At 45.7% G+C, this 539390-nt stretch overlaps 84 protein-coding genes, 4 long non-coding RNA genes, 3 other non-coding genes and 11 pseudogenes across 143 annotated transcripts; 39 read left to right on the forward strand and 63 right to left on the reverse strand.

Moving 5' to 3' along the window:
* Positions 1-21467: 21467 nt before the first annotated feature.
* Positions 21468-24602, reverse strand: LOC117865555 (purple acid phosphatase 22). Of its 2 annotated transcripts, XM_034749775.2 has the most exons (7): positions 24445-24602; positions 24248-24329; positions 23881-24145; positions 23102-23393; positions 22309-22883; positions 22150-22238; positions 21468-22059 (listed from the first exon to the last, which is right to left on the reverse strand). In XM_034749775.2, the coding sequence occupies exons 1-7, from the start codon at positions 24554-24556 to the stop codon at positions 21837-21839; spliced, it is 1638 nt and encodes a 545-aa protein (XP_034605666.1). In that variant the 5' UTR covers positions 24557-24602; the 3' UTR covers positions 21468-21836. The 2 variants fall into 2 exon arrangements, with proteins under 2 accessions (XP_034605666.1, XP_034605668.1); XM_034749777.2 differs by having other exon boundaries at positions 23881-24329; positions 24445-24512.
* Positions 24603-25581: 979 nt separating this feature from the next.
* Positions 25582-31578, forward strand: LOC117865556 (probable purple acid phosphatase 20). The gene is made up of 3 exons (XM_034749778.2): positions 25582-26102; positions 30088-30379; positions 30504-31578. The coding sequence occupies exons 1-3, from the start codon at positions 25932-25934 to the stop codon at positions 31364-31366; spliced, it is 1326 nt and encodes a 441-aa protein (XP_034605669.1). The 5' UTR covers positions 25582-25931; the 3' UTR covers positions 31367-31578.
* Positions 31579-36237: 4659 nt separating this feature from the next.
* On the forward strand, positions 36238-37852 carry LOC117862571 (sialyltransferase-like protein 2). The gene has a single exon (XM_034746063.2). The coding sequence runs from the start codon at positions 36347-36349 to the stop codon at positions 37514-37516; it is 1170 nt and encodes a 389-aa protein (XP_034601954.1). The 5' UTR covers positions 36238-36346; the 3' UTR covers positions 37517-37852.
* A 1267-nt stretch (positions 37853-39119) lies between these two features.
* Positions 39120-41303, reverse strand: LOC117864950 (uncharacterized). Its single transcript, XM_034749016.2, has 3 exons — positions 41172-41303; positions 39917-39973; positions 39120-39838 (listed from the first exon to the last, which is right to left on the reverse strand). Exons 1-3 carry the CDS (start codon positions 41301-41303, stop codon positions 39317-39319), a joined length of 711 nt encoding a protein of 236 aa, XP_034604907.1. The 3' UTR covers positions 39120-39316.
* Positions 41304-43025: 1722 nt separating this feature from the next.
* On the reverse strand, positions 43026-47272 carry LOC117862719 (uncharacterized; annotated as a pseudogene).
* A 1748-nt stretch (positions 47273-49020) lies between these two features.
* LOC117864263 (pentatricopeptide repeat-containing protein At2g34400) lies at positions 49021-55418 on the forward strand. Of its 6 annotated transcripts, none has more exons than XM_072294980.1 (9): positions 49041-49992; positions 50098-51592; positions 52325-52586; positions 52671-52815; positions 52908-53057; positions 53265-53353; positions 53439-53693; positions 54549-54681; positions 55014-55418. In XM_072294980.1, the coding sequence occupies exons 1-2, from the start codon at positions 49154-49156 to the stop codon at positions 51044-51046; spliced, it is 1788 nt and encodes a 595-aa protein (XP_072151081.1). In that variant the 5' UTR covers positions 49041-49153; the 3' UTR covers positions 51047-51592; positions 52325-52586; positions 52671-52815; positions 52908-53057; positions 53265-53353; positions 53439-53693; positions 54549-54681; positions 55014-55418. The 6 variants fall into 6 exon arrangements, with proteins under 6 accessions (XP_034604190.1, XP_034604191.1, XP_034604189.1 ...); XM_034748296.2 differs by having other exon boundaries at positions 52325-52392; positions 53253-53353; XM_072294979.1 differs by having other exon boundaries at positions 52325-52392.
* An 8017-nt stretch (positions 55419-63435) lies between these two features.
* LOC117865258 (uncharacterized) lies at positions 63436-64304 on the forward strand. Its single transcript, XM_034749415.2, has 2 exons — positions 63436-63540; positions 63728-64304. Exon 2 carries the CDS (start codon positions 63747-63749, stop codon positions 63999-64001), a length of 255 nt encoding a protein of 84 aa, XP_034605306.1. The 5' UTR covers positions 63436-63540; positions 63728-63746; the 3' UTR covers positions 64002-64304.
* Positions 64305-64865: 561 nt separating this feature from the next.
* Positions 64866-65702, forward strand: LOC117864119 (uncharacterized). Its single transcript, XM_034748133.2, has one exon. The coding sequence runs from the start codon at positions 64951-64953 to the stop codon at positions 65335-65337; it is 387 nt and encodes a 128-aa protein (XP_034604024.1). The 5' UTR covers positions 64866-64950; the 3' UTR covers positions 65338-65702.
* Positions 65703-69520: 3818 nt separating this feature from the next.
* LOC117864118 (CEN-like protein 2) lies at positions 69521-70727 on the reverse strand. The gene is made up of 4 exons (XM_034748131.2): positions 70422-70727; positions 70274-70335; positions 70090-70130; positions 69521-70003 (listed from the first exon to the last, which is right to left on the reverse strand). The coding sequence occupies exons 1-4, from the start codon at positions 70620-70622 to the stop codon at positions 69786-69788; spliced, it is 522 nt and encodes a 173-aa protein (XP_034604022.1). The 5' UTR covers positions 70623-70727; the 3' UTR covers positions 69521-69785.
* A 4088-nt stretch (positions 70728-74815) lies between these two features.
* Positions 74816-81147, reverse strand: LOC117864114 (uncharacterized). 3 transcript variants are annotated; one of them, XR_004642342.2, is made up of 3 exons: positions 78644-81145; positions 78007-78535; positions 74816-77452 (listed from the first exon to the last, which is right to left on the reverse strand). XR_004642342.2 is itself a non-coding variant. In XM_034748128.2 (2 exons), the coding sequence occupies exon 1, from the start codon at positions 80839-80841 to the stop codon at positions 78679-78681; it is 2163 nt and encodes a 720-aa protein (XP_034604019.1). In that variant the 5' UTR covers positions 80842-81147; the 3' UTR covers positions 77798-78535; positions 78634-78678. The 3 variants fall into 3 exon arrangements, 2 of the variants coding, with proteins under 2 accessions (XP_034604019.1, XP_034604018.1); XM_034748128.2 differs by lacking the exon at positions 74816-77452 and having other exon boundaries at positions 77798-78535; positions 78634-81147; XM_034748127.2 differs by lacking the exon at positions 74816-77452 and having other exon boundaries at positions 77798-78535.
* On the forward strand, positions 75140-76884 carry LOC117864116 (uncharacterized). The gene is made up of 4 exons (XM_034748129.2): positions 75140-75538; positions 75629-75840; positions 75926-76193; positions 76433-76884. The coding sequence occupies exons 1-4, from the start codon at positions 75155-75157 to the stop codon at positions 76739-76741; spliced, it is 1173 nt and encodes a 390-aa protein (XP_034604020.1). The 5' UTR covers positions 75140-75154; the 3' UTR covers positions 76742-76884.
* Positions 81148-82001: 854 nt separating the features above from the next.
* On the reverse strand, positions 82002-86011 carry LOC117864117 (ACT domain-containing protein ACR12). The gene is made up of 10 exons (XM_034748130.2): positions 85771-86011; positions 85260-85311; positions 84784-84897; positions 84559-84653; positions 83952-84030; positions 83783-83842; positions 83518-83573; positions 82726-82831; positions 82585-82653; positions 82002-82473 (listed from the first exon to the last, which is right to left on the reverse strand). Exons 1-10 carry the CDS (start codon positions 85911-85913, stop codon positions 82411-82413), a joined length of 837 nt encoding a protein of 278 aa, XP_034604021.1. The 5' UTR covers positions 85914-86011; the 3' UTR covers positions 82002-82410.
* A 2990-nt stretch (positions 86012-89001) lies between these two features.
* On the forward strand, positions 89002-90014 carry LOC117862384 (uncharacterized). The gene is made up of 2 exons (XM_034745842.2): positions 89002-89577; positions 89733-90014. Exons 1-2 carry the CDS (start codon positions 89040-89042, stop codon positions 89909-89911), a joined length of 717 nt encoding a protein of 238 aa, XP_034601733.1. The 5' UTR covers positions 89002-89039; the 3' UTR covers positions 89912-90014.
* A 3114-nt stretch (positions 90015-93128) lies between these two features.
* On the forward strand, positions 93129-99029 carry LOC117863964 (protein EMBRYO SAC DEVELOPMENT ARREST 30). Of its 7 annotated transcripts, XM_034747904.2 has the most exons (11): positions 93129-93480; positions 93824-94004; positions 94170-94254; positions 94964-95031; positions 95107-95195; positions 95287-95530; positions 95616-95728; positions 96146-96236; positions 96343-96471; positions 97141-97694; positions 98022-99029. In XM_034747904.2, the coding sequence occupies exons 2-11, from the start codon at positions 93852-93854 to the stop codon at positions 98458-98460; spliced, it is 1965 nt and encodes a 654-aa protein (XP_034603795.1). In that variant the 5' UTR covers positions 93129-93480; positions 93824-93851; the 3' UTR covers positions 98461-99029. The 7 variants fall into 7 exon arrangements, with proteins under 7 accessions (XP_034603795.1, XP_034603796.1, XP_034603798.1 ...); XM_034747905.2 differs by lacking the exon at positions 93129-93480 and having other exon boundaries at positions 93945-94087; XM_034747907.2 differs by lacking the exon at positions 93129-93480 and having other exon boundaries at positions 93947-94004; positions 95133-95195.
* Positions 99030-99554: 525 nt separating this feature from the next.
* LOC117863965 (uncharacterized) lies at positions 99555-100578 on the reverse strand. Its single transcript, XM_034747911.2, has 2 exons — positions 99718-100578; positions 99555-99619 (listed from the first exon to the last, which is right to left on the reverse strand). The coding sequence occupies exon 1, from the start codon at positions 100447-100449 to the stop codon at positions 99730-99732; it is 720 nt and encodes a 239-aa protein (XP_034603802.1). The 5' UTR covers positions 100450-100578; the 3' UTR covers positions 99555-99619; positions 99718-99729.
* Positions 100579-104099: 3521 nt separating this feature from the next.
* On the reverse strand, positions 104100-105550 carry LOC117863158 (heat shock 70 kDa protein BIP4). Its single transcript, XM_034746756.2, has 2 exons — positions 105171-105550; positions 104100-105039 (listed from the first exon to the last, which is right to left on the reverse strand). Exons 1-2 carry the CDS (start codon positions 105548-105550, stop codon positions 104100-104102), a joined length of 1320 nt encoding a protein of 439 aa, XP_034602647.1.
* Positions 105551-109937: 4387 nt separating this feature from the next.
* Positions 109938-111452, reverse strand: LOC117863159 (uncharacterized). The gene is made up of 3 exons (XR_011898731.1): positions 111177-111452; positions 110420-110495; positions 109938-110180 (listed from the first exon to the last, which is right to left on the reverse strand). It is a non-coding gene; the product is annotated as an uncharacterized lncRNA (long non-coding RNA).
* Positions 111453-113654: 2202 nt separating this feature from the next.
* LOC117863769 (aspartic proteinase CDR1) lies at positions 113655-118142 on the forward strand. The gene is made up of 4 exons (XM_034747609.2): positions 113655-113768; positions 114225-114290; positions 116634-116790; positions 116944-118142. The coding sequence occupies exons 1-4, from the start codon at positions 113655-113657 to the stop codon at positions 118140-118142; spliced, it is 1536 nt and encodes a 511-aa protein (XP_034603500.2).
* A 76-nt stretch (positions 118143-118218) lies between these two features.
* Positions 118219-123686, reverse strand: LOC117863767 (signal recognition particle subunit SRP54, chloroplastic). Its single transcript, XM_034747607.2, has 15 exons — positions 123461-123686; positions 123245-123350; positions 122558-122625; positions 122376-122477; positions 121936-122088; positions 121771-121848; positions 121560-121685; positions 121076-121178; positions 120875-120975; positions 120334-120471; positions 120100-120243; positions 119888-119963; positions 119203-119288; positions 118729-118854; positions 118219-118634 (listed from the first exon to the last, which is right to left on the reverse strand). Exons 1-15 carry the CDS (start codon positions 123629-123631, stop codon positions 118545-118547), a joined length of 1668 nt encoding a protein of 555 aa, XP_034603498.1. The 5' UTR covers positions 123632-123686; the 3' UTR covers positions 118219-118544.
* Positions 123687-123955: 269 nt separating this feature from the next.
* On the reverse strand, positions 123956-128835 carry LOC117863768 (signal recognition particle subunit SRP54, chloroplastic). The gene is made up of 15 exons (XM_034747608.2): positions 128617-128835; positions 128404-128512; positions 127618-127685; positions 127428-127529; positions 126962-127114; positions 126796-126873; positions 126523-126648; positions 126225-126327; positions 125839-125939; positions 125337-125474; positions 125097-125240; positions 124901-124976; positions 124712-124797; positions 124483-124611; positions 123956-124397 (listed from the first exon to the last, which is right to left on the reverse strand). The coding sequence occupies exons 1-15, from the start codon at positions 128776-128778 to the stop codon at positions 124320-124322; spliced, it is 1653 nt and encodes a 550-aa protein (XP_034603499.1). The 5' UTR covers positions 128779-128835; the 3' UTR covers positions 123956-124319.
* Positions 128836-129178: 343 nt separating this feature from the next.
* LOC117864952 (uncharacterized) lies at positions 129179-130195 on the reverse strand (annotated as a pseudogene).
* Positions 130196-130913: 718 nt separating this feature from the next.
* LOC117863005 (putative F-box protein At3g58860) lies at positions 130914-134055 on the reverse strand. The gene is made up of 3 exons (XM_034746571.2): positions 133031-134055; positions 131663-131830; positions 130914-131573 (listed from the first exon to the last, which is right to left on the reverse strand). The coding sequence occupies exons 1-3, from the start codon at positions 134036-134038 to the stop codon at positions 131244-131246; spliced, it is 1506 nt and encodes a 501-aa protein (XP_034602462.1). The 5' UTR covers positions 134039-134055; the 3' UTR covers positions 130914-131243.
* A 958-nt stretch (positions 134056-135013) lies between these two features.
* LOC117862510 (transcription termination factor MTERF8, chloroplastic) lies at positions 135014-136460 on the forward strand. The gene has a single exon (XM_034746005.2). It carries the CDS (start codon positions 135050-135052, stop codon positions 136214-136216), a length of 1167 nt encoding a protein of 388 aa, XP_034601896.1. The 5' UTR covers positions 135014-135049; the 3' UTR covers positions 136217-136460.
* An 891-nt stretch (positions 136461-137351) lies between these two features.
* Positions 137352-139620, forward strand: LOC117865802 (uncharacterized; annotated as a pseudogene).
* A 1342-nt stretch (positions 139621-140962) lies between these two features.
* LOC117862921 (protein FAF-like, chloroplastic) lies at positions 140963-142322 on the reverse strand. Its single transcript, XM_034746474.1, has 2 exons — positions 142166-142322; positions 140963-142062 (listed from the first exon to the last, which is right to left on the reverse strand). Exon 2 carries the CDS (start codon positions 142057-142059, stop codon positions 141166-141168), a length of 894 nt encoding a protein of 297 aa, XP_034602365.1. The 5' UTR covers positions 142060-142062; positions 142166-142322; the 3' UTR covers positions 140963-141165.
* Positions 142323-144691: 2369 nt separating this feature from the next.
* LOC117864376 (rho GTPase-activating protein 4) lies at positions 144692-148494 on the reverse strand. Of its 2 annotated transcripts, XM_034748455.2 has the most exons (5): positions 147899-148494; positions 146440-146560; positions 146220-146339; positions 145584-145814; positions 144692-145499 (listed from the first exon to the last, which is right to left on the reverse strand). In XM_034748455.2, exons 1-5 carry the CDS (start codon positions 148345-148347, stop codon positions 144927-144929), a joined length of 1494 nt encoding a protein of 497 aa, XP_034604346.1. In that variant the 5' UTR covers positions 148348-148494; the 3' UTR covers positions 144692-144926. The 2 variants fall into 2 exon arrangements, with proteins under 2 accessions (XP_034604346.1, XP_034604345.1); XM_034748454.2 differs by having other exon boundaries at positions 144692-145814.
* A 10731-nt stretch (positions 148495-159225) lies between these two features.
* Positions 159226-162043, forward strand: LOC117862953 (ribonuclease H2 subunit A-like; annotated as a pseudogene).
* A 4487-nt stretch (positions 162044-166530) lies between these two features.
* On the reverse strand, positions 166531-168310 carry LOC117864953 (E3 SUMO-protein ligase SIZ2-like). The gene is made up of 3 exons (XM_072295377.1): positions 168167-168310; positions 167515-167595; positions 166531-167424 (listed from the first exon to the last, which is right to left on the reverse strand). The coding sequence occupies exons 1-3, from the start codon at positions 168308-168310 to the stop codon at positions 166531-166533; spliced, it is 1119 nt and encodes a 372-aa protein (XP_072151478.1).
* Positions 168311-171200: 2890 nt separating this feature from the next.
* On the reverse strand, positions 171201-177785 carry LOC117863691 (uncharacterized). 2 transcript variants are annotated; one of them, XM_034747500.2, is made up of 4 exons: positions 176053-177785; positions 175705-175933; positions 175002-175620; positions 171201-171714 (listed from the first exon to the last, which is right to left on the reverse strand). In XM_034747500.2, exons 1-4 carry the CDS (start codon positions 177379-177381, stop codon positions 171570-171572), a joined length of 2322 nt encoding a protein of 773 aa, XP_034603391.1. In that variant the 5' UTR covers positions 177382-177785; the 3' UTR covers positions 171201-171569. The 2 variants fall into 2 exon arrangements, with proteins under 2 accessions (XP_034603391.1, XP_034603390.1); XM_034747499.2 differs by having other exon boundaries at positions 175002-175933; positions 176053-177784.
* A 1785-nt stretch (positions 177786-179570) lies between these two features.
* LOC117865570 (uncharacterized) lies at positions 179571-180924 on the reverse strand. The gene is made up of 3 exons (XM_034749795.2): positions 180195-180924; positions 180028-180090; positions 179571-179793 (listed from the first exon to the last, which is right to left on the reverse strand). The coding sequence occupies exons 1-3, from the start codon at positions 180871-180873 to the stop codon at positions 179780-179782; spliced, it is 756 nt and encodes a 251-aa protein (XP_034605686.1). The 5' UTR covers positions 180874-180924; the 3' UTR covers positions 179571-179779.
* A 919-nt stretch (positions 180925-181843) lies between these two features.
* LOC117862370 (uncharacterized) lies at positions 181844-184237 on the reverse strand (the record flags this gene model as incomplete). Its single annotated transcript, XM_034745824.2, has 6 exons — positions 181844-182234; positions 182436-182552; positions 183056-183136; positions 183548-183679; positions 183860-183973; positions 184094-184237. Coding segments are annotated over 6 exons (684 nt in total), but the record flags the coding sequence as incomplete, so codon positions are not given.
* Positions 184238-184912: 675 nt separating this feature from the next.
* LOC117862564 (uncharacterized) lies at positions 184913-187625 on the reverse strand. Of its 2 annotated transcripts, XM_034746059.2 has the most exons (7): positions 187468-187620; positions 187315-187378; positions 187122-187234; positions 186184-186380; positions 185723-185920; positions 185582-185641; positions 184913-185280 (listed from the first exon to the last, which is right to left on the reverse strand). In XM_034746059.2, exons 3-7 carry the CDS (start codon positions 187198-187200, stop codon positions 185122-185124), a joined length of 693 nt encoding a protein of 230 aa, XP_034601950.1. In that variant the 5' UTR covers positions 187201-187234; positions 187315-187378; positions 187468-187620; the 3' UTR covers positions 184913-185121. The 2 variants fall into 2 exon arrangements, with proteins under 2 accessions (XP_034601950.1, XP_034601949.1); XM_034746058.2 differs by lacking the exon at positions 187315-187378 and having other exon boundaries at positions 187468-187625.
* Positions 187626-187702: 77 nt separating this feature from the next.
* TRNAS-UGA (transfer RNA serine (anticodon UGA)) lies at positions 187703-187784 on the reverse strand. The gene has a single exon. It is a non-coding gene; the product is annotated as a tRNA-Ser (tRNA).
* Positions 187785-191759: 3975 nt separating this feature from the next.
* LOC117862486 (peroxidase 4) lies at positions 191760-193413 on the reverse strand. The gene is made up of 4 exons (XM_034745975.2): positions 193067-193413; positions 192789-192980; positions 192527-192692; positions 191760-192353 (listed from the first exon to the last, which is right to left on the reverse strand). Exons 1-4 carry the CDS (start codon positions 193364-193366, stop codon positions 191962-191964), a joined length of 1050 nt encoding a protein of 349 aa, XP_034601866.1. The 5' UTR covers positions 193367-193413; the 3' UTR covers positions 191760-191961.
* Positions 193414-198250: 4837 nt separating this feature from the next.
* On the reverse strand, positions 198251-200483 carry LOC140220022 (peroxidase 4-like). The gene is made up of 4 exons (XM_034745976.2): positions 200171-200483; positions 199875-200066; positions 199627-199792; positions 198251-198823 (listed from the first exon to the last, which is right to left on the reverse strand). The coding sequence occupies exons 1-4, from the start codon at positions 200384-200386 to the stop codon at positions 198432-198434; spliced, it is 966 nt and encodes a 321-aa protein (XP_034601867.1). The 5' UTR covers positions 200387-200483; the 3' UTR covers positions 198251-198431.
* A 3696-nt stretch (positions 200484-204179) lies between these two features.
* Positions 204180-205413, reverse strand: LOC117862381 (uncharacterized). The gene is made up of 2 exons (XR_004641982.1): positions 205327-205413; positions 204180-204434 (listed from the first exon to the last, which is right to left on the reverse strand). It is a non-coding gene; the product is annotated as an uncharacterized lncRNA (long non-coding RNA).
* Positions 205414-206422: 1009 nt separating this feature from the next.
* Positions 206423-209410, forward strand: LOC117865202 (biogenesis of lysosome-related organelles complex 1 subunit 1). Of its 3 annotated transcripts, none has more exons than XR_004642479.2 (4): positions 206423-206625; positions 206716-206921; positions 207136-208875; positions 208977-209410. XR_004642479.2 is itself a non-coding variant. In XM_034749341.2 (3 exons), exons 1-3 carry the CDS (start codon positions 206511-206513, stop codon positions 207223-207225), a joined length of 411 nt encoding a protein of 136 aa, XP_034605232.1. In that variant the 5' UTR covers positions 206423-206510; the 3' UTR covers positions 207226-209410. The 3 variants fall into 3 exon arrangements, 1 of the variants encoding a protein (XP_034605232.1); XR_004642480.2 differs by having other exon boundaries at positions 207136-207536; positions 208733-209410; XM_034749341.2 differs by having other exon boundaries at positions 207136-209410.
* Positions 207551-209202, reverse strand: LOC117865201 (cationic peroxidase 1). The gene is made up of 4 exons (XM_034749340.2): positions 208993-209202; positions 208722-208913; positions 208236-208401; positions 207551-208106 (listed from the first exon to the last, which is right to left on the reverse strand). Exons 1-4 carry the CDS (start codon positions 209200-209202, stop codon positions 207721-207723), a joined length of 954 nt encoding a protein of 317 aa, XP_034605231.1. The 3' UTR covers positions 207551-207720.
* Positions 209411-212751: 3341 nt separating the features above from the next.
* On the reverse strand, positions 212752-216026 carry LOC117865118 (uncharacterized). Its single transcript, XM_034749235.2, has 4 exons — positions 214857-216026; positions 214520-214733; positions 213953-214016; positions 212752-213265 (listed from the first exon to the last, which is right to left on the reverse strand). Exons 1-4 carry the CDS (start codon positions 215116-215118, stop codon positions 213140-213142), a joined length of 666 nt encoding a protein of 221 aa, XP_034605126.1. The 5' UTR covers positions 215119-216026; the 3' UTR covers positions 212752-213139.
* Positions 216027-216333: 307 nt separating this feature from the next.
* LOC117865119 (uncharacterized) lies at positions 216334-217208 on the forward strand. The gene is made up of 2 exons (XM_034749236.2): positions 216334-216479; positions 216568-217208. Exons 1-2 carry the CDS (start codon positions 216407-216409, stop codon positions 216822-216824), a joined length of 330 nt encoding a protein of 109 aa, XP_034605127.1. The 5' UTR covers positions 216334-216406; the 3' UTR covers positions 216825-217208.
* A 1745-nt stretch (positions 217209-218953) lies between these two features.
* LOC117863195 (BTB/POZ domain-containing protein At1g01640) lies at positions 218954-220876 on the forward strand. The gene is made up of 3 exons (XM_034746812.2): positions 218954-219486; positions 219875-220051; positions 220128-220876. Exons 1-3 carry the CDS (start codon positions 219292-219294, stop codon positions 220629-220631), a joined length of 876 nt encoding a protein of 291 aa, XP_034602703.1. The 5' UTR covers positions 218954-219291; the 3' UTR covers positions 220632-220876.
* An 810-nt stretch (positions 220877-221686) lies between these two features.
* Positions 221687-221758, forward strand: TRNAP-CGG (transfer RNA proline (anticodon CGG)). The gene has a single exon. It is a non-coding gene; the product is annotated as a tRNA-Pro (tRNA).
* Positions 221759-221886: 128 nt separating this feature from the next.
* On the reverse strand, positions 221887-224690 carry LOC117862799 (PLASTID TRANSCRIPTIONALLY ACTIVE protein 6, chloroplastic-like; annotated as a pseudogene).
* Positions 224691-225086: 396 nt separating this feature from the next.
* LOC117864954 (uncharacterized) lies at positions 225087-227859 on the reverse strand (annotated as a pseudogene).
* On the forward strand, positions 227639-236993 carry LOC117865629 (regulatory-associated protein of TOR 1). 3 transcript variants are annotated; one of them, XM_034749853.2, is made up of 23 exons: positions 227641-228231; positions 229328-229430; positions 229871-229953; positions 230051-230209; positions 230299-230415; positions 230544-230701; positions 230794-230948; positions 231075-231219; positions 231292-231370; positions 231489-231590; positions 231786-231869; positions 231962-232072; positions 232159-232512; positions 232592-232772; positions 232894-233505; positions 233632-233958; positions 234057-234180; positions 234261-234385; positions 234461-234600; positions 234714-234815; positions 235532-235617; positions 235771-235855; positions 235972-236993. In XM_034749853.2, exons 1-23 carry the CDS (start codon positions 227908-227910, stop codon positions 236305-236307), a joined length of 4092 nt encoding a protein of 1363 aa, XP_034605744.1. In that variant the 5' UTR covers positions 227641-227907; the 3' UTR covers positions 236308-236993. The 3 variants fall into 3 exon arrangements, with proteins under 3 accessions (XP_072151480.1, XP_034605744.1, XP_034605745.1); XM_034749854.2 differs by having other exon boundaries at positions 234060-234180; XM_072295379.1 differs by having other exon boundaries at positions 227639-228231; positions 234261-234600.
* Positions 236994-237815: 822 nt separating this feature from the next.
* On the forward strand, positions 237816-241260 carry LOC117865631 (double-stranded RNA-binding protein 8). 3 transcript variants are annotated; one of them, XM_034749859.2, is made up of 4 exons: positions 237816-238007; positions 238732-238997; positions 239765-239978; positions 240084-241260. In XM_034749859.2, the coding sequence occupies exons 1-4, from the start codon at positions 237983-237985 to the stop codon at positions 240860-240862; spliced, it is 1284 nt and encodes a 427-aa protein (XP_034605750.1). In that variant the 5' UTR covers positions 237816-237982; the 3' UTR covers positions 240863-241260. The 3 variants fall into 3 exon arrangements, with proteins under 3 accessions (XP_034605750.1, XP_034605748.1, XP_034605749.1); XM_034749857.2 differs by lacking the exon at positions 237816-238007 and adding an exon at positions 238073-238425; XM_034749858.2 differs by lacking the exon at positions 237816-238007 and adding an exon at positions 238515-238557.
* A 124-nt stretch (positions 241261-241384) lies between these two features.
* On the forward strand, positions 241385-243521 carry LOC117865630 (uncharacterized). Its single transcript, XM_034749855.2, has one exon. The coding sequence runs from the start codon at positions 241646-241648 to the stop codon at positions 243347-243349; it is 1704 nt and encodes a 567-aa protein (XP_034605746.1). The 5' UTR covers positions 241385-241645; the 3' UTR covers positions 243350-243521.
* A 1447-nt stretch (positions 243522-244968) lies between these two features.
* Positions 244969-246232, reverse strand: LOC117864955 (uncharacterized; annotated as a pseudogene).
* Positions 246231-247401, forward strand: LOC117864957 (uncharacterized; annotated as a pseudogene).
* A 145-nt stretch (positions 247402-247546) lies between these two features.
* On the forward strand, positions 247547-249872 carry LOC117863798 (putative pentatricopeptide repeat-containing protein At3g08820). The gene has a single exon (XM_034747647.2). The coding sequence runs from the start codon at positions 247725-247727 to the stop codon at positions 249678-249680; it is 1956 nt and encodes a 651-aa protein (XP_034603538.1). The 5' UTR covers positions 247547-247724; the 3' UTR covers positions 249681-249872.
* A 327-nt stretch (positions 249873-250199) lies between these two features.
* LOC117863800 (probable staphylococcal-like nuclease CAN2) lies at positions 250200-253903 on the reverse strand. 2 transcript variants are annotated; one of them, XM_034747651.2, is made up of 9 exons: positions 253434-253903; positions 252723-252778; positions 252254-252368; positions 252021-252125; positions 251725-251912; positions 250973-251029; positions 250732-250891; positions 250584-250652; positions 250200-250486 (listed from the first exon to the last, which is right to left on the reverse strand). In XM_034747651.2, exons 1-9 carry the CDS (start codon positions 253764-253766, stop codon positions 250376-250378), a joined length of 1194 nt encoding a protein of 397 aa, XP_034603542.1. In that variant the 5' UTR covers positions 253767-253903; the 3' UTR covers positions 250200-250375. The 2 variants fall into 2 exon arrangements, with proteins under 2 accessions (XP_034603542.1, XP_034603541.1); XM_034747650.2 differs by having other exon boundaries at positions 250200-250504.
* Positions 253904-254175: 272 nt separating this feature from the next.
* Positions 254176-257110, reverse strand: LOC117863795 (cation/H(+) antiporter 15). Its single transcript, XM_034747639.2, has one exon. It carries the CDS (start codon positions 256703-256705, stop codon positions 254261-254263), a length of 2445 nt encoding a protein of 814 aa, XP_034603530.1. The 5' UTR covers positions 256706-257110; the 3' UTR covers positions 254176-254260.
* A 240-nt stretch (positions 257111-257350) lies between these two features.
* Positions 257351-260869, reverse strand: LOC117863799 (probable protein phosphatase 2C 73). Its single transcript, XM_034747648.2, has 5 exons — positions 260104-260869; positions 259053-259442; positions 258704-258821; positions 258399-258622; positions 257351-258062 (listed from the first exon to the last, which is right to left on the reverse strand). The coding sequence occupies exons 1-5, from the start codon at positions 260242-260244 to the stop codon at positions 257625-257627; spliced, it is 1311 nt and encodes a 436-aa protein (XP_034603539.1). The 5' UTR covers positions 260245-260869; the 3' UTR covers positions 257351-257624.
* Positions 260870-261023: 154 nt separating this feature from the next.
* LOC117863793 (F-box/LRR-repeat protein 3) lies at positions 261024-264877 on the reverse strand. Of its 2 annotated transcripts, none has more exons than XM_034747638.2 (8): positions 264179-264877; positions 263572-263700; positions 263230-263334; positions 262740-263133; positions 262534-262663; positions 262161-262455; positions 261819-262070; positions 261024-261417 (listed from the first exon to the last, which is right to left on the reverse strand). In XM_034747638.2, exons 1-8 carry the CDS (start codon positions 264845-264847, stop codon positions 261358-261360), a joined length of 2034 nt encoding a protein of 677 aa, XP_034603529.1. In that variant the 5' UTR covers positions 264848-264877; the 3' UTR covers positions 261024-261357. The 2 variants fall into 2 exon arrangements, with proteins under 2 accessions (XP_034603529.1, XP_034603528.1); XM_034747637.2 differs by having other exon boundaries at positions 262740-263136; positions 264179-264875.
* A 539-nt stretch (positions 264878-265416) lies between these two features.
* Positions 265417-270177, reverse strand: LOC117863802 (uncharacterized). Of its 4 annotated transcripts, none has more exons than XM_034747655.2 (3): positions 269350-270177; positions 267991-268065; positions 265417-265647 (listed from the first exon to the last, which is right to left on the reverse strand). In XM_034747655.2, exons 1-2 carry the CDS (start codon positions 270175-270177, stop codon positions 268018-268020), a joined length of 876 nt encoding a protein of 291 aa, XP_034603546.2. In that variant the 3' UTR covers positions 265417-265647; positions 267991-268017. The 4 variants fall into 4 exon arrangements, with proteins under 4 accessions (XP_034603546.2, XP_034603544.2, XP_034603545.2 ...); XM_034747653.2 differs by lacking the exon at positions 265417-265647 and adding an exon at positions 267122-267397; XM_034747654.2 differs by lacking the exon at positions 265417-265647 and adding an exon at positions 267122-267676.
* On the forward strand, positions 270064-278261 carry LOC117863803 (uncharacterized). 2 transcript variants are annotated; one of them, XR_011898696.1, is made up of 4 exons: positions 270064-270200; positions 273930-276950; positions 277040-277179; positions 277268-278261. It is a non-coding gene; the product is annotated as an uncharacterized lncRNA (long non-coding RNA). The 2 variants fall into 2 exon arrangements; XR_004642299.2 differs by having other exon boundaries at positions 277040-278261.
* Positions 270430-275974, reverse strand: LOC117863796 (uncharacterized). Its single transcript, XM_034747645.2, has 11 exons — positions 275842-275974; positions 274651-274815; positions 274281-274462; positions 273409-274182; positions 273188-273244; positions 272257-272614; positions 271969-272168; positions 271569-271645; positions 271233-271334; positions 270899-271094; positions 270430-270774 (listed from the first exon to the last, which is right to left on the reverse strand). The coding sequence occupies exons 2-11, from the start codon at positions 274808-274810 to the stop codon at positions 270685-270687; spliced, it is 2196 nt and encodes a 731-aa protein (XP_034603536.1). The 5' UTR covers positions 274811-274815; positions 275842-275974; the 3' UTR covers positions 270430-270684.
* Positions 278262-278541: 280 nt separating the features above from the next.
* Positions 278542-280899, reverse strand: LOC117863797 (L-type lectin-domain containing receptor kinase SIT2). Its single transcript, XM_034747646.2, has one exon. It carries the CDS (start codon positions 280860-280862, stop codon positions 278742-278744), a length of 2121 nt encoding a protein of 706 aa, XP_034603537.1. The 5' UTR covers positions 280863-280899; the 3' UTR covers positions 278542-278741.
* Positions 280900-283365: 2466 nt separating this feature from the next.
* Positions 283366-284781, reverse strand: LOC117865375 (laccase-23-like). The gene has a single exon (XM_072295032.1). It carries the CDS (start codon positions 284641-284643, stop codon positions 283663-283665), a length of 981 nt encoding a protein of 326 aa, XP_072151133.1. The 5' UTR covers positions 284644-284781; the 3' UTR covers positions 283366-283662.
* A 3167-nt stretch (positions 284782-287948) lies between these two features.
* Positions 287949-293666, reverse strand: LOC117862831 (laccase-23). Of its 2 annotated transcripts, XM_034746353.2 has the most exons (3): positions 293392-293666; positions 292864-293284; positions 287949-289373 (listed from the first exon to the last, which is right to left on the reverse strand). In XM_034746353.2, the coding sequence occupies exons 1-3, from the start codon at positions 293545-293547 to the stop codon at positions 288163-288165; spliced, it is 1788 nt and encodes a 595-aa protein (XP_034602244.1). In that variant the 5' UTR covers positions 293548-293666; the 3' UTR covers positions 287949-288162. The 2 variants fall into 2 exon arrangements, with proteins under 2 accessions (XP_034602244.1, XP_034602245.1); XM_034746354.2 differs by lacking the exons at positions 292864-293284; positions 293392-293666 and adding an exon at positions 289968-292854.
* Positions 293667-297244: 3578 nt separating this feature from the next.
* On the reverse strand, positions 297245-300942 carry LOC117863626 (probable leucine-rich repeat receptor-like protein kinase IMK3). Its single transcript, XM_034747423.2, has 2 exons — positions 299128-300942; positions 297245-298207 (listed from the first exon to the last, which is right to left on the reverse strand). Exons 1-2 carry the CDS (start codon positions 300842-300844, stop codon positions 297561-297563), a joined length of 2364 nt encoding a protein of 787 aa, XP_034603314.1. The 5' UTR covers positions 300845-300942; the 3' UTR covers positions 297245-297560.
* A 548-nt stretch (positions 300943-301490) lies between these two features.
* Positions 301491-302736, reverse strand: LOC140223394 (uncharacterized; annotated as a pseudogene).
* Positions 302737-302873: 137 nt separating this feature from the next.
* Positions 302874-304744, reverse strand: LOC117863627 (PRA1 family protein B2). Its single transcript, XM_034747424.2, has 2 exons — positions 303888-304744; positions 302874-303540 (listed from the first exon to the last, which is right to left on the reverse strand). Exon 1 carries the CDS (start codon positions 304591-304593, stop codon positions 303937-303939), a length of 657 nt encoding a protein of 218 aa, XP_034603315.1. The 5' UTR covers positions 304594-304744; the 3' UTR covers positions 302874-303540; positions 303888-303936.
* Positions 304745-305642: 898 nt separating this feature from the next.
* Positions 305643-307590, reverse strand: LOC117863628 (uncharacterized). Of its 2 annotated transcripts, none has more exons than XM_034747426.2 (3): positions 307332-307587; positions 306177-306377; positions 305643-305880 (listed from the first exon to the last, which is right to left on the reverse strand). In XM_034747426.2, exons 1-3 carry the CDS (start codon positions 307440-307442, stop codon positions 305845-305847), a joined length of 348 nt encoding a protein of 115 aa, XP_034603317.1. In that variant the 5' UTR covers positions 307443-307587; the 3' UTR covers positions 305643-305844. The 2 variants fall into 2 exon arrangements, with proteins under 2 accessions (XP_034603317.1, XP_072151306.1); XM_072295205.1 differs by lacking the exon at positions 305643-305880 and adding an exon at positions 305950-306084 and having other exon boundaries at positions 307332-307590.
* A 265-nt stretch (positions 307591-307855) lies between these two features.
* On the reverse strand, positions 307856-311411 carry LOC117864958 (protein DETOXIFICATION 44, chloroplastic). Its single transcript, XM_034749018.2, has 12 exons — positions 310971-311411; positions 310689-310838; positions 310461-310603; positions 310085-310220; positions 309809-309905; positions 309581-309681; positions 309217-309380; positions 309064-309135; positions 308857-308973; positions 308667-308762; positions 308421-308542; positions 307856-308272 (listed from the first exon to the last, which is right to left on the reverse strand). The coding sequence occupies exons 1-12, from the start codon at positions 311341-311343 to the stop codon at positions 308221-308223; spliced, it is 1623 nt and encodes a 540-aa protein (XP_034604909.2). The 5' UTR covers positions 311344-311411; the 3' UTR covers positions 307856-308220.
* A 2375-nt stretch (positions 311412-313786) lies between these two features.
* Positions 313787-317859, reverse strand: LOC140223393 (protein NUCLEAR FUSION DEFECTIVE 4-like). Its single transcript, XM_072295204.1, is given in 4 exon segments — positions 313787-314072; positions 314074-314536; positions 314615-315480; positions 317387-317859. Coding segments are annotated over 4 exon segments (1773 nt in total). The 5' UTR covers positions 317780-317859; the 3' UTR covers positions 313787-314021.
* Positions 317860-321808: 3949 nt separating this feature from the next.
* On the forward strand, positions 321809-324204 carry LOC117863620 (uncharacterized). The gene is made up of 4 exons (XR_004642273.2): positions 321809-322054; positions 322143-322255; positions 323461-323559; positions 323649-324204. It is a non-coding gene; the product is annotated as an uncharacterized lncRNA (long non-coding RNA).
* Positions 324205-325131: 927 nt separating this feature from the next.
* On the forward strand, positions 325132-330279 carry LOC117863619 (probable pterin-4-alpha-carbinolamine dehydratase, chloroplastic). 2 transcript variants are annotated; one of them, XR_011898832.1, is made up of 9 exons: positions 325132-325373; positions 325456-325664; positions 325803-325961; positions 326075-326900; positions 327012-327214; positions 327683-327870; positions 327966-328174; positions 328353-328444; positions 328568-329636. XR_011898832.1 is itself a non-coding variant. In XM_034747419.2 (6 exons), the coding sequence occupies exon 6, from the start codon at positions 329311-329313 to the stop codon at positions 330136-330138; it is 828 nt and encodes a 275-aa protein (XP_034603310.2). In that variant the 5' UTR covers positions 326523-326900; positions 327012-327214; positions 327683-327870; positions 327966-328174; positions 328353-328444; positions 328568-329310; the 3' UTR covers positions 330139-330279. The 2 variants fall into 2 exon arrangements, 1 of the variants encoding a protein (XP_034603310.2); XM_034747419.2 differs by lacking the exons at positions 325132-325373; positions 325456-325664; positions 325803-325961 and having other exon boundaries at positions 326523-326900; positions 328568-330279.
* A 3600-nt stretch (positions 330280-333879) lies between these two features.
* Positions 333880-336314, reverse strand: LOC117863616 (xylan O-acetyltransferase 13). The gene is made up of 5 exons (XM_034747415.2): positions 335768-336314; positions 335129-335303; positions 334838-335046; positions 334543-334701; positions 333880-334444 (listed from the first exon to the last, which is right to left on the reverse strand). The coding sequence occupies exons 1-5, from the start codon at positions 336184-336186 to the stop codon at positions 334096-334098; spliced, it is 1311 nt and encodes a 436-aa protein (XP_034603306.1). The 5' UTR covers positions 336187-336314; the 3' UTR covers positions 333880-334095.
* Positions 336315-338513: 2199 nt separating this feature from the next.
* Positions 338514-339196, forward strand: LOC117864959 (probable pterin-4-alpha-carbinolamine dehydratase, chloroplastic; annotated as a pseudogene).
* A 2632-nt stretch (positions 339197-341828) lies between these two features.
* Positions 341829-343280, reverse strand: LOC117864960 (LOB domain-containing protein 12). Its single transcript, XM_034749020.2, has 2 exons — positions 342544-343280; positions 341829-342451 (listed from the first exon to the last, which is right to left on the reverse strand). Exons 1-2 carry the CDS (start codon positions 342727-342729, stop codon positions 342017-342019), a joined length of 621 nt encoding a protein of 206 aa, XP_034604911.2. The 5' UTR covers positions 342730-343280; the 3' UTR covers positions 341829-342016.
* A 2975-nt stretch (positions 343281-346255) lies between these two features.
* Positions 346256-348743, forward strand: LOC117865720 (ferritin-1, chloroplastic). The gene is made up of 8 exons (XM_034749960.2): positions 346256-346610; positions 346992-347075; positions 347218-347278; positions 347361-347448; positions 347798-347859; positions 348016-348081; positions 348192-348255; positions 348352-348743. Exons 1-8 carry the CDS (start codon positions 346330-346332, stop codon positions 348393-348395), a joined length of 750 nt encoding a protein of 249 aa, XP_034605851.1. The 5' UTR covers positions 346256-346329; the 3' UTR covers positions 348396-348743.
* A 3952-nt stretch (positions 348744-352695) lies between these two features.
* LOC117863571 (ubiquitin-activating enzyme E1 2) lies at positions 352696-358381 on the forward strand. Its single transcript, XM_034747357.2, has 6 exons — positions 352696-353156; positions 353689-353906; positions 354671-355465; positions 355765-356633; positions 356860-357292; positions 357511-358381. The coding sequence occupies exons 1-6, from the start codon at positions 352907-352909 to the stop codon at positions 358105-358107; spliced, it is 3162 nt and encodes a 1053-aa protein (XP_034603248.1). The 5' UTR covers positions 352696-352906; the 3' UTR covers positions 358108-358381.
* A 2136-nt stretch (positions 358382-360517) lies between these two features.
* Positions 360518-363827, forward strand: LOC117865985 (uncharacterized). The gene is made up of 4 exons (XM_034750270.2): positions 360518-361159; positions 361938-362420; positions 362905-363417; positions 363514-363827. The coding sequence occupies exons 1-4, from the start codon at positions 360650-360652 to the stop codon at positions 363592-363594; spliced, it is 1587 nt and encodes a 528-aa protein (XP_034606161.1). The 5' UTR covers positions 360518-360649; the 3' UTR covers positions 363595-363827.
* A 491-nt stretch (positions 363828-364318) lies between these two features.
* LOC117862463 (uncharacterized) lies at positions 364319-368257 on the forward strand (annotated as a pseudogene).
* Positions 368258-371651: 3394 nt separating this feature from the next.
* LOC117863102 (uncharacterized) lies at positions 371652-373554 on the forward strand. The gene is made up of 5 exons (XM_034746694.2): positions 371652-372106; positions 372228-372304; positions 372435-372471; positions 372548-372680; positions 372798-373554. The coding sequence occupies exons 1-5, from the start codon at positions 371749-371751 to the stop codon at positions 373336-373338; spliced, it is 1146 nt and encodes a 381-aa protein (XP_034602585.1). The 5' UTR covers positions 371652-371748; the 3' UTR covers positions 373339-373554.
* Positions 373555-387409: 13855 nt separating this feature from the next.
* LOC117864962 (cysteine proteinase EP-B 2) lies at positions 387410-387817 on the reverse strand. Its single transcript, XM_034749022.1, has one exon. It carries the CDS (start codon positions 387815-387817, stop codon positions 387410-387412), a length of 408 nt encoding a protein of 135 aa, XP_034604913.1.
* Positions 387818-389054: 1237 nt separating this feature from the next.
* On the reverse strand, positions 389055-393938 carry LOC140220133 (uncharacterized). Its single transcript, XM_072295424.1, has 7 exons — positions 392799-393938; positions 391863-392280; positions 391558-391702; positions 391209-391324; positions 391057-391135; positions 390305-390538; positions 389055-389843 (listed from the first exon to the last, which is right to left on the reverse strand). Exons 1-7 carry the CDS (start codon positions 393619-393621, stop codon positions 389496-389498), a joined length of 2163 nt encoding a protein of 720 aa, XP_072151525.1. The 5' UTR covers positions 393622-393938; the 3' UTR covers positions 389055-389495.
* A 903-nt stretch (positions 393939-394841) lies between these two features.
* On the reverse strand, positions 394842-399147 carry LOC117862368 (phosphoinositide phospholipase C 2-like). The gene is made up of 9 exons (XM_072295425.1): positions 398490-399147; positions 397642-397838; positions 397127-397262; positions 396803-397039; positions 396502-396725; positions 396000-396117; positions 395709-395861; positions 395517-395603; positions 394842-395419 (listed from the first exon to the last, which is right to left on the reverse strand). Exons 1-9 carry the CDS (start codon positions 398829-398831, stop codon positions 395126-395128), a joined length of 1788 nt encoding a protein of 595 aa, XP_072151526.1. The 5' UTR covers positions 398832-399147; the 3' UTR covers positions 394842-395125.
* Positions 399148-402123: 2976 nt separating this feature from the next.
* LOC117862367 (uncharacterized) lies at positions 402124-402812 on the reverse strand. Its single transcript, XM_034745823.2, has one exon. It carries the CDS (start codon positions 402764-402766, stop codon positions 402440-402442), a length of 327 nt encoding a protein of 108 aa, XP_034601714.1. The 5' UTR covers positions 402767-402812; the 3' UTR covers positions 402124-402439.
* Positions 402813-403665: 853 nt separating this feature from the next.
* On the reverse strand, positions 403666-405918 carry LOC117864179 (probable serine/threonine-protein kinase PBL7). The gene has a single exon (XM_034748200.2). The coding sequence runs from the start codon at positions 405011-405013 to the stop codon at positions 403781-403783; it is 1233 nt and encodes a 410-aa protein (XP_034604091.1). The 5' UTR covers positions 405014-405918; the 3' UTR covers positions 403666-403780.
* A 134-nt stretch (positions 405919-406052) lies between these two features.
* On the reverse strand, positions 406053-412713 carry LOC117864178 (E3 SUMO-protein ligase SIZ2). Of its 2 annotated transcripts, none has more exons than XM_034748198.2 (16): positions 412520-412713; positions 412030-412176; positions 411806-411854; positions 411637-411715; positions 411373-411532; positions 410850-410989; positions 410466-410534; positions 410186-410273; positions 409907-409982; positions 409373-409446; positions 409117-409224; positions 408351-408512; positions 407916-408020; positions 407727-407807; positions 406589-407636; positions 406053-406504 (listed from the first exon to the last, which is right to left on the reverse strand). In XM_034748198.2, exons 1-16 carry the CDS (start codon positions 412556-412558, stop codon positions 406389-406391), a joined length of 2541 nt encoding a protein of 846 aa, XP_034604089.1. In that variant the 5' UTR covers positions 412559-412713; the 3' UTR covers positions 406053-406388. The 2 variants fall into 2 exon arrangements, with proteins under 2 accessions (XP_034604089.1, XP_034604090.1); XM_034748199.2 differs by having other exon boundaries at positions 412096-412176; positions 412520-412712.
* Positions 412714-418201: 5488 nt separating this feature from the next.
* Positions 418202-424005, forward strand: LOC117863609 (protein DWARF 53). Of its 2 annotated transcripts, XR_004642271.2 has the most exons (5): positions 418202-419604; positions 420619-420850; positions 420978-422963; positions 423643-423763; positions 423867-424005. XR_004642271.2 is itself a non-coding variant. In XM_072294899.1 (3 exons), exons 1-3 carry the CDS (start codon positions 418412-418414, stop codon positions 422946-422948), a joined length of 3396 nt encoding a protein of 1131 aa, XP_072151000.1. In that variant the 5' UTR covers positions 418203-418411; the 3' UTR covers positions 422949-423341. The 2 variants fall into 2 exon arrangements, 1 of the variants encoding a protein (XP_072151000.1); XM_072294899.1 differs by lacking the exons at positions 423643-423763; positions 423867-424005 and having other exon boundaries at positions 418203-419604; positions 420978-423341.
* On the reverse strand, positions 423244-426755 carry LOC117863610 (fatty acid desaturase DES3). The gene is made up of 6 exons (XM_034747410.2): positions 426149-426755; positions 425466-425532; positions 424546-424638; positions 424276-424461; positions 423922-424137; positions 423244-423835 (listed from the first exon to the last, which is right to left on the reverse strand). Exons 1-6 carry the CDS (start codon positions 426748-426750, stop codon positions 423620-423622), a joined length of 1380 nt encoding a protein of 459 aa, XP_034603301.1. The 5' UTR covers positions 426751-426755; the 3' UTR covers positions 423244-423619.
* A 3673-nt stretch (positions 426756-430428) lies between these two features.
* LOC117864963 (xylan O-acetyltransferase 4) lies at positions 430429-434543 on the forward strand. Its single transcript, XM_034749023.2, has 4 exons — positions 430429-430948; positions 431129-431500; positions 431631-431786; positions 433850-434543. Exons 1-4 carry the CDS (start codon positions 430473-430475, stop codon positions 434259-434261), a joined length of 1416 nt encoding a protein of 471 aa, XP_034604914.1. The 5' UTR covers positions 430429-430472; the 3' UTR covers positions 434262-434543.
* A 1627-nt stretch (positions 434544-436170) lies between these two features.
* Positions 436171-446002, forward strand: LOC117865432 (clathrin heavy chain 1). Of its 2 annotated transcripts, XM_034749634.2 has the most exons (29): positions 436171-436331; positions 436435-436639; positions 437361-437449; positions 437560-437766; positions 438023-438121; positions 438217-438325; positions 438525-438604; positions 438688-438915; positions 439001-439066; positions 439538-439654; positions 440052-440249; positions 440331-440447; positions 440549-440608; positions 440719-440805; positions 440917-441000; positions 441096-441230; positions 441308-441370; positions 441442-441546; positions 441646-441758; positions 441841-442093; positions 442184-442320; positions 442405-442683; positions 442778-443780; positions 443869-444354; positions 444453-444623; positions 444704-444889; positions 445032-445154; positions 445238-445348; positions 445439-446002. In XM_034749634.2, exons 1-29 carry the CDS (start codon positions 436287-436289, stop codon positions 445613-445615), a joined length of 5133 nt encoding a protein of 1710 aa, XP_034605525.1. In that variant the 5' UTR covers positions 436171-436286; the 3' UTR covers positions 445616-446002. The 2 variants fall into 2 exon arrangements, with proteins under 2 accessions (XP_034605525.1, XP_034605524.1); XM_034749633.2 differs by having other exon boundaries at positions 441442-441758.
* Positions 446003-446291: 289 nt separating this feature from the next.
* Positions 446292-448690, reverse strand: LOC117865434 (uncharacterized). The gene is made up of 8 exons (XM_034749635.2): positions 448530-448690; positions 448132-448300; positions 447893-447983; positions 447749-447807; positions 447592-447652; positions 447194-447284; positions 447036-447112; positions 446292-446695 (listed from the first exon to the last, which is right to left on the reverse strand). The coding sequence occupies exons 1-8, from the start codon at positions 448555-448557 to the stop codon at positions 446576-446578; spliced, it is 696 nt and encodes a 231-aa protein (XP_034605526.1). The 5' UTR covers positions 448558-448690; the 3' UTR covers positions 446292-446575.
* Positions 448691-448799: 109 nt separating this feature from the next.
* TRNAI-AAU (transfer RNA isoleucine (anticodon AAU)) lies at positions 448800-448873 on the forward strand. The gene has a single exon. It is a non-coding gene; the product is annotated as a tRNA-Ile (tRNA).
* A 232-nt stretch (positions 448874-449105) lies between these two features.
* Positions 449106-451096, reverse strand: LOC117864528 (probable phytol kinase 2, chloroplastic). The gene is made up of 6 exons (XM_034748665.2): positions 450894-451096; positions 450560-450627; positions 450337-450471; positions 450130-450245; positions 449945-450059; positions 449106-449747 (listed from the first exon to the last, which is right to left on the reverse strand). Exons 1-6 carry the CDS (start codon positions 451008-451010, stop codon positions 449456-449458), a joined length of 843 nt encoding a protein of 280 aa, XP_034604556.1. The 5' UTR covers positions 451011-451096; the 3' UTR covers positions 449106-449455.
* A 4873-nt stretch (positions 451097-455969) lies between these two features.
* Positions 455970-465423, reverse strand: LOC117863098 (uncharacterized). 6 transcript variants are annotated; one of them, XM_034746687.2, is made up of 13 exons: positions 464965-465423; positions 459958-462585; positions 459621-459792; positions 459321-459521; positions 459103-459240; positions 458410-459015; positions 457888-457911; positions 457435-457755; positions 457214-457350; positions 456859-457143; positions 456552-456700; positions 456382-456465; positions 455970-456312 (listed from the first exon to the last, which is right to left on the reverse strand). In XM_034746687.2, the coding sequence occupies exons 8-13, from the start codon at positions 457604-457606 to the stop codon at positions 455985-455987; spliced, it is 1155 nt and encodes a 384-aa protein (XP_034602578.1). In that variant the 5' UTR covers positions 457607-457755; positions 457888-457911; positions 458410-459015; positions 459103-459240; positions 459321-459521; positions 459621-459792; positions 459958-462585; positions 464965-465423; the 3' UTR covers positions 455970-455984. The 6 variants fall into 6 exon arrangements, with proteins under 6 accessions (XP_034602578.1, XP_072151497.1, XP_072151498.1 ...); XM_072295396.1 differs by having other exon boundaries at positions 457435-458549; positions 458704-459015; XM_072295397.1 differs by having other exon boundaries at positions 457435-458331.
* Positions 465424-473678: 8255 nt separating this feature from the next.
* On the forward strand, positions 473679-479626 carry LOC117863564 (probable LRR receptor-like serine/threonine-protein kinase At1g67720). The gene is made up of 15 exons (XM_034747347.2): positions 473679-474196; positions 474401-474938; positions 475039-475544; positions 475667-475799; positions 475890-475961; positions 476036-476104; positions 476180-476251; positions 476500-476568; positions 476758-476909; positions 476987-477228; positions 477581-477707; positions 478344-478409; positions 478509-478692; positions 478795-478930; positions 479033-479626. The coding sequence occupies exons 1-15, from the start codon at positions 474115-474117 to the stop codon at positions 479357-479359; spliced, it is 2775 nt and encodes a 924-aa protein (XP_034603238.1). The 5' UTR covers positions 473679-474114; the 3' UTR covers positions 479360-479626.
* Positions 479627-479944: 318 nt separating this feature from the next.
* On the reverse strand, positions 479945-483459 carry LOC117863565 (protein TONNEAU 1a). The gene is made up of 8 exons (XM_034747348.2): positions 483205-483459; positions 482450-482582; positions 481856-481944; positions 481646-481768; positions 480636-480766; positions 480512-480537; positions 480263-480419; positions 479945-480154 (listed from the first exon to the last, which is right to left on the reverse strand). The coding sequence occupies exons 1-8, from the start codon at positions 483289-483291 to the stop codon at positions 480130-480132; spliced, it is 771 nt and encodes a 256-aa protein (XP_034603239.1). The 5' UTR covers positions 483292-483459; the 3' UTR covers positions 479945-480129.
* A 1517-nt stretch (positions 483460-484976) lies between these two features.
* LOC117863613 (enoyl-[acyl-carrier-protein] reductase, mitochondrial) lies at positions 484977-487700 on the reverse strand. The gene is made up of 8 exons (XM_034747412.2): positions 487134-487700; positions 486895-487038; positions 486690-486792; positions 486434-486533; positions 485972-486048; positions 485824-485902; positions 485383-485501; positions 484977-485255 (listed from the first exon to the last, which is right to left on the reverse strand). The coding sequence occupies exons 1-8, from the start codon at positions 487672-487674 to the stop codon at positions 485162-485164; spliced, it is 1257 nt and encodes a 418-aa protein (XP_034603303.2). The 5' UTR covers positions 487675-487700; the 3' UTR covers positions 484977-485161.
* A 359-nt stretch (positions 487701-488059) lies between these two features.
* LOC117863612 (phototropin-1A) lies at positions 488060-496483 on the reverse strand. Of its 3 annotated transcripts, none has more exons than XR_011898640.1 (21): positions 493944-494422; positions 493639-493821; positions 493418-493509; positions 493004-493277; positions 492687-492897; positions 492508-492578; positions 492206-492312; positions 492054-492103; positions 491872-491955; positions 490981-491040; positions 490810-490899; positions 490516-490592; positions 490337-490421; positions 490163-490243; positions 489921-490024; positions 489748-489797; positions 489276-489382; positions 489019-489144; positions 488868-488919; positions 488324-488729; positions 488060-488230 (listed from the first exon to the last, which is right to left on the reverse strand). XR_011898640.1 is itself a non-coding variant. In XM_034747411.2 (21 exons), the coding sequence occupies exons 1-21, from the start codon at positions 496013-496015 to the stop codon at positions 488380-488382; spliced, it is 2724 nt and encodes a 907-aa protein (XP_034603302.1). In that variant the 5' UTR covers positions 496016-496483; the 3' UTR covers positions 488060-488379. The 3 variants fall into 3 exon arrangements, 2 of the variants coding, with proteins under 2 accessions (XP_034603302.1, XP_072150909.1); XM_034747411.2 differs by adding an exon at positions 496003-496483 and having other exon boundaries at positions 488060-488729; positions 493944-494400; XM_072294808.1 differs by having other exon boundaries at positions 488060-488729.
* Positions 496484-496659: 176 nt separating this feature from the next.
* On the reverse strand, positions 496660-498389 carry LOC117863614 (WUSCHEL-related homeobox 3A). The gene is made up of 2 exons (XM_034747413.2): positions 497656-498389; positions 496660-497556 (listed from the first exon to the last, which is right to left on the reverse strand). The coding sequence occupies exons 1-2, from the start codon at positions 498025-498027 to the stop codon at positions 497266-497268; spliced, it is 663 nt and encodes a 220-aa protein (XP_034603304.1). The 5' UTR covers positions 498028-498389; the 3' UTR covers positions 496660-497265.
* Positions 498390-505343: 6954 nt separating this feature from the next.
* LOC117865260 (uncharacterized) lies at positions 505344-507845 on the reverse strand. Its single transcript, XM_034749418.2, has 2 exons — positions 506094-507845; positions 505344-506008 (listed from the first exon to the last, which is right to left on the reverse strand). The coding sequence occupies exons 1-2, from the start codon at positions 506526-506528 to the stop codon at positions 505724-505726; spliced, it is 720 nt and encodes a 239-aa protein (XP_034605309.1). The 5' UTR covers positions 506529-507845; the 3' UTR covers positions 505344-505723.
* Positions 507846-512153: 4308 nt separating this feature from the next.
* LOC117862364 (uncharacterized) lies at positions 512154-515349 on the reverse strand. The gene is made up of 4 exons (XM_034745819.2): positions 514663-515349; positions 514421-514578; positions 512872-514124; positions 512154-512468 (listed from the first exon to the last, which is right to left on the reverse strand). The coding sequence occupies exons 1-4, from the start codon at positions 515296-515298 to the stop codon at positions 512353-512355; spliced, it is 2163 nt and encodes a 720-aa protein (XP_034601710.1). The 5' UTR covers positions 515299-515349; the 3' UTR covers positions 512154-512352.
* A 1406-nt stretch (positions 515350-516755) lies between these two features.
* On the reverse strand, positions 516756-520142 carry LOC117864049 (glucuronokinase 1). Its single transcript, XM_034748020.2, has 6 exons — positions 519870-520142; positions 518160-518309; positions 517724-517912; positions 517501-517617; positions 517219-517379; positions 516756-517145 (listed from the first exon to the last, which is right to left on the reverse strand). Exons 1-6 carry the CDS (start codon positions 520140-520142, stop codon positions 516899-516901), a joined length of 1137 nt encoding a protein of 378 aa, XP_034603911.1. The 3' UTR covers positions 516756-516898.
* LOC117864051 (caffeoylshikimate esterase) lies at positions 519431-523339 on the forward strand. Of its 5 annotated transcripts, none has more exons than XM_034748023.2 (8): positions 519431-519635; positions 521085-521178; positions 521296-521328; positions 521589-521735; positions 522015-522145; positions 522271-522408; positions 522509-522607; positions 522980-523339. In XM_034748023.2, the coding sequence occupies exons 2-8, from the start codon at positions 521109-521111 to the stop codon at positions 523196-523198; spliced, it is 837 nt and encodes a 278-aa protein (XP_034603914.1). In that variant the 5' UTR covers positions 519431-519635; positions 521085-521108; the 3' UTR covers positions 523199-523339. The 5 variants fall into 5 exon arrangements, with proteins under 5 accessions (XP_034603914.1, XP_034603915.1, XP_034603917.1 ...); XM_034748024.2 differs by having other exon boundaries at positions 519431-519630; XM_034748022.2 differs by lacking the exon at positions 519431-519635 and adding an exon at positions 520105-520238.
* A 134-nt stretch (positions 523340-523473) lies between these two features.
* Positions 523474-525174, forward strand: LOC117864050 (caffeoylshikimate esterase). The gene is made up of 2 exons (XM_034748021.2): positions 523474-523953; positions 524029-525174. The coding sequence occupies exons 1-2, from the start codon at positions 523885-523887 to the stop codon at positions 524989-524991; spliced, it is 1032 nt and encodes a 343-aa protein (XP_034603912.1). The 5' UTR covers positions 523474-523884; the 3' UTR covers positions 524992-525174.
* A 4243-nt stretch (positions 525175-529417) lies between these two features.
* On the forward strand, positions 529418-532192 carry LOC117864964 (uncharacterized). Its single transcript, XM_072294999.1, has one exon. The coding sequence runs from the start codon at positions 529578-529580 to the stop codon at positions 532038-532040; it is 2463 nt and encodes an 820-aa protein (XP_072151100.1). The 5' UTR covers positions 529418-529577; the 3' UTR covers positions 532041-532192.
* Positions 532193-532511: 319 nt separating this feature from the next.
* On the forward strand, positions 532512-539320 carry LOC117863483 (nuclear pore complex protein NUP98A). Of its 7 annotated transcripts, none has more exons than XM_034747205.2 (13): positions 532512-532621; positions 533336-533396; positions 533623-533794; positions 534358-534711; positions 535010-535510; positions 535739-535954; positions 536517-537034; positions 537157-537214; positions 537324-537384; positions 537759-537897; positions 538042-538155; positions 538250-538427; positions 538534-539320. In XM_034747205.2, the coding sequence occupies exons 3-13, from the start codon at positions 533776-533778 to the stop codon at positions 539124-539126; spliced, it is 2751 nt and encodes a 916-aa protein (XP_034603096.1). In that variant the 5' UTR covers positions 532512-532621; positions 533336-533396; positions 533623-533775; the 3' UTR covers positions 539127-539320. The 7 variants fall into 7 exon arrangements, with proteins under 7 accessions (XP_034603096.1, XP_034603090.1, XP_034603093.1 ...); XM_034747199.2 differs by having other exon boundaries at positions 532515-532621; positions 537145-537214; XM_034747202.2 differs by having other exon boundaries at positions 532515-532621; positions 533665-533794; positions 537145-537214.
* The last annotated feature ends 70 nt before the right edge of the window (positions 539321-539390 follow it).

The raw sequence follows: 539390 nt of genomic DNA on the forward strand, positions 1-539390 counted from the left end.
TGGGATATGGCTCTATCCAACTGTCCTCTGCACCACTCCCTCCAGTCATCCCTTTACCCTGGGGGGCACCCTTAAACACGACCGGTTTGAATCAATCGGTCAGTCAAGGAAATCCTCCGTTCCAAATACCCTCCCAAACGGCCACTCGGCCGATCATACCACCATACCAGCCTATCCCTCCGGAGGTCAACAAGACGTCAGAGCTCATGCTATATGATGAAACAAGTGGTTCATACAAGCAACCGTCCTTTACTACACCACCGGCTTATACTCAGATACCACCTTTTCATCAACCTCCTTTTATTCAGCCTCCGATTTATCAGCACGTGCCGATACCACCGCCAACTATTCCCCAGCAACAACCAGATTGGTCAGCGCAAATTGCAGAGGTAATGCAAGAACAATTCGGCTTGAAGCCGAAGGTGCAAACTTATACCTATAGAACACCATACCCATCTACATATGACTTGTTGCCATTTCCCCATCGGTACAAGGTTCCTGATTTTACCAAATTTTCGGGGATGGATGACACTTCTACCGTAGAACATGTGAATAGATTCATCATTCAATGTGGGGAGGCAGCTACGCAAGATGCCCTGCGGGTGCGGTTGTTCTCGTCATCCTTGTCTGGATCGGCCTTCCAGTGGTTCACAACTTTGCCACCAAACTCAATTATCACATGGGCCGATCTAGAAAGGCAGTTCCACAAGTACTTCTATGCTGGGGTCCATGAAATGAAGCTGTCCGATTTGACTAGCCTCCGGCAAAGAAGTGATGAGCCGATACCCTCGTATATACAGAGGTTTCGGGAAATCAGGAACAAATGCTACTCCCTGGCTCTAACCGACGCACAGTTGGCCGATATAGCTTTCCAAGGCCTGCTGCCACACATTAAAGAAAAATATGCTTCACAAGAGTTCGAGAGCCTGAGCCAGATTGTCCACCGATTGTCCGGGCAGGAAGTGCGTCCGTTCGATCCAAGAAGGAATTTCCAGAAGAAAGTGGCATTCCTGGAAGAATTAGAGGACGAGGAAGATGCTGAAATCGGACTTGCAGAGTGGATTAAGGGAAAGAAGCCGATATCATGCCCATTCGGCAAGAAGGAGCCAGAAGCATTTGGTTTCGATACAACTAAAGCGGACAAAATCTTCGATCTTCTACTCCAGGAAGGGCAGATTAAACTCTCGCCTTACCATACAATACCCTCTGCCGAACAATTAAAGAAGATGAAGTATTGCAAGTGGCACAATGCCACATCACATGATACCAACGAGTGCAAAATCTTCAGGCAACAAATACAGTCAGCCATTGAGCAAGGCAGACTCAAATTTGAAGTGCCGACAAAACCGGCCAAACCAATGAAGATCGACCAGCACCCTTTTCCTACCAACATGGTTGACACGGGAAAGAATTCTCTACAAACAAAGGTGCTGACGTCCGAATCGGCCAAAAAGAATGGCGCTGTCGACCCCAGAAATCAAGTTACGTCTGAAGACGTCAAGGGAAAGCGACGAATGGAAGACGATGATGGTGAGTCAGAAGGGCCACGTATTACTTCCCAGTTCCTGCTCCAAAAGTACCAACGCCAACATGAACGTTCGAGGTCCCGAGAGGAAGCGATGCGTCGGCACGAGGAGCACTGGAGATGCCCATTCTTCATCCACTGTTGGGAAAATAACCTCAGGCTACCATCGGCCGATACTTGCCCAGAGTGCAACGGTCCCTATCGAGGCAATCGGCCGTTCACCAGGTCTCGCTCCAGAGACGGAAGGCCAGAGCCGATCAGCAGGAATTGGCGCAACCCAGATGATCAGCGCCCTTCCATGCGTGATCGGCTGGGGGGCAGAAGTGACCGATACGATCGGTCAAAAGATAGAAGCCATAATAGGCAGGGGGGCAGGACCGATCGACACGATCAATCAAATAGCAAAGCCAGCGTTCACAGCCGGCTCGAAGACATGGCCGATGCTCGGGTAATGGACGAGAACCCGTTAGGACGCGAGCCGGAATGGGAACGCGCCGGGAAAGAAGGGAAGCCAATAAACCCCAGATGGTGCCCCGATGGTTTAACCAAATCACAAAAACGGAGAATCCAACGCCTCCGCCAATGGGAACAGCAAGAAGAAGAGAGCGCGATGAACAAGAAGGAAGGGAGGCCTCGGGTGTGGCGCCCCAAAAGAAACGACAAGGGAAACAATGAGTCGGCGGGTGATGAATCGGCAGCCGAAATCGGTATGGTTTTCATATTGCCGATGGAGTTCATGACCCCTGCCGATCGACAGGACGTATCGGCGATAGAGGAACAAACAGCACGGTTGGCTTTAGAACCAATGATGGCCACGTTCGAAAAGCCCGAAGACGAGGAACGACAACACATGAAGGCATTGTTCCTTAAAGGGCATGTTGACGGTCGCCCCCTCACTAGATTGATGGTCGACGGGGGAGCTGCCGTCAATATCATGCCGTATGTTGTACTCCGGAAGCTGGGAAAAAGCGATGACGACCTAACCAGGACGGACATGATGCTCAAGGACTTCGAGGGCAAGGTGTCAAACGCTCGCGGTGCCCTCTGCGTCGACCTCACCATCGGCAGTAAAACCCTTCCTACCACGTTTTTCGTCATTAATGGCAAAGGATCCTATAATATGCTTCTTGGCCGAGACTGGATACACGCAAACTGCTGCATCCCATCAACTATGCATTAATGCCTCGTACAATGGGTCGGCGATAACATCGAGGTGGTCAAAGCCGACTCCGCGTACAGCATCGCAGCAGCCGACGCACAGCAATGGAGCTGCGAAACCGTCAGATGCATGTCAGGTAGGGTGTGGGAAACCGACTTCCTGAAGGTCACCGATTTTGGCCTACAGCCGATCCGAGCAGTCGGCTCCGAAGAAGCGCAATAGATGGATCAGTCCGCCCGAGAAGACGGGAAGCTGGGGCACGGATTCACGTCGGCCGATTCGTTAGAGATGATAGACTTAGGTGACGGGACCAAATCAAGGCCGACTTTTATTAGTGCAAATTTAGATCCAGAGTATAAGTGTAAATTGACAAATTTATTAAGAGAATTCAAGGATTGTTTTGCTTGGGAGTATCACGAGATGCCCGGATTAGATCGATCTATTGTTGAACATCGGCTACCCATAAAGCCAGGGTATCGGCCGTACCAACAACCCGCACGGCGATGCAATCCTAAAATTTTACCAGACATAAAAGCTGAAATAACTCGGCTAATTGAAGCAAAATTTATTCGGCAATGTCGTTATGCCGAGTGGATTTCTAATATCGTGCCAGTGTACAAGAAAAACGGGAAGCTACGCGTTTGCGTCGATTTCAGGAATCTTAATCAGGCCACACCGATGGATGGTTACCCCATGCCTACGGCCGATGTATTGATCGACGCTGCCGCGGGACACAAAATTATTAGCTTCATGGATGGAAATGCCGGATACAATCAAATACTTATGGCCGAAGAGGACATACCCAAAACGGCTTTCAGATGTCCAGGCCATCTTGGTCTATTCAAGTGGGTGGTGATGACTTTCGGCTTGAAGAATGCTGGCGCTACATATCAGAGAGCCATGAACTACATTTTTCACAAACTCATTGGACTCCTGGTGGAGATCTACATTGATGACGTTGTGGTCAAGTCCAAAAGCCACGAAGAACACCTAGCCGATTTACGAAGGGTGCTAGAGTGTACCAAAAAGCATGGTCTTAAGATGAATCCCAACAAATGCGCTTTCGGCGTCTCCGCCGGACAGTTCTTAGGATTCATGGTGCACGAACGAGGTATAGAAATCAATCAGAAGACCATAGCGGCCATCAACAAAGTCATTGCCCCACAGAACAAAACTGAACTACAGTCTCTAATCGGCAAGGTAAACTTCATCAGAAGGTTTATATCTAACCTATCTGGACGCATTCAGGCGTTCACGCCACTTCTGAAGTTGAAGCCAGACCAGGAATTTATATGGGGAAAAGAACAGCGCAAGGCGTTAGAAGATATCAAGCGATACTTGGTCTCGCCCCCAGTCTTGGTTCCCCCTCAAACTGGTAAGCCGTTTAAACTGTATTTATCAGCCGATGAAAAAGCTATTGGGTCGGCTCTGGTCCAAGAATTTGAAGGCAAAGAGCGGGTCATTTATTACGTCAGTAGGAGACTCCTGGATGCCGAAACAAGATATCCTCCGGTGGAGCGTTTGTGTTTGTGTCTTTACTTCTCATGCACCAAGCTCAGGCACTATCTGCTGTCGGCAGAATGTGTAGTCGTATGCAAAGATGACGTAGTAAAATACATGCTATCACTGCCGATATTAAAAGGACGAATCGGTAAATGGATCTTAGCTTTATCAGAATTTGACCTGCGGTATGAATCGGCAAAAGCCGTCAAGGGTCAAGTCATGGCCGATTTCGTCGCCCAGCACTGTGGACCGGAGATCGCCCTCGTGGAACTGGCGCCTTGGCAATTATTTTTCGACGGGTCATCATGCGGGATCGGATCAGGAATCGGCATCGTTCTCATATCGCCCCGGGGGGCAAGCTATGATTTTTCTCTGCCGATAGAAACCGCCGCTACTAATAATCAAGCGGAGTACAGAGCCGTATTAAAAGGCTTACAGCTATTGAGAGAAATCAAGGCCGATTCTGTTGAGATCTTCGGAGATTCTATGCTTATTGTGGATCAACTAACCGGAAGGGCTGAGTGCAAAGATGACATATTAAGAATTTATCACGAAGATTGCCTACAGCTTTTAAAAGAATTCAGATCGGCAGTAATCGAGCATATTCCAAGGGACCGCAACGGAGAAGCGAACAAACTCGCCCAGCACGCATCTGGGTATCGGCCGATTCTAGGTGCTATGGCCTTAGAACTTGCAGCCGACGACTGGCGTAAAGAAATTGCCGATTACCTGAAGGATCCGTCTAAAAAGGTGGAGCGACGAGTACGCTTTCATGCCACCAAATACGTACTGCTCGAAGATGATCTGTTCTACCGAACGATCGACGGAGTCCTTCTTAAATGCCTTGGGACAGAAGAAGCCAAGACTCTAATGGGAGAAATCCATGAAGGGGTATGTGGAGCACACCAATCGGCACATAAGATGAAGTGGATGATCAGGAACAACGGGTACTATTGGCCTACAATCCTTGAAGATTGTTTCAAATATTATAAAGGCTGTCAGGAGTGTCAGAAATTTGGAAATGTTCAACGTGCGCCCGCATCGGCCATGAATCCCATCATCAAGCCATGGCCGTTCAGGGGATGGGGAATAGACCTTATCGGCCAAATTTACCCACCATCAAGCAAAGGACACAAATTTATTCTGGTGGCTACTGATTACTTTACCAAATGGGTAGAGGCTATCCCGTTAAGGGCCGTGACATCGGCTATCATGGCTGACTTCGTAAGAGACCACATCGTTTACCGATTCGGTATCCCTCAGACCATAACAACCGATCAAGGAACAATGTTCACATCAGGGGAATTTGAGGAGTTTACGACCGATATGGGAATCAAATTGTTAAATTCTTCTCCATACTACGCCCAAGCCAATGGTCAGGCAGAATCCTCCAACAAAGGGATAATCAAATTGATCAAAAGAAAAGTCGAGGAACAACCGAAGAAGTGGCATCTATGTTTGACAGAGGCCTTATGGGCATACCGGATGGCTTGTCATGGGGCTACCAAGTTATCTCCCTACCAATTAGTGTACGGTCACGATGCGGTACTACCGTGGGAATCAAGAGCAGGATCAAGGCGTATTTCGCTCCAGGATCAGTTAACGGCCGATGACTACTCGTCACTTATGAAAAGGGAACTTGATGATTTGGCCGGCCAACGATTAAGGGCTCTGATAAGCATCGAAGAAAACAAAAAGAAGGTGGCCAGGTGGTACGATAAGAAGGTCAAAGTCAAGCAATTCTCCCCTGGGAACCTAGTATGGAAGTTAGTATTGCCGATTGGGTCGAAAGATCCTAAATTCGGGAAATGGTCCCCCACATGGGAAGGGCCGTACAAAATCGGCAGATGCGCTCCGGGGAATGCTTACATTCTGGAAACAATAGAAGGAGAAGAATTTACTAGGGCTCTGAACGGAAGGTACTTAAAAAGATACTACCCCAGCATATGGGTCGGAGCGTGAGGAGTCAACCATGACGTGACCACACATAGCCGATGCAAACCGGTTCAAACACATAGTCGTCCGAATCGGCCGATTACAGTCATTCGGTACGGGCGACAGGTTACATGGCCGACAAAACATTTAGTCGCCCTTAGAACAAAAAATACAATAACTAATTATTCTTTTTCTTGCGCTCCCTCTCAGCCCGACCCAACTCTATCATGAGACGGAAGTATTCTTCCTCTATGGCCTTCATTGAAATCTCCGCTCCAATTTGACGAAGATGACTCCGATCCACGGGAGGGTGCGAAGTCCCCGCCCCCGCGTCTTCGAGAACGACTCGCTGGGGAAGTGGATGACTCCTGTCGGTGGGAGGTCGCCGGCTGCCGTTCCTCTCCACGAAGTCCAAGACCGTTCGGGCCGCCGTGGCGACGTCGTCTTCGAGATCGTCACAATGATGGCTCCCGGTGGGTGGAGATTGACGGTTACTTTCACTCTCCACGGAATCCAAGACCACATGAGCCTCTGCAGTAATGTGGTCCTGGAGTCCCTCTCGGTGAGCCATGACCAGCACCTTGTCCTCCCATGTCAATGGGTCTTCAGAATGAATGCACTCAATGGCGCGCACGAGCTCGGGGCTAAGGCGTTGAGGCTGAAACAAAGAAGGATTAAGGAGGGACATTCCCTTCCTTGGGTCTAAGAAAGAGGGGAAGTAGAGGTCAAAGACTTCACCTGGTTAACAGAGGAAGAAGAAGACGACGAGGCCATGGCAAAGAAGTTGCGTCGATGAGAAGGGGGAGAGAAGTAAACCGAGAGCTAAGAGGGTGCTATCGGGAGTGAGCGCCGAGGTCGGTATTTATGGAAAAATGTGTGGAAATCTGGTAAAGCCACGTCCCATCGGTAATAAGAAGGCAGTAAATAGAAAGGGCGTCGCGAGGGACGGTCAAAGAAGATAATAAATGTTCGTACAAAACGGCCAGTGCTTTACAGATTACCCAGAAGGGTATCGATAGCCGTGATGGCCCGACGCCGGATCTGATCGGCAGAGTCAAGAACCCGTTGGTCTTCTTCCGCCGATCCAGGGACCTCCGATACGCTGCGATGGAGTCTCAGGGCCTCATGAGCAAAGCGTTGCCTCTCCCGTGTCAAATCGGCAATGACAGAGGGTAGCTCTTGAAGTTTGTTCTCTTCGGCACTGATTGCTTTGGTCACTTGCTCCATTTCCTTGGCAAGCTCCGCCCTTCGACGCTTGAGGCGGTCTATTTCACCTATGATCGCCGGACGGGAATCTTCTAGAACGTGGATACGCCGATGCGCCTCCTGAGCCTGACGCTTGAAAGCGTCTTCCTCTTCGCGAGTTTTGGTCAGCTTGGCGCGATCGGCCATGTGACGAAGGGCTCTAAAGACCGGGATCCTCATGGACTCGATGAAGGCCGCCGGCGCCAGGGCCTCCTCCGCCTCTTCTGGTACTCGTCCGCTGACGTCATTAAAGAGCTGCCGAATCGGTGAAGCATCTTCTACTAGTCGGCCGATGTCCCCTTGAAGGAGGGATCGGATGCTGGAGAGCTTGGCTCGGACGTCGTCAGGAACGGAACTCAAGGCGACTTGGCGAGAAGCAGCCTCTTCGTCGTCAGAAAGGGCGACCGCAAAAGAAAAGAGGCTGTTGTCGGGGATATCTTGTTCCTGGAGATAATAAAGAAAAGAGATAAATCGGCTGGAAGTAAGGGCAAATCGGCTAGATAAAAGCCGAAACAGAGACTTACCATTTTGAAGCGAATTTCCTCATGTTGCACTTGTGAAGCCGTTATGCCTTGCTCAGGGGCCTGCGCCATGGGTTCATCAGATGAAGAAGACTCCACGATAATCGGCGTGGTGCTTGGACCAGCCCCCTGAGAAGGAATCGGCGGTTGAGGAGCGATTGATGTGCCGATGACCTGTGTCAGAGGTTTGAATAAGTACATTATGTAAATACCCAAAGGAAATCGGTAAGATAAGTTCTATACCTCAACAGATGGGAGTGGGGGCGCGTCGGTGGCTGGTGGAGTTGCTGCCGATTGTTGTATTCCCGTAGGGATACTCTGTGCAGTTTAAGGTTAAAAGTGGGTTAATATCAAAATAACAATCGGAGGCAGTAGAACTCCGGTTTACCTGTATGGCTTCCAACAATAACGATGCAGCGGCCGCCCCAGCTTGCGTGATGGTTTGAGTATCGGCACCTTGAAAGACCTGAGAAGGTGGTGCGGTTGAGGTTTCTGCCGATGCGAGCACAGGAGGATCCGCCGATTCCGTACGAGCCCGGACTCGGCGACTGGTCTTTTTAGTGATCCTCTTATGAACTTGTTTCGATCGGCCAGCGATCACATCAACAGACGGGGCGTTGTAGCCAATAAGGGGATAAATAGTGTATGGATGACTCTCTATTAGTCGTCCGCTGCGGCTGTGAGTTGGAGGGGTTCGATTCTCGGCCTAAAGAAATAATAAAATCATTAGTACTCAGTCATGTTGAGGGGAATGAAAAGGAATAAAAATCGGTTATGTGAAGTACCTCGGCGTTTGGGTCAATGTTGGCTGGGTCCAGAAGATTGCAGTATGCCGATGCTGAGTTGCAGAAGAGAAATTGTTTCCATTCGGCCCACCAGAGTTTGAACGGCTGGACAGCAAATGGAGCTACTAGCCAGTTGTTCAAGTCGATTGTACTGGAATCCGGAATTCGGTCTCGCAACCGACCGTAGTCCAGGCCAGAGGTGAGCTCATCTCTAAACTTGATTCTACCAGCGAAGTACACTTGAATCGGCAACTGACCCATGCCGAATTGTCGTGCTGCAACGGAAGGGTTGTAGAATTCGTATGTAGGGGCATCCTTCCCTGAGAAGAAGTTGGCCGGTAGAAGTCCTGGTTTGATCAACCCTTCATAGAGATCTTCATCAAATCGGCCGGAAGCCGGATTGAAGCAAGTGGGGAGCTCAAAGATCGGGTCGTCTCGCTGATACGGAAACCAAATGGTTGCGGTTTCATTAAATCCATTATAGAAGCATCGAAAGTACTCGGCTACCTTTGTAGCAGAATACGCGCAACCTGGAAAAGCTGACGCCGCTTCGCCGAAAGACATGCATCGGCAACGTTCGGTGGGGTCCTCTGCCGATTCGATGTTGGGGAACGTCATATGGTCCACCGGCTGTTGAGTGATTCTGCTCATATAAAGGTTCAACCACAGATTGACGAACCACCAGGGCCCGCCTTGGTTACCGATCGGCTCTCCCTTGGATAGTCTTGTGCCGACTTGATGGAGCATATGGTATACAGCCCCTAACAGATGCTTCCCGAGGGGGATATGGCTTCCTTTGGACAGTGCTTCGGCTAAGGCTTGAGTGTTGGTTGTTGGGCCGGCGGCTCTTCCGCAAAAGAAGTGTTTTTCTAGCCACATCATCAGGAAAGCCGTGTGCTCCCTATTCTCAACGGTCCCGGTTCTCTTATTACTTCTGATGAAGCCCTTCCACCCGCCGATTCCCCTTGTATCCAGCCGATGTGACGTTGTGACTAAAAGTTGGAAGGGTGTATCTGGGGAGGATATGTCAAGGCCGGTCAACAGGGCCACATCGGCTAGTGTGGGGGTCATAGGACCGTGCCCAAATAAGAATGCATTAAGCGCATCAGACCAAAAATAAGAAGCTGCCATCACTAACGGCTCATTTTTCTCCATCTGAGATAAGGAGAGGTTGATGCACTGGCCGATTTTGAGCTCTTCCCATGAGACGCTCCTTGATGCGGCCATCCGTTGGTACCATTCCCGCCAACCTGGGGTTTCATTCAGCCAGGATCTAAAAGTACCTACCCAGTGATCTAGGTTCATGTCAGACCGTTTGAAGGGTATCCGGTCGGTTTCCAAATTTATGAGATCTGTTGGATCTGGGTTTCCCATAGGGCCGAGACAAATAAGGCCGGGACTTCCCGTGAGGTGAATGGTAATTCTATGCCTAACTGCCTAAAAAAGAAAGGGAGTATGGAAATGTAAGAAACAGATCTAAGGTAAATACATTGCCGATAGGAGAAAGATTCGGTATTTACCTCTGGAATGAAGTTCTGAGTAATCGGTGTGGTCGCCGATGCGGATGCGGACGACGGGGCCGCAATGGGGATCGCCATTGGGATCTCTGATGAAGTTCCTTCATCTGTGGAAGGAGTGACGGTTGTCGCTACCATCACCGGAGGCGCTATCTCTGGGACATCGCGTGCGGGAGAGCTGCCGGAAGGAGCCGCCATTGGAAAATAAGAGGGAAAAAGGTGACAGGAAATAAAGCTAGAAAGCTTCGGTGGCAAGGGAAAAGTGTTGGAAGTGGAAGAATGCGCTCGCGCTGAGAAAAGAGACGTGAGCTTGAAGATGAGGAGCGGTGAAGTGCTATTTAAAGGATACCTGAAGGGGGGGGTAAAAATGGAATTTTCACCACGCCGGCGCTTCGAGTTTTTCGGGGGTAGTGGCTGTCGTGGGCGCCCGTTTCGAAAAATCGCAATGATCAGCTGGGAGACCGCGAAACGGAAGGATATTTTCACTGCGGCCGTTTCGGAGAGGAGGTTATAAAGAATTTCGAAGTAAAAGACCGTGTTTTACTCCAAAACTGGGGGGCATGTGTTGACGCCAGATTTCGTCACCAGTAGAATCGGCGCCAAGAAAAAAGGAAATCGGAGAAGCACAGTTGGGAATCGGCCAAATGGTGCTATAGTGTGGAATCGGCTGGTGACTTTTGTCTCGTTTCAGGATGTATGCACCAGAGTCCCAATCGGCAATCTTTTGCCGATGAGAAATCGGCCGATTAGGAGGGTGTATTAATTGGGCCTGTATGGGCTTGGAAAGAAATGAAAGGATGAGGGGGAAGTCAGCCCATGAAGCGTGGAGTAACCAACCTAGCACGAATCGTGCTTATAGATATTTGTTTTCTGTTTGAATTAGGGATAGAATTCTAGTCGGTTAAGAAGTTATCTGTACGGGGCTATAAATAGCTACCTTTGTAAATCTGTAATCATCAACCAATCAATACAACAAGTTACTTTCCTCTTCGTACTTATTTTCAAGCAGGTGACTTCGCCATTACTTTTTCTTCTCACGAGTTCGTGCGGGTTGGCAGGGCTGCATCATCTTGATCTCCGGCCGATTCTGTAAGTTCCGCTTATCGAGTAATATCTAAGCTTTAACTTCCGGCGCATCGCTGTTGTTTCGTTTAGATTTATTCATCAGTTATCGATATCAACTAGATTAATAGGTTTTCACCTGTTTTCCTAGTTTTTATCACCAGTTATCCCGCTAGGAATTGGTAGTATCGGCTTTCATTACTTTCTGTTGTTAGATCCATTCGTTGCCGATTAGATCTTTTCCTAGTACTGTTATTACAAGCTTTGTACCGATTACTTTAGTATTTTTCTGTCTACAAGGCTACAGGGTTCGAGCTGTCTTATAGCCGATTTCATTATCACAGTAAATCAGTCGATTTGCCGATAAGCTCTCTCGATCGGAAACTTAGCCGATCGTAGTTTCTGAATTTGACACGCGTTCTTCCTTGCCAATCAACAGGTCAGATTGGCTGGCACGCCGCGCGAATCGCACCAGGGCATTCACCCGAACAGGAGCTAAGCAGATTCTCCCGGGTCGTGTGTCGGCCGCTGGGATTCGGTTGACCGATTTCTAAACGCCAACAACCATATTATGGGTTTTGATGAAAATATTAATTCGAACCGCGTGTGGGCAGTGTATGCATCCGATGGTGAGGAAGTAGCTCGGTTGTTTTCTCTGTTTTTTTCTATCAAGTTGGAATTTACTGAGATGAAATATATTCTGAGTTTTTTCTAACTTTTGAATTGGAATTTTAATTTTTTTTAAGACTTTAAACTTTTGAGATACAATTTGTAGTATATGAAACTTTTTAAGTTGAAAGTTTGGGGAATTGAAACCTTTTGTTAAGGTCATGGAAGGCGGATAAATTCTAATCGGGGAAGAGGAGCCAGTTGCATTAAATGCCCTGCAGTTGTCTTTCTTCTTGATTCTACTACCAAACTTTAAAATGAAAGAATAAATAGCCATAAATATGAGCACACATGAGATAAACCCTGATGGATAAGTTCCACCAAAAGAATCTAACCAAGTGAGCAACTACTCAGTTCACAAATAAGGTAAGTGAGCTACTTGGGACTAGCCAGACATGCCTAAATGGTGAAAGGGCCTCTAGCCAAGTGGTTAGAGTAACCTTTTTAAGCAGTGGTTAGAGTACCTGAGTAGTATCTAGCAGACCTGTGTTATTTGACTATATGTGAAGCAAGTTAAACGAGTCTGAAATAAAAAATAGATTGGAGCTTCCCCTACCGACTTCAGTCAAAAAAAGATAGAGCTAACTGTCAAAGTAGATTAAACGGTCCAGTCAATTAATCACCGGTTTTAACCTCTAGTTATTGGACCATTGCTTAAGCTGGAGGGTAGCATATGTCTAGCCTGTTTTTTTTACCCATTTACAAGTATCAGTTCAGTTGGGGTAACATACAACACCTGCGGATTATTACTGTTGTTTTTACCCTATACAAGTGGCAGTTCAGTAGGGTACGGTACTTTGTCCATTTCGGCCATTTATTCATGTGTACTGTAGTTGACATATGCCGATGAATGGTGAGGCTTTATTGTCGGTGATGATGTGAATCTCTTAACACTTGATCCCCAGTGCAATCTCTCCAACACTTGATCCAACGAATGAAGCTCAAACGCATTGCTCATCCGTTCAAAGCCATGGATGCTTGTCGGCCTGTATCCACCACCTGCCTTCATTCTCGATCTGTACATATCCCATGCACAGAAATCGATCACATGAAGAAATCCTTGGCGACGCTGAGATATTAGCATCAAAGTTATTATTGTTTAATTAATAAATGGATGCAATTAATATATAGACACAGCAGGATGGCACTGAAAGCTCAGCTCTTTTGCCGGTAATGGTTTGCACTACTACGACGTTAGCATCGTGTGTGTCAATGCGCGCGTGCTTGTACTGTGTGGAGTATTGCGACCGTGAGTTGCGAAAATGACTCGTAAGGTCGTGAGTCTCTCATGGTCCACGCAACAAAAAGCTAGCTTAGATTACAATTCGCTTTAATTTTTCTAGATACATTTTTTTTACTATGTATTTAGATACGAGTATATATTTAGGTGCATATCAAAAATTACATATTTAAAAAAAATTAAAAAAGCTAAAATGAATAGTAATTTGAAATTTTGCTATGTATTTAAACATGAGCATATGTCTAGGTGGAAAACTAAAATGAATAATAATCAGCAGCAGCATGTGTGTTTGAAATTTGAGTACAGCGGCCGTCGACTTGCTGATCTTTATCTTGCAGCTAAGCAACCTGGCTGTCCCATTCCCCATCAAGCCGACTAGCTAGCCTACAGCACGGCCGGGGTCCCTTTCCTCCGTCCGTCCCCCCTGCTATATACGACGACTATTTCAAGGCCCAATGCAAGCAAGTAACGGTAGCAGATTTTGATGCTGACGTGTCTACCTTCTCCTTCAAATGGATGGATGGACATGGACATATCCTCCCTCCCGGCTGCATATATGCGACGACGTTGGTACCGTGTGCGGGCCGCTGGTTCATCTTTTGGAAACTGACGTGTGTGGCGATGAGCAGCCGCACACTGCACAGAGGGTCACATGCGCGCTCTCTCTCTCTCTCTCAGTAAATCCACGCACAGTCATCTGTACGTCGTCGGCCTGTCCAGCCAGACACATCACACATATCTGCACATGTGTTTTTGACAAAAAAAAAAGAGTGAAATTCCACAAGTGACTGGTTAATACTGGTGTAAGTACACCAAGTGGGTGAAAACACATTGAAACTAACATGGTGACACGTCGTGGATTCATGGCCAAGGAAAAAGAAAAATGGACAGCATTTATTTTTTTAAATGAAGTAGGGCAGGAGAGCTGCCGATTATATAAATAAAAAAGATGGAGACAAGAAAAAAGAAAAATAACGCAGGCACCGACATGTTGAATTAGATCCTCAACGCATGCCGCACCACGTCCTCACACGCAACTCAACTCTACAACACATCGACTGGTTGGATTGGGACATCAACCATGCCGATATCCACTCCTCACAACTCCTCGGCGATAGAATCGAAACCTTACCGCAGCCCATACCACCATACACACAGTCAAGAAGTCGCCGAAACCTTACAGCAAAACTTAATGTCAACGTAGAAGTGAGAAGCAGACAACACCGCACCGAGAAGGCCACCGCCATGTAGGACCTTCTGTCGTAGTGCCGCTGTAACATCACTCTCCACCTGCACATGGTGATAGCACCGAATCCGGACCTCTCACAGGCGACTTCGCAGTCGCCGCCACGATAACACAATGCGCGGGGGCCTCGCCACATCCGCCGTTAGACTTCTCTCTCGTCACCTCGAAGATACACCGCGCGCGGCTGCCTCGCCACGCCCGCCGCAGTACTCCACGTCACGGATCCGTTTCTTTTGTCGTTGTCAGAATGTTGAGTGATATTGCCCCGCTCCCCAAGATCTTCATTGATTAGCCAAGCCGTCGCAGTGTGTCGACCTCGCATCATTGCTTCACCCTTGTACATAGTCTTCTCCGCCGTGTCAGCAAGCCAGAGAAGTCGCTTGTGCCGTCTTCCGATGATGTACCGCACCGGATAGACCAGCTAGGCTGAGCAACCCGCCGCAATCCGTTGCAAGCCTAGTCGTCCCACGCTATCATTGCTGCAAGCGACGTCCTCTGACACAGTCCCGCACCGCACTGATTGTTGCCAGGCAACATCAGCCGCCGCGGTCCACTGCAAGCAGCCAAATCCAACAACCATGCAACAACCCTTGGCCACCACCATAACTTCGAACACCTGCACATGGGCTCAACAACACCCATTCAGCTCACCACGTGATGTAGTTGCCGCCCTCGGCTATGACCTCCTATGACAATGGCTTAGCAGTGCCATGAACCAAGTTGGGTCTTTAAAGACGATGCCTCCAAGGAGGATACGACGCCAATGGCGTTGCCATCGCTCGTCCAGGATCTGGACAGGGTTTTCACCCAGAGAACCCCATGCAGCAGAGTCGTAGCTCCAACATGACGCCCCCAACGGGGAAGACGACCTAGGACGCCGCCGTCATGTCCACCAGCACGAGGGCCGGTGAGGGCTTTCGCCCGGAGCAATACAACCCTTCACTGCACGTACCTGGTTCGACACTCCTGGGCCACTGCTACGGCAACCCTGCTGAGGCGACGCAGCCGCCACGTCTCCAGTCACCATGCCGCCGTACCTCCACATCCATTACTGTCGCCACCCTCCAACGCTGCCCACGCGCAGCGCCCTCTACCGCCTGCACCTCCCTGCTGACGCCGCGCGGCCGCTTGGCGTGCTCCTCCCGGCCGCCGCACTCCTCACCACCACGCGCTCTCCCGGCCACGCAGCGCCCAGTCGCCTCCCTCTCCCGTCACTGCCTCCGAAACTCCTCGGCTGAGGAGAAAGGTGGCCCGGCAACGTCCGCAGCACCACCTCGGTGCCACAAGCGCGCCTCTACGCCCGACGTCCCTGCCATTTCCGCTATGCTCACACTATGTTGTACTCTCGTGTGTCTACTGCTAGTTCCTTACTTTTTCGCTATCCTGGCCACTTGGTTATGTCATCTCATCATATGCTGGGTTAGTGAGATCATGATCCTCTCTCTTGGATCTCCTTGTTCTCCTCTCGATGGTCCTTTCTTCTTTGTGGCTTCCTTCCCTTGATGGGGGTCAGAGGACGTCGTTAGGATCCCGGAAGCTCCTCCAAGATGCCATTGGTCACGTCTGTCGTCTGTTGTTTTCGACTCGGAGCCTAACAGTCACTGGTGGTGTGGAATCTTCAAAGTGTAGCCACTTGTGGTGCTCTCTTCAGGGATGCATTGCGCTTGAGCTTTGTTGAAGGAAGGAGTAGACAGGTGGGGATGCCCCCCGGTTGAAAAAAGAAAAAAAAATTAGCCCCCGGCCAGAACAAGCCCTGTCGTCGTGGAACGGATCAAGATGCGGTCGTACTCTGCTAGCTACCGGTACATTGCAGTACACTGTGCTGTGCCGTGTCCAGTCCACTCCACCCCGGCCGCTAGCTGTCTGTAGCGCTAGCGCATGTGTTGGATGAATCCACATGTACAGTGTACCAGCAGGTGATGGATGGATCGGATGGCCGACGGCGATCTTGTCTTTCTCGCCGCCGACCGGCTCGATCAACACTCAGCAGCGCTGTCTCTTTCCGTCCCTGGCTCACAGCTCACTACTCCGTGGTGCCACTGCCACACCCACACGCCGTGGCTATGCTCACCAGCCTGCCGCCAGGGAGTCCAGAGGGCTCACTGCTCACTTTTCTTCGTATAGTACATGCATGTCCTGGATTCTTTGTCGTCATCTCCGGCCTCCTGCCGACTACTGCACGCGCCGGCGGAGTTTGTCGTTGCTTCAATTCGCTATCCCAACGATCGACTTGCGGCACGTTCGTTTCAGCTTATAAGCCGGCTGAAAAATTGAAACGGTTAATTTGTTGTGAGAGGAAAACACTGTTTGGTGGCTGATAAGCCGACTGAATAAACTGAAGCGAACAGGCCGTTGGAGGCCGGCCAGCAAAACTTATGGAATGCTTCACCGCACCAGTCGTGCGTGCTTTCTGGAATCGGTGTTTGATACTTAGATGCTAAACTTTAGCAGTGTTATATCGGATGTTTGGATGCTGACTAGGAGGACTATACATGAGCTAATTATAAAACTAATTGCAGAACCGTTGTGCTAATTCGCGAGACGAATCTATTAAGCCTAATTAATTCATCATTAACTCTAGCACCACATTGTCAAATCATGGACTAATTAGGCTTAATAGATTCGTCTCGCGAATTAGACTCCATCTGTGCAATTAGTTTTTTAATTAATCTATATTTAATACTTCTAATCAGTCTCCGAACATCCGATGTGGCAGGTGTTAAACTTTAGCAGAGGTATCCAAACGGCGCCTAAGACCATTATCTATCACAGCATGTCGTATATATGCCCTCGACGACTAAATAAGCCAGCGTGGTATACGTGACTCTTTTCTTTTTTCGAGCGAAGCCAGTGATGACACAGGCTAAGATGATCATGAAAGCACGTTTCGTTATTTTTTGTTGTTTGTCTTTTGTTTCTTTTCCCCCTCCGACGATGGCATCACCACTGCACCGACCAAATAAAAAACATGTCGTTGCCTGCAGGTTCGATCATGGGAGAGTTGTTGTAATAATCTATTTATTTATTTATTTATGAATAAGGTTCAATAATAATGGTTTCTAGAACGCCCCGGCAACTCCACATCTATCGCTACGTGTCCTTTCTCGCCGACTAGGCAGCAGCAGCCAAGAATTTCAGCACGTTTCTTCGGGGACTGGACCAGCGGCGCCGACTCCAACCAGCGGCCTGGGGGTTTTGCTGGTTTGGGCCGGCCGGCACCATGCGTGCGTGCTTTCTGAAATGTGGTCGACCACGGTGGTGGCATCGTGCCGGCGACCATGGCAACGACACCTTGCGTTGCCATTGCCGGCCAACAAACAAAATGAAAAGGGACTTGTTGTGTGCTACAGCATCTCGCCACTTTCTTCTTCCTTTTGGAAATTGGAATCGTACTGTGTGTGTGTCTAATATGTTGACTCTTGTGATTATTGTTTTCGTTTGTTTGCATAAACAAAGGTCAAGCAACGCAAGGTCCCTCTAACAAAAAGCATTGACCACATTATTAGGTAAAGGAAAATGCCTTCCTTAATCATCAAGGCCAAAGCACACATAAACGCCTCACCGCACTAGAATACATGTCGTGCTTTGACTTGCTTATTATTAGGCAAGTAGTTTCCATCTCTTCACGAGTACGTATACTGATCTACTAGCTCACATGGGCCGTGGATACTGACTGACTGATGGGGAGGATTTTGAGATAGATGCAATGCAACATCGATCTCGGTACAGAGAATTCAGACTTATCCTATCCTATCCTATCCTATCATCGTGTTCCAAGGCATGCATTTTAATCTGGTCGATGATGGTCCAGCCCATTTTAACCAGCCCAGATTAATCTCCCCAACCACCTAGATGGCCACATTCTCTATCGGCCTGGATGCATGTAGCTCTGTGCCCTGGCAGAAACACATCCATTGCACGGCTCCCGATCTCGTCCGGATTCTTCTGGTTCGCGTCACCATTAAACAACTTGTGAGTTGTGACGGCCGCGGCTCATTGAAATGAGAGCCTACTGCTTGCTGCCGCCTTTTGCTTTCCAGTCGTCAGGCTACCTGAATTTTGAAGCGCAAATCATATGCAGAGTAGTTGGACGGAGCGATAACTGATCAAATCACATGTGCACCAGCGCCCGCTTTGTTTCCGTTTCTTTTCCTCGGTTTCTCCGGCCACTTCCGCACTCTATGAAACAAAGCGCATTTTTCAGGCCATGTCTGAAACTCCGTCTCAACCCTGAATAAAACGGCAGCTACAGCTACAATGTCCTGCACTGCTCTTGCTGCTGCGTGTACATAATAACATACGAGGCTGCAAATGTCCGGGAAATCTCACTGCCTCAAATGAATTGAAAGCCCTGATCAACTTTCAAGCCACTGCTTCTAAAAGAAGGCGTTTTTTAGCCTGAAAGAATTTCGAACACAAACTCTGAAAAGAGCTGCCTGCAAGTACCAACCAACCATCATCAAATCACAGAATCAAACCATCAATAGCAGAGGAGCTAGCGTCTTTTATATCTCCTCAAACGACTGGACACGAAAGGAGGGAAGCCTGAACAAGTTACTTAATATGCTTTCAATGGACGATATTATCTTCTGCAACTCCAATGCAAGAACACATGCACGCCATGCTGCAAAGTGCAGATGCACGTCACTCTCAGTGGACATCATCTCCTGCAGCAACCGCTTCCATCTCTGATTCATCAGTATTCTTATGGACTCTGTGGCCGATTCTTGCCGTGCTGGCGGTATAAAGATGACGATACTGTGCACATTGAAGATCTCAAGAGCTGCGAATTGGCACTATCAGATTCAGATAGGATCAGACATTCGAGTGTTAATTATTGAGGTGCTGTCCCCCCACTGTGTCGCTCTAAATCCATCAGTGACCAATTGTGTCGGAGCATGCCATCATGCTCCTATAAAAGAAATCAGTAATGTAAGCATCAAGGTTAACGTATGTGATGACTGAGATATTACTATCAAATTAAGAGCAGGTCTCCTCAGCCGTGCTTTCCGGACTGCACCAGTTTTTAACTTGCTAATGCAAGCTATAGTTGAGGCGTTGAGCAATGCAACGTGTTGACTACTGATTGGCACAAGAAAGGTTGAAAATGTGAATGCAGACTTTTGGGAGGATACAACACAAAACTGTATACCATACATGTTCAGATCAGGATGCCAGGTTTTCAGAACGATCAAATCCTCTGCTTTGCGTGAACAACAAAAAAAGAAAAGATGTCAACTAAATTCCTCATTTGATACACGGCTATTCTAGAACTAGATAACTAGAAGAACGTAGTAAAACCATGAAATTACTTCAGACAGATTCCAAGTTTAGCATCATATCTGACAAGGTAAGCATTATCAAGTGGCCAACCAGTGAACCAACCGAGTCATGGACAGCATCACTAGTAGAGGATTTAGCGCCTTTATTTTCTTTTCCTCAACTGACTGGACACAATTAAAGGAGGGAAGTCTGACCAATGCAAAGATGGACGCTTAAGTTGGCACACATGCCATCCTGCAGAGTGCATATATGCATGCTGCTTTCAGTGGACGTCATTTTCCGCAGCAACTGCTCTGATCTCTTAATCTCTTATCAGTATTCTGTGGACTGTGCCAACATAACGTGGCCCCCAATTTCATCTTGCTTCTTGCCGATGCCGTGCTGGCAATCTATACCAAGATGAGGTATTAGGCACGTTGACAATCTGACAAGGTGCCAATTGGTATTATCAGATAGGATCAGACACACAAGTGTGAGTTATTGGCGTATGTGTGTCGCTCTGATTCCATCAGCAGCTATCGTGCCGGAGAAAGATGCCACACTACAAAAAGAATTAGCAATGCTATTAAACTGAGGACAAGCTACTAAACTAGCACAAATCTCCTCGGCCGTATTCTCCGACCACAGATCAGTTTATTGAGCAATGCGATGTGTTTACTACTAATTGGCACATGTAGACTTCATTGAGGGTAGATCACTGCATATAGTAATATATCTGGAACTGGGAATGTTTTTTTTCCCTTTGCGTACACAACTTCTAAAGAGAACTGAAATTTCCACCTTTTGGTTTACGACTACTCAACATCTAGATAAGGAGGAACACATAGTAAATTGATGAAATCACTTCACGTGAATTCCAAAAATCAACATCATCTGACAACGCACGCATTATCAAACACTGCCAAAATGTTACATGAGCTCCTGATGGATACAAACGTGACTTTTACTATCACCAGGCATGCAACATGGCAACTGCAACCACAACTACACATGCTACCATCGACATGCACTGAACTTTTGGGTACTGTTGTGGAGCTAAATTTGTGTAACTGTGTGCAGAAACACTAGTGACGCACTGCAGGTTTTCAGCTGGCTTCTTCTGTATATATACACTAACCTGGATATCAGTTCTAGCAGATGGTACAAACAAAATTCCTTTTCGATTTCCATCTGGTTGGGTTAACTGTTTTCATTAGATTTTCGGAACTCGCTATTGAGGCCACTGAACCAGAAGAGGTGCTTGCTCTGCTTCCTCGTCAGGCTGGTCTGAAACATTTCGCCAAAAAAAAAAGGCTGGTCTGAAACAGCAACCTCGGAGCATTTGCCCCCTGCTTCCTGGATTAAGCGTCCAAGCAAAGCACAAGGGGATTGCCTGTAAGTTATTTTGCATTAGAGGAACTCTATGTTCAGATATCATGTTGTAAAACCATGTGTACACTTGACTCTGATTTTCTGTCACACTGCAATGGAGAAAAATTCTAACCAAGAAGAAACCAGCCACAAGGAAACTAAATCCTCTGCAACTGAAGGGGGCTTCGGGTGAAATGAAGTAAGCTGAAAGACAGGTATGCAAAAGGATAAGACCGGAATACACTCAATATTTATTAGCTTTACAAAAATAAAGCTAATAAATACACACATCATGTGAAAACCGATATAAACACCTATTTATTGATATCCATACGGGAATTGGCCAATTCAACCAGGGCTGTGGAGAGACTGTCTCAATCACACTGTTATCCTCCAAATTATACATTCCAACATCTCGACGATAATATTGGCCATCATCATCCATCAGCGAATATTCATCATCATCATCGGTGAAATAAACATGGTTGGGCAGACAGCACGAATAGTTATGCCCAATGGACAAAGCATCATCCTTCAAGGTGTCAATATACAAAATATCTTGCTTGTCAAAGTCAACCTTGTTGAACATTTCAATATCAGTTGTGCGCGTTTCTACTGAATCTTGAATTGGGCAACTCGTGACCCTCCAAAATTTGAAGCATATCGCCAGACGAGGTCCGAGCGATATACATGTTATGTGCTGGGCGATGTATCCTTGAAAATTACATGGCGTGTGGCACAAGAACCATCAATGGTGTAGCGATGCGATGAATCCCTTCTTCCTTGATGCTTCCTCCTACAGCTCATCTGTGTGACGACCGGCGGTGGTTGTTGCTAGGCTCGGTTTTGCAGCGGCCAGGCTCTCGAGCCAGACCTCGTCGCGGACGGTGGCGTACTCGTCGTCGTTGCGGTGCCACGTCCAGACGGCGCTCGTCTCGTTGACGATCCTCAGCCGGCCGTGCCCAAAACTCGCCTCCCGGAACACCGACAGGTGCGCCGACTTGTGGTCCTCGATGAACCTAATGAATTCAGTGCAAAATCAAGCATCAGAAATTCAGAATCATGCGTTCCAGATGCATCGATGGAGATGCTGGCAGTAGTCTCAGTACCTGAGAGCAAGGCCTTCCCTGTTGCCTCCGTCGCCAATGGTGATGTACATCGGGCCCCGGCTGTCGGCCTCATTGTCGTAGATCCTCGTCTGTTGATCATGTAACAACTTCACATACACGCCAAATGTAGTAATCGATATTGAGCAGTGCAGCACTTACGAAGCGCTCGTAGGCATGGACGTGCCCGGCGAAGACGACGTCGACGCGGGCCTCGTAGAGCATCCGCTCCATGGCCAGCCGCATCCTCTCTCCCTCCCCCTGGTGCGCCTGGTTCGTGTTGTACCACGGCGCGTGGAGCAGGACCAGCAGCCACGGCGTGCGCCGCCGGTCGACGCGCGCCAGGTCGGCCTCCAGCCACCGGTGCTGCTCCGACCCCTCGCCGAACGCCGCGTAGGACCCCAGCATCACGACGTGCGCGGCGCCGCCCGCCGCGTCGAAGGAGTAGTAGAGGTTGGAGCGCGAGCCGCTCTCCTCGTGCGGCATCCGCCAACGCGCGTTGTAGGCGGCGAACGGCGCGAACTCCACGACGGGGAGGGTCTCCATCTCGTGGTTGCCCTCCGTCACCATCCACGGCCGCGCGCTCGCCAGCGGTTGCACCAGGCGCCCGAACGAGTCCCACAGCGGCTGCTGCGTGTCCGCGTACGAGAGGTCGCCGGGGAGCAGGAGCATGTCGTAGTCGCCGCCGCCGATGTGCGACAGCGTCGACGCCGTCCACCCCGTCTGACCGAGGTCACCTGCGTCGTTACATTACAAAATGTTACAATGCGACACGCATGTCCGTCACGTCTCGGCAGACACTCCCGGACGTTTCCAGTATACGTTTAATGAGTTTCCCATGTACTCGGCATGTAACATGGAACGACAAAGTTAATTCTTTTTTTTTCTTGTTTCTGTGTCATGGATATGAATTGAGACGGAATTCAATTTGGAAGAGATGCAACGAACAACTGACCGATGACGACGAACTCGATGGGCAGAGTGGCCGGCGGAGTCCGGAAGCTGAACTCGTCGCCGGCCCTGCCGCACCGGTAGTAGTACGTCGTGACGGGCTCCAGCGGGCCGATGGTGACGTGGTGGATGGCGCCGGACTTGTAGAAGAAGTAGTGGTACGTGGTGTGGTTGCCCGTCGCCGACGCCGTGTACTTGCCCGGGGATGTCCCGTACTCCACCACGGACGGCGCGTTCCGGTCGTCGGTGACCCATGAGATACGCATGTGATTCGCCCCTACAACTGAGATGTGTACCTGAAATAGAGACAAGGACTTGAATTGTTGTTGTACAAACAATGCAATTGACAGGTAGGTAGGGAGCTAGAAATCAAGTCACTTTAACTTAATTCATAGTACAGTTCTTGTTCAAGTTTGCATGACAACAAGAGCAAACAGGGATTAAGCAAGGCAGAAGAACAGTATCATTTGATATCCTCAAGTTCTGGATTCTGTTCTAGTATTTGGAAACGAGAGAAAATCTATAGCTGAAACATCAGGTTCAGTTGTTTTCAACTTTTAGTTCATATACGTACCCAATCAGCAGCAGCAGAAATGTCTGGCTATTAGTTTTCTTTCTCGGCGAGGAACCAAAAGGAATTTTTCAAGCATCAGAGAACCCTGAAGAATCTGTGTGGCTAAATTGAGTTCCGAGATTTCCCACCCAAAACTAGTGCCAGGTGAAACAAACAGAGTGCCAAAATTCTTGCAAACTAAAAATCAAATGCAAATTTGAAGCACGCACCTGCTGAGGATGGGACGCCGGCTTGTCGTGCGCCATCAGCACGAGTGGGCTCGGCGGCGGCCGGACGTACTCATCGGCGTGGGCGCAGAAGAACATCAGCGACGTGAGGCCCTGCACGAGCATCCTCCACGAGTGCGCCATGGCCCCGACCAGCAGGTCGCCGCAGAAGGTGCCCGTGCAGCTCCGCCCGAGCGCTGCCTGGTTCATGTACCGGAGGCACGGCGCGTTCACCAGCGAGAAGGCGACCTTGGCGACGGCGAGGAGGCTTTTAACCGGGGCGGCCACCGCGACGAGGTACAGGACGCGGATCAGCGCGGCGGCCACGCGGGCTATCTTGCACATGAGCAGAATGTTACGTGCGACTTACGCGTGTCGTCGCGACGGAACGAGCTCGCCGCCGTCCCCGTCGCCATCGCCATCGCCCAGCCTGGCGTGAAGGACGAGGCCACCTGGTACGTGTGTAGAAGCACACATGAGTGCGCGTCAACATATAGATTGCAAATGGATTGATAAGAGCAAGCTGCTTCGTCTTGGTGATGTTATTTTGCAGGCGGATGCGCGTACCTGACATGTGCCACGGGGAACGGCGGCTGCCGGAGGAGTTGCCGGAGATGATGAGGAGGCCGTGTGTGGCGGTGGGGAAGAAGGAAGGGGATAGGCAGGGTGAGGCCAACATTGCTGCAGTGCATACGTTTCAGCGTTGGCAGTTGGCAGCAAATCAATTATCTGCCTGGTACCTGAGAGTAACACGTCAGCAATGATGGCTTTGCCTGCCACGACATTATTCATTCCAATGCTAAAAATTTCCTATGTAATATGTATTCATTTGGAATAAAAAAATTCCGAATGATTTCATCAACTAGAAATGCACCCAGTTTCCAAATTGAAGAAAAGACCAGGAAGCAAAAAGGATGATGTCCTCAAAGCATCAATGCAAATAACTAAAAAAGTGTTGAAAAGGAAGCAGCACCTATCTTGCCATTTTTACAAAATTTGGAGTGATCCAAACAGGAGGGGGCCAATTTAGCCAGAAACTATGTCAGTGACAGTGTCGTTCTCATCATTGTAGACCCCAACATCCCGTCGCCCCCCCTTGTTTTGAAGCCAATACTCATTGTCATCGTCGAAATAGGTGTGGTTCGGCAGCAGGTGTGGATAATCCTTCACGGATAGGCAGGTTGAACAACTTGTCCCGACGAAGAACGCGTTGTCTCCCAAGCTATCCACAGGCTCAATGTTGTTCTTCTCATGGCGAACCTTGTACACATCGAATCCGACTGTTCGGAGCACTCCAGGCTCCACGTTCTCTTCATATTCTGCAATCCTGAACAGTTGTAGGACATCACTCTCCGGGGTTGGCCATTGGCTTTTTGTGGATCATTCTCTGGCTCTCTGCCCTGTAACTCTGTTCAACAGTCTGTTGGCCCCCTGACCTTAAATAGAATCTGAATCGTCCATCCGATTCAGATTGGATTTTGATCTCCGATCAGCACACGGGATAAAAGGTTCTTGGTTGCCATTTGCAAAATTAATAAAGCCTTGTTATGAAAAGCACACCTTCAAAGAGTGTCTTCCCACCCCCCAAAAAAACCACATTTTTTTTTGAGGTGTAAAAAAACATGTTCAGAGGGAGAGAGGGTCAGAGGAGACTTGATTGAACAAGTATTGCCTGGAACCCTCGAGCTAATAATACCGGTTCCTGTGCCTGCACTCAACCTCCGTCTGTCCAATCTCCATGTTCCTTCTTCGGATGTCCAAAACATTAGTACTAAACACTCACCCAGATTTGACCAAAACACAGCATATCCAAATGCCAGATTCCTGTTTGGCAGGCAGGCTGATAGATGGATATAGATAATCCAGAGTATAGCTCATCAATTTGTGAGATATACATGCGATGCACCGAGCTGGCCGCCTCGCCTCCGTGCAGTGTGCGTAGCCCCGCCGTATGCCTATATAAACCCCCATTTCAGCCTGCATGCTCCTCCAAGCTGTCTAGATTATTCTTTCAGGCAACCTCGAGCAGCTTGTGGTGAGTGGTGGCAACGGCCATGGCAAGAAGCAGCATGGCGCTGATGGCGCTCCTCGTCGCCCTCGCCGCCTCCGCGCTGTCCCTGCTCCCGGCGTCCCTCGCCGTCACCTCGCCGTACGTGCGGCCGGCGCCGAGGGCCACGCTGTCCGTGCTCCGGGACGACGACGCCGATGGCCAGACGCCGCAGCAGGTACACCGCTAATTTGCTGTCCCTTTGGCGGATCCCAACAGCCTCGGGGCTCAGGCTTTTCTGAAACACCATGTCACAGCGAATTTTTCTGCACCATACAGTCATCATACACCAGAGTTCGTCGCGATTCCGTTTGCATGGTCAATGCGGTTGCGTGGGTTACCGGTGACATCTATATCTGAGATCAGCAAGAGAAACTGCACGTCTGGTGCAAGATAGAAAGAAAAAGAGTCCAAGAAGAATATCCTACCCTATCCCAGTACCAAACTAGAAAACCTTGGTCCAATCTGCCGCGTCATGTGGCACAGCGTGGCGTCTCTGTTGTTGTTCACGAATACAATGCACTAGGGAAGTAGTTCAGTGTAGGAAGGAATTTCAGTTCAGGATTATATTACTGTTTGATTACCTAGTAGGACAGGAGTATGAGCATATAGTTGAATACGCTGGATTCACACTAGGAGCGAGAGCGACGATTTGATTGCCTCGTCGTACCAACAATTTAATTTGCCGTTGTTTAGTTCACTGGCACTGCACGGTGAGGGCTACCTAGGGCGTGATTGGTTGCAAAGGGGTGAGGTATACAAGATGGGCGTGATTGGTTGCAAAGGGGTGAGGTATACAAGATGGAGGGGTGGTACCGTCAGCGGGAGGCGGGATGGCCTGATGCACTTGTGTTAGCTTGGTTGCACATTGCCGTCATCCTAAATTAGCCAAGCTGTTGTTTGGTTAAATTAGATGGACCGTTTTCGTACATGAGTTGACACAAGAGGTCTTGTTTTGTAGGATGAATAGCAGATGTTCAGAATATGGTGAGGTTACCACCAATGTTGAGTAGCGTGAGCAAATAAAGTGTTCTGTTTAGCCTAGTTGTCTTACAAAGATTATTGTACATAAATTATTTCCAAAGGAAACTAACTACTACAAGCATTCCTAGAATAATAAAAAGCTCCACCACTATGATGATATGGGGCCATGGTGTTGTGCTGACCGCTATTTGTGCACCCAAAATAGGAAGTTGGACATCTGCATCACTAGTGACCTCAAGAAAAGATGCAGTTGCCTTTTCTTAGGAAGTGAAACTCTTGTAGCAATAGTTTGGATAACCAGTCACGTATTGATGGCATGTGACCCAATTTGCATACACCCCAAGCTTTCTACCTCATTGACAACACTAACAATATTGGTCCCAAGTTCCTCACCCATCTCAACCATTTCCTAACCACAATTAGAATACCAATCATATCCAGAATAACATAAGAAAATGTACTTAATAAATAAACACTTGAAACAGCAGAAACATTAACACCAAAGCAAATGAAGGTTCATGATTGTAGATAAACATCATAGCAAAGTGCTATAGGTCTCAGCAAATATTACAAGTTCCATCAATGCTACTTAACAGTACATAAACCCCAGGTACTTCATTGCAACATTAGATTTAAACTCTAGAAGAACCCCTATTCTGCCACATTTGTGCAGCCCATGCTTCCCTCTGTTGTGCTCAAGTTCCATTGTCAGAACCATGCTCTGCCTCAGAGGCAATGTCAGTGGAGTTTAGAGTCCAAGCAGCTTCAGTGGGACATGTTCATCCTAACCATGCCTAAGTATCCAATTGTGCAGAATACAATAGGCAAGAACCAACTTTACTTGGGTTTTGTAAGGGTGGAAGGGCTTGTTGTCAAGGATTCTGAACCTATTCTTGAGAGCACCAAAAGCCCTCTCTACTATCACTCTAAGAGAAGAATGCCTTAGGTTAAACAATTGTCTTTGGTTTTGTGGTCTGTTGGAATCAAACTTCCTCAAGTGGTACCTTGTACCACAAAATGACGGCAGGAACCCAGGCCTAGCTGCATATCCAGCATCCACAAGATAGAATTTCCCTAAACAATAGAACAAACCGACATGGTTTATCAGTTTAGTGGGTGCAATTAATTTGGCATGTTGTAGATGTGTGATGTATGGTACCTTGTGAGACTCTAAGGCCATCCGCCCTTTCTAGAGCATCAACCAAAATTAAAGCATCATGTGTAGATCCCTCACAACTAGCAAGCACATATGAACCTGAGGTCAAAGTCCACTACTGCCAGAACATTCTGAGTGATGGTGTGCTTCCTACCTCTAAAGGCAGTTTGCATCTTCTTAGGAACTCTAGCTAAGATATGTGTCCCATCAATTGCTCTTATACAAAACAGATAACCATATCAAAAGGTTACTACCATATGGGTTATTTAACTTGGTTACATTCATAAAAAGATCACCAACCTTGAAATATGAGTAGCATCTCCTGCTAGCATGGATCCTAGGATGGACATTAGTGGATGATGGAACTATCAACTCATTCCTCAACTCACCAACTGCATACAAGACCTAGTGAAAGAACCTACTAATAATCTCTGGTGACCTCCTAAATGTCATGTTAATCCCCCTGAACCACTGGTTGTGACCAACAACATGCAAGAACATGGCAACTTGTTCTTCAACAGTGGCATGTATATTGTCCACAACCAACTGTCTTGTACGAAACAAGTCACACAGTTGGAAAAAAGGTGCCCTTCTCATCCTTAGCAGGTTTACACAATGGACATCATAAAATTCATAAATAAATCTTAGGTTGCTGATCCTCTCTTGGTTCCTCTCTACCATGGGTCCATAGGTAATGGAGCGAGCATCCTGAGATCTCCTCCTAAACCACATGAAAAACCATGCAGCCACTGCAGCAACCATAGCAGCAGTCGCTCGGCACCTAGCTTGGAAATCCATATCTACCATACAATGCAATGTTAATTAGAATTGAGTACAAGCACTTGGGGTCATGTTGTTAAGCAAGAAAACATTCAGAACTAAACGGTTATCCAAGACGCGGCTGCCACACCCGAGAGTGCTCCTTCGGCAGCAAGGATTCATCATCGACCTAGGCACTTTGCTCAATAATACATAAATCGATAAATCTGATCCACATGTTTGAAAAAACATAGATCCACATCACAAAAACATAGATCCGCATGCACACGAACAAAAGCACCGCATAGATCTGAGAATATAAGAAGCTAGGGTTCCTCGTCGGCAAACAAAAACTGACGAATCAACAGATCAGTGCACATCTAGATGGGAGAGGGGAGGAAGCATCATTAGAGGAGGGGGAGATGTACCATCACACCACTGGAGGACCAAAAGTAGACCGCCAGAGAACCTCAACCCGACCGGCGAACCAAGGTTGAAAAAGGGGAGGGAGAGGAGGAGAGGAGAAGGCGTACCAGGGAAATGGAGGGGAGTGAAGGGAGTGGCACGAGAACGAGGCGGTAACCCTAGCCTCTCGCGCCTTTATCCCTAGGATGGCGCCATCTCCCACGCTTGCCCCAAATCTTCCCGCCTTGCATCGCCCTGTCCCGGCTCGCGAGGGAAGGAAGATTTCAACGGACGGAGGGATGAGGGATGGGAGGTGGCAAGTGAACGAGGAGGTGCGGGCATATGGTACGGGTGGAGGAACCAAACTGGACCAAAGTGCACGAGATGGTGCAGGATGGTCCCCAGGACGCCCTCCTCCCAGCTACCACCAGGGAGAACAGACAGGACGCTCCTTTGGGGATTTTTTGTTGCTTGCTTTCCCTTTCATCCCCATCATCCTTGTTTTTATTGTTTCTGGCAATGTCGGCATGCCGTTTGGCCTACTATGTGCTTTGGTGTTTCTTGTCGCTAATCATGGGCTACCCATGAAAAGCAACTTTCGGTTAGTGTTGCTGATGGTGCAATCAATCGCACACGGCTAGTGCTGCAGTCATGGCAACCTCGATCTACTCTTCACTATCTTTTCCTCGATCCGTCGGAAATTGGAAGCACAACATGCATGACCAAACATGCGATCATTATACACGGCAAAGTTTTTGATATGGTCCGTGTGAAAACCATCACTGCAAACGTGCTATGCTAATGTTACAGGAGAAATAAAATTGGCCACTTACAATTAAAAACTTTGTGCAAATTTCAGGTGCATATATCGATGGTCGGGCCCGACAAGATGAGGGTGACATGGATCACCCAAGACGACGCGCCGGCGATCGTCGAGTATGGCACGACGTCAGGCAGTTACCCGCTCTCCGCCACCGGAAGCACGACGACCTACTCCTACGTCCTCTACCACTCCGGGAAGATCCACGACGCCGTCATCGGCCCGCTGCAGCCCAGCACGACGTACTACTACCGGTGCAGCTCTAACCCATCGCGCGAGTTCTCCTTCCGGACGCCGCCGGCCACCCTCCCCTTCAAGTTCGTCGTCGTCGGTAATGCAACTGTTACTCTGCTATTTTCACTGCAAGAGCTTCTTGCAAATATAATGTCGCCATGTCGTTGGCACATCATTGTGGTCTTGATGATGAACATTAATTATTATTGATAATGTGGCAGGCGACTTTGGCCAAACCGGATGGACGGCGTCCACGCTGAAGCACATTGCGGCCGCCGACTACGACATGCTCCTCCTCCCCGGCGACCTCTCGTACGCCGACTACATCCAGTCGCGGTGGGACTCGTACGGCCGCCTCGTCGAGCCGCTGGCGAGCGCGCGGCCGTGGATGATGACCGAGGGCAACCACGAGATCGAGAAGCTTCCCTTCGTGAAGCCCTTCAAGGCCTACAACGCGCGGTGGCGCATGCCGTACGACGCCGGCGCCTCGCCGTCGGGCGACAACCTCTACTACTCCTTCGACGTCGCCGGCGGCGCCGTGCACGTCATCATGCTGGGCTCCTACACCGACTACGCCGCCGGCAGCGCGCAGCACCAGTGGCTCCGGCGCGACCTGGCGGCGATCGACCGCGGCAGGACGGCGTTCGTGGTAGCGCTGGTGCACGCGCCGTGGTACAATAGCAACAGGGCGCACCAGGGAGAAGGGGACGCCATGCGCGGCGCCATGGAGGAGCTCCTGTACGGCGCGCGCGTGGACGCGGTGTTCGCGGGGCACGTGCACGCGTACGAGAGGTTCGCGCGGGTGTACGGCGGCAAGGAGGCCCCCTGCGGGCCGGTGTACGTCACCGTCGGCGACGGCGGCAACCGGGAGGGGCTGGCGAAGAAGTACGTGGACCCGCAGCCGGCGATCTCGGCGTTCCGGGAGGCGAGCTTCGGGCACGGGCGGCTGGAGGTGGTGAACGCCACGCACGCGCTGTGGACGTGGCACCGGAACGACGACGACGAGCCGGTGGTCGCGGACCAGGTGTGGATCACCAGCCTTGCGGTCAACCCGGCTTGCAACAGAAGCAAGAACAAGATGTGAACAAAGCAAAGGGAAGACTACAGTGTCTTTACTGGCTTGAGTAGCAGTTTATTTTAAATTTAAAAGAAGTATACATACGTTATTCTTCAGAGCAATATATGGCATGTAAATATCCCATACTTTGATTGATTGTTGGGCCTTGTGCTAGGATGCCAACGTGCTATTGGGCTTCCACAATTTATAAATGGGCCTTGAGCCCAGCTTGAACTGTTGTTTGGGTGTGGGCATCCAACGAAATGCAAAATTCATCTAAATTTCATTGAAGCTAAAATATGTACCGCACAAAGTGTACCTGCAATTACATTCAGAATTTAAATAGAAAAGGATAATGAAGGTAAGTTTTGGTAATTCAATAACATCAATTAAATGTATTCTAGATGAGTAATTGCAGAGAATAAAATTGCAGTGCTTGATCATAATTTTTTTATAGCGATGCAGCAACTGAATAGACCTAATTCAATGGTAAGATTTATGCTTTTTGGAACATATCTTACACAATAATAGCGTAGACTAATGAAACTAACAAAAATCCTTATGATGAACTAATCATTCGAAGAGCCTATCACTGATCCCAAAAGTTCTATGTATGTCTAAACACAAATCTTGTATGGTTCCCATGCAACATAAAAATGATTGCATAGGCATCTCACAGCAAGGTGACTATAACATTTTATTCTACATACAGATACTTTAGACATTACATATCAGTACTCGCCTTGATTATCATCCACGTGAACTCACATGCTCCCCAAAAATGCTGCCCTGTACATTATCTTGGTTGCCATTCAAATCAACGAGAACCAAAAAATTAGCTCTAAAATTATAATTAGGATAAAGCTCAGTTTAGATGGATGTGTCTTGTTTATCCTAATTATACAACAGTACTGAAGAGATTCAAACACAAAGAAGCGGGACGGATTCTACATTTTGTAGGAGCTTTATTTGAAGCATGATGCAGCCTTATGTTCATGAGTTCCCTCATTAATAGTTCAATATAGGATTAAGCAGCTAGGCAAATAATTAGATCTGGTGGTACAATGTATGCAAGCATTGTCGCAGGAGTTTTACTTGGACTAACATATAGGTAAATTTAAGTTCTAAAATCATATATAGTTTGCAATCATTTTACCCTACTTCGACCATACAAGCGAGTCAAAAAATGGTGAAGTAAAAAAGGAAATATTATAAGTTGCATGCAACCACAACTCGTACAATGGTGGAGTAGTCATCTTATAATCCTACTCCCTCCGTCCACGGATACTAGGCGCGATTCAAAAATTGCAAAGACCAAGGAAGAGATTAATCACGGCTCGTTGCCAGAAAAAACGTTCGGTTCCTCCCCGTAATAACTTCACGCTCCGCATTCTCCGTAACGCGCCGTTAACCGATCGAGCACGCTCCGCATTCTCCGTCTCCAGTGCATGCATGCACCATGCAGCCGCTCGCACGAGTTTTTCCGAGAGCCCACGTTCCTTCCCGTTTCCACGCGCGTTTTTTCCTTCCAATTTTCACACCTGCATGCAGATCCAAATCTCACCCGCGCTATTTTTTCGGCTTTCATCTACATCCGCTAATTTTTCAGATTCATCTACGCCCGCGCTATCTTTTCAGCTGTTGGCGCCTAACTAGTTTGGTTTTTCGGCATGCAAGTGGCGCCACTAATGGCTCGTTTGTGTTCCTATAAATAGGCAATGCAAGCACGCGTGCGGCTGACAACATTCCTTTCTCTAATCTTCCTTCTTTGTTTGAACACCATGCCTGGTTTAGATTTGAATGAACCTATCAACTGGGATGAGATTGGGGAATTTGAGGGAGAAGTACATGAGTTGAACTACGACTATGTTTGGGACGACGGCAACGAAGGTAATCACAGAGACTTTTCTCTTTTTTTTTTATTCTTTCATTGTACGAGCGGTGTACTTATTGGCAATGATACAGCTGACGGCGAAGACAACAACGACCAAGATGAAGATGGCCAAGGTGAAGGTGACGGCAACACAGCTGAAGCAGAAGCAGTCCATGGCGAACCTGAAGCAGGAAGCGGTGCACACACAGTGCAGCAAGTTCAAGGGGCGGCCTCTGTGCAGCAAGTTGAGGAAGCTGGTTACGTGCCTCAAGCAGACGCCGGCGATGAAGCTGATGTTGTGGCATTTGACTCAGGTACTCCATTGCATGCACTCATTATTTTATTTTTATTTTTATGCATGCAAAGCTGAATGAACAGTCCCATGCAAAATTTGAGTATGCCAATGTCTTTGTGTAGGCACTCCTGCCAATATCAAGAGGAGGCGGTACTACCCTCCTGAATTTAAAAGAATCATGTACGCGATGTGCTTAGAAAGAACAACTCCAGGCGTGCTGAAGGAGGGAGTGACGAAATCTGTTGCTAGTGATATGGGGGTGCCGTTGAGAGTTGTCCAGCGTGCATGGCGTGAAGGGAAAACTGGTGGTGGAATTTCAGCTTTTGATTCCAATAAGAAAAAAAATTGTGGCGGTAAAAAACATCCATTTAACCCAGATGTAATCAAAGATGTGCCACTTAGAGAGCGTCAAACTATCCGTAGCCTAGCCAATTCCATTAAGATGCCAAAGAGCACATTGCATAAGCGTCTACAAGAAGGAAAGTTTAGGCGCCATACAAATGCCATAAAGTTCACCTTAACTGAACAAAACATGAAGGAACGTGTGCGATTTTGCACACAAATTCTTGACAACCTTAGCTTACCAGATGACCCAACATTCAAATCTTTGTACAATGTCATTGTCATAGATGAGAAATGGTTTTATAGGACAAAGAAAAACCAAATTTATTACTTGGCGCCGGGCGAAGAGATCCCTCGTAGAGCTGTGAAGAGCAAAAATTTCATTGAAAAGGTGATGTTTCTTGCTGTGACAGCCCGCCCAAGGTTTGAGAATGGTGTATGCACATTTGATGGTAAAATAGGAATTTTTCCCTTCACTAAATTGGAGCCGGCCAAGAGAAAAAGTCCCAATAGGCCGAGAGGTACGAATTTTAATTTTGTTTAAATAGGAGCACTAAGTATAGCAACTCTACTTATCTTGGTTACTCTACTTGCATGCATGGTTGATTACAGGAACCATGGAGCTAAAGGCCATGACATCGGTCAACAGAGAAACTATCCGTACGTTTCTAGTCGACAAGGTCTTGCCTGCCGTCAAAGAAAAATGGCCTGCTGAAGAACGAGGACGCCCAATATTCATTCAACAAGACAACGCGAAGACTCACATTGCAGTTGATGACCCGGATTTTTGCCGTGTTGCAAAAGAAGATGGGTGGGATATAAGGTTGATGTGTCAGCCACCCAATTCTCCTGATCTTAATGTTTTGGATCTAGGCTTTTTTGCAGCCTTGCAGGCATTGTTTGAAAAGTCATCTCCGTCAACCATCCAAGAAATTGAGGCTAATGTGGTTAAAGCCTATCTAGAATACCCGGTGGACAGGGCAAATCGTGTGTTCCTTACACTACAAGCATGCATGAGGGAGATTATGCTTGCAAAAGGAGGACAGCATTACAAAATTCCGCATATGAATAAGGGAACATTGGAGAGAACTGGTCAACTTCCAATAAGGCTGCAAGTAGAGAAGGAAATTTATGTAGATGCAGTGCGTTTCATCACTGCATAGCTTACAACATGTCTCTTTTTTGTTTGATCTTCAGCAAACTAGACTGCATGTAATCGATTACATCATGAAAATATTTAGATCATTCATGCAATTCAGGAAAACTAGGAAAAATGATTTTGTACATCATAGGACGGACGATTGCAAGGGCCTTCTCATTTGCTTCCCTTTCTTTTTCTCTTTCGGCAGCAACAGCTGCAGCAATGCTAGCTTCTTCCTCGACGTCCTCAAATGAGTCTGGAACATAGGTGTCGCCGGCTAGTGAGTCAGGGACATACCGAATGCTGTCAAAGTCGATCTCGGCGCCATGATCGACATCGGCCTTGGTCGCGAGCGGATGACCTCCAGATTCACCGTTGGCTTGCTGCTGCATGGAGACGGCATCTTCATAGCTTTTCTTCGCCAGCTGCCGCGCGCGGATGGCACGGACACGAAAGGCTCGAGCGCGGCGGAGCTCTAGTTGCGCTTGCTGCTGCATGCATCAGGCGCGCATGCAATGGGCACTCACGACCTGCCGCTTCGCCATCGTCGGTCAAATGCAAGTGAAGTGGTAAGAGATGAGAAGCCAGCGAGAGATGCATGCAAGGACTACTATTCTGGGTAGATATATGGACTCAGTTAACGCCGTAACGTCTAGATTCAACGGGAGGGGAGTGGTACGAGGAGTCCAGCGCTCCAGCAATTAATCCAGCCGCCGATCCAGCGCATGCGCAGCTCCTTGCGCCTAGTATCCGTGGACAAATAGAAAAAGTAGTTGCGCCTAGTATCCGTGGACGGAGGGAGTAAAATCTAGCCTTTGCTTCATGAAACAACAACATCTTTCTTTTTCTCACCCTCTCTCTCCCACATCAGCAAAAATTCTGCGTAACATTGTTTGAGACGACTTACGAGAGTGAGGTGCAGCGATGTATTTGCTCTGAGTAGTTTTGCTGTTCTCCAAACTGGAGTACATGCTTTTTCGAGCGCCTTTTTCCCTTCTTCACGCAGCTTGTATTGGTCAGTTGAGTTCTATGGCTAATTGCCGTTCCCACTTTTGGAGCAGTCAAAGAGTGCATCGCAGCCAAACCAACCCATCGCTGCAGCAACACCGTTAGATACTAACCAGCTACCCACCCACCCGCCCGCTGACACGTCGGCCCCGTCTCTATATGGGACCCACATGCCAGTCTCCCATCCCGCTCAGCCCACCAGGACCACATCTTCCCAGCTGTAGGGCCCACCATTCCCGAGCTTTCTCCCCCACCTCACCTCTCACTCCCCCGCGTCGGCGGCTCCGGTTTCCCCCCACCACGACCCTACTAAATGGCAGCCGGATCTCGGCGACAGCACCGCCGGAGATGAAGCGCCGCCATCTCCCGCCGGTCCTCCTCCTCCTCGCGCTCTCGCTCCTCTCCCTCTCCTTCCGCCGCCACCTGTTCCTCCCCCGAGGCCCATCCCCGTACGCCGCCGACGCGCTCCTCCGCCGGCTCGCCACCACCGACGTCGGCGGGGACCAGGTCGTGGCCGAGGCGGCCGCGCTCTTCGCCAACGCCTCGGTATCCTCCTTCCCCAGCCTCGGCAACCACCACCGCCTCCTCTACCTCCGCCTCCCTTACCACAGCAACACCACCTCCGCCCCGCGGCAGCGGGTTGTCTCCCGCCTCCGCGTCCCCTTCGACACGCTCCCCAGCGACGAGTCCCTCCTCGCCGCCTTCCGCGCCTCCCTCCGCTCCTTCCACCTCGCGCACCGTCGCCGCCGGGGCGGCGATGTCGCCGGCGTCATGGGCGAACTCGCGGGCCAACTCGGTCGCCCGCGGCGCTTCCCCACCTGCGCCGTCGTGGGGAACAGCGGCATCCTCCTCGGCTCCGGCCGGGGCGCGCAGATCGACGCGCACGACCTCGTCATCCGCCTCAACAACGCCCGCGTCGCGGGATACGCCGCCGACGTCGGCACCAAGACCTCCATCTCCTTCGTCAACTCCAACATCCTCCACTACTGCGCCGTCCGCTCTGCAATCACCACCCCCGGCTGCTCCTGCCACCCCTACGGCCGCACGGTCCCCATGGCCATGTACGTCTGCCAGCCGGCGCACCTCCTCGACGCACTCATCTGCAACGCCACCGCCACGCCGGCGTCCCCGTTCCCGCTGCTCGTCACCGACGCGCGCCTCGACGCGCTGTGCGCGCGCATCGCCAAGTACTACTCGATGCGGCGGCTCGTCTCCACGACTGGGGAGCCGCCGGGCAACTGGACGCGGAGGCACGACGAGAGGTACTTCCACTACTCCTCGGGGCTGCAGGCGGTGGTGATGGCCCTGGGGGCCTGCGACGAGGTGAGCCTGTTCGGGTTCGGGAAGGCGGTGGGAGCCAAGCACCATTACCACACCAACCAGAAGAAGGAGCTCGACCTGCACGACTACGAGGCCGAGTACCAGTTCTACCGCGACCTCCAGGCGCGGCCGGAGGCTGTGCCATTCCTCGACGAGGCACCGGGCTTCAAGATGCCGCCAGTGAAGCTCTACTGGTGACCGGTGAGGTCAGTAACCTGTAATTGTTAGCTAGTGTAATGTGTTTGTTGTACAATTTTTATAATTTGACTGATAGGGGTGTTTAGGCACAGAGAAATGTGTAGATTATGTCAATTCAAAGGGAAGGAGAGAATGTCTAGATGTTTCAGATTGAGGACCATGTGAGGAAGAGGGGGGAAATGTAGCTCAATTTTGTGTTGATCAAGAAGAATTGATCAAATTGGTGGTAACAGTTCTTGTTCATGTATTTGGTACACCACAATTGTATACTTGATTGGACATCGAGGAAAATGTAAATTAAGCGCAATGGAAATGTACTGAATCTGGTGTTAACTATCTGAAAATGTGTATGAAAAAATATTTGCTACAAGGAGGGGTTATGTTTTTGCCAATTCAAGGTGCTGATGGCGAAGCCGTACTGGTGATTGTTTCTCTTGTGCGTTATACTGTAATTGTGCTTTTGTACAATTCTCAAACTTGATTGATAGAGGTGTTTAGCCAGAGGAAAAGGCTGTAAACTAGGGGCAGTTCAAAGAGAATGAGAGTCAGTTTGAGATAGATGTGTCTAATTTGGGAAACTTAGCTCAGGTTTTAAAGAGGAATGCAGCTCAATTTTGTGTTGATTAGATGGTTCAAATTGGTTATAATCGGTGATATATTTGTTGTAAAATGTTACTCTTGATTGAAACTAGCTGGCATTTTGGTATCTTCGTTTGCGCCCTGCTTATAAAAGGATAACTGTACAAGTAAAAAGTCACTATCAGATAGTGTAACTGATGACCAATCACTACTATGATCCAACGAAAATGGTGTGAGTTGCGTACGCACTGCTATTTTTTATCTGAAGTCCAATAAGGTGGTAGCACTGCTATTTTTATGACTGATGCAGTTACGGTCAGTGCTCTAGGGTCTGTTAGGACGGAGGGACGGGACGGACGGGATGACCCTGTCCACTGGACGATCTCTGGGTCGTATTTGATTGGAGGGATGAGTCCTGAATGGTTCCGTCCCATGTTTGGTTGGAGTAATTGGGATGTATGGATGGATATAATCACTCATTGAATTTAGTTGGTAAGGTTACCTCTCATGCAGAACTTCGTGACCATTTCTTTAGCACTAACTGAATACATATGAATACATTCCATCTCACGCTATTTCACGCTAGAACTTCAAGACCATGTCACGCCAGAACTTCAAGACCATCTTACGCCATTTCACGCCAGAACTTCTAAGACCATCTCACGCCACAAGTACACCAGTAATACATTCCATAACAACACATATCAATAAACCATACCGAAATGAGCACAATCCAATCACACATCAATAAACCATACCATGCATTCCATAACTGAAATGAGCACAATCCAACCACTCAGTACCATGTTTAAGGTCATCCGTAACAGTCCTAGCTAATTGCTAGCTAGGAGCCATCCAACTCAGCGCTAAATAGCTAGCAGTCCATGCAACTATCTATATAGTGCTAGCTATTTGTTATTTTTAGTACTTTCATGCACAGAGAGAGAACGGATGTGCTGGCGATTTGGCGCATCGTCGCGCATGCGAGCTGAGCGACGAGCAAGTCGCCGGCTCGAATATTTTTGCACCTTCTCTTTCCTCCACATAGGATACATGCTGAGCTGTACACTCAAATAGCTAGCTGACTCAACACCATTGCGGACGCCCTAAGAGGGTTACAGCCCACAAAGCTAACAAATTTAAAGCAAATTGAAAGCACAGTGCACTGTTAGTGGTACAAGCAAAAGAAAGGTCGCAACCATAAGTTCAACTTGTGATTCTTTAACATCCAGGAAACTTGTCGGCGATGAAGAAGGCAACCCAGTTCAACTTGTGATTGAAAGGCAGCTTGTAGAAGGCCTTAGCAATGTGAGGATTAGCAACCAGGTATGCATAATAGTATGATATGTGTGCCTCCTCAAAGCCTGGAAGGCTTGTCAGGACATTAAACAGATCTTCAGGCAACTCATCTGCTGGAGGGGGTGGAGGAGGGGGTGTAGGAGCAGCAACCTTCTCTATAGCATTGGAGAGCTTCTCACCAACATACTTGAGTACACCAACCAAAGTACTGTCATCTTCAATGTCAATAATTGTCTTGGCTCTCTTGGGCTTACTAGCATATGATGATGCCCCATTATCATCAGGAGTGTCCTCTTTCTCTTCAGTTTCACCATCTTCAGTACCAAGAGGATCAATTGAGCTCTTCGCATATTTTCTTGTAGCCATGGTGTTACTGAAGATTATAGACATTTCATTGTAGTGCGCCAAAGGTTTGTTTAAGTACGTAGCATCAGATTTGTGATCCTACAAGAAAAACTAAATGTATTAATATGGTACATATAAGAGCAGTAGAGTACTATAAAACAAATGTTGCAATTTTACCTTAATATACCCATTACAGTGCTCCTGATCAAGAGAAATTATACTGTTGTCTTCATCCTACAAAGCAGCACTCAAATTTTGAAGCCTCATTATATTTTTGTACTTGCGCTGCTATGTCTTCAAATGGTTTTAATCTATTCTCCACTAAGGCTGGTCTTGCATTGGTCATTCAGAGCACGAGCACACATATTGAAATGCACTTTCTTGAAATTTCCTGATGTCCTAGTACCACTGACTATCAAATTGGACAGGTAAGAAAGCATGAAAGTGGACATGTTTGATGCCCAGGAAGTAATGCCATTCCCATCAGAATGCTCCCCTTTTCCCTCATCCTCCATTTCCTGTCATCCATTAGTTTCATACATATAAATCCAAACAAGGTACAAACTGATTATTGTCCATACAAACTGAAAATTGTCCACACAAATGAATACAAACAAGATATAGTTTTCATTGTGGTTCCGACGGTCTGCCCATATGTGATCAGCAATTTGCTGCCTAAAACCAACCATGGCAGCATGTTCATTTACTTGGCCAGATGATGGTGTAGAGTGGTTTTGAACCGGCCAATCTGATTCTTGTATGATTAGCTCATCGCTGCCATCTTGTACAACCCAGTTGTGGATAATGCAGCAAGCTACAACAATATCTACTTGAGTAGGAAAGGGAAAAATGGTTTTGCATCATCAAGTATTTTGAACCTCCTCTTTAATGACCCAAATGCCTGCTCTACTATGATACGAAGACTGGAGTGCCTAAGGTTGAACAACTCCTTCTCATTTTGCACCAGATTACTTCCCCATTCATTCAAATGATACCGGACAGCACGAAAAGGAGGCATGAATCCAGGTTTGGCTCCATATCCAGCATCAACTAAGTGGTATTTGCCTATCATATGAACCACAAATGGGTCACATATCTACAATCAACAGTGCTATGGAGAAATTCAGCTACAAAATTAGTCTATTACCTTGTAAAACACGAAGGCCATTCTCACGTTCTAAAGCATCTTGCAAAACTAGAGCATCATGTGTTATCCCCTCCCAACCAGCCAAGACAAAAGTGAACTGAAGATTTCGCGAAATCTAGTGCTTTGTTACGATCAGTGCTCTAGTGTTGTTCTGTCAGATTGCACCAACGTCCCTGCTGAATTATCTAGTGCATTTTGGGATTGTGCAGATGCTTGCGAAGTCACTGAAGTTTGGTTAGTGGTTAATGGAGAGAAATCAAACAACGTCTTTTTTCTTAATCTCACCTTTGAAACTGCTACCTGCAATACCACGCCCTGCTGGTTTGCTGCTACCTTGCAGTGAGCTGATGGTACATCTGTGATGAATTTCAAATTTGAAGTCAAACTGCTGATGGATTGATCTGAGAAGGCATCCATCTCGAGGTTTTCACTCTTGACATGAAATCTTACCGATTATCTGCAAATCTAGCACAGATGCATGCTCATCATTAAACTCCTTGCAAGGAAGAGGAAATCCAGTGGAAGTGGAGGATGTTGACAGGTCCTATCACTATCATGCAGTGCTGAGGTCACATTCCCTGGTTCCAATGTCACCTGCCCCTAGTAATGGCCAAAACTGACATCCAAACAACCCAAAGCTGCACTTCGCTTTGCTGAGGAGAGAAATGCAGCAGAGCACGCAGCTCCCAGCTCCACAACGACAAGCACTAGCCCAGACTGCAGCTTGAGCTACTCCTGTGCTCCACCCTTCGTTTGGATACGAGGTGCTAAACTTTAACAGTATCACATCGGATGTTCGGATGCTAATTAGGAGAACTAAATATGAGCTAATTATAAAACTAATTGCAGAACCTGTGCTAATTCGCGAGACGAATCTATTAAGCCTAATTAATCCATCATTAGCAAATGGTTACTGTAGCACCACATTGTCAAATCATGGACTAATTAGGCTTAATAGATTCGCCTCGCAAATTACACTCCATCTATGCAATTAGTTTTGTAATTAGTTTATATTTAATACTTCTAATTAGCATCAAACTTCCGATGTGACCTGATAGCCAAACAAAAATAGGCCGTTCGTATCCAGCTGCCATCATGCTCCTTTTCCGATACGCATCCATCCTGATCCTGCAGAGATGAGAGGCCTGACCGGACGAGAGCTCGACTGTCGCCATCATGATTGCTCAAGGAAGATAGGCCTGTTGTTCGCAGGAGTACTGGTACTGTGCTTCAGTTTCTGAGGTCAACATGTCCAATCAGAGCTTCGTCAAAAAAACATGTCCAATCAGACAAGAATCCAAATCTTGGACTCATCAATGTTTGCTACTGTATTCAGCATTCGCGGGTAGCCGCCTGCACGACTCGCGGTGTCTCCTATCTCAAATGGAGTGATAAATAATGGCAGTGTCTCCTAATCTCCTATACTTTCGATGTTAGGTCAGTCTATTTTATCATACTATTACCCAGAGTGTCATGCCATCTTTTCAATAAAATAAAATTGTCATCCTCAATGCAGGATCTTTTCAATAAAATGAAATTGTCACCCTCAATGCATGATTTCATTACACAGTTTCATAGATAGACTAAAATCGTTTAATTTTTGCGTTGTCCTATGACCAAATACGTCATGCCATGAAACTATAACATGCTCAGTGCAAATTTCATTGAGTTTTATGGGATTTGATAGCTGTGCTAAGTGGGCTTCAAGGGGATGAAACTCCCCTCTCCCCTCTCCTCATAAATAGCATAAGTCAGCAATTTTCAGTGCAAATTTCATTGGGTTTTATGAGATTTGGTAGCTGTGCTAAGTAGATTTCATGAGAATGAAACTCCCCTCTCCTCTCTCCTCATAAATAGTCAGCAGTTTTGCTGATGTGGTATGGAATTAAATGCCCATGATACTCCCATTGAGACTGCCCTTACAGTGCTTGAAGTGGTGGTTAGGTAGTGCAAAATACTTTAGAGATTTGACTGAATAATAGGACACGGAGTCGCAATGTTGTATTTCATTCTGCAAAAAAAACATACTAGTCGTATCTTTTCTTTTTTTAGTTGAAAAAAATGTTTGCACATAGCGCGTTCAAAACCAAATCTCCAAGTGACATGCCAATGCCATGATGGAGGATTGAACTCATGACGTAACAATGCTCATATCTTTTCTCGTAATGCTGTGAAATGTCGTAGCTGTGAAGTGTGGGTATATGGTTTGCAGAGGGCCACGAACATTAGTATGCACTATTAATCACATCGGTATTAAATATCGTCGGTGTTTATATTCCCTTCTATGATTTCGATGCAAGTGCCTACAGACTTCCCAGAAGACATTGCTTCTGCAAGCTGCGATCTAGCCTTTTCATGGCGCCGCAGCATGAGAACAGTATTCAGCACAGCCCATCTCACTTGTGAATCAGCTTTCTTCTGGGTGAAACCCAAACTCTTGAGCAATCCATCAAGCTTTTTTTAAAAAAAAACAGGAAGTAACGTGAGATGTGATGTCTATAAAATCAAGTAGAAGTGATTCATGCTTACTGTACAGACCTTGTTGATGTCAGCTAATCCTCCTTCTGCAACTCCATACAGAAGATACTCTGTTGCGACTCCAGCTAGTGCTATGCACGAAAACTTGTTCAACATCTGCCAGAAGAAACAATTCTCAATGACATCGCAAACATTGAAGTGGCAATAAAATAATCCATATTTAACGCAAACACTAAACATTAAGGGACTCAGATTCAAGGTATATGCAACAGTTCTAATACTTGGTCTTCAGATTTGCTGAAATCAATAATTCGGTTCCACTTTACCATTTTGTAGTTGTTAATAGTTCAACAACAGTTTCTTCCTGAATCATTGTCAAATAGTTTAACACTAATTTCATCAGGATATGTCGACCTTTTGTAGCTCTTATATTGATGAGATTTGAGAGTGGATCCTGGAGCATCATGAATCACACATACTATAGTGGGTTCTACCTTGCTTTGTACGAAACAAAGGTTTATAGAAACCCTCACCGTGGCAGATAGCTTGCCTGTATTGATCTGAAAGCAAAAAAGACAACCATTTGGCTAGAAATTATACAACACCTTTGCAGTTCTTATATTTTTATAAAGATATATAACAGTAACTTAACCGCACAAAATGAATTACTAGTAATACGATATTTCCAAAGTATAACAGGTATAGTGTGTCACACAATTGTTATAATTGGTAAGACTAGATGTTTATATTTTTCTGTTCGCATAAAAGCAATTTGCCAGCCAAGAGTATTGAATAATCATTCAACTGATGCAGGTAATCTCGTCTACTTTCTTCACCTAACTTAATGGATGTTCATGAAAAACTTGACTGGAGGAAGAAGCTAAGAACCCTTCAGCATATCATTCGAATGGTATATGCTTGCTTATCAATAGAAATCTCAACACATTCAGATAGAAACCAGTGGACGGTGTTTTGTCTTCTAGTGAATTACTTGCCCAAGAATTTGAAGATTATTTTTTAAGAAAAAATAATAGAACTAACCTCTTCAAGGAACTCATAGTCCACAAAAGCTGTTCCAGCTTGAACGTTAAGCAATCCTTGCTTGATAAGTGTATCCAAGCTTGTAATTGTATATCCTTTTGGAAGCACACCAAGCAAGTATGCTATCAGGAAGTGACCAGCTTCATGCTGTACATGATAATGATATCAATTTCTGAACTTCTATAAATTCATAGAAAAGCACTGAGTATGGAAAAAGGAGAAAATGAAGATTTGAAATTTTACTGTCTGTTCTGAATTCCAACCAAACAACCAGGTTTAAATCATGTTTTTTGTGTCATCCTGCTTAAACTTTGTTCCCTTTTTCAGTTCATATTATCTCAAATTTTGGTACACAAGCAGTATTAAAAGTAAGAAAAGATCTTTTCTCAGAACCTCAAAAGCAGGAATCACCAAACTGAGCCTAAGAAAAAGGACACCAGTTTTTTCAGAAACTGTAAAGAAGGAACAATCAAACTGAGCGAAAAAAAGTACCCCATCCTAAAGATGTATCCAGTAATAATTGCACACCTGCCAAATTTAGACAACTACCTGATATGGTCCATGGCTAGCAAGCCCTAAAGGTAGCGGATAAAGGCTATCAACTCTCATCCAAAATCCCTCCAATGTTCCTCCAAATTCTAAGTCCATAATACCGTTATGTCACTTTGGCCATGTAGGAAAGAAAAGTTACATGCCATAGGCCTATTTAGATATCAAGCAACATAACTCATAGTGGTTAACCACAGCATTTACTAAATGAATAAATAACGGTAGCTGCATTGCTACAAATGTATGAGGCACGTAAATGTTGAGATCATTTTCCTTTCAATCTATAAATTACCAACTTCACCTGCTTATCAAGTCAAAGCAACTTCCAAGACTGTATTCAAGACCCATGCCTGATAAAGCAGTACGGAGTGTAGAGTCACCTGAATAACTCTGTTGTGATACTTCTGGCTAAGATAGTGTCCAATTGTGTCAAGAATCAAGTTTCTCACCCCTCCACCAAAATATACCTAGAAAGCTGTAGTTGGGTAAGTTCAAGACAGAGAGGCTCATTGGAAGATCACTGTTTAGATAAATAATACCAAAAAATTAATAGATAAGCATCTAGGTGGTGGACGCACATAATTAATGGATCAATGTTGGAACTACAAGTATGATTAGCTCAAAGATTGAACAAGCTAAGCAATAATATATATTTGTATTATCAAGCCAAAAAGAACATAGCTGGACAAATCGAATGCTAAAACGGAGTTATGTCTCATCAGAATGATAGATGACTCAACATTTTTTGAACAAATCAATAAAAAGGATTTCTATTGAGATTTGTAACATGGCACTGATGTATTATGTATCAAATTGGAAAGTCCTGTAAAATCACAATAGCAACCAGATGATAGAAGTATAATGGTTGCATGAACAGAATGTTATGAACCAAATCTGACTCCAATAAGTTCCTAAATTGTTCAGGTACTAGGCAGATCACAGTACAATCATAGAACCTATAGGATATATATTATACTTCATCCCAAATTGTAGGTCGTTTTGGCTTTTTTAGGTGTATAGTTTTTGCTATGCACTTAGATATAGTGTATGTCTAGATGCATAATAAAATCTATGAATCTAGAAAACTTAAAACGATCTATAATTTGAAACGGAGGGAGTAGAAAATTAAATATTGTACTGAAGTTGAATATATTATGATTAATTAAGTACAGTAATGCAGACCTGTATCTTTCAATAAGTCAGATGATAAAAAAAAATTTCAAATTAAAGAAAGTGGCAGATTACTCACAAAGTCCACGGACCACAAAGACAATAGACCTAGTACAAGAAACAGGATTTGGAGCTGAGAAATCTCTAATGCAGCTGATATAGAAAGCCCTCCGAGAACTGCAGCAAGTTGGAGATTTCTCTCGATTGATCCCAATGTCAGATCCACGGGCGATAGGAAAGCAGAAGTATCAATCCCATTTAGCTTAAGTTCATCCAATTTATAAAGTCGTTGAGGTACCTAGTAAAGGTTTTAGTAATAAAGAGAATGTTAATATGAGGTAACATATAAAAAATGAAAAAAGGTAAATCATCAGTTTCTTCCCCTTCAATTACAGGGGCAAAAGTACTAAAACCAACACTTAGAAGTTAGAACCATGTATGAGAATTCCATAGCCCTTCTATCCGAATCCAATTTGCCTCAATAAAATAAATCCAAATTCCAGATTCCAGCAGTCGATCAATAATTGCAAATTTTTGTGTGTACGAGATTAGAATAACTTCAAAATAACTGAGGATGGGCACATTGTTTGCACAGGTTCTTGTGATAAACATACTGATTGAAATCGTCTAAAATCTTCCTCAACCTCAAGATTCAAGAAACAAGCTTAATCGCGTTGAAAATGCTCAAATTCACACACAAGCGAAGCCAAAGCATGATTGCAACTAATCGCAAGAAGCACTATGCCAAGCAAGATTGAAGGAGCCCAGGCCAAGGGGACACAGTAGTACAAACAACACAAACCTGCCTCGCTGCGCCAAAGCCCCGGAGCCCGCCGTCCTCCCCCTGCGAGCCGCGCACGAGGGAGAGCGCGGCCTCGTCGTTCCCCTTGCTTAGAAGCCTCGTCCACCTGCTCCAGCAGCACCCCCCTCAGCCGCGCCGCCGGCGGCGGCTGGGAGGCGGAGGTGTCCGCGGCGCGAGCGGGCGGCAACCGGAGCCTAGCGGCGGCGGGGAGCGGCAGCCGGGTGAAGGCGCCGAAGCAGCCGCAGGGCGCTCCTCCTAGCCTCGTGCCCATTCTTGGATCCTTGCACCGAGCCGCGCGTGAGAAGGAAGGCGCGAGCAGACACGACGCGGCACGCGGAGAAAATTGCAATTTTAGACTTCAAACAACACGCTACGCTTCGTTATTATAGGACTCCAAACGTTGATTTCGCTAAAATGATTCTCAAAACGTTGGTATTTTTGTTACGCATGACATTTGATATTTTTAATCTCTTTTCTCAAATGAAATACATGTATTTTATCGTATTGCCCTTCTGCCTGATCGATTCTGATCGATCTCCTCTGCGTCTGACGTTTCCTATCCCTCGCCATTCCTGGCGCCCGACGCCGCCGTTACTCGCGCGCCTGAAGCGTAGATTCTACCGACGTAAATACGACCAGTCGCCCGGCGGCATGAAGAGCCTGGGCACCTCCCTGGCGCACCTCGCGATCGCGGCCGGGAGCTACCTGAACTCGGCCGTGCTGGGCGCCATCGCGTGGGCGACGGCGCGCGGCGGGGCAGCCGGGTGGATCCCCGACGACCTGAACGAGGGGCATCTGGACTACTTCTGGTTGATGGCGGCCCTCGGCGTGGTGAACCTGCTGCACTTCGTGTACTGCTCCAGGAGATACAGGGGCAACAAGACAACGTATTGACACGCAGGAGGAACCGCGGCGTCGGGCGCCAGGAACGGCGCGTCGCGAGATAGGAAACGTCGGGCGTGAGGAGATCGATCAAGGTATCAGGCAGAATGGCAATACGGTGACAAAATACATGTATTTTATTTGGAAAAGAGATTAAAAACACCAAATGTCATGTATAACAAAGTGCCAACGTTTCAAGGATTATTTCGCGAAGTTGATGTTTGGGTCCCATAATAATGAAGCGCGTTGTTTGGAGTCCTAAAATTGCAATTTTCTCCGGCACGCGAGGGCAACAAGATTTTATCCGAAGCGTGGAGTGAGACCACAGAACTGAAATGGAGCAGTGGTCGCCACTATAGTTGATCATTTGGCCCGTGGACCGGCTCACGGTACGGTTTTTTGGCTCGATCCAGACACGACCCAGCATGGCGGTCTTGCCGGCCCGGTCTACACCATGGCCCGGCCTAGGTTTAATAGATTCGTCTCGCAAATTAGCTTTCATCTGTGCAATTGATTTTGTAATTAGTCTATATTTAATACTCCTAATTAGTATCTAAATATTCGATATGACAGAAATTTTAGGAACCTATTGAAGGAGATGTGAGAAGCAGAAAAATATGGAAAAGTGAGAAGCAAAGCAGGCAAGGTAGCAAGGACCGAAGCAAAGCAAAGCAAAGACTCCCAAGAGAAGCAGCAATATGATTTGAGTACGAACTAATTATAAAACTAATTACATAGATGGAGGCTAATTCACGAGACGAATCTATTAAATCTAATTAATCCATCATTAACATATGTTTATATGTTTATTGTAGCACCACATTATCAAATCATGGACTGATTAGGCTTAATAGATTCGTCTCGTAAATTAACCTCCATCTATGCAATTAGTTTTATAATTAGTCTATGTTTAATATTTCTAATTAGTATCTAAATATTTGATGTGCTAGAAGTTTTAGGAGCTCCTGAAAGAATGCACAATGCTAAAGTTCAGCACCCTCAAATAGAGTGCTAAAGTTTAATACTCGGGACTGTTTGGATACTGTGCTAAAGTTTAGTACATTTGATGGGAAATGACTATACTGCCCTTATTTATTACTCTTGTAGTGGAGGAGAGAGGGGGCCAATGGTGGAAAAAGTGAAGAGGATGACCACTTTGAGTACTATTAGCATTTCTTAGGTGTGCTAATGAAAAAAGATATGCTAAAATTTAGCACAAGATTTTTAGCACACATATTTAGGTTCTTCCAGGCTGCGGCGGAGCGGATCCGCTCCGGAGTCCCCAGGCACATCGCCGGAGACGGACAGCCGCGACAGTTCGTGTCTGCCTGCGCTACCTTCAACAATGCCCGCCGCCGTTCCGACGCTATTGTCGCGCTGCCGCTCCCTCGCCGCCGTCAAGCAGCTCCATGCCCATTTCCTCTCACACTCCAACTGCCCCTTTCCCTACAACCACTTCCTCTCCAAGCTCCTCTCCCTCTGCTCCTCCTCCGCCACTGCCGCCTCCGACTATGCCCTCCTCCTCCTCTCCTCCCACCCGGCCCCCACCGCCTTCTCCTACAACGTCGCGCTCCGCTTCTTTGCCTTCTCGCGCCCGGGCACCTCCCTTCGCCTGTTCCTCCGCATGCTCCGCGCGGAGCTCCGCCCAGACGCCTACACCCTCCCCTTCCTGCTCCACGCCGCCGCGCGCAGCCCTGCCCCCGCGCTCGCTCGATCCGCCCACGCGCTCCTTGAGAAGCTCGGGCTTAGGGACCACGACCACACCGTACACTCTCTAATCATCATGTACTCCTACCTCGGTGATCCTCTTGCTGCTCGCAGGGTGTTCGACGGAATTCCCCGCCGGGACGTCGTCTCCTGGAACTCTATGCTGAAGGCATATGAGCGGGCAAGGATGGCGGCTGAGGTGGAAGCGATGTTCCAGTGGATGGTTGCTGAGGGTGCAGTGGCGCCCAACGGGGTGACTGTGGCAGTTGTGCTCACGGCGTGCAGGAATGCCGGCAACTTGGTGCTCGGGAGGTGGGTGGAGAAGTGGGTGAGGTCTGCAGGCATGGAGGTCGACTCTCTTATTGGGTCGGCGCTTGTGGGGATGTATGAGAAGTGTGGAGAGCTGGTAGAGGCTCGGCGTGTGTTTGATGGCATCAGTGACAAGGATATCGTGGCATGGAATGCCATGATCACCGGGCAAGTATATGAAAAAAAAATGCTTTTATTCTTATTTCAAACAAATATAAATTAACATCTCTTATTTAGCCTGGTAATTTACAAACGTCATATCAGATGATGCAGGTATGCGCAAAATGGTATGTCAAATGAAGCTATAGCATTGTTTCATAGCATGAGGGAAGTGGGAGTGCATCCAGACAAGATAACCTTGGTTGGGGTCCTTTCATCCTGCGCTGCAGTTGGTGCTCTGGAGCTAGGGGCTGAACTGGATAGGTACGCCTCAAACAGTGGCCTCTACAGCAATGTCTTTGTGGGAACAGCCTTAGTGGACATGTACGCTAAGTGTGGAGATCTTGACAAAGCCATGCAAGTTTTTGGAAATATGCCATGCAAAAATGAAGCCTCATGGAATGCATTAATCTGTGGCCTTGCCTTTAACGGTCGAGGCCATGATGCTATTCAGCAGTTTGAACTGATGAGAAATGAGATAGGAGTCAAGCCGGATGATATTACATTCATAGGAGTGCTTTCTGCTTGCGTGCACGCAGGACTACTTAAATATGGTCGCTCTTTATTCAATTCCTTGACACCTGTGTTTAAGATCATACCCAAGATTGAGCACTACTCCTGCATGGTTGATTTGTTGGCACGTGCTGGGCATTTGGAAGAAGCATGGGATTTTGCTGAGAAAATCCCTGGCAAGGCAGATGCTGTGATGTTGGGCGCTTTGCTTGCTGCTTGTCGGAAATGCAAGAATGTTGAGGTTGGTGAGAGGGTCATCAATAGGATTATGGAGCTGGAGCCATCAAACTCCTGGAACTACGTGGTGTCATCCAAAATATACGCAACCTCGGATAGAATGGATGACTCAGCAAGGATGATAGGATTAATGAGGGAGAGGGGTGTCAGCAAGACTCCAGGTTGCAGCTGGGTTGAGGTTAAAGGCAAAGTCCTTGAGTTCTATGCAAGCGCTGAACCACAGCATGGTGCGGAAGATATGTATCAACTTATGGACATACTGGTAGATGAGATGAGACTTGAGGGATATGTTCCAAACCTTGATCTGGTGTAGCATGCAACAGAAGCATGCTGCCTCTTCTTCTTGAAGCAAAAGGGAGGATCTCTCCAATTTATTGAGAAAGGGGGAACATCAGAGTACAGATTGTGAAATAAAAGAAACAGAAGAACGAAAGGAAAAATAGCAGCCTACCATGTGGTGGGACACCATGCTGTAAAAATAAATGAAAAAGAAGCATCCCAAAGATTGAAGCCCTACAGATGATACCCTCTGCCTAATTGCAACGTCCTATCACTGGAAGCGTGCAAATTGAATCATTATTGAAAATTATGCGGCCTTTGCTTTTCTAGATTCAAGATGTTTAATAAAGCGCAAATGATTGTTACATGGAGTCTCCTGCTTTATCTCTTGGAACCCCTTTATGGGCTACTTCCACCACCTAGCCTGGTTGATTGTTGCATGGAGTCTCCTGTCTTGGAACCCCTTTATGGGCTACTTCCACCACCTAGCGGGTTGTTCCTCCACGAAGATGGTAATAGAGTCCAGTTACACCATGGAGCTCGCTCAATCCACCCACGACTCTTAATAATGCAGGACAAGGTGAGATGAGACACTACTTCTGGATCCTTGTTGCAGTTGTACTGAATTTGCTTTCTGCACTGGTGTTCCTGTTCTTATGCTACTTAGGTTTGTGTTACTTTGTGTTCATTGCTTCATCTGCGAGTATTATGTACCTGATTCCCTACTAGCAGAGGAGTCGGTTGATATTTAACAAAGTTTAGAACTGATATACAATTAATGTATTTGTGGTAACCAAATATGTATTTGGTTCATAAGTTGACAGTAGATTGTTGCAAATAACTTGAATGAATACCGAAAAGTCGTGCTGCTGGAGTTTGTTTTCTTGCTTTAGGAATTTGGCACATGTATCAATTGTAGGGTTCTCCTTCAATACTTGTGGAATCTGGACTCCTTAATGTACTTCATCTTGAAAAGGAGCCATTAAGCTCCATCCCATGGTTCTGTGACTGTCTGCACTATGCTTGTATACGAGATGACCATCATTATTCGTTTGTGCGAAATAAATATTTCTCATGTGAGAGAAATCTATATGTTTAATATGTATAGTCTGTTCAGCATGTTGAATCCAACCTAAAGAGGTTTTCTTTCTTACATTTGCCAAGTGAATGGTATCCTTGTCTTGTATCAGTGAGAATATTCTGCAATTGTCAGAACAATTGTCTTGCCAAGTTTCTTTTAGAAAATAGCACATACAGTGTTTTGTCTGTTCCACTGATTTTCTTTAATGGTTGTCAATTATTTATTTTGCAGGTACATGTAACAATTCTCTAGATGCTTCATGGAATGTACTGGAGAACATGCATTGGTGTGCGTGTCAGGTAGCAACTATCATCTCGTCGCAACAAATGCACATATGGTTCTCAACAAATGCACAGAGCTCACAGAGCTGATTCTCAGCAGAGTGATGTTGTTCCTACAAGAATCCTGCGCTCTTGATCTCTATTGTGATATAAAAGTTGGACCTCAATTCATACCAAATAGATAGGATGCTTACAAATGTGCTTAGCTACCGGTATATGGCTTGATTGTGTTGAGTTGAATTGAGTAAAGCAAACAGCCATGAGTGCTAGCTAATTGTTCTGAACTGATATTTCAGGTATTCTTTAAGAAGCACCCGGAATTTGCAAAGAATGACATTTTATATAACTGGAGAATCCTATGCTGGGCACTACATTCCAGCATTTGCAAACAGAGTTCACCAAGGAAACAAAGCAAACGAGGGCATTCATATAAACTTAAAGGTACGATCATTCTCCTCTCTACATCAACTTTGCAATTCATTCTCAGTTCCCTTTCTGTTAACCTGTGCAATTCTTGACTAATTTTCTTCTAGGGTTTCGCTATCGGTAATGGTCTCGTCTCACAGACCCACAAATCCAATGCAAAGCCTACACAGACTATGCATTGGAAATGAACCTTATCGGCAAATCTGACTACGAAAGGATCAACAGGTTCATCCCACCATGTGAATTTGCAATTAATGGTGAGTACTATATAGATGCCTTTGAGAACATTGCACAATACTTTAATCAAGAAATGGACACTTTTCCCTGAAAATCTTGAATTCAACATGTGGTGCCTTCCTGAACCTAGCCGAAGAGGATTAGTGTAGTACTTAAATGTTCATTAGAATGACACTCCTGAGGTTTAATACCATATTAAAAGTATCCATACTAAGCTAATGATTCAGGTACCGATGGGAAAGCATCATGCATGGCAGCTTACATGGTCTGCAATAATATTTTCAACTCCATCATGAAGCTTGTTGGGACAAAGAATGTAAGCAAGCAATACCCTTCTATATTAACCTGCCGTTGCAGTTCATTAAGGTGGAGAAACCTTAACGCTAGTGGTCTTTTTGCAGTACTTATGACATTAGGAAGGAATGTGAGGGGAAACTTTGCTATGACTTCTTAAACTTGGAGAAGTTCTTTGGTGACAAAGCGGTCAGGCACTTGGAGTTGGTGACATTGAGTTCGTCTCTTCAGTAGTACGGTTTATGAAGCAATGCTCACAGACTGGATGAGGAATTTGGAAGTCGGCATCCCAGCTCTACTAGAGGATGGGATCAATGTCCTTATATATGCTGGGGAGTATGACCTTATATGCAATTGGCTCAGTAAGGATACAGCATGCTCCATAATTTTATTACCTATTCATTTATTTTCCAGTCTTTTATCTATTGTTGCATCATAATTATGGAAATGCCTTCTCTATGGAAGCAGCTGCACGTTTGTCAGCCACATTAATTAATTTGGAACGGAATGACTCATATCAGTATATCACTAGGCTATGAGCAGTAGATTCAAAATAACTGTACCACGGGCATCCATCAGATCTGATAATTAATCTTTTAACCCATCTGTATTTGTTAGCACAGTAACATTTCTTCTGCGTAAATGGCTTTTTCTACTGTGTGCCCATCCCCACTTTTGAAGACATAATAAACACATTCAGTCCAGCTGACAAGCTATTTTCTGTCTGCCTGCTTATGGATGAATCGCAATATTGTTATGTTCATAAGAGAGAGAAATTGTTATTAACTGAAGATAAATGTGGGCCATCTAGAATGATCATGTTTGCAAATAATGGAAACTAATGATATCAAATTGGTTCGCTTGTCAATTCACAAAAGAAAAGAATTGTGAAACATTTTGATGCTAAATAGTCCTTTCTGAAGTAATAGGGAACATCAATGTAGCATTTTTCGTCTTGTTCTGTCTTGTGAGACCGAAAAGACATGTTTACATGAGATCGACACAATTTCCCTTTGGAAAAGGTTCAAAATGATGCGCATCAACTCAACTGCAAGTTGCAAACTTTTAGTTGTGGAGGAGCTTTATCAATATTGATCTAACAAGTATTGTTATTCGTCTTACATGTGCATCGTCAGATTGTTTAATGGTTTTGCAATTAAGGTGTCTCTAAATTTTTTTACGTTCAAAAAAATCTCTGAATTTTTCTGTTTGAGCAGGGAACTTGAGGTGGGTTCACTCGATGGAATGGTCTGGCCAGAAAGACTTTGTATCCTCTAGTGAGACATCATTTGTATAGATGGTGCTGAAGCTGGAGTTTTGAAGAGCCACGGACCACTCAACTTCCTCAAGGTTGTGATCTAATCACACTCTTTTCACTTTGCCTGGTACTTTCCCCAAAAGGAGATACTTTATGTTGGCAAAATTAAGACTGGTTCTGCTAGGAATGTAGGTGTATACTTTACAAAATGTGACACGATAACCTAGTAAAATCTAGTCATAACTGCATACATATTCGAGAGAGAAAAAAAGTCATAACTGCATACTGTATAACATGAAATCTAGCCATAATGCTTTAGAATCCTTTCTCACCTAAGGACCAAGATCGAAGAAAAGCAAATGTAGGTAGTGCATCTCCAGGCTAAACAAACTCACGAGGTATACGTTTGTCTATGCAAATGCAGGTTCACGATGCTGGCCAACGGACCAGCCAAAGCTTCCCTGGAAATGCTTACGAGATTTACCCAAGGAGAACTGAAGGAATCGGTTCCTGAATCAATGGTTTTTAAGGCTGTGATGTGATTGACCTTAACAGAATTACTTGCTAGGTAGGTAGTATGAGGTGTCATCCCATCGCTGAAACTTCTTGTTTCATTTATTTTATCCACCACGTGTCAACTGAATTTACCCCTGAGAATAACTTGGGCGTGCAATGTAACTACAGTCCCATTCATAATGGAAAAAAAAATCAAATACACCGAGGGGACAAATGTTCAAAGCCTTGTCTGCTGATGTTGTAAAGCATTTCATGTATACACGCTTTGATCCGGAAAGAAATGGAAATGGTTTCTGAAAGAGTTCGTTGGCTATTTGCTGTCCTAATCCTCTTGGAGATTTCCTGTCTGATCCGCACGCTCACTGACTGGAGTTCACATTTTTTTTTCCGAACGCTGTCGCGGCATTGCTGGTTAGTTTTGAGCTGTACAACTTATATGAAAAGGAGGTGGTCCTTAGATTTGCCCTGCTGTTGAGTTTGCCAACACTGTGTCCCTCTCGCATTCGGAAATTTTTAAAAGAGGCACACTGCTGCAAAGTTAAAACTTTTTTGGGATCACCACAGATCTCATTCACCAACTAACCACAGGCAACTCGGGATTAGGCTGCTGACTCACGTGAAGAAAAGCTTTTGAGGTGTCACTGCATGAGCATGATCACCATTGTGCTAGGCGTGCGATGTAGCAGCAGCAGCAGTGTTTAATAGATAGTCTTTGAGTTGTTGAAGTTGAAGACTAGGCTAAACAACTTTTTTGAGAGTGTAGGACCACCAAATTAGAAAAAAAAAAGGATTTGGCATTCCCTCTGCATCTCCAGCTAGGTAGTTTGAGATGCAAGAATGTCAGCACCCAAGAGGGACAAAACAGCAAGAGCTGGATCGTCAGCTCTGCACTTGCATCCTTAAACAAACATCAGGCATGGTAACTCATAAAGTGTGGCAAGCAAGAGGTTCTTGGCTGCACAGATTTTTACAGTGAAAGAGTTAATAAGGCTGAAAGCAACTAGGTAATTACATAACATGAATCCAGTTACAGTGAGATGCTTGGAGTAGTGCATTGTTGCTTGAGACACACGGTCACGGTGTGATTAGGATGTAGCGAAAGCTGCAGAGACCTGAATGCGCTCGATCGGCTGCTATGTATGACAGGGTAACTAACCGTAGAAGATCGATGTGCTATAATACCAAAGAAATTGCAGCAGCAAGAGCGAGAGTTGATGGCTGTCAGGTTCATGATCCAGGTGGTAGGGTGCAGGAAAGTATTTTCAGCGGAGTGCTGGCCTGTCCCATGGAGGCCTGCAGGGTGGGGGCCCTCACGGGCAATGGGCACTGTCCTACATGCTGGGGACTGGGGAGTTCCGGTTTGTTGCTAGGATTGAACCAGTGCGTTTTTATGCAAGACAAGTGCAGCCCTGAATGGCCACGAGAAAGAAAGTAGAAATCAGCTAGCCAGCTGAGCCCAGATATGTCGACAGAAATGTACAGCAGGTCATGTCCAAGAACACAGGGACATGACACGACATCTCTGCAGGGTGTAGGATGCAGAAGCAGCCATGGATGATCGGTGCTCGCACGCGCAGGCTCTGCACGGCCCCCATAGCTCACCGCCTCCTGTCGCTTCCTCTGCTGCACCCACCATATCTCATCCTTCCGTGCTGCAGCCTCCTTTGCCTTCACCGATCACCACTATATATACGGGCCTCAGGGCCTGCACCTGCACTGCCACTGCACCATCCATAGCCACGGCAACTGCACCGTGCTCTGATCCATCGATGGCCAGGGACGACGCAGGGCGTGGCCATGGCGCCGGCGTTGCGCGGCTGTACGTGGCGATGCTGTCGCTGCAGTTCGGGTACGCAGGGTTCCACGTGGTGTCGCGGCTGGCCCTCAACATGGGCGTCAGCAAGCTCGTCTTCCCCGTCTACCGTAACCTCATCGCGCTCTGCCTCCTCGCACGACCGCGGTGCAGACGTGGTGCATCGACTGCGGCAGCCCCGCACGTGTTCGTGGCCGTGTACCAGCCCGTGCAGACGCTCCTCGTCGCCGTCATGGCGTCGCTCATCCTCGGCGAGCGCTTCTACCTCGGAGGGTACGTACAATATAGCACATCTTCTTTAGTTATATTTCGTCTTCGTGCTCACCGACTCCCGCCTCCGGCAGAATGGTGATCATGCTGTGACACGTCAAAAGCTTTTCTCATGTGAGCCAGCAGAGTTGCAGCAAGGCGTCACTCTTTCTTCCTCCGGGACGGTGGTGGCATAGGTGGCCCTTCGGTCCGACGCGGCGCACACACATCGCCGGCACGCCGCCGGAGACAGACAGCCACGACAATTCAACCACTCGTGTCTGCCTGCGCCACCTTCAACAATGCCCGCCACCGTTCCGACGCTATTGTCGCGCTGCCGCTCCCTCGCCGCCGTCAAGCAGCTCCATGCCCATTTCCTCTCACACTCCAACTGCCCCTTTCCCTACAACCACTTCCTCTCCAAGCTCCTCTCCCTCTGCTCCTCCTCCGCCACTGCCGCCTCCGACTATGCCCTCCTCCTCCTTTCCTCCCATCCGGGCCCCACCGCCTTCTCCTACAACGTTGCGTTCCGCTTCTTTGCCTTCTCGCACCCGGGCACCTCCCTTTGCCTGTTCCTCCGCATGCTCCGCGCCGAGCTCCGCCCAGACACCGACATAACACGGGAGACCAACTCTCTAGAGGAGAACTCAAATCTTTTATTCACCTACTCACAACTTGATACAACACTCACTCTTACACTCTTTATGTGACTACCCTATCATGACACCAGTACACTACATAGCAACTTTATCATCTCTTCACCTATAATTCACATGTCACTCTATGCCATGGTATGACTAGCAGGGAGGGGAGCACCTCTATTTATAGATCTTCATGATCATTGTGGTGTTCCCATGTGGCAACTTCCATACTCTTCCATACAAAATATACTAACTCTAGAAACTTCCTCATTCTTATCTAGTTTCTTATACTTCTACCATGCTAAAATATCTAGTTCTAAAGTATTCTACACTTCACCATGAAGCATAGCAACTATGGCTCGCGCATTCTCTTCAATTTTCTAGAACCTTCTTACCTTGCCATGATCTTATCCTTATACTGTCACATCCGGTTTTAAAGGCAAAACTAGATGACTATCATATGTGTGCCAGGATCAAGTTTCACACATACGATGACGTCAGTAAATATCAAATACAGTGTTAAAACGTAAAGAGAGAGAGAGAGAGAGAGTTACATAGACTACGTAACCAGAAATGAGATAAGAATCTCTGGTATAGTAGCGGATCTCCAACAACTCCACAGGCAGCTGACTGGGGGCCAACGCCTACAGCTCCTCTAAAAACTTCAGTAAGGTCCTCAAGGTTCTCTAGGTCTGAGCAGCTATTCGGACATTGTAGATGCAATATATAAAACACTAGCATGAGCACATGTCATGCTCAGCAAGAGAGAAAATATATGACATGCAAGGCTTTATGTGGTGGAAGGCTGACAAGGTTAACTGCAATTAGCACTTTTAGTTGGTCAAGTTTTATTCAACAGCTAATTACTATCAAATGTAAGTTTATACCATCCCAAGTATTGATATACCGTAAACATGACCATAACAAATAACACATGTTTCATCTTCAAGTGAATTAATCATGTGAGGATTCAGGCCACTCTTGACCGTGAGCATGGCTGTTATAAGAGTTTTAGACACTCTACAGAGGTTGTACATCTTTACCCACAAGTCACGTAAAAGTTCAAGAAAACTTTAGACCTAACCATGCTGTGCAAAAGTAGGCACGATATCACACTTCTGAGGTGTGATTGCATAGAGACGCTACAAGGTCTTTATAAAGATTCCTCTATAGGTACACGAGTGGTCATCTCTATGTATCCTCAGTTATCTGAATTTCTGTGCACCCTCTGATATCTGAAAGGAGGAGAATTACAGTTGATAGTACCCGTTTGATCATATTTCTTTAGCTCGATGAGAACAACCTGCAGCATGAGAAGAGGTCAACTAGCTGGCATTTTGGTAATCTTCGTTTGCGCCCTGCTTATAAAAAGGATAATAACTGTACAAGTAAAAAGTCACTGTCAGATAGTGTAACTGATGACCAATCACTAACAGATCACTACTATGAACCAACCAAAATGGTGTCAGTTGCGTACGCACTGCTATTTTTTATCTGAAGTCCAATAGTAAGGTGGTAGCAGGCTATCAGATGAACGTGGTTCAACTGGGATAGTATAATTTTTATGACTGATGCAGTTACGGTCAGTGCTCTAGTGTTGTTCTGTCAGATTGCACCAACGTCCCCTGCTGAATTATCTAGTGCCTTTTGGGATTGTTGTGCAGATGCTTGCGAAGTCACTCAAGTTTGGTTAGTGGTTATGGAGAGAAATCAAACAATGTCTTTTTTTTCTTAATCTCACCTTTGAAACTGCTACCTGCACGCCCTGCTGGTTTGCTGCTACCCTGCTATATCTGTGATGAATTTCAAATTTGACTGAACGAGTCTAAAGATGAAGTCAAACTGCTGATGGATTGATCTGAGAAGGCATCCATCTCGAGGTTTTTACTCTTGACATGAAATCTAACCGATTCTCTGCAAATCTAGCAGAGATGCATGCTCATCATGAAACTCCTTGCAAGTGGAAGAGGACTAGCAATAATCCAGTGGAAGTGGAGGATGTTGACAGGCCGTGTCACTATCAGGCAGCAGTGCTGAGCTCACATTCCCTGGTTCCAATGTCACCTGCCCCTAGTAATGGCCAAAACTGACATCCAAACAACTCAAAGCCTCAGCCGGTCATGGTGACACTTGGCTTTGCTGAGGAGAGAAATGCAGAGCACGCAGCTCCCAGCTCCACGCCTCCAGACTCCTGTGCTCCATCACAAAAATAGGCCGTTCGTATCCAGCTGCGATCATGCTCCTTTTCCGATATGCATCCATCCTGATCCTGGAGAGATGAGAGGCCTGACCGGACGAGAGCTTCATCACTTTGCTCGACTGTCGCCATCATGATTGCTCAAGGAAGATAGGCCTGTTGTTCGCAGGAGTACTGGTACTGTGCTTCAGTTTCTGAGGTCAACATGTCCAATCAGAGCTTCATCAAAAAAACATGTCCAATCAGACCAAGAATCCAAATCTTGGACTCATCAATGTTGCTATTCAGCGTTCGCGGGTAGCTGACTGCACGACTCCAATATCCAATCTCAATGCACGATTTTATCTCAATGAAATTGTAGTACGTGGTTTCATTGCACAGTTTCATTAGATTTTATGGAATTTGGCAGCTGTGTTAAGTGAGTTTTATGGGGATGAAATCCACTCTCCTTTCTTCTCATAAATAGTATGCTAAGCTAGCAGTTTCGTTGATGTGGTACAAAATTAAATGTCTATGAAACTCCCATGGTACTCTCATGGAGACTGGCATTACAGTGCTGGTCGGGTAGTGCAAAATACTGTAGAGATTTGACTGAATAATAGGACACGGAGTCACAATGTTGAATTTCATTCTGCAAAAAAAACATACTACTAAAAAACATACTAGTAGTATCTTTTTTTTTTGGTTGAAAAAAAATGTTTGCACATAGAGCCATTCAAAACCAAATCTGCAAGTGCCATGCCAATGCCATGATGGAGGATTGAAGCATCTGGGCAGTGGTTGAGAGCATCGGAGAACAGAAAACATGCACTTGAATGCTGCACATCTCTCAGGCTTTTACTTCCGACATGAACTCCAACCGGATTTCCTGCAAATACATACTGGTTCTTGGCTTCCTTCCTACTACTTTGCCTGACACTTGACCGGACCAGAGTACTACGTGACAGGGCCTGAGGCAGTGCTGAGCTCACATTCCCTACTTCCTGTGTCATGGCAATGGCCAAAACTGACATCCTAACTGCCCCAACTCACACTGGTACCACTTGCACAGTGTAGGCATGCTCAGCAAGTTCCAAGATTTTCCATTCCATCCTTGTGTATACGCAGCTCCTATTCCTGTGTATTGCCATTCACCTGACCTGACCTCCCAAGCCGTCACCATTGAACATCGCCCACAAGGCTCAAGTGCTCACGAGCGGTCCTTAAACTTACACGGCGGCGGCTGTATCATTCCGATTCCTATACTTTTTTTTTAACAGTAAAGGGCAGGATTCCTATACTCTTAGAATGCATTTTTTATCCCTAAACTCTGTTTGAGTCTTACCATAGTCCAATCGGGTCCCCATGCTGTGCGCCTCTAGCCAACATGGAGTCTACGTGGAAATGGCGAGCATGATCTCTTAGTCCTTGCCAGGGAGCGGAGGAGGAAGAGCGGCAGCAGGTGGCAATCTCGCGAGCTGGGGAGAGCGACGGTGCTGTAGGCCGCGCCATCTTCCAGGTTGTGGCAACTTGGCATGCCGCATGCATGCCGCGAGCTCACAGTCGCCTGCCTCGGCTTCTCCGTCCTCTACGTCGACGAGCTACTCCCCGGTCGTGTGATCACTACATGTGCCCATATCGAGCTGCCGCCGTCGCGCGTGCGAAGGAGGTGCCATGGGCGGAGCCGCGTTGACAAGAGACGGCGAGGCCGAGGAGGCAGCAGGGACGGAGACGACCATGGACGCTGCGAAGGTGAGGCACTGGCTTAAGCATAAGATCGAGCACCTGGCGTGCGTTGTCCATGCGCCACCAAGGCCACGACTAACAACTTGTTGAGCACAACGGGAGAAACAACATGCGCATGGGCGCAAATGGCAGAAGACGCCGATGCGCGGCTCGCGGTATGCATCAACTCGCACGCTCGCACCACTGCCCGGCGGTGATGCCGTCGGCACCATGCTCTTCATGGCCATCTTCAATCCCGTTATCCGCGATGTTTATTAGAGTCTCTCGTCGAGGTCGTTATGTTCATCGCATACGAGACAGCCGCTTCCAAGGCTGAGGACAAGAACTGGGATGCTGAACAGCAGCAGCCGTACGTGCTGAACCTCAACGTGGAGGTACCTCAGCGTCGAGCTGACAGTGTCGTCCCAAATGGTGTCGACGCCGGCGTTGGTGCTGCTGCTATCGAGCTGGACTTCATGCGCGGCATCGGCGTGAAGTCTGGTCCCTAGTGTGCTGGAGAGAAGAACTACAGGACAAAGGGAGCAGTGGTGGCAATTGTGGTGCTCCTCGCCGGGGAAGAAAGGAAGCGAGAGGCCAATCCATGCTAGCGTGCTGAGAGAACTGGCTTGTGGACCCTATGGACGGTCCAGCCATGTGACAACACGCCACGTCCATATGTGGGTGCGGGTCAAGACCCATTTGGACTTGAGAAACAAAAACAAGTTTAGGGACATAAAAATACATTTTTAGGGCACAGGGATCGGGACGACACGTATGTGTAAGTTTAAGGAATTGCTACGCATTTTACTCTTAAAAAAATTCTAGTGAAAGGTGATGGAAAATGGGCATTGTCTTTAACTATTGTATTTTTTCCCTTGTTGTGTCATTTTTTTCTGAGGTTAATCTTTTAGAAGAGTCATGCTTTTAGACCGATTCTGCCAACTAGAAATACGTATAACTGTTGGCATGTTGCACATGAGTAAGATAAGAACAGGATGCATATTTTTGACGTCAATCTTTTGTTGTGAAGCGAGTGACATGGGCGCTGGCCATCATGGAGTATTGAAGGAGGTAGCAACAGGGCGATCGATCGAAGGGCAGTGAAGTGATGACCTGCACTTAATGTTGGTCATCATTCGCTCATGCCTCGGGACAGCAAGAGAGATCTGTTCCAAGATCAGCAAGAACATTTGAGTTGACAGCCAAAGACTAGGCACACTGCACTGTGCATTTGAGTACTGTACACTTGCTACTGCTAGTAGTAGATGCAATCGAGTGCAACGGTTAAATGCCATTGACCTTTTGACCTCAAGTTAGCATGTGTGCTTGTATGATGATCCGCCTTTGTTCAACTCCAAACCACAATGTTGTCTACTGTAATTTCACAAGAAATGCAGCGGTCTCGATCTGTGTGTGTTGAGGGAGAGGGTCCAGAGGGAGGAAGCGCAAAGGCAAGAAGGAAGACCAGGAGGGGGCCAGGGCTGACAAGACCGAGGAGGAAGAGGAAGAATGATGGCGTATCTTTGGACCTGGAGTGCGTCATCAATTCATCCCCATCATCACACTCTGTTGACAGCTAGCTACCACGCACACAGCCTCGACTCTGCAGCTGACAGAGGATGATACATGACGCACAGCATTGACTCGTACAAGAACACTCCTTTCATCGAGCTTGAGGGCGGGCTATAAATAGACTCCCAGGCACACTTGAGCGAAACACATCGAGCTCTTCCTCATCTAGCCTCCTCGTCCTCCCCGACCCCCTGCACAAGTGCAAATCATCTGCCTGTAAAGGCCAAGCCAACCGCGCTACTGCAGAGTTGAGGGAGAGGTACTAGTGCTTCAAATGCAGAGCATTGCAGATTCGAGTGTATATTTCCAGTTGTCTGTGTTGAACCCTTTGTTTCTTGTTTCCAGTTGAAGTTACATGTGTTTTGATCATGCTCGTTCTGAAAATTGACTGCAAGCATTTGACTTCTGAACTTTATTTTGGTGGTTTTGGATGCATGTATATGCAGGTAGTTTGCCAGGCGAAGGATGGAGCGTGTGAACTCGAGCCTGTGCCTGGAGAACCTGCGGATGATGCACGAGAACGAGCGGCTGCGGAGGAAGGCGCAGCAGCTGGACCAGGAGAACAAGGCCCTCCTCGCCCAGCTCAAGCGCAAGCAGCAGCAGCAGCAGCACAACTCCTCGGCGTCGTCGTCGGCGTCCCAGCAGCAGCAAGGCGCCCCTTCCGCCGCCACCGCGGCCAACAACTTCAAGGCGGCCGGCAAGCAGCAGCCCACTATGTGAACAAGTGACCGCTAGCTGCATCCTTGTCTTTTGTAACGTAGCAGTAGCTAGCTGGTTACTACTCCTAACTAGCCACTGGTAGAGTAGTAGTAGAAGGAAGTTAGGAACTGATGATGATGGTTAAGCCAGCAGCGGCAGCATTTTGTGCTACGCGGATGGAGTACTCAACTCAACTAGTCAGTTGAGCAGTCAGTCTTTCACAGTGCACGCAGCATGCTACCGACGATTGTTCCAGTACTGCTGCTTTTGTAAAAACAAGTGCCTCTCTCTTGTATGCAAATATGCGATGCAATAGAGTTTTTCTCGAGGAAGAAGAAATGGGAGAGATCAGTACTGCATGAATAGTAGTATAATCGACTTGGTGGAGTAAAGCCCTTCACCCTTTTCAACTCATGTTTGTTTTTTAAATGCACACATGCCATGTTTGTCTGAGCCTGAGTGTCTGACGCGCGGTTGACCATGTGAACCCTGCACAAGCTGCTGGTGACTGGTGAGTGCTTGCGAGATACCAGGCCGGCAGGCCCCCCCGTGCGTTTCACTGGAAAGCCCAGCCCAATATGAGCCCGACAGGGAAAAACCCGTCGTCTGGGCTGCGCATGGATTCAGGCCTAGTAATTAATTTTGTATTAATTAATCAATTACGTTGCTTTGCCTAGCTGGGCAACCTAATTATCAAGTCTTGCGTTTCCATATATTTCTTCCTTCATAAAAAGAAAATAGGAATTGTAGGCAACCTACTCTACTCTACCGGGTCACGATGTCACCACCTAACGCGCGCGCCATTCCCAACCATCTTTACCCACCCTCGTCTATGTTCGTGCAAGCAAGGTAAAGCATCATCATATATACCACCGGTACCCTGCACGCCACGCCCAGCTCTACCTTCAATTCCTTTTTCTTCATCCAAGTCACCAGGAAATTAAACACATACAGTATATCACAAAGCAACATGGCAGGCATACGCATGGCCAGCGACGACGATGGCCGGAAGAAGGTGGTCCCCGACATCGACGACGAGGACGAGCTGTTCGAGCTCGACATCGACCTCCTCGACGGCCACCGCGGCCATTACTATTCTGCTGCCGTCGCCGACGACGGGCAGCAGCAGCATGCTCTGCTGGCCAACTGCCTGCTGCCAGCACGGTCGGTGAGCAACGCGGTGCCGGTCGACGCGAGCAGCGCGCTGTCGTCGTACCCCTACTCCGGCTACTACAGCTCCAGGAGGCTCGTCTTTGGTGGCGGCGTCGGCAGGAGGTTTCTTCTTGGACGGCCAGGGAACTCGGCCAGGTTTTGCTTCTCGAGCAGAGGCTTCGATGCCTACTTTCAGAGGTACTGATCGGGCACGTTTCGTCCCATGTAATGCAACAGCTAGCAGTACAGACTACAGTCTACAGACCGATCGAGCAAGGTAACTAGCTAGCTAGGTTCAGTGGCTTATGTTAAAGCGCAATAAAGAGGCTGCATTTTTGCCACAATATGGTTCATTTCTGGCTCAGTCGTTGTGTACTATAAATCGACGGAACAGTTCAACTTTGTTTTCAGTCACTTTTTTTTTTCGGAATTTCGGGTGATTATGTGATGGTTTCTCACCCAGATTTCTAAGGCCAGGATCATTCCAAGATTCCAGATTTCTAATTATCTCTCAGGCGATTATGATTATAGTGTATGAAAACAAAAGAAAAGGCAAGCACATTGGACAACGACGCTCCTCCCAGATTCATTTCATCAGTCTGGGTTCTGAATCTTCATTTGTCTCTAAATATTCAGTGGATTCAGTTAACATTGTCAGTATGCTAAGGTTTCTGAATATTCATTAACCTCTGAATATTCGGTGTTATGAATGTATTAATTCATTTTGCCTATTTCTAGTAACCATTCTGATTTGCTCCATTTTTTCTGCTTTCAGTTTCTTCATAATTCAGTGCAATATGGTTGAGTGCCTTTTCCATCCAATTCTTGCTCCATTCATTGCTTTTCTCCATTTTTCAATTTTATGCCATCTTAAGGTTGTTCCACTTTCTATGTGTCATGTCTTTTTCTTCTTTTGACCAGCTCTCAATCAGAAACACAATTGAAGAACTATATAACATTTTCCAGATTTAAATTAGCTCATCTTTTGATGGATTTACTTTATTAGTATTCAATTTACTTACTGATTTAGACAGCATTAAAATGCACCGAAGTTAACATTGTCAGCTGAATATTCGTTGTAACCACTATATAGCAGCTACTATTGCTGTGTGAAACCACTACACAACAGGTTGAAGATTTCCTACAAACAAGATCAATTGTTCAGAGTCATTCAGTATTAGTCAATTTAGAGTCCTATTCATTTCTTTAGTGTAGTCTCATATTTCATTTTTTTCAGATTTTCTAAATATTCATTCTATGCTCTAGGCTCGATATGAGTACAGATGCCCATCCTTTTTCTGTCTCCATTTTTTTTTCTAAATGTTTCATTATATTGCTTTTTGATCTGTTGTAGCTGCACTAACATCGTCTTTCAGGTTAAATAATTCAGTGATTCATTATTCAGTTTTCTTCTTTTTTTTTTCCCGACAAAGTCAAGGCTGCAGCTGCAAATGGATCTTGGCTCTAAAGCATTCGGGTCTAAGATTTAGCTGCTGCATGCAGGTCTGAATTCTGTATTAGTTCTGTTTTGTTTTAGTGTAGTCTCAGATTTCATTTTTTGATATTTTCTAAATAGTCAGTATATGCTCTAGGCTCGGTATGAGTACAGATGCCCATCCTTTTTCTATCTCCATTTAACACCGATCATGCATGTGATTCTGTTTCTTTTTTGTCAAGATCACTAACAATCTCTATTATGGTTGAGGATGCAGGGCATCGTTCATCACCATCAAGTCTGATGGCTTCCAAAGTGGCTTGGTGTTCAATATTCAGCTTAGTCTCATGTACAGTTTATTTTGTTTCATGTCCTTATTCTGTACATGAATAAATGAATGCTGAAGCAAAATTATTCTGCGAGTATTATGCACAGATAGTTGCATTGTGATGTTATGCATTTCTAGTTTCAGTTTTGTCATCTCCATGTTCAATTTTCTTTCAACGCTTTTATGAACCAAGCAACAATTAATGATCAGTGTTAAATTTAGAAGCAGAGATGAATGGACAGTAAATGAATACCACCTGCACCATTTTAGTAAGTTCAACAATTAATGGTCAGTGTCAAATTTAGAATCAGAAAACAATGGATAGTAAATGAATACTACCTTCACGGCTTCACCAGCAACATAGTTTCCCCCCCTAGTTATTTCTTTATTTTTCTTAGCTGTTATTGGGTCAAAATCTGAGTGATACACAGGTTGAAAATTACCCGGATGACAGGTAGTCACTCCCTTTTTTTTACTCTTTTGATTGAACCCAGGCCCAATCCGCGTGGATGTGATAGTATGGGCCAAGTAAGCCCAAATAACCTTTCCAGTTATAGCCCAATTAGGGCCTCGTAGGGCTTACAATCCTTTCTTGCCCTACGAGGCGTACTCTCGCGATACCTATAGAAATACGTCTTCTAGTGGAGATCGCGTATCGATTGTGCACGTGGGAGCACAAAGCACAGCTGCGCGCAACTCGGGCGTGGCGCCGGTGGCGGATTGGCGTCGCGGAACCGCCTCGGCGATGACGCCCCCGAAGCCCCAGCCACCGGCTGCTGAGAGATGGTGCTGCCAGGTCGCGGGGCGGCGCCACTTCCTCATCGAGCGATTGCTTCCACCGAGATGAGGTCGCGGTGACCGGCCGGTGAGGGGACTCGCATTCGCTCGGCCCTCGCCTCCCTCTGATCGCATTCAAGTTTCCATGTTACTTATTTTGTTGATTGGGTGCGTTGTTTATGTGCTGCCGTTGAGCAACAATTTCACTCGCGCGTTTCAATTAGCACAAATTGATCCTCAAAAAAATTAGCACAAATTAGCATGAACTGCTGGGTATTCCATTGTCTTCGTTGGCGACAACTCTGCTAGTTTTACTTTGATTGTCTCCTATTCGAAATCCAGCAGATATCTGACATTTCTGTGACTTTGTTCGATAATAACGTCTCATCAAAGTTAGGCGTTTTTGGTTTACATTTACTTAAGTTGACTTTTATTTTCCTCCCAAAATAAAGTCGAGTTGTTTATATATCCGGTATAAAATTGGGCTGCTGCAGATGTGGTGTGTGTTCCACGTTTCCCTGAGAGAAAGTTGGGCATCTGAAAGTTGACATATGCAAGGAACCTAGAGTTCAGAAAGAACAGAGTTGCCTATTATCGTTGAAATCTGTAGTGAACAGAGTTCAGAAAGGACAAAAACGCCTACTGTGGTTATATAGAGCTGTGTAATATTCGGGCACTAAGAAGAGCAAAGGAAAGCACCAGATAAAAGAAACAAACGTGTAGGATATGGCCTATTTCCGGGAAGAATTTTTAACCTGCATCAATCAGAACATGTTATCATCGAAATGATGGATTTCATAAAATATATTATGAGGTTTTGGGATTAGAAAATATAAATGTGTGGTGATGTGTAGAGGAACTTTTATCTGCAACCAATACTCGATGATGAAGTTGCGACCTAAGATAAGACTTCGTCCTTAGTATATTTATTGCCCTTTTATCTTCCCTTCAAAAAAAGTGCGTTTTCATCTTGCATCTTTGGCCACTCAATGGTTACTAAGAAAAAGGTTCAACCATAAAGCCAATTAAGCCTGGTTTTCTTTCGTTACATATATCAAAATATAATAAAAAAATTGGGTACATGTGACATTGGAAGAACCATGTTTACTGTTGAACCTAGAAATTCTCACATTCATCAGGAGAGAAAGGAGAGATCTGGATACCATTTGCTTGATATGTTTGGATTATACATTTGTTGAATATTCAGATACGTTAGAAGTCTAAATTCTGAATAGAGCACCATATCTGGACTAGAAGATTGATATTTTCAGGCATTAATTTGGAAACTTTACAAATAATCTTTGTTGCATATTTTCATATGCCTCACAGATATGTGAGAATTTCTGCTAGTTTTTTATACTCTTACCATTAGTATTTTCAATATTTAACTTCTTCTTCCTACTCTTTCTTATTTGCCTTTCTGCATTTTAGTGGCATATGTATTCAAAAGGTATATGAATTACATCTTGAATACCCGAATTCTTCCTTCAACTAGCAAAGAGAACTGAGATTCCACTCCCCAGCAACTGAGAACACAAGTAAAATCGTTTATACTTGACGCTTTGTAGGCTAGCCAAGGGAATTCTCCTTTGCACAGGTTGCAATGTTGCTTGTATAAGTAGCCTCTTGTGAACAAAGAGAGCATTCAGTTTAGACTCAGATACCATACTTTAACATTTCTAGTAGGCAGTCCTCTAGGTGGTACCTCCCTTATCTGTCCATGCCTCTAACAATAATTCACTAGGGATGTCTTCATATTTCTACAAGGTGACATGACAAAATCTGACAATTTCCATTTCCAGGAGATTTGGATGTCAGAAAAAGTGCACATAGTGTGAATCTGGCAAGTGGCACACTGCAAATAGTAGATGATTTTTTTTTGCCTGTGGGGGATGTCCAACAACCCTGGTTTCAGACTTTCAGGGACTGTCTTATACATGAAATTTTACTATAAGCATGGATCATTCATGACTCAATCTTAACACTTGCAAAACAATCTAGTACTGATACAATTTGCAAAATGCATCCGGATCATTCATGGATCATTGATTTTGTAGTAAGAGGATCTGAAGGCGCTTATTTATCATAATGTGGACAGTGGGATCTAGAACTTTCAGCGCCTCCTAGCAGCTGTTTCTCTCTGAGCATTGAAGTAGACAGCAGCTACAGGGAGGCCAAGGTCATTTTCCTCAGCAAACTGCTTGGTGTTGAAATGATCCCTGAAGGATGGCACAGTTACAGTTTGCCTGCGCTTCTGCTTGAAGAGCACAAAAATGAACCTGTGGATACCAATGCTAGGTCTTGGGCTCTCGTAGCTTATGACCTCTCGCCCTGCAATTTGGAAGATGCATGGTTATTAATTCAAAGAACAATTGGAACATGGCATAGATTAAGCATGAATCAGTGAAAGAGCCTACCAAACGAGGCATCTGTTGTCCCAGGTATATCGGTCACGATCCTGCAAATGTAAAGGATAACATTTAGCCACACCACAAAGTGTTCAGAAAATGTGCTGTTTTGTGTATATGGAAGATGTGATGCTATCTTCCTTAGCAACATATGTTATTTGATGTCCATGAGGTAAGAAATGCTGAATATTACCAGTGAAGGTGCTCTCTTTGATATGGATCACTTGGTCCTGGGACATCTGGGTCTGTCATAACCTGAAATTTGAAGAGCTATGGCCATTAGGGAAGGAATATTACATATAGAATATTTGGATTTAACCATGAAGCATTTGACTGCTAACCAATGTAAAGAAAGACCGCAAGTCACCCCCTTGAACCTCTACTCTTGGTTTAGATACAACTGCTGATGGGTATATCTCGTGGCCATTGAAGACAAGTTTGTTTGAGTTGTAGGTCACTGTCATCTTCACACATGGATTAAAGGAGTCGAGGACTTCACCAATCACCCGACCGACTACGAGTGCCTCGACAGACCTAGACATGGTTGGAGGGACAGGTATTTGTATTCTGCAGAACAAATGCTCTGACTGAATGCAGCAAGCTAATGCACTCAAGGATGTGCCGCGAGCTGCTTATTGGGCATTGGTTGAGCACAGGCCTCTATTTATAGTGGTTTGGAACCTGTTGCCAAGTGTAGGATCAAAAGAGGATGTGAAGCATGTGTGTTTTTTTAGTTGGGCATGCTATGGATGCAGCTGAAAAGGCAACAGGAAGGATGTATGCTTTTTCCAAGAAAGCCAACAAGGGGTACTATATTTCTCTAACAATCACATAAAGAATCTACACAAGCAATGCTTCACGTATCTTCTTTCAAGTTCTTGGGATCCCCTCTCAGAACCATCTGATATGAATAATTGACTACAAATGTGCAAAATTTTCCTTTTCTTATTGAGATGAACGTACTGAAGGTATTCTTTCATGAATGAAACAATGTTTTTCGGGTGTTGTCGTCACAAAATATGTGATAGATCAATAAGTATATTTTATACCTTTATAGAACGTAACACACCTCCAGGAAAGTGGGTCACGGTAAAGATTACGGTGCTAAACTATCTTGTATTGCTGGGAAACATCGCTCACCTACCTACGTAGGATCTGCATGACAGCCACTTTGCAGAATTCAATGCTTAACCGTGTTATCAAATTATTGTGTGCCATTATCTCTATGCCCTACTGAAAGAGAAAAAAGGAACTTTTTTTATCGAACACGCGGGAGAGCTGCATATCTTTATATTAAGAGAGAAAGAAGGGGAAAGATCCCCGTACAAAGCAGTCTCATTTCCTCACAAAGGATGAAATAAGGCTGCCGCAACACCACACAGACCTAAACTAAGAAACTCTCACTTGACCCTCCCGTTGACCTGAAATAAATACTGAATTTTTTTAGCAACAGCAAGGCCCCAAAGCCTCAACTCTTCTTTAAAGAACTGATGTGCTGCTTGCAAAGAAGGGGCTGCCCCCATCAAAAACTCTCCCTTGTTTATGTGGTTCCATAGCGTCCAAGCTCCTAGTATAACCAAGCTCCTAGAAAAAAGGGAACTTTGTCATATAATCATTACCATCTCATTTCTGGAGAGCACACTTATCCTTTTTTCTTAAAAAAATGGAATCTCTGCGTAACTATTCGTGGCAAGTTTGGAAGTATGGCTTTGTGGAGATAAATGGAAAATAAAGGGGAATATTTTTTTTCCGTGGCTTGGAGACAAAAATTGCTGCGCTGTGGACGTGGAAGCCTTTGTGCTCTGCAGAATATGATGCTTAATCACCTTATCAAATTTGTGTATCAGCTCTGCACCTTTTAAAGGTGAAAAACATATGAGCTATTCTGGAAATCTGTAGTAGCACCTGATTTCTGGAAAGCACATTAAAATACCTTATTGTTATATCTAGATAAATTATCGATGGTAGGAAGATGGCCGTTCTGGAGGTAAATGGGAAACGGGGAATATGATTCTTTGGAATTTGGTTTTTGAGGAAACTATCAATTCCATTTGGCATGCTTGATTTGATGTTTACTTAAATTGCCAATATTCTTATCTTCCTGTTTTATATAATATATATACATACATATATATATACATATATATATATATATATACATATTCTCATTGTCTTGGAGATGAAATGCTGCTCTGTCTGCGTGGAAGCCTCTCAACCCTCAAATGTTCATTTTTGCCGGCTTATTCTTTTTAGGTAACCCTCATTTAGCTGCCTCTTTTTCTGTTAAGGAAAAGAGAAGCTTTGAGTTCAATTCGTGTTAGAATTTTTCCTCGGACTGTGATACCAACTGATTTACCATTATTATCTGTTTATTCTACTCTTTGCCATGCTATGACAAGAAGTCGCTGAAGAGAATAAAGGAACAGAATGCAGTGCCGCCGCCACTTCATCATGTAGGGTGCTGTCTAGTGCAGAGATGTCAATTCAGTTTTAAAAAGTTCATAGGTTCTTCTTGATTGAGGCATTAAAAAATCTTTATAGATTTCCATAAGTGGTGGAGCCAAGTACAGGTTTGTGCATTCTTCTGTTATGATCAAATGCCATCATGCCTGCTCGGCACCATGCGTAAGTGGTAGGAGGTTAAGTACAGCTTGGTGACAATTTTCTGCTCCTGCCAATTCCATGATATTTGCTCCACACCTAGCTAAGGTAGTAGAATCTCATAGCTGTTCCAACCAATGGTAAATGCATATCGCAGCCCCATTGGTAGGAAAATCTCTATAGGGTCAGTTTTTTTTTGGAAATCAGACCAGTTTAGCAATAGCTTAGGGCTTTCTTATGCCTAGGGCTTTCAATGAAGTTCACTAGTTTAGTAGTCCGTGGAGACAGATTGGTTAGCTGCCAGAGTTCTGAGGGAGCAATACCAAACGGCTACCAATAATTGGTATAGTTGATTTTGTACCCTGCGCATCTTTGGGATGGTATACTGAATGATGAGTGCTGCTGACTTGTTTCTATGGCATCTTGACTAGTTCCAGTAACAGAAAAATCTTCACTAGTTTCACTCTTGCATGTACTAAAACAATTAGAAAAGACAAAGGCTGCTTTACCAATGTTCAGCCTCATTAACAAGTTCCATTTATACATCTCTGGGGGCAATAATAACCATATTTCACCTCCATGCAGATGATGATGTTTCTTGGTTGTTGTCAATAAGCTGTTATCCAACACCTATGTGAAAAAGGAGCCATCCACTGAGCCTTTGTCCCTGAACACGCAGAGTGGTAAGTAGCCAACCTGAATGGACTTGACGGGAGGATCATTGTGGGCCAATCCGTGGAGGCGGTCAGATATTCAGATCATGACATGAAGACTTTGGCGGGAAGAGTCCATGCTCCAACGAATCTCCAAGGATCAATGTGTCTCCCCTTGATTGCTTACGAGTCAGTACCCAAGCATACAAGATAACTCTCAAATTGTGATTGTGCTGGTTGACGCTGAGGGAGTTCCATGAGGATTTGGTTCGTGGTTTGGGCGATCTATGCCATGAGAGTTGAATATATTAAACTTTTATCCCACGTGGTGGCAAGCTGCAGGATTTTGGTAGGAAAAACTTCGTGTTCGGCTAGCTGCTTTGCAGCTGGCCGCCGCCGCTCGGCAGCAGCCAGCTGAACAGCTACTCCAGATATCATCGTAGGAGGCTCTGCCTGCTGCTGCACCAGCAGTCGAGCAGCAGCAGCCAGCCGAACACGCTGTGCAAGTTTCCATATTTCTTCAGACAATCTCTCGGTGTTGAATGCCGAGAGACGTTGCATTTGCATGGACCATGGAGCCCAGAAGTTTGCAGTTGTAAGCTATAATCAGCCTTTTACAGCTGCTGAATGCTTATCCTGGTTGTGTGGATGTGGTTGAACTTGTGTACACATTACAGTGTTACTGACTTACTGTGGCAGCGCGGAAAGTTGATTCTCAAGACCATTTCCTTTTTAATTCACTTGTTTTCCTTTTTTTTTCCTGCGTGAGAAACCAAACAAGCAGTAGGAGATTTGGTTAATAATGCTGTGTTTTTGGGCTGTACCAGAGCCCATGACAACGAGCTGGATCCCCTGCCTCCAGGGCGACCAGTCCAATCCGTGATCCTGTACTGAAATCCGCAGAGCTGGGCTGTGATCTGGGATCCATTCGCGTGATGCCAACAAATATCAATGTCCGGGCGGGGAGGTCATGTGCTCAGGTCAGCGTGGTCTCGCTATCAAATATCAATGTGCACCCAAAATGGCCACTAGTTTCTGGAGCCTCATCGGCATCTAGGAGACTAGTAGGATTGTGTGCCAACTACGCTAGTCCCTCTCTACTTTGGAGGCTCAATACTTTCAGTACACCATTCTTGGTTGGTAAGATTGCAGATTTTCTTTCCAGTACCCACTTGCATTGCAAGCGAAGAAACCGAACGAAACGCGGTCATGGAGCAGAGATCGTATATTTTGCAGCTCTGATGGCCACCTTATACCATGAGCACGCCTCTGGATAATCCACTGAGCTAGGCACCTTCTCCTGTCTGCCTGATCTTCTGGCATTCAGCTAGGCACCAGCAGCTCGGAGATGACTAGGACTGTGTACTGCAACAGCATCGCAAATCTTATCTCTTATTCACAGCAGTGATACATAGGGCACGCAAAGCAGCAGCAACACAGGAGCAAAACCTGACAGACAAGAGCCAATATATGAGAAAAAGTTAATCCCAAAGACGATCATACTCATTAACATATGTAGTGGAAAGAACAATAGGGGGGAAACATCATTTCCCCCAAGAGTAACATCTTGAAGTCTGAACAGAAAGTTGTGACTTGCAGAAGAACCTTAACTACCAACCATCTTTGCACTGAACATCTTGTGCTCATGTAAGTTGTCACAGTGAAGTGACTATATTCAAATTTACATTGCAAAATAGGAACATAGATCTGGATCAACGTAGACCATGAGGATAAAATAGTCATATGTCTACAGCAGCAAGCTAAAGCAGAAGATGCAAAACAAATAAATAAAAGCAGTGATTGTCAGGCCTGATTCCCTGATGGGGTCCATCTGTTGCAAAAAGGCCACCGACGGAATAAAGCACAACCGACATTGCAAGTGTGCCTTGCCACTCAAAGCTATCTTCACATTTGTCTCCTCTCACCTGAAAGCACCAGATCTGGAGAAAATGGCTCCTAAATTAGTCTTTGTTCTGCCAATTGTGCTCCTCGGCTGGGCATTCCAGGCGATTCTCCGGCCACCTCCCACAAAACTGTGTGGCTTCCCAGGTGGCCCTCCTCTGACATCTCCGAGGATCAAGCTCAGGGACGGAAGGTACCTTGCATACAGGGAAGATGGAATACAGAAAGACAAGGCCAGGTACAAGATCATCACAGTACATGCATTTGATAGCACCAAGGACATCCCCCTGCCTGTTTCCAAGGTATAGCAGACAACACAACATGGCTACAAGCGAAATCTCTCTTTTATTTCTTCGTATTATGCCCACTGGCTTCTATCTTTGTCAATTCAGGAGCTTGTTGAAGAACTGGGAATTTACTTCCTTGCTTTTGATAGAGCTGGGTATGGGGAAAGTGACCCAAATCCCAAGCGGGATGTAAAGAGCGAGGCACTGGATATCGAGGAGCTCGCTGACCAGCTGGAGCTTGGGCAGAAGTTCTACGTCTTGGGGGCCTCGATGGGAGGATACTCTGTTTGGGGATGCCTCCAGTATATACCCCACAGGCAAACATAGTCCCCAACCACATAGATTTTAGTGAAATACAAACCTCTTCAGATATGTAAAGCTCCATATGCTGTGTGCGTGCAGGCTCGCAGGTGCTGCGCTAGTTGTTCCAGTTATCAACTACTGGTGGCCTTCTTTCCCAGCTGAACTATCCAGGCAAGCCTTCAAGAAACTGGTAGTGCCAGAGCAGAGGACCCTGTGGATTGCACACAACGTACCTTCCTTGCTCTACCTGTGGATGACCCAGAAGTGGCTCCCTTCTTCGGCAGCTGCCATGCACAACCCTGAAATATTTAGCAAGCATGATATGGAGGTTCTTCAGAAGATGATGGCAATGCCAAGAACCATCGAGGTAAACCACAGCCTCAGATATATAAGAAAAAAAATGCACCACATAAAATACTTCTTCACAGAGCAGGACTTATTTCCTGTGTGTTCATGGCATAGAGACTATATGCATGAAAATGGCAGGAATAAAGAATATCAAAAGAAACATTTGTATTCAAAATTGGCCTAAAGCAGTGTAATAAAAATAACCTGCCCTTTTTTAAGATTTCTCAACATACACTGATTTGCTACTTCATTTTTCAGAATAAATCAAGGCAACAAGGCACTTATGAATCAATCCACCGTGATTTACTTGTCGCTTTTGGAAGTTGGGATTTTGATCCAATGAATAGTACCAACCCATTTCCTCAAAATGAGGGTTCTGTACACATCTGGCAAGGATACGAAGACAGGTTGGTGCTTGTTGAGCTGCAGAGATACATTTCCAAGAAACTTCCATGGATCAAGTACCATGAAGTCCCAGAAGGTGGACATATGTTCATGCTGGTAGATGGATGGACTGACCGAATTCTCAAGGCGCTCTTGGTAGGAGAAGAGCCCTCAGCTGCGTGACAGTAGACCCATTTTCAAATTTTGAGAACAACATCAAGACGGCCAGCTGCTATTCAGTTCAATTTTTTTTCTTCACAAATTTGTATTCCTACAATGTCAGGACTGGTCTAATTCACAATGTGCTATACTGTCACTTTAAGCTATTGTTCTCCAGCATATTATCAAGTAATTACAACAGCATGTTAGACCATGGTACTACGTTATTACCTTTGGTCCAAAATTGATGTCATCCTAGAAAGTGTGCGGTCAAATAGTCAAATTCTTTATGATTACTAACTATATACAACGGTATTCAGTTTTGCTACATGAAAACAACAATGGAGTCATCATCAAAATTGCATCAATGTCATTCAAAATTTACTGGTTTTATATAGCATATGCTAAAGAAAAGCAATGATCATTGATCAGTGCTCAGTGGTGTGCCCTGAAGACTATTGGCGACCTAAATGACAAGTGAGTCAGACAAGAGGTAGTACTATACCTTGGCTGTTAAATAGTCATAGAAACAGCAAAAAGAAAAAAAAACACCTTACACATTTAACACCAAGAGGCAATCAAAAGGGAAACTAACAAATCTGCAGTCATGATCTAGATAAGACCATGAAAAGCTTGAGCACGAGCATTCTCACCTTTTCCTTAGAAGATACAGTCTGAAAAGTTGATAAGATGAATAGATTGTATTGGCGTGCATTCCTCATTTCAACAGTTAATCTATCAATGAAAATGAAATATCAATAATCACCATAGAAAGAAAAAAAATAAAGCTCACTACTGATTATGATAAATCAAACTATTGTAACAGCATTAGACAGTAGCATACCTGACTATGCTTGGCATTAGTATAATTGAAGCTGTCACATGAGTACAAGCATAACGTGATATTGCATGTTTGCCAAAACTCATTTGCATACGGTTAAGTACAATCAAAACCATATTCTTTTGGTAAATCACTAACCAAGTAGAATCAAGTACATGAATTCAAAACTTAATGCAAGTTTGCACCACAGATTCAATCTCTCGCGAAATTTGGAGATCAGAAATGATAACACTCTGACGTGGGCTAACAAATTAAAGAGCCTTTTTGTCAAAAAATTGTTCATGTCAATAACAGTTGGGACAGATCTTTAGAAAGAGATAATTTCTCACTAAAAGACCCAAAGAATGATTACATATCTGACAGATCAATATACTGTGACTTATGCCTATGACAAATTGATGGTCATACAGGAATTATTCATTACAAAAAATTCTTGGTATATTCTTACCAAGAGAAATCCTATATGTAATTGAAGGAAGCTCAGTCGCAAAGGCCTGCAGCCATTTACTATTTTAGATAGTTGATCAACACCAGTCGGTTCCAGCACACCTTGTCAAAAGCAAATAACAAATGGGACAGAATCGTATGATGAGAGGCCTTTAGAAAACAGACCATATTCCACCCAGTTTCCATTAGAAAACACATCTCCATGAGTATAATGCCAACTTGCCAAGAAAAGAATTCTGGCAAGGTTAACGCAGCAAGTGGAAGAACTGTTTGTACTCAACTATTCATTTGGGAAGCATCCAGCTGCTTAACTCAGAGGACATGGTACCTAAGTCTTGCTTTTTCTTCTTTCGAATGGAATTGACTCCAAACTCCATTCATCATCTGAGCAGCAAGAGGAAGGCCTGCTTGTGCTTAACTATTTGTTTAGAAAGCACCCAGCAGCTTAACTCAGAGAACATTGTTTCAAACTCTCCTTTTGTTTCCCTTTTGAAAGGAATTGCCCATAAACTCCATCTATCATCTTTGGGCTGAACACAAAAAACAAAATATGCTTAATTAAATGAGCAAATAGCTAGATAAGAAACAACTGAGGAAGAGAAATATGCATACAGGAGAAACTTCTTACACGGACACACCTGAAATGCAAGGATAATCTTTCACTGAGATCAACCTATTCACCCAAAACAACGTTCTCCAAATACTCAATTGCATGGTGCATGTGACTTTCATCAAATCCCTTAAACAAGGCCTTATGTGTGCAATAATCTGGATGTATGCCGTTCTGATGCATTTCAAAATACAATCTCATCGCATCTTCCCAGCTGCCTTCTTTGCAGTTTCCATCTATCAACAAGGTATATGTGTATTTGTTTGGTGCCAATCCCCTTTCCAGCATCTCATAAAAATGATGATAAGCCAATTGAGTTCGGCCCATCCTGCATAGCGCATGTATAAGGACATTATATGTTATTTCATTAGGTTCAACTCCTTTTTCCAACATCTTTCGAAACCAACCATATGCTGAATAAAGGTTTCCTTTTCTACAATATGCATGAATAAGAACAGTGTAGGTCACAGCTGTGGGTGGTAGATGATATGAGTCCATCATATTAAAATATTTTCTTGCTTCTCTTAGGAGTCCTCTTTCACAGTGCGCATGAATCAAGCAGGTGTATGTGATACAGTCAGGCTTTAAACCATCACGGACCATCTTCATCCGCAGATCTTCAGCATCTTTCAGGTTTCCAGTCTTGCACAATCCATCAATAAGAATATTGTATGTGACTGTATTAGAAGATATTCCTTCCAACATCATCGCCTCCCTCAACTGGAAAGCGTTGGAAGCATCCCCTAGGGCAAGCTCTGCGCGAATCCTTGTATTATAGGCAAAGCAATCTGGCTGCAAACCTTTGCTCAGCATCTCATCAAAGAACTCTCTTGCCATAGCAGGGTTCCTCACCTTATGTGAACCATTCATGAGAGTTGTATATGTACAAACATCGGGCAAACAGTCCTGCTCTACCATTTCCTCTTTCAATCTCCTAGCTTCATCTAAATCACCTATTCTACAATAACCATCTATCAGAATGTTATATGTCAAAATTGTTGGTGCTAACCCTGCACGCCTCAAATCGCCAAGCAACCAAAGAACCTCCTTCAAATTGCCTGCCTTACAATACCCGTTTAGCAAAGAATTGTACGTGATCACATCTGGAAGCAAGCCCATCGCCCTCATCTCCACAAACTTCAATTGTGCAGCCTCCATCTGCCCACTTTGAAGCAGCCCGTGAATCATTGCATTGTATGTCACAACTGTCGGCATGATACCTTCATTCTCCATCACCAACTGCAAAGCTTCAGCCTTCTTAAGAAAACCCCTCGCAAACAACCCAGTGATCAGTGGGTTGTAAGTGAAGGATGACGCTTTCTTGGACAGCCGCATCCAGTCAACCAGCTCCACTGCATCCCCCAGGTCACCTTTCCTGGTCAGCCAAGAAATCACCACATTGTATGTGACATTGTTTGGCAAGCAACCAGTCCCCCGTTTCTGCATCTCCTTCAGCACCATGGCAGCCTTGTCCTCCCTTCCCTCCTTCAAGAAAGAATCCAGCAAAGTGTTGTACGTGACAATGCTCGGCTCAATCCCAAGCTGGAGCATCTCTGCATACACCGCGCAAATGTCATCCCACATGGCCGCATCACGGAGCACACGGAGCACGCGGTTGCAGTCTTTGACGTCAGGGGCCACTCTGTGATGCGCCATCTCACGGAAGGTGGACAGGCACAGCGTCGAACAGGTGGTGGGCGCAGCGTCGCGACCTTCGCATTCTGGGGAGAACTTGGTGGACAGGCGTAAGAGGAGGCTCAACAGGGATTTTGGGGCGGGAGAGAGGTGGGTGGATAGGAGAAGGGACACGAGGGGGAGGAGGAGGCCGAGGTGCAGTGCGCGGAGGGAGACGGGGTAGGCAGCCCGGATGTGGTTGGATTGAGCGAGCGGGACGAGGACGGCGGCGAATGCGGAGGCGGTGCGCGGGAAGCCGCGCGGGGTGTCCTCCGCCCACCGGAACAGCTGGCGCGCGAGGCCCGGGAGGCCGCGGAGCGCGGAGTGAACGTCGCCCGTGGCGAGCACCAGGCGGAGGGGCTCCGGCGGTGGGGGATCAGAGGCGAGTAGTGCGGCGAATGGGTTCTCCTCGGGAAGCGCCGGCGGAGGTGAAATCAGCGGCTGGGACGGCGGCGGAATCAAAGCCGGCGAGGAGGAGAAGCGGATGCTGGAGATAGCTGCGACGGCGGCTGCAGGAGCTTGTGATTTGCAGTACGGGATGTTGAATAGCATGGATTAAGGTTCTGGTCCTACCCGGCGACGCCTCGCCATGAATGACGGCGCGGCGGCGGCGAGAAGGGACCTGCGGCAATGGCTGCGGCGCATCCACCAGATTCCAGCGGCCGTATGGGGTCGAGGGCGCGCGCCCCAGGCGGCGGCCCCCGACCTGGAGTTGAGAGCGCGCGGACGGGGGAACTGGACTCAGATGGCCGGGAAGCGGCACAGGAGCCGGCGTTGACGGCGTTGGAGCCTGGCGGCGGCGGCGGCGGCTGGCAAGAGAGAAAGAGCCGCGGGCTCGACTAGGGGAGAGGGATCGGAGGAAAGAAAGGCCACGTTCACCACAGAACGCTCTGGCCCTGGCGCCGCCGCGCCAGTACAGAGCACGAGCGATCTGCACCGTCTATTTTGCATCCAGATTTGTGCAGGAACTTCACACAAGAAAAAACTGGTAAGCCCAGCTGAACATCTGGATTCTGGGCCCCAGGCCCCTGTCCAAATCTAACTCTGGTGTCTCAGATTCCGAGTGCAAATTCAAATACTTCGTCTTCTGTACGAATCTAGGGTTCGGACAAGATGCGTAAAATACAACGAACCAAAATTGGAGATCAAATATGTGGCACTGCGATGAAACTACAAAACCATTGAGGAGGAAAATTGAGGTTTCAATAGCATTTTGCATTTTCATCCGTTCCCTCCATCCCAAATTACCATTCGTTTTGACCTTTTCTAGATACTCAATATCTATATGTATCTATAAAAGATATAATGAATATTAATTTGGGTATGTGTCTATAAAAGATAAAATGAATAGTAATTCAGGACGGAGGGAGTCTAGATGCTCAATATCTATATGTATTTGTAAAAGACACAATGAATAGTAATTCAGGTACGTATCTATAAAAGACAAAATGACAATGAATAGTAATTCAGGTATGTATCTATAAAAGACAAAATGAATAGTAATTCGGTAATTTGGGACGGAGGGAGTCCCTTTCCAATCGACAACAAATCAAATTTCTGGCGTGCCGCCAACCCTGACTTGAGAGATGCACAACTGAAGAACCCACAATTCATTCTTATCTCGATTTCTTTAATGCTGCAAAAGTTCCATTATAAATCTATAAATGCAACTCCTTCAGTTACGACAGCAAATCGGTAACAATAAGTACATCTGGTAGGACCAAGCTGGTCCTGGTAATTCGGCAGTGCCTTTTTATTTCATCACAGAAGACATCATAGCCGAGTTACATGCAAATAGATTGTGCCAACTTACAGACAACACCCAACATGTAAAGACCTTCCAATGTGACCCCTTACATCCGGGATCAAATGGGCTAAAAAGGCTATTGAAGCCTGAAGCTTGAAGCTCCAAGCTGTCCGACTACAAGATATCAAACTCATTTGATACCCAATGTCGATGCCATCTTCTAAGTATACAATGGATGCATTTTGGAAACAGATGAGCCATATTTTGTTCGTTACAAAGGAAATTTCATGCACAAGGCCTCACAGAAAAGGAACTCAAGGCAGAGTTCCGTAGCTTCTGATTTGAAGCCCTTGGAATGCTGGACAACACAACAATCAATAGCTGTCTTCATCCGTCTCAGGCCTTCGGAGGTAATAGCGCAGACAATTGATCAGCACCTATACAAATGCAAGTTAAGGAGTGCCAAGTCACAAGCAAAAATAAACCATGTTAAGAGATGATTGTTGCTTAAATGGCCAATGAAGTATCCAGCTAAGACATGACAATACCTGAGATAAGGAGCTGTTTAGTTTCGCACCTCTGTAACTCACGTGGAACTTGTCCTTGGCAACCAAACCCTGGATAAGTATCAGATATGAGCTCTGATGGCATTAGCAAATAGAAGGGCTAGAAGATGGAATATATCATACTTCAGTATCAATCTCAGCTGATTCCACATCAATGTTGGTGTCAGCAATGATCTTGATTATTTCCAGAAGTAGGCCAGGCCGATCAGCTGTCTCTATGTAAAGCATGCTGTGCATGTTCAATAAAAACCAATAAGGATACAAAAAAGAAATGCATAGTGGATTCAAATTTTGTTTCTATGGGAAGTGATTCTTGCGGAGGGGCAAATATGCGTTTATACTTTTACAGTAGGTTGCGATGTACCAAAGTTCAAACAGGAAAAGAGAACCAATAGGTAGGCAGAGCAGGTTCTCATGCAAAAACAAAAATATAGGGAAAATAGGATTCTGACTCCAGAGTGATACAGATTACAGGATGTAGACAAAAAAAGAAAAAGAAAATCAAACAGCCTAGCCTAGAGTTGCATTGTCTATGCCTATCACGTTCGTGGCCTGTCCATCATACTGATGTTCTCTAACCCGATCCAGTTTACTCATTTCTTGGCTTGTGTGAGAAGTGATGCATAGCTCTTTCCAAGAGTCAGCGTGGCTTAAACCTAAGAATCTGTTGCTTATGCCTTTCCATACTCCAACAGCTAGTGCATCTCGTACAACAAAGATTTGGGCAATCTCACTTGGCATCAATATTTGAATTTTCAAATGTATAAAGACTTAAGCTAGGATAAAACTATACATGTGGCCATGCCAACATATCATCAAACATGCAAAGTAACAATTCTTCTAGAAGTGATCGTACGTTCTTTGGATCATGCTCAGTAAACAGTACAACATCACTAGGAGCTGGCAGAATCAAACCTTCGTTTTGGTCCATCATCTTCAACAACCACATGAGTTGCAATATCAATGTCAACCTGCCAGTTCAAATATTAAAGAAGTAAGTTCAGGATGAAAGCATCAAAACACAAACCATAGCATAACAGCATAAATTTGACGCTTACATTTTTCCATTTCATAAAATTAAGAAAATTAACATACTGTAGCTGAAAAGATGTCTATACCCAAACAGCATGGTACAGTATAGCATCTGAAATTGCAGGATGAGAACATGCACTATACTTGCCTTCTTCTCAGGAGGTTTTATCCCAAAAAATTCACCCATTGCTAACTTCTCACTTGATTCCTATGCACCAATTGACATGACTACTGTGTTAGTTGCACTCAATGAAATAATAAAAAAATATGTGAAGTAGTGATAAAGAAGAGTCAAAACACAAGAATCTGAAACATACAGGATGATATTTCAGAAGGTTGTTGATGACGGTTAGCCGTATCCTCTCTAACATGTCAGGGTCCTCAACTTTGCGCCCACTAGATACATGCAAAAGGGAGGGAAAGATATTACAGTAGGAAACAATACAAGTAAATTTCTCTTATGATTAATGAGATGCGGTATAGAATTTATATGGATTCTTGATCATAAGGTCCTTAGGGTGCTATCCTGTTTTCTCCACCTAAGATTGAACAAGGGATTTCGAGAAAGATTATCAATGTTCCCTATGATTGATGAGATGCTCCATAGCATCTGTACCAGGATTATATGAGTTCATAAGGCACTAGGCTAGCTGAAAAATAGTGAAACTTTATTTCAACAATCAAATGAGTGTACAGGGACAGAGTATAGTCAAGGAAACTGATCACATGAAGATGAATACAGGCACAAGCATAGATGTGCTGACTGCTGACATTGTGCACTTAAACAAATCGAAGAATTCAAAAAGGTGAGTGCGGTTATACAAGTGCATGGACAGTGAGTGCTCTTTAGTTTTCTATACATAGACACAGACAAATAGATTCTGTATACAAAAATACAGTAAACAGAAAGTGGCAAGCACCCACAATCGCATGATGTGGAACTTTGTTTGTGTGGCAGCTGAGTCAGTTGCCACAGTTCCTTTCGTGACATCAAGGCCAAGGTCCTTGAGTGCCTTCATCTGCAAACAGTGAATACCAGGGCAAAATAATTGACAGATACAACAATTTAGAAATCGCAAAAACATGTACTCCTATTTGAGTAGCACCAACCTAAAGAAAAAGCATTAGAGGTGTATAAGAAATTTATACCGTGTCAAGTAGTGCCCCCAAGCGGTCTCCAAAACTCAACTGCACAATGGTCGCATCACGGTCTGAATCTTGATCTATCATGACAACTGGAACTGGGACCGCCTCATCAGATGCCTGGGATAAAACGTTTCCCAATAATTCACACAAAAGGCATCAATCAGCGGCATATCGAGTAAGTCCAAAAGCAGTGTCATGACATCAGTTAGTATGAAAAATAAACGGAAGAGGAACAAGAAAACTGCACTTCCTAAAGGCAAAGTTAAATCAGTTGAGTATACCAGAGTAGTTAAGCAGATTAGCAGTTTATATGCAGACATTAGGATGCAAACAGTTCTTGATGCAGGTAGGTCGAGAGACAGGCAAATATATATAATGAAAACTGCAAGGGCATGCTAAAAGTTCCAGTTCCACCATATAAAGATACGTTTTGTTCCAAAATATTGTGCATGTACAGAGTAAAAGTTATGTGAACATACCGGTGAAGAAGCCCCCAACACATTAGCTGAGTTGATAGATTGGCAACATATTCTGGTGACATGATAGCAGAGAAAAAATATTAGCACATATAGATATAGGGTTGGGCGAGGAAGAACTGCACATGAAAGATCCATTCAGAGAATTAAGGAACTGTAGAGCATACAAATGGATACATGTACAGAATGGAAACAGATCAAAGTACAAAAGAGGATGTGCGTAGTTTTTTCCTTGGGAACCAATCAATCAATAGACCCCATTGACCAATTGTACAACCCAACTTGGCATAGGCGCGGTTCTAAAGCAATCTAGGAAATCACGAACCAACCAATCCAATGAAACTGTCGCACCATGATCCCAAATAGAATCAGCCCCGTGAAGCCATATTTTCTCTAGCATGGGATCCTCTATTCCTCCGCATAATAACAAACAAAAGGGAACTGCGTCCGCCTGCCGACGACGGGAACAAGCACGAAGAGAACCGGTTGCCCGGAGATCGCATCGGTCGCTCACCTCCGTGCGGTCGCGAGCGGAGCAGCAGGGGAGGCGGCGTGGAAGCGGAGGAACCTTCGCCTCTGCGGGCGGGGGGGCGCAGCGGCGGAGGATGCGGCGGGGGCGACGGCGACGAGGCCGTGGTGGGAGGCGGCGACGGCCATGGCCTGCAGCGGAGTCACGCGCGCCACTCTGCGCTGCGCTGCGCCTCACTGGAGTGGGGTTGGTGGCGTCGTCGTCTCGCCCTGGCGGTGGCAGCTGGGGAAGGGCGAGCGGGTGGGCTGCCTGTCGCCTACCGGTCTACTAGCCTAGAAGCGAAGCGGCCGAGCGTGACGTGCGCTTTTTTTACGTGCCACTTGGATCCGCCGCCCCTTGCATTATTGATGGCCCATGGTTTGTTTTTCTGCTGGAGCCAAATGCAATTTGCAGACGTCTTCTCGCTCACCTGCTATTGCGTTGCACGTCATCGACGCCCTTTTGTTTTGGACTTGGGTGCCCTCAACGGATATGGAATTATCGTATTTTTTTATTATTAAGTGATTTTTTTAACGAACCGGCACGAGGTAGTGCCTATTGCATTGGTAGAGAAGAGGAGTAACATGCTGAGGGACGGCCGAAAATCAAAAACGCAAATGGCATGGTACTAATCTCACGCTAGCAGCGCCGCTAAACTCTGGGCTCCTGCCACAATCCAGGAGGATGCCTCATCCTTGGTTAGCGTGAAAGTGGAGGTGGTTGGAGCTTCGCGATGGTTGAGATGGTTGAACACTCCGGCGTTCCTCTCCTTCCATATGATCCGGATTTAAAAACCAGTAGGACTAAGGTGCGTATCGCCTTCTACGGTATCGGCAGTGGTGGTGATGTGAGGCCACCATTCTAGGGTGGTTCTGCTCTGCAGCCATTCTTCTGGATGAAACTAGGCTGGCCCACCCAAGTAGCCATCATATTCCATACCCGTTTGGAGTAGCGGCATTTTGCAAGGAGGTGATGTGCCGTCTCCATTGTCATCCTGCAGAGGGGACGGGATGTGCTGTGAGGCCACCCTCTTCGCGCTAATCTGTCTGACGACCATACACGGTTTTGCAAGATCAGCCAAGCAAAAAAATTGCATTTTAGCGGCGCCCATGCTTTCCATATAGCAGCAATCCTGAGTGCGGAAGAGCAGCCAATAAATTGAGCTTTATATGCTGACAATGTTGTGAACTCACCGTGCGCTGTGAGTTTTCGGGTGATGCGGTCTTCCTGTGATGGTTGCAGCTTGCTGTTTCTTAGGAGGTTCCAGAGTGTAACGAACTCCGCAAGGTGCTCCACTGTGAAGCCTATCATCTAACCTAATTACTGTCGAGGTCTCTAACCCAATTACTGTCGTGCAAGGCGTCGGCCACCACTCTTTTCTTTTTCCTCGACTTGACGAACAGAGTCATCTAAGACGTAGGGCCCTTGAAAACTTCTCCAAGTTATGTGCAAATAATAAATCTGCGGTATTACGTCTACGTGAAGATGACACGAATGCGTGCGGGAGGCTTTTAAGTTAAACCAAAACACACTGCATCCTGGAAAGAAAAAACTGTTCGAATGTAAATGTTATGGGCTCACCGGACCCTTACAGCCCACCTTTTTGTTCAGTCGAGCGGGCGGGATAACAGATGGGCCGAGGCAGATCGGTGCGCAATCCGCGGCTGTCAGCCCGTTGGGTTCCGTCAACACAACTGACTATATGTGCTTTCGACGGCCCACCTGGTCAGTGTGGTAATAAATTCCCGACGATGCCGGGAGGAAATGGAGGGTGCCACTGGGCACGGCCATCTCCTCCGGCTCTCCCTCCCCAGACGCGGTCCTCACCGGCACCACCCCACGCCTCGCTTCCTACCTGCCTGCCTGCCGAGGTAATCCGTAATCCTGCACAGCTGCTCCCGTGGTACTTCGTTCAGATCAAAGCGATATAAGTAAGGATACTACTGTTCGAAAAGGACTCGACTCGTATGTAAGTATCCGACGGTTAAGATTAATTATATACTATTAAAATTTTAAGCTGTAGTATAAGTAGTATACATTAGTAGATGTACATTTGGAAATATATATTCTCGTCTCTTCATTTCCAATCCACCTCTCGCACGCGGCGATGGCGGCGGCGACTGGCGGACTTTGAATGAGCTGAGAGAGTTGTGTAGCCGCCGGGACGCCCCAGCAACTCCCTCCGCGAACCTCTCCGGCCTGAAGTCGTCCGCGTCTGGCCCCCACACGTCCCTGTCGTGGTGGACGCACAGCACCAGCAGCACGCCCGCCGGGTACCTGACGCCGCCGAGCTCCATCGGCTTGTACGTCCGCCGGTACACCGCCGGCAGCAGCGTGTAGAGATGCAGCACCTCGTACCTGCGATGAAATGCAGCTGGGAGGTTACAATTACAGGGCGATGGATATGATCAATCAAGAATCAAGATCCAGAGCACGTGCCGACAAAATGGAAGCTTACGATTGAGGCTGCTGAGGCCGTCGTAGTCGATTTTGTGGCGGCACGGCGTGCCGGAGGCGGCGGCCGAGCGCTGGTGGCGGCGGTGGCGGTATCGTGCTAATTACAATTCTACCCATACCAAAAATTAGCATATACTTTATACTACCACAGGTAGTATTGTGCACCGTAAAAGAGCTAAAAAAATAATACATCTCATGAATAGTGTATTAGTGTTGCGAGTATTTCTTGATCTTTTGTATTTCTAAGCTTTGGATCGGATGCATCTTGGCCCAATGCTTCGATCTAGTTAGGATCTAGTTGCCCGTTTTGCTATAGGCTTCAATGGTGGAATTTCTCTGAGCCACATGCTCTGAAACTGAGACAGATGGCATTTCAAATAACCAAACGCGCATGCTTGTTAATTCCATATTTCCCCCTCATCAGAATTATTGATTGGCTGCATTGGTCAATGAGTGAATTTGCTTAATTTCAATGTCTAGGCCAGTCGAGTTTGTGGTATTTGTTATTTTCTGGCTCTGAGACTCTGAGTTATGCTAGTACAGTGATACTAGATCCTAAACTTTTAGGAATTTTTAATTCATATTTCATTTGAGATGTTTGTATTTAGATTCCATCAATGTCGAATGACCTAGTGGCATGCTTAACACATGCTGCTATCTGAAATTAATAGACATAATTCTCTATACCGCATCGTGCAAGTGTTTTCCTTCATGGAAGTCTAATTTCACTGCTCTGCTAAAAACGATCTGCTGATGGAAACTTTGATGCAGACTCGGCCTTGATAATGCTGAAGTGGTCCTAGTTGTCAAATATAACAATGGGGATATCCAAGGTGACCGGCATCGCCGCAACAGCTTTTCTTGTCACATCTGTTAGTTTGTGCAAGATGGGCATGAGGATTATTATGCTTCCTTTCCTATTCACCGGTTGTGTTGCTTTTGCTGTAACGATTGCATCACATAATGCCATCAATCTACCTTGGATCCTGGGGAAGAACTCAGTAGGAAGATTTCCTCTCTGGTCAATTGTACTATTTGGTCCTTTCTTGATGCTTGCTCGGGCATATGCAATGGTTAAGAGATACATGAGGAAGGAATCTGTATATGACAAGATTGTGGAAGGCCTATATCTGGGAGGATGGCCATTTCTCTTGAAACATTTGCCCCCTGGAAGTCCATCTGTCATAGATTGCACTTGTGAGCTGCCAAGAAGTTCCTTTGTTCCAGCAGACGAGTATCTTTGTCTTGCAACTTGGGATACAAGAGCTCCAACACCGTACCAAATTGAACATGCTGCATGTTGGGCTTGTCAAAAGAGATCTGAGGGGAAACCAGTTTATGTCCATTGTGCATTTGGTTAGTAGTAATTTGTCTCTTGCTATATACTCAACTTATGCAGAAAATTAATTTCATGATTGCACCTTGGTGTTCTTATTGTGTCCATAATTGTATTTCCTAGTAATAAGAACTATATTAACTACTATGTTTTTCTTTCGTGATTGATACAATAGGTCATGGAAGAAGTGCTTGTGTTGTTTGTGCAATTCTGGTAGCGCTGGGCGTCGCTGAAACCTCGAAAGATGTTGAGAATATCATCCGTGAAAGACGAAAGATAAAAATGAATGCTCTTCACTGGAAGACCTTGGAAGAGTGGTCCAAACATCGAGTTTCTCAGAAAAAAGGAAATTAGTTGCACTTGATTTGTGATGTTAAAGCATGTTCGAAACATCATGAAACGGGGTATTTGTTTAGTCCTGGGTAAGTATGCAACATTCTTGATTTCATATAATTCACTGCACATTGCAATCATTTGTACAAGACAACTCTTCAGGTGTTAACTCTGAGTTACAAGCGCTTGCTAGTTATATGTGGCATAGGACTCCTTTGTGAATCACCCCTTCTAGTCACAGCATATTGATGCCTTGGATTGTCATGCATGGCATAACCTTATTATTTTGGAAGTAATGGTCTTTGTATTTCTAGCTTTAAAGATCACTTGAATTTTATATCCTGGTTTGGGATGTATTTTTTCACCCATCTTGCCAATTGATTGTGATGGGACATTTAGTATCCTTTGTGTTCTGAGTTGCTCTTGCTCACACGCAGCTTCTTGTTGACATGACACTATGGCCATGTTTAGTTCCCTCCAAACTCCCAACTTTGACACTATGCAAAAAGAAGATTCCCCATCACATCAAACTTGCGGTACATGCATGGAGTACTAAATGTAGATGAAATCAAAAACTAATTGCACAGTTTTGTTGTACTTTGCGAGACGAATCTTTTGAGCCTAATTAGTCAATATTTGGACAATAATTCATAAATACAAACGAAACGCTACAGTTGCGCATTTATGGCAAAATGCCAATTTTGCCACTCCCAAATTGGGAACTAAACAAGACCTATAATAGTTTCAGCTTCTTATAGTCTGAGAGAGAGAGGGGGGGGGGAGGTCTAGGGTCTTGTCTTCACTTGATAACTTTTGTCATGAAGCCACAGGAATCCCAGGCACTCTTATCACATTGGAACTGACTGCTCTCTTCGGTTGGCCCCAACATGTCCCTCTATTTTATTTTTCTTTATTGCATGCCCTTCTTTTGTTCCACAGTTGAAACACATGTGGATTGATTGATATGGGTAGAAGCACTTTAATTTTTCAAGTGTTAGGAGAATTACAGTTAGTTTCATACCGAGGACAGCACAATAATCCTATGGGTTATTGAAAGTAAATGTTGCTATTTAGCTTCAAGATTATCTCTTGCAGCAACTGGCTTTCTACTCAACGACGCCACACCATCCATCACATTTAGACTTGTAATAAGTCTTTGACCATGGATGTCACTGATTTGAAATAAAGGGAAACACATTCTAGTCATAAATGTACACATTTTTCTCTTTTGAAGATAAAGGGAGGATCTCTTCCATTTCATTAAGCTAGAGAGAGGGAGAAAAACCAGCAAATAAGAACAGAGAGGTCTATGGCCAGGCCACGGAAAAGTCAAAATGATGTTAGATGAGGTTATGAACATCATAATGGCACAAAAATGGAGAATGTTTATGGTTGGGGATTAGGTGATGCATGAGCCGAGCTACTAGCTAGCAGAATCGCAATTTCATAAATCACAAAAATAAGCAGTTTTGGATCCATACTAATTGGTACAGCATAGTTGAAACCTCGTTCATGATTATTCGAAGTATCTCGTTTAGCCACTATTAATTGTAGAGCAAAGTGGTGTTGGTCGGATTCAATTAGATTAATTATTAGTAGTTTCTATGACTAGAACTGCTGTTGTGTACAGCTTTAAGCAACATGGTCGGAGCTGAAACATGAGGATTCTGCACGCATGACATGAGGATTTGGTCATTCCTTCCACTTGAAGCTTCCAAATACGGCATGCCTAAGAGCTCCGTCCGCATTAGGAAACCGCGTCCGCGTGCATTTGATATGGATAGTGGCTGATGCGATAGGCACATCCATACAAATACATACAGTTGCATGAATGTTCTGCAATGCTCACCTACACAGCAAAATATCTCTGCCGATTCGATCTTGGAGGAGGAGAACATCATCGCTTGCTGATCTGTTTTGCCGATTCTGCAACAACTGTGACTGCGCTGATTGTTCTTGAAGAATTTCCGCAGCGAGGATACTTATAGCTCTGCAGTTCAATACTTCAGCTTACTGTTTGGTTTGGTCTCTCCTAGTCACTTGTACACCCAGAAATGAGCTGCAGTAGCTTGCAGCAGAGCTTACTGTTTTCAGCCTTTCGATATACGGAGCATGCACCAACAAGACTGTTTCCAGCTGCATGCTAAAGACAACTGTGCAGAATGACATAAGTATATGTAAAACCAATCACTATAGATCCATGACAGGGCCATGGATACGTATTGTTTTGATTTTTAACCGTCAACACATATAGCACAACTTCAGAAGTACGTCGAAGTGAAACCCTTGAGATAAATCATGTTTAGCTTTGCTGATGAACTATGAAGGACAAAGAGTATGGCACCATATAACGACCTGCTTGATTTCCAGGATCATCTTTACCTCTTCTTTACAAGCATGCATGCATGTGAGCAGCAAGAAAAGATGAAGAGAATCCCTATCTCAAAACTCCTACCATAGTTGAGCTGAGGTAGATTTTTTTCTTAGCTTATTAACAAGCCAAGCCGAGCCGGTTGTAAGTCTAGCCGTGAACCACTAAAAAATACGTCTTTGCTGGAAGACACTGAGGGCTAGTTTGGTAAGCTTCCGACGTCTTTGCTGGAAGACACTGAGGGCTAGTTTGGTAAGCTTCCGACTGTGGCTAAAACAGCTTCAACTGTGGCCTCTCTAGTGGAGCCGAAATCATTTTGAAAAACATTTGGCAGAATGACCTCTCCTGTTTTCCATTTATAGATATAAGATGTTAAATATCCAATATGCTCTTACATATTTGACTTGTTCATACAAATGGGTTTTATTTTTTTCTTAATCTATAATGCAATTTCATATGTAATAAAAGGATTAGTAAATATATTGATGAATATATTATATAACCCTTTGTTTACTTGATTCCATTTACGCATGATACCTTTTTATGTTTTTCCTTTTTCCATCACTATTTTTTTTCTTTTTCACGCTCCATTCCATTTAGGTATGATACCTGCTCCCGACTTGACTCCAACCAGCTGAATCATAGTTATTAGTTATTAGGATCGGATCGGACCGACGGTTCGACCGGTAAAAGACAGGCGGTTGGTTCGCTTAAAAGACCATCCATGCAATCGGGACGGTTGAACCGGCCGGTTTTTAACCAGCCGGGCAAACAGGGCGGTTCTGTACGAACCGGGCGGCTTTTGCTTCCTCTCCGGATTTACTCAGGTCTCTCCCACGTCGGCCCAACCAAAGGCCCAGGCTTCCAGTTCCAGCCCAAGCCACCCTTCGGCTCCTAAAGTCCGCTCCGCTCCGCTCAGGTGCCGCAGAAAAGCGACGCCGCCGCCGCAGCACTCCGTCTTCTCCAACCCCGACCGGCCGAGCCGCCCTCCCCCTCCTCCCTAGCGCCCGCGTGCGCCTCGCAGCTGAGCCCCCTCCTCCCACGCCTGGACTCCGGCTTTCGTTTCCCAGCGGCCAAATTTCCCTTTCCTTTCCCTTTCTCCGCTCCACCCTCTCGGCCTTATTTCCTAGCGGCGACGACAAGGCGAGCAGCCACTGCCAGGTCTTTTGTCGGCCGACCATCTGGCCTTCGTCGGGCGCCGGCGACGAACATCCGACAGGTACGCCCACCTATTCCCTTCCCTTCCTGCGGTGCGGAATCGAACCCCCAAACCCTGATGTATGCTATTTATATTTGGATCTGACCATGTATTCTTCAAAACTTCGAATTTTTTTTCAAGCAATTATCGGGTGTACATGTGTACACCCATGTCCTAAACTGGGTCCGCCCCTGCCTGCAGGTTTATGATCAGTTTGGGTGCGAATTTAGCATACTGCCTAGTGCCTAACTGTACTAACTGTTTCTTCGCTAAATATGTTGAATGGCACCTTGTTTCACTTGTGATTTGTTGGGCATCTGATATAAGCTCGATGTCTAAGAGTTTATTTGAACCTTTTCATCAGGATTTGGAGGTTAGAGTAATGAAATAAAATGCTGCTCAAAAGCAAGTTTAAGTTGGCCACAGCCATTGGCATCATGCTGTCAATGCTATCGCTGCTTGTGCACCTTTTTCTTGCAAATTATTCAGCTGGGGGCATTACAAAGGGCAGCATGCGTATGGATGATGTCCTTCCATTTGGACCGGTAATTCACAAGTCCTGACCAAGCTGCAGTATGAATTCTCAAAATTCCAGTGTTTCTTAATGAAGGAATTGGTGTCTATCAAGGTTATGCTAGACTCAACTTTTTACTGCAATTGTCGAATATATGTCCTAACATCTTTTTTCCATGCTTCTTGATTTTTGGCAGAGGCCCCGGCCACGGAGGTTGTGGGGTCCATTGAGCAAACTTGATCACTTGCATCCTTTTGCAAAACCTATCAAACCATATGCTGGTAACTTGATTCTCAACTTGCACCTACTTTATTAGTATTTTCATTGCGACATGCTGACATCTTTTAGTGATCCAGTCGTTTGGTTACATTAGACACTGGGGGGAAATTTGTAGGTGCATTTGCATTCCTTTTTGAGAAGAATACTTGTGCATGAGAAGTATATCAAAGATACATACATATAGAGCATGCTAGAATTTGAACGCATGCGAATAAAAAGGGAAAATTGGTGCAGACTTGTATGATTGCTGCGCGTGCATAGCCAAGTTTGTCTGTGCATATAGCAGCAATATGCATTTTGGGGTATACTGGTATGCGCTAATGATCATTTTACTACAAGTTTGCATATTCTATCATGGTCTATGTCTATGATTTTCTTCGTTATATTTTTGACATGTATAAGTGTCAAGCACTAAGACTAAAATATTGTCTATTTTCCCAACATTGGAATCATCAGTGTTGGGTTGTTTACCTTAGAATGTTTCTTAATGTGACTCCTATGATGTGCGCAATAATGTAGATAAATCTGTTGCTATTCTTTGACTGTAATTACTACATTCCTATAGTATTTTATAAAGTGTTGTATTGCATGAAATACTTAATTTGTATACTCAGTGTCAACCCATTTTAGGATATTTTTTACCTTTTTTTGTTTTGATTGAAACTCATAAATCTAAACCTTGATAAATCTGTTTGGTTTACCTTATTGCAGCTCCCAGTAAGCATAATGGTTTTATTTATGCAAAGATCTATGGTGGCTTTGAGAAGATACAATCTTCAGTAAGTTTTCTTGTGTAACGGATCCTTTTTCTTCTTGTCATCGTAATAGGATCATGACATTGTTTCCTTTGTTAGATCTGTGACCTTGTTGCCGTTGCCAGGCTCTTAAATGCTACCCTGGTTATTCCTGAGATACAAGCAACAACTCGTGCAAAAGGCATCAGGTTGCTGTGTCCTTCCTTCCTCATTTCAAATTCTTGTCCTGTTTTCTGCTCGACCACTAAATATAGCTTCCCCTCTGTTCCAACCTTGCAGTCCAAAGTTCAAAAGCTTTTCTTATCTATATGATGAGGACCATTTTGTAGATGCACTTTCCAATGATGTGGCTATTGTGCGTGGCTTGCCGAAGGATCTCAGAGAGGCTAGAAAAAAGATCAAATTTCCCACAGTATCTCCTAGGAATTCTGCTACCCCAGAATACTACATCACAGAAGTATTACCCAGACTTGTAAAGTCGAAAGTTATTGGGATAATTGTAAATGGAGGTAATTGTCTTAAGGTATCCTCCAAACCCATGCTTCCTCTGTTTTGTTTTTCATTCTATTTTCAGTGTACTTAGAGCCTTAGCATATGGTTTGCTGCAGTCAATTCTTCCCGCAAGCTTGGAGGAATTTCAGAGGCTTAGATGCAGGGTAGCCTTCCATGCTCTAAGGTTGCGCCCTCAAATTCAGGCTCTTGGGAGCCAAATAGTTGGAAGGTGAGAGACTTTCATTGTTCTTCTTGCCCCTTTCTTTTTAGTTCTTTTATCAGCTATATATTAACCAATTATGCTCCACGATCATGAATGTACGAAAAGAAATTTAAACTACTTTGCAATGCCTCATTAAATAATCTTTGAGTAAATTCCTTGTATGGCCTTATTGCACAATTCAAGTTGGCTTCCCTTGTACTTAATAAGAAAGATGGCGCTTTAACCATTTTTGTAGTATTTCCTTGTACTGGTCAGTTTTGGGTTGCTTTCTCAGGATTGAGAATGTCGTTAAACTATGTAAAATTGAAATCGAACCATTTCAAGGTATACTAGTTATAGGAGCTGAAGCGGTTCTTCTCTCATTGATAATTATTTTTCTTATAGTGACTTTCTGTTCTCATAACTCCAGAATTATTTGTATAGGTTGCGGGCATCTGGACGTCCTTATCTGGCCTATCACCCAGGATTGCTTAGAGATACTCTAGCTTTTCATGGTTGTGCTGAACTGTTCCAGGTTTGTATGCTTAGAATTGTTGTGTTCCAGTATCAAGTCTGTATGACTTTGCTTCCAGTATCTATCTAACTTTCCTTTGACTGGTGGTTAATTTGTTCATTTCTAGGATATTCATACAGAGCTGATTCAGTATAGAAGGAATCAGATGATTAAACGAGGAACAGTAAAGGAGCCGCTAACAGTTGATTCAGTGTCCAGGAAGATGGCTGGTCTGTGTCCGCTCATGCCCGAAGAGGTGAGCTTGCTTATAACAGTGCTGTCTGTTTGCTCACTATAAATTTGGATGAAACGGTTGATCAATCATATACATTAGGGAAAATTCGCATGTTTATGAATAATTGGTACTGCTGTGCTTGCAGATCCATGGATTCCAAGAATAGGGCCTTTCTTTTTGGTTCTGCTATCAAGATATATTTTCATTACACATAGAAGAAATCTGAGGCTGACAAAATATAAGAAAAGATGATAATTTTCCTTCCCCTTGTGGAATATGAACTTTGCGTTCTGCTTTTAAGTGTCATTGTTTGTACTAGTTTACTCATTAAAATCCAGGTTGGATCTGTAGTTTGAAGACTAAAATAAAGTGATTTAAATATCTATATTTAGTCTAAACTATGAATAAAATGATTCATCTAAATGCTCCAGTTCCAGTTCCAGGAATTTTTGAAGCTACCAATACCTAGCTCCAAGTGCTCCAAGCTCTGCTAAGAACGGCTTTAAAAGAAAGAAAAAAGTAGCAAGAAAGACTTCTTAGACATCATCTGTTCTTGCTATTCTTTGGTCATATGGTTCACATTGAGCTGCAGCTATATATCTGCTTAATACTGTATCTGATTTACTGTACCGGCTTAGTTATTCATTTTGATTGCTAATACCTGTGATGTAAACAATCTTGTGTTTCCAGGTTGGACTTCTACTTCAAGCATTAGGTTACCCACCAACTACAATAATATTCTTGGCTGGTTCTGAGACTTTTGGTGGACAGAGAATGCTCATTCCTCTACGAGCTATGTTTGCCAACCTAGTGGATCGAACTTCATTATGTAGTCAGAAGGAGCTGTCTGATTTAGTTGGGCCAGAAGATCCTCTAGCCTCAGATTTGCCGCAGTCCCCACCTCCCAAAAGTGAAAAACAACTCATCGAAGAATGGAAGAGAGCAGGGCCTCGTCCAAGACCATTGCCTCCACCTCCTGCAAGGCCATTCTATGCCCATGAGAAGGAAGGCTGGTATGGTTGGATTGGTGAGAATGACACAGAACCGGATGCTTCATCGATTGAATTCAGGAGGCAAGCGCACCGGTTGCTCTGGGATGCCCTTGATTATTTTGTATCTGTTGAAGCTGATGCCTTCTTCCCTGGGTTTCACAATGATGGGAGTGGTTGGCCGGACTACTCAAGTTTGATCATGGGGCATCGGTTATACCAAACACCTTCTGGTGTAACCTACAGGCCTGACAGGTACGACGCCATTATATTTTTACAGTTACATACTTTGTGTATAGCTTAAAAGATTCCTCTCTCAATCTTCAGCCATTAGAAATGCATTCCATATCTATTAAATTGCATAGGAAAAAAATTGTAATCGGCATTAGTGGTAGTAAAGTAGCCTTCAGGTTGCAAGTGGATAACTGTTAAACTTGGAACAAACACAAGCTTTGTAAATTGTAAGATCATTAAGGTTACTTGATTGTTTGGTAGTATACTATGGGTCAAGCATTATCAATTATAGCACCATTTGTTATGTAGTTTTGCATGATGATCATTCTCCCTCTTTTTAATCAACAGAAAGATTGTTGCTGCGCTGTTTGAAAATGTTAGCGATCATCGGTATCATCCACCACGAAATTGGACAATTGCTGCACGTGAGCACCTCAACAGGAGTGCAGGTGTGGAAGGCGTCGTGTCATCAGCTATGTTATCGAGACCTGTATCTTTTCTCTCGCACCCATTGCCAGAGTGCTCTTGCATAACACCAAAATCACCTGCTGTTCAACCAGTGAAAGACAGGAATGGCAGACTCCTATTTGGAGGTGAGGAAGAGTGTCCTGAATGGATGGCGCGCCACCTGGCAATGGCGTCTGCCAAGAATAGTGAACCTCAAAACGAGGACTATGAGGATGAGTTGCCTGAAGATGACTCTAGCCCAGGCACGCAGCAGGAATCTGACAGAAGTGATGCAAATAAATCTTCGGAGCAAGACGAAGAGATGGATCCAGATGATTAGAGATGCGGAGCATGTATGTATGGCGCACCTTTTAACCGCTGTCAGCTCCAGGTTACTCCAGCAACGCAAGCAATACACTCCAAGAATCTCCTGGACCAGCGGGCATCATCTTGCATTGCAGCAACACATCAGCAACCGGAACAGTCCCATGATGATAAGATTGTCGATCTCGAGAGTTTGCCTGGATTATGCTTGGTACGCGACCAGGCTTCAATAGAAACTAACACTTTGTTCTCTTCATGCCTCACTCTTCTTCTTTTTTCTTTTTTTTTTTTGGATTTATTTTTTGTGGGCACAGCCCAAAGAAATTGTTTGTGTACAAAATTACAAATGTCTATTAACTGGGGATACACTATTTTTTGGGGTGAGTCTGATATCTAGCATTTACGAGGTAGTGAGATTGGCTTCTGGCCTGTTGATCTACCTCTGTAGAATACAGGACAGGCTTTGCCGTTTTGCCCCCTCAATTGCGTGCGTGTGAGTTTGTTAAGCAGATCTGTACTTGGTTGTCTTGTTGATTGCCAAAGAGTTTGCTTACGGAGTTGGCGCCGCATGGTTTGTGCTACGAATCTGGAAATGGTGTGTACAAAAATTATTGTGTTTCGCATCAAAATCTGCTCAGGCCTTTTGGGCCTGGACCACATCCAGCCTTTTTCGTTTGCAATTTCGGTTCCGGCAGCCCAAGTACAATGTAACTGCAAAACTCATCTGGCCAGGCCAGTACCTACTGCTCCTGTCCATCATTCCTGCTGCGAGCCGCCCATCTCCGGTCCCTTCCCTCTCTTGCAACAACAAACAAGCTGACGGCAATGGTGTCTTCCCGTGCGGCCATGAGCCATCGGCCTCCTCCGGAGCAGGTGGTCCCCAACCCCAACCTCGACTCCCTCTCCCGCTCCTACGCCGCCGCCAACGCCACGCACCATGGTAAGGTCGGCGGCACCATCTCCGTCAACGGCAGCTTCGACACCATGCACTGGCACGCGCCCTCCGACCACACCATCAACGGCCAGCGGTTGAGCTCCACCTCGTCCACAAGGAAAGCATTTGATAGCATCCACAAGGAAAGGAAAGGATAGAAAGGAAACAGAGGGCGCTTACAAAATTACAGGATGGGTTCAAAACTGAAAACTTGTGATAAATTTCTGTACAGATAGTGCACCTGCAAGACCACCAAATGCCAAAATTTGTCAATCCAAACCCCAATTTCTAATTGCAGCTCAACTACAGCAACCAGACCGAAAGCCACACGTCAACTACCCCCGGCACGCGCTACAACGGCCCAGATCTCGCCACGCGTCCGTCGTCCTCCATCTCCGCCGCCCACTCCGCCGCCCGCCTCCCCGACGCGAACCGCCGCATGCCTCCCAGCCCCGGCACCGCCTCCGCCGGCACCTCGTCCTCCTCCTCCACCTCCTTCGTCTCCCTCCGCCTCGCCGCCTCAGCCAGAGGCGGCAAAGACGACGGCGGCGGCGGGGACTGGTCGACGCACTCCACGGCGCTGTTCCTGGACCGGCTGCGCCGCATCAAGAACCCGAACCCGCCGCAGCACCCCGGCGGTGGCCTCGAGCTCCCGCGCGTCCTCGGCGGGCGGCCGAGGCGCGCGCGCTCGCGGTCGGAGAGGACCTTCCCGATGCAGGAGACCTTCGGGGACCCGGGCTCCGGGACGGCCGCCTTGTGCGCGCGCCCGCCGCCGCCGGTCTTGGCCTTCTTGGGGAAGATGGCCGGCGGGTAGTGGTGCTGCCGCCGCGCGCCGCCGAGCTTCCCCGAGAGCCCGATGATGGGCGCGGCCGTCGGCTTGAGGTTGCCGGAGAACCGCTGCGAGGAGCCGTTGTTGTGGTGGGGGTGGTTCTTGAGGAGGCACTTGGGGTTGGTGTTCTCCTTGAGGGAGTCGTCGCGGTCGTAGACGCCGTTGATCTCGGACCAGGCGATGTCGTCGCCCATGCGGAGGCGCGAGGACTCCGGCGGGTCGCCGGCGCGCGAGGCGGCCATGGGGAGAGGCGGGTACCACGACGATGGCGTTGGGGCGAGGGGAAAGAATTGGAAATCGCTCCGTTCCGGTGGCGTGTGGCGAGGTTTTTAAGGAGCTGTGCGTTGTTGACTCGTCGGGATTGCTGTGCTTGGGGTGGATGCCACGAGCGACGAACCATTTCCTCTCTGTTCCGTGGACCTGGTCTATAAAGAGTAGTACTGCATGGATTTCCAGCACTAGGATTTCATTAAACGTATGTAGGTGGTTTCATGACGAAAATTATAATTCAGCGGCTAAAAGTCAATTTCAGAAAAATATATCATATCATATTATATTTAAAGTTCAAATATGCCTGACTTTTTTTAAAAAAAATGTATCTGACTTCACTTGAACAGTTGATGTTAATTGTATTCTCAAACTAAAGACTAAACTAAAAACCAGCAAGCAGCCATCGGTCCATGGACTAGGCTTAGGTAGATAGAGGAATTTTTTTTCTCTCTCCCTGAAGAGAGGGACATTGCACCGTATTGAGACGGGCAGTTGGTGTTAGCGCTGAATAATGTAACCTTGAGATTAACGACAGGTTAGCTGCTTGCCTGAGACCTGCTAGACGCTAGTCCTGGGGTGCAGCCGTTTGGCGCCGCCTTCTTGTCATCAGGGCTGAGGCAGCCTTCCCTGAATTCCCGCGGTTTCTTTGACCTTGGACTCTGCAGCGCACCAACAACTGGTACTGCCAATCGCTTCCCAGCAAAGGATTTGCAGTCATGCACTGAACAGAGCGAAGGTTAACCAGGTTTGCCCGTCCCCCTTTTTTCTCAAATTGACACGAAATGCAAAAGTGGTGGTGGCTTGTGTTGCCTCTGAATTTTCACTGACTTGTCGATCTTTACCCATTTTCCAGCACTGACCTTTTGCCCCCTTGCGAAGATTGTCAAAGGGAATTATTGGGCATGCAGTAGACTTGGCCTACGAGAAGGAGAAGGCGTGCAGGGACTGCATGATAAGCTGATAAACACAAGCAGCTGCATGGCCGACTCATGGTCACTTGGTCATCAGTTTTGACACCCAAAGTTTAGCAAAAAGAACTGGGAGGGAGTGCTTTTGTGTTGCCGTGTCCCTTGCAGTTGTATGTAGCAAACTAGGAGACTAGTCTGGCTCTAATTCACATATATATTTCCTGGGCAATTTTGTCGCTGATTTCTTCTCTCTTTCTTTCGTTTTTTTAGAAATACTGTACCTCTGAGCAATGACAGTGTATTCACTTACTGTACGTGGTTTCCCTGAACAAGTACGGAGTTGTACCCACAACTTGAGCTCGTTGTACCTGTACAAACAGCAGATTCATGTCTAGTCAACTGCACGACACTACTACCATTCTACCAATCTACTAGTAGTACAGTGCTCTAGATTTCCGCCACTGGTTCCAGAAAGCTGACCTACTTTGACTCGAGCTGTCTCTTTATCCGCGTCTCATTCAGCACCAGTCACTCCGCTCAGTTTCTCATGATTTCAACATTCGGTTTTCTGGAACAAACAAAAAAAAACGGATGGTAGAAAATTCGTGACCTTTCGCAAGTACTAGGAAATAAAACCAATGCAAATGCTGCCTACCCTCGGCACAATCTTTGCCCCTGCCATTTTCAGAGACAAAGCTGGCATTTTTTTCAACTTTTACTCTGACTTTTTTTTCGTAGTAAAAAGAAAGACGACGCATGATTACTAGCGTAAGACATGAGAGCAGCAAGTAAGCGACGCGGAAAGCAGCTGGATTTGAATATACAAACTGAATTCCATGGGCGATTCAAACAAAGCAACAATATAAAATATCATACTCCGTACTTTTAGTAGCTAGTTCGGCATGGTCGTCAGACTCTTTTGGTCTTTAGCAGCCGCCGCTGGTGCTGCAAAGAAAAAGACGCCAGCCAAAGCGAAATCCAAGGAATCAGAGTATCAGTTAAAGAATGACTCGACCAGCACACAAGACAAACCAGAAATCCGCTGCAACTGCAAAGCTTTTCCCCCTTTTCCGTTTGAGTTTTAGCCTGCAGCACCGCTGGAGTTTGTACTTGTGGCCATGCAGCAATGGCAACCTGATAAGAAATTGGAATTATATGTCGGTAGCTACATGCGATGCCTCCTAATTACTGTACGATAGAAACGTCGTGCTTTTCTCGAAGACAGGAAAATAATTTTTTTTTCCAGGAATACGCTGGACAGCTGCGTACCTTTATATTAAGAAGGAAAAATTAAACATTACAACGCGGAACTATCGGACGCACACACGCGATTTGTTATTTGGTATTAGATTACATAGCAAATAAAGCAACTTAAAAACCACAAGCAACTAGCAACTCAAACAAACAGCTTGGACACAGCGTCAGCCGTTTCCTGATAGCACTAGCTATAAGCTACGTCATCGGTGACCGAGCGCGTGCCTCTCACGCTCCAAGCATACCAGTAGGGAACACGCGCGGTCAAAAAGGAACGTCTTCATCAGGGTCCGGTCTGCACACCTGGCTGGAAGCCTGGAGTCTTCTAGAAGCCTCTCGGATCGATCAAACGTGTCATCGGTCTCCTAGGGGCTAGTGCTAGTGGTTCTAGGACTGGCGAACAAATTGACCGAGCACCTGCAACAACTAGCGATAGTGGTGCGGTGGAAAAGGACTGAGAATAACGGAGGTCCGCCCTGACGTCACTGTGCGTTGGTTTTACAGTACCACACACAAGCTGACTGTTAGAATCTTTTAAATGAGGGCACTTCAAATCCTACACGTACACTTGGCTAGAAACACCGGTAGGGCTCATTTGAAACATGCATGCAGTGGTTAAGCGTCAGAGCGAGGATCAGAGAGGTCTGAGCTTTGTCCTGGTAAACAACAGCGGGCTGGGCTGGCAAGTGATCGACAGCTAATGATGCATCTGCAGAGAGAGCAGCTAGCTCATCGGTCGTGCGGCAGCTGAAGGCCGGCGACGTCGGGGAAGAAGAGCCCACCGTCGAGCTGTTCGCCGGAGTGTCTCAGCTCGCCGCAGAGGAAGGAACCCCGTCGAGGCAGTATCGGATTGTTTCTCGGCCCTCGGATCTAACTGGGCTGCCAGGCTTCTTGCGCTTTTAAGCCCATACGACGCACCAGCTCGCCTTCCTCCGCTTGGATCCGCCGGCCGTTGCTGATCCGACGGCTCCCGCGAACCCCAGACATTCTGTAAACAACTGTCTTCAGACAACTTGTCAAGGAACTTTTCAAGACAATTAGGAGCACTTTTCCAGAAAAAACTTATCATCATTTTTTTGCCAAATACTGAAATAATGGGATAATAATATATTTATGTAAGAATATAATGTACCACTGAGATATTGTGACTTAATTTTGGAAGGTTACCATGATGGTGTACATACAAACTTACACCTGAACTAACAAGCTAATTAGTTAGTCTAGATATGCTGAATCTCTTTGGCAAAGCCTCAATTGTGATAAATTCAGTCAGAAGAGTGGACATGAGCTGCTGCTCCAATAGCAACTGCTTCATCCGGTTTCACTCTTACGTCGAGCTTCTTGCCACCAAACTAGTCCTTGATGAGTCTATGAATAATCTCATCCATCTTGTTCTTGCTCCTCTCCAGTTCAGCTTCTACGTAATCTTTACAAAAAAGCCTCACTAGCTTGTTACACATTCAATAAGCAGAATATGCATGAACTACTGCTCCAAGAGCAACTGCTTCATCTGGTTTCACCCTTATGCTTGGCTCCATCCCATGAAAGTATTCCTTGACAAGTCTCTGGATCTTTGGGATCATGGTGCTTCCACCAACAAGAATAATCTCATCGATCTTGATGTTGCCCCTCCTTTCCTCTGCTTCTAGCATCACTCTCCTTACCAACGCAACAACTCTGCGGAACGCATCATCGTTCAATTCCTCAAACTTTGACCGTGACAATGTCTCGGAGAAATCCACGCCGTCGAAAAGAGACTCAACAGTCACTTCAACATGCTCTTGGTTGCTCAATGCCTTCTTGGCACGCTCACATGCCGTCCTCAGTTTTGCAAGAGCGATCGAATCCCCACCGATGTCCTTTCCGTGCTTCATCTTCACTAGCTCGGCGAAATAGTCCACGACCTTCTCATCAAAATCATCTCCTCCAAGGAAAGGATCATCCCGGTATGCGCGGATCCCAAGCGAACGATCCATAAGCGTGACGACGCTCGCATCAGCCGTGCCGCCTCCGACATGGAGCACTAGTGCGTTGGCGCCCTCTCGCAGCTTGGTGCGGAGGCCATAAGCGACGGCAACTGAAATGGGTTCGGGGACCATGTCCACTATGTGTAGCCTGGCAAGCTCGCCGGCCATCATGGCCGTGTCCCTGGACAGCCCACTGTAATGCTGCGGAATGGTCATGACGGCGTAGTCGACCGGACCGCCGAGGTACTCCATGGCCTTCTCCTTAAGCTGGGCGATCACCATGGATGCCACCTTCATCAGGCTGAGGTGCTTCACTGTACCGTCCTTGGACTTGACGTCGATCATCGGCGTGTTGAAGTCTCTTGCAGTGATCTTGTACGGAGCACGCTTGATGGCTGTCTGCACGATGGCGTCCTCGTACCAGTGGTTTGATCTGTCATTGACGACGATCATCTAATTATTATTAATCTTACTATCTACTGCTGTAAAAACGTATTTGGTTATCGTAATAATGCAGGATATGATCGAGTAGCTAACCAACGACAAGGACTAGCTGCATTTTACCTTAGCCCGAGCAAGCGCTTGAAACCGAAGACCACGGCTTGAGGATCAGCCGCGCCGGCGTGGTTCCTGGCGGCCTCGCCGACGAGGGTGGCGCCGTCGTCGGTGAATGCGACCCAGGACGGGATGCAGAATTGGAACATGGTGTCGGTCTTGGCGGGGGCGTAGCCGGCGATGCAGGAGTTGGTGTTGCCCAGATCGATGGCGACCACTTCGACGGGCGGCGGGTACCAGGTGCGATCCCGCACGAAGTCCGTGTACATATCCGGGAGATCGGGATGGGGAATTTGGAGCCCCGACGCCGAGGAAAGCAAGCAAACGAACGCCAGCAGTATCTGGAGAAGAGTAGCAGCCGCTACGCAGCGATCGCCGGTAGCAGCCATTGCGACAAGAGATCAAGAGGGGATCGTGGTTTGTTTGCTTCTCTTGGATCCTCGGTTATAGATATAGGCGGCGGGTGGGAGCTATTCCGTTTCGGTTTCGAGTACGAGACTGGTTAGGCTTCCGAACTCCTGTGGCCCTTGGGATGTGGTGGCGGATCTCCTGTTTTATAGAAACTACACCCGTGAAACCATGTTTGCATCTCTCAACAAACTCTCATCCAAAGAAAACACGATTTGTTAGAAATCTAAACATTTTACGGTATATTTTAATTCTGAATATTATTAAGTAAATCATGGATATTGCCAGTGACACAAAATATGTATAAGTGTTTATGTTTAAAACACATTTGAACATAAACAGAAGCAAAAATAAAGAACCAGGGAAGGTTGAGTATGTACCCAGGGACGAGATCATTGCCGGAGGTAGTGGGTGCGCCATTCCCAGAACTGGAAGTATAAGACATTGTGTTTGAAACTTCGGTTCGGGCTATTCGACGTAGTCGATCAGAGTTGATGTAGTGACGAGTTGGTGCAGAGCAATCCCTCGGATGGCCTCCAGGACGTAGTCGTTCGCAGCGAGCAGACGCGCAGAAGATGCGCTCCCTAAAAACTTTGATTGCATGCCTACTCATGCAAGTATCACAGCAGGATGAAGTTTCGGAGGCAAGAGCAAGCTCTGTGCGCGTAGAGGATCGTGATGAGAATGCCAAGATAGTAGCGGGCAACCGTAGAAAGGGAGAGAAAGTGATTTTTTTTTCAGTTTTAGTTAACTAGAGGAGGATCACCTCTCTTGTAGACGCAGGAGATTCAACGAACTTGGACACTGTCTCGGGTAATTGATAGCCATTAACCAGCCATTCAACAGTGTCAGTTACTAGTAACTTCCAGCCGTTACTAGCTATTGTTATCAGCTTTTTAATTCAGATCAGTTACTAGTCACTAAACACAACATCAGTTACTAGTCATCAGCTCAGTCAACTCTCTTGTAGACGCAGGAGATTCAACGAACTTGAACACTGTCTCAGGTGATTGATAATCATTAACTAGCCATTCAATAATGTCATTTACCAGTAACCTCCAGCCGTTAATAGTCATTGTTATCAGTCTTTTAATTCACGTCAGTTACCTCCAGCCGTTACTAGTCATTGTAGGGTCAGCTACTAGTAAAACCTTCAACCGTTACTAATCATTGTTGTCAGCCTTTTAATTCACATCAGCTACTAGTCACTAAACACAACGTCAGTTACTAGTCATCAGCTCGATCGCCTCTCTTGTAGACGCAGGAGATTCAACGAACTTGAACACTGTCTCAGGTGATTGATAATCATTAACCAGCCATTCAACAGTGTCAGTTAACAGTAACCTCCAGCCATTACTAGTCATTGTTATTGGCCTTTTAATTCACGTCAGTTACCTCCAATCATTACTGATCATTGTTATCAGCCTTTTAATTCACCGTCAGTTACTGATCACTAAACACAGTGTCAATTACTAGTCATCAACTCGTGTGATTAAAAACTGCAAAACCAGACCAAGCCACGTCACCATGCCTCGGCACGGCTCAGCAAGCGAGCGTGCGCGTGTGGCACCCTTTCTCTCTTCCTCAACCTATCAATTAGTACACACATAGTCCACCTATTTAAGTTGGTTAAGATACTCCTTAACTACCCATTTGGAATTAACCACTTTAGTCACCTAGCATTAAATGTGGGCCTTGAGATTAAATGAATTAAATGGGCCTAGTCTAAATATTCCAACACGATTTTCACAAAACCAGAAAAACGCGTATTAGTAAAAATAACTTCGACTCGTTTTTAGCAGAACAGGTTTTCGATATCCACGATCTGGACATCACTTTTTCAACTTCTGTGCAGGAAACTACCTTTCAACGTGACACTTTGGCGCGCAGCAGAGGCATTGCCGCCTAGCATTATATAAGACCACATTTAGGTTTTACTGCACCTAGTTAATCAAACGAGATCAGAGAGGGTTGTTGGCCGCTGCCGGCTACCCGTCGAGCCACCATCCTTTGTCCGGAGTCCCTTCAACAGTCAAGACCAATCCTGTTGAACAGCAATTGATCAAAGGTAATTTCTTCTCGCACATTAATTGAATGTCGAGCAATAGGACCATCTTTGATTAGATGGTACATCTCTCTTGTTGCCTGCATATAGATCAAACACGATAACTTGTTTCGTACTTACTACATACATAATGCTATTATTATTATAATTAGTCTGGCTCGTTCCTATCTCTGAACAAGCAAAGCCTTGTATTTGTTCATGTGTGCTCAATAGTATAAATACATAGTGAAGAAGCACTACAATCTACATTACAAAATAAAGATACAAAGATTTAAACAAAGTGTCATGGGCATTTACTTGTGATTCATATATTTGCATTGTCCTTATAGAAATACCATTTCAAAGATAGTGTGTATGTTAATATATCGGCACTAGTGGTCACCGATATTATATTGGTTTCTTTTAGAAAATATGGAGGGCCATGTGGAGAAAAAAGTTAAGCAAGAACATACGGAAAAAAATTGCACGAAGAGGCACATATGGAAAGCTAGCAAGGATAAATCCCTCCTCAACATCTTGAAAGACCAAACCCTGAATGGTGGAAAAGAAGGTACCACGTACACAAAGGTAGCATGGCATGAAATCTTAGCTTCCTTCAATAGTGCTACAGTTGAGGAACTTGACCTGCAACAATTGAAAATCGACAAAGGTACTTTAGGTCCTGCTATACTACCATGAACAAACTTCTTAGTTACACTGGATTTGGTTGGGATGACGATGACAAAATGATCAAGGTTACCAAGGAAAAATGGGAAGGTTCTGCATCAAATCAAGCTATGCTTAAATGGGTTGTTACTAATGGAGGTTTTGTTGTACCAGAAGGTAAAAAGAAAAGTTGTGAGAAGTGTTAACAATGTCTATCTTTCCCTGATTGTTTGACAAATGACTTTATTTTGCAGGTAAATATTATGTAGTGGACTCGGGCTATGCAAATACACCAAAATTTGCTGCACCCTATTGTGGAGATCACTATCATATTGGCTCTTTTCATGGAAGTAACCGGCACTACAAAGGTGAAAAGGGTTTATTAAATCATCGACACACACAACTACGAAATGTGGTGGAACACACTTTTGGTGTTTTGAAAGCCCGCTTTTCGATTTTAAAAGTCAAAGGAGGAATTCTTTATCCATATGAGACTCAAGTAAAATTGTTATGGCTTGTTGGATAATCCATAACTTTATATGTAAGGCTACACGGAACGATGAGTTGTTTGGACTTTATGAGGATACGGGCATGGAAGAGAATTGTGAACTTGGTGATGAACCGGTAAGAAGTCGATTAAATATACAAGAAAATGAACGGGTTGCTGGTGAGCATATCCGTGGAACCATTGCTCTGCAGCTGTGGACTAACCATCAACACATCCATCTCATGATGATTAGTCACGATTTTATCACCTTCAGGCTTCAAGTTTTGTTATTAGTTACAATAGATTATTTAAGTGCAACATCTTGTATTGGATACATTATTCTGTATTTTTCTAACTTCATGTTTTAGTTCTGAACGTTTGATTTATCAACCAGAAACATGTTAGTCAAGGTACTGCTATGCTTCTAGCATATGCCCAATTTTATCTGTACTATAAACCAAAATGTGAATTCATTCTACTTTTATCAGTTACCAGAGAAGATTCTCATCAGGATATGCAAGCCCGTAGTTCTCGATAGATACGTTACATCACACATTCACACCCCAAGGCCATTAGAGTAACTATATATGTCTATGTGAACAACATGAGCTGCCAGTAGAAATTAAACTAGGTGCCAAATCAGTCGTGCGAATTCAAGGCAAATGATTCATGCCCTTCATGCATCATGATAATGAATACCTCTTCTCCTTGCGCTTTGCTGATGAAGGGCCAACAGATCGTCGTCGGCGCCCAGCTCGGGGTTGAATTGCATTCCCTGCCGCCTTGAACCTCCGAAAATACCAGAAGCAAATGACCCCTATCACAATGAGTACTGCAACAGTTACCCAGATGACCATGCCAGAAACGTGCGCTTCTCGGTTGCCCGTGCCGTGTGCTTGACTGCTTGTACTGTTTCCCTGCCCGCAGTCTGGTTAAAAGAAGATACAAACATCACTGATAGCTACAAGACCAAATCACTGTATACAATATTACTAATGGTCAGTACCTTAGTAAGCTTACAAAAACAAAGTAGGCATATACGTACCATCTAAACATCTTGTGATGGGAAACGATGACCATTTGGCGACGATGCGACTGTCCTTCCCATTGCACAGGATATATGCAGTAGCCAGTCCAGCGGCTAGCACCTTTTCCTTCATGTAGCGGCACAGGCAACAAGCTCCACTCACATCCTCAACTGGAACCTGATCAACAGCATACAGTAATGCTTTGCAGCATGCATGTGAGGGTGGCCTCCTTACAGCATCTTTTTGCATGCATGACAGAGCAGCTATGCTTGTCAAGTCGTATCGACATTGTCCCTCTTATTTTGGAGGATTCTTAGCTGAATAGGCAGTAGATGCTGATAGAAGGACTGTGAGCAACACCACCCACAACAAGAACTGCCTATGGACTGCCGATGGAAACAAAATACCCTCATCAGAAAAAAATATAAAATTAAATTTCATCAATAACTTAGTATTAACAATAAGCTGAAACAAATTTACAGAGGTACACATAAATAGCAAAACAGGTGTTTTCGTCGCTCAACTTTCAAACTCGTCCCTCAACTTTCGAAGTGGTCCTGAGGAAGAGTAAAATGAATAGAAAATGAAATTTGAGGAACGTGTTTGACCCAAAAACAAAACTTACAGCGATTTGAGACATGGTCCTCAGAAGCTCCCCCGGAATCAACTGCCTGCGGCTTGTAATCCAGTGCTGTGTAACCCTGCAGACATTGGTGATACCACTCATGTCAAGAATCCAATCACGAATGGGTTGATAAACTCTCTTCTGGAGCAGTAAACGGATCGAAACTCGAAAGGGACTAAGGGAGTAGCCACAAACGATCGTGCAGGAGAAATTTGTTGAGAGCAAGCTTTTTGCAGAGTGCGGCCCCGTAACCCGTGTTGCCTCCGTGTGTGCGCCTGAGTGTGGCCGTGCCTGAGCGCCGGAGGTGCTCGGTGAAATGCCTAAAAGCGCACTGCGCGACTGGGCTGGTGCGTGTGTGTGCCTGGGTGCGTGCCAGTGTTGCTGAGGGTGCGGCGGCCGCGCGCATGCGCCTGGCCGTGGAGCGCGCTCCCGCGGTGCCCGGCGGGGGTGGTTCGCGGCGAGCCGCGCGGGTTTCTGGCGTGGCCCCCGGCCGCGTCGGCGACCACGGCCACGCGCAGCGAGTAGGCTGCCGCGTGCGGCTGTGCGCGGCGGCGTTTGAACGCGTGAATGTGCAGTGTGCTGGCGCGCGGCGAGGCGAGCGCGGCCACCGCGTGCGTGCAGCGGCCGGCATCAGCTCAGCAGCGCGGCCGTGCCGCTGTTGACCCTCCAAGGAATCGCCGAATCGGAAGCGGCTCGAAGGCCGGACAGTTTCGCCGTGAACGAAAGAGGAAAAGGGAGAGGGCGTGCGGCGGCTCACGTCGCGGCGAAGCTGAAGTCCTCGCAGGCTCGGGGTTGGCGAAGTGGCGGCGTGCTCCCGTCCTCCCCTCGCGGTTCGGCTCGACGTGGGCGAGGTAGACGACGGCGGCGACGTAGAGGTGGTCGTCATCGAGGCGGCGGCGGCGCAGCTCCGCCCCGGCTCGCTGTCGCCTCCGCGTCGTCTTGTCGTTGATGAGAGGAAAAGCGAGGGGGAGATGAGAGGAGAGAGAGGGGGCAGACCTGCGACGTGGAGGAGAAGAAAGAAAAAGAGAAAGAGGCGGACTGGGCGGCCCCGCACGTCAGCGAGGGTGAGAGAAAGCCAGATGCGGCTTGCCTATGTCCAGCATGGACAGTGTTGTTTTTTTTTTTAAGAAAAAAGGGTAGGATTTTTATTACTACGGTACTTTTACATCCAAACCCCTCATGCCGAGGTACCCTGAAAGAAAAGAAAAATATATTAACACCCTTTTGAGGTCCTTAGGATCATCTTCGTCGCCGCCTGTTAGAGCCACCTTTGCTTGGTGCTCTGCCTCGCCACTGAATGGAAACGAAGAACACCAAGGAAGAAGCTTGAAGCCACCACCTCTGCTCAGTGCTGGAAGTCGCTGTTCTGGTCGGCACCAGGTCGTTGGGCATGTTGATGTGGCTGGTCGCGACACTCCTATCTGTTCTGGTTGTCACGGTTGTCGCGTATGTTGTTATTGCGATCGTCGCGATTGTCGTGGTTGTCACGGTGGCGACTATTGCGGTCGTCATGGTCACCGCTGTTGCGGTTGTCATGTCGTTCTGGCGGTGGATATGGTCATCGTTGTAGCAACCGTCGCGACCGCGGTAGTCGCGCTTGTTGGTAGTATGTCGTGCGTTCTTATGGAAGGGGCACGGAGCACTAAGCATGCATTTCGTTTTGGGACAACGTGGGTCGGGTTGGAGCCAACCCACTTTTATGGGTTGGAGTGAACCCAGCTCGTGTTTGGATGAGAGGGATGGGTTGGACCCAATTTTTTGTTTGGCTGAAAAAGTTGAGAGGGTTGGGATGGATGTTCTTTTAACACCGTTAGTTATGGGCCCCACCTGTCAGCTGCAGGGCCCACCTGTCATCCTCTTATTTTTTTCCCTCTCTCTTCTATCTTCTTCCTCCTCTTCAATCTTCTTCCTCTTCCCCGCAAACCCTCCTCCTACCCCCGCCGCCGACTCCTCCTCGCGCCGCCTCTGCCCTCAACTCCTCCCCAGCCGCCGCCATGCCGGCCCCCACCGCCGGCTCCTCCCCGCACCACCCCCGCCCCACTACCCCGGCTCGGCCGCCCCCGCGCCAGCTCCTCCCCGGCCGCCCCGACCTCCTCCTCGCCGCCCCGGCCTCCGCGCCAGGCCGGTTCCACGCGTGTGTGGACAGACGGACGCGCACGTTGTCCGCGCGTTCGAGTACGTCCCCTCGTTTTGGAGGGACGCACTCGACCCGCATCTACGAGGTATATTCCTCTGCTGGGTCTGACCCAACCCACACCCTCTCCAACCAAACACGGGTCGAAGTGGGTCGAACCCATTCCAACCCACTCCGACCCAGTAACCAAACACACTCTAAGGGTTCCATCAAATTCTTCCCGGTTGAAAGTGGTCTGCCTAGTGGTGTCGCCTTTAGCAGCGTAGACCTCCGGGGCCCTTTTTCGAAGTTGGGACTCCGAGCGTGATTTGGGTTCATCCTGAATTGGCTGATCATAGTCATCAGCTGGGCGGTGTTTAATGTTCTGGGACTGAACTTTTGCCACCTCCTCTATGTCTGCTTGTCTGTTGACAACCTCCATCATCTGCCCGACCGTCTTTGTGGCAGCCTCATACAACTTGCAGAACATGGTGCGGTTCATCAAGCCGGAGCATAAATACCAGATGATATCATGATCCTTGATGCCAGCCAGCCTGTTGCGGTTCTCAAAGAAGCGGTTGACGTATTCTCAAATAGGTTCGCCTATTCTTTGGCGGATTTGGCCAAGTTTCACCATGTTACCAGGTCGTTTGTAGGTGGCTTGGTAATTCTGGGTGAAAGCTCTAGCGAGCTGACCCCAACCGTCGATGCTGTTCGGAGGAAGATTCTCCAGCCACTGGAGCGAAGCGGTACCCATCACCACCGAGAAGTAGGCGGCTATCTGATCGTAGGTGCCATTGGCAGCTCTCATCGCGGTATTGTATATCTTGAGCCAGATGGTGGGGTTGGAGCAACCGTCATACTTTTCGTTAATGGGCTGCTTGAATGTAGCTGGCCAATCAACAACCCTGAGGCGTAAGGTGAAAGCAGTGAAGCCATCGATTGACGTATCGTCATCATAATCATCATCGAGGTAGTACTGGACAGGAGGAGCCCTTTCATATCCGCCGTAGTTGCGCCATACATGTAGTCGTAGTTGCACCTAGGTGGGTTGTAGGTATATTTAGGGGTGCCGTACACGCGGTCGTAGTCGGCGCGGCGGTGCATCTCATCTTCGTGGCGATGACGGTCCTCGCGCTCTGCGTCGTGGTTGGGCACTGGGGCACCATAGTCGCGATCGTACTCGGCACGACGGCGGAGCTCATTCTCGTCATGCTCGTTGTGATGATTATTGAGGTCAGCACAGATGTCACGGTTCTGACAAAGGTCTCGCAGTTCATCACGTAGATCATGTTGCCATTCTGGTCGAGCACGGTCGTCAGCTCAGCCTCTCTCGCCATGGTGGTGGTTGTCGTTGTTGTCGCGCTGACGGCTATTGTTGGCGTTGACATTGACAGGAGGGTGGTGTTGTTGTTGACCGGTGGGTTGGCATTGATGTTGGCAGGTGGGTTTGTCGGGTCAGATGGCGTTTTGCTCCACCTCCTCTTCGCGGATAGGATCTATCCGACCACCTGCGCGGTCGTCTCGGTGGTGGTCGGATCTGCTATGCCCAGACATGCTTTGAGAGTGCCGAGAAGTTGTGGAACAAGAATTTGCAAGTCGGTTGTTGATCTGCTTCTCAATCTGGGCGTTGGCGACTTGGAGTCGCGCCTGAATCTGTCGCATTTGGTCTGAATTTGGAAAATTTTCCAGCTTGGTGAAGGCAGCCCCCAGGTTGGCCTAGGGTGGGGCGAAGATGTTGTGGCTGGCCTGCTCAAGGTCGGCTAGTAGATTGCAGGCGCGTACAAGGCGACAACGTCTTTCCTGAGGGCCACCTACGTCGGCGTTGTCACGATCGTTACGCAGCTGCTGGCGTTGGTCGCCTGCTGCATCTGCATTAGCAATAGGTTTTTGTTGGACGTCGGCTTGCTCCTGTTGGCGCCACGCTGCGCGGTTCTAGTTCCTGGCGTTACGGCCTTCTTCTTGAGCTTCCGTTTTGCTATCCCGGGGTGGCTCATCAGCGAAGACCATGAAAGCTTTGTGATCTGGTGTGGAAGAGTTGTTCTCATTATCGCTTCGATAAGGATTTGACGTCAGGACAATGCGAGGCACCTGGAATTCACCGCAGTACGGAAACTGGGTGGGTTCGGGTGGGTCTCTAGATTGGATCTGGAAAACTTGGTCGAGTGTGGTGGAGTACTCGGCAGTCGAGTTCCGTAGACCGAATGGGACGCGGGACGGATCCTGCGCCGACCGTGTTTTACGCAGCACCACCTCGGACAGCTCTATGCACTCAGCGATAGTGATGCTGATGCGATCTAACTCCGCGATTAGGTCGGAGGGCATGGGTGGGCGGGTGCCGACGGCTAGATCTGGAACCCTCTTAGAGAGAGAGAGAGAGAGTTCGTCGACTTGCCGGGCAAGCAGCATGACGATCCTTGGGTGGAGAACTTGTTTCGCCGGATCTTGTTCCACCGGAACATATCTGACGGAAGCCGAGCTGGTGCTGGATGTCGAGTTGGCGGAAGTTGCCGAGTTGATGGAAGAAGCGGTTAGATCGGAATCCGCCGGCATGGTCCCGAATTGAATCTGGACCGTGTTGGTGAGGAAGTTCTTCATACTCTCGGAAAAAACAACGTCGGGACGGGATGCCATCGAGGTCGTAAAAAGGATTTTGCAACCACCCCTACCTGGCGCGCCAACTGTGATTTATAAGCCCGATAGTCCATCAGTGGGTTACCCAAGTGGTTGATTTGTAGGTGAGGGCGATTGCGAAACCAAGAACTCGAAGGTGATCACGAGAACACGAAGGAGACACGAGGGTTTTAGACATATTCGGACCTCCGGAGAGTAATACCCTACGTCCTATATGCTGGATTGTATTGCACGAGATTGATTTTCTTGCACTCGGGAGGCTCCATTGGCCGCCTTATATAGGCTGACGACCAAGAATTAAAAGTCAGTTGTAACTTAATCTACTCGGTAGTTATATGGAAGGTAATCTAAGTCGGATTACAATACGTGTCCCACGATATCCGGACATATTTGGACTATTTAGTTGCTTTGACATGTACTCCAAATAACTTCATATCCTCTCGCACGTTCTAGTCGGGCGGGCCCACTTGTTAGGTCCGACCAATATTCTGGTCGGTGGGGATCCATGGAGTACCCATATCCTTGCCGTGCAGATGGAGAAACTCCAAGGTTTTGAATCGCCGTCAATGACAAAAAATGGCATGAACTTGGACAGCTGAACGCTCTAGCGGACGGCTAACAGTAACAGCCGTTACTTCATCGCGAATAAGGGGATCACACGCCTGTTGCCTCAACAGGAGACCCCAATCGATGGAGAACGAAGAACCCAGAAGGGATTTGGAGACACGAACCCGATCTCACGAGTTCATGGCACAAATACCTCACGAGAATATCGCCGGATGAAACGTCGTCGCCGTCGCCGGAGCTGGCTCGGAGGGACAAAATCGGCGGTGGCAGGTGGTTGTTGTGGGGGGTGGCGGTGCAGCGGCCATCTTGGGCCGGGAGCCTGTCTGATGTTCCTTCGGGTGGCCTGCAGAAGTTGTGCGTGCAGGCCGTGCTGGTAAAGGCCAGCGTTGGGCAGGCCGGGATAGTTAGATTAGTTGGGTTTCCGGCCCGAATAGGTATATGTGTTAGGTTTATTATTTAAGTAGGTTTTAGATTTATGATTTGGATTTGAAACGATTATTCAAGTCCAAATCATACTTTAGAAAAATATAAATAAATCCAATGAAATCCAAACCTTTCATGCATAACTTCATGCTTAGTTTTCTAAATGTGGTAATTATTTGTAATAACCAAACTAATCATTGGGCAAGTTTTTTTAATTTAACTTAATAAGGATTCCATTACATGCTCCACCCAATACCCTAAAAGAATTGAAATCCTGGATTTTAGTAAAGCTAATATTTCAAAAAAAAAACGCATGTCACACTGCTCTTTGTCTATCTTTGGACCAAATCGTGATTCGATCGGATCTCCTTACATACCATATGAAATGCATGAAGATGCTGTGAATAACAATAAAGCAAGGTTAGGTGGTGAGACCGTTTTGCATGAGAGTGTGACCCATTGTCCAAATTATATCAGATTTTAGCGCTCTTCTTAATTGAAGACCTTCGTTTCAACAACATGTGTATTGATTTGATTGAAATGGAATTGATAGTGCGTGTTGTGGTGATGCTTGCTCTAAGCTACATGGTCGGGCCGTGCAACTGCACTGGACTATGCTCTCCAGCGACGTACGGTAATTAATAATCTTTCAATCTTTTACTATTACAGGGCTAGCTCACCTTCATTTCATGGTCTTGTTTCTATTTTTTTTTTACCAACTTGTTAATGCATGCTTACTTTTTGGTAATGTACTATTTTTAATTTTAATTTGTGGGATCGCATGCAGAGTTTCGCCTGAGCAAAGATGGCGCCTTCCACTTCCCCGTGTTCCACAGGAAGCACCCCTGCCTAGACGACCCATCGCCGGTTCATGCAGCAAGCGTATCGGACGCTGGCACCGTCGTCGGGAACGACGAGATCCACAAGGGCAAATACTTCATGGCCATCAGCCTCGGCACCCCTTCCGTCTTCAACCTCGTGACCATCGACACCGGCTCCACCCTCTCCTGGGTCAACTGCGAGAGATGTGAGATAAGATGCCACGGTAAGGCAGCCGAAGCTGGCCCAAGGTTCGACCCTCACAGCTCCGCCACGTACCGGCAGATCGGCTGCTCCGACGAGGACTGCGTCGACATCCACAAAGACAACGGCATCCCTTACGGCTGCATCGACGAGACCGACACCTGCCTCTACAGCGTACGCTACGGGTCGCAGTACTCGGCGGGGAAGCTCGGCAGGGACCGGCTCGCTCTAGGCGACAACCTCACCGTCGTCGACGACTTCGTCTTCGGCTGCAGCGAGGACGACAGGTTCTACGGCAAGGAGGCTGGCGTCATCGGCTTCGGCAACAAGAGCTACTCCTTCTTCAACCAGATGGCCCGGCAGACGAGCTACGTCGCCTTCGCCTACTGCTTTCCCAGCGACCACCAAGCCGAGGGGTTCCTCATCGTCGGGCCCTACCCCCAGAGGCTGGAGCTCGTCACCCCATTGATCAGGGGATACGGGCGCAGATGGTACGTGTACTCGCTCCTGCTGCTGGACATGAAGGTCGACGGGAAGCGCCTCGAGGTCGATCCCACTGTCGACACGCGCCAGATCATGGTCGTCGATTCTGGCAACGACGACACCTTCGTTTCATCGGTAGTTTTCTACGCCCTCGCCGAGGCGGTGACGTCGGCGATGGGAGATAAGGGGTACTACCGTGAGTACGGCAGTGAGAAGGTCTGCTTCAAGCCTGCCGGCGGCGAGCCGGTGAACTGGAGAGGCTTGCCGGCGGTGGAGATGCAGTTCCTGAGGGCGGCCCTGAAACTGCCGCCGGAGAACGTGTTCCATCAGCAGTCTGCTGATCGGATATGCTTGGCGTTCCAACCTGATACCTCTGGCGTGCGAGATGTTCGGATTCTTGGGAATAGGGCGCTGAGATCGTTCAGGGTTGTGTATGATCTGCAGAAGATGACATTTGGCTTCCAGGCACGGGCTTGCTGAACACAAAAGGGTCCAGCAATTAACCGACCATCTCTCGTCAGTATTCAGCATTATTCAATGTTAAGAGCGACATGCCTTGAAACAACCAAGGACACAGGGCATGACCGTGAATTAGAGCTTGTAGCATCCGAACAAGAGCTAAACTTTAGCCTAAGGATCCAAACACGCCAGTGCATCACAAAAGGTACTGTAGATCTGTAGCTAATACTGCAAAATAGAAACAGCTGCACACGGCCGCAGCTAGACCGAGTAAATGCATTCAGATGCAATTCCAATTACAGAGCACCCGAAAGCACTTCTATTTTCACTTCTGAATCCAGGCCAAGTTCCTGGGATGCTATCGTTCATGCAGGTAGCTAGGCAGGCAGGCATACGGCAGACTCAGAGCCGCCGGTGAGCATCTCAACGTCGGCGAAAACCACGCATCGCATCCAGTTGCCGCTGCCTCAGGTTGCCATACTTCCTCCTGCGCCGTCCAGTACCAGCAGCAGCCTGAATGACACAATTTGCAAAAGGTGTTTAACTCAGCAAAAAAGATGTATGCCCCAAAGCAGTTATCAGGTTCTGCACTAGAGGCGCCTTTTACCTGCTCCTCAGCCTTAATTGACTCCATGAGTTTGTCCATATCAGGAGAGTCTTTTTCTTGCATGGCACCCATCATTTTCTGCATCCGGGTGCGCATTTGGAAGAGCTGCGCAACCAATTGGCCCACCTAATAGGGAAGGAACAGTTGATTAAATCCCTCAGTGGTTAGTTTGGCTCATACTAAACATACTCCCTCCGTCCCAAAAAGAATGACTTTTTAGGATTTTTCAGACAGATTAAGGGTGAATGAAAAAGACGCACGTACCCTTAGTTAGTTCAGTTTGCATATAGAAAATGGAGAAAATATGTTTCCATTTAATCATGCATGCACGAAATCAACGCGCCAGATTATGCATGCATAAGATTTAAATCTTAAAACGTCATTCTTTTTGGAACAAATCTTGAATGCCAAAACATCATTCTTTTTGGGACGGAGGGAGTATAGGAGAAAATGATTGTATGATAAGAATTGAACCTGCTGTTCGGTCTTTCCGGAGTCCTTGGCCACTCTTTTCCTTCTCTCGCGTGACTCAGCCAATAATTCTGGTCTTTCCCTTTCCTCTGCACAAGTAAATGAATATATAACTGGGCCAAAGGGACAAGGGGTGCATCATCATCATGCTCCAAACCATTATGATTGACTATTGACTAAGACTATTTAGTTAGTGACATTGGATGGAACCTTACCAAGTTACATGTGAAGCCATGCCATATGTGCAGTTATTAAAAAGAAACTGTTACGCTTGAGCAAGCAATCTTTAAGAGTTCATATTAATAAATAAATGTCAAAATAATGTGGAAAATTGAATAGCAATCAGATACTTATGTAAAAAGCAGAGCAATCTCAAATCTAGGTAACTCAATGCCTGCCTTGTTGATGTGAGAACAAAAACCAAACTGCCGATTGCAAGTGAAAACTAATCTAGATATCACATTATCGCACGTTTCGTAATACATGTTAATCAAGCATGGACGACCTATTCAAAATGTGGCAAACTCTCTAGTTCACAAATCAAAATAATTATCAGATGCATGCCCTATTTTTCTCATGCACAGCTTGGAACAGTAAATTAGAAAATATAGAAACCATAGTAGTAAGATTTCAGGAGGCACATGTAAAAAGATATATTCATGATGTGTGTTATGATTAGAGTACATACCAGGAGTCATTACATTGATCATTGACTCCATGAAGTTGAGATTCTTCTCAGCTTCACGAATTTGTGCTGGTGTAACCTATTCAAAACAAAGGCAAGAGCTGCTTCTTAAAAAATTCAAGTTAAAAGCTTGAATATTTGCACCTCGTTCATTTTTCAAGATGCAGTTCCATTATACATGCTAATAAATGGGCTCCATAAGTTCATAGCTGCACCTTGTTCATGCCTGGAATCATGCCAATTAAACGACTGAACGAACCCATTTTTGCGATCATTTGTGTTTGCTTCAGAAAGTCATTGAAGTTAAACTTTGCGCTCAAGATCTTCTTCTGTAATTCCTCAGCATCTTCTTGACGCATCTACTTGTACAAACAAGTTACACCATAGGATATCAAATAATAGTCTAATGAAAGACAAGAGAAAAGGAACATTTCACAGGAGGTACTTACCACTTCTTGTGCTTTTTCAACAAATGAGAGTACATCTCCCATTCCCAGGATACGCTGTGCCATACGATCTGGATAGAAAGGTTCAAGATCTTCAATTCTTTCTCCTTGCCCTACGAACTTGATGGGCTTTCCTGACACCTGCAAGTTTTTCAGTTGTTCATATTTATTTATTATAAACAGCGTACTAGTTAAAGGAAGGAAGGAATCAAGAAATTAAACTGCTGATGAATATAGGAATAAAACAAGTTGGTGAACATTTATGATTTTACCACTTTCATGTATAGTGGTTCATCATGTCTCTTCCTTTGTGTATATCGTAGGTAAGTAAAAAAAGAATAAGGATTAAATACAAAAAGTAATGTGACATGACCAATTGAACCCATAAAGTGATGATATATTTCCACTAAATGGTCCTGCCGAATATGTGGCATTATCACAAATTAGTAGTTTCTTGCGAAGAACCTCGAAATAATAGCTGCCTGAAGGCTGAAGCTACCCTATGAAACAAAATGATGGGTAAGAGTTCTGTTAGTCAAGAGACCTCTTTAACACTCAGTGCTGCTCCACCTCTGGAGTCACCGTCCAGTTTCGTCAGTATAGCACCAGTTATGCCAATCTCATCATTGAAGGAGCTGACCAATCCTAACCATACCAGAAAATAAATAAGTTCACCATGAAGGACATCATGTAAATTGCAAACAGAAGTATTAAAATGATAATAAAACAAAACGCAGCGACATACCTGCAGCTTCTTGGCCAGTCATGGCATCAACCACAAGCAGAACTTCTGTAGGATTTACAGCCTTTTTTACTTCTTTCAACTCATTCATCATCGCTTTGTCTACCTAATGATAGAAAAGATTATTCATCTGGCATCAGTGGTGATGGTCAAACTTAAGGCAAGTAGTATGAAGAATAATGTAAGTTTGAAAGACATGTGAACATTATACACATCTCATTCAAAATCTCGAACATTTCAAATCATTTGGTGTTTTGTTGCAAACTAACTTACTGTCTTACCAATAAGAAAAAACTAGTGCAATTTAATCAGATACGTAAGCACAACTTAAAATTTATTTAATCAGATATGTAAGCACAACATAACATGTTCAAAGTTCAGCATGATTATGATCTAGTAACAAGAGCTTACAAAAGATACCATCTAACTATTGCAATAACAGCTACAAATCAGAGGAACAAATACTGAAGCAACAAACATGACTGACCTGCAGTCTTCCAGCAGTATCCACTATAATCACGTCTGTCTTCTGGCTTTTTGCCTCCTTCAAACCGTTTTTGGCTATTTGAGATGGCTTTGCATCAGTTCCCTCTGAGTAAACTGGTACACCAACCTATCATAGTTCAAATGTGTTCCACTGAAGAGTAAGTTATAGAAGAACATTCAGACACAGCGTTGAACTTCCAAACAACTATTACCTTTTTACCCAGAATAGTGAGTTGATCAATGGCAGCAGGCCTGTAAACATCTGCAGCAACCAGCATACAACTCTTCCCCTGTAACCTGAGTCTGGTCTATAAGTACCAAAAGTCTCTGGGTATATATATTAGGAATTTCTTAAAGGACAGGCTTAAGGAAAGCACCATTTTTTTTAAATACAAGGCAAGCTTTGCACAGACAGTAGTCTTCCCAACACCTTGCAGACCTGCCAACAAGATAACTGTTGGACCAGATTTTGCAAATACCAAATCTGATACCTCGCCGCCCATCAGTTGTACAAGTTCATCATTTACAACCTGTGCCACTGAGTTAAGTTAGTCCTCCAGTGTTAGAAGCACATCAATTCGTATGGGAAGAGCACATTTGTCAAAATAAAATTAAACACTGAATTTCCTAGTTAAGGTTGCTTCCATGCACAATTACATTATCTCCAGTAATTTATCTACCTCTCCTAGAAAGATAAATTGAGAAATTTATATTTAAATAGTTAAGCAAGTCCAAATCAAACAAACAAATTTATCTCTAACAAACTTCAGTAGAAATATCCTCAATACAATTAGATGAACCTATAACATGGGTATACCTTCACCAGCTGCTGATCAGGACTGACGCCTCGGATAACATCGGTTCCTACAGCCTTTTCACTTACAGATTCAATAAATCTCCTCACTACCGGCAAACTTACCTGAAAGATTGGTTCCGCGTTACGTTATGAAGGCAAAAAAGAATACAAAATAAATGTCGTGAAGTAGGGATGAAACATACATCTGCCTCCAGAAGTGCTCTTCTAATATCTCGCATTGGTTCGGCAATGTTTTCCTTTGTCAATACATCTTGAACCAGAAAACGCATTTTGTTAAGTAAAAATCGAGCAGAATTTGTAAAGTGTGCAGGTATAACTCCATAACTGCACCATGTTATGCAAGAGCATATCAGCTGCTCACAGTCTCATCTCATGACAGAATGATACACAAGTTCTGCCAACAACTAAGACAGGACAGTACCCCAACATTACAGCATATTCTGGATGTGCAAGCACGCAATTCTTGAATTTTAAAACCCAACATTACAGCATATTCTGGATGTGCAAGCACGCAATTCTTGAATTTTAAAACCAGTCATGGAGGCTGCTAGCTAAGGCTATAGGGAATCAGTTTTTTATAATGTACAAGGCACTGAGTACTGACAATTGCTGAATCAGTTTGTACGGAAGATAGAAACCATTGTCCTCAAGCACCATATCGCACAGATGGACTCAGCATTTGAACAACACGTCACATGGAGGACATCACGAATTCACGATTCTAAACAACAATTATTAATAGCTAGTTGCCCATTTTAATTATGAAATGCACCAAAATTTGTGTCCACTGCATTGTACAGAACACAGATTACTTGTGCTCAAAGAGAATCCATAGAAGTACAAACGTAGAAAGCAATAACGAAGCTCACCGACTCCCCGCAGCTTGTTCCAGGCGGACTCGAGGCCGGTGGTGAGCTGCCCGAACATCTCCGCCCGGACGACCAACCCGCCCGCCCTCCTCCGCCTCCTCCATCCCTGATCGAGCGTAGAGACAAACAGTTTAAAACAATTCAAGCCAAAACGCAAACACCTCACCTAGGAAAGGGAGGAAACGAAAGGCTGAGGACTTGGAGGAGCTAGCGGACCGGGAAGTGTGAAGAGCGGGCGCGAAGTGCTGGACTCTGGACCGCGCGGAGTTGGAGGGAGGAGGTGGTTGAGAAGCGGCGGAGGTAGAGGGGGGCCACGGCTGCCTTCTCCGGCGACCGGCACGCGGCGGCGGGGGACGAGGAGAGCGCGAGTGTTCTAGTGGCCTCCATCGGAGAGGCTTGATGAGGAGAGGAGAGCTGCCTTCTGCGGAGGAGAGGGAAGCGACGAGGCGGATAAGAGCAGTTGGAAATGGGCTCGTAGCGATTGCAGAAGAAGGCCGGCCTGAGTTCATTCCTCTTCTAGTGGGCTGACAGGTTGGGCCTTAATGCCAAATGGGCTCCATTTTGAAACAAAATACAACATAGCTATTGGATTGGATGGATTTTCCTCTAAACAAAAGTTATGGGATGGATTTTAATCCTGAATTGCCATTCACAAAAGTAATTCCGAACAGAATACCGTAAAAGAAACTTTTTATCCTGCTTACATACATATTTATGCATGAGAAATACCAAGCATATCTAGTATTTCATCAATTATCATTAAACTACCAAACTAGTGATCCATACATAAACTGTATTCACAAATCATACATACATAATTGTGGCATTTTTGGACTTGTAACCACCATTTAACGAGGGCCTCATCTGGACATTGCATTTGACTAGGCCAAAGTCACATTCTACTATTCTAGCGAGTCCAGACAGCGGTGCCCAACCATGCATTGGCAAGGATCACAACTTGTTGAATTTGACAACATTTCCCACCCTCTTCTAAATCCAAACACATTACCACAATTGATGATGAGGGTCCCCAGCCAAAACTTCGAGTTTCAACCCCGGTGCATCAGCCAGCAGGCTAGCTCAAAACTGCATCCAGGTTCCTCTGCTTCGGCTTGATGTTCCTCCTCCTCCGCCGTGCGGTGCCAGGTGGTGCCTGAATGATGCACAAGAATTCAGAAAACTCAAGTTCCTCTGGGAAAACTTACCAGAAATATTCACACCGCCTGAGACATCGTTACCTTTTCTTCAGCTTTAAGTGAGTCCATGAGGTCTCCCATGCCTGCTATTGCTTCTTGTCCTTGCACCATACCCATCAATTTCTGCATCTGAGCACGCATTTGGAAAAGTTGAGCAACCAGTTGGCTCACCTAATGGGAAAAAGAACAACCTTGTTAGCTCCATGTTTTGGTATAACTAGAGCATTATGGACTTTTGGTGACTGGTGATATCATAAGCGCAGAACTAAACCTCTTGCTCGGTCTTTCCAGACTCCTCAGCCACTCTTATCCTCCTTTCGCGTGATTCGGCTAGTAACTCAGGCTTCTCTCTTTCCTCTGCAAATCCCAGAACAAAAACCAATTGGGCATCTAGGTCCATAACAGAAGCAGCCATCCAAGTAGGTTTCATATAAATAGCTCAAATACAGAAATAACGTACCGGCAGTCATTGCATTAATCATTGACTCCACAAATGCAAGTCTTTTCTCAGCTTCTCTTATTTGTGCAGGAGTAACCTGTTTAGAAGGAGAACTGCTTTCAGGTGCTGGCATTTACCATATCAAATTTAAACATGGTTGTAATGCATAGCTGTCATGTCAAGTTGGAGAACAAACTAATTCAACATGCTCATGTACCTTGTTCATGCCAGGAATCATCCCAATTACTCGGCTCATGGAACCCATCTTTGCAACATTTTGAGATTGCTTTAAGAAGTCATTGAAGTCGAACTTTGCACTCATAATTTTCTTCTGTAATTCTACAGCTTCTTCTTGCCGCATCTAGTTGTACCAGATGTAAAATTGTAAACAACATAAAATCTTCACAACATTTCTTAGGACTACAACAAAGGACTAGTTTTACAGGAAGCTACTTACAACTTCTTGTGCTTTTTCGACAAATGAAAGTACATCTCCCATTCCCAAAACTCGTTGCGCCATGCGATCAGGATAGAAAAGCTCGAGGTCCTCCAATCGTTCTCCGCGTCCTACAAATTTAATGGGCCTTCCAGATACCTGCATGATTAGTTAAGCAGTGAATTTTACTTTCATGTACCAACTGAAAATAAGAAATACTTAAATGTACTACAGGGCAATGACCACAAGATAGCTGCTGAGGATATAAGACTTCTCATAAAATCATATATATGCATGCAGTGCGGTGAAAATGGTGATGATGACATATCTTTATCATTCATAACTGTGACAAACAAGTGAAAAAGGATAATCTAAAGATATACACACGAATAAAAAGTTATGTCCCTGGCATAAGAAACTGCAATTTAATCAAACAGTGGTAAATAGACAATAATCTTTTTTTACATCATCAACTAATCATTAATTGATATGATGGCAAGAAAAGTTTCTGGCAAGCAATGACCTCTTTAACACTTAGTGCTGCTCCACCCCTGGAATCACCGTCCAGTTTAGTAAGTATGGCTCCAGTGATACCAATCTCAATATTGAAGGTGGTGACAAGTGCTGCATATCAGAAAAGAAATATTTATGCAAATGTTGGAATACTATTGAAGGAAAGAGTCGCTAAGCTTATTTGAGTTTATAGGACCAGAAGAACAAAAATCTTGCTCTACAGGAGCACTATAAGCAACAAACTTGTTAAAACTTTACCGATAGCCAATTTCAGAGCGACAGCTAATTTTTTGGATTACTGTGTTGCATTGCTGCAGTTCTAACAAGTGTTGTAAAGAATGCAATCACTTGGCAACAAGAAGACTGAAATAGCAGGAAGAAGCAAAAGGTGGATACCTGCAGCTTCTTGGCCAGTCATGGCATCAACAACAAGCAGTACCTCAGTAGGATTAACTGCCTTCTTCACTTCTTTCAGTTCATCCATCATCGCTTTATCAATCTGAATGACAGAAAGGTGATCAGCTAGCATCAATAATGCAAGTTAAACCATAAAGGCAATGCTAGTTAATATGCTATCTGAATAATACACATTGTTCATGCGTATAAAGGTGCAGATGAATCAGGTTCAGACCAGAATTCCATATGAGTTGTGACCTTAGACTGAAAAATTAAAGGGGATACACAGAAGGCTAACCTGCAGTCTTCCAGCAGTATCTACCACAATGGCATCAATATTCTTGCTTTTCGCTTCTTCCACAGCATTCTTGGTTATCTGTGGAGGTTTGGCCCCCATTCCTTCTGAGTAAACTGGTACACCCACCTGTCAATCCCAATAAAATAAAATAAAACAGAAGGAAATTACAAAAGTAAATGTTACATGATGGTAAAAAATCTGATGGTACATCTGCTTCTTAATTTTTAGAGCTGTCACATGCAACTATTCAAGGCTAAGTAATATAAAGCGTACCTGTTCACCCAGTATAGTAAGTTGATCAATGGCAGCAGGCCTGTAAACATCTGCAGCGACCAGCATACAGCTCTTCCCCTGTAACCTAACTCTGATATAAGTATCTATAGATTATCAAGCATTAAAGCCTACCAGATACTCAAAAATAAAAGGCTTAGGAATGCACCAGTTTCTTCAAATAGAATGCAAGCTTTGCACAAACAGTAGTCTTCCCAACACCTTGTAGACCTGCCAGTAAGATAACTGTCGGGCCACTTTTTGCAAATACCAGATCAGATACTTCTCCACCCATCAGTTGTACAAGTTCGTCATGCACAATCTGCAGCACCAATTATGTTATTTTCTTGTGCTCGAACCATATAAATAAAATTGACAAGATTTTAGTCTTTTCATTAGCATAGACCAATAGGTGATTACTGAACATTCAAGAGAAGATTGTTTATGCATATTATAGTAATTTTATTTGCTAGTGAGTTTCACTATTACTAGAGACAAAAAAGGGAACTTAACAGCTAAGAGAATCTAATATGTATTGTGGGGAACACCAAAGTGACATAAAAATGATTATCCCAAACATACATTTGTGTGCTTGTTATCTATTGATCCCTTAATGGTAGTATGGCACAACATACCTTCACTAGTTGCTGGTCTGGTCGAACTCCTTTGATAGTATCTGCACCTAAAGCCTTTTCGCTAATGGATGAAACAAAACGTCTCACAACTGGCAGACTAACCTGATGAAAGCAGGAGAAACTTCAGTGCTCAGACTATATAGGTACAAAATGAACTGATGAGTACAATTAGAAGCTGCAAGGTACTTACATCTGCTTCCAGAAGTGACCTTCTAATGTCCCGCATTGGTTCAGTGATATTTTCCTTTGTTAGCACGTCTTAAATGAAAAGGGCACTGTGTTAATCTTAATGACCTTTGGTTAACCCTGTACTAACTTGCTACATCGCAGACTAAGGGGGTGTTTAGATACTAGGTGCTAAACTTTAGCAGTGTCACATCGGATGTTCGGATGCTAATTAAGAGGACTAAACATGAGCTAATTATAAAACTAATTGCAGAACCCTGTGCTAATTCGCGAGACGAATCTATTAAGCCTAATTAATCCATCATTAGCAAATGGTTACTGTAGCACCACATTGTCAAATCATGGACTAATTAGGCTTAATAGATTCGTCTCGCGAATTAGACTCCATCTATGCAATTATTTTTGTAATTAGCCTATGTTTAATACTCCTAATTAGCATCCAAACATCCGATGTGACAGGTGCTAAACTTTAGCGGGGACCCCCAAATAATGTATTCATGTTTGGCATTAGCATGGTGCTACATTTTATTTTTCTCAAACAGAGCGCCTTCGCCTTTACATACAATTATATTATGGAGGGGGAGCAGCCCAAGTCCCCAGCACCTCACAAAAGAAAAGGAAGTAGTGTTCACTGACCAGTTGCCACAAAGTCAGCAAAATTAACAATTTCTACCGAATTCAACTACCCAGGCTACGCAGAGGCAGTTTTGCGACGCTTTCTGGAGTTTCCCATGAAAAAACAAAGGAATTCAGGCATCGATGGTAGGAATCAAGAAGCGAACCGACTCACCGACGCCACGCAGCTTGTTCCAGGCGGACTCGAGTCCCGTGGTGAGCTGCCCAAACATCTCCGCCCGCACAACCAACCCGTTCCCCCTCCTCCTGCGTCTCCTCCATCCCTAAAATCCCCAAAGGTAAACATATGCACTATAACATCAAGGCCCAACAAATGCGATCCTCTTCCGGAACCCAGAAGAAAAGGCTAGCTAGCTAGCTAACGGACCAGAGAGAGGGCGCGCAAGGCTGGGTTCCGGGACGCGCGGAGGTGGAACGAGCCTGTGGAGGAGCAGGGAAGGTGTAGGGAGGCGAAGGCTAGCTTCTCCGGGGAGCAGCGGGTGACCACCGCCGCCGGGGGAGAGTAGAGCGCGAGCGCGGTGGCGTCCATTTCCTCGGCGGAGGGGGAAGGAAGCCGACGGACTGGGGGATAAGAGCGGTTGGCGTTCCGTGAAATGCAGGTGGGCCCCCGAGGAAGAGAATCTTCTTGGGTTCTGTGGCCCGTGTAGTGTTTACCGAGCAAGAATGGGCCCTACCTGACTGGCCTTGGTGTATTTGGGCCCATCGGAGAACACCTACTAGTCTAGTGTGACGAAGAGTGGAATAACGAATACATGACGAGCAAGTTCAAAATTGCACATTTCGAGATGATAGATATTTCAAGATGAATTCATTCTGAATTTGTGACTGGTGAATAGGAAGATTACATTTGGCATTCATCAATCATGTTTTCTAAAAAGGATTAACGGGTACACACGCATAATTAACTAAGCCAAGTATTGCGATATTAATTACCGTACCCTCTGGACTAGTAAATCGTAGCTGTCTTCGTCCTCGTCGACGCCCACAACACCAGCTGCGGCGGAGGCGTTACGAACTGCAGCCCGAGCCGGCCGCCATCGCGCGCCGCCTGCAGGAGCTCTTTCACCGGCATCACTACCTCCATAAGCACGAGACGCCCATCCGCCCAGAACGACCGGAAAGCACACGCACGGCTTCGTCCCGCCGCGCCCGATCCACCGTATCGGCGGCGGCGGGAACGTCAGCGGCCGCTTCTCCTCCTTTTCCTTCCTCAACCACGCTACCGCTACCGGTGCTCTCCAAGAAACTGCTGTCTGGCTCCATGTCCTTGAGCATGTCGTCGGCGTCCACGGTGCTCTCGGAGCCGAGCCCCTCGGTGCAGAGCAGCAGCGAGGCCGAGCTCTTTTTCAGGCAGACAGGCACAACCTCGCGCTCCTCTTCAATGTGGCCACGGTGCTCGCCGGTTTGGGCCTCAGGAGCGCGTCCAGCGACGATCCACCCTTGCTCTTCTCGGCCTTGGCGGCGGCGGCGATGTCGAGCCACACGATGCCGGGCGCGGCGCCGCCGACGGCTGCAGCAGGACGGCTCGCTCGGGCTGCCTCTCTTGGAAATGGAGCTCGCACAAGATCTCAGTGAAGGACGCCGGGTCGATGGGCTGCTTGGCGATGGGGTGGTTCCACGGCACAGTGCCTCCAGCAGCGTCGGGTTCTCCGGCAACGGCATGCCGCCGCGGCGCGAGAGCACCCGTCGTGGAGAGCGTCGCGTCGCGCGGGGAAGGCGGAGAGGTTTTCGGCGCCTCGCTACCTTGCAGCTATCCGTGCCGATCTCGACCGCCCATGCCCGATCCAACGTCCGAGACAGGCCCAGGGATTTACCGTCCACCCCCAGGGTCCGACCGTCCGCCACCATTGACGACGGCCATGCCGCCGAGGACTCCGCCGCCAGCACTCTTGCGAGCGAGATGGTTCGGAACGTGTTCCAGCTTCCCAGGAGGCTGCTCGTCTGCGTGCCGGGGACCAAGGGGCTCCCCATCGAGGAGGAGGAGAAGATGCTCGAGCGCCGAGAGCTCAGGCCGGCTCAGGTTCTGAGCGCCGCGCAACGGCGAGCCGGCCTGGCGGCCAGGCTGCGAGGCGCAGCGCGTGCTGGTGGTGGACGGCATGCCCGGCCCTGAGGCAGTACAGCAGTCGTCAGTCCGCATCCGTGTTTCAGTCTTGCCATCCTGATTCAAAGCAGAAGTAGATGATGGAAGGGCCGCAGGCAAGCAAGCAGCACAGCTGCAAAGCAAGCCAACTATCAATGCAGCAACCGGGATAGAGAGGGTAGGAATATTTAATTTCGTCCTAAGATAATTAAGATAATTAGAAGCATTGATATTTCATATTATATGAGGAACCAGGAAGACACACACATTGAAGGTGGACACACACATTGAAGGTGGTTTCTATGTCTGAGCACCTTCCTCCCTAAAAAAAGGGCCTTCAGCAACTCAAAGGCCATTGCCGAACACAGTTACAACGATTTTCAGCAATGATCAGTTAGATCAGAACACACGCTATGGCCGATCAGGCATTCAGTCCCCCAAGACCCAGTGTGTAGTGGTTCATGCTCCACCTTAGCCAAGTAAAGTACCGTGCATATGAAAGCAATCAGGAAGCAATGCATCGGCTCCAGAGGGAAGGGTTAAGATTTCTCATAACATATGCAATTTAAAATGTAAGATCACGATGATAGAATATAGAAGATCGTTATAACATTGCTTGATACTGCCATACTGGTTCATAAGAGGCAACCGCATTTACAGAATCCACGACGTGATGATACTAGCAAGCATATATATATGTAGTACTATTAACAAGGGCGAATATACTTGTGACAGCAAGTGCAAATCCAGATTTCCAATCCATCCTGACAAAAAAGAACTTATGGTGCCTAGCTAGCATGTGCTTCTTGCATTTTGGAGTAAATCGGAGTGCAAGAGAGGGATAGAGAAGGTAGAACTCAACAGATGATGCTGCAGGACCTGCAAGTGAGCAACGGATCCGTGACCTCGCAATCTCAGAAACTGGGGAAGTAATCAATGGGAGTCAACTCCAGCAGCACATGATCAGAAGCCCTTGGCCATGCACGGAGTTCCCTTCGGGCTGCTTCGAGCTTGGCTGCATGCTCAGGCTTCACCTGCGAGTGATGGTACTCGATGCTCATTTTCTTGAGGGCGATCGCGTTCATCACCAGGAACTTACAGATGCCCCCGCAAGGGTGGCCTTCAAAGAGCGAATTGGTGTAGAAGGTGACGCTTGACAACCGATACAGAAAACCGCCTCCGTTTATCTTCTCAAACCAAAACTCTGCAGGTAAGGGCGCAGGGCTTCCCGGGTGCCGAAGCTCCTGGTAACACACAGGAGAACCATTTTATGGGCAGCTAACGGCAAAAAGAACAAAATAAGAAAAAAAAATATCAGCTGTCTAGGGCTTACAATGATTCTGAGATCCTTGAGGTTGGGACAGCTGTTCAGTAAGCATGAAACAAAGGTAGAAAGCACTTCATGATTGTGATCCAGAATAAGGCTAAGTGATTTCAATCCGAGAAGATAGCTTTTCTTGGGCAAACTCTTCGGTATCGAAGCCTTGGACATGCTCACAACCTAATGAAAACACAAATGGATGAAGGTTGCACCTTTCTATAAACTACTTTGAACAAGCACACAAATCATTTAAATAGGATTTGCAATGACTATATGCTTTATTGCACTACTCAATCCTTATCGTGTAAACTAAATTAAATGTTAATCCTAAAACAGAGTGACCGACCTAAACATTTGGAGATTAGGATTATTACAAGGTGTCTAGAAGGTTAAAAAACAAATTCGAAACTCAAAATGTATCATGGGAATAAAAATAACAAAGCTAAATACACTGCATTTACTACATTTTACATGATACTGGCCAAATATTTATGAATATTTTTTCGAGAATATGCAGGAGAGCTGCGTATCTTTTCATTAAGAAGAGAAAAGAACAAAGTTCTTACAACGCGGGCCTTCCCGGGCGCACGCACACGGATGTAAATATGTATGAATATATATTGAAGTCTAATTTCTAAACTCAAAAGTTACATATTCTCTGAAAAGATATATATCATTTGCAACAAATATCAATCCACAAAGTCATCGTATTACACAGAACATGCACAAATGATCTAGTAGGATGCTACAACATTTCTAGAGTAAGAATGACCAACAACAACAATGAACAAGTCCAATCCAATGGCTTTTGCATGATGAAATTAAAACAGGATGTGTTTCAACATACCACTTATACAAAAATATATGAATCTTGAAGCAAAGTAGTTATTAGTTAATATTTGGAAAGGACATTTCTGAATTATCATGTAAAAATTTAAAGGTATCTACCGCATAATTTTCGAACCTATATATCTAGGTACTAAGATTTGGTAGCAGCAAGCCCTTGATCAATTAAGATACCTTTTTCTTGTAATAAACCATTGACAAGCGAGTAACCATTACAACAATTCAGGACTCACAAGTCACACCTGGTACTGGTAGTTATGTCATATCTTCTCCACACCAGTATACAAGTCGCAAGTGTGTGTGATTGCAAACATTGAATAAACGACTCATAACTTGAAAGTGTATTCCAGTAGACAGTAGTAACATCTTTAAGCTATCAACGCGCAACACTAGCACACATTAAAATGCATAAATTCCCGTATAGAAATCACTTGCAACTTTCAGCAAGCAATTTAACTTAACCACACTGAATGATGCAACTAGTAAAGGAGCAGAAAAGATGCACACTGAGCCAATCAGCCAAAACAAACTGACCTCGGAGTATTCAGTTGATAAGTGCAACCGGAGGCTCTTGGTGGAGCTTACTCCACAGAGGAACTTCACCATGTTCTTGATCTCGTCCGTCTGTTTGTGCTCCCTCTCGGCCATCTTCTTGTAATCAAGCATCTCCTCCATCTCATGAATTGAGTAGTCCCTATCAATGTTCTTGGTGTCGTGGAGGCTCCAAGAATGCTCAGGGCAGCCGTAGGAGAGGCTCAGCTTCACCATGTCCAGAGGCGGTGCCTTCTTTACGACGATGCAGAGCGGGCGGTACGAGTAGATGTAGAGCTTCTTGAGGCATGGCGCTTCTATGATGATGTTCCGCGCCTTGTGGACGTCATGGATCTCCAGATGCTCCATGGTGCTGCACCGCCGGATCAAGCGGCAGAGTTCGGCGTCCGTTGCGGTCACGTTGCGAAGCCGGAGCAATCGCAAGGGGCGCAGGCCGACGAGGGAGCCGGGCAGTCGGAGCCAGCAATTGTAGAGGTCCAGCGAGGTGAGCGTCGTGCAGGCGTACACAGTGGAGGGCAGCGCGTAGCACTCTGTGTAGTCGGTGTTGACGATGCTGAGCTCCAGGAGCCCGCCATTGCAGCAGAGCTCGCGGAAGACCTTGTTGAACCAGTTGCAGTGCACGCTCATGAACCTGGAGTCGATCTCGAGAGCCGCGACCGGCGCGGCGCGGCCGTCGAGGACGCGGCGGAGGGCGTCCATCCAGCGCCGGGGGTCCTCGCAGCGGTCCTCGTCGCCCTCGTCGGGGAAGCCGCGGCGGTTGAATGTGGCCGGGCGGATGACCAGTCGCGGGAGCGTGGCGAAGACGCGGGGCCAGCGGCGGGAGAGCGCGGCCGTGACCGCCGCGTCGCGGAGGGGCACGCGGGCGAGGATGGCGTGCAGGGTGGCGTCATCGAGAGCGCTGAGCCGGTCCTCCGCGTCGGCAGCTCGGGCTTGCGGAGGAGAAGAAGGCCTCGCCCTCTTCGTCGCCGGTTGTGTGCGCTCCTGCTCCATGGGAGGGAAGGGAGGGAGGGGGAGGAATGAGAGAGGAAAGGGGGAGAAGATTTGGCGGCGATATGATAGCAGGCGTGCTTCCTTTTCCCGCCAGATTGTGCAAAGCGCGCCCTTTTTTTCCCCGACATTTTCCTTTTTGGAGAGTAAAATGTAGGTAGGGATCCTGGTGGCTGTGGCTGAGAAGCCGCGCGCAGGCCGGCGCCTCGGCGGGCGCACCAGGGGTGGTGGTGGCGGCGAGAGGCGGCGTGACACGACGCGGCGGCGGGCGGAGTCTGGGAAAGTGGGGAGTGGTGGCGTGGGCTGCCTGGGCCCTGGGAGATCACGGGCTCACTGAATGAGAAGTTAGTTGGGCCCTGGGAGTAGCAGATTAGCCGATTTTCTTATTGGGCTTGGGCCGGTCCACCGCTGGACCCTATCTGCAGAAGAATTTTGCTGCTCGCTTGGATGTTGTTCGCGAGGAGTTTCTTTTGAATCAAAAGGGTAATAGGGAACTGGCAGCTCTGGATGACGACAGAACAAGACTACAACAGTATGAAAGTGTGTGGAGATGTGTGCTTTCTTTTCCCGCCAGATTGTGCAAAGCGCGCCTTTTTTCTTGTTGGGCTTGGGTAGTCTCTTTGCAGCCGAACAAATAGTGGGCCTTGTATGAGAGGACCAAGTCCAATAAGGCCCACTGTGCTGCCTCTGTATTCAAACAGGTGCTTATGTATAAGCTGCTTCAGAGATTTGAACTATGAGAAGCAGCGAACAAATCTTATAATCCAAGCGTTGCTTGCAAAGCGTATTCAAACAGGCCTTTTAGATTAGTGAATGGATTTGCAGTAATGGCTCCTGCAAAGGCCCACGGAATTTGTCGAGCTATACTGAAGATTGAAGTGGGCCAGCCTAGGGCCCACGCGGGTGTATCGGCCCGGTCACGGCCCACGGGGATCCCACTAGAGTCGGGCGGAATCGAGTCGTCGTCCCGTCCGAAATTTCCCATCGAGTCCGGCCCGGCGAGCCGCACCCAACATGTTCGCCTCCATCTGCCGGAGGCGGCGGCTCCTCCGCTTCCGCCAAATCCCCTCCGCTGCCGGCGCAGACCCCAGCCGGCGGCCCTACCCCATCGACGCCCTCCTCTCCCACGGCTACTCCCCGGCTGCCCGCGCGGGCGCCCCGCCACCCGAGCCCTGCCCCGCCACCGTCTCCAACCTGACCTCCTGCGGGCTCCTCTCCCCCGCCTCCACGGCCGCCCGCAAGCACAGCATCCGCTCCGCCGACAGGGCCGACGCCGTCCGCGCGCTCTTCCGCAGCTACGGCTTCACCGACGCGGACATCACCGAGATAGTCCGCCGGACCTCGGTGGTTTTGACCCTCGACCCCGACCGGATCCTCCGCCCCAAGCTCGACCTCTTCGCCTCCCTCGGCGTCCGGCCGCGGAGGCTCTCCACCGAGCCGATCCTCCTCACGCGCAGCCTCGACAACCACCTTGTCCCCTGCGTCCAGTTCCTCCGCGGCGTCCTCGGCACCGACGCCGCTGTCCGTGACGCGATCTCCCAGGCCCCACGCATCCTCCACGCTGGCCTGGAGAAGAACATGCGCCCCGCCGTGGCCGCCCTGCGCCGTCTTGGACTCCTCGACGAGTTCATCTCGAAGCTCATCACCATCCAGGTAGGCGTGCTCAGGCTTTCGCCCGAACGCATCACCCAGATCTTCGAGTACCTCAAGTTGCTCGACCTGGGTGTAACAGATCGGGCCTTCCTCTACGCCTTCCGCGCTCTCTGCCACCTCAGTAGGGAGACATGGCTGCGAAAGGTGGCCCTGTACCAGAGCTTCGGAGTGTCCGAGGGAGAGCTGCTCAAGGCGTTCAAGAAGCAGCCCACGATACCCCTCTTCTCCGATGAGACCATAACGAAGAAGCTGCAGTTCTACCTGGACGAGCTTAAGCTTCAAGTAAGCGATGTAATGCGAAATCCTGTGCTTATGGGGTATAGCCTGGAGAAGTGCATCATACCAAGGTGCGCTGTGCTGAGTGTGTTGATGAGGGAGGGGAAGATTGAGCCAAACATCAAGTTACATACAGCATTGCTCGGTAGCGCCAAGAACTTCTCCGACAAGTATGTGATGAGGTATGCTCATGATGTGCCAGATGTTGTTAAGGCATATGAGGGTAACATCAAATTCGAAGGTTTCAGATAGCGGGGTGTTCCAGTTCCAGTGAAGCATTATGCGTACCCCGCATGTTTGCAATGACATTGGCATCAAAGCATTCTGCGACTTTCCAAAGTGCCATGTGCTGATGTTACCCATTTCCCTCTTCTAAGCACTTGCCATTTGGTAACCTCTGTCCTAACAAATCTAGAAATATAGACCTTGTCATGATGTCAAAAGTAACTGAATCTGGAATGTTGAAGTGATTCATTCAATTGCTTGTGCTCTTTAATCTGGTTCTTCCATAGATTTTGATATTTCTCTCTGGAATGGCCTTAGTGCTTGTTTACTTTTTACTACCTACCTGAAAACTATATGCTCCTTTCCAATCGATAGATTTGTTGGTTTACTAAAAGTTGAGAACATCCTGATGATTTTGTTGGTCGTCAGGATATTTGAGTGTGCGCCTACTGAGTTTTTCCATACAGAACTGTTGAGCATTTAAAAGTGAAAGCTTGTAGCTCTGTTCACAAAAGCTGCTGTCAGATTTGTAAAGCTTGTCTTTATATAAGTGATGTTGTGTATGAAAATGCCATTCTAGATGACCCCAGTTTGTAAGCTGGATAGATGACCGTAGTGGAAAAAAAGCTGATGAATTTGCTTATGGTTGTATGCTTGCATTACATCAACAATATCAGAAAAGAAAATATGATAGGGGAAGTTGGCCAACTGTGTCAGCTAAGGTGGAAGTTGCACGGTGTGCCAAATCTAGAAATAGAGTTGCAGTGCCAATCATTCAGAAATAATTTCCATATATTCAGATCTCTTGTTGGTAGCTTTGTGGCTATACTCGCCTTCATGCTGTCTTTCATTGCTCAACCTCTTGAGTTATGGCATGGACAATTCATGAGCTCCTAGGGAAAATGCTTGAGGAGAAAGGATAAGACACATTACGAAACATCTTCTGAAGAGCACTACTTCCAATGCGAAGTTGAAATAAGTACTTAGATTATAATTTGAACAAAAATAAACACATATTTAAACCTTGATTGTATTCTAGAAATTTATTTACACTAGTTCGCAGCGCCTGACTCCTGACTCTATAGAGATGTGTCAGTCCAATTGAAGCATCACCAAGAGCTAGAACAACATGTTGACTTCCTGATTGTCATCTGATGACGGGATGGCCACGGGCCGGGCAGTTATCGTGCATCGTCGCCCATTGGCGGCGTATGGCCGTATACCATCGCGCTGATCTCGAGGCGAGGCCGCGCCGCGCGCCAAAACCCCTGTAAAACGTTCGGCGCCTACCTCTACCGCCCGCGGTTCACTCGCCCTCGCCCACCCCACCTCCTCCGTCCGGTCCTCCTCCCCTGCCGCAGAGAAAGAAACCACACAAGAAACGGGGCAGCGGCAACCAGCCAAGCCAGGCACGCGTCGATGGGCAACTGCCAGGCGGCGGAGGGGGCGGCGGCCGCACGGAGCGCTCTCGGCCGGCGCCGTCATGGCGGCCACCCCGAGCCACTACGTTGCCGCCGTCATCGCCACCACGCAGCCGGGGACGCCTCGGGGTCCGCGCCCGGCAAGCACCTCAAGCTGCTCCGCCCAGACGACACGCTCCTGCTCGGCCGCGTCTACCGCCTGGTCAGCTTCGAAGGTACGTACCCCACCCCTCGCGCTCCGTCCGATCCTGCATTGCACGCCCAACGTTTTGCTTGCGGCGCGTGCTGCGCTGCCGGCCGTGTTAGGCCGGCCGGTTGGTGCGCATGAGATCCTTGCGTGTTCTTGTTCGGTTTGAATGCCATTGTTGACTAAGATGACGAAGGTGTGTGAGCAGAGGTGCTGAGGGAGTTCGCGTCGAATTAGCACGTCAAGCTGAGCCGCCAAGGACGAGGACGAGGAAGCGAAGCCAGCGGCCAATCACCGCCGCCGGCGTGCCAGCGTCGACAGCCGCAGCGCCGGCGAGCGCAAGGAATCCGACCGGTCACTGGCCAAGGTATAGATTTCCATGTGGCCCTAACACGACGGGCCGGCCCGAGCACGACACAAAGAAGCACGGTCCAGAAACAGCCCAGCCTGACACCCATCGTGCCAGTGCCTGGCACAGCCCGTAGGTAGTGCCGGGTCTGGGCCGGCAATCTGGCCCGTAGTGCCGGCATGGGCACGGCACGGAAATTGGGCCGGCACTATACTGACCCGATTCGTATGAACCGTTGGATGTTTAATATTCTTCCTAAGCCGTTGGATGCACTCGATTGAAAAACCCTAGAATAAAAACACTCATCCCAGCTTCCCATCCCTCCCCGCGCCGCTATCGCTCCTCTCGCTCGCGCCGGCGCCACTCTCTCTCGCTCGTGCCGGCGCTGCTCTCTCTCGCTCGCGGAGCTGCTCCCCGCGGGTGAGCGCAGGCGGCGGCGGCGCGGCCCCCGCAGGCGAGCCCCCTCAGCACCTGACGCCGCGGCGACGACGGAGCGGGTCGCGGCCGGCGCGGGCACGCCGGGCTACCGTGCTCGACAGCACGGCACGGCACGGCTAACCGCCCATAGGGCCGTGTCAGGGCCGAGATGTCGGCACGGCGGCACTACACGGCACGGCACGACTAAGCCACCGCGCCGCGTCGTGCCCGTGCCAGTGCCGTGCCGTGCGGCCCGGTTGGCCATGTATAGGCCAAGGTACGCACGCCGCGTAGGCCTCCATGATACTATTCCGCTTTCCAATAATCTCCAACCAGTTGATCCGCTCGCTCGGCCTCCATCGCACGTCGACCACGTCTCGGCGTTTGACAAGCCGCTCGTGCAGTTACGCCGCGTGCATTCACTCCCCGTTCCCATCAACACAGGTCATGCGCCAGACGGAGGAAGTGGAGCCGGAGCAAGACCCGTCGTCGTCCGACCCCAGCGCCACCAAACACGGCCACACCGACGCGGCGGCCGACCTCGACGCCGAGCTGGACGCGCTGCTGCTGCTCGGCCGCCGCGACGCCCGGCAATGGAGGCCCGCGCTGCAGAGCATCGCCGAAGGGTGACCAGGTCACTTCGGTAGTTCGGTCTCGGAATTTCTGTATTGATTTGGTTCTTGGGAACCCCTTAGGTTGCTACAATCCTTGGGTTCTGCCAATGCTCGCTGGTTTGATCCATTTTAGTTCCTGAAACGTTTCTTGATTGTTTGGTCCTAGATTCCATTCGTCCAAGTATAGATTTCCATTTGGCACTAACACGACGGGCCGGCCTGAGCACGACACGAAGAAGCACAGTCCAGGAACAGCACGGCTCGACACCCATCGTGCCAGTGCCTAGCACGGCCCGTAGGTAGTGCCGGGCTTGGGCCGGCAATCTGACCCGCAGTGTCGGCACGGGCACGGCACGGAAATTGGGCCGGCACTATACTGGCCCAATTCGTATGAACCGTTGGATGTTTGATATTCTTCCTAAGCCGTTGGATGTACTCGATTGAAAAACCTTAGAATAAAAACACTCATCCCAGCTTCCCATCTCTCCCTGCGCCGCTATCGCTCCTCTCGCTCGCGCTGACGCCGCTCTCTCTCGCTCGCGGAGCTGCTCCCCGCGGGTGAGCGCAGGCGGCGGCGGCGCCCCCCCCCCCCCCCCCCCCGCCCGCAGGCGAGCGCAGGCGGCGACGACGGCGCGGACCCCTCCGGCGAGCGCAGGCGGCGGCGACGGTGCGGCCCCCCGCGGGCGAGCCCACTCAGCACCTGGCGCCGCGGTGATGACGGCCGGCGCGGGCACGTCGGGCTACCGTGCTCGATAGCACGGCACGGCACGGCTAACCGCCCATAGGGCCGTGCCAGGGCTAAGATGTCGGCACGACGGCACTACATGGCACGGCACGGCTAAGCCACCGTGCCGCATAGTGCCGTGCCGTGCCGTGCGGCTCGGTTGGCCATGTATACGTCCAAGGGGAGGGTTTTTTCCCCTCTTTTTGGGGGTTTCTGATTTGAGAGTGTCACCCACCGTCTCTGCTTCCGGCAATGGGGAACTGCCACAGCAGCGGCAGGAGCAGGCGTCCGGAGACGTCGGAGCCGGCGCTGCCGCCTGAGGCGCCGCCGGCGGAGGAGCTGAGCTCGTACGAGGCGGCGTGCCGGTCGGACCCGGAGCTGCGCACGTTCGACACGAAGCTGCAGCGGTGCACGAGCCGCGCCATCTCGTCAGCGGTGGGCGTCGAGGTGCGTTCGCTGTCGCTGGACTCCCTCCGCGAGGTCACCGGCTGCCTCCTCGACACGAACCAGGAGGTGGTGCGCGTCATCCTCGACTGCAAGAAGGACATCTGGAAGAACCCCGAGCTGTTCGACCTCGTCGAGGACTACTTCGAGAGCAGCCTCCACACCCGTGCCTCAAGCGCGCCCGCGACTCCCAGCTCCTCCTCCACGTCGCGCTCCAGCGATTCGACGACAAGGAGGACACCGCCGCCGCCGCCCCCTCCGTCAGTCTCTCCGGCCGGCGTTGATGTTGTGGCCGAGGAAGTCGAGCAGCGCCGGAGGCGGGTGCTCGGCGTCCGAGGCTCGAGCTCGACGGTCAAGTGTCGTCAGCGATCATTCTCTGTGTTACACTACAACACAGCCAGCACAATGCGCTGGGATATTTCTTTTATTCAACTATCTGCATTCAACTTGGATTCCATATTTTGTCCCTACTCATATATGGATTCCCTGATCCACCACCAACATTGCATAAGTCCGAATTCCTACTGCTGGATAGTTGGATTGCACTCGGATCGGATGTGTGCGTCAAGACGCAGCACGAAGATGCTCTGCTCATCACTCTGTGACGTACAGATCACTGAACATCTCAAGGATCAAGGTGTTGTATTCATATTGTGATGTGGAATCTGAATTTCTGACTGAATAGGACGAACATAGCGTCTTTCATCACTCTCAACAAGCTTTAGGTAGCCGATGCTTCTCATGATTTGTGCCTTCACCTGCTTTCCTACTCCTGCCTTTGATCGCCATGAACCACACAACATGGCATATTGGCATGGCATCACATGACTAATGTTTCTTTGCTTGGACGCTTGGTGTCGTCGTCTCCTCCGGGCACCGCCTCGTTGACGCCCACACCACCAGCCATGGCTGCAGCGGCGCCCTTGGTAAACTGCAGCCTGAGCCGCCCGCCCTCGCGCGTCGCCTGCAGGAGATCCTTCCCGGGGATCACCACCTCCAGCAGCACAAACCGCCCGTCCTCCCGGAACGACCGGAAGCACACGCGCGATTTCCCGCCGCCGCGCCCGATCGACCGTATCGGCGGCGGGAACGACGGCGGCTGCTTCTCCGCCTTTCCATGTTCCACTGCGCCGGCGCCAGCGTCCTTCACGTCGCTGCTTCTCTCCGTGTCCGTGTCCGTGTCCGTATTCTTGCTGTGGCCGCTGAGCGCCGCCGCGGCTGAGGCCTCGGCCTCGGCGTCGCCGTCCTTGAGCATGTCGTCGGCGTCCACGGTGCTCTCGGAGCCGAGGCCCTCCGTGCACAGCAGCAGGGACGCGGAGCTCTTCTTCATGCAGAAGCTCGCGCTCCTCTTCACGGTGCTCGCCGGCTTGGGCCTCAGGAGACCGTCCAGCGACGAGTCGTCCTTGCTCAAGTTGCTCATCTCGGCCTCGGCGGCGATGTCGACCCACGACGCCGTGCGCGGAGGAGGGCGAGGCGGTGGCTGCGACATGAGGACGGCTCGCTCCGGCTGCTGCTTCTCTTGGAAGTGGAGCTCGCCGAAGATCTCGGTGAAGGACGAGGGGTCGATGGGCTTATTGGGGTGGACGTTGCGGTTGCACGCCGACAGCGCCTCCAGCAGCGTCGGGTTCTCCGGCAGCGGCTTCTCGAACAGCCGCCTCAGCCCGCCGTCCGCCGCCATGGGCGCAGCCATCGACTGCTTATCTCTCGAGAACATGCACTGCAAAGAAGCAACAGAAGAGAACAAATATTTCAGTTTTTCGGGGAGTGCTCTTCAGAATTCAGAGACCGTATCAGTTGAGAGAGTGCCACCAGGAATTTACCTGTAACTGCAATGGAACCGGTTCAGGTATGATGTCAGGGCTGAAGGAATAGCAGAACAGTTTGAGGTGCGTGACCGGCAGCTACACTCTAATTTTTGTGTTGTTCTGACTTGTGAGGTAGAGACAAAGATGCATATATATACTGGGAGCAAAAGGAGATGTGGAGAAAGATGCGAGGCTTTCTGAGTTTCTGTGGCGGTTGGCTGTGGAATTGGAATTTTTCATTTCACAAGTGGAGATGGCACTGCAACTTGGGAATATGACCGTCACTACAGTGCAAAAAAGCCTGCATTTTTCTATGACCATCAGTCTGACAAGCACAAGTGTGAGTGTTCAGAGAACAGCAAGACACTCCTGTCATTCACGATACATACGTTAGCCGTTAGGAACGCAAATTTGTGGTGAAGTGATCAGGTGTCTTTGGGATCCAATGATATGTTGCTTCAGCATTCTGATCCCGTAAACTGGAATTGACCTGTCCTTATGAACCATGATGATGATCATGCAGTGGCATGTGTCTGGCTTGAGCAGATTATATTCACCAGGATGGAGATCCAGATAACACAAACATATCAGTCCTGGATTGCGTGATACATAAGTTTGGGAACGGGAATTTCAAGTGCAACATTGCAGCTCAGAGAGGCATCTTTGTACTGGGCACTAGTGACTTATTGGTTCAGTATTCTGGGACAGGAATTGGCATCTCCTCGTGGCGCGTTATCTTGCACCGGCATTTGTCTGGCCCGCCGAAAATATGTAAGCTAAGAAGGAAGTTCTGCACACAAATCTGTCTGCCCAAATCCGATTCCGATCTGGTACTAAGAAACTGAACACTGCGATGGCAGCTGGACAATTTCCCGACCAATAGTGTACTTGTCACTGAATCACACCAATGCTATCCCCAAGATGGAATAAGGTCTTTCCAGTCTGAATTTTCTTTTCTGAACTCTGAAGCATGCCTCGTTGTCTGAATGAAATGAAAAGTGGTGTCATCTTGCCTGCTTAAACTGTGTCATCTATGTGAAAGCTGGGAATCCTACTGCAGACCCGGTAAGCCTGTAAACGAAAAGGACCGTAGAGAAGATTAAGTGCTTGAGATCTCAGTTCAGACACTTCACTGAAAAAAAGTCATTTTTTTTATGACCGTCACTCCAGTAAGCAGGGTGTGTTCAGAAATCAGTGCTGGCTTGCATGACCCATACGTTAGGAATGGAAATTTAGCAATGATACATCTCAAAGTGGCATCTTTGTACTGGGCACAGATGAGCCATTGCTTCAGCATCAGGTTGACCTGTCATCTCCTCAGGGTGATGATCTTGCAGTGCGTCTGCCGTGCGCAAACTATACAGCTCAGCATTGAAATCCCGATTAGGACAGCATACTAATCTGTCTGCCCAAATCAGGTTGGGAAAGGCTTCGCGTAGAACTCAAGCACAAACATGCATTTAAGCTATTTCATGCATATATGAGCTACTCCCTCCGTTCCAAATTATAAGTCATTCCAACTTTCTTGGAGAGTCAAAGCATCTCAAGTTAGACCAAATTTATACAATAAAGTACTAACATTCATGATACCAAATAAATACCATTAGTTTCTTCATTAAATGTATTTTCATAGTACATCTATTCGGTGCCAAACCTTTGTGATCCTCTCTATAATTTTAGTCAAACATAAAATGGGTTGACTCTCAAAAAAATTGAAATGAACTTATAATTTGGAACGGACTATAATTTTAGTCAAACATAAAATGGGTTGACTCTCAAAAAAAATTGAAATGAACTTATAATTTGGAACGGAGGGAGTACCATTCAAAGGAATGGTTGTACATGTTCCAAGTGCTGCTAGAACAGATCGAAGACTGAACCAACGATTTTCACCAACCGTTGCTGTACTTGTCACAGAATAATGCTAGTATGATCTTGAAATTGGAGTACGGAGCTTCCAAACATTGACAGGGAATAAAGGATGTGACAGTCACGACAATAAAGAGCAGATTATCCCATTTGTTAGCTGAACAGGCAGAAATCAAGGTAACCCCAAACCACCCTTTGATTGTTTAAACTTTCTTTTGTGAAGGCCTGAATTTCTAAATGAAAATGGTAACTGGTGTTGCCTTGCCTGTTCACACTGTATTCTTCACGAAAGCTGAAAGATCTTTGCACAGATTCTGCAAGCCTCTTTAATCGAAAAGGAGTGAAGCAGAGGAGGTAGAATAAAGCTATTTGATGCAATGATAGATGGTATGCATACGATGCTTGAGAGCTCAGTTGTAGACAGTTCAGCAAAGGAAAATTATACTGTGGAAAAGGATAAGCAATTCAGAGAGCATTAAGACAAAGGTAGAAACATAAACTTAAATTTTCAAAACTGAAGCACAAGAGTGATTATACGAGCTGATCAGTCCAAAATTATGAAGGGGAAGCAGCAGACAGCAGAGTAAGGTACAGTGCAATGAGAACAAGCATAGCATATACCACATCTGAAGATTCAGGCATTTCATAATTTAGGCATCGGGCAGATGTATGTACAAATGAAAACATCAACATCTTTCATTCACTCAGACAAGTAATCATAAGGAAGATACAAAAGTTAGTGATGGCGAGAAGCTCAAATATGAAAAATAGCACGACCGCAATACGTCAAAGAAATGATAAGCACATAGAAAATGCAAAATGTCCAAGCAAGCAGTTCGGGCTGCTATTTCAGGAAACACTGGGTCAGTCATCTAGTACACAACGACAATAGAAATGGTGTTTCACTTCATCTCCATGCTTCAATCCGTTCAACCTTGGAGTTTATTCGGCTCACGATGCTTACACCTTTTGATTTCTCAGCTGCGGCTGTGGTACGTGTACCAGACTGACCCTTACCCTTTCTAGCTCTCCTACGATTCGGGCTTCGGCTTGCCTTGCCTTGAAGAGAATTTGTAGCAGTTGCACTGGAAGCATCAGCAGCCGGACTAGCAATTGCAGGTTGCGAGCAGCTAGTAGAGTCCTCCATACTCCTTACGACTTCACTTGCCTGGGCACTGAAAGCAGCAGTGACTCCTTCAGTGGTATTAGTTTCATTAGGCTTATCACCAGTGCTGTGTGCAGGACTGTTCAGAAGGGGCTCTTCGTTGGCAAAAGAGGGGCGCCTGGATCCTTCCTCAAGGAGAGAATCCAGTGTCACGCTGGGTTTCTGATGCCCATTTTCATCAGATGGATCCTTCTGGGACAGCAAAACATCCTCTGGATTGGACTCCCCTCTATCCTTGAGGGTCTTTTGTACCAGCATCTTGAGAAAATTCATCACTTGGACTGCATACATCAGTGCAGTCAAAGGATCTGCCATCTGCATGGTAAATGTGCTACAGTAGCATGAGTAACCATCAGGTATATATTGCTCGTTTGCTATGATGTTACCACAATGCATTACCTGAGTCATATTTGGTGCAAAAACCATAGCAATATTGCGATCATTCATCTTGTTTATCTGTTCTTCTTGGACTACATCAGCCATCAGATTAACAGCCCAGTCAAGCAAAGCTGCTTCAGCTGGTGGAAGACATCTCGCAACCCGGGCACAATCCTCTTCAGATTGGCATTGCATCACCTGTTCCGGTGGGATAGAGTCCAGCACCCCACTTGGCATCTCTCTAAACCAGGCCTGAAAAGAGATGAAAAAAATAAATTGGTTGAGAACATGCTTTTGTCATGCCAAGTAAAAGTGACAGACTCAAAAGCATAAACTATTAATGTCAAAGAAGCTGACGAAACTCCTTGACTGCTTCCAAGAGCAAGATTATATTCTGCAACAGAAGATTGCTAAACAGCAAATCCACAATCACAACTTTGTATGCATTGAAAAAAGGTTTGACGGTTGAGGCAATATCTCGTGCAAGAAAAAGGAAAGATAAAGTTCTCTAAGAAAGTGATATATGTATTCTCTGGCAGGTGTTGACATGAAATTCCACCAGTGAAGGTCATCGCGATCATAAATAACTCTCTAATTAGTGGACAGGTGGTTAAGAAACTGTTGCTGCCAAAAGAATGATTATAGAAAGAATCTTACTTTGATTAGACCAGCCAAACAATGGACATCAATGCCATCCGGAACAATTCCACTATTTAACTGGTCTCTCACAAACTCCTCCTGGCTATTCTCTGCATTTATACGGAAGATACCTTCTGCCTGAAAGTACAAAACAAGACAATACTTATTTGATCAGAACAGAGCTTCCAAACACCGATTGAAACAGATTAAGAATCATAGGGGACCCTAAAAAACGCACCCGAAGGCCACCCTGTTCATAAAGGCGTCTCTGCATCATCAAGAGGATTGTCGGGACACTGTTTCCTCTAGAATCATAAGAACACTGCATGGATTCTGTTGAAACTCCGAAGACACTTGCACTGCATATCATGTTTTAGTCAGCCAATGAACATGAACAGTCAAAGTAAACTTGCGATGGAAGTAACAATTTATGTTGTTCAGAAAATGCATATTAGCACTGCAAAATGGGTGAAATATATGTGACTTTCAAGGATATGTCCACATGAAGATGAGACCGCCATAAATGATATCAAGGCATACTACACTCCAAGAGTAGATCCAATTATCGAGTGAGTTTTATTGATCATATACCAGCAATCCTTGAGTTTGAAGATTAGGTGTTAGGTGTTTGTGCCACTTTATCTTCTTTTGGAGTACTAGGCTCCCGTCCTTCTATAAAGTGGAACTGGTATAGAACCCTTTTATTTATTCTTTTCAGCCTAATGCTGAAAACTGACATCTTGGAACTCCCAAAATAATAAGAAACAATATGCAAGATACCTATGTACTTTACTAATGTGCTCTGTTCCTATTAAGAGTCAAATAGCATAGCAAAGCACAAAAAGGAAATATTTGAACCCAAGGTCCACTGTACAAAGTACAAACAGTAGATGACGGATGATAAAAACTAAGTAATTGCAAGTCTAGTGAAAAAATGATTATCTAATCAAGACAAAATAAGCCATACATAAATCATGGAATCCCCGGCAACTTTTTGATCTTACTAATGATAGATGACGTAGCGATCAACTTTATGTACCTAGTTCAATCGAAATAATTCTTCCATGAGGTAAGCAAGTACAGAAAAATCATCAACCCTAGTGAATAAGAGTGCATCAGAAACATGATTGACCTATTATTTGATGGGACATGGGAAAAAACACAGCAGAAAATATTTTCACACGCTGTTGTGGTCCAAAGCATAGCCACTATCAGAAGGCATGCTCGTTTCGTCAAACCATAGTTCAAATCCTGCTAAGGCTGCCAACACAAATACCAAGTTCATACTATACGCACAGGATTGAAATGGAATTCAAATTCCACCTAAAAAGTTCACGTTTCAAAAAAAAATCAGATCAAAGCAACACAAACAAAAGGGACCATCTTTTCACCCCCCCTTAGGATCAAAACTATAGTACGCAAACAACTATGTACGTCAAAATGCTAAAAAGCTCTGAACTTTTAACGACCCCATCAGGCAAACATCATTCACATTTTACATTTTTTAACAAAACAGAATGGGAATCAAAGCACCGCATAATTTGGAAAAGGGAAGCAATAATTGCAAACACCCTCCAAAATCAAATTCAAATTGGAACTAAAAGTTTTATGTTATTGTATCTGTGAATTTAGAAAATAATCAAATTTCTCAAAGCTTGAACTTAATACCAATCGATTTAGGGAAATATGAGACAAACCTTGCGCTGGGAGCGCGGCGAGGCACCTCGGGTTCAAACTCAACGGGGAGCCCCAGGAATCCATGGAACCTATCGAACGTGACGTGCGCCACGTGCTGCACGTCCGTGGGCAACCCAATCTCCATCCCACAGCCGCCGCGTTCGCCTTCGCCGCCGCCGCCCACCGTCCTGCACCCGAGCAGCGACTTCCGGAGCAGCTCAAACAGCAGCGCCAAGAACGACCACCGCTCCTCTTCTTCCTCCTCCTCCGACCCTCCTGCTGCCTCTTGCCCGCGCCGTTCTTGGAGTCGTCGGCTCCCTGTAGATCCCACAGGGTGCTCCGGGCTGCCGCTTCCTGGGAGCACGTCGCTGTCGGCATTGGCTAAATAGCGCAGCGAGGAGGAGGCGGAGGCGCGGCTTGCGGGGGAAGCGAGGTTGGTCGGGCCCCGGAGGAGCGCCACCTCCGTCATTGCTTCTTCCTTTTCGAATTCTCACTGGAATTATGAGCTGTGATCCGGTGCGGTGTAGGACCAATTTGGGGGCGATTTGGGATGAGTTTCCTATGGATTTCTCGGGTGGTGGAGGGGGCCAAGCCAAATGCACCAAGAAATGATTGGGGGATTCTCGTAGTGGAGTTCTTGGTGCGTCCCTATTTAGGATTTCTGATGTTTGCCTTCGACTGGAGATTGGGATTGTTGGGTTGGGGGGGCAGGATGGGATTGAACGGGGGAGGATTGGTTGTAGTGGTGCGCGTGGTCCAAATCCACGACGCAAATCGCAACAAAAAAATAATTAGCGCGTCGACAAACCGGACGGCAAAAGGGGATTTTTAACTCCAGTAAAGGAATCTTTAGCCAAGAAAGATGCAATTTTTAGCAGGAGATGATGAAATCTCGTGGTCTGTTTGGTGGAGAATGGATAGGATTTTTGTGGAGGTGGAGTTGGATTGAAGGGAGGGCATGAGCTGGGGGTGATGGCACCATCATTCCTCTCCTGCTCCTACACCTCTCGTCCCCCTTTTTATGCACGCATGGACGCGCATGCTCCTCGCGTCTCGTTCACGCGTGCGTTTCTTCTCTATTCAAGCTACTCCTACTACCACCCATGAGAGGAAGAAGTCTAACCTTTTGTTAACTGTCTCGAATTGCCTACGTCACGGAAAGTTTATGGCATGGATTAACCGCAAAACATGTCATGGCTTTCAGGGTACTTGAATGATTTAACAGAATGTTGTTAGGTGTTCTTGTCTCCTTTTGGGCCCTACAAACAAATGGCATCCAGATTGTGCCTTTTTCTTGAAACCACCTCTACTCTAAATTACAAGTTTTGCAGTATTGGTCTCAAGTTTTGCAGTATTGGTCTTCAAGGGGGCCTAAACAGTTTTATACTGTCAAGAAGAAAATATGCACTCAAACAGTCAAACTTCCTCGTTCCAAACAACATCTACAACTCAAAACTTCTGTGTTGATGCACCGTGGGTTGGCCACATTGTAACAATGTACTATATTTCTTCTTCTAAATACAACGATGCACAGCACTCCTGCGTATTCTCGAAAAAAAAACTGAAAGTGAAGTCATGCAATTCACTCAAAACTGTCTGTTGTGTCTTCCTGATTGATTTCCATGATGCCAAAAGTCTAATTTGGTTCAGCTAAGAAAAGGGGTCCAATTTGGCTGCTAGGGGCAAAAGCTTTAAGGTACAGCAAAAAAATGGCAGAGTAATCATAAATACCTGCTCCATCATGTTTTGTACCAGAAACTTTTACTGGCGTGTTGAATTCACACGTCCTCAGAGCTGTTCATCATGAGAAAACGCAGTACTAAACAGGAAGAAACTTTCTTCTCCAACAGTTCATCAACTTTCTGTCTCCATAAATTGGAAAAATGCATCCTTTTTTGCTATATTCCATCTAGAACATTATCCATTGTTCGTGGGCGTGTGCAAGAAGAAAGATGCCACGCAATGCCATTCATTATCTGATGGCACAATAGAAATTCCAGAGTTCTTCAGGTGGCAGCAGAGACAAGATCTGCGAGTGCATTTACAGGAGAAATGAATAAGATACACATAGGATTCCTTCCTCTGTTGATCACGTGATGTGCATGTGCTCTCCTCCGGATTGGGCTCCCAAGTGTCACAACAAGAGGAGTTTTTGGTAGGATTCAGGTTTCAGATGTAAAAAAAAAAACAACCAACCAGCCAACAAGAGCTGATGAATTATTAAACTTAGGTATGTCCAATTATATGACTAATTAGGTGCCAGCTCATTTAGGTTTTCATGCATTTAATCCTTGCCAAAGCAATACACATGCGTGAGAATTAAGTCTAAATTAACAACATTCTGCCGTATCCTACCGTAGTAATAGCTCCAACTAGGCCGGTTGGTGCAGAGTCGAGCATCAAAAGGAATGGCAACGAGAACTAGAAGGTATCAAGAACTTTGTTAGGGTGGCCCATTTATCTGTAAGGCAATGGAAATGGTATAGTTGATCATGAGGTAAAAGCTGAACTCTTGTGCACTGCTTTCAAGGATAGGATGGGCAGAACAGAGTATACACACATGTATTTTGATTACAAGATCTGTTACAACAAGATGAGAGTTTGCAATGGCTGGAGGAACCGTTTACCAAGGAAGAAATAGACAAAGTTATCTCAGACCTACCTAATGACAAATCACCAAATCCTGATAGGTTCAATGGTGAATTCCTAAAGAAAAGTTGGCCTCTCATCTCACAGGATTTCTACAAACTTGTGGAGGACTTTTATGAGGGTAACCTTTGTCTTCAAAGCATAAATGCATCCTACATCTCTCTAATACCAAAGATAGACTATCCTACCTCAGTTGGGGATTTCAGACCTATTTCTCTCCTCAACTCAATAATTAAACTTCTTAAAAAATTGTTGGCCCAAAGACTACAACAGGTAATCACCAGGCTCATCCACAAAAACCAGTATGGGTTCATCAAAACTAGGACAATACAAGATTGTTTAGCCTGGGCCTTTGAGTACCTTCACATCTGCAAGACATCTAAACGCCAACTGGTCATCCTAAAGCTTGATTTTGAAAAGGTATTTGACAAAATTGAACATGAGGCTATTTCGGAAATCTTGAAGTACAAAGGTTTTGGAAACAGATGGCTTCAATGGATCAAACAAATCCTAGGGTCATCCACCTCTTCGGTTCTTCTCAATGGAGTCCCAAGGAAGGTTTTCCATTGCAAAAGAGGGGTAAGGCAAGGAGACCCCCTATCCCCACTGTTATTTGTTCTTGCAGCAGACCTTTTGCAGTCAATTATCGATAGAGAAAAGGATCAAGGCAATATTAACCTCCCCATTCCAGAAAGGGCGGGGGCAAGTTTCCCAATCATCCAATATGCAGATGATACACTACTCATCTTCGAAGCCTGCCCCAGGCAGCTATTAATACTTAAAGATCTCCTAAACGTATTTGCTACCTCCACAGGTCTCAAAGTTAATTACTCTAAGTCAGTAACGGTGCCACTTAACATCTCAGAAGAACGGCTGCAACACTTAGCCTCAGTATTTGACTGTCAAAAAGGATCTTTTCCCTTCACTTATTTGGGGATACCACTGGGACTAGTCAAACCCAAACTGGAGAGCTTCCTTCCACTCATCCACAGGATTGAAAAGAGACTTGGAGCCACATCAATGATGCTGAGCCAAGGAGGGAAATTGGAAATGGTAAACTCGGTCCTATCATCCTCGGCTGTCTTCCATCCTTCCACCATTAAACTACATGAAGGTGTCATAGCGCAACTGGATAAATATAGGAAACATTGCCTTTGGAGGGGATCAGACCTAACCTCCCGTAAACCTTCGAAAGCAGCCTGGCCAATGATGTGTGTCCCCAAAAAATAGGGGGGTTAGGAGTTCTGAATATAAACGCACACAATGAAGCACTGCTACTCAAGTTTTTACACAAATTCTACACAAAGGCTGACATACCATGGGTTAAGCTCGTTTGGGACAATTACTATAGTAATGGCTACCAGGGCAACAAAGCAAAGGTTTCTTTTGGTGGAAAGATATTGTCAAGCTCATGGACAAATATAAAGGAATTGCATCAGCCTCAATAGCTGACAGTTCCACAGTTCTCTTTTGGCAGGACCTTTGGAATGGAATCATCCTGTCTCAAGCCTATCCGGAACTTTTCTCGCTTGCTCAGAACCTAAACGCCAATTGCAATGCAGTTCTTCTTAAGCCTCACCTAATCCAGAACTTCTCCTTGCCGCTGTCCTCACAGGCTTTCAACCAGTTCAACCTCCTTCCAACAACGTCTAACCTCCAAGAGCTTGGAACCAAATTGTGAAAAATGGTCATACATCTAGGGATCAGCCCTATTTTCAACTGGAAAAGCATACAAAGCCATCATTGGACAAACAACAGTGCATCCAGTCTTCCTCTGGCTATGGAAATCAAGATGTCAAATAAAGTATAAGGTTTTCTTTTAGCTTCTGATGAAGGATAGGATCAGTACAAGAGACCTCCTAAGTAGAAGACGCATGGAACTTGACTCCTATGCTTGCGAATTATGCATTCTCCAGCGAAGGGAAACAGTCAATCATTTATTCTTTAGATGCAACTTTGCTAAAGCCTGTTGGAATATCATTGGGGTCAACTACATCCCTTCAAGATCACAAAACAATATCATCAGACAAATCAAAACCAAGCTGCGAGTTCCTTTCTACATGGAAATAATTATTCTGATGACATGAAGCATTTGGACCACAAGAAACAATTGGGTATTTAACTCAGTTGATCCAACGCCTCATATTTGCAAGGATACGTTTATCTCCAAATTCATTCTGCTTCTTCACAGGGCACGTCCCACGATGATACAATTAATGGAGGTGTGGCTCCACATATTGTTGTAACTTTAGTGTTCTTTTCTGTTCTCCTCCCCTTTCCTCGTGCTGAACATTTTTCGTTTGCAAACTTGGTTGTTTGTTCTCTCTTTTTTTCTTAATATATAATCAGTAGGGGCCTTATACCCCTCCTGTTCTCTCAAAAAAAAAAAAAACTTCAGTTGAACTCTACCTGCCATTCTCAAGGTTTTAGTGGCAGTGTTCTCATAAGTTTAGTATTTCAATATTGCATTTTATCATATTTAATCTAGAGACTACTATTGTTGTGCTCCATGATGCACTGTTGTAAACCTGTCAATCTAAGGTGTATGCATGCCACCAAAACTTGAACAGTAAACTGATGTGTTTTAGTCCCTGAATGCTGGCAAAGTTACACCAAGAGAGATCATAAGAATGCACTCGGCAAACATTGATGCACTCGGCATACACCGAGTTTCCGGTAGTGTGTGTTGTGTTGCAGATACTGAAGAGTTACACGAGGAGAGATTATAATAGGAGCTCTGTCTTTGATCTCGAATTCTCGATGCGAGGTCACCTATCACATTATTAGGCAGGAAGGGATAGAGGGACAAGTTCAACGCAGGAAGAAGCTAATAGGGTACTGTTTCTTTTTGCAAAAGAAGGCAAATGGTCTAGTTGCCTGAAAACAATTCTTCTTTGCTGTGTAACTTAACTAGTATTTACATTTTTTTTCAAAAAGAAAATAAGGAAATCGAAAAACTGAACTGGTAGCTATTTCTATTTCTTCCTAAGCTTTTTGTTGGGTCAGAACAGCAGCACAGCACGTACAAGCTGCTTTTACAAAAATGGCAAGTTGCTCCAGATTAATGCAGAAAGTTCAATACTTGAGTTGGATTATGCGATGGCACGATGCATTACTGACAGTTAACAATTTGTTTATCTAGGCCAGCTAGCTACTACAAGTAGACGCTGACGAGACGACTTATTTTGCTTGGAAGCATACAGAAGGGCATGCAGCTGTGCTAGCATGGAGCCATGGACAGTGCATACAGATCTAACCCTATTTAGCTGTAGTAGCTGCTTGAAAACTTTCTTTGAAATGATTTTTTTCTAGCTACAAGAAAGAGTACTTGTTCTGTGAATGAAAATTCAGTTTAATTAGTACTCCCTCCGTTCTTCAATATATGACGTCATTGACTATTCATCTTTTCTACAAATATTTTTGCAAATAGATAAACCTACAAGTACATTTGATAATAGACATAATTGATAATAGACATAATGATACACATTTTACTTTAGCTAACTAACTCATTCAATAGATATTGGTGGTCAAAATTGGAGTAAAAAGTCGACGACGTCGTTATATATTTAAGAAGGGGGTACAAAATACTGGACTAGCAATTGTGTGCCTCTGGCAAGAATAGGTTCAGTGATGTAAAACCAGAGAGCAGCCTAACTTTGGCGGTAGCTAAACAAAAAATCAAGACGTTGTTTGCATGCCCATCAGGCAGTCGAATGCATGCATACTTTCCGTTAGAAATGTCCCCCCGCGTCACGTCATGTTGACTGCTTCCAAAAGTTGCTCACATGGCGCCATCCAAATGCGTGTCCAGTATACACAATATGTCAGCATCAGGAGGTCTATCGTGCAATTTTTTCTACTATCAGATTCAGATATGGTATGTGGTTGCATCCTTATTCGTAACCATACTCTTTTTCACTTCTCATGCTTGCCTAAGCAAATTCTCAAAGAAAGTAATATACTTTTCACATTTCCCCATGATAAAGTAAGTCACGAAACAAAAAAAACATACTCACATAATTTCTTTTAATAAGATGAACGGTCAAACATCGTGATCAAAACAACAATGACAAGTATATTCAATATGGAGATAGTAACTGATGTTCCTTGTACTGTCTAGTGGAGCATAGGGTGTGATGTGGGCCTGTCAGTTTGTGTTACGGAAAAAATCCATATTACCTCACTCAACTATTGAGAAAAGTATGTTTTTTCGTCATAAACTATAATGCCATTAAGGAAACATCCAGAACTTTTCAAAATCGTACAGTGATTTATTTTTTGACAAGATTGTGGCTCGGGCCCTGTGCCACTGATTGAGCTTAGCAAGCGTGCAGCCCAGCCCATGCGAAATCTCCTTGCTTAGCGAATCAGCCCAGGTCGTCCAAGCGTCTAACACTATCAGCAATTGCAAGGACTGCGGCGCTACGTGATACAGCTCGCCACACGATTCGCCGGACTGTGCACCGACGGCGTTCGTCTGATGATTGCCGGACGCGTCGGACTCGGAGTCGGGGTCTTTGTCGGAAAATCCAGCGACGTGCCGCGTGGACATCACGCCATCTCTCTCCGAGACGTCCACCTCCGTCCGCCGTGGTCATCTGCTGCTCCGGCCTCCGCCGGGTGCAGACGCCAACATGAGAGAGAGAGAGAGCCACCCACCAGTGCTCGACAGCCACAACAATGGCGGCGGCCGGTGTACCTGAATTCTTGTGTTTTCGTCGCAGAAATGCCCTCCGAAGGCAGTAGCAGGCAGACTCTCTAACTGCGCTTTCCGCAAACCTCCGTCTCCTGTCACTGTTGAACATGCACCTTTTGAGCTCTATTCACCACTCCTGTTCCATTCAACGTACGTGAATGTACCGGCAATGTTCAATACAAAGAACAACAATAAAGCGATTGCAGTCTCCTGTCTTCTGAACGTTACCATCCATTTTTTCTACAAAGAATCTTACCACCATCTATTTTTTTGGCACGAAAACCCAGGTTAAAACGTAACGTGATTTTCTAACAGTATTGTTTTCGCAAGTTTGCTTTATTTTTAAAGCATTTTCGAACGCTGTTCTTCTATCTTACACTGATGGATTGCTGGCGGTCAGCATTTTTGCAGCATGTTTTACCTCTGAATATGTGGATTGTGAAATTTCAACTGAATTCTTGGAAGAGTCATTTGAGACACACATCATGTTTTTAATTAGCAAAGAATTCTCTCGGAAATCAATCAAGGTCGAGAGTACTTGCACGTATATCATGTAGATCAAAATCCATTTATTTATATTGGTAAATGCTGCTACAGTGCACGGTTTCATATTGGTGACAGATCAAGAAACATTTCTGCAACAAAACATCGACGAAACAAACACTTGATGCTCCTACACAACTTTTCTAACAGCATCAGCAGCTTCAGTGCTTCATCCATCCGTGCTAACATCCCTCGTGCATGCATCCGTGCTGCTACAGTGCTAACGGACGCGGATCATCAACGACGACGGCATGGGAAGCATGCTCGGATCTGGCGCGGCGGCGATGAATCCCGGTCCGGCGTAGTAGAGTTCCCGGTGCGGCAGCGGCCGTGGCAGTGGCATGTCCAAGTACCCCATGTCATTGCTTCCAGTGCTGCTCTCGCCGTCGTCGTCGTCGATCTCGTTCGTCCGCAGCGCCGCCGTGGGCTTCTTGTGGGCGTCCCAGCGGCCGGCGGCGGTCGTCGTCGCGCGGCTGTTGGCGCGGCGCCTGCTACTTCCGTCGCACCCCTTGTTGTTGCTTCGCGCCGAGGACGACGAAGACGACAGGCTCACCGGTTTCTTGCGCGCGTCCCACTTCTCCTCGGAGTCAGCGCGGCTGCTGCTGCTGCGTCCCGGGCTGCTGGTTCTGCTCGCCGAGGAGGAAGCCGCCGCCGCCGCGATCTTCTTCTTGTTTCTGTCCCACCTCTCGCACGAGGACGCGCGGCCAGGACTGCTGCTCTCGCCGTACAAGGAACGCTGGCCACCTGCCGACGACGACGACGACGTTGGACTGCCAGCAGCTGGTTCGGTCTTGTGCGCGTCCCACCTCTCCGCGGCGTCGGCGCGGCTGGGTTTGGGAGGAGGCGACCTTGTCGGCAGGATGACGATGACGCACGGCGGCGTCGGGAGAAGTGGCGACATCATGCACTTGGGCGGGGTGGGGAGCAGCCCGGGAAGGGCTGCGTGCGCCATGGCAAGGTGCACGCGGGCAACAGGAATCGCCATGGATCGAAGAAGCAGCAGAGAGACACCGCAGGCGCCGCCGCGCGATTGAGCAGAGGAGACGAAGCGGAGAGAGAGATCGATCAGGAGCTGATGAGAAAGTTACGGCCGTGGAGACCGAGATATATAGGGGGCGGCGGGGCGCTGGCCGGGCGCCAGCCATTCGGAGTCCGATCGACGAACATGCCAATCCGACTGGGAACGAACCCCAGCTGGTTCCGACAGCAGTGGTGGATGACGCGTTGTCGCGCCGACGTTGGTCCGACACCGACTCGGATTCGGTTACACGTACCCTTCCCCCTTCCGCGAAGCGTTCTTGGGATTCATCCACCCAACTTCGAAGATTGGGTTTACAGTTTACAAGCTTTAGGGTTTAGATAGACTTAGACCCTCCTTTCTGAAGATTAATTGGCGGTGTCTTCAAAATTGTTGGAATGTCCAGATTTCTTTTGTTGCAGCTGAGTTCAAATATCAAATTCTATGACGTGCAAGAAGTAGACCAAGTTGTTGCTATTCCATTTTTAGAGTGTTATATTCTTGTGTGTTTTGAGAGAATGTGTCCGCATGGGATGTTTTAAATTATAAAACCCAACAAAAGGATCTACTATTCCTTGGTTTTTGACATGCATATACATGAGGAAATGGAAGTTGGACGTTGATGTAGAAGAACTATATGCCTATAACAGTGTGTGGATCGGTATCTATGATAGATGCCCAAGAAATATGAAAAATAAACAAAAAAAAATCTAAACGGGAGGAACGTATATTAATTAAAAAACTAATAGTGACCACTGAACTGACCAATAGTTCATCAGACCTTATTATCCTCTTTTTTTAACTGAAAAAAAAAGTTCATCAGACCTTACTACCCCGGGCTTCTAGCTTTCGAAGCCCCAAAACGAAGAAAAGATCCAACAGGCCGGCCCAAACGAAGAAAAGACACCCTGCTCCGCGACCCCGCCCGCTCGTCCTCCAAGCCGGCAAGCTGCGCCGCCACAGCGAGCAGCGCTAGACGCCGCCCGCGACACGTCGCGTCCGCGCGGGAGGTCCGACGAGCAACGTCCACTGGGCCACGGACAAGATGATGCCCTCGAGCCAGCCCGAGTTTTCGCCGTCGACGCATTCGCAGTGCAGCTATGCTACGCGAATTACACCAGTTCAAATAAAAATCGAGCAAGGAGCAACACCATGCATTCACAAGATACTGAATGCGGCTAAAATTACAGTCAAGTACTTTGATATCAACATATGGATGAACCAAATAGTAGTACATAGCTAGCTAGGCATGATGTGCCCGTGCTTTCTACAGATAATTTTTTAAAAAAGGAATCTAAATTCTAAAAATCAAATCTTGCAAGTGCATATCTAGGAGCACGCAGATTACAGACAGATACGGCACCGCCTGATCACCCTTGCTACCCAACTCGAGCGATTCCTGAATCCTGATCAACGCAAGCTACGCGGAAACGCGGAGCATGCATGAGCAGCGACGATGGCATGGGGAGCATGCCCGGCTCCGGCGACGCGAGGAAGCCCGGTCCAGCGTAGAACGCCCGCTGCGGTGGCATGTCCAACTCCATGTCGTTGCTGCCAGTGCTGCTGCTCTGACCGTCCTCGTCGTCGATCCCGCCGCCGCCCTGCGGCGGCCGAGGCTTCTTGTGCGCGTCGTCCCAACGCTCCGCGCGGCTCCCAGTCCCAGGGCGGCGCTTGTTGCTGTCCCACTTCTCGCCCGTCGACGACGCCCGGCGCGCCGAGCTGATGCCGCCGCCGCTGCTCGACGAGGACGTCGCGCTCTTCTTGTTGCTGCCCCACCTCTCGCACGACGACGCGCGGCCGGGACTATCCGTGCTCTTGCCGTCCGGGGTGCGCTGGCCTGATGAGCCTGACGACGGCGCTGGGCTGGCCGGTTTCACGGCCTTGCGCGCGTCCCACCTCTCGTCGGCGTCGGCGCGGCTGGGCTTGGGCGGCGACATGGGGAGGATGAGGATGCACGGCGGCGGCGTCGGGAGCAGCGGCAGCATCTTGCTCTTGGGAGGGGTCGGGAGCAGCGCCGGGAGGGCCGCGTGTGCCATGGCGAGGTGCACTCGCGCCACCGGTATGGCCATTGATCGGATCGAGGGGAGAGCAGAGGAAGCGGGGAGAGATCACGATCAAGCTGATGGGAAGAGGTGAACGTTGGAGGTTGGGATTTATAGCCATCTCTGATCCCGAGCAGGAGCCGGGAGCTCGGAGTCCGACTGCAGCGCCAGTGACGCTCCGACCGACGGCGCTGTGACACCGAATCGAACTCGGACTACGGTCCTCCGTGGCATTCACGGTTTCATTCTCCTCAGCATCCGGTAGATGGGCTTTTACTGGGCCAATACTTTTCCATCCTCTCCTTTCTAGCCCACTCACTCTGGTGGGGTCCAGGTTCTTCCAGCCCAGATTAGCCCGGCCCAATGCATCTCCTTCTGTCTGGCCGGAGGCGGCAAGCGCTCGCGAGGGGCTGGAAGTTTTGGAAATTGGAACGAAACCCTCCCTCCCCCAACCTCCCCGCCTCGCCAGGGAGCCGCCGGCGGTGAGCCCCGCAGTCCGCGGTAGGCCTCCTCGCCTCGCTGCTGGGCTGCTGGCCGACGACCGTCTCCTTCTCTCCCATCAGCTGACTGGTAAGTTACTGAAGCACTTGGGAGTATTTTGGGTCTTGAAGAGATTCACCCCGCTTATGGCTCTACTCCCGCCCTTGCCCTGACTCAGTGGAAATGGCGGAGGCCACAGCGGCGGCGCCGCCGGAGTGGGCCACCAAGGAGCCCTGCCTGATGGGGATCGACGAGGCTGGCCGTGGCCCTGTCCTTGGTAAACACTCCTCTCTCTTCTGGCTGGTTAATTTACAAATGTTCAGTGGGGCTAAAGTGAATTATGATGACAGCTCACGGGAATGTGCAATGTTGCTTGAAATTGTAGCTGGTTTGAACACATTGCCCATAAAGATGTCATGAGCAGGAACGGATTTTTCAGGTTTCGATCAGAAATTGAGTCATTTCACTTCCTGTTACTGCTCGTGCAGGTCCCATGGTGTATGGATGTATGTACTGCGCGCGCTCTTACAATAACACTCTTGCCACCCTCAAATTCGCAGGTTATCTTCACTCGTATCTTCTTCAACTACTTTTTCAATCTAATTTGCTTGGTGGTCATGTTAGTTTGCGAAGCACAGCTTGATAACACAAAGTAATTTAAGTTCCAGAGACATGTAGATATATTTTGGTTTCAAGAACATAAAGAATGGTTCTGTGACTATGAACCTGTATCGGATAGAGAAATGGGGTAGCTTGGAAGTAGTAACACATAATCTTTAATAGGTTAATTTTAGACCTGGTTAAATTTTGGTTGATTCAATGAAGTAGATCTGGGAAATAATTAAGAAATTTGGTTGATTTGGCAAGATAGAAGGTAGCATATCTTTTTAAAAGTTGGTGCATATATTTACGAACTTTCGAATTTGTGGAGTACAAAATGAACACATGGGTAGGTACATCAAGCATATTGTTTTTGGTACGTCCTGATCTTTTTCAAACCAAAGGCTCAGCCTGATTTTAAGCGCTTCACCTTCTGACATTTAGAGTTGCTTGTCGAGACAGCTCCTGTTTTTCTGTGGCATACTGACATATTGCATGAATTCAACCTTTAGACTGACCAAATCTTCAATCTGTCTAGGTATGTGATGCTTATTATTGTAGGACTGTCCAGCTGCAGAGTAGGTTGAATATGTTAATGTCCATGGGCCCTGGAAAAGTTGAAGTGTAGTTGTGCTATTAACACATTGACTGATAACTAATGTGGCCTATTGGTCTTGTCTTCGTGAACAGATTCAAAGACCTTGAAAGAGGAACAAAGGGAGGAGCTATTTGAAAGTTTATAGGTCAATAGCTCTATTGGGTGGGAAGTGGATGTCATATGTCCAAAGGACCTATCTGCTAAAATGTTAAAAAAGTATGTCTAGTAGCCTCTGTACCTAGTGAACTGCAAAACTGACATTGTTATCTTAATTAATAGTCTCATTGTTTCAGGTCGAAAGTAAATCTAAATGAAATATCACATAACTCTGCCATGGGCCTAGTTAGAAAAGTTCTTGACATGGGAGTTCTACTGGCAGAAGTAAGAGCATATGTTCTTGAATACAGAAGGACCTCCAGTGCAGTTATCCATATAAGAGTATCAACTGCATTGTTTTGGTAACTATATTCCTCCTTGAAAAGGTATATATAGATACAGTGGGAGATCCTGAGAAGTATCGGATCAAGCTGACCGAAAAGTTTCCAGGCATCAAATTTGTGGTTGCCAAAAAAGCTGATAGCCTTTACCCAGTTGTTAGTGGGGCAAGTATAGTTGCAAAGGTGATTTCATATGAAATTTTCTCGTGTGACTGCATTTTTATAGGCTTAAGTATTTCTAATGTCTTAATGTTCAACTGCAGGTCACTAGGGACAGGGCCTTGCGAAACTGGGTGTTTGATGAAACAGCTCTGAATATGCACATGAAAACCGGATCAGGATATCCAGGAGGTAACTGATTCTTCGTTGTAAGGGATTTTATCAAACTGTAATCATACGACTGCTTCATTAAAGAACATCCTAATTTTTGGTGCAGACCCTGATACTAAGCAATGGTTAGAAGATCACAAACACCCAGTATTTGGCTTCCCAACCCTGGTTCGTTTTAGTTGGGGAACTTGCACGCCCTTCTTCAAGGATGCAGTTGAGGTTACATGGTGTGTTCAATTTTTGAATCTCTATGTTCCCATGCTTTCTTTTGTTGAACAAATTTTGTCTCTGTGCTTTGTGAATGGCAAAAATGTGATTCTGATTGCTGGTATGATTTGTGCCACATGGAATGACATGAAGGGAGACTGATGAAGTAGATGAAGATGCAACTAACAATGGAAGTGCCAAGCGGCAAGTCAAGCTTTCAAGCCTAGGCTTTACCGGTTTCAAAAGGAAGACTGAAGAGATCGAATCGAGTGGAAAAGGGCGTTGCAAGTTCTTCCAGGCTCGCAAGCTTGAGCTGGTCAGGAAGTTCCAATGATGTGCACTAATTTGGCATTTGGTGGTAATACTCGCATGTCGCATGTTCAATGAAAAGGGACCTTCCGAAATCAAGTAGAAAGTAGTAGATTGAAACTTTGCTGGAGCGGCAAATGCTGGATAGGTGTTTGTCATGTGTTGGTAGGAATTGTAGTCTGAACTTTGCTGAGATGTGAATCATGACGATTTTTGGAAACTAATGGAAGATGTGAACAGTTACTGGATGCTACTGCAAGTTTATTTGCTTTGCTGGTTTGTTTGTTGCCACATTGACTTGCGTCTGTTCAGGCCAATGTGTGGCAAGTCCTTCATGTTCTGCACTCCACGGGATTACGTGATCTGCGTGCACGGAAACAGATCAAGGTTTGCGCTGCTGGTCACCTGTATGCAAGCACCACCTGACGACGTTGCATTGGAAGCCAAATGCAGAAAGAACGAACACCTGCTTCCTACTTCCTACACGTATATACCAAATGCCATGCTTGCTTCCCGCCACTGCATCAATCAACAATCGAGTAGCTTAGGGCAAGCTAGCCGGGACGTTGGGCCGCCGCGCAGCAGATCGAGTCGTTCCGCCGCCGACCGCCGGCGAGCAATCTAACCTAGTTTTTTTTCTTTTTTTTCTAGAATATGCAGGAAAGCTGCGTATCTTTGTATTAATAAGAGAAATTAACAAAGTTTTGTACGACGCAGGACTACCGGGCGCACGCACACGGGTTAACATGATTGTGGTTTACATGAAGAATAAATTATACAACCGAAAAGCACAATGATGCAACGCAGAATTAGTCTGCTGGCCAACCGAAGACAGATAGGTGTCTTGCCCCAGCTGCACTCCATAGTCTGCCTTCTTCAGTAACATCGACCACCAGCTGAGCAGGTGATTTCAGGTTAGCTCTTTGAAACACACAATCGTTGCGCTGCTTCCAAATTTTCCAGGATGCTAACATGAAGATTGAGTCCAGTCCTTTGCGTTTGTTAGCAGCAGTCCCTTTTCTTTTCTCTATCCACCAGTCTGCTAGGGAGTGATTTGGCGCTGGAGGCACATTTTGAATGTTTAGAGACAGGCTAAGAATATGCCATACCTGCTGCGTGAAGCAGCATTTAGACAATAGGTGCTCTGCCGTCTCAATTTCTTGATCACATAGACTGCATTCCGCGCTACCCTGCAGCCCGTGACGCCGCCTTCTAGCTGCAGTCCACAGCCTTTCCCTCAAGGCCAACCACATGAAGAATTTTACCTTCAATGGAGCCCACTCTCGCCAAACTGAATTTGCCACTGGGAATTTTGCTGACCCAAAGAAGAAGGATTTGTAGGCCGATTTTGCTGAATAAATCCCTGAGCTCTCCCACCTCCAAGAGACTCTATCCTCGGTTCCCGGGTTCAGTTGGACCGTCGCCATCGCGTGCCAGAGAGACACGTACTGAGAGATGGCCTGTACCGTAGCATTTCCGACAACGTCTCTTATCCAGAGTTTGTCAGTTAATGCATCAGCCACTGTTCTTCGCCGTCTGATCTTTGGTTTTACCAGTTCACATAGGTCCAGTGCAAGGATACTAGGAGAATACTATCCCAACCAGTTATCAGTCCAGAACAAGGGAAGATTGCCATCGCCTAGTTGTACCTGAATTGAAGTGTTAAACATTCGCTGAAGAACAATGTCATTGGCAAAGTCAGTTGGCAATTGCCTCCAAGGTCGGTTGGCATCAGTTTTTTTGTAACCACAGCCATCTTAAGCGAAGGGCAAACGATGCAATCCTGAGATCTTGAATCTCCAGTCCTCTAAATTCAGTAGGTCTGTAAGCTATTGGCCACGCTACCATGCACTGACCTCCTTTGGCTCTGTCCTTTCCCGCCCATAGGAATCCCTTTCTCCTCTTATCAATTTCCTCGATGACCCAATTTGGGATTTTCAAGGAAAGTAAAGTGTGTGTAGTAATGGAAGTCATAACCGATTTAACAACTGTTAGTCTGCCTGCCTTATTCATAAGGGGTGCTTTCCATGTTGGGATTTTTGCTGACACTTTGTCAATTAGATGCTGGAAGTGGTTCTTCCTTAGTCGGCCAACAGCTAGAGGCAGCCCCAAATACTGGATGGGGAATTCTGCAATTTGAGCCGGTATTATGTTGGATATCCTGTTGATCTTATCTTGTGAGCAGGCAATGGGGGCAACGAGACTTTTATTCAGGTTGGTGTGCAGCCCTGAAGCGTTTCCAAAGAAATGCAGCAGCCCTTTGACAGTTATCGTGTCCTGAGTTGTGGGTGCCACAAATAGCACCACGTCATCTGCATAAAGTGAGCATTGGTGATGAATTGCCGGTTCAACAGGTGGAGATAGAACTCCTTCCTGGGCTGCTTTACTGAACAGGCGGTGTAAGACTTCCATGAGTAAGATGAACAGCATTGGGGAAAGAGGATCCCCTTGCCTTAACCCCCTAGCATTTTGAATGACCTTTCCTGGCGTGCCATTTAGCAAAACCCTGGTTGTCTCTGTGGATGTTAGTGCAGAGACCCAATCTCGCCATTTCACTCCAAATCCCATTGCCTGCAGAACTTGCAACAGAAATGGCTAACAGACGGTGTCAAATGCCTTGGAGATATCTAGCTTGAGGAGAAGGCATGCTTTCTTCTTCCGATGCAAAACTTTAGCCGCTTATTCAACAAATTTGAAGTTATCGTGTATGGAACGGTTCTTGATGAAGGCACTCTGGTTAACGTTGACGAGATGGTCAAGTTCAGACGCTAGTCTGTTCGCCAAGAGTTTTGCCACCAGCTTTGCAAATCTGTGGATCAAGCTGATCGGCCTGAAATCAGCCGAGGTTCTTGAGTCTTGGTGTTTGGGCAGCAGTGTGATTAAGGCTCCGTTTAGGCGACTGAGTGATCCACAAGAACCCCTCAAAATAGCATTGAATGCTGCAAGAATATCATCTTTGATTATCAGCCAAACCGTTTTATAGAACTCGGCCATGAAGCCTTCGGGGCCGGGGGATTTCTGGTTTGCAAGAATGCTGCAAGAATATCATCTTGTATGCTCCGGAAAAGGGGCATCAAGATGGCTTAGATTTGTCTGCTGGTGTAGCAACTCCTGGATCTGGATGTGAATCACTTCTGATCTTCTTGGTGGTGTGCCCATGATACCACGAAAATAATCGAACATGAGCTTTTCTTTTTCCTCGTGAGTGCACGCCACGACGCCAACTTCGCGATGAACTTTTTCTTCATTCGAAAGCTTGAGTGCGTGTGGAACAGTTTAGTGTTCGCATCGGCTTCACGTAAGAACAGAAGCAGACGGGCCATAGTGCGCTCCAAGGAACCTACGATTAAAACGTTTCAACTGGGGAATAAAGAAAAGAAATGAATTTGGTTGTTTCAGAAATCGATTTGAATGCTGCAGATGTTTCAAATGCACTATAAATCGAACAAAAATCCAAATATAGCAAATCAGCTTTTTTTTTGGACCTGTAATATTCTTCTCTACACAATAAAAATTATTATCCTTATGAAATTATTGTTATGCCCTATGGAAAAAATTCTAAATCGGTAAATTAGTATTTAATTTAGTTAAGATTTTGTAAATTAAGTAAAAACTCATGAGTTGTAGGCAAAATTCTTAGCTCCCCAAACCTTATAAATATTCTCGGTGCATTTACATCACTTTTTTTTTACGATCACGGGGGAGGAGAATCCCCACCTGAATCTCGTTAAAGAGTCTTGGGTGGACCAAAACTAGTACAAGATTTTCAACAACATAAAACATAGGTTACAACCGAAGTACAACACGAGGGAGAAATAAAATACACATTCACACAGACACTTCAAATTGACAAGCTATCGTTCAGGCCGAAAGAATAACCACCGTTCGCCAATTAGAGTCACTCCTAAACAACATACTCGCCAGGTGTGTCGTGACCATTGCACATCCAATCCACCTCTCATAGCTACGCCGTTCCAGTGTCACCCTCCATCTGAGAGTTAGGCCAATAGAATGGGGAATAAAGGTGGCAAGAGGTGCGCAAATCAAAACTCATCGGACACGATGATCTCCTTTAAAGCTGATGATAACACCATTCACCGCACATCCTTAATTAATTAATTAGCTAGCTTCCCGACCGGCTGGCCGGCCGGGAGTAGATCTATCGAACGAAGGAAACAAGACGACAGCGACGACGCCCGGGAATGAAGAACGAATGGGAGGAGCAAGGGTCGGGAGGCTCATTGGTCATTGCCGTACAAATCATGCTGATGCTGCCACGTGGCTTGTAAAGATAGCACACATGCGCATGCCCTTCTCGTGGCGTAATGCAGCTGTGAACACACAGCATCCTTTGAAACATAAGGTTCAGGCCGGGGAGCAGAAAAAAGCAACTGCAACCTGAGACACCCTTTCCATATCCAGCTCTGTGTCTCTCCATCCATTCAACATTAATCTTGTAAGCTGCATTTTACATACAACTGTACGATCTAACCTAACCGAGATGGAATTTAATCATCTCCAAGGAGAAGCTAATCAGTTGATGGTGGCCAGCAAAAATAAGAAAACCTAATGCAGATATCTACTCCAATGTCTCTCCAACCAACACAAAATGTATACCTAATCATCAGATTCCGAGTCAATGCTTAGTATCAATCTTGGTCGAACTGAACGTTGCTCCTCAGATGCTGCTCCACTCGCTCCATCGCCATTCCTGCTCCCCACGGCTGCAACTGCATGCACTCAGGCGTGCATCTCTTTCACTAGACGTGCAAGCTTGCAACGCGCACCATCACGCCCATCTTCCAGTGGGTTTGCTGCCACTGCCAAATCGCCACCATGAACTGGCTCATCAACTTCAACTGGATTATCTGTCACCCGTGTACCCGGATCAAACATCTGGTAAGTAGGATCATCTCGGGGACTCAGAGGACGCTCCCAAAATGACAACCCCAGATCATCAAAACCTTCTTTTAATGCAAGAAACGAGGTTTCATTTGGGCATCCACCCAGCTGTTCCCCACAGGCTCCTGAAGTTTCAGGTGGGTTGGGTGCAAACAGATTTCCAGTGTCATGCGCTGAGCCACACTTCACAGTACTAGGAGACAACACCGTGACAGCATCATCATCTGAGTCGCTCAAAACTATTACATCCTGCTCCATTGATGGTGGAGGAGCATTTTTATCTGAGGTTGAAGAATCAAGATCATGGACATGGGTCATAGGATAATCATTTTTTGCTGGTTCTGAATTATAAACTTCATCTGCATTGTCCGTGTCATCAGTACTGAATGTCAGATTGATGCAGTTTTTATTTTCCATGTGTCTTGCCTGGTAATTATCAGAAGACAGCACCAAATCACTATCCCCTCTCTTGCTAATTTCCCACTGGCCGTTGCTGTTTTTTCTGATTCCCAACTTAAGACGCCAGCCCACCTCTTCAGAATATGGTTCTTCTTTAACCTCATGTTTTACAATACACATTTTGGGTTTGGCTGCTGTATCTGCGGACACACAGAGAGTACCATCTGGTAGATGCCACTGTGTAAGATCCTTCAGTTCAGCTCTGCCCTTCACTCTCCAGGAACCATCAGGCTTGACATCGATCTCAGACGTATCGTCTCCACAGCTTTTGCTCTGGATCACCAAAATGCAACAAATTAGCAACTATGAACACCTGAAAACTGCAGACAGGGAAACAGTACTTCGTGCCCATTATAAACTCACCAAGGAAGTGATGCGGTTGAAGTAAGGATCAATTATTGTGTTCTCTAGAGAGTAATTCTTCAAGCAAATTGGACACTGCCACTACAAGCAAGGAAACAAAGCTTTAAATAGAGAACATGAGGTAATGTTGAATTAATACTCTCAAGAAGATGAGGTAAAGCTGCATTAATATGGTCAAAGTAGTCGAACCTTCCGGAACGTTGATTTATTTCAATAAAAGCTTCTAAATCAAAACAACCCATATGAGCACAGGGCTTGAACCTATCAGCAATCTGGATCCTTGAAGCAGTCATCTGTCATGAGATAGAAACAGATTTTATCAAGGAAGGCATGCTTTGCAGAATGGGCCATAAAAGTGGTTATCTCCGAAGTAGTGCAAAGAATACTATGCATCAAATATTTTGTTCCAAAGCTAAGAGTCACAGAAAAGCATGTGGATTAAGAAAATATGTAAGCCTAAAGGGTCATGAGCTTACAGCTGCAACGTAGAGAATAATTTTGGTGGCTAATGCTACTAATCCAATGAACTTTTCATTGGAACAATATTTCAATGGATATTCTCTCAGGTCTAATAGACATCAGATAAATTATTCAATTTAAAATGCACTCATTAATAAGGATCTAAAGCATGAACTATAGCCAGAGTGCTTACAGGGCATCGAAGATTCACAGAGACAGAATCAGCCACAACTTCAATGTCACTATCACTGTCTGCATTATTTGCCTCAGTTCCACCACCAACACAGCGACGGACACGAGCAAGGGCATCATCAAACTTCTCACCGACTTGTTCCATTGGCACCAAATTTAGGACCTGTCCGCTATCAAAGTTTTATAAAAAAGAAATATAAACAATAAAACAGGGTTCCAGATTCAGGTGTTCAGCACTTTCTAGGTATCAGCTTGTTGCAGTAGCTGCTAAGAGAAACAACCATTTTATGATCTTTTCCTGAAAAGTCTTGGGGAAACATTACTCTTTGACTAGTTTTTTTCACTACAAAACACAAATCCTAGCAAGGACTAGCAAGAATCATGAACAAAAACTATGCATGTTGCAGAAATATCATGTATAATAAAAATGAAGCGATCAAGTTCATATTGTTGCTTAAGAGTTAAGACTTGCTATTTCAATATGGTTATCCAAAGTACAATTATCTCATGTTTCTTTGTATAAATAACACAAGGATGAAACAATGGATAACTCACCCATCTGCTGCTATGGCAGAGCCGCAGAGGGTCCTATTAATACAGGAAGTAACAGACTGTTGATGGTGACCCAGAAACTGCAGGTTACAGTAGGAAACTATGTCAGAAATAATAGGCTATCTAATATTAGGAGTACGCAAAGAATGCTTGTAAACTAAACAAGTAGAACAAGGAGGCACGCAAAAAGGTGGAAAAGGAATGCATGCAAAAGATACAAATCGATCAAGTCTTAAGTTGTGGGGCAAGGAGATTTTCATAAATGATTGATGCCACAGAACAACCAACACAGACTAATGCCATAAGATTGCAAACTAAAAGCGGGTGATCACAGGACTAGTGAGTAACTCGACCTTGTTGAGCTCAGGACAATACTGAACTTAGAAGGACTTACGGATCAGCCCTGCTAATTCGGCACATTTCACAATAGAAGCAGGAAGGTAAGTCAGGAGAAATACTGCCTGCAGACTTCTCATTCTCGGGTTTGACAACACACCCAACATGTTGCCGTACGTTGCACAGTGGATCAACACACTACAAGGAGCAAACAAATGATCAATGGCAACAGAAGTAAGAGGAAGATGAATATCTCATCAAGAGCAAAAAGGAAGAAAGCTACAAAGTTTTGGACAAAGCAAGTAGTGCTACATTTCATAACAAACTCAGAACATCATGGCCACAACCAAGGGTCCATGCCCCAATTATAAAACGGAAAGACTGAAAGCGTGATCTAGACAATCAACTACTTTGATGTTGAAGAATATAAACAATAAGATGCTTTGGTGATTCCTAATACAACTTGTGCAGTGACCTGGATCCTGGATCAACAACAAAAATCTGAAATCTTACTGGTTTAGCTACAGGACATAAAAGACTATCAAACAGTTGGAAATTCATATTTACCATGAGAATTATACCTTAATCATGGGATCATTGGGCTTGGAGTTACCACAAGGGCAGCGGACCTTGACATTCAACTCAGCAGAATTCTCTGGTTTCTTTTTAGGTTTAACACTGTGTCCTGACTCAATGTGGCTTTGTATGGCCTGCTATCATTTAGGCCTTTGTTTGTTTAGGTGGACATGGACCGGCTTCAGCCCAAATAGGGGAGGTCGAGGTTGCTCTTCCCCCAGGTACGGAACGCCGCCACGGCCGCTATTAGAGAACTGTTTGGTTGGTCGTAGTATCTGATTCGCGGAGTCATTCAAAATAATAATGATCATTTTATTTGATCGGGTAAATTGTACCGACTCATTTAGGATGGAACTGTCATACCATTTAATACATTATTTTACTAATTAGAGTGAACCGTACGATATAAGGAAATTGGTCGAACCACCACCCTATATAAAATCATCCATACATGCATCATGTGATGCATATAGCCAAATACATCCTTAATACAGTAATTGGCTACGGTTCAAGACATGGACGTCTCTTTTCTTCCGTCATCACCAACCAACAACCAGCTAGTAGAGGTGGGTGAATTTGTACCGACTTATCTAGGATGGAACCATACCACTTAACATATTATTCTACTAATCAGAGTGAACCGTATGGTACAAGAAAATTGGTCGAATCACCCTATCTAAAATCGTCCATACATCCATCATGTGATGCATACAGCCAAAAGAAATTGATCGAACTACCACCCTATCTAAAATCATCCATACATCCATCATGTAATGCATACAACTAAATACATATTAAGTAATTATCTACAGTTCAAGACATGAACGTTTCTCTCGTTTCGTCATCACTAACCAACAACCAGCAAGCGACTGGTGAGCCACTTGCGAATGAAGCAAAAGTCAGGAGTGCAGATCGACAAACAAGTCCGCAACGCAGACGCCACCACCTTCCCAGCATTATAGTATAATACTGCTAAAACAAGATGGGTAAGGCTAGACTAAACTTTAGCAGTGTCTACTTCATTTCATATAAAATGGAAATCCTAATGACTCATCAGATGTTCGGATGTTAATTAGAAGGAATAAACATGAGCTAATTATAAAACTAATTGTAGAACCCTGTACTAATTCGCAAGATGAATCTATTAAACCTAATTAATCTATCATTAGCAAATGGTTATTGTAGCACCATATTATCAAATCATAGACTATGTTTAATAGATTCATCTCGCGAATTAAACTCCATTTGTGCAATTATTTTTATAATTAGCCTATGTTTAATACTCCTAACTAACATCCAAACATTTGACGTGACAAGTGCTAAATTTTCGCGGGGTATCACCCCAACACAGTTCTGGATAACAAGCACCAACTGTGTGAGTTAATGCATGCGATCACCACTTCTTCTACCCCATCCTTCCTACCATACATGGTGTTGGCATCCAACCTTAACTTTCTCGCCAGAAAACAACTTACTGCTTTTCAAAAAAGAAAAAAGAAAGAAAACAACTTACTTAATACAAACAATAACGTGACATGCAGAACCAAACCTTCCTTCAAACAACCAAGAGCTAGCCAATATAGGCACGTGCGATTCATTGCATATTGAGAGAAAGAGGCCTCTCGCTCTTGCGATCCATTTTAAGCCGGAACGATCACGATTTTTCATCTGAACCCGCAAGTTAATATAAGATGAAAGGCCCCAACACATCAATCATGTGTGAGTGAGAGAGGCCTATTGCAATGCATGGGCGAATGTTAACTGGTCAGGCAGTCCGTGCTACTTAACAAAATCATCATACTTTTTGCATCAAGGAACACAGTCCAGCTTATCGTATCTCCTCAGTAACCCCTACCACCATTGGCAAGGAGGAGTTGGAGGAGGAGGCAAGGAAGTCTTGGCTCGACATTTCGGTTCCCTCTATATGATCAAAGTTCCTTCTATGCTGTCTCTTTTTCATTGAAAGACCACACTGACTGTACATCAGGACTTGTTGATGAAAATAAGCCTCCAGCACCAACATGTGCACAAGGCGGCGACGGCATATGGTTTGCTTCCTGAGCTCCTTTCAGCACCAGTTCCTCCCTGCAAAAATAATAGACCCCCAACAAAGTCGTGAGCTCCAGAGTTTACGACACTGCAGCGAAAAAACACCACATATACAGATAAAAGTGGACAAACTAAATGAAGCCAATAGCCAAGGCAAAGGGCACAACCATGGTAATAAAAGGTAGAGATTTCAGCCAGTCACAGTTGCATGCAGGTCATGGGTACTTAAGTTCAGGGCAAAAGGTTCCAAGGTGCAAACCGTAAACTTGGAACAAGAAAATTCAAACGCCAGTAGGCTGTGTCTAAACTGAAAACAAACGAGTATGCTATGCTATCTCATTTCATGCAAACCATACACTTGAAAATAAAGTCCACACATGGATGCCCATGTGTTAATCTAGTTATGCAGAGTATCTATCCGCTTGGAGCCTGTCAATAGGTCAGGTGCCTCATTCCTGCTGTCCTGCATGCAGCCTGATCTGTCGAAACCAAGTGCTCTCAGTCATAGCATCTGAGCATTCAACCTGACTTATAATGAACTGGCCATGCTAACAAAACTGAATGCCTAATTCTTTTTTTCCATGTTCCCATGAGCCATAATTTGATGTCAGCAGCAACAAACTTGCACAAATTGTGTGGATGTCACTCCTATAGCCGTGACCATGGGAAAGGACTGAAGAACACGTCACTCCTACCTCCCTACACATTCAAAGTTGTGCCCTAACAACTCCCCTTCCAGTCACAAATAAGTCACGTTTTGGACTTTGACACAGTTTCAATTATCTAATAAATACATCAAAATATACTTTTACAAAACTATATTTCAAGACAAATCTAGTAATATCATTTTGAAATATTCAAACTCAACACATAAAAAGTAATTTGAAACTAAAGTTTGGACTGGTTGATTTAAGACAGCCACAAAATGTCACTTATTTGTGACTAGAAGTAGACTTAAACATCCATATATAACATGGACTGGACTGCCTGTTCTTGCACCGCAGCACCTTTACAAACTGCTTTTATGCATCAAGGGGCCTACCCACCACCCATGCAAACAGAAACCAAGCTACGAGTTAGCACCTCAAGAAATTCTACATGACACGTCCAGAAAAGCAACAGATCAAACAATGCTGTAACACCCAATAATACTCTTCATTAACAACAAGGTCAAAAAAGGATGCGGGCACCAATCACCACTAGCGAACAGCATCTAAAAGAATCATGCCAACCATCCAGTGTCAAGAGTGGGATGTCTATCAATCAAACTACATATCTTTATAAGAACAAAAAACTTGGCTAAGTAAACAACACTAGCACCCCATAAACCATCCATCCATTCATTCAAGGGTTGTGGCATTGCACAAACTATAGGCAAATATTTAATTGTCCACTTTGGGCTTTGGAGTCAGCTGAGTTTGTTCTACCACCAATCTCATATTATCACATTTTCTTCGATGTATATCACCCAATATTGCTAGAGATAAAAATAAAACTAAAACTTAAGCACTTGCTATCAACCTAAACGTAACTAAAAAAATACCTGCAACAGAATAAGCTTAGCCTGCAGTGAGCTCTGGCTTTTCACCATCTAACTCTAGCCTCTAGATCCTAAAAGAAGTAGCCCACGATATTTATTTCCCTATTTAAAAAATACAGCAAACCAATGCAACCAGTGGAAGATAATCAATGTAGAGGACCAAGACATTGCAGGGAGCATCATATCATAAAATCAAGTGTTCACTCTGATTATCCACTCCAAAAATTTCTTTCCATTGTAAACACAAAGACTTGATAGTTGTCAGACACTTCAGTACCCCCAGAGTCATTGAAAAACAATATTGGGGAACAAAAGGTCATGACAAGACCATTAAAATACAAATAATTCATTTTACTTCATGGTTTGACAGCTACATTAACTATCAAAGGAAGACATCATCAAGACCAGGGACAAAAACATTAGTTAATGATCATAGTTCATGATGGAAACTACACGGTCCTTGGCTTCTGCGCCTTCCTTCTAAGCAATTCAGACCTAGCAATGAATGTCCATCTGGATTACTTTCAAAAAAGAATTTGCTCAACAGAATTTCTAGCTGGGTTCAAAGAAAACCATGGCCAACTCATTCATCAACCATGCAATTGTTGAAACAAAATCTTTGCTGGCAATACATATAGTTTTTAACGTTTAACAATCGTAACGAGTGAAACACACCATGCAACTAGCTCGGGTGCAATCCTAGCTAATTGTTCATGATGGTAGTTTGTCAATTGATCATCATGAGGAACCACCAACAGTAGAACACCAACTGTTAATACCATATCATCAAGGTGAACCATGAAAATGATAAGAAATACATATCTGTGATTAAGTATTCTAAAAGACTTTAGGCAGTTGACAGGCAGCTGGGAGGTGCCTAGAGACTAATCAGGGTTAGGCAGAAGCTTGGGAGACTAAGTGGCGAATAGGCGGTACACAGGATGGTGGTGCCTAGCACGGCAGACACCTTCTAGAGTAGTGACTTCAAAACCCAAAATTGGCATGTTCATGAAACAATTTCTTCAAAAAAAATCTAGAAGAGCCCCTGCTCCTTGCCCCACCCCAAATTGCATGTATTAATTGTAAAAACAAGATCCATGTGAAATTTCTAGTTCCAGCTAATCATTGGAGAATAAAGCGCACCAGTGCCTTTAATCTTTTCAAGATGGATCATTCATACACCCTCACATGTATTTAACAATATAATATTAGAATAAATTAAAAACTCTGTTTACTAGATAACAAGATAATGCACTTTGCTTTTCAAAAGCCTCTCGTTTCTATACATAAATTCCCTGGTTGAAATAAGTAGTGATCCACAATCACAGATGGAGATTCCACACATGTTTGTAACTAGTTACTCCCTCCATTCCAAATTGTAGGTCGTTTTCACTTTTCTAGATTCATAGATATCATTATGCATCTAGACATACACTATATCTAGGTGCATATCAAAAACTATGCACCTCAAAAAGCTAAAACGACCTACAATTTGGAACAGAGGGAGTACATACAAATTAATGCGCGACCTTGAACATTATCATATAAGTTTGCCAATAATTTGGTGCTCAATTTGTTGATACGTGGATCTACTAGTGAACAGGTAAACATGCTCGCACAATTACAGGAAACAAGCATTGTCAACATCTGGGGGAAGGACAACAGCTATTCTCTCATGAGTTATTATACCGAGTTTTAGTTCAAGTTAACAGTATCAGCAGTGATGAAAGCCTTTGATGCAGCAAAATTTCTGAAAAGAAAAGGAGCATCAGAAAATACGTACTTGGGCCAAGGATGACCAGGCGGCCCAAAGGGGTGTTCATGGGCTGATTTGTTAGGAGAACCAAAAACCAAATCATTGTTTATAGCTTTTCCTTGTACTTCATGTGGAAGGAACAGGCTTGGTGTATCAGGTGGCAATTGCTGGAAGGGTGCTTTCTGCAGCCATGGATCACTGTCATTCAAACCAGTACTCAGGGAGCTATTTGTTCCACCATTGAAAAGATTGGCACTATGGTTAAATTGATTTGTACTTTGTCGAAGCCACTGACTCTGAGGACCTTGCAGACCTAAAGTTTCCTGAACCAATGGTGTGCTCCACATTTGCCATGTGCCTTGTTCGCTGCTAGCCTCAGGCAAAATGAAACCACCAGGTCCTTTTGTGGTTGATGAGTGCGGTTGCTTGATGGGCTTTTCATCAACCATACGAGATCGTGACAGAGGAGACTCAATTGGTGAAGGCTTCCCATGTGATTCCTTGGTGACATTACTCGAGATGAACCCACAATTCATGTCCAGAGGGAAGTTATCTAGAGACTCTGAAACAGGCCCAAGTAATGCGATTGCATCTGGATCATAGCATGGGTCTTCAAATTGTTCTGGTTCTTCAAATACTGTGGATTCTGCATCATCATAGAAGGTCATGTGTCCAGCAGGAAAATGAGGCAATGGCTTAATGGGAGGTGGTCCATTAAGTGGTGGAAAACCTGGAAAATGCATGGACTGGCTTGAACTTGGCTTGCTTTCCAGAGGAGGATAATGGGAGAGAAATGAATGAGCACTGCTTATTTGTGCTCCATTTGGTTCTGGCTTCCAATTCATATCACGAGCTGAAGTTGTAACATCAGGACAAGGGGACACTGACGCTGAACGACTAAACAGCTGATGCCATGACTTTTTAAGGCCGGTAGGGTGTGGCTGCACATTTGGACTAACCTGCATATAGCAAAATACAAAATATTGGAAGATTTAAGATGAAAATTCAGGTAAAAGCAGCATCATTTGGTTCTAACAATAAGATTTTATACTAAAATAGCGATGCCCTTGTTACTCACAGGTCGATTAAAATTAGTCCATGAACTTCTGGTTTCTCCAGCTGTAGCAGATTTGGCTGTAGCTTGAGTGGCTGCATGCTGGGTTTCTCTTTTGAGTGCATTGCCCTGGTCAGTTGCAGGAACTACAGGTCTACTAACCTTGTTAACTTGAGGGGCAGGGGCCTGTGCACTTCTGCCAAAGAAGGAACCTCCACCAAACCCTCTTGAAGATGATAAGAAACCACCTGTCATACGGCCAAAGTACTTGGTTCTGCTCTCCACTGTCTTATTACTATGGTTGTTAGCTTCAAAGTAATGAGGTTTATAACCCTCACGCTTGTCCAAGTCACTCTTTCTGTCAAAGTCTCGCTTCCTATCGCCTTCGCGGCCCAATCTTCTATCGATGTCCTCACAATCTGAATTGCTCTTGCTTGAACCCTTGTCCTCTCTCTTCCTCCTCTCCTGCCGCCGTCTCTCTGCCTCCCTCCTAGCATCCTTCTCCCCAACAGGGGTAGCGCTTTTGGACCGCTCCTCAGCCTCTGCCTTCTCATCCCTCAGCCTCCTGCGCTCCTCCACTAGCTTCGCCACCTCCTCACGCTGCTTTCGTTCCTCCTCCTCCAGCATTTCCCTCTCCAGTCTTGCCAGTCTCTTCTCCTCTGCCTTCCTCCTCGCCTTCTCGACCCTGCTCTCCTCTGCTTTTCCTCCATTCTCCCCTCTCTTTGACAACCTTTTACCATCTGGGCCCAAGCCCTCATCGTCCCCTGATGATGTAAATCTGAATATCTTCCTCAAGAACCAGCTGGCTGCTGTCGAGCAAAAGGACGACAGCAAGCGCCATGAGAATGCCAAGAAAGAGTTGTTATTGCCAGAGGAGCAGCGCATGTCTAGCCAGTATCCACAATCCTGAGCGCATGGCCATCCGGTGGGCGCCTTCCCAGCTGAATTAAGGTCGAGCACGGGGCGCTTGGAGACATGGCCGCAGTAGGAACACATGAACTTGCCACCGCCGGGGTTCTGGTCCCTGTAGGGGTTGCTGCAGTTGCGGCAGCGGCGTGTGGCGGTCTTGCGGAGCTTGTGGAGCTCGAGGGCGTGGGCGCGGCGCTCCTCGCGGAGGCGCGCGGAGCGGCGGGCGCGCCAGAGGGAGAGGCGCGGGAGGAGGATCTCATACCAGAAGAGGGTGAGGAGGAGGACGGAGACGCAGGCGAGGCGCGGGGAGGTGACCTCGAAGCGGTAGGCGGCCGGGAGGAGCAGCTGGGTGGTGGCCCAGATGGCGATGAGCGGGATGACGAGCCACGGGAGCATGGTGGCGACGCGCCGCGACCAGCGCTGCACGGAGCACAGCGGACACATTGATTATCCGGCCGCCTCCGCCGCCCTCGCCCTCTGCTGGATCGCCAGCGCCGTCTTGAAGCCGGGTCGGGTGGGTGGGGAGGGATTGCTTGCTCGGCCGGCAATGCGGCGATTCGATTTGGGGGAAGAAGGGGAGGGAAACCCTCGAATGGGGGAGGCGAATCAAAGCGAGCGGGCGGCTCCTTTTTGTGGGGGATGCCAGATGCGGGCAGCTAGGAAGAGAGAGTGGGAAGAATGGATTTTTTGAGGAAAGGGAGCTCGAGCGCGGGGATGGCCATGGCGAAAACCCTAGCTTTCCAATCCTTCCCCTTCCCTTCGGTCTTCCGGGGTTGCCTGGCTGAATTTCCCCCCTTTTTTTTTTCTCACTCTCTTTGGGAAGGTGACGCAAGGTAGACGAAGGAATTGTGGAGGTGCGAAAAAACCAGATAAACCATATCATCTCCTCTTCTCCATTTCTATCCAATTTTTTTTTCTTCGTTATCAAGGCAACTCGTACGTCTGTAGCCATATAAACCGGTTTACAAGGCTTTTGAGTTGAGTTATTGATTTTTTTAAAAAAAAACTGATATGGGTTCACACATAGAAGCCGTGCACGTATGTCGTGAGAAAAGGTAGACTAGATAACACGCTATCTACTAGGTTTGGCGTGTGTAAGAGTAATGCGTATTTTGAAAAATCTTTTCTTTATAAAACAAATACCTATTTATTTTCTTTACCAGTACACTTTGCCGTCTCACGCCTACAACAGTTACACAAGTTATTTACCAGATCTCATGGTGAAGAGGAGGAAGGGCATGCCATTTCATTTTTCAATGAATCATTTAAATATAAGTGGCTTTATATGTGTTGAATAGAGGGGAGGTTGTTTATGCAACCAGCATTTAATTTGTTGCCAACACTTGCAGTGCAACATACAAATGTCACCGAATTAGTTACTACAACATGCATATTTTTAATAACTAAAATCAGTTACTACAACTGACGCCGACGGCAGGCTACAAGGGTTATAGTTATAAATCTCTTGTTCGATAATGCTTACAGACCACCTATCTTAGTCTGTCTAGCTCCAGGCAACTGTTTTCGTTGTTGGATAAACGATGAAGGGATTTGGTTGAATTCGCCAGACTTGACCCAAGGCCTTTAGTCTTTATGTTTTTGCGTTGAACAAGTTCTGCTTGGTTGCATCAAAATTTGTTTGTAAACTGCTTTCTTCTTAATGAAACGTGTTAAGGCACGTTCGCGAAAAAAAAAGACTTCAGCCCAAGGTGCCGACTTGCTCTGCTTCTCTGCAACTTGACTTAACTGACGAAAATGAAGATACTGAAGATGCACTACAACCAGTTTTGGAATATTCGGTAAAAGGGAAATTGTAATGCTGAGAAAATTAGCAGGGCCGGATCTAGCCCGAACAGCCCATAGAAGAAGGCCCAGCCCCAGCCAGACGGATCTTTTACGACGGCATCCCGCATCGCATCGTTGAAACCCAACCAGAGCAAGGAGCCGGTGGCATGTCCTTCAATCGCAGGTGCCTCCCTCTAATCAGCTTTTGGGCACCACTACTTCACAGCCCATAGGAGAAAAGGAGTGGTAATTTGCTACTTCAAAATTCTCAAATTTACTTCTCTTTTGAGTGCATTTGTTGTTTCTACGTATAATTCTACTTTAACACTCATCCAATTTATTTACAGTTCAGTTAAGTTTTAGAAGTTCAGAAACAAAACTTGATTTCCATAAAATTTACTCTGATGCTCGAAATACATCATTAGGCATATGTGTATCATTATTTGACTAACACAAATTCTCAACTAAGTTAGTATCATCACCAATTTTACACACATGCATTCTCCTATGTACATGCATGCATACATACACCTTTAATTTATGAAATTTATGTCCAATTCATTTTTCTCTTCCATTTTTTTTACTTTTGAGATGTATTTGCATTTTTGATAGGCATAATTTTTTTTTTACTTTTGAGATGTATTTGCATTTTTGATAGGCATAATTCTGATAGTCATTTTTCCCTCCGGCATATTTCCAAATCTGAAAAAATTCTCTTTTGATTGTTTTATTTTAGTCCAACTGTGCCTCCATCTTTCATAGTAACGAGGCATGTTGCCAAAAGAACGGAGGGAGTAATACGTAGCTTTGGAGAAAGATCTCATAAAGTAATATGTAGGAGTACAGTATGCTCGAACTCGTGCCTTCAAATTTATATAAGAATACGCGAGATCGTACATGACACATGGATGGTATATATGACGTACATATGGTAGTATTGGTTAATTTCTGATGAGATATACATAGTGTATGTATAATCTTGACTCGTTACTATATACTATGTATGTTTGACTGTATCATCGATCACTGATGGCATCCACTCCGCTCCGATGGCCATTCAAGGTGACAGAGCTGCAGAGAATATACAGGAGAGACGACAATATCAGAGATCAAAATCTAGCTACTGTTTGCAGGGAATTAGTGGTAGCTACCACAAGATCAAGTTGCCTTGTTACTGCTTGCTACAGTAAGCAGAGTAGTAATTAAATTAAGTTGCCTTGTTATCATTTGCTTATGCTTGCCACAGTAAGTAAAAGTAAATTAAGTTGCCTTGTTATAACAGTAAGTAAAAGTAAATCGCATTGCCTGCAGAGGGCTTCTCCCAGACGTCAGGAATGCGGCCGACGAGCGGCGGGGTTTGCTGCCCAGCTGCATTATGAAGAATGAATTGAATCATAGTTGAAGAATGAATCATGTATGGAATGAATTAATTAATGGGAGCCATGGAAGACCAGAGATGGAAGAGAACTCACTGAAGCAGATGTAGAGGACCTGCGGTGGGAGCACGACTCCGCACGCTATGGGCAGATACATCATGCGCACGGGATCAAGCGGCTTGGGGAGCATCTTGTTCACGTCCCCCAGGATCACCGGGCACAGGCACCGGAGGGTCCGGTCGCCGTCCCCCGCCGCGGCGGTGGTGTTCAGGAAGGCCCCGAGGCCGCTGCAGCACTCGCTCTGCGGTGTCGGCGTGTCCTGCTCGCTCCCCGTCAGGAACGACCCGCAGGTCATCAGCGCCGCCAGCGGAGTCACGCACTCCGTTGGCGACGACGATGGCGTGGAGCCACCAACGCCCCCGCCAGGCAGCCCGGGAAAGCCCGGCACGAAGGGGAAGCCAGACACAGACGGCGCTGCCGGCCTGGGGCAAGGCGGCGCCGACGGCACGCCGCCGGACACTGGTGCCGGCGATGACCTCGAGCTCGGGGTGCCGGACGACGACGTTGGTGGCGACGGCCTGGCTCCGGGGAAGCCAGGGAAGATGGGGCTACGTGGCCTGCTGGAGCCCGGACGGCCGGGGAAGCGGAGCGCGTCGGCGTCGGCGTCCGAGGAGGCAGCTGGTGCAGCCGTGTACCTCGCTGCTTCCGATGGCCGCGCCGCCGCCATGACGGCAGCAGCCACGGCAAGCACGACGACAATAATGCAGCTCGACATGGATGGCACTGCAAGTGTATGTATGGACCGACTGCTACTAGCTGATGTGCTCACTACTTGATGGTCTCATGCCTCGCTTTATACTTATACCTCGATTTCAGTTGCAACTATAGATGATTAGCGCGCAAAGATCGGTGGTTGTGGCACTGTTTTAGTTTAAGATTGCTTACCTACAATGCAGCTGCCCCTCGTGTATTATCAATGCTGTGTTTACCATCAATGTAAGTAAGTCACCTGTTTTTTTTTGTTTTTTTTAAAAAGTTGCAGCTATGAATTACGATTTCCTATGAACAACATCACACCTGCAACGCAACTGTCCCTCATCGTCCTATTTATAACGTTAGAATAATCTATCAAATACGTAGAATATAAAGTTAACTTTTGGCATTGGAGTCAAACAAAGAGAATAGGACGGAGTAATATAATGTGTAATAACTTGCATTTTGCATCATACAAAAATTGAACAATATGATTGTAAACTACATGCTGTAATACATGTAGCCTTAGCATCATCATTTTTCTCTAATATTGTATACTACATGTTGAACTCTCTCTGTCGTTAAATGCAAATTCATCCTAGAAGGAAAGGACTGGATTTAAAAGTTTTCTCGATGACCTGCCATCCTTTGAAACAAGCAAGGAGGTTCAGCATCGACAATTGCATGTCTTTACCGACACAATTCTTTCTGCATTCATTAGCATCGGCATATATTACCTTGCAGTTTGCATGACTCAGTTCTGCCAACTGCCAACGTGTCGTTCCGGTGATCTATCCGCACCCACCTTCCAAGTTGTTCCCAAATGAACAATTTGAGAGATGATGTAGCTTGTAGCTAAGCGCACCCACTCACCAAGTTTATGTACTAATGATGCATTTAACTCTTTCATAAACTCACAGATTGCAAGCCGCAGTTTCCTGCAATGTACATCCAAATAGAATATGGAATTTATATATTGTTCTGCTCTATATCTGGTCTAGTCATCTATGATGTACTATTTCTCTCCTGTATGTTCTTCTCTAGTTATGGCTCCTGCTATATTGCCAACAACCTCGAATTCCTTCAAAATGTCAACTATTGATGACAACCTAACTTTTAGGTATGTCTGTTCACAGTTCAAACATTCTGAAAGCGCCTCTCCAAGGACATGCAGCAGCTCCCTGTCTTCAGTCAAAACTCAGAACCCTAAAACACTTGACCTCGTGGTGACATCAAGAACATGAAAGATGACACTTTTTGTTTTGGTACCCATCCCTATATGCGTGTTCAGTAATAGGCCGGGGTAGAAGCAGCCTGAAGCCTAGCAAGATTCGTCTGGAGCCGGCCCAAATGAAATGCTATGAGAAGCCACAGGAAGCAGAGCTGGCATTAAATCAAATACAAAAACATGTTTAGTTCTATCTCCCAGAACTTAATAAACAAAAAATCACGCGTCTTACTTATAGTGAAATTTTCATCAATATATAATCCTAGTGCTAATGTCAAATATTCATACCTTTTTTAGTTCGTACTACATATCACTGTAGAAACAAGAAATCAACTGATTACAAATAAGATTCATACCGGCAATGCATAGAGGGTGACATTGGATGTTTTCTTCTCAAGGCTGATGAACAAGAACCTATAAATTCCAGCAGCTGTCGCATCACCAAGCCTTTGTACAATAACATCTATACAGACCTACATAAAAAGTCATAATATTTTTTTAAAAAAATTAAGGCAATGCAGGTGCAAAGAAAGAATAATCTTGCACGATTTACCAATGAGGCAAAATGTAGATAAATAATCTGATGCTCACAAGGTAGGCAATTGAAAAAGCTGACTGTTTCCAGTTAAGGATCTAATGTTTCTGGAAATAACCTTTTGAGTTTGCTGCTATTTAATTAGTTCCGGTTTCTCTTGATAAGAAAATTAAATTTCTATCTTAAAAGACAACTGCAGCTCTGATGGAGCTATAATTTTGAATGGTCAAATTGCTCAACTTCACACCAACTTACAAGTTCATTACCAGTCTCCTGACGGTATTATAGGATAATCATTTTGTGTGTGAAAGAATCAAAGAAGTCATGACAACATGAAAGATTGGCTAAACCACAGTGCTTGATCATCTTGGAAGTAGCAAGTCATGTCCCTTCTGTTTCTTATTATCAAGCTCCAAGTAGGTATGTATGTATGTATTTTACCTTCGCTTTGTATTTTTCATCCTGCGAGACAACTGTGAATAATAACTCCCTTCCAGGTCTTGTCAAAACATAAGTAGTTACCTGCAAAGCATCAAAGGTTAGTTGTACTCTTTGATTATACCTCTGAAAATAGAAACGATTACATGGAGTGGCAACAATAATGGGCAGAGGTATACAACAGGCTGCTCCTATTATTAAACTAAATTTGCTATTTTATCATGCCCAAGACTGCGCTAAATGGGGGAAGGAATTGGTTGCAGGTCTAAATTATACTGTCACAGCTTATGTGACACACAGCTCTTTTATATGATGTTGATATATAGTACCAACTAAATCAAAGACAAGATCTAGCGCATGTCACAATATGCATATTCGTCAGTTGATGATAATGAATTACTCTGCTTTCATTAATGGATGTTGGCATCTACCTCTCAAATAAAAAAATTAAAAAAGAAGTTCAATCAGATTTAGAGTGCTCTGATCCACTGGTACCTTTCTTATTGTTTCAGTAATAGCCACAGCAACCCAAGTTGGCCATACAGCAAGTGCAACCAAATTTGAGGCAGCAACGAAGGGAGATGCACAGATAGCAACCGTGAGACCAGCTACTGTAAGGATACGACCCTGAAATATTTATCAAAATCAAGATTAATGAATGAAAAAAATAAAGAATGTTCACAAAAAGGAGGAAAACAAAGAACCAGGCCTCATCAGTTTCAGCTTTTGGTTGATATATACTTATGCATAATATATTGGGACTACTAAAATAAATCAAACTGAGGATAATCTTTAGATGCAAAATACCGTCAAAGTGAGCTGTCCTGCAAGAATAAAAACTGCTATAAAGCTGTTTATCAGTGCAAATGTTCTCCTTCTGGCAGTTGGGTTTGATATTGTAGTAGCAACTATTGTCACTTTCTGAAAATCATGGAGGAAAGGTAATTGAGAGAGTAAAAGAAGGCTCATTTGCATTATGACATGTAATTAAGCAATAAGCTCAATGATGCAAGGCAATACACATATATAAAATGACCATACCTGAAAGTAAAATACAGATGAGACAACTGCACTTAACCAAAGAAACAGAGATATGTATATCAGGTAGGGTGACTGCAAGATCAGCCAGAAACCTTCAAACATTATAAAAAATTCAGGTTTGGATTTTTGAGATTGGATACGTGATCATCAACGGGGATCTCGTGGGTGCGGACTGCCACCAGAGAAGCCACAGCCGGCGAGGAGACGTCATTCTCCTGCTCCTCTCCGGACGTACGGCTTGGGTTGACTCTGCTCTTCCGCACCTCTGAAACAAGTGTTTTCAGTTATTGCGGCTCAATATTACGTCATTTGTCTTATGTTTGGCACATCTTATCCTTTCAAAAAAAAAAAACTTATCATCTACAAGTAACCTCATACCCCAATTCAGCTTTGCACCAAATGCCAAACATTACATCCTATGATCGATACAAGGTGATGAGTCATATATGGACATGTTTGTAGCTGACTGGATGTTGAAGAGGCATGCCAACATGATGGACGACGATATTTGTGATGTGCAAGAAAGTTCAAGGACTGAAATACCTATTTTAGCAATTTATTAGGGACGAAATTGGGCCTTAATTGTAGTTTGGGGATTGAAAACTACTGCTCCATCCCTTTCAAATTATAGATTATTTTAGTTTTTCTATATTTATAAATTTTGCTACAATCTAGACATGAGATACATCTGGATGCATAGAAAAACTATGAAATTAGAAAATCCGAAACAACCTATAAATCTATAATGATGGTTAATGATGGAGGGAGTACATAAATAGTTCTCTGGAACCGCAACCTTTGATATTGATGCAAATAAAATGCTGCACAATCTTATATTTCATTTGACTAATGATGAAACTTTCTGGATGTCGTTAAAAAATTACATAACACACTGTTTACGATACAAAATGAAAAGAATGCAGAAGCACAAAGACACCATCCTTCATCCATTTATGACCTTATGTACAACACGGCACCAAACACACTATTTGCACCATTGCTACACACTTCACATGTTCTTCCAACCTTCAAGCATCACTGAGCAATACCCCCTCCTCCACTGAGATGGCTGTCCTCTTACGGCTGGCTGGACAAGCTTGTACAAGCGCGCACACATCGTTCTTCTCGAGGAATTTCTCACCATTGACCAGGATGAGAGGAATGTACTGCAGGACCAGTCTTTTGCACTGCAAGCAAAAAGGAAATACTAGCTCATTCCATCATCGCATCACTGTGTTTGATTTGGTGCCCAAAATTGCCTTAGGTAGCCAAGCCAAATTTTAGCCAAAATTTGGAATGTAGCCCTCTCCCTTGGCCACCTTAATACATTTTGGTGGCCAAAGTCATAGCCACCAATTTGGTGACAAGAACTTAGCCTCTTAGCTTGGCTACAAGATGGCAACTTAGGAGCAAACCAAACAGGCCCCAGCAAGTTGAACAAGTAGAAAACGGTCCCTAATAATATTAAACAAGTACCAAATAACTTACCTGCTGGACATGACCTTCAATCTTATTGCACTCCTTGATGAGAATTTGAATGATCTCAAACTACAGACATCAAATGGAAAATGTTAGGAGCAGAACGGCAAACTCTGGGTAGGGGATATGTAAATGACACAAAGCAATTACCTCCGCGTCTGGATCTTTCAGTTTGGACATAATTTCATCAAGCAGGTGGTGGCAAAAAACACACGTGCTGTCACTTCTCACACCAGATAAATGGGCAATGTCCCTGCACATGCCATGCTGTTTGCAGAACTCTTCTGGCTTGATCTCTGCAATCTTGGAAAACAGGAGAGCTGCATAGGACTGCATCAACTCGATGCACTGCAGAGATAGAAACGTGTTAATGATAGTTATAATAAACTTATACACTTTTGTTTTGTGTGCGTGTTTGGGGAGGGGGGGGGGGAGGGGAGGGGGTATATATCTTTGATCTTTCCAGCATGGCAGATGGCAGGTAGTAAGGTAACCAGATGTTTATGCATGTAAATTCATCTTGCAATCATGCCAGCAAGTATTTTTCTTTTCCACAATATACAAAATTGTATTTTCCCTTAAGAACTAACAAAAATGCTCAAAATGATCACCTTCTGTTCCAAGGAGAATGACTGAGAACAAGCATCATGAAGGAATTCTACAATCTTATCTTGTGTTTGCTTCTTACTGAGATAACTGACAGCTTCATTCGTGAAGTTTTCACAGGCTGAGCATATTGGGTTGCTACTCTTGAGATGGACAGGAATCTTGATTGAAGAAATTTGTTCCTTGTAGACTGGGCCGTAACCTGGAAGTTCAGTTGTGTCAAGATCAATAAAAAACTGAAAAGCAATAAATCGGGTATGATAATTTTGCAGGCAAAAGAATGAGCATAAGGGGCACTTCATGTGTTCAGAGCACAAATTATTAGTTCTGCTTATAACTTGGCCACAAGATTTAACATTTGGGAGAAATAAGATATGCAAACTATAAAAATGTTTTTTTCCCATGCGGTTTGCTGTGACCAGAGTGGACATCATCCTTGCATTATACTGCAAGTAGAAACAGTATATGTGGAGGCCAAGCCAAAGTTAGAATAAAGGAGCCTAACAAGGAAGCAGGATTTGTTACAAATCCACCGCAGTGATGCCAGGCCGTTAGCTGTGATGAAGCTATCTTGTCTATCTATGATACCGAGGCAACTGCCATAAGAGAGGCTTAGGAAATAATGCATGCTGAATCTCAACTTGAACCAAGTAAAAGTACCTTAAATATAACATGTGCACATATATACAACTGCCTGCCTTTATGGATAACACATAACAGAGACGTGCATAAAGCAAATTCACATGGAAATTATTTTTTCTTGAACTTAACAACACTAACAAGAGTGCAGGGTGATTGATTGTAGTCAGTGTGCAGCATATGAGAGGCAGCAGTGCTAATACGAAGGTTGAAGACAAAAGGCATCCCTAAGAAGTTTTTTTTTAACGATCTCTGATAAGATAGATAGGAAGGCCGTTGACTAGTACTACTTAGGACTCCATACCAGCATCCTTGGCTCGTGCAGGTCCTGAGGCCACAAGCAGCAAGAGGAGCAAGAGGAAGAGAGGTGCTTTGGACCCCATGGCGTGCGTTCTCTCCCCTTTCCTTATCACCAACCTGCCCATGGAAACAGAGATTATACAGACATAGAGGGCGTCAGTATTCCGGTAAAATTTGAGTTAATCAGGAACTCCAACCAAGAAGCCGTCGCAACCCAAATCCAGCGGAACACGCGAGAAACCAACCCCGGCGACAAATCGACTGAAAAAACCGATCGACTAGGGATATGAACTAATAAGTTGCAGATCACGGGCACAGGATCTTTGAAGAGGACAAAAAGATCAGCTCACCTCACGGAATCAATCAAACCGAGGAGCAGAGACGAACGGAAGCGGAGGCGATTGGCTCGGTTGGCGATGCGTGCCGGATTTGGAATCCCTTCCGTAATTAATTCCGCTCAAGTAGTTAGCCAAGGCAAGAAATATACCATCATTAAGCGTCTACTGCTATTGGATGATTGGAGGCCCGATTAGGCAGACATACCGGCCCACCTTCTCCTGTGGAAGTAGGGGAAAAAAAAACAATCGTCGACAGCAGGGTTCGAACCTGCGCGGGCGAAGCCCAACAGATTTCAAGTCTGTCTCCTTAACCACTCGGACATATCGACGTTTCTGCTTGTGTCAATAAAGTTTCCTTAATTAGATGGTAGCATATAATTCAACCTTTTTCTTTAACTAGGAGATACCTTAATGTAGCAATACACATATAACTGTACAGTGTGACAACTCCGGCTCACCTGGTGTGAAAACGCGTCTGTGGTTCCTTTTCGGCGATTACCGTAACCAACTCGCAGCATCATGTTAATTCTTTGACATAAGCAAACTAGCTAATGTCATATTTTCTCTCTTTAATAAGTGAACTAGCAAACCAAAGAATGTAACACTACTCGTTGTGTCACCTAAGACAAATGCATAATATCATGTTTTTTGAGATCACCTACTCGTTGTGTAACACTACTCGCTCATCGCCGGTTGCTGCAACACGCCTCCTCGCCACATCGGTGCCCACGGCCTCAAGCTGCTCGTAAGCTTCCTTTTTTTTCTCTTCGCTACAACATCCTTCTGGAATCTTATTTTGCTCCAAATTTCAATGGTATGCAACTAATTTCCTCACGAATATTTTGGGTGTAAATCAATTTGTTTGAAGTAACAATGTAGTATTTCAATTTCTTTGATCACCAATTCTGATTCATTCATTTAAATTGCAATGTTAGGGTTTGCATTTAGAGGTTTTGCTTTTGCAAATTGCAACAAATAGGCAACTAAGAAAGGATCCATCAATATTTGAGACTTGGGATATTGGAGTAATATACAAAATCATGTAATTGGGGAATTGGTGTAATAATATTGGAAATATGTATTTTTTATCTCTTAAGTATTTTGGAAGTATCACTCATGCGTACTTGGAATATTCTAGAAAATTGTAGAGATCTCAAGAGACTAACTTTACCATGTATAAGGATAAAATCATGTTAAGGTAAGAAGGTTCTAGAAAATTGGAGAGAATGCGTGAGGCATAATTGTCATGTTTCATGGTGAAATGTAGAATACTCTAGAACTAGATATTTTAGCATGGTAGAAATATAAGAAACTAGATAAGGATGAGGAGAGTTCTAGAGTTAGGATACTTGTATCCAAGAGTGTGGAAATTGCCACATGGAAATATCATAATAATCATGAGTACCTATAAATAGAGGTGCTCCCCTCCCTCCTAGCCGATTTCTCAATAGTGAGTAGGCCCTTTAATTACAAGTGAACTAGCAAACCAAAGAACGTATACATGTAAAAGCTAGCATGTTATTACTATATATATGATGTTCTTTGTTGCGCATATGTGTCCATATATGATAGGCTTAGTCTGCACCATGACTGTGAATTATAAAACCCATGACAGCCCGGCTTAAAATTGATCGATAATCACCTAATAATAAGCAAGTACGTACTTCTTTTCTCATGAAGAAAAGAACTAAAGATCGATGCGAAAGTGACCAACCAACGATCAAGACGCTCATTAATTAATTCATGTGATGACATTATCATATAGTAGGAAATAAAGCATACAAAATCTGATAACCGATCGAAGCTGGTCGACATCCCCAAACAGCTGATCAAGTGTCGCATGCTATCTTGACACCAACCATGCTTCTAACTAGTCCAAGAAGATGTTTCAACGTTTCAGTGTTGTAACCAAGGATAGATGGTTCTGTCTTTGGACATTGAGATGGCACTAAAGACTCGAAGACAACAATCTGTCACAGAGAAAAACTGTAAGTTCCATATTTACTCTACACAAATGAGGAGTTGAAGCTGCTTACCAGTAAAACAAGTGAACAACCAGAATATGTGCTGGCCTCAAGATGCTTGCTCTGTATGCAATCTGACAAGTCCTCAAATACCAGTTTGCACCAATCAATCTTCGCTACACAGTCAAGGTCCCAAGCTAATGTAACCTGCTTGTCATTCAGATGAAAGCCACTCGCCGGCATCAACACCCGGTTCAATAGGATCATCAAGAAGCACCTTACTTTCATTTTTGAGTCAACCATCTTCATCAATTTTTGTAAGTCAGTGGCACCAATTAGCATTTTTTTAAGATTGGGCTTCGAGTTGGCCTTTGATTTGCCATCCTTTTTTGTGGCATCCTGTTTAGTTTTTTTTGACTTTTCGAGGATCTCTGGATGCTGCAAGAACAAATCACAAACTAGGTTGGGTGCAGATGCCGGCAAATGCACACTCTCTCCCTCTTCAGTTCCGCGTGGAAGGCCAAGGATTTCCTCAATCCTCTTAATTGTGACCTCAATAGTTATGTCATCGCTTATGTGTATCTCGATTTTGCCATCTACCACTTCTGTTTTATGATATATAGCTTCTACGATGTCACGTCTTTTCAGGCTGTCCAGATCCACCTTCATCATGTTATGAAACTTCAGGTCCTCTTCTAAGATACGTCTTGCTTCTTCTTCCAAGAGTGCTACTGCTTCAGCAACTGCCCTTGGAGAACATCTTACAATTCTTCCTTTTTTCATTGTGCTTTCTGATGAACACATAAACAGTTCATCAGAACATAGAAAAGGCATTTCAATACACAAAACTAGGAAATATATAAAGAACCACCAAAGTTGCACATAGTCATATTTTAGCCTCCTTTCCCAAAAGGAAAGGCAACCTGTAACTTCCTGAAGGGACTAGATAGTCCAATGAAGGGGCTCAAATGAATTTAGACCAAAATAGCACCGTGCTTACACTCTTAGGAAATGGAAATGAAGAGATATATCACAGGTGTTAAACTGAACTAGTGAAAATTTTACCACCACAAAGCTCCACCGAGATAGTAAACGAAATGCTCGAGAACAGAGACTTATGCTATAAATTCAAGAATCATATCGAAACAAATTGGACTATATATTTTCATCCATACCACTATATATTTGAGTTGCACTTCTCATCGAATACCACCAGCGAGAACATATCTATTTTATGCCAAGCCCCTCGGAATCTCTTCACATTTACCTCCTAACCCGTAGTACATCTTCCACACTTAACCCCAAGGTTTCAGTACCTTTTCACTTTAGCCCCTTCTCGTCTACTCTGATGTTTCTCTCCCGAACCCTGGTCTCCTGGCTGCTGAAGCGACGAGTACGGAGGGGTTGCAGACTTGCAAGTGGTGCAAAGCCGAATGGCTAGCGGCCGCACGAGGAGCAAATGCCGAGAGGACGATCGGGAAAGGGAGATGAAGACGGCAGCGGTGACGTAGTGCCGGGAGCGAGAGGAAAGAAGACGGGGTGGAAAGAGATGAATGAGGAGAGATAGGGATCGGGGCCAAGCGTGTGGCACGGGGCAGATGCGGTGGTGGGGGGATTTCCACAAATACGACGGCGTGTGGTTTTATGCAAAATATCAACGAATTCCAAATTTTCTCTTCTTTGGATTGACATATTTTAGAAAATAGGGGTTTATCCGTAAAATAAATGAGCGTGTTTCCAGTAGCGGAAGGACTGACGTGGACTTATGAGTTATGACCGATTTTGAAAAAAAGTTAAGGGCCTTTTTGCAAAATTCCACACCCTGATGGCCCCTTCCGGATGGTCAGATTGCGACGATCGGATGGCCACGAAAAGCAGGTGACGTGGCCCACGGGCGCGGCAGGACCCCGAATAGGGGGTCTTGATGCCTACCGGCCGGCCTTCAGAAATTTCATGTAAATTTAGACCTAAGCCACGGTTTGTAGCCTGCCAATACATGGGTACCTATATAGGCCTCCTTTGGCAGAGCTCCTCGCGGGGGGCTCCGCATGCGGAGCCGGAGCCGGAGCCGCGGAGCCACTTTTTTGGCTCTGCCATGCAGGTCTAAAACGGCTCCGGGTCCTCCCAAACCTGCCCAGAAGCGGCTCCACGCTCTGTGCTGTTTGGTGCGGCTCCAGCTCCTCCGTGCTTCGGCAAGCGTGCGGAGCCGGAGCCCTCCCAGAGGAGCCCATAGTATTAAAAGTGGTCTGTTGTTCCGTTGAAACTGCACCATACCTAGAGAGTCTTCATTCTAAATGCTCGTTTTTATTTTGTCTGCACATATATATTGAAGCGAAAAAATTGAAGACCGTAGAGGACAAATATTAGATTAAACATCAATTTAAACGAACAGACATCATATCTGAACACATTGGTACACATCATAACGAGATTTCACAAATGTTCATGCAAATAAAAACAGAGAGATTACAAATTAACTTGCAAGATAGTATCATTATCGAGATGTCTCAATGGATAGTGCGTGTGCTATTGCACTGCCTCTTCAGTTAATCCTCCTGCAGTTCTTCCTGATCTCCCCGTTGGAGCCCGTCAGTGGTGTGATGTCACCCATCTTGATCATGCCCGTCACGAAATCAGCGAAAAATGCGCTCTGGCTACTAACGTATGATCGGACCTGTGCATCGGTGGATCCACCGTTGAAGAGCTCCTGGTCAGAGTGCAGAAGCCCCTTCTTGCAGACAAGATTCTTGTAGTAGTTGTTCTCAAATACGGTTGGGGTTTGAAGGTCCAGAGGAGCCAGATTGTTGTCGCCTGAACCTGAGGTTCGAGGACATGCTGATTGCTTCGTTCTTGCAAAGCCGCCATCGATGTTGGTGTCGTTGTAGACGTGGGCTCTGAAGCTGGTGCAGCGTGCTTGGCCAATGGTATGGGCTCCTGGCAAAAGAATGCTCTAATTTTGAATTCTGAATTAGAATGCTCTACTTTTGAATTTTGTGTGATAGAATGAAATCCCGTCATAGTTTGTTGTTGTGTGATAGAATAATGATCTAATTTTGAATTTTGTTTGGTGAAAATGCATGCATGGAGTAGGGAATCGAATTACAAACCGGAGAGCGCCACCATGTCCTTCTGGGAGAGTCCCTGCGCGGCGAAGAGGGAGGTCAGGTTGGCGAGGCCCGACGTCGGCGGCGGGATGTTGTTGTTGGCGCCGCTGAAGCTCGCCGTGGTGGAGTCCCTCCTCCCAACCTTGACGTCCCAGTTGGGCCCGCCCAGCTGCACCCATCGTCGTTGCAGCTAGGTTCAGTTTCATTTTCTTTTTGTTTCAGAGTGATGAGTACGTCAAAGAAGGAACAGGGGGGACGGACTTACGATGACGACGCTGTCCCTCGCTGCGATGGCGAGGATGTCGGCGCAGGAGACGACGCCGGGGCAGACCTTCTCGACGGCGGACTTGATGGCGTCGATGACCTCGAAGCCTCTGACGGAGCCGTTGTTGGGCGTCGCCATCTTCTCGCCCTGGAAGCTGGCAGTGTCATCCAGCAGCAGCGACGCGTCGCAGCCCTACAGGATCGATCACATGTACAATAAGAGTGTGCTTGTAGATCACCCACCAGCAATCGTACTGTCTGGTGAAAAATCTTAAGTACCTGGACGAAGCAGTCGTGGAAGAAGAGTCGGAGGATGGAGGCGCCCATGCGCTGCTCCCTGGCGATGGCGGACTGCACCACCGACTTGACGGCGTCGTGCACGCCGGGGCACGAGTAGGAGTAGAAGCCGGTGGACAGCTGCGCCGCGGACGACGACGAGGTGCCGGCCATCACGACGAGCAGGAGTAGTAGGAGGGCGATGACGCTGCTGCTGCACCTTGCAGCTGATGCTGCACGAGTAGCCATGATGGATTGATGGATCAATGGATAATCTTGATGTGCGTGCAAGTGCTGCTGCATGCAGTGTGTTTCTTCTTGCCTGGAGTCTGGAGATATCTAGCTCATCTGGGGAACATGGATATTTATAGCCGAGAGAGCTAGACCTGCTCGTCTTGGTTGATCCATGCATGCATAAAGAACACACTAGTTAGCTACTATATGATTAGATTACATCATCTACCGGCCGGCTTCACCTACTCTGTTGGACTTTGAGTTGAAAAGCAATCCATCATCCGACAATCAAGGCTACGGTGCAGTGCTCGCCGAACAGGAACGCGCGTTTCACACCAGGCCAGTGTGTAGTGCAGTACTACTGTGATCGATCGAGAGTTGGGTAGTAGCTAGAGCCTAGGATGCAGATCAGTTTAGTTGAAACCTGCTTGATTGCCGGGTGCCAATGCAAGCATCTCTGCAGACTACTCTAGTTTCGGACGTACAGCATGCATGGAGCCCATCAGCTCTCTGCTTTACTTTGGTGAATGGGAACGCTTGGTGTCAAAGGAAAAAAGAGCGACACGGTTTTGGCCTTGTAAAGGTACTCTATTGCCCGCAGTTTTTAAATCTTAGGGACGGTTCAGCGAAGCTACCCCTTCTGCTGCCTCTGTTTGTGCTGCCCCTCTGTGGAGTAGTTGCGGCGTGTGATGGACTGATGGGCACTTCTCTGCAGGGAAGACCGGAAGCATTTTCAGAGTCCACAGAGCTAGTACACAGTCTGCAGATAGCTGCCGCGTGATGGCCACAAGGATTCTCTCTCTCTTCTCTGCAGGGAACCAAGACCCGGAAGCATTCAGAGGCCATCAGCTAGCCATGATGGTCAAACTTGTATGCATGCAATGCATGACTACTACCACTATAGCATGCAGTGCAGTAACTAACCTGAGTATATATATTTTCACTAAAATACTTCCAAAATTTATCGATGATATATACCATCACTTTGGAATATAAATAATCCATTTCGTAAAAATGCTAAGGTCGCAACCATTTCAAACTTTCCCTCGCAAAAAAAAAACATTTCAAACTTTGATTACAAATCACTTTATATGTGTTGAGTTTCTATATTTGAAATGACACGAAAATATTTGTCTCAACAATTGTACATATACGTTTATGAGTACATTACATTATAAAAAATGTCTAGTCAAAGCTGTGTTTTGTGGACCATGACTCAAAGGAGTAGTTAGGTGGTCAAATTATGTCTTCAAGGCAGTGAAAATTCCAAAGCTATTTGTTCCTGAAGGTGGCAGTTCAGTTTCAGCTAAGTTGCCTTTTGGGATCAAAATGGCCGTTGCTTTGCGTGCACATGGTATAGTACTAGAATTTTTCAAGGAATAGGGAATTTTTTAAATGTGTGTTGGATGAGTACCAAACTAAATCAGACAAGTAAGGCAGCTGCACGCTAATTTCCTCAGATTTCATCTGGAAGGCTTAAGCTAATAGATATGCTTCCCATTTAATGTTATTAGTGCGGAATTAAAAAAGCTGAAGTGTCACCGACGACCGATCTGCAGAGATTTGGTGTCTAAAGCGAAGTTAGGACAAGGAAAAACCAATACTCCTATAGCTAGGCTGGACCATTCTACAAAAACGAAATAGATCATTTTCTTCTTTAGTAACTCAATTACTTCAACCATTTCTGAGCACTTGATGCATAATACTTCTAGGCCATATGATAGTTTGATTGTATGTATGACCAGGAAGATGCTAGCTAGCTTAAGCTTGCTGATGAACATACCACTGTCGGCTGCTATTGCATTGTCGGCAGCCAGCGTAAAGTAGCAACCTGCTGTGACGTGCGTTGTTGTGTCCTAGGATTAGTTACCACACCAAAGATAGATTTTCAGTTGGGTGGGTCACCAAACTTTGCTTGCTTGGTGTTCTGTTGTTTTCCTGTACATTCTGCAAAACGTCTCTAATTAAGCTAAGGTACTCTTAGCATGCATGCATAACGTTCTACACGTTGCTGGTTCGTGGGGGCGTACTGCTGCTTGCGCTACGAAAAAAAATTACAATAAAACACACCTCAACTTAGACATTTGTAATAAGCACTGCACATTAAAGAGAGTTGGGTGGGTCACCAAATTTTGCAAGTGGTGTTCTTAGCGTAGTCTTCTACACAATGCAGGTTTTCATGGCATGCACTGCTTGCCCTGTAAGGTACTCTTAATTAGCGTATAGCCTTTGAAAGCTATATTAACCCATGCGAGAGCACGGATTGATTGACTTTTTTTACAATAAAGCAAGTCAACTTATTAGACATTTCTAAGCACGCGTTAAAGAGAGTGGGTGGGTCTCCACCAAACAACTATGTTAGGAATAATTGTCTCTTTGAGAGATCGCAGGAGCACATTCATTGAGATGGATAGGAGAGAAAAAATGAAAAAGAAGAGACTGAACCCTAAAATATTTTAGCTCTGACAAACAAACCTTACCTGTATTCCCTCTTATCTGTACTCCCTCCGTTCCAAATTGTAGGTCATTTTTAGCTTTTTTAAGTTCATAGATATTATTATGCATATGTCTAGATGCATAATAATATCTATAAACCTAGAAAAGTCAAAACGACCAACAATTTGGAACGGATGGAGCAGTACTTTAGACTATATAGCTCGGAAGCTATGATCAAAACTGGGATAAGCAACTAACAACATTAGTAGTGTTTCTTCGTTCCAAAGAAAGAGAGTAAACGAATTATTAATCTGTAGATCAACATGTATAGCGAGCCGCAGCTGACTGGGGAGTGTTTGAGAGAGAGATTTATTTGTGAGAGCAATGTATCAGATTGGAGCGAGTGACACCTAATCCAAGGACCTTTTCTCACCTAAACTCGATGACTCCCTGTTTGTGATGCAGCAGCAAATGAATCAACAATAACAACAAGAGGATGGAGAAGAAAGATCCCCTCACCTGCCTAAGCTAGCATATATAATCTGGCCAAACCAACAATCCTAGCTAGTTGTATCGGCCGAAGGAATTGAACCAACAGAAAGTGATCCGTATATATCATAAAAATCAATATGCTTTTTCTTAGATAATGGAAGATATATTTCCTACTTCAGATGTCATCTTAGGACAATGCACTAGACATCCTATTACAGCAGTAGCTACCACTAAAAGATTTATAATTAAGAAGCCTAGCTATATGTGTGTATTTATTAATTTGTAACCGTCGAATTGGAATAAGAAGATGCATGGTTACACTAGAAGAGCAGTTAGCTGATCTAGGTTCCATTTCGAGCATGATCTACCTGATACTTCATTCCTCAACATCTATATAGAAAAAGCCAACAGTATCTTTTCTTTTTATCTCTGCAAATCAGCAAAAGCTTCCTTATTACTGGCACATGCATGTTTTTTCTTTCTGTTTTTTAACTTGGTGACTTAATTTGCTCCGACTTTACCTATACGTTTTTGTAGCTTCTGAGCATCTCTATAACAAGATTTTTGGAAGAAAAAAAACAGAGAATATATGTAAAGAAGATTCCAGAAACGGGTTTTTTTTATGCAACGAGGGGAGAGTAGGTTCTGAATCTGGCCTGATAGTATTGTGACTGATTATGACTAGGGTAGTTAGTTGTATAGACCTTTATGTAGTGCCACACAGTCAAACGAATTCAACGCTAGGTGCCAAACGTGGCGACTTTATTCCACCACAATTGTTGGGTGTTTGGCAGACCAACAACATTATCGGAGCTAATAATAAAAAAAAGGCATGTATTTCAAGCAAGCTGTATACAATCACACGCTATAATAAGTTTTAAGATAATTGTTGGAAATGATCATGGTGTTTTTGTGTTAATTCGTCTTGTGAGTTATGAGTGCGATAATTTTTGGTTTTTAGTGAAAATGGATGTACTCACAGTTCATAAATAGATTAGTACTAGCGAATGCTAAGCTGATTAATTCCTCAAAAAGGAATTGAATTATTTGAATCGCAGAAGCATAAATTGAAAGCAAAAGAGGACTTTCAGAAATCAAAATCTGAAACAAGATTTGTGTCATTGTAGTTTGAAACAGACAGGGCAGCAGAATAAGTCCATCGGTCTACAGCACCATGTACTTTTCCAATCATGTTCCATGTGTACCCATGACTCCATGAGACCATGAAGTGGAAAACTAGCTCTCAACAACTATCTAGTATGGTATATTTTAGCACTCATCCAATCGCAAGCAGAACCTGCTGTATACATCTTGTACGGACACTACAGTATGGCATATGCAGCTCTACTTCTCTGACCTAAATTTACTTGGATCTTGTTTTTTTTTAAACAAAATTACTTGGATCCTGTTGGATTAGTTCAATTTGTTTGAGAGCAATTAACACTAATAAAAAACTAAGCAAAAATTAAATATTAGCGGGTAAGCAAAAGTGGCGAGAGGTCCAATCATTCTTATCAAGAGAATACAGAGATACTGCGTTTATTTGACAAGAGTGTATGATGATTTAATTTTTTGAGATGACTGCATATATAAACCTAGCTAACCAGCCAAACCAAATTTAAAACTGCGAGTTTGATGAACAGACCGTACCATTTATATGAAACCGATCATTTCAGTATTTCCCACGGATCATAATGCGTGGGGATGCACACATCTGAATATATAGCATGCATGTAGCTAACCTAACTAGTTCTAGCACCAACGGTCTAGTACGTAGCTGAATTATTGCTTAATTATATTCAGTTGCTCTCAACGCAAATTTAGGTAGACAAATTGAGTTGACTTGGGCAAATTAAGCTGGATGGATCCTGTGTTGAGAGGGAGGACACAATGCATGATGAAGGAGAAATGTTTGCTTGGTGACTCATCCAATCAAGTAAGCATATATTTAGTTTGCGTACTTCACTACAGTTATTCTCTTTTTTTCTCATACGAAATATATTAGACACAAAAAGAAAGATGATGTAGACAACAAGTGATACATTCATCATTATTTAAATGAACCAACATGCATGTGAACACATCGGCACAACACAGTGATTTCACAATTAATTGTTGAAACAAAAATTTAGAAAGGCTACAAAAATTAAAGTTGTTGAACGTAGAAAAAAAGCCTCAAAGACAAAGCCCATTCCATCTTGGTTCATTAATTCATCCTCCTGCAGTTCTTCCTAATCTCCCCGTTGGAGCCCGTCAAAGGTGTAATGTCACCCATCTTGATCATGCCTGTCACAAAATCGGCGAAGAATGCGCTTTGGCTACTAACATACGATTGGACCTGCGCGTCGGTGGCTCCACCGTTGAAGAGCTCCTGATCAGAGTGCAGAAGTCCCTTCTTGCTAACAAGGTTCCGGTAGTAGTTGTTCTCAAAGACGGTCGGGGTTTGAAGGTCCAGAGGTGCCAAGTTGTTGTCACCTGTACCTGAGGTGCTAGGGCAGCCTGATTGCCTAGTCCTTGCAAAGGCGCCATCGATGTTGGTTTCATTGTGTACGTGGGCTCTGAAGTTGGTGCAGCGTGCTAGGCCTATGGTGTGAGCACCTGCCAATTCAGATCATAGCAATGCAAGAGGCCGATCAAGATTAATTATTCCAAGTAGGTTATCATATTAATCTAGCTAGTATATCAAAAGAATGAAAGAAATGAATGATTGACCTATATATGTACATAATAATAAATTTAAATTGCTCGCTATACATAATAATCATATATTACAAGTCTATAACATTTTTTTTGAAACTTGTGGTTGTTGCTTCTGTAAATATATAAGAGAGAAAAGAGTATTCGATTCTAGTTATGAAGCGACATAAAAAAAAGGAACAATGTAATTTGTGGCAAACTGGTGGTTGTTGACAGGTTTATAACATGCAAAAAGCATAAGCTTGTACACACAACTTTCTTTTTTCTTCCAGATGAAACCCATACCGACAGCATTTTGTGGCATCGTTGTCACCTTTTGCAAACTTTATTATGTCATTCCGTCCATATCTATACCAACTATATCTCGTGCTAGACGTGTTATATGTTAGTAACCGACAATTATTATCTGAGCTTCATCAACAGGCCAGGTAAATGATCCTGTGTCACGGACTCACGGTTAAAGATATACAAGTATATGACGACGGTTAAAGTCAAAACTGAGCTATCGATTCCGTTGGCGATGGTGTGCACCAGCTGTCTTTATCTAATCTCTAAAGCTACCTTTGTTGAGAAGCTAGCAAAGTGTGGAGTTTTCTTTATTTTCTCATTAATTCTACAGTTGATATCCAAAAAGATGCCATCCATAGTTGAAGTTGAACACGTCTAAGTAGGAATTTGTGCAAGAGTTTAGCCTGACGACGTACCAGAGAGCGCGACCATGTCCTTTTGGGAGAGTCCCTGCGCGGCGAAGAGGGATGTCAGGTTGGCGAGGCCCGACGTCGGCGGTGGGATGTTGTTGTTGGCTCCACTGAAGCTTGCCGTCGTCGAGTCCCTCCTCCCAACCTTGACGTTCCAGTTCGGCCCGCCAAGCTGCATGTGCGATCAGTTGAGATGGAGTTGCGACATGCATGTTGTTACTGCCAATCAAGTTCATCATCAGCTTGACACTTACGATGACGACGCTGTCCCTCGCCGCGATGGCGAGGATGTCGGCGCAGGAGACGACGCCGGGGCAGACCTTCTCGACGGCGGACTTGATGGCATCGATGACCTCGAAGCCTCTCACGGAGCCGTTGTTTGGCGTCGCCATCTTCTCACCCTGGAAGCTGGGCGTGTCATCCAGCAGCAGCGACGCGTCGCAACCCTGACACGCAGTTAATTGTAGGTCATCAAGTTGATCAGCTAGTAAGTAAGTAAGTTCGAGTGATCAGTACTAATTGATCATGCATATCAGTAGAAGCTAAGTACTTGGACGAAGCAGTCGTGGAAGAAGAGGCGAACGATGGAGGCGCCCATGCGCTTCTCCTTGTCGATGGCGGACTGCACCACGGACTTGACGGCGCTGGACACGCCGGGGCAGGAGCTGGAGTAGAAGCCGGTGGACAGCTGCGCTGACGAGGTGCCGGCCAGCGCCAGGAGCAACAGTACGGGAGCGATGCCGCCGCCGCTGCATCTTGCAGCCATGGTGCTCGATCGTCGTCTGACTCTGTGAGCTGCTAGCAAGATATGCAGGGAGAGCAGAGTGCGTGCTTTGTGTCCTGCCTGGAGCTAGATAGCCTGGACGGCATCGATATTTATGGCAGAAACACCTGGAGTCGGCACCGATCATATCCGGTTAGGTTACATCATGTATGTCGTCGTTGGTGTCACGCACCACCTACTCCGCCTGTTGGACTCTGAGTTGAAAAGGAAAGCAATCGACCAACAAGTGAAAGGCATGCGTGCGTGTTGGCCGCACAGGAATCACGCGTTTCAGACCATGCATAGCCCTTTGTTTCAGATGCAAGGGAGGGCTCGAGGCAAGGCCTGATTGCGTTGCCGGCCGGCCTCCTGCGACTTTGTATCCCTGTAGACCACTGATGAATGGGAACACTTGGACCTCTCTGCTTGTGCTTGGTATCGAACGAAGCAAACTGCAGGCCGACACGGTTATACGTACGTAAACATCCATTCCTCTCTGCTACTGCTACCTTTACCACTTGGTTCGTTTCTCATCAGCAGGAGCACTTTGATTTTTATAAACGTCTGACAAGGTTATAAGTTTGATTGATTCTGCAAATTAAGTTAATATCCGGCTGCTGGAAATGAATTTGTTTGTGATCTGGTAGTCCACATCATACATGCTGCAGACATGCATGGCCAATATATGGTCAATTTTTACGTTTCAAAAAAAAATATATGGTCAATTTTGTGTGGCACTGACCTAGTACTACTTGGCTATGAAGTCTCCTTTCTAGTACCTTACAAACCTGATACTATATCTTAAAATATGCTATGTCCCATGCATGCTTGCTCTGCTTTTCCCTAAAGTCGTCATGGATGGTTAGTTATCTCCATTTGTTTGGCACACCATACTGCATACATGGCCAGGAGTCAACAGTCTCTACTCCGTAGAATGTTTCGCTTCAAAACTAAGTTGTTGGGAATAGGACAAGCATGTACATCCAAATTTTCGGAGCAGTTCAATCCTGTGAAGTTTCTACGATGCATGCATGCCTGCACCAGAATATGTCATTGTAATAGTGTTTGTTTGTCATTGTTTGGTAAAAAAACATGATAAATTAATTAGGTACGGTTTCGCTCTTCACACACAGGACATGACAATAATCCCCTCTGATCTTTGAGTCATGCATGCTCACTTGAACCCAATTAAGTAGAAGGACGAGTACACTAAGGGTTAGATATTTAGGCACGTTTCGGTATCTTTTAATTTCAAAATTAAATATGTAAAATATTAATATTATCATAACTATAGTGAGTGAACGAGAATATGTGCACGTGTTCATGTTTAACACTAAGCATGAACAGAATAACACACATAGTTTGTACCCTTGGGCAGGGTCGGTTCGTTATCATCTGGATTAGTCATACTAATTGTGGGGTGACCTCAATCGATGAGGAAGATGTTCGCAATGCAGTCCCACGAACAACCTTCTGGAAGTAGGGAGAGATGAGTGTGTCCAGTGCGCGTTGAGGAGGAGGGAAGGCGCCCCTTGCGAAGTGATGAGCTTCAGTTACTAGTAACGGTCGCAGGTTAATTCGCGACTCGACTCGCCACGGCCACGGCCTCGGCGAGGCGAGGCGAACGAGCGCGCGCGTTGCACATCAATCTCCTTTATCAACTTCACATAGGGTGTTCAAACAATCCACCGTTGATTGAAATTCTCCTCAAATACCAACGTAATATTAACCACTTTTAACTCTCTAGCATTTATTAGTGGAATTTAATTCTTTTCATTTAACACTCTGGGCATCATTCTAGACTTCCTGTCTCTGTCATGCTTCTAATTCAAGGGAATTCAAAGGATGGCGAAGGCTCCAAACGGTGAGCTGTGATCAGTCTAATCAAGCTTCGTTAACATCAAGCAAATGGAGAGATGATATCACTGGTGGAAAATTCGCCTTTAGTCCCGGTTAGTAGGAAGCAAATCTTCCGAAAACCTATCCGGGATAAAGCAATCAAGACGAAAGGGGGAGTCTTTAGTCCCGGATCACTCAATCGGGACTATATAGGGGATGCAATTATTTTGTATTAACTCGTGGGGACTAGGGTCCGAGAGCTTTAGTCCTTTTTCAACCACCCGTGGGGATCCTTTAGTCCCGGGTGATAACACCAACCGGGACTAAATATCACCCTTTAGTCTCGGTTGGTGTTAACCAACTGGGATTAAAGGGTCGAGGGCTCTAGTTCCGATTGATCGGGTGGCTGATTTTTTTTACCCGGGACTAAAGGGTCTTCCACGGGTGGTTGATTTTTTACCCGGAACTAGGGGGTCTTTAGTCCCGATAGATATTTGACCCGGACCAACTTTAAACCGGGATAAAAGGGGGCGCATGGAAGGTGAGTTCTCTACTGCCATATTTAAAAAGATTTATCGTCTATCTAGTTACTTTAACTTTAGTAGGTTTTACAGGTACATCACAGTATAAAAATTGACGGTACTAAACAGATATGTGTGCTTTTCATTTCGTCATGGCGGTACTGATAAACAGATAAAATGTCGCTCCTCTGACTGGGTGAGCCACTGTTGCTTGAGCTGAAGCAAAGCCTAAAACTGTAGGCTAGTGTAGTGTAGGACAGCTGCATGAGGTGTTGTGGTGTTGTGGTTCGATAAGGTAGCAGTTCAGCTATCGTGCTATGCATGTTGCCCATCGTATCATTCCGTCTGATGTAATTATTAATTCTTTATCTTTTTCTTTTGGTAAAATGATGATCGGCCCTCTGTCATGGAACATCATGCCGAGGTTTATAGTTTCTATCATCCCCATGGATTAGCGTTTTTGCAATTTCCAATTAATGGTCAAGCTTGATGGGGACAAGAATTTCCTCTTGCTGGCCTGCTGGAAGAGCATGCAGTCCCCAGTCTGAGCGCAGGGTAGTTTTGCTTCAAAGTTGTTGGGGGGATACGAAAGGACAGGCATATACTTCCACAACATCAGAAAAGTTCAACCCGTGACTTTTCTAGTTTCTACAATATAATGCCTGGACAAGAACCATCGGCTTGCCTATGTTTCTGTACTTTTTTTGTTTTGAAAATCTTTTGGTTAAGGAATATGGTGAAGTCATTAGGTATGCTTCACTGTACACACATGCAACCACCCTCTTAGGGGCCTGGTCACTTGGAACTCAAGCAGTAGTAGCTAGGACTGTTAAATCCTTTTCAATAGTTCTAGCTTTGCTGTCTATGTGTCCTGCTTCTAATTCAAGGGAATCTAAAGTACGGAGAAGAGATTCCAGATGGTACCTGATTTTAACAGTAATCAAGCTTTGTAAACATCAACCGTGTGGAAATGATTTGGGTATCTTTATTAAAAAAGGTATCTTGTTATTTTAACATCAAGTAGGCTTCAGAAAATTGATGGTCGATCAATCATGTTTTGAGGGCAGTGAAAAGTTACAGTATTACAGTTATTTTTGTCTAATTAAAGGAAGTAGTTTAGTTCGAGTTGCTTCTGGCACTAAAATGCAACTTTTTTTCTTTTGCTTTGTGTGCACATGGTACTAGAATTGTCGAGAGAAAGAGATCGATGCGGAAGCATGTTAACTTCAGTCTTCAAGTATGTTTTTTTAAGATAAAGAAGATACTTTCCGGCATCTGCGACCGCGCACAGCTAATTTCTTACGTCGTCCTCAACCCGGAAGTTGAAAAGGTACAGAGTACGATGGCACGATAACTAAACAGATGAAATGTCGCTGACCTGCAGAGATTTCGTGTTGATCCATTGGTTCAAGAGTAGCCATCACGTGCAACACGTATCATTGTAACAGGTCTCTGCAGGTGACCGGTTTAATCATCATCTGCGGTTTAATCATGCATCATCTGCAGTTGCAGAGCATTACAGTACTGAATCCTATGTATTATATCTGATACATGCTGTGTGCCTGTGTCTTAGTGGCCAGTATATTTTGCATTCCTATAGTTAGTGCTGATCGACGGATGCCGTGAGGATTAGAGAGGCTGTAGGTTGAGTTCATGACATTGACTGCATATCTGACCGACGCACTCCGCACCTAAAAGATGGATTAGGGTAAACAAAATTTGATCAAGTAAGGTAAACTAGCTCTACCAGTGAAATCGAATCATGCACACATTCATCAGATATATAAGAACTGGACAGCTAGCTGCAGCATAAAAGATAATGAAAAATTTGCAGGTTCCATCATATATATGCATGGATGTGGACATGTGGTGCTCGATCACTGCTCAGACCTAAAATTCTATCTGTATGGACGCCGACCTTGCTTTATTTCTCTGGCAACACAAACAGCTGCTCATGTACTCGATCGTATGGCTAGGCCAGTACATGTGCATGGTTTTGTACAGCGACACTTGGAGGAGAAACCAAAGACACTAGACACTCATCTCACATCTTTTTGACTTGTTGGGCACTGGGGTGCAATAGCAGCTGGTGCATTATTTACATTAGGAAAACAAACATTTAAATTGATAATGCTGATAGCAGATTATACATTGAACTGACATGCATGGATTATTGACTAACCCACCTAAAAGATGATAAACAAAGTTAAGGGAGTAAGGTAAGCTAGCTCTACTACCAATCAAATCGAATTATATGCAGAAATGAGGATCAGAATTCAGAACCGAGCAGCTAGCTAGCTGCTGCAGAGACAGGGTACACAATTACAGATTCGACCTTTCTCCATCAAACAAACTACGAACTGCAGGAATGCATGCCGCAGGTCCATCCATCGACTTGAATTTGAATGGCCGTGCGCATGTATATGGATGATGGTCTAAAGTTTACATCCATGACATGACATGCAGTAGAAATTAAACTCGAGTTTTGTTTTACAGGCCACATCCAAAGTAGAAATTTGGCTCAAATTGAAGAGGGCCGGAAAGCTGCCCGACAGTAGGTGATGGAGACTTCTGCATATGTACCTCATCAGATGCAGATGATTGGCAGTGTAGGTGATGATCGTCGTCGTCGTCGGGCATGGCAAGCAGCTGTATGATTTGACACCTTTGGACGCCGGCCGGCCTTTTATGTCAATGGCAAGCAAAATTATATATGTTATAGCAAAACCCAAGCTCCTTTTGTCAATGGGCAGTTTGACAAACAGTGCACCTTACCTAGCTGTATGCACGATCGATTTTGACACTTCATTTTCTATGCCGCTGCTCTACTCTTTTTCAACCAACCGAGAGCATCTTGAAGCTAACAACATCATTTTACTTTTCTTCATGGAACCATGGCGCACATGCATGCACGCATGCAGTTTGACAAATTTGATCATGTAAGACCGTGATGAGCATATTGATTTTTCGTGGTTTACCGACCATGAAAGATATTTTTTCAACGAGCCACATGTCAATAATAATAATAATCCATAGTAGATTATGGGCCTGTTTTCTTTTGACAGCTCGCACGGAAGAGCATCTTCAACAGACTATTTATTTTTTCTCTCTATTTGACTATCTATCCAAATTGTCAAAAAGATTTTCTTTATTAAGTTAGATTAATCCAACAAATTATCCATTTCCCACCCTCCAAATCTTAACGGCTAGTTTCTCTCAAAAATCCGCACTCTCCATCGATTCCAACAGCCCCTCCATTCTGGTAATTACTACACATGGGATCCACACTTTGGCAAGACAAATTGGCTTGCTAAGTTTGGCAAGTGTGAGGGAAAGTTTGGCAAGTCGGATAGGATGAAGAATCAGCTCTCGTTAGTTCGTGATTTTCTTACTTAGTTGCCAAATTTTAGCTTGAAGTGTCAAGACTTTACTGGAGTTGCTCAGTTACTTATCGGATAAGCTGCTGGTAAAATAAGTCACATGTTTGGCACTCTAGCTTCCACTCGTTTTAATGGGAGTTGTGTGGCTGGACCCACATGTCATCGACGTTTCTCCTCCATCCCCTTTCCTTCCGTCCCAGGCTTAAAAATAAGTAGAAGCTGCAAAATTTTGGCCCGTCTAGCTCCTGAGCGATTTCATTGGGTTTTGAGATCACCTGGGCCGTGGCCCATTAACTACCAGGAATAGAGACAACCGCAGAGGACCCGGAGGAGGAAAAAAAAAAGGAAAGGGGAATCGCTCCGGCGACCGGCGGCGATTGGGACGGGATGGACGGAGCCAAGCCACCGGCAGCGGCGGTTGGGAAGCAGGGGCTTGAAGAGGCGCTGCTCCAGATCGTACAACAGCAGCACCACCAATCCCTCCGCCAACGCCAACAAACTGGTACGTCACTGCTCCAGATTCCTCCTCGCTGAACAGATTCCCCTGTTTGATGAACGAACAATCAACATTCCGCACATGCTGTTAGCGCAGAGAGAGCCAAGAAGGATGCCCTGAGAAGCGCGGTGCACGTGGCGGATCTCCTCGTGGACACGGTCGACGGAGGGGTGCAGGAGCTCTTCGTCAACGAGAAACGCATCGAGCTTGAGGCCCGCGCGCTGCTCACCACCATCGCGTGCCACAGGAAGCAGACGGACCAGTGGCTGGCTGCCACCAACGAGATCAATTCAGTGTTGAAGGTGATAAGCTATTGATTGCACTGAGTAGGGAATTTGTTCTGCATGTTCTGTGATCAGTAAAGCTAGAAAGATGACAAGCTATCAATTACACTACCATTCCTTTAGGTTTGTTTCATTTTCCATAGATGAACCGATGCATAACACTAAACACCCAATCCAATACTGTAGGCTTTCTGCTGTTTCTGAAGCATCTATTTTTTAATTTTGTCTCTAGGAAATTGGTGACTTCGAGAACTGGATGAAGGTCATGGACTTCGACTGTAAAAGTATCAATGCAGCCATACGCAATATTCATCAGTCATGACTCTGCCTGCAATCATAGCTTTAGGAAGTATTCATGTCATTAGATACATTCATTCAAATTGCGGGAGCTGGAAACCCTCTTGCCTAGAACTGTTTCCTGTTTTTCCATACAAAACTGTAAAGCGAATCCTTGCCAAAGCATCTGTGCTATGAGTACCATCTCTGATCCCTTAAATTTCAAAGTCATGATATATGATCAAACTACACCTCAATCTGATCAAGTCTTCCCAGTGGTGTTATTCTTGTGCCATTATAGGAACAGCTTTTTTCATGAGCTTGCATGTTCAAGATAGGTAGCGGCAACACTGAAAGGTAAGACCAATTACTGACTTAAAAGTACCCTTCATGTCGTTTTATTGCTTGCGCATATATGCTTTGAAAGCAGTGAATACATCTTTGGAGAAGATTACTGTATCGTGAAAGGGGCACTTGTCCCTTCAAAGATGATTACAAGGTAATAAACCACACACCAGCACAAGCGGCAATAATGTGAGTCCTAGTTTACCTTCCTGCAGTTTTTCCTTATCTGTCCACTTGATCCAGTGAGGGGACTAATGTTGCCCATCTTCACCATCGCTGCACTGAAATCGGTGAAGAATTTTGCCATGTTTGATGAATAGGTGGTAGTCTGGGAGTCTGCTGAGCCTCCATTGAACAATTGCTGGTCAGAATGCAGAACGCCCTTCTTGTTCAGCAAGTTCTTGTAGTAGAAATTGTCAAAAACATAGGGTGTTGAGGCGTCAAGGGGGGAGATGTTATTGTCACCAGCCTTGTTTGGACAATTTGACTTCAGTGATGTTGCAAGGGATGTGTCAATGTTAGCTTCGCTGTAAATGCGGTTGCGGAAGTTGACACATCTGGCTTGCCCAATGGTGTGGCCTCCTGGCAATTTTTTGTTTTGTGTCAGTCAGTATTTAGCAGTACTACTATTCGCATTCAACATCTAGCTTTTGACTACTTTTTTATGAACCACTTATATGGTTGATGACAAAATTTGCAATCTTTCAGTACCTGAGAGTGCAATCATGTCAGTTGCAGTCAGTCCTTTGTTTGAGAAGGACTTGGTAAGATCACTGAGGTCAAAGGTTGGCTTTGGAATATCATTGTTTGCAGCATCTAGGCTTGCTGTCGTTGAGTCCCTCCTTCCCAGATTGACAACCCAAGTTGGCCCTCCAAGCTGAAGTAGAAATTGTCAACTTTTACTATTGTTTGTTTCTATTGGAATGCGTGAAACATGCTTAGTCAATCAGTTGCGATAACATCTCTGAATATCTGAGTATTGACTCTAATAGTTTAGTTTACTGCTTCCTGATGCTTTGTTTAAGTCAAGGTTTATCAATTTATCATAGCCTCTTAAACATAAAGAGTTTTCCCATCATCATTTCAGTTAAAATATTGGACAAGCACTACCTTTGTGGTTTGCCGCGTGTCGGTCAGAGTCATAAACACTTCAATAGTTAATTTGTTAAACTAATTTTAAATATTTTTTTGTCTTACCGTAACAACAGAATCACGTGCTGCAACAGCGAGGATGTCAGCGCATGATACCACCTGCGGACAGATACCCTCAATCTGTGCTTTGATGCTGTCAATCACATCAAATCCACGTATGGAGTTGTTGTTCGGAACAGCAGTCTTCTCCCCTGTGAAGGTTGGGGTGTCATCAAGCAGCACTGAGCCATCACAACCCTGTATAGTTAGGATTTCCATGTCAATAATCCAGAAAATGTAAAGTATGTAACATATCTGCAGATTTGGTGAGACTTGCATTGACAAAGCAGTCATGGAAGTGGAGGCGGAGCAACGATGCACCCATGCGGTTCTCCTTTGCCACAGCAGACTTTACGGCTGTTTGGATGGTGTACAGTGCATTTGGGCATGACTTGTCATAGAAATTTGCAGTAAGCTGAGCTGAAACCAAGCTTGCAGCAAAGAAGAAGGCCAAGACACTGCAAGCGAGGGGTTTATGAGAAGCCATTTAGCTCAGGGCTTCAGAGTGGTGTGTTGGCCAGTGTCAATGTGCACAGATATTTATAGGCTGAATATTTGCACATGCTGAGTTTCTAACTTCTCTATGCAAGTGGCTTTGGATATTCTTTATTTTCTTCGTCAGGCTAAGTGGAGTGGTCTGTAACCGGAAAGCACATTTATATTAACTGATGTGATCGAGGCATGCCTTCCCTGTACTTGTATGTTGTGTGGTTTATTATGCCAACTAAGGGTAGTCCCAATTTGGCTGGTGACCGAAAGTGCAAGAGAATATTCAAACAAGATGTTTGAAAATCTGAATATGCTCTCTGAGATCAGATCTGTTTAGAGGATGTTAATGTGTTTTGTGGTGGTAAGTTTTAGCTCATGTTAGAAATTCCTTGTTATTCATTGCTGGCTCATTCTTTTCTTAATATCAGACTTGCTCATCTAGGGTGCTACTGTACAACAGAATTTGGCCAAGTATTTAAAAAGAGTTTGACTGTTTAGCAATCATCTGCACTGCGTGGTTCCTGATAAGTTCATAAATACACAACTGATTTGTGTGAAGATGACTTTCACATTGTTTTGGAAGCTACTACCTCGGAGGAAGTATATGAGAGTAAAAATTGTCAGGGAACACACGTGAAATTGAATCCTCTCGGGGTTTTTTGAGTGCTTTGTAATTGCATGGATGTTTGGTATGATTATGACATACAAAGACTACTTGAAGCAGAGTTGTTGGCCAAATATGCAGATGGACCCGTAAAAAAATAGTATGCATTTAAAATGTGACGTGTTTTATACTTATATCTCGATATATAGCAAAAATGACGTATCTATAAAAGTCAAAACGAATAGTAATTTGGGACGGAGGGAGTATGTCAAAAGTACGACATGGAGTTGAGCCATTTAGAAAATGCTGCTGAGTGGGGAGTTCTGGATTACGACTTGGCCAAGCAAACCATTAACAACAGTATTGGCAAATTATCGTCAAAAAGCCAAAGGAAGTGTCTCCTAGTTGGAGTGGTTGTACATATCATGTGAGTGAGTCCTGAGTATCGATCAGTTCGGCCATAAGCTCGATCTCAGGTGTGAACCATTTCGATTTGGCCGGATCTTGCTTTTTCAACAAACTGGGCGGAATCAGCCACTTTGAGCGATCCATGCTCCTTTATTTTTTAAAAATAATGAGAGAGATAATAAGATACTAGAGAAATTCATAGCCAACTTCATTTTTTCATAACTGGAGATCCCCCAAACTTTGGAAGCTTCTCTTGATTTTGAAATCTCTCCTTTTTTTTTAGAATTCCAGGGAGGACCCCCAGTTCGATTGCATTGCAAAAGAACAAAGTAGCAAGGTTTTAGCACATAGTAGTGTTTACAAGCTTGTTCAGACTCATTGCAAAAGATATCAGGCATCAGGCCTCCGATGCACGACGCTGTGATCTCACCAGCTTCCATCACCTTCCATGGCACAGCTCCTCAAGATGATCCACTCATCTTGATCAGCTCTGGTCTTGGCCACCAGCCATTCCAACTTTGCCAAGTACACCGCGTGCTGCTCCAATTGCTTCACAGGGCATACCACACCCCAATTCCTGAACATAGCTAGTGCCGGCCGCCAGACTCGCAGCAAGCCGCGCCAGGTCCCATCCTGAAAGCAGAAGTTGTTTCTCACTTTCCAAATGCTCCACAGAGCAGCAGCATACAGCATATTTGTCACACCATGTTTCATCCCACATATCCAAAGTTTGGCAAGGGACTCACAGTTTGACACTACAGCTAAACCTGTACATTCAGCAAGGGAAATCTCTCCTTTTCTTTTGTTGTTACTATTTGTTTTGAAGGATTTCCCTCTGGATTGAGTACGGTGCTTCTTTAATTTGGTGGTAATATTATGTATCTCTATTTTAGTATGCGGTTTATTATATTTCTTGCATGAACTGATGATGTAGGCAGAAAAGAGCCAACGAGAAAATGAGACAAAAGTGCATTTTCCCGGGAAAAAAAAAGAATGCAGGTTGGAGAATGGCAATACCTATCATATCTGGCATGCAGAGACTATGAAAGAGGGAACAGGCCAGCCATGTCTTTACAGTGGTTACAGTCCATCCAACATTCTAGAATCTTTTTTGTTTGTTTGTTTGTTTGTACCGTTTTTCCTTGTTGGACCATGATAATGTCAGTGAGAAAACTGGCCAAAGATCCTGGTTCACTGTGCAGATTTTACCTGACAGAGTCATCTGAGACTAACGTGAACATGTATTGATAGTTCTGATTGTAGCTTGAGGATGACAGTTAACAACAGCAACCGAGGAAGGCGTGATAATTTCACTGAAACTAGGGGCTTCATTACAGTTACAGATGGAATAATTTGACACATGGAGTCAGGGTGCTGGGCTGGATGCCTGGATAGCTGGATGTAATATGGTAGACAGCGGCATCTGGTCACAGCTGCACACACATATACTGGTGAACTGAAATTCTTCAGTGGCAGGGCAGTAGTGCTGCACCACCAAAATCACACAGTACAGTTTCCATCTTGGACTCATGCAGAGAAACATCAATGTCTTTTGCTCTGTCTATTTGATGTCAGGAATCTTCTTCGCAGCGACCGGGGCGTCCCGTTTGACGCTGCTTTAGAATTTGCTCTACGGAAATTCTGCTGTTTTATGCAGTGGAATCACTTTGACGCTGCTTGATTCCAAACATTTGCTGAATTCTAAAGAAATCTTTGAAACTCGGGAACTTTTTGCGGAGATTAGATTTCCTGCTGTCCAAAGAAGCTGCTGAATCGAACTAGCCCTGAATGTGCTGTGTGCTCTGGGTAAGTGGATGATCACAACATAGCTTCAAATTGCAATAGCCAGAGTGTAGCGCCAAATTTTGGGGAGAAATTTGTATTCTTGACACCCCAAACGCGTGGCGCATATTTGACACTCCAAAGATTGACTTCACAAATTTGATACCCACAACATTGATACATTGATTTACTTGACATTATACCTCTTTAATAATTTTATTTCCTCCTTTTCCATTTACTGGATTGTAAAAGAACTAAACTACGTCTTACTTTGTTCGATCAAATCATTTGCCTCGCTCCGACGCACCGCCGCCCGCCCGCCTCACTCGGACGCGCTGCCACCACCGTGCTCGGGTGTCAATGTTCTCAGTCCCTCGCTTGCTCACCCACTCCCCGCGCCACGATCGGCTCGAGCTCCCAACACATCCCTGTAAACGGCCGGCCGACGGCGTCTTCTTGTTGGGTGAATACCAGTCCGGATGGAATGTGTTCATCTTGAATGCCGGCATGGAAATGGAATGTGTTCATCTTGCATCCATACAAGGAGAAACATGGAAACTTATTCCTTGCGTTTGATTCCATTCCTCAGACAGAACAGAAGAGAACCTGTTGCCATTTGCCAAGCAACTGAAGCAAAGCAAACAAAGACAGAGGAATATTCATCACCTGTGAATTCTCATGTTCCAACTTGCAGCATCACCTCACCATTTCGGTATTACTGTTGACTCGCATGCATGCACAGACAGACAAACGTTTGGTTCAACAATCTCCACTGTTTCAAGAAGAAAACTATGAATGAACATCAGCACAGATTATAAGCCAGAGTAGCTGCTTCCAAACAGGCTAAAAGATCCAGCCTTACTGCTGTGTCAACTAGCTCATTTTTCCTCAAACTCCCAAAACCTCCCTCGTTTTTCAGACCTCAGTACCTGCCATACTACTATGCTGCTACAAGCTTGGTAAAAGGGACATTAGTGGGGCAATTGACCACCTGATCACTAAAAAGGTACCCTGCCTCTTCCTCTTTGTTACAAGAGCTATACATTGCTACCATAACTTGCACTTACATTCTAAGCGTAATTCCAGTAAACTACTTCTGTACAGAGAAAAAGGCCATATATTCTGCGATCAGCTTCGGTTTTCACTCGAGCTCAGATTCGGACACCTCTTCCTCTGGCAGCTCGAAGGCATCCACATCTGCAAAATATGCTCTCTGCCTCTTCACAAAGTCTTCTGGTAGCTTGGGTGTGCTTGGAGGGGGCCGCTTCTGTTTAAAACATTGCAAGCAGTCAGAAAGCTGAAGATCATTGCAAACAAACTAAAGACCAAGCACTTTTCTCAAACAGTTGAATGCTACACTAGTTTTCAGATCAGGCGCTTTCACTTCTGTTAAAAAAAACATTGCAAGCAGCCAAAGAGCTGAAAATCATTGCTATTGTCCCAGCTACTGCTTCAGAAATATGACATTTACATTCTGACAAAAGGTGATAATCAATCCTACAGATGACACAGAACGCTAGACGATCCACAGACAGTTGCAAAATGAGCACATCATACTTGGAATTCTGGCCATCATAAGGAGCAGATACAAAACTACATCTTACAAATACAGAATCAACCGTACTTAAAAATTGCAGTGCTTACATCCAAAATATCCATGTCATCATATTTTGATATGACAGTATGACACAAGTATTCAGGGCATATGTACTTATGCAATAATGTAAAGGAGCATGGAAGAGACAAATTTCACCCAAGCTGCCAGCCTTCCTATAATCCTATAGGCACACCTTTGTTTATTACATATTAACACATGACAAGTTAACAAAAACCACGCATAATAGTATTTCAGTATGTACATTATCAAAGAGAGCACCATGATCTAAGTCTTAACAATAGGAGACTTCGTTAGGGTCCTTATGCATGAAATATACTAGGAATGTGACACTCTTACCTTTTTAGCTCCATGACAAGGAGCTGAAGAAATGGGCGGAGTATCCTGAGCCATAGAGTCTTTCCTGAAACAGGAGTGTAATTCAATATTTCAGAAACTGAAAGCACTAAGACTGTAACTGTCAGATATGGATGAAGCAAAGGATCACTAAAGTCTGGACTTCTAAATATCCTGTACTTGTGAGTTCTGACACTATATGATATTATTATGATGCTATAAGTTTATTCCGCCAGGAATGTGAAAGACGTCTCCCAAGTTGTTCTAGGCTATATCAGTACATGGAATTTGACAGTAAGCATGCTAGCATTTAAGGCATAGAGTAGTACAACAATTCCATCATCTCAAAATAGTACGAAAGATAAGATTCCAGATCAGTCTAGAACAGTGAGGGCTTGAACTGCTGTTACTAACAAGCTAAGTTTGGATGAGCACCATGTTAAGCCTGATGTACGGCAACTCTCACTGATTACCATATCATTCTACCCTTTGCGATTACCAAGGAGAAGCATGAGCACTGCAGGTGGCTGAATTGTAGTGGGATCAGGTACGTAGGTTAAGCAATTTGACCTGCTGTTCTTCCTCGTGGCTCTTCCAAGAGGAGGGCAACTCGACGTTCCAGCAGCAGCAACGGGCTCCTTGCCCTTGCTGTTGGTGGTGGTGGCGGTGGTGGTGGTGGTGGGGTTCCTCCTCCCCATCCTGCTCCCTCGAGTCTCAGCAGTCCCGCGCCTCCAGTAAACCGTGGCGATGGGGGATTTGACCACACTGCGTTCCTCGTCGAAGCCTGCAAATCAGGAGCAAGGATCAGGAATCCCAGCCACAATGAGGATCGAAGAAACCACTAACAGAATCAATCGCACAGAGATGGAGCGCGAACGGGCGGGGGATGTAGTGAAGGTTCACTCACCGGCGGCGGACGAAGGCTTGGGCGCGGGAGTGACGGATGCGGTGGAGGAGCGGGAGCAGGTCGAGGAGACAGCGGATGCGTCGGAGGGCGTGGGGATGGGACGGAGTCCAGTTCGTCTAGGCTTGATTGGGGTCGGGGTCTCGGGGAAGAGGAGGTTGGTGACGTCACCCAGCGGCGCCGCCGCCTTCCGCTGCCGCTTGACGGCGTCGGAGTTGGGGGTCGGCGAGCCCGGTGGCCCGGGGGTGCTGGTGTGGGGCCTCATCGGAATCGCAGCCGGGGGGGAGCGGGAAGAAGAGCAGAGGAGGAGAGGGGAGGCGCCCCGCCGCTTCTGAGAATTGCAGCAGACGGAACGGGAAAGAAGGAAGAAGAAGGTTCCAGGAGAGTAATGGGCTAGGATGGGCTGGGCCTGTAGAGCTGTGTGTGTGACCCAACCAAGCTGCAGGCCTAGTTTGGGTGGACTGAGTGGGCTGGTATCGCCAGGTTTGGTAGATTTAGCTGGGCCTATTATTCCAACGGTTTTACTCAAACGTTGTGCTGAGCGTTTCCTTTTTAAAAAAAAACATACTCTATAATTAATACTTTATCTGATATATATTTGTAACACTACATGGTGGTAAATATAAAAAAATCGATGAAAATATAATCCATACATGCATGTATTTCTTTGTCGCGATCCTAAACAGCTACCGTTACCTTTTGGGCGTCAAAAACAAGGACTCATGCTACTGACCCCTTTTTTGTTGCTGGAAAGTGCTGCGCTAACAAGAAAGGCAAGGCAAGATGGAGATGAAGTGTACGTTGCTGGTTTGTTGCACTTGGTGGATGGTGGTTAGCATGTTAACCAGTGAGTCACATGGATCTTTGTCACTCACAAGCCAAGTGATGAAGATCATCAAGATGCACGCTAGCTGTTCATGGCCCACATGTCTGCGTCTAAATACAATAATAATAGTATTTTTGGGCAGCAAAGCAGGCAGTGAAGCAGATAAGGTGGGGGCCTGAATGAAACCTAGGGCCTTATTTATTTCCTAAATTGGAAGTGGCAAAGTTTGCATTTTGCCATAAATGCACAACTGTAACATTTCGTTTGTATTTGTGAATTATTGTCCAAACATTGACTAATTAGACTCAAAAGATTCATCTCGCAAAGTACAATAAAACTGTGCAATTAGTTTTTGATTTCGTCTGCATTTAGTACTCCATGCATGTACCGCAAGTTTGATGTGATTGGGATTCTTCTTTTGTATTGCCAAAGTTGGAATTTTGGGGAACTAAACAGGCCCTAGGGTGCCGGCCTTTCTTCTTCACCATCGAATGAAACCTGGGGCGACAGAGCCCACAAGAAAACCACCCACAGAACTAGACAAGAGAAGAAATGAATTCATTCGATGGTGGTGAGCACAAAACCAACCACTAGTGAGCTATAAGTATCTCAACTCACCTGCTGCCACCAATCCCTTTCACTCGTCCATCCCTAGCATCACCAAGTAATCCAAGACCCGGTAGCTAGCTAGTTCCGTGTCATCAGCAGGCACAGGAATTGAAGGTCCATGGACTCCAAGAGGATGAGCTCGAGCTCGTCGGTGCAGTCCTGGGTGGAGGAGCACAAACTCTCAACAGTTGGTGAGTCGTCAGTGATCCGATCCGATCCCCTCTGAATTTTCCTTGCTGCTGAATCGACCTTTAGCTCACTTGATGCGTCTGTATGCAGCCGGCGTGTGGGCTGCGGCGGTGGGCGCGTCGGTGGCGTACAGCCGGCGGAGGGCGACGAGCTTGAGGCTGATCCACGCCAGGATCCACGCCCAGGCGCTCACCCTCGCCGTCCTCGGCGGAGCGGCGGCGTTCGTGCACTACCGCAACAAGAAGGGCAAGAACGACGACGCCGACAAGCTGGACCTCGACTTCTACTCGCAGCTGCCGCCGGCCACGGACGCCGACGGCAACGAGAACGAGCGCTGGAGCTGGTAATCCTTCCGTTGGGAGGATCGCCGGAGAAGGAACGGAATAAATAAATTAGTAGCAATAATTGGGGAGGCAGGCAGAGGCATGACGTGGCGGCTTTGTCCTAATCCATCCAGCTTGACTCGCCCCTGGTTTCGTTTACTCTACATTATCCATCTCAACATAGGGCGGGCAGCATCTGGGGAGCATGCAGGTTCTACTTGTTGTATTGTATGGGTCCTCCTCCTCCTGTACTGCTAGAACCATTTGATTTTATTGAATGGTGATGATGACGACTATAATGATGTTTCTTTTTCGGTAATGCTAAGGCTCTGATGTTCAGAATCAAAAAAATCGGACGGCTCGAGATATGTTTCAATAGTTAATTGTTGCAAGTATTGTTTGTGTATATGTTTCACAGTGAATATTGTATCAAATGTAGTGTTTATATTGCGATGGAAATTTTCTATTCCAAAGTGAAATAACGTAGTCATTTTTTCGCATATTTTTCAATGTTGCAATTATATATTTTTGATGTTGCAAATGTTTTATTTTGATTTTGCAACGGAACGTTCTGAGAGGGAAATTTACATCGAACTTTGTTTTAAAAAAATTGATGAATGTGATGTGACGGCGTGTGTGACTGCATTGCATGATCATTTTCCATAAGTTAAACACACAATGGGTTGCCAAATGCCAATCTGCAGCAACACAAGAATTCAATCCGCCAGACACAACATTGGGTCATAGTCCATAAGCCCAGAGTCAGCCCATGTAAAGGCCTGCTTTGCTCTTATATAATCTGATGAGGAATTGCAGAGCAGACATGTACAAGCAGGTAGGCCATCCCATCCAGGCATGCAAACTCTGCAACACCATCAAAAGTATCAGGCCCTCTGCCACCGAAACTACAATATAGATAAACACAATCAACTAATTAACAAGCATCAATCTCCGGCCAGACTTCTTGTCCGCATCATCGTCATCATCATCCCTTTTATACTAGTACATGTTTTCCCTATCTGGGGACAGGGATTATTACACTAATTAACAAGCATGCTTTCTTTCTTCTTCTCTTTTTTTTTAAGGCTATCTAAGGTACTCATGATAGCATGTTTTTTCTGCAATGATACTTGAGATCAACTAAAAACCATGCCTTTTATCCCTATGGCACTAGTGTGTAGTACTACAATGCAATTCCATGTTCATATTCTTGTGGTCTGCTAGCAGCTAGCATTACTTGAAATTAAAAAGAGCTAGTGGGTCTCTGATGATGTCGGGTGGCTAGTGGTTAGCTTGTTAACGCAGCATAGCCTAAGCGTGCCACCCTCCAAGTCCCCAACATCCACGTCTTCCATTTCAGTTCCCCCCAAAAAAAAGTCTCTTTTAATTAGGTTACAAAGTCCCTGTCAACCCTTCTGCTGCTCCATGATTCTCTCCATTCATTTTTTTATAATCATGCATGTAATCATCATTTTGTATCGTCTCTTCAGAGGGAAAGACGGTAATGACCTTCCAACTTTATTTACGCAACGTCCATTTTGCTAATTAAGTAGGCAGATCTTCAACTGCCCTAATGAAATTTAGGGCTCCTTCTTAATTTTTCATTAGGGCTCCTTCTTAATTCGAAGATACGCGGCTTTCCCGCGTTTTCATAAAAAAAGAAATTTAGCACTTTTGTATCAGTAATCTTGTCTCTGTGCTGAGTACTTTCGGAGCCAGCTAAGATCTTCATTTGCACTAATTATGCCGTAAAGTATAGTACTCCGACCCTCGACAGTAGAGTCCATGAACAGGCTGTTCTAGGTACACAGTAGTTAGCTTCACTGGCCAGCATTAGACAACTGTACCTAAGCTTGCACTAAATAAAAGGAAAAAAAATCCACAAAGACAATGTCTGCTCTAGCTTTGAGCACCATACTTCCTTCTTTTTGGTATATATAAAACCCAATTAAATCCTTGCATTTTGCATGATTGGTTGTTGTAGTACTGCTAATCCAGCAATCATCATTCCATTTGGAAATGGAAGAAGAGACCCGGCCAAGGTCAGTTTAGTAAATACACCTGGCACGAAAAAGAGTGTCAATGCACCGACTACATTCATGCGTTGCACATTTATGAAAATCAGGAGAATTTCATATCAATCCCCCTGATTGCCACCGTTGTTCAGACCGTGTGCGTGTTCAAACGTTCTTTCTTCGGAATGATACGCAGCTCTCCTATATTTTTTTAATCCCCCTGATTGTCTCAGTCAGCAACCACCGCATACCGGCCAGTTTCTGGAAAAAGAAAGAGCAGCTAGCACAGCACACCATCCTGCTGCTGGCTTCATCCATTCTTATACCCTCCTCACGCAACGCGAAAGCAAATGGAGAACAGCTTGTTGCTGTTAGCATCGTTGCAGTTGCAGAACCAGAGGGAGAAGGAGGAGGAGCAGGAGGAAGCAGAAGGAAGGCGAGGAGGAGGAAGCAGCTGAGCCGGAGGTAGAAGAAGCATGGATTGCTGCATCTGCAGTCCCATGGCCACCATGTACAGGCTTCCGAGGAACGCCATCTGTGCTCCCTGCTATGAAGGTGCCAAGGCCATCATCGGCTTCCTGCTGAACAAGGATGAGCAAGAAGCAGACGGCGACGACCATGGTTCTGTCAAGTCCCTCGGGTCGTCCATGAAGCCTAACAGCTCAACCATGGTAAGAGCTAGCTCCTAACTTTCCTTACGGTTTCAGATGTTAGACATCTCGATCGATTTCATAAGGCCAAAATTACATGGCTGGCTGAATTATATGATTTCAGCCATTAATCTGTTCGTTGCAAGGTGCATTAGCTTATCGATCGACGTTTTGGTTTGGTGTGATAGCAACTGTTTGCCGTTAGTAGAGCTGCATGTCACCATCGCAGTTGTATGCTTCAACTGAAAGGTTTTGTTAGAGAATTCCCTTCTGTTTTGCAGCCAAAAAAAAACCTCAGGAATTATTTCTGATTTATCCATATTCAGTAGCAAAAAATGACACTAAAGTCAGAGGTGCTAGTATGATTTTTGCCAGCATAATTTTTTTGTGTGTGTGTGGTTGAATGCAGGGGATGAGACATGCATGGGAGCTGGTGAAGAAGGAGATGAGAAGCAGGGAGGAGACCAGCCAGAGAGCTGCCTTCCTCCAGCAAGGCTTGGCGCTGGCGTGGAAGGAGGAGCTGCACACCGACATCGTCGTGAAACCCGGCACTGGGGCCCCAATTCCAGCCCACAAAGCCATCCTGGTGAGTGGGCCTTTTAGCATACTGATGGGCCTCCACTGAAGTTTAAATTAAGCCCACCCAACTCGTGCTCGCGCAGGCCGCGAGGTCCGAGGTGTTGCGCCACGTCCTGTCCGGCGACGAGCACTGCAAGGCCGCCGCCGGCGACTCCATCTCCCTCCCCGAGCTCTCCCACGACGAGCTCTCCCTCCTCCTCGCCTTCCTCTACACCGGCGCCCTCGAGCAGGAGGACCTGCCGGAGCGCCACCTGCACGCGCTGCTCGTGGCGGCCGACAAGTACGACGTCCCGTTCCTGCGGCGGGCCTGCGAGGCGCGGCTGATGGCGGCGGCCGTGGAGCCCCGGAACGTGCTGCGGACGCTGGAGGTGGCGGACCTGAGCTCGAGCGCCGCGCTCAGGGAGCGCGCCATGGGCACCGTGATGGAGCACGCGGCGCAGGTGGTGTTCTCGGCGGAGTACGAGGAGTTCGCCGTCAGGAACGCGGGGCTGTGCGTGGAGATCACCCGGGCGCTGGTGGCGGCCAACATGTCGCCGGCGGCGACAACGACGACGACTAATAAAGCACCGTGCATAGAGGATGTTTGATCATACTCCTATGTAGGAAGGTTCTTTTGCATTAGTTTTTGAGTGACGTACCATCTGTAATTTGATCATACCCATCTGTAATTTCGATAGAGGATACCATTGCAAATTAACAAGACTTGCATTGCTGTAGTAGTGTTTCATTGTGAAACCATGCTGAGGAACAGAAAACAAACTTCAACTCCATGAATTCCTTGGCCAAGCTTGCGCTAGCTCCAAGGACCAATGGCAAGTTCCGGTTTCCTTCATGATCTTCTAAGGCTGCTTTCTTCTTCTCCTTGCCTGATGACGTATCTCCCTCTCTCTTCACATACCCAGAGTCTGTAATGAGGATTTCAGGAAGTAGCTCCTCAGTTATATACATATATACAAGGACTAAGTAGCAGACAATCTTTCTCTTTTTTTCTCCCCTTTCTTGAAGATCAGTGAACTGTACTGATGGATCACCTACAGTGCGTCAACACGGTTTCATCAGAATCATAAAACTACGGATTATTGGCTTTTTGAGGTTATAGACGATCGAAGGTGATCATGGACATATATATATACATGCTACAAGGTCTCGTGGGGGGCGTGAGCTGGACGTGCCTCCAAGCTGCCTCTCACGGGCTGCTGCCCGACGATGCCTTGTGTTGTGTCGTATGGCTATGGCTGTCTCCCGTGGCCAGCTTTAAGACTGAAAAAAATTGGATGATCGTCGATCAACGGCAACACTTTCCCTGTATGCACGTAGACAAATATACTTTTAGTTTCCTTCCCTGCTCATTTTTTGTTGGTTGTCAGTTGTTTATCTCTAGGGTACAAAATCTAGACAAGATAATCCGTGTGCGTGTGCCCGATTTGCCCGCGTTGCACTTAACGTTCCATCGTTTCTTCTTCTTAATACAAAAAATACGTAGCTCTCCTGCGTACTCTAGAAAAAATTAAATATACTTTTACCCGCAATGGGACCATACGGAACAAATTTTGGTAATACAGATGCAAATTGCTCTTGGATGTAGTGTCGCGGACAAACATAGTTAGTTTAGTTAAAGTAATCTTCAGCAGCAGAACAACACGGGTGTTTGGTCTAGTGGTATGATTCTCGCTTCGGGTGCGAGAGGTCGCGAGTTCGATTCTCGCAACACCCCCACCCTTTTTTTATTTTTTTGCCAAGACTGGCAAGCTTTTAAAACACATTCGACCCTTTTTTTTATTCCCTCCGTTGCAACAGAATTCAGTTTTCCAGCAAGACTGGCAAGCTTTTAAAACACATTCGTTCTGATCAACTGAGGTCAACGAAAAAAATCATGCAATTCATCAGGGTCTCAGTCGTTGTGCCTGCATGCTCCATCCCTAGATGGCACACATTCTACCTGCTACAACTAATGTTACAGCAACCTATCTACCTCAAGATGTCACCTCTCACTTGATCACACCAGTAGCTTGCACTGATCAATCAGCAGCGGAGTTGGTAAAAATCGCAGCGTATCATTCTTTTTCCGCAACAGATCCAACAGCTATTTCCTCAGAACCAATTCGAGTAGTCAAAGTCTCTGAGCTTCCTGAAATGCTTCTCCACGTCTTGCCTCGACTTTGCCCACTCTTCTCTTTGGATTACCACGGCGGCATCGTCCCTTTTAGTCTGATACGGACATACAGTGACGATTACATTAGCTACCCAAAATTACTATTGGAGCCCGCTTAAAGAAACAGAAGTCTAGATATCAGAAGCAAGCAGACTAACCTTGCCGATTATTCTAAAAGACTCCCCTCCATCACGTATCAGTAGCAGGTCGTTTCGCCTATCTCTTTTCTTTCCTTCAGGGACACTAACCTGTCAGACATGGATGGATATCAGTGGTCTAAGTAGGTACTTCCTTTATTTATTTATTTTTGGTACTCGGTGTCATGTGGAGTTTTCTCAAAGATCAATTAACAGAGGGAGGATTACTCCAAAATTATAAAGAGCACAGCTTGCGGAACCCAAATATATCAAAGGAAGTATCGTTTAAATATGAAACTAGATATTGAATATCTTACCACAACTTTTGCTCTTGTGATTGACCTCGTCTTTGAGTCAATAACATAAATCTCCTCAAAATCAAGGAAAAAATCTGGGTCATCAGCGCGCCTGTTTCTGTAGTGTTTGGTTAAGAAAACCTGCAATGCAAAATAACATGAGGCATATATTCTGAATATGAAAATTGTAAGGCCATAAGCACAAATTCTTAATGCATCATAACATGGAGAAGCAATCTACCAGTGTCAAACTATGCTGTACATAAACAGCCACGCTTCACATTCCAGGGTAGAATCGCGTTAAGAGTTAAAATTGTCCAAATAGAAGCTCACTGATTGAGGGTAAGCAAAGCAGGGTGGTACAGAAACCTAGGTGGACATCTCTAATTCAACTGATTTGGACAATCTGGAATGAACAAGATCCAGGGTCTTCAGAAACAAAGATATTCTGGGATTGCTACTACCATTAGCAGTGCATTCTTGGTATGGTTCAAAGCTGGGACACCCAACCTAATGCTGCTATCCCGTAATCTTAGTCTGTAATATGCCTTGTTTTTCTGCTGTAACAGCCTCTTAATCCCTCATAGCACTCTGATTGTAAAATTTTGTTGTAAGAGGTCACCATCTGCACTTTCTTCCAATCTTGCTAATTAACACATAAAAGCACACCATTGCCTTCCATAGAAGTAAAAAGAGAAACCTACGCGGTTTACTGTTCATCTATCTATTCCTATGTAAGGATATTCAGTACTTGGGCCACTAGGAAACAGATGAGTATAAATTCAAAGCCGGTGCATTAGAAATAAAACCTCTGCAGAATAACTTTTAAGATGCTTCACTAAATCAACTTCACAAGAATAGTAGCTTACACATAAGTGCTAAATATGGGTAGTATAACTTGCACAGCACATTTACCAAGTCTACCTTGCCTTTTGACAGAACGAAGCATAATAGGGGTGGCAGGGGAAAAAAAGACTAAAGAGAGAATACCTTCATGATTTCCCTCAGTCTTGTACAGGGGATCACGCAAATGCTCAACTGGTGGCTCAGTCACGTTGTAACGGCTGAAATCTTTCTTTGTGCACCTCACGTACTAAATGAAACAAGGAAACCAACAATTACGCCTCAATGCCAGTTCATATTCAGCAGAAATACGAAATGACTGAAACTTGAGTGTGCACCTTCTGTGGCACTGGGGCAAGAACCCTTGGAATGGAGTAGATATCAGTGTCTGGCGGCGTGACATACATCTGTTGCACAGGAGATGTGATGTTCAGCAAAATGAGCAGCGTGCAGTTGACTCAAGAGACTCATACCTGTGATCAATTTGGATAGAATCGCCAGATACGTGTTCGATGAAATGTTTCAGGGAATGTTTAATGAAATGCTGCAAGATATTGTCACAAAATGCACTAGCCGGCAGAAAGTAATGTGGGGATGGATGGATGGATGGATGGATAGCTTACCTCTCTGAAGTCGAAGACGTCGTCGTCGGGGTCCGGCACCTTTCGTATAAGGAAGTCGCAGTGGAGCAGCCTGATCTTGTGGAACTCGTCCTCGTCGACGGTGTAGTCTACGACGGTGTCGGAGGCGGAGTCCTGCGTGGAGACGAAGCTCTCGGCGGCGACCATGGCGATGTCCCCCTCCTCCCCGTGCAGCGAAGAAGAAGGCAGCGGCGGCTTGACGGGGGCGAGGAAGCGGTCGTAGTCGACGTCGTAGTCCTGCTCGTTGTCGATGTCGTCGTCCTCGCCGACGCCGTCCGCGTCGTCGGCGTCGAAGTCGCCGAAGTCGTCGTCCATGTCGTCCTCGCCGTAGGCCGCGGTGACATTGCGCCGGCGGCGCGGGAGGGGGGCTGCGGCTGGGATGGCGCGGAGGGAGAGGGAGGGTAGAGGGGGCAACGCGTTAGGCTTGGGCGGCTTGCCGGGGAAGCGGCGGCGGTGGTGTGGATAGGGGCAGCAGCCGTTGCAGGAGGAGGAGACGACGAGCGGAGTGGTGGTCGCCATTCCCTCCCTGCAGTTCTCGCGCTCCCAACCCCTCCCCTGTATATAACCCAAAGGATCCCAAACGCACCAGGCAAGCCCAATCCCATCCCATCGCGCCGGCCCCGCTTGCCCATGCTTAATATTGCAAATATTACCGCTAATTCCGTAAATTCAGTAGTTACCGCTAATTCCGTTAAATTTAGTGGGTGATAGGTAAGGTACCAATTCCCTGCATTTGTAGTCATAATGGACACAAGATAAACTGCCAACACACAACTTCAAGCTGTCCAATAACCCTGTCAAGAAATCAACTATAAAATACAAACATGTGAAGATGCACAGTCCCACAGCAAAGTTATTATTAATAAAAAGAACTGTCCGACTGCGAATACATAACTCTAGCACATCCCCATAATATTATATTGCAGAGCTAAAGATTGGACATGAACCAGGAGCCAGCACAATCATTGAATAATTAAGATAAACATGACATCTGAAGTTCAACAGCATGGCAGCTACAAGGCTCCAAAACATGTAGCTTCACTGTGGAGGGGACCATAAGCTCGATATACCTTCTGATAGCCATGACCCCTCTGTGACCTTCCATGACGAGGTACCTATCCAGTGAGGAACATTTGCCAGATTTGTTGTAAGGATAAGAACACATGAAACCACTCTGAGGGGCCTCCAATGTCAAGCACTCAAGTGACATCACACTCCTGAGAACATGGCATGTCAACTCAATCAAGCTCTTTGCAGAGGTGAATCCTGTGATCTTCACACTCCTAAGGTTGTGATGCTGCAGTTCTTGCATGTGCCTCAGATCCGCAGGATCTTCGAAAACCGAAACATTCTTCATGTATAGCGGCCATACCTATGTGATACAAAAGGACATAATTAAGTCATGTTTCCACCATAGCTACTAAATCATAGCAATATGAATGCCGACTCACATTCAAGTCAAAAGTCTCCAGAGAAGGAGCAGCATCAAAAAAGGAAACCAAGGACAAATAATCATAGTTTGCCCCAGTAAGAGCAATGCTCAAGTGTCTGAGGCGAAGGAATTTACTTTGCAGCATTGGTGCATGGGCCCTCTGCATAAAAAGGTCAGACCATCAGATTAATTATGCACCAAGCAATAGATTGTATAGTATCATAAGATATGCCTATAACAAGTCAACAGTCAGCTAAAGGATCAAGGCAAGAGCTTCAAGATTTGGCATGCTGGATGGAAGTTTAGTATGAGCATAAAAAACTGAACCACAGTAGGTCATGTATAGGCTCTTCATTTGCAAAGTTTCTCCAAGTGAGAGTTGTACTGCGCTGACCCCTCCATATGAAAAGCTGGAGATATTTGGTGCTTCATTGTCTATCACTCTCAGATCGATGCACCCGCTTACCTCCAGGTAGTTGAGGTGCTGCAGTAGGCGAGGTACCTTCAGGGAAACTATCCCATAGCAGCACCTGAGTTCCAACCGCTCCAAAGCAAGAGAATGGGAAAGAACGAACCCTAACGCATCCCCTGTGGTACGCACAAAACAAAGATGTCTATCCTATACAATAACAAAACGGTAATGGTAAAAATGTTTACTAAAATGATGTATCTGACCAAATATGTATTTGACTAAAGTTTATCCTAACCAATAATTTACATCTTTTTTTGCTTAACTAAAGTTTATCCTATCGGATGCTTTTACAGTTTTTTGGCTAAAGTTTAGCCCACCGATTAACTCTATTGTTTGGTTGAGTTAATGCTAAATTTTAGCATTTCAATGCAAATATAGTCATAAGCCCAAAGGCTTTTGGTAGGTCCTCTCTTTCAGCTGACTGTCTGTTCTTTATTAATTATACTACGTTCTTCATGTATATGCTAACAATTGGCCTCGTTTACTGTTGAGAAATCGGCTACGAGAGAGGGAAGCACCTCTATTTATAGATAGGCAACTTCCACACTCTTCGATACAAAATATCCTAACTCTAGAACTCTCCTCATCCTTATCTAGTTTCTTATATTTCTACCATGCTAAAATATTTAGTTATAGAGTATTCTATACTTCACTATGAAGCATAACAATTCTGGCTCATACATTCTCTCTAATTTTTTTTAGAACCTTCTTACCTTGTTATGATATTATCCTTATACATGACAAAGTTAGTCTCTTGAGATCTCCACAATCTTCTAGATTGTTTCAAGTATATATTTCATATTTCAACACTCACCCCGTGCACGCACTGCATTGAACTAGCTACATGCAGCAAAAGACTTGTTGGATCATATATTTATTTCGTATTTGACTCAGCAGCAGCTACGAGCTCCCAGCCCGTACCCCGTGCTGGCTCCAGCTACATCATGGCGTCAGTGACCAGGACACCAAAAGAAGCTATGCAATTATTTCCATTCCTAGCCAATAAACAAGATGGAGTGTGTATAATCATTATACAATTGTTTATCAAATAGTAGTAGTTTATTATTTTTGCTATGGATCAATGAAAATAGTTAGAGTAGTCGGTCTGGAGTTAGTGGTTTCATTTTAATTAACTGTTACCCACAAATACAACGCATCTACCGGCGCGTGCACGGTAAATAAAAGATAATAAGTTAACATGCCTGTTTGGCTAGACTTATAAGCCGGCTGAAAAACTGAAACGACTGATTTGTTGTGAGAGAAAAACACTGTTCGGTAGCTGATAAGTCGGCTGATAAGCTGAAGCGAACGTGACGACGGCGCTCGCCATCCCAACGTCCATACCAACTGTTGGAAGTCCATTTTCAGTATAGGAGTATGAAATTTCTATTGTAGATAAAAAAATTGGATGGAAAACCAGATAAAAGAAGAGAAACAGAGCTGCACGGGCACGAGCACATTGTCCGTACCACTGGCCCCAAAACTAGTAAAAACCTTGGAAGAAAGAAAAAAAAGAGGGAGTCCAATTTCCTGCCAGTTTCTATAGTAAAATAGTAATTTTTTTTTTTGCCCCCGTGGCGTCAATCTCTCTCTCTGTCCTGGTGTTGCGTTGCCTGCTTCCTCCCGCACCGCACCGCACCGGGACGCCGCTTCCCTGGCTTCTCTCTCCTCCGTCTCTCCCTCCCCTCCCGCCGCGTCCAAACCCTAACCCTAAACCCCTCCCCCAGCAACCTCCGGCCGATCTTCCCCACCCCCACTGACCTGGCTGCCCCCCTCCCGATTCGCCACGCTGGCCCCGATTCGATCGATGTAGGTGACCAAGCTCCCCGACCCCAACATCATGGCTGCTGCGGGCTGAGGACGGAGGGGACACGCGGCCAGCAAGCGTCCATGGCATTGGGAGATCTCATGGCCTCCAGGCTCGTCCACTCCTCGTCCTCTCCGTCGCCGTCGCCGGCCGCGCCCCCGGCGCCGCTGCCGAACCACCACCACCACCACAACAACCACGTCACGGATGACCTCCCCGTGGCGAACGGGCCGGAGCCCAGGAATGGGCTCGAGCCCGCCGAGGTGGAGAAGCCGGAGCCCGTGGCGTACCTGCCCCAGGTGGTGGTGCTGTGCGAGCAGCGCCACGAGGCGCTCGACGAGGCTGCGGCCGCCGCCGCCGGGCCCTCCACCACCGGCCTCGTCTCCAAGTGGCGCCCGAAGGACCGGGTAATGGATGCGATCACCAGTATGCGGATGCTGTTTCTACTGATTCTGCTATATTACTTGATTGCTCGCTAGATTGGGCGCGTTTTGGCTTCTCGGGATTCATAGGTCTGCGATTAGCTGAGCTTAAAAATTGTAAATTAGGGGCAGCGGCTGCCGGCTTGTCGGGTGAAGTGGTTATGGTACCAGCAAACTCACTCAACATCATTAATCAATTTCGGTTACGAAAACCATTTAACTGCAGCGCTGCCAGATGGAATGAGACCTCGAAAGTCATGGGATAAGTAATGTTTCGATCACTAGTCTTGTAAGCAGGATAATCTTCTGCTTCCCAAGTGTCTCCAAAAGTTGCGGGGGCTCTCAGGGCCAGGCTTAAATATCATCATGCTACTCCTTTTACTGTATCGCAGTGATTGGCTTTAATAATAATTAATACAAAAGGGGAATATTGTAGCCTGCCATGACATCAGACTCGTGCACATTTTTAATTTCATTACCAGTTAAGTAGATAACCAGTGTTATGACCAGTCTGTTTTTGGATAAAATTTCAAATTACCAAGTAAACAGTATTACCCTGGAGGCCTGGACTTACCTAACAGGTCCTGTCATTGTTGTGATGATTATGGTGGCCTCTGCATACCTACATATACAACACAATGGAAATTGCGCAATCCTCCAATGTTTTTGGGATCCACTAGTTGCTATTGCATTCAGAATGAATGGCTAGTCGCCCTTCCAGGCGACACTGCTTATCATTGACTGAGTGACTTGCATCACATTGTTAAAGAGATACGCAAGTTTCACTGGTGTACTGTTGGTGAAGCTGGAAGTTAAAACATGGACAAAACCTGGATTGTGGATTGTGTCGTTTAGTAGCCAGTGGCCGACGTAAAGTTCCCTGCCCAAGTTATTAGTGTCAACAATGGAGGCTTAAAGAATGCTTATGAGATTCCACTGTAACAAATTACTATGTCATTATGGAATTTGTAGCTATTTAATGTTTCTATTGTCTCTGGCCATGAGATGATTCTCTGTATTTTCTTGTATGTTGACGGCATCTTTTACATGACATTTACCAATGATGGATTTGGTTGTACAGATGAAGACTGGATGTGTTGCACTTGTACTATGTTTAAACATAAGTGTTGATCCACCGGATGTAATTAAAATTTCCCCTTGTGCAAGAATGGAGTGCTGGATAGGTAAATTCTTATTCGATTCAGCTCATCTTCATATGGATATGCTCTGCGAGTTAGGATGCACTGGAACTGCTTTTCACCATTTGTATAAACTGTGTCTTGCTTTTCTCAGTGCCAAGTGAAATATTTTTAACTGGATGTAACAGCTACAATGAAACTGTCTGGCACCTACTGTTCCCATATGACATTATTTTGCTTCATTTTAGCTGATTTTATGCATCTATCCCATAGTTGAATGTGTAAAACTGGCATTTGGTGGTAGATGAATTAAGACTTTCTAGTGTAAGATACTGCATCACTTGGAATTTTTTGTCGAGAAAGTGGAAAATTCACCGGATTTTAGGCATGATAATTCATATTTGTTGTTAGGTTTGTACTTAAATGCTGTTATTGCACTCGGGAATTGCCTTGACATATGTTCAATTTTGTTTCTTTCTTTTCAGATCCATTTTCAATGGCACCTCCTAAAGCCCTTGAAAATATTGGAAAAACATTGCACTCACAGTATGAACGCTGGCAACCTAAGGTGAGGAACTTGCTTTTCTGTTTAACGTCTGTGGTATTTTGAATTTTGATGTTGATTGTTTGCATCTTCTTGTCCTAAATCCTGATGTCACTTGCAGGCTCGTTACAAGCTTCAGCTAGATCCAACAGTGGAGGAAGTGAAGAAGCTTTGTAATACTTGCCGTAAATATGCCAGATCAGAGAGAGTACTTTTCCATTACAATGGCCATGGTGTCCCAAAGCCTACAGCTAATGGTGAGATTTGGGTGTTTAACAAGGTAAATGTTACTAAGACACTGTATTACTTGCTGCATGTACTTATCATAGGCGCTTCTCATGAAATGGTCTTTTTTGCATTTTGTTGCAGAGTTACACACAGTATATTCCCCTTCCAATTACTGATCTTGATTCATGGCTAAAAACACCTTCCATTTATGTTTTTGACTGCTCAGCAGCTGGAATTATTGTGAAAGCTTTTCTAGAGGTATGCTATACGCTTCATTAATGCATATTTCTCTTATTCTTGAAGTTGAAGGTAATCATGATTTATGTCTCTGTGTCTTTTTGGTTCCAGAGTTGTCTAATTTATGTAGTGATTTCTTTTTACTTCAGCGCCTAGACTGGAGTTCTAGCTCCTCTGCATCTTCACAGAAGGATTGCATTCTTCTTGCTGCCTGCGAAGCACATCAAACACTTCCTCAGAGTGCAGAATTTCCTGCTGATGTGTTTACAGCTTGCCTCACAACACCCATCAAGATGGCATTGCACTGGTTCTCTCCCTCCCTCTCCGATCTCCATTGTCTGTACTTTTTTTTATTTAACATCTTGTGCTTACATGGGGTCATGCCTATAAACTATGCAGGTTTTGTAAACGATCATTACTCCGAGGTTCTATGGATCATTCTCTTATAGACCAAATCCCCGGAAGGCAAAATGACCGTAAAACTCTTCTTGGAGAGCTGAATTGGATTTTCACTGCTATTACAGACACTATTGCCTGGAATGTTCTTCCTCATGGTATGGCGTCTAGGAGATAGATATAGTTCTTTTGAGAAAAATAAAATCAGAGAAGATTATTTGAGTTAAAAATAAATGTCTAGCTGTATTGGGTTTATGATAAAGTTTCACACTTTCACTGTGCAGATCTGTTCCAAAGGCTTTTCAGGCAAGATCTTCTGGTTGCTAGTCTCTTTCGCAACTTCTTGCTTGCTGAGAGAATCATGCGATCTGCTAATTGTTCTCCAATTTCTTATCCATTGTTGCCGCCAACACATCAACACCATATGTGGTAGCTAACCTGACTAGTTCTTATGTTGTTACATTAGTTATTCAGTGCATTTTGTAACTCACTAAATCTCAGGGACGCATGGGACATGGCTGCTGAGATTTGTCTTTCCAAGCTTCCTCAGTTAATTGCTGATCCAAATGCAGAGTTTCAGGTTTCCTACTTGTTACCTAGTCCTTTAAGAAATACAAAGTTGTTGTTAGTATTGTTTTGTCATCCTAATATAATCACTTCAGTATAACCAAATTTATCTGTCTTCTAATTCAAACCAGCCAAGCCCATTTTTTACGGAACAGCTGACGGCTTTTGAAGTGTGGCTTGATCATGGTTCTGAGGACAAGAAGCCCCCTGAACAGTTACCTATAGTTCTTCAGGTACAAGATTTTTATGTTACAGTTTCGTACAGGTCAATATCATTTGTAAAACCCAGTTTAACTCTGCTGAAGTACCTCATTGCCCTTCACTTCTATAATTCTATTTTAGTATAGTAAAATGTTTCGCATGTTTTCCCCTGTCTACCAGATTTCTTTTCTAGTTTTCCTTTTCTTACATCTTGTGTTTTTGTGCAGGTCCTGCTTAGTCAGTCACATAGATTTAGAGCACTTGTTCTGCTTGGAAGGTTTCTTGACATGGGACCATGGGCAGTTGATTTGGTTTGTAGTTGAACTCTTCTGCATGTACCTTTGTACAAGTGTTTGTTATTTATGCTCCGATGTGTCCAAACCGCTTTGCATCAATGTTTTAGGCCCTGTCTGTTGGAATCTTCCCTTATGTGCTCAAACTGCTTCAAACAAGTGCAATGGAGTTGCGTCAAATTCTTGTGTTCATATGGACAAAAATTCTCTCTCTTGATAAGGTATGCACTCTTCTGTGGAATCTTTTGAAGTTCCATTGTAATATAAGGTTCAGGTGTTAACCTTTATGCTTTTCCCTGAATGACAGTCGTGCCAGGTTGACTTGGTTAAAGATGGAGGACATGCATATTTTATCAGGTTTCTTGACAGTTTGGATGCTTACCCAGAGCAGCGTGCTATGGCTGCTTTCGTATTAGCAGTTATTGTGGATGGGCATAGAAGGGGTCAAGAGGCCTGTATTAATGCAGGTCTTATAGATGTTTGCCTGAGACATCTGCAACCTGAAAATCCACATGATGCACAGACAGAACCTTTGCTTTTGCAGTGGCTTTGTTTATGCCTTGGCAAACTCTGGGAAGATTTCCCTGAGGCTCGGTTACTTGGTCTGCAATCAAATGCACCAGAAATTGTAGCTTATTTGTTGTCAGAGACACAACCTGAGGTACAATGCCTTCATATTTCATCTGTTCTCCCCTTCGCTTACTTCACAAGATATTTAATCAATATTTTGGTCTTGCCAGGTCAGAGCTTCTGCTGTTTTTGCATTAGGGAATCTCCTGGATATGGGATCAACATCATTAAATGGTGTCGATGATGATTCTGATGATGACGAGAAATTAAAAGCTGAAACAATTGTCGTTCGAAGCCTTCTGCAGGTCTCCTCAGATTGTAGCCCCCTTGTTAGATCTGAGGTTGCTATAGGTATGTGCATTAGAAAATATATCGTTTTTCATATAATATTCTTTTTATTGTGTCGAACATAGAATATTCTTTTTAACCTTTTGGAAACCATTTTGAGTTGACCTGATTATTTTTTTTCCAGCGCTTACTCGGTTTGCATTGGGTCACAATAAGTATCTCAAATCTGTTGCTGCTGAGTATTGGAAACCTCAAACCAATTCATTGCTGAAGTCACTGCCGTCACTAGCCAATATAAGTAGTCCAAACAATGCCTACAGTCCCAACAACATTCGACAAGGCAGCAGTGGCCTTGGTTCTCATATTGGTCCTGTGCTAAGGGTTGGCAGTGATAGCAGTGCCACTGGCCGTGATGCAAGAATTTCTACGAGCAGCCCGATTGCAACAAGTAGTATCATGCATGGCTCTCCCCAGTCAGATGATTCTTCCCAACACTCTGATTCAGGCATATTACTGAAAGAGAATGCAAGTAATGGTGGTCTCAGCTACAACAGATCGAGACCTGTTGATAGTGGCATTTATTCTCAATTTATATCAACTATGTGTTCTGTTGCTAAAGATCCTTACCCAAGAATTGCAACTATTGGTCGGAGAGCACTGTCCCTTATAGGTGTTGAGCAAGTGGTAATGAAAAATAGTAGATTTAACAGTGGAGGTACACATCAAGGAGAGACATCTGCACCTCCATCAAACTTTGGCATGGCACGCTCTTCTTCCTGGTTTGATATGAATTCTGGTAAGTTGTAAACTTGTAATCACTCACTTTCCTTGCTGTGTTTGGAGGTTGGAACACCTCAGTTTTGTGCACTGGTTGTTGAGGGGAAGTCAATAATTATTGAATGAGTCTTCCAATATTTTGCAGGAAACTTCTCAATTGCATTTAGGACACCTCCTGTTAGCCCCCCTCAGCATGATTATCTTACAGGATTACGCCGAGTGTGTTCTATGGAGTTCAAACCACATCCTATGAATTCACCTGAGGGCTTAGCTGGTCCCCTTTTAAGCTCTGTTGCGGCTCCCAGTAATGCTGAACTAAGTATACTTCCCCAATCAACAATCTACAACTGGAGTTGTGGTCACTTCTCTAGGCCACTTTTAACTGGTTCTGATGATAATGAAGAAGCCAATGCTAGAAGAGAAGAGAGAGAACAAATTGCATTAGGTTGCATTGCTAAGTGCCAGCGATCCTGTACGTGGCAGATACATTGATTTGCATTACATTATTGTTATCGATACTCTTGCTTATTTATCTGTTGTTTTTTTTCTTGTTGCTGACCATGGGAATAGCAGCTTGCAAGATGACAAGTCAAATTGCTAGTTGGGATACAAGGTTTGAGACGGGTACAAAAGCAGCATTATTGTTGCCATTCTCTCCAATCGTCATTGCAGCTGATGAAAATGAGCAAATAAGGTGAAATTATTATTGCAATTTGAAATTCTAGTGCTTGAAATGCACTGCTGCAGTTGTGCTAAAGTTCTGTCTCATGTCAGAGTGTGGAACTATGATGATGCGCTACCAGTGAACTCTTTTCAAAACCATAAGTTGTCCGAAAGAGGGCTATCTAAACTCTTGCTTATCAATGAGCTTGATGAGAGCTTGCTTTTAGCTGCCTCAAGTATGCCTCTCTTCTCTATGTTTTTCCTTTTATGCATATCTTCCTCCATTGCACTATCTAATTTTTATGTTGCAGGTGATGGAAATGTACGTATATGGAAAAATTTTACTCAAAGTGGAGGACAAAAACTTGTAACTGCTTTCTCATCGGTTCAGGGTCATCGAGCTGCTGGTCGCAGTATTGTGATCGACTGGCAGCAGCAATCTGGTTATCTGGTACTATTCTGTTATTTTCCCAGTCGTTCGGACTTCGGTTTTTATTTTATGCATTTTAGGTTGTTCTAACTTCTGATACATCTGGTTACTTGCTTCCTTTTGTTGCCCAATAGTATGCATCTGGTGACATGTCTTCTATCCTGATATGGGATCTTGATAAAGAACAACTTCTCAGCACCATTCAGTCATCTGGTGATGGTGCAATTTCTGCGCTGGTAAGTTCTTGTGCCATGTACTGTCTTAGTAATTCAAATATGAATTCGAGAACATCTTTCTGTGATTTGACTAGGCTATCTTGCATTTAGTCACTGTGGAAATAACCATAGATCTGTGATTCTGTTTTCTGTTATGCGGTTCATGCTGTGTACTTGTTCCTGTTTTACTTTTATATTAATCACTTGCAACATTAGCGTGTAACTGGTATCATATAATCAAGGGTTTGTATTTGATATGTAAGTTAACAACAGTATGCATGCACATTTTGCACATGCGTCCTCCTAGACTCCTAGTAAAGTAGTAATTGTGTGCAATTGAAATTGCTGTGTTTTTATGAGTGAAAGTGGCTTTTGGTGTTGCTTCCTGTATGGTTGTCAACTTCTCCCAATTAGGTTGAACAATGTGAGCAAGAGCAAGAGGCAAATCTTGGAATTTTCCAAAGGATTTGCTCCTGTCGTGTCTTAAACTATGTTTTTCTTTACTAAAAAATAAGTACTCTGCTTCTGAGTAATGGTCTAACAGCTTTATCTTGTTATTCTCCTGTAACGTATTGAAAGATGTTTCTCAAGAACACGTGTATTTTCATTCCGTAGGCATGAAATTAACTGTTCGATTGCTTTAAGTATTTGATTCTTGCTATGCAGCAAGTTTTATGTTGATCTTGTTTGCATCGTCTGTTCTTGAGCACGACCTTTGCTTGTTGCGTCTGTTTCAGTCTGCATCTCAGGTCCGCTCTGGACATTTTGCTGCTGGTTTTGCTGATGGTTCTGTCAGGATCTTTGATGTTCGTTCTCCTGATAGGTAAGTACAGTAGTATCTACATCCTTAGTCATTGTGACAGCATACCTTGCGTATGTTGTATGTGCCTTATCCAATGTCCTCCTTCCTCTTCCTTTTCTGCCTGCTTAAATTTTTTTTTTTTTTTGCTCTGAATATTCTTTTCTTATACTGTAGGCTTATCTATACAGCAAGGCCACATGCCCCAAGAACGGAAAAGGTTGTGGGCATAGGGTTTCAGCCTGGGTTTGATCCATACAAGGTAAATACTACCACTTCTTTGCATTGCTATGTTTTTTAATTCTCAGCTGTTGAAGCAACTGTGGGCTTGCTCAAAGCTTTACAAGGCTACCTTTTCTATCATTTATGGTATCGCAGATTGTAAGTGCATCTCAAGCTGGAGACATTCAATTTCTTGATGTTAGAAGGGCAGCAGAGCCCTACCTGACTATCGAGGCACACAGGGGTTCCCTTACAGCCTTAGCTGTTCATCGGCATGCCCCAGTTGTTGCAAGTGGTTCAGCCAAGCAGATGATTAAAGTGTTCAGTCTTGAAGGAGAGCAGTTGACGATAATTCGGTACCAGCCGTCATTTATGGGCCAAAGAATAGGCAGTGTAAACTGCCTTTCTTTCCACCCGTACAAGTCACTCTTGGCCGCTGGTGCTGGTGATAATGCTCTAGTCTCCATCTATGCTGAGGAAAATTACAAGTAAGGCGAGGTCTACATCTCTTGACATGCATCAACAATGAAACCAGTAGGCCTTATGTTTTTGGCCAAGCGATGGGTCCACGCCATGGTCCAGCTACAAGATTAAAAAGGATGATGTGAAGCATGGTCACCGATATGGTGGTGATATGACCGGGGCTCTCGGTGCATATTGCCTGTTGGACGACGTGTGCAGTGCAGTTTGTAAGATAAGAGTGAAGCCAAGATTCATTAGCCTCCTTGCACAAGGTTTGTTAACCCCTACCCTGGTCCTGTCATTGAACTTGGAGGCTTCCCCCCAAATAAATTAATCATACCTAGGTTAACCGAAATGTAAATAGTCACCTCATTCGGGTTTGCCCGTTCCTTTGCTTTTGCCAACTGTAAAAAGGTTTGGAGGTGGTTGATACCATAAATCAGGTGTGGTGTAGGGGCTACTGCTGCCTGGGCAAGTGGGGTTGTGCATACGGGCCCAGGTAGAAATAGAATGCATGCACATGTCTCCTGTATTCACAGATGGATGTTGAATAGATAGATGCATTTGTCCAGCTAATAACATAGCGCTAGAGGGGATTGGTGTGGCCTGCATGAACGAGTCTTTGTGCTGCTTGTATTGTAATCACCGGACAGATTGTCCATTTGTAAATATGACTGTACAGTTGTCAGGCAATGTATTGTGTTCTTCCTTGTGTATCTTTCAATCTAGAAGTGAAAGTAAGGAAAAGAAGCATGGGCGGGCTTTCAAGTCCTGAGGTCTCTCCTTGTGGATGGATATCACAAGTGTTTCTCCTGAGGTCACGACGTTCGGCGTCGTGGTCGCCGGGTGCGTCGTTGCTGGGGACGTGGACGCGGCGAGGGAGGTTGCGCGGGAGGCCGTCAAGCGGGGCCTGCTGTGGGATGCGCCGGCGCTGTCGTAGCTGGCTGGCGCGCTGCGTGGCGGCGGCCATCTCGCGCAGGCGCGGGGGCTGCTGCTGGAGGACATCCTGCGTGACGGTTGCACTTGCACTGACCAGTTGGACGTGTCGTCGCATCTCGTAGGAGGAGAAGTAACGTTGCGCGACGAGGCTCCGTCTCCGTGCGCGGAGGCTGCTGTGTAGTGGTCGTCGGTGAGATGCCGAGGTCCTTGCAGTCGGGCGCTTGACGACGAACCTTGTACTCTTCTGTTATTTACAGTGTCAGTGTGGCCGTACATCCTGGCCGTAACCATATGCTACGCCCAGTGGCGGATCGGCCTCCCCCTACTTCCTGCGAGACCATGGATCCCCCCTCCATTTTTTGAGCACCATTGCTGGAAGAACGGGGAGCTCCAAGGTTGAAGACGACTCATTTCTGCCTGTTGGGCCAGCTCAGCTGTAGGAAAGGGCAGTCCAATGTACAGCCCAATACAGCAAATTGTGGCCCAAACTGATGAAGCCCAATAAACAATATGAGCCCAGCCCCAACCTGTTTCGTGATTCGCCGCTGACCGGCCGACGCCGTCACGGCCGTGCGGAGGCTGGAGCAGGCAGCGACGAGCCGACAACCGGCGAGGGCAAGGGCGCAAGGCGGGCAGCGGGAACACAGCACACGGCGGCCTGCGGCCTGCCGACCGGTGCGGTGCACCGCTCGTCGGCGTGGCCGTGAGGCCTGCGCTGGCGCGGCGGCTTCCTGCCGGCGGTTGGCCCGTGTTCGGGTAGGGGGCCATGGCCCGTCCGGCAGTGGTGTCCAGTATGTTCAGCTCCAGCTCCCCCGTACCCTTTTTCTCTGGATCCGCCCCTGGCTACGCCGTCTCCGGCGAGGTGGCCCAGCCACCTCTCTGCTCTGCTCCCTTGCTTCTCTTCTCTCTCCACTCTTCAGCCTGCACAATCTGTGAAGAAAGAAACAGCCGGTGATGCTCTCCATTGGTCACCGGTAACTGACACCTGGGCACCACCGTTCTGTGGGACCCGCTTGCAATCGAAGAGAATGCTAGAACCACGCACGCCGAACCCCTAGAAACGCCACACAGAACCCTCCTCACCCCAACTCACCCTTCACTCCGAGGCGGCGGCGGGGTGGGCTATGGACGGCGGAGGCGCGGCGCCGCACGATGCCGCCACGAACATCTCCCCTGCGCCCAACGTCGCGGCCGCCCCCACCGGGATCAGTACGTTCCCCCAACCCTTCCTCCTTTCCCTCTCACCATACCCATCTGACCCTTGCCGATTCGCTCAATTTCTTGGATGGCCTTTGCCGGTACCTCGTCAGTTCATGCATATACAGTTACCTATCCTGTCCGGTACACAGCTTGACCATGTTTGTTTAGTAATTTACGACATTAGCTTCTTTCTTTTTGTTACCTACCGGAGGCTTCCAGACTCCAGAGTAGTGTGATTCCAAATTTCTGCTCTTTTTTTAACCAACATTGCAATACTGCCGTTTTCTTAGCTGTTGTATGCTTGATTCGGCACAGGGGTTGAGAATTGCTATGTATTCAAGAGCCGCTTGCAAGAGTATGCGCAGAAAGCTGGTCTTCCAACCCCAGAGTACCATACCCTCAAAGAGGGCCCATCCCACGAACCAGTCTTCAAGTCCACAGTGGTCGTTAACAACACCAAGTATGATTCCCTGCCCGGATTCTTCAGCCGAAAGGCTGCAGAACAGTCGGCCGCCGAAGTTGCGCTCATGGAGATAGTCAAGTCTGTTCCACCAACTGAAACCAAAAGCATCCCAGCAGTAGTAAGTTACTTGTTTGTGCAGATATTGTTGCTAAAGATTCTAAATTGTATACAAAATCAGCCGTCAACAAGAAAATCTTTTCATACCATGAACTCAAAGGTGTATGTGAATGAGTGGTGATCTACATTTTTTGTCATATTGTGCTTGGGGAAGAGCAAACTTACTCATTCACTGTTATATGCTGCCTATAACACTTACGTGCTTCTTTAAATTACATATGGTGATCCCTAGTTCCCTACTAGACTTTCTGCACTTCTTCTGTTTCTACTCATGTGAAAATATCTGATGTTGTATTAACTTGTCTTGGTGAAGCCTTCAGTATTGGAAGAATGTCAATAAATCTATGTTCCTTGCTGTTGTTAGCTTTTCAAGTTATGTTAATTAGTTTAACTGTGGTCTTCTAGCAGTACCTGAGTGCAATAATGAATGTTTTTTGGATTTCATGGCATTTCCCCAAATTCAGTAATGCTCTTTTACCTGATTGTAACTATTGAAGCTCTCGGTTATGCTAAGATCTCCTCTGAATACAGTAGGGAATTAGTCATGAAGATGCTTGCGAGCTACCTCTGCCCAGTTTATGAACAATGAGCCTTTGCATAGCTCACAATATGGTTATTAACTTTTGTTACTGTGTCCAAAGCTATTCTTCTTTAGAGAATCTAAAGATCCTTTAGTTCTTAGGAATTCGGATGACTAAATTAGCATTGCAGTGCAGTATCTCTTCTTGATTGGCGTGTTTCTTTGATACATCTTACTATGCTTTGCAGCAAGAGACTGGCCTGTGCAAGAATCTTCTTCAGGAGTACGCTCAGAAGATGAATTACGCCATTCCATCATATATTTGCACTAAACAAGCTTCAGGCGTAGCTCCTTTTGTATGCACTGTTGAGATTGGTGGCATACAATACATTGGTGCTGCAGCTAGAACAAAGAAGGAGGCAGAGATAAAAGCTGCCCGAACAGCTCTTCTTGCAATCCAAGGTAAGTTTCTTATTATTCAATCCAGGGTCTTTCGGTATGCAAACATTATCCCTCCTTTCTGGCTGTTGCTTGGATAGGGTCATAAATTGGCAGTGTTTGTTGCAGGTCAATCAGAAGGTTGTGGAAATGGTGCCACGAAGTACATTGTTGTTCCTGGGCAAAGGGAGGTTAAAGAGACAGATAAAAAGCCAACTGAAACCCCCAAATCACTCAAAGTCAAGAAAAGTGGTGGCAGAAAGAAATGGAACAAGAGGAAATTCATGAGGAAGACCGACCAGATTGTTGATGCTGAAAAGGATGGAGCTAGGGAGGCTGGGGATGTTCATGATTCTGATGTCCCAATGCAGACAACAATAACAGAAGAGCCATCCAGAGACAGTATAATACTGCATCTTGATGATGAAGCTAGAAGAGTGGAAATGGAGCATCTTAGAGATGTTGCAACCCTGCAACCTGCTAAGGAAGCTAGAAGTGTAAATCAGGGGCTTACAATGCTTCTACACTCTGAGGAAGCTATAAGAGTAGAACATGACTTACCTAGAGACACTGCAATGGTTCAATCTAACAGGGAAGTTGTAATGTTGCAATCCGATGAGGAAGCTAGGAAGCCACCCAGAGATCCTGTAACGGTCCAGCCTAATGAGGAAGCTAGAAGTGTAAAACAGGAGCCACTCAGTAGCGCTTTAGCGGCGAAGCCTAACATGGAAGGTAGAACTGTAGAAGAGGAGTCAGCAAGAGCCTATGTAGCATTGCAATTTAATAGGGATGCTAAAGATGTGAAGGAGGAGCTGCCAAGCAATACTGTAATGATGCAGTGTGAGGAAACAGAAACCATAAAGCAAGAAGCACCTCAAAGTGGTGAATTGGAGGAGCCACCTAACTAGGGATGTATTTTTGGAGAACTGCAAATCTTTCTGAACAAGAAGACCAAAATATATGAGACACATTGCTGGATGCAAATAAGTCCATGGGAGATATATGAGCATAAAATAAATTGTTGTGGTTGACTCCAATTGTAAGGACCTTCCAATGTTTATAGTGTATCGACATGCAAAAAACTGGGATTTCCAGTTTAGAGTGAATTCTGGGAAGAACAGATGGGAGCATGTGAACCAACGTAGTTTATGTTTGCTATCATTAGCTGATTGTATCCCTGATGAACTATGTGAACCGAGGTAGGTAGATTGTGGTCAGGAAAACTTTCTGTGTCAGATTTGAGCGGTTGAATTGCATAATCTGGTTACTGGATGGTTGCTTAAATGTTGCCATTCGTTTATTTGAATTTCTCTTCATCTGAAATTATGATCGAACACGAAACAAAAGGAGTGGTATCCCTTCTGAATTTGCATGCATTTTTATGGTACCAAATGCCAAGAACAACACGAGTATTTCCATCTACAGCATCACCACCGGTTGGGCATGGACGCTACCGGATCTCCGACGGCAACGACGAGACCCTATCGGAGCCGGTGACATTTTCAAACCCAAGCGCGGCGGCGGAGGAACAGGAGTCGCCCTCGGCGAAGAACATCACTGTCAGCACCCGAGTTTTGACCATTCAAGACGCCCAAGATTGATGGCTTCCATACAAAAACCAACAGAAAAGAAACGCACGCGCCGTGTCTTCCCCTCTTCTCCACGCTCTTGTTGCTAGCTAGCGTTTCGCCATGGTCCTTGCAGTTGCCACCTCTAACGCCAATGCTCCAACCACCGGCAACCGCGCCGCCGCCGCCGAGCACCTCCTCATGCCGCAGCAGCGCGCGCACTGCTGCCCCAGGGAACTCATCCCTATCCCCACCTTCTGCCGCCGGAAAGGCCACCCCGACGGCGCATCCACCGCCACCGTCGACTGGGCCTCCGCCGTCTGCCGGGGGTGCAAGGAGTGGCTCAAGAACCCCATGAACATCGCGCTGCTGCTCTGGCTTCTCTGCGTCGGCGTCTCCGGCGGCATGTTCGTGCTCCTCCTCCTCGGCCTGCTCGACGGTGCGTTCCCGGCGGCGGCGGAAAGGAACCGGTGGATCGAGATCAACGTCCAGGTCCTGAACGCGCTCTTCACGCTGATGAGCCTCTACCAGCACTCTGCGCTCTGCCACCACCTCTTCCTCCTCTGCCGCTGGCGCCCCCGCGATGCCGCCGACCTCCGCGCCGCCTACTGCAAGGGCACCGGCGCCGCGCCGCGCCCCCGCGATCGCGTGCACATGGCCGTCGTCGTGGCGCTGCTGCACCTCACGGTCGCGTGCCAGTACGTGCAGTGCGGCCTCTACTGGGGGTACTCCAAGGCCATCCGCCCCGAGCTCGCCGAGGCCGGCTTCTTCGTGCTCGGCGTCGTCGCGCCGGTCGCCGCCGCCGTGTACACCGTCTGCAGCCCGCTGGGAAAAGACGGCCAGTGCCACGAGTTGTCCTTCTATGACGCGGCGGTGGGTTCGGACACAAAGCAGCGCATTCCCCCGGCTGGGAGCCACGTCGTCGTCGAGCCTGAGTGGGCCGGCGGCATGTTTGACTGCGGCGGCGACGCGCCGTCGACGTGGTGCCTCTCCCTGTCGTGCACCTTCTGCGTGTTCGGGTGGAACATGGAGAGGCTGGGTTTCGGCAACGCCTACGTGCACGCCGTCACGTTCGCGCTGCTGTGCTTCGCGCCGCTCTGGGTGCTGGGCGTCTCGGCGCTGCACATCCACGACTACGTCATCGGCGACGTGGTCGGCGGCGCCGGCGTGCTGCTCTGCGCGTGCGGCCTGCTCTATGGCGGCTACTGGAGGATCCAGATGCGGAGGAGATTTGGCCTTCCAGGGAGCAGGGCGTGCTGCGGCTCCAGGTCGCTGACGGACTACGCGCGCTGGCTCTTGTGCTGGCCGTGGGCGCTGGCGCAGGAGGTGCGCACGGCGAACCTGTACCACGTCGACGGCGAGGTCCTCTACTCCAAGGTTGCTGACAATGATCATGCGGACAGCAGGAAGCCGTTGCTCGTAGTGTCCAACGATCACGACGTTTTCAGGGCAACAGAAACGGTTGCAGTAGTATCTCAGGCATCACCGGCGAATGGTCATCTGGTTGTTGTTGATGACGAAACGACCATGGCTCCACCGGTTCAGGTTGTGGTTGTGCAACAGCTGGAGGGTGATAAATCTGAGGAGAGCAGTGTTTCTCTTCAAGGTGAGATGAGCAATTCTTCGATTCCGACATCGGTGCCGACGACGGTGAGGGAGGAGGATGCAGCTTTGTTGGAGTCAAACCGAGCAGTGACAGAAGAAGATGGTCATGGTAGTATGCCATCTGATGGAAGTTGGAGAGTGGAAAAGGTGAAGAAACTGATCAATATGGTCACACTGGTGTCCCTGCTCATTCTTTTGTACACAAGGGGAATCATTCTATAGAGAAGCAGAAGAAATTGGACATGAATGGTGTGCATTAGAGGCTATAGATTACATCTTTCCTCTTTCTCCACTTTTTTGTTTGGGTGAAATCAGGATTGTATGGATTAGATTGAGTTCATCAGTGTATATGACAGAAACACGTGTAACAGAAGTATGAAAATACTATGAAAATACATTTAATGAAAAAACTAATGATACTAATTAAAGTATCATGAAAAGTAGTATTTTATTATATATAAATTTGGTTAAAGTTAAGATGCTTTGACTCTACAAGAAAGTTGGAATGCCTTATAATTTGGAACGGAGGGAGTATTTTATATATAACCATATTTTTATATGCCAGTTGACTATCATTATGCTCATTAATTTTTTCTAAGGGACCAAAATGCTGATGTGGACTACCAAATTTGCATCCAAGGTGACACCTACGTAAATTGACCATTAGGTATGGTCTGAAAGTTGGGGGTCTGCTAATATGTATCCACCCAAAATTTTTGCTGAGCATCTTCTATTTCTGATTTTGGCAGATCCCCTGCAGCAGTTTGTGTGACTGAAGTAAGCATCTTCTCTACATACTTTTTTCAAACTTCAGTTCCGTGAAATTTTTCTAATTTATATCATTATTTTCTATATCAGTATGTTGTTTTCCTAATTTATATCATTTATTTCTTACTGTTATATATATGTTACTTTTTCCTGTTGTTATTTCAGAGAAGCAGAGCTTCACTGCATTTCAGAAAGGCAGAGCATATTACATTTGGGAAAACGGATATTGTCGGCAGCCAGGAGGTTTGTACCTCATTCCGAACTATACTTTTAATTGAACTGTCATAAAACACTTGTCATTTTCATAATATTTGATCCAGGAATATCCTATTGAGGTCTTCTCATACTTCTCTTTTTTTTTTCAGGCTGTTGTGATTTCGATGCAAGAAGGGATAGAGTTCGGAATGAAGATATTCGGGATAGGGTCGGGGTGGTACCAATTGAGGAGAAATTGATGCAACACCAGTTGAGATGGTTTGGACATGTTCAACGGAGGTCTCCTGAGGTGCCGGTGTGTAGTGGGGTTGTGAAGCAGGTCAATGATGTAAAGAGAGGTAGAGGTCGATCTAAACTGACTTGGGATGAGTCGGTTAAGAGAGACCTGAAGGAGTGCAATATCTCGAAGGAATTAGCTATGGATAGGAGCGCTTGGAGACTAGCAATCAACCTTTGTTTCTTTTCTGTTTACCCTTAATTCTACATTCTGTCTTGTGCCTTTTTGGGTTTCATCTATAGCCTATCCCAACTTGTTTGGGATAAAAGGCTATGTTGTTGTTGTTGTGGTGATTTCGATGCAGGCTGGGCACACACAGTTTTTTTTGACATGATCACATTTCAAAAAATATGAAATCCAATAGCACCACACGGTAACCATCTGAAAATGTCTTTAGATTCTATCTTGTTTTCAGGCTGTCGTGTCTCATATCATGCAGTTAAACATGCAAATATATTTTTTACATCAATGTGGGTCAAAAACCCGTGCATCGGAATCCTGCATTGAAATTTTTGCTACACTAGAGAAATTCCTTATCAATCTCCACTACAACATGTCACTTAAATTAGATTTGGCCCAGCTACACGCGCTTTTTTAATGTGCTTGGTGGCTCCTCCTTCACATCTGCAGCATCCCCATTAAATTGCAATGCTACGGAGGCGCTCGCTGACTCCTGCTCTACACTTCTAGCTTCCATGTTAGGCTTCACCGCTATTGAGCGGCTCCTGTTCTACACTTCTAGCTTCCTCATTAGGTTGGACTGTTGCCGGATCTCTGGGTGCATCCAGTTCTATTATCCTAGCTTTCTCATCAGGTTGCAACATTACAACTTCCTTGTTAGATTGAACCATCGCAGTGTCTCTAGATAAGTCATGTTCTACTCTTCGAGCTTCCTCATAGTGTAGAAGCACTGCGATCCCCTGCTTTACACTTCTAACTTCCTTATCAGGTTGCTGCGTTGCAGTTTCTCTAAGAAGCTCCAGTTCCACGCTTCTAGCTTCCTCGACAAGCTGCAGCATTATACTGTCTCTGGATGGCTCCTCCGTTATTATCGTTGCTTGCATTGGGACATCAGAATCATGAACATCCCCAGTCTCCCTAGCCCCATCCTTTTCAGCATCAACAATCTGGTCGGTCTTCCTCTTGAATTTACGCTTGTTCCATTTCTTTCTGCCACCACTTTTCTTGACTTTGAGCGATTTGGGGGTTCCAGTTGGCTTTTTATCCGTCTCTTTAACCTCCCTTTGTCCAGGAACAACAATGTACTTCGTGGCACCATTCGCACAACCTTCTGATTGGCCTGCACCAAACAATGTCCAGAAAGGAGGTATAATGTTTGCATACCGAAAGACCCTGTATTGAATAATAAGAAACTTACCCTGGATTGCAAGAAGAGCTGTTCGGGCAGCTTTTATCCGGCCACATAGAAAACCACAGTAATTGTACTCAGGTACTGCTAGAAGACCACAGTAAAACTAATTAACATTACTTGAAAAGCTAACAGCAGCAAGGGACATAGATTTTATTAGCATCCTTCCAATACATTCCCATGGCAAGTCAATAGAACATCAGACATTTTCACATGAGTAGAAATAGAAGAAGTGTAGAAAGTCTGGTAGTCTTGATAGCATTAGCATCAACGCTGATCATGCGGAGCCACGAGACGAATCACCGTTCTCCCACATATTTGGACGCAGCCCGTCCTGTGCAGGTGCAGCCTCAACACTAGTCAGCATGCCAAAGTTGATTCACTGAAGCGTCATCTTCCTGCAAGTCTGTGGTGACCTGCACATCAACAATGCAGGAGCTGCATCAGGACTGAATTGAATTGGTCCATTCACCATGCCTGCCCGCCTTGACTCTCAGTGCTGACAACTTCTGGCCGTTTCAACTTTCAAGCATCAGCAACAAGACCAGGATTAGTTTCAGCAGCAACCTGCCAAATTTGACAGGGAGTCACACTTGTACCAAATTTGGCGTCCCGTCGCCGGCGGTGGACGGAGGTGGCGAACCAGGTGCTCAACGCGCTCTTCACCATCATGTGCGTGTACCAGCACCCGCGCCTCTGCCACCACCTCGTGCTCCTGCTCCTGTGGCGCGCGTCCGACGCCGCCGAGCTCCGCACCGTGTACTGCAAGAACGCCGCCGCCGTTCCGCGGCGGGAGCGTGTGCACGTCTCCGTCGTGCTGCTGCTGCTCCACGCCACGTGCTTGGCGCAGCAGCGTACTCTTCTGGACCTTCAGCAGCGAGACGCGCCCCGACTGGGCCGTGAACCTGTGCATGGCGCTCGGCCTCGGCTTCCCCGTCGCCGCCGCCCTGTACATGGTCTACGGCCCGCTCGGCAGAAAGGTCGTGCTCCCGGCGTCCACCGACGACGAGGACGCCGCGGCGGTGCTGGACGAGTCTACGGCCGTGAACGCTACCTCGCAGTACAACAATGGCAGAGCGGCGGTCGCCAAGGCGGAGTGGGCCGGCGGGCTGCTGGACCTCGCCGACGACCCGACGGTGGCGGCGCTGTCCCTGACGTGCACGTTCTGCATGTTCGGGTGGAACATGGAGCGCCTGGGGTTGGGGAACATGTACGTGCACGTCTTCACGTTCGCGCTGCTCTTCTCCGCGCCGGTGCTTGTCTTCGCCGTCGCCGCGCTCAACATCCACGACGCCGCGCTAGGATCCGTCGTCGGCGCCACCGGCGCGCTGCTATCCGTGCTCGGCCTGCTGTACGGCGGATTCTGGCGCGCGCAGATGAGGCGGCGGCTCGGGCTGCCAGCCGACCGATCGATGGCCGGCCGTCGACCGCGGACTACGTCAAGTGGCTGCTCTGCGCGCCGTGCGCGCTGGCGCAGGAGGTGGAGGAGGGCAGTGTGTACGTGAGGGACAGCGGTGACGAGGACGTGGAGGGAAAATCTGCCATGGCTCCACTGGACAGGGAAGGGCGCGTCGTGCCATTCACCGGCGGCAATGCCGTAGCGGTTGTTGATACACCGCCGGTGCCGATGATGGTTAACTAGGCAGGCTAACAGATTGATTCACAAGTGATTCTTTGAGCCAACAGAGAAATGATTAAAAGAAATGGATGGGAATTAATAATTGTGATCCAAATATAATTGCCAAAAGAATCCCTCCGGTGTCTTCCCGTCATAGCCGCCGTGCCCCTCGTCTCCCTCCTCCCGTCTCCCCCGTCGACGCGTCGCCTTGGTGCCTGGATTGGGGTACCTATTGCAAGGGCCGCGACGCTGACAGTGACAAGGGCAACAAGAAGGCCGCCACACCGGCGGCGCAAGCCGATCAGGAGCACTGCAATCGCGTGCTCTCATCTCCGGCGTTTGGCGCTTTATGTCGGGTGCTGTCGATGCCTCCGCCGCCGCAGTCCGTCGGCTCCTCCTCACCGGCGTGAGCCCGAGCAACCAACTCCCACCGCTCACAGTCAAGCTCCTCCACGGCCGCCTCCTCCGCCTCGACCTCCTCGCCGACCTCACCCCGCTCCTCCTCCGCGCGCTCTCTTCCTCAGGCCTGCACCTCCACGCCCTCCGCGTCCACTCCCTCCTTCCCAACCCATCCCACCTCACCTTCCCCTTCGCGCTCAAGGCCGCCTCCCGCCTCCCCGACCCCCACTCCGCCGGCGTGCAACTCCATGGCCGCTCCCTCAAGCTCCCCTACCACTCCACCCCCCACGTCCTCACCTCCCTCCTCAACCTGTACGCGAAATGCGGCCTCTTGCACGACGCCCAGAAGGCGTTCGACGAAATGCCCCACCCCGGCACCGTTTCTTGGACCGCGCTCATCACCGCGTATATGGACGCGGGGCGCGTCCACGAGGCCGTTGGAGTTGCGAGGAAGGCGTTTGCGAGTGGCATGCGCCCTGACAGCTTCACGGCTGTCCGGGTACTAACTGCGTGCGCTCGTGTCACTGATTTGGTGACTGGCGAGGCAATGTGGAGGGCGGCGGAGCAGGAGGGGATTGCAGGGAGCATGTTCGTGGCAACTGCAGCATTGGACATGTATGTCAAATGCGGGGAGATGGAGAAGGCAAGGGCAGTGTTTGACAGGATGCAGAATAAGGATGCAGTGGCCTGGGGTGCTATGGTTGGGGGATACGCCTCCAATGGGCATCCGCGAGAGGCTCTGGAACTGTTCTTTGCAATGCAGGCAGAGCGAATGACACCAGAATGTTACACAGTAGTTGGGGCTCTCTCGGCATGCACAAGGTTAGGTGCACTGGATTTGGGACGGCGGGCTGTCGCAATGTTGCACTGGGATGAGGTTCTTGACAACCCAGTCCTGGGAACTGCACTGATTGATATGTTCGCCAAGTGCGGGAGCACAGGTGAAGCGTGGACGGTGTTCCAGCAGATGAGGAAGAGAGATGTCATTGTTTGGAATGCAATGATCTTGGGGCTCGGCATGACTGGCCACGAGAAGATTGCGTTTGCCCTTGTTGGTCAGATGGAGAAGTCAGGTATGACACTGAATGATAATACCTTTATTGGATTGCTTTGCAGCTGTACGCATACTGGCCTTGTAAAGGATGGTCGGCGGTATTTTCGTAACATGACTCAGTTATACCGAATAAGCCCGAGGATCGAGCATTATGGCTGTATGGTTGACCTGCTCAGTCGCGCGGGGTTGCTGGAGGAGGCTCATCAGCTGATTGAGGACATGCCAATGCAGGCAAATGCGGTTGTGTGGGGAGCACTCCTTGGTGGTTGCAAGATCCACCGGAATGCTGACCTTGCTGAACATGTGTTGAAGCAGCTCATCCAACTGGAGCCATGGAATTCTGGGAATTATGTGATGCTCTCTAACATATACTCTAACAGTGGAAGATGGGAAGATGCAGCGAAGCTAAGGATGGAAATGAAGGCAAGTGGGGTTGAGAAGGTCCCTGCATCTAGCTGGGTTGAACTTGCTGGTAAGGTCCATGAGTTCCGTGTCGGAGATAAGTCACATCCCCTCTCAGATAAAATTTATGAAAAGCTTGATGAATTGGGCATGGAAATGAAGATCATGGGTTATAAGCCGACTACTGAGGTGGTGATGTTTGACATTGAAGACGAAGAGAAGGAGCACACGCTAGTGCATCATAGCGAAAAGATAGCCATTGCATTTAGCCTTCTCACCACTGAACCAGACGAGACCATCAGGGTCACCAAAAATCTCCGAGTTTGTAGTGACTGCCACACCGCCATCAAGCTCATATCAAGGATAACCAATCGTGAAATTATTGTTCGAGATAACAATCGATTTCATTGCTTTAGAGATGGCCATTGCTCTTGCAATGACTACTGGTAGTATACAGATGAGTTGTTGCAATTTTGAGCAGCATGAGAGTAGGGAACATCTCTATTTTCATCTGATGTAAAACCTTAGCCAGCTAGAGTTGTGAACGGAGCACAGAAGTGGCAGATTATAAGGCAGGTTGATGTTGTAGTTCTTTTTCCATTTAATTGTTTCCGCTGAAAGGAATGAATAATTTTCTGTTTATTTGCTCATGTGTTTTATCTGTTATATTAATGTGTTCTGCTCGATATTCCAGTTCCTTCCATTCAGATGTCAGATTGAGCATTATGGGCCTCCTAGGAAACATCAGTGTCATATACCACGTTACCTTGTTGTCTCAAGGTAAGGGAACTGTCACCCAGTCAAGTAGTCAACTGAGATAAATCTTACCATTTTGCATGCTTTACTAGGTTGCTCTCCCCCCAGAGCTAATGCCTTTGAGATTTCTGCTCTTGTAGCTTGTACTACTCTGCACTGCATGAATTAGTACCAGACCTCATTTTTGTTGGATAAATGATGAGCACTGCATACTTGACAACAGTTCATCTGTACATTCCCAGGTTCACACTAAACGAAGCACTTCTGATGCACATACGTTGATACATAAAACGTACACTCTGGCTTTGGTATCTCGCGCACTCGATCATTCACAGGAAGTTGTACAAGAACCTCACTACGTGGCCATCAGATGTTTTGGTTCAGCTCCGTTAGTAGACCTGAACGTTTGCACTGCGCTGCTCTCTTCTCCAATCCCACGGCTTCTCAGGGTTCTCTGACGCCCAAAGCCCTCGACGTGCAGCTCTTGCCTCTCTCTCCCACTGCAAAATACCATAGACCTAGCGAAAACTTCCAGGAGCAATTCTGAATTTGGAAAATGTTGCATAGAAGCAATTTAGGTACAATGGAATTTCTTACCTGTGCAAATTCTGGGCGCTTGTCGTAAATCTTGAAATGCCATACATGGCCACTCTTCAGCATTTGCTCCTGCAAACTCCATATATACATACATTGCTCATATCAGAACTGAATCAATAAAATCATACTAAATAGTTTTATGCTTCACCTGGATGAACACATCATCGCAATATATGTCACCCACGTAACGCCCAAACTGGTCCTGTCCATACACATAAATTGTGACCCTTTTCCCACCAATGAGCTTCACCAGTGCGTTCTTCGATTCCTTACCATTTGCCATTTTAAGCTCCGGTGCATCAACGCCCCTTCGAATCATGAAATAAAGAACACGCACTTGAGAACAATATTTCCTATTAGTATTGAGTTCAAGTTAGAGCAATGCATACCTCATTCTGATTCGATATTTCTTTGCAAGTATCTCTTCGCCTGAAATGGTTATTACCCTGATCATAAACTTTTATTAGTAAGTTGAGCTTTTGGTTATTTCATAAAAAGTAAGCATATATATGAGTACTGCAAACTGAAGCATATGGCAGCAGCAGACGATACATGGTTGGGTGCCCGCACCATGCACGCACACATGCACACAATATTTTCATGACTATATAAAGTACACTTTGCCTGTGGTGTTATATAATAACAAACTCCTAAACTAATAACTGTAAACAACTCCACAACATTTTATCCTGCTATCAAAATAACTGAATGTATCCCAATTTTGAAATTTTGCTGACTATTTGAAGTACACTATGCCTGTGGTAGCGTGGTGTTCTATAATAACAAAATCCTAAGTTTTTTTAAAAAAACAAAAATATAAAAAGGATAACTGTAAGCAACTCTACATCATTTTATCCAATTATTTAAGTAATAAACTCAATTTTGAAATTTCTCTGACTATTTAAAGTACACTTTGTCTGTGGTGTTCTATAATAACAAAATCCTAAAATGGTAACCGTAAGCAACTCTACAACCTTTTATCCAACTTCTCAACTGGGGATTCAATTGCCCTGAAAAAAACTAGGGATTCAATTTATTATCCAAGCAACTGAATGTATCTTAATTTTGAAATGTAAAAATCTTCAATGTTATATACGGATTTATGATATATAAAAGGATTGTGATGGTTCAGTTTGAGTACCTAAATCCTGCTTCGTGAAGGCTCCTTTGAAGAGCATCAGCCTTCTGGTAATCCCTATGGGTGCGTGCTTCGGTCCTAGCAATCACCATCTCGTGCACTTCCAGTGGCACATTCGCAGACTCTCTCGGGTCTGCTGTGTCAACATAGGCGCTAAAGCCATCGCCATCGCCAATGCACTTGTTGTGAATCTGATAGCAATATAGATGGGGATCAGATCATCAGTCGTAAGTTGTTATCTAATATATTGTTTAAAGCGTGACATTGTTTTTTTTTTCCAGTGGTAGATCATATCTGACCGGCAAAGTGTTCAGCACAAACTGTACACCCTCAGGTAGTGAGGATGCTGATCCTGAAGGGGGTAATGGGAATGGGATCGGGAGGTTGTAAAATGAAAGAACACCCTGTAGAAAAACACAGTTTCAGTGAATTTCTTGAGATAGCAAAGTATTTAACTGTTGTTATTCTGGTTAAAAAGTATATGTTTGAACTATTTAGAATGTAAAAATGTAGGGAAAATCAGGTTACTGACCTCCAAATCAGCTCTCTGAATCCTGCTTAGGGCTGTTGCAATTAGCTGGGCAGCCTCTTCTGGTGTTTTTAGTGGGGGCCTCGTATTCTTATATGCCTCCAAAATATTCCGGTACCTATTGTCAATTCAAATTAGAAGGTCAAACTATTAAATAATTTTGCCCATACCACGGTCTCAAATTTTTTTTTGCCCGTAGGACATCGAAGTGGTTCAGCTGTGTTTGTTCTGCTTATTTTACTTCTCCATGTTAAAGAATGATTTGTTCTATGTTTGGATAAGCATTGAGAACTCAAAACACAATTGAAAGAGGACCCCTTTTCTTTTTTGCTACTATATCAGAAGCCTTATAACTCTGTTGAACTCAGGGAGTAATTAATTAAAAAGCAACATTGACATCAGTAGGTACACCAAATGTACTAATTATTAAGAAAGGCGTCAAGTGCATAGGCTTTCTGAAATTGCTCCCTACCATTTAACTTGTGCTTTCTTGGATGATGTAACATGCTGTCCGAGCGCTTCAGGTACCTGAAAATAGGACAAGTAGAATTTCTCTTTACCGCGCCTCATCATTGGAGATTTGGAATACACGGCGCAAAATTTGGGGCAAACAAGGCTGTGAAATTGCCATCATGAATCATTAGAATCTTGATATTTGCAAGTGTCTTCGTAGAATATGCTAGCGGTTGCAATGTCGCTGTACAGTAAAGGCCTTGTCAACACACATATCCATCAAAATGCTAAAAGAATCTGAGGTCAGATGGATCAAAAAACAAGAGGTAAGTTTGATTTGCAATACGTTCCTGCCAAAAACACCCAATCTTGCCCATAAAACGGAACACGACACAAGGTGAAAATATTGTTTCCTGTACTAGTAAACTGCTCTGGTTTAAGTAACAGCAGATTGGTCCAGGAGGTTTGATAGAACACAACAAAATCCATAAAGGGAAGGCCAAAGGCTGAGATTCCTGGAATTCCAAACTTAAACATAACACATTTGCATGTTGATCTGCAGATTTTTGTCAGAGGATGATCATGCTGCTGATTGATATTCTGCCTATCCTAGTTCGCCAAGGTAAAATTTATTGTAAATTATATGCATATATTCAGGGACTTTGCAGTTCGGTGTGACTCTAAAACAAACACACATGAAGGAAGAAGGAACGAATTGCATGTTACCAACCAGGGATGTGCATTCGAAGTAGAGGAGGTCCTGAAGCAGGGATGCGACATCGTGATGAGGCCGAGAGGCTGCTGCAGGCTGATCCGTCCTGCCGCTCTGGTGCACGACACCGTAGTCGGGGTAGTGATGGTCACCATGGTCGTCGTCGTCGTCTTCCCCCGTGAAGGTGAAGTCGAGCGGTTGAGAGGAGGATGCTGCAGGCTCATCATCCCCGGCCTGCAGCCCGTGCTCGTAGCGAGGCCGAGGCCTTGAGGTTGGGCGGTAGTAGGGGTAGTAATCGTCATCACCATTGTCTTTGTCTCCTCCTGTGAAGCACTTGAGGATGTTCCCCATGGATCGATCCCTGCCTTCTCTCCAAGCTCTCTCCGATTGATCTCTTCTTGGGTCACTCTCTGCAACGCTGCTGCTGCTGCTGCCGCCTCCACTTCACTTGTAAAGCAGCTAAAGCTGCCGGCAAGAGGTGAGGGAAGGTGAAGAGAAGGCTGAAGGTGGGACCGATCACTACAAGTGGAGAAGAAAAAGAAACAAGCCTACTAGGAAAATGACCGGCCCAGGCCATTGACTTGAGAACCCGGTCTTGCGTGCTTGTATTCCAAAAGGTGCCACAACATTTGCTCAAAAGCAATGTGCTAAAATCCACTCTGGATTTTTCTCACTCGTATAATTGATTGCTTTGCCTACCCCAACTTACTCGGGTTATGTTGTTGTTGTTGTTGTATAATTGGTTGCTTTGCTTTCCGAATGCGCCACTGATTCCAAGAAAACTTAAGAAGAGCGAAAAAATCATGGATTGATCCCTATCGACTAGTAGTAAGTAGTTCTACTAATTAATCATTGATGGAACTTCCCCCTCGAGCGGCTGCGTTGTTCTTGGGCGGCTGCTGCTGGATGACGAGGATGGAGACCTTGGACGCGAACTCTGCGGAGGCCAGCATGTCCCCCAGCACGCCCAGCTCCGGGAACTCGCTCCAGTCCGACAGCCCGGATGTGAGCGCGGCGCCGGCCGAGCCTTCCAGGTCGTCGCCTTCACCGGCACCGCCCCGGCGGCCGACGATGAGCAGGTCGAACTTCTCGCTCATGGACCTCACCACCGACGCAGTGCCCTCGGCGTCCTCGACCGTCTTCTCGACGTAGACGACGCGTTCGTTGTCGCGGTGCCTTGTCCAGAACTCCTGCAGCACCTCCTCGTCCCTGACCTCGTCGCGCCCTCCCATCCCCACCCAGTTCCTCAGCTTGAACCGCACCACCGTCAGCGACACGCTGCTCCCCGAGTCCTGATCCGGCATCCTGGCCGCGTACGCCAGCGCCTCGCGGTCGTCGGGCCCGCCTAGAAAGTAGAGCGCCACCCTCTGGAGGAGGCTGTTGGCGGCGGTGGCGCAGGCGGAGCCGGCGGCGAGGCCGTGGTCGACGAGGATGGCGACGGAGCAGGGCGCGTAGTGCAGGACAGCGCGGTTGATGGAGCGGATGGCGTTGTTGGCGGTGGCGCGCGCGCCGTCGGAGGACTTGTGGAAGGGCAGCAGGATGAGGTTGGCCTTGCGGCTGTGCGCCAGCGAGCACACGTCATGGTGCATCGAGCTGTACGGCGCCTGCGCCACGTACGGGCTTACGGTGACGGCGCCCGGCGCCGCCTGCTGCTGCTCGAAGTACCGGAACGCGTTCACGATCCGGTCCGACGGCGTCGGGTTGCTTGTGCTGCTGCTCTTCCGGTGGGGCTTGAGCACGGAGGCGGCGCGGCCGACGAGCTCCGTGAGGTGGAGCACGATGAGCGAGACGGGGGAGTCGCGCGAGGACCCCGACGCCTCGAGCAGGTCGATGAGCGGCGCGGCGTGGTCCTCGCTGTAGAGGCAGGTGAGCACGCGGAGGTCGGCGCTGGGCGGCGCGTCCTCCAGCGTCCGCCGCTTCGCCCGCACGAACTGCCCCGACGGGTCGTACAGCAGCTTGATGAGCGGCGTGGAGACGGCGGTGATGAGCACCATGGACAGCGTGAGCGTGGAGTAGTGCTCCGCCGTGGCCTTCATGGTGTCGCCCCAGTTGTTGATGGCCGCCACCTCCACGATGCCCCGGATGTTGAGCATCAGCGCCAGCACGGCGGCGTCCCGGAACGGCATCGCGAAGAAGAGCCCCGAGGCGACGCACCCCACCAGCTTCCCCGACACGCACAGCGCCACGAACAGCTCCAGCGCGCACCACTTCTCCGAGGTCTCCGGCTTGGTGAGCTCGGCGAGGTCGGTGCGGTACCCGGAGAGCGCCATGTACACCGGCAGGAAGAGCGCGATGAAGAAAGAGTCGAGGCGCTCCGTCATGGTGGCGCCGATGGGCATCCCGCCGGGGAGCGCCAGCCCCAGCATCATCGGCCCGATCATGTACTTGAACCCGATCGCGTCCGTCACCAGCGCCGACAGCAGCGCCGCGATGACGACGACGACGAAGGAACCCTCCGACAGCAGCGACCCCGTCGGGGTGCGCTTGTACGCGATGTACCGGCCTGCCGGGCGCGCCACGAACCCCACGAAGAGCACGAACGCCACGAACGAGGCCAGGATCTGCGCCGTGAACGCCGCCGACTTCGCCTCGGAGACAAGGAAGACCGCCGCGGTGCACGCGCGGAGGAACCAGGAGGTGACGTCGGTGATGAGCGACGCGGTGAGCGCGATGCGGCCGAGGTCGGTGTTGAGGAGGTCGAGGTCGGAGAGCGCGTCGGCGATCACGGGGAACGACGACAGGGACAGCCGGACGGCGAGCTCCGTGATGAGGGAGGAGCCGCGCAGGTCCTCGGGGAGCGACGGCTGGAGCGCGTGGAACACCGGCAGCGTGACGGCGAGCGGGACGAGCGCGCCGGTGATGCCGACGGCGACGGCGCGGCCGCTGGGGCGGCGGAGGAGGCTGAGGTCGGTCTTGACGCCCATGGAGAAGAGGAACAGGATGAGCGCCACCAGCGACACGCTCTCGAGGATGTAGGTGCCGCGCTCGGAGAAGAGGACGCCGCGGAAGGTCTCGCTGCGGCCCAGCACGGTTGGGCCCAGGAAGACGCCGACGAGCATGTGGGTGACGAAGCGGGACTGGCCGAGGCGGCGGAGCACGACGTGGGCGGCGGCGGAGAGGACGAGGATGACGGAGACCTGGACGAGGAGGAGCGGGAGGGAGAAGCGCAGCGGCTGGTCGCCCAGGAACATGCCCTGCGAGTTCACAAGGTTGTTGTCGTAGCACGCCGCCGCCAGCGGCTTCACCGTCGGCTCCAGCCCACCCGACGACAGGTTCGCCACCGCCGCCATTGATGCTTTTGCTGTTAATTAGAAGGAATTGGATGCTATCTAACTGCTAATAAGTGATGGGCACGCTAGGCAGCGCCATTGATCCCTCCCTTCTTTCTTGGCGTTGCTCTGTTCGTGGGCAATGGTGGTGACTCCGCACGGCATGTGAACCCACAATTCAGTGTGGCAGGGAGACAGTGAAGGGCAATGCAGGCAAGGGACATGAGAGGCTATTTTTAGTTGTGGATGAGAGGGATAATAGACAGAGGGAGACATAGCAGCAATCCAAGTCCAATAATAGAGTTTGAAGGCAACCGTGAATTGGTCTGAATTTTCTGACACTTGAGGTCTGAACAAGAAGGGATGACGCACATTCATGCTGTGATGCTGGTTGCTGCTGCTTCAAAGTAAGTAGCTCATCTTGATACCCTGATACCTCGCCTTGCATCTGCCTAACTGGCGCGTAATCGCTCCGGCATCTTGTCCAGGGTCTCGACAGGACCATTCCCGGCAACAGAAGAAATGTTTTGTGCATCTAGTGTCGCCTGCTGAAAAGACCAGGGTTGGATAGGAATACAGGCATGTTCCATCTTTGTTACAAACGAACATCCCGTTACTTTTGCCATCACAATGATTTCAGCCTTGTAAGTACAACTCTGTTTCAAATTTAAATTTAGAAGGTCGATCATGTTCATATACGCTGCATCTCAGGAATAGGTTCAAGTTACAGCCATTACAAACTGGAAACTGCCAATCATGCCTGCACTGGTAACACATGATGATTTCACAACCGAGCTGAATGAGTTAGATGCATTATGTCAATCCAATCCTAAAACAATTTCTGCCTTGCTGGCCATTAAGAACTTGCTTGCAGCCATGCACGACGGAGTTCGCGCGTATCCACCATGAAAACGACTTGTCCCGATTCATTCAATCACCATCAATCCCTGTCGTCTTCGTCTTCATCCAGCGAATTCGACCGCCTCCGCCAGCTCAGCACGCGCCCGATCCGCGGCAGCCTCATCACCGAGTTGGCCCGCGCCACCCCCTCCAGGGCTCTCCACACCGTCGTCCCTTCCTCCGACGCCTCGCCGCCGCTTCTGCTGCTCACAACCCTGCGGAAGCTCCCCGTGAACGACACGCCCGCCTGTTCACGAGGCGGCTTCACGTCTCCTGTGCCTGTGAAGCTCTCCTCGTCAGGAGATGCCGGCCGGTTCAAGAAGAGGCACACGACGGCGCAGTCGTCCACCATGGACGTCGGGTACTTGCACCGCCACGCTCGGACCGCACGGTCGATCAGCTGTCTCGCCGCCTTGGATGGGTCGGTGACCGATGAGACGATCTTCACCACCTCCTTGTTCGACAGCACGTCCCAAATCTGCAACAACAGGTTTTGCCAAGGAAAATTTTAACTTTTGGTTCTCATGCATGCTAGCATAGGAAAGCCATATTGTCTAAACTTTTTTTTTTCTGTTGTCCAATCAAATCGGAAAATCACTATCAGCTAAAACTATCATGGAATATTAATAAATAGGTGACAGAGATATGTCACTTTCAGTTAACAGTTTCTGTTGTCAATCTAATCATAAAAGGGATTTATGCTGTTTTAGTACTCAGATCATTTGGAATAGAACTGCAAACCTGTCTCCTTAAAATTGAAAGTGATAGAAATCTGAAACTCCCAATCAATCAAACGAGTTTCCGTTTTTATTACCCCATCAGTTGCAAGCACCAAGAACTCGTCCTTTTCAGATAACTTCCTGTAGTAGACTTCAGGTGTGCAGATAAGGCCATGGCTCTTCAGGCAGAAGTCCCCGAAGGCCCTTGCCATGGCGAGACCTGGAGCATCCTGGTCCGGCAACCACATCCTAGGCACGTCCGGTTCGTCATCCATGGCGAAAACTCGTCCCTTGCAGTTCAGAATCCTTGCGAGTTCACCTATCGCGAGTGCGCAACAATGTAAAGTGCAATCAAGAAAATGTACACATACATTTCAAGAAAGTTAAGATGCTGGCTTACTTGGAAGATCTGGCTTCAAGTCAGTGGTCAGTTGGACTGGGATCAGCCGGTCCTTGCTGTCCCGGGTGCAAAGAACAGCTCGTGAGTCACCCAAATTGGCGATGAACAAGTGATCACCCTATGCATAAGAAGGATATATAACTAAGGAACACAATAAGTAAGATTTACACTTTCGTTCCAATTCAGCTAGTTGAGTTCCTGATCTTTCAGAATCTAAGTTTTACTGTGTACCAAAAGTAGTACTGGTCCACTGGGAAAAAAAGGAGAGGATACAGTATATGCATTTTTCTGAATTTTATCATTGCCAGTAGAATAAGTTGCAAGCTTGTAATTCTAGTAGAACTAGTACCTGCCTAACAACAGTGACTGCTGTTGTGCCACTACAAATGCAGTCAATTCCTGAATGTTGCTTGAGCTCCTCATCCACCTGCTCAAATGTCTTGACAAATATGTTTTTCCAACTAGACAACAGGTGCTTCTCATCGCTTGTATCATCACTGGATGTGGTGGAGTCTGACTTGTCAGAGGAATCCAAATCTGTATTGCTTGAAGGGTCTTGTTCAGTTCCGAGCTTCAAAGTATCGGTTGAGGGATCTTCTTGTTCTTCAGTTTTGGGCTTCAAAGCAGAGGATAGTTTCATGGGAAGGGTGTCACGGACATGGCGAGCAACTTCTCGGCCAAGAGGGCCATGCCCATCAAATACCCCGCAGAAGATGTGGCCTTTGTGGCCAGCAAAGTCCTAAGCATCTTGAAACAATTGCGACACATCATGATTTAATCGAATTATTATTGCGCACATAAAAGAGGAAAGCTAATGTACTTGCATTGGTGATGCTATAATGTAGTACAAGATACGGATGTGCCCTCACAATTTTTTTTTCTCGAAACATTGGCAGGAGCACTGCCTTTCGTTTAAGAAGAAAGAAGAGTTGCTAATAGGAGTGCCCTCATAATTTCATATTGCCGATGTAGTGATGAGGTTCATGTCCAATACAAACTTTGAGAAAATTGAAATATGGCAAAGTACATAACTTGAGGTAAATTCCAGTTTCTTGAAAATTCCCCCCACCCCTAGAGTATTTCACTAGGCTAGCTGTAAGAATTCAGTTTCTTTACTCAAATTAAGTTTTAAAATGCAGCTTGTAGTGGGTAGAGAAGCTTGCAACAACAACCTGAAGCGGAGCTTGGGGTAATTTTTCCCAAAAACGAAAAAAAAAATGAGTTTGAGTTGGTGCAAGTAGAGATGGATCCGGTGCATTGTTGTTAAAATTAAACAAAGTTGTGGATGCATTGTGCAGTGGGTAGACAGATTGAACAAGTAGACATCATATCGCAGCTTGTTGGGATGCCAGAAGGAGACGATACTTGCAAGAAGGCCAAGGATATATCTCTGTGAGTACCTGGCAGACGGCCATGGCGTCCTGGTTGGCACCCTTCCAGCCTTGCTTGGTGTGCATGGAGGCGGCGGCGGCGGTCCAGAGGTGGTGGTGGAACACGTCGTCGTCGAGGTCCGCCTTGGCCTTGCTGCAGCAGATCCCCATTGTTGGTCGCGCGTGAGCTCCGTCCTCTCCTCTCCCTCCTCTGCAACTGCAGGCACAAGCAGGAGGCAGCCTTGTTGGTTCGTGGATGGATGCATCTCCTTTGGTTGGTTCGTGGATGGATGTGGGTGGGGGCCCACACCGCCGGCATTAATGAGGACCGGTAGGGAGCAGTCACGGAATGGAATGGTGCACGGGCAACGGAACGGGCATACTAGCATGAGTCCATGATACACAGGAGCATCCATCTTGGGCAAGGAGACGATGCAGGGCAGCAGCTGCTGCCGTTTGCCGGTGGCTCGTACGTACGATGTTGAAGCTTGAGCACGGGAGCCCCCCAAAGGCAGTTGCCCTGCCCTGCCGGCAGTCCTGTGTCCAAGGCATCGACGACGGCAACAGATCGGAGGCATGGTTGGCAACTGCCTCCTGCCACGTGATGCCTGTACCCCATGCCGCATTCGCAGTTGGCACCGCTTCATCTTCTTCGTTCAATGCTAGGCTACCCATAGGCCATAGCCCATGGCCATGGCCGCCTACCTACCTACCTTGGAGTCTTGCTCTTGCAGATCGAGGGAGATGCCGTCGCCCGTTGCTCTCGCCTCCTACCTGTCCGTGCCACTCCGCCTTCAGTTAAGTCCGCTTTGAGTGCCTCCAGTTTCATCCTGGATTCCAACCACACGTAAAGCCACTTCATTCCAGCAATCCAAAAATCATGCACCAGCCATGGCCACATCATCACACAACCGGCACAAGCCTGTATCACCCAAAATCTCAATCATCTCTTCAATAACAGTATCTTCCATTCCATTCATCTATATGCTGCTACATATACAGCAAGAGAAATCCATGCTTTTGTTTGTCAAAACTGTAACCTACTCCCTGGTTTCACCACTTGACCAGAAAAAAGCTGGGATGGATCTAGTCATCTATATTACCATACAACTGAGCATACTTCTGCTCAAACTATTAAGTATTGACACAGTACTCTTGACTATTACACTACAAAATTTTGAGCTCCTTCATCCTTTGGCCTGACTTCTGAATGCCACTCAAGAACCCCTCCATCGCCATGATGCATGCCCTTCCTTCCCACAAACACTACACTTCCAGGCCTTCTCATCGTACAAGCACATCTTGGGACTGTTGCTTCCATACATCACAAGGTTCCACCTCAACCTGCACAGGACCACATCTATTATTAGCCACTTTGGTGTTCACAGGTTTGTAATTTTACTAAACACAAATCCATTCAACACAAAAGATTATAAGAGGAGGGTTGTCCTATGTTTATTTGTTTTTCAATACCATTTATAAACAAAGCAAGGGCACCACAATAAAGGGGGACAAAGCCTCCTTGACACCGCGGATTTCATAGATTTTTAGTTTTTTCTCAAGTAAGAATACACAGGAGAGCTGCGTATCATTTTTAGAGTTTTTTCTCAAGTTAATACACAGTCTTGCAAAGTTGCAAGACCAATGGGATCTCCAGATACAAAGCAGGAAAGCCAGTTTGATGGACACAAGGATTCAACATAATGCAGAGGCAAAACAGGCAAGCTGAAAGAAATGAACAATACCTTGAATGGTTTGTTGATCCACTGGAAAATACAGCCACGTGCCTCAACATTTTTTAGCATATGAGGAGGCATCATGGATTTGAATGCTTTATGAAGCTTCACTTTTGTCAAACCACCACAGACCATGAGAGCAGCTATCAAGCCATTAGGCGTAATACCAGCTAAATGTACAATGGTCATGTTCTGCAAGCCACATATGCTAGAAAGTGAAAGCAGTCCAATGTCGGTGATCGAACAGTATGACAAGTTTATCTGTGATGAGACATACATGCTATCAGCAGAATGAAAGTAAAACATACATGGTACTAATAGATTTCAGCTACAGGAGAAAAGATGTGATACCTGACGGAGGCTATGAGAAAACTGTGAAAGGTGAAGCATGCCCACATCATTAATCTCAAAGCATTTCTTGATATCAAGCTTGGAAAGCAGCCTGCACCCCATTGCTATTTCCGAGAGCCCTGAGGATGAAACCCTGGAACAGCCACGGATCTCCAGTGTATTTAGCTTTGTGCATTTTGAGAGGGACATCAGTGAACGGTCTGTTATTTCTGTGCAGTAGGATAGATTGATGGATTCTAGCATTGGACAGCCTTGAGCAATCTGAATAACCCCTTCATCACCAATGCCTCCACACCTGAAACAGAAACTATAAGTCAGTTTAGCCACAAAAAGAACCAAAGAAAGAGAACCACAAGGCATGTCTAGTAATGACCTGTACAAATCAATATCTTGGAGTTTTGGGCAAGACTTTCCAATGTGGGCCAGACCTTCATCACTTATCCTCAAGCAAATGCCAATTTTTAGGCTCGAAAGGTTGCTGCATCCAGCGAGAGCTTTCAGCCCTGCACAAAAAATATTCATAGTCAACTTTATGTCGATTTGTCAAAAAATTATTTCAACATTCAGTTCAATAAGTACCTTCATCATCCAAATCACTGTCAGTAAGGTCCAGCTCTTCCAAATGAGAACAGTGCTTCCCAATTAGTTGGAGTGCTCCACTTGAAACATGACTACAAGACTCCATCCTCAGAGAGATGAGGGAAGTGCACGAACCAGTGATGGCAGCTACTGAAACATCAGTGATATTGCGACAACAAGTGATGTCCAGCTTCTGCAGATTCTTTAGTTTTGACACAGCAAAAGAGAGTTCCGTATCTGTCACTCCAGAGCACTTGCTAAGACTTAACTCCCTAATAGAAACACAAGAGCTTCCAATGGCTTTTAGTCCATCAGCCATGAATTTGCAGCCTTCCAGCTTCAGGCTTCGCAGTTTAGAAATCTTTTGGAGGCTTCTCACCATAGAAGGAGTAACCTGCTACAAGAAGTCAAGAAGGATGTAAATTAAGATGCGAGATCTCAAGTTATGTCCAGGTGATACAACAACACGACTAGATGATTAGCTGCTTACAGGGCAGCAGTATGAAAGATCCAGTTCCAATAGATTCGGTATCGACTTCACTATGGATGAAACTCCCACATCAGTGATGTTCTGACAATGAGACATATCAAGCACCTGCAGTGGTACAAACATGGAAGATCAGTAAGCAGACTTTTGTGCTACTATAAAACACATGTTTTAGTACAACATAACTAGTTCAGATCAGGCATCAACAGAGTTCAGAACCTAACAGTGTACTCCGTAAGCTCAAGCAGTTGTTCAAGCAGAAAATACTACTCAAGAGTATTGAGTGAGGTGATGCATTGGTACTGACAGGTCAACAAAAATGGCAAATTACAATGATCGCCTCACCTGCAGTGATTTACTGCATTCTTTCTCAAGGCTAGCAAGGGCATCATCATCAATTCCAATACACCCCACCAGTGTCAACACCTGGAGGTTGGGTAGCTTCATGATGGCAAGAAAGCTCTGTTTTGTGATCTGCAACACAAGAAACGTTTGCATTAGTTGAGCACAGTATGATAGGTGCGTTCAGTACTCAGAGAACTGCAAAAGAAACTGAATCAATGGCCACACAAAATGCACGGACGAGAAAGGAAACCAGAGTTGGGTACCAAAGCTTCTGATACTTTGTTGCAAAGATCAATTGCTAATTTGCTATGTATAGATAAGAGCACTTGCAGATCAAGAATATTATACACAGCAACCAGTGGTCCAGTTCGCTAACACAAACTGAAGCCAGTATATTGAGCAAAGGAAGCAGCCGAAGCCAGTAGATTTAGCAACGAAAAAAAAACAAAGTACTTTTGCTTAGTATATGATAATTCAAGGGGAAGATCTCATGCCTTGAAATTGAAATCAAGGAAATTACTGTATGGGGGGGGAGGGGGAGGGGCACAAAGACAGAGTTTTCCGGCGCCTTGATCCAAGCAGAAATGAAGAAACCTGCGGCGCTCACCATGGTGTAGGAGAGATCCAGGGTGATGAGGTTCTTGCACTTGAGGGCGAGGAGGGTGAGCCCCAAATCCGTGACCCCCAGGCACCACTTGAGGGAGAGGTCCCTGAGGTCCGTGCAGCCGACGGCGACGCAGCCGAGCCCCATGTCGGTGAGAGCCTTGCAGCGCGAGAGGGACAGCCTGCGGAGCCTCCTCATCCGCGCCACCTCCGCGGCTGCCGTGTCCCCAAGATCGACCCCATTGGAGAGGTCGAGGTCGGCGAGGTCCGGGCACGGCCCGGCGAGCGCGGCGAGGCCCGCGGCGCCGAAGCCCCAGGAGCGGGATAGGTCGACGGCGTGGAGGGAGGATCCGGATGAGGAGGATACGGCGGCGAGGGCGGCGTCGGGGACGCGCGCGCAGAGGGAGAAGTCGAGGCGGGATGCGGACGGGTATCGGGCGAGCGCGGCGGGGAGGAGGTCGGCTCGGAGCGGGCGTAGGAGGCGGCGGTGGCGGGACTCGGCGGCGTGGCAGGCGCGGGAGGCGAGCGCGAAGGACTTGAGCGCGCGCGGGTCGGCGGCGGCGACGCGGTCGAGGATGAGGAAGAGGAGCTCGTCGGCGAGGGCGTCGATGGGGGCCGGGGCTGGGGAGAGGCGGCGGCGCTTGGTGTGCCGGTGGGCTGCGGCGGCGGCCATGGGGGGTCGATCTTGGTAGCTGCAGCTGAGGAGGGAGAGGAATGGGGAGGGAGGGAGCAGGCAGCAGAGGAATGATGGCAACAAGAACTGAGTAACTAACGAACCAAGGGGAGATGACGAGAGTGCCCCTGGAACGTGTTGCTCTGGGCGCGGCGAGCTGCGCGTCTGTTTGCCATGTTTGCCCCTACGCTGCTCCCGTGGGTTGGTCGGCAGTGAGCGAGCGGGGGTAGTACGGGAATAGGAGAATCTGATTGGACGGAAGGTACGGTACGGAGGGCGTACCTCCCGGGGGTAGAAGTGGAAGGGGAAAAGAGTGTGGCAAGCGGGGAGGGGAGGATGCGGGGGAGGACGAAACGAGGACCGCATCGTACACCCTGTACGAAACGCCAGCGCGGATCCCAACCTCATTTCTTTTTCTCATCTCCATGTACGTATGTGGCAGGTACTTATTATACACAAAAATTACAGCATACCATGCACTGCAATTCAATTGACGATTACTTATTAATCAGGATTTAGTTATTAATTGCCTTAAACTAAGTATATAGGAAATGATAGGTCTCAAAGAAGGCTCCCCCAAGTAATATTTTATATAATAATAATAATAATAATAATAATAATAATAATAATAATATCATATGCTTTTTCCTCTACCAGCAGGACTGGGACAATATCTTAATTAAGATGTGGATAGAGCAAAAGAATGTTAGGTATATGTCAATACAAGACCTAACTAGAGATGGTTCCACTTCCGAAAGGACTTCAGAGGTACTCGACAGCCGTTCACTGCGTTGAAGCATCTACAAAAATCAAAAAGAAAATTCTTGTCATGCGGATACCTAAACTCTGTCCATGAAGAACCCAACTTAAAACTAAGTGATGACTAGTATTAGATTGCGATACGGGGATATATATCGTATGATACGAGGAGAAGAAAATACAAATAAGTAATGAGGTCCCCCCCCCCCAAAAAAAAAAGATACTGCAAGCGATTTGGAAAATGAAAAGAAGTTTATATACTAGTTTCCTCACCTTTTTTTTGATATAAAAGAGTTCTCCAAAATAAACATACAACGTAGGCAATTTCGTTTATTGCAGCGCAGAAACCTTTTTGTACGAATTTTGCATAATAGCAGTGTCCAATTTTGGTAAAATCCAATTATCAGTTGCAGTACCTAAAAGAAACACGTTTGTTGGTGGTGTGGTTGGTATGTGGTGTGCCGTACCTTAAAAGGACAAACGGCCGGCCGGCTCTGATCCAGTAGACACCTCACCCTGATAAGAACTCGAGACTGTCACAGCGTTTCTTCCTGGGAAGGCTTTATCTGGTGCCACCATCTGCCAATGCTCTTTTAACAGCTAGCCTGTCTGGCTATCACCTGCCTTTGTCTCCCTCCCTCTCAAAAATACTCCCTCCGTTCCAAATTTTAGGTCGTTTTGTTATTTCTAGGTTCGTAATTTTTGCTCTGCATATAGATATACATTATGTCTAGATACATAGCAAAAACTATGTATCTAGAAAAGTCAAAATGACCTATAATTTGGAACGGAGGTAGTATTAAATAAAATTCTGCTTCTGAGTGCAACATGATTTTCTTGTAAAAAACATCAGCTTTAGGTGGTTTGCAGGTATTAGAAAAAAAAAACCAAGTTGGAGTTGCTAATGAAAGCCTCAAGTTTCATGGAAAGAAAGAACAAAGAATACTCGCCATCGCCATCCGATCCACTCTACATACAAGAGGCGGCCGTACAAGTACAATGGTCAGAGAGGAGCATAACATTGTCAATGGCTGGCATCAAAATATACGTCATATTCAAAGAGGAGCGGACCGAATATGGTTGTGACGATGAGACCGGATTTCATTTTTAAAAAAGTGAGGCTTCTTTCATTCACTCTTTCTTTCTTTCCCCCCAGAAGCAGTAGTTAACTTTGCGTTGGTGTGCCGTACCTGAAGAGGACGGCACGGCATGTCCCCAACCAAACACTTTCACCGTACCGTCCCTTGAACCAAACACCGGCTGTCCCAGGTATCCCTCCATTTTCACCAGTCCTTTTCAGACAGAGTTCGTTATACATTCATAGCCTTCCCTTTATAAAGTTGGTTCGTTATGCATTCATAGCCTCCTCGCCTCCCAGATCAGACATCCAATCAGCATCTTATCATTCCGGATAATTCAACTCTCTACTGTGCTCTACTAGCTTCTGTCTGACAGGTAATCAAATGAAGGGGGAAAAAAAACAACCAACTACATGACAGCATAACATGGAGCGAGTAACGAAATCTCTTCTCCTTTCCAACAAACAACGACTGTTCCACTCCAACAAGGATTGCATTTACATTACACCACCGATATATGATGCTGATCGTTCATGCATCAAACAAACTTGACCAACCTCCTCACATCCATCACACCACCGTACGCAAAACACATCCCCAGGCACCTTCTTCCACACACAAACACATGCTCTCCCCCTCCCCAGTCCCTACCCATACATGCCAAAAGTCCAATGCACACTATCAAGTCCCAACTTCGACTCACATCATACACCTTAGATGAAACCAGTTGGAAACAGCCATCAGCAATTCAGCACATGATGGTGATCATAATGACAACAAGATGCAAACAAGTTATAGCTCAAACACCATGTAGCAGTGATGAATACAGGAACAATTACAACTGCATGAGGATTAACACCACAAAAGTAAAACTATATCACACAACTGAACTATGGGAGCTTCGTGGGCAGAGACAGAGAAGCTTTTTCAGAGAGCATAGCTGATGCTTCATGTTTCTTAGCTTCTTGTTCCTCGGTAGCATAAATCAGTCCTAGCAATTTGTAGATTAATGTCACTTTGTGACAGCCTATGCTACTAGCCTATGTTTCTATGTGATTCCTATCCAAGGTACTAATATGAAGGGCAGTGCTCCTCCAATTTCCCATAAAAATAATATGGTATGGATATCTTCAGAGTTTTTTTTTAATTATTATACCAAAAGCAGTCAGTCACAAGACCATACGTGGCACATTACCAAAATTGGAGTGCGACTTGGAGCTACTAATGAGCCATTTCAACTCATTACAAATCTGAATGACATACTAAAAATAAGTTTGGCAGAATCCCTCAACATGGTATACATACCTTGATAAGACCAAAAACACTTTGGTCCTATTGCATTCCTGCGTATCTATACCTCAGCAGCAGGTTCCGGTTCTCCTACAAAATAATATGAATAAAAGATAAGGAAATCGAATTCGGAAAGCAATTCAAGAATAGAGTGAAAGAACATACATCAATAACTGATGAGCAGATGTCCATTATTCACTCAGGCATAACAGAGGAAGGGGCCGTAAATAGAAATCTGATCAGAAGATAAGGGCATGGATTTTTTTTGATGCAACATAGGATTAACCTTTTCAGAGAAAGTTATTCTAATATCAATGCAAGAGGAGCAAGTGCTTCTGGTAGTTTGGTAATTTGACTCCTGACAGTTAGGACCTAAGAAGCACCAGCTTATGGGCTAATTTTCACAGGGTCCCGAACGTAAACAGTGCTCCGCAGATGTAACAAACTAGTCAAATAGCTACAAACAAGAGTCTGAAACCAGATAAAAAGGCCATTATCACTTCCTCCATCTCTCTTCCTCCAATTCACCATCTAACGCATTTGCTTGTCATGAAGAAGAAAAGCTACAAGCCTGAAACCTCACAAGAGTTATTTTACCACAATCTCACCAAACATTTTTATCACTGCGGCCCAGTATATGCCATCTTCCTGTTTTCCAACATTGGAAGTCCCCCTAGGATGGTACAGACCTATCTGATGACCTCTATGCCACAGCTGGACTGACTTGCGACTGCATTTTTGTTCATTCGTGTTGGGCATGCTAGAATTGAGATTCTTGTTTCCTTTCCGTTTCCCTTTTTTTAGTTAGTTGTTGGTGCTTCTTGCCATATACAATCAATAATACAGCAATTACAAGCTCCTGATGCCCATCTGATATGATGACTTTGTAAATTGCCAAGATTCTAAGAAAAGAAAAATGCAAGGGTTACCTAATAGACTGTTACCGGATAGTTCCTTAGCATGTTACCGGATAGTTCGGTACCAATGCATGCAACTGGTTTGGAACAAGGAGTCCATTGGATAGTTTAGGTCACCTTGAATGCTGAGTGGAAGGCAGCACTGGTTTGTGTTAAATGGAAGCAACTGTAAATATGGATTATAGTCCCAATCCAATAGTTGCGGTTATTTCAAAACACAGACCAAAGCAACACGTGAACGTTTCCAGCATCGACTACAAATCCACAATGCAAGAAGGCAAGAGCCCTTCTTCCATTAACTACTACAGTACAACTTCTCACTCTATGCAACCGCACACAATTCTACTGCTAGACATTTTGAACAATAACCCAATTACACGCTACTGCAGCTCTGCATGGAAATCAATCAATGAGCGGTGAGAACATAGAGAGAAACTGCAGGATTTGATAGACAGACCTGCTCGAGAACACGGAGGTTGCTCTCCTCCACCTCCCTGGCGAGCTTCTCCAACTTCCTGAGCATCCCAGCATACATGTCATCCATCTCCGCCGCCTGCCCTGCTGCAGAGCCCAGGACCCCTTGCAGCCTCCCGATCCCAAACCCGTCCACCATTTCATCCACCGCCTTCTGCTCACCATTGGTGTGAGTGTGACGTTGACCTGTGGGCTCTGGCGACGAAGGCTGAGGAATCGGCAGGCAGGGCATTGGAGATTCTGGGTAGAAGGCGTGGTACTGGTCCCTGAAGCCGGGGCCGACGTTGACGACGCTGATGGAGGCCGGGACGAGGCGGGATCCGAGGAGGAGGAAGGCGCGGTAGTCGTAGGAGTGGGTGGAGAAGTTGGGGGAGGCGGAGGGGGAGACGAGGATGAAGAGGAGGGGATGGGCGGTGGTGCGGCCTTCTATAGTCTTTGAGAGGGAGTTGGCGAGGGCGAGCTCGCGCATGGAGGGGCGGAGCGCGGTTCGGCGGCGGGAGGAGAAGAAGCCAACGGCGGAGGAGGGATCCGAGGAGGGGGCCTGGAAGCGGCCGAGGGGATCGGAGAGGGAGGAGGGGTGGGAGAGGGAGCAGTGGCCTGAGACGGAGATGGAGAGCGCGGGGGCGGGCGGTAGGTCGTCGTAGTCGGAGAGGGAGGCCGGCGGCGCGGGGAGGTGGGAGGCGCGGCCGAAGAGGAGGCCGTCGCAGTCGGCGGCGGCGGCGGCGCAGCGGTGGAGGAGCGCGGCGAGGGCGGCGCCGGAGATGGAGAGGTTTGGCACCGGGGCCGGGGTGGCGCCGTCGCCGAGGGCCATCCGTGGACTGGGCTGCATCAAGGGTATGTTCACCTTTGGTTTCGCTTTAAATTGTCGTATAATACTAATGGCTGGACATTAGAGGTCAGAATAGTTATTTTTCTTTTATTATCTAAAAAATCATGTTTGGAAGTTGTATATTATATATCCTTACATTACATATACTCTATAAGAAATAGTGTCCATATCCTTAATTTATTCATTAGCAAAGATACTTGTCATGCATGTATAAAATTCAAAAGATTTGCTATATATGCTGACGCTAAGATGTTATTTAAGCACCATGGCCTCACTCGTTGCTGACAAATATAATTGTGTTGAGATATGGAATCGATAGTCCGAGTCTTAGATTCAAATCATCCATCCAGACCACACAAAACAACTCAACGTTTTACACTTGATCAGCTGGAGGAAGAGACTTCTTTAACAGTTTCCTGCTCACTTGATTGTCAGAAGCTACGTCAATTCATTCACCATCATGTCAGTATTGTTCTACATGCACAGTCATCAGAGAACAATGGCGGAGCAGTAGCATCTCCTGCCAATTGACTTCAGACCAGTTGTCACCCACCCACAACCTTCCTTGTACCGCTCCACCTGACCACAATTGTAACAAAGGCTTTACTGTTAGTCACGCCACAATTGTACAGGAAAAACCAAATGCAACAACAAAAGACAAATGGACATGCTAAGAAATTTGTCTCCAGGTGTAGGTACCTACCACATCCAAGATTGTATCTGCTTCAGCTTTCACCCCGCCGAATGTGAATATCGACCCACCAAGCACAGCTGAAGAATGGTATCCTCTGGTGTAGTTCATGGGTTCAACCATCACCCATGAAGGCATCCTTGGCTCGTACACCTCGACGGTAGCTACCATTGCTTTAGCCCCAGTATCATAACCACCAATTGAGAATCTGGAAGAAAATACATAGACCAAATTACATCAACAAAAGATAAAATACACACTGATGACACCTACCTTTAATTTGCTGGGAACAAACGTTTTCAGTTCGTTGTTTTAACATATTGCAAAGAAAGGGCTACAAACTTACATCTTCTCGTTAAGCACTGCAAGTGTATGACAGCCCCTTCCTGCACTCATCATTGGGAGCATTTTCCAGTTAGGCTCCCGAGGATCAAGCCTCTCTGCAGAGCTGGCAACACACATCACAAAGTCAGCAGAAACGTTTTCTTGCATCCTTCTCACTTGAAAGAGATAATGATTTCGCTACCATGGTAGCAATAGAGAATAGGCTAATGCATATTTTGTGAAATGATTCACTTCATTCGTATTTACACTAAGCCATAAGCCAACACATGAGCTGCGTTTCTACCAGATCAAAACTGAACCAATCAGGTGTTAAGTACAGGCAGGAAAAGGACAGCACCTCAGATACTGAACACCGTTGAAGCCACCAACTGCATAAATCGCACCATTAAGTGCTACACCAGCTAGAGCAAAACGCTGAAAAACAAAGTGACAAAAGTCATTCAAACCAAAGAATTCATCATATTATGCAGTTGGTGTAAAGATATATGTGAAAGAAGCAAATATTTTTTCCAAAAAAAAGACAGTACAGGAAATTGAAATGGAATCAGGACTTGTTTTGCATCACTGTAGAATTACACACTTTTTCCATGAGTAGATGTTTATTATCTCCCCTATTTGTTTATGTCTTAGGCAAATTTATGCACATTCCACTAAATGCTTCAGTAGTGTACTAATGTATGAGGAATAAAAACTTTCTATGTTTAGACCAAATGAACGCTGGAAGGTGATATTGGTACCTTTTCCAGCATAGGTTGATTCTTTATCCACTTTCCATGAGTAGGATCAAATATTTCAACGTCAGAGAAACATCGACTTCCATCTCCACCACCGAATGCATAGATCCTCCCATTAACACTAACCCCAGCAAGGCTCCCCTTCTCACGAGTCAATGATGGGCACGTGATCCAGTCATCACGGCTTCGGTCATAACAGTCAACTTCATGCAAAAGATAAATGCAGAATCAGGACAGAAATTGCAATCGGACAGCTCAAGATCGAATTAAACATAGAAACCAATAACTAACCTGTATCAAACCAGCAAGAACCATCACCACCACCAAGAACAAATATCTTGCCATTTAATGCAACAGTAGAGGCATATGACTTCCCAACAGCCATTGGTTTGAGAGGTGTTAGTATGTCCAGTGAAGGGGAAAAGGAGTCTAGTGATGGCAAAAATGAGAAGCCATCAAAACCACCAACTAGATAAATAACATCTTCTGAGCCCAAACATTGTTCAACAAACTGGTTAAGTGAATCATCCAGGGTTAAAGGGTCTATTTTTGAATTCAGTGTCCTCACTGTGCCCTTTAGTTCCACAATTCTTTTCAGTAACCTCTCATTCACCCCTTGTAAGTGTTGGACTTCTTTGTTGGACCAAGCCTACATTTTGAATATAACTTAGATACGACCACCAAGAAAGATCAATTTTCTTGGACTTCAATGCTTTAGTCAATAACATATGATATTCCTCACCAGAATGAACAAACTTAATTTAAAGTATAATCATCAGGTTAAAAACAAGATAGATGCAAGACCAATTTATAACTGTCATGCCTTTGTTTACAAGAGCCTGCTCCTAACTACGTAATAATTATCTTAACAAACCAACTAACTGATCTAATATCTCTCCAATTCTCTTGACGTGAAGGATAGATGAGCTAGCCCTATGGCCACCATAAGGCCATAACAGAAGCATAATGGAAAAAAAATCATTTCATTTGGTCCTGCCTTACTTCTTTGATTTCTAGTAAGCAAGTAGGTGTGATGCCACTTGCTTTATTATCTTGGTTCCTACTTTTAGTGCCTTTTCATGCTAAAGAATATCAAGACATCTCTTATGAAGTGCAATTGCTGGTCCATATTGTGCATATAACAATTTATAAAATTAAGATTCCATGGTTCAGTATAACAAACGTAAGGCATTTCGATAGGTTATAGAATATCAGAAGAGACCTGCTTCTTCTCCATCATCTCTATGCGCCCAGATAACTCTTTAACTACATCTATCAGCTGCACAAATAAAATTAGTGTGAGAAATTTGGAAATGTGGAGAAGAATTAAGCATGTTAGCAAGACTAAATGAAGTAACACACAAAACAAGGATGATAATTGTCTCTAAAAAAACAAGGATGATAACATGGGATGCAGCTATCAGCAGAGTTCAGAGTTCTAACCTTGGCTTCTGCACATGATTCAGAGCCTAATAATTGCACCAGCAAATTAGAATGCCCCAGGGAGTGCTGATTAACTTCAGCATCTAAGGTTTCTGGAAAATTAGAGTGTCCATCCAGAATTGCGCATTTGTCCTCTTGGGCATACTTACAGCTATATGCATCCTTGTCTTCAGTCTCAGTAGCATTGGCATACAGATAAGGATTCCACTGCTGCGCAGGCAAAGCTGCATGCCCTTCTAACACCCGGTTGAAGCTAAGCACTTTTCCCTGCTTATCAGAATGTTGTTGCTGTTTCATTTCAACCGCCTGATCTGATAGTTCATACTCCTCCCTCTCTGGTGGTTTGTCCCCACAATCCAGATCATCAAAACCATTAGAAGATTCATCACCTGAGCTTGCATGTTCCGCATCCACATCTCCTTTCCCAACTTCCTCAAATTTATTCTTCTTTACCATATCTGCATATGACTTCACAACCCTTTCTGATTTGACCTTCCCCTCATGCTTTGGTGCCCATACAGGTGATGATACTAGTTCTCTCACATGCTCATCAGCCGGTGCTGCAACAGGGGGCATCCAGAAATTGTTGGGAGGAGGAGATGGAGTAAACATATCCATCAAAACACGTGTTTGAGCATGATCCAATTCAAACTGGAAATAATGAAGCTTCTGGCCAGGGACACTGGGAGTGTTCTGATAGTAGTTGGCTACAATAGCATTTCTGAACTGATTCTCTGCTAGAGGGAAACACCACACTCTTACCCGCATTGCAACCTAAACAAACAAAAGGGCATTGGCATGCACATAGAGGTCATTTCATCGAGAGTCAGTAAGAAAATGGCATTCAAAGATACATAAACAAGGGATTGTACCTGGGCAGGATAGCTTGTCTTTCCGTGGCCATCATTTGACCATGCATTTGATTCAGGACAGAACTTACCATTGCCTGCAGCTTCATAGATACCATACAATTTGCGATCATCATAATTGAATAGGAAGAGGGGTAGTCCTTCCTTAATGTTTCGTACATAGGAGATATGTGCTCTTGGCAAGCCTGAAAGACAACACGAAGTGGTTACTAAGTGGGTGGATTACCTAACAAGTTGCTATTCTTTGGGAGGCATGGCATATCTTCCCCCTCACAGGAAAAGAAAACAGATGCATTAAAGCCAAAGGAGTAGCTCAGCTTTGTAAATACATAACTTAGAAAAGAGTCGTGATTAGAAGAAATCAAGAGCATACCGAAAAGTTGCCGTGAGTGACACTCTGCAATTGTATTGTTTGTGCAACCAAATATCACAGCTCCAACATCTTGTGCTTGGAGGTGTCTTTCGGAAATGGACAGGTTTGTTGGCCTGGTGCTTTTCACAACCTGGCTCCACGAGGATTTGCTCTTCACCATTGTAACTGATGCTAGCAAGATGAGAAACAAAAGGATCATATAAATAGAGTGCACTCTTCTCTGTATCTTCGGTGTTTGCATGCTTGATGCATGAGGCAAGAAAAGGTAATATTATTTGGGAACTACCGGAAACTGTAATTTTTTAAAGATGATGAAAGGACAGAGCAAAGTAGAGTACTAGAGTTACAATTACTACAGTTTGGTGTTATCAAATCAATGGCTAAGCTTGTTGTCCACTAAAGTTGAAGTAGATTCTCACTTGCTGCACAGTATATTTGCAGACTTATTTCTGATTGACAACAAAACAAGAAGGCAACAGAATTAGGTACATCAGCATACCAACGCATGTGTGTGTGTTTTAACAAAAGCGTAGCAAAGTGAGCTAGCCCTTTTCTTAGATGATTTTTCATATCAAGATCATCACATCCTCTCAGCCAACTTTGCACCATTTAGTTATAATAATGTCGACTGAAGCTTAACCATGTGAAATATGGACATTACATGGTCAGGGCCTCGGGGCAGTAATAAACTTGCACATGGAGATAAAGCAAGAAACAGAGGTGGAGTCAAGAAAGAGATACGGTTGCATTTGTTGGAGATGGATTGGAGTACCAAAATCAGTTGAATCAATGCCTGAGTACTAGACGGGATCAGTACAATTTCCCAGTCCTCCCACAAGATAAGTTTTTTTTTCTTGTGGGGCTGCAGGGTAAAATTACTGCAGGAACCAAATGAGCTGTACATGAATAATGCACTAATAATAATTGAGCAAAGATGAGGCATGCGAAATGGCTGACGGGTACATACATGATGCATTGCATAATCGGAGAGTATAAGGAGCGAAATCCCACCCCGAATGATGAGCGCACGCACAGGGAGCAACAATCATCAGTAACAAAGGCCGGCGGGGCATGATCGATCGATACCGCTACAGTAAGAGAAGAGCAGCCCACCCAAATTGTGGGGTTTTGTGGTCGGTGGAGCAACAGCAAGGGTGTGGGGGGAATGCGGTTGGGGGTAGTGGTACCTACCTTGAAATCGCTCTGCTTTGCTGTGGTTGCTTGCTCCAAGCAGGAAGAGGGGGCGATCGCCAACTGCACTGAAATCCTCCGCTTGCTTTGTCGTGGTGATTGGTGAACAAGGGAATGAGGATTCCAAGCAAGCAAGGGTGATGGGAGAGAGGGGTGGGTGGGTAGAAAAAGCGATGCCGCTTTTACTGCTCCATGTCAGGAGAGAAACAACAAGGCCTGGCCCACCCGATAAACTGCAATTAAGAGTAAGGAGGGAGAAGCCAGTGCTCCAGGGTGCTGGGGCACGGCCACCCTGGAGCACGGCCCCCTGGCACAACACGGGAGCCGCGGGTTCATCGGCGCTGGCGCTGGTGGCGTGTGGGATTGGGAGCCCTTGGCGAAAGCCAAGCCCGGCTCACCGTGCTGAAGATGACGGCACCGTTCACCTTCCTGAAGGCGTCGTCGTGCTCCTCCCCTTCCTACACCTTGGGAGCCTCCGGGTGAAAACCTTGCTCCGGTGCTACCGGACGGGCGGCGACGGCATCGCTAATGTCGTGCCCTACCTGTGGCGTCGTCTACGGAGGTCCCTTTTGCCAGCAGTGTACCCATCCCTGCTCCGTGGCTTCTCCCTCCTTACTCTTCGTGGATGAGACTGGCGTTGGATGTTGGCTGTTGTTAATGGAAGACTGACAGGCAGGCATGGCACTGGGTCGATCCGCTTCAGGCAAATTGAAGGAGGAAAATGGTGAGTAGATGACCTGGGTTGGTCGGCATGCATTTGGAGTTTTCGGAAATTGGCGGGGTGTGGGCCCTGGTACAGGTCTTGATCGTCGAAGGTGGAGGCTTGCTCTGCGGCGCCGGGGCCACCAGCGGCGACGGCGGCGAGGATAGAGGCGGAGCGGAGGTGAATGATGAGGTCCATGTGGTCTGCGTCGAAGAAGTCCGATCCGGGTGGGTCACAGACGAGGATAGTGGTGGGGTGGTACGTACTCGCGGGCGGCGGCGGCGACGCCTTTTTCTATCGAAACCCAACCAACTCTTCTTTCCCCTTGTCGGCTTCTCTCCGTCGTCCCCCCATTGGCGGGGCGGGAGCTCATACATGCCATTGCTGCTTCCTTTCTTCGAAAGAGGTATACTTAGCTCATACAGAGATTAGGATTCTCTTTGCTAGTTTTCGCTCCAGGCACTCACATATGTTGGTGTTTCTTGCTTTGTTCAGGTCTCCTCTGATAAGGTGCATTATTGTGACAATTCTATAGTTGTGGAAATTCAGAGCGAGCTTGTGATGGATCAAGAATGAGTATCGTACAAAGCAGCTAGAGATACAGCTAGGTGAAATTGATACGAGAGTTTGCTGAAGTAAGCTATATATAACATTCTTTAGAAAAACCTTCCATCACAAATGGATATATAGGGATACAAGTGATGATCTTATCTTTTTCTTTAGCTCTTGGACATGGATTAGGAATGATCAAAAGAGCAGAGCAGCAGAAACCACCAGCATGGCTGCGACAATTCCAAGAGCTGCATATAGTATCGTCTTGTTGATGCGCCTGCGTGGGCGAGAGTGAACTTGCTGCGCGGCTAGCTGTTGGGTAGTCTCGACTCGAGAGACAGGGCGGAGTAGCTGAGCGCCGCAGCTTCTCCTCCATTAAGCTTCAAGCTCCAACCCAGGATGTAATGTTCGCCATTCGCTACTGTGACATTGAGCATGGCTTGGTTGCTGTCATAGTCCACCCACTGCACACACCTGCATCGGCTGTCCACTGTTGAGGCTCAAGCTGTGGAATGCGCTGTCAGAGGTATAGTAACCTGCGCATTCCACAATCCGTATGTGGTTGTCGTTAGGAGTAGCCCGGCATCAAGCTCGATGGCGAGGAGATCATTTGTCATGATATCGGGATTTTTAAGGTCAACAAGATACTGGGCAAGCACGAGTGCACGACACCAGGCAGATTCCTGTTGTAAGTGTGAGGCCCAGTGATGGAGAAAACAAATGTTGTGGAGAAGGAATGGCAGCAGCCCGTCTGATGATTCTGCGGCTGAGCCCAGAGGGTATGGGTAGAAAGCGTCACCTGTATCCAGTAACAAGTTGCCTGCGTCCAGTTCCAACTGATGTGTGGGACGCCCGCTGGTTAGCCTCAAGAAGCCGTGGACGACTGAAGCTTGGCCATCCATGCTCAGGCTGCTGCTGCTTCTGCTTTCACCACCACCAGCAGAGAAACCATCGTAGATGAACTGATCGCTGCGATGAACAGCCCCGGCCGAGACGACAGACAGAAGGAGGACGAAGATGAGGATACGCTTGCTGTGTATGTCTTGTATTCTATACTTGTATAGGAGGGGATAGTTAAGTGGTAGAAAACCCTTTGCTACATGTATTGGTTGTTTTGGGGTGAATGAGAACGTCTTAATTAGTTAATATTACTCCTGTTGTGATGTTTATGACAAGCTAATTACTTCGTGTATTTAAAACGGGAGGAGTAGCATTCAAAAAGTTGTTTGCCTAATAATCAAATATAGACGACCAGACTGCTAGCAATTGGGAGCTCTAAGTGTCCTGAGTAATCATCGAAAAGAATGAAATTTGACAAAAACTTACAACATTCTGAAAATGGCCGGCTTATGCTCGTTGAACACAACTATTCTTTAAACCTCATTGTGCTACACGCATCTAAGATAGATCATATTACTATAGGTATAGAATATTATAATCTCAAATGAAAAATGCTCTGGTTCAAAATGCACATTATGGAGTGGACAATATTACAGGATTTGATACAAACGCCAAAGGGATTAATTGAAACTCTGCCATAGAGCAGCACATCAGATGAGCAGCAAAAGCAGCTCTATAAAGCAACCAACACCAAGCAAGAGCACGATCTTGTCGTAACTATCACGAAGTAGCACAAGAATTTCAATCACCTTCCTCTGGAAAGATCGGTTATAGCCGTCGTTGGACATGACATGGCATGCTGCTCGTGCATTTCATTATCATCCTGGCTCACATCAAAGTTGCTCATCAGCAAAGTATCAGGTTGCAAGTCTGTTGGGAGCGTTGCATCCCTGTCAAGGTACTGCATCACAAGGCGCATGCGAGGCCTGGCGTTCGGCGATGGGTGAGAACACAGTAGGCCAAGCTTCAGTACCACCTCTATCTCCTCCTCCACATAGTCATCCAGTCTCGGGTCGATGGCGTCAGTAATGGAGCCACGTCGCCATGCCGCAAGCACCCAGTCTGCCAGCGCAAGAGGCTCTCCATCAGCGCTGTTCACCCAGATCGGCCGCCTTGCACAGGCCACCTCCATCATCAACACGCCCAAGGCAAAGATGTCGGTCGCTTTGGTTGCCTTGCCAAGCCGAGCCAGCTCGGGGGCGATGTAACCCCACGTTCCTGCCACACGTGTTGTGTGAGCGTCAGCTCCATGAGCATGGAACCTTGCGAGGCCGAAATCACCCAGCCTTGCATTCATCTCCCCGTCAAGGAGGACGTTGCTGGTCTTGATGTCCCGGTGGATGACGACCTGCTCCCAGTCCTCGTGTAGGTAGAAAAGACCGGATGCAATGCCTTTGATGATGCGGAACCTTTGAGCCCAGCATAGATTGCGATCTTGGGTGTGTAAGTGGCAATCAAGGCTTCCATTGGGCATATAGTCATACACCAAAAGGAGTTGTTGCTTGTGCCGACAATAACCAAGCAGTTGGACAAGATTGCGGTGGCGGAGATGACCAAGGATGACGATCTCGGCCATGAACTCCTTCATCCCCTGCTTCGACTCTGGCGACACCCGCTTAATAGCAACTGTCCGATTTGAATGGGGAAGTAGTCCCTTGAAGACACTCCCAAAACCTCCTTTACCAAGGAGCATCTTGTCCTTGAATCCACTTGTGGCAATCAGTAGATCTTTGTAGGTGAAGGATGGAAGTCCGTACTCCCTCTGCCACTCCAGTTCATTTCTTCTTGCATCTAATCGCCTCTTCATATAGAGCTTGAAAAGAGTGGCAGAAACAGCTATGGCGATACCAACAGTTGGCAAAAGAGCTGCACATAATATTATTGTCTTGATCTTGTTGGTGTGTGTGTGTGGCTGATATTGAAGCTGCGCTGCAAGTTCTTGGATAGTCTTGATGGATAAGGCGGGGTAGTTGAGTGCTGCAGGTTCTCCGTTGAGCTTGAAGCTCCAACCCAGAATGTAATGTCTGCTGGGAATTGGGCCAGTCGCTGAGGAAAATCCAGCATAAACTTCCGTTCCTGGCAAAACGGTTGACAGATTACATGCGACTGATAGCAGCGGCCGGCTGGGTTTGGAGAGGCAGCAAGGGGCCATTGTGACATTTATCATGGCTTGGTTGCTGTCGTAGTCCACCCACAACTGCATGGGCTGTCCACTGATGAGGCTCAACTTATGAAACGCATGAGTAGGGGTATAGTAACCTGCCGTTGCCGACCCAACTGAAATCAGGCCGTTTATGTCAACCCCTATGTGGTTGCTGTCAATGTCTTGTAACTCATCGTTCTGTATGGTATCAAGCTCGATAGCAACGATATGATTTGCTGCGTTACCGTTATTCCAGGGATTGAGAAGGCCAAGATACTGGGCAGGAGAGGCGTTAAAGAAATCTTTATTGGAACAAAGCACAAATGCAAGACCATCGGTGCTAATGTCAATGTAAGGCCCCATAATGGAGAAAAGAAATGTTGTAGAGAAGGATGCCAGGGAGGAGCCATTTGAGACATCTGTGAAATGGAGAGGGTAAGGGTAGAAAGCGTGACCTTTTGAGTGCGCGAGTCGGCCGCTGGTTAGCATCAAGAGGCCGTCGGCGACTGAAGCGTCACCGTCCATGGTAAGGTAGTCGTAACCGGAGAAACCATCGACGATGAACTCGCCGCCGTCAGCTAAGGCGGCGTCAGTGGCCCAGCACACAGACAGCAGGAGAAGCACGAGGATGAGATACTGCAAGTGCAGAAAGCAAGGATGATGAAGCATGTTTAAGCTAGACGAGGCAAAGCTTCTCGGCAATATGGGTCGATCGAGTGCCATCTATCATTCAATTCCTTATCCTCCAGCCAAGCCAAATAATTGGGTCCACTCAATTCAATGTAGAGGAAGCCCGAGTCGTCGTCAAAGCTTTAAAGTAACTTTACTACTTGACCGCTCCTGTTGCCAAACTTTGCTGGTCATCCGTTGAACGCCCGGACAAACCTCACTTTCTCCGGAAACGGACGCCAATCGCATGACTGGCAAACTCCGGTCAACCAGCAACAATCCAAAAGGGGATCCAGGACACCGGCCCGCCTACTAGTAGTATTAAATATAGACTAATTACAAAACTAATTACACAGATGAAAGCTAATTCACGAGACAGATCTATGAAATCTGATTAATCCATGATTTGACAGCGTGATGCTATAGTAAATATAAGCTAATCATGTATTAATTAAGCTTTATAGATTCGTCTTCCGAATTAACCTCTAATTCTCTGTATAATTAGTTTTATAATTATGTCATGTTTCCGAAAATTCGATGTGACGATGAGTATCAAACACACGGACAAGTTTCCTCCCAACAGCAGCCATGTTGTAGGTCACGGATTCGGCGTTGCCATTGGCGTGAAGGGCACAGACAACATTAAAGAAGCGCACAGAAGAACGAAGAAAAATTCGCCGATGCCAAACCTCCTGTCGATGATGCTGTCGGCTGTGCTCCTCTCGCGCACGGACCTCCACCGGAACCCGCCCACCGTCGACGTAGCTCACACCGGAGAAGCTCGGGAGGAAACAAAAGATTCCCGGCGAGATCCTCACCAGGAAGTAATCCAACCCTAACCTACCCAGATATACACTATTAGGACAGGATATGTACACCACCCACCGGATCCCCAACTCTCCAAGCTCACCGGCGCCCCCAAAGGCCACCGGCGGTAAGGAAAGCCAGAGAATTCGGCGATGGGAGAGGAAATCGCCTCTCTCTGGACTGTACCAGGGAGACGAGACTTCGGCCCTGTTTGGAGTCGCTTTTCTGGAACTCGCTTATCTGACAAGCAAGCTTATCTGATAAGCCAGCTGCCTGGATAAGCTGCTGTCTGAATAAGCAGGGTGTTTGGCAATCCTGATTATTTTGTGTCGATTGTCTGTCCAGGTTGGTAAATTGACCTGAATGCCCCTAAGGCTGATAATAGCTCATTTTTATTGTGAATCTGAGGAGGAGACAATAATTCTAATGCCTTTGGAGTATGTTAAATAGAAATTACATTACAATAATATGAAATTCATTGATAGATCGGTCTAGTATGGAAACATCCATCATGGATACAACAACGAATCTATGGAAATCTGACATTATACTAATGTAGCAATTGACAATCCAGAACAATACCTAAAAACTATGCACCTATACAAAGCCTTGACATCTCATAACTCCACAAATTTGGCCCTACCCCCAGAGATCAGCACCTTTCAATCAAGTTTCATACAGTAACAATTGGGACTAACAACACTGCGCACAAGTATATTTGTGTTTACCAGATTTAGTTGTACCATTCAGTAACTTGTGTGATAAAGAGATCATCAACGTCACATGTTAAAGATCAAACCACATTTTCCTGCACTCCCAGCTAGGATTGGTATGAAAGGACTTTCAAGGATCATCAGTTTGTATTAAGAAAGAGGAGGCGCACGCAGAGCAGCGGCCGTGTCGCAGGCGGCTCTGGCGTCCGGCGGCGGGGGCAGCGTCCGGCGGTGCCCAGGCCCGCGGCGGGGGACTGGCAGGGGCGGCCGGCGGAGGTAGGGAGGCGGGCCGGCCGACCCCAGGGACGACGCCGGGATCTGCAGGGGGGCGGCGCCGGGATCTGCAGAACAGGCGACGGCGGTTGCGGGAGGCGCGGTGGGGGCCAAGTCCGGCGAAGGTAGGGAGGCGGGCCGGGCGACCCGAGCGGCGGCGGCGGGATCTGGAGCGGCGGCGGTTGCGGGAGGAGCGGCGGCGGTCGCCTGGAGGCGTTGCCCGAGGGTACCGGGGGAAAAAAGCTCCGCTTGCGGGAGAAGCGTCTCCAGACCCGCGTAGGAGATAAGCCTAGTCCTAGTTCAATTTCAGATTTTCCACTAAGCGGCTTACGTGATAAGCGGGGAATAAGCGAGGTGTTTGGGTGGGCTTATCGCTTATTTTCACCAATAAGTGGGAAATAAGCGACTCCAAACAGGGCCTCCGGGAGAGCTCTCAAATGGCAGGGGATCCTTTGATCTGATGGCTTGCTTGCTCCAACGATAGTTGGGCCCTTCCGCCAACGGCCCAATAGAGGCCCAGTAGGCCTATGTACAAGGACCAAAGCAGAGTGAGTTCCAAGTGGACTCTGGGAGCAACTTGACTTCCTCTTCTATTTTTTCCCGAATACGCAGGACAGTTGTGCATCTTTCTATTAATAAGAAAAATAAATCTACATCATGGGTCAATCCAGACGCACGCACACGGTTTTCTTCATCGTTCAGCTTACATTACATAACAGATACAACAAATCAAAGGAGCACCTAGGGCCCAAAATCAGAATTGCTGGTCCGAAGCACCTGTTGGTGCCGGCCAACTTGACTTCCTGCTGCAGTTCAGTATACACTCGATCGCTCTGCTCAAGTTACTGTTATTCAGTAGTTCTTTGTTCCAATATATCTGAATTGAATCGGCAATGTTTCTTGATGAATTTAATGTAGACAGCTAGGCTGTGATGATAGGAAATGTGAATTGGTACATACATATAAAATCTGAAATAATCAGCATCCGGTAATTAAGCAGATGAATAATGGCCAAAAACTTTTGAATCTGCAAGTGTTAATAATCCTTTGAGCCTTTTTGATCAGCAGAGTGGGAGGTCCGGTGGAGGCGCCTCCAGAGACTGCAGCTCCCCAACGCCGTCCTCCACGAGGAACGCCATGGCGAGCCCCCAGGTGATGTGCACGTCCAGATGGCAGTGCATCAGCCACACCCCCGGGTTGTCCGCCACAAACCGGATCGCCGCCCACCCGTTCACCGGCACGCCCACCGTGTTCCTCATCGGCGGGTCGTCCAGGTTGAACCTGACGGTGTCGGTGGCGGCGTCGAAGTTGCCGAACCCCTCGGCGAGGATGTAGAAGTCGTAGCCGTGGATGTGGATGGGGTGGTTCTCGCCGGCGAAGATGTTGGTGCCCTGCAGCACCAGCTGCACGGCGGCGCCGTACTTGAGCCTGTACACCTTCGTGCCCGGCGCCGGCTGCCACAGCGCGCGGCTCACGTTCTGCGCCGTGTAGTCGAACTGCACCGGCGGGTTCGCCGGGAAGTCGTCGGTGAACACGCCCTGCTGGGCCTGGGCGCCGCCGTAGTGCGCCTGCAGGATGGACACGGTGGACGGCAGCACGAAGGAGACGTTGTTCATGCTCGCCGCGAACCGCGTGTTGTTGGGCCCGCCGCACTTCTGGCCACTCGAGCAGTTGAACAGCCCGACGCCCACGGTGAAGAAGAGGTTCTCGTCCACGCGCGACGGGAGCTCCGCCTTGCGGAGGCCGCGCAGGCTCGTCGTGAACGTCGTCGCCGTCGCCGTGTCGTTGTACGCCGGGAGCGTCGGCATGGCGGGGCTGCCGCTGCCGCTGGAGAAGGAGGAGGAGTAGTCGAAGATGGCGGTGGTGGTGGTTTTGTCGAAGGGGACGCCCTGGGCGCTGGCGTAGGCGCGGGCGGCGAGGTAGTACCGGCCGGGCGGCTGGTCGAAGGTGACGAGGACGTCTGTGGTCTGGCCGGGGGCGATCATGAGCACCGACGTGGAGTAGGGCTTGGTGTAGGAGGCGTCGGCGCCGACGACGGTCATGGTGTGGCCGGCGAGGGAGACGAAGAGCTCCGTGTTGAGTGCGGCGTTGATGAAGCGCAGCAGGTTCGTCTCGCCGGACTTCACCGGGAACGTGGCCGTGTCCTTGGACGAGCACCTGTAGAGGTCGCCGGGCTGGCCGTTGACGGTGGCCGTTGACGGTGAGGGCGTCGGAGATGTTGGGCGCCGCGCCGGTGCGGGTGGCCGTGCGGACCACGTCGATGGGGTTCATGTCCCACCATTCCCCTGCACGCAAGCACGTTCCCATGAGCCATGACATTATTGGTAAATCCGTTCAAACACAGTTTTAATCACCACTAAGAAAAAAAAACGTCTGTACATGTTCGGTTTCTTATGTCAATTCTTTGTCAAAGATGACCGCGTGCATTACTTGTACGGAATTTTGCTAAACTAATTTTAGTAAGGATTTATGTAGCTTCATTACCTTTTTCAAACATTGTGGCAATCCTGATTTTGATTGACAATAGATGATGAATAAAGTTTTAGAATGTGCTTAGTTTTTCCTTCTTCTGAAGGAAGACTAGTCTCATCAAAACCTAAGATTGTAGAAGGGGTGGGTACATGCATGCATGTTAGGCCTATTGTGGAATGTGGGCCATAATAACAGCCAGCCCAAAGAAAAGCAAGCAGCCTAATGATGCAATTTTGATTATGCAGTTTGGAAAGTAGCACATCCTCCGTTCTTAAATATACGAGGACAAGCAAATTAGTTTATTTTTGAACTAGCTTGTTCTTAACGTCATATATTTAAGGACAGAGGTGGTAGATGGTAAGCAAAATAAAGACCGGTGTAGATGAATTTAGTATACAAAGCCCTCTTTGGAAGAAAGGGAGATTATTTCAGTTTCATTTAACTGAAGCTGCTCTGGTTCCAAATGAGAGAACTCTGAAACAAGTTGTTTGCCTTTCGGAACGCTTCAGAGCCAAGTATAACCTCTATTTTTTTTTGCATTGGTAGCTGATGAACTTATTGTTGATTAACCAAGAAATGTACTAACATTAGCATAGGCAAGATGCCTTATTCGTCCTTACAGTGTGCGTCGATCTAGGGACCCACTAGGGGACGTATATATTTTTGGTATGAGAGTTGTTGGACCCACAAGTCAGTGGCATGGTTCATGAGTGTAGGGGTGTTTGGATACAAGGTGCTAAACTTTAACGGTGTCACATCGAATGTTCGGATGCTAATTAGGAGAACTAAATATGAGCTAATTATAAAACTAATTGCAAAACTCTGTGCTAATTCGCAAGACGAATCTATTAAGCCTAATTAATCCATCATTAGTAAATGGTTACTGTAGCACCATATTATCGAATCATGGACTAGTTAGGCTTAATAGATTCGTCTCGCGAATTACACTCCATCTATGCATTTAATTTTGTAATTATCCTATATTTAATACTCCTAATTAGTATCAAACATCCGATGTGACAGGTGTTAAACTTGAATAGGGGTGTCCAAACACCCCCTAAAGAAGGATCTCACATGATGGACATGATGACGATGCGTGTGTTGACTCTCATGCACCTAGCTAGCATACTATGCGTCTTGTACATTGGTGACTTCCATTATGCAGTATCAGATGCTTTAAAATAAGATCAATTTAACTGATGCTATATTTGATATATTTGATGATTGGCTTGATGGCGCGGAGCTCCAGGCGGTGGCGGGTCGGGTGTGGGAGGCGCGAGGGCTGGGCAGGCGGAGCGAGCGGTGGTGTGTCGGCGGTGTGCAGGAGGCGGCGCGGCGTGAGGAGAGGCGGCTGGCGATGCTAGGCGAGGCCGCGAGGCAGCGGCGGTGCAGACCAGAGGGGCGGCGCAGGCGGTGCTGTAGGAGGCCTCGGGCGACGCGGATAAGATCAGGTAGGATCAAGGGTTTAGGATTGGCCCTTTTGACGCAGACGGCGGAAAATGAGTTTACCACAGGACGAGGAAAAACGTACAACAAAAAAGTCGTCATTTTGCTTTTTCTAGGAGTAGAGATAAAAATCCTGGCAGGTGGGGGAGTTTAGGCGCAAAATCATCCCATCTCACTCCATCCATTAGATTGGTATCCTGTGAATCTGATTCAAAGTTTTAGGTTCCCTGATTTACAATACCTTTTTTTATAGTATCCGAGCGAGGACCACGGAGCAGATCGTAAACGACGAAGAAAAATCCTAATTTCACTTTTTTAGTAGAGAGATTATGAAATTTAGGAGGAATAACTTTACTTAAAATTATAAATGATTACATCGGTGTCGCCTCATTAAAAACCTCACCCCAGCGAGGAAAAGAGTACCACCCGTTACTTATAAAATTGACTAGTTCCAACCCATCACGGGGTAAGAGCCACCCCTGTCGAGCATCCCGCAGTTACGAGTGCGAGGAAGGTAGAGGCAGGGGCTCTCGATCGCCCCCGTCGCGGCGAACGCCCAGCAGGAGCCAGGAGCCGCAGAACCACTGGTTCTTGACTGGACTCAGGCACGGCTGGCCTTCGCATGTCCTGTTACGCCAGTCGACATCCCGCAGTTCAGTTCACTCCAGCATCCCGCAGTTCACTCCAGGGGTCACGCCACGCCAGTCGACGGAGACCGGCAGCGGGAGGTTCCCGTCGCCGCCGCGCCTTTTGACGGGCCCAGCTGCTGCAGTGACGCGCCGCTCCGGAGTCATTCGACACTTGCAGGCTTCAAGCTCCTTCCTTGTGGCGTCCGCGAAACCGTTGAGTCGCAGAGGCTCGTCTGCAACTCGAACAGTACGGGACGCGACGCGGTGCACCGTCTGGCCCGGACGCGGCGAATCGGCGGCACTCGGCTCCGGCGGCTTTGGCGGCGGCGCAGCAGGGGAGCTGGGAAACTGGGGCTCGGGTGAGGGTGAAGGCGGCGGCGGCTGCAGCAGAGAGAGGCGGAGGTTTGGGCGGCACTTTATAGGCTGAGCTCGGCGACGTGGGGGAGTGTTGGCGAGGGGCCGGCGGGAGGTGGTTGGCGAGGGGCCGGCGACGTGGGCTGGAGGAAGGGTCGTTGAGACATGCTAGTTGTATGTGCATGGTATAATGTTTTGGTGCAGGAGGAGGCAGGTGGACGATACCACCGGCGGCGAGTGGCGGAGAATCTGTTGAAGATTAGAGTAAATTTCTAGTTTGATAATCTGGCCTGGAAAGTTTCCAAAGGCTGCAATTTTACCTCTGTCTAGGAGAGTAAATTTCTCCTACTCATTGGTTATGTTCAAATCATTATGATTTGTCTATACAAGTATAATTAGCAGTAAGTGAATTGAATCAATATTATTAGAAACATAAATGTACCAAATGCAGCAAAGCTCATGCTTATAACCTTTGATTTTATATCTGAATTGAATCGGCAATGTTTCTTCATGAATTTAATGTAGACAGCTAGGCTGTGATGATAAGAAATGTGAATTGGTACATATAAAATCTGAAATAATCAGCATCCGGTAAGCAGATGAATAATGGCCAAAAACTTTTGAATCTGCAAGTGTTAATAATCCTTTGAGCCTTTTTGATCAGCAGAGTGGGAGGTCCGGTGGAGGCGCCTCCAGAGACTGCAGCTCCCCAACGCCGTCCTCCACGAGGAACGCCATGGCGAGCCCCCAGGTGATGTGCACGTCCAGATGGCAGTGCATCAGCCACACCCCCGGGTTGTCCGCCACGAACCGGATCGCCGCCCACCCGTTCACCGGCACGCCCACCGTGTTCCTCATCGGCGGGTCGTCCAGGTTGAACTTGGCGGTGTCGGTGGCGGCGTCGAAGTTGCCGAATCCCTCGGCGAGGATGTAGAAGTCGTAGCCGTGGATGTGGATGGGGTGGTTCTCGCCGGCGAAGATGTTGGTGCCCTGCAGCACCAGCTGCACGGCGGCGCCGTACTTGAGCCTGTACACCTTCGTGCCCGGCGCCGGCTGCCACAGCGTGCGGCTCACGTTCTGCGCCGTGTAGTCGAACTGCACCGGCGGGTTCGCCGGGAAGTCGTCGGTGAACACGCCCTGCTGGGCCTGGGCGCCACCGTAGTGCGCCTGCAGGATGGACACGGTGGACGGCAGCACGAAGGAGACGTTGTTCATGCTCGCCGCGAACCGCGTGTTGTTGGGCCCGCCGCACTTCTGGCCACTCGAGCAGTTGAACAGCCCGACGCCCACGGTGAAAAAGAGGTTCTCGTCGATGCGGGATGGGAGCTCCGCCTTGCGAAGGCCTCGCAGGCTCGTCGTGAACGTCGTCGCCGTCGCCGTGTCGTTGTACGCCGGGAGCGTCGGCATGGCGGGGCTGCTGCTGCTGCTGCCGCTGGAGGAGGAGTAGTCGAAGATGGCGGTGGTGGTGGTGTTGTCGAAGGGGACGCCCTGGGCGCTGGCGTAGGCGCGGGCGGCGAGGTAGTACCGGCCGGGCGGCTGGTCGAAGGTGACGAGGACGTCTGTGGTCTGGCCGGGGGCGATCATGAGCACCGACGTGGAGTAGGGCTTGGTGTAGGAGGCGTCGGCGCCGACGACGGTCATGGTGTGGCCGGCGAGGGAGACGAAGAGCTCCGTGTTGAGTGCGGCGTTGATGAAGCGCAGCAGGTTCGTCTCGCCGGACTTCACCGGGAACGTGGTCGTGTCCTTGGACGAGCACCTGTAGAGGTCGCCGGGCTGGCCGTTGACGGTGAGGGCGTCGGAGATGTTGGGCGCCGCGCCGGTGCGGGTGGCCGTGCGGACCACGTCGATGGGGTTCATGTCCCACCATTCCCCTGCACCCACGTTCCCATGAACCACACAGTTTTAATCACGAAGCAAAAACATGTGTACACGTTCAGTCACTACCGGAAACTGGGTGTAGGCCGAGTGCAAGTATGTTTGCTGAGTGCATTCCATCAGGCACTCGACAAACATTGTGCAGTGCATTAACTAGTTTGTTATGTTGAATTCTTTGTGAAAGTTGAAATGCAATCGGTCGAGATGACCGGGCAGTGCATTAATTACCTCTCCGGAATTTTGCTAAACCAATTTTATTAAGGATTCATGTAGCTTTATTACCCTTTTCAAACATTGTGGCAATCCTGATTTTGATTGACAATAGATAAGAATAAAGATTTAGAATGTGCTTAGTTTTTCCTCCTCCATGTGGTAGAAGGGGGTAGATGCATGCATGCATGTTAGGCCTATTGTGGAATGTGGGCCTATTGTGCAACACAGCCAGCCCAAAGAAAAGCAGCAGCCTAATGATGCAATTTTGATTATGCAGCTTGAAAAAGTTGTACATGATAAACAAAATTAAGACCTATGTGTATATTAGTTTAGTATATATACGTACAGAGCTCTTTTAGTTCAGTGTATATACGTACAGAGCTCTTCTGGTTCCGAAGGAGAGACAACTCTGAAGCCGTTTGCCTTTCGGAATGCTTCAGAGGCAAGCATAAAACCTCTTTTTCTTTCTTTTTCTTTTTTGCCTTGGCAGCTGATGAACTTAGTGATGATTATCGATAGGAAATGTACCAACATTAGCATAGGCAAGATGATCAGAGATTCAGAGCTGTCCGTATTAGTCCTAACAGTGTGCATTGATCTAGTGAACCAGCAGTACGTTGTTCTGTTCCTCCCAGGGAACACAGCTTTGGTGTACGAGAGTTGTTGGACCCACAAGTCGGTTGCATGGTTCATGAGTGTGTTGACTCTCACGCACCTAGCTAGCTAGACCTAGCTAAGCTAATGATTAAGCAAGCAGCTGGTATCAGCAGCCAACAACTAACAGAATGATAACACTGACTAACATGCGGGAAAAGAGAAAAAGGAAATGCTAATCATCTCTATTTTCTTCTATATTCTCTCTGGCCCACACCACACTTGCAAAATCTTACCTGGCCAATCAAAGTAGCTTCCACAAGCTTAGTAGGTTAGTTGGTGGGAGATACCATGGGTGTTGCACACTTTTCGGTAGCTAGCTAGGTTGAAGCCTGATTATTTTTTTTCTCAACTCGAATTCAGGGCATACTCCTTGCCAACATTAAAGCTATGATATTTAGGACAAGCTAATTAGTTAAAAAAAATGAACCAACTAGTTTATTATGACATCATATATTTAAGAACGTAGATATATTTAAGAACGCAGATAGTACTAGCTGTGTCGATCGAGTTTTTACTTGTTAGTTTGGGGGAAGAAATGAGAGTGAGGGTACATTTGTGCAAGAGTTTTGACCTGTGTGTGTATGCGATTATTGGACATGAGCATACATACACAGCAACTAATAGTGAAATGAGTAGCATAGTCGGCCGAGCTAGCGTGTAGTAGTTCATGATGCATGAGTATTATACATTGTGCATGTGTAAAAAATTTACAATAGATTGAGATGGGTGTACATGCTGCCATGCAAATGCAGTAAAAATTCAGTAGCGGCACAGCACCAATGATGGCCATCATGTCCAGCATATCAATGGCGGTCTAGCTAATAGGATGATGATCAAGTATGATAACGTATCGATCCTCCAAGAAAGTTGGAATCTTACTATTACTAATTGGAGGCTCCTTTTAAAGCCTCCAGATGAAGCCACCTAAGATTCCTAGGTGGACACTCTATAAAAAGAGAGAAATCCTAGAAATTCTCACAAAAAAGCAAAACATCCGACCATCAATCGACAGATTCAAATCATCGTAGCCATTGGATCTATTATGTTTTCTAAAAAATTACCCACCTATACCATTATGAAAATAGCCTAAAGTAACCCCCTAAATCTATATATAAATTACCCACCTCTGCCATTATATAAAATAAACTAAAGTAACCCCATAATCTTCATCAAAATTACCCACTTATGCCATTATAAATAATATTTAAAATAACTCCCTAAAATTGCCTACCACTATTACTTTAAAAAACTTAAAGTAACCCCTTAAATTTGCATCTATATTGCCCACACATGCTATTATTAAAAATAACATGAGGTAACCCTACGTTTGAATCAAATAACCTTAATTAAAAATATACGATATAATAATTAAGGTCTATACGCATGATGGATGATGTGTGTCACCATTTATAAGGATATAAAGTTATGGGAATATACATTTCTATGCTAAAATTATATTTAGCATTATGGATAGTTCTATTAAATTTATGAGCACTCAAACTTAGGGTTCATTAAACAAATTCAAGCCCATACATGCGGTCCAAAGTGGAAAGTTAAAGATTATAAATGTGGATGAAAATATTATAGAGTAATTACTAACTGAAATCTATCACAATTGGATGAAGATATTAAGTATAATATCTACATAAGTATTGTGTTCGAATATTTAACAAACGAGAGGTAGCTTATGGTAATAGTTTTGTAGCAATGTAGTCTAATTTTTTTCCATTGGAAACTCCGCATTAGTTCCCATGAGACAAGCAAGAAAAAAGAGAGATTCTCATAAAAATTAAAAACATCAAACACCAATCCTGTAAACTCTAATAATCATAGCCATTGATTTATTATATTTTCTAAAAAAGTTATCCACCACTGTCATTGTGGAAATATTCAAAAATGAGCTCTAAAACCTATATCTAAATTATCGAGCTCAGCTATTATAAAACATAATCTAAAGTAACCTCGTAATCTTTATCCAATTTACTAATACACATCATTATAAAGCATAACTTAAAATATCATTCTAAAATTTTATCTATGTTACCCATGTATGTCGTTATTAAAAATAACCTAAAGTAAATACCTAAATCTTAATCTAATTATCTTCATGTGCATCATATAGAAATGTCAAAAATTAAACTAATATATAATTCTAAATTACCTATTTATGTCATTGTTAATATAAAAACACTACATTAAAGTATGTACACATGATGAGTGCCACCATTAGACCATGCATACATGTATGTGCGGAATCAATGAAAAATATTGATTTGTATGCTAAACATAATGCATAGAGGATTGGAGTTGCGATACAAAATGGAAAAAATATGAATATGAATGAAAAAGTGCATAGAATAATTATTAATTAAAAATCAATCACAACTAGACAAAGATAGATACATATCTATATAAGTATTATGTTGAAGTATTGGAAAAATAAGAGAGTAGTAGGTAAATAATTTTGATTATTAGCTAAGAGTTTAATTTCTAAATAATTTTCAAATCTAATAGCTTATAAAAACATTAGTCCGTGCGGGAGCACGGGTTGATGGACTAGTGAACTTATAATTTGGAACATGGCAATATAATTGAAAACGACGTACTCGTACGTACCTAGCAGGATGGGGATCTCCCCGGCGGGAGGCTTGCCGCCGGCGGCGACTGCGTTGAAGGGGTATGCGGTGACGCCGGCGCGGGGCCTGATGATGAGGGCGCCGTGGACGGTGGCGCGGAGCCATGAGCTGTGGGCGTGCCACCACAGTGTGCCTTCCTGCCCGGCGACGGTGAAGCGGTAGGTGTAGCTCTGCCCCGGCCGTATGGGGCACTGCGTCACGTACTCGGGGCCGTCGGACCATCCCGTCCTCATCTGCCGCACGCCGTGCCAGTGCACCGTCACGTTGTAGCTGCCGCGGTTGATGACCCGGACGATGAGGGAGTCGCCCTCGCTGATCTCCACCGCCGGCCCCGGGAACTGCCCGTTCACCGTCATGATGCTGTGCTCCCGGCACAGCCGCGTCACCGACGCCTCCTGGATCTGCATGCGTCATGCATGGCAATTAGGCATGGGGCTGCAGGAACTAGCTAACAGTAATTAACATGATGATCGATTATGTCATATTAATTGTCAGAGAGATCGATTACCACAAACTCATGGTACTGCTCCTTGGCGATGGTCGGCTGTATCATCAGGGAGGAGCAGAGGAGAAGAGCAAGGGCGGTGGTGAAGAGCAGCGAGGAGGAGGAGTAGGACGACGACGACATGCTGCTTGACCTTGACATGCCGACAGCTGCTTGCATTCTTTCTGCTGTAACCAGCAACTCTGGATGGATGCCAGGTAGTTTGCTGCCTAACTCTTGCAATGCAAGACCTCAGAATTGCTTATGCAAGCTGCAGGCGACCGAGCTCTGTTTATATAGGAGCAGGAGCAGGTGGAGGAGGGGCCAAACAGAGATCCTGGCTACCATGCAGCTACAAAGTCGTAGACAGCGGTGGTTTACTGGTTAGGTCCTCAAGCGATCCTGTTGTTGGCGAACGAATGCATGCATGGGCATGGCCTCATCTTTTGACACTCCCATCTGCTTTCACTTTCTTCTTTGAAAAATAACTGCTTTCTCTTTCTGACCTTGAGTTGTTTCATGCATGCATGTCCGTTATTCAACAACGTGCATGCCACTGACACTAACAAGCACACTGACTCCAGTTTGGTACACCCACTAGCTGCTGCACTGTGTGTGCTTCCATTTCAACCTCAGGAAACAGATCGACTTGTCTTAGTGATGGTAACTTGCATTGGCCAACTCGATCTCATCCTTTTTGCTCAACTAATACTACCTAGTATTGTCAAGGAACATTTTGTTTTCCACTGCTAATTCAATTATTAATTGCCTGCTCATGCCTCCATCGCAAGTCTAGTATATTTTCCTCTGCATATGAAGATGAAGATCCGTCCTCAAAGGGCAGCTGAAGCATCATAATAACACAGCTTTCCAAGCACAGTAACGAATGCGTGTGGTCTTGTATCATTTGTAAGCTCTTTTCCGGAAACGAAACACTCTATCATCTAGTGTTGCATACTTGCATCATACACAATCTTTTGGCAAGGTGACTCCTGTGATCATGCTTCCATTATCACGAGTTTAGTTCCTCCTCTCCTCTGGACATCCTCAAGGACAGACTCAAACATCATCATAATAAGATAGAACCTAGCTTCCAAGATCAATGAGTGTGGCATATATTGGTCGGCAGACCTTGTCCTACAAAGGACATCCTCTGTCATCTAATGTTGCATCGTCATGGATTGGCTTCAATGTTCACACTTTGCGCATATCCATATGACATGCGTATTTGTGTACATGGATGAGAACTTGTCACCATCGATGGAACTTGATCACTTGATAGCTGAATCAGATCCAAAACCAACACGCATCAACTTTACCATTTGGAATTTTATCCAATATATCTCAAATCAAATGTGATAGGCTAAGTACTTCAATGTTTATATTTAAAGACGAAGCAGAGAAATTAAAGCAGCCGGCCTCATGTTCGTTTGTTAATCAGGCAGAGCTCCAAAAGCCAAATGCTTAGGCATGCTTTAAATTAAAAGCAGATTCATGGTCAGCAGTATGTTTTCAGCATTTCAATTCACCAGAAATACTAATAAATAAACATGACATCCTAACTAAGGACCATATATAGAGCTGCCTGCAACTTGCATTTTAGCATCAATTACCATTTTGCATCACATGCTTCTTTATCTCAAATTATGCTCATGAGCATGCATGTTCCATTAGGAGAATCATTATGCATGAATTAAGGAATCATAGCCAGTGGGGCCACTAGTCCCGCAAATGTTTCCACTTGGAAAAAAGGATCCTTAGCTTTTGCTTCCTTTTTGTTAGTACCAAAGACTTCATTCCTAATTCTATTCCTGCATCAACTTTTTTCACATCCCAAATCCCTTGAAACCATGAGGTCACTAACAACTTTCTCCTGTGCTTTTTTGACTGTCATATCTCTTCGTATCCACTCTTTCCGAGAATATGACTAACTGAATCTTTACTTTGGCACGGGTTGTTCATCTTGCACTACTGCCAAATTTTACATGGAAGTATAACTACACTGTCACCATAACGACATTTAAAGTTCTATGCTCTGCAAGGATCAAAAGTGCATCACTTCATCTAGATTGTCTCCTTTCTGTTGCTTGCACCACTGAACCACAAGTAATTAAGATGCGGCGTATACTAGCCTGAACTTGTCATGTGATATAGAGATCGAACGTGTCGAGAGTAGTAAATTTGCTTCATTGATCATACCTGTACTACTATATCTTAACTATAGATGGATTTTCAGTACAAATTTAGACTTGTGGGTAATCAGAATTCAGAACCAAACTTATTTTTAACAGTCAAGCAGTGCTAGGAGCTTTTGCTCTTCAGCAAAAGGAAAACAAATTATTGTTCAAACATATTTTTTTTCGTGAATACGCAGGAGAGCTGCGTATCTTTCGATTAAGAAGAAGATTATTGTTCAAACGTATATTTTTGGCAGACTTTGAAACTGTAAAGTTGTCAAATACTTTGTTGCATCAAATGATTCATGTCCATGAGCTGTGGTTGGCAAAAGTACAACATGAAGCGTGCTGTGCTGTGTGCTAAGTGCTAACCACCACATACTGTTCATGGATTCAGTAGGCAAGTACCCAATCTGTTCTAGCTTCAGACGGTTTCTTGCAATTCAAGGCAGTCTAAAGTCAAATGGAAAGAAGAGCAAGAATCTTGAGGAGGAAGGGAAGAAACACAATTTGGCATAAAAGGGGGAGATTTGCTTGGTGGCAAGGGGCTCAAATAAATATTTTATAATGCAAGGCTGGGATGTAGCTCGATGCTAATTTGGAGGCATCTAACAACTCTTGTGCTCCACTACTTGTCCTTGAAAAACTGAAAAGATGTTTCACATGCTGATGTGCAAGCATACCAGCCCTCAACTAGCTTCCATCTACAATTTTTTTAATTAAAAAGGAACTTATTTCATGGCATGGGATGGTTACTTCTCGGATAAAGCTCAAGACTGAGATACGATTTCTCATGTTTTTGAGTTTTATTACTGCTGGAATGACCAAGCTTAATTCTGAACTCTGTTGGCAATGCAATGAAGGTTTGACATGTGAGACAAATCTCAAATAAACAAAGAAAATGTCGGAACACAAATGCCCACAGTCCCAGTGAAATAATGCTAGTGATTAGTCGAAACACCTGAAAACTTACTATAATGAGTTGCATGCATGTTTAGCATGAAGTAGGGAGCCAAAGAGATGGTGCAGTTGTGCAACCAACAAGCTGATTGTGACCGCATGGCAGTCACTCCACTGCAACCAGCAACGAGCTGATTAAGCAAAAGGTAACCTTTGTGAACCTTTTAAATTGGAAATAATTGAAGCAAAAGAATCCTTAAGTAGCATTGGTGGATAGGTTGTTTAAGTTGACCGGTGTGCTCAAGATCAGACAGCTCTAACAACCCAACTTGTGCGATTTGACAAAACGGATCTAGATTGCCGTGTGTCTGAGTTTCTTCTGTCCGTCAATCTCGGCCTGAACACGGCACCTCAAAGGAAGAAAAGCTTGCTGCACCGTTTTTTTTCTTTGCTTTCGTCTGGCGATGTCATTCCTGTGACCAAAGGCCTGTTTGCGTTGGTGTGATCACAAAAATGGTGTTGCAACACAACCACGAAGCAGTGCCAATCAGTTGTTCCTCAGTGACCGTTGTGTCGTTTTGTCGGCATGCATGTCTTGTAGTTAGCAGGAGCTTTCTGTTTGTGGCACCCCAAAGTACCCCACCTGTTATTTCTAGGCATCACTTTGAACTCTGTACTACTGAAATCTGCTGGAACACATCCACTGTTGGACAGCATGAACAAAGACAGTATGAAAAATTCAGTAACTGTTCATCATCATGATCGCTAATTCACCACCATCCTCATGATGGACAAGAAAATCAAATAAATAAAATGCATCATTATAGCAGTAGTATTTCTCCTCTTTTCCATCCTTGTTCCTAGGCTGCTACATACAGCCGCTGATTCTAGTGCGAGTGCAAATAATATTTGCCTATACAAACTGAAAATTACCTAGTAAACACAAAACTAAGGGGTGATCCGACATTCCGATCACCCCCAGTGGTAGAAGTAGAAGTAATACTTCAGGATCAAACGAATCAAAGAATCCCTAGATATCTCTTTTCTAGCTAATAAACCATTGCTTTTCTTCTCGCGATTCTCGGCTGTTGAAGCGCGCTCGTGCTGCTGCTGCTGCTACTCATCTTCTCCTGCTGCTGAAGCCGCCGGCACATGCGCGCCGGCACCTTCCTCGCTCGGCCCGGCGCCGCCATCCGACCCCGGCCTGATCTGCTCGAGCTGCCGCAGCACCTCCCGGGCCTCGGGCCTTACCGACGGCGCCGGGTCCACGCAGTGCAGCGCCAGCTTCAGCGTGTCCATCAGCTCGTCGCCGACGGGCCCCGCGGCGGCGTCGCGCATCAGCTCCAGGTCGAATACCTCGCTGGTCCATTCCTCCTTCACGATGGACGCCACCCACTGCGGCAGGTCCATGCCGTTCGTGCTCTCCGCGGGGTTCTTGCCTGTCAGCAGCTCCAGGATGATCACGCCCAGGCTGTACACGTCCGTCTTCGCGTTCGCCTTCTTCAGCTTTGACAGCTCTGGCGCGCGGTACCCCAGGGCGCCTGCCGCCGCCAGCACGTTCGAGTTCGCCGCAGTCGTCATGAGACGGGACAGGCCGAAGTCGGAGATCTTGGGGTTGCATTGCTCGTCGAGGACGACGTTGCTGGCGGTCAGGTTGCCGTGCACGATGCTCATGTCGTCGTGGAGGTAGGCGAGGCCACGGGCTGTGCCCTTGGCAATTGTCATCCTTGTCGCCCAGTCCACCGTCGTGTTCGGTGCGCGAGCTGCATCAATGCATTCATCAGGAAACGTCTAGAGTCAGTTCAGAGTTTCAGTTTCAGCATGTGTTAAAAAAGTGCAGAGTTTCAGCTCACAAGCATACTAAGATGTGGAAGGAATATGTAGCTGGGAGCAGATTTATCAAGAGATTTCATAAAAGAAAGTTTAATAATGCTGATAAAGTAGTACCGGATATCTAATTCATCAACTGGTTAATCTCAATTTCAATTGTTAGGCCCAATTGTTAGCATACTCTGTTTCAGTGCAGCTTCAGATTTCAGATCACAATTGTTGTAGAGTTTCAGTTCAGAAGTTTCCGAACACTGAAAAATCCTAAGCTGGGAACAGAATTATCAACAGATTTGAAATAGTAACAGTGTAGCATTGTTGAGACAACAAATTCCAATCCTTTACTTGGACAACACATGCTAATTCATCACTTGTTCCACTAAAAGTTGCACAAGGTGCTAGTTTGTTTTCACTGTCACTGAACCTAACACTAGCAGTTCGTGCATGCTACTGAACTATTCTGCATTGGTTATGAACAAGTTAAGGTCTAAACTGAATTTACTCTTATAAATCAAAAGCAGCTGCATTTCAAAATTTGCAACTCTAAGTTGAACCTGCTAACAGAAATACAGTTGTATCAATCTTTGCAACGTCTGAATCTGTAAATGTTCAGACTTCAGAACATGCCTTTGCTAAAACATACTAGCAGTTAACAAGCTACAGGAGAGGTCGCATGCCAATTCACTAATACATTAATACTGCAAAATTCCCTGTCAATTGACAGTATTCCTACCATTTGTCATACGAATAAGGAATTTTCTACCAACTAGGATTTCTCATCCATATACGAATGCAAAAATTAATAATGCTGAACAGGGCACGAGAACAGAGCAAGAGTGAAGAAACGAAGTCTGACCGTGCAAGAATGAGGAGAGGTTGCCCTTGGGCATGTAATCGAAGACGAGGAGCTTTTCGCCCTTGGGCCCCAGGTAGTAGGCCATGAGCGCCAGCAGGTTGGGGTGGCGGATCCTGCCGAGCACCGCCGCTTCGGCCTCGAACTCCTTGTGGCCCTTGGTGATCTTCTCCCTGAGCCTCTTGACGGCCACCAGGCTGCCGTCCTCCAGCGTGGCCTTGTACACCGTGCCGTAGGTGCTCTTCCCCAAGATCTCCGCCGTGGCGCACAGCAGGTCGTCCGCCGTGAACGCCAGCGGCCCGTCGAAGTGCACGAGCTTGCCGCCCACGTCGCCGCCGGACTCCACCTCCGCCGCGCCAGACCCTGGCTTCTCGCCGCGCCCGGCCGCCGCGGCGCCGGCGGCATCCTTGGCCGCCTGCTTCCCGCTCCTTGCTGCAGTTGTGCTGCTGGAAGACGACCTCTTCCTTGTGAGGAAGCAGAGCAGGAGGCAGCAGAGGAGCAGCAGGATGAGGAGACCGATGACGATCCCGGCGATGATGAGTATGAGCTCCTTGGTGCTGAACTTGCGGCGGCCGCGCGCCTCCTCGGCGGGTGAAGATGGCGCCGGGGATGGGGACGCTGGGCAGGGCGTGGAAGCAGAGTAGCCGCAGAGCAGGATGTTCCCGGTGAAGGCGGGCTCCCCGAACTTGTTGGCGAGTGATGCCGGCACGGCGCCGGAGAGGTTGTTGTAGGAGACGTTGAAGGACTGTAGCGTGGCGGTGAGGTTGTCGAGGCTCGGCGGGATCTCGCCGCTGAGGTCGTTGCTGGAGAGGTCGAGCGCCTTGAGGTCGGCGAGGGAGCCGAGCTCGGCGGGGATGGTGCCGTTGAGCTTGCTGTTCCCTGCGAGGTCGAGGTGCTGCAGCTTGGCGAGCTTTGTGAGGGACTCGGGAATGGGCCCGTCGAGGGAGTTTTGCGCGAGGCTGAGGAAGACGAGCTGGTAGCTCCCGGTGATGGAGTCCTTGTTGAGGAGGAGCTTGGAAGGCGACTTGGTGGAGCCTGCGAAGGCGTCGGGGATGGGGCCGGAGAGGTTGTTGTAGGAGAGGTCGAGGAAGAGGAGCGAGGCGGAGGCGACGACCTCCGCGGGGATGTCAGCAGAGAGCGCGTTGCGGCTGAGGTTGAGGCGGATGAGCTTGGTGGAGTTGGCGATGGCGGGCGGGACGGCGCCGGTGAGGCGGTTGTTGCTGGCGTCGAATGACTGGAGCGCGACGCATCCTCCGATGGACGCGGGGACGGCGCCGGAGAAGCGGTTGTTGAAGAGGTAGACGCCGCGGAGGTCGGGGAGGAATCCGAGGGAGGCGGGGATGGGCCCCGCGATGGCGTTGTCGTGGAGGCTGAGCCTGCGGAGGCGGGTGAGCTGGCCGAGGCCGCGCTGGGAGAGGGTGCCCCCGAGCCCCCGCCAGGGGAGCGTGATGGCGACGACGCTGCCGAGGACGCACTTGATGCCGGCCCAGGCGCCGGAGCAGGCGGTGAGGCCGGAGTCGTTCCAGGAGCGGAGGAAGCCGTAGGGGTCGGCGAGGTCGTGGCGGATGGCCTGCAGGCCCTGGTAGTCGGCCTGGGAGATGACGACGCCGTCGCCCGCGGGGTGGTGGCCACGAGCGGCGGCGGGCGGTGGAGCGAGCAGGAGGAGGAGCGCGGCGCAGCAGCAGCGGAGGAGGAGCAGGAGGCGCGGCGGCGGCAGCATTGTGGGCTGTTGATGAGGAAGAGGAGGAGGAGGAAGAAGAAGAAGAGCAGTAGAGATTGCTGCCTCTCCTCCCCTGCAGTCTCCGTGGGTGTGTTGATGAATGGGTGGCGCAACGGCTAGTAGCAGTGGGCCAGGCCAGGCGGTTTAATTATTTTTGTAACGGCTAGTTCCTTCCCATCCGACATTCCGACCCAGTTGTTGTTTTTGTTTGGGACTGCAGGCCCACCCACTTGGTTATTATTCTAGGCCCAACAAAGGCCCTAAGGTAATTAATAGCCCAACAACAAAAGAGGTAGCTGAAGCGAGTCCCTTTTGTTTGGCAATTGGCATGCAGCAGCTACTTCATCTACAATCTAGCTTCGATTCGGACATTTTAATGCGGCTAGCATTGTGGTTTTCCATAATGCTGCTAGCATGATTTTCAATCCTGATCTGAATGGATTGCAGTTGCAGGTACCTCTGTGTGGATTGGTTTGCGAGTCAAATCTGTTCAGCAGGAATTAGATGTATTGTAGTTTTTGACTGCTTTTGATCAATGGTCTGTCTTGTGTCTTCTTTAGGTGGTTAGGAAAAATTGTTTTAAGTTTCCGACTGCAGTGCATCAATCTACCAATGCTTGAGGGCGAGACCATGCAAGTGCACATGGTTAAATAAAATAGGACAACAAATATCAAACAAATAAATTATTTGGCGTACATATGCTTAATGGCAACATACAATAAACCTCCATAACATTATTACTATTACATCTGTTTTCCTTTGCAAATGAGTACTGAAAATTCTCTGAAGAAAAGAAACAGCTTCAGAACTGGAGTGCACCAAATAGAATCCCCTGAACTCAGGCAAGTAAATCGGTGCCGTCGCCCTGGATGCAGATGCGGAGACAGTCCACAGCAGTACGCGGGCCTAACGGACAATAGTGCCAAGGTTCTTTGCTTCCATCTGCAACATTGTACTCCCAGGTCTCCCAGCCACAATCAGCCCCAAGATAGATGGTGTTAGGAGTGGCAGAGGGAAAGGCATCTGCCGCCGATACAGAGATTGCACGGCTCATGCCCATGAACACGGCGCGCCCGTTTAAGCCCTTGACCGGGATCAGGATGCCGGCGTCCAAATCCACTCTGTAAACCTCGTAGCTCCTCTCGTACGTGCCGTCATAACTTTCATCATCATCATTTTCGTGATCTTGATCATATTCATAGTATTGCAGCGTTCGGTGCACCAACAGCAACTCACCGCCGTTGTCCACCAGGTGAAGGCTGTCGCTCATCACGTTGAAATAAAATGACTTTCCGCTCAGCAACCATGAGCAGCCGGGGTGGTTGCTGCTGATCTGAACTGAAGTTCATCACCATGACACCCCAGGAGGAGACACAGTAGAAGCGGCCTGTGTTGGGGTCGAGTGTGTCGGTGTCGTCGACCGGAGTCCAGCTCTCATCACCAGGTTTAGCAACGGCGAGAACTCTGGGGTCGCAGAAGCTAACTGCCACTTTGGACCCGTCAGCAACGAGGCCAGTGCCATACAGACATGCAGTAGAAGTCGTTTTCCCAGTTCAATGCCGCGATGCCGAGCTCGATAGTCCTTGGGACTCAGTAGACCAGTCACCGGCGGGAGGTCGGTGAGCTGGCATGTGAGCGGCGTGCCCGGCGAGCTCCGGGAGGTCCGTCCGGATGCACTCGCCGGTGGAGGTGTTAAGGAAGCGGTGGCAGCGGGAGCCGGCGTGGGCATTGTCGAGCATGATCCACCGCCGGGGGAGCATGATCCAAGCGCTTGGCCCCCCAAGAGGGGGCCAGCCCAAAATGTACGCACCTATTTTTAGTGTGGGGTGGTGGTGGTGGCAGGGAGCGGCCGGAAGGAGCACCACCGGAGCGCGCGCGCTTCGCCCCCCAAGAGGAGTATTTTCGCTTCGCTCCCCGTGATTGGATCGAGCAGGGGCGTCGCGAATCCCGCCTGAAGGGGATCTGGGCTCCAGCCAGCCGGTTCCACCGGCGGACGGGGATCTCCATCTGACTGCGCCGCCGCCGCCAGGAACTCGAAAAATCGGTGGGTTCCCTGCTTATTATATCAGCCAAGACGGGAGCTTGGTCCGTTACCGATACGGACTCTTAAAACAAGAGAACAAACCAAATTTAAGGAGAAAAGGAAAAATTCCACTATCCAATCGTCGCCTCTGTTCTCTTGCAGTTGCTCTAATACCTCCCGCTCTCCCGCATATTTGCGCGGAGCCGGCGGTTCCCCAATCTTCCTCGCCCCTCCCACGCTCATCCTTTCCCGTAGGATTCTGTTTTGATGGTCGCTTGGGGAAGAAGATGGCGGAGGGTGGAGTTCACTGGCGGAGCAGAGCTCTGGGTGGTAGCGGCAATGGCAGGTCGGAGGATGACAACAATCCCCGACCAGCTCTTGGCTTGGGGTGGGGCGACGCAAGGCGAGGCTTGCGGAGGTGAGCCTCAGTGGCGAGCTAGGCGGAGGTGCCATCCACTTTTCCCCAACTCTAAATCAGCAGCAATCAGCTCACCTGGGTTCCCAAGAGGCAAGAGGGTCGACGGAGATTGGCAGAGGGCACTAGGCACCAAATCGGCGCGGCAGCGGCGACCCACCTCCTCTGCACCCCGCCCGCCAGAGGCCTACCTCCGCACCTCCGTTGCGCCCGAGCAGCCTCCCTTGTTGAGCTCTGGCAGCCACCCTCCCTTGTTGGCTGTCAATAGGAGCATTGCATTTCTGAAGATGATCAACACTCTAGTATATGACATACAAGTTGATCTTGTTCTATCTAGGATTAGTCGATTCATTCCAATGGGATGATCCGACGAGTTTGGCAATTGGCATGCAGCAGCTACTTCATCTACAATCTACATGTACAATGCAAAAATAAATCACACAACATCTTGAGAATATGGCCATATATCACCAAATCGCAAGCATGCAAATTGAGACATCAAATTGACTTTGGTGATACACCAAAATTCAAAACTTGTTTGTGTATGTATTCGTTAGTATCCATACAATTCGAGGCTGGCAAAAGAAGATGAATGAATCACATACAATTCGAGGCTGGGCCACATGACCTTTAATTTAGCAGTGGTGGCGATCATCAGACGCGTCCTCCTACTCCTCCGGTGGCGTTGGCGATGAAGGACAGCAGCGGGTTGCCGCTGCCGGCGGCCTGGTCGGGCTCGTCGAGGAAGAGGTCCTCCGGGACGCGGAACGCGCCGTGCGCGCAGACGACTGCAGCGCCGAGGGCGAGCGCGGAGAAGATGAGCGAGCCGACGGAGGTGAGGAAGACGACGAAGGCGGAGCAGGCGATGAGGCCCCCGAGCACCTCCTTGTCGGAGAAGGTGCGCCCGAAGGCGGCGAGCGGCGGCGCGTCGGCGGGGCGGAGGACGTAGAGGAGGCACCAGGCGGCGAGCAGGGCGAGGAGCGCCGCGAGCGAGAAGGGGTGGGCGAGGAGCGCGGCGGCGAGGGAGAGCGCGACGACGGCGGCGTAGTTGACGCGGAAGTAGGCGAGGTTCTTGCGGAGGCGGGAGGTGGCGTCGGAGATGGTGTCCGGGCGGGAGAGCGCGGAGCGGTCGGCGAGCTCGGACCAGGGGCGGGCGCCGGACAGCGCGCGCCTGGCGGAGTCGAGGAGGCGGGAGAGGAAGGCGCGAGCCGCGGCCGGGTTGGCGTCGGCGGCGGTCGGAATGGGTGAGGGGGCTGGTGTTGCCGCCGGGACGACGGAGGTGGGGAGGAGCGGAGGGGAGGCCGCGGCCATGGTGGGTGCTGATCTCTCTCTGCGGCCGGGTTTGGCGGATCTGAGAGCCACTGACACAGACAAAGCAATGGAGCCGGAACTGAAGAAATGGGCAGGTCAACGCGTCGCCACGGTGCACGTTTACAAATATTTTGGGTCTTTGGAAGCTTTTTTTTTGTTAGATCTCGTTCAAAATTGACGTCCCGTGGGCCAGTTGGATAGAGCTCCGACTCCTTCTAGAACCTTCCTGGAGGAGCTATATTTTTTTTCTTTTTTTCTCCGACTTCTCCACATAAAACAGCTTCAGCTCGTCTAGTGCTTCAGGGTAGAGCTGTTTTTTTACCAAACTTTCTCATCTTAGCTTCGGAGATAGAGTCGTTTTTGACCAAACTATTTGGTAGAGCTGGAGCTGTAGGAGAAGCCGGAGCTGGAAGCCTGCCAGACTAGCCCCTATAGTAGTGAATTTCCACGGTTTTAGAAATTCATTCATAGAATCTTATTTCAAAGCGGTGATCGAAAAGGAAATGCCATATCATTATCATAAGGGTTGCTAACAAAAGCAACAGAGTGTTGATGCAATGAGCAACAGTGGTTAGGTAGAGACGCAATGTGATGTGATGTGATGTACTAGAAGAAATTCATACAAACAAAAGGGTTGGGCAGCAGGGGAGCTCTCTATTTCAGGTTAGGCAAGCAGAACACAGTTAGGTCAAGCATCACTGCCTAGAACTGCAACGGCATCTTCTTCCATCTTTTTCCATATCAATCAAGCACCATGCACTTGGTTCTGGAAGAAACTGGCAACACAGCAGCAAAAGTTCTTCCACCATCCATACTTGAGGTGCAAACCTCCCTCCCCTTGCATTATTCCTTTATCCCTTGATTTTCCTTTTCTTTCTTTCTTTTAATCCAACAGTATACTGTACCAAGCAAGCAAATCACAACAGCAAAGAGTACCCTTTGCAAAGTTCACTTACCAGCCATCATCCCCTATCAAACAGAACAAGATAGACAGAATCATTTCAAGCTTACCACACCCAACCCAAAGGACCAACCAAAAGATAACCAAGTTTGTGCAAGCCAACACAGCACGAATATGCTAGGTTGCATTGAACAAGTCTGTGCCCCAGTTCCACATGACAGTTTTCACTTCAGTTCAGCACAAATTAACTCATATCTTACAACAGTGTCCTTATTAGGCCATTATGCAATGGACAACACATTAGGGAACACAATCTTCCGTCACTGGAGCCACACCCATGGACCTCAAATCTAGAAGGTGGAGCCATTCCAACCAAAGTCCGAGCCCTGCATCATCACATGGTACTCACACTCACCATGGTGCTAAGATATCATCGGATAATAAAGAAACTAACACCATCTACATAAGCAAGCAGAAAGGGAACATATGCAAAACTAGGAAGATGGCATGAAACAACAGATGGTTATTTACATGATCTATTCTTGATGCAAAGCATGCAAACATTGAGCATGTTCTTGTGCAGGATGAGCCTAACAAACAATAAAATTGAAATGAGAACTTGGTGATGGTTAAAAGGACACATGAATCGTATGTCGGTCAACAAGAAATAGTGCCTGCTTGCCTTTGAATCATGGAACTTGAGGTAGAAGCGGGACTTGGGAATGGACAGCTTTGATTCCAGAATAGAAGCAACGCCAGCACTCAGCTTCTTGTTGACACCAGGGTTCAGCCCTCCAATGGAAACCAGCTCACCATAAGCTGCAGGCTCCTGGGTGCCTCCAAATGCCATAGGCACTGAACCTTTGAGAACAACCATCACGTACTGGGAGAGGACAAGCACTCCAGTCAAATCCTCAAGATGATAGTACACAAGCGCAATGGCTTTGGTTAAATATATCAACCACAGAAAAACAATAAAAATCTAAATTTCATCAATTTGAGTCTATCACCACAGGTCATCCACCAGAAATCCAAAGAGTGACAGTATGAGAATGATAAAGGAAAAGCACGTGCCCAAACTATGTAGCAAAGCAGCTGCCTGACTAACACTAATATGAAGTGACTGATAAACATGAACTTTCAAACTTCATCTATATCAACTGTTGGCTGCAGTATTTTAGGGATAACATACTGGGGATTTCTATATAAACATGAACTTTCAAACATGACATTTCTTTCACTGAGTGACCACAATGGTTATTATATCAATCCTAGATAGGCACTGGGGATACCGTCTCAGAGACAGACTATTGAGTTATCTGGTTCCCTTCGTCAATGCTGAATCTGTCAAAATTACAGGTTCAATTCATATATGAACTTGATTCTGGGAGACTGCAGTCATGTTCTAGGATTTTCGGTTGTGTCATGTAAATATCATCAAAATTTTCGAGTGAGTGCAGTGAGAATCAACATCGGGGTGTCCATGATAAACCTAAAGAATACTCCCCCAAAATGAATAAAAGCCTAGAGGTCAAAATCCCCAATTGTAGTATTTATCAAAGGGGAATGTTGCGAGATTTTACTGATCCACACGAATTCTCTTTAAACTAGCATTGGAAAACACGATTAATCGATTGATAGCCTACAGAAAGGTGACATGCAGTGATGCACATCCTGCTCAAAACCCTAACAGGTTGCAGGAGCCAATTACAAAATGGAAGCATAATCTCCACCAACCAAATAGATGCAAGAGGAGAGACGTCCTACACAGGCAATGAATCGCGAGGGCAAGAGAGAAGAGGGGGCAAAGGGAAAGGGAGAGGCGCGAGAGGCTTACGGCCTCTGGCTTGCCGATGATGTTGGCGACGGCCTTGGAGGCTTCAGCGAGGATGGCGGAGGTGTCCACACCCTCCAGGTTGACGTTCGTCGACACATTCAGGCACGGCATCCTCGGACCCTCGCTTCGTCTTCGTCTTCCTCCTCCTGGCTGGGTGCTCTCTGCTCCTCCGGCCAGCCGCCTTCTCCGCCTCTGCTGCTGCCTCTCTTCTATCCTGCTGTCTCCGCCTCCCCGGAATGAGACTGACGGAAGTGGCTAGGCCACAATTGGGGAATCTGGGCTCTCAAGTCTTTCCTGCACCATGGGCCTGGCCCAGTGGATTTCTAGTATCCTCTCCTAAAAAAAAAAAACAAGAAGAAGAAGAGCTAAGAACAACCATCATCAAATTCAAACCCTTGGCTGGAACTGGGTTCAACTTCAATCAAATCTTAGCAAAATTGCAATGTCCGATGATGCTGCACTTGCACAGCACAGTACTTGGAACATGCAACTCAGATTATTCTATTTCAGAGGATCGCCGAGTATGCCAAAAAAATTTAGCAGATCCATATCCCAGAATGTTAGACAAATCATTTACACGCAGGATTTCCAGAAACGAAATTTACAGGAAGGGCCTTCTGTTGGAACACAGTTTTGTTGTGCATGGTAAACACTGTGTAAAGCTGCAAATGCCTCCTACATTCACCAGGCGTAAAAAGAGAGCCCAGCTAGCCTACACAAAATACATGTGTACTGTGTACATATATACTTCCACAGAGCTACATCAGCTACCTTGTTAAATGTTACAAAAGGTCTTCTATTACCCAGGGTCCGGGGCTATATGGCCTGCAGTTCCCCCTTTTACTTGACAGTATGAGATCAACTGAATATACATGGTCATATCTGTGCTTTACTCACTCTCTGACCAGATTATTTCCCAAGGCCCACCTTTGCTCCCTAACCTGAAAATCAGAAAATCACCCTCAAGTCATTCATGCTGCTACTGTTCCAGTAAGAAGACTATTTCCTTTTCCCCAAGTTTGAAACTTGGTTCCTTGAAAAAGAAAGTCCTAATCGAGAGATTTCTACAAATGAATCATCCGTTACTACCTCCAGAAACCAGCAATTGCTCTCAAACTCATAAATAGAGTAAGACCAGCCCAGATGCCACCGAGACCAAACTTAGGAGCAGCAATAAGTAGGAATACTGATGAGACTGCCCCCGCAAAAAACTGAAACAACCAAGAATCTACATGGTTAGCATAACAAAGCTGTGCTAAGTGATAACTAATGACATGATAATGTGGTAGTATTAGATATAAAATAATGAGATTGAGTAGGAGTATAAATCAGGACCGTGGAGTATGCAGCATAGGCAAAGTCAGAAACACCATAGTAGAGCCCATCGGCCACAAATGCAATAGCATTTATTGGCTGAGAAATAGTGACAAACTGCAGCAATCCAACATTCACAACGTTAACAAAAGAATCACTGTGTGCACACCACTTGAGAAACTAAGCATCAATTTCTCAAAATTATCAGTACCCAAACTCCAGATTGGGCAACATCCAAAACTGCTGGATCATCTGTAAACAGCAAGGACAAAGATCCAAACCCAATGAATAAGGTAGCAGCAAGCACAACACCAGTCACACCTCCAACCTACACCAAACAAGGAACATTATCAGCTCCTTAAGGAAAAGAAGAAACTTGGTGTCATTTCTGAACTTTCACAAGAAATGACTTCTTAACCTGCAGGATTCTGGATACAACCATGCGGGCTTGCTTGTAGTTCCCTTTCGCATATTCGCTAGCAAGTAGAGCCTGCAAAAATTAGGGACACCTCACAAGCAAATACATAGATAAGAGAATTGATGAAAGATCCACTACAGTAATTTCGCACACCTGACCAGCAAGGGCTAGAGCATCATTCAACAGAGAAATTGTTAACCACACTTGCAAGCATATCTCATAGCCAGCCATTGGAACAGGCCCTTCCCTTGTAGCCAGGGACGTAGATAGTGTCAGTGTCAGGAATACTGCAATTGTTCTGCCAATTAGCAGTCCACCTGAAAAACGTTGAAGTTCAAGTGGTTGTCATAAAGGTCTCTTGCACTAAGATGTAACAGAGGTTGCTAAATGCAACAACTATCAAACAGAAATGAATCATGGATAGTTTTATGTCTGTTTGAACTAGTGTTTGCTTACAATAAAGCAAAATCATGACATGTAACATCCTTGGATATGAGCATGAGGGATATTGACCAACCAGATTTCAGGTAACGAATTACTCCATCTCCAACGATATTCCATGAAAACAAGTCTACTTCGTTATTCAGCTTCCAAAGGAGGATGAACGCAGTCAAGTACCTGAATACATGAAGAGTTGTAGACAATTGGTCCAAATAGTTTACGGGCTTATAATTATATTAGTATAGATGATAATAATAATAAGCAAAACTTTATTGCTAAAAGTATCATGATGGCACCAACATACTCAGAGGACACTGTGGCCAAGGCAGCGCCGCTTACTCCTAGACCAAGTGGGAAAATAAGTACAGCATCCAGTATTGCATTTAATAGGTTGCCAGCACCTGTATGCATCATGACATTAGTTCCTTGCTTAAGCATTTTAAACATAGAGCATCTTAATTAAGAAAAAAAAAGCTGTCACAACAAAAATCACGCATTTAAATGCCAAGGTCCTAGAAATTCCATATGGACAAAAATTACGTGTTACATAATTTGTCAAAGTGAGCTGGCATACACGTACCCACAGCATACAATGGTGTCTTTGTATCCAGGAATCCACGAAATGCACCCTGAGCTGCAAGTGCCACTATAATTGGTGGAGCACCATATGCCCTCAACGTAAGAAATTGTTCTGCTGGTGCTCGCATTGGTGAATCCTGTGTAGACAGTAAACAAAAGAACTTAATTTCATCAACAGTGTTTTAACAGCAAACTGCATTGGGAATCAGTCAAAGCAGCTACCATCAAGCTTAATTAAGTTCTGGAGTTGCATAGACATTAGATGGTTCAGACCAGACACATGAAACGCCCTAAAGAACACCCAGTGTTGACATCAAGTTACAGAGAAGAAATAGGTCCTAGAAATGTGAGTGTGCGAATAAATTAGTCTTACGTACGACGGGTATACCAATGATGTTCATTAGTGTCCCAGATCCAACAATCAGTGCCACCATCTCCAACAATCCAATGCCAGCAGCTAGAGCCAAGGATGTTGAAACCGCCGGAAGAACCTTCTTTTGTGGCGTCAAAAATTCATCTCCTAGGCGAGAACTAAAAACTAATCAGCATAATGCGAACGACAGAGATGGTTTTTAGACAGCAAAAAGAACTCTTGTTTTGCTTACTTTGTCCTGTGGTACTAGAACTATTGGCATCGACAGCCTGCTGCTCAGCAACAAAAGATGTGGTGACATTAAGCAATGGCACATTGAACAGCTTGGATACCAAATTGAATACGGAAGCAGATGCACCAACAGCCGCAAGTTCAGCCGAGCCTGACAAATACATGCACATCAAGTGATTGATCCCCTCTCAAAGCAGATGTAAATTTGAATGGCATGATTCTAGTTGTCAAATGAAGGAGCGCACTGGATGACATGGTTCATCCTAGGAACGTTACGACTTACCAATATGGCCCACGAAGGCGGTGTCGACGAGCGCCGTGATTGGGTCGGCAGCGAGCGCGAGCACGGCGGGCACGGCGATGCTGATGATGTCCGCCGCAACCCCGTCAAGCCTGAGCCACCCCAGCGCCCCACTCAGCGAGCCGGCCTCCGCCTCTTCGTCATCCTCCCTCTTAGTCTCCGGGCCCCTTGGTGCCTCCTCCTCGACGACGTCCGTGACGACCGGCTTCCCTTTACGGCTGCATCGCGGGGGTCTCCGCCAAGGAGTTGCGCGACGGTGGCAACAGGGCAAGGAGACGCGATTGATCCCAGAACGCGGGACTCGTATAAGTGCGGCGGCTGCCGGCCTCGTGGCCGTCGGCGAGGTCGCCGCCATGGGCGCGCGAGCGTGTGGTCACAGTGGTGTGGCAGCGGAGACGCCAGACGACGCCTCGGGCAGTGGTGATTGGATTGAATGCGAAGCGGGCCTACTTTTTAAGCTGGGTGGGCCGGGCCGGGCCGGGCCCCCATTTTTGTTGGAATGGGGGAAAACCACACGATTCGACAGCCGCCTCCTCTTCCTTGCGTCGACCCGCCTGTCTGCTCGCCGCCGCCGCCGCCTCGCCTTGCCGTCACCTCAGCTCGCTCCGGCCACCCCTTCCCTCGAGGATTCACTGGGGGTGGATCATATCATGAGGTTCGCGGGATGGTACCTGAAGATCGCGGCGGTCGGGGCCTCCATAGGCGCCGCCATGGAGCTCTTCATGATCCACACAGGCTTCTGTACGCTTCTCGCTCCCCTCACTCCCCCTCTGCCCAGCATCCAACCCTTCCCTTTTGTAATTTCTTTGAAGTTTTTAATTCATTATCAGACTTTCATGAATGAATTATCTACAGTCCAGCCCCAGTTTGGGCTGTTGGTAGCTTTTCGGCAGATTGAAAGACTTCCAAGTGCAGCTTTGCTACTCTCCTAGATCCTACCGGCATTTGAATTTTGCTTTCATTCAAATCCAGATTAGCAGATGGTTTACCACGAAACCGGCTTGTTTAAATCACTGGGAAGTTGCCAAAGTTCCCAAAATGACCAAAAAAAAGTAGCTATTTAAACTGGACGGTTCAGTGCATCCTCCTACCAACAACAAACTAAACTTTGGATATTTTGGTGGCAACATAACTGATTCAGAACCTAGCACCATTCATTCTGTCAAGTTCATTTCGTTTCTCTATTGTTCACTGCTTGCCTCTTATATTCCTCTTTTTTTTCTGCATGGTTATATGCTACAGATGAGAAGGTAACTGTCTTGGAGTCGGAAAAAAGAGCTTGGGAAAGCAGTCCAGAGGCCCAAGCTATGAGAGAAGCCCTGAATCCGTGGCGCAAGCATGATGAACAACAGAAGAAATAGTCATGAGTTATGTGTCCTGTCAAGTGTTTGCATCCTCCATTTGTAGACCCCTTGAATAAGGTAAAATGCGTGTAAATTGTTTGCATTTGGTGAATAATTTGTCCTAGATCTCTGAAATTTCTGAATGCCTGGATATGGTACCTTCCAGCAAAGTTTAAAGGGCTGTAGCCAGCTGCGATAAACTTTTTCCAAGGCAGCAAAAATCTTTTGAGGGAACAACTGCCTAAACTGTACACGTTCAGACTGGATTTCACTGGTTGTATTTTGTTTTAACAGTGTATCAGTGAAGTTATAGGTTTAGAGAAGGGTGAAAGTTTGTCTGTTTCTTTGTATGATGATTGAATGCTCTGTGAATTGCTCACTGAAGTATATTTCCTTTTAGTTACTGTCACTGGAATAATCCATCTAGACCATTCTTGCAAAATTTAAAGACTTTGCATGTGATTTTGTGTATTTGAAGAACTCATTGGACCCCTTGTTTGCTGTACAAGTAGCACCTTGACAAAGATTGAAAGATAAGTTATTTGGTTATCATTTTTTGCAGAAAGCTAGCATGCTAGTCAGATTCAATCTTCAGAGTCCTGCATACATTTAAGTCATTATGTAAAAACATGAGAACAGTAAATATGTAGGATTTGCACACAGCTCCATTTGACTGCCCAGACCTGATTTCATGTTATCTTGGGCCTACTTTCTAATATGAATGCCTGTAAATGGAATGCTGGTTCTGTACTTTACAAATCATATGTTAAGCTGTTAATTTCCGACCATATTGGTCTCTTTCAAGTATTTGTTCTGTCAAGTGTTTGCATTCACATCCTCCAGTTGCAACCCCTCGAATGAAATAATATTAAGGTGATTTTTAGCATTGGTGAATAATCTCGCCTACTTCTCTGAAATTGTTGGATGGTAGCTTCTAGGGATGTTTAAAGGTTTATGGGCAAAGAGTAGCTAAATATAGGTTCAGAAAGGCAACAGAGGTCCATTTCTTTGCACGATAATTGAATGCTCCATGGGTTGCTTACTGAAGTTAGTTCTTTTAAGATTACAGCTCACTGGAGTGATCCATCTAGGCCATCCTTCCAAAATTTAATAACTTCGTGTCACTTTCTGCTATTTAGAGAATTCATTGTCCTCCTTATTTAACGTAAACAGTTTCACCCTGACAAAGATTGAAAGATAAGTTGTTTGCTCTAAACTCTAGTTTGTGATGAGTCGTTAAATAGATTATATGTATTGACAATGTAAGATAAATGTTAATAGATTCACCATTAGAATTACTTTTCAAAATATTCAAGTACCTTCCTTTGAAATGTCATATTTTCATTGGCCAAAGTTTCACCTTGTAGATCATGTAGATGTCCTAAACGGCATGTGTTTTGCATCGAAGGGAATGCATAACAACGCTAGATATGGATGATTTTGCACATATCTCAATTCAACCAGCAACAAACATTCCAAACTGGTTTCATGCAGCCTTTTGGCTGACTTGTTAGTATTAATGCCCAGTAAATGGAATACCAGTTCTGTACTTTACATGCCAGCTGCTAAGCTGATAATTTCCTATCCCCTGATGGTATTCATTTGATGTATCTATATCTAACCCATTTCAGCTAAACTAAACCAAAATTTTGTACAAGCTAACAGTGATTTCAAAGAAGCAAGGGACTGATCAAGGAGTTTCTCTGTTAACTGGAAAGTTGGTGAAGGTGCTTACAAGTTGATCGACTAGCAGTGCTGGCATAAGCTGGTTTTGTTCTTATGAATAGAACTATGCTCGATGCTAACCCCAGCAATGTGATGCAACCCCACACGAAGAAGGTGGTTGAGTAGCACTTCACCCCCATGCAAACAATCATGGTATCAATCATGCCAGTGTGGTTATCCGTTACTCTCATCCTTTGGCCATTTGCGTCGTATACCAGGGCAGCAATCTGGCCATAGAGGAGTGAGCCCAGCGGGATATTGGTGATTAGGATGTTGTGATTCACACCAATGCTGTTTGGTCCAAAGAGCTCGGAGGTCACTGACACTGCTGCAGCGAAGATGAACCCTGAGCTTAGGCCAATTAGTGCTGTTCCTACTGCCAGAGTGCTTCCATCCTGTTGCTTCTGCATAAGGAAAAGGGCCATTGGCATGGGCACCAACGCGGCAGCAAGCCACCCTGTCCGAGCAAGTGTCACCTTCCTGTATACAGATTGTATATATATTTAGTTATTAGGAAGCCGTGTGATGATAATTGATATACTAGAGCAAGACAGATACCTGTGAAGGAAGTCGGGGAGTGCAGAGAGAAGACGACCAAAGAAGGAGAAGGATGAGTAGACAGCAAGTAGCATGGTGAGCTGTGATTGCTGGTGCAATGACTGTGCAATCTGGCCCAAGTTGTTGCTGTAAACCAGGCCAACAGTGGCTCCACAGAAGTAGGCTGTGTAGTAGAGCCAGAAGTCCACACACCCAATGAGCCTCTTTGCACTATGTTCTTCACCGAGTACCACCAGGCGGCCCTTATCCAGTATTGTTCCGCAATTACTGCCCTGCAACTGCTGCTCCATTGATTTTTCCATGACGGCATTGGATTCATTCTGAAGATGGTTACTGACTAGGAGTGGCTTATGTGGGTCATCATGGGATGCAGAGTCGATGCTGTGTGTATCCACATATGAGCAACTGGAGCAGGCAGGGATGATGAGAGGAAGGGCGAGGAGGACCATGGCGCCTGTGAGGATGACCCACGCAGCAGCTCTGGTTGTGTTTAAAGATCCAAAGACCACGAGATATATGCCGGTGATGAATGCAAGGATGTAGAGGCCGAGGAAGACGCGCCTGTCATACCTGGGCACGCTTTGGAGGTGGCTGTCATGTGTGTGGCAGAGGAGTATCGCCGGGAGCGCAAGAATAGAGGCAGCAAGGGGGAGGATGGCATTGAGGAGGAGGTAGACAGATGGGGAGGTGGGGGAGAAGGCATTTGCAAAGAGGGTGTAGAAGGCGGCACTGAGCCCATTGAAGCTTATTGAGAGGGAGAGGGCCAGGGGGCGGTTGCTTGCGGAGAAGCTGCGTATGCAGAGAACAAAGCAGACTGTGTTGAACCAGCAGATGCTGCACCCTGCTATCAAGCAGACCAAGAACACCTGCAGTGCAACATATGAATCAGAATTTGGTAGATTAATTAAATTCGCTATAAATCGCATGTTGGGGCATCTTGACAATTTAGCCTGTGTTGTGTCTACATCTTGGCTTCATAATTTGAGGAAAGTGTTTGCAATCACAGTTCCTCTTAAGACAATTTGCGGGCTAACATAGGTTATCTACTGAAGAGTGCAGGAGTGATTTGTATACTGGGAGCCGTATGTTATATGGAAGGCATTGCACTACTACAAAATGATGTTTTTTTTTTGCTCTTGTAGATTTAGTGATGAATGCTTTAGGAATGTGTTTGGAAAGGGACATGTTATATCACAGTAGCCAGAAATATGGTGAGCAGGGAAATGAGCACCAACTTTGTTTGATTGTGCATCAGCGGCTTGGGACTGTGGAAGTTTGTGGTTCCATTTGTGTGCATGGCATGCCATTTTTTGTGGTGCTCGTGAATATAATACATCAAAGGATGGAAAGGAGATGCCAGATGCCCCACTATGCGGGGTGCTAGAAACTTCTGATCATATTTTCTTTCAATGCATCTTAGCTAAATTTGTTTGGGTGTGTTTCAAGGAAGCCCTCAGCTGGGAGAACACTCCATGCAGCCTGCAGGAGTTTCTAAGGGGGTGGCTAGTTTTTGGGGAGCTAATTATGATATGATTCTTTTTTCCTTTGCAATAATCTTGTGGGCGTTATGGAATCGACGAAACAAGCTGAGAATTGAACGCAAGTTCCCAAATTCACCCTGTGATGTCATCTTTGCTATCTCATCTTACTTGCAGAGGTGGAAAATATTGCTGCAGGAGTCTGACAGGGACTGCTTGGAACGGCTAAACAACCAAGTGGCGACCTGGGTGAAAGGATTCCTAGCAGAGGAACGCAATCAAGACCTGATGGAGGACTTCATTTGAGCTGCTTTTACCTTCTATGATAGACTCTGATGGTGTAATCTCTTAGCATATATCTGTGGTTATTGAGCTTAGTATGTTGCTAGGCTTTTCTGAAGTTCTCTCTTGTAAGCTGGTATCCAGCAAAACGCTCTGTAACAAACCTTTCTGTAAAAGCAGGATGAGTTCTATATTAAAAAAAATGGCATGCCGCATGCGTGAGTGATGTGCTGCGGGTATCTAGGTGATGCGCGGTTGCGATGTTTTGTGCATCAGAACTAACCTGTTCAAGGGTGATACAGACCTGATGTTTTTGCTTCAATAAAGATAGTCAGCAAGATGATTTGAGTCTTGAGGTTAGTTAGTTAGTTAGTTAGTTAGTTAGTTAGTTAGTTATGAAGCAGGTGTGTAGGTGGTTCATCGATCTACTAGTCAAAGCATGGCTGTTTGTTAGGAGGAAAGCAAGTAATTGACACGTGGCTGCCCCTGCCTGAGGGACTGACACTGAAATGCAGTGGTTGGTTGGTTGATGATGTTTTGGAGGATTAATGATGATGTAAACTTGAAGTGTTGCTGGATATGAGTACTATACTAGTCGATGGTCGATGAACTCACAGGCTGACATATAGAGAGGGTTTTTTTTAAAAAAAAATGATAAATTGACCGCCAGTCGTAGCTTACCTAAAATAAAGGATCAAAGGAGGAGTCTAGTCTGTGTAATCTAGGGACCAAGCAACTCAAGAAGTATCTCCTCTCCCTCGCTTTCAGCTCCGCCATGGAAACAATGGAGTTGAGCTTCCTCCATCCATCCAATGCAACCAGCTCTATCCCATCCGTTGATCGAGCATCTTCATCATCCTGATATCCATCTTTTTTTTTTCCCTTTCTATTATGTGTGTGTAATTTCGTTCTCCTGAGTACGATCGATTGATGAGGATTGGGGATGCACTTGCTACCACGGCCCACGCATCATCCCTCAGTTAAGGTTGTTTAATAATATAATTTGGCATACCAGAGGGTAGGGGATGGCGAGGGACGACGACGGGTTGAGGAAGACGAGGCAGCAGTACTGCGCGGCGTAGGCGGCGAGCCCCAGCGCGGCGGAGACGAGCAGCACGCCGTGCAGCGGCATGTGGAGCAGCGCAAGGCCCGACGACCACCCCAGGGCCTTGCCGAGGTCCGACGCCGTCGCCAGGTAGTTGAGCGCCTCCTGCGAGATGCCCAGGGACGACTTGAGCGCCGACGAGTAGGCCGAGAAGTCGAAGTTGGTCCCCGTCAGCGCCTGGATCCACACCGTCGCCACCAGCACCGCCCACCGACGCCACGCCTCATCGTCGTCCCCATCGCCGCCGCCGATCCTCCGACGACCACCACCCTCCACCTCCCCTCCTCTTGGCAACGGCATGCCAGCCAGCTGCCTCCTTGTGATTGTGGTAGCAAGGGGGGCATGCAACCACCAGTATTACCTGCTACCACCCATCCATCCTTGGCATGGCAACCTGCTGCTTCCCCTGCCTATATATACATACACATGCCCAGCTCATTTACCCAATTATTTGTTATTACAATTCATTTATTGATAAAAATTGTAAAGTATATCTTTTTTTTGACATTATTGATAGTCTCCCCAGTAGAGTAAATTTTACAAAACTTGCAAATTAATGTCCTAGTTTTGACATAGAACTACCACTTTAATTTTGTGAACCTCTGAGCTTAATAACAAAATACTGGTTTTTTTACGGCCTGGTCAAACTCACGACCTAATACATGTATGCATGCCAACAAACAAGTCAACATCGATCTACTTGCTCCTGTTATTTGACTAGCAGAATGAACTCAAATTCAAACAAAAGAAGAAAAAACAAATCCGCGCACAGATCCTCCTCCAACCAATGACTGGAAACCACAGAAAAAACATTCCAGCAGGTATCTAAATATAAACAACGGGAGGCTGGAGGCTGCTGCTTTCGGAAAAACAAGAGGCTGCTACTTTCACCGACCCCTTTATAAAAATGTGCCAATACAATCAGCCACGTTCACAAATAAGCACAAGACGAATATATAAACACTTGCATCATCTATGAGACTATGGTACTGTTTGGTTGCTTGAATGAAGTGAAACATGTATGGGATGGTTCACCTGGATTCCAGATAGGATGGTTCTGAACGATACAATACAAATGGATGCTTCGTTGTATGAATGGGACGTTACATGGTTTTATTTGGTTGTTTGAATAGGACGATACATGATGATACACGATCATGTTTGGTTATCTAAATGAATCAGGTATGGTAATTACCTCAATATTATAAGTGTTATTGTTTCCCAAGTGGCTGAAATGTCTTAAGTGTTGGATATGTTACCAAAATAGCCATGTTGAGGTGTGTGGATTTTTGGATTTTAGCTAAACACTCAAAATTTGGACAACATGAAAGTTGGAGTAGAAATTATACACATTGTCATGGAAGGATCATGGTTCAATGATTTAGAGCAATGAGAGTTCAAAGAATAAGTCCAAGTTGGCAAATTTTCCCGTTTTCAGCCTATACTGGAAATCTCACCAAGTCCTGAAAACAGTGATAACTATGCATCTTTGGATTACGTTTTAAAAAGATTTCATGTATCAACTTCGGAAATGTTCACCTAGAAATTAAGTAGGAATATCGGGTAAATGGATTTGGAAAGTTAAGGAGGACCAAAATGGAGACTTGATTATTTATTTTGGAGCGTAAAGTTTGAACTTATAAACTCTGAAGCTAAACTCGAGATCACTTAACCTATTTATAAATTGGATACTTCATTTTATAAACCATATTTTAGAGTACCAACACATATTATACCTGAAAAGTTTGAAGAATTTATGATCTCATTAGCTAATTAAAATGTAGAAGGAAATAAGGCTAAGTAGATTGAATTTTTGTGCACTTAGAAGAAGGCTAGCATGGAGCTTGTCACGCCATACTTGCTGGCGTGACTGTTTTGTCAGTCACGCCACGCAACTTAGCGTTACCGTTCCAGTTTATTTTTACACGTCAGCTTCATGTGGTAACCGTGTCATCGTGAAATTTTAGTCACACAAATTAAACCACACCCCCAGGTTACAGCCTATGATACAATTATATACTATAATTTCCTGCTCCTGTCTTTTTTTTATTCATAGAATAGAATGGGTTGATCCCTGACCATCCCGTCTCCCGCGAGTCAGTAATTTGGACGTCAACATGGTCGGTCATCCAACTCCACGATCAGTGGTTTTTATACATCTGGCCTTGTAATAGGAAGAAGACGTATGTGTATCGACATACTAGCGCAGACTGCAGAGTGCTGGCTTATTTCTTTTTTTTTCCTTTGAACAAAAACATGCATCAGTTGCGCGGAGTGTATGTAATGAAAATACAAATTAAGCTGATGTCCAAACCAAATTTGCCTTGCTTAGTAGGATGATCCAAGTGAATCCTCAAATTAAACAGCTGCTGCTGCATGTTTTCAAGCGGCGGGTCGACAAACACAAGTCTGGGTTATTCGACGTCTTACATACATCAACATCATTTGCTAGTTGCACAAGATGAATATACAAACACTTGCATCATCTATGAGACTATAGGTAGTGTTTGGTTGCTTAAATGAAGTGGAACATGTATGGGATGATTCACCTGGATAGGATGATCCTGAATGATATAATAATAGTTGGATGTTTAGTTGTCTAAATGGGATGGTACATGGTTTTGTTTGGTTGCTGGAATAGGATGATACAGGATGGTATAAGATTATGTTTGGTTACCTGAATGAATCAGGGTATGATAACCTCCCTACTATAGGTGGTAACTTTACCTCAATATAATGAGAAAGCAAATAAAATTCATTAAATAAATAAATTGACATAAAAGAACGCATCCAGATTTAAGCAAGATCGACCGAGAGGGGTTCAAAATCATTTAAGTTGACAGTCCTCTTGACTATTTTTATTATCCAATTTGCCGTGATCAGGTGTTTGAAGTGAGTCGGGTTTTCACACTCTGTGCAATTCGGTTGTCGGAGTCATCAACCACCATAGTTTCAGTGCATATGGTTAGCAAAATATTAGGACCAACACCAACACGCTAACAAATACCACAACACCAAACTTCAGTTCAGGACTAGGTACAACACACAATCACGAATCATAAACCACCATAGATTACAGTTGTTGGAAAGGTGCTCCTTGATGTACCTTGCAACCCATATCATTTTGCTCGACAGGGGCAGCTTGTAAAAGGCCCTTGCTTGTGGTAGATGGTCACCCAAATAAACATAGTAGTGATCAAGATGGGCTACATCAAATCCAGAGATACTCATCATGGCATCATAAAGTCCCACAGAAATGTCACCATCTGAAGTAATGGCCTTGGTGACATTTGTTAGGGCTGCTGCTAAGTTTCCAAGGCTCTGGCTAATCATAGTCACCATGGCAATGTTAGGATCTTCCACAATGACCTTGGCCTTCTTTGGTGGTGGTGGTTTAGTACTTGAGAACTCCCCACCAGTATTGTTGACAGACATTTGTCGCCTTATCAGGCCCTGCCACTACTTGTTCATTTGTAGGTGAAGCATATTCAGTATCTTTCGGTGCATTCTCTGTTTCAGTAACCTCATTAGCAAGAGAGTCATTTTCTCCCTTGGCATATGCACCAATTGCCAAACTATTGCTAAAGATAGTGGCCATCTCATGGTAGTGCTCAATTGGAGTGTTTAAGTAGTTGGCATCCTCACGATGGTCCTAGTAGGTAAAATACATAGATGCCATGAATTTTAGTAAACATATGGTAAAAACTTCAGTCCAGTAATAACCTAACCCGAATATGACCAATGTAATGCTCTCTCTTAAGGGTTATGGTGCAGCTTTCTTCGTCCCAACTAGCTCCACTCAAGCTTTCAGCTTCACAATCTTTCCATAAATTTTTTTTCACTTTCTAAGATGGTTTCTAACTTGCGTACCAGTGACCTGAATACACAGACATTCGTTCAAAGCCCTTGCACAGGCACTAAAATGAACTTGCATTCGTATTTTTTTGCAAAGAAATTGTGTGTTCGAGAGAGAGAGAACGAAACGGGCCGAAGGGACATGTCTGGATTGGTGTGGCTCGCAGCAAAAATGTGGGGATTGCTAGAATTCCTACATGGGCCAGCCCAATGGAATCGAGGCCCGCAGGGGGCCTGCCTCCCTTCTTGCCATGGGCCATGGCCCCTCTCTCTCTCTCTCTCTGAGGGCCCTTTGGCAGCCCAATTCCCCGCCGGGTTCCCGGCCATTTACGCGCGCTGGCGGGCCACGCGGAAAGTTCCCACGGGTCAGTTCACCGGCGTCTTTGGAAGCCTGCTAGGCGGGGAAGTCCGGCCCGTCTCCGCCCAATCTTCCGCGCGGAACGGCTCCCGGCCTCCAGCCATCGGGCACCCGTCCCCGTCCCGTGGACACCGTCTCCCCCGCGTCTCCTCGTCTCGCCAGAAAGCCGCCGCCACCCCGCGTCTCCTCCTCCGCCGCCGCTCCCCGTCTCCTCCTCCTCCTCCGCCCCCCCGTCTCCTCCTCCGCCCCGTCGAACGCCGTCGCCGCAGTCGCTGCTCCTCCGCCATCGCCCTCTGCCATCGCCCTCCCTCCTGCTCGTCTCCGACGACCTGTCGCGCCTCCGCCCTCCCTGCCATGCTAGGGTAAGTCCTCCGCCAGCCTCTCCCTGCCATGCTAGGGTTTCTCCTCTCCTCTTTTCACCTCACCTCACACTCACAAAAGTTCTTGCAGATCTTACGGCGGCGCGGTTCCTACGGCCAATGACGACCTGACGCAGTTCGTACGGCGGCGGACTTGCCCGACTCGGACTCCCCTGCCACCTCCACCTCCCCATCAGCCATCAGGTGATTCACTTGGTACATCCTTGTCAGTCAGATGTATAGTTCCGTGGTTAGTTGATTGTTTGATTGGTCATCCTTGTCAGTCAGATGTATAGTTACATGGTTAGTTGATGTAATTTTGTTTGTTGCCTCATGAACACCAACAATGGGAAGAATAGGTGTTAGCTAAATTTTGGTGCATGTTTGCTAACCTTTTATCAGAAATAATTCTGGGTATTTCTGATTGAAATCCTGGTCAATGTGTTTGTCAATGTATTGCCTGTGTACTGCTCTAGTTCTGTAACATACCATTTATTGGTAAGTTACCAAAGGTCTTGAGAAAGATTGGTTAAAGATTTTGACTCTTGCATTGTATGCACATATCTGTCAGTTCACTAAACTTGATTTTGGTACAACTAACAGAGGAGAAAATGTGACATACTAGTATACTACAAAATGTGACATTGTGATCCATTTGGATGTTGAAGTTAGTTAGTCCTTAGCTTAAGTATGCAGTCACTAAGAACTTGCTATTTTTGGACAAAATTTGGAACATTTTTAGCTTCAGAATTCGGAAGCAATCAAATTTGTTAGGTTGCTTATCTTGCTGTGTTCTGCCAGTGCTGTGGTCAAGAGGCTCTAAAAGAGGTGCCATTTATTCTTTTAGTGCAAATGATGCTAGCTTGAGATGGCGATTATAAGAAATCACTTGACTTCTACTAATGTCCTTATGCTTTCAACAACCAGATGCTCATTTTTCCTAACCATTTTGCTACTTTTGCTAGCAACATTATGATTCACGTATGTCCTGTTTAAAGGTCCTTCTCAAAATTAAACTGCATGGGTTCTGAAGCAAGCAACTGGAATTACATATGGTTGCACATCAGAGCTTTAGCGTGTTTATATTTATATGCCTTTTGACTGTTTGCAGAGCATAGAAGCACCACTCATGAGTTCTAAAGAATCACCTCTCATCAATTAACGTAGTGAAATTACAATGAAGATTGTCTTTCTGAAGTTGCTAAAGAAGTGGGAGTTACAAAAAGAATGTGTCTTATGCCTGTTTGTTAATATGATTCAATATAGTTTCTATGTTGTTAGTACAGCAACTTAGTGTCTCATGTAATAATAAAGATACTTATGTTCTACCATTCACAGGTTTATATTGATACGGATCACACATTTAAATGTTACAAATGATCTTATTCTTAGTTTCTTACTATCTGTAGCCTTGACGACACTGTCTGGATTTTAAATGTGGACAACTTTGATGACTCGTGTGTTCTCGACCATAACAACAGGACAGGCAGATGGCTGTCCACATTCAAGTATGCGAGCTCTTGTCACCTTAGTTTCGCAATCTTTAGTGAATATCATGTCACTGTTTTCGTGGTGAAACTCAATTCGTGCTTTGCAGGGCAATCTGGAGCTGGAGCGACAGCAACCTATTTGTTGGGAACATGAAAAGAGTAATAGATGTTATCTCAGTTGATCGCAGTGAGAAGAGCCTCTCGACTTCATACACGGCATCTCTTGAGAGTGAACACATGACAGCCATCCCGTGCCGGTTTTCGCTGCACCCCTACAAAGTTGGCCACCTGGCTGGTGCAAGCTCCAGTGGTAAGGTGTTTCTCTGGACCAGAGTTTAAAGGCTCCGGTGATAAGGTGTTTCCCTGGACCAGAGCATGAAGCAACAAGATCTTCACCGACTCACCTGTGAAATCCTGCTATGCCCAAGTTCCTAACCGGGAAGATCCTCATCTCGTGGTTGAGTACAACACCTGGTGCTTGCTTAGCATCATACTGCTATCAAAATGTATAATAGTTAGCACCGGAGAACCATTTGGTATTGTAATATATGCGATGGAACTGATGCCTTATCTAATTATTACACCCACCCATTTATCACCATCTGTGCTGCTTGAATGCGTTTGAACAAGGATGCGTTTATTTGAACAAGGATGTTTATTTCTGATTTTTCTTTAATTTTTTCCTGCATTTTTGAAGTATTTTTTGCTCCAAAGGGGAATTTAGCCTCTTGGTTCCCAAACCCAGATGGGGAAATTGATTTGCCACTAAAATCCCCCTGGTGGCTTTTCTCCCTGTGGTTTAACTCCCCTTGCTGCCAAATCAAACCTAATTGATGCATATATATAATCTATTAACCTCACTCTTAACTAGATGTACTGAATCTTTACATGCCTCTCTATCAAGGACAGGAACGTACGTACCTGCAAGGGCAACGACAGACAGCAACTCCGGCTCATCGATCCCTCAGAGAAGAAGGCATGTGGCCATCAACTACCAGGAGCAGGAAGGCGTACGTGTGTACAGTTCTGATGTTGCTAGCCTTCTAAGGTTCCCTCAATTACCTCATGTGCTACTGCAACTCAGCAATCATTGTACCCTTCTCCAACCTTGCAACCAGATAGATTCTCTGCCGAATGCTGCCGCTCATCATCCAAGCTTTTCAGATCTACTGCACCTATCACACAGGGAACTTTATTTTCAGTTCAGTAAATGGCCAGACAGCTTAATGACTGAAAGCCAAACACATCCGAGCCCACTGGTTAGGACAGGATACCAAACAAAGCAACTATCACCACAGAATTTCACCTAACGTTTTCTTTGGTCTCTGGAAGCACTCATTTAGTCCTTTGCTCAAACAAGATAACACACAAGAGGCTACTATATATTTTACGATTAAACACTGAACCAAATTGATGAAAGATTGTGATGTTGCATTTGAAAAACCGATCTGATTATGGTCGTTAGCCAGAGGCAAACAAGAAAAACCAAACTTGCAAAAAAACTAAATGACAGTGAAAGATCAGAAGCAAGAAAAACTCCTACCTGCTTCCTATTTTATTATCTGTACCATCCTGTAAGGGTACGGAGATCATATCTCGAATAACTTACTCTGCATGGTATGACATGATTTCTGAATTTTGCCATATGTCAAAACAGATTCAACGCAACTAGGCTGCTTGAAAAGCTGAGGAACAAGAGATTAGTGTTTGTGGGCGACTCAGTCAACAGGAACCAATGGGTTTCTCTGGTGTGCATGGTGGAGGCCTCAATACCTGATGACAGGCTCAAGACGCGTATCTTCAATGGCTCTCTCATATCCTTCAAGGCATTGGTATGCTTTTCCTTCACAATTCTACAGGCTAAACAGAAACCAACAATTTCGGTTAACCGATTCAAGCGCATAATCATTTCAGGAATACAATGCAACAATAGATTTCTACTGGTCACCGTTTCTTGTGGAGTCCAACAGCGACAACCCAATTATCCACCGGGTGGAGTACCGGATCATAAGGGCAGATAGAATTGAGAAGCATGCCAGTGTCTGGAGGGATGCTGACATCATTGTATTCAATTCTTACCTGTGGTGGAGGAAGCAGAAGGATGACATGAGGATGAAGGTTATGTAAGTCAATTTCTTTCTTGATGTTGGGTATCTCATTGTCGTCAGAATTTTTTTTTTTGCCATAACTGATTAAGAAAACACAGAATCTGAAAAGGTTTCCAAGTGCAATAAAATGGGTAACGTTACGAGTCTATGCAGGTATGGTCCATTTGAAGATGGCGATGCAAGGTTAGATGAAATGGAAATGGTCGATGGTTTCGAGATAGCTCTGAAGAAACTAACTGAATGGCTGGGAGAGAATATTGACAAGAACAAGACTAGAATCTTTTTCGCAGGATCATCACCGACACATTCCTGGTGAGAGAGAGAGAGAGAGATACCCTTGCATTATTTGTCAACACAGATAGTACAATCTACAATGCCTTGCCTACATCTCGATGGCATCAGGTTTTAATACATGTAATCTCCAGGGCTAGCAACTGGGGTGGAGAAGACAGCAACAAGCGCCTCAACGAAACAGAGCCGATCTACAAAGTCGGGTACAAAGCGGCAACTACAGACTACAGCTTGATGGCCAAGGCTAAGTCATATTTTAGAACACTGGAGCCCAAGGGTATACATGTTCAGATACTGAACATCACTGAGCTGTCTGACTACCGCAAGGACGGGCATCCTACGGTGTTCAGGAGACAATTCGTTCCTCTAACGAAAGAGCAGATTGCGAACCCAGCCAGCTACGCGGATTGCACGCATTGGTGCCTCCCGGGCGTTCCTGATGTCTGGAACGAGTTTTTATACGGCTACCTCATGTACAAATGATACTTCACATACCATCCCAATATATAGTGTAGAAATGACATACTGCATCTCTAGATTAGGCTGCTTTGCTTTGCTTTGCTTTGTTTTGTGCAGAGAATGTCTGGCCCCATCACATTTACATGTAGAGACAGACAAAAGGATCTGTCTGTGCACCACCTCACTACAGTCTACAGGAGACATTCAGAGTTAACGGTGTATATCATCAGTGTACTATTTGTTTTGATCTGACAGGGCAACATAATTCTGCAAATTATTTTTTCACAGAGATTTACCATGTCAAAGAACAACTTAAGAATGAGAAACTGTCCTAGGAAATTCCATTTATACAGACCGTCAGGGAGGCAAGCAAGAAAAAGCAGCACATTTGAGCGATGGATCAACGAGAGAAGAGCGACCTGAACAGTAAGGGCTGCAATCACTAAACCAGCAGTCTGATCCCTGAGGGAACCATGTGGAGTAGCAAGCATTAGGTAACAGGTATCCCATGATAGCGACTGCTTCTGCTTCTGCTTCTGCTTCTGCTTAAGCTTTGCAAGGATTCCCTCATCTCATATGCTATAAATCAGTAACAACTTTACCCCTCTCCAGTGTTGCTTGCAGATGTTTCTCCTCCTCATCCATGCTTTACAGAGCTACTGTACCTGCCAGAAAGAAACAATTTTTGCCCGGCCATTGTATTCTGGACTCAAGTGCGCCTTCATCTTCGCTGAGTTGTCTTGCGACAAATATGGCAGGAAGGACGTCATGTACCAGCACTGGAGATGCCAACCTCATGCATGCGACCTTCCTAGGTATGATTATAACAGATTTCCCTAGTCCAGTTGGGAGTATTTTTTTAGCTCAGTTTTGATCTTGTCATTGTCAAGGCAACAGTTAAATAAAAATTGAAGGTGCAGTACTACAACAACAGGATGTGCCAAAATCAGAGAGTTACAATTTTTTTAAAAAAAATAAATATTTTCATTTACAGAAGGAAGCAGGGAAACATCTGCTTAATCTGTAACTGTAACAGAAAACAGAGAAACAACTGTTACTGTTAAAATAGGAAAATTGATCTGATTGTGGCGGTTAGATAATTAATTAACAGTGAAAGACCAGTGGAGAGGAAAAATCCCACCTACTTATTTTTATCATATCCATTTCATAGGCCTAGAAGGCTAGAAAGGAGATCATATCTTGCATAAAATTCAGTCATTGACAAAAGCTTAGGATGCATGGTGTATATGAAATGATGCCTGGATTTTTCTCCATGTCAACAGATTCAATGCCACTAGGCTGCTTGAAAAGCTGAGAAACAAGAGATTGGTGTTTGTGCATGTCAACAGATTCAATGCCACTCAACAGGAACCAATGGGTTTCCCTGGTGTGTATGGTGAAGGCCTCTATACCTGATAACAGGCTCAAGATGCGTGTCTTCCATGGCTCACTCATCTCCTTCAAGGCATTTGTATGTTTTTTCCTTCATAAATCTAAATGCTACTATAAATCCAATGATTTCCATTAGCCGGTCCAAAAAAAAAGATTATCAATTTATTATTTTAGGAATACAATGCAACAATAGAATTCTACTGGTCACCGCTGCTGGTGGAGTCCAACAGCGATGACCCCATTATCCACCGGGTGGAGTATCAGATCATAAGGGCAGACAGAATTGAGAAGCATGCCAATGCCTGGAGGGATGCTGACATCATTATCTTCAAGTCTTACGTGTGGTGGAGGAAGCATAAGCCTGGCATGAGGATGAAGGTCATGTAAGTTCAATTCTTTCCCTTCCTACTCATATATAGGTAAAGAGATGCAAGGCCATGCAATCCCATCCTGCTAGATTACCAATTTCATCACAGTCAAAAAGTGACTGAACTGATATAGTAACAAACCAACAAAGTTTTCAAAGGAAATGAATATCTTGGACATATTTTGAATGGGCAGGTATGGCTCATTTGAGGAAGGTGATGCAAGGTTAGAGGAAGTGGGGATGGTGGATGGTTTTCGCAGGATCATCGCCTACATGTACATTCCTGGTGAGTTCAGTACAAGCACTACTCCTGCATCCTGTGCCAACACAAGTAAAGCATCGGTACAATACAATACCGCCATCCCCATGAAAGAATGAAAGTGATCCAAGATGCATATATGATTTTCAGGGCTAGCAACTGGGGTACCTCGTGTACAGATGACATACTCCCTCCGTTCCAAATTACGGTTCAGATAACTTTGGCTTGAGATAAAATTCATTCAGAGGCCAGGCAGGCAGTCAAGCAGTCAGCACATGTCAGCAGTGGAATGAACGGGAATGGGAACCTGAGCAATAAGGATTGGGTCGTCGCCGCCTCGCCGCGGGCGGCAAGGCAGCAGCATACGACACCGCGGAGGCAGGCAGGCAGAGGCAGGGTCGATCCCGACCCTCGAAGCCTCGACGCCATCGCTGCGTGCAGCAGAGCGCCGTTGCAGCTCACATCCAGACGCGCTGCCGTGCAACATGGGAAGCCGCATACCGTCCCTGTCCGCCGCTTCGGGAGGCTGCTGATTCACCGCCGTCCGCCGGTGTTGACGAGGGAGACAGGCGGCGGCGATAGAGGCACGTATTATTAGTTGAACAGCTTTTTTGTCACTGGACTGCCAAGATACGCACTACTGGTGCTACTGTCACTGTCACTGAGCTGGATGAATGCTAGTCGATCTTCTAGTGTTTGTGCGATTGGTGATTGACCTCAGATCAGGAGCGAGCAATTGCAAGGCCGTCGTCGGCTGGAAGAGCAGCTAGCTAGCATCCACACGCAGACACGCTACAGCTAGTAGTACCGGGATCGACGAGAGGACTGCGTTAACCTGCCACTCTGCCAACCGTGTCAGTAACTTGCCTTTCCATAATCAGTGGACAAATTGCATGCAAGAAGGAGAACAAGAGACTTTCCTTTCAAAAAAAAAGGAGAAGAAGAGACTAGAAGCGAGGAAGAGGACCAGAAGGTGGAGCGATAAGAGAAAGCAGGAGGCGCTGGTGGTTGAGCGCAATTCATCCATCCATTCCATTCCGTTCCGTTCCCATCCCAAAAGAAAACGAAAAACCATGGCGCTCTCGCTGTCCCTCGTGGCGCCGCCGGTAGTAGCTGCAGCCGCCGGCAGCACCTTCAGCTCTCGGAGTAGTAGGACGGCGCTGCGGCGTGGTGGTCGGAACGGCAGGGTGGTGGCGATGGCTGACATACTGGGCGACTTCGGGGCGCGCGACCCCTTCCCGGAGGAGATCGAGAGCAAGTTCGGGGAGAAGGTGCTGGGGAACGTGGACACCCTCCACCAGATCCTCATCCCGACGCTGTCGGCGCTGTCGCTGGCCGACCTGCCGCTGCAGCCCGGCGCGGAGCCCCTCTCCCTCGACGACGCGCGCGGGCTCCTCTTCAAGGTCGTCGGCTGGAGGCTGCTCCTCTCCGAGCACGACGACCAGCGGCCCGCGCGGCTGCAGTGCGTCTGGAAGGTGCGCGACGAGTCCTGCGGCCAGGAGCTCATCGCCAGGATCAACGTCGCGCTCGACGGCGCCGGCCACGCCCCAGCAGCGCTGCTCCTCGAGGCCCCCACCAACCAGCAGCTGCAGGTGAGGGCCGAGCTCTCCACGCCCTCCGCCGCCGGCGACAGCCTCACCATCAACGACTACATCCTCGCCGCTAGGATAGACAAAGTCAAGACGCTCGATCTTATCCCCAAGAAGCGAGTCTGGGCATGAATTGGATGAATTTCTCTTCATTTTATTTATCGGATGAATTTCCTTCCTTCCTTATTATTTGTAGCAGTGCTTGAATTGTACGGCCGATTCTTACGAACCAACGAGTGAATGGAAAATTTTGGAATTCCTCCTCCGTTTCAATTCTGCCGCTGCTTATTGATTGTCAAGTAAATATGCAAAAGGTGTTCTTTTTTCTGGTGACTAGCTTTGTTTTTTTTGGCTTAATTTACAAACGTCTTTAAAGTAAGAAATCCAAGTATGTCATTTTATTAAATTATTTGAAATGGAGGAGTAATTCCAAAATTTTCCATTCACTCGTTGGTTCGTATGAATCCGCCGTACAATTCAAACACTACTACAAATAATAAGGAAGGAAATTCATCCGGTAAATAAAATGAGGAGAAATTCATGCCCAGACTCGCTCCTTGGGGATAAGATCGAGCGTCTTGACTCAAGGATGTAGTCGTTGATGGTGAGGCTGTCACCGACGGCGGAGGGCGTGGAGAGCTCAGCCCTCGCCTGCAACTTCTGATTGGTGGGGGCCTCGAGAAGCAGCGCTGCTAGGGCGTGGCCGGTGCCATCAAGCGCGGTGTTGATCCTAGCGATGAGCTCCTGGCCGCAGCGCTCATCGCGCACCTTTCAGACCACCCTATCGTTCTGACCACCACGCCGTAGCGCCACCCTACTACTCCGAGAGCTGTAGGTGCTGCCGGTGGCTGCAACTACTACCGCCGACGACGCCATGAGGGACAGTGAGAGCACCATGGTCTTTCGTTATCTTTTCGTTTTCTTTCGGGATGGGAACGGAATGGAATACTACGCTACAAACGATTTGTGCTAGCACAGGCAAATTAGCATGCTGGCGGGCGTGTTTGGCACCCGCCAGCACAAAGCTTCGTCGGGCCGGCGAGGGAGTGCCTGCCAACGCAGTGCTTTCAAGAAAAATCAAAATTGTTTAAATACTTGGCAAATGATTTCAAAATTATTTCAAATTTTTACACATGCACATAAATGTTATTTAGTGAATTTAAAAAATATTATTTCATAGATAACACAAATTATAATGAATAGTTAGTTCACTTGTCACTAGGTTGAAACCTATGTGACAAGTGAACTAACTACTCATTCTCATTTGTGTTATCTATAAAATAATATTTTTTAAATTGACTAAATAACATTTATATCAATGTGTAAAAGTTTGAAACAATTTCGAAATCATTTGGCAAGTATTTAAATTCTTTTGAAATTTTTTGAAAGCACTGTGGCCCGCCAGCACTGAGGCACTATGCTGGCGCCCGCCAGCACTGAGGCTCTGTGCAGCCACCACTCCCGCTCGCTTCGCACAAAAATTTGGAATAGACTCCCATGGTGGGCCCTACTCTTCTCAAATCTTATCTCCTCCATTCACCTCTATCTCCTCTCCTCTATCTCCTTCCACTTCTCCCTTCTCCTCCACGGAGACCCGTGCACCGAACCTGTGGGCAGCGGGCGTGGGCCCGTGCTTCGGCCGGCCAGCGAGCGGTGAGGCACAACGTGGCGAGCGGCATGGCCAGCCCCCCGGCGCAGCGCAAGGCTTGGCCCCTGTAACTACCAGGTGTTAAAAAGTTTAAGAATGGCTATTATGGTGTTAATGGAAAATTTTGGATGCTAAAGAAGGTATTATGGCCAAAGTCAACTGGAGAAGTGAAATGCAAATTTGATATTCAAAACTGGAGAAATGTGACAAGAATATGGAGCTGAGCCTTGAAGGTATTTAGAACTTACAGGAATCAAATTGGAAGTGAAATTCAAGTCATAAACACCTCGAATTCAAAATCAGAGATGGATCGACTTGGTACTGTTGTGGGTACTGTTCATGGTCTGAAAATACAATTCTGGAATCAGTACCGATCAGTCAACGTTGAATTTGGTTTCTGGCAGAATTTTATTGAATTCTGAGAAATTTCAGATTAACAACTTGGATCTTTTTGGAGACTGAGTATTCTTGGATGTTTAGAGGTCAATTTGAGTATGTTTATGGACAAGGAAGATTTGGTTTAATTATTTTAATCGGAGCTCAAAATGTGAATGTTGTACTGTCAGTGTCAAAACTGAATGCCAAGGTCCCATTCAGTTTTAAGAGCAGTGAAATATGCAAAACTTTGGCTTGAGTTTTTGAAAGATTTGGTATGTAAGAGTTGGGTTTTCATATGCAAAATGGAACCCCTGTCATATGGTTAACAAGATTCACTGGATGTTGGGCAAAATAAATTGAGTTTAGACACTTGAATCTGGACTTAAAGTGGAGCATCGGGCTGATTTTAAAGTTCCTGACGAAACTGAATGGAGGGGGCGATTCAGTTCCTGACGAAACTGAATGGAGGGCGCGATTTCAAAGTTCCTGACGAAACTGTCAGTGTGACTGACGAAACTGAATGCCAAGGACAAGGAAGGCTTGATCGCCTTTGGCACCTGTCCTTCCTGGCCTTGGTGGAACAAGAAGGTGACGGAGCTGACGATGATGGAGAAGGCAACTAGGGAGTTGAGGAAGCTCCTCAGTCCAATCGGAGAACTGAGAACCATCATCTTGGGGGTGGCTTCTGGCTTCATTCTTCTTCAGAAAGCTGCAGTGCAGAGCGTAGCTCCCTCTTTTATTGTGCACTCTCTAATACAAGTGGTCCAGGTTTATTGCTAATCAAGTAACCTGAACACTGACTCTTGGGCCATCCATAACAAGGGATGCAGTGTCTGAGTGTTTGGTATGTATAAATGGGGGTGAAGATGAAGCCTACCATCATCAGAACGTTTTTCAACATGGTGTGCCACCATTACCTGCAGTCCTTTTGAAACTGACCATCAATTATTTGCCCTGGCTTCTGTTTGGCTTCCTGCCCATCTCTTTTTTTTTTCTTGACAAAAAAAGTACGTTCAGATTACGAATAAGGCAATCAGTTGCACCAACGTGATTATTCAGTCTCATGCATGTACCTCTCATCTTGTTAAAAGGAAGATCATAAATCACCACAATATTGTAGCATGCATCAATTTGGTTTGGTGTGAGCCTTGAGATGGTGAACTCTACTTGGTGCTAGTAGTCAGTAGCCTCTTTTGCCTTGTGCAGCTTCAGCGTATATATTATAACTAATTGAGTGCCTCCAAAGGCCAAATACAGGGTTAGGTGAAATTGTGTGGTGCTTTTTGCTGTGTTTGGTTTAGGTATCATGTTCTAAGCATTGGAGTCTATTCTAATGACAGTGCTTGGGCTTGGCTGTTGAGTTGCACATGATGCTATGTATATTGCTGATCCTGTGCCAGCCATTTTCTCAGCAAAAAATGTTTCTTTCTGGCAGGTACAGTAGCTCTGTAAAGCATGGATGAGGAGGAGAAACATCTGCAAGCAACACTGGAGAGTGGTAAAGTTGTTACTGATTTATAGCATATGAGATGAGGGAATCCTTGCAAAGCTTAAGCAGAAGCAGAAGCATAAGCAGTCGCTATCATGGGATACCTGTTACCTAATGCTTGCTACTCCACATGGTTCCCTCAGGGATCAGACTGCTGGTTTAGTGACAGCAGCCCTTACTGTTCAGGTCGCTCTTCTCTCGTTGATCCATCGCTCGCATGTGCTGCTTTTTCTTGCTTGCCTCCCTAACGGTCTGTATAAATGGAATTTCCTAGGACAGTTTCTCATTCTTAAGTTGTTCTTTGACATGGTAAATCTCTGTGAAAAAAGAATTTGCAGAATTATGTTGCCCTGTCAGATCAAAAAAAATAGTACACTGATGATATACACTGTTCACTCTGAATGTCTCCTGTACACTGTAGTGAGGTGGTGCACAACCAGATCCTTTTGTCTGTCTCTACATGTAAATGTGATGGGGCCAGCCATTCTCTGCACAAAACAAAGCAAAGCAAAGCAGCCTAATCTAGATGCAGTATGTCATTTCTACACTATATATTGGGATGGTATGTGAAGTATCATTTGTACATGAGGTAGCCGTATAAAAACTCGTTCCAGACATCAGGAACGCCCGGGAGGCACCAATGCGTGCAATCCGCGTAGCTGGCTGGGTTCGCAATCTGCTCTTTCGTTAGAGGAACGAATTGTCTCCTGAACACCGTAGGATGCCCGTCCTTGCGGTAGTCGGACAGCTCTGTGATGTTCAGTATCTGAACATGTATACCCTTGGGCTCCAGTGTTCTAAAATATGACTTAGCCTTGGCCATCAAGCTGTAGTCTGTAGTTGCCGCTTTGTACCCGACTCTGTAGATCGGCTCTGTTTCGTTGAGGCACTTGTTGCTGTCTTCTCCACCCCAGTTGCTAGCCCTGGAAATTACATGTATTAAAACCTGATGCCAGGCAAGGCATTGTAGATTGTACTATTTGTGTTGACAGATAATGCAAAGGGTATCTCTCTCTCTCACCAGGAATGTGTTGGTGATGATCCTGCGAAAAAGATTCTAGTCTTGTTCTTGTCAATATTCTCTCCCAGCCATTCAGTTAGTTTCTTCAGAGCTATCTCGAAACCATCGACCATTTCCATTTCATCTAACCTTGCATCGCCATCTTCAAATGAACCATACCTGCATAGACTCGTAACGTTACCCATTTTATTGCACTTGGAAACCTTTTCAGATTCTGTGTTTTCTTAATCAGTTATGGCAAAAAAAAAATCTGACGACAATGAGATACCCAACATCAAGAAAGAAATTGACTTACATAACCTTCATCCTCATGTCATCCTTCTGCTTCCTCCACCACAGGTAAGAATTGAAGACAATGATGTCAGCATCCCTCCAGACACTGGCATGCTTCTCAATTCTGTCTGCCCTTATGATCCGGTACTCCACCCGGTGGATAATTGGGTTGTCGCTGTTGGACTCCACAAGCAACGGTGACCAGTAGAAATCTATTGTTGCATTGTATTCCTGAAATGATTATGCGCTTGAATCGGTTAACCGAAATTGTTGGTTTCTGTTTAGCCTGTAGAATTGTGAAGGAAAAGCATACCAATGCCTTGAAGGATATGAGAGAGCCATTGAAGATACGCGTCTTGAGCCTGTCATCAGGTATTGAGGCCTCCACCATGCACACCAGAGAAACCCATTGGTTCCTGTTGACTGAGTCGCCCACAAACACTAATCTCTTGTTCCTCAGCTTTTCAAGCAGCCTAGTTGCGTTGAATCTGTTTTGACATATGGCAAAATTCAGAAATCATGTCCTACCATGCAGAGTAAGTTATTCGAGATACGATCTCCCTACCCTTACAGGATGGTACAGATAATAAAATAGGAAGCAGGTAGGAGTTTTTGTTGCTTCTGATCTTTCACTGTCATTTAGTTTTGTTGCAAGTTTGGTTTCTTGTTGCCTCTGGCTAACGACCATAATCAGATCAGTTTTTCAATCTTAAAGTAAGTTGTTGTTTTTTCGCCGTAGTCCTATCCTTTCTTATGTTTCAGTTGTAGATTTATTGAGTGTTTAACTGCTTCCATAAAACAACGAAAATATATTATCCTTGCAAAATTCTTGACTACGATACTGACAGTGCTTGTTGTTTCTAAAACTGCACCTTCAGATATTCTGGAACTTTCGGACTGACAAGAAGAAAATTGAACCGAAACTACCTGGCAAATCTTATAATCATCATACCTTGGAAGGTCGCATCCCTGAGGCTGCCATCTCCAGTGCTGGTACATGACATCCTTCCTTCCATATTTGTCGCAAGCCACCTCAGGGAAGATGAAGGCACACTTGAGCCCGGAGTACAATGGCCGGGACACGTTGTCGTACACCCACCTTCCCCTCGACCAGTTGCACTCCTCCTCACCAGCGTCCCCCGACTCCGTAGTCCCTCTCATGGCTGGTTCTTGGAGCCCAGCCTCCACCTTCACCTGCATTTCTTGGCGTCCATGCTCGACTGCCATTTGCACTTGTGCTTCCTGGCCTCGGTCAAGCAAGAACGTGACGGAGCTGGCGACGATGAAGAAGGCCACTAGGGAGCTCACGATGCTCCTCACTCCAACCGGAGCATGGAGCATCGTCATCTTGGGAGTGGCTTCTGTCTTCATTCTTCCTTCAGAAAAGTGTGGCGCTTAGCTTGGCTCCCCTCTTTTATGGTGCACCTCTCTTCTCTGCAATGGAGGCATCACACTTGCACATGGCTAAGTGGTCCATGTCTAGTGCTAATCATAATCGAACAAACTGACCAATGACCCCTGAGCTAACCATATAACGGGAGCAGCGTCTGCCTGTTCCGAATAATCGAACCATTTGGTAACTAAGAATGAGCAGGCTCAGCTTACCTTTACTGTGCTGAAATTGAGACAAATTGAATTTTATATATGTCAGTTTACAGTTTGTTGTATAGTCGTCTGAATTTGCAAATCACCAGCTAAATTGATCCCATACTTTTTTCGTGTGATCAACGTGTTCCAATTCTGTTGAAACAAAAAGCAACGGGGAATAAAAGATGCGAGGAGGTCCAAGTGCTGGTTTCTGGTGCCGACAGTCCTGTCAATCCACCACAGTATCACACCAAACCTGGCAGAAAGGATGCAAATAATTTAATAAAGTGACATACTTGGATTTCTTACTTTAAAAAGACGGAGTTTGTAAATTAAGCAACAAAGAAAAACAAAGCTGGTCACCAGGAAAAAATAACACCTTTTGCATGTTTACTTGACAATCAATAAACTAAACTTGAAGTCATTAAGCCACTAATGCAAAGCAAAGAGCACCAATGTCCCAGACTTCCCCACCTCAAAGCATCAACTAATCATGATCTCTCTTAGTGTTGGTTGTAATCTATGGTAGCAATATAATGTATATTTTCGTCTTAGCATTCCTAATTTAAGTGCTACTCCTCTAGACCAAATAGTCTGTTCTATCCCACAGTGGAAAAATGATCTGCATTTTCGATGGTCAACTTGGTCATCAGTGAGTCTGCCGGAGTCAATTTGGTCAGTTTTTCAGAGTCATCTATCTCATGCTGTTTTTGCTTTAATGAGTGTCGAGACAGAGCATGCACCGACGACCAAGCCTTTCTGAATGATCCATTTCAAAGGAACGTGCCTTTTTTTGAGCATGGTTGTGCTGGAATAATCATTATTTTACGAAACATGAAGATCTGAATTTGATTTTGAGAGACCAGATGGATGATCATTGGCGCCACACCAGCACCTGCAGTCTCCTTTTAAAGTAATTATTGGCCACGCCTTCTATTTGCCTTTCTTTTCAATCTTTGGCCAAAAGGTAGTACCTTCAGATTTAACAATAATGAAAGGCAATTGGTGGTGGCACCACTATTATGATGCTGGTACCTAGAGGCAAATGCAACATCACAATCTTTCATCAATTTGGTTCAGTGCTGAATCGTAAAACATATAGTAGCCTCTTTTGTGTTATTATCTTGTTTGAGCAAAGGACTAAATGAGTGCTTCCAGAGACCAAAGAAAGGGTTAGGTGAAATTCTGTGGTGATAGTTGCTTTGTTTGGTATCCTGTCCTAACCGGTGGGCTCGGATGTGTTTGGCTTTGCTTGCTTTCAGTCATTCAGCTGTCTGGCCATTTACTGAACTGAAAAATTCCTTGTGACTTGTGTGGCAGGTGCAGTAGATCTGAAAAGCTTGGATGATGAGCGGCAGCATTCAGCAGGGAATCTATCTGGTTGCAAGGTTGGAGAAGGGTACAATGATTGCTGAGTTGCAGTAGAAGGCTAGCAACATCAGAACTGTACACACGCACAGTTGCATGTAGCCTAGCAGTTGGTACCATGGGATTCCTGCTCCTGCTAGTTGATGGCCACATGCCTTCTTCTCTGAGGAACCGCTGAGTCGGAGTTGCTGTCGTTGCCCTTGCAGGTACGTTCCTGTCCTGGACAGAGAGGCATGCAAAGATTCAGTACATCTAGTTAAGAGTGAGGTTAATAGATTATATATATGCATCAATTATATTAGTGGCTGCCAAGGCACGTATTAGTTGAACACAGCTTTTTTGTCACTGGACTGCCAAGATACGCACTACTGGTGCTACTGTCACTGTCACTGTCACTGAGCTGGATGAATGCTGGTCGATCTTCTAGTGTTTTTTGACCTCAGGAGCGAGCAATTGCAAGGTCATCGTCGGCTGGAAGAGCAGCGGTCATGTAGTACCGGGATCGACGAGAGGACTGCGTTCACTAGGGTTTACCTGCCAACCGTGTTGCCTTTCCATAATCAGTGGACAAATTGCATGCAAGAAGGGGAAGAAGACACTAGAAGGGAGGAAGAGGACCAGAAGGTGGAGCGATAAGAGAAAGCAGGAGGCGCTAACTGGTGGCTGATCGCAATTCATCCATCCGTTCCATTCCGTCCGTTCCCATCCCAAAAGAAAGGAAAAGAAAACGAAAACGAAAAATCATGGCGCTCTCGCTCTCCATCGTGGCGCCGCCGGTAGTAGCTGCAGCCGCCGGCAGCACCTTCAGCTCTCGGAGTAGTAGGGTGGCGCTGCAGCTAGCGTGGTGGCGATGACTGACATACTGGGCGACTTCGAGGCGCGCGACCCCTTCCAGAGGAGATCGAGAGCAAGTTCGGGGAGAAGGTGCTGGGGAACGTGGACACCCTCCACCAGATCCTCATCCCGACACTGTCGGCGCTGTCGCTGGCACACCTACCGCTGCAGCCCGGCGCGGAGCCCATCTCCCTCGACGACGCGCGCGGGCTCATCTTCAAGGTCGTTGGCTGGAGGCTTCTCCTCTCCGAGCAGGACGACCAATGCTCGCGCGGCTGCAGTGCGTCTGAAAGGTGCGCGACAAGCCCTGCGACCAGGAGCTCATCGCCAAGATCAAAGCCGCGTTCGACGACGCCGGCCACGCTCCAGCAGCGCTGCTCCTCGAGGCCGAGGCCCCCACCAACCAGCAGCTGCAAGTGAGGGGCGAGCTCTCCACGCCCTCCACCGCCGGCGACAGCCTCCCCATCAACGACTACATCCTCGCCGCCAGGATAGACAAAGTCAAGACGCTCGATTTTATCCCCAAGAAGCGAGTCCGGGCATAAATTGGATGAATTTCTCCTCATTTTACTTATCGGATGAATTTCCTTCCTTGCTTGCTTATTATTTGTAGTAGTGTTTGAAGTACGGCCGATTCGTACGAACCAACGAGTGGATGGAATTAAATTCCTCCTCCATTTCAATTCTTCGTCGGCTGGAAGAGCAGCTAGCTAGCATCCACAAACTACAGAAGCTAATATTATATGGTTGCAAGTCAAAAAGTTTGAGAAGATCGACCACACGGGACCTACAAGGCTACGAGGAGTCGAGGACAAGCAAAAAAGGCTAGCTAGCTAGCTAGTGTCAAGGCCTCAACCACCTCACCAAACCATCTCTCTCTCTCTCTCAATGATCGACCGACAACAATAATTCAGAGATGATCGACTGAATCCAATATAATTCTGCTACAATATATAGTAATGTGGATCAGGTGCTAATTGCCGTTTCAGACAGGCTGATGGCAGCAACATGCATGCACGCACGCGTACGGTGGCATTCATTCTTTCTTGTTAATCCCACCGACGGCATGCATGTGTATGGCTCTATCATTAATTACTCATGTCCCAGCCATGACTTTGGTTTCCACTCCCTTTTTGTTGCAAAAAAAAAATAAGTATGTGCGGCATTAATCTAGTTTACCAATACTATGTTCACCATCCAATAAAGAAAACTATGTTCAGAAACATCTCAATTATAAGAGAAAAAAGGGAGAACTAAACAATATCTAAGCTTAGATGGACAATCTAAAGATCTGCCTATAATAAAGTTAGGATGTGCGTGCATTTGTTGAGTGAGTGCGTACGAATGTATGCTTAACAATAGGATTAGACGACTGTTTCCGTGATGCTTTATTTGAGTGAAATTTTTGGGCTACCCAAGTCTTTTTTTCCCAATATTTTATCACTTAGCTAAGTTTAGCCCTAATTTCCTGAGCAGAGGCCAGGCCGGAATTGGGCTTCGTGTTCCTGCTGCTTCATGATGTGTAGAGAGCCCAAAACAAGAGACATTGCTGGGCTTACTACATGAGGAGTCTGTTCTCGGAGTTGGGCCAATAATGAGTGTCTGGCTGGTTAAACACGCAGATGCTATGTGGCTTCCGGAAGCGCGTTTACTCCGGTGTTGGAGATTTGTGCGAGCTTTCTTGTCAGCCTCAGCCCAACTCTCTCACATGCTCCAGCCACCGCCGAATGGAGGACAAGAGAGATGGGGGACGCGGAGGAGAATACCATTTGCTTTGAAAGTTCAAATGTAATTTTTCTCTTAAACCATTAATCCATTTTGAAATCCGTTTGAACCACTGTGTTACTTGGAATTAATGCAGCAAAATAAGATTCAATATGGGTATATTTTTATATGTACTCTTTAAATCAACATTTGGAATGTGTTGTTTCAACATTTTGAATAACTACTTCAACATTTTGGACATACTGCTTCAACATTTATATACAAAATGTTGATATAGTCTATCCGAATCGTTGAACTAAATTTGAGAAAATATTGACTGCATTAGTTACTTTTTTATGCTTAAAATGGCAAAATAGTATAATCTGATTTTTTCCAGAACGAGTTGAACTAAACTCTTCATGTTAAAAATTACATCACCATACATCTTAGCATATAATTAGGTAATAGCTAGGACAATTAGAAGAATGAAGAAAGAAAAAAACAAAAGCATGTACGTGTTAGGAATAAGATCTTGCACGTACGTACATGGCAGAAATACTGTAGTGACTGGAGGGAATTAATATAGAACAGCGTGTTAACAATTTGTCTTCCATGTGCACCATACCAGAAACAAGATTGGTAAAGATTAATTGTTCAACTGGTTATTATTGTTGGAGCAATTGCTATCTGCCAAAGTACACTTCAAGTACTACTGTTTGCATAGTATGCTTATTGTTATTGAACAAAATTCTGAATCGTGTCATTGCTCGTACTTCCTCACGCATATCAAACCACATAATCATTCCTGCAGGATCACTCGACTGGTTGGACTTGGATCCAATGATGTCTCTCACAATTATATATACTTACTGCAAGATGAGACACGTCCTCACAACAAGCACAAGTGTTCAAAGGGACAAACAAATTAAAAGCAACTGTAACTACTGCACATTCTCTCAAAAAAATTAACTGATACAAACCAAACTGAACACCATATACATTTTCCTAGCCTAAGTCATCACTTTTATACAAGCATTGCTATAATGCAGGGCAAAGTGGGGGCTACAGCTGCTACTTTTGTGGCTGTCCTAGATTACCTCCTCGTGCATGCATGCACCTTGGCAGCCAGTACAGTATATGAAAACCAAAACCAAGGCAATCATTGCCAAAAGAAACGACATGTATAGTATAGATAGTAAAAAATTAAAGCACTTATTAGCCTCCACGAATCATTTCTAACAGATCCATCAAAGCAATATAATATAATACTTGCAGCTCATTTCTTTTTTGAACAAATTAAAGAAGCAGATAATTAGCTAGGTTTGTCTTTGTTGGTTTCTTAATATTTGTGGATCGGAGCCAGGTCAGCCCTTGTGCAACCCAGCAGATCAATGGACACACGTCTTATGCAGAAAGCTTAGGAATCTACTTCCATCTCGACGTGGCAGCCATTCAACTTGGGCGTGATTTGAAAAGGGCTTTCGTGATCGATCCTATCTGCAAACAAACTGGGACTTGCATTGTCATGCAACTATAGCTTGGACAATACTTTTAACTTATGATGAAAGATACATCAGTTTTGTCTTGTAACTCTTAATCTTTCATTAGGAATCATGCATGGCCAGATTATGGTGATATTTTTTGGAAAATTACAGAAGTGGACAGAGACAAGGTTTTCTTATCGACGAATGGAAGTAATGCATATAATTCATGTCCATAGAGACTCTTTCTTGAGGCACGCCTCCTGCAGCATCATTGCAGTGTTCCCCGCGGAACCTAAGCTGCCGGCCAGCATCTGCTGCTGCTGATGAGCGGCGGCAGTGCTGTTGAACGACGTGTTCATCAGGCCGTTTTGCATGAGCAGGCTACCATACGCCTCGCAGTCCATGAGCTGCTGCTGTTTTCGCTCGAGTTGTTGCGATGCTGCTGATGGTGGTGACGAAACAGTTGCATGGCCATCGTGCTGCATCTGGACGCAGAGGATCTCAGCCTTGGCGAGGGCGAGCTGCATCTGGAGTTGTGAGACTTGCTGCTGGAGGTAGGAGATGGCACCGACGCAGCCGTAGACAGGGTCCCTCATCCGTGCGTTGGCCTCGTACACCAGGCTGCTTACCGCATCTGCCCTCTGCTGAGCAGGCAGCTCCTGAAGTTATGAACAATCGATGGGTGAGGGGCAGGAGGCATGGAATCGATCCATAAGAGCAAGGCAGGGCAGCGGAGAATTGAGGGGCGGACCTGGAGCATCTTGCTGACATTGCTGGCGCCAAAGACCTTGTGGACGATGGCGAACTTGTGAGGATCCTCAGGAGGGAAGTAGGGCGCGAACACGCACTCCTGGGTACACCGCCGCCGTAGCAGCTTGCACGACGCGCACGGCGAGCTGCTGCTCCCACTCCCGCTGCTGCTTCCGCTCCCGGCCATGGCAACCAGGCCTGACAGGGAGGGCTTCAGAGCGATCGAGCAATGAAGGGAGGCGAAGGGAAGGGGGAGACTGCTAGGTGCAGAGCCTCCTCTTTTATAGAGCCAGAGGAACAAGCAGATATGTGTTTAGTACTCTATTGCCATGCTGATCTATCAGCTAATGAGCTTCCTTCCTGCTGGAATGCTGGATCATAGCATGCATGTTTCTTTGTCTGTATATAGCAGCAACAAGAAGATTGATTGCATTGGTGGCACGCAGCATATACAACCGAGGAAGTCTTTATCTCTCCTTCATTAACACAGCTTAAATCAGGACGGACCAAGCATGGATGCACTAGGATGAACACAGGGAAATTAATGGCATGTGGATGTCTGCATTGTTTTTCTAGACATTCACACGGTCACCTCTCTCCCAATCTCATCTCCACCGTTCCATCTTTTACATCGACCACAGCCGCTTCAATTTAATCCTCATTATATCATAATATAAAATGATCACGAGAGCAAGAGAAAACGACAGAGTTGCACTGCTTTTGTTTATTCCATGCATATGAAACTAAGATGACGAGGAAAGCAGACACGTATGTAGGCAGTAGGTCAGGAGTGGCTACCCATGCATGCTGCACAAGGCCAAGACAAGAGCAGGATTAGGGATTTGTCGTGCATTGCAACAGCAGGAGTGGCTACCCATGCTGCACAAGCCGTAGAAGCATGCGGGTGGTGTGTTAACAATGCACTAGTGTAAGGTGTGGATAGAGGCAAGCCTGCTATGCATCCATCGTACATGCATGCTGTCCAAGGAGATCGTGTAGACCTCCACTAGTTGTGGCATCAACAAGGACAAGTGTGGGGGTGACACGTACTATATGGTCTGGCGCCCACCAGCACTGGTGATGCAGACCCTGCAACGACCTTATATTTTACCCACATCTGTTTCCAGTTTGCATGGCACAACAAATTGGCGTCGCAGGCTGCCTGGAGCAACACGCACGCATTAGCATCAAGTCCTGAAAATGACAAATACAAAGGCAATGCCATGCTGCGAGGTTTCGTTGTTTGGGGTCAATTAATGATATATGAGCAGCTAATAAGCACGCACGATGATTGATTCATCTTCAATTCACTTTAATTGCCATGCATGAGATGGAAATAAGCTAAGGTCCCCAGGAGGAGGAGGCAGGACTTCTAATATAAGGAAGGTTGCATTGCTGCAATGTGCGTGTGCACATGCAGTTGCTATCAAAATTTCCAAAGGTGTGATTGAAGCCTAATATGGATGGATGCCATGTCAGTCAAGTACAACCATGGCTGCCCAGGTAAATTACACTTGCCGACAGTGAGGCAACTCTGTAAAACTAGTACGCAAAGTCTTTGAATGGCATTCAAAGTCAAACTCGATCCATCACTATCAAAACACGACCAATTGTTCACATCTAAGCAGTTCTGTGGTTCAACAGAGGCTCCAGGATTAATTCTACCAGAATGGACCAGGGCAAGTGCTAACAAATTTACCTCGGTGTCATTTCACGTACCATGTTAATAAGCTGACGCTAAGTTGACACACATGTTTATTATTTCCAGCTACAAACCTCCCAGATTTTTTCCAGGTAAGTTTCCAACAGCATATATAAAAGAAAGGTCCAAGTGCTTGCTCAATGGACATGTGACGATTGCATTGTGTCATGACAGATTTTTCTATTGTGCACTTGTAAGCTGAAAAATTTACGGTTTTTAAATATATTTTCTAGGGATCCAATGCTATAAAGTAAGCTGAAAAATACTCTAGTTATATTTTGAGGAACTGATAGACAGGGGATGCACATGAACATGATGATGTGGATTACTAAAGTAAATGAGGACGGCTGGCATGCACATGCTACCAATGCAACCCCCACATACCCATTCTCAATCAATAATCAGATGAATGTAATGATATGGTTATCTGACAACAAGGCCTCAATACAGCTCTATGTTCTGATCAAGGATGTACATAGAAAAGGAATAATTGGATCCGTAAGAAACTTGATATGCTCCGCGTATTGTTCCTATGAGTTGGCTGGTACTGCAGATGCTCAACTAGGAATAAGAGATTGAAGTGCATATGCACTATTAGGAAGAGTTAAGTAAAATTAAGGCATTAAACTCACCTCTTACAAAATAGCTACTACTCAAGATCATGTTCATTCTTCTTGGTCTTGTCAAGCATAGCGTACTAAGTTTGCTTCAAATCTCGCGCAAATTCCTTTCGCAGCTACGAAGCAGTTTCTTTATGTTCCTTGTTTTGATCCCTAACCTAAACATTGAACTTCCTGGTAACTTTGGTTTTCCTGGTTGCAAATTATACTTCTCATGAACACCTGAAGCTCTCCTTTTCATGTATTCAGCTGACTGTGTCTGAACTGTCACAGAAGAAATAGTAGTATTGGATAGGTGTTTGTAAAACTATGTCCAAACATTTCGACTATATAAGAAAAGATTCAGTCTAATAGCCCTGCAACTATCATAGATAATAGATGTTTGAGAAAACAAGCCATTAGCTACTCAAACATAAAGGAAGGCGTACTGGCAGTCAGATATTTTATCCCTGTTGATTGTATACAGGTATCACTCTTTCATTTTACTCAACATGTAAAAGTAAAGCAAGTTCATTTTCACTGCATTTACTTTTCTTAAAAAAATTAAAGCAAGAACAATTCATGGCATCGCAAAACTCACCAGAATGTTGTGCAGATAATGACTTGGGCAAGTTTTGAAGACCTATTATATCATTGATCTCGTCCTTCTCGATGGCATTAGTGGCTGCGATGAATGTGCGCTGTAGCATGTGCACATGCCTAAGAAAGTTACAATGCAGGCCAGTGTCAGTCTGCAGGGTACTCTATTTATTTGTGTCTTGAGATGTACAACCACAAACATAGCAATGAGAGATGAATCAACTTTCATCACTTGCTCTAAACATTATTGTAATCGTTTGAATAATAGAAACTGGTTGGTGCCCATCAGCGATATGAATATTGGATCAATAAGGGCTGTAATGGGGAAGTATGTATGTACGTACAAGTGAATCGAGTTAGCAATTCTCAAGAGAATCCTTGGCAAAAGTTAACCACTTGCAGATGGTGGTCTCTGGTTTGGTGGGGTGGGGTGGGGTGGGCTAGGCTGGGCTGGCTGAATTGAATGGGCCCACCATATCATGGGCCGTCCAGAGAAATCGTGGAGTAGGCCAGCTACTGGGATAACAACGAGTAGCGGTAGCTACTGGGATGACAGGGATGGCTACTGGTCCAGAGCGCGCGTGAGGCCTCCACACGCCCATCTTATCTCCTGTCGTACGCTGTCAGGCGCGTGGTCGCCACACGACTACCCAACGCGACTGCTATTATTGTTGCCGCAAAGGACGGGGACGGGCCCACCAGCAGAGGCACACGACCATGCCAAAATATCGCCCCCCGCCCGCCCAATCCCAGCCGTCCACGTGGCGCCAGCCCGCGAGGCCCACGCGCCTATATCTATCCCTTTCCCCCCTCCGTCTTCGATCCACCGCACACCCCATTCCACCTCCTCCCGCAATCCTTCCACCGGCCTCCACAACCAACCCAGATGATGCTTAGGGTTTCCCCGTCCCCGGCCGCCGCCGCCCATCCGTCTGCACCTGCCGCAGCCCCCGCTTCCGTCAGGGTGGCGGCGCCGCGCGTCTCGCCGCCCATTGGGACGGCTTGCAGGGCCGCCGGGAAGGGCAAGGAGGTGCTCAGTGGGGTCGTCTTCCAGCCCTTCGAGGAGATCAAGGGGGAGCTCTCCCTCGTGCCCCAGACACCCGACAAGTCCCTCGCGCGCCAAAAGTTCGTCGACGAATGCGAGGCAGCCATCAACGAGCAGATCAAGTAAGCGTCGCTGCTCCTGCTCCTGCTCTGCTCTGCTCACTCGCACTTTCGGATTCTGTTGTATGGTTTCATTCTGGAATCGTTCCTTGGATTTCGGACGAATACCCTAAGATTCGGTGTCTGTAAATTGATGTTGCTTCTCCTCACCTAATCCGTTTATCCAGTATTTTCTGCTTCTAACCTGGTGTGTGCTGTCTGCGAAATTATTGTGCAAGCATTTCAAATTGTTGCCTTGTTTCAATCGAATCGGGTGCAATTGGTTGATAAGGCTTAACATTAGACTAATTTTAGTGTTATTAAGATGTAAACCACTCCAGCCGTATATGCAATTTGATTTGGATCCAACCAAATATGACATCCATTTGACTCTGAATCATGCAGTGTGGAGTACAATGCCTCCTATGCCTACCACTCCCTCTTCGCCTACTTCGACCGTGACAACGTCGCTCTCAAGGGATTTGCCAAGTAAGTCGTCGTTTCATTTCGCGAGCCTCAGTCAGCAACACATGAACACATCATGTCCGAACTAATTATCTTATTGGTGCTTTTTTTTACACAAAAAAAAACTTCCCTTCAATGATGTTCTTGTGTGGGTTCATCTCTACAGGTTCTTCAAGGAATCAAGTGATGAGGAAAGGGAGCACGCTGAAAAGCTCATGAAGTACCAAGTAATTACCCCACTGCCCGTAGTTGCTATGTTCTTTTCAAACATACTTGGTTACTGATGCTGTGTGTTTCCTTGTGCTTTAGAACACACGTGGAGGGAGGGTGAGGCTCCAGTCCATTGTCACACCCTTAACAGAGTTCGACCACCCTGAGAAAGGCGATGCTTTGTATGGTAAGTTGCCGTGCATTTGCTGCTTATCTGGTGATGCTAGCTTTTGAGTAGGGGGTGGGATCTAAATATTAAGTAAGGGCCTGACTGCTGGCTGCATGCTCAGTTGAGCAGGGAAAAGTGTGGACAAGGAATTTATTCTGCAACTTGAGTCTAGTCGTATGAGCTGGCTTTCAGTGTATTGATAATAATAGTAGTAGATTGAAACACTGATAGTGATTAACTTGACTTATAGAATAGAAGGCTGGCTGTAACTTGGTAGTAACTTGGATCGGCCTTTTGTCCACGTGTGGTGTATTTGGAAGCTAATCTGATAGCTATGTTTTGATCTGTGCCTTCTGTCTGGTTTCAGCTATGGAGCTGGCTCTGGCTCTGGAAAAGCTGGTTAATGAGAAGCTGCACAACCTGCACGCTGTAAGTTGCTTTCACATGCTTATTTACTGAGAAATATTGTTTGGTTAGGCTTAACAAAATAGTACTACTTGGAAAATTTGTTGAAGTGAATAAAAGTGACTAACTTATTTATAGTCGATACAAGCCATATAGTGAACTTTTGCCCGTAATTAACAGGTGGCCACAAGGTGCAATGATCCTCAGCTGACAGACTTCGTTGAGAGTGAATTCCTTGCGGATCAGGTAAAAGCAACCAAACAAATTATGCAGAGCACTATTTTATTTTGCACGTGTTTTCCTGTACTTAACACTTAAGTGATTCTGACTGTACAAAAATTGCACTTCCATGAAAGGTCAAAGACATCAAGAAGATCTCCGAGTACGTTGCCCAGCTGAGGAGAGTGGGCAAGGGGCACGGTTAGTCTGTTGTTCAACATCGTGCTTTCATCTGCTATACCCCTTTGCATATACCCCCTGTTTGATTTTGTTGAGATGTATATGATTTGGGTGCAGGGGTGTGGCACTTTGATCAGAAGCTGCTTGAGGAAGAGGCCTGAAGGAAGGAAACACCATGGAGTAGGGTTGGAAGGTGCTCAAGGAAAGAGGAGTGAGATGACCAAGTTATGCAGCGGGGGTAACCAAGCGCTGGGTGAGGGTCTTTTTCATTGGGTGTAGGGTTGTAGTAGCAGTAGGACTTTTGTTGCGTAGATGGTTCCATGCCCTCCTGCAGGGAACATGATGCACTGAAAAGCAGTAGAACTTGTGATGTTATTGCTGTGGTTTGGGGTGCTCTGTTGCCATTGCCACCCCTTGGGATTATTGGAAATAAAACATGGCGATATGTGTTGCAATCTTGATGAATAAATGGTACCCCTTCTCAGCTGATACATGCTGAAGTGGTTCTACTCCTTTTCTTTTGTGTGGCTCAAATGTTGTCTGCTCAAGAGGCTGAGGAACCTATTACCTGTAGAGCAGCTGAGTTGGTAAACTGAACCTGTCTGTGTAACAGTGTAAGTTGGCGACACCTTATTGCAAGCGCTATGGAGACGATCGTTGTTGCTGAGTACCAGATGTGCCGCGCAGATGATTTTTCCTTTGGAAATCTGAATCTGCCAGTCAAGGGCTGGTGCCTATATATGTTATTACTTAGTAGTAAATCCAGGCAACATGCTCTTTGGAAAACTATATATGGATGTTGGTTGTTTGCAAATTGATGAAACAATCGTTTGGCGGACGAATTTCTCGAATCGTTTGTGCAAACGGCAACTGAACGGGCCCGCCAAGAATGATTGGGCCCACGTGTCATGGCACAATAAGCCCACTTTGCAGCCTCCAATTCTTTTTTTTTTCCGAGAGAGAGCTGCCTGCTGGGCTGTGGGCGGAGAGAACTAGATTCTCCCTCCTCTCCTCGCCTGCAAGGAAAGCACAACACTGCCAAGTGGGCCCATGACCCACCTGTCAATGCCACGAGAAGCTACTAGTACGTCTCTGGCTGCCGGGCCGCCTCTTCTTCCCCACACAAAGAACAGGTCCAGCCGCGACAGCTTTTACAATTTCGCCCTCAAAACCCTAGGCCAGAGCTGAAGCCTGAACTGAAGCTGCAGAGGCCACCGAATTCAAGGTGAGATTTGTTAAAGTACGAGTTTGATCTTTGTAAAAGGCAATGCACATGGATTTATAACATGTGTATGTTGGGATACGAGGTAGGCTACACTAGCGCAAATCAAAATTTCTACTGCGTATAACCAGGAAGAACTGCCGTATAAGGATCACGGGATTACCACTCGACGCACTACTGGTGCGGAAGATGTAGATATGCGTCGGTGCAGTGAAGACGATCACGTAGTCGTACGTAGTCGATCACGTCCAGCAGCTCCTCAGCAGCTCGTCCACGTGCAGCAAGATCGCCTCCGGTACCGCGGCTCGTCGTGGCTCGTCGATGGCTCGTCCAAGTGCTGCAGGCGCAACACCTCCAAGGTATCCACACGTGCAGGGAGGAAGCGTCGCAAGCCGGATTACTAGATCCGCGAGTTGCAACAGGCGAGGGCGTGGGAGGCGCGGCAAGTGTGTTTCGCCAAAAGGTGTAAACCCTAGGGCGCCCCCACCCCTCTATTTATAGAGGTTCCTGATGGGCCTCTGGGTCCGAGGCCCATTAGTACTTCTAAACCTAATCCAACTCGGATCAGATCCGAATTGGGCTTCTTGCCCCTTAAGTGTGTGACCCTATGGGTTCGGATACGTATAGACATGGCCCGAGTACTCCTACTCGGCCCAATAGTCGGTAGCGGCCTCTAGCAAGACGTGCCAACTCCTATACGCACACGAAGATCATATTAGACGAACCATCACAACATAATATACATACTATTCCCTTTGCCTCACGATATTTGGTCTAGCTTCAAGCCGACCGCTCTTTCTCGATCCTGTGATTCGGAATCCCTTTGTAGGTTAACTCTTAACCGTACGTAGCATGGCCATGCATTTTCGGATCCGATCACTCGAGGGGCCCAGAGATATCACTCTCAATCAGAGAGGGGCAAATCCCATCTTGATTGACCATGTCTCATAGCATGCTTCTTGACAAACCCGAAAGCTACCTTTATAACTACCCTGTTACGGCGTAGCGTTTGATAGCCCCTAAGTAGGTCGATCCACATCTAGAATACATGCGACAATCTCAGGTCTAAGGACAAAGCGTATATGTTGTTTAAAGAGAGAACTACTTCTCGTGTTGGGTCAGTCCTAACACATGTCTCCACATGTGTCCACATTATTAGTTCAACATCTCCATGTCCATGACTTGTGAAACATAGTCATCAACTAATACATGTGCTAGTCTAATATTCATGTGTGTTCTCACATGAACTCCGACTAGGGACAACTTTAGAATAACCATACAAGTAAAGAGTTTCACATACAATTCACATAATTGCAAATCAATTCAAGTAGCCTTTAATGGATATTCAATGAACACAATATACAAATTATGGATACAAATGGAATATCACCATCTCTATGATTGCCTCTAGGGCATACCTCCAACAGTGTATGCGTATGCGCCTAGTTTCTGCAACACGTGCTTGACACGTTCTCAGTTTAGATATAGAGATATATTGTATTTAGAACTGAGTATAGTATCCTCGTAAGAAACGTTGTAAGCAATACGTATTATTGTTAAGGCATTGCCTCTATATAAATATAGAACTGATGGTGAGCCAGCAGCCATTTTTACCAAATTTTCACAAATCAGCTTTCTTCTTCTAGAGTGCATCTATTGTCATGGCATCGACATCCAGTGCCCCAACAACACCTCTTGATCCTCAAGTTACTGAGAAGCTCATCCGGGACAACTATGTCCTTTGGAAGGCATAGGTCCTCCCCTCATTAGAGGCGTCCAGCTTATGGGGATCTTGATGGATCATCCAAGTCACCGCCAATGACCATAGAAGTTGTGAATGAAGACAAGTCCAAGGAGATCCACGTCAACCCAGCTTAGGATGCTTTTGGTTGGGCTTTCCAACCTGCTTTTGCTTTTGCAAAAGCTAAAAGCCAACCAAAGGGCCTAAAAGCCACATGTGCTTTAGGCCAAAAGCTGTTTTTGCTCTAGTACAAAATCAAAAAGCACCTTTCCCCCTGCTTTCAGCTACTTTTGGGGCAAAAAATTACCCACCTGCTATTAGTTATGGAGGATACCGGTTCGTTTTTCCCATTCTGTTCCCGTCCACTCCCCGTCACCTGTACCATCCCCCACCCGATTGTCGCCCCAAGCAGCCTGCCGCCCGCCGTCCGGCGCACCCCATTGTCCGTCGGCCTACTGCCCACCGCCCGACGCACCACACCGCCCCCGGCCACCTGCACCCCGCCATCGGCCGCCCCTAGCCGCATCCCTTGCCTCGTCGCTCTCCGCCTCCGCGGCGAGGGGCATGGTTGTAGCGGCGGCCCACTTCGTTGCCAAGGTAGCGCTCGCCTGTGCGGGCGCCGTGGGCAGGCTCATGGCGGCGCAGACCGAGCTCTTGGGACGAGCATGCTGGAGCTGTGCGTGGGGATGAGAGCATGAGGAGGAGATGCTTGACCCTATGTACATGCTTTTGAGCAAGTTCTTGTCCGGGTTTGAGTTGCCGGCGCTGTTGGAGCTACCGCGCCGCCACCGTGTCCGTGCATCGTGCGGCCGTCGCAGCCGCTAGCCACCTTTGGTCAACGTCTCGCGTCGATGACACTGCCCTTCGATGTGCCATGCCAAGACAAGTCGATTCGGGTACTCGTCTTCGCGGGGGAGACTCACCACCGGCGAGGGCGCCACCGGTCAACCCCGGCTTCTTGTCCAACCATCTCTCCCGCCCCCTCGGAGGGCCTCTTGATCTAGCCAGCGGGAGAAAAAAGAAGGGGCTGGATCCGCTTGTCAGTGAGAGAGGGAGAGAGTTGAGTAGGGTGGACTGTGCATGATAAAGTAGGGTCCACTCGACAGTTTATTCAAAAGCCACATCTGCTCTAACCAAACGGCCTTCGACTTTTCCCACAACTGCTTTCTCATAGCTGTTTTTCCACAGCTCACAGCTCACAACAGCTTTTTCAAAAATCACAGCCCAACCAAACACACCCTTACTCTGCATAGCTCGCGCAAGACCAATAGGTATTTGCATATATGTTCAATTCTATTTCCAATGATGTATTGGGACAAGTAGCAACATTAGAGTTTGCAGCTGAAACAATAACAATATCACATGGATCTATAACATGTGTATGCGCCTAGCTCTTAGAATACGTGCTTGACATGGTCCGGATTGTATTTAGAAGCGAGTATCCTTGCGAGACACGTCGTAAACAACCTACTCGCATTGCTTTTATATAAGCATGGAAGCGATGCTGAGCGGGTAAGGCACAAATCTTTCTCTTCCTCCCGAATCCACAACCCTAGGTCGCGCTTCCGGCCTCACCGCGACCCGATCTTCCGCCGCTCTCCCGCCCTCCGGGCGACCTGGATCTGACGCGCCTCCCCGTGCCGCCCTCCGCCTCCCACCTCCTCGCGGCGGCCGCCGTACTCGGGCTCCTCGGCGGCCTCCTACTCTATATGCTTCCCCGGAAGCGGGGGGTCGACGCCGGCGAGGTCCAGGACTTGCACAACAAGGCCCCCCGACCCGCCGCCCCCTCACCCGACCAGGACAAGGAGGAGCTCCTGGGAGAGATGGCCGCCAGGGCGCCCGAGATCGATGAGGACCTCCACAGCCGCCAGCTCGCCGTCTACGGACGCGAGACCATGAAGCGCCTTTTTGGCTCCAACGTCCTCGTCTCTGGACTACAGGGACTCGGCGCTGAGATCGGTATGTCTGGCCTCCAGGGACGGAGAAACTTGATTGACCTTTTTTGCTCCTGCTCATCATAATAAATTAAGTAGATACAGTGCTAAACTGTGAGATAGTCCTTGCTCGATCTGATCTTGCAAATCAAAATATTCGTTGTGTTACCATCCAAAAGTTGATCCTTTCCTTGGGATTTAATTTAGTTCATCTCCATCAGGACATGCCTTGATTGCTCATCACACTGATTTAGTTCCATGATTGTTTAAACACTTCAACATCACCTGAACTTGTACAACAGTAAGCTCTAAAAAGAGGAGCAATTGTCTTCTAATAAGACTCTATACTGCGGGCACTCCAATTTATGTTTCGATCTTCAAACCATCAATTTTTAACTTATTTTCCCTAATTTTTCATCCTGAAGCTGCCAGTTCTTATATTGTGTATAGCGTTCGGTACATCTTGTTTAGCTTGTGAATTTTATTCTGTTTGTGAGAATTCAGATTATTCAGTTTTATAAGGCCTTTGCCTTATCTCCTGTTCTTAACTCCTGCAGCAAAGAACCTTGTCCTTGCGGGTGTCAAGTCTGTAGCCTTGCATGATGATGGCAAAGTGGACCTATGGGACTTATCAAGCAACTTCTTCCTCTCTGAGAAGGATGTTGGTCAAAACCGTGCTCAAGCTTGTGTTCCAAAGCTTCAGGAGCTTAACAATGCTGTTATCATCTCTACCATAACTGGTGATTTGACCAAGGAGCAGCTTTCTAACTTTCAGGTACATGAGCATGAAATGATCTGTGGTGTGCATAGATGTGTATTGTAAAAAAGAACGTGTTTAGGCTTTGGAACTTGACCAACAATCAGGCTAAAATTTTAATTCTGTGATACAAAAGTGGTACAAATTCCTATGGTTATAATTTTGTCATGAGTCATAATATATTGAAAGATGAATTCTATGTTCAGAATACAAATTAGAACACAGTTCCACGTCAAACACGCATTGTAAAAATGGACTCAAAAGGCCTTATTATATTGTGCCAACTGCTCAGTAGAAACATCAAGTAGAAAACTACAATATGGTTTATCAGCATGTATTCTTGCAAAAAGTTTTATTTGTCTGTCTAGGTTTATTGAAATTTCAAAGCCATGTACCTGTTTCAAGTGATGGCAATTATTTTTGCATGATAACTTAAGAGTATGTTTGGGAGAGCTCCAGTCGATCTGGGAGCGTCTCTAGTTCCATGAGTTAGTAGCTGGAGTTGGGTGATAGATTGAAGGTATTTACATGGTGCGTCATCTACGTCCTGTTTTAGATTAGACTAAAAATAAATGCTTGAACCACTTTATTTCAACCTATAAACTCCATAGTATGGGAGCTGGAGCTCTCCCAAACAGGCTTCTACTTGAAAATATAGTTGATTTATTTTATGGTGCTTTATGGAATATATTCATATATGCTTCTTGATTTAGACTGGGTAGATATTTGCCTGCTCCTTATTCTCAAAGACTCAAACTGATTATTTCCTGATCAACCTACAGGCCGTGGTGTTTACTGATATCAGCATAGAAAAAGCTGTTGAATTTGATGATTACTGTCATAGCCATCAGCCACCAATTGCTTTCATCAAATCGGAAGTTCGTGGTCTTTTCGGCAGTGTTTTCTGTGATTTTGGTCCTGAGTTTACTGTTTTGGATGTTGATGGTGAGGAGCCACATACAGGAATCGTGGCATCAATCAGCAATGACAACCCAGCACTTGTTTCTTGTGTGGACGATGAGCGTCTGGAGTTCCAGGATGGTGATCTAGTTGTTTTCTCTGAAGTGCATGGAATGACTGAGCTCAATGATGGAAAGCCAAGAAAGATTAAGAGTGCTAGGCCTTATTCTTTTACTCTAGAAGAAGACACCACCTCATATGGCACTTACATTAGAGGTGGTATTGTCACACAAGTGAAGCCACCCAAGGTTCTTAAATTCAAAACCTTGAAGGAGGCAATCAAGGAGCCAGGAGAATTTCTCATGAGTGATTTCTCCAAGTTTGACCGCCCACCTCTTTTGCATTTGGCCTTCCAAGCTCTTGACAAGTTTAGGTCTGAGTTGCTGCGATTCCCTATTGCTGGTTCGGCTGACGATGCAAAAAAGCTGATAGATTTTGCTATTAGTATTAATGAAAGTCTTGGTGATAGTAAGCTTGAAGAAATTGACAAAAAGCTTCTGCAGCATTTCGCAAGTGGTTCCAGGGCTGTTTTGAATCCTATGGCTGCAATGTTTGGTGGTATTGTTGGTCAGGAGGTTGTTAAAGCATGCTCAGGAAAATTCCACCCGCTTTACCAGGTTAGAATCTATTCCCTGCTGTTATAAATGCTCAACATTTAATACAAGATCCAGCTAAACATTTGAGACATTGACTGTCTACAACTTTAAAATATTTAGTTTGGAACATGAACATGAAGATCATGAGATTTGCTGAATACTTTGTAATATCAGAAGTTATTAGATTATTCTAATAGAAAATAGTTGCAAAGTCGCTCCTTGAAGACTGTTACAAGTAAAAAAAGTCAGTATTTTGATCGAAGAGAATATATGTTTGCTGAAATTTTTTAATATTAATGTGCTGTCTTGATTTTTCGCAGTTCTTCTACTTTGATTCGGTTGAATCTCTACCTGTTGAACCGTTGGAGCCCAGTGATTTGAAGCCTGGAAATAGTAGATATGATGCACAAATTAGTGTATTTGGGGCTAAGCTTCAAAAGAAACTGGAGCAGTCAAAAATCTTCATGGTTGGTTCTGGGGCTCTTGGATGTGAATTCTTGAAGAACCTTGCATTAATGGGCATTTCTTGCAGTGAGAATGGGAAACTGACAGTGACAGATGACGATGTTATAGAAAAGAGCAATCTCAGTCGCCAGTTTCTCTTCCGTGACTGGAACATTGGGCAACCCAAGTCCACGGTTGCTGCCACTGCTGCTATGACAATTAACCCTAAGCTTCATGTTGAGGCCCTTCAGAACAGGGCAAGTCCTGAGACTGAAAATGTGTTTAATGATGCCTTTTGGGAGAGCTTGGATGCTGTTGTCAATGCCTTGGACAATGTGACTGCAAGAATGTACATTGACTCCAGATGCGTATATTTCCAGAAACCACTTCTTGAATCGGGGACTCTGGGTGCTAAGTGCAATACACAGATGGTCATTCCCCACCTAACAGAAAACTACGGGGCATCCAGAGATCCACCAGAAAAACAGGCACCTATGTGCACTGTGCATTCATTTCCTCATAATATTGATCACTGCCTAACGTGGGCAAGGTCTGAGTTTGAGGGTTTACTTGAGAAGACTCCCACTGAGGTAAATGCGTTCCTGTCGAATCCTAGTGGATATGCTACTGCTGCAAGAACCGCTGGTGATGCACAGGCTAGGGATCAACTTGAGCGAGTTATTGAATGCCTTGACAGAGACAAGTGCGAGACATTCCAAGATTGTATTACCTGGGCTCGTCTTAAGTAAGTTCTGTCTATCTCTTCTGCACAGTTGTAACTTAGCTGCATTGAACTGCTTCTTTTTCACATTTATTTCACATATTGCCATGTGCGTGCAAGTTCTGAAATGTTGAAATATTGCTGAAAAAGTGTGTTCATATTTGATCATGCTGTCCATTTCACAGTGCTCCTGTTGGATTACAAATCTAATATTTGTTGCTCCTTTGTTTTCTGTTGATGGCTTATAAAGGTTTGAGGATTATTTCGCCAACCGTGTGAAGCAGCTGACGTTCACCTTCCCTGAAGATGCAATGACAAGCTCTGGTGCTCCTTTCTGGTCTGCTCCTAAGCGGTTCCCACGACCTCTGGAGCTCTCATCTGCTGACCCAAGTCACCTCAACTTTTTGTTGGCTGCCTCAATACTAAGGGCGGAGACATTTGGAATACCCATACCTGATTGGGCCAAAAATCCAGAGAAACTGGCTGAAGCTGTTGACAAGGTCATTGTACCTGATTTCCAACCAAGACAGGGGGTTAAGATAGAGACAGATGAGAAGGCTACTAGCCTATCCTCTGCTTCTGTTGATGATGCTGCTGTCATTGAAGAGCTTATTGCAAAGTTGGAATCAATTTCCAAAACATTGCCGCCAGGATTCCACATGAACCCAATACAGTTTGAGAAGGTCAGTATGTCTAATTGATCACATCTAAGACTTCAATGTTTTTCTAAGACTTCAATGTTTCTCTAAGAGTTTTGCTACACCCATATACTGTAGCTTTTAGCTGTCTGTTTGGTATCCACATGTCTCTAGAATGAACACTCTTATGTGTTACATATTCAGAAGTTCAGTGAATTGTATTGAGATTGAGAGTCACTGAGCTATTATACTTTTATATGCAGGACGATGACACCAATTTCCATATGGACTTGATAGCTGGCTTTGCTAACATGCGGGCAAGGAACTACAGCATCCCCGAAGTTGACAAGCTGAAGGCAAAGTTCATAGCAGGAAGGATCATCCCGGCCATTGCCACCTCGACTGCAATGGCCACTGGTCTTGTCTGCCTGGAGCTTTACAAAGTCCTCGCTGGCGGGCACAAGGTTGAAGACTACCGCAACACATTTGCGAACCTCGCAATCCCCCTCTTCTCCATTGCGGAGCCTGTTCCACCCAAGACCATCAAGCACCAAGACATGTCCTGGACCGTGTGGGACCGATGGACCATAACTGGCAACATCACCCTGAGGGAGCTCCTGGAGTGGCTCAAGGAGAAGGGGTTGAACGCGTACAGCATATCTTGTGGGACCTCGCTGCTGTACAACTCCATGTTCCCGAGGCACAAGGAGCGGCTGGACAGGAAGGTGGTTGATGTAGCCAGGGAGGTGGCCAAGGTGGAGGTGCCCTCATACCGCCGCCACCTGGATGTCGTGGTGGCCTGTGAGGACGACGATGACAATGATGTGGACATCCCTCTTGTGTCAGTTTACTTCCGCTGAAGAGTTCGTATGATCCTGGTCGATATTTGCCAGAAGGGTCAAGTGTTGAAGTTGTCGCATGAGCGACTGTGAACTAGGTTGTTGGTGTTTTAAGCCACATTACTGCTGATTCCCATGCTGCCATCTGGGTAGAGTTGGTTGAGAATTCTCACGGGGATTGGTTGCCACCGTTATGAAATTTTTAAGCATAACATCTTGATAGTTAATGCATGGTGTACTGTTATCACTAAATATTGCCCATCTTTAGTACATGAATGCGTGTTACCAGTGTGAATCTTTGTTTCCGGGAGTCTAGTATTTGCGTGTGGCATCTTGTGCGGCTTAGGCCCCCAGGGCTTCTCAAAGTGCTTCTCCACTATCAAAGGTCAATTTCAAAATGATTTCACCACCAAAACTAGGGAGAAGTCGCAAAACGGCTTACGCTAGAGAGGAGAAGCTGAAAAAAGTGGCTTCTCCATCGGCTTTTCGTGAAGCCTATCAAAGGTCAATTTCAAAATGATTTCATCACCAAAACTAGGGAGAAGTCGCAAAAGGAGAAGCTGAAAAAAGTGGCTTCACCGGCTTCTCTCTCCAAGCATTAAGTGATCATAAAATTACCTATGTAGCCATTGAGAAGCCGTTTTACTAAACGTTTCGCAAAACGGCTTCAGCTCCACTAGAAAAGTCACTCCACCAAAAAAGCTGAAGCTGGAGCCGTTTTGTGAGAAGTCGAAGCTCTACCAAACAGGACCTTAGCGTAACACATGCTTGCATAAATGGTGGTTACGTCTGATATTCCATACAAACAAAAACAAAATTGCAAAAACATACAGAGGCTCTTTCTGATGGAGGAGGGCTTAGAATCATGCTGAAATTGCTTGAGAACGTCACACTATTTCTTCTTTAACCATGCTGGAGTTTTCGTAACTGTACTTTATTACAACTTCACCGTGCTTTATTCCTAAGCTTATGTTCGTCCATGACGCTAAACAGAACAGAACATCTGGATGCTCCATCCCATCCAGAGACGACCCCTACGTCCACAGGATCGCCAAGGCCTGAAGTCTTCTATCGATGCATCAGGAGAAACAACCCTGTTCAAGTCTACTGACCCTGAACCTGAACGAAAAAAAGCTACCTTACTGGGGCAACCTACACAAATAGCCATCAGTGGACGAGCACTTGTCTTTGTGGCTGTAGCTGCTGCCACTACGCATCTGCTCTTCTATCGTCGGAAGAAGAAGGATACCACTGTCATGCCATGGTCTACTCTGGAAAGCCTTCGGCAGGTCAGTTAACTCCTCATCATCTGAAGCTCTGAAGCTTATGGGAAGATCACATTTTTATCAGAATCTCATATGTTTGACTTTTTTACAGGATAAAAGTTACTTCAGCATTTTTACCCCCTCTAGAAATAGCTTTAGTTGTTAAATATGATGTACCTTTGTGGGTAGGTGTCCCTTCTTCTCTTGGAAGGGCAGAGCTTCAGACAGCTTGTGAGGACTTCATCAATATGATTGCACACTGTATAAGGGAACTCTGTCAAGTGGAGTTGAAATAGCAGTAGTCTCCACTTGAGCTGACTCTGCCAAAGATTGGTCAGATAGGTCTGAGGAGCAATTTAAGAACAAGGTGATTATGATATAGAGAAGGCTATATAGATTGTTATTCGTTTTGTCAGGTGGACTGGAGTTCACTGCTGTGTATCTTGCTGAACAGTTACCGCTCTTGTTTCAGATATCTGTTTTGTCCAGAGTGAACCACAAGAACTTGATGAACCTACTGGGTTACTGCACAAGGATGATGGTGTTCGAGTATGCTCCGTGTGGTTCCCTCTTTGAGCATCTGCATAGTGATGAGGTGATCTCTGGCCGGCTCGGCTGCCATTCTCGGAGGACAACGGCCTGCTCGTGCTCTGGGCTTCTTCCATCTACCTCGACGGCAAGAGGCCGCTGAATGGCATGGCTGATCCCATGCTGAGGTCGGCCGTACCCTGAGAGGGAGGAGAGAGCGGCCATGGGCGAGGTGGCGAGGCTGATGAGAGGCGTCACCGCCTTGTCGCCGGAGCAGGCCACCCCGCTCTGGTCGGCCGAGCTTGAGATTGCCTCCGCGGCGTAGGAGAGTCCTCCGGGTGAAAAATTCAGATTCTTTTGCTGTATAAATACAAGCACATACTACACCTTTTGCTGCTGATCACCGTGGACGTGCAAATCTGTACAGATGGAGAGCAAGAAATGGCATTTGTAACTAGAAAGCATGTCAATATTACACTACTCTTTCAAGACATGCTGGGCATATCATGTTACAGTCACAAAATCTCTCCCCATCTTTCCTGAGATTCCTTGTTTTTTCGGTCACAGATACTTTCACCATTTGCCAAGTCTTGTTTTGGCCCTTTCTTCTGCAACATGTTATTCCTTTTTTTTTTTTTAAAAAAGAAGAAGCTAGCATGTCATTCTTCAGAAGCGAAGCAAAGCAACAGGTTCATTCGGATTCACAGCGTCTTGCTTGCCTCTCAACTGACAAACGCCCGCTTCAACACTTGCAGTAGTCTGTCAGTCCAATGGCAACCGCATCCGACAGCACCCATCCTCCTCCTCCTTCCACCCCCCACGACGACGACGACGATGAAGAATTCGACGGCGACGACCTCGACGACGAAGCCGACGAGTACGACGACGACGACGACGACGACGACGACGATGACGGCGAATCCTCGGCATCCCCATCCGAGGAGGCGCGCCTCGAGGCCGTGCTCCGGCGGCTCACCGCGGATGAGGTCCGGATCCGGGTGCACCAGGTCGCGATCCGGGGCTGCGCCCGCACGCGCCGCGCCGCGGTCGAGGCCGCGGTGGGCACGGACCTCGCGCGCGCCGCCACCGTGCGAGACCTCGTGCGCGCTGCCGCGGCGGCCGGCGACCGCCTCCGTCTCCTCGGCGCCTTCGATACCGTCTCCATCACGCTCGACGCGCCTCCGCCAGGGACTCCCGGCAGCGCCGTTGTCGTACTCGTTGACGTCTCAGAGGCCCGCGGACGCGCTGCCACTGAATTCGGCGTCTTCGCTAACACTCAGGTACCCCATCCAGCCAAAAATGTCTCTCTCTTTTTTTCTTTTACAGAATTGAGTTGTCTTGTCTTGCGTGATCCAATGTTCATGTGGTATTCAAGCGCATTCACGTCACTACTTTGCTTCAAAAATTTTGATTAGGCTTTACATTCTTTAACCATTTCATCGATTACAGACCTCACACCAGAATCTAATCTAATTTGACCTTACCTATGTGCTTGCTTTCAAAATGATTAGACAAGGCCCGCACTACATAATTTTGATGTTAGCTGGTGTTATGCTAGTATCAGTACAATGTCTCGGACGATGGAAAGGACTACTAGGACAATTGAGTTGTACCTGTTTACCTCATTGTTATTTGTTTCGAAAAGAAATGGAACATGAAGTTCTTGCATTTAGTTGGGAGTGGATTGGGCTATCTTCAGGTGCATTGTGGAATGGATATGTGGTTTTGGTTCTTCACTCCCACTGCTCTGGTTCTGGAGCAAAATCGATTAGTTTCCTGCATTTTCTAGTACAGCATTGCAGTATTTCTAGTATTCTGTATAACAAGACTTTTGCGTGTTCCGTTATATCCCTCTATGCCAAAGTCATACACGCTCCACAAAATAGCTTCGATGAAAATCATTCCAGGATATCTCTCATGCATTCCCCATCATATAACATGATCAATCTGCAGATGGCTGATGATTTAGTATCACTGTATCAGATGATTGACCCCAATTTGTTCCCAAATTCACTTCCTCAAGCCTCACCAATTTTGATCATGTAAACCTTTTTGCAGACTAGATCATGTTCACTGGAAGGTTCACTGAAGTTGAAGAACCTATTTGGATACTGCGAGACCTGGGATGCAGCAGGTGCCCTTGAATTAGATCAGACAGCAGAACTAAGTGCTGGAGTGGAAATGCCTAGAATCGGAGCAATACCAACTCCACTGGTGGCTAGAATATCATTTCTGTCCGAAGACTGGTTAAAGTCCTCACTTAAAGAACACCTAATGGGTGTTTCTGTTGGCTTGCTCTCCACCATGAACCACAACCTTGCCTACAATTTGACATGGCGAAAATTAACCGATCCAGCACGCATGTCATCCAATTCTGTACAAGAGCAGTTAGCACATAGCCTTTTGTCCTCTGTTAAGTATGCCTACACGGTTGACCAAAGGGACTCAAGCATAAGGCCTACACGTGGATATGCTTTTCTGTCGTCTTCTCAAGTAGGAGGTCTTGCACCAGGGAGCAAATATTCACAGTTTCTTAGACAGGTATATCTCGACTTCCTTTGTCCTCTATCCTTTGCGTTGCTTGAAATCTAGAGTTTACACACTACACCTTATAATTGAATCCTGACCTTTTTCTTCGATAGCATTATGAATCTTTGGACATTTAATACGTATATTCTGTATCACATTTGTACCTCCGACTTTGCCAACTTCACAATCACTACTAACAATGCAAACTAAGCTCAGTCTACATTTCTTCCTTTACATATACATTTTGTTGTCTGACCACTGGCCAAGGTCTAAAAGCTTTCAAAGTTCTATGCTCTGTTAAAGCATCCAAATGGTAGATCCCTTTTTCCAGTCCTTTCTCATAGCACAAATAACAACTACTTTAAATTTCAGTGATAATAATTTCATCATTTTTATTTCCTAGAATCTAGTGCACGGTACATCAGTACTTTTGTTTATTAATAACTGAACTGATTTGAACTGTGACATGTTCATTCTTTTGTTGGTTCCCTGTCAGGAATTTGATCTTCGAGTGGCTTTGCCTCTGGGTGTGCTGAATGGTGCTCTCAATGCCGGAGTTGCTGCAGGAGTCATCCATCCATTGGAAAGGGGATCCACAGGATCTGTCTCACCACTTTCAGAAAGGTTTTACTTGGGGGGTAACAGGTCTCTTGTATGCCGCTTGGGTGGACCATCGTCACTCTTAGGCTTCAAAACAAGAGGACTTGGGGCTACAGAACTCAGAACCTGTGACCCCAATAATTCTGAAAACGGTACTTCCACTTCTCCTGAGCTAAATGGTCTTGGAGGTGACATAGCAGTGACAGCCTTTGCGGACCTGTCCTTTGATATTCCTCTGAAGCCGCTCAGGGATCTTGGAATTCATGGCCATGCATTTGTCTGTGCTGGAAATCTTGGTAAATTAACTGAGTGTGATCTGCGGAAATTTCCCCTTACCAACTTCCTACAGACATTCAGGAGTTCTGCGGGATTTGGTGTAGTCGTGCCAACGAGATTGTTTCGCATAGAGGTTTGCCCTTGACATTCTTCAGTTGCGGCACTGAAGTTATCAATGAAGAACGTTATTTTGTTATTTCCGCTAAACAAGTGTTCTCTTCTTGTCCAGGTAAACTACTGCCACATCCTGAGACAGTTTGACCATGACAAGGGAAAGACAGGCATACAGTTTAACTTCGCTTCACCCTAATTTCATTGGCAAGGTGTTCTCATCAAAATGAATAGTTGTATCCCCCCCCCCCCCCCCCCCCCCCCCCCCCCCCCCCCCCCTCGCTATTCAGATTTTTTCCCCTTTTGGCAAGAGCTTACCTCGCACACTGTAAATGATAAACCGTATGTGCTGGCTTGTGGATTTGATGTTATGACTTGTAAAGCACAAAAACAAAAGGAAAGTGGTTGGGAGCTTCAGTTTCCGTTGCCCAATCTCAAGGGGGTTCTGGACTGATCTTGATGAAACTATGGCCCTGGTTCCTCTAGGGACTATAAACTAAAATTTAGTCACCATGTTTCACTGGACTTAGTTTAGTCCCTACCATATGGTTGGATTCATGGACTAAAGTCCATTAATGCAGATGAACAAAGACCAAAATACCCTTAATTCGGGGAGGAGCGGGGGGCACATCTACAGGCGGAATGGCAGGGGGTTGCCGGCGCCGATCTACTTCTTAGCCTTCATCGCCGCGCCCTTCCTGGCTGGATATGTAGTTGCGGCCTTCTTCGGCGGCAGCGCGGAGAGGCGCCGCGAGGGCGACCAGCGCCACCGCGTGCTCGACGATGGGGGCTGGGTGGGAGGGAGGACGACAGCGCTGGTCGGGCGGGAGGTAGGCGGGGCCGAGCGGGAGGGAGGATGGCGGCGGTGGCCGGGTGGGAGGAGTCATTAAATGAGAGGCAGATCCTGTCAATAGTCTCCTTTGGTCCTTTTTAGCAACCTCTTGGGGACTAAATTGTTAAAGTTTAGGGACTAAAGTTTAATCACCATATTTAGCAGTTTAGGGACTAAAAGGACTAAATTTATGTTGTATAAAGATATGCTGCGTGAGTAAGCTAGTGTTAGTTGGAAACAAACATTGCTTTTTTGGATTTATTAGGTGTTTCCCTCATTTTTTTAATTTTAGTATACTTGTTTTCTTCCCCATTTGCTTTTTCTCTCGCCCTCTTGCCGTCCCTTGGACATTCTGATGGAGTGACACTCCCCGACCCAACTAGACGGGGCTCTCTCTCGCCCTGTCGTTGCGCCGCCGCCGCCGCCATAGGGCCTCCTCTCCGCCTGCATTGCCGCGCGCTCGCCGTGGGTGGCGCGCCGCTCGGCCCACGCTCGCTCGCTCGGTGCAGGATAGATGTCGCAGGCCTCGTCCGCCCGCAGCAGGAGGTCCAGCGCTGTTGCTAGGGTTTTGCCAGCGCCGACGGTGGATCATGTCACGGGGTTGCCGTTGATCCATTGCCCGGAGTGAGGCTCATCGCGCTCACCGTCAAGCACACCAAAAATCGCGGCAAGAGATTCTTCAAGTGCCCCAGGAACAGGCAATGGGTGAGTCAGTCAGTGTCTTCTTCCTTTGTGATGAGAAATTTCGGAATCTGTGCGATGCTTGTACCAGTTTTATCCAATTACATGTGTGAAGCAAAAATGTGTATGTTATGCCTACTGAAAGATTTATTTCTCTGTGAAACTAGCATCGCCCTCTACTTACTGTGATGAGAAATTTCAGAACTTGTGACTCAATTCTTCTACTAATTGTGATCCATTTGCAGGTGCCAGGATCATGCCCAATTTGTATGTTGCAGCCACAGTATGAGGAGTACCTAATGAAGAATAGAATTTTTCATGCCATACCTGTCCCGCTGGAAGCAAATCATCCCAAGTTGGGAATGGAAGCAAATCATCTCAAGTTGGGAATGAAAGAGGTGATGGAGTTGGTAGGGATGAAGAGTTGACAGCATAGAAAGAAATGTGTTTGCGTGATTCTTGGATCCATCATTTTAGCGCTTGTGTTGCTGTGCATCCTTTTGGTCAGAACTTGATTGGTTCATGACTCGCACTGCTCTGATTCTAGAGCAAAATCTGTTCTGGTTCAGTATTGCAGTATTTCTAACATCTGTGCATTCTCTGTCACTTAACATGCACATTTGACTGATCTAGGCATCTGTTAGGTAGACCTTTAGTAATCAATCTATCTTCAGCAACTAAGTGCTCATTTGAGTATGCCATGATTTTTTATGATCAAATATTATTGCAATATTAGATGGATGCCCCAATTGGTTCTTGAATTCACTTTCTCAGGTCTCACAAATTTTCTTGGTGTACACCTTTTTTTCAGACTAGCCCATTTTCACTGGAAAGTTCACTGAAGTTGAAGAACCTATTTGAATACTGGGAGACCTGGGATGCATCAGTTGCTCTTGAATTAGATCGGACCGCAGAACTAAGTGCTGGAGTAGAAATACCAAGAATTGGAGCAATACCAACTCCGCTGATGGCCCGGATATCATTTCTGTCTGGGACTGGTGGAAGTCCTCACTCAAAGAGCACCTTATGGGCGTTTCTGTTGGCTTGCTCTCCACCATGAACCATAACCTTGCCTACAACCTGACATGGAGAACCTTAAAAGATCCAGCACGGATGTCATCCAACTCCATACAAGAGCAGTTAGGGCATAGCCTATTGCCCTCCATTAAGTATGCGTACAAGGTTGACAAGAGGGACTCAACCATAAGGCCTACATGTGGATATGCTTTTCTGTCATCTTCCCAAGTTGGAGCCCTTGCACCAGGGAGCAAATACCCGTGGTATCTTCGACAGGTATAACTCGATTTCCTTTCCATTCAACCTTTGCTTTCCTTGAAAACCAGAGTACAGTTTTTAATCATATACTCATATCCCTTTTATTTTTCTGAAGTAGCATTATATATCTTTGGACATTTTATACTTAAGTAACATTATATCGTACATCTTGCTTTCTTTTCCAACCGCACAATCAGTACTACCATGCAAACTGTGGTCACATGCCTCATATTCTCCTTTAAATTGTACTTTTTGATTGTTTCTAGGATTAGTGGACCAAGGATAGAAAAGCAGAAAGCTTCATGGTCTGCTGAAGCATCAAAATGGCAGTTAGCTATGTTTTCAGTCCTAGCTCGTAGCACAAAAGCTGGCAATTTTAAATTTCAATGAAACGAATTTCACCATGTTTATCTTGTATAATCTAATGCACTGCATATCAGGATTTTTTTAACCAAACAACTGAACTGGTTCAAACTGAAACATGTTTGTTCAGTTTTGTGTAGCATAATTTATTTTCTTGATTGTCTATCAGGAAGTTGATCTTCGAGTGGCTTTGCCGCTTGGTGTGTTGAATGGTGCTCTCAATGCTGGAGTGGCTGCAGGAATCATCCATCCGTTTTTAAGGGGATCCACGGGATCTGTCTTGCCACTTTCAGAAAGGTTTTACTTGGGTGGTCACAGGTCTTTTGTTTGCCGCTTGGGTGGGCCATCATCACTCTCAGGCTTCAAAGCAAGAGATCTGGAGCCGAGAGACTTCCGGACCTGTGACCCCAATAATTCTGAGAATGGTGCTTCCACTTGTACTGAGCTAGATGGGGGAGGTGACATAGCAGTCACAGCCTTTGCTGATCTATCATTTGATCTGCCTCTGAAGTCGGTCCTGGACCAGGAGCTGGGAGTTCACGGCCATGCATTTGTTTCTGCTGCAAATATTGCTAAACTAACAGAGCATGGTCCTAGGAAGTTTCCTCTTACTGACTTCCTACAAACATTCAGATGTTCTGTGGGATTTGGTGTAGTTGTGCCAACCGAACTGTTTCGCATAGAGGTTTGTCCCTTTGCATTCTTCAGTTCCTCCACTGAAGTGAGTTATGAATTTGCCTCATGGAAGTTTACTTAACATGCTTTTGTCCTCTTGTCCAGATGAATTACTGCTACATCCTAAAACAGTTTGGACATGACTGGGGGAAGACAGGCATACACTTTCTAATTTCTTTGGCAGCATCATCTCATTAAGATGAATAGTTTCATCCTTTTCCCTCACTAATCTGATCTTTTGATGGGGGAGCCTGTCTAGAATGATGGAATGACGTCCAAGGATCTCTATGAATAATCTAACAGTAGCCAGGGACTAACTGTTGCTGCGAAGCTACCTCATTTCTGGGATGTTTCTCTGTAGAAGAAGTAGGGACGGCTGATGCAAATCCTGAAATGCCAACATTGCATTATGCAGAGAGGTTGGCTCTCGCGTTTGAAGATGTGAGAATGGCTAGCTGGGACTTGCCAAGTTCTGGTATGCTATGGCATGCTGAACAAATGTTGTGGTGATGAATGTGTTGCAGATTGTCCTGGTGAATGTGTTGCAGATTGTCCTGAACGCATGCGAAGTAATAGGATGTGTTTTTTGCTAACTAGTCTTGTCATATGCACATGAATCGCCTTCAGCCATTGTGGAACTGTTGTGCGCTTTCGCATGGGTGTTGGTGATCCGAAAATGATATGAATATTGATCGAGTTAATGAACATCCTATTTCTGCAGGTGCAATCCGATTCCAAAGGGAAGGCGTCGTGTTTTTTCTGCAGGTGGAATCCAAGGTATTATACTGAAAAGCAGTTGAGTTAATTACAAGACCGATGAAGCACCACTGATCTATCTAGTCTTTTTACAGAAATCATGCATCATTGACGCGATCGCATGCGAGTAATTCTACTTCAATTACTTGTGGTGTACGTGATCGATGTATAATTTGATTCAACAGGCTTACTAATTATATGCAGCGAATGAATTCTCCAGATGGTAAGTAGCCACTAGCAGAATGGATTGATTTGATGGGTGAACCTATGCTCCTTGCTATGTTGCTATGGCCTGTTTGTTTCTGCTTATAAGCGGTTTATCGGTGGAAATAAGTGAGAATCCCGCCAAACATTTTGCTTATTTCCACCGATTCTCGCTTATGTGAGATTTGAACTATGAGAAGCGAGAAAATCTTCCCTTAGATTATAATCCAAGCGTGGCTAGGAGAAGCGTATCCGAACATGACCTATATATGATCATATCTATCCCTGCTGCATGGACAATAGAGTTCTTGTTTGGGCTTATCATATACTACATAGATCGAGCTAGGGACAGATCCGTCCTTCTCATTCATTAATATTCTGGAACAGTTATACTAGTAATTTCAAACCTCAAAGTGTGAAATTTCTGCATTTTCTGGAGCCTGGATTGGACTGCGGACAGAAGATCAATATCCAATTTTCAAAGGGGATGGTGACATTTGTATCCAGGTGCTATGCACAGCTCGCAGACGAGTGGAATTCTTTTCAGCAGGTACAGGTGAGGCGGCCACCAAGCTTTGAAAGGTTGATGAATTTGCTGGACAAATGAATGTTTGAGTGAATGTATCAAAGATGTTTCTTGTATTATGTTTGCAACAAGAGGCACATCCAACCAACTGAAGCAGCTTAACTACTAACTAATTGACCAAACACCCTACCACTGCTCAAGTCTTAAGAAGTTGATACAAGCAAGGAGCTATTCCATCACACCTCGCTCTCCAACCAAACGCACCATTCTAATCTATCAAGAGATTAGCGGTACACACAAACATATATGCCGATCCCAATCGACGAATTATTGCTATGCTCCCTCGCTCCACCTTAAAGTTTGAGTAATTTCAGAAAGTAACTTGCCACTGAACAAGTCATACTCTACTATCTGCCGGCATAAAAAATATAGCATTTGAACTTTTAGGTCAAAATCACCTTTTCCCCACTTCCATAGACGACCTAGTTCTTTTTCTTAGTATATGTCCATTAACAAAGTAGATTATTCCACTTAATTTCATGAGTGCTTAAGGTGATGAGCTTGTCAAATTATTAAGTGGACGGGATAAGCAAAAAAAAAAAGAGGATTATGGGAGATGTAGATCGAAACTCTAAGGCTTAAAATACCATTAGCTTTGATAGATTCACTTTTGGAAAATAAAAGGGTTGAACCGTGTGAGTTGTGCAGTACTTGTGTACCAAGTGGCATTAATTAAAAAGGTGAAGACTCACATTGGCGTAATAAACCATGCTTCTTTTGTCCAACAATTAGCTTTTACTCTTTTTCCCATTTATAAATTGGCGCTATCTATAGGAGTTGGAGGCAACATGCATGAAATAAAATGTAAAAACAAATAGAAATGGAACTTACGATAAAAAAATCAAAGAGGATTTGAATTGCAGGACTTACTCAAAAAAGAATTGTGTGAATTCTATCTGTATCTCATATTGTATATAAAAAACAGATAGAGAGTGAGACAAATTGAAGAATTTGAATTCTTTTAAGAGAAATTTTAGAATGCTCGAAAAAAATGAGAGCCGTCCATCCAGCAAAATCGAACGGTGTGAACAAAGGAAGTACCATGAGGTACCTAAAGAGAAGTACCAATAAGTATCATTTTGGTGGGATCAAATAAAAAATAGTGAGAAATTACTATGACGCTCTTTTAATTATGTGTAGATCTATTTAATTCTTGTTTTTTTAAGAAGGATACCTGCAAGTACCATCGGTACTTTAAAAACATTGTTATAAATATGTATGGAGAAAAGGTAAAGGGGAAGGAACGAAAGAAAACAAAATCATGAGATGAGCAATGGGCAACAACTAATATTTACACTGTTAAACGGTACTCGTACTCGATGCGGTAGAGATGTCACTGTCTTTAAGAATTTTGAAAATAGAAACAAGAGTCAAAAGAGGAATTAATTAATTGCGTACCGAAAAGATAAAGTGGCATGAGATTAATTTGGTTCAACCAAATTTCAGTTAAGGTGTCTCGTGCGCCATAAGTGCTAGTGACATCTTTGAAGTACTACTAGCTAGCTACTTGTGTTGCATTGTCTGGGATGTAACGTGACATTTTTGTTTGAACCAAATTAAAAGCTAAGGGAGGTAGCAAATAAGATCCAAATTATTTCTGTTTGGATCCCTTTGCTAAACTTTAGCAGTTAAACTTTGCTAAATTTAAGTTGCTAAACTTTAGCCATGGCTGTTTGGATCTATGGGCTAAACAACATTTAATAAGGTGTAGAAAGACCTGTCTGCTCTTATTTAATGCTAGTGGGTAGAGAGAGGGGGTCCAGACAACAATAATGAGGAGCAAAGGATGTCCAGCCCCAAGTTTAGCAAGGTTTAGCAAACAAAAAGTTACTAAAGGGTTAAAGTTTAGCAACCATAGTTTAGCAAAATTTAGCAAGAGGGTTTGGCAAATTTGTTGCTAAACTTTGCTAAACTTTAGCTGCTAAAATTTAGCAAGAACCCCCTCTAAAACTACTGCTGAATAATGGTCGTGCGCATATATGATGTGCATGGCAGGTTTGATGCTGATGTGGCATGCATATGGCTGGACATGGGCAGGTGGTCAGAGCAGTGGGACCCGCCCAATGCAAGAGCTAGGAAAGCCATGCATCTCGATCCTGCATAAGAATGTGATTGTGCGGACTGAAAAAGGCACTCAACTTTTCCGGAAAAAAGGCCACCAACCGTACGTACGTACGTAGCATGATCTGCTGAGCTGAGCTGAGCTTTCCGGTCATTCCTGCATCCTTCAATTCCTCCGATCCGAATTTCAATTCCTACGTAGCATCTGCTGGGGTTATTACCTGCTTTTGCTGCGTTCTTTGCATTGGTTTGCTTGAATAATATAATGTTCCTTGTTGCCTACAACGACGACTACGTATAGTTAGAGGTGGTAATGGAACATGACCTTTGTGCGTTCTTCGTAATCCAACTCAGTTCTATCTATTTTTAATTCAAAATTATATAACCTTATAGTCCGGTTCTTATTGAGCTCGATCCTTAAATTTGCTAAGCTAAATTAGAGGACACTTTACCACTCCTACGGCATGACACGTACACATGCTGCATGCAATTAATCTCACACTTCTTAATTTGGTAATCTGTCTGAGTTTTTTAGACTGATTCCATTGTTGCCTAACTAACCGGCCTCTCTAGTCAGTCGTCTACACTGCTCCGGCCTAGCTGCTACCAGATGGAGATGGAGACAGAGATGAACGAAGCTGCTACACACCAAAATAGTAGTTACTGTCCATGACCGATATCCATCAGAAGCCAAAGACTTTAGGGCAACTGCTGCTGACTATAGTCGACACAGTACTAGCTATTTCTTTTTCTATAAGGTTGTCACTTGTCAGTTAGGATTGGATTAATTGTAGTTCACCTTTTTTCCCAACCTCTTTCGGTTCTTCCTCCTTGATGTCGTACTATATATGACATCTATTCTAGCTAGTTGCTTCTTCTGATCGAGATGATGCAATATAATAGCAACAAGATATATATGCATGTCACAAGGGAGACTAAGCTATCCTAGTTGGACCTCAGCTCACCCATCAGCATCGTCGTCTATGATGGATCATCAGCTGCAGTCGTCGTCAGCTGGCGGCGACACCGAGGAGGAGGACGAGGAGGAGGATGCTGCCGCCGCCGCCGATATGCCTCCCGGCGGCGGCCGCGACGGGAGCTCCGCCAGCAATAGCAGCACGGTGGATGAAGCCGGCGGCGGGGACAGCAGCGGCAGGAATAACCCTTCGTCGTCGTCGGTGCGCCCTTACGTCCGGTCCAAGAACCCTCGCCTCCGCTGGACGCCGGAGCTCCACCTCTGCTTCCTCCGAGCCGTCGACAGGCTCGGCGGCCAAGATCGTAAGAGATCATCGATCACCACCTCACGATCGATATTAATTATCCGCTGATGAATTAGCATGCATGTACCTAAGCTAGCTCGTGATGATTTCGATCCATCTTCATCCTTGTATGCACGTAGGTGCGACTCCCAAGCTGGTTCTTCAACTGATGAACGTTAAAGGGCTTAGCATAGGCCATGTCAAGAGCCACCTCCAAGTATGTGTGTGTGTGTGTGTATCTGCACATCCATCTTCTTCGCTTCACCTTTCAAATAATCCCTATAGCTAAGCTAGCTTCCATGGTTAGAGATCTTACTTAATCTCACCATGTTCCTTACGATTTTCAGATGTATAGGAGCAAGAAGATTGACGACTCGGGACAGGGTAATTAAGACTAATTATATATCCATATGGATCGATAAACATCCAGTTCTTTTGAGACTAATTAGATGTTTTGCAGTGATAGGTGGTGGTGGTACATGGAGAGATGATGATCATGAGTTGCAAGAGGGGGGACGACAAGCGTACAACCTCGGCCATCTTTCCTTGCATCACGCCCAGACTGGTGCTGCTACTACCCTATTGTCAGCAAGGTAGTTGGATTAGTTGGACCTTGAGACACTTGCAAACAAAATCCATTGAATTCCTATGCCTTTTCTTTGTTCTGACTAATAATCTTATTATTGATTTACAACGACGAATTGAACTAGGTTTGGTGCATGGCCTCATTATTGGAACTGGCTTCATGGTCATCACCACCATCTTCTTGGATCCAAACCCTACTACTCATCAGCAGCTGATCAAGCCGATGTGTTCCTTACAACTACTCGTGCTCATCATCAGTATGTTTCCAGAGCTTCGATTCTTCAAGCTGGGCGTTCATCGTATCATCAAAACGATCAATTCATAAGACCACTACTACAACAACGCGACGATGAGGGTAATCACAGCAACCACCATGATCCTCTTGATCTTGAACTTGCATTGGACATCGGGCCGCGGCGGCAGGATAATAAGAGAATAAAGAGATCATCATCAGGTTGTAGCTTGGGCAGAGAAGAAGACGACGATAAGGAGAATGCCAGCAGGGATGATGATCAACAAGTACTGGAGAGTGCTACTGATGATACTGCTGGGTTATCTCTTTCTTTGTTCTCATCGTATCCTCCTTTTGCGAGGACAAGTGTCAGTATGGATAAAGGGGAAGAAGCGCATCCAACAAGGACAAGTACTCTTGATCTCACCATATGAATGTGATCTAGTAGTGCAGTGTGGTGATATCTTGTGGTACTTGTCCATGTGCATGTGTCTAGAGAAAGACACACATATATGTGTGTAAAAATTAAACATACATCTGCATAGGTAGAGCTATTAATTATGTATACATGCATGTATTGATCTTTTGATTTTTACCCATGTTTGTAAGTGGCTACGTCTGAATTCAATTTCGATGTTGTCTTTTAACCATATACCTGCAAAAAACTACTTCGGTAGATCGAATGTTGTTCTAGTAACGTGCATACTTAATAAGAAAAAAAACTTGTTTTTAATAATTACACGCACATATATGTAGAGACATTCATTCCCTACATATAGAAACTTTTTAAGTATGATGGTCATTTTTGCTATGACAGTGTACTTGATATATATTTTACGAGTTGTTCTGTTCAGATACAGTTATTATGAGGTTTATGTCACGGGTATATATCAGGTGAAGTTAACTTCATGGAATGACTACTTGACCTTGTGATACATTTAGTTCAATTCATTTTGTTTATCTTTCTAGTTTTTGCCTTTCTCTATAGCACATGTTTTCATGGCCGAACATGTGTTCGGAGGCAATTTTCACTTGTTCGGTTCATCCCCCACGTTTTGATCCCCGGTGGCCTGTGTCGCTGTTTTCGGGCTCCTTGACTTATAGCACATGTTTTCATGGCCGAAAACGCGTCTGGAGGTCATTTTCACGCCTTTGGTCCATCCCCACGTTTTCGACCCGGTGGCCGGTGTCTCTGTTTTCGGACTCCTGTGACCTAACACACGTTTTCATGGCCGAAAATGTGTCCGGAGGCCATTTTCACATCTTCGGTCCATCCCCACGTTTTCAACCCCGGTGGCAGGTATCGCTGTTTTCGGGCTCCCATGACCTATAGGACATGTTTTAATGGACGAAAATGTGTTCGGAGGTTATTTTCATGTCTTCAATCCATCCCCCACGTTTTCAACCCCGGTGGCTGGTGTCGCTGTTTTCGGGCTCCTGTGACCTATAGCACATGTTTTAATGCCCGAAAATGCGTTCGGAGGTTATTTTTCACGTCTTCAACCCATCCCCCACATTTTCAACCCCGGTGGCTGGTGTCGCTGTTTTCGGGCTCACGTGACCTATAGCACATGTTTTAATGGCCGAAAATGCATTTGGAGGTTATTTTCACGTCTTCAATCCATCCCCACATTTTCAACCACGGTGGCTAGTGTCGCTGTTTTCGGGCTCCCGTGACCTATAGCACACGTTTTCATGGCCGAAAACGCATCCGGAGGCCATTTTCACATCTTCTGTCCATCCCCCACGTTTTGATCCCCGGTGGCCTCTATCGTTGTTTTTGGGCTCCCTAACTTATAGCACACGTTTTCATGGCTGAAAACGCGTTCGGAGGTCATTTTCACGTCTTTGGTCCATCCCCCACGTTTTCGACCTCGATGGCCAGTGTTTCTGTTTTCAGGCTGCCGTGACCTATAACACACGTTTTTATGGACGAAAACGTGTCTAGAGGTCATTTTCACATCTTCGGTCCATCCCCACGTTTTCGACCCCGGTGGCTGGTATCGTTGATTTCGGGCTCCCGTGACCTATAGCACACGTTTTAATGGCCGAAAATGCGTTCGGAGGTTATTTTCATGTCTTCAATCCATCCCCCACGTTTTCAACCACGGTGGCCAGTGTCGTCGTTTTCGGGCTCCCGTGACCTATAACACACGTTTTCATGGATGAAAACGTGTCCAGAGGCCATTTTCACATCTTCGGTCCATCCCCTACGTTTTCGACCCCGTTGGCTGGTGTCGCTGATTTCGGGCTCCCGTGACCTATAGCACACGTTTTCATGGCCGAAGATGCATCCGGAGGTCATTTTCATGTCATCAGTCCATCCCCACATTTTCGACCCTACTGGCCAGTTTCGCTGTTTTCGGGCTCCCGTGACCTATAGCACAAGTTTTCATGGCCAAAAACACGTTCGGAGGCCATTTTCACATCTTCGGTCCGTCTCCAAGTTTTCAACCTTGGTGGCCGGTTTCGCTGTTTTCGGGTTCCCGTGATCTATAGCTGTGGCGGAACACCTCGGATTAACTCAACTAAAGCACGGTTAAGTCGCTTAACACGCGAATCTCATGCTTTAATCAAGTTAACTCGATGATCCGTCAGATTTCATCCGATTTAACCACTTGAACAGGACCGAGTTAGCATAGCTCACACGAAGGTGAGTGGTTCCAGAGAATACAAAAGATCCACAATTAGTTCAACAGTTCATTACACACTGGTTTGAAATCAGAGTTTTACAAGGTTCGAAAACAACGGAAGCTAAAATATAGCGTAAGCTAGCGCCAGGGTCGGATGTCCCTGATGAGGCCAAACAGGACATCAGTGATCCCACTCCTCACCGTCCGAGGAAGGATCCCACTCGACCGTCCACCTAGGAGGGAGCTGGGGTGGCCAAGTGCCAATAGCAGCATGCTCGGAAGTTTCAACTTCTCCTGAAAAGAGATGCCACAACAAGGCTGAGCTTCTAAGCTCAACAAGACTTAACCGACCGGTGGGAAAACTACTCCACCACTTCTAGACATGCAAGGCTCTTTGGCTGAGTGGTTTTGTTTGCCAAAAGCAACTATGTTAAGTCCTTACTTTCAAGGTTTCAGCTTAGATTCTAAGTTCATTAACCAGTCTACATTGGCAACTTATACTAAACAAGCATAGATCCAAACATTATGTGTATAAACTCAACAGCAAGTTCATGTCATCATCAGATTCCTTCTTTACTCAGTGTAGCATAGCGATCAAACAGTCTCAAACTGTGAGAGGCAGACGAATCGATTCGAGTTCCTTAATCATGCATGGCGAACCTAACCTCACGACATCCGCGCACCACCGAGGGTCGCTTCCTGTGTCAGCCGTCCCCATCAATTCCCTAACCCGTGTCGGACCCACTTCTCTTGGTGCAAGGTTCCACAGACCCGGCCTCTACCGTTCCGTGACCACATTTGCCACCACATGCGGCCGCAGGGGAACTCCGTTCCAGAGACAGTGGATCGAACCGCTCACATCCAGGTTCAATAAGGTACTAGGCTTCCCCATCCCATAATGGGTACGAAATCGTGGGTGTCAGACCGAATACTTGAAAATAGCCTCCAAACGCATGTTCGGCTATCAACACATGTGTTGTAAGCTTTGGCTAATAAACTAACATTGTTGAAGATGTTAGCTTTGGCTATAAGCTTTGGCTAATAAACTAACATTGTTGAAGATGTTAACTTTGGTTAAACTAACATTGTTGTGCCTCTACATTGTTCGCCTAATTGTCTGCTGCATGATGCCGCCTAGCCATGTCGAAAACCCTTCTTCCGCTCTCGCTCGCCAGCCATTTATCTCATTTGTTGGCCATTTAATCCATTTAAAAGATCGTTTAGCCTCAATAAATAGATAATAAATAGTAACTGACTCATCGTAGGATAACAATGTGTCCTGATTTCATTGTTGTTGTGGATCTATTAGCTATTAGCTATGTGCCTGTTCCACTGTTAGACGTGCTTGCATGGTTTTGGGAGATTGAATTATGGATCCACATGGGGATAATAATCTCGGTTAAAATCTAACAAGGATGAGAACTAGGTGAGGCCTAGCTAGCTTGTGCCAGAAGAAGGATATGATGATGCATATGCAGAGAGCAGTGCACCGTGGACGACCCTTGTCTAGATATTGGATTGTTGGGTGTGCATTACTTCCGTTGCATATGCGCACAAAAAATTAAAGGAGACCTGGAAGGCATCTCAAGGTGGGCGGGGCGTCCATGGGAGAGGGGGGAGGGGGGAGGGGGCTGCAGAGGCCAGAGTCATCATGTCGTTCATGCGTCATCGGCTAGCCGCCGCGCCGCACAGTTGCTTTCACGGAAAACCGGCTTGCCGTTTCCACCTCACCGCTGGCTCCATCCCTTGCAGCCCACAGTACACGTCCCTCCTCACACCATCCGCCCGTCCCTCTCCTCTCTCTTGCTCTCTACAAATAACTGAAGCCCCCCCCCCTCTATATCTCTCTCAGGCATCATTTTGCACTCTTCCTCCTTCCTCTCCTAGCGACGAGAGGGATTGGATCGGAGGGTGCAAGTCCTTCCTCCATCCTTAACTCCTTGCTGGTAAGGTGTTCCACTGCAGGTTTGTTTTGCTTTGATCGACTGATCATCCTTGATTAATTTATTTGGTGGGCTCATCGGTCCTTTATATACCTGCCATATACAGCGAGCTTGGTGGAAGGAGAAGGAACCCATGGACAAGATCTTCAACACTACCTGCAACACTACTATGCCGTCCACTCTCCAGAACCAGCAGGTAACTACTCCATCCATCACCTAGCTCCTTTGCTACTCCCTGCATATACCTTCCTTCCATATACAAATCGATCGATTGATCCGTGTTTATTTACACATGTTGCTTCTTTTGGGTGTTGCGGTGAAGTAGCTCTCGGTTGATGATAAGGTTTGTCATGAATGAGTTTGGTTTGTGTATAGCCCCCGACAAGTGGTGGAGCTTGACCAAACATCCAGGGGTGGCTAGCCTATGTTAGTTGAGCTAAAAAATCAACGAACAATGTCAAAATTAATGTTTAACAATGTAAACTTTGCTGGGCACAGGGGGCCCATGGCCCACTCTGGCCTTGCCTAAGCTTCTCCCCTGCTTCCAACTTAGAGTTATGCCCTAGCTAGCTGCTGTGAATTGAAGTGTATCTAGGTACATTGGCATATGCACAATTGCAAATAAATACTCGATCATTAATGCCTTCATGCGCTCCATGGATAGGATCACAATTCAAAGATGGATGGATGCCTATCCTCCAAGGTTTTTTTTTCATTCCAGCTTTTAGGTCGATTAATTAGTCTACTTGCATGCACCATTAACAAGTACTACTATATGTGTATGTCTCAGAAGCTAGCATCAGTTATATGATATATGGGGAAAGCTAAATTTACCTAGACTTTATTTGGAGGAGATGCCACCCCATCAAGTCCGATTCCGATGACATGCCGACGAGGTGAGGATTTAGGAAAGGGGCATCAAGTCATCATCCTAGCGAAGCTAATTGAGCATGTGTGGTAGCAAATCTGGATCCATCAAAGAGGAGTCAGTGGAGTGGGGGTGAGGGCACGACGGAGAAGGTCGTCGTAGGCAAGAAATTAGGAAGTGTTGATGAGGGATGGAGGCTTTGGGGGTGTCTTGTTGGTGTCAGACGTCGTTGAGACATGGGTAGTGGCGGCGGCGGAATAGGAGGCTAGGGTCGATGGGGAGAAAGGTTAGGTTAAAGAGGTGGGAGTATGGGCCGTTTAGTCTGGGTCACATGAATTACGGCCCAAAATTGAGGATATGCCAAAATAGTCTATATAAGTCTATTGAGAAAAAAAAATTGGACTGGAGAAATGGGCGATCACATGAATCGACTGTCTAGAATTTAGGGCATGCCTAGTTGGATCCTAAGGAGGGGTTGATCGAGAGAAAAGTAAAGTGGGGTAGGGAAATGGACTATTGGACCACATGAACTGGCGGTCCAAAATTTTGGTCATGCCCAAGTAGGCCATAGTTGGATCATGAGGGTTGCGATCGGTCACGAGAAGGGTGAGGGGAGAAATGGGTCGTTGGATCACATGAATCAACGGTCCAAAATTTAGGACCAAATAGGCAATGGTTGGATCCTACGGGAGAGTCGATCGAGTGACAAGTTTGTAATAAAGTCGGGCACATGGAAATGGAATGTTGGAACACATGAATAATGGCGCAAAATTCAGGTCATGGCCAAGTATGCTATAGCTTGATCAAATTGAGGTCGTGCCCAAGTATGCAATAGCTGGACCAAATTTAGGTCAAATGCCCAAGTATGCCTACGGGAGTGTCATGGTTGATTGAGAAAAGAAGTTAGGGTGGAGAAATGGGCCATTAGATTACATGAATCAACTCCAATATTTAGGATATTCCCAAATAGGGAATGGTTGGATCCTAAGCGAGGGTCCTAATAGATGGGGAGTAACGTTTGAATGAAAGTGCAACAAGAAATGGGCCATTTGAATCACATGAATCAATGACCCAAAATTCTGGAGATATGCCCAAATTAGCTACAAATAGATCCTACAGGATAGTCATCATCAAAGAAAAGTTTGGAACAAAATATATAGGGCGGGAAATAGGCTGTTGTAGCATATGAATTCATAGCCCAAAATTTAGGACATGCCAAAATAGGCTACAGCTGGATCATAGGGGAAGGTCATGAACAATCGAGAAAATAAGTGGGGTGGACAAATGGACCGTTGGATCACATGAATCGATATTTGATCACCCAAAATTCAGGACATGCCCAAATTGGCTATGGTTGGATCCTGCAGGCGGGAGAGGAACGTGCAGAGATCGATTGAAAGAAAAGTTTGGTGGGAAAATGGGTCATTGGATCACAAATGGCCCAAAATTCAATATGATGCACAAACGGGCCATAGCTTGAGAGAAAAGTTTGGAATAAAGATGGGGCAGAGAAATGAGCCATTGGATTACATGACAGCCCAAATTTTAGTTCAGGACAATCCCAAATAAACTAGAGCCGAATCCTACAAAGGGATTATGATCGATTGGGAAAATATGTGAGGTCAAGAAATGGATCGTTTGTTGGATCACACGAATCGACAGCTCAAAATTTAGGATACGCCCAAATAAGTTATGGTCAGATCCTCCTACTACTAGAGGGTCGTGATCGATCAAGAAAAAGAAAATGGGTGGGATTGACGGTCAAAAATTGACGTATGCTGGTAGGCACAAAAGGCTTGAGTTGTATGCATGCTAAAATCTAAATTAAGTTTAATTTGTACTATATGTGCTTCTTTGACTCCGAGTGGTTGAGCTTTATTTTAGTCATTTGTTTCTAATTTATTTGTCCTCTCTTTTTAATTATTTGCACTGCACATGATTTTATATAAGATGTAATTAATTTATGCATGGTATAATAATTAATTTGGTGCAGGAGGAGGCAGCGATACCACCACCTGCTGCTGCTAGGAACGTGAAGAAGGCCAAGCAGCAGCAGGCGGGCGGGGAGCGCATGCCACGGCCACAGCAGGAGCAGGCGCTCAACTGCCCGCGCTGCCACTCCACCAACACCAAGTTCTGCTACTACAACAACTACAGCGTGACGCAGCCACGCTACCTGTGCAAGGCCTGCCGCCGCTACTGGACCAAGGGCGGCACCCTCCGCAACGTCCCAGTCGGCGGCCGCTGCCGGAAGAACAAGCAGCAGAACCCGTCGGCGCCATCGGCATTGGCGTCCTCCAGCGACTCCAAGAAGATCATGAACAGCAGCACGCAGCAACTGCTGATGATGATGCCGCCGCCGCCGCCTACTGCTGCCAACTTGTCCAACGTGCTCCCGACGACGTTCATGTCGGCCACAGGCGTCGGCGGCGGCTTCGAGCTCCCCAGCAGCGACCACCACCCCCTGCCCTTCGCGCCCTTGTCGCTGCCGTCCAATCCCGGCACGACGCCGCCGGCGTCGTCGTTCCTGGACCTCCTGCCATTCCTGCCGACGCCGTCGTCGTTTGGTGCGATGATGCTGCAGCATGGGCCTGGGATGATTGCTGGTGCTGGTGGTGGGCTCCAGCAGCAGTGGCTGCCGTCGTCACAGCATGGGAATGACGACGGTGGTTTATTTGCTGCTGGTGGATCGCCGGCAGCAGCTGCAGTGCAGGAGCCGCAGCAGCAGCAGGAGGAGGAGGTTGGTGGTGGTGATGGTGGCACTGCTGCTGATGCTGCGGGTAACGACGACATGGGCGGCGGCGGCGCATCTGCAGACATCATCAACATCTACTGGAGCAGCTCTCGCATTTGATCATGCATGCATGCATTATTCATCGGATCATTCAATAATTTTCAGTGGATATTCTCTTTTATTTAGTCTATCTAAAGATTTTGCCGTGTACTACCAATTAAATTAGAATCATCAGCAGTTGAATGATGGCAAATCAATTTGAACGTTTGACTCAATTCATGAAAAATTAAAGAGCGACACCATCTGTTTTGCATGCCCTCGATCAGATGGATGATATGGAAGCCAAGAGCGGATGCATGGGAAGAACCCTAGTCACCAGTGCAACAAGAAACTTGAGCTACTTAATTATTCCTGGTGGTGCCCCACCCATACATACATACATACATACATACATACATACATACATACATACATACATACATACATACATACATACATACATACATACATACATACATACATACATACATACATACATACATACATACATACATACATACATACATACATACATACATACATACATACATACATACATACATACATACATACATACATACATACATACATACATACATACATACATACATACATACATACATACATGGGTATTGTATTAACAACTCCATAGTTCTTGCTTCTTGCCTTCACCTCTGCAAGCTTGTACCACTTTGCCTTCTCTTTCTTCTTTCTTTGCTTTGGTAATCAGGCCAACCTGCAGTACCTAGTACATTCTTATATGCATCTGACGGGCATCATGGCAAGGCCTTCTTCTTTCTCTATTTCTGAACATCGAGCCTCTTCTTCTCTGCACCTAGACATGGGCTTCATCACGGCCGCTGCTCCCTGTCTCTGCAACTAAACCCGCCAATTGCTAATCACCAGGGAAGCTTCTTGCGCTACTGCTCTACCTAATCTGTCCTTGATCTTGTGACGACCAAATCTTTTGGAGGACAAATCCTGTGATGATGCATGTGTGTGCGCGTCACGTCCTACTGCCTTTCCTTTGCTAGAACGAGCTTCTAGGATTTTTTTTGTAAAAAAAAAAACAAGCTTCTCCCCCTCAGAGAACTGACGTCCGCCGATCCGATCCGAGTGTCACTGGAAAGCTAAGGTGATCTAATTGCTCTTCCACTCTATTGACGCCCAAAAGTGGTAGGCTCGGACAGATCACGTCTGATCTGTTCAGACCGGTCTCCAAACCGGTCAGACTGGTTTAAGAAAAGTTCTTAAAATACAAATTAGACTTCACCATTGCGTAGAGCTCATCGAGTAGATCAAGATTTATATATAGAACGTCCGATTTGGAGTTCGGATGAGGAAGATATGACATTTGCAAGATCTGCACCCGGGGCCGGTCTGACCGGTCTCGTTCGGTGAAAACCGAATCGGAGTTGTATTTTAGCACGAGATTTGTTAGGGTTTTGACTCCTGTAGAGGAAAGACCTCCCCTCCCTATAAATATAAAGGGACACGGCCGATTGAGTTAGATCCAATCAACAAAAACATATCAATCTACTATTTTTGCATCTTTTACTTTTTCCTCTTTGCACTAGCTTTTCCAACCTCATCTTGCTGTTCTTCCTTCATCTCGATGACGTTCGAAGGTGCTCTAGGTGGCCTGCCAATCCTAGAGCAACCCTGCGTGTGCTTGCCCTGATGGGATCCTTCCCGAGCAAGCGTTCGAAGGTATACTGCTGAGCTCACCGGCGGACCGGTCTGACTGGTCTATCAAAAAAGGAGATTGAATCACACTCAAAAAAGGAGATTGCAAAGAATGCGGAAGCGAGAATCAATGGAGCAGCAAGCAATGGCTATACCGGCAAGGTCATTGGTTACTAAGTAGGTATGGAGGCCGAAGCAAGTTGTTTCCTGAGTCAAGAACAAGTTTATGGCTGATAAGACAATTATCGCCCTTAGAGGAAAAATATGGCCGATGCTGTGTTCATCATCGTCCTTAGGCATTTTTGGGCTAGGAGATTATTTTCTAGCACGCAAGCTTTGCCAGAAAAAAGGGGGGCATGTGTTGACGCCCAAAAGTGGCAGGCTCGAACAGATTAGGTCTGACCTGTTCAGACCGGTTTGAGAAAAGTTCTCAAAACGCAAATTGGACTTTAACATTGCGTAGGGCTCGTCGAGTAGATCAAGATTCATATATAGAACGTCTGATTTGGAGTTCGGATGAGGAAGATATGACCTTTGTAAGATCTGCACCCAGGCATATCGGTCAGACCGGTTTGCCAGGCCGGTCTGACCGGCCTGGTTCTGTGAAAATCGAGTCGGAGTTGTATTTTAGCACAAGATTTGTTAGGATTTTGACTCCTGTAGGAGAAAGACTTCTCCTTCCTATAAATATGAAGGGCCACGGCCGATTAAGTTAGATCCAATCGACAAAAACATATCAATCTACTATTTTCGTATCTTTTACTTTTTCCTCTTTGCCCTAGCTTTTCCAACCCCATCTTGCTGTTCTTCCTTCGTCTCAACGACGTCCGATCCTAAAGCAACCCTGCATGTGCTTGCCCCGACGGGATCCTTCCTGAACGAGCGTTCGAAGGTTTACCGCCGAGCTCACCGGCGGACGGTCTGACCGGTCTATCAAACCGGTATGACCGGCCTGTGCAGAGGTGCTGCATCGAGCTCCTCTGTACGCTGCACGCTTGAGTGCGTTCGTGTGTTGGCCCAAAAAAGCGTCAACACACTCTCTCCGACCCATCCCTCATCGTCGTCGTCGTTGGCAATGACACAGGATGGGGCGGGGCTCCACGGTTGCTCTCGCGGCGGCGGATTTTGAGGTGATTTTGTTGCCTTAACGAATCTAAGTAAGTGCACAGCTGCTAGAAAATAATGTTGATGCATGTTATCCAGGTATAGTTGATGTAGTTTGATATATAATTTAGGATTGGGATATATTATTATATCTATGATATGATGCCGGGGAAGCCTAAAAGGCAATTGATATAGTTTTACAGCACAGAAACATAGTGCTTAATTCATTTCTTCTGTAAAAACAAGACTTGGATACATCTATCACGTACAACATGCTGTGCCTGCATTTTCTAGTTTGATAATCTGGCCTGGAAAGTTTCCAAACGGATTCAGAGGCTGCAATTTTTCCAAACGGTTCTGATTCTGTTGTGAAACGGGAGAATCGCGGCCAAACAGCCGGATAGAAGAAGAGACAGCGAGATGATGGGGGCAGCGGGACGGCTCGGAGGGGAATTGGACGGAAGGCGGAGGGACGGTGCACGATCAGACGGAAGGCGATGTATCCGAGTGAGGACCACGGATCGGAGGTGCTCCCCGCCGCCCATGGCCCTCCGCTTCCTCGGTGAGGGCGTCGCCGCCCGCCATTCTCCCCGCCGCCCGTGGCCGTCCGCTTCCCCGATGAGGGCGCCGCCGCCCGAGGTGCTCCAACTTCAAATAGTCTGATATCCATTGCCGGATTCAGTAGTAGCTTTTGCTCTATTTGTCCTGCTATTGGATTCCTGAGTTGCACTTCAAATAGTCCGGTATCTCACTATGAATTGCACTTCTGAGCACTTAAATTCCTGAATCCTGTCTCATTTCCCATTGTTCTTTTCAGCTCCCGTGTGATCGACCTGATCCGCCACATGCACAGCACCAACTAGATGAGCGAGCTGAGGCTTGGTGATACAGGGGAGTTGGTGTTTCTCCCCAGAAGAAGAGTGTAGAGAGCCCTCTACCGAGAATAAATTTTTTGTATGGAATTATGTCTGAAACTATATTGGGTGTATCCTAGTGGTTGGTTGAGCTGTAATGGCTCATGTTTTTATCTGAAACTACTGATCAACTTTCGATCTTAAATTCAGTGAGGTATGTCATGCCTACTTGCTGAGAAATGGAATGCTAAAATATGGAAATATTGGATGCAGGGACAATGCTCAATTCAATGAAATGATTGACAGACCACCGAGTGTGAACCAGTGCCTGCTCCATTTGCTGGTCCAAAGCCAGTAAGTGCCATTCTGAAGAAGGTGAAGAGGAAGCCTTCCATCCTGAAGACGATGTGGCATACGACGATGAAGCTGCAGATCAAGAGCTGGAGGAGTATCAGAATGTTTGTGGTTCTCCCAGGAGAGCACGCTTGTTGTATTTGTTGGTTGGAAGAGAATCCAATTGTTGTACATCATAATTGTATTACTACCTGACACAAATAGCTAACAGATACATCATACTCTACTTGTATTTGTTGGTTGGAAGAGAATCCAATTGTTGGTTGGAAGAGAATCCAATGTTGGTGGCTAATATTTCAAGTTCGTGTGAACACTTTCGATCATTTTGATCATATTTGTTTTCGTTTGTGATTAGAATACAGTCATTGACAACTTCCAAAACAGGTCCAGTCATTTGCTGATATGGGTAGTTGGTGCTTGTAATAGGTTACCAATTCATGGCTGCTAAAGTGCCTTAACTATTGCCAGCCTGCGAAATGTGAACTGGAGCAGTACCTGGAGGACCCTCAGCTTGCCAAACCAGAGTAGTGCTGATTTTTTTTCTGACACGGCACAGTTACTACTTACTTGCATGAAGACACCACTCAGACTTTGACACCACATAGAACTCCAGAGCCAGGAACTTGGCAAAACATACTCGAGGTCCTCTTACCATTTTATTCCAAAGGACAAAGTGCACACATGACAGCATAAATTGAAACATGGAATTAACCAAGGAAGAGAATCCATCAGAAGACAAGTAAGCTGAAAGCCTCAATGTTTGCTCCCAGATAAAGGAAAAAACATCAATTATCATGACCTTAGTTCATCTTATTAATTTAAGACTTGGTTTCATGGTGCAAACAAGACACCGGAGAGTTTGGAGTACTTATTAATAGCTGTGTTCTCTTTTATCATGTCATGCCTTGCTAGTTCTTCCCGTTCTGAAAATTTCAATGTGCTCTGCATGATCTGGATGTAGGTTTTGACTACAATACCAAAACTTTGATCATTCATGATGAACAATGCACCAATATCCCAGTAACCAGTACACCAATTTGAGAGAAAGGAGCAATCTTTCAACCTGATGGTTCCATTTTCAGAACTTTTACAATTGCATTTTCACAATTACAAGCACCTGCACAAGAACTACCTGCATTCTATTGCCTTACAGAATTGCAAAATCTCTCCCTGCACAACCACAACAAGATTGTCTGATACCAACAGAAGCACAAAGTTCTCCCTGCAAGCACACCATGATCGAAAGTTCCATTCCTCAGATTCGTCAGTTTTTCTACTGTAAAGGTTCCGGCCTCTTCCTCACTCGCCGAGGTTGATGAGGAGGAGATGGTCACCCCTGCCATGGCCAAAGCACACTGCCACGGTGGCCGACAGTGCTCGACGACCCGCACTCGCTGATGGGGAGCGACGAGATCGCGCTCCCGCTCGCGCGCGCAAGGCCCGCCATGGCCCGCGACGCGCACCGCTCCATGCGCCCGGCGGAGCTCCGGGGCGCACCGGGTAGATCCAGCGGGTCCAGCGACGCCCTCCGCCGCGCGCTGATAGTCGTCCCGCCTCCGCCGACGAGGAGCGCTGACGGATGGCGAGGGTGGAGGCGGGGGTAGGGGCGGGTAGGAGGCCGGAGGGGGAAGGGGCGACGATGGCCACGGGACAGGGGCGGAATCGCTGGCGGCGCTCGCGAGAGGAACGAGGACGTCGCGGAAAGGAACTGCCTGGCGCACGTCGTGACGGCGGAACAGGCCTGGTGCACGGGCCTGGGAGGGGTTAGAGATTTTTTTGAAAAAAAAAATGCTGGCAGGTGGGGGGAGCTTAGGCGCAAAATCGCTCCATCTCTTACCCCATCCATTAGATTGGTATCGTGTCGATCTGATTCAAAGTTTTCAAGTTTGCACTTATATGTTACTGTTTTTTTATAGTAGAGATGAATTTGTAACAAGGATGAGACCATGAAATTTAGGAGGAATAACTTTACTTATTAAAATTGTAAATGGTTACGTTGGTGTCGCCTCGTTAAAAACCTCACCTTCATCGTGGAGCCAACGTGGAGCCCCCAATGAGGAAAAGAGTACGACCCGTTACTTATGAAATTGAAATTGCGACACTCAAGTGTCGGATTGCGTTTATAACTCCACGTAAACTGACATCATGCTTGAAAATTAAACTGTAGAAAAATAAATATATTCTACTTTCGAGACTCGATCACGTTTATAACTCCAATCTCGAACCCCTTGGATCGACTAGTCCCGATCCATCACGGGGTAAGAGCCACCCCACTCCAGCATCCCGCAGTTCAGTTCACTCCAGGGATCACGCCACGCCAGTCGACGGAGACCGGCAGCGGGAGGTCCCTTAGAATGGTCCCAGGTGCTGCAGTGACGCGCGGCTCCGGAGTCATGCGACACTTGCAGCCTTCAAATTCCGCCCTTGTTGCGTCCGCGAAACCGTTGAGTCGCAGAGGCTCGTCTGCAACTCGAACAGTACGGGACGCGACGCGGTGCACCGTCTGTTTGAAGTTGGCGAAGCGGTGGACCTTCTCCGCTGGCTTGCGCGCTACTTTGAAGTGCTTGCACCACCGCTCGTAAAGCTGCCTCAGAGCCTTCTCCGAGCGGAGGTCGTGTGTGGTGAACTTCAGGCCGGCGGCCGCCGCCGGCTCCAGCAGTGTCAGCGCGAGCAGGACGACGGCGGCGAGGTGCTTCATCATCGAAAGTGGCGTCGGCTTCGCCTTCGCCTGGCCCGGACGTGGCGAATCGGCGGCGCTCGGCTCCGGCGGCTTTGGCGGCGGCGGCTGCAGCAGAGAGAGGCGGAGGTTCGGGCAGCACTTTATAGGCTGAGCTGCGGCGACTGTTGGAAATGACCAAATCTATCGGTCTCCTCACGAACTCACGAAACTCTATGATCGCTCAGGTGTATGGTAAACACGTACACATTCACAAGCAGAGGCACACACGAGAAGTCTCTTTTTCACGGCACTGCACACCAGTGCCCACAGCACTTCTATTCTCTTCACCACAGCCTTATGAATAAACACGCGTACGCACGCACACACTGGTTGAGCCACGTCTGGCCGCATGACCCGGCCAAACTCTCCTGTGGTCACTAATCACCTTCCTACATGCAAGGCACATCTCTCTACATGCAGATCACCACTAACGACTACACGCATGAGCTATCTGATCCTCTTTTCTCGCCATGACTCGTTCACTTAGACTTGGCCACAACTCCAAGCCAACGTGCGCCTGCATGACTGATCAGACTAACAAACACATGTATCTGCTGATTTTCTCCTAAGCACTCGCCATGTCTCGACCAGGCACGTGGCCGCACACCACAACACATACTCACACTCACGTCATGGCTGCCGATCTGCTTGCGCTTGCAGGTCCTGGCCACAACGCCATGCTGCACGACTGACACGAACACTACTAACTTGAACTAAACGATGCACTGAACATAAAGCAACACGTACAACAAGATTAAGTCTAACAGCGACGTGGGCTGGAAGAAGGGCCGTTGAGACATGCTAGTTGTATGTGCATGGTATAATATTTTGGTGCAGGAGGAGGCAGGTGAACGATACCACCGGCGGCGAGTGGCGGAGAATCTGTTGAAGATTAGAGAAGACGGCGGACTATTAGAGCAAACTTGTGCTGGAGATAACTTTCGGCCCAGCAGCCCACAACCAAAGCAGCAGGCCTTTGATCTGATCCCGGCCGGCCGGATTCACGATGATGCCCGCCGCCGGCGATGACGATCTCGCCTCCTTCCAGCCGCCGCTCGCCACGGCCAATTCCAATGCCGAATGCAAGCTGCTGACGATTATCCTGTTGTTTACCATGGTGGTGGTGATTGGCAATTCTCCCAGTGTACACAGCTTCTTCTCTGATCGAGACATATAATATCCAAAAGTGCAATGACTGTCCTCAACATCCATCACATCACCCTTTAATTTGTTATTTATTCTTCTTCTTGTCACTTTATCAGGTCTATTTCAAACACCAAAACAGTCAGCTCCAAGCCAAAAATGATCATCAGGGTAAGTACAACAGTGGATTTACAGTAGGACGGCTAGCTGTGGATCATCGTAAGCAAAACCAAGAAGCGACAGCAAAAGAACAGCTCCAGCTAGCATGTACCACTAGCCTCTCTAGCCCCTTTTCTCATCTACTGTACTGTACAGCCATCTCAAAAGCCTATTGAAATGGAAATTCAGCAAAATTTCCTCAGAGGGGTGTAAAAATATATGACAACCTAAGTATCAACAAGGAAAGCAGATTTTTTTCTACTGCTTCTCTGCAACATGGGTGGAAAAACTTCTGTTGCGTGCTTTCAGTTTCTTCTTCGCACCTCACATGTTAACTGGGCGAACGGTAGGTAGGTCAGCCTCTGGAACCCACCATGGTTTTCTTCTCCTCTGTCGACAAGCTCTCCTCCTTGATCATTGCCTTCTTGGCAAGCTCATAGCCTGCAAAGTTCATTGCTCCCAGAGGAGCAATCCAGAAGAAGCGGGGGATCGCACCCTTGAAGAGCCCTAGGGGGCCCTCATTTCCAAGGATGGACAACACTATCGTCTGCATGGACACTGGCGTGCCTGGAGGGGCGGTCATCATCCGTGTTTTCATAACGTCAAAGGGAGTGGTCACAACTGCTGCAAGTCCTCCGGACAATGCTCCAACTGCTACAATTTCCCATGGTTCCAACTCTCTCTTCGCAACATGCTGTGCTGCCTACAAAAACCAAAGGCCATCATCATTACATGTGCGGGTCATGAAAAGTAAAACTTTTCCTAACAGATGTAATGTAACTACCATTTTGAAATTATCACAACCAAATGCATACTGGTGGCACTGACCAACATAATGAGTAATTACTAGAAGAATCAAAAGTTCTACTGCCTAACTCTGGTCCATTTGGTATCAACTCTAATGCAGCAAAACAAACAACTAACTCTAGTCATTCAGATGTTTACTATTCCTGCAAGAAAATCCCATTAATATATTTTTTAAAATCCCATTAAGATGTTTTTTCACAGTCAGAGGCATGCATTTTTCAAATCAGCGGAACTGACAATAAGCTTAAAACAGCGGGCACTCAAATGCACAAATTTTTAAGTCAATAATAAGGTCGAGAAATGCCACTTTGAAGGTCTGTTGAAAATACAGAATCATTTTAATTAAATTCAGGATACCTTTTTAGCTTCTGCATAGAGGCACATTCCAGCAACATAGAAAGGAACCTCGCGACAAAGAGTGGCCCCAGTGCCACGAAAAAAGCCCTTTAGGCCATCTTGTTGCACGGTGCCAATAATTGCCTCCCCTACATTGTTGAAGATTCCAGCCTGCAAACGCTGCTTGAGAACCTCACAAGGGATACGGACTGCAGTCCCCAGGACTGTGCTGCAGAATGAAGCCATTGATTGCACCTATGGAAGAAAACGCAGATCATCAAGGAATTTCACTCAGCACAACAATTATTACAGATTTTAGTTTTTGCCTCGATCCTGGTTCAGATGCCATGCAATAGGTTTGTACAGGCGGACTAACTTCCATTTTAAGCTATGCAACCTTTTCTACTACGAATAAAAATAAGTTACTCTGAACTTTACAAGAATAGGTACCTCACTAGATGAGCTTAAATTGTTCAAATCGCCATACATGCATGCTGTAATTGAGAGCTTAACCAGGGCCATATAAGCAAGTTTATGTTACCACTACGAAGTTTTAAAAAGTTATATCATGAGATTTATAGGTTCTCCTGCGTGTTCGAGAAAAAAAAAGTTATATCGTGAGTTTTATATCATGAGAAGTTTTCCTGTGTGTTCGAGAAAAAAAGAGATTTATAGGTGACCTCAGGCCTGCACGTACGGCAACAAATCCCTTTATAATTTATTGTAGAGAAGGCAGAATTTGCACTAGGTGGTACTGAAGTAGTAAAATATACCTGAATCTCTGGAAGTGTTGGAGCAACATTAATTAATACAAGCTTGCTTGCTTCGAAGATTCCTGTCCTCAAACCATGGCTGTAAAATGACATGGTGTGAATTCTACAGCCTATGAAAGATTTTGCATATAAAACAATGAAATTGCGCAGACCTTGAAAACTGGCCAAGAATTGCTGGGATAGAACCTCGGTACAGTCCTCGAAGCCCAATTTGTGGTAGCTGTGAGATTAGCTCTGGAAATGAGAGCGTAGATGCTTGGACACGTGTCTGGTACAACATAAAAGATAATGCAAATGAATTTTGGATATCTTGGTCGGCAGACAGAACTTGTGTCCTCCTATACTAATCCACAAGATCAGTACATTCGTGATGAGCAATCATAGTCACAATAAAGAGCTCAAAATGGGATGCTACACACAGAAAGCTCCTAACTGAACATCCTGCGTTTTATTGAACAACTTGTTTGAATGAAAACGGTATAAGGAAGCATGCTGATGTACCTTCATTGAATCAATAGGATGCAGCAGAGAGGTAGAGAGAGCGCTAGCAAGGCCTCCAGCTAAAGCAGACTTCAAAACGCTTCCCGTGGATATTTCTACAGGTGGGGGAACAGCGACAACAGTAGCAGCTTCAAACCAAATGTTCCTGGATGCATTTTTAAGTGAAGAGAAAGTAAGATGGCAAATTGAGCACAATATACTGCTGAAAGATAGTAAGAATTGGTGATTATTTCCAATTGCATGGTCACTATTCACTAAAGCCAATGAAGACGTAAGTTTCTTCTAACAGGATGCGACAGGCATACCGAGGATCATCCTCAAGGCGTTCTGAAGGAAGTAGAAGCATGAAGTTGCGGAAATGCCCATATGAGATTGATCCTTCTGAATCTGCATTAAGATAACGTAGCATGGCAGCAGCGTTATCTTCATTGGCAGGAAGGCCTGCACTCTTCAAGGAAGTCAAAATTTGATTCTTGTGAAGTGTTCCAGACTTGCTCAAACACAACGTGGTATATGCTCGGAGAATGGTTGGCTCCTTCTGTTCCATCAATGATAAAAATTGCTTCCAGCCAATCGATTTTGAAAAAAAGTTGCTTCTGGTACGCCGCAAGAAGTCCCGAGCATACCTTCTAGGTAACCGTCTCTTCCTCATTGCAATTTCGAGATCTTCTAGAGTGACTTGGCCATCACCATCTCTGTCCAACTCTTCAAAGAATCGCTTTCCTGCAGCAGCAGCAGCAGCATACATCAATTACAATTATCGTCCCATGATCCAACTAACACATAAAAGCAACATTTTCATAAGCACTGTTCCAGTATACTATTTGTAGAGGATGCACAATGCTGATGCACCAATTAGAACCCCAGTTTGAAAGTTGTATGTAATGTTGTAGAACCCCAGTTCTTGCATAGGCTAAGGAAAATGTCTGATAGGCATACATTTTCTCGATAAAGTGGTATATCAGAACAGAGACCTTATATACTATAAATTGCAAACATAAATTGAATATCCTGAATCTGCATGCTTGAAGGAGCCCAATGATTAAAGTGCGTAAAACATAATAACTTCGACATCAAAACTGGCATTTCAGCATTCTACATTGTGGACTGATGGCCATTGTCGATTGGTGCCATATGGCAAACCCAATGCAGTATTGACCATTGCAGGCCATGAGCCTATATACTGAAAGAATTATGGTATGGAGGACACCTCCCTGTTGAAAAATGAAGAATGATGTTACCTTCAATCTTTGCATATCTGAAGAAGTCCTGCACAGAGAAAAGTTTCTTCTTGTCTGGGTGTCCATCCGGTGATGTCGATGATCTGCTGACCAGCTGCGGGACCAACTCGATGAGCTCTGTCAGCGAAACTGCAGACAGTGTCGAGCGCAACCGCTCCACATTGGACAATGGGATGTTAAGCAGCCGTGCAGGTAATTTCTGTGCTGACTGTGGTGAACCACTAGCATTGTCCACCCCCTCACTGTCCCCGATTCCAGCACTACCCTCCTCCTGGTCGCTGACCGGTGCTGGGGCAGGGGCCGCCGCACCCATGATGACTGCCGGGGGAGGCGGTGCCCCGACCTTTGCGAAGCCCAAGTTGGAAAGGAAGCCGTCGAAATCTGCCCTCTTTCCATCGATTACCTTCCTGAGAAGCTGGAATTGATTCGACTGTATGGTAGCGATACCAAATTCGGCGCCTTTGTGCTTGCAGGCATCGAAGGCGTCGAACGCAATGCAGAGGAGGAGCTCCAGCTGCTGCTGCTGCTGCGGGCCGGCGGCTGCAGCGCTCCGCTCCCGGTCCCTGAGCGGCCGCGAGTGTTTGCCTCCCCGGCGCTTAGGCCTGGCGTCGTCACCGCGGAAGCATCTGGCGAGTGACCTGAGGGGCCTGTGGAGGAAGTTGGTGACGACGACGTGGAGGTGGAGGAGGCGGTCGGGATTGGGACTGGGGCTCCTGGAATTGGATCCAGGGATGTGGATGATGATGGGAAGGTGAAGGTGGGCGATGGCGCCGCGGGCGGCGGCGAGCAAGGCCTCCAAGGGGCGGTCGGACGACGTATGCATCAGGGACACAGGCACTACTAGTACTAGGTGGCGGTGCTTCCGGTGCGGTGGTGGCCGTGGGTTCCGGCGACGGCGAGCGGCGGGAAAGGCATAGCAGCAAGTTGAGCTAGCGAGGCCTCACTCCCTCGGAGTGGGTTGTTGCTTCTTCTGGCGCCAGGGAAGAGAGTAGCGGTGGGGTGGAAGCTTACAGCGAGCGGCGGGGCGGTGGAGGAAGAAGCCGGCGGTGGTAACGAGGAGGGCGGGCGAGGCCGGCGAGCAGAGCGCAGACGGGAGGTGGAGAAGCGGCGACCCGCGACCATGAGAAAACAAAACAAACTGCACGATTTTATTTCTCAGAGAAATGAAATGAAATGAATTATTATGATTTTTTCAGATGTGGCCTATCTTTTTTGGCGAATTTGAAAAAGATACAATTCATAAGCTACTGTAAGAAAACAAAATTATTTTAAAATGAGTGTATCCAAACACGCTCTTAGTATGCATTGGTATATCCGAGGGACTGGATCAACTCTTCACGTATGTCCCCACCTTATCAATGAGGAACATATAAACACCGTACCATCATAACTTGAATTTGATCGGATATACTACTAGTACTAACAAGATTTGCTAACTGGGCCCACCTTGATGAAAAGAAATGGACCCACATCAAGGGAATGGATAGGCATGACGACCAGATCATTACGTGTCCTTTTCTAAATAATGACTAGAAATCTGGCGCAGCTTTGCCGCCGCCCTTCGCGTGGGATTTAGCCGGTGTCTCCATGTTTAAAAACTTTTATTGAAAATAATTCAAATTACTATTATCAAGTATAGCTAAAATTTAGATAATCTCCTAAACTATTTTTTTCAATTTACTATCTAGACTATGCAATTTAGTTCAATTTACCCGCTAACGTAATTTATCTTTTTTTTCCTCCGTACACAAATTGGATTTCAATTTAAAGTTTTGCAAGATGGCAGTGGACATCACAATTTATGTCAAAAAAAATATATATTATGAATTCTCCATCATTATTTCCCATATAATTTTGCATCCCAAGTATTAATTTATATTAAATGTCATTCCCTATAAAAATAATGATAAAAAATATATGATGAATTTTTTTAACATGTGTTATGAGTTATGATATCAAATTAGAATAATTGGAACATCAAATTGAGTAAAAAAAAACAGATTTCAAAAGGAACATCAAATTCGAACAAAATATATACGAGACTTGCAGGGCCAATCTGCTGCTTCCTTCCATACAACCTTTTATTCCGACAAAACCGGTAGTAGTACGTACATTCATGGTACATATATGCATGCGCAAGATGGAATTAACAGCCCCCCTAATCCTAGTCTACACTAATCACATGGACCATACTCTACTTCTACTAGTAACAGTAATTCATAGTACATATCTGGTAACTTTTTTTTACGTAATCACAATCACACTAGGATGATGCAAAAGAATGCAAATCCCTCAACAATGACTGCTGCTGCTGTGCTGATGGCGGCCTAGACAAAATCGAAGCGCATGAGGAGCCTGACCGACTTGAACCTGACGCCCTTGCGGTCGTGCAGGGGCACGGCACGGATGCCCTGCTTCAGCTCCCACACCGGCAGCACCGCCTGCCCTCCGAAGTCGTGCTTCTCCGACATGTCGTACTCCTGCACCTCTATCCTCAGCAGGGCGAGCTCCGGCACCGTCAGCGGGAACGCGAACTCCTCGTCCCACACCGGCACCCACTGGTCCTCCAGGACCCGCGTTTTCTTCATCACGCTGTCCGCCTTCACTCCGGCGATCCCTACCTGTTTATATTTCAGATACCATGTGTCACTCACTATATTGGGTCTTCTTAATTAGCTGCGACATTCCATGCGCCGAAATGGGTATGGAAATCTTTACCCTGGTATAGAAATCTGGAGGCGAGAAGGCGTCGAAATGAGTTTTACTGAAATCCATGCGCCACCCATCGCCCATGTATACTTTTACCTGCTCGGACATCATCACGGAAAAATTTTAGCTGCTAGGGTGGGCTATCTTCACTGAGATTTTCAGCAACCACAGTTGTCAGAGAATTGCAGGCATATCACCTACCTTGAGAGTTTTCTTCACTGGCAAACTCGCCTTGGGGTCAAATACTTCACCATTTGGACCTGTCACTAGCAAGAAGTCAGGTTTTTTAACATACCCGCAACCTCCATTAGCTCTGAAAAATCCTTGCATTAACCGCAGTGCTTTGTCATGCCCCTGAAAAACAAAAGCCCAACGGATTACGCCTTTCTTCACGGAGCTTCAGCACTTTACAACTCATAGCTGCATGCGACAGCTTAATATATACTATATATGCAAGTATAAATCATGACGAAAGTGGAAAATGGATCCCACCTGCATGTTGAACGCAACCATCTGAGCACCATGAGCCCAGGCATTCATTGGATCATAGTTAGAAGAATTAACCCTTGTGCCCTTCGGATACACTCGGAGTATATTCTTCTGGGTGAACCTGAATACAATTTCAATGCTTCATCAACTATGTGTATAGCAAGTTAGCAACCAACTTGAAGAGATGCAATCCTACAATTGGTTAGTGTTCATAGTTTGTGTTGGTTATCTTTTGTAGACGCTAGGGGAATTCAATCTTTTACTGAATTACCATGTGTGTCCTGTAACCTTGGCACACAGACAGTTTCTTTTTCCATCCGTTTCTCGTTACATACTGTAAGACTACAAAACCTGCTGAACCTCTATGGTCTAAACTCTAGAACAGAGGAATATGATTAAAAGGCATAAGCAAATAATTGAGTTTATAAAACCCACAGAACCAATCGTATAACAATTTGATACCAAATCTTCTAGTGTTCTTGTGCACTGGGCTCACACAAATTACCTTATGACTTCAGCACCATGAGAAGTTGTTGCTTTAGCTAACTGTGTTTCACTCAAAGAAAGCCGCCTGACTTTGTCTGGATCCACCCTAAGCGCATCCCGCAAATGGCCTTTTGGTTTTCCAGCTTGGATGGTGATCAGTTTCCTATACTCGCAGGCAGTATCCTGCTGAAATTTGGGGTCGTCCTCATCGGAATCTTCCTCATCTTGATCGTCTAGTTCATCCTGTTCATGACAGTAAGTTTACTTCATTCATGTTAAACAATGGGTGCATGTCTTGAAAAGGCAGTGATATTGCAGACCTTTCCATCAGATTCATCAGCATTTGAATCTATTCTTCTCAGGCTTCCTTGGTCTGGCAAATCAGCTATGTTTCCACTGCCATTCTGATTATCCTTAACTTTGAGAAACTCCTTATATTCTTGTGGGGGTTTAGTTGAGATGATTATCCTCTTCATCAGAGCTTCTGGAGAAGGAAACTCTTTCATTGGGTCTGAACTAGGGATGAAAAGAAGATCTCCAAATGTTTCAGTGAGCATCTATAGTAATTTCCATGTTAGGACTGATGTTTTAAACTGAGGGGAATTGCAAAGAAGAAGAAAAATGATACGGTAAGTAAACTTCACCTCAGCTACTTTGGCTTGGAGGTCCGCTGTGAGGTGATCCTCAAGAGTAATAACAAGGGGATAATTGGATGCACAAAAGGCATATTCTTTAATGGACTTTAAACATCTGATCATTTCTACAGGGGCAGTCAATGTCCTTTCAAATACCAAGAAAAATAAGAGTCAGGGAAACATTTTGCAGAGTGAGAGAAAAAAAAGGGATGGCTACAAGTTCAAGCAGTATGGGTTATTTATAACAAACTGACTGAAAATATGGAATTTAGCAGTGGTGTGTAGTGGGGAAATTCTTGTTCTAGCTACATTGTTGTGTAGGGAGTATTCATCCTTCATTTTGAAGAAAAGCTGGCATGGTATATCAGACAATAAACTGCGCACAATTGATTTTTTTATGTGTATCCAAAAGGTCATCCTCAAATGATATGAAGTTGTTTCCACATGCAAAAAAACACACGCTGTAATCATCCTACTTGTTGAAAAAGCCAATGTGGTTAAAAAAAAGAAAAAGGAATTCATACCCTCCATGAAGAATATCAACATTGTTCTTTGAAGCATTTGGCCACATATCGAGTTCAATGACTCTAACACCTCTCTCGAGTGACTTTATAATTGGGATGTCGCTGGAGTCACTATTGAGCTGGTTCCCAGTAAGGTAGGAATTATGGCCAGTGAATATGAAATAATGAGGCAACGGGGCTGACATGTCCTGGTGAACCTGAGGTAAGAGTGAAAGTAATGGTGAGCAATGAGGCAGTGTTTATCACGATGAAGCAAAACGATTAACCGCATGCTATGGAATGGGAACAATATGAAGCACATGTTTAGTACGAGGGCTGAAAAATCATTACATTCCTGTAGTACAGAGCAACAGCTAGGAGCTGGTAGTAATTCCATTGGGTCATTTTTGTGGCATGAATGATGCTACAGATACTAGTAGCGTTTCCTGAATTCGATGCAGATATGTCTGTTTTGTGAAAAGAACTACGGTAGTACTACTTGTAGTTGTAGGCTTGTGCTTCTCTGTAGTGATGGCCTCATCTGTACTCAGTTCTTTAGATGTGAAGTGGAATGTGAGAGCAGAGTGCAATAGAACCAAATGGCAAATGACATAGCACTAAAACGGAATGCAGAAATGTTCCCTCTGTCGCTGTTTCATCCCATTCATTCCCAATTTCCCATCCATGATCCATCCCGAGGAGGAGGAGGAGGAAGGAGCCAAGGAGGTAGTGTAAAAATGGAATCTTTGAGGAGGGATGAATGGAGTTGACCTTGCTTGATGGAAACAAGTCAACTGTTGGTAGTAGGAGAGTAGATGATGAAACTTGAATCAAACAATCATCATTCCTTGCAGAGGGTGCGTACGTACCTGGTTGTTGATTGGCGGGTTGAGATCGGGGGAGAAGAGGAACCCGAAGAAGTCGTCGAGCGTGGGCGGCGCCGGCGCCGGCGACCTGGTGACGAGGCGGGCGATGCCGCCGTGAGCCGCCGAAGTGCGCGCGAGGGTGGCGAGGATGCGGTCGGCGTCGGGGGCGGACTCGCCCTGGACCAGGGAGAGGAAGCGGCGGAGGCCGTCGTGGCCGCCGTCGGAGCTGCCGCCGCCGCAGCAGTAGGAGAGGTGGGCGGCGCGGACGTCGGGCGGCGGCTGCGCGTCGGGGGATCGGAACTTGCGGGTGAAGCACATGCAGTACTTGTACGCGTAGCTCCCCATCTTCTTGGTTCCTCTGCTGCTGCTCGAGAGACTTCTTCTTCCTCGACTCCTCCTCTACTTCTTCCCTCCGGCGCAAGAGAAGGGAAGGGGAAGGGAATCCGATCCGATCTGTCCGACAGAAGCTGCTGGTTCGCTCGCTTATCAGGTGCTGCAGCCAATTTCGCGTCGAGACCGCGTTGCGTTCGTCCCCTCCCCCTGGATTGAGAGATTCATTCCGCGAGTCGAGTCAAGTCAAGAAGAAGAAATGGCGGCGAGGAGACAGGCAGGCAGAGGCAGCTCAGCTGCTGACTTCTCCTGTGCTGTGCTAGCTGTACTGTAATGGAAAATTTTAACACGAGGAGGCATTTCAAAAGGCGGGCCGTTGTTTTCAAAAAAAACCCTTGCTACTCTCACAAATCAATTATTCCTCCCGTGTCATTTTTGGAGGAAAAAAAAGCTGTCATAGGAATTTTGGTTTTTTTCCTCGAAACCACGCAAGAGAGCTGCGTGCCATTATATTAAGAAGGAAAAATAATACAACGCGGGTCTTTCCGGGCGCATCATAGGAATAAGTGAGGTGTTGATATGCAAAGGTCATTTCTTTATTATTGATCGTAAACAAGTAGCGCAGGTCAACTAAAATCTTTTCAACTCCACTTGTAACGGTTTACAAATCTTACAGTACTATCATGACGAGCTTCAATTCAAGATTTTACAAATCGATTAGTGCGTTCATCACCAAACAAAGCGATCTTATTTTCTTTGTTATAAAAGAGATGGTTTTGTTTGGAAGACCGAGTCGGTCTGTAATGTGAACAGCCTTGACCTGACCAGATGGGAGCCAAGTCACTCCAGCTAACACTGACAGTCTTGCAACAACTAGCACTACCTCAACATAAACATATGCCATGTCTACGTCATCAATCTGTCCAACAATCACAGCTCTTTGTTGCTTTCCTCAACAATTTGTTAGCCAATAATATTGTACGTGCATGCCATTGCCATTAATTAAATTCGTTCATCATTTGGAAAGGATGTATGGAAACAAGCAGTAAGAAGTAAATAACATAGATCATAGTGTTTCTTTACAGACATGGCGGCCTCTACAAAGATGAATGGAGTGTGCGAGCTTTGGCTTCCTCTGGTTGCAGGCTCTGCGTCAGCAGTTGATGCACTGCACCCCTCGCTTATGCTCATTAATTAGCTCAAGACTGTACTCCCCTTGATCAGATGGTCAAGAGTACAAGATAGTAAACATTAAAAGAGAAAAACATCAAAAGCTCACATCATCTACCAGATTCTGGTTTGGATTCCTCCCCTCTCGATTTCGATTTGGATTTGGAATTGGAATGCATTACATGACTGACCATTTCTTTTCTCCATCACTTCCTTAATTGCCCAACAATCACAAATTATTGTATGAATTTCCCAGATTTTGTAGAGATCAGGGAAAATGTTTCCTTTTTTATAGGAAAAAAAGGTATTTTCGGATCCTGAGGAGAATATGTTTAGTAGGTTATTAGCATAGATGTTTATCCTAGCTAGTAGCAGCAGCATTTGTTCCTTTCTTTTTAAAAAGGAAAGAGACAGAGGATCATGGTATCCTGCATGAAAATGGTTGGATTTATGCTAGTAGTAGCATATCTCATTGCTTTCATATCCCTACGAATTGAAGCTGACATTTTCCCAGGTAGACATGGGCATTCAGTTCGTTCCATGTGTGACTACTGGCCATCATCATCTTGTTAACAACATGACCAGGAGATAGCAAACAAGGGGTCCCTTCCCTTCCTTGAGCAAACTTTGCCAATTTGTAGTCTGGCCACAACCGAAACTGCTAAATTTGTACCATCGGCGCAACCTCAACCACAAATCACCCTTTCCTTGGCTCAATTTGGTACCATCAATTAGCTCTCAGGTTTTTACCCACTTTTAAGCAGTCAAAATACAAATACGGGATAATCCAGATACACTTGTGGCACATATCTACTTGAAGCTCTCCAGTCACAAATCAAGATAACAAAATGCTGGTAACAGTGTCGCTCACCTCTCAACCAGGTAACAGAAAATGCTCAACTCAAGCAACCATACTGGCAACCCAGCTATTACTATCAGCATCTCCAGCATAAATGTTTAGGAGAAAAGAATGGATCCATTCAAGGTCATCTCTTCTTTCACAGTGACTCAGACAACTACTTGATGCGTTGCAGATACCCTGCACCATGAGAAGACTTCACACACTGGGGCTGGACTCCACTCAATAGGAGAGTTCAACATTGCAACTTCACACAATACCATGAATGGAACACACAGCACCTCTAAAGAAAGACAGCAATATGTCAAAACATCATATGGTAACTACAGGACATGACCATTCTAGATCAGCTGTCAAACTTATGTATCATCATTATTCTGATTCATTCATCATTCTGTTCTGTCAAAGACTCGTACTGAAAAAGGCTTCCCACAATGAGAGAGACACCAGCTACAATATACTACATGTGGCTTGCAACTATCACGGAATCAATTCCATAGTTGCCTGAATATTGGCCTGGCATTTATAGTAAATACAGAGAGGTCATTTCTTGATGCAAAGGTTAGCTACTATTATCATGGGAAACGTAATGCGTGCTTAAATAAATACAAGTATTGTGCATCCTTCAAGTCATGCCTAAACCTTTATTCAAGACAGCACCAGTCCATGTGTATTGCAATGAAGAACACCTGGACTTGTCAGATAACGCTTATAAATTCTACTCCAACCATACTTTGTTACAAATTTAGGAATACTTTCTATCACTTCTCAGGTAGTTGCTCAAATAAAAGCTCTCATGTACATATTCCTAAGATCAGCAACCAAGTTACAGGGACACTAGATAAAGAGCGCTGGGAATCAAATCTACGATTTCTGAACAAAAGCTTGCATGATAAATGATCAAACAATGTACCGCCTACTTGTTCATGTGTATCGCAATAGGAAACACCTGGACTGCTCAGATACTTATAAATTCTAGTCAACCATCGAGATACAAATATAGCTAGTAGTTAGAAATCTAGAATAACATCAGGTTCCATGTCAGGGGAAGTCATTCCAAGTAAAGCTGCCATCATCTACTTATTTCTAAGACAAGCGAGTGGTAAATGAAAGGAGAAAATAGTTGCAAGATACAGCGCATAATTACAGTAACAGCCTAATAGGTAATCTCCAGAAACCATTTGAACTTTTTGATTGGGTAATACCGGCCCACAAGCTGATGTAAGTAAATTAGTAAACTTAGCAGCAGATGGAGCTAGCAATAGCAAGATGCAAAGATTGTAGAAATCCTCAAGCACATACGAGTTACTAGTAGTATGCAAAATTAAGTGTAGCAACAACCCCTATGGTTGGATTACAGCGATTTCACAAGCAGGAGTGAAGTGACTAGTTGTTTGCATCTGGGAGTAAAAGCTAATCAAAAGAAGGGAAGGGGGGAGAATAAACAGAAAGGGCATCCATGATTACTAACTTTTAAGTTGCAGGGTTCCATTCATCCCCAGATCTAGTAGCACAGTAAGGAAGGAAGGAGCTAGTACATGAAAACCGTCTGATGTGCTGACACTGCGATGTGATCCGAGGAATGGGATGGGGATCAGGCGGATGCGGCCGCGGCGGTGCGGGAGCGGTAGAGCTTGCCGAAGACGTGGAGGGCGGTGACGAAGCCGATGAAGCAGAGGGACATGACGAGGACCATGGTGGGGGAGAGGCGCAGGCCCGGGGCCTCGTCGGTGTAGAAGCGCAGCATGTTGCTGCCGCCGCCGCCGGAGAAGCCGCCCCCTCCCCCGGCGCTGGCGGTGGCGCGGCGGCGGCGCATGCCGGCGGCGGCCGCGGCCGTGCCGCGCGGGCCGACGGTGGCCGGGCGGGCTCCGGCGCCGGCGCCGCCGACGGAGGACTGGGACTGGGAGGAGGAGCGAGCCATGGAGGCGGCGTTGGGGGGGATCGGGATCTGTGGGGGGGATTGCAGTGCCCGCAGGTACGGCGACCGCAGCTAAAACGAGACCAGGCGGGGATTGGGCCCACAGGTCAGTCAGTCAGTCTGACCGGCTTTGAGCTCCTCCTCCTCCTCCTCCTCTTTTTTTTTTTACCCAAGTTACTGTAGCGTCACTATTTTCTACTGTATACATAAATTGCTATAAAAAAAAGATTTTACATGACATTGTTGCCTACTTATAGATACTGTATCTATGTAAGTTGTTGCATTATCTCTCTCTCTATATATATATAAATTAGTATATTATCACTACCCTGAGTTGTTGCATTATTTCTACATAAATTTCAGCATCACAAATTCTCCAAGTAATTTGAGAATAATAAGTTGATATGAATACCCTATGAAAGTAAAAGGTGTAGAAGTATAAATTCAAGTTATTATATTGTATGAAATAAGTAGCTACATGTCCATGCACGATTTTCTATTGAACACATAACATAATCCGTTATCCCAAAAATACAATATAAGTTGCTACATAGCTAATATATAAGTTAGTATTGTGTATTAACATAAGTTGGCACTAGTATAGAATGACTCCAAAATATATTAAATATGGATCTTATTTTGTAAAAGACAAAGTGTAAATGGATTTGAAAATTGATGATTGACGAGAGAGTAATGCTCATTTTAAAGAAAATATAACTATTTTGCCTGCCGTTCGTCATCACCATTGTCACTCCGAAAGCAACATCACCCGCATGCCGCACCCGCTGATCGAGGGACACATGGCGGCATAAAACCTGGTCCAAATTCTAATCTCTATATATTTTGACTCAACTCTTATCGTGACACTCTCAACTCCATCTTATAGGGGCATGGTAGGATCATCACCACCAATCATCCAAAGACCTTCCTGTTGAGATTTGCTACATCCATCCACCACAATGTTGAACCACAATCTCTCTCTCCACGCACCTAGGGATCGAAGAAGAAGAAGAAAAGCTAAGGACGATCGGTGGCGAGGAAGTCGAGCGCGAAGACGACGTCGGTCATGACGGGGCGCAGGGCGTGGTGCTCCTGCAGGCACATGGCCGCGAGCCCCACGGCCTGCTTCAGCTCCGGCGCCGGGGGCGCCTGCATGGCCATCACTAGGCGCGGGTCCACCAGCTCGTGGATCCTGGCGGGGTCGCCGAACATGGGCGCCGCCCACCCCACGAGGCTCTGCTCGCCGTCGGGGCGGCTGGCGTCGAGCGCCCGGCGGCCGGTGATGAGCTCCAGGAGCAGGACGCCGAAGCTGTAGACGTCGGACTTGGCGCTGAGCTTGCCGGTGCGGAGGTACTCCGGGGCGCAGTACCCGTAGGTGCCCATGACCCTGCTGCTGCTGCTGCCCGTGCTGCTAGTTGAAGAAGACGACGGGGGGAGGAGCCTCGCGAGGCCGAAGTCAGAGAGCTTGGGGTTGTGGTGGTCGTCGAGGAGGATGTTGGAGGGCTTGAGGTCGCGGAAGATGACGCCCCGCTCGTGCAGGTACTCCAGGCCGCGGCCGGCGCCGCAGGCGATCCGCATCCGCGTGCGCCATGGCAGGAGGGGACGGTGGTGGTCGCCGACGAGCAGCAGGTGGTCCTCCAGGGACCCCAACGCCATGTACTCGTAGACGAGCAGGCGCTGCTCCCCATCGGCGCAGTACCCCAGCAGGCTCACCAGGTTGGGGTGGTGCAGCATGCTCAGCATCAGCACCTCCACCACAAACTCGCCGTTGCCCTGAGGCCCGTTCCGGTCGAGCTGCTTCACCGCCACCACCACCTGTTCTTCTTCCTCCTCCTGCTGCTGCTGCTCCTTGACGATGCGAGCCTTGTAGACGCGGCCGAACCCGCCCTCGCCGATCAGGTGCTCCTGCCGGAAGTTGCCCGCCGCCTCCGCCAGCTCGCGGAACGAGAACGCGCGCGCCGACACCACGCCCACCTTGTTGTTCCTATCCAGCTTGCTTTCTGCAGGTGGTGGTGACCGCCCCGGAGGAGGGGGCGACGACGGTAGCTGCTGCCGGTCGTCGTCGTCGTCGTCGTCATCGAAGCGGCGGCGGCGGGCGACGGAGGAGGCGCAGCGGATGATCCGGGCCGTGAAGCTGTTGCTGTTCTTGTTCCTCCACGTCGTCGACGACGCCGCCCTCCGCCCCGCCGCGCCGCCGTTGTCCTTCCTGTGCATCACGTCGTGAGGGAAGCGACGAAGCCAGCTCAACATTATCTTCCTCAATTAATTAGCTAGCTTCCCGGCCGGCCGGCCGGCCGGGAGTAGATCGATCGAATGAAGGAAACAAGACGACGGCGACGATCTAGGGACGCCCGGGAATGGAGAACGAATGGGAGGAGGTGAAGCAAGCAAGGGTCGGGAGGGAGACAGAGACGGCCGCCCAGCAGGGACGACAGCCTTTTTCAGGCTTGCCCTTGCCTTGCTTGCTTAATATAGGGAGCTAGCCTTGTTGTATAGTTGTCCATTCGGGCCGCCCAGCCCGTTCCGGCACAAGTCCGGCAAGATCCGTTAATTTTTGTGACGGGTCTGACCCGTCATGATGCCAACATCGTGTCGTGCCGTGCCAGCCTACGAGCCGCACCGATGGCCCAGCATGGGCCCACAATACCTTTGGGCCACCGCGAGGTACGGTGGGCTCTCACGGCATGGTCCCTGTGCGCCACTGCAGCTGCCGACCGCCGTCTCCTCCTGCACACCTCCATCCTCACCTCCACCAGGTACTCATATTGTTGCTCTGGCCTCTCCCACCATCATCTCCTCCCACGCCACTGCCGCCGCTGGGCCCCTTACCGCCGCCGGCCCCCGCGTTACCACTAGCGCTCCCCGCAGCCGGCCCCATCACCGCCGCTCCAGCTCCCCGCTGGACCTTATCCACACCGCCGCTGTTTCAGTGTTTGAGCAAAGGGGAGCCTGACAGGGAGCGGACCGGGGGTGAGAATGAAATGGTGTATCGGTGTGGATAAGGTTGAGTGGTTAACGGGCTTTTCAGGGCTGCCTGTCGTGCCAGCCCACGCCCGACACAAGCTCCTGAGCCGAGCCAGCATAGGCCCGAAGAATTTCATGCCGAGCTGGGCCAGCACGGGCTGGAAGAATTTCGTGCCGGGTCAGGGTTCAGACCAATAAAAGGGCTCTGTGCCGGCCGCGGGCTGCATGCACATCTACAGCTCTTTGCCATCCAAGTCATGCTGATGCTGCCACGTGGCTTCAACAAGATAACACGCATGCCCTTCTCGTGGCGTAATGCAGCTGGTGAACACACAACATCCTTTAAAGCATAAGGTTCAGGCAGGGGAGCAGAAAAAAGCAACTGCAACCTGAGACACCCTTTCCATATCCAGCTCTGTGTCTCACCATCCATTCAACACTAATCTTGTAAGCTGCATTTTACATACTGCTGTACGATCTAACCTAACCTAACCGAGATGGAATTTCATCATCTCCAAAGAGAACCTAATGATCAGTTGATGGTGGCCAGCAAAAACAAGAAAACCTAATGCAGATATCTACTCCGATCTCTCCAACCAGCCATCCAATCCACTCAAATTAAAACCCAACTTCGTCTCTCCAGCCAACACAAAATGTATACCTAATCATCAGATTCCGAGTCGATGCTTAGTATCAATCTTGGTCGAACCGAACGTCGCTCCTCAGATGCGGCTCCGCTCGCTCCATCGCCGCCATTCCTGCTCCCCACGGCTGCACCTGCACTCAGGGAATCACATGTATTAATCTGGAGCCGGCGGCAATAACAGTATACCAAAAGGAGTTGGACCATTTCTGCCATACCATCTAAAGCTGCTGTTCCACTTCCAGGGTTCCTTCTTTTCTGAGGCGCATTTCTGTCATTAGTTACACAATCGTCAGTGCCAGCTGTCCGGTTCTCACGATGGCCATCACCCCACGTTTGAGTCGGGTCACCCAAGTTAGCAAGACTAATGACACCATCTCTTTCACTAGACGTGCAAGCTTGCAACGCACCATCACACCCATCTTCCAGTGGGTTTGCTGCCACTGCTGTTACTCCCAAATCGCCACCATGAACTGGCTCATCAACTTCAACTGGATTATCTGTCACCCGGGTGCCCGGATCAAACATCTGGTAAGTAGGATCATCTCGGGGACTCAGAGGACGCTCCCAAAATGACAACCCCAGATCATCAAAACCTTCTTTTAATGCAAGAAACGAGGTTTCATTTGGGCATCCACCCAGCTGTTCCCCACACGCTCCTGAAGTTTCAGGTGGGTTGGGTGCAAACAGATTTCCAGTGTCATGCGCTGAGCCACACTTCACAGTACTAGGAGACAACACCGTGACAGCATCATCATCTGAGTCGCTCAAAACTATTACATCCTGCTCCATTGATGGTGGAGGAGCATTTTTATCTGAGGGTGAAGAATCAAGATCATGGACATGGGTCATAGGGTAATCAGTTCTTGCTGGTTCTGAATTATAAACTTCATCTCCATTGTCCGTGTCATCAGTACTGCATGTCAGATTGATGCAGTTTTTATTTTCCATGTGTCTTGCCTGGTAGTTATCAGAAGACAGCACCGAATCACTATCCCCTCTCTTGCTAATTTCCCACTGGCCATTGCTGTTTTTTCTGATTCCCAACTTAAGACGCCAGCCCACCTCTTCAGACGATGGTTCTTCTTTAACCTCATGTTTTACAATACACATTTTGGGCTTGGCTGCTGTATCTGCGGACACACAGAGAGTACCATCTGGTAGATGCCACTGTGTAAGATCCTTCAGTTCAGCTCTGCCCTTCACTCTCCAGGAACCATCAGGCTTGACATCAATCTCAGACATATCATCTCCACAGCTTTTGATCTGGATCACCAAAATGCAACAAATTAGCAACTATGAACACCTGAAAACTGCAGATAGGGAAACAGTACTTTGTGCCCATTATAAACTCACCAAGGAAGTGATGCGGTTGAAGTAAGGATCAATTATTATGTTCTCTAGAGAGTAATTCTTCAAGCAAATTGGACACTGCCACTGCAAGCAAGGAAACAAAGCTTTAAATAGAGAACATGAGGTAATGTTGAATTAATACTCTCAAGAAGATGAGGTAAAGCTGCATTAATATGGTCAAAGTAGTCGAACCTTCCGGGAACGTTGATTTATTTCAATAAAAGCTTCTAAATCAAAACAACCCATATGAGCACAGGGCTTGAACCTACCAGCAATCTGGATCCTTGAAGCAGTCATCTGTCATGAGATATAAACAGATTTTATCGAGGAAGGCATGCTTTGGAGAACAGGCCATAAAAGTGGTTATCTCCGAAGTAGTGCAAAGAATACTATGCATCAAATATTTTGTTCCAAAGCTAGGATATGTAAGACTAAAGGGTCATGAGCTTACAGCTGCAACGTAGAGAATAATTTTGGTGGCTAATACTACTAATCCAATGAACTTTTCATTGGAACAATATTTCAATGGATATTTTCTCAGGTCTAATAGACATCAGATAAATTATCCAATTTAAAATGCACTCATTAATAAAGATCTAAAGTTTGTACCATAGCCAGAGTGCTTACAGGGCATCGAAGATTCACAGAGACAGAATCAGCCACAACTTCAATGTCACTATCACTGTCTGCATTATTTGCCTCAGTTCCACCACCAACACAGCGACGGACACGAGCAAGGGCATCATCAAACTTCTCACCGTCTTGTTCCATTGGCACCAAATTTAGGACCTGTTCGCTATTAAAGTTTTATAAAAAAGAAGTATAAACAATAAACCAGGGTTCTAGATTCAGGTGTACAGCACTTTCTAGGTATCAGCTTGTTGCAGTAGCTGCTAAGAGAAACAACCATTTTATGATCTTTTCCTGAAAAATCTTGGGGAAACATTACTCTTTGACTAGTTTTTTTCACTACAAAACACAAATCCTAGCAAGGACTAACAAGGATTTGCTATAACACTAAATGCAAGTTCCATGTGGGATCTTTCAAAGCATAAAATAGCTATGCTCCCATGGGGGCAAGGCTTTGCAATGGAATCTACTTCAGAGATAATCAAAATCTAGACATGGTAAGAATGAAGAAAAAAAAAGAATAGCAAGCAAAGCATCTCCATATTTGCGGTGCTTAAGAGGAGGATAAAGTTTCGGACATACTGAAAAGCATTGGACATGCCCAAGAACAATACAAGCCACCTAAAAGTGTTTACCGATGCCTATCCGCTTTTCAAAAAGGAACAGATGAAACAAAGCTGATTCAGATATAAGCTCTGTAAAATATTGTTTCTTGAGAGTCTGGTTCTTAACAGTGAAGTAAATACAAAAAAAAAATCCCCACCTGTTCTAGAGATCTCCTCTTGGCAAGTCTGATACCCAAACAGAAAGTACGTGAGTCATTTCTCGACAGAGAAATCTTGTTAAGCCCCTCCCACAGGTAATCTGTTAACTGGGTTACATAGACATGTTTAGAGTTAAAAGGGGCATACAGTAAAAAAACTGAAACTGATGAACAGAGGAAGATAATAATGCAATAAAAATGACCAATAACTTAGCAAAAAAAAAGAATAGCAAGCTTCAAAACAAAAGATACTTACTAGTGGACCATCATCTCTACCATTGGCCCCTAACTTCTGTGAGGGTTGCCTGTTGACCACCCTAACATGAATACCTGAGAAAAAAAAAAAAGAATTGCCAACATGAGTAGTTCAGATCTAGTATGATTGTCCAATTTTAATGGACAGCTGCCCCAGTCTTTATCACAACTACATCTAGAAGGATGTAAAATACATATGTTCCTAGACTGCAGATATAAATGCATGTATAAGCACAAGCAATGACTGAGGTGCATGCACAAATAACCTATCATAAAGCCCTCAAGAAAAGGAGAAAAGCAGACTGTACAATAGAAGCTGAATCAGATATACTTGGACACAGACATAGATGTTGTAATCTGACCCAAACTAAGGTGTCCGACTCTACATTCCGTACTTCCTTGTACACATTGTGAAGAATATGACTCGTTAGAAATCAAACAGGTGGCACTTGACTATGTTTTTTTTAACTAAATAAACAACTTGCACCGAAATCCTATCAGAAAATATGCTCACTATACATAATAAGCCACATACCATTAACTTGCATTTCAGAGTGTAAAGGCCAGTGCATCCTAAAAGGTACTTGGTCATTCAGAAGGATACACCAAACCTGCATAAAAAAATAGATCCAAACTCAAGTAAGAAAAACTGGTTGCAAAAAGGTTTAGCATAGTCGCTACAAATGAAACTCAAGGTAAAAAATCAATAAACGCAGGTAGTACAATAATACCTAACATGAGAAAATGTTAATTATTCCATGACAATCCTAAACAAACTTAATAGTTTAAGGAAAATGAAAAAAATAGAATTAACCTGAATATCATATTCAGCTTTCTGTAGCATTTCTCTATTAGCTCTCGATAGTGGAAAGCTTTTTGCAGTGTACTGTGCAGTATATGACCTGGAAATAAGCAAGAATCATGAACAAAAGCCATGCATGTTGCAGAAATATCATGTATAATAAAAATGAATCGATCAGTTCATATTGTTGCTTAAGAGTTAAGACTTGCTATTTCAATATGGTTATCCAAAGTACAATTATCTCATGTTTCTTTGTATAAATAACACAAGGATGAAACAATGGATAACCCACCCATCTGCTGCTATGGTAGAGGGTCCTATTAATACAGGAAGTAACAGACTGTTGATGGTGACCCAGAAACTGCAGGTTACAGTAGGAAACTATGTCAGAAATAATAGGCTATCTAATATTAGGAGTACGCAAAGAATGCTTGTAAACTAAACAAGTAGAACAAGGAAGCACGCAAAAAGGTGGAAAAGGAATGCATGCAAAAGATACAAATCGATCAAGTTTTAAGTTGTGGGGCAAGGAGATTTTCATAAATGATTGATGCCACAGAACAACCAACACAGACTAATGCCATAAGATTGCAAACTAAAAGCGGGTGATCACAGGACTAGTGAGTAACTCGACCTTGTTGAGCTCAGGACAATATTGAAGCTTAGAAGGACTTACGGATCAGCCCTGCTAATTCGGCACATTTCACAATAGAAGCAGGAAGATAAGTCAGGAGAAATACTGCCTGCAGACTTCTCATTCTCGGGAATGACAACACACCCAACATGTTGCCGTACGTTGCACTGTGGATCAACACACTACAAGGAGCAAACAAATGATCAATGGCAACAGAAGTAAGAGGAAGATGAATATCTCATCAAGAACAAAAAGGAAGAAAGCTACAAAGTTTTGGACAAAGCAAGTAGTGCTAAGTTTCATAACAAACTCAGAACATCATGGCCACAACCAAGGGTCCATGCCCCAATTATAAAACAGAAAGACTGAAAGCATGATCTAGACAATCAACTACTTTGATGTTGAAGAATATAAACGATAAGATGCTTTGGTGATTCCTAATACAACTTGTGCAGTGACCTGGATCCTGGATCAACAACAAAAATCTGAAATCTTACTGGTTTAGCAACGGAACATAAAAGACTATCAAACAGTTGGAAATTCATATTTACCATAAGAATTATACCTTAATCATGGGATCATTGGGCTTGGAGTTACCACAAGGGCAGCGGACCTTGACATTCAACTCCGCAGAATTATCTGGTTTCTTTTTAGGTTTAACACTGTGTCCTGACTCAATGTGGCTTCTTGAGGTTGCAACAGTACTTGCAGGGTCTTGCATTTTCCTGAAAACAGAAGGCAAAAGCTGATAGTTTGCCAAAACTTCATAAGAGCCAATCAGGTAGTCTACAGCTACATGGACGCCAGTGAGAAAGAAATATGAACTCACCTAAAAATGTCATCCACTATTTTCACCGCTGTTTCTCTTCCCACCATGTTTGCCTTTTGTAAACCATTCGTTTCGGAGACTAGAAGAACATAATTGAAATCATTTCTCATACTGGAAAATAGTAGCGTAAAAAAGATAAGTTTTGGAGAAAAGCAAAGGAGTTTAAGACCTTGATCTTGCTGATTCAGCATTGCTGTCATAACTCTTTCTGCTAGTTCCTGTACGCCAAACCGGAAACACCAAAACCACATGGATCATAAGTAACTATTTCCAATAAATGAAACTAAAAGGTGGAGCGGCATTCTTGAATTGCAGCATATGCTTATACTATTTAGATGATGGCCTTGAAAAATCTGGGCAACTACTTTTTTTAAAAAAAATCTGGGAAATTACCAGGACATATAAGCAATGGATGTTGATTGTGTAGAGAGCAGATACAGAAAGAAGCAGTTGACAAACCTGCTTCTTTCCTTGCTTTGGAAGTCCAAGCTGATGAAGGACATCCTTCAACTCTTTTATTCTAAAGTGGCCCAGCTTTTGCTGCAATAAAGAATGTTATTATCTCAGAATCGCAATCGAATTGAGTACTCTGGCAGTGTCAACAATTTTGCATCCCAAGTCCCAGTGTCCAGCCTATGGCTATGACATATCCGCAAACCAAGGCAGCGCAAAGCGCAAAGGAAGGCCGCGAATTTAGGGTATTGGCACGGCAATCCACAGTTGTGCGGACGGACCCTAAGGAGCTACACTACTAGTTCAATGCGCAGACGAGTGGCACTACTGCACTAGGTTACGGGAGGGAATGGAATCGAGTGGCGCATCAGAGCGCACCGCGTGCCGTATGCAAGAGGGGAAGAATTGGAAGCAAAAAAAAAAGTAGTACCTTGCAAGCGGCGAGCACGGGATCGTCCGGCGGCGCCATGCTGGCAGGGTCGGACGGGGGGGTGCGTGCTGGCGGGCGGCGGAAGGGATTTGAAGGAGGCGGTAGGGTTCCAGATGAGAAGAAGGCGGCGGGGGCGGCGCGGCGGCGGCGCGGCGCGGCGAGGCGAGGCCTGCGCAAGCGCGGCTCTTGCGCAGTGAAGTCGGAAGAAGAGGAAACGCTGGTTCCGGACACGTGTGGAGCACCCTGCGCGAATCTCAAAGCAAATCGCTTCCGCTTCTTCTACCCTCACCAGGCAGGAGAATGGAGTAGGATGGATGGTGGTGGACTTGAGGGCCCAGCTCGATTAATAAGCTCTTTGGGCCGGCCTGTTTGTTGCTTGCTGCTGCTGTGTGTGGAACGAACGATATGAATGGATTGGGCCTCATCGGAAAGAAGATGGGCTAGGAATGCCTGCCTGCCTGCTTTGTCTTGTGAGAACATATCTCGTGCAAACCAGATACCCGTGCAACCTTGCAAACTTTCTGGATAGTTTTCCCTCCCCCTGCCCTTTGAATAAGCATCTTGTAGTTTTGATTGAAAGTTTTCAAAGTTGCACAAGATATCTAGTTTGCACCACATACATTCCCTTTCTTGTGACAGGCTTGTATACATCTTTATCATGGTATGACATCATGAACTGACCGGATGGCTAGAGTAAAAGAAATGGCAGTTTGTATGCTACCACCGGTTAGTCACTCGTTCATTAATTACTATTTTTTCCACAACTACCTTACACCAGTTCAAAGCTGTCAGGTAAACATCCTCATGTTGTTATGAGTGCTTGGTTTTTTTGCTAGCAATGATAAAGAAAAACCTTGTTACCATGTCATCAGTAATCATGCTAGATCCCAGCTCCATATCATCTTTCAACATGTTCTGGAGATGGCTGGCGTGCAGGTCTTGGGATTCTTCTAAACCTAGCAAAGTCTCGAAAGCAGACGACGCCTTGGATGCTTGGGTGTGTGTGTGAATCTATACCTTCACCACCATCCGATAAGTCAAGCACATGCTACACGAAGGGGGTGGCATGGATACCCTTGTTTTTGGTAACATGATTACCATAGTTTTGGGATCTAGCCTGTCGATCAAGAACTTCAATAGCTCTCTGCTCTCTAACCTCTCTGCTAAAACATAAAGGAGTCCACCAAAACCCATAGCTTTGATTCGCCTACGCTGCTGGAGTGTTAAGTGGTCGAAAAACGAGTTAAATGTTGATGGTGCATACTTGACGGGATTTTTGGCAGGCTGCTGAATGAAGATATGAAAAAGGGTCACATACATGTACATAGAGTAGGTAGAGTGTAGTAAGGGTGGGTCGTGGAAGAACCGGTTCTCATAATATTTATGTAGATAAATGAACCACATCTCAAAATGTAGTAAAATTCCACGGTTTACTGTTGAGCGGGATCAATCAAGTAATTTTTAGTTAATTTACCACAAAATTCAAAATGTAGTAAACGGTATGATTTGCTACGATTGGCCTACACACCAAAAAAGAAAAGGTTAATTTACTATTGTACCTTGGCAATTGCATTGATGTATTATTTCTTCGCAACTAGTTGCTTCGGTGGGGGTTCCATGAAGGCATCATCATCTTCATTGTCATCACTCTGAGGGAGATCGCTGGCACGACTTTATTCGATGTGCGATTGCTGCCACTTCTGGTTGGTGTTTTGTTATTGTTATTCGCAAGATTTGCATCACGGCCACTAGGTCGTTGAGGGGGTGCTGATGGTTGTGGTTGTGCATCATCTCCTGCAACTGGCTGTGCAGCGGCTGCCTCGTTGATTGCGCTAACATCAAAGGTCCATTCATCTTGTATGGTGCGAAATGCAAATGATTTTAATCTACCCTGAATTTTCTTCATCTCCTTTTTTTTTTAAAAAAAGTAGAGTATTACATTTTGTATCGTGGACACCAGTATAATTGCAGGAAATAACGCAGCATGTATATTTACACAACATGATTTATCTGTCAAAACTACAGTAACACAAACACCTTTGATGGAACTTCCGGACTATATCTTGGTAAATAAATGTAAGTTACCTGTAAAATATATGGTTAACTTACCACATGATTTATATGGTGAAAAAGAAATCAGTAAATCCACGTAATTTAAAAAGTGGTAAATTGTAGAGCTAATTTGCAACATAGTTTACCGTTAAAAACTACAGTAACCAGACGACTGAAGATTCATCCTGCATGCATATATATTGCTGGATGTTGACAAAATAATTAAAGATGCATGCATAAACATGCATCCTGCATCCATCTCATTCAGCTGGGATGGGAAAAGAAAGCATCTACACTAAAAATGGCTACTAGTGCCTCTCTACTACAGCATGCATATATTCTAGAGCGACTAGAGGCCGGTTGACTTGAAGCTTCCAATCCAAGATTCTTCATTCCATCAGTTTGTTATCTGCACATCTGTCCCTGCTGCATTCTAGAGCTACTGGAGGCCGGTTGACTTGTATAAATGACAAGTTAATTTGGAAATCTCTAGCAACAATTAATTAATTAATGAGCTAAAGCCTGAAACCAAATAATCTACTTCTCTCAGGTCCAGGATAGATGACAGATCGCCTCAAGAATAACTAGCAGTGTGGAATAAGCTAGCCTGCAGGTTCATTTCAATTGGCTTCTTATGTATATTTGTGACTGAAAATTACATTGAATATATGTGATGTAAGCAAAGAAATAGTGACTCGTCAAAGTCCACAAAGTTTTAGATCGCACTAGCTAAGAGAAAAGGGATGATTTTATGCCTACAAGTGTGAAGGCATATGTCCCTGCTGCTTTGACGCACTCAAGAGAACAGGAAAAAGCTTGGCTAGCTAGAAGGTAGAGGCATTTGTGCGAAAGCTAATCCAGGGCACATCCACCATCAACTACCAAAAGGTAATCTTTTTAATTGTTACCACTTTTTCTGCAACAATATCTGGCATGATGATATGTAAAGCATCCAACTGAAGGAACAGTGTCGCCCCATACGTTCTTGTGTGCAGTGTTAGGATCGGTGGAAACCAAAGAATTCAATCTTTCTTATTTCCGACCGCACAAATGTCAGTCCTAAGTTTTTATCCCCGGACTAAACTTTAATTAGTCACTATCACATCGAATGTTTAGTATTAATTAGGAGTATTAAATATGGACTATTTACAAAACCCATTGCACAGATGGAGGTTAAATGGCGAGACGAATCTATTAAGCCTAATTAATTAGTCCATGATTTGACAATATGCTGCTACAGTAACTATTTGCTAATGATAGATTAATTAGGCTTAATAGATTCGTCTCGTTGGTTAGCCTCTATCTGTGCAATTAGTTTTATAATTAACTCAACAATGTGATACGGACTAAACTTTAGCTCTAGAATCTAAACACCCCCTAAGTTAAATTCTTTCAAAGAAATAAAATTAAGAGAGAGCCGGGTAGGCATGCATGCAGGCATGACAAGAACGGTGCAGCAGGTCAGCAGGTCATGAGAAAAGTAGTGCCAACAACGCAACATATAGACATCATTAACCGAAATGCGCGCGCACACACTGGTACTGGTGTCATTTTCAAAAAAAGAAAAATCCAAATAATTTGACAAGTCATCGATCGGTCAATTAAAAGTGTCGTGAGTGTCTTGCTAGCCTCCCATGAACGTTTGCATTGCACTGCCTGGCCGTGGCGAATCGGAGGTCCAGCTCTCGTCCTTGTTCCATGACAGCAACCAAGGGCCAATGCAAACTTCACTTGTTATATGTAGTCGTAGCTGTAGGTTTTTGTACGTATAGGCGAGCAATATATACCAACTCTACTATAATTACCATCTTTTCTGCAATCTTATTAAGGATAATGAAACGTAGCAACAAAATTAAAGGATGAATTTTACTATCGATAAACGTATTTCTTCTATACATGCACATGCACAAATCCATCAAGTGTGCGTCGTTGCAAGTTCTTATTACCTTTGCAAGTGTCCTGAGTCATCACTTTTATTTGGAGTTTTGACCATTTTGTGCCATATATTTCGTAGCCTATTACCGTGTTATTGTTCTTAATTATTTCGAGTATATAGTATTTGGTACTGGTCCAGCTCTCTCACTCAAATCTCTTTTGGTTGAAAATTTTGTATATTGATGAAAAACCAAATCAAGACAACAATTTTATATATTATTATGTTCAATATTGGTCTATGGTCTCTAAGTTTTGGCAAAGCATGAAGATCTTTACCAATCTAATACATTTTTTTATGTGTCGGTAATAATAATAATAATAATAATAATAATAATAATAATAATAATAATAATAATAATATAGAGCACTTGAATTGTGTGGTGGGGGTCCAAATGTCGCTTTCCATTGCTTTTGGACTGTAAAGCTGTGAATGTGATGTTTGTGGTGGAGCACGGATGGATATTGGCCATTTGCTGTTTTGCACCAATAATGCAGGAGTATTCTTGGGTCATTTTTATTCAATTTTGACTAAAAGCATGCAATTCCGTGTGATAGATTTATCAAGTTGTAAAGATCTTTTCCCTTTCCTTTTCTATTGACGTGTAAGTAAGCGCATGAGAACAGTACAGGGGCTACGTGTATCTCAAGCAACAAAGAGTACATCGGTACTACTAGCTACTAGCTTAGATTTTACTACACCATAATATACATGAAAAGTATGCTGTGGCGATCCTATACATGGCAAGTCATTATTGTATAGAATGGCACCACCATTAATTATATATTGATATGCTATGGGATGATAAAAAAAATGATAGTTTTTTTTGTTTTGCGGCTATTTTCCGAGGTACTATCCCAAATTGTAGGCTGTTTCAGCATTTCTAAAACTCATAGTTTTTACTATGTATATGAACACATGGTGTATCCAGAAGATAAATAGTAAAATCTAGAAATACCAAAACGACGTGCAATCTGGGACGGAGGAGCGAAATGTCATCTTTACTGAAGGATCGCGTTCCGTGGAAAGTGGTTGGTCAAGTGGAGACGCAACAAGGGGTTGTGCAGTGGTGGTACATGTCCAAGTCCGATATGATCATTTTTGCATCCTCATCGATCCTCCACTATACTAGGCTCTGCCAAAATAGTATAAGGTTTGTCCTGATCATGTGCTACACTAGAATAACAGATCATGTTGGGGCCCATTATAGATTTAGTCTTATTGGAAGATTAATAATAGTAGTAGTAGGGGGAAGAATGAAGAAGGAAAATGACAAAAAGATGCTTATCCACCAAAAGGGCAGGGCTAGCTGCCTTTCGGACAAAAAGCCAGCCTCTCAGGTTGCCTCACGCTCACTGTACCGTGGGGCCATGGTGGGTGTGATTTGTGTGGTGTACGTGTTGCAGTCGGGGGAGAGGATCTTTCACAAAGATCTGCTGCTGGCCGCATCACGTCACGTCACTGTAAAAAAAAAAGAAAGGAATAGAATCTGCAGCAGTGAGTGCTCTCCACCGAATTTCCCACTCCACTCCACTGCCCGCCCGGAAAGATCTCCACATCTCCCAAAAGCTGCTGCTGCAATTATTGTTACCTAGTTTTTCTTTTCTTTTCTTTTCTTTTCTTTTCTTTTCTTTTTCTGGGAGAGAAGGAAAGATAAAAAGAAGAGAAATATATATATATGATATATGAAGAAGAGAAAGAAACAAGCCAGCACCCCCAATTATTATTTGCTTCCTCCCTCCTCCTCCCCCCGGGCACCTGCCACCGGATGGAAGCAGCTTTTGCGCACCCACCCTCTGCCTTGCCGTTATTTTCCATTTCACTCCTTCCACTTTTACACTTTGCCCCCATGCCCGGTCAAATCTAATTCCACCCAAGTCCCTCCCAGGCGGCGCAGGCAGGCAGCCATGCCGACGCCGGTGCCCGCCGCGCGCCAGTGCCTCTCCCCCGCCGCCGTAGCCGCCCTAGACGCCGCCGTCGCCTCCGCGCGACGCCGCGCCCACGCCCAGACCACGTCCCTCCACCTCATCTCCTCCCTCCTCGCGCCCACCGCCGCCGCACCGCTGCTCCGGGACGCCCTCGCCCGCGCGCGCAGCGCCGCCTACTCCCCGCGCCTCCAGCTCAAGGCGCTCGAGCTCTGCTTCGCCGTCTCCCTCGACCGCCTCCCCTCTTCTTCTTCTTCTTCGGCATCTCCTTCCCAGAAGGAAAAGGAAAAGGACAAGGAGAATGGATGCTCCGAGCCCCCTGTGGCCAACTCCCTCATGGCCGCCATCAAGCGCTCCCAGGCCAACCAGCGCCGCAACCCCGACACCTTCCACTTCTACCACCACCAGGCCACCTCAGCGACCTCCCCCAACGCCGTCAAGGTCGACCTCTCCCACCTCGTCCTCGCCATCCTCGACGACCCCCTCGTCAGCCGCGTCTTCGCCGACGCCGGGTTCCGCAGCGGAGACATCAAGCTCGCCATCCTCCGCCCCGCGCCGCCCATGCCGCTCCTCGGCCGGCTCCCCACGCGCGCCCGCCCGCCGCCGCTCTTCCTCTGCAGCTTCGCCGCAGCCGACGACGCCCAGGTCCCCTCGCCCGCCGCTGCCGTCGCAGGCGCAGCCCCGGGGGAGGACAACCGCCGCCGCATCACCGAGATCCTCTCCCGCGGACGCAACCCCATGCTCGTCGGCGTGGGGGCCGCGTCCGCAGCAGCCGACTTCGCCACCGCGTCGCCCTACCGCATCCTCCCCGTCGGCCCCACTCCCATCAATAATCCCAACCCCAATTCCAATTCCGGTCTCATCTTGAGCATCGGCGACCTCAAGGATCTTGTCGCCGACGACGACCCCGACCTGCAGGAGAGGGGACGCCGGGTCGTGTCCGAGGTCACGCGCCTGCTGGAGACGCACAGAGCAGGCCACACGGTCTGGGTCATGGGCTGGTCGGCCACCTACGAGACATACCTCGCCTTCCTCTCCAAGTTCCCGCTCGTCGACAAGGACTGGGAGCTCCAGCTGCTGCCAATCACCGCCGTGCGCGACGCAGGCACTGCAGCCGCCGGAGTCATGCCTCCCGCCACCACTGCAACTGCCTTGTCCAAGCCCGCAACTGCAAGGTCTTTCAGTTCACCCATCTCGCACCCATTGTTTATTTCTATTATTTATCATGCACATTAGTCTAGTAGTTTATCGCAACCAAGATGTTTCTTTTTGTAAGTACTGTGATTAGTTTATGTTCTTTCTTCACTAGTAGTTTAATGTTTGGACAGTATGGGTCTGTGTGTTTGCCGTTTCTAGCATGGCATGGTTGTTTCTGTTTCTTGTTTCCGCACCTGTCTGATTTCCTGGGTCATGTAAGTACTACCGCAATTAGTATAGTAAGAGCATTTTGGTCATGCTACTCCGTGGCCAGAATGTTTTTCTTCCTATGTCTGTCATGACCCTTTTGTTGGTTTTACTCGTTCCACAAGATGCAGACTTCTTTTGTTGAAGCTTTGATCTCGAGTCCTGGTATGCTCGCTTTAGTACTTGGGTTCAAATGCGTAGCAACTATATATAGTTTTTATCCTTCACGCAGCTGCAGCTATTTTTAAGCAGCTGAAGAGACTCAAGAGTTGGAGCACTTGGCTTGGGTTTTATTATGAACCCCATTTGTTTGATCTCTTTAGTTTAGGCTTTTGTGATTCCAAACTACTAGCCATGCTTTTTACCTGGATAATTCTGATAATATAAGTAAATGAAGCACTGTCCTGAATAAAAGATTATTTGGCCATAGCTTAGTGGGCTAGATGATCATCCTGATGTAGGAATGTCCACAGTTAAACGTAGCTTAGACGTGGACATCTTCTCATTTTTCTAAGCAATTTTGAGTAATTATAAAGCTTGAGTCTTGTACGGTATTTCCATCTCTTGTGGTAGAAGTTAATAGAGGTTTCATTGCCAGTATAGCATCAAGAAAAATTAAGAAAACGAAAGAGAAAAAAGCGAATGAGGTCGTGCACTGGAAGAAATAAAGTTTCATGGCCAAGTAGAAAGGCAAAAACTACCACCAGATGGTTACTGTTTAGGAGTTTTACGTTATGCTCGATAGTGTCATCAGGATCTAATAGTTTCAAGCTTGTAATTTGCAGCTTGATGGAGTCATTTGTTCCTTTTGGAGGATTTATGTGCGATGCCTATGACGCAAATAGTCTCATGCCATCAAGCACTCGGTGCCAACAGTGCAATGATAGATATGAGCAGGAAGTTGCAACTATCATTAGAGGGAGTGGCATTACAGCTGAAGCTCACCAGGAATGTCTACCATCTCTGCTGCAGAATGGCAGCATGATGGATCCTAACAGTGGGTTTGATGCAGTCAAGGTGTGAGGCTACTTCTATCTTCTAGAATTCTGAAGTTAGTAGTGAATGCAACTTGTACAGCTCGCTGATAGATGAGTAGTTTTGGATATGATTGGTATAAAAGATGTGCAGTTTTTCTTCAGTGCAGGTTAGAGATGATCAGATGGTATTGAATACAAAAATACTGAATCTACAGAAGAAGTGGAACGAGTACTGCCTGCGGCTCCACCAAGGTTGCCAGAGGATCAACAGAGATCCTCACCAGTTATTTCCACGTTACATTGGTGTTCCAGCTGACAGGGAAACAGGACCAAATCCAAGCCAAGGTTCAGAGGCAGTTGCACTTCAAAGGGAGGTTATCAAACCTTCTGCAGTGTCTGCTTCACATACCAACACAACTGCAAAGAGTATTTCATCGCCATCTATTTCCAATCAAAGGAATGCAGACCTTGTGTTGAACCTTCAAGTCAGGCAATCAAAGAGTGATGAACCCCTTCATGATAGGGGTGTGCAATCCCAACATAGCAATTCATCCAATTGTGACAACCGGGAAGATCATGCGTCACCATCATCTGCTGCAGCTGTGGCAACTGACTTGGTTTTGTGCACCCCTCGCGGATCTTCTTCCAAGGATTCAAGTAGTGCCCTCTGTAAACATGTAGAGGATGCTGAGGGGTCGATCCAGCCGATGCCCAAGAAGGTTGACAATTTGAATCTGAAGCCTCCCCAGTTCTCTGTACAGCCTTACTCTTGCTCCAGGAGTTCCTCAAACTGGGGTCAAAGTCAAACATCACCTAGTGCTCTGCATTCAGCAGCTTCAGGAGGCACTTCTGCCTTTGGCCAATGGCAGAGGCCTTCACCCCTTGCAGCACAAAGTTTCGATTACAAGCTACTCATGGAACACCTGTTTAAGGCAGTTGGGAGGCAGGAGGAAGCCTTGAGTGCTATTTGTGCATCCATTGTGCGGTGCCGATCAATGGAGAGACGCCGTGGTGCACACAGGAAGAATGACATATGGTTTAGTTTCCATGGCCCCGACAACATTGCCAAGCGGAGAGTTGGTGTGGCACTTGCAGAGCTGATGCACGGTAGCTCAGATAACCTGATATATTTGGACTTTAGCGTCCAAGACTGGGACAACTCCAATTTCAGAGGAAAGCGTGCCACAGACTGTATTTTTGAGGAGTTGAGAAAGAAGCGGCGATCAGTTATATTCCTTGAGAATATCGACAAAGCTGACTTCCTTGTTCAGGAGAGTCTGACTCAGGCCATTGAGACTGGCAGGTACAAAGACTTGCATGGGGGGAGGGTGGCTGATCTCAATGACTCGATTGTGGTGTTGTCTACAAGAATGATCCGAGGATGTCAAGATGCCTCTGTTGGGATGGGAGAGGGCCATGCTTTGTCGGAAGAAAAAGTTCTGGCAGCTCGTGGACATCACCTGAAGATCATAGTTGAGCCAGGCACAGCAAACGTCGGTGGAGGCCCTGGAGGTAAAGCGGTAGTTTCCTCCAGGCATTCCTTGAGCGACATTCAAGCATTTTTGTACTCCAGTTCCTTCAGTAAGAGGAAGCTCAACATATCTGATGGTGTAGAAAAGGTAGAAGAACCATCGAGCACTTCAAAGCGTCTGCATAGAACATCAAGCGTTCCATTTGACTTGAACCTTCCTGTCGACGAGGCCGAAACCCATGATGGCGATGACGGCAGCAGCAGCAGCCACGAGAACTCGTCTGGCGATCCAGATGGATCTATTGACAACCTGTTGCGTTCAGTCGACGAGTCAATCAATTTCAAGCCGGTTGATTTTGGCAAACTCTGCGAGGAATTGCTGCAGGAGTTTAGCAACCGGATGAGCAATGTTGTGGGCTCTGGGTGCAGGTTGGAGATAGATGTTGGGGCTATGGTGCAAATAGTGGGAGCAGCATGTGCATCAGATTCGGAGAAGAGGCCCGTGCGGACATGGGTGGAGCAGGTGTTTGTGAGGAGCCTTGAGCAGCTGAAGGTCAAGTGTAAGAACGTGAGCGCGTGTACTCTGAGGCTGGTGGCGTGCGAGGATGAGCTTCTGAAAGATGAAGGTTTTGGAGGTCTGCTTCCCTCAAGAATTTTCCTGGATTGATGATCATGATGACGTGTAAGTATTGGTAGCTGTAAGTATATATTGGTTAGCTACCGTCACGGTATATACTTATTACTAGTAGTATAGTGGCGGTATTGATAGTATATAGCATCATATTATCATTATTTGGTGGCCGCTGATGGAATAAGCAGCAAAGCAGTCTAGTTGATGTCCATGTCTTGGGCCGGGTTGCTGTAATCTGATCTAATCTAATCAGCAGTTGATCTGAGCACAGATAGGCTGCTGTAAAAATGTTGCTGTACTGCTGTGCCACTGCCTAGTCAACAACTCTATATGAATCAATCAGGTGGCATGTAATATTATTACTTGTGTCATACAGACTAATGTTTTCTGAGAGGCAGTCATCAATACAGATTCTCATCTTTACCTCAACATCTAGTAGTTTGTACAAACCACGATTACATTGTATAGCAATGCTTAGCTACTCTAGTGGGTAAATATAATCGATTTCATGAGCCCAATCAACCAACGAATGCATATGCATGCTTCAATTACATCATCGAGGATTATCCCTTGCTTTCTGCTTGAATTATTATTTGACTTTCTATGCTATCATCTACTATCATTCTTCAAATCCAATCCCGTAACGAATGGATCAACTTCTGAATAGTAGTATGGTAACTCTTGTTGAGGCTTCAGAATAATATGAATCACTTTTGCTTATGGTTTTCAGTGGCCCAGCTGCCATGAGCTGCTGCAGTGTTCAAGGTGTGGTCAGTCTGGTAGTAGACGACATCCCCATGGTCGCTCACGAAGTGATCCACTCTGAGACTTCTGAGGAGCACACCAAAGAGGTGAAGTGGCAGCGGCCCCGACTTCTGTGGCTCCCTGTAGTATCTGCCCAGCACCGGCCTTGCTGCCTTGGTCTGCCCGTTTTCAAAATTTCAGTTTTTATAGATAAGCACCAGAAGAAGAAGGGCATAGGAGATCGATGGGCAGAAGGAAGGCTTACCGCTTCAACGAGGTGGTAGTGCGGGATCTGGGGGAAGAGGTGGTGGATGACATGGGTGCCGATGTCGTGGTGGATGTTGTTGATCCAGCCGTAGTCCCGGTCCACTGTGGTGAGGCCCCCACGCAGGTAGCTCCACTCCTCGCCGCGGTACCAGGGGAGGTCATGGCTGCCGTGGTGGTGCAAGTAGGTCACCAGGTCAAGCCACATGACAAACACCTGCGTGATGCATTCATTTTGGTACAGTTTGAGTTGCTTGCCTGACCGATTCAACCAACTAAATGCTAGGAAAGGATGGAGGAGTTGCTTGGAAGCAAACACACAAGTTGTTGACAAGTAGCTGGGTGTAGTACTTACAAGGTATGGGACGCCGTACATCTTGAGCACCTGGATTGGGCCGAAGGTGCACGCCATGGCGAGCAGCGAGGCGAGCATGATGCACCAGCAGGTGGTTGAGAGCATGACATCGCCGCGCTCCTTGGGGGTGAACAGGTCGCTGCTGGGAAGAAAGTGCGATCCATTCTTGCCGGGGCTCCTGTACCACTGCACAGCATGCATGCAGGTCAACATCCATCATACTGTGAGCATATCATTTTATTCAGCCGCAGCATTGTATTCAGAACATACGAGGTAGACGGGGAACGCGAGCAGCGGGAATGGGACGGTGAACCGTAGCTTCTTGGTGCGTGGTTCCAGCTGCCGGTACAGCTTCTCCGTCATCTGCTCACTCCAAATGAAATATATACATATATGGTCAGTTGTTGCAGTAACATTAATTAGCATCAATTCAACTCAAATATATTCCGATCCATTAATTGTACGTATCAGGCAGAAAGCATGAATAAAACAATATATAAATTAAGTAGCAATTTAGCTTATCTTGATGATCGATTATATATTCTGCAATGGAGACTTTATTTTGAAGATGCCGGGCAAATATGGATCCAACAAGACAAGAAGTAAGCTAGCTGTATGTGGTGGTAACAGACGACAAATGGCATCAAATACACAGCTTATTTTGAAGGTGGGAATCCCATCGATCTCTTTCCTGCTAATGATGTCGTGATGAGATCTAATCTACCAGCAGGCAGCAGATGCATGGACCACATCGATCAATTGATCTCTTCCTGCTAATAAGCTTTAGCATGTTGAGATTAGTAAAAGGTGAGCTAGGGAAACCTGCAGTGCCATGTGCCTAGATCTGCAGTCTGAAAATCCCAAAAAAGCAATGCAAAGGACCACGCACGTCCAGACACAAGGACCGACTAATAATAACTTAATAATTATATGGTAGATTAATTACTATATTTGCCAATGCTACTATATTTACGTTGTTCATGTGATTCAACATCTGAGGCATGCAGCAGCTGCCGTGCGATTGCTACCACCGCCTACTACTCGACGGTCATTGGATCCGGTGGCATAATAAATATAATGTTAATTGAAAAATTATATGCAACCATATATATAACGTAAAAAATTTTGCTGATTTTGTGTTTCTGATTAGCGGTAAGAAAACAAAGTAAAGGAGGATGTGGACGACTGACCGGGTGCCATGACTCGTCTCTGTGGATGTGGCCATGGTTCTGATGGTGCGTTCTGTGGCTGATCCTCCTGCATATATATATGCATGCCCATCATGTACAAAATTTGCTTGCAGGATTATGTTACTAATTATATAGTATATAATCACAGGCTAGCTAGCTAGTAACGACAAATGCAAATTGTTGTCAAGTGGATACTAATTCTGCATCTGCTGCTTTACATGCATGCATCAAGTAACAGAGATTCTCTGTCTGTGTAATTATAATATATTCAACATTTTCAAATGAAGTAGTGATATATAAGAGGGTGACTGACATAAACACCGAGTTTTGTATGGATACATGGGCGTGGAGAGTAGTAGTTTTATGCCCGACCATCCATCCAAAATATCTCTGACACAGATGGAATCTCTTGAAAAAAGAGCAAGATGCATGCAAGCATGTGTGCTCTCCTTTTCCTTCTTTACTTTATTGAAAAATCTCGGCCTGATTCTGCAGATTGCATCGATGCGCATGCATGTTTTGATTCCTTCCTTCCTTCCTTCTCCAAATGGGTATGGAAGGGCATGCGGTGCATCCGTGTATGAATGTGTGGGGATTCATTGTTGAAATCAACATGCATGGATGGATGCAGCCGCCATCAAATTGAACAGGAAGAACTGAAGAATCGATCAGCAGGTTATTACCATCCATGGTAGGGGACGAGGATGAAGGAGTGGAGGAGATGCCCCACGGCGCTGTTGAGGGCGGCGCTGTCGGAGAAGCTCCCGTGGCCGCAGTCGTGCCCCAGGACGAAGAGCGCCCAGAACATGGTCCCCTGCGCCGCCCAGTAGATCGGCCACACCGCCCACCAGCCGTCGAGCGCCGCCGCCGCCGCCGCCAGCCCCGCCACCACCGCCACGTCCCGCGCCACGTACGAGAGCGAGCGCGGGGTGCTCTTGCGCCAGCAGTGCGCCGGCACCGCCGCGCGGACGTCGCCGATGCGGAACGGCGGGGGCTTGCCGGCGTCGAAGAAGCGGCTGCCGTCGTCCTCGGCGGCCTTGGCCGCCGCCTCCGCCCTCATCGCCGCTCTCTTACTCATCTGCTGCGGCGGCAGCGTCATCTGGATCTGCGTAGTGGTCTGCTGCTGCTGCTGCATTATTGATCTGGCGCGGCCGGGGACGGACCGGAGGTGGAGATGGATTGGTGCTGGGATTTGAACCAGGAAGCAAGGACAGGACGGTAGGAGGGAGGAGGGCAGACGGGAGGGGAGAAGAAACCGGGCGGCCGGCAACCAGAGAGGGTGCATCGATCCAGGCAGGCAGGCAGGCTACTTATAAGCAGGCCAGGCCCACAAGCCCGGCCTGGCCAGGCCCATCTAGCTTGCTAGGCGTTGGCATCAGGCAGGCAATGCAAGGCAAGGCACGGCAATGGATGGTGACTAGAGATGATGCTATTCAACGCCGACGCGGTTTTACAGAAGGATGGAACAAGTAAATCAAAACGTGCACGTATATACCGCAGTACTAGCTACAAAACCTATCATCAGTCCACAGTTGATTAATTGTGTACACTTCATTAGGCTTTATCTAATTTTCACGCACTCCGATGTACGTTTATTTCATAATCAAAATGCGTCGCTCCTTCCTCCCCTCCTCGCCGTCGCCCGAGCGGCTGCATGGAAGGCAACGGCAGGGCTCCACCATCCTCCTCCTCTCCTTTCCTCCCCCTCACGCTCTTCTTGGTGGCGACCATGGCGGAGGCGGCGATCGCCGGCTGGCCACGGCCGGATCCGCACCCTTGGTCGCCGGATCCGCACCCTAGGCCGTCGGATCTACTTCCCTAGGGCCTCAACGTGTCGGGGATTGCGGCGGCGCAATGGGCCTGATGACGGCGGCATGCCACGCGCCGCACCTGTTCGCGTTGGGACGGCGATGATGGCGCCAGTGGTATCATATCCTTCCTGAAGATGACGTCACGCAACTCTTGCGTGAGCCTTAGCTCCTGTCTGGCTTCCCTATCGAATAAGGCGGGTGAAAACCCAACCCAGTTTGGGTGGGTATCGACGACGTCTCGACCTTCTCGAAGGTGATGTTAGGCACTTCCGGCAAGGCGGTTCGGTGATGGTGGCTCCCGAGAGGGTGCTTTCCTTCTCTTTCCTTATAAAAAAAAACTGTCCGTGGCGTTGGTTGTGTGGTGGCCTGTGTCGACATCCCAATCCGACCAGACAGAGTTCGTGGAGGCTCGGGTCGATGTCCCAATCTGACCGAGCGGAGTCTTTGTTGAGGCTTGTGTCGATGTTCCAATCTGACTGGGCATAGTTGAGAGAGACCCAGATGATGTCCCAATCCAACCGGCAGATGTTGTGTGCTTGAGTTGAGTTTGAGTTGTGCATGGGTGTGGTATGGTGCGGGTTGATGCCCCAATCCAATCGGCCGTTATTATTCCTTTGTTGTTTGCCCAATCTAGATTTTTTTTCTTTTTAATGTAAATCGGGTTCGTTTAAAAAAATAAAAAAACACTCAACAAAGTAGTGAGGGAGCATGTAGTCCTCCATTCAAGTAGTATGCTCCTACTACCTCCATCATACACAGGTGGGTTGTATTCTTGATCATGGACTGAACCAAAATAAGCAACTATGAGCCTTACTGGCAGGTCCAAACACCAAAAGCCGTAAGAATTATAGGAGAAATATTGGCACTTGTATAGTGAGATATGGGTGTCAAGTTATTAAATCCCACCATTTTCCTGAAACATTATTTGGGAGCAGATTAGCTAGCTAGGAAAAGAAGGGGAATAATGTAAGTAAAAAAAAAAGATAGAGAGAACCAAACTGGACCCGGTGGCCCCAAAAGCTACAAGCAAATATTATTACATGACAACCAACTCTGCGAACGACAATACAAATATATATACTCGGTAGCATGCATGTTTATTCTCTTTTTTAATAAAAAGGAAAGAAAAGAAAAGAAAATAAAAAGGTTTACATGTATGGCACCAGCACCAGCTGCTGCTGCTCCTAGCTCCCTGGCTTCGTCAATCCACTCGATGTATCATGCTAGTATGTTTGATGAGAGGTCAAAATCTTTGTCCCATCTACTCCTAACTTGAGCTTCATGTGCCCTTGCCAAAAGAAAAAAGGACTAAGCTAGTAGACGATAAAGTTTGGTTCTTGTGAAAATTGAGAGTAGGCAAAGGCAACCGAAATTAGGAGTGGTTGGTCATTTCACTTGCGCCAACCGCTCTGAAAAGCTCTAAAGCTTCAACACACCAACTCAACCGTTTGAAGCAAGCCCAACCAGTTTATGCAAAAACAAGCTGTAATTAACGTATTCCTTGCTGTTTGAATTGATACACCGTATCCTTCATGCCTCTTCCATGAACTTTTCACAAATTTGCTTGGCTTTCGCTCCACATTTATCGAACCAGCTTCTTTTGAAAAAAAAGAGAAAATAAAAATAAGCCTGGTAACAAGGGGAAACAACCAGACCCACTTCCATAGACCTCTTATTTTGTGCATGTCCTTTCCCCCTTAACCTTTTACATTGACTATGCAATTTCTTATGTATGTGTGTCATTACATGTGTACTGGACACAGGGCAATTGTTTTACTATGGTATACTCCCTCCGTTCCTTAATATAAGCCATATAGTTTTTAGCACTAATATTAACGCACGGTTTGGAAGGAAAAAAACCGTTGTTTTTTACGTGAATGGCCCTTGGGGAAGGATGTGAGATCGAGGAAAAAAAGGAACTCAGGCCATCTTCTCTCTCCCGATCATATTGTTTCCTAACATATCGTAACAAACCCCACAATTTAACCAAACGTATCTATATTTTGGAATTTTCTTTAAAAATCTATATAACTTATATCAAGGAACGGAGGGAGTATTAGTTGTGCCATCCTTTTTCTTATACTTTTGCGGCCTTCAAATGTCCTAAAATGCACATTGTAGTATAGTTTGTCTGTCAGCATACCTTGACTGTCGGACGAGATTGAATGTTGGAAGGATCATCTTCAATCTCTACATGTGTCCTACCATTTGCTCGAGATGTCACTCAATTCCTCGCATTGCCTCCTCCTTTAGTCTCTAGCACTACTAACCACTTTGATTTTTAGGTCACCCTCATCGCCGCTAGCCTGCTGGTTGTCTCGCCGCTACATATGGTTAACAACAGCTCTCCATTAACATACGAGGCGGATCCAGTATGGGGGCTGGAGCCCCCTACCCCATGAAATTCATGGAGTCTCCTACAAATTTTAGTCATTGATGAAGAGGAGGAGGGAGAAGGAAAAGAGAGAAAGGAGGGAGAAGAGGAAGGAAAAGGAGGCACAAGCTTAGATTGTATTAGATTTGGTAAACCTAACGACTATGATGGATACTTCTTTCAATGAAGACACTTTGATTTCTCGAGATAAGTTGGCTCAGGACTTTAGATAGCCTGTTTGCAAGCAATTTTGAAATGATTTTTGCAACACTGCTAGATAAGCTGATAGGCCTGTAATCACCGATCCTTCTTGCATCCGCACATTTTTGGCCATGTTTAGTTTCCTCCCAACTCCTAACTTTAACACTATGCAAAAAGAAGATTCCCCATCACATCAAACTTGCGGTACATGCATGGAGTACTAAATGTAGACGGAATCAAAAACTAATTGCACAGTTTTGTTGTACTTTGCGAGACGAATCTTTTGAGCCTAATTAGTCAATATTTGGACAATAATTCACAAATACAAACGAAACGCTACAGTTGCGCATTTATGGCAAAATGTCAATTTTGCTACTTCCAATTGGGAACTAAACAAGGCCTTAGATGACTTGGAAATATTACTGTAGCACGCGCGGCGCAGTGAGTGACTAGTACAGTGGGGCAGAGACACGCCGCCACCACAGCCGACGCCGACACCGGCCCAAGCAAGCAAGCCTACAAAAATCTCAAGCCGCGGAATCGGCCTGGGCTTTGTTGCTGCCCCCTTCCATCCTTGGGGCGTCGGCGTCGTCCCCGCAGCACCAACCAGCTCCGGCCGGCATGGCCAAGCCATCGCCGCCCACCGCCACTGGCGCCCCCACCGATCCCCCGCTTCCTACTACCCCCAAGCTGCCCCCCCGGCCCGCGGGCCTCCTCGACTCCCTCCCCTCCACGGGGCGCTCCCTCCTCGCCGCGGCGCGCCGCTCCCCCGTCACCACCCTCGTCGTCGCCTTCTTCCTCCTCGCCCTCTTCATGTACGGCGAGGACGTCCGCACCATCGCTGAGCTCTCCATCGACGACTACCTCTACCCCGATGCCGACCTGTACAACGTCTCGGGTCTTCCCCCGCTGGTGCTCCCCCCGCCCACCTGCGACCTCTCCGCCGGCCGCTGGCTCTTCGACAACGTCTCCACCCCGGCCTACAGGGAGAAGGACTGCACCTTCCTCACCAAGCAGGTCACCTGCCTCGCCAACGGCAGGCCCGACGATACATGGCAGTACTGGAAATGGCAGCCCAACGACTGCTCCCTCCCAGCGTACGACTTCGCTTCCCTTCATTTTCCATCTCTGCTCGGATCCAGATCTGCTGCACTTCTAATCAACTGATTGCGAGCTGCTCGCATCCTCCTTGACTAGTAATTGCACAAAGATTGCATCTTTGCTTGCCGATTCACTACTACAAGTAACAAGTACTATGATTTGGGAATCGACTGCAGGTTCGACGCTCGGAGATTCATGGAGGCCATGCGCGGGAGGCGGCTCATGTTCGTGGGGGACTCGCTGAACCGCAACCAGTGGGAGTCGCTGGTGTGCCTCGTCCAGCCCATTCTCTCCAAGGGCAGGAAGAAGATCGTCAAGCGGGGCTCCCTCACCATCTTCCACGCCAAGGAGTACCGCGCCACCCTCGAGTTCTACTGGGCGCCCTTCCTCGTCGAGTCCAACTCCGACAACCCCAAGATCCACAGCATCGAGCACCGGATCATCAGGCCCGACCGGATCGAGGGACACGCCAAGTACTGGAAGGACGTCGACTACCTCATCTTCAACACCTACATCTGGTGGATGAACACCGCTGACATGAAAGTCAGGTTGGTCTCCACCATCCACTTGGTCACTCCTTTCTGCTGGATTGACGCCCATATGATTCTCAACTGGAAAAGCCTAGCTTTCTTCAATCAAGCATTGGGATTGTGTTCTGAGGGTGCTGAATTTTTGCAGGAGACCAAATTCGAGGTACTGGTCACAGCACGACGAGGTTCCCAGGATTGAGGCATATGGGCGGGTGTTCAAGACGTGGTCTGATTGGCTCAATCACAACATTGATCCAGCCCGCACATCCGTCTTCTTCATGACAATTTCTCCTCTTCACATCAGGTGAACGAAAGCTGCATTCCTCCTTTTTCTCCCCTTTCCCTGGTACCATTGTGGACATTGATTAGTTCCTTTAGGAGTGATTTGCTATGCAACCTTGAACTTTGTGGACCACTGTCGGTTGAATAGGACTCCACAAGTAGGTAGGCTTGACTGAAGTGGTTTGTTAAGCCCAAAAATTGCCTTCTACAGAAGCAATGCTCCTCTTTTCTAGTCTTCAGGGCACAACGTCATTGTCCACTCTACCAAACTCTGTGGTCAATGTATGGAATTCAGCTGTTTGGTTAGTTCATGACCCATAAGAAAAATGATGACCTAGCTTATGGGTCTTGTAGTCCACATTTCTGCATGGATGTCAAGATGACTTCTTTCACTACTCACAAGTAGATATTTCTCGGATTCCTTGTATATGCAATCAGAAAGGGAGGGTGCTGTAGACTTGGTACCATGAATCCATGATATATACTGGCACTAATACTGAGAATTTTGAGTGTTTGAAGAATTAAAGACTGATGGAATCTTAAGTTAATAAGCGTCTCACTGTATTCCAGGTGTTTTGTGATTCACAAGATATATGGGATCTTAGGTTCATAAGCATCTGTAGACTAAAGTTCAATGAAATTAGTACGTAGGGTTGGTGGGGAGACCGTGTTAGGATCTCAACAAACTTCTATGTGGGCCTGGCTCACAATTAGGAAGGGAAAAGGCACCGTTTGGTTCAACAGCAAAAAGAGGACTGTTTCACATGTGGTGTGGTGTGGGTTAGCTGAGATTTCTGTGCGATTTTTTGCATCACAAGCAACATGAAAACTGGGATTTGACATGTAAACAAACATCTAGACAGAAAAAAAAAGGAGCCCCACTGTTTCGGAATTGGCTTCTCTATTTGTCCTGATTCCTGATGGAGACTTAGACTGCGACTCTGTGACCACTTGTGGTGATGTGCTGGTGTGTTTTAGAGGTTAAAAAAGATAGATATATGGAATATGGATGATTACAAAGGAAAAAAGAAAACTCCCCTGTTAAAATTATGTTTGTGATGTCATGATCCAGGCTCATTTTTTGTCATTTTGTAATGTCATGCAATGACTATTAAAGTTGCTGTTCTGCTCGAGAAAGGAGGGGCTTCTTATCCTAGTAAAACTATTGGGCAGTTCATGCCATTGTAAGTTCAACTTGTGACCTTGGAAAAGTTTAATTTAGTCTTACAGAACTCTACTTTTACTAGGAGAATATCTACTTGAATGTTGCCTCCTAGTTGGGCTAAAAGAAAAGGAAAATATATAATACATTTGGTGGAAGTGAAACGTAGTGGTCAGAGTAGTAAATCAATAGAGGTGTCCATTGACTTATCATCGATGCTGGCATCACCAATTAAATATTACGCAATTTTTATGTAGTGACCTGCAGTAAGTTACATACGCATACCGATTTCTTTCTTGTTGATACTTAATAATCCAGCCATTTTGATGAATGTGTAGCCTCTCTTAGAATCTTCTACTCTTCACGTCCGTTACATACTTTCATCTCCCATGTGGGTGTCAGCTAAAATGAGGCTAGTCAGGTGTTATATTAATCAATGTGGTATTTGTGAAGTTTGAAAAAACATAGTTCCGTTAATGCAGGACCAATGGCTTATTTAAACAGATTTAGTTGGCAGGCTTTATCATCAGGTTTCAACTCGTGCATTGTTAGACAAAGCTAACTTATTATTATAATAGTGAACATCTCTGGAGCAGAGTAAAATGTAGGCATCATGTGAGCCTTAAGTGCCGTGTAGCCAGCATTTTGCAAAAGTCAGTGTCGGTGCCTATAATACTAAATGTTTGCAAGTCATTTTTTTCTTTGGCACTGAATCATATTGATTTCTTGGAGTGTTGGTTGATTTTATTCTGATGTACTCGTGTACCAGCTGTAAAAAAGAAAAGGAACAAAATGAAAGCAATTGTGGTTAGATGATGTCTGCATAAAACTAGCTTCATGTTTCCTATTGTTTTCGAGCAGGCTTTTCTTCACGCATCGATCTTTGCTAACGCGCGCTTCCTTTTTTTTGTTTGCGAAAACAGCCCACAGAATTGGGGAAACCCGGAGGGGATCAGATGTGTGAAGGAGACGCTTCCATTCCAGAACTACAGCCAACCTCTGGACTTGTACCATGACATGCGGATGTTCGACATGGTGGTGAAGGTGGCCAGCTCCATGGACAAGGTCCCGGTCACGGTGATCAACATCACAAGGATGTCGGATTACCGGAAGGACGCCCACACGTCTCTGTACTCCATCCGGCAAGGTAAGCTGCTGACGCCGAAGCAGAAGGCGGACCCGGAGAAGTTCGCGGACTGCATCCACTGGTGCCTTCCCGGCGTGCCGGACGTGTGGAACCAGATACTCTACACCAGGATCCTTTCGAGATCATCCTGGCATTCTGGTTCTGCTGCGCCTCCTCCCTTGGAGTCCCTGCCCCTTCCTCGCCAGTGAAAATTTTAGCAGGGGGCTTGGGTGTTCTTTTTTTTTTTACCGCGGCGTAGGAAAATGTATGGTTATTCATCATTTTTTCTTCCTTTTGGGTAGATTGAGTAAAGGTTAGAGCCAAAAGGAAGTGGATGAGCTGACCACTGATGGAATGGCATGTAAGATGGCTCAGTTGTAGTGTAAATGAGTTGTGAGTTAGCCAATGAACGAACAGCGGCGCTCCTGTAGACAGTTTCCTTCTGAATATATATATATACTACTGTAGTTTCCAGGCAGAAATTAGCCATATATTTAACCTGTTTCCTGTTGGATGACACACAGGGGTGGTAAAGGGCCCTGATGGGTGGCTGTGCCATAATTTTATATGATTTTGAACTAAAAATAGATATAGCTGAATTGGATTGTGAATGAGGCATGAGGGACATGGGCCATTACCACCCCTACATACAGTGTATTGTAGTTTTCACGTAGAAATTAGCTATATGTATGTATGTATGTATATAACCTGTTTCCTGTTGGATGACACACACGGGTGGTAAAGGATCCTAATGGGTGGCTGGGCATAATTTTATATGATTTTGAACTAAAAAATAGAAATAGATAGAGATAAGTTGGATTGTGAACGAGGCATAACGGCCATGATCCATTACCACTCTTACACATAGAATATATATATACTACTGTAGTTTCCATGCAGAATTTAGTCATATATATAACCTGTTTCATGTTAGATGACACACAAGGGTGGTAAAGGGTCCTGTCGGGTCAATAAGGGCTGTGTCATAATCTTATATGATTTTGAACTAAAAGTAGATAGGGCAGAGTTCAATTGTGAATGAGGTATGAGGGACATGATCCATTAGCACTCTACACACAGCGCAAGGTTCGTATATATGCAGTGCTTCGTGTATACAGGAGGAGCATCATGTAAAATAATATTTTTTTTCTGAAGAAGAAAGTCACGGGCATGGAGCTACATCTTGGTTGTCCCAAGAACAACAGGTGCTACGCTTTTTTTAAGAACTTCTCGCAACTTTAAATGAAAAGGCTTCAATTTATTCTTGGGCCCTACGTGACTCTTGTGTTACAGCCGAGCCCAACACTCGTCTCCCTCATCCATGGGCTACAGCCCAGATCAGGCCTGCTCTTGTTCTTCAGTAGCCCAGCTGGCCTGAGCAGTTTTGGTTTGAGTCCACTAGTGGCCATGTTTTTTCTTGTTGTAGTTTTCCAAATTCACCCTGATTAAGTCAGGTATTCCAAATACACCTCTAACATGTTATTAAGAATCCAACTTTACCAACAAAATACTAAGGCTTTTGCATAGGGGTGGACTCAAGGCCCGGCTACCCTGTGCATCTGCCTGGGCTCCGATGGTAGGAGTCTAGTTGTTCTCTTCTGCGGTTGCAATACTCTTCTCATCTTCTGTTAAGAGACTGGAAGAGGAATGGTCTGTGATTTGTCTGGACTTCATCCGCCACTGCTTTGCATCAAACAAAACGGTGGTATGGAAAATCCAATTGTTTAGTTAGCTTTTTGAATTAAAATATAAAGACATGGACAACAAATCTTATTTTTTAAAAAATATAACTATCTCAACAGCAGCGTGCTGACAGTGCTACAACTTAAAAAAAGTATTGATGCATAATTTTCTCTTGTAGATACCTTTACGTGTGTTCACAAAAAGTGAGATGGGTAGAATGTATGATGTGATTCATCATCTTAATATTAGAGAGTCGAAAGCATACATACTTAGTTGTGCCAAATCTAACCTTGATGATGAAGAAAACTCGGAGGCCGCCTTGGTAGCAGCGAAGGAAGAGGAGAGGAAATAGAGGATTTGTGAAGGTGCAATGGGCAAAAGCGATGAGCACCACATGGATTGGAGTGGGAGGCAGCCACTAAGCTAAATTCCCTTTGGGTTCGTGGTTGCCCCGCTGGTTCCCGTCCCGTCTTGGACAAGCTCAGATCAGATCCGACCATCTCCCCTACCCCCCCGACTCCAGAGAGATCTCGGCACCGCCGCCCGTCGCCATGGCGGCGGCCAACGCTCCCATCGCCATGCGCGAGGCCCTCACGGTAACTACCAACCCATCCTCCTCTCTCTTCCTTCATTCCTTGCAGATCTCTCCCCGCTTCACTGATCCACACCACTGATAATGGATGATGACCTTGCCTGCAGCTCACCAGCCTGGGCATCGCCCCGCAGTTCGTCACCTTCACCCATGTCACCATGGAGTCGGAGAAGTACATCTGCGTCCGCGAGACCTCGCCGCAGAACAGCGTCGTCATCATCGACATGGCCATGCCCATGCAGCCGCTCCGACGCCCTATCACCGCCGACTCCGCGCTCATGAACCCGAACACCAGAATCCTCGCCCTCAAAGGTCTGCACCTCCTTCCTCCACCTACCGCCACCGCTAGATCTACCCATTGCCTTCGGGATCTCATCTCATGATGCCCTAGCTGCCTGCCCACATGCACGCATCCTAGTCAAGTCCTTGTTGAATAGTCGCCTCCTGGGATTTGGGCAGCGATCTCAGCTTCTACTGCTTCCTTTAGTGTATCATCTGAATTTGCACTAGTGCCTTCGCTTGGGATCTAGCAATCTAGTGTAATCTGCATCATTACTACCTACATCGTTACCTTGCTGTTTTGCCTGATCTTGTACAAGTCGTGTAGGATGAACAAGGCCATGTTTAACGTTATGCTTGCTGGGGTGCTATGATTCTGGCCTGCTGTATATGCAATTCATATAATTATCACTGTGACCTTCAAATTCCCTTACTTAGTTCAACATAGTTTATAAGTTGGATCAACAACTCTGCTCAAGGCTTTTTAAAATTATTTTGAGTAAATATTTTGTTAAATAAAGTGCTTAATTTGCAGTGCTGCTGTTTGTTGAGTTAGTTCCAATAGGCTGAAGATTGAATGGGAATTTTTGCTCAGTCAATTCATTTTTCGTGCATAAAATACTTGCTACAGCAATTGCAATATTCCAAGCGTGGCCATTTAGGTTCAAATGACTGACTCAGATGTTGACATCTAATATTTTAGTTGCTTGCTGCATGGTTTGTATTAACATTAAACATTTATTAAATTTTGTAGCCCAAATACCTGGGACTACACAGGATCACCTTCAAATATTTAACATTGAGGCTAAGACTAAGATAAAGTCTCATCAGATGCCGGAGCAGGTACAGAAATCTTTCCAAAATGATGTTGCATCTCTCTCTCTCTTTTTCCTAGATGCTCATTGAGATGCACTTGAGGTAATGCGTTGTGTACCATTTCTTTTGAACTGCAGGTTGTGTTTTGGAAATGGATCACTCCCAAGTTGGTGGGTTTAGTAACGCAAACATCAGTTTATCACTGGTCAATTGAAGGTGATTCTGAGCCCACCAAGATGTTTGATAGGACAGCAAACTTAGCAAACAATCAGATCATCAACTACCGATGTGACCCAGCGGAGAAGTGGCTTGTGCTTATTGGAATTGCACCTGGTGCCCCAGAGGTATGCTATTACATAAATTTGTTGCTAGTGACATCATTATAGATGGATAACGTGTCAATGAGTTTTAACTGACAAACAGTACTGGTACCCCATTCCTGCTATTGTTTGTTCCAATCCTCTTATGGTTTGAAACATTGTGTCTGCAAAACTCATTCCTTTTGAATAAAGAGCAGTTTCTGCATGTAGTAATTAGTAACTACATATTACTTTGTTATATGTTTCTCATATTGGCATGCCCTCCTTTTCATGGAATCAGAGACCACAACTGGTGAAGGGGAACATGCAACTTTTTTCTGTTGACCAACAGCGTAGCCAGGCACTTGAAGCCCATGCAGCATCTTTTGCAACATTTAAGGTACCTTTCCAGTTATTTTGTGATGATTATAGACATATATTCTTGTTTCATTCCTAGTATTATTTACCAACCTTTGCTTTATGTTACCTGTCTAGGTTGTTGGTAATGAGAACCCATCAACCCTTATTTGTTTTGCCTCGAAGACAACTAATGCTGGACAGATTACTTCAAAGTTACATGTTATTGAACTGGGCGCCCAGCCAGGTCCGTATTAAAAATTCTCAAATTTATTCTGTTTTTCATTCATTTTTAGTAACACGTTAAAAATTCCAGCAGTGTGAACATGTACAAAACTGCCTCATTCGCTCATCCGGCATTGCTATTTTTTTTCCTTAAGGACCTCCTTTTTCTTTGAAAGCGACCACTGTTATCACTGTTGTTCTTATTGATTGTTTGGCTGTAGGGAAACCTGGCTTTTCTAAGAAACAAGCCGACCTCTTTTTCCCACCTGATTTCCAGGATGATTTTCCTGTAGCTATGCAGGTGAGCATATTACGGGAAAATTATGCACCTTTTAGAACATCATACGGTGGATCTAAAATGTCTATATTTCATATTTGCTGCAGGTTTCACAAAAGTATGGACTTATCTATGTAATTACAAAGCTTGGCCTTTTATTTGTATATGACTTGGAAACTGCCGCAGCAGTTTACAGAAATAGAATTAGTCCGGACCCTATATTCTTGACAGCAGAATCTTCTTCAACTGGTGGATTTTATGCCATCAACAGAAGAGGGCAGGTTTTACATGCCACAGTTAACGATGCAACTGTTGTGCCTTTTGTCAGTGGTCAAGTATGAACATCAGCACTTATGGACTTCTTTTCTTTTCCTGATGCATATGTTAGATAATTCTTTTAACACAGTTTTTGGCATTCAGTTAAACAACCTTGAGCTAGCTGTGAATCTTGCCAAGAGAGCCAACCTTCCTGGTGCAGAGAACTTGGTAAGCTCCACTGCTTCTATTCTATTATTGATATGGATGCTAGCAGAACTTTCTTGGCTGTTATCTGTGCTGTTTTTTTGGGGATACGAATTTTGGACTGACTAGTGATTAGTAACCCAACTCTCCCTAGTTTATAAGCATGGGGTATCTTGTCAAAATGTTGCGTGATCATTCCTTAGCACAGCTTTCTTCACTGTTAATTCATACACAGAAAGGCAAATACTTTACAGTAGGCTGATATGCATCAGCTCTCTTCCACATAAGTTGTACTTTAGAGATCTATGCAAACAACTATTGCACCATCATTCTTGCCTTTATGCAAATACTGGTGCTCTATACTAGTGTTTGAAGTTACAGATTTTTTAGTTAAATTTACATTTCCACATTACATTTGATGTGTCATTTCACACTTCATCTGGCGTGTCAAGATATTGCATGAGTTTTCTTGATGTTCTGAGTTTGTATTTGCAGGTTGTACAAAGATTTCAGGAACTGTTTGCACAAACAAAATACAAGGAAGCAGCTGAGCTGGCCGCAGAGTCTCCTCAAGGGCTCCTGAGAACACCTGAGACCGTTGCAAAATTTCAGGTCAGTTTCTGATTCTTTTGCCGATGGAGCTATCTATGTTCATGTGCCTCTTTTTCTCTGGTGCCACCTTTGCCGCTCTGTTTCCTGCCTTGTTTCAATAACCGTATTGTCAGTGTTTATGTTAGTAATATAATTTAGTCTGACATCAACTGACTACTGTTCTAGAAAGTTGATAAGATCGTGGGGCTTTGTCTGTTTAAGTTGTTGAGCCTCGTGTACTGCAAGAGAGAAACTGTGGCTGCTGGTCATTCCTTCTGAGTATAATATGACCAAAAAAGTACTATATTAAGTTGATCTGATGTGCTCTCCTTCTGTCAGGACCAATTTACACATATAGAATTAAAGCTTACAGCGTAAGTTCCTTTGCTTAACTGAGCTGCTGCTGGCATGTTTGCAGAGTGTTCCTGTGCAAGCTGGGCAAACACCCCCACTGTTGCAGTACTTTGGTACATTGCTAACTCGAGGGAAGCTTAATGCCTTCGAGTCTCTTGAGCTATCTCGACTTGTCGTCAATCAGAACAAAAAGAACCTTCTGGAAAATTGGTTGGCAGAAGACAAACTAGAGTGCAGTGAAGAACTTGGAGATCTTGTCAAGGTAAGACATGAGTCGTACTGTTTTTATTGCATGGATTTTGTGCCTAGATTGTTCACTAATCATTTGTACCCTCTGATGTAGACTGTGGATAATGATATGGCACTAAAAATATACATAAAGGCTAGGGCAACCCCTAAAGTTGTTGCTGCTTTTGCTGAAAGGAGGGAGTTTGACAAGATTCTTATATACTCAAAGCAGGTTTGTTTTTTCTTGGTTTATTGAAGTCTTCTTTTCAGTTGTTACCTGTTATATCTGAGTTGAGTATTGGATTTTATTATTGACCTACAACTTGGTTCCAGGTTGGGTACACTCCAGATTATCTGTTCCTCCTCCAGACCATTTTACGTACAGATCCACAGGTAACTGAATGCTTAAACGAAATTGGGCATTTATTAGACATTTGTTACTTGGTTGTGTTCTTCTTTAACCTTATGAGTCCTTGCTTCGCTGTCTGTCTTGCATTAACCAGGGTGCTGTGAACTTTGCTCTCATGATGTCACAAATGGAGGGAGGTTGTCCAGTAGATTATAATACTATAACTGATCTTTTCCTTCAGGTATCCTTTGTATTCATATATACCTGTTTTGTTGGCTAGTAACATACTTTTGGCTTTTCTAGTATTATGTAATTTGGTTGCCTGCCTTGGCTTATATTCTTCCGTTTGCAGAGGAATATGATACGGGAGGCAACAGCTTTTTTGTTGGATGTTCTCAAACCAAATTTGCCAGAGCACGCTTTTCTTCAAACCAAGGTTAGCAATTGTTTCCCCCCTTTGGATATGAATGGTTGCCTGCTGGATGTGTACATTCTTTGTTAATCAGCAGCTTCTTTCTGAATGCACTGTAGGTTTTGGAGATAAACTTGGTGACTTATCCAAATGTTGCTGATGCCATTCTTGCTAATGGTATGTTCAGTCATTACGACCGCCCTCGTATTGCTCAGCTGTGTGAAAAGGCTGGCTTGTACTTGCGAGCTCTCCAGGTCAGTACCTCTGCATTGGTGCAGCTGATTTTTCTCTTTGCCTATCTGTTTAACTAATCCTACATTTTGTGATGCAGCATTACTCAGAGTTACCTGATATCAAGCGTGTCATGGTCAATACCCATGCCATTGAGCCGCAGGTTTGTAGCATCCAGTTATGTTTGAAGTTTTTTTTTATATTGTATTGTCCATTAACAACTTTCTTGCACAGGCACTCGTTGAGTTCTTTGGCACCCTGTCAAGGGAGTGGGCCTTGGAGTGCATGAAGGACCTTCTAGTAGTCAATCTGAGGGGAAATCTTCAAATAGTTGTGCAGGTAATCCTGTTTAATTTCCTGCGACCTATCCCCTCACCCTACTGGCAGCTCTTTTTTCTTAATGATTCTAATTATTGTGAATCTTTGGCACATCTGCAGGCTGCAAAAGAATACTCCGAGCAGTTAGGAGTTGACGCTTGCATAAAACTATTTGAGCAATTCAAATCTTATGAGGGCCTTTACTTTTTCTTGGGATCCTATCTGAGCTCCAGGTAGTTACTCTGTAATCCTGATGTTTGACATTTGAACATCTTTCTCAAAATCCGACATACCTGGTATCTTTGCATGCAACAGTGAGGACCCAGATATCCATTTCAAATACATAGAAGCAGCTGCCAGGACTGGACAGATCAAAGAAGTTGAACGTGTAACTAGAGAGTCTAACTTCTATGATGCTGAGAAGACAAAGAACTTTTTGATGGAGGCAAAACTACCTGATGCCCGTCCACTGATTAACGTTTGTGACCGCTTTGGTTTTGTGCCAGATCTCACTCACTATCTGTACACAAACAACATGCTTCGGTATATCGAAGGCTATGTGCAAAAAGTATGCACCTCTTTGAACTAAGTGTTATTTTTGGCATCAGTCCTCGTAATACGTTGAGCATGAGAATAATTATTTTTCTCTTGTTTCTAGGTGAATCCTGGGAATGCTCCCTTGGTAGTGGGGCAACTACTTGATGATGAGTGTCCTGAAGATTTTATTAAGGGTTTGATTCTCTCTGTTCGTTCCCTCCTTCCTGTTGAGCCACTGGTTGATGAATGTGAGAAGAGGTTTGTTTCTCGTATTCCTCCATCTGCACAGTCAAATGATACACACCCTCCTTCCTGTTCTCATTTGTTCGATATGTGAACCAGGAACCGCCTACGTTTGCTCACTCAGTTCTTGGAGCACTTAGTGAGTGAAGGTAGCCAAGATGTACATGTCCACAATGCTCTTGGGAAAATCATCATCGACAGCAACAATAATCCTGAGCATTTCCTTACTACTAACCCATTTTATGACTCACGTGTTGTGGGTAAATACTGTGAAAAGCGGGATCCTACACTTGCTGTTGTTGCTTACAGACGTGGGCAGTGTGACGATGAACTTATTAATGTCACTAACAAAAACTCACTGTTCAAGCTGCAAGCTAGGTATGCATTCTTGTTGTGGGGCCTTGTGTTTGTTCGAAACCTATATACCCATTGTGTAGTGGCTTACATGTCATCATGTTATTTGAAATGCCAGATATGTTGTTGAGAGGATGGATGGTGATCTATGGGATAAAGTTCTTCAGCCTGAGAATGAATACAGAAGGCAACTCATTGACCAGGTGGTTTCGACCGCATTACCTGAGAGCAAGAGCCCTGAACAAGTATCTGCTGCTGTTAAGGCTTTCATGACTGCTGACCTCCCTCATGAATTGATCGAGCTTCTTGAAAAGATTGTTCTTCAGAATTCCGCATTCAGTGGAAACTTCAATCTGCAGAACCTGCTCATTTTGACTGCCATCAAGGCAGACCCATCCAGAGTCATGGACTATGTTAACAGACTTGACAACTTTGATGGGCCTGCTGTTGGAGAAGTTGCTGTTGAGGCACAGCTGTATGAGGAGGGTTTTGCAATATTCAAGAAGTTCAACTTAAATGTGCAGGCTGTCAATGTTCTCTTAGATAACATCCGGAGCATAGAAAGGGCTGAAGAATTTGCTTTCCGCGTTGAAGAAGATGCTGTTTGGAGCCAGGTTGCCAAGGCCCAGTTACGTGAGGGTCTAGTCAGCGAAGCAATCGAGTCCTTCATTCGTGCAGATGATGCCGCACATTTCCTTGATGTCATCCATGCTGCTGAGGAAGCGAATGTGTACAATGATTTAGTGAAGTACCTTCTGATGGTAAGGCAAAAGGCCCGGGAGCCCAAAGTTGATGGAGAACTCATCTTTGCATATGCTAAGATTGACAGACTCAGTGACATTGAAGAGTTCATTCTTATGCCAAATGTTGCCAACCTTCAAAATGTCGGTGACCGTCTGTATGATGAAGAACTATATGAAGCTGCAAAGATCATCTACGCGTTCATCTCAAACTGGGCTAAGCTGGCTGTTACCCTAGTTAAGCTGAAGCAGTTCCAAGGTGCTGTGGATGCTGCTCGCAAGGCTAACAGTGCTAAGACATGGAAGGAGGTCTGCTTTGCTTGTGTTGACGCTGAGGAGTTCCGTCTTGCACAAATATGTGGTCTCAACATTATTGTCCAGGTACTGATAGTTGTTGTAGTCTCTGCGAAACCTTCTATGACAATGGTTCTATGCTCTATTTCTTTCTGACATACATTCTTTTGTTTAGGTTGATGACTTGGAAGAAGTGAGTGAATACTACCAAAATAGAGGATGCTTCAATGAACTTATAGCTCTCATGGAGAGTGGTCTTGGACTTGAACGTGCACACATGGGCATCTTCACAGAGCTTGGAGTTCTGTATGCTAGATACCGCTATGAGAAGCTTATGGAGCACATCAAACTTTTCTCCACCCGTCTCAACATTCCTAAGCTTATCCGGGCTTGTGATGAACAGCAGCACTGGAAAGAACTTACGTACCTCTACATACAGTATGATGAATTTGACAATGCTGCCACCACTATTATGAACCACTCTCCAGATGCATGGGATCATATGCAGTTCAAGGATGTTTGTGTTAAAGTTGCAAATGTTGAGCTATATTACAAGGCAGTTCACTTCTATTTACAAGAGCACCCTGATCTCATCAATGATATGCTAAATGTGCTTGCGCTTCGTTTGGATCATACCAGAGTTGTTGACATAATGCGCAAGGTTTGTATCCGAATGAAGGCCTAATCTCCTTTATGCATTTGAAAGCTCTGTTTTGAATTCCATCCCAAAAATCTAACTGACTTGTTGCTCTTTGACAGGCTGGACAGTTGCATCTTGTGAAACCTTATATGGTTGCAGTTCAGAGTAACAATGTCTCTGCTGTGAATGAAGCGTTGAATGAGCTTTATGTTGAAGAGGAAGACTATGAGAGACTCCGTGAATCAGTTGACATGCACGATAACTTTGACCAGATAGGTCTGGCCCAGAAGGTAAAAATGAACCAGATAATTATGCAATGCTTCTTGTTTTTGCTTTCAATTAATGACTCATGAGTTCATTTCTCGAGCAGCTTGAGAAGCATGAGTTGCTTGAGATGAGGAGGATTGCTGCCTACATTTACAAGAAGGCTGGCAGATGGAAGCAGTCCATTGCTCTATCAAAGAAAGACAACATGTACAAGGATTGCATGGAGACATGCTCGCAGTCTGGTGACCGTGAACTGTCGGAGGACTTGCTTGTCTATTTCATTGAGCAGGTTTGTTTTAAACCTGTTCTATTGATTGATGATATGAGATGCAGTGATATGCCAATTCAAAATACAGTAGAAAGCCTATTATTTGTCTACTTGGCATTGCACTTCTGATTAGTTAACTTTGATCTGCAATTATGTAATGCAGGGGAAGAAAGAATGCTTTGCTTCTTGCCTCTTCATTTGCTATGACTTGATACGTCCGGATGTTGCCCTTGAGCTTGCATGGATGAACAACATGATAGACTTCGCTTTCCCATATCTGTTGCAGGTACCTTATTTCTGTCCATATCTGCACTGATGCTTATTTATGCACAGTTCATTTTATAATAACATCCCTGCCGTCCAATGCAGTTCATTCGCGAATACAGCAGCAAGGTTGATGATTTAGTGAAGGACAAAATTGAGTCGCAAAATGAGGAAAGAGCGAAAGAGAAAGAGGAGAAAGATCTTGTTGCTCAGCAGGTAAAGTAAAAGTGCACTCGCCTCTTTGTTTCTGTAATCAGTCATTAGTGCTGAGGCATTTGGCATGACTAGTCGCATTCTGTTGTGCAGAACATGTACGCCCAGCTGCTTCCTCTCGCTTTGCCCGCTCCGCCGATGCCAGGCATGGGCGGTCCTCCACCTCCGATGGGTGGAATGGGCATGCCTCCGATGGGTGGAATGGGCATGCCTCCGATGGGCCCTGGTCCGATGCCAGCATTTGGGATGCCACCAATGGGAAGCTACTAGGTTGATTTTGCAGAGCGCTTAGATGATGATTCGGATTTTTCCAGTGTAAGCACAAGTTGAACTATGGGGTTGTAGATGATCACAGTTTGGAATTAATATTCTTTATGGTACCAGGAAATTTTGGCGAGTGAAATCTCTAGCCAGAGTTTGAGAAATGTTATAATCGGATAGGATGAGGATGAGGATGATTAGGTTGATTGAGCTGGAGCTGTTGAAAGCTGGTACCATTTGTATAGTGTGAGAAATATTTGTAGACATTTTGCTTGTATACCTGATGGCCTCAGTGGCAGGCACAAACAATGTATGTTATTTACATTTTTTACGACCTACTGACTGTTTGTAACTGTTGTCAACTTCCGGTTACATTACATGAATGTTTTCCTTTTACGCTGTATTGCGTTGTTGTTGAAGTTGCTCTTTGGTATGTGCCCTGCCTCAGGCAGTCAGGCTCAAGTAGATGGTGTAAGTCGATGGAGTTTAGTGTTTCCTTTTTGTTCTTCTCGCCATTGCCTTGTCACTGCCTGGTATCTTCGTGCATCTCCCAGAGGCTGCAGCTTTCCTTTTGTCTCCAACTGGCGTGAGACGTTTATCCCAAGCATCTCCAACGTTTATTGAGTGCTAAACCGAATCATCGTCATTTTCACTCAGCACTCTTAAAAAAAATATTCAAAAGGGCTATTCACACATTCAAATACTCGTTGATTCTTAGAAATAACTGCATGGTCAGTTATAATCCGATCGACCTTTTACCTCTACATATTTGTTCATATGATATACCAATCAGCTTACACCTTCCAACAGTTTCAGTAAAAATGATGGAACTGAGCGAAACGAATTTCTGCAGATCACATCTTTCAAAATTTTCAACACTCAGGGGTACACGGGCCGCACGCGCAATACCAAAAACTGTCCCAACACAAGACAGCAAGTGCGTCCTTGCAGAGGGTAAAGGTACCGAGCTTAAGATGAATCATCAGCTCCTAGGTGAGCCAAGCCTTCTTTGTACACTTCAAAGTCATCACAAGACCAGCGGCACACGAGGTATAGCCGGAATGTTGCCATCTGCATCCCAAGCAAGCGCTGCAAGAGAGGAAGCGAAGGGGGGACTCAGTGCAAGCAGATACACCGGCATAAAAATGGGTAAATATCGGTCCCTGAGTAAAATGGGCACATGCATTTCAAGTATGAGCAGTGTTAGTTGAGATGGTACTGGACTACCCAAGCACCCTAACAAAGAGCATTTCAGTAAGAACCGAGGTGCCAATGATATTTTTCTCGACACCCATGAGCGAAGGTATTTAATTTTGGGAAACGTGTGTAACATGTAATTCTAATAAATTAAAAGATACTCTTCTTAGTTCCATCAGCTTCATATCCGAATCAATTATGAAACAAAGACTGCGTGATATGCTGTCCTTACCAGAGTCTGTCCCGCTTCTGGTGAAAGAGGTTTTCCTTCCTCACACACTACATGATCTGCAATTAACTCTACAACACCTGCAGCAACAACGGTGAACTTTTTAATAATTTTGCTTTGCACTTTCAAGCATATGTGTAAATGCAGGGGAGACTACAAACCTCTGTTCAAGCGAACTGGCAGTCCTTGCTTGCGCAGAAAGGGTTCCATTTCATGTGTAAACTGTTCCAGAGGGCCTTCCTTAAGCTCCACCTGAGGAATTGTGAATTTTGTTAAACAATGTTGTAAATTTGGCTAAACACATTATACAATAGACTAAAAGAGACAGAGACATCAAGAAGAATAACACCTGAGACAGGCTAAGGAGCTACTGCAAATAAGTTTAATTGTCCAAGTAATGTTACTACGGATGCGAGTTAGTATACTACTGATATGTTAGCACCAAGAGCCCAAACTTGCCACTGGTCACCACAGGGGAATGGCTGGCTAAAATGGTCTTCCTTATTTGTTTGAAGAAACTAAAGATACATGAGAAGAAAAGCAAAAGAAACTAGAATACCGTTTCTGTGGCAGTACTTCCCGTCCTTGCAAAATCATGCTCCTCAAATTCTCGAAACAGCCTGCAAATATGATATATGATCATATATCAATCTTTATTTAAGCCACGACAAGCGTACGAAAAAAGAATGTAGGCAACAGTGATACACCGATACTACCTCTCAACATCATCCCTTGGAAGATTGGTAAAGAACAAACCAGAGTCACCTTGAAGGAACTAAACAAAGCGAAGATACTTCGATCAAAACTTCATATCAGTGATCCGGAATACAGTGTATGGCGAGTTCCAAAAAAGAACTCACCTTGGAAAGTTTGTGGAGGCCTGTTTTAGCTTCATCAGCAGGTGAACGCCCCAACGCTATCTGCATAACCTTCTTCCCAGCAAGAAATATCCTGGGGAACAGAAAATGCAGCTGATAAAAAAAAACATGCGCAAGCTAAACGGAACCTCAGTGTTTTAAAGGGTTGAACTGGCATGGCACCCTTGCATTAGGTGCAATGTGTTCCAAACAGACCAAGTGGTGGTGGTGGGTGGGCATACCTGCTAGATGCTTTGTGCTGCTCCCTGAGGTCCTTGAGCTTCTGATTTCTCATGTTATCGTAGGTGAAGACATAGGCACTGCCGTATTTGTCGACAGCCTCTTTTATCTCGGTAACTACTCTGCCCTTGCGCTCTAAACCTGGCTTCTTCTTGGTCTTTGACAAGGTCACTGCGTCCACCCAGCACAGGATTAAGCACAATCGACAACAACAACAACAAAACCGCTTGTGCTCTAGAAGCTTTTCATGGGGTGGGTAAGAAAGGAAGAAGAATTGGTGGAGGCAAACGAGCAATTGCTGCCGGAGATGGATGTGAAAATTGGGAGGGAACACCCTCTCTAGTTGAATGGAAGTAGCACACGAGAACTAGGCAGGACAAGAATCGAGATGCCAACCAACCTGGGCGGTTGCGCTTAGATTTCGGCATCGCGCGTCGGCTCCTTTGCTGCTGCGGCGGCGGAGGGGGGGACGGAAGCGGCGGAGGCTCCTCCTCTAGGGTTTTAGTAGGACTCGCCGACGAGAGCCAAGGGGGAGGGAGCCGTTCGTTGTTGAAGAGCGTTGTGAACTGGGCCTGGGCCTGGCCCATTATCCTCCAGATACAAAAACTGCAACAGCCCAGCCTCCTTATCCAGCACGTATGTAATCACTAATTTCAAACCGTATCGAAACGGCCTATTAGCTCAGCTGGTTAGAGCGTCGTGCTAATAACGCGAAGGTCGCAGGTTCGAGACCTGCATGGGCCAATCTATTTTTTTTTCTCTCTCTCTCTATCTCCTACACTTGTTTCTTTTTTTTTTTGCAAAGAAAAGAAATCTGAGAAATAGATTGAACGTGTTCTTTCAGGGTGTGTTTGGTTGCATGCACCACATGATGCATGCATGGATGATCCTGGATGGGATGATTCAATTAATTTACTTGTACCATATGGTTCACTCTAATTAGTAGAATAATGTATTAAGTGGGATGGCCTCATCATGAGTTGGTCCAATTCACCCAACCAAATAAAAGGATCATTATTATTTTGAATCATTTCATACATGAATCAAATGATACAACCAACCAAACACACCTTTATTTTTCTCTGCTGTTCTAGTTGAGCTGTAACAAAACGCATTGCAAATTCTGCTACAGTCCCCGCGATCGACCTTTGATCTTTCCTTTCTTCTCCTTCTCCTCCTCCTTCTCTTTATTACGTAACAAATACATTTCAAGTCACAAGAACATGTTTTTACTGATAAAATTCATAAGGTAACCAACACATATCATGATTCAATCAACCTCTGCAGTTTGCAGCTGTATCACGTGGTCGATCACCAGCTGCTAGCTTAGCTGCTGCCTGCGAATAACCACCATTGATCAACGATTGCTGAAATGCTTCTGCTGCTGCTGTCTTGGGTACCGCTGCTCATGAAGCAGCACAGGTTCGTGGCTCCAACCAAGTAGAAAACCAGGGCACCCACCAGCACGGATGCGAGAGGAACCGTCAGGTTGTCGTCAAGGCGTGTGCTGATGGGCAGCGACTCCACAGCCGCTGCAGCCAGGGATACGACACCGAAGGCACCAACCATAGCCCAGCTCTTGTCAACGAACCCGAAGATGTTGAAGTAGCACATGAACCTGCTTCCGCATGTACTAGCAGTTAGTCTTGAGCTATGATGTATCACCGTTACGGCGATACGCGATTTTGTGGTGATACAGAGAGAGTGTCGGAGTATCGGATACCGGTACGGTAGGGTCAGTGAAGTATCGGTGATTCATACATAGGTCTTGAGGTTTCAGCAGCAAAAAAAATGTAGCTGGATTTTGATACTTACAACACTGATGCGATGAAACCGGCCATGAAATTCGCGATGCTTCCAGCATACGATTTTTCAGGGTTGTGAGGGAGCTTCACCTGCCCGAATCGTCTCCCAACTATGTCAGCAACACCTGATTGGTCACAGTAAAATAATAAGAACCAAAGAGCAGGCACAGATTGTAATTAGAAGCAGAACAATACCATCTCCGGCACACAAATTGCAGATCACGGCGATTGAGATGGGTGATGTCCTCCAGAAGACCATTGTTGTCAGGGTTATAGCACAAGCGTAATACAATGGGCCCTTGAGAAGTTCTCTGTAGAGTCAACATGGAAAAAATTCAGGACTGCCGGCTGCCTAAGAAAAAGACAGTACACTACTAGTTGGGGTTCAGCAAGAAACTACACCTGCAGTCCCCATGCCTGGTCATCGAGTTAACCACACCTTCATCTTTAACCACACCAAGCCCAATCACTGTCACCTTTACGATGTTGATCACGAAGATAAGCGGAGCAAGAAACGGGGCATACACATCATCTGAACTGCAATTGGCCAAGGCGAAATTGCATTTAGAAAGGGAAATGCAGATGGGCTACGGCTGGAACAAACAACTTGAGATGAATTGCATACCTGAACAGAGGCCACATGAGGAAATACACTAATCCAACAGTTATGTGCACCAGTTTCCTGCAAAGTTTCTACAATGAACAGCAAAAGGAGGCATTACAGACACCAATCGGTCACAAAGTTGTCATTATAAAAGCAGATCAGTAACTAGAGCTAGGTGCAAGGGTTAAATTCAGGGCAGCTGAAACAAATTGGAACCACAAGCTCGCAACACGATTAGTTAATCAAATCAAATTACGGATGAGGGAAATGATTTGCGCTTTGGGACAAGTTAATTACTCCAGGAGTAAGAGTAGTAAGCATGACGAAGAAAGAAGAAAGAGGGGGCATGCATGACCTGATCCAGCAGCGCGCGGCTGGCGACCTCCTCCCAGAAGCGGAGCACGACAGCCACGGCGACTCCGGTGAGCACGGCGGCGCCGGCGTCCCGGACCACCGGGTTCTCCGTCCACATGGTCTCCACTCTCTCTTGCTGCTGACCTTCCTGCTGGGCTTGGATGAATCTGCAGACTGCAGTTTTATTAACCTTATCGTAGACTAATGACTTAGAACAGCTGTAGTCGCTTCTGTTATTTTTATTTTATACATGATTATACAACGTTTTTTTTATATTATTACTAGTTTATTTACTTGGTAGTTGGTGCTCCATGAGCTGGACTGAGCCACACAGCAACCAGCATTGCTGAGAAAACCATTAAAAAACACTCCTTTGGTGTGATGTCCCAGAGCTATATATATCTTTACTACTCTTTTTTAAGTAATCTCTTGCTCACTTGGTTAAACAAGGAATACTCTTTTAATGGGATATGCTAGATTTATTTACATGATTTCTTTGCGTGTATACCCAACAATTCTATTCCTTTATTTTTTTAAAAAACATACTTCTAGGGTCCATATACTCAGGCAAATAATATTTAAGTCCATGAACAATCAAAATCTAGACTTGAAAGCCCATAAAAAACAGCCAAAACTTGAAACCTTAGGGGTGTTTGGATCCCCATGATAAACTTTAGCCATGTGTGAAAGGTCCTTGTTTGGTTTTGGTAATTAAGTGACAACTTAGGTGGACTAATATGTGTTTAAGTGAAATACACTGGTGATTAGTCCACAAGTAATTGTGCGATGAAGGAGCTCATTGCATATGAGGCATGACATGGAGTCATGTGACTAGGTGGAGTATTAAACATAAACTAACTATAACACCAATTGCACAGATGGAGACTAATTAGCGAGACGAATCTATTCAACCTAATTAGGCTATGATTTGATAATGTTGTGCTACAATAGAGGTGTGCTAATGATGGATTAATTAGGCTTGATAGATTCGTCTCGCGAATTAGCCTCCATCTGTGTAATTAGTTTTATAATTAGCTTATATTTAATTCTTCTAATTAGCCACCGAAGATTTGGTGTGACAAGGATTAAACTTTAGCCCCTAGATCCAAACACCTTTATTAGCATTTTTTTTACTAGACTTCCAATGTTTAAAGGGGGTGTTTGGATACCCGACTAAAATTTAGTCCTTTCACATCGGATGTTTGGATGCTAATTAGGAATATTAAATGTAGATTAATTACAAAACCAAATGCACATATGGAGGCTAATTGGCAAGGCGAATCTATTAAGCCTAATCAGGTCATGATTTGACAATGTGATGCTACGGTAAATATGTGCTAATGATAGATCAATTAGGCTTAATAGATTCGTCTCGCGAATTAGCCTCCGTATTAGCTCTCGTGTATGTAATTAATTTTATAATTAGCTTATATTTAATTTTTCTAATTGATCTTTAAAGATTCGATATGACAATGATAATTTGGATCCAAACGTCCTCTAAATTTGTGAGGGGCACGACATACCCATCAGACGCACTGCTACTCCAGACCTCGACCCTATGCGCAGTCGCTGGACGCTGGCCCCGAGCGCTGCCACCCCACCCAGGCCCTCGCGCCGACACACTCCACGCCTGCGCCTCCGCCTGTGGCCCACAGGTCGTTGCCTACCGCCGGCCGTCGCGCCGGAGCCCAGCCCCGAGCGCCACTGCCCTCGTCGCTAAGCCGCTGGGACCGCCGCCCATCGCCGGCCGTCGTGCCGGAGATCGGCCTCAAGCGCCGCTGCCCTCGTAGTTGAAAGCCCATGGCCCCGAGAGCTGATGCCCCTGTGGTTGCGCGCCTGTGGCCCCACGAGCCGCCTCCTCTGTGCTGCCGGCATGCATGAACTCAAAACTATTTTTGAACGAACAGGAACTCAAAACTATTTTTCTTGAAAATGTTGGTCCTTACTTATAAAATGTTGAATCCATTGTTCTCAAACGTTGAAATAGGCTATAAAAATGTTGAACGTAGTATACGTTTAGAAAATGACAAAATATTGAAACTATTATTTGTAATTGTTGGGCTAAATTTCAAAATTTTTGAGCATGATGTATTCAAAATACTTTAAGGATGGTGCTGATTTTGTAGCAATCAATAATGTATTATAAGGAGAAACTAAGAGTTTTAATTCACTTTGAAATATTTTCCTATACCAAAATACTCTTTATTACATTTATCAACGGAGGAAGTGGTATACTTTTATCTCTCTCTAATGCATTATGCTATCGGAAGTGCCAAACTTGTTACATAGACATCAGCATCTAAAATCACAATCTATACTCCGGTAGAAGAAGTGTAAAGAAGTTTCTTGGGCCAGGCTGTTTTCCAGGCCCCCGAATTGCTGGCCTGCGATGCATTCACGGGCGAAAAAATGAGAAATCGATTCCATTTGCCGTCTCCTTCCCTATCTGGCTGTCTCGAGTCGATCTGCCGCACCACCGTCGGCGTCCTACTTAGCCTCCTTTGGCAGCAGTAGCTGCCTGTGCCCCAACCCGGTCCGGCCACCCATCGCCCCCGTCCCGCCGCCCGGACATGACTCTTTTCCATGTGGTATGAAGGCTTTGTGGTTGATGAGCGTGCGCGCCCTTGGTGGCAGCCCGCAGGCAGTTGCTTCATTGCAACCAAGCACACCCTCGTTTAGTCGTTTCACTGAATCACTGCCACCGGATTGCTTCATTTGCTTCCAAACTTTGTCCTCGTGCTTATTACCTACTACCTCCGTCTCATAAAAAATCAACCCTAGCATTTGGAAAAAATCCCACAAAGAGTGCAATTCTAAGAATCGGATCTAACTACATACCTAGTTAAGGTGTCAGATCTAATTTGCATGTCAAAACTAACAGGATATGGCCAACAAATAAGGGTATATGAGTCTTTTCACATCACCACTAATCTGTCTAAAAAATTAGAATAGCATTTTTGATGGGACGGAGGGAGTATGCTTTGCAAACATGATGCAAAAGGTGTACTTCTCTATGTGATAGTGCATTAGTGATTATAAGCGATACTTGATATATACAACGACAATGTGAAACTCTGTTTTATACTTTTATTTCATTGTTGTTCAGTCACCATTAATAAATAGATATTCTATCCTGAAAAAGCGATAATCCTGCTGTGAGTTGTGACTGTACATGTATGTTATACCAAGAAACTGTTATACAAGAACAACAGATTAATAGTAAAACAGTGGCTTTTGAAACAGATTAACAATTGAAGTTATCCAGGTTTAGAAAGCATGTCACCAAATAATGGTTTACTGTTAACAGGTTAAAATAATCAAGATCACAGTGTGTCGAATTTGCTCTCCAACAAAAAAATTGCACATCCATCCACGATTAAAATACATCACATATTTGATGAATAGACAGAATATATGTCAAGTTTTATTTTCAACTGATCTTTTCAAAATCTAAGCCAAAACAAGTTCCAAAATCCAGACTGATAATCAGGCTCTTTTTCAGTAAGTTGGAGAAGTGTTTGCTGTTCAGTTAGCTATGCGGAAAAACTTCCAAAGTGGCACAAAATACATGAATAACCCAAGCTATTTTGTCACCACTCACCAGGCTAAAAATAGATGGCATACACAAGTAGTGTAGAAGGATCATAATGACTGGCTGTATAGTCTATGCAAAGATCAATCTGATACATATGCTATTTTTGGCTGTCCATTGCTCCAAGGATTTTGATATGCAGACTGCTTATCCATACTACTACCATATACCCCCTGTCAATCCAATAGTTGATAATAGTATAACTGAAGAGGTGCGTGATTGGAGTAACAGATTGTTAGTCAACAGAAGTACGTAGCGGACATAGGCTCGGTGCTCAGCTCGGCTGATGCAGACGCAACACGCGGCGGGGGCGGACGTCTGGGAGGCAGGACGAGCGCCAGGGTTGGCCGGACCGGGATGAGGCGCACGCGGCAGCTATGGCCAAGGGAGGCTAGGGTGGTCTGCAGGTGCCGCACAAATAGGAGGAACGGAGCAGGGGACATCGCGTGGGAAGGGGGGAAGGAAGAAGAAGGGGAAGAGGGGCACTCACCTCAGCGGAGGCCTGCGTCATCTGGATCCGGTGGCAGAAAGAGGATGGAGATGCACGGTGTGGTTTGCGACAGAGGTGAGGGCCGCTGGCTTTCCGTGCTCGATGCGAGGAAGATCCGGCGGGTGGAGTGGAGGAGTGAGAAGGACGCTGACGGCGACGCGGCAAAACGTGTCGAGGGGTAGCGGCTGGGGGTCGGGGATAGGACACGAGTCGGGATGAGGCGGATGGAATTGGTTTCCAATTTTTAGGTAGGGAATGTGAGGCAGGCTAGCAATTCGGGCTGTGGAAAGTGTTGGAAAGTTCATTTCCAATTCTAGGTGCTACCAAATAGGATAGTCCAAGAAACTAATTCCAATTCAGCTTAATTCCAACAAAACAAACAGGCTCTTGTATTTGTTTGGTAACTGTTCTACCTTTATAAGATATCGTGGTCTCGTGGAAGAGTTGAAACCCTAAGTTCATTGCATATGTGCAGACCTCGAATGGGTAGAAATTCATATGCAAATCAGAGAAATCCAAGGAAGATCCAAACCCCTCAAAATCCAAGGTCCAAACAGATGCCTTAGGGCTTTGAAGAGTGTTGGAGATAATCGGGAGGGATTAAACGAACAAAGCCTAAAGGAAGAGAAGAAGGAAACAAACTGGTGATGGAATCGGAGTGCATGGTGAGAAGTGCACATCAAGGTTTTGATTTGCTTCACATTGTGTGAGCAGAGAGCAACGTTCTAATTTTCTACATACCGTGTGAGCAGAGTGCAACGAAACCCCCATTTCAAAGAAAACAAGCCAGGTAAAATTTGTGATCAACTAAGACCATTTTGCTCCAGTCAAATGTTTCAGTAGCTCCGGGGCATAGATAAAGCAATCTCAAGTTCCGGCAAACATTGGTGAAATGAAAGCAGATCCACATCTTGTTTTGAGCTGAGTGCGTAAATAAATGCCCCATCTCAAATAAAATAGAACTAGTCAACTTGTGGTCAATGAAACACATTTTGTTCAAGTCAAACATTTTAGCAAATGTGCAATTTGCAATAGTAATGGACTACTGTGGTAACCAGTACAACTTGCATATGTTTTAGTCGAAAGGGCAAAGATAGCACTGATAGTTCCACACTTACATTACATCCGATTGATAGTCTTCCCAGTAAGCTTAGGTACATCATACAAATCCACATCAAGTGCACCATAATACTAATATAACTTAATGCATTAATAGAAGAACAAGGTCTATAGAAAAGTCCTTCCAGTGTGCTTAGGGACATCATACATATCCACATCAAGGGCACCATGGGACCAGTATGGCTTGGACACTGGCCACCTATCATCCAAAATATTTCCCTGCAATGTAGGTTAGTTGTTGAATAAAGTAGTTTAAGCCACAAACATAGAAAACAGAACAAATATTACTCGTTTGTCTTCCTGCCTCTTTTTTTTGAAACCTGTGTCTTCCTGCCTCTGCTGACAACATTTATGGCCCTAGGATTGCATCCCCTGTCATCCAACATATTTTTTCCAATGTAAGTTCATAGACTAATATGCATAGAACTGAGACATATAATAGAAAAATAAATACCTACCTTTCTAACGGTAATATTGAATTATACGCACTTCTTAAAGCATGGACGACCTTGCTCCTTGGAAGGAAAGGAGTTGCACTGCTTTCATCATAAAAGTTCATGCCAACAAAACTCCCATCAAAATCAATAAGGGGTCCACCAATCCCAACCTAGTATCCAAAAAAAGGGGGCAAATGTTACCGAAAAAACTTTAATTCCTGAAATGTTAAGTGAACAAATTGTGATTAAACAGAGAACTCAGAATATAATGCAACAACTTAATAAATAGGCTAGCCTGAAACCAAAGTGAAAGAAATTCAACACTCACCTTCTTGATTTTACAAGTGGACCAGTGAAGATCTTTGCAATCAAGTTTGCAATCCTTGTTACTAAATTTCACTTCACGAATTGTGCCCATTAATAGTTCATGTATAGTGTCACGCCCTACAGCTACTACCTTTATAGATAACTTTTGCTTTCCTTTATTAAATACGTCTTCTGGATGAATAGAGTTAAAACCCTTCTTGATGCTGACAATAGCAATATTGCAGTGCAAGTCATACAATTCCAATGTCCCATCACAACGCTGATTCGGTGGGAGAAACACCTCAATCTACAATGATAGTGAGCTCAGCTAACCACCATATATATAACTTAAACACCAAAGTGATAGGAGCACCAACCCTCAAATTCTCATCAATGTCGTCTTCATTAAGATGACTTCTAACCAAACTGGCAGAAGTCAGGACAACAGTGTGTGTGGCTCTGCTTCTGCACCACTTTATAAGTAACCCTGTGCAAGCAAAAGACCTCACATACCCTACACACAATAATTTCAATCATTGTTAGTGAAGACCAAATTACTAGCACAGAAAAGTAATGAGTGCACAACTTTGAAAATCACCATTGAAAGAAGCTAGTGCGACAACACGACGGGATATATTTGCCACAACTCCTCCTTCGAGTTGATCCCAGACACGCTCCAAAATTTGGTGTGGAGCACCAAAAGGATACCCTTTCCAAGCACGTAATTCACCAAAACGTTCTTCGAATTGATTAAGCAACCGCCCATTCATTGGTTAAAAAACCATGATCAGATGTTAGTTATAAAGAAGAGCACATGCGGCATCCAAAATATCAAAAACAAAGAACTTACATTCAAGTACAAGTGGTGGCGGCATTGGATAACCAAAAGATCTTAATCGGTAAATAGTTTTCATGAATCCTGATACAACAAGGTGATAAATATTAGTACTCCGACGATAAGTATGATAACACATAATATTTTGGACGATAAGTATGACAACACATATTCAATAGGTAACATTTACAATGATGGCTTGCAAATGATTCACACCTGAAGGGATTATGCTTGATACACCTGAAGGCAGTGAATAATCACGCGAGCGGAGTTTTTTAGGATTGCAACAGATAACATTAGAGTTGTTCTCGTGAATAAAACAATGGCACTAACCAACAGCAATAAGAGTATACCAACACATGAAAGGAATCAAGGTATAGAAAAAAAAGGCTAACAGACACATACATATTAAGCGAAAGACATCGCAAGCGTGAGCAGATTCATATGCCACAACTATAGCATTGTCCATATCATCTGAATGAAGGTTTCAGCTCTTTTGCATTCAGACACAACACTAGCTTAAAAATTAAGGACGAGCACTAAATTAGCAACAGGAGACAGCACTGATGCAGGTCTCCACCAGATGGTAGCAAGAATCAATTTGCTTCCAACCGGCAGATTATGGAGTGAACATCCACAAAGGCTCCAACACTTATAACACTAGAAAAGGGTAATAAATATAAATTAGCTAACTGGGGAAGATATAGCTCACAAATACTGGTACTTCTAAAGACATACTTGCATGCCAGAAGTAGCTTCAAGCGTGTACAAAGAAATTCTCGTTCTGTGATACAGGCTGCTCCACCATACTCAACAAGATCAATGACCATCCCATCAAATATCCAGTCATGTCCTACAAGTGGCCCTCCAAGCGCAGCCTAGAACAAAAGCAAAGTGGTACAGTTTATGAAGGAAAAATACATTTTACCTGGATGCATGTAGTGATACATTAGACCACAGATACACCATAATGCAAATATTTGTTTCAGGCTTTCCGTCATGCCAAAAAGTAAAAGTAAATCAACAACATACCTCCGTATAACCTTGACCTTGACTATCTGAAATAAAAAACTTATCTGAAACAGAAAGCCTATCGGAAACGACAATGCGGTTTGATAGAGAGACAGGCATGGCCATCAAACGGCCTGACTCAAAGGCACGCCCAACAGCTCGTGCATGATGAAGACCAACGCCCAACAGCTCGTGCATGATGAAGACCATCAGGACAGTCATCAATATTGAGATCTACAGGACAGACATCTAGGTGGTGACAATAGCAATATCGTGATCATATAGTCCCAAAAGACCATTGGTAGTTGTACCATCAGGAAGGCGGACTTGAACCTAGTGATAAAAGCAGTAGATCAACAGAGAACAATTAGCTTCAATAAACATACCAAAATGGAGGACGCTATGATCAGCAACACTGACCCTCAATTTATCATCTCTATTCCTTCTCTCATTGAATACTCTGACCAAATATGCTGAAGTGACAAATCTTGTTAGGTCTAGTCGAGCAGTCCCACGTGGTAGAGCTATCCCAGAGCATACAAAACAACATGTTTTCACCTGCACAAGATCATGATTTAAATCATTAACAGGTGACAGCAAAATACCTAAATACAAATTAGAAAACATTGTAAGCATACCAAAACAATCACCATCAAACAAGGCAATTGAGACAATACTGAATCGACAAATTTCATGGTCACGTGCAATTTCATCACCAAATGGTTTCTCTTCAAAGGGAATGCTTGAAATTTCTCGATCGGGTAATGTGCCAAATCGTTGCTCCTCAATATCACATAATTTCTTTTCAAAATCAGCCAACGCAGCCCTGCTCGCATGAACTAAATAACATATATGAAACACTAAAACTGTTACTGTTCTATTAAAGACATACGTGCAAGGAAAAGGAAGAAGCAGCAAATTCAAAATCAATTACTCACTTTTCCACATTTTTTTATGCCACGGCTTATGCCTTTTGGAACTGAGCGCTTTGGGCCATCACTGCCACTTGAATGCAATAGCGTCTGGAGTTTGAACCTTCTATTTGTGGATGTTATTTTCTTAGCCCCACCTCTCTCAACCCGCCCCTTGTGTTTAAGTTCCTTTGCAGTCCTGAAGCAGAGTCAATACAAAACCTTAGTAGAGCAATGAAGGCCTCATTGTAAGATTAGTCATCATGGCCCACATCAATTGGAAACCTTGCTAGCTTTTATTTTATCGTGTTCACTGATAAAAGAGTAAATGGCGTGTAATTTGATGGGGGAAAATATAGAGAACCTTAGAGCTCACGTGCGATTATTTTTTGTCCATGCAAAAATACCACTAGAATCCAACTATCTCGACCTAGCACTCCATCAAGCCATTAATGGCTTCCCTTGAAGACTTCAATCCAAAATGAAGACATGAAGATTGGAAGCTGGTTGTGCTGAAGCTGCTTCCATGGCTGCTACTTGTTCGTCACGTGGTACGTGTCTTCAACAATATATGGTGTTCATGCCACCTACAATCAGACTGTTATTTGTTAAACTTTAAAGGCAGCCCAACGCAACTGAGCTACACGGACTAGAATTTGGATAGTGTTTTTTTTCTCCCAACAGAATTTATTGATGCTAATTAATGTGATACTTTCTTGGGGAAAAAAGCAGTGATGTGATATTTTCTAGAGAAAACAATGATATGATATCTCTTAAAAGATCACTTCCCCTCGTATGTAGATTTTCTTTATGGATTGACACAAGAGGAACACCAAAAACTTGAGGAATCAACAGTTCCATTCTGTGAATGTGTAGTGAGGATCATCAGAGTAAACAAACAGCGTGAAGTTGCTGCAGTTGTCACTGCTTTTCGTGTGTACAATGGTAACAGGAGGAGTTTATTTCTGACCTGTGACCATAATTTTGGAAAAATTAAACGTGGAGAGGTGATTAGGTTGTATGACAGAGACGATAAAAATTACCCAGTTGCAAAGATACTTGCGCGAAGTTATCATGAAAAACATGACCTTTTGTTATTTTCGGTTGAGTCAGTGCCTGAAGTCAAATGTCTCGAGTTCTCTACTGATGAAGTATTCAGGAAAGACTAGGTTATAATACTTGGTTATGTCAGCCCAACCCTTCCAATTGGTCGTAAACTGGAGAGTCTGGTACTGGTTAGAGATCCAACATCTCTTACTGGTGTTATTGTGTAAGTAAACACATGAAGTTTTTTCATTATCAATCTTACTTCCCTCACGCATAGCTTTTGTATGAAAATTCATCATTTGGATTTATTTTGTTCTTTTCATGAACCGTACTGATCCAATCATAGATAAGGTCAATGAGGATAATGAGAAAATTTTTGTTAGCTGTGAGGCAACAGCAGTTGCATCAGGGTCCCCTTTGCTCAAGATTGATAAAGTAATTGGGGTGAATCTAGCAGCAAATAAGGATTGGAGAGAGGCTGTTCATCTAAGACAGTATTGCAACTACTGAGAGGATGCGTTGGAGTGGACAATGTAAGTTGTAATATTTTGTTTTTGTAGTTTTCAGTGTGTGAATTTTTTGCCATTAATTTGTGTTTTATTCTAATTTATAATTGAAAAATATAATCACTTTTGAGCTCATGACTATTTGTGACCTAGAAAGTACATGCACATACTTTTTGTTGGAGCTCAAAAGTGATTATATTTTTTAATTCTAAATTAGAATAAAACATAAATTAATGGTAAAAGATTCACACTCTGAAAACTACAAAAACAAAATATTACAACTTAAATTGTCCACTCCAACCCATCCTCTCAGTACTTGCAATACTGTCTTAGATTAAACAGCCTCTCTCCAATCCTTATTTGCTGCTAGATTCACCCCAATTACTTTATAAATCTTGAGCAAAGGGACCCTGATGCACCTACTGTTGCCTCACAGCTAACAAAAATTTTCTCATGATCCTCATTGGCCTCATCTATGATTGGATCAGTACGGTTCATAAAAAGAACAAAATAAATCCAAACGATGAATTTTCATACAAAAGCTATGCGTGAGGGAAGTAAGATTGATAATGAAAAAAACTTGCATGTGTCTACTTACACAATAACACCAGTAAGAGATGCTGGATCTCTAACCAGTACTAGACTCTCCAATTTACCGCCAATTGGAAGGGTTAGGCTGACATAACCAAGTATTATAACCTAATCTTTCCTGAATACTTGATCAGTAGAAAACTCGAGACATTTGACTTCAGGCACTGACTCAACCGAAAATAAAAAAGGTCATGTTTTTCATGATGATTTCGCGCAAGTATCTTTGCAACTGGGTAATTTTTATCGTCTCTGCCATACAACCTAATCAACTCTCCACATTTAATTTTTCCAAAATTACGGTCACAGGTCCGAAATAAACTCTTCCTGTTAACATTGTACACACGAAAAGTAGTGCCAACTGCAACAACTTCATGCCATTTGTTTACTCTAATGATCCTCACTACACATTCACGGAATGGAACTGTTGATTCCTCAAGTTTGTGGTGTTTCTCTTGTGTGAATCCATAAAGGAAATCTACATACGAGGGGAAGTGATCTTTTTGGAGATATCATATCATTGTTTTCTCTAGAAAATATCATATCACTACTTTTTTCCCTAAGAAAGTATCACATTAATTAGCATTAATAAATTCTGTTAGGAGAAAAAAAACATTATTCAAATTCTAGTCCATGTGGCTCAGTTGCGCTGGGCTGCCTTTAAAGTTTAACAAATAACAGTCTGGTTGTAGGTGGCATGAACACCATATATTGTTGAAGAGACGTACCACGTGACGAACCATTGGCAGCCATGGAAGCAGCTTCAGCACAACCAGCTTCCAATCTTCAGGTCTTCCTCTCCTCTCTTCTTGATTCCAACTGACTGAGATCTATCTTCACCAAGAAAGTTCCTGTAATTGCCAATAAAAATCCAAGAAGTCATATACTCTCCACGATCACAAATACATATTTAGGACATTGACATAGACTACAAGACACAACTTTGACCACGGATCTCTACAAAAGATATTGCTTTAAAAAATATTATTTTGTGAAACTGCTGTTCATGATAAACAATATCGACTTAAGGCAAACCTATTTGAGATCACCAGAGAGAGGACGACTATATTTAACTACTAGTAGCATCTTTGTTGCCATTAATTAAGCTACCTGTTTTAACTTTGTTTCCATTTAATTATGAGTTCTGGATTTACTAATTTAGCCTCTATAATATTATATTGGTGTCTATCTTCAGGGGTTGTACCTCAACATAAGTTCTTTTTCTAGCTCTTCTTACGTGGCAGATTGTACACAAGAACCTTGTAGTGAAGAAAGAACAAGGCTCTTGGTGATTATGGCTGCGTCTTTAAGTATAGAAGCCCTAAGCAGGCAATGTTACACCTATTTTTTTGTCTATCCTTCCAGTCATATGTGTTGGGGGACTGATTGGTATTAATTGGGACTTTTGAAGCCCACAGATATGGTGATCAAAGCCACGAATAATTTTGGATTGAAGTCTTCCAGGGAAGCCATCGTTGTGGCTTGTTCGAGCACCTGGTGCTACTTCATCATTTTTATACTGGATTTCTATATCTAGCTAGGTGGAATGTCCTTTTCAAAGAGGAATTTAAATGGTTAACTCATAGTCCTTGAAGCCCATTCTCGATGCCTGGTTATGTAATTTCTCCTAGCCTCTTTGCTAGTAGGGTCTATCTACTATTTGTAACAAAGAAAATATTACCTGTCATGCAAATAATGCAAAATGGTCAATTGCGTATATACATAGCATACATACATTTCGATAGAGATCACTTCATCATGAAATAAAAGAATCAAGGTGTGCAGATTTTTGTGCACATATGGCCCACTGCCCATGCGATCATCCGACCGCATAAGCACCCAACTACCTCAAGATTCATGCCGATGTTACTAGATATGAGATGGATTATCTACTGACGCATCTGCTAATAAGGCCTCTGACCTAGCACTACTTAGTGACCCCGTCGATGGCGTATCTAACAACCCTGCTATTTCCATTGTATATGACAGCCAAAAGGCTGCACCTACATACAATATAGGTTCAGTGCTTGCTAAATGTGTTGATACCGGTTTTTGGACAAAATGTGCTTATCGTTTGTATTGTGTCGCATTAATCTTTCACTTTATATAACCTAGAAATCATGCTGAGGTCCAGTGAGGAGTGTTGCCACAGCCCTATGCGCACAAAGGATTTTGAAAATCAAGAATAGAAACTCACTGCTGCAAAATTCCAACCTTGCAAAATTGCCTTCACATTAACTGGAAAAATAAGAGGTACTCAGTGCAAAGATCTAAGGAAACAAACTAGTACACTAAGTGCCTTTTGATCTAGCAAATAGCAGCAGTGGATAATAGGACATATTCTCGATAAAAATAGAATATCACTTCACAAGTTCCACATGCAGTGATAATAGGATAGTAACATACTAGTTAATTAAATAAGAGAGGATCCATGACTTTCATCTAGGACAACGACTCAGGGTAAAACTTACTTACTCCACATCATTATCTCAATGATATATGGTATGGCTAATGAATGTGATCAGAGCTAGAAATTAAATGATGCTAATTTGTTAAATTAAAGATAGCTTATGTATTTAACATATGTTTCATATAAAATCATTATGATTACACATGAAGCTAGTTTGTTAAAGAGTAGAAAAAAATGTTCGAATGAAAGGGTACTACCATTTGACAAGGGAAAGATGAGAACTGAAGAGCATTAATTAGAAACTGATTGTCAGATAAGTACAAGATGGGAAAATCTGAGCAAGATGGGAAAATCCCCTAAGGAAAATATGTCACGCAGGAGGGAAAACAAGGATCCTTAACGTATTCTTATTTATGCTTAAATTAAAGTCTCTAGCTAGCAAGCAAACAGCCAATTAGTTTAAGGAAATAGGAAGCGCGCCACCCAGAAGACAAACACAACCAGCAGATCTAGAAAAACAACACACCTCACATGCCACCGAGAAACCCCAAACTAATTCCATGAGAAATCCATCAAATTACTAACCCTCAAGAAAGCATCAGATCAGATCACCATCAGCTCAAAAAGGACGTTCTTTTGTAACACAGATCCACTCCGTCTCACCCATGTCCCCGCAAGACTTACGCCAAAAACGCCGAAGCTCTCACCAAGACGAACCCGGCGCCATCCTGAGGTCCCAGATCCGCGAAGATCTGAGCCCTTGGGATAGTGTTCGTGCATGCTAGCTAGTGTATATGCTCTGTGTTGGTTGTGCTTATACCTCTTTGCGTTGAAGAACTCGTAGAGCTTGCCGCGCGCGGTTGGAGAAGATGAGCGCCCCACGTCGCAGATCAGGACGGAGATCTGGTTGCCTTCTTCTTAAGGAGGCTGCTGTGGCGCTTGTCGAAGGTCGATTGATCTTGTTCTTGATCCGGCTCAGCTCCACCCGTCCCTCCCCCTTGGCGCCCAAACCTTCCAAGGCCAGCGGCGGCAAGCAACCTTCTACCCCGCCGTCGTTTACCACCCACCGGCACCCGCGCAAGTTCCTCACGCCCGATCGCCGACGGAGCGAAGCCAAGCCAGGCGTGTTGGATGGGGAGAGGAAGTGAGGCGATCAAGTAAGTGGAAGAAGGGATCGGTTAAAAGGCGAAGCGAAAGGATTGAGTTATGAGGGCGCTCCGCTCTTTGCCATTTTGAACAAGGTGATGGGCGACGCAGAAATCCGGAACCCTAGGGGCAAAAAGGCTAACCCCAGCTTGTACGTACCTGCCACCTTTGCATTAATCAAATTCAACGCACCAACTATCCGGGCATGTGTCAGTGTCCCGTAGGACAAATGCAGCCATGGTTAAGCCGAATGGTTTAGCAGTTCTGGTTCTGCATTGGTAACAGTAATCCGAGAGTTCAGTTAAAAAAAATTTCCAACTTCATTTTATCCATATATAATGATGAGCACAACGACTAGTGGTTAATAGCGCTAGGGTGGTATCTACTGATTATAGATGGCTAGATGGGCCAGACCCACCGGGCGGGCCGAAGCATGACCCTAAAAAGCATGGCAATAACACAACCTGCCACTATGGCAATAGTGTCTGGGTCGGCACGGCCCTATGCGTAATGTAGTGCTGGGCAACCATATGTGCCGGCCCAGGCACGGCACGATTTTTGGCTAGGCACTAAGTGGCACGATTACCCTGACCAATAGTGTATTAAAATAGATGTATATTATACTGTTTGATGAAATGTATATATCTCTATATGAGTTTATTGTGGAATTGGTCTATCTATATATGAGTTTATGATGAAATGGATGAATTGTTGTATGTTTGTATGAATTTGCGATGAAATTGATGAAGTTTTGAGTTGAATGAGTGGATGCATAGTGTTAGGGTCAGCTCGGGCACGATGGGACGTCAGGTCTATAGTGCTAGTACGACACTATGAAAGTGGCATAGTGTAGTATCTCGGTGTGATGACCTGACACGATTAGGCAATAGTGCCTAATAGTACAGTGATTAATAGTGCCGGACCGAATAGTGCCAGTGGTGGGTAGTGCCGGCCATCCATTAAGCCATCTATAGTAGTGATCATTGCATACTATACTGGTCAGTGACATAGAAAAAATAGCTCGAGACAGTTACCGGTGGTTTTAAAATTTGAGGGCAAGCGGACGGTCAAGAGTTCAACTCCCCTAGGCCTCGCTGCTGCCTCGGATCTTCCTAGCGTAGATACATCCCGCGTTTCACGCGCATTGGGGGTTGTGGCTCCCCAATCTCTCTCATGGCGTGTGTATGGATGAGCACACATGCGCGCGCGTGTTGTGCATCCTAAATTACACCATCTAAAAAACTAATCACATCTTATACCATGTCTTAAAATGATAATTTCTCCTTATACTTTCTAACTGAGGCGCATAATTGATCAGCAACCATATGTAGAAAGAAGTCCATGTTGACCATCCAACTCTTACTTGAGTCCGATTTTGATCATCACATTGAACTATCAACGTCAGACAACTTTGGCCATCAAGCTGGTTTCAAAAGAGGTATATGCATGGACCGCAAGTGATGGCGGGACCACTTATGTTGAGGTGGCACAAAATTAGCAAGTTAAACAAATAAAATAGGAAAAAAAAATAATAGATCCTCTCTCTCACTCACTCACGCAAAATTCGTGCAACTGCCGCTCTTCCACGCCGTTTGAGTCATCAAGTTGGTCGGCCAGGAATGGAGGCAAGTGGCATGGTGTAGTGGTTTCAACCTGTGTGGTGCGCAATGTGGCGGTGGCGTACGTGATGGCCTTAGCCTGGATTAGACCTGATCATTTGTCGGGTCGGGTTCTTTCAGGTTGTCGGGTTGAAATTTTTAGCCCGCGCCTAACCCGTCACATGGTTGGATCGGGTCAGGTTCAGGTTTTTGTGTGTAATTTTCGGGTTGGGTTGGAGTTTTTTTGGGTTCTAGGTCAAAAATTTTGACCCACGCCCGACCCGTCACATGGTCGGGTTGGGTTTGTCGAGTCGGCGGCCCATGATCAGGTCTAGCCCGGATGGAGCCTGCTGAGCTTGTCAATTTATGATTCCTGTGGTCTGTGACAAATGTGCCCTACTTTGGCGCTACTCCTCCCATGGTCATTGAGGAGGTTGGATGCCGGCAAGCCACCTCCAACACTAGTGATTACCTCTTCTCACCATCCCCTCTATTTTCCTTCCACCCGCGACCTCAATCCACCACCATCGTGCTTGATTGCCATCACTCTGCCTCCACTCCGCCATCCGCACCCCTATAATCCGCCATGCCAGCACCACCTCACCAAACTCACCTCGCCCTCGCTATTGACTATGCATAAGAAGTGGAAAAGAGGAAAAGAATGGGTGAGGTGGACGCTAATGAATGGGTCGCACTCAACAAGGAGTGCCACATCATTTGAAGCCATCCACGGGTACATTACCAAATGCGAACAATTTCAACAGTGGGATGGTCAATAATATCTGGTTTTGTATATTTTTTTACATGCTTTTTCCCTTTCTATATTATAAAATAAAACGAGTAATGGTGCAAATGGTTTTTAAAATGGACACAGTACGTGCAGTCAAATAAACATACTCAACTTTTTCTCACTAACATCATCACCAAGGCCACTTGAAAGCCACAGCCAATGCCAGCCTTACACTTTTACTAGATTGGAAACACGTGGTAGAGGTCGCACTACACGACCCGTCACGCCTTAACTCTATCTAATTAAACAAGCCGTCACCTATAATAAAAATGATATTGCAAGGGAGTAAATAAAAAAAGAGAAGAAAACTAGATCTTACATGAGACGTACTTTCTACACACCATCCAAGATATAACGGGAGATGAGTGGTATTAAATTCAAGTATGAAATAGTGGTGTTTGTATTAAAAAGTTAGTGTCTCTAAAAATGTTAGGCCAGGACTGCCCTAACCGTGCTCTTGGCCCTGTCTCCTCCCGAAAGTAATTGCTTGCACAATGCACGATAGCACCCCGACTGCCGGCCAATGCGGCGCGAGGCGGCCACGGCAAACCCCACTGCCGCCCCAGCACAGGCACGCAAGGCGCGCCCGCCCGACCCCAATCGCCATCACGTCCGCACGTACCAGAAGACAGGGAGGGATGGCGCGACCGCGCGCGAGTGACCGACCCTTGAGGTCTGACGGAGGCCCGTCACGTCCAATCCGACGGATATTTGGCTGACACGACCATTCCCATGCCATGATGCTCGCAAGTACACAGAGGGATGCGTTGATTCCGCGGGCGCTGTCCCGTCCGCTGCTACTGGCTTCAATCGGCCAGGCGCGGGCGCTGTCATGCAGCAGCGAGCGAGGTCATGTGCTGTCGACTACAAGGCTACAAATGAAGTGACCGTAGCAGCCGCTCGCCGGAGGGTTTTCCGCGGAACCGGAAGGTAGTGGCGTGCTGCAGCCTGCAGGCCTGCAACGTGCGTGCTACCGGTAGACCGTAGCTCCGTGGATGTGAGCGAGCGAGTGACCTGCAGAAATGATACAACGCAGCAGGTTTCAGGGGTCGTCCTTATGCGCAATGACGAGTTGATGACGGTGTGTATTTGTGTGTATGCAATTTAATCTGCCGGCTTTGTTAAAAAAAGAGCTTTTTTCTGATGCCTTATACCACTATTTGTAATTGTGGGTCTGTCCGGATGCTGTCCAAAGTCTAGCCCAACACTTGTACGGTGACGACTGACGAGGCCATGTGGGTATGGGTGTGCCAAGAGTTTGATGTCTTGGAAGAGACTAGCTAGGGAGTCCCGTTGTGACTTTGCAGACATGAACCAGATGTCTTGATGATGTATGGGATGAGAGCCGAGACCGTTGGGCAAGCTTGCAGGTGCCTCTGCAATGCGCCGCATGGGGGAGCAAAATTGTAGCAGTCGGTAACTCTCCAGGCCTTGCGCTGCGCGGCTCATCTTTTTGAGGCCGGCTTCGATGGGCACACGCACGCGCTCGTCGCCGAGCAGCTCCGGCGTCAAGACTAGAGCCGCTTCCACCCTTCGTGCCACGCCATGGCCTCCGCCACGGTGGGTCTCGCTGCCCACAGCCACCGGCGCAGCGCATCCTGCCACTTGCCGAACAACTCCTCCTCCAGGAGCCGCGCCATGTCTGGCGCCAACACCACGAACGGTGGCCACCTCATCATCCCGCGGAACCCGCCGTCGTCCTGCTCCGGCGGCGTGACGCGCACCGCCAGCAGGCCCCGCCTCAGGTAAAGCACGACGTGGCCGCCGAGAACTCCCCCCACGCCGCCGGGACATGGCACGTGACCGGGAGAGGAGCGAATGTAATTCCAATTTCGAATTTCTAAATGAACTGCGTGTGATTCCAAAATCCAATGAAATAATTGTGATTCCAATTTACAAATAAGATTAGGCTCTAATTAAAAAAACATCCAAAATTCTTTCTCCATAATACAATTATACCACCAATACTACTCATCTATACCACTCATACGACTAGTGAAGATTTTAGTAGTATACAACTAATCTAAACCGTCGGATGCTTTTATACTAATCCTTTTCCAATACTAGTATAGCCAAGTATAAGATACCAGAAAACATCTCTAAAAGAAATCATGCTTTCTTTCTAGAACTCAACGTAGAGCTGTTAAGGTTCCCATGGTGGAATCTACGCCAACGTAGAGCTGTTAAGGTTCCCATGGTGGAATCTACACGTCAGGATTCACGACTCGACATATTCCTCGTATTTTATGAATTTATTTTAGAATTTAACCGGCGATATTCTTTCAGTGGTAGGAATATATCTGTCGATAGAGAGACGACATTGGTAACCTTGTCAATCTTGAGGATCTGCCAGACTCAATTTCTCGAAGGTGCTCATAGAAGTAGAGTTGCATGGGTATATTTGTAGAATTGAATGTGCGTGCGTTAGGTGAGCGTATGCATCTATGTTTCGTTAAAAAATCATGCTTTCTTTCGGCAGTTCAAAGTATTAATTTCCCTGTGCTAATTGAAATATAAGAGGTTAACCTCCTATGTGAAAGGACCTCTAGCCGAGTTGGTTAGAGGAGTTGAGCAGTATGGTCGCACCAGTAGATCCGGATTTGATTCCTCGTGGATTTTACGGGCTGTTTTTTTAAAAAAAAAATACCCTCCCAGCGTAGTCGGGATTCGGAGGTTTTTTAAGATCCGGAGAAGGGTTACTTCTTCTTAATAAAAAGGGTTGGGAAATAGAACAATATTTTTCTTGTTTTATTTCTCAATACTAGCAGCACGTGTGACACGCGCGTGTCTTTAAATAAATAGAAATTTTAGATTCACATGAAATCTAGAACTTGTAAGAGGAACTCCAAAAATCTCCTTATATTACCCCAAAATGTGATTTTATGAGAAAAACGAAAAAACAAGGTTCAACTACTCCCTTTTCCTCCGCAAAGATGGAACAACGCGAAAAAACTCGCTCGTCACCCGCATGATGCAACTCTGCTGCTCGCCAGGCAACTCCCACCTTTTCGTCCTTTTGTACTTTTGTTGCTGCAGCACAAAAAATTAGATGATGAGCACTCCAGACATTTAACCACGCTTTCTGTTCCAACTCACCACCGCAACCAAGACCTCGCGGCCTGCTGCAGAATCCATCGCCGGGAGGACCCGCCCCCAATTGTTGCCGTGTGGCCATAGAACGGATCTTGACGCAGTGACGCCCGTCTAGCTCTCAGCTTGACGACTCGACCTCACCAATTTATCGCACAGGGATGGACGCGGCTCGCTCGGCCAGACTCGAGAGCAGCTCGCATCTCGTCCCCACGGAGGGAGCACCGCCGCCTTGGTTCGCCGGAGTTGCCTCACCCATTGGCGCTTCCCTCGTCCGGTGCCGGGAGAAAAAACACAAGCCGTTTCCGTCAGAGCAGAGGAAAGAGCCCCCCGGGCCCAACGACTCGTTGCACCCATCAACACGACCCTGCTCTTGCTCGTCACTACTGCTCCTCCACGCTGCAGATCTTGGAGCACAGTAGTTGACAATAGCCACACCTCTGACCTCTCACCATCTTTCACTTGATTGCTTGAACTGACCTTTTCCTTTCGGTTGTAGCATATACACTACAAGCTGTTGTTATCTTCATCTGTAGCTCAGATTTGCTTTGATACATCTCCGCTTGTTTTTTGCTGGCTGGAGTCTTCTTTTGCTCGATCGCTGTAGCTAGTTCTGCAGCTCAGATTTGTTAGTATCGATCCTCGGTCCAACGACCGAGTCGGACTCCTCGATCCCTGATCGGGGACGCGCCAGCCATCCCTGGCAGTGGCCCCCTCCATGCAGCGCCAATATAAGGGAAAGGACATGCATCCCAAGGTTCGCCGAAGCAACAATACCAAACCCTGATCGAGGGCGCTGAAGTGAAGGGATGAACCCACTGCAGCGTCGTCGTTGTCACCTCGTTGCCGGTGCTATCACCGCAGCAGCTTTTCTCAAGGTGCTTCTCTCTCAGTTAAGTATTTTATCCGCTAGATTTGCAGCTAGAGATCCTAGTAGTTCCTTCCATGGGTCCAAAGGCTATTTTCACATCTTTGGTCCATCCACACATTTTCAATCCCGGTGTTTGGTGTCGTAGTTTTCGGGCTCTCGTGACCTATAGCACACATTTTCATGGCCGAAAACGGGTTCGGAGGCTTTTTTTCACGTCTTTGATCCGTCCCCTACATTTTTTACCTTGGTGGACTGTGTGGTCGTTTTCGGGCTCCCATGACTTATAGCACACGATTTCATGACCGAAAACTGGTCCGGAGGCCATTTTCACGTGTTCGGTCCACCCCCACGTCTTCCACCCTTGTGGACGATGTGGCCGTTTTCGACCTATAACACACGTTATCATGGCCGAAAACGGCTCTGGAGGTTATTTTCTCGTCTTCGGTCAATCCCCACGTTTTCGACCACGGTGGCCGTGCGGCCGTTTTCGTGCTCTTGTGACCTATAGCACACGTTTTCATGGCCAAAAACGCGTTCGGAGGCTATTTTTTTAATCACATTTTCGGTCCATCCCTCACGTTTTCGACCCTTGTCGCCGGTATCGCTGTTTTTTGCGCTCCCGTGACCTATAGTACACGTTTTCATAGCCAAAATTGGGTTCGGAGGTTATTTTCACGTCTTCGGTCCATCCCTCACCTCTTCGACCCCGGTGATCGGTGTCGCTGTTTTCAGCTCCCGTGACCTATTGCACACGATTTTATGGCTGAAAACGGGTCTGGAGGTTATTTTCAGGTCCATCCCTCACATTTTCAACCCCGTTGGACGGTGTGGCCGTTTTCAGGCACCCGTGATCTTAGCAAACATTTTCATGGACGAAAACGCGTCCAGAGGCCATTATACGTCTTCAACCCATCCCCACGTTTTCAACTCTATTGGTCGGTGTGGTCGTTTTCGGGCTCTCGTGACCTTTAACACACATTTTCATGGCCAAAAACGGCTCCGGAGGTTATTTTCACGTCTTCGACCCGTCTCCATATTTTCGACCCCGGTGACTTATAAGAAAACCGCTGAACGGAAGAGCGGCGCCAAGCTCCGTGCGCTCTGCACCGGATCGAGGGGGAGAGTTCACCGCCAACAACTTGAACGTCTACTGCATGGAGCTCGGAATGCGACATGAGCTCACAACACCGCGCATGCCGCGGCAAAAAGGTGTCGTCGAGCACCGAAACCAATCGGTGGTGGGTAGCGTGCAGAGCACGATGAAAGCGGTAAATACTGTTGTCTATACTGCTCAATCGATCGTCCTCCAAGGGCATTGGCGGCAAGACATCTATACTGCTCAATCGATCCACCTCCGCACGTTTGGGTGTGTGTTTCTTTTTTCTTTTTGATTCCTCTCGCTCTTGGCGTGTTTCTGCGTGGACAACATGGGTCGGGCCGGCCACCCCAACATAGCAGGCTTCCAAAATGCGCTAGGAAAAGTGGCCCATGGAAAGGACACACACCCCAACATATGCACGCGCACATGATGAGTATTATCAACTTTTGCAATGTAGTTCTTTAGCATCAACACACGTTATGCTTAAAAGAAGTAGAAGTGATGGGGACATTTGGATGGATGTGGCTCCTCTTATCTTTTTCTTATCCTTCATAGCAAGCAAAGCCAGTAGTACGTAGTCTTAGCTTGAAAGGAGGAACACTAGTCAATCATTACCAACATGCACAAGTGCGCATGCTGCCAGGCATATGCCATTGATTGATTATATTGCTAACGCATAACACAGCATCAGAGGCAGGGTTTGCGATTTTCCATTCCGATATAAAAGGATCGGTCACTTCACTTGCTTTTTGACGCAAATAAAGGCATGCAGATGCAGGTGCAATGATGCATGGATACCTGCTGATGCGTCTGTCAGGCCATTTGATCATGTCCAGGAGCCTGTGGGCAGCAAAAAGCATCTGGGTCCCATTCCATTCATGGCTTGCAAATAGAGATCGAAGAATTTGTTTCAAACCAAATTTGATAAGGGCAGCTGTTGGAATGGTTGGCAACAAAAATTTGATTAGATTCGACGATCTGATTTGCCATCTGGAGCTGCATTTCGCACGGAATCCCACCCGCCACCCCGTCCGGTCGTCTTCTTCAGGCAGCAGTCGTCGTCTCCCCTCTGGAACTCTGGATTCTTTTTATTTATTTATTACAGCATGTCCTAATCGACCACTTTATTAGTTGTTAAAGACGAGCTTACTAATGAAGATGGAGCAGTAGAAAAGCTGGATTTCATCTCCTTCCTCCTGTTCGTCTTGTCCATTTCTTTTTCCGAGTACAAGTGGAGTGAGCAGGTGGAATCCAAACTCCTCAGGCAGAGGCAGGCGATAGATCCTCAGGCCTCTGGCTCTGGGGAAGGGAAAGGGAAGAAGCGCTCGCTGCTTTGGGGCGGGGAAGGGGAGCCCCATCCCCGTGCGGTTGCCTGTATGGCTTCCGCCTTCACCGCCGCCGCTCTCCTCCTCTTCTTCCACTTCCAGCTCCTTGCGCCGCCGTCCGCTGCGCAGCCTGGTGAGCGAGCCCCATTCTCATCTCCAAAGATTCCGTTTTTTGTTCACGGCCGCGCCGCCGCCACCTTTTTCCTGCCATGGATGAGGAGATTTGCGAAATCGCAGGAAGCGGCATGGCCACAGTGATTCCCTGCTTGATTTGCCCCGCAGCTTGCACTGATTATAAATCTAAACTTGTCCATTTCCATCCTGCGCCGCGCTGCAGGTTTCATTAGCTTGGACTGTGGGGGAGCTCGTGATCACACAGATGCCATCGGGATCCAGTGGACCTCCGATGCTTCCTTCGTCTCCGGTGGCCAGGCAGCACAATTGCTGGTCCAGAATGGCCTGCGGAGCCAGCAGTTCACTACCGTGCGCTATTTCCCAGCAGACAACAGGAAGTACTGCTACACCATGAACGTCAGGAACAGGACGCGCTACCTCGTCAGAGCCACTTTCCTCTATGGTAACTTCGACAATAGCAATGTCTACCCAAAGTTCGACATCTCCCTAGGAGCGTCTCCCTGGTCCACCATTGTCATCGATGACGCTACCACCCCCGTCGTTGAGGAAGCAACTATCCTGGCTGCTGCTCCCACGCTCAGCGTCTGCCTCTCCAATGCCAGCACAGGACAGCCCTTCATCTCCACTCTCGAGCTCCGCCAATTCAACGGTTCACTCTACTACACCACTGATGAGACACGCTTCTTTCTTGCGCTGTCTGCAAGGATAAATTTTGGAGCCGAAAGCAATGATTCTGTCAGGTACTAAAAACAACACCATGCTTATATGCCTTTCACAAACAACTACATTTTGTTTCATTAAAACAGTTGACTGAAGAGCGCTCCTTTTCTTCTTCCACAGATACCCTGATGACCCGTTTGATAGAATCTGGGAATCTGATTCTGTGAGGAGAGCAAATTACCTTGTTGATGTTGCTCCGGGGACTGAAAGAATATCAACTACAAAGCCCGTATTTGTCGGTACCAATGAAGAACCACCTGAAAAGGTCATGCAAACAGCAGTAGTTGGCCAAGATGGGTCCTTGAACTACCGCCTTGATTTGGAAGGTTTCCCAGCAAATGCATGGGGAGTATCATATTTTGCAGAAATTGAAGATTTGGCACCAAATGAAACGAGAAAATTTAAGTTAGATGTCCCTGGCATGCCAGCACTCAGTAAACCAACTGTTGACGTGGAGGAGAATGCTCAGGGCAAATACCGTTTGTATGAACCAGGCTACACGAATTTGTCACTTCCGTTTGTTTTCTCCTTCGGGTTCAAGAAGACGGATGATTCTTCAAAGGGGCCTATTTTGAATGCCTTGGAGATATACAAATATGTCCAAATTACTATGGGATCTCAAGATGGTAAGCAATTGTCCGTGTTTCAGCTACCTTTTCTTTTTCCCTAGCTACAACAATTCCTAGTGTTTCACCGATGTACAATACAATCCAGTGTTTGATTAAATTGGTGCATGTATCATTGACAGCAAATATCATGGCCAGCATGGTATCACGGTATTCACAAGCAGGTTGGGCACAAGAGGGTGGCGATCCGTGCTTACCAGCATCATGGTCCTGGGTGCAATGCAGTTCAGAAGATGCTCCAAGGGTATTCTCAATGTATGATAACTGGCATATCATTCCGCCTTCATTATTTGTCTACCTCAATGAAATAGTATGTGACACCTGAGATTTTTTTTTTCCTTGCAGCACATTGTCTGGGAAGAACATTACAGGAAGTATCCCAGTGGAACTGACAAAGCTATCAGGGCTGCTTGAGCTGTAAGGACTGAATACTTTATCCTGTCCAAGTATTTGGCATCTATTGTCTGATCTACTTATTTCTGTTAATGCAGAAGGCTTGATGGAAATTCATTTTCTGGGCAAATTCCTGATTTCAGCGAATGCCATAATTTGCAGTATATGTGAGTTTCCAGTTATTTTAATAACATGTTATTCCGAAATGATCTACTAATATATGGCACTTTTCTTCATTCCAGTCACCTTGAGAACAATCAGTTGACTGGTGAATTGCCGCCTTCTTTGGGAGACCTACCTAATTTGAAAGAACTGTAAGTTAAATTCTTTTGTCCACCTTGTCTTAATCTGTACTATACTTTGAAGATCATAGTACAGTATTTCTTCAATTTCATTTCCTTTCTATTTTACCTTTATTTATGTTCATTTCTGATTTTTTTCCCTGCTCAAGAAACTCAAACGACTGTTGATGATAGTGATTTTGTATTTTTTTTCATGCAACTATATTTGTTCAAGGGTCTTTATGGAAAAGGACCCCTCTTATGAACTAAATCTTTTGCAGGTATATCCAAAACAACAAGCTGTCTGGACAGGTTCCAAAATCACTTTTCAAGAGAAGCATTATTTTGAAGTTAGTTTCACTTTCTTTCAATCAGATTATTTATTTCAGATCATGCTTTTAAGCACTATTGTGGTTGTGGCTTGAGAACCTTCACTCTTTAGTGGCACCAAAATGCTTACATATGTAGATCAAATAGCTATGTCGTTCTTTGGATGGTCGCATGACTCCCATCTGTTCTAATTTGCTATATGCCTGCAGCTTCTCAGGCAACAGTGGCCTTCACATCGTAAACAGTGGTATTAGCCACACCATAGTTATTATATGCGTGGTGATTGGGGCCATTGTGTTACTGGGTGCTGCTATTGGATGTTATTTCTTTACAAGTAGGAGAAAGAAGAAACATCATGAAGGTACACACTCTTCAGCTCAGTTGACACATCTAATATTATGCTAGGGCTCAATTGACACACTCTTTTGCCATCTCCAGACACAGTTGTTATTGCAGCACCAGCAAAAAAACTTGGCTCATATTTTAGTGAAGTAGCTACAGAATCAGCACACAGATTTTCTTTATCTGAAATTGAAGATGCTACTGACAAGTTTGAGAGAAGAATTGGCTCTGGAGGGTTTGGCATAGTATACTATGGAAAGTTGGCTGATGGGAGAGAAATTGCAGTCAAACTTCTCACAAATGACTCTTATCAAGGCATCCGAGAATTCTTGAATGAGGTCTGTTCCCATACTAGCCTTATTTGGTGTCTTCTACAGGTGCTTGGGAAAACGAATCCTGAGATGCTAGAGGCAGTTGAATAACTTATAGCCTCACTTTATTCTAAAATTAACCAGAGATAACACTTGTATATATTTTTATGCTACTAGCAATTACTGGCAGCCTGAATATGGAATTTGAAGTGCTCTTGCATATATATTTGTCTGCATCCCTTTCATTTTCCTGTGTCTGTCAACTGAATAGTTGCATAATGACAGGATTGCATGCACCATTTTTTTTTCATACTTGATTTTTCTTCTGCATGGTTGCTGTGATTAATTGATTACTTATCTGGCTAACATCTCATTTCAGGTCACATTGCTTTCCAGAATACATCATAGACACCTGGTTACATTCCTTGGTTACAGTCAGCAAGATGGCAAGAACATACTAGTGTACGAGTTCATGCATAATGGGACACTGAAAGAGCACCTTCGTGGTAAGTCCACTTCCAACTGCTGGTAAATCTACATTGTAGGATTAAACTGTCAGTAGGTGGATAGTTATTCTTTTGCAAGCTAAATGTTTCTAATCTAATTTAATCAAAGGAATGTTCCTTGTGTCGGTGTTTTATACCTGACAACCTACCAAGGGGTATCCTGAGGTAGTAGATTGGTTGCTGGGGGCTCGCCGGATATGTAACTTGAAGGTAAAATCGAGTAGTTAGCCTATTATGTTTAGGCTCTCAATCCCTGTTTAGCCATTGCCACTGCGTGCGAGATCTTTGTCTCGTGTACGCATACTAGCATTGCTGCTACGAAGATCTTTGTCTCGCATCCTAGCGTTTAGGCATGACAGAAGATTGGTTGGTGTTTTATACCTGCCTCGCGTCCTTGTGCTGCTGATTTTACATCTTTAGGAAATTACTTAATTAACTGAGCTCAAACATGTAGTTAGATCAGGTTCTCCTTAATGAAAGACAAGGTTTTGTTGTATGTCAGATATCTCTAGTTTTGCTCTCAATTGCGATTATTATTCAGTGAACAACCTCTGCAGCAACATGGAGTGTTAGATGGCTGAACCCATAGTGAAAAGATATACAGATGAGTGTAATATTTTGGTGGTGTTTCCTCAGGTACTGCTGATGAAAAAATAACTAGCTGGCTGAAGCGTCTTGAGATTGCAGAAGATGCTGCAAAAGGTATGTGCTCTGCTATGTCTTGCAATTCCCTCTTGTACATTGAATATGAACAATTAGCCACCATGTTTTCTGAATGTGAAATGGCAAAAAAAAAATCAGGTATAGAGTATCTCCACACAGGATGCTCCCCAACAATTATCCATAGAGACCTCAAGAGCAGCAACATTCTCCTTGACAAGAACATGAGAGCTAAAGTTGCGGACTTTGGGCTATCAAAACCTGCAGTGGATGGGTCTCATGTGTCAAGCATAGTTCGAGGAACAGTGGGATACCTGGATCCAGAGTAAGGCCAAGCTATCTGACTGAGAAGAACAGAACCTCCATTCTGTATGGTTCTCTAGCATTGTGTCTGAAAACCTTTTTATTTATGTTGTGTTTCGGATAGGTACTATATCTCGCAGCAGCTGACAGAGAAGAGCGACATCTACAGCTTTGGTGTGATTTTGCTGGAGCTCATCTCAGGCCACGAGCCAATCTCAAATGACAACTTTGGGCTCAACTGCCGTAACATTGTTGCGTGGGTAAGAAGAGAGCAACAACTTTTGGTTTCCTGTTCTGCTAGTGAATTGCTGTTGATCGATGAATGAACCAAAAAACAAAATGAAAATGAATGAACTTGGCAGGCTCGATCGCACATCGAGAGCGGCAACATCCATGCCATCATTGATCAATCTATGGATAGAGGCTATGACCTGCAGTCGGTGTGGAAGATCGCGGAGGTGGCAATAATGTGTGTGAAGCCCAAGGGTGCACAGAGGCCACCCATCTCGGAGGTGCTCAAGGAGATCCAGGACGCCATTGCCATCGAGCGGGGACCCCAGCACTCTGTCCAAATCCAGCAGCAGCTGCTCCTGTCCAACAGCAACAGGTCCATGTCCATGGCTGATTCCTCGTCCGCCAACAACAACCTGGACTTGGACGAGTTGCTGATGCGCCCAGGTCTCAGATGAAATCCACACCCCCTGTATATGTATGTAATGGTATGGAGCTGGAGAGATGAAATGTGCAAGGATTTATTATGTTTAGGTAGCAAGGAAGGAGGAAATCAAGGAGAAGTTTTGGCTGTCAATCATGAAATTAGTAGGTTGCTAGTCTTTGTTTTTGATGTCAAATGGTTATTTGTGGAAACGAAATATTATACCTCCGCCGCATGGAGGGAAGATGAGGCATAGTGGGTGATAATGGATCATGGTCCTCGTGACTCATTGACAATCCAACTTAACCCTAGTTCAAAATCATATAAATTTATGATTCGACTTTTATTAAACCCGATCCTTAAATTTGCTAGACTAAATGATTAAATTAGAGGGCCTTTTAGGCACAGCTAATAGAGTATAGGGATATCATCATCAACCAAAATTCACCTTTTTTTCTTCTTAATATAATGATAACCAAAGCAGCGCAAGACATTGTCACAACACGTCAGCATACAATATCACTGCATGCATGTATGCCTTAATCTTTTTCCCCTTAATTTTGCAGCCAGGAGCACTAATATCTACCAACACCTACAGCCAGGCGCAGGTAGGCATCAATGAATAGTAATAATCTAATCAACCCTTAATTAAGCAGCAACATTTGTTTTGTTTGTTACAAGAGAACCATAACCAGTCAAGCATCATCTCTCTAACAGTAGCGATCTCACTCACACTCCAAGCACTGCAAACGAATGGTACAAATTACACGACCAACCAACCGACTCCAAAGCCTTCATTGTTTGTTACTCAGCAGCATCCCCCGAATGCCTGCAAAAGCACATAACACGATATCATCGCATGGCATTCTCCACCTAAAGTAATTGCATTGGACATACATTATAACTGAGGAGCAATCAATCAATCAATCCCACTTACTTCCAAGATGTCGGCAGATTCCTAGATTTCCGGTCTAACTGAATGTTTTCTAGAGCAGTCGATGTCCGCAGCACCTCTTCAGATATATCTTCTGGGTCATATCTCCAATTATACTCATCTTTTCTCGTGTTCGAAGCTGAAGAACCCCCTCGGCGGTCTGAACATAGGTACGAAGGGCACCCGTTTCAGAATTCACAACAATACAACCATATATGAAAAATTTAACGAATTACATATCAGGTCACAAACCTGATGTCTGCGATGATGAGACTGGCCTGGCAAATTCAAAGTAAAATGTTACCCTCACATCTAATGCCAAAACAAATAACTGACGCATAAGTACAGCGGCACAACAGTATGGCATCATGCTTACCTCCCCATAGGAGGCAGGCTCCCAACTGACGATGATGGTGGCCTCCTCAAGTTCCGATGTTCAGCATTTAGTGAAAGTTCAGACTCTGAACTCATCATCCTCCTACCACCCATCCTTGTTTGAGATAAATTCTGACAGATAGAACATATTTAGACAACCAAAGCATGCCGCGGAAAACCATAAATTTTAAGCTAAACTTTGACTATATTTGGAGGTCAATTGCAAAGACGTTATTGCTACTAACAGTGAAAGTATACAAAACAGCTTTAATTGCTCAAGGACAGTGCAAACCTAAGCTGATTTTTTTTAAAAAAAATAATCGTATACATAATGAACTGGAGTTCATAGATCAACAGATATATGCTGAAATCAACAAATCACAGGTAAACAGATCTCAGTACGACGGTAATGATAATTCATTGTAAAGATAATGAATGACATGCATTGTAACATAACTGACTGAACTCAAAAAGAATAGATCAATTTCCACCCATTCTGATTATGCTAAGAATCATCGTCTACAGGGGCAGACCCAGGTATTGGCTAGGAGGGGGCTGATCCAAGCTTAATACAAGATCAAGTGTTTTGCACCTCTATTATGTGTATAATTTTCAATAATCTCCATTGTTTTTCTAGCCTTGGACCCAGGCTGGGGTCCTGGATCCGCCACTGATTGTCTACATTCTCTGAATGCATCACCTTTTGTTTCTAGCAAACTTAAATAGTGAAGATTGTGTTTGATCTTGATTATGCGTATCGACATAAGTTGAGAATCCAGACTCACAACACCTATTTTTTGTTTAAGGCAACACTTTGATGGGTATCATAAATGTCACAACCTTCCTTGATACCGAACATAATGCATAGGAGGATGCATAAAGAACCATATGGTTTTCTAAGAAGAAATCCTGAGTACATTAGTTTTTTCCTTTTTTTCTATACTGGGAAACTTAAGGATATAAAATGATTCTAGATTCCACTATATGTTAATGATCGTGTGAGAGATAAACCTCATATTTCAGATAACCTTCGAGAACATCTAAAAGCATTGGACCGCTTTCAGCACTCCTGCTCCCTTCAGCTCCACTTTTGTTAGAGAAGTCCTTCAGTTCATTCTTCCAGAAGTCCTTGGGCTGATTAACAAATGAAACAGGAAACATTGGTGGATGTTGATTTCCGAAATGCACAAACAAAATATGACAAGAATGGTCACTACTTACCAGGTTACATTCTGGCAAGTAAACTTTCATTGTGTGACTTAGTTGTGCCCACTCCAAGTATTCGCATACAAGTGCTGTTAATAACCTACCTGCAAGCAAAAGAAATTCTAGAATGTAAAACCATTCCATGTTACGGGCAGCTTGCAAAACACAAGGCTAAACTTTATCCATTAAGTACTTAAGATCATCTTAGGCTAGCATGACAACTATAAACACTTGAGATATCTGTGATGAGACTAAAAACAACATAAACTAGTCATGGGCATGCTTCTTTGAACTAACACCGATACAGAAGCATTCAAAACCAAAGACCCACACTAGTATGCATCTTTCAGGTATAGTCTTAAATTGCTAGCTAAAATTACGATATTTCAAAAAATGTCAGAATTTCCAGCAGCAAATGGATTATCATGCTGCAGAATATCAACCTTTATCCTTGTGGAATGTTTGAGAACAGTAGTACAAGTTTCTAGAGGTCTGTATATGATAGAAAATAAAGTTGCATAAGCATAGCAGCATCGGAGATACGCTGCGGCTTCTGAGTAACAGACAAATTTGAAACAACTGATCAACCAGCACATGTGAAGTGCAAACCTGAAGGTGAAGCATGCAGTTGCTTAGCCCGGTCATTGCAGCTACCAAGCAAAGCAGAATTCCCACCATCTTCATTCTCTATCACCCGATCCTCCTCTTCTATGGCCTCAAACACACTTGCTCTCAGCTCAGCCTAGTCACCCAGCAAGGAATACCATGAGGAAACTAGTAAAAAATATGTGGATTTGATTAAGCACAATGTGCTTCAACATATAACAACTTTTTTCATCAGTAATCATATTTCTCTATGCATGACATATATTTATTAACTGAATAAACACCAAATAATTTGAGGTTTTCATGAGAAAACTGAAAGTTTGTTCTTTTCAAACTTCTAGAGGAACTGTTATTGCCTACAGCTGGAAACCAAGATTTGCTGACATCGCACCATTAGAATCAAACCCACCACCATGGAGTAATGTGGGCGCAGTCGTCACAACAGAGGAGCCAGAAAAAAGAAGTTTCCTAGTAACATGACACATTTCCTCCTAACTGGATTTGCCAACTGGACCAACAGAATATTAAGAGACGAAATTTTTCTTCAGCAATGTGCGAGCATTCCCAACCAGCAGCGTCAAGGCGCTCAAAATGTGCACACTAGAATTTGGAAAGTAAGAAAAAAAAGGGTGTGCGGATTTTGGGAACGAAATCGCGGAAGCGGAGGCGTAGATCCCCAAAGCGGAGGGGGAGGGCAAGCTAGATCCGTGGAAGCGGATCAAGGAAGGGACGGGGGAAATGGGGAAGGACGAACGAACCCTAATCTTGGCGAGGACGCCCTTCTTCTCGAGGGTGCGGGTGACGAGCGTCTTGAGCTCCATCATCTCCCGCGCGTAGTCGTCCATCCCTGCCTGCCGGGTGTGGTTGGAGGGGGTGGCGGAGCTCGAGCACGAGCAGGCAGCCTCTCGTCTCCTCTCTTGCTCCCAGACCGACCAGAGGGAGGGGAGACGGGGAATGGAGATCGAAGATGAACACAGCAGCAGCAGCAGACCAGAAGGTTGGGGGATACAAGCCAAAAGGATGACAGGTGGGCCCTTAAGGCGCCTTTGTCTGCTTTTCTCCTCTCGACTCTTGAAAAAAAACTAATTGATTGGGTAGCCGGAATTATTTTTTTCATACGATCAGTCACCCTGTTTGGCACAGCTCCACTCCTAAACTGCAGCAACTCCATCAAAAAATTCAGCCAAACACCCCAACTCCAAAACTCCTTGGAGTTGCCAACTTCATGGAGCTATAGTGCAAATGGAGGTGGAGTTTTGGAGCACCTCTTTTGCTACTCCAGAAACCACTCTTTTGAACCTCGTGGAGTTGGTGGATAATTACCCACCAATGCCACTGGTTACATAGAAAAAACGGTTCGTTCTATTTTCCTCCGAGACTCCACGCGCTCGTCTCCACCGGTCTCCACCGCGCTAGCGCCGCCCGTCGCTCCCGCCGCCGGCCGCCGTGGCCCCTCGTCCCGCGCGCTCCGGCCTTGGAGCTCCGCCACCGCCCGCCCGCACTGCCACCCGCCCTAGCCTCGCCGCCGGCCGCACCCCCGCCGCCCGCTCGAGCCCCGCCGCCCGCCGCACCCCCCGCCGCCGGCAGCACCACCCACTTGCTGGTGCCTTCCCCTCTTCTTCCTTCGGGTGACCAGTGGGCAACGGCAGAGAGAGGAAAAAGAAAGGAGGAAGAAAGGAGGGGGAGAGGATGACAAGTGGGGTCTAAATTGGGGGCAACAATGGCAATTAACACTGAAATTGATTTTTTTGGAGCTGAGAGTACCCATCTAGCCAAACACCCCATTTTATTTCTAGAGTTCTGGAGTGGAGCTGACTCTACCTGGAGTTTTGGAGTAGAGCAGCTCCACCCAGAGCTGGAGCCATGCCAAACAGAGCTATAGATTATTTATTTATATTTTTTGTATTGTAATTATATATAATATCTCTTCTTTGTATTGTAATAGTATATAATATTGCTCAATGGTGTCGTTATAGATGATCGGCTACAAATTGTACGTTTAGTTTTTTTTCCTCTAAAGCATGCAATGCACCACGTAGATGTTAATATACTCCCCCGTTCTTAAATATAACACCGACTATTTATTTTTTCTACAAATATTTTTGCAAATAGATAAACCTACAAATTAAATCTAAAGTACATTTGACAATAGATATAATGATACACGTTTCACTTTAGTTAAACTAACTTGTTCAATATCTTTCAATTGATATTGGTGGTTAAAGTTGGAGTAAAAAAGTCAAACGGTACAAGAACGGAAGGAGTAAATGCACACAGGGAGTAAATGCACACAGGTAGCGCTCTCCTAACCATACATACAATGCTTCGTTCTCGTATGTCTAGCTAATTATGGTATACGCAGTGATAATGATAAATAAACTTGGAATAAAAAGATTAATAGAGTATTAAATACGAATATATTAACCATCCACTTAAAAAGCACATGGCGTATTTCAAAAGGAAAATATTTTTTTTAAACGAACCAAGCAGGAGCCGATTATATTAAAAACAAATGAGAGATACAAGAAAATGAAAAGAAAAGAAAAATAAAATAAACTTGTCCGGTTAGATTGTGACATCAACTCGGGTGTACAACTGGTATTTCATTGCAAGATGAACTCGATCGCACAGAAATCTAGCTAAGCTGCTGTGTCCAGAGTACATACAACTCCAAGTCGCTCTGCCTAAAACACTTGACAACACTCATCTTTCATCTCAGAACCTCACAACTTGCTTTGGCTGGCTTCCATGTTTGCCCAGGGCCTTCTCCAGAGCCAAGCTGAACTCACTGAATGGAATCGACTCCATCCTGCACGCAAATTAATGTTCCAGAATATCAATCATTTCTATCTTTATTATGCCTCCTCCAGATGAGAGAGAGCATGTCAAAAAGATCAACTGCAATCCAATAAGAGTAGAAGAATGGCATCACATACTCGTATTTGAGTTTGCCTTCGTGCACCAGGCCCAAGAGGTAGTCGATCATCGTTCTGCAATCCTCCGCCTTATCTGAGTTCATCCACTTCTGTAGCCAGAACCCTCGCATGGAAATATCCTTTCAAAGCATCGCGTCGTGTTAAGTATCCGAGATGTAAGGGGAGCAGTATACCATATAAAAAATCAGAAATCAATACAACCATCCTGGGAGAAATCATCTATCAAATAGTTTCGTTGTCTTAACATGCTCACAATTCTTTTCATTCTCATCTACTGAGAGATAGTGCCGTTATCCAGGTGTGACAATTTTGATGCAGAGACATTGCTCACATAAACTAGGGACTTTACTATTGCGCTAAAGAATTTAAAATGGCCTAATGGTATTATGTAGTGCAAAACTGGGAAGCACAAGATTAACAAGCCGGGTTTGATGTACAGACCTTAAAAATGAAATATGATGTAGGAGCAGTGACAGGTCGCTTGGACATTCCGCCATATGTCACCATGGTGCCTCCTTGCCTAAAGAACAAGGGATTATGGCTATGGCATGAAATAAAAATTCTAACTTTGTCAAATTCAACACGTTACCTCAAAAACTTGAGTACCAGAGAAGCAGCATTTCCTCCGACACAGTTAAATCCTAATGCAGGGTCCGGCAAAGCACCCTAACATCACACAAAACAAAACATTTAAATAGATAAGGGCTTGGTTCAAACTCTAAGCAAACCTAATTCTTATAGAGGAATGAACTGGAAGCCGTATGCCGGTATCAGGCAGTAATAGCACAAGCAGCCAAAAAAAGAGAAGGAACTCATGGTTGTCACTGCATTTGAGCTTGGGCTTGCATAAATTAATCCAAACTGCATTTGTCAACCTCAGATCCTAACCTTCTTAAGTTTGGCAAATAGTCCGTTTTCACTTTTTCAGTTGTCTAAAGCAAATAATTTCAATTTTTACCAGGCCGCGCACAGATTTTTGTGAAGCAAATACTAGTAGTTGTCAAGGTCAAGGATGATGAGTGATTTGAAAAGGCAAGTAGTGAAGCAGTACCAGCAGGCTCTTGAGATTCTTCATGTCTAGCTGAGATTCCGTGAACACCTCATCTGCGCCAAGTTGTTTGAGTTTACCTTTTGCTTCCTCTGAGCCAGGCCTGCATCAATTCAGATACAGATTACTTAATAAAGTAAGGAAGTGAACACCTCAAGAGGGAAGCATATATATAAGAAAATTGCCACAATCATGTAGAAAGCCAAGACAGCAACATAATCCTTGATCCCAATTATTTTGGGGAAGAAAGGAGAGTAACCTGTCCCTTATAATGTTGATGGTGTGAATTCCATGTACCTTGGCGAGCTGAATCACGCACTGGCCGACAATGCTGGTAGCGCCATTCTGGACAATGGCATCACCTGACAGTGGAGATTGAAGGCCATGAGCCCATGAGCATTGTGGGGGAGTGGTGTGCCAACTGACCAGGGAAGGAAGTACTAGCAAGTAGCAAAAGTTGGCACCAGGATTGAGTTGCACAAAGTCTCGGAGCATCCTGAGCGCGGTCAAGGGGTTGACGGTGACGGTGGCGGCGTATTCCATGGGCACGTCGCTGCGGACCTTGTGCCACATGCTCTCGTTCTTGACGATGTACGTCTGCCATGTCCCTGCCAAATTTCAGTTGATCATCAAGGCATAAGAAGGTTCCCGAAGCGGGACGAGACAGGGAGAAGAAGGAAGGAAGAGGGGTGGGTCTCGTTACCGAATGAGGACGGGGATGGAATGACCCAATCGCCTGGGGAGAGCGGGGCGGTGACGGCGGGGCCGAGGGCGTGGACCTGCCCCACCCCCTCGCAACCCCCGACGGCGCCTGGGAGCGGCGGCCTGATGGGGTAGACGCCCTCGATGCGGTTGATGTCGGAGGGGTTGATGGGGGCGGCCAGCATCCGGACGCAGACGTCGCCGTCGCCGAGGTGGACGGGCGGCACGTCCGCCACCCGGAGCACCTGGTCGGGGGCGCCGTGCTCGTCGTAGAGAACGGCCTTGGACGGCGGGGAGACAATGGAGGAGGCGGTGGAGAAGCGGGAGGCGCAGCGGCGGCGGAGAATCTGCAAGGTCGCCGGAAGCAACCGGGACGGCGGCGCCATGTCGTCGGTTCGGTACCCTTGGCTTGGCTTCTCTACTCTACTCTTCTTCTTCCTTCCTCCCTCTTCTTCTTCCTTCCTTCCTCTTCTTCCTTTTAAAGCCCAGCCCAATCCAGCATTCCAGCCCAAGATGGTAGGTGGGTGGGTGGTTGGTTCCATATAAAAGTGCCGGCCTATGCTTCTTCGTGGTCAAATAGTTCATTCTTAAATACTCCCCCTCCGTCCTAAATTATAAGTCGCTTTGACTTTTTTGATACATTCACTTTACTATTCACTTTGCTATGTATATAGATATAACAATATGTCTAGATGCATAGTAAAATGAATGTACCAAAAAAGTCAAAGCGACTTATAATTTGGGATGGAGGGAGTATATGATGCCATTGATTTTTTTTCATTTATTTGATTATTCATCTTTTCTACAAATATTTTTGCAAATAGATAAACCAACCGGTTAAATCTAAAATACATCTAATAGTAGACATAATGATACACATTTTACTTTAATTAACTAACTTGTTTAATAGATATTGTTGGTCAAAGCTGGAGTAAAAGGTCAATGACGTCATATATTTAATAACGGAGGGAGGTAGCTACGGAGTAGCAATGTATGGGGTTGGTTTCCTCCTGTAAGCAAGCATCTATTCTATGAGTATCTTGTTCCTTCCCAATGGTTGGAGCATCACATCACATTACATTAGCAGACTTCCTACTCCTGCCCAACAACAACATAGCCAAGTTGACCATCAATATAACTCAATTGATTTCTTTGTGCCAACTTACCATACTTATTTGGTAATCTACTTACTTAGTGACACAATACTGACATGACGCACTACTAGCTTCATTTCATTCATCAGCCTTTCAGAACATATCAGTGAGAGCAGCAGCAGCAGCAGCTGTCTCTTGCAGTTGCAGAGGAGGAGCCTCCACCTCCACCTGAGCGAGCTTGGGGGGCGCGGCGGCACGGACGAGAGCCCAGTTGATGCCGCGGAAGAAGGGGTGCCGCTTGATCTCCGAGGCGCCCTCGTACGACCCCAGCCTGTTGGCAGGGTCCCGGTGCAGCAGCCGGTACATGAGCTGCCTCCCAGCCAGGCTCACCTCCACACTCGCTGGAAACCTCATGTCCTTGTGCAGGATGTTGGCAAAGGTCCTCTGCCTCGTCTTCCCTCTGAAGGGTGTGTAGCCATACAGCATCTCATACAGAAGGATCCCTGATGATACCAACAAGTATGCTCAGCATTGTCAAGCACATGTTTTGTTTTGTAATCATCAGCCGTACGCTTTCAGTTCGTGAATGCGGAGGCTGGAACTTTTCCATAATCTAAAAAAAAAGAGATAAGATTGGCTACCTAGCGCCCACCAATCCACAGCACTTGTATGACCGGCTCCAGTAATGATCTCCTGCAACATGTACACCAACTGATGATGACCCACTATCACCCATAAAAAAATACAGACATGAAATGCCAGCCAGAATGAAAATTAACGAAATATACATACAGGTGCAATGTACTCCTCTGTACCAACAAACGAATTCGATGCTCGCATTGGTTCAGCGAAGAATATGGGAGAACCCCTGCTCTTCCTCCTCCTTTTCTTCTTATCGCTCTCTTCTGAAAGGAACACCTGTCATATCAAGCAACAGGAGTAGTTAGCAACTGCTACTAACAAAAAAAGAGATTGACAAGTTAAAACAATGGCGGCATGGCGCTCCACTGTCCTGTTAGATGTATTGATAATCAAGTTATATATATTACCTGTGGTTGACAGGATGTCAAGCATGACAAATCAAAGTCTGTCAGGGACATGTGCCCGTCTCTATTAAGTAAAATGTTCTCCGGCTTTAAGTCTCGGTAGATTATACCTGAGGGGAGAAAGAATAAGAAGCGTGGCATGGGCCATAGACAATTACAAAATGTAAACATCTCAGCCTTCTCCAGTAAAATGTGATGAACAAGAGCAAGGACACCCCCCCCCCCCCCCCCCCCAACACACACACACACTTCCTGTCCGCTAAGGAAGCCCATCACTTTCATGAATGGTTAATTCCTTACCCAAAACATGCATTTGGGAGGTGGGCAAATAATTACTGTTGGCCAAGAAAGACATAAGCAGATGCAAGTATGGTTATGGAATACTGATCCATGCTGACAGACGTGCTATTATCCACCACTATTCGGAATATTCGCAGAGAATTTCATATATAATTGGTATGGTGTATATGGCTACCTTGGCAATGCAGGTATTCAAGTGCTGTTACCACTTCTGCAGCATAGAACCTGCAACAATCATGGAGCAGTATATCAAGCAATGCTTCTTGTCTCCTACTATAACAACCACCAAATTAAGAGCCAGAGCCACAAAATCTAAGCGAAATAAACAGTTTCAAAGACCATGTTCACCTGACTGCATCTTCCTTTAGAACCTTCATAGGTTGCCTATCAAGGAGCATAAAAAGTTCCCCACCAGAGTAGTAGTCGGTAATAAGACATATATGTGTCTTGGTCTGCAACATATATATGGCAATATTGAGATGCTAGAAATCAGAATATCATCCACAAAAGCAGAATAAAGGCGAGGAGGATAAATATTAACAAGTCGAGTATCATGATAGCATACTAGACAATTTATTTCTGCAACGAACCTGAAATGATGCATACAATGTGGGAAGGAATGGGTGGTCCAACATATCAAGGATTTGTCGTTCAGCGGTAGCTCTATGGACCTAGAGGTATTAGAGAGACAGATACATGAAGCAAAGCAACAATTAAAGATAGCAGTAACAAAATTCATGTGTGATGAAATTTGTTACTCCTACCTTGTTTCGGTTAAGCATCACACTTTTATCCATAGCTTTCATGGCAAAGTATTCACCTGTGCCAAGCAACTCAACCAAGTGGACACTGCAATTCAAAAATAATGCACATGTGTACTGTTTAAAACCATAACTAGGAAACTGTTTTAATATTACTGAAACCAAAATAAAGAAATACTTACCTGCCAGTGTCACCAGATCCTAAAGGTTTTACTGGCCTGAAATGTTTCAAATCAATGCTTTCACCACTCTCAAGAACCTACAAGAAATAATAGCAGGATCCATCTGGGAGATTTCAAAAATGGTGTGCGTACTCCAATGATCTTTTGATTAGGCATATATACTGCAGAGACTACTAAATTCTACAGCAGAATGCATGCCAGTACCTCTCTCAAGTGTCTCTATGACTGTTCCCTTTCATCCAGTAGCCTTACAAATGGCAAGAAAGTAGCTATATGTATAGGCGTATAGCATACCTTTTGGATGGCTCTCCATGATGCAGTATCCTTCATATGTGGTTTCGGCAAGACTGGTTTTGAGTGATTAGCCCATAGATCCTCCGGTCTCTAATATGACCATAAAATGCCTTTAGAAGTGCCCAACCATACTTAGTTTTATTAACAAAATGAGTATTTATTTAGTCTGACCAAATTAGCATCAGGAAGTTCCTTTGCAGCCTCGTCAATATTGTCTGCAGTGTTCTTAATCTGGTAAATGAACAATTCAGGTTAATGTATAAGACAACTATGCTTTTGGACAAGGAAATTTAGAAATTAAGGTACCCAAAATTTAGTGGTGAAAATTATTTTCTACAAACTAAAACAAAAGGCAGGCCATTTAAGGAGCGAGGGAAGTCACCAGAACATGAATTAACTGACCTAAAGGATGCCAACTATGAACATTTTGGGATGTCATAATACCACAAGTTTACTAGTACCAGTGTTGACCACCAGGGTTTAAGATATCTAAATACTTAATAGATTCTAGATGGTGCTAAATGCTTAATAAATATTGCAAGCACGCACTACAGAAGGCTTGCTTTGATAACATATTAGCTACCGCGGATATAGCTGATATTTTCATCATTTTTTCCTTTTCCTGGTACTTGTGATAGCTGTTAAATATATGTATGTGCTGTGTGCATGTAGGCCCATAGGTGTTGTCACGCCTGGGCTAAGGCCGTCTCCTTGCCATGGCCTGTTGATTAGGATAGGCACCATATCCCTGAGATCTGTTCTGATTCTATAAACCGATCTCAGGGTTGCCTATATATACTTGTACCCTTGTTTAACCTAATCAATCTATTATCTCACGCAATCACAATTGCTCTCATGGTATCACGAGTCCGGGTCCTCCTGTTGATTAGGATAGGCACCAAATCCTTGAGATCTGTTCATCTGATTCTATAAACCGATCTTAGGGTTGCCTATATATACTTGTACCCTTGTTTAACCTAATCAATCTATTATCTCACGCAATCACAATTGCTCTCAATAGTGAGCACAGATATGCTAGTCTTCAGTAAAGTAGATACAAACCAGCATGGCGCCATCTTTTGCAGCAGCATCTCGAACACGTTCAGTTCCATCTAACTGAACCCCAATGAAGTACTGAACATCACCCTGTTCAACAATCAAATATGATACATCTCAAATCTCAAGTGAAAAAGTTGCAAACAAAAATCTGGAGGAAAGTATCCCCATGGCCCACATTGTAGTACCTTCTGATCACGCATTGGTTGCAAGTGAAAGAGGTTCCAGAATTTTTTGCCTGTTCAAGTGATAAATAAACACATGCAAATTTAGTTGAACTCATAACCATATAAAAAAAATATTTGGGAATGAACATAAATTGCATCATGATCTTACACACCGCTCTTTGTATAATTTATTAACTGAACGGTGACCTCTGTTTGGTTATCTATGGCATCTCTTATTTTCTTTACTGTCCCACGGTCAGTTTCAGGTCCTTGAAGAAACCTGCAAGAGAAATATAGGTCAATGCATTCATTAGCCACTACAAATGCAGAACAAACAACAGTTTGGAGATTTTGCCACTGTGCCTAACTATGATTAAATAGTGCATGAAAAATTACAAGGGGAAGGGAGGTAGCATACAGGCCTCCTTACTTCCTAATATGTAGTTTCTAAACAGTTGAAAGGTCATCATTTTACCTGCAGTTTCTTCCCAATATTTCTTCACGGCTATACTCTGTCAATTGCAAAAAGCTATCCGACGCAAATATCTGTAACATGGACCAAACAATGGATATAGTTTTATGGGAAGTTGATATATATGTCAATAGAAAGAAGAATGGTGTCAGCAGCAGAAGAGATCCGAGTTGTTGTCTTACAATTGGATTATCAGGTAACCTCGGATCGGTGATGACAAAATTCTTTTCAATACGTTCAAGTGTAGTAGCCAAGTCTATACCCCTTCTCATTTCTTTCCTCCTGAAATCGTCATCAAAGCTTTCAGGTCTTTCATCATCACTGTCAACTAGCGGATCATCTCTTGGTTTCAGCATGTTCTTCTCTACATTTCCATGGCCCATACCAAGAAAACTGCACAGAAAAATTAAATGTGAACAAATGCAAGGAACACAAGGAAACTATGAAATCAAATGCTGTGACAGTGTGACTATGTCATATGAGTTATTTGTTATCATACCCCATAAATGAACGCAAGCCAGATTTTCTAGTTTTATTCCCTCCTTCAGGCACTTCACTAATTTTCTGCAGAGAGCTTCTGATTCCACTTCGAGAGTTGCGGCGAGATCCACTTTCAGAGCTTCTCTTGCCAGGAACTTGGGTTGAAAACACACCTTCTGATTCCTGCGATTTTCTTTTAAAGGTGCTATTTCTTGATTCTGACAAGGAGCGTGGATTCTTGAGGGCAAAAAGAAGCTCAGAGACAGAGCTGCGGGCCTGATCCTTCTGTCTTGCTGCAGTGAATATTATTATTCTTTTTCATTCAGCTTGATAGCAACTTGAATTTGTGAAAGATACATACATAGACTTACAGCTGGTATGGAAAAAACTTAAATTTGGAAATGTCAACTAACAAATTAACTAGTAGTAGTACCATCATATTTGATTAGTGATTCTGGCAATCCATTCGGGCGAACTGCTGTATCCTTGGTCCCTTCAGTGTACTTACTCACTTCCACTTGCATCCTGTGATATGGTGACGTTAGAATGAGAAGATGATTTTTTTCCCTCCAATACAGTCAAGGGTACATTGGAGTACTGTTGGATGATGAAGTGGCATAATAATAGATAATGATATGATGAGAAAGCGCTGACCCGATGAACTTGAGGACCCTGCCATCCTCATCCTTGATGGGGGCAACGGTCAAGAGGTTCCAGAATGGCGTGCCGTCCTTCTTGTAGTTGAGAACACGGCCGCAGTAGTTTGAGCCAGCTGCGAGCGCGTGCCTGATCTTTGCGATCTCTGCAGGGTCCGTCCCGGAGCCCTGAAGGAAGCGGCTGTATGCAGATGCAGTTTCCTTATTAATTACTCCTCCTAATTGATAACAATAACAATAATAATAATGGGAAGGGAAATTAATGCAGGAGCGGGAGGCGAAGAAGAAGAAGAGAAGACGGACCAGTTCCTTCCGACGACCTCGTTGGATGAGTAGCCGGTCATGTTGAAGAATCCGGCGCTGGCGTAAAGGATGGGGTGGTCGGGGCGGGTGGCGTCCGACACCACGAAGGTCTGCTGGAAGGCGGAGAGAGCGGCGCGGAGCTCCTCCGAAACCCGGGGGAGGGTCCTGGGGATGCCGTCGAGGGAGTCGCTGGTGCGGGTACTAGCAGAAGCAGAGCCGCCGGAGGGTCGGGCGGTGACGCCCTGAGGGCGGCCGGTGTGGTCGTCGGTCTGGAGGACGAGGCCCCACTCGGCGGCCCTCTGCGCGGCCCGGCCCACGGCAGCAGCATCATCCGCCGCTGGGGGCGGCAGGAGGAATGGGGAGGTGGGCTTCGCCGGCCGGATGGAAGCGGCGGCGGAGGCGGAGGCGGCGTTGGGATTGAAGACCTCGAGGGACCCACGGGAGTCGCGCGGAAGTCCTGCATCAGTTAGCCACGTCATCACTCGCTTCTTCAGTCCACGCAAAACTTGCTAAAATTAAGGAAAATACTCTGCTTGTTCACCGGATCCCAAACTTAAGACAGCTGCACTGACGCTGTCTCCTCCTCCACTGACACGTAATTTTCAGACAACCTATCAGATAACCACTACAGTAATTTATTTTTAGTTGGTTTGAGGTAATCCTCCGTTGACAACACGTTATTAGACAACCACTACAATAGTTTTTCTCTTTGGTCTCGTCGTAAAATCATTTGTAAACAAAATAAAGGAATAATATTAGTTGCACGGTAACCACAACTCATACAATATTAGGATAGTGGTCTTATAGTTCTAAAAAAATCTATCTAGCATATAAGTCGGTTGTTTCGCGAAACAATGACCTTCTTCTCCCTTCTCCCTCTCTCTCTTCCACATTAGCAAAAATCATATGTGACATTATATGAGATGACCTACAACTACAAAACTGTTAGCATATAGCAGTGTACCAGCCTTTATGTCAAATGAACCACCTCCTCACTACCTTTGATCCTGTTCTCCTTTTCCTTGTCAGGAAATGGTGCCACGTGGGTATTTGGGATTTGGGGTCTTTTTTTCTCAAGGACCTTAAGTTATTTTAGTGCTTATTAAATATTTTATTGCTCACTGGTTTAGTAATCGTTAGCTTTCTTAAAAAGAAGCAAAAAATTCTCTAACGGCTAAACACTAACAGGTAGTACAAATAAGAAACAGGAAATTTCAAATATCGTTTCCCTGACGGCAGGACTAGAACGACATGGAAAAATATAAGATGAAATGGATGGTAGGCATATTTTGTAAAGATGAAAAAAGATGCATGCATGTGATACGGATCATCAGGAAAAAAAAAAGTTAAAGGCGTGGAATTGGATCCGGCCAGCTTCTGCATGTACGTATGTAGTAGTGATTTTGGAGCCGACCTTTATACATGTGATGCTCTCTGTAACAGTGAGTATGTGTTACGTAGCTAAATTCGGTTTAAGCGTCTTTTAGAACACAAAATTCTCAAAATGTATCCTATGTGTTTGCAAAACGCAGGAAAGATTGAAAATGAGTTTTTATCCGAATACACAGTACTGCATGGAAAACATAGGAAACAGGAGAGTCGTATTAATTTTTGTCCTAAATTTCTTTCTCAGTAGGAATTTGAAAAGAATTGTTGGTAAACATGAATTCATTAATTTGTTCCAACATGCCTTGGTAGCAAAATGAGCTAGGTGATGGGGATGGACGGATGGGATGGCTGTCCAAATTAAATTGGCACATATCCATTGGACCATGGCATCGGATAAGGAAGAATTTGGTGGACCAATCAGAATAAAAGCAGGTAGTAGTAAAGGCTTGTATTTATTTATTTATTTAAATAATCTGGGAAAAGGGAAATGTTATGCTATACAGCAGAAAAGGCAGCACCTGACCTGCAGGCCTCCAGGGAAGGGGGATGGATAATCATAATGCTATGCTATATATGGATATGATCTAATTACTAACTAATTTTAATTATAGATGATTTAACTTCCATTATTATTATGCATGCATGCAACAAAAGCATACGTAGTACATACCTTTGGAAGCCATTGAATTGAATGGTTGATGACCCGTTGCTGTTCAATTATCAAATCAGCAGCAAAGGCTTCTTCAATTCAATTCCGAGGAGGAGGCGGTGTCGCCTGGCAGCGGCTAAGCTTCTTCAATTCAATTCTCCCCTGGGATATATAGTAGGCTATGCATGTGAGATCGATTACATATACTAGTGGCGGAGATCCTCCATGGATCTATCCTAGCAGCAGCTCTCTATCAGCAGGCTGTGCATGGTGGTATGGCCATGGCATGGAGGCTCATCATTGCTGATGATGGGATTGCAGCAGCAGCAGGAGGAGGACACATCGATCAGGACATCGGATCGGAGGAGAGGGTCTGTAATTGTACAGTACACTAGTACTGGCATCAGTACACCAGCTAGTAATTATTAGGAGATGATAGATAGATGCAAGTGGATCCCATCAGAGAGGAAGAGGAGGAGGACGACGAGCTGGGAGAGAGGCATCGTCGTCCATGACCACGACGCGCCACTACGTACTAGTCACACTAGCTAGAGGATCGATCGAGCAGCCAGCAGACCCATCAAGCTTGTAGCACGGCCGGCCCATGCTTATTGCTTCTAGCCCCTGTACGTCGGCCCATGATCCAGGACTCTTCCATTGGAATTGGCCTAAGCATTATGGCCGATTCTGTTTCATAACGAGAGCCCGTGGTGGCCACCACAGAGATAGAGCTGAGGAGCTCACCCTTCAGAGGTTCGGGATGTCACTTGGGTGCTGAGGAATATTTGGAGTTGGGCTGGTGGAATTGAAGGAAGCTTGTATGGTGTCGGGCCGGGCCAGGAGTGACGGAGCAGGCTGGGTGAAAAAAGCAAAACTGGTAAACGAAACCAATTGGTGGGCTGGGCTGCATGTTGGGACGGTATCGGTGGCCCAACTGGTAAACGAAACCAATTATCAAGAATGATCGATCATACAAGACGGCACTCGTTGTTTCTTCGAGCAAATGGATCATTATAGAATATATTGCAATGCAATGTGATAAAACAACCCAGGTAGATGGATGGAGGTACTTGAGCTGACAATGGAAGCAGCTAGCTACTAGCTAGCGTTACACCAGCGTTAACTAACACAAGAATGCTGGAATAATGACCGGTACGATTAAGCTTGCAAATCGATGGAAGCACTACTAGCTCGTAGATCGATGAAGTAAGGTAGACATGCATGACATCAGAAGCTAATTAAATAATAATTAATTATGTGGAGTATATATAATTTAGATTATTATTAGTTGGTGGATGTAGAGCAGGAGGAGGACTTGGAGCTGCTGCACTCGTCCTTGAGGCCAGTGCTCTTGGTGGGGAAGAGGTCCAGGGTTTTCAGAGGGCGACGGCAGCATGGCGGCAGCTCGTCGGAGCTGCCGCCGGATGCGGTGGCGGCGTTGCAGTGCTCCATCGTCTCCCACTCCTCCGGCTGCTGATGGTTGCTCTGCATAGCCTTGCCTCCAGCTCCTGCAGCTGCCGGAACAGCTGGAAGGGTGGCTGCCTGCTGCTGCTGCTGGTGCCCCAAGTAGCCCCCCTGTCGATCGATCGATTAATTATTAGGTACATATGGTGGCCATGGTGAGAATAATTGATTTGACAAGTTAATACCACATACATATATACACATACATACCAGGTGGTGCGGCATGAAGCTGCAGGTTGCGTATGGGTGGTGGTGGTGGTGCAGCTGCATCACAGCCGGGTGCACACCGGCGGTGCTGCTGCCGCCGGCCGGACCGGGACCGGGAGGAGGAGCCACGGCGGCGGTCTGCTGCTGGTGGCGGGCGCAGAGGCGTCGGCGGAGACGCTGGCGCTCGCGTGCCTTGTGGTTCTGGAACCAGTAGAAGACATTCTTGCCCTCGATGCGGCCGTAGTAGGCGAGGTGCGCCGTGATCTGCTGGATCTCCGCCGCGTTCGGCGTCCTCACGCCGCTGCGGTACATCTCCTCCAGGATCATCAGCTGCTCCGGCGTCGGGCACCAACGGGTCGACGGCGTCTGAGGCATTAGATATATATTGATCGATCTGCTAGCTATAGATTGATCTTCCTAGCTGCTAGCTACTAATGAATATATATAATTGATCGACCAAGGTGTGTGCTAGCTAGCTGCTATATATGTAGCTACTATGCCTGATGATCAAGTAGCAGCTCCTATGCCTGATGATCAACTGATGAAACTACCACTCCATCAGTTGGTTGGATGGAAGAAAGGTGATCCTCCGGCCATCAGTTATATAGGGAAAGCTAGCCAGCCAGCAGCTACTAATACTAGCTAGGGCATATGCGACAGGAGGAAGAAGAAGGCTAGCTGTCTAGGGCACAGGCAGCTGCAGAGGATCGAGAGATGAGACAGATTGGCGCAGCCCAGAGTTAGTAGCTTCTTTGACCAACAACTAACGCCCACAGGCCTGCTCTGCTTGCTACTACTGCCTGCCCCCGTGCGAAGTAAATTGGCGGTGCAGAGCCAAATTTACAAGCTCTGTTGCAAGTAATTAAAAGCTGCCTGCGCTTGCCTTCTTTAATTTATGTACAATTACATACATATAAGTGCTCTCGATCATATATATAATTATATGTTACTGCATGCATTAACATGGTCATCCTATCATAAAATTCAAATGAACATATATACATTTTTACCCTTACAAATTGATAAGGCCATACTCTCAGTTTCCTTTTTTTTTTATAAATAAAGTTGAGCGATGCATCTTCATGGAGCTGTGGTATGTGCCCCCAAGTTCATCTCGGTTATTAACCGAGAAGATCATGTTAACAATATTTCCAACACTGAGGCCCTCCCATCTTCTCCAAATTTGGCTGACATCGTCGCTGCCCTATGTGACTCTCCGCTCGAGTTCGTTGATGCATGGAGCTTAGATCTTTAGTATTTCCCTATGTCACACAAGACGAGCAAAGCCATGTTGGATGCCATGTGTGGTACCTTATTAGCCACATCAGGCAGTAAGCAGGATAAAATATAATGGCAATTGGCACCTCTGCTGGGAAGTATGAAAACGCATAAAACTTACACGCATAATACCATTACATTACAAAGTGAGATGTATATATGTTGGTATTTGAAAATCCTTATTACTTGCATTGCAGATATCCCTTAAGAAGAAAGGGAGTAAATGACTGATCGGACCGAGCTGACATAAGTACTAACTTGGATGTGTAGAAGGGAATAGAAGAGGGAGGCAGACAAGAAGGGAGGATACGTTATTGCGCCCTGCTGTCCCTTCTACTGGCATGACATTCATGGGATACTTGAATGCATTATTCATGCCGGGCGGCGGCCCTTGAATTTCCTCTTCTTCAAACCTCTTTCCTTTTTACTATGGGCGACAGAAGCCTTTCAATGTTTGTCTGCATGAGTGAGTGAGTGAGAGAGAGAGTATGCCCTAGCTAACTTGTGTCTATGAAGGAAGACTTCTGATTGGGTATACCACATCATAAGGTGATGATGATAGAACTAGCTGAGGAACTATATAGGTCCCGTTTGGTAGGGCTTATCTTGACTTTGGCTTCACTTGTTTTGCGCAAAACGGTGCACTTTAGCATGAAGTCGGTTTGTAAGCTGAGACTAAAATGAACTAGAAGCCAGGTGAAACCACTATTTTTAGCTTCACCGATGAAGCCGTTTCAGGAGAAGTCCTCCCAAACGGAGGCACAGTACCTTCCTTTCCTTGTATTCTCTTCTTGTTCCTTTCCTCCTATGTGTATACGTGCGTTGGAATGAATCGAATTCTCATGTCCAAAAATCCAACTCCATGTATCCTTGTGTTAATCCCATGCCCACCCACCTGGTAGGCTCAAGGGCGATAGGATGGTGGTGCACTGGCGGGTCATTGCCATGATGAGGTGACATAGTGCAGGCACAGTAGCAACGGCGGTGTAGGCGATCGGGGCACCGAGGGTGTCGGCTCTCCGGCATCTCAGGAAGCTCCGGCATTCCTCTTCCTCTCTAGCTCCTTCTTCCCCCTCCTCTCCTTCAATTATCCTTCGCAAGGCAAGTAGTGGCGGCGGATTGGGAATAGCGGTGACCGAGAGCGGGGGAAGCACGGCTAGGTTTAGGGTGCAGCGTGGGCAACAAACGGTGGGCGATGTGGAGCAACGGCGTGGCATGAATCCGGGATGGCCAACACAAAAGTGACGGGGAAGGCATTCGTGCTCGCGACGTGTGCCGCGCGTGTGTGGGGCTAGTAGGGGAAAGGGGAACACAGGGTGCGCGGCTAGCGAGCGGGGCCGCGTGTCATTGAGGTTGGTTGGAGGCGGTTTGTGCATTGGGCTAGGCCGGCTTGAACGGTTGGCAGGCCTCGGCCCGGGTTGTTAGCTGGCTGATTTAGGTTAGTTTGCCGGGTTCGTTAGGTGGGTTGGGTCCGGGCCGGGGTTAGCTAGGTTAGAGCCCAAGTTAGATTTAGGATAGGATATCTTTAGTTTCAAATCTGAAATTAAATTTCAAATTGGAAACACGCTCCATTAAATCCAAATCAAATATAATAATATTCAAATTTCACACTGACAATATTGAACCTAGCTCGAGTTCAAATTATTGTTAGATTAAATCTAAGAATTTGTGGATAATTCAAAGAAGACATCGTTATGGTTTCAAGCACTATCAAACTTTTCAATAAAAAAAATGGAATTCAGTTTTTTCACACATTAACGTCTCGTGAAAACCACGGGAATGTTACATGCATGCGTACTAGCTAGGCTGCAAACTTTAGCTTGCATTGGGTTTAATCTATGTGCTCCTGCAAGCTAAGATCGATCAGTGTGCTGCTAAAGTTTTGATTGATCAATAGATCAGATGACATATGTACTACAGTAGTTTCCTGCTGCAGACTAGCTAGTCTTTACACTTGTCATTTGATGCCACGAAGTAAACTTTCTAGCAGAGACTAGATCAAGTAGACCATGCAGGGGGCACTGTGCCGTGTCCGTCGCCGGCCAGCCTTGTACAGCAGTACAAGTACGTTGGCAAGCTGCAAGCAAGCTATCTCGCTATTGACCCGTCATGTTACAGATGCCGTCACTCATTCATTTCATTCATTCATGGAAGTTGGGGGCTCCCGGCCTCCGATCCATGCATTCCTGTGAGCCCTCTCTTTCTCCATCAATGCATGCATCAAAGAAGAAGAAGAAGCAGCAGCAGCAACAGAAGGATGCATGGCTGCTCCGATCCATCGATTCAGATTATTCAAGAGCTAGCAATAAACTTTGTGCAGCTCCATTCATTGTCATTGGTGTGCATGCATGCATGTCTGCCTGACCAACAACGCTTTAACTTAATTTTCTTGGGTTCTGGAGCGACGACTTCATTTGGAATTGCGCCAGCCTTTGCTTCAATTCGCTAGCTAGGGAGACAAACTGTTACCCGGTCAGACAGGTGACAGACAGAATTGGCGCTCCATGATCTATCAAATATTTGTGCTTTAGGGATATACCTGACCAAGTATGGGAATGGTATGATTGGAATAAAGAAAAAACTCTAGAAACAAATTCTCCAGAATAAATATTTGGCCTCTTTCGCAAGTGTATTGAATAAAATGAGAATTAGTACTTCTAGGCGAGTCTCATAAAAGATTAAAAGTTATTTCCTCAACTTTCACGGTCAAAGATGGGTCACAATTAGCAAATTCGATTGGTACCTTATTATTTGCACGACACAAACAAGCTATTGTTCCTAAAGTTTTGAGCACTCATTAAGTTAGTAGCATGGAACGAATCACTTCCACAAAATTGCTAACATTGTGTTGATCAGACCAGGATGAGTTTCGATGGAACTTAAACTCACAAGAGACCACTGACTAGATGACTTGAAGTTTTTGGCTGTCGGTAGAGTTCATATTTCATATATACTTGTTTTATGCTAATGGCTCTAACTGTATGCGGTGTGCTGCATGAGTTGTGTTGTTGTGATGTGTCCGATCCGTGTAAAACATATTTTGTATGTTGTTAGCTGAGGCGAGATAGTTAGCACACTTAAACGAATGACTTATCGTACTGGCTCATTTATACCTGCCACGGATGAGCCGATACGAATGTTTCTCCAGTAGCTCATGGAGGGCCAACTACAAGATGCAAAGCTTTGCATAAGCATATAGAGGCATCAAGGTATGTAGGAATGTCGGTCACTGCATAAAGCGTAAGCAATGACTTGACTATATAGTCTTGTTGCACTTGCAAGACAAGGAAAAATGAAAATGTTAGTTTCAATGTGCGCTAGTATACTCTATTTGCTCACATGTGTCGCCATAAGCGACGGGTGTATATTATGCTCCGCTTCCCCTCCCAAAACCTTGCATTTGTGATTTAGAAACATTGGCTCATTCAATTAGATCTAAAACCAAGCATAGGCTGCATGCCGTAGAAGATGAAGTATCTAAATAAGATAGGCACCATGATTTGGAAACCTGACAAGCTCTACGACTCCAGTCATCCTAGCATCAAGTGTTGGAAATATGTGCCTAAAAACATTCCAGATTTTATTTGAAGGAAAAATACATTGATTAAAAATGATGCAAGCAAATAAAACAAGTAAGCAGGTAACATATTGTCTAGAATAAGATTGTGCAAGGAAATTACTCAATAATCCCGCGCAGACTGTAGTCGAACGTGCAGCGTAACCCATCAACCAGGACGTCTCCTAGTATTATAGGCTTTCATAGTGCATCAATTTTCCCATTAAACAGCCTCATCAAGCACTATAAACTGCCAATTTGAATGACAGAAAATGTTGAACCTGACACACCTTATTGCTGTTTAAAACGGCAGTTTCAATCACATTAAATCGCCATTAGGCTCAGCATAAAAAAATAGTAATTGCACAAACAACAGCCTACTGTCGATGTACGCAAGTCACAAGTCACAGTATAAAAAATACACGCGAGTTGCGCGTGCGTGTAGCAACAGTCTCTTTCTCTCTCATTTGCACCTATTTTGCATAGACAGGAGACTCCCGTATTTAAGCAAGGCAACCTCTCCTTGAATTAGCAATATGGGACTAAGGTTGTGCATGCTTTGGAATTTTTAGATTGGGCCACATATGGGCCTAAATCCAACAATGCCCCACCAATTCCAAAGCTGCTGTACTGAACACTCTTTATATATACCAGATTTTCAGTATAAGTCCCGTACGGGTTGGACTTACACTTAGATCAACAAGATCCATCTTCCAGCAGCTTGTGAATGGACTAAGCCTTAAATTCATAGCTTTTTGCTGTCAGATTTCTTTTGAAGATGCAACTGGTATTAGGTTGCCAAAATGCCAAGTCCAAATGGAGCTTTTAAAGGTCTTACTCCCCGATCTTCTCATGAGCTTTCCAGAGATTACCCCACCCTCATGTATTACGACCTAACAGTTTAGCTCACATAGGTGTATTCATTTTAGGTATCCTGTAGGACAATACCTTTTTCCTCGGTGGACACTAGAATACATTAAGACATAATAGCTAGCCTTCCATACAGAAGAGAGTACAAAATATGGAACATGGGTAATTTTAAATAATCTGTACTCCTCGTTACAACAGTAACTTGTTTTCCTCATTTTCCAAATCAAGGATCTCCTATCAAAGGAAATGAGTTACCATTACTTTGCAACTAAATGGGTCTCAACCTCATGTCCATGTTTGCAACAGAAATAGTTGTCCGTGCAAGCCCTTTAGTAAAGGGATCTGCTAGATTTTTCTCACTGCGAATATAATTCACAGCAATTATTCCGGAGTTTTTCAGCTTTCTTATAGATTTAAGCCTTCGCTTCACATGTCTCGAGGACTTCATATTATCCTTAGTACTTATAACTTTGATCAATACCGTTTGGTTATCACAGTACATAAGGATTGTCGGAACTGGTTTCTCCACCAGTGGTAAGTCCATTAGTAGCTCTCTTAGCCACTAGGCCTCATCAAGTTCTGTAGATACTGGTGTGGGAAATCTTCTATGTCGTCAACAGCTAGGCCTTGGAGAAGCATCCAAACATGGTGCTATTTGTAGCAGCGCGTACCTCAGACAAGAGCGATCAGCCGAGTTTTCCAGCTGCGATCGTCCTTCCAGCTAGCCCCTCATGTGTATTTGGGTGGATTTGATTTCCAAGACTGAAAGTTTAGTTTATGGGACGCCTTGAGTAACGGTGGCTTAAACTGAGCTATTTCCAGGATTGAAAGGATTTATGGGGTAGACATGTGCGGTCTACAAATTTTTTTAGTATTTTTGTACCCATTCCACTAATTCTTGAAGTTTTTTTTGGCCTCAAAAACAAATTAGCTACAACATTTGTCTCGGACAGTTTCTTACAATAACCATGGCAGATTTGACGTGTATCGATTATCTATCGTGGCTATTTGTCTACGGTGGGTAACAATCGCCTCCTTTTTAAGGTATATAATTAATTTTCATGGTAGAGAAATTGCGAGAAAGAGGATTATTTATTTTTTCACATGAGACTACATTGGAAGGTGGGTTATATAATAGGGGTGGGAAATATGTAACCTTAATGCTAAGAGCCTAAGATCCGGGCGTCCAGACGCGCATCCTCCCTCCGGATGACAACGTGACATGTTCCTGTCCATGTATTTTCGTGAAGCATTATCCTCCTCAATTCACTATCTCGCTCCCCTCCCCCCCTTCTCTCTCTGCACGCTGAGGATTGTTGTGCGTCGTTGTCACCTCGCGCTGCCATCTTAAGGATTTCCGATCACTGGCTCATGCAGCGCAGTGGCGCACTGGTCAATTGCGTAGGTTTGGGTGTGGCTCCGTCGATACGAGGGTGGAGGTGATGTCTCAACCTTGTACAGGTTGGTGTCGTCTGCCTGCTGCTTGCTAGATCTCGTCATCACCCTCAGCCAGCAGAACCACCCCTGTGCATGAGAAGCTGGCGCCTGGCCATCCACCGTCGAGAGGAGGTAGCGAACCACACGCATGCAATTCATGCTTGTGTTGCGAAAGGTAAATCGTGTTGTTGCGGCAGGAATTGTTAGATGTTACATATGTCGTGGTGCCTTTTTGATTTGGATGTTGCGGTGGATTGAATTTGGATGTTGCAAATGTTTACTCGAGTTATTGCAATTGTATAATTGTACCAATTTGAGTACATGTCAATGTTTACAAATACGATTTTTGGTGTTGTTGCAATAGTTTGTATTGGTTGTTGCAACGGGTTGCATGAGGTGATTTGAGATGTTTCAGTAGGTGATTTTTCATATATCATGGTTCTATTTTCAAGCGGTTCTGTATGAGGGTATAAGGTTGTGCTGTGGTCATTTTTTGTCTTGAATCTGTTGTGACTGTGTGTGATGATCTAGTTTTGATTCACATAGTCGATGTTGCAAAAATCGATATCCAATGTTGCATACACTATTTTTCAATGTCGCGGATGTTTCTTTTTAGTACCTATCTTTTCCCCTCTATCTCTCTCATGTGTGGGCGCGTGATGCCGCAGGCACGCCCAGCACTTGGTGGCCCTACGTGGGGACAGTTCACGCTGTGTATCGTGAGATGGGAGGGAGGCGCACAGACAGCACGTAGATTGGGGGTGCTGCCAGTCTGCCACAGAAGCGTCCGATGAATTTGGCTCTGTCCGGACGTCCTGGGGATAGCAGGACCGAGGGCTAAGCCATTTGAGATGATCTTTTTATGCATCACAGCATCAGAGCAATGGAACTTAATTAATGAGAAGTAATTAATCGTTGCAAATCGTCGATCTAGGGCTGGTAGCTGTAGTGATGGTGAGGCAGAGTAGTAGAGGCGGAGGGGGAGTAGAGGCTGATGGAGGAGACGCCAAGGTAAGCGGCAAGCATGTCCTCGTCTAGGTCCATGCCGGCCTCATGCTGCGCTGCCGGCCACCACTCCGACTCTGACTCTGACTGAGGTGGCGCTGCTGCTGCGGCGGCGGGTTGGAGATCCGCCTCCGTGCCATCGCCGGCGTTGCGCGCGAAGCGGCCCTTCACCCTGGGCCGGCTGTCGGCAAGAGTCTTCCGGCAAGCATACTGCATGCATGTGTATTTGTAAGTCAGGGGAAGCAGCTAACTGAAACCAATGCAACATATATAGTAGAAAGCATTAGTAGCAGACCGTGATCTTCTTTTGGAAGTTGCGCTGGTTGCGCTTGCTCCGGTACTTGTCGATGCGCTCCCGCCGCTCCTCCGCGCTGTACCTCCCCGGCGCCGCCGCCGCCGCGGCCACCCGTTGCTCTTCCTCCCTGTCGTCCCTGTCCCTGTCCCTGATGAGGAGGTCCCCCGTGCTCATGGCGCGGCGGAACGGAGACGTTGCAGCGGCCAGGCCGGACGACGCCGGGGACGACACCTGCAGCTGGCCGGCCGGTACAAGGGGAGGGAGAGGGAGCATGTAGCCCGACGGCGGCGGCGGCGATGGCAGGAACGACGCACCTCCGCCGGCAAGGTTGGCAAGCAAGGTGTCTGGTCGATAGGAGAGGATGGCATTGGAATCACAGTTGGCCTCATGATGACCATGGCTGCCTGCTAGCCCCCAGTGATGCTGCGGATGCATTCTCTCTATAGCTCTACCTCACTTCACTTCACTGGCTATTCAGCTTGTGCTTGTTGGTATCTACCAGCTAGTGACAGGCAGGCCCTCCCTGGCTCAGCTCCCTCTCGGGTTTTATATAGACTTGAACAAATTAAACACAGGAGGAGCCGAGCATCATCAGGTAGAGTAGAGGTAGGATGATGGAAGAAACAAACCGTGTGGCCTTGCACTGCAGCTGCCACAACCTAACCAATGTAAGCTGGTGCGCATACACTAAACGTATGCGCGCGGCAGCTTTACTGAATTTCCTTCCTGCCGGTGGACACTAGCTAGCTGCAGGCAGGAATTCTCCATGTAATGCAGCAGCAGCAGCAGGAATGGATCGACTCAGTGTATGCAGCAGCCACCAAGACCACAAATGATTCTATTCGATTCAACGAGACATGAACAAGTTGGCGATATCTCCTACTTTTTGGTATCAATCTTACACACGATCGATACCCCCCACATGCCCTGTGCTGTTGTACGCCAGGACACACATGTACAAATGCTCAACTTGCAATTGACCACACCGCAACCGCAACAAAGGGAAACGACCTACCACTCACTACCACTAGCTAGATGTCTGGGGAATTGGCATGCCAGATTAAATATTTGTTGCCTGATTCTAACATTCCTCATCATTTCCGAATCACAGCAATGTGAATATGTGATATGCAAGGGCACAAAGGCAATGGTAAGCAATGCAATCGATATATAAGACAGTTTGTTCACTGACATCCAGATTTAGAAACAACAAAGACCATAGAAAGGAAGCTCACCGAATGATGATCGCGATTATATAAACGCAAAAGCAGCCCTTGACAAGACTCTGTCCCTCCAAAGTCCATCAGCGCATGCACTAGCTCCTATGATAAGCTTCCAAAATCAGAAGTGACATCTCCCAAGATTTCTGGTGATATGATGGCCCCTTTGAACAATGCAGCCTACAACAAGACGAGCCCCACAAGAATCAGTCTGGTTTCGAGCAACTATTGGACACAAGTATGCAGCTATAGACCCAGGACACGCTGTTTTCAGTTGGCAATTGGTTGGTAACATCAATGGAGCGTCCTTAAACCAATCACAGCACTCCCTGCTCCTATTGTGGCCACACCCTCTCGTGAATCCCTACAGTAGCCCACTCAAGAAATGTGTGTCTCGTTGACATAGCCTGATGCCCTGAAGACTCGAAGTGGCCTTAGCCAACCGACAAGATAAAGTCAAAGGGCACCATAGATCCATTAGCCTTTGACATGCGCCAAATTGCTTCTATTGTGTACACCACAGCACCTACGACTTCCTTCTAGACACAACCTGCAGCGATTTGAAGATGGCAAAACAGCCACACACAAGTTAAACAATTTGCGCTTCGCTGCACAGAGATGGGTGAAAAAAAGTATTTCACTGAGGCAATGCAACACATCAGTGCATCATTCATGTAAGATAATGAAAACAAGAGGGACTAACAGGATAGTGCGCAGTCTCCTAGATTTTCCTTTTGTTCTACTAGGTCAACTATAAAAATAGTCACACCACTATAGCTTGAGTGGCGATGCAATGATTGTTTAGTTGATGTGTATGAAGAACTTAACAAGACTACATAGACATGCAACTATGCAAATAATTGGCATTCAAGTACAAAGAAATCCATAATCTCCTAAATTAACTCAAATAGGATGCTTAGTGTAAAGTGTAAATCACTATTCATATTCAATGTGAAGTTCAGAATAACTGGTCAACTATCCCGTCATAAGCTTGACCACATAGATGAAGGATTTTCAACTGTCATAAGCTTCAGCTGGAGACCACATAGATGAAAGCTGATAAGACCTCTCATTCTGGTGGGATGCATGATATGGAGAAAAGATTTTGATTCTGCCATGTACATCTTCCTACATGTGCAATGGTGGGTTATGCCTTTTATCACAATTGTGGTCTCTAGAACCTTGTCACACAAAACCGTTAGAAATTTAGAACCATCCCATTTATGGTTGTTTATGTGCTGCGCTGTGAAATCAAATTCATTAAAGAGGATTCTTTTACCAATACTAGTAGGATTTTGCTGTCGCACCTCCCAAAATAATGCCCTGAACTAACCTATGCATCCAAAATCAACAAATGAGTGCTTTTGAAAAGCCACCGCAAACAGAGCCTTACTATACTTTCTCTATACTTGCTTCCAATAGTCAATCTGTAGCGGTAGCAACACAAACGGATAGACCGAAGAACACTGGAGACGCCCCCACCACAGTCGGAACGCTGGTGCAAATGCTACGACTAGAGTGAAAACCGACAAGTAGCTCATGCAGATGATAGACCCTTAGTACTGAAGTAGCCAAGATCGAGGTGGACGTGGTCGAAGCCGTGGAGGAGGGCGCAGGTCCGAAGCATCAACAGAGGCACATGAGTACATAAAATCATCAGCTTGCCAACAGGTTCAGTAGGACGATGAGACAACTGCGATGGTAGATGGTGCAACTAAAGAGCCCAAATGCATATTCCTTTAGCAACACCGATAGCGGTGTCTACGAGCGTGCGACAATAGTCGCGGACTCGGACCGTGAGCCAGCGTGACGAGGACCAGCAGCATGGGTGGCGAACCGCTTGAAAAGGTGGTGACACCGGCGGTGATGGCTTGATCATGAGCCTTGCTGCTGCAGCCTAGAGGGCGCAACGACAACCTCGTCCTTAGGAGTGTCGATGATGAAGCGACGACGGGACAGCGGGGCGACTCAAACCCGATCTCTGATCGGGAGGGAAAAACAGCAGCAAGAGGAACCACGGGTACAATAGCTTGATGCCCCCACCCATAACCTAATCTCTTCCCACTGGCAAAGGATAGAGAGAAGCAGAGCGGAGGGACGGCGCGAGGTGCAGCCTGAGCTGCGCATCCGCTCTCGCTGGGTGGCGGACGAGGGGCGTGGCGGACGAGGCGCTACGAGGAGGCCTTGATGAGGCACATCCGACAATGGATCTCGATGAGGGCGCTGCCCGTGACGACGTCTGCAAGCAATGTGGTGACCCGGCCTGAACGCGGCAACTTCATGGTGCAGCAGCCTGGCACCCCCTCATCCATCCTCCGCAGACACACGCTCGCGCTCAAAGCAGTGGTGGTGGCAGCGCAGGAGGAGAGGGGCGGTGCTGGACTAGATGCGCCGGAGAGGGCGATGAGGATGGTGGAGGCAGCCCGATGAGATTGAATCAACCACAGGAGAGGTAGGTCTGCTGCTGCTTGACTACAACGATGTGGCAGATCGGAGGGAACGACCGCGCATCCTACGAGGGCGCTGCCTCCGACGGAGATCGATCTCCCGGGGATGACGTGAGGGCAGCGGAAGCTGGAGGCTTAGGGTTAGACGTGGTAACATGTACTCCCTCCGTCCCATGAAAAGTGCAATCCTAACTTTTGAAAAAAAATCCCACAAAAGAGTACAATCCTAGAAAATAGATCTAACTACCTACCTAATTAAGTGGTCAGATCTGATTTGCATGCTAAAACTTACTACATGTGGCCAACAAATGAGGGTATCAGAGTCTTTTCATGCCACCACTAATCTATCCTAGAAAAACTAGAATTGCATTCTTCATGGGATAGAGGGAGTAAGATTATGTATAATGCGTGGGTTGTATTGCAGTAAGCCTCGAGGGCAAATATATAAGGGTACAAGACTTGGCAGGTAAGAAGACTCCCGAGATATTTCCTATACTACCAAATATAGTCTAACAGAATTGTTAGCAGTTCAAGTTATCATGAACTATCAATGTTGCAAATCGCGCCTATAGAATTTAGCGGAGTGGTCTTGGAAAAGCTATACGAGCTATAGCGCACTATAGCGGCAGCTATGGCATTTAGCGTTATGCAAAAAACCAACAAAATTTAGACCCAAACATTAGTAATTTCACCAATTTCAGCTCATATTTCATAAGTACATGTCTAGGTGTAAGTGCACACATAAAAAAGTCACAACTTATAAGATAAGTCATAAGTCATCACTCACAATTCATAAATCACAAGTATATAAAGTATATAAGTTCGTAACTCAATCATAGCGGAGTTAGAGGCGCTAGGCTATTGAATTTAGCAGTGCTATTTCATGCAATAGCGGAGTTAGCGGCATTAGCAGTAATATTTGTAATATCGTCGCGGCACCTATCTAAAAAAGCTATAGTAGCGCTATAGCGAGCTATTTGCAACAGTGTGAACTATATCAATACAATACTAAGTAGAAAGCAAAGAAAACAAGAGATATACACATCCAACTTGATCTTCACAGAAGTCATTTGAGAACAGCATAACTGAGTCGTTACACTGTGGGCAACATTTTTTTTCTCGAACTACGCAGGAGAGCTGCGTGTCATTTCATTAAGAGAGAAAAGAGAATACAAAAGTCCGGTTAAGGACTAAAACCCCCAGCACAGAACGCACACCCACAAACCTACAAAACACTGTGGGCAACATGGGATCACAGATATGATAGAATGTTTGTTTACACCAATTTATGATTTTGCAGGTTCCGAGTACTATAATGACACTAAGATTTGTCCAAATGCAGTAAAAAAACTTGATAAATGTGACCGTTGCTTCATGTGATTCCAAGGCAAATCACTATACAGCATATGGCCATGAATACTTAAGAGGTTCCCGATGCTTTCTCTACTGAATCAGTATTCCTAGTTAAAGAGGATGAATAGAGATAACTTGAAGCTACTTCAAGAAGCCAACAAAGCCTAAGAGTATTGATATTGACAAAGCGGCTTTCTTCTCAGTTAATAGAGGAAGAAGCTGCTCCAATTGAGGCACTACTACGTGGAAGCTGTTTCAAGGTTAGAGCTCTGGACATGGAAATGTTTTCCAGTGGGTTTTCTTTAAGTTACATATGCATAAACTGACATTCACAATTATAGACTTCATTAGTGTAAGTATCTTGTGATGAAGATCTAATAACAATACCTACTTCAATTTTCAACATGAATATATGAAACCACAGTTCACAGGCATTGAATAATTGTCAGGCTGATAAAAGGATTGAGCTAATAGTTAGCATTGTCCAGCTCCAGCACTAACATAAGCTAGCATTGTCCAGCTCCAGCACACTTAGCAAACATGCAATTGTCCAGCTCCAGCACACTTAGCAAACATGCAACAAAAAGGTTTTTCTTACATGTACAGTAAACTCAATAATACTTGGTAGAAGCATAAAACCACCTAAGAATTGAATTAATACAGAATTACTAAGCCTGCTATGTGAAATAGATGATCAGATTGTTCACATAACCTTGGACATTGGCAGAATAGTAAGCAAACACCAACTTTTATTTGTTTTCTTACCTATATTTCCTTTCAGTTAATGGACGAACTTATAACATATCTACTGCACCATTTACCAGATTTCATGAGGTTGTGTGTTAATCATAGTGGGCCAAGTGGAACTGCCAGCCTCATCAGTCGCTGATCAGATCAAATATATACCTTAATTTATGCAAGCATGGTTTGACTAAACATGAAAGTAGGAACCAAAAGGATAGTTTCCCTTCACAAAACATGAAAGTTGAGAGCTGTACTTTGTAGTGGCACTGAGAAAAGTTAAAGACCTAGACCACAAATGCAGGAACCAAAAAGAAAGTTTTCCCATCTTTCAGGTAAGTCTCAATTTTCCATAGGTACAATACAACTGCTGGTAAAAGTGAAACTGAGATTTCTTGCTGGGAAATTCTTCAACCTTCCCTTGTTACATAATGATTCAGGGATGGTAAGTGACAGCACGTTCCTGTCAAAGTGAAATAAATCCTCACGTGTGTTTGATCAGCCATTCAACCCTCTTACCTTGCATATTTTCTGCTTGAAATGCAGAGACCTAAGGAAGCCCAAGAAAGGAAGATAAGCTGGATGGTGTGGCCTTAGTTTACGTCTTCGCTTTTCTGCAGAATCAACAGTACTTTAGACTTGTTTGGAAGATAGACAATGAACTTATTTTTCGTTTGTACAAAATAAAACCATTTTCACAAAACAAGTTGAATATCACCAACAGAAACTTAGCTCACTTTGATCTAAACTGGAATATATTAAGAACACAACGAACAAGAAATATCCTTCCAATTGCCTTTCCCTTACGAAAGAAAGATAATGCAAAACCCATTGTATCATCTCACAGAACTAGGTACTAATAGAAGCATAAATGAATTAACAGAAAATAAATAGTGTTCATCACAAAAAAGACAGTATTAACTGTAACTACTTGAAAGATTTTTGAATAGTAAAGAGTAGAAATATGTGGAAGTTTTGCAAATTCAAAGTACTAAACACTTGCACATCATATCTTACCTGATCTGATTGTGGACATCTCAACCTTACCACTTGGATAAGAAAATTTTGGTAGTATCTCATGTGTTTTAGCAACACTTTTCTCCAAAGAAGCATTTGTTTCCTCAGAATTTTGTTCTTTCAGCTCATCACTTTCGCAACTTGCATCAGTGCTTCTTTTATAACTTGTTAAGCTGATCTCCTGACCATGGAATGCAGGTTCCATTGAAACAGATGTTCTTGTTATTTTGTCAATGGACTCTGTCTCATTTTCTGCAGTTCGTTCTACGTTTTCATCCATACTTTGCTCTATTTTCCCCTCCATAACTTCCCGTTGAATTATAACATTACTGTGTAATTTATGACTTGAGTAAAATGCAAGATCCAATGGAGCCTCATCATCTATCCCACTTGGGGGCCACTCTACTAGTTCCGAAGTACCTCTGCAAGTCTCAGCATCAACTTGCATGGCAGTAGACTGGTCCAAATCCTTGTCCTCAGGGCAAACAACAGAACCAGAAGGAATTTCATGATCCACTATGGTTTTTTCCCTCTCACCACCAGCGCAATCAGTGTGATATTTTGTATAAGATTTATCATTAGCAAGGATTTCACTAGACTGGCATGGGCCCTGATCCTCAAGACTAGTGCCAGAAAGCTCTACACCATGGATAAGAGCAGAGCATGATAACTTGGCACTAATACCAGAAGTTGAAGGAATACTGTCACCCACAATGAGGTTCAGCCTGCGTGATTCTGTTGTATCTACTTCCATCGCATCCTGCACAAATTCAACATGCTTAGCAGAAGAACCTGGACCAGCCTGCATGAAAGGATTCGGAACAACTTTACTGTCTCCGGTCTTTGCAAGAACAGCATTTTGATAATATGAAGATGCAGGCAGGATAGACTGGCCACAATCTAATAGAACTTCAGTTCTGTCAATTTGTAATGTCTCTTCTTGGGTTTGGGATGGGATTTGTTCATGGTCACCAGACTGTTCTGACAGTTTAGCAAATACAGACACATCAAAATCGTGAGGTTCTTCGTGTAACCCTTCCATTACACCACATATGGGTGAACCAGGACGTTCATCAAAGTTGGAAGAAGATTCCAGCTGATTTAGCCCTCCTTCAGATGATACAGAAATCCCAGCAATCCAATCAACAAGCTTGAATTCTGTTGAAGTCAACTGTTCATTTGGTAAAAGTCTGTCGACTCTGATTGTTTCTTTGTAGAAATGTTTCTTCCTCAGAGCCTTCAAAACAAGTGACCTGGCGATGAGCAAACAGTATCACATTGCAATTCAAGGAGCATTTGCTTCCTTACTAAATAGAAAGTAGGTGACACAAATTGATAGAGCGGCTGGTTGCAGGTTGCAATCAGAAATCTGAAACTAAATAAAACAAAAGGCTGCTAAATATATACCAACACTACAAGATGCTCCTTTGCAAAGGGGTTACTGAAATACAATACGTATTCAAGCCGAAACTAACCGAATCAGTAAGTTATGCATGCAACGAGCTATCATGATTTCTGAAATAAGGTGATTGGCAAATGGAGAAGTGACCTGCAGTTTGTGGAGATAGCAGCTTTTGCTCGGTTGATGGGAAGGCCAAGCAAATAGGCAGATAGATTGATGACATCATATGGCCCTCTGATCTGGGAAGCAGTATGAGCAGCGCTTGAGATAATGAGATTCTTTCCTTTAGTCCAGTCCACCAGGAGCTGAAAATTAGTAGAATGCATTATTATGTAAGTACAAGTGCTGTATATGGTTGCAAAGTGTTCGGAAAAACAATACTGATTGACCTTGACTTCAGCTAGGAGGTTTCTCTTGGCATTGATGTCAGTAGAAATGAGTGGGGAGTAGGCAATCTCAAAATGCAGCCCCTTTTGCAGCGCAAGCTTTAGCATGGGGAGCTTGATGCGGAAGGGCAGCTTACTGTGGGAGGAGAAGTCGATGGAGATGAGATCAAGATGCTGAGCAGAGAGGGGAGCCTGGCAGAGATGGTCGAACGCGGCCTGGGTGAGGGGGCGGGCCGCGACGAGGTCGTAGGTGCGGAGGAGGCGGGCGGCGGAGGGCGCGAGGGCGGAAGCGGCGGCGGCAGCGGAGTCGAGGGAGAGGGTGATGCGGGTGTACTGGCGGAAGGGCTCGGAGGCGGGGGAGGCGAGGCGGCGGCGATGGAGAGCGGCGGAGGGCGGGAGCGGGAGAGAGGAGAGTGGCGGGAAAAGCTCGGTACGGCAGCGGTGGGAGTCGGCGAGGAGGCCGCGGTGGGTGCGGTCGAGAGCGACGGCGGCGTAGCCGAGCTCGAGAGCGCGGGCCGTGGCGGCTAAGAGTTGGAGGCGGGAGGAGGAGGGGTTTGAGCTGTCATCGCCGCCACCGCCAATGGACGAGGAGGAGGATGGGAGGAGGCTGAGATCGTAGAAGAGGAGCGGCGGCGCCATTCGTTACAGCAACTGCGGCGGCGCGGCAAACAACGCGGGGAGAGGGAGGGAGGAGGAGGAAGGAAGAAGAGAAGGCTAGGAACAGGCCCGTAAATAACAACAGGAGGCAGCCCAGGCCCACGTTCTCGAACTCGGCCCGCGTAGGATGCAGCCCAGGCCCGGGTTAGAAATGATTCAGGCCACCCTGGGCCAGCTGGATGCCAAGGCCGGCAAGGTGAGCACACACGACCAGACACATCACGCCAGGCCAACTTTTTTATTTTGTAGCTATTTTTTCGAAAGATTCTCGCAAACAGATTTCTGGTGGAAACATCTCAAAATCTGCACCCTTAGCTTGGCACCATCATTACATGTCTCGACGCCAGAGTGTTTGGCGCCTAGGTCGTTGCGCTATTGGCGACGTGGATGATGACATGACCAAGCTTGGCGCCGACTTGTTACCTTATAGCTCTGGGTGTTTCAAATGAAACAAGTATAATGGTTCCGAAGAGCATGCAACAAACCACAATGTAGTTTAGTTGATTAGGACGCGTGCATCTTAACTAGGTTTGAACCTAGTGTTGAATCTTTTTTTCTTCATTTTTATTTAAGGGATTTTAATTTTTTTGCTTGGACCGGCGGCGGCCCCTCACGGCTCCACTCCACGCTGGGAGAATGTTGCGCCCGCGCATGACAGGGAGAGGGGCGGGTGCTCGATGGGGGTGAGATTGTGAGCGTGTGGCCGCGGCCGCACGCTCGGGCTCGCCGGAGGCGTCGCTGTCCCTGCGCCGCGTTTCGCTCGCGCAAGGCACCGTCGCACCGGTGCCGTGAGCGTGCCGCGTGGTGAATCAGACGGATGCGCATGTTTACCTAAACAGATTAACGATGGCGGCGTTTGGTAAAAGGATTTTTTTGAACGGCGTGCTTGTTTGATAGTAAAAGGATCGGACAGGGCCTTTCTGGAATTGGCAACGATCAATCGTGCGAGAACAGTGTCGAGTCAAAGGACAACGTGAAGGGGCTGCCGCCCAGGGCCCAAGCAAAAAAAAAAATAAAATTCCTTAAAAAATTGTAGCAAAAAAAGATTCAACGCCAAACCCAAAATGCACGGAACTGCACTATAATTTGTTAAATTATATGCTCTTCGAAACAATTATACTTGTTTCATTTGAAACGTTAAGAGTTATAGTAACAGCTCGATGCTAAGCTTTACGGCGCTAAACTTGCGCCTTAGATCTTGGCACCATCCACACCAAACTTGGCACCTTAGATCTTGACGCCATCCACGCTGGCGCTAAACCACCTGCTATGCTAGCATCCACGTCACCAATAGCGCAACGACCTAGACGTCAAACACTCTGGCGTCGAGACATACAAACTTGATGCTACCAATAGTGATGCCAAGCTAAGCTAAGGGTCGAGATTTTAAAATGTTTCCACCTATTCGTGAGAATCTTTTGAAAAAAAAGGCTAAAAAATAAAAAAATGGGTCATGCAAGGCATCCCACATATCAAAACACATGACCTGGCAAACCATACAGTTATATTGTTTTGTTTCCTTTTACCTCCGAAACAAATAAAACAGTAGCTTCAACTACTCAACAGCTCATCCATCGTTCCACTAGCAAGTTAACAAGCTTGTCAGCTCCTCGTCCGACAGCGCCGAGGGTGCAACTATGATCTGTTGTACCACAAAGCCAGCCTCCTGGCAAGCCCTGTGGAGAAGCTCCACCTGCGCTTCCCCATCTGGGCACAGCGCAACCACCGCGCCCCCGCTGCCTGTGAACTTGGATGACGCGCCCACGGAGCGTGCCACCTCCACCATCTTTATGTTCACTGAACCAAGTACATCATCTCCAAACATTTCTCTACAATTACCACATAAAACTCAATTCGCATTCCAAAACCATGCATGTGCTCAGGTAGGCGCATTAAACTTACCTTCGTAGATCGAAGTTCCTATTCATAAGCCTCGCAAGCTCAGTATAATCCTTCTGCAGCAAAGCCCTGTGGCCATCAAGCGCTAGCTGCGCTACTTCCTTCATACGTGATATTATGAACTCGTCACCATCAAACCATCTTTGCCTAACAGTGCTGTGGACCTACGATATAAAACATTGATGGCTGTTGATTTGGAGGACTGAAACATCTCAATCTTATTTTGTGGTGGCATGACAAAATTTAAGCATGAATTGTAGTGTATTGATTTAATTCAATAACAACCTTGCCAGAGTCACTGGGGTTCTCTGCATAGATGAGGTATAGAGGAGGAAGCAGATTGGCATCCAAACGCCTGTATATGCCATGACCCAGCTTGTCCATATGCTCCTTGCTAAAATCCTGAGTAAAAAAAATGAAACTTAAATAATAGAGTTCGCACTAGGTAGCAGTATGTATGCTGTATGCAGGCGCTTAACTGCCAATAACGAATGCTTGTATCGCGTACCATATAAACCAGTCCCCCATAAACCTGTGCTACTCGGTCCTGAAGTCCAGCAACAATTCCAAGCTCTTTCTCAGCATCGAGAATCAGATTAGGTCTCAATTCAACTTTTATTAAATGCCTGACATCATAGAAGTCAAGAAGGCAGCTTAGAGCAGCACAAACAATCGCGCTTGAACCAGATAGCCCAGCCTACAGAACAAAATTGTCAAGATAATATGTATTAATCTCCAACTCATAAACATATCAATAAAATGTTATAGCTAGGACTTATCTACAGTGCTTCAGGAAAACACAGCTAAAATCTTTTTATGTTGTTAGTTTTCAAGGATAATGGTATCTTTTCACCAGCTATCACACATAGCAATATGAATAGAAGCAGCCAATATGCAATGGGAGCAAAAGAGGCGAACAAAGGAAGAGGATTTCGAGTAGTTACCTGCCGAGGAATATTAGTATCGTAGGATAAGGTGAAATTTTCAGCTTTTAGACTGATGTTATTTTGAATACAGTGATTGTAGAAAACTTTACAGATAGCCATCAGCAGCCGAACACCTCCATAATATCCTTCACTTTGCAAACGATTCACCTAAACAAAAAGGGAAAGGAATTAATACTTGACAAAAATTATTTGCTTAAATGATGGTAAAGGCATAGTTAAGTGCCTTCATGTTTCAGTAACTATTGAGTTGCAAGCACCAACCAGTTCAACCTAAAAGCTTAAGCTGATAGGGAAAGGTGGGCAATTCACTTATACTTCAACACTCCCCCTCACGGGCAGGCTCGCTCAAACCGCATATGGAAATTGGAGTGGGCTGCAATTATTTTATTTTAATCATGCCCGCTAGGATTCGAACTCGAGACCTCTGGCCCTGATACCATATTGATTTGCATGCACCAACCAGTTCAACCCAAAAGCTTAAGCTGATAGGGAAAGGTGGGCAATTCACTTATAATCCAACAGTAACACCTATCACTGAATATATTTCTTCTTAGCCAAATGAAACCTGATCCAAATGCTTTGCCCTTGTATGCATACCTCCAAAAATAGTAAACAGAAAAGTTGCCTTGATAACAATACCAGGCTCACTCCAGTCGGGTTAGGAAGATAAGGCCCATTTATATTGAAAATAGTTAAAGAAAAAATTGCCTTGCGCCAAAATTTCAGAAAGACACGCTTTTTCTGTATTGTAACTTCGTAAGATTTATTTTTTTAGCATACGAGGGATGGGTGTTCTGATGTTACAATTCAAATAGAAAAATAGATTTATCAGTTGTGTTCCTGTTCAGCACATAAATTGAAAATGTGCACATAAGAGAGGTGTACAAATACATTCTATGATTGGGTTTGCTTGACAAAATTACAATGCTTGATCTGTTCCAATAATGTAACTCGAATCATGAAGAATGATCATCTTGCCCCTGGCTAAGGGTGAAGAAAAGAATAATAGATAAACTTATGATATGTCATCAGAGAGGATGACATGGCTGTACGATTTAAAACCAGCATAAGATTTGGCCAAAAGAGGCCTAGATAAGATAAAAGAAACACGAGAACATATTCTTTAATTGTGTTTTCTGGAATTGTATAAAATCAAATCCCACATTACAAGGAATTTTCTGACTCCAACCGTTCAATATAAAGCAATTCTGGAAAAAAAAAGATCATTATCTTATCTTCAGAAAAAAAAAAGAGGATGGTGGGTGGAAAAGAAGAGGAAGCACTTATTCTCGAGCTAGTGCTCTGTCTGCAAGTCAGCTAGTATGCCGAGAAGCTTTAGAAGGGTCAGCTTGGCAATAAAGAGGACCATCCCTCCTTTCTAAGCGTCAAGAACGAAGTCAAGGCGACGAAAGAAACGAGTAATTAAGTTGAAGACTATTGTTCCTCCATCTGGATCAACTCCTCGGAGGTAAGGTAAGTACTGCTGCAGCTTCAGGTTATCAGATCAAATACTCTTGCTGTTTGCTCTGTTGTCTTGTTCTTTTGGTTGTAAATGACGTCTATTAGTGGTATGAATTGGCTATCCAAGTATCCATGTTTAGGGACCCTAGCAACAATAATCCTGCAGCTGAATGTAAATCTCTACTAGTGGAATGGAAGAATAGACATACAGATCGATTGAATTGATAGCAAGAAGGAGTCGCTTACGAGGTGGGGGAGGGAGGGGAAGGCGACGAGGTCGTGGTGCGGGTGAGGCTGGATGAGCAGCTCGGCCGAAGGGCGGAGGCGGACGGTGGCGGAGAAGTCGGCGATGGCGAAGGACAGAGCCCTGCCGCCGTATACGTCGCTGGGGTTGCCCAGGAGCCCCACCCGCGCGTACGCCCGCCGCTCCAACACCATCTCCGCCGCCGCCATCTCCTCCTCCTCTCGTGCTGAGCGGGTAGATCGAAGATTCAGAGCGAGAAGATAAATAAATATCATTATTGTTACACGATGCCGTTCGGTTTAGCCGGAATGGTCCGGAAGGAGGTCCGGATTGATAGTTTTGAATCCGGTCCACGGCAAAACTCACCTCAGGTAATCATGAATATAACTCGTGTGTTCTAATAGGATTGGTTTGTCAAGCCACCTAATGATCATGCCATGGCCTGCCATAACATACTAAAATGACCATCCATTCCTTATTATTTAATACGGCAAACAATAAAAAGTTGCAATAGCATCCAAAGAGAGAACCTTTCACCTTATAATGCATTCGTCATTGGAAAACTAGGCTATAGTCCCTGTTGGGATGAGGAGTTACTAGTTGCTCTATCAAGGTGTCACACAACATTTGTGAATATTTATTTTAAGACCTAATGCAACCCAAAAATGAAAAAAATTATCCTTATGAGAACAATTAATTTCTTGTTATATAGAACATAATCATGTTCTAGCTATAAAAAAACAAATTTCAATTGACTTGATCATGCTAGTACATAGAACCAATAGAAGTTTGGGATGAGCTTATCAATAAGTAGCTTGTTTGAGTTTGCTAAACTTAGCCTGCTTAAAGATAGCTATTTCTTAACCACACAATCTGTGTTGCCATGCATACATGCAAACAATACCACACAAAAATGTGTGCCTTCAAATTAAGCTATCCACACAATGGGGCACCTGCTTATCTTTGACCATTTCTAAATATAAATTGCTTATGTACACAATGTTTTATGCCTTAGTGCTACTGCTTCATTTTCATAGCAAATGGCCGACATTTGTATCAAGTATGAAGAGGTCAATTTATCTTGTCTATTCTTTTAATTAGAACTTAACTTATCTGGATAATTTTTATATTTTGTTGTGATGATATAAACAACCATTCAATAAATTTGCATACCAAGTTTCTTCTCAATATCATCTATTCGAATTTTTCTATTGTAGGAATATATTTTGAATTCACGAGGAATGAATTTGTTTACATGTCAATGGAGACCTTCAAACTATGAACCGAAAGCCCTCATATTTCTATGCCATGGTAACTAAGAGGGGTTGTTGATACGATGTTGTTTTCAATTTCCAATGCAACTTTAATGAAGAGTGAAGTTGTCCTTTTTCACATTATTTGATTCGGTTCTTTTATTCTACTTTTTAGGATACGCTATGGAATGCAGCATTTCAATGAGAGGTAAATACCATAATGATGTGACTTTCATGCACTACTTTATTTCAAAAATTAATCATATGACTATGTCTTGGTCACAAATGAATGGCAATGGGTTTAGACCAAGTATGGTACAATTTATGATAGATATAAATCACATCAACTACTCTCCGTGTATTCTTATTAGGGTATGGTATATAGAATCATTATAATTTTAATGAACCTAGCATAAATATATAAATTTTTCATAATTAGCTTATACATCTTGAGATTGTTGCTTTTAGGCACAGGTGCTAGGTTGGCGCATGCAGGATTTGCTGTGCATGGAATGGATTATGAAGGCCATGGAAAGTCCTCTGGACTTCAGGGCTATATTACAAGTTTCAATGACATTGTAGTTGATTGCTCGAAGTACTTTGCAAGTGTTTGTGGTATGCATAACTAATGTAATCACCTATTCTAAGCTCCATTAATACTTCCCATATGGTTAATTATGAAAGCTTTTGGTTATGACGCCACATGCTAACTGTATTTTATAAGAAGACACCTATACATTTTCTCTTATGACCACTTCAAATTCTTTTATGAAAAACATATCTCATATAGATATAATGGACATTAAATTTCTAGCACTCAACTACCGCACATAATATTTGTATATCTGCATTAACATTTTTCAAACATTAATACTATGATTCCCCCTTGTATAGAGAAAGTAGAGTACAAGAACCAAAAGAGATTCTTGCTTGGAGAATCCATGGGGGGAGCTGTTGTGCTTATGCTTCATAGGAAGGAACCTACTTATTGGGATGGGGCCATTTTAGTTGCTCCAATGTGCAAGGTTACTTTCCAACAATTTTGATTTGTTGCCAACAGCTGTTTTGTCATAGTGTCATTTATACATATTTAAGACTAAATATCTGATCATGATGAAATTTAATTGCCTATTGGTTACCATTCACACAGATTGTAGAAGATATGAAGCCTCACCCCATTGTGATTTCTATTCTAAGCAAGCTCAGCAATGTGATCCCTACATGGAGAATCATCCCCAATGAAGATATCATTGATAGGGCGATTAAAAGCGAGGAATGGCGTGAAGAGGTGTGAGGAAAAGATAGGAATGCTCAAACCTAAAAGATGATTTAATTTTTGAAATACTTTTTTTGTGGAACTGCTAGTTATTACCATTATTTATTATCAGGTAAGAAATAATCATTATTGCTACAAGGGAAAGCCTAGGCTAAAGACCGGTTATGAACTTTTCATGGCAAGCTTGGATATTGAAAACAATCTTGACAAGGTATGAGCAAGGCTTGGAATGGAACTTTTTATCAAAATATCACTGAGATTAATTGTGTTCTGGATACCATAAATGTCATACAAAACACCTTTTCTTTTTACCAAATCAGGTAGTTAACTCATATGTGGGCTACTTAAAGGTACTTCATTTAGCTCAATAATCATAATCTGTGCATACTAATTTTACGTGGAAATGTAATGCAATGCAAAGTATGCAATATTAACAGAAGTTTTTTCGAAGTATAAAAATCATATATGTTCGCACAACTGATCTGTCACCATGTTAATAAATTAGCATCCATCAGCTAATAAAACTACTTTTTATTATATGGTGCATTAATATTCTATTATTCTTGTAATTGTTCAAAAATAGGTTACTCTACCGTTCATCATAGTCCACGGTGGTGGTGATGCTGTGACCGACCCATCTGTAAGTGAGGCGCTATATACATTAGCGGAGAGCAAGGATAAGACACTAAAGTTGTACCCAGGGATGTGCCATGCTTTGACTTCTGGTGAACCTAAGGAGAACATTGATATTGTGTTTTCAGACATCATCAAATGGCTGAATGAGAGGGTATCAACTTCGTAACTTAAGATGCTTACAGTTAACATTAGATCAGATAGTGACTTTAGTGAAAACAAACAAACGCTATACCGTCTTGTATGTAATGTCTTATATACAGCAGCTGTAACGAAAATGTTGGATATCAAATTGTTGATGTGAGTGCTAGTTTGTAGTTACATATACATAGTTGCGTGCAAAACATGTAGGAAGATGACACCCATCTGTGGATGTACGAATGGGGTAGCGCTGGCATATGTAAGATGCTCCTCGTCTCACAAGTCACCGTCATGGACGTTATTAATTCTTAGCTTATATAAAATATGCGTGTTTCTTTAAAAAAAGCTAGTATCAGCAAGCTAACTAAGGAAAACAACATCCAACATTGCCTTGAAGTAAGAAGAATGGGCTCTAGTTGGTTGAGAGGTCCCCTTCATCGGCTGATGGAGACCCATTGCGTCAAGGTGTCTCTTTGAATTTTGAAAGAAAAAGATCTGGTTTATTTTGGTTCCATATCCCTGGGTCTCCTTCTCAATTATGGTTTCCTGCTTTTCCGGCCGGCCCTGCTAGCTAGCAGTTGAAGATGATCGATCGAGTTGAATAATCTTGTCCGTCGTTGATCGGAACATTCAACTCCGGTGGTCTTCTTCTCTTCATCAATTCCCCGGCCGCCGCAGCGTTTCTCCATCTCCCTCCCTGTGTCTCCGCGCGCGATGAGCAGCAGCAACGGCGGCGGAGATGATGGCGGCGAGGACGACGTCCTGGACCACGAGTACCAAGAGGTATGATGCGTGCATGTGATGGAGTTGGTTATTATGTCCATGGATCACGGATCTATCCATACATCTATATGCTAGGAGTACGTGAGGAACTCGCGGGGGATGAGCCTCTTCGCCTGCAGATGGCTGCCTGGGAAGAAGAGGAATAAGGATGCTCGTCCTCCCAAGGCGCTCGTCTTCCTCTGCCACGGCTACGCCGTTGAGTGCGGCGTGACCATGCGCGGCACCGGCGAGCGCCTGGCCCGTGCCGGGTACGCCGTGTACGGCCTAGACTACGAGGGCCACGGCCGCTCCGACGGCCTGCAGGGCTACGTCCCAGACTTCGAGGCCCTCGTCCAGGACTGCGACGACCACTTCGCCTCCGTCGTCCGCTCCCACGGCGCCACCGTCAGGCACCGCTTCCTGCTCGGCGAGTCCATGGGCGGCGCCGTCGCTCTCCTCCTCCACCGCGCACGCCCCGACTTCTGGACGGGCGCCGTGCTCGTGGCGCCCATGTGCAAGATCGCCGACGACATGCGGCCTCACCCCGTGGTCGTCAGCATCCTGAGGGCCATGACCTCCATCATACCGACCTGGAAGGTCGTGCCCACCAACGACGTCATCGACGCCGCCTACAGGACGCAGGAGAAGAGGGACGAGATCCGGGGCAACCCCTACTGCTACAAGGACAAGCCGCGCCTCAAGACCGCGTCCGAGCTGCTCAAGGTCAGCCTGGACGTGGAGGCAAACATCCTGCACCAGGTGTCGTTGCCGTTCCTGATCGTGCACGGCGGCGCGGACAAGGTGACGGACCCTTCGGTGAGCGAGTTGCTGTATCGGTCGGCGGCGAGCCATGACAAGACGCTCAAGCTCTACCCAGGCATGTGGCATGCCCTCACCTCCGGCGAGTCGCCCAACAATATCTCGACAGTTTTCCAAGACATCATTGCTTGGCTGGACCACAGATCATCCCATACAACGACGTCGATGGAGGAGTTGCCGGAGGTGGAGCAGAAGGCCAGGCATGACGACCAACATCACCAGCAGCATGGCAACAAATAGCTAGCTGCTTTATATATACGTGTAGGATCCAATATAATTGAAGAGTTCAAATTAAATGAGATATTTTGTGGATATATACATGTATATCACTGTCAGTGATACCAGCTTAGCATCAGAAGACTCTAAAGACGACATTCGATGAAATCCATCAAATGTTCTATACATTAATGTTTGACACTCCAACCTGATCTTGTGTATGGATTAGTTCAGTTAGCTACCTCCTTTCTACAATCAAATGAAAGCTTGCTCCAATATGATGGAACATGGCGAATAATTTGCCCGGAAAGAAGGAAAAAAGAATAAATGTGTAATATAACCCAAGCATGAAGTTAGAACAGCAGAACGTGGATTTTTCACATGTGCATCAGACCACATGAGCTATCTGAGCTATTCATTTTTGAATCAATGGTAAGACGGATCATGGGTACATGAGAAGTATACGGGTAGGTGGTGAATCAACTATTGGATGGAGAGAAATCAACGGTTGAGATAAGTCATGCGGTCACATGCATGTACATATGGTTCTACATTTTCCAAATAGAGGAGGCTCAACCAAGTTTATAGGAGCAGCGCGGTACATTAGTTGGAGTGTTGGCCCAACTCGAGTTGGAGATTGACTACTAGATGATCCAAGGCCTGGCCCCTTGGCATGTCGAGGTTATTATCCCCGGTGGAAAAATCACCTTTAGTCCCGGTTGGTAGACCTCAAATCTCTCTAAAAGCCATCCGGGATAAATTTTTCGAGAAAAAACCAACTGAGATTAATTTTTTTTGAAAAAAATAAAAAAGCCGCTTGCTCCCACGCCTACCCGCCTCCGCCAGCTCCTCCTCCGCCCGCGTCGCTCCACCTCCTTCGCGCCCACCTCGCCACTCTGACTCCTCCGCACGCTCCACCGCTCCGCCTCCGCACCCGCCTCCGCGCCCGCCCGCGCCAGCTGAAGCGTCCCCACATAAGTAGAGACTAAATGTGATCCAATTATCAGTCCCAGGAGGCTGATAACACATTTATTCAACAGATAGTTCAGAAACCGTACAGCTCCCGAAGGAGCGGGCGGGCGAGCCACACCCAAAGTAAAACTAAAGCGATAACAATACAAATCCAAGTTGTAGTCCAGTCGGACTCTGGGCTGCAATCGGAACTATGCGTCAACGGAAGCATCTTGCAAAAGGGGCCAACACCGCAGGCAATGTTGGGTGCAGACGCAACCTCCTACTCGAAAACCTCGGCAACGAAGTCCGGATCCTCCTCTGAAGCAACAAAACAGGGGTGAGTACAAAAGTACTCAACAAGTCCAACCCCATCCACGAAGGGGGATATAGCAAGATTATGCACAGGATACAACAAGGATATGGTTAAGGTTTATTTGCAATAAAGCTAGATTTTGGACACATGTAGGGGTTTATTTCAAAGGATTTTCCCATGATGATACTCTTACCATTTGTGCACTGGCAATGATCCCTCGATACCTTAAAGGTACTGAAATTTCATTTCCAAGAATTTTTTAGTAATGTTTGTCACATGAGTTCTTTTTTTTAATTGATAATGGAGAAATTCAAATGAATTAGCTCCTGAACGACTAGAACCATATTTACACCTAGTCGCAGCAATTTCCTTAATATTGATATATCTTCGGTAGGCATGTGAGTGTGCAAAATCATTTCAATCCTATTAGCAGCGCATTGACTCAGAGCTAGGACTGGAATATTTTGTCTGCAAAAGATGCTTCCTCTAAGCCATAGGGAAGTATTTAGGTGCATCCCCTGCTCCGATTACCCCTTCATAATGAACATATATACATAAGAAACTTGCAGCTGTTGGAGATCAAGTCATCAGCTACTGAGGATAGAAGATTAAGCAATTAAAGAGGCAAGAAGATTTTGCTAATCACCTTCTGTTGCCTGGTTTGGTCACTCAATGGAACAAGCGGGTCTTCATTTTTCTGATTGATGAAACTGAAGATGCAATCAAGTAGAAGAACATCACACTGGATCATGTTGTATGTTCTACAGTAGTCAGTAGAATATATGGTTCCTATTTAGTTGATTGTAGTGACGAAATATGTATATGCAAATAGCTTTTGAAAATCAAACATGTTCCTCTTGTCATGTCTTCCTCCTGTACCTTGTATTTTCGTAGTCACGGAAACATATATGCATCTAAAGTAAATAATGATCAGACTAAAGTAACGTAATATTTGTTCTTATTTTCATACTATTATTGTCCGTTGGATGCTCCCACATATTACAATATTAATATTTTGTAGCCACATATTGCAATATTAATATTTTGTAATCCGTAGCAACGCACAGGCACACTCCTAGTTGAACTAACAAACACATAACGAAACACATCATATGGTCCATTTAGCAATTAAATCTTACAATTATTACTTACACAGTAGGCGACTTGAGAATGGAAATCAAGGAGCAAGACACGCATTGACTTATGAAAATGAAATCATATTTTTAAAATTCTCAATTTATATTTATATATATTAATCGTATTTGATATGAATTCTTTGGATTAGTTTAGACTATTAGATCTTCATAAAATCCAACGATCCATATTCTTCTCTTTTTTGATTAACGTGAGAATTTCTAGACCCTCTTTTTTGATTAACGTGAGAATTTCTAGATCCTCTCGACGACAAATGCGGTGGCTTTATTTAATTTAACTCGGCGACAAATGCGGTGGCTTTATTTAATTTAATATTGTTGTATTAAGATAATAGATAGGTTGCTGGTAGTAAAGTGCAAATTGGCAGGATGCATGTTCATCAACTGGAGTCCACCAAATAAAAGGCAAAAGAAAGAAAAGAAAGAAAAGGAAGATGAAAATGTGGTGCGTGCGTGCAGAGTGCGTGCGTGATCGATCGAGCTCAGCTGGGTGTCTTTAACCAACTTTGTTCTAGGTATGCCGGCCATGAGGAGGAAGAATTTAGGTAGAGGCGTCATCATGTGTCTGTTCCATGCACCCCAAAGGCCAAAGCCCAAAGCACATGCATGTTGATTCGCTGCTGCCTAGGGACGCCCCTGTCCGTGACGACCCGTACGCGCACGCGTACGGTGCATCCATCCCACTGGATACTTCTAGAGGAACATTCAAATCCTTTTATCTTGGTTAATATTAGGCTCGTGACTAAAGTAAATTTAGTTCCGGGTAAAAAATGAGGTACCGAAAAGACATCGACGGAAGGGGCTTTAGTCCCGATTGAAAAGACCTGGCACGGACGCCACCCCCTTTTATCCCGGTTGGAAATTCCAATCGGAGCAAAAGACCCCCTCTTTTATCCCAGTTGGTATTTGTTCCGGTTGGAGGCCAGCGGGGCGCACAAGAGGTGGGCCAGGGCGAGTGGTGGCCGCCGGCGGAGGCGGAGGCCGGCGGCGCGCGGGCAGTGGGTGGCGCGGGTGGCCGGCGGGCGTGGGGCTTTTTTTATTTTTTTTCGAAATTTTTTAGCCTCGGTTGGTACTAAAGGGCTAAAGATCCCTCCGTCTCGAAAATTTTTATCCCGGATGGCTTTTAGAGAGATTTGAGTCTATCTAACCGGTACTAAATGTGAGTTTTCCACCGGTGACATCTAAATCTCATTTATACACCAATATTGTTGAGTCGGAATTCTCGAAGGGACAAGTTTTGAACTCCAAACTATCCATTTATAAGAGCAACTCCAAACTATCCATTTAACTCTTTAGCCAAGTTTTGAAATCAGTTGTCTTGCATCGATTCCTTTTGCTGAGGGAAGCGAACCGATGGAAGCATAATTAATAATTATAATGCATTCTCTCCTTTAATTTGATTTAACTCTTGAGAGATGTGCTGCAACTTTAACCTTTGACTCCCTCCTGCGGCCATAAGCATCGCATGCGTACTCATCGATCTTCTGCTGGCTTCAATTCGATCCCAAATATAATGCGAATGGAATGGACCCGACGTTGGACTTGATTACTTCTCTCTATCTAGTAGTGGAATTGCAAATCCCAGCTAGCGCAGCATCCACTTATTCTGCATGCATGTCGACGTGGAAGGCATCACCTCCTCCCTCTACGTATATCTAGGTATACATGCATGCATATCATTATATATTAGTTCTAGCTTAGCAAATAAATTAAACACCTAAGTAAGCAGGTTTCATATGCTCTACAACATATGTGAACATATACAGATAATATATTACCTTATTTTGGACGTCCGTAAACAATTAAATACGTTAAAGCAGCTTAATTAGACTTTGCTTTTGATTATGGACTTTAAACTTTATTATTATTTTCTAAAAAAATATGCATACATATATGCTATGGATTATGAATGAGGGGTTTGTTTGGTCAATGTAAGGAGGGCCAAAAGTAGTGGAGTAGCGAGAATGGCCAGTAAGGTATCAACAAGCTGCTACCAACTATATAGTTAATAAGAAACCAGAAAGTTGTATAGATGCAGCACCACCAATTCAAAATATGCAAGTCAAGAATCTACCAAGAAAGCAGCACGCAATACCTAGTAGAGGTCATATATATTGGTGAATCAATTCCTATCAGCCAATATAATTGAACCAAGGACGCAGCAGCAGCTAGCCGCAGCGTCGCCGCCGATGGAGAAGAAGACATGCCCCGTGCACCTCCCGCGGGCAGCTCATGATTCTGCCCGGCAGCTGCTTGTGGGCCGCTGGCGCTCCTCCCTGGCGTCGGGCCTCCGCGCCGCCCTGGCCTGCATCATCGTGGGCCTCGTCTCCCTCTACGCGCCGCCCGCCGTCCGCCGCCACATCACCTTCCCGGCCTTCTCCTACGTCGTCACCGTCATCATCGTCACCGACGCCACCCTCGGCACGGCCCTGCGCGGCGCCGTCAGCGCGCTCCAGGCCACCCTCATGGGCGCCGCGCCCTCCGTGCTGGCGCTCTGGCTCGCACACCGCACCGGCGCCGCCGAGTCCGTGCTCGCCACGTCGGCCGTCGTGGCGCTCACGACCTTCGCGGTGGCGCTGCCGGAGTCGGTGGACCCCGTGGCCAAGCGGATCGCGCTGGGGCAGATCATCATCATCTACGTGGCCAGGTTCCACAAGGGGGACCACCCCACCCGCTCCTTTGCTGTGCTGCACCCGGCCAACGTGGTAGCGTGCACGGCGCTCGGGGTGGCAGCGGCGCTGCTGGCCGTGCTGCTGCCATGGCCGAGGCTGGCCACGGGGGAGGCCACCGACAAGGCAAGGGCGTACAGGGGGCTCGCGGCGGAGAGGGTCAGGGTCATGGTCGACGCCGCCATCATATTCATCGGCGGTGGGGAGGCGGCAGCGTGCACCCGCCAGCGGCGATGGCAGATGGCGGCGTGCATCTCGGAGGCCAACCGCCTGGCATCGGCGAGCGCCGCACTCCTCCGCCGCATGAACGCCATCAAGGAGGATGTGCAGTGGGAGCGACGACGAGCAATAGCAGTGGATTACGACGGGGTGGAGACGCCACTCACGGGAATGCAGATGGCGCTCAGTATGATGGTGATCGACGGAACAACTAACGACAGCAAGTGCAATAACCTGCTGCAACTGCAAGAGCATCATGCCGGCATCATGGCCATGAGGGACCACATACGCCTCGCCCTCCTCACGACGCCTGCCAACAAGCAGACTGCAAGCTTCGCCTCGAAGCCACCCTACTTGCCATTGCAGACGCAGCAGGATCCTTGCTGGCTGTTCCTCTTCTCGCTCTACCAGCTCCGAGGAGCAGCGGGCGGCTTGTTGCTCGCAAGTGATAATGGCGATGCCAACGCCAACAAGAAGATCGCGCCGGCAGCCGACCATGGCCATGGCCACCAGCACAAGAGCAGAGCAGACGAACAAGAGAAGACGGCCACCAAAGGCAACAAGAAGCTCGTGGCTGCTGCCAAGTGCGGCTTCTCGCTGGGCCTTGCCGTCCTGCTGGGCCTGCTCTTCAACAACGACCACGGCTTCTGGTCGGGCCTGATCGTGGCCACCACCATCTCCACGAGCCGCGACTCCACCTGGGCCGTAGCGGCCGCGCGCGCCCACGGCACGGCCCTGGGCTCCGTCTACGGCGCGGTGGGCTGCCTGCTCATCTCGCAGCAGCAGCTGAGTGGCATGATGGACCTGCGGCTCCTGGCGCTGGTCCCCTGGATGGTGGTCGCCACCTTCCTCAAGCGCAGCCGCGCCTACGGCCCCGCCGGCGGCGTGTCGGCCGCGCTTTCCGTCGTCATCATCATGGGCCGCCGCTACGACGAGACTCCCATGGCATTCACCGTCGCGCGCCTCGTTGAGACCTTCGTAGGAATCTCCTGCACCGTCATGGCGGACATCCTCTTTCAGCCAGGAGCGAGGCCGTCGGCGAAGGCGAGGGAACACCTCACCCGATGCATCGCCACCACGCTTCTTGCAGCCAGCTCTGCTGATGGCCCATCATCACAATCACAAGTGATCAGCAAGAGCCTGGCCCTGCTCAGGAGACACGCGGCGGAGGCCGGCGGCGAGCCCTCCTACCTGTGGCTGCCGCGGTTCCCGGCGGCCTGCTACGAGAGGATCCAGGGCAGCCTCGGCAGGATGGCGCGGCTGCTGCATCTCTACCGCCAGGCACGCGTGGCGGCGGGCGTGGAGGCTGATGAGGACATGATGAGGATCCACCGGTGTTTCAGCAGCATCGTCTCCACCTCCCTCAGGCACTGCCTCCGCATGCTGTCGTCATCACCACCACCTGCTGATCATCCTCACCATCATCAGGATGTCATCATCAAGGACGACGACCTTGAGGCTGGGGATGACTCCTCCTCCTCCTCCTCCTGCTGCTGCTGCAACAAGGAGGAGGAGGACGACCAGCAAGAGGCAACGACCCCGGGGGAGGTGGTGGGCGCCTTCCTAGCGCACGCAGCAGAGGCGGCGGCAGCGTTGCTGGACCTGGACGATGACGACGCCGGCGAAGCCGAAGCAGAGGGGGACGACAGGGGGCTGCTGGTCTGCTGCCTGGGCTCCATGGGCCTCTGCATGGGAGAGATCATCAGGGAGGCCCAGCGGCTGGAGGCGCACATCATCGACCTCAACAACCTGCAACCTCACTGACTGATATGAGTGATCATGTTCATGAGTAGAATCAATCATCATTCTTCCAGACTAGTCAAACCAGCATATTATTATCCTCATGTAACAAAGGTGGTGTCAGGAATACTTCTGAATTCCGGTGGATAAGATGAGCTTTTAGAAGATTTTATTGATTCCGTGTAGTTTGCTTTCTCAGAACCAGCAAAATGGCATGGCAAAATGGAGTATAAACATAAACTAATTACAAAAACTAATTGCATAGATGGAGACTAATTCGTGAGCGTGATTAGTCCATAATTTGATAATGTGATGCAAAATTCGAAGAATCATTCCCCAACCTAATCAGCATCCTGTAACATCAAGCCGGCCGGATTCCCCAATAATGCTGGGTTATATTTGCTCACCATGTTCATACGATCTAGTTGGGCCGTGCAGTGGGCAAAGAGCCCAAGACCAATACGGCCCAACTTCCATAATCATCGTCCCAGCTCGGGCGTAGGGGTCAAGCAAGCCGTTCCTGACCCGACGGCAAATCCCGACCGCCAAACCCAAGCCCCTTCTCCCCGGCGGCCTCCGGCCTCCGCTTCGCCGCGCTCCGGAAGGTAAGCGAGCTCGCTCCTCCTCTCCTTCCCGCGCCGCCTCGCCAGCTTCTTCGGTTCCCGTCTGCTGCGCGCGTAGATCCCGGTTCACGGGCGGTGGGGTGTCTCGGGTATTCGTTGGAAACCCTAGGGTTGTGTAGCACGAGGTCGTATCTCCCACTGCGTCTAGCCTCCCTGCGCGAAACCCTCGTCCACGGCCGCCGCCACGCATCACCCACGCCGCCGCCATGCCAATTCCGGCCTCCTCCACGACCGGTGGCGGCGGTCCAAGCTCTCCAAGAAGCAGGACGAATCATATGCGAACCCGGCGGCCGAGCTCTCCAAGAATACGGCAAGGCTTAGGTATGGCGGCCTTTCTCCCACCCTCCTCTAGTTTGATAGGCCCGATGGTTGGGACTCATGCTTAGGTTGAATTTTGTGTAGATCTGATAGGTTCTGCTGCTTAGATTGTGGTGCTCGTGCGATTTGTGGGGGATTCTAGGTCCTAGATCTGGGAATTGCAGTGGTGCTTTTGGGCTGTTCGTAGATGAGGCTGTTCTCATGATTTGCGTGTTCTGCTGCTGCTGCTGCTACTAAGCATGCATGCTTGCACTTCTTGCCACCTCAGATGAGCTCCTGCAACAATGAAAAGGAACATAGTTCTAGTCTTCTGGACTAGCACTAGCACTAGATGTACAAACTGTTAAACACCACTGAACATGAACATTTTTTCATCAGGTACAAGTCTCTCAATTCCACATCAGGATCTCAGTCAAGGTGCTGCTGCATTCCTATAAAGGTATGTTTCTGCAACTAGCTAACTATGTTCCTGCACTGTACTCAACTGGTGTTATGAGTAATACCTTGCTTAGTTGCTAGGATAGTGTCATTCTTTTGGTTGTGAAGTTATGGTTCTCTAACCAAATTGAAGGAATGCTGCATTAAATTAGTTCTTGCTTTGGCATAATCTGAAATGTGCTATTATGTGTGATGACAGTTTGATTTTCCTCACTCTTCTTTGTTAGACACTACAAGTACCCTTGGTTGTTCTAACTTTCAAGAAATAGCCAGTTGTGCATATATAAACGAGAAGAGAGCACGCCGCCGCCGCCGCCGCCGCCTCCGGTGATCGAGGGGTGAGAAGAAGCATCATCAACATCATCAGCTCAGCAGCAGCCATGTTCGGCTCCACCAACCGTAAGCACCCCCGCCTTCCTCCCTCTCATCATCCCCTCCTATTCTCGTCGATTCCATCACATTGGTTGGATTCTGTCGGCTTGCTTTGCTCCTTCGCTTTTAAATCCTCTATATTCTCCTAGCATATGTACGTATTGCTTGCTCTATTGCGCATTCCACTCATCTCTGGTGGGTTGATGGATGCCTGCCCGCGCTAGGGTTTGGCTTGCTGCCCCGATTCCGATCAGGTAGTATCTTGGGTGGTTTGCAGTGCGTACTTGCAACGATCCATGTAAATTCCTAAGCTAATCCTTCCACTACTTCTACTTATACTGTGCTAAATATGGAACCGGATTTCGTCCACACCGGATTCTCCTTTTCCTTCTTTCTTCAGTGTATAAGCAAACAAATGGACCTTGCAAACAAGCCAATGCCTCAATGCTAGTCCTTTTTTTTGTTATTAATGTTAAAGCTTGTTCATACAATGCAATACCTTACATGTGGTTAGAGAGTATATTTTTTGCAATGTTGTACCTCATGATTGTTTATCTTCTCATCTCTCATGTGTGCTATCTTCATTGCAGCATTTGGGCAGTCATCCACCAGCCCATTTGGACAGAACTCATTCGGAACCCAGCAGGGATTCGGCCAGGCTACACCTGCTGCTAACAACCCCTTTGCGCCAAAACCGTTTGGCAGCCCAACCACAGCTTTCGGGGCACAGACTGGAGGCTCGCCTTTTGGCACTGCATCCACTGGTGCCTTTGGCCAGCAGCAGTCCACTCCCACATTTGGCACTACATCCACTGGTGCCTTTGGTCAGCAGCAATCCACTCCCACGTTTGGCACCCCGTCCTCCTCTCCATTCGGGAGCACTCCGGCGTTCGGTGCATCGCCTGCCCCTGCCTTTGGCTCCTCATCCTCTACCTTTGGCTCTGGTATGTATTATGCATTCGCTGATTGTCTCCATTCGTGCGGAGTCACCGTGCTTATTTTCCTACATTTTCAAAGCTATAAAGCCCTTACACTGGAAACATCACCTTCCATTATTGTGGTGTTTCCCATGCCTCGCAAGAATTCTTTATTTTGTTTCATTAGTTTCTGATACTGCATTCAACAATTTTTCTAGATAGCTATTCAAGCTAAATTATGTCAATTCATAGATATGTTATTCTTTAGATCAACAGTGCTGCATATATGATGTCTTTGTCACGCTTGGCTCTCCTCATGTTGTAGGATCTTTATTCGGACAAAAGCAAAGTTTTGGGGGTTTTGGATCATCACCTAGCCAGTCAAGTCCTTTTGGTAGCACGTTCCAGCAAACACAACCGACATTTGGCAGCAGCACTTTTGGCGCATCAACTACGCCGGCATTCGGTACCACAACTACGCCGGCATTTGGTGCAACCGCGCCAGCCTTTGGAACGAGTACACCGGCCTTTGGCACCGCAACTACCCCAGCATTTGGTTCGACATCAACATCAACATCTTTATTTGGTGCTTCTAGCACCCCGGCGTTTGGTTCATCTACTCCTGGTTTTGGAACTTCAGGGAGCACAGCATTTGGTGTGGGTGGTACTGCTCCAGGTTTTGGATCTTCGAGCACACCTTCATTCGGCACATCAACCAATGCATTCAGTTTTGGTTCTTCACCATCTTTTGCACAAACAGCAGTTTCCTCTGGTAGTTCTCCCTTTGGAACAACATCACCTTTTGGTGCGCAGACTCCAGCATTTGGTAGGTTTTCCCATTGGATATTCGTGTTGTTTCTTAGCTGTAATATATGATCAATCAATTGTTGTCTTTGATTCCATATGATGTAGCAATCGAGAATTTACTGATTATATGGTCTTTTATGACTTCAGCAGTCCTATTCGACTGCAGATCTTTCTTTTTCACTGTTTTTACTCTGGTCATGTCATCTTTTATCCTTCTTATCAATTGTTTGTCCACTTTGACTTTCAGGCTCACAGACAGCAGCAGCAGCTTTTGGGCAAGCACAATTTGGTAATCAAGCTGGAGGAACCAGAATAAAACCTTATGCTCAAACACCAGATGTTGACGGTGCTACCAGTGCTACTCAACCTGCTGCAAAACTTGATTCCATATCTGCGATGCCTGAATACAAAGACAAGAGTCATGAAGAATTGAGGTGGGAAGACTACCAGCGTGGAGACAAGGGTGAGGAATGATTTGAGAATTGAGGATTTTATTTTATTTGCAAACCTTCTTCTAAACCATATCTTTAATTCCATGTATTCTTTTAGGATGCTTGTTTTTGTATGAACTGTAGTAACCAAGTACTCCCTCCGTTTGGAATTAATGGAATTAATAAGCATATTAGGATTTTAAAAGTCAAACTTCATAAGTTTATTAGTCAAATTACGTGCATGCTTAGTGCATAGAAGTTATATGAATAAATTTCTATTTCAAAGATCTTTTACTATGACATTGATTTTGTTAATGATAAATTTTTAAGAGAATTTGATGGCCAAAGTATACCGGTAAAATACTTTTTAAAATCCTAATACACCTACTAAAAATGAATGGAGGCAGTAACCGTTTTGCCCTGGCTTATGCTACAGCTTGAAGCCTGAATAGAATCTACTAATGAAACATGCTTCTGTTCAGTACTCCATTTATTAATTGTTTCTTATATTGTTGCTAGATTTGTTTGGTCCATGACTCTATGTAACTTGTTCTTGTAAAATGTGTGTAACATTCTTAATATTTGGACTCGCAGGTGGACCAAACCCTTCTGGAACTCCAGCAGCGGCTCCTATCTTTCCATCATTAAGTACACAACAGAATGCTTTTGCTCCAACAAGCAATGTATTTAACCAGTCTACCCCAAGCGCAATTCCAACAAACAATCCATTTGCTCCTAAGCCTGTTTCAACTAGTGCTTCACCATTCAACTCGTTTAACAGTACAGTTGCAAGTTCGAGCCCATTCGCATCGTCCACTAGTACCACAATGTTCGGACAGACAGGTGTTTCCCCATTTCAAGCAAGTAGCTCACCATCTTTGTTTGCAAATACCACTCCTTTTGCTTCATCATCGTTGTTTGGCACATCAACTACGAATAATCCAAATCCATTCGGCACTGTCTCGTCATTGGCTAACACTCAATCGGCCCCACTATTTCAATCTGCCCCAACATTTGCACAACCATCAAGTACACCAGCTTTCTCCTCTGGAAACCTATTTAGCACACCACCTGGCAGTCTGTTTGGCGGCGGACCTTCACTTTTTTCAACGGTGAGCATCTCTTGATTTTTTTCTTTTTCCATATAATTGACTATATATTTTTTTTTATCATATTTAGTTCTTTTTAATGTCTAACAAGTTCATTTTTGCTTCTTATCAAGCCAACATTTCAGACATCTGCACCTGTTCAAACGCCAAACACATTCTCCTTCCAACCTCCAACTCAACCAGGTCAGTATTTTGTATGCAAATTGTTCACTTCTGTTTATAATCCATATCTTCGAAAACTAATCTGGGCTTCTTAATTTTGCGGAAATGCATGCCTTCATGGATACTGCAGCTTCTACAGGTGGTTTCCCTGGTTTTTCCAACACTGCTAATCAGGCCCTCATTGGACAACAGTATGATCTTTTGCTACTTCTCAATGTGCATGATGTTCTTTTTCCTTTTTTTAATAATTTCGTCTTGATGGTTGAAAACACTTATTACATACAATAAGGGGAAGGAATTATGTTGCGATCAGTCTAATGTGGAGATGGATGGCGTAGGCAAAGAAGAAAAGTTCTTGAATGGTTCTTTGAGCAACTAGCTTATATGTGATTACTTGGAACTGCTATATTGTTATTTTATCTGTAGTCTAGGAACATGGTTTTAACTTGGACATAATTACCCTCAGAATTTGCAGATGAGTTTCTGCAACACAAATGACTGTTTTTCTCCTGACGTAATACATTATTTATTTTAACTCAGTGTATCCTGTTGCATTTTGAAACAGATCTCCTAGCCAGTCCAATATGGTCATGCAGCCTGCTCCTATTTCAAATCCATTTGGGACACTTCCAGCAATGCCTCAGATGTCCATTGGGAATGGCGGATCTTCTCCTTCAGTTCAATATGGAATATCAAGTCTGCCGGTTAGTCACCACCCCCCAGCTTTTATAATTGTTTTTGTAGAGCGGATGGAAGCTACAGTAGCAAGATGGTTGTTGTGCATTGGGAATGTTTGGTACTAAGGGTGCTATGAGTTTGTGTGATTGCAACATTTTGGTGGTTTGCAGGTTGCTGAGAAGCCTCTTCCGACTAGAACATTGTCCATGGCGGTTCCCAGGCATTTGTCACAGAGAAGGATAAAATTGCTGCCAAGAAAATATAATCCAATATCAGATGGCAAGGTAAAGATCTTTTATGTGATTTATTCATGGAGCTTGTGAATGCCATTAAGAACACATTGAGTGTGGTGCTGAGTTTCCTTTTTCACCCCTGTAGGTTCCATTCTTTGCTGACGATGAGGAATCTCCAGCAACACCAAAAGCGGATGCTTTTTTCATCCCTAGAGAGAACCCGAGGAATCTGATAATCCGTCCAATTGAGCAGTGGCCTTCGCGGAGTGCAATTAACAGGCAATCGGTTCCAAAGGATTCAACTGATTTGGACAAATATGAAGGTAAATTGCGTCATTACCATACTAGATTTTTTTATTCTGTATTAGATTTGTCCCTAGCAAGGGCAAATTTCAGGACATATTCAGCTGATTTGGTAAACTTGTGCAGATACGTCCACTGAAAGTGGGCGTGATAAGACTGTCAAGTCACCAAGCAGCAGTCCTCTGGTGGAAAATGGCCAGCAGCATGAACCCAGTCATCATGGGAATGGGAAGGGTACTTCAGTTGAGAGGCTGTTGCCTAAGCTCCCGCAGGAAGATTACTTCACGGAGCCTAGTCTGGAGGAGCTTGCTGCCAAAGAACGTGGTGAGCCAGGCTACTGCAGTCGGGTGAAAGACTTTGTTGTGGGGCGCCATGGCTATGGCAGCATCAAGTTCCTGGGGGAGACGGACGTGAGGGGCCTGGATCTGGAGTCAATCGTGGAGTTCAACAACCGGGAGGTGATCGTGTACAAGGACGACAGCAAGAAGCCCCCGGTGGGTGAGGGACTGAACAAGGCTGCGGAGGTGACTCTTCTGAACATCAAGTGCATGAACAAGAAGACCGGGGATCAGTACCGAGAGGGCCCGCGGGTGGAGAGGTACAGGGACATGCTGATGATGAAGGCGGAGGAGCAGGGCGCGGAGTTCGTGTCCTTTGACGCAGCCAAGGGAGAGTGGAAGTTCAGGGTGAAGCACTTCAGCACCTACGGGCTCTGGTGAAATCCTTCCTCCTGATGCTTTGGATAGATGGATGATGAAATGATTTTTCTGGTTACTAGTTTTGTAACGTTTGGAGGTGCAGGAGCAAACTTGCACGCTGTGCATGGGTTTTGTTATGCTTGTTTTGTTCATGTTGTCGGTGCTGTAAAATGCTTGTTTTGTTCATGTCAAATTATTCAGCAGGCTTCTTATTATGTCTGTCTGTCTGTCTGTCGATCAATTACACAGCCTTGTTATTCAGTATGATGTGCTACATTATATCAA

This window comes from Setaria viridis, chromosome 7, assembly GCF_005286985.2.
Source record: "Setaria viridis chromosome 7, Setaria_viridis_v4.0, whole genome shotgun sequence".
Taxonomy (NCBI): domain Eukaryota; kingdom Viridiplantae; phylum Streptophyta; class Magnoliopsida; order Poales; family Poaceae; genus Setaria; species Setaria viridis.

Excerpts from the sequence above, each read along its gene's own strand:
- LOC117865720 (XM_034749960.2), top strand. The coding sequence starts at position 346,330 with ATGATGCTTAGGGTTTCCCCGTCCCCGGCCGCCGCCGCCCATCCGTCT. Across the intron at positions 347,279-347,360 it reads AAAAGCTCATGAAGTACCAA|AACACACGTGGAGGGAGGGT; the intron begins GTAATTACCCCA and ends CTTGTGCTTTAG. Across the intron at positions 348,082-348,191 it reads GTGAATTCCTTGCGGATCAG|GTCAAAGACATCAAGAAGAT; the intron begins GTAAAAGCAACC and ends CTTCCATGAAAG.
- LOC117865432 (XM_034749633.2), top strand. The coding sequence starts at position 436,287 with ATGGCGGCGGCCAACGCTCCCATCGCCATGCGCGAGGCCCTCACG. Across the intron at positions 438,122-438,216 it reads CATCTTTTGCAACATTTAAG|GTTGTTGGTAATGAGAACCC; the intron begins GTACCTTTCCAG and ends TTACCTGTCTAG. Across the intron at positions 438,605-438,687 it reads ATTTTCCTGTAGCTATGCAG|GTTTCACAAAAGTATGGACT; the intron begins GTGAGCATATTA and ends TATTTGCTGCAG.
- LOC117863565 (XM_034747348.2), bottom strand. The coding sequence starts at position 483,291 with ATGGACGACTACGCGCGGGAGATGATGGAGCTCAAGACGCTCGTCACC. Across the intron at positions 481,769-481,855 it reads ACTTGCCAGAATGTAACCTG|CCCAAGGACTTCTGGAAGAA; the intron begins GTAAGTAGTGAC and ends TTTGTTAATCAG. Across the intron at positions 480,538-480,635 it reads AGCCTGCCTCCTATGGGGAG|GCCAGTCTCATCATCGCAGA; the intron begins GTAAGCATGATG and ends TGAATTTGCCAG.
- LOC117863628 (XM_072295205.1), bottom strand. The coding sequence starts at position 307,442 with ATGCCGTGCCTGAATGTGTCGACGAACGTCAACCTGGAGGGTGTGGAC. Across the intron at positions 306,378-307,331 it reads TCATCGGCAAGCCAGAGGCC|TACGTGATGGTTGTTCTCAA; the intron begins GTAAGCCTCTCG and ends GTCCTCTCCCAG. Across the intron at positions 306,085-306,176 it reads TCAAGTTCCATGATTCAAAG|GCTCATCCTGCACAAGAACA; the intron begins GCAAGCAGGCAC and ends ATTGTTTGTTAG.
- LOC117864528 (XM_034748665.2), bottom strand. The coding sequence starts at position 451,010 with ATGTGGACGGAGAACCCGGTGGTCCGGGACGCCGGCGCCGCCGTGCTC. Across the intron at positions 450,628-450,893 it reads GCCGCGCGCTGCTGGATCAG|AAACTTTGCAGGAAACTGGT; the intron begins GTCATGCATGCC and ends TGTTCATTGTAG. Across the intron at positions 450,246-450,336 it reads ACCAGGCATGGGGACTGCAG|AGAACTTCTCAAGGGCCCAT; the intron begins GTGTAGTTTCTT and ends TTGACTCTACAG.
- LOC117864964 (XM_072294999.1), top strand. The coding sequence starts at position 529,578 with ATGGAGAAGAAGACATGCCCCGTGCACCTCCCGCGGGCAGCTCATGAT.
- LOC117863614 (XM_034747413.2), bottom strand. The coding sequence starts at position 498,027 with ATGCCTCAGACGCCGTCGACCCGTTGGTGCCCGACGCCGGAGCAGCTG. Across the intron at positions 497,557-497,655 it reads GCTTCATGCCGCACCACCTG|GGGGGCTACTTGGGGCACCA; the intron begins GTATGTATGTGT and ends ATCGATCGACAG.
- LOC117863619 (XM_034747419.2), top strand. The coding sequence starts at position 329,311 with ATGCAAGAAGGAGAACAAGAGACTTTCCTTTCAAAAAAAAAGGAGAAG.
- LOC117864049 (XM_034748020.2), bottom strand. The coding sequence starts at position 520,142 with ATGATATTTATTTATCTTCTCGCTCTGAATCTTCGATCTACCCGCTCA. Across the intron at positions 517,913-518,159 it reads ATACTAATATTCCTCGGCAG|GCTGGGCTATCTGGTTCAAG; the intron begins GTAACTACTCGA and ends TTTGTTCTGTAG. Across the intron at positions 517,618-517,723 it reads ATGGGGGACTGGTTTATATG|GATTTTAGCAAGGAGCATAT; the intron begins GTACGCGATACA and ends TTTTTTACTCAG.
- LOC117862571 (XM_034746063.2), top strand. The coding sequence starts at position 36,347 with ATGAAGCGCCGCCATCTCCCGCCGGTCCTCCTCCTCCTCGCGCTCTCG.
- LOC117865118 (XM_034749235.2), bottom strand. The coding sequence starts at position 215,118 with ATGAGGCCCCACACCAGCACCCCCGGGCCACCGGGCTCGCCGACCCCC. Across the intron at positions 214,734-214,856 it reads CAAGCCTTCGTCCGCCGCCG|GCTTCGACGAGGAACGCAGT; the intron begins GTGAGTGAACCT and ends CCTGATTTGCAG. Across the intron at positions 214,017-214,519 it reads GCCACGAGGAAGAACAGCAG|GAAAGACTCTATGGCTCAGG; the intron begins GTCAAATTGCTT and ends CTCCTGTTTCAG.
- LOC117863769 (XM_034747609.2), top strand. The coding sequence starts at position 113,655 with ATGACGGTCCTCGCGCTCTGCGTCGTGGTTGGGCACTGGGGCACCATA. Across the intron at positions 113,769-114,224 it reads TCGTTGTGATGATTATTGAG|CTTGGTGAAGGCAGCCCCCA; the intron begins GTCAGCACAGAT and ends AAAATTTTCCAG. Across the intron at positions 116,791-116,943 it reads ATGCTCTCCAGCGACGTACG|AGTTTCGCCTGAGCAAAGAT; the intron begins GTAATTAATAAT and ends GATCGCATGCAG.
- LOC117863627 (XM_034747424.2), bottom strand. The coding sequence starts at position 304,593 with ATGGCCGCGGCCTCCCCTCCGCTCCTCCCCACCTCCGTCGTCCCGGCG.
- LOC117865985 (XM_034750270.2), top strand. The coding sequence starts at position 360,650 with ATGGCAACCGCATCCGACAGCACCCATCCTCCTCCTCCTTCCACCCCC. Across the intron at positions 362,421-362,904 it reads ATTCACAGTTTCTTAGACAG|GAATTTGATCTTCGAGTGGC; the intron begins GTATATCTCGAC and ends GTTCCCTGTCAG. Across the intron at positions 363,418-363,513 it reads CGAGATTGTTTCGCATAGAG|GTAAACTACTGCCACATCCT; the intron begins GTTTGCCCTTGA and ends CTTCTTGTCCAG.
- LOC117865434 (XM_034749635.2), bottom strand. The coding sequence starts at position 448,557 with ATGCCGAAATCTAAGCGCAACCGCCCAG. Across the intron at positions 447,984-448,131 it reads CAGCACAAAGCATCTAGCAG|GATATTTCTTGCTGGGAAGA; the intron begins GTATGCCCACCC and ends TCTGTTCCCCAG. Across the intron at positions 447,285-447,591 it reads GAAGTACTGCCACAGAAACG|GTGGAGCTTAAGGAAGGCCC; the intron begins GTATTCTAGTTT and ends ACAATTCCTCAG.
- LOC117863195 (XM_034746812.2), top strand. The coding sequence starts at position 219,292 with ATGGATTGCTGCATCTGCAGTCCCATGGCCACCATGTACAGGCTTCCG. Across the intron at positions 219,487-219,874 it reads AGCCTAACAGCTCAACCATG|GGGATGAGACATGCATGGGA; the intron begins GTAAGAGCTAGC and ends GGTTGAATGCAG. Across the intron at positions 220,052-220,127 it reads CAGCCCACAAAGCCATCCTG|GCCGCGAGGTCCGAGGTGTT; the intron begins GTGAGTGGGCCT and ends GTGCTCGCGCAG.
- LOC140220133 (XM_072295424.1), bottom strand. The coding sequence starts at position 393,621 with ATGCATACGTCGTCCGACCGCCCCTTGGAGGCCTTGCTCGCCGCCGCC. Across the intron at positions 392,281-392,798 it reads CAGATATGCAAAGATTGAAG|GAAAGCGATTCTTTGAAGAG; the intron begins GTAACATCATTC and ends CTGCTGCTGCAG. Across the intron at positions 391,325-391,557 it reads ATCCTATTGATTCAATGAAG|ACACGTGTCCAAGCATCTAC; the intron begins GTACATCAGCAT and ends ATGTTGTACCAG.
- LOC117862364 (XM_034745819.2), bottom strand. The coding sequence starts at position 515,298 with ATGGCGCCGCCGCTCCTCTTCTACGATCTCAGCCTCCTCCCATCCTCC. Across the intron at positions 514,579-514,662 it reads ACCTCCTAGCTGAAGTCAAG|CTCCTGGTGGACTGGACTAA; the intron begins GTCAATCAGTAT and ends ACTAATTTTCAG. Across the intron at positions 512,469-512,871 it reads GATGTCCACAATCAGATCAG|AAAAGCGAAGACGTAAACTA; the intron begins GTAAGATATGAT and ends TTGATTCTGCAG.
- LOC117863616 (XM_034747415.2), bottom strand. The coding sequence starts at position 336,186 with ATGAAGACAGAAGCCACTCCCAAGATGACGATGCTCCATGCTCCGGTT. Across the intron at positions 335,304-335,767 it reads CAGGGATGCGACCTTCCAAG|ATTCAACGCAACTAGGCTGC; the intron begins GTATGATGATTA and ends ATGTCAAAACAG. Across the intron at positions 334,445-334,542 it reads TCATCACCAACACATTCCTG|GGCTAGCAACTGGGGTGGAG; the intron begins GTGAGAGAGAGA and ends TGTAATTTCCAG.
- LOC117862368 (XM_072295425.1), bottom strand. The coding sequence starts at position 398,831 with ATGGGGAGCTACGCGTACAAGTACTGCATGTGCTTCACCCGCAAGTTC. Across the intron at positions 397,040-397,126 it reads TCCAAGCCAAAGTAGCTGAG|ATGCTCACTGAAACATTTGG; the intron begins GTGAAGTTTACT and ends AAATTACTATAG. Across the intron at positions 395,604-395,708 it reads CAGTGAAGAAAACTCTCAAG|GTAAAAGTATACATGGGCGA; the intron begins GTAGGTGATATG and ends ATGTCCGAGCAG.
- LOC117864118 (XM_034748131.2), bottom strand. The coding sequence starts at position 70,622 with ATGTCTAGGTCTGTCGAGGCACTCGTAGTCGGTCGGGTGATTGGTGAA. Across the intron at positions 70,336-70,421 it reads TGCGGTCTTTCTTTACATTG|GTTATGACAGACCCAGATGT; the intron begins GTTAGCAGTCAA and ends TTCAAATTTCAG. Across the intron at positions 70,131-70,273 it reads CAAAGAGAGCACCTTCACTG|GATCGTGACCGATATACCTG; the intron begins GTAATATTCAGC and ends TTACATTTGCAG.
- LOC117863768 (XM_034747608.2), bottom strand. The coding sequence starts at position 128,778 with ATGGACGCCACCGCGCTCGCGCTCTACTCTCCCCCGGCGGCGGTGGTC. Across the intron at positions 126,328-126,522 it reads ATACTGCTGGAAGACTGCAG|ATTGATAAAGCGATGATGGA; the intron begins GTTAGCCTTCTG and ends TCTGTCATTCAG. Across the intron at positions 125,475-125,838 it reads CAGCACTAAGTGTTAAAGAG|GTATCTGGAAGGCCCATTAA; the intron begins GTCATTGCTTGC and ends CTAATCATGCAG.
- LOC117863610 (XM_034747410.2), bottom strand. The coding sequence starts at position 426,750 with ATGCACCCTCTCTGGTTGCCGGCCGCCCGGTTTCTTCTCCCCTCCCGT. Across the intron at positions 425,533-426,148 it reads CTCGTCCCCTACCATGGATG|GAGGATCAGCCACAGAACGC; the intron begins GTAATAACCTGC and ends ATATATATGCAG. Across the intron at positions 423,836-423,921 it reads ACTACCACCTCGTTGAAGCG|ACCAAGGCAGCAAGGCCGGT; the intron begins GTAAGCCTTCCT and ends GAAAACGGGCAG.
- LOC117862510 (XM_034746005.2), top strand. The coding sequence starts at position 135,050 with ATGTTCGCCTCCATCTGCCGGAGGCGGCGGCTCCTCCGCTTCCGCCAA.
- LOC117863797 (XM_034747646.2), bottom strand. The coding sequence starts at position 280,862 with ATGGCACTCGATCGACCCATATTGCCGAGAAGCTTTGCCTCGTCTAGC.
- LOC117862921 (XM_034746474.1), bottom strand. The coding sequence starts at position 142,059 with ATGTTCTCGAGAGATAAGCAGTCGATGGCTGCGCCCATGGCGGCGGAC.
- LOC117863609 (XM_072294899.1), top strand. The coding sequence starts at position 418,412 with ATGCCGACGCCGGTGCCCGCCGCGCGCCAGTGCCTCTCCCCCGCCGCC. Across the intron at positions 419,605-420,618 it reads TCCAAGCCCGCAACTGCAAG|CTTGATGGAGTCATTTGTTC; the intron begins GTCTTTCAGTTC and ends TGTAATTTGCAG. Across the intron at positions 420,851-420,977 it reads GTGGGTTTGATGCAGTCAAG|GTTAGAGATGATCAGATGGT; the intron begins GTGTGAGGCTAC and ends TCTTCAGTGCAG.
- LOC117863005 (XM_034746571.2), bottom strand. The coding sequence starts at position 134,038 with ATGGAGCAGGAGCGCACACAACCGGCGACGAAGAGGGCGAGGCCTTCT. Across the intron at positions 131,831-133,030 it reads TATCAACTGAATACTCCGAG|GTTGTGAGCATGTCCAAGGC; the intron begins GTCAGTTTGTTT and ends TGTTTTCATTAG. Across the intron at positions 131,574-131,662 it reads TCAAGGATCTCAGAATCATT|GAGCTTCGGCACCCGGGAAG; the intron begins GTAAGCCCTAGA and ends GTGTGTTACCAG.
- LOC117863158 (XM_034746756.2), bottom strand. The coding sequence starts at position 105,550 with ATGGCTGCTACCGGCGATCGCTGCGTAGCGGCTGCTACTCTTCTCCAG. Across the intron at positions 105,040-105,170 it reads AAGCGCTTGCTCGGGCTAAG|ATCAAACCACTGGTACGAGG; the intron begins GTAAAATGCAGC and ends CGTCAATGACAG.
- LOC117864051 (XM_034748022.2), top strand. The coding sequence starts at position 520,155 with ATGCCGTTCGGTTTAGCCGGAATGGTCCGGAAGGAGGTCCGGATTGAT. Across the intron at positions 521,329-521,588 it reads ATGCAGCATTTCAATGAGAG|GCACAGGTGCTAGGTTGGCG; the intron begins GTAAATACCATA and ends TGTTGCTTTTAG. Across the intron at positions 522,146-522,270 it reads TAGTTGCTCCAATGTGCAAG|ATTGTAGAAGATATGAAGCC; the intron begins GTTACTTTCCAA and ends CCATTCACACAG.
- LOC117865375 (XM_072295032.1), bottom strand. The coding sequence starts at position 284,643 with ATGACCGTCGTCGGCGCCGACGCCTCCTACACCAAGCCCTACTCCACG.
- LOC117864962 (XM_034749022.1), bottom strand. The coding sequence starts at position 387,817 with ATGAAGCACCTCGCCGCCGTCGTCCTGCTCGCGCTGACACTGCTGGAG.
- LOC117865202 (XM_034749341.2), top strand. The coding sequence starts at position 206,511 with ATGGACGGAGCCAAGCCACCGGCAGCGGCGGTTGGGAAGCAGGGGCTT. Across the intron at positions 206,626-206,715 it reads CCGCCAACGCCAACAAACTG|AGAGAGCCAAGAAGGATGCC; the intron begins GTACGTCACTGC and ends CTGTTAGCGCAG. Across the intron at positions 206,922-207,135 it reads AGATCAATTCAGTGTTGAAG|GAAATTGGTGACTTCGAGAA; the intron begins GTGATAAGCTAT and ends TTTTGTCTCTAG.
- LOC117863564 (XM_034747347.2), top strand. The coding sequence starts at position 474,115 with ATGGCTTCCGCCTTCACCGCCGCCGCTCTCCTCCTCTTCTTCCACTTC. Across the intron at positions 476,910-476,986 it reads AAAGAAGAAACATCATGAAG|ACACAGTTGTTATTGCAGCA; the intron begins GTACACACTCTT and ends TGCCATCTCCAG. Across the intron at positions 477,229-477,580 it reads TCCGAGAATTCTTGAATGAG|GTCACATTGCTTTCCAGAAT; the intron begins GTCTGTTCCCAT and ends ATCTCATTTCAG.
- LOC117865258 (XM_034749415.2), top strand. The coding sequence starts at position 63,747 with ATGGAGCGTGTGAACTCGAGCCTGTGCCTGGAGAACCTGCGGATGATG.
- LOC117862831 (XM_034746353.2), bottom strand. The coding sequence starts at position 293,547 with ATGCAAGCAGCTGTCGGCATGTCAAGGTCAAGCAGCATGTCGTCGTCG. Across the intron at positions 293,285-293,391 it reads AGCAGTACCATGAGTTTGTG|ATCCAGGAGGCGTCGGTGAC; the intron begins GTAATCGATCTC and ends TGACGCATGCAG. Across the intron at positions 289,374-292,863 it reads GGAGATCCCCATCCTGCTAG|GGGAATGGTGGGACATGAAC; the intron begins GTACGTACGAGT and ends ACGTGGGTGCAG.
- LOC117864050 (XM_034748021.2), top strand. The coding sequence starts at position 523,885 with ATGAGCAGCAGCAACGGCGGCGGAGATGATGGCGGCGAGGACGACGTC. Across the intron at positions 523,954-524,028 it reads TGGACCACGAGTACCAAGAG|GAGTACGTGAGGAACTCGCG; the intron begins GTATGATGCGTG and ends TCTATATGCTAG.
- LOC117865201 (XM_034749340.2), bottom strand. The coding sequence starts at position 209,202 with ATGGCTTCTCATAAACCCCTCGCTTGCAGTGTCTTGGCCTTCTTCTTT. Across the intron at positions 208,914-208,992 it reads TCCATGACTGCTTTGTCAAT|GGTTGTGATGGCTCAGTGCT; the intron begins GCAAGTCTCACC and ends CTAACTATACAG. Across the intron at positions 208,107-208,235 it reads TGACATGATTGCACTCTCAG|GAGGCCACACCATTGGGCAA; the intron begins GTACTGAAAGAT and ends AAAAATTGCCAG.
- LOC117864263 (XM_072294980.1), top strand. The coding sequence starts at position 49,154 with ATGCCCGCCGCCGTTCCGACGCTATTGTCGCGCTGCCGCTCCCTCGCC. Across the intron at positions 49,993-50,097 it reads TGGAATGCCATGATCACCGG|GTATGCGCAAAATGGTATGT; the intron begins GCAAGTATATGA and ends CAGATGATGCAG.
- LOC117865570 (XM_034749795.2), bottom strand. The coding sequence starts at position 180,873 with ATGTCGAGCTGCATTATTGTCGTCGTGCTTGCCGTGGCTGCTGCCGTC. Across the intron at positions 180,091-180,194 it reads GGTCCTCTACATCTGCTTCA|CTGGGCAGCAAACCCCGCCG; the intron begins GTGAGTTCTCTT and ends TTCATAATGCAG.
- LOC117862384 (XM_034745842.2), top strand. The coding sequence starts at position 89,040 with ATGGGGATATCCAAGGTGACCGGCATCGCCGCAACAGCTTTTCTTGTC. Across the intron at positions 89,578-89,732 it reads TTATGTCCATTGTGCATTTG|GTCATGGAAGAAGTGCTTGT; the intron begins GTTAGTAGTAAT and ends TTGATACAATAG.
- LOC117863612 (XM_072294808.1), bottom strand. The coding sequence starts at position 494,422 with ATGACGTGGCTAACTGATGCAGGACTTCCGCGCGACTCCCGTGGGTCC. Across the intron at positions 493,278-493,417 it reads ATCACTAATCAAATATGATG|CAAGACAGAAGGATCAGGCC; the intron begins GTACTACTACTA and ends TATTCACTGCAG. Across the intron at positions 489,145-489,275 it reads TGACATCCTGTCAACCACAG|GTGTTCCTTTCAGAAGAGAG; the intron begins GTAATATATATA and ends TTGATATGACAG.
- LOC117864116 (XM_034748129.2), top strand. The coding sequence starts at position 75,155 with ATGGGGTCCATCTGTTGCAAAAAGGCCACCGACGGAATAAAGCACAAC. Across the intron at positions 75,841-75,925 it reads CTCCAGTATATACCCCACAG|GCTCGCAGGTGCTGCGCTAG; the intron begins GCAAACATAGTC and ends GTGTGCGTGCAG. Across the intron at positions 76,194-76,432 it reads CAATGCCAAGAACCATCGAG|AATAAATCAAGGCAACAAGG; the intron begins GTAAACCACAGC and ends TTCATTTTTCAG.
- LOC117862367 (XM_034745823.2), bottom strand. The coding sequence starts at position 402,766 with ATGGCTCGCTCCTCCTCCCAGTCCCAGTCCTCCGTCGGCGGCGCCGGC.
- LOC117864958 (XM_034749018.2), bottom strand. The coding sequence starts at position 311,343 with ATGGCGGCGACCTCGCCGACGGCCACGAGGCCGGCAGCCGCCGCACTT. Across the intron at positions 309,906-310,084 it reads GACACCATTGTATGCTGTGG|GTGCTGGCAACCTATTAAAT; the intron begins GTACGTGTATGC and ends TGATGCATACAG. Across the intron at positions 309,682-309,808 it reads TTGGCCACAGTGTCCTCTGA|GTACTTGACTGCGTTCATCC; the intron begins GTATGTTGGTGC and ends TCATGTATTCAG.
- LOC117863802 (XM_034747655.2), bottom strand. The coding sequence starts at position 270,177 with ATGGCCCTCGGCGACGGCGCCACCCCGGCCCCGGTGCCAAACCTCTCC. Across the intron at positions 268,066-269,349 it reads ACCTCCGTGTTCTCGAGCAG|GAGAACCGGAACCTGCTGCT; the intron begins GTCTGTCTATCA and ends ATTATTTTGTAG.
- LOC117863098 (XM_072295396.1), bottom strand. The coding sequence starts at position 457,606 with ATGAATGGGCGGTTGCTTAATCAATTCGAAGAACGTTTTGGTGAATTA. Across the intron at positions 456,701-456,858 it reads CCACTTGTAAAATCAAGAAG|GTTGGGATTGGTGGACCCCT; the intron begins GTGAGTGTTGAA and ends TTTGGATACTAG. Across the intron at positions 456,466-456,551 it reads TCAATATTACCGTTAGAAAG|GGGATGCAATCCTAGGGCCA; the intron begins GTAGGTATTTAT and ends GTTGGATGACAG.
- LOC117864179 (XM_034748200.2), bottom strand. The coding sequence starts at position 405,013 with ATGTTGAGCTGGCTTCGTCGCTTCCCTCACGACGTGATGCACAGGAAG.
- LOC117863796 (XM_034747645.2), bottom strand. The coding sequence starts at position 274,810 with ATGGTGAAGAGCAAATCCTCGTGGAGCCAGGTTGTGAAAAGCACCAGG. Across the intron at positions 272,169-272,256 it reads TTCTTGCTGGTTTGATACAG|TTGACTGTTATGACCGAAGC; the intron begins GTTAGTTATTGG and ends TTTTGCATGAAG. Across the intron at positions 270,775-270,898 it reads CAGATACAATCTTGGATGTG|GTGGAGCGGTACAAGGAAGG; the intron begins GTAGGTACCTAC and ends AATTGTGGTCAG.
- LOC117863964 (XM_034747904.2), top strand. The coding sequence starts at position 93,852 with ATGCTGCTCAAAAGCAAGTTTAAGTTGGCCACAGCCATTGGCATCATG. Across the intron at positions 95,196-95,286 it reads ACTCGTGCAAAAGGCATCAG|TCCAAAGTTCAAAAGCTTTT; the intron begins GTTGCTGTGTCC and ends CCAACCTTGCAG. Across the intron at positions 96,237-96,342 it reads GTTGTGCTGAACTGTTCCAG|GATATTCATACAGAGCTGAT; the intron begins GTTTGTATGCTT and ends GTTCATTTCTAG.
- LOC117865260 (XM_034749418.2), bottom strand. The coding sequence starts at position 506,528 with ATGCATCCGCAGCATCACTGGGGGCTAGCAGGCAGCCATGGTCATCAT. Across the intron at positions 506,009-506,093 it reads ACTTCCAAAAGAAGATCACG|TATGCTTGCCGGAAGACTCT; the intron begins GTCTGCTACTAA and ends ACATGCATGCAG.
- LOC117864953 (XM_072295377.1), bottom strand. The coding sequence starts at position 168,310 with ATGGAACAAGTCGGTGAGAAGTTTGATGATGCCCTTGCTCGTGTCCGT. Across the intron at positions 167,596-168,166 it reads CTGTGAATCTTCGATGCCCT|TGGCAGTGTCCAATTTGCTT; the intron begins GTAAGCACTCTG and ends CCTTGCTTGTAG. Across the intron at positions 167,425-167,514 it reads TCAACCGCATCACTTCCTTG|AGCAAAAGCTGTGGAGACGA; the intron begins GTGAGTTTATAA and ends TTGGTGATCCAG.
- LOC117864114 (XM_034748128.2), bottom strand. The coding sequence starts at position 80,841 with ATGCTATTCAACATCCCGTACTGCAAATCACAAGCTCCTGCAGCCGCC.
- LOC117863795 (XM_034747639.2), bottom strand. The coding sequence starts at position 256,705 with ATGGCGGCGGTGGCGAACCTGTCGTCGGGTGGGCTGGAGCCGACGGTG.
- LOC117863965 (XM_034747911.2), bottom strand. The coding sequence starts at position 100,449 with ATGGCCGCCTCGCGCGCCGGCGACCCGCCGGAGTCCTCGCGCCTCCGC.
- LOC117863799 (XM_034747648.2), bottom strand. The coding sequence starts at position 260,244 with ATGGGGATCTGCTGCAGCAAGGCCAAGGCGGACCTCGACGACGACGTG. Across the intron at positions 259,443-260,103 it reads ACGCCATGGCCGTCTGCCAG|GACTTTGCTGGCCACAAAGG; the intron begins GTACTCACAGAG and ends CAAGATGCTTAG. Across the intron at positions 258,822-259,052 it reads CAGTCACTGTTGTTAGGCAG|GGTGATCACTTGTTCATCGC; the intron begins GTACTAGTTCTA and ends TCTTATGCATAG.
- LOC117865629 (XM_072295379.1), top strand. The coding sequence starts at position 227,908 with ATGGCATTGGGAGATCTCATGGCCTCCAGGCTCGTCCACTCCTCGTCC. Across the intron at positions 230,949-231,074 it reads CTGGAATGTTCTTCCTCATG|ATCTGTTCCAAAGGCTTTTC; the intron begins GTATGGCGTCTA and ends TTCACTGTGCAG. Across the intron at positions 234,601-234,713 it reads AGCAGCAATCTGGTTATCTG|TATGCATCTGGTGACATGTC; the intron begins GTACTATTCTGT and ends GTTGCCCAATAG.
- LOC117863626 (XM_034747423.2), bottom strand. The coding sequence starts at position 300,844 with ATGCTGCCGCCGCCGCGCCTCCTGCTCCTCCTCCGCTGCTGCTGCGCC. Across the intron at positions 298,208-299,127 it reads CCTCTCCTCATTCTTGCACG|CTCGCGCACCGAACACGACG; the intron begins GTCAGACTTCGT and ends GCATTGATGCAG.
- LOC117863102 (XM_034746694.2), top strand. The coding sequence starts at position 371,749 with ATGTCACAAGGGAGACTAAGCTATCCTAGTTGGACCTCAGCTCACCCA. Across the intron at positions 372,472-372,547 it reads GATTGACGACTCGGGACAGG|TGATAGGTGGTGGTGGTACA; the intron begins GTAATTAAGACT and ends GATGTTTTGCAG. Across the intron at positions 372,681-372,797 it reads ACTACCCTATTGTCAGCAAG|GTTTGGTGCATGGCCTCATT; the intron begins GTAGTTGGATTA and ends GAATTGAACTAG.
- LOC117864963 (XM_034749023.2), top strand. The coding sequence starts at position 430,473 with ATGGCCAAGCCATCGCCGCCCACCGCCACTGGCGCCCCCACCGATCCC. Across the intron at positions 430,949-431,128 it reads AACGACTGCTCCCTCCCAGC|GTTCGACGCTCGGAGATTCA; the intron begins GTACGACTTCGC and ends AATCGACTGCAG. Across the intron at positions 431,501-431,630 it reads ACCGCTGACATGAAAGTCAG|GAGACCAAATTCGAGGTACT; the intron begins GTTGGTCTCCAC and ends GAATTTTTGCAG.
- LOC117864119 (XM_034748133.2), top strand. The coding sequence starts at position 64,951 with ATGGCAGGCATACGCATGGCCAGCGACGACGATGGCCGGAAGAAGGTG.
- LOC117863800 (XM_034747650.2), bottom strand. The coding sequence starts at position 253,766 with ATGGGGAACATCCTCAAGTGCTTCACAGGAGGAGACAAAGACAATGGT. Across the intron at positions 252,779-253,433 it reads ACTTCGAATGCACATCCCTG|GTACCTGAAGCGCTCGGACA; the intron begins GTTGGTAACATG and ends TCCTATTTTCAG. Across the intron at positions 250,653-250,731 it reads GCGATGATGTGTTCATCCAG|GAGCAAATGCTGAAGAGTGG; the intron begins GTGAAGCATAAA and ends TGGAGTTTGCAG.
- LOC117863691 (XM_034747499.2), bottom strand. The coding sequence starts at position 177,381 with ATGTGTCCGCTGTGCTCCGTGCAGCGCTGGTCGCGGCGCGTCGCCACC. Across the intron at positions 175,934-176,052 it reads GGACTAATTTTAATCGACCT|GTTAGTCCAAATGTGCAGCC; the intron begins GTGAGTAACAAG and ends TGCTATATGCAG. Across the intron at positions 171,715-175,001 it reads CCTGGTCATCCTTGGCCCAA|GGAGGAACTGGTGCTGAAAG; the intron begins GTACGTATTTTC and ends TTATTTTTGCAG.
- LOC117863798 (XM_034747647.2), top strand. The coding sequence starts at position 247,725 with ATGTCGGGTGCTGTCGATGCCTCCGCCGCCGCAGTCCGTCGGCTCCTC.
- LOC117864950 (XM_034749016.2), bottom strand. The coding sequence starts at position 41,303 with ATGGATGCCTTCTCAGATCAATCCATCAGCAGTTTGACTTCAAATTTG. Across the intron at positions 39,974-41,171 it reads TGCAGGTAGCAGTTTCAAAG|GATGAAGACAACAGTATAAT; the intron begins GTGAGATTAAGA and ends GCTGCTTTGTAG. Across the intron at positions 39,839-39,916 it reads ACTGTAATGGGTATATTAAG|GATCACAAATCTGATGCTAC; the intron begins GTAAAATTGCAA and ends TTTTTCTTGTAG.
- LOC117865631 (XM_034749857.2), top strand. The coding sequence starts at position 238,341 with ATGGACGGCGGAGGCGCGGCGCCGCACGATGCCGCCACGAACATCTCC. Across the intron at positions 238,426-238,731 it reads GGCCGCCCCCACCGGGATCA|GGGTTGAGAATTGCTATGTA; the intron begins GTACGTTCCCCC and ends GATTCGGCACAG. Across the intron at positions 238,998-239,764 it reads CCAAAAGCATCCCAGCAGTA|CAAGAGACTGGCCTGTGCAA; the intron begins GTAAGTTACTTG and ends TATGCTTTGCAG.
- LOC117863767 (XM_034747607.2), bottom strand. The coding sequence starts at position 123,631 with ATGGAGGCCACTAGAACACTCGCGCTCTCCTCGTCCCCCGCCGCCGCG. Across the intron at positions 122,626-123,244 it reads GAACAAGCTGCGGGGAGTCG|ATGTATTGACAAAGGAAAAC; the intron begins GTGAGCTTCGTT and ends TTCTGGTTCAAG. Across the intron at positions 121,179-121,559 it reads ATACTGCTGGAAGACTGCAG|GTAGACAAAGCGATGATGAA; the intron begins GTCAGTCATGTT and ends TTCTATCATTAG.
- LOC117865556 (XM_034749778.2), top strand. The coding sequence starts at position 25,932 with ATGGCAAGAAGCAGCATGGCGCTGATGGCGCTCCTCGTCGCCCTCGCC. Across the intron at positions 26,103-30,087 it reads ATGGCCAGACGCCGCAGCAG|GTGCATATATCGATGGTCGG; the intron begins GTACACCGCTAA and ends TGCAAATTTCAG. Across the intron at positions 30,380-30,503 it reads CTTCAAGTTCGTCGTCGTCG|GCGACTTTGGCCAAACCGGA; the intron begins GTAATGCAACTG and ends ATAATGTGGCAG.
- LOC117864178 (XM_034748198.2), bottom strand. The coding sequence starts at position 412,558 with ATGGCGCCGCCGGACGATCCCGTGCTCGCCGCTTGCAAG. Across the intron at positions 411,533-411,636 it reads ATAGTGGATGACATTTTTAG|GAAAATGCAAGACCCTGCAA; the intron begins GTGAGTTCATAT and ends TTCTGTTTTCAG. Across the intron at positions 406,505-406,588 it reads TGGAACAGCAGCTTTAGATG|GTGCAGCCGTGGGGAGCAGG; the intron begins GTATGGCAGAAA and ends CCCTGAGTGCAG.
- LOC117863571 (XM_034747357.2), top strand. The coding sequence starts at position 352,907 with ATGCTTCCCCGGAAGCGGGGGGTCGACGCCGGCGAGGTCCAGGACTTG. Across the intron at positions 353,907-354,670 it reads AGCAGCTTTCTAACTTTCAG|GCCGTGGTGTTTACTGATAT; the intron begins GTACATGAGCAT and ends ATCAACCTACAG. Across the intron at positions 356,634-356,859 it reads ATTACCTGGGCTCGTCTTAA|GTTTGAGGATTATTTCGCCA; the intron begins GTAAGTTCTGTC and ends TGGCTTATAAAG.
- LOC117865555 (XM_034749775.2), bottom strand. The coding sequence starts at position 24,556 with ATGTTGGCCTCACCCTGCCTATCCCCTTCCTTCTTCCCCACCGCCACA. Across the intron at positions 24,146-24,247 it reads GTTCCGTCGCGACGACACGC|CCTCCTCGCCGTCGCCAAGG; the intron begins GTAAGTCGCACG and ends CCCGGTTAAAAG. Across the intron at positions 22,884-23,101 it reads CATCGAGTTCGTCGTCATCG|GTGACCTCGGTCAGACGGGG; the intron begins GTCAGTTGTTCG and ends GTAACGACGCAG.
- LOC117865630 (XM_034749855.2), top strand. The coding sequence starts at position 241,646 with ATGGTCCTTGCAGTTGCCACCTCTAACGCCAATGCTCCAACCACCGGC.
- LOC117865119 (XM_034749236.2), top strand. The coding sequence starts at position 216,407 with ATGGACTCCAAGAGGATGAGCTCGAGCTCGTCGGTGCAGTCCTGGGTG. Across the intron at positions 216,480-216,567 it reads GCACAAACTCTCAACAGTTG|CCGGCGTGTGGGCTGCGGCG; the intron begins GTGAGTCGTCAG and ends GTCTGTATGCAG.
- LOC117863483 (XM_034747199.2), top strand. Across the intron at positions 535,511-535,738 it reads TGCGCAGACTCCAGCATTTG|GCTCACAGACAGCAGCAGCA; the intron begins GTAGGTTTTCCC and ends TTTGACTTTCAG. Across the intron at positions 537,385-537,758 it reads CAGGCCCTCATTGGACAACA|ATCTCCTAGCCAGTCCAATA; the intron begins GTATGATCTTTT and ends ATTTTGAAACAG.
- LOC117864117 (XM_034748130.2), bottom strand. The coding sequence starts at position 85,913 with ATGGCCGTCGCCGCCTCCCACCACGGCCTCGTCGCCGTCGCCCCCGCC. Across the intron at positions 84,031-84,558 it reads AAGTTCCACATCATGCGATT|TGGGCGCAAAGTTGAGGACC; the intron begins GTGGGTGCTTGC and ends GCATGTATCTAG. Across the intron at positions 83,843-83,951 it reads ACCTTCTGAAATATCATCCT|GAATCAAGTGAGAAGTTAGC; the intron begins GTATGTTTCAGA and ends ATTGGTGCATAG.
- LOC140220022 (XM_034745976.2), bottom strand. The coding sequence starts at position 200,386 with ATGGCTGCAAGATGCAGCGGCGGCGGCATCGCTCCCGTACTGTTGCTC. Across the intron at positions 200,067-200,170 it reads TCCACGACTGCTTCGTCCAA|GGTTGCGACGCGTCGCTGCT; the intron begins GTACTTAGCTTC and ends ACTGCGTGTCAG. Across the intron at positions 199,793-199,874 it reads CGAGGGACAGCGTCGTCATC|CTTGGCGGGCCGAACTGGAA; the intron begins GTAAGTGTCAAG and ends TCGCACATGCAG.
- LOC117862564 (XM_034746058.2), bottom strand. The coding sequence starts at position 187,200 with ATGGGGTCCAAAGCACCTCTCTTCCTCTTGCTCCTCTTGCTGCTTGTG. Across the intron at positions 185,921-186,183 it reads CATTCTCCTTGGAACAGAAG|TGCATCGAGTTGATGCAGTC; the intron begins GTGATCATTTTG and ends CTATCTCTGCAG. Across the intron at positions 185,642-185,722 it reads TGAAAGATCCAGACGCGGAG|TTTGAGATCATTCAAATTCT; the intron begins GTAATTGCTTTG and ends TGATGTCTGTAG.
- LOC117863793 (XM_034747637.2), bottom strand. The coding sequence starts at position 264,847 with ATGGCCGCCGCCGCAGCCCACCGGCACACCAAGCGCCGCCGCCTCTCC. Across the intron at positions 263,701-264,178 it reads TGGATCTCTCCTACACCATG|ATCACAAAACAGAGCTTTCT; the intron begins GTGAGCGCCGCA and ends CTTGTGTTGCAG. Across the intron at positions 261,418-261,818 it reads GGATCAACAAACCATTCAAG|GTTGAGGTGGAACCTTGTGA; the intron begins GTATTGTTCATT and ends GGTCCTGTGCAG.
- LOC117864376 (XM_034748454.2), bottom strand. The coding sequence starts at position 148,347 with ATGACGGAGGTGGCGCTCCTCCGGGGCCCGACCAACCTCGCTTCCCCC. Across the intron at positions 146,561-147,898 it reads CGCCGCGCTCCCAGCGCAAG|TGCAAGTGTCTTCGGAGTTT; the intron begins GTTTGTCTCATA and ends CATGATATGCAG. Across the intron at positions 146,340-146,439 it reads ATGAACAGGGTGGCCTTCGG|GCAGAAGGTATCTTCCGTAT; the intron begins GTGCGTTTTTTA and ends TTGTACTTTCAG.
- LOC117862486 (XM_034745975.2), bottom strand. The coding sequence starts at position 193,366 with ATGCAGCAGCACTTGCACGCACATCAAGATTATCCATTGATCCATCAA. Across the intron at positions 192,693-192,788 it reads CGAGGGACAGCGTCGTCATC|CTGGGCGGGCCCAACTGGGA; the intron begins GTAAGTCCGTCC and ends CGATGGGTGCAG. Across the intron at positions 192,354-192,526 it reads GGACATGGTGGCGCTCTCCG|GAGCCCATACCATTGGCCAA; the intron begins GTTTGTAATTCG and ends TTCTTTTGCCAG.
- LOC117863613 (XM_034747412.2), bottom strand. The coding sequence starts at position 487,674 with ATGGAACCAACCACCCACCCACCTACCATCTTGGGCTGGAATGCTGGA. Across the intron at positions 487,039-487,133 it reads TCCATCCCCGTCCTCATTCG|GGACATGGCAGACGTACATC; the intron begins GTAACGAGACCC and ends GAAATTTGGCAG. Across the intron at positions 486,049-486,433 it reads AGAATCTCAAGAGCCTGCTG|GGTGCTTTGCCGGACCCTGC; the intron begins GTACTGCTTCAC and ends GTGTGATGTTAG.
- LOC117864960 (XM_034749020.2), bottom strand. The coding sequence starts at position 342,729 with ATGGCCGGGAGCGGAAGCAGCAGCGGGAGTGGGAGCAGCAGCTCGCCG. Across the intron at positions 342,452-342,543 it reads ATGTCAGCAAGATGCTCCAG|GAGCTGCCTGCTCAGCAGAG; the intron begins GTCCGCCCCTCA and ends TCATAACTTCAG.